General features: G+C 37.8%; 7 protein-coding genes and 1 pseudogene across 11 annotated transcripts; 4 read left to right on the forward strand and 4 right to left on the reverse strand.

Moving 5' to 3' along the window:
• Positions 1 to 20,846: 20,846 nt before the first annotated feature.
• LOC145783132 (transmembrane protein 185B-like) lies at positions 20,847 to 48,663 on the forward strand. Of its 2 annotated transcripts, XM_082594915.1 has the most exons (8): positions 20,847 to 20,961; positions 21,190 to 21,236; positions 25,911 to 26,087; positions 28,306 to 28,516; positions 33,540 to 33,709; positions 33,833 to 33,917; positions 36,749 to 36,872; positions 46,416 to 48,663. In XM_082594915.1, the coding sequence occupies exons 2-8, from the start codon at positions 21,199 to 21,201 to the stop codon at positions 46,649 to 46,651; spliced, it is 1,041 nt and encodes a 346-aa protein (XP_082451041.1). In that variant the 5' UTR covers positions 20,847 to 20,961; positions 21,190 to 21,198; the 3' UTR covers positions 46,652 to 48,663. The 2 variants fall into 2 exon arrangements, with proteins under 2 accessions (XP_082451041.1, XP_082451040.1); XM_082594914.1 differs by lacking the exon at positions 20,847 to 20,961 and having other exon boundaries at positions 21,132 to 21,236.
• Positions 48,664 to 90,804: 42,141 nt separating this feature from the next.
• Positions 90,805 to 147,482, forward strand: LOC145783189 (MSL complex subunit 3-like). Of its 3 annotated transcripts, none has more exons than XM_082594987.1 (17): positions 90,805 to 91,062; positions 98,216 to 98,278; positions 107,490 to 107,599; positions 107,830 to 107,903; positions 111,591 to 111,661; positions 119,653 to 119,838; positions 122,919 to 123,067; positions 128,437 to 128,571; positions 128,911 to 129,005; positions 131,904 to 131,988; positions 138,052 to 138,214; positions 141,427 to 141,466; positions 144,221 to 144,365; positions 145,626 to 145,728; positions 145,843 to 145,945; positions 146,013 to 146,097; positions 146,471 to 147,482. In XM_082594987.1, exons 1-17 carry the CDS (start codon positions 90,949 to 90,951, stop codon positions 146,538 to 146,540), a joined length of 1,791 nt encoding a protein of 596 aa, XP_082451113.1. In that variant the 5' UTR covers positions 90,805 to 90,948; the 3' UTR covers positions 146,541 to 147,482. The 3 variants fall into 3 exon arrangements, with proteins under 3 accessions (XP_082451113.1, XP_082451114.1, XP_082451115.1); XM_082594988.1 differs by having other exon boundaries at positions 107,833 to 107,903; XM_082594989.1 differs by lacking the exon at positions 119,653 to 119,838.
• Positions 147,483 to 162,776: 15,294 nt separating this feature from the next.
• On the reverse strand, positions 162,777 to 163,862 carry LOC145782992 (uncharacterized). Its single transcript, XM_082594748.1, has one exon. The coding sequence runs from the start codon at positions 163,860 to 163,862 to the stop codon at positions 162,777 to 162,779; it is 1,086 nt and encodes a 361-aa protein (XP_082450874.1).
• A 15,411-nt stretch (positions 163,863 to 179,273) lies between these two features.
• On the reverse strand, positions 179,274 to 354,537 carry LOC145783245 (WD repeat-containing protein 17-like). Of its 2 annotated transcripts, XM_082595062.1 has the most exons (27): positions 341,277 to 341,367; positions 340,889 to 341,057; positions 338,750 to 338,933; positions 324,605 to 324,835; positions 319,903 to 320,028; positions 315,359 to 315,481; positions 309,197 to 309,319; positions 307,211 to 307,398; positions 297,451 to 297,619; positions 296,672 to 296,763; positions 281,200 to 281,285; positions 239,282 to 239,368; positions 237,346 to 237,513; positions 235,524 to 235,726; positions 231,740 to 231,889; positions 230,559 to 230,686; positions 221,581 to 221,706; positions 216,549 to 216,763; positions 214,369 to 214,480; positions 200,191 to 200,300; positions 190,018 to 190,141; positions 189,195 to 189,295; positions 188,416 to 188,561; positions 185,093 to 185,230; positions 184,514 to 184,721; positions 181,449 to 181,695; positions 179,274 to 181,320 (listed from the first exon to the last, which is right to left on the reverse strand). In XM_082595062.1, exons 2-27 carry the CDS (start codon positions 341,012 to 341,014, stop codon positions 181,201 to 181,203), a joined length of 3,831 nt encoding a protein of 1,276 aa, XP_082451188.1. In that variant the 5' UTR covers positions 341,015 to 341,057; positions 341,277 to 341,367; the 3' UTR covers positions 179,274 to 181,200. The 2 variants fall into 2 exon arrangements, with proteins under 2 accessions (XP_082451188.1, XP_082451189.1); XM_082595063.1 differs by lacking the exons at positions 338,750 to 338,933; positions 340,889 to 341,057; positions 341,277 to 341,367 and adding an exon at positions 354,500 to 354,537.
• LOC145783557 (uncharacterized) lies at positions 190,326 to 191,200 on the reverse strand (annotated as a pseudogene).
• On the forward strand, positions 251,439 to 280,994 carry LOC145783558 (uncharacterized). Its single transcript, XM_082595456.1, has 12 exons — positions 251,439 to 251,517; positions 252,079 to 252,203; positions 252,791 to 253,055; positions 255,857 to 256,006; positions 256,131 to 256,248; positions 267,507 to 267,657; positions 269,529 to 269,628; positions 272,078 to 272,176; positions 273,231 to 273,344; positions 273,553 to 273,621; positions 276,867 to 277,013; positions 280,350 to 280,994. Exons 1-12 carry the CDS (start codon positions 251,439 to 251,441, stop codon positions 280,979 to 280,981), a joined length of 2,049 nt encoding a protein of 682 aa, XP_082451582.1. The 3' UTR covers positions 280,982 to 280,994.
• A 13,132-nt stretch (positions 354,538 to 367,669) lies between the features above and the next one.
• LOC145782993 (zinc finger BED domain-containing protein 5-like) lies at positions 367,670 to 369,490 on the reverse strand. The gene has a single exon (XM_082594750.1). The coding sequence runs from the start codon at positions 369,488 to 369,490 to the stop codon at positions 367,670 to 367,672; it is 1,821 nt and encodes a 606-aa protein (XP_082450876.1).
• A 17,862-nt stretch (positions 369,491 to 387,352) lies between these two features.
• Positions 387,353 to 498,105, forward strand: LOC145782994 (guanylate cyclase soluble subunit beta-1-like). The gene is made up of 15 exons (XM_082594751.1): positions 387,353 to 387,454; positions 388,538 to 388,611; positions 396,915 to 397,015; positions 409,765 to 409,883; positions 411,355 to 411,552; positions 419,455 to 419,610; positions 420,053 to 420,173; positions 435,901 to 436,071; positions 436,370 to 436,580; positions 460,654 to 460,851; positions 475,025 to 475,145; positions 476,616 to 476,732; positions 477,839 to 477,979; positions 478,417 to 478,571; positions 496,049 to 498,105. The coding sequence occupies exons 1-15, from the start codon at positions 387,353 to 387,355 to the stop codon at positions 496,182 to 496,184; spliced, it is 2,121 nt and encodes a 706-aa protein (XP_082450877.1). The 3' UTR covers positions 496,185 to 498,105.
• Positions 498,106 to 576,716: the final 78,611 nt, after the last annotated feature.

The following is a 576,716-nucleotide window of genomic DNA, read 5'->3' on the forward strand; positions in this document are numbered from 1 at the left end:
TATCATTCTTTCCCAAAACATTTTTATTTTACACAGTTTCTGACAATTTTTTTACCAACCTAACACGTGTTGGCCTTGGTTGAATTGAACCTGTTGAGGTTGCCAAAGGAGGAGTTAGGGGGGGGGGGCGAAATTGTTTAATCATCATAGCTGTTAACTAAACAAAACAATTGTAATTAATTGGGCCAGTTGGAGCTGTGCAACGGGAAAATGGGCAAAATCATTATAATTGCAGCTGTTGCTCAAGAATGTTGAGATTTTGCCAAGGGGGGCGAAATTTTTTTCAGGGGGGGCGAGGCCACCCCTGGCCCCCGGCTGGCTACGGGCCTGCTTTTAATAGCCTGCTAATAGCTAAACGTTGGTAGGCTCCATTTAGGTAACGAACCTGCATCGGGGCAGTGCCGGTCTTAGGGTATTTCGGGCCCTGTGCGGAATATGCTTTGCTGGCCCCAATGACAATGATCCAATTCAGTAGCGTAGCTAGGAATTTTGAAAGGGGAGGGGTTTTTTGACTGACGGCGTGTTTTCCGAAAGCGACACCCAGCGGCTGGGGGCTCCCAGAAAATTTTGAAAAAATATTTTGAATTTGTTGCATTCTGAGAGCATGTTCAACAAAAATTTGGGTATAAATATTCCTGTAAAATGGTGCTGTCCGGTGGCATGGCAAAAGGACAAGATCATGTTTTTTTGGCATTTTTCGGAAATAAAGCTGTAACTGACTCAAGGATACCTTGTAGCGATCCATTATTGTGTCAAATAAGTTTTCCTTCCTAACGGGTGAACCATTTTAACCTACACGTCATTTTTCAAAGATTTTGTATTTTTCCATCTTTTAACTTACTTTAAATAGAAAAAAGAGAACAGAAAATAAAACTGTTCACATTCGCCTTTTGAACACACACAATCAGACCAGCTCAGCTGAGAAAAGTTCAGCTCACCCGCCTCTCCCCCACCCTTGCATTTTTTCTGCCGACGCCCAAGTTTGTGACGTATTTGGCCATTTCTAACAGTTTAATGATTTTCACGCAATTATAATCGCCTACATAAATTGTAATTCAATTTAGGCTATATGACACTTCAACCACATTAGCAACTGAAACAAATGATGATACAACGTTGGCAGATGTAGAATCAACGTATAGGCTAATACAACGATGAACATCAGCAATTTGAGCGATTAATGCTTCACAGAAAAGGCAGCGTATATTCAATATATGCGTTCACTTTCATTAACAAATCATTCATTGCAAAAAATATTTTATTTGCAAAAACTACCACAGTAACAATTTGAGGTCCAGTTCTAGTGATACAACTATTTTTATTAAAGTAAATATACTTCTACACTTATAGCTCTTGGGTATCTAACACTCTAAAAGTGATGAATTTTCACACTGAGCTTCACAAGCACAGTGAATACTACGTTTAAAGCCTTTCTTGGAGCAACCACAAAGTGTGCATAAACGCTTAGCGCTCCTGCAATTGCTCCTGATTTCTTTCAGAAAGGTTTTGGGTGCTCATTCATTATCTGTCATTATTGGGACCAGACCAGAAGCTGTTTCCTTGTATCCATAGAAACTAGGATTCAGCACAGTTTTTAAATGACGCCATGTTGACACTTGATGATTCACACGAAGGCTGTGAAAGTAGCATGCTCTACTTGTTGGAGGCATTCTTTCAACTGATGTATATTTTGGGGATACAGCGTAATTTGTAGCGCAATAAATTCAAAATATCCATGGAAAACCCTTGCTTGTACAGAATTTGGGAAAATTCTTCTCCAATTCTGGAAATGTCTTCTTTTAAAGCTTCCTTGTTTCCGAAGGCGGCACATTTATGTTGCACTTTGTCCAGACCTTTTAAAATTTTAAAAACTTTAACTTTTCCCCTTCCGTAAAAGCAGGATGTTGTATCGCAGCCAGAAAACGCATGGCAAAATTGCAACAATCGGCACATATTTTCTCCGAGAGCAAGCTGCTGCAAGCAAGCTGCTCCGAGAAAGAACATCAGTTGATGAAAACCACCAAGTCGTAAGTGAACATTTTTGAAAATACTAAAATTGTTCTGTTTAATTTTGAATGCTCTGAAGTAGAGGGGTTGGTCAAACGTTAGCGGTGCACAGCATTTGCTCATTTTTCTCGCTTGGTCTTGAACGAATATCATTGTACTGTAACAGCTTCATCTGTTACGGGATTAAGCGCTATCATAGGATTAAATGATACTGACGAAACCTGAAACTCACCTTTAACTACATTAGCCATGAACCCTTGCCATTGTATACCGGCTTAGAATTGAATACATTTGAACACAGCCACAGAGTGTCAAGCAATTCATAGTGCGTAAATAACACAGCAGAGACATCCAGCTGCTTGATTCGTACGTCTTTCCAAGTACCCATCTTTGCAGCAGTATACGGCTTGACTAAATTGCCAAAATTACCTAATTCCAATTTCCAGTACCGGTAGTTCAGTTGCACTGACGTGTGGTTTTTCAATAACTAGTGGTAGAGATGCCATTTTTGGTGTTTGACAGTTTATATCCATTACATGCGTTGTATCATGACTTGGCAGAGTATCTTCGTTAAAATCGAAGTTATCTGCTATCCACTGACAGAAAGAACCGGGATGACTTGTAGAGTCCATTGCCTCATCCGTATTATCACCATTCGCTTGGCTTACAGCAGCTGATCGTTGAAGCGCTATTACTTGACCATACTGTAACTTGCACAAAGACCAAGGGATGATAGTACAGTACATCCAAGAGAATAAGCGATCTTGTGACCTGATGTATAAAAATGCCAATTGACAATAAAAGAGGGGAAATGTAAAATAGCCTGCTTGCTGACTGCAGAAATACATGGGACACAACGATTTGTAGAAGCTTCTTCTAATTCACTCCGCGATCGAGGCATTACTTCAGACATCAAGACTTTAAACGACTCCGGTATTTCGGAAGCAGGTACTTCAGATTAATATCTTCAGGAACAGGATAAGATGTTTGAGCTTTATCAATTTTTTGAATTTCTTTCTTTATAACACTTCCATCTTGCTGTATTAGTTTTTTAAACTCTTTATCTTCTTCGAAACGTGATTCTTCATAACAATCATTTAAAATGTTATCGACATGTTTCTTTAGCGTTGCCACGTTAGGTTTGCCTTTCACCTCAATGATGCTCAGTTGCTCATCAAAGTGCTCCAGCAAACGTAGTTTTAGATGTTTGCAACTGTAAGTTTGAACATCGCTAGATAAAAATGTCGACATATGATCGCGTAGCTCTTGCAATGTATATTGCCTACCTACTCGATTAATTTCATTCATCCACAAACAGAGTTTTTTGAATGCTTCTTCCTTCAACGAATCTGAGTTGCGGGAGTTGAGCTTCCACTGCTTTCACCAACCTGATCAGATTTTATAGTACAGTTACTGAGAAATCTCTGAAGACAGTCTCTGTGATATGTAGCTTCTACAGCTCGTATATCTCCTGCACAAAGTATCCTACATTTTATTTGAATTGAAATGTCATCTATTCTCTTTTCACATTCCGCTATTAATGTATCCTGTAGCAAACTTCTCTTTTGTTTTTTGTCAACAATTTCCACATTTCCTATCGAGGAAAAATGCTTTGGATTCTGTTTGAGTTTTTCAAGATCTATTTCTTCACCGCAAATCAAACAATGGGTTTTATAGTAGTACGTAGTTCTTCTTAATCGCGAAGCTGTAGAGTGCGGTTTGTGCGCATCTGCTTGGTTTTGACTTGAGCGAAAGCTTTCCGATTCGTATAATTTCTGTAGCAAATATTATGGACTGCAATTTCCGGTTGGTCTCAAATATTGTTATTTATTTGATCACGATACTTAACAGACCACTGGGTTAGTGTTGATACTGCTTTTGAACCTAGCGTTCTGCCATCTTTTCCCCAGGGCACAGACAACCGCTTTCTGACAAATTTCGCAGATTTTACTTAGCCTACATTGCCGGGCTACATTGCTTTCCATATTGGCTTAAAAACTCAACGTTTTAAAGTACTTGCTTGCACGCGTATTAGAAGTTAGAACTGAAGAATTGGTCATGTACTGTCCCATAGCTCCGGCCACTTGTCAATATGAAATCAAGTTGACAACCTGCTGAGAAAATTGCTCCATTTTACCTAAACTTGCTAAAATTGCTCCATTTTACAATCGAAGTAAGAATGGCTACCTATGTAACGACCTATTTCTTCAGTTAAGCACTTTTGTGTTGCTTTGGCAATGATGTAATCGATTTAATGACTTGGCTGGTCTGATGTTATAGACTTTTATAGTTGTTATCCAACTCCTTAATTATGCAAGAACATTTGTTCGGGGTATTTTCTGAAATCTTTTCTTTGTAAAAGTGCAAGGTATAAATCATTACCAAATTTTATGTGCTCGTAATTTTCATGTTAGTCAGATACGTTGTAACAGACGAAATTACATTTTCCGAAATCATTCTTAGTTAATTAGCATTTTGCAGAATTTTACAACCACTGCACTATCACTGCAGCCTAGTTTCCATCACATGAGGCACTCAACAAACAAAATATGTTATTTTGCATCGATTCTACGTCGCCAGACGTTGAATCAACGTAAAATAGCAAATTCTGCTGAAGGGTAATTCTAGACACTATGTTAATCATCCTTGTTTCACTTGAAATTCGCAAATTAGCACGACGAAAAATACTTATGTTTTTCTTCCGCTAGACGGCGCGCCGGTTAAGAATTGCTCCCCTCAAACGGCCTTTCCTTATGTCCGAATTTTGCCGAATTTTAGATTTGGGGTCTCAAACAGGTAACCCATCTTTTTATGAAGAAAAATGGTTGTTATCAAAAATGTCCGGGTCCGGCTATTTTTATGTCAATTCTTACTTGCCTATAGGTTGTGGTTTACCATTTTAGAAAATCGATTTAAGGTACCACATATCGGATTGATTGCCAACGTCTGAAAACAGACAAACGTGCATCGTGTCTGCCTTACGATATCATTGTTAACGTACAAGATTTAATTAGCGCCGGGGTAGACTATGATCAATTAAAGGAACGCTTACTTCAGCGTTTCGAACCGACGTTGAACGAACGTATCGCTGACGTCATGTCACGGTCTGAAATCGGCGATCGACTGCCGTCCGAGATGCGAGCAAAATTTCCTAAATTTTAAAATGTCGCATCGACGGAATTAATTCGGGAACTGTTTGTAAATAAACTCCCGAATCAAATCAAACTTATTTTGGCTGGCAACCTTGAAATGTCATTAAACGAATTAGCAAAAGCTGCCGATCAAATGTCAAAACTAAGAAATATTTCCCATGACACACTAAACGCAGTGCAGCATACCACAGAACAAAATCCCAATGCCCAACTAATGCAACAGATTGATCGCTTACAACATCAAATGGAACGGTAGCCACTTTAACAAGTCGAAATTCTGCCACTGAAATTGATTAGAATGAAACCGTCAACCTGTCAATTCCTTCCCAAACCGACATCCAAGGCCTATAAGAGGGGGGTACGGAGGGTACGGCGTACCCTTGAGGGCCCAGGCCTGTGTTTGTTGGGGGGCCCGAAATTGTGGTTTTATAGTTTATGCGCAAAAATGTTTGGTTACAACCATCCTAAACGACTGATTTCAAGCATAAAAGTTGTTATTCTTTAGTCCTGGGGGGCCCGTGATCTAGCAAAATGGTCCAGAAAGGTAATCGAGTGCTTTGCCAGCAACTTAGGATCCCAAAGTGGTAATTTAATGCTTTACGTGCAAAAATGTTTTGTTAAAAGCACCCTAAATTAAATCATAAAAGTTTGTTATTCTCCTGTCCGGGGGAGAGGGGCATATGGTAGCAAAAGTAGGTTTGAGAAAATCGCGGGCAAAAAGCCCGGGTGTTTTTTTTGTGCTTTTTAAAAACTATTTGACAAAGGTAGTTTCACGCTTCTTTCACTTCAAAATGAATTTCGGAGTTAAAGCAGGAGCCAGAGAATACTTTCGGAGCAGGACCAGAGCCGGAGTAAAAAAAAGTGACTTCTCTCGTTCACCTCTGCTAGTGCTGGGCATGTGGTGAATGCAAAAGTTAATAAAGAAAGGTTAGGATTGGTCAGATGATTAACTTGATTATGTTTTAACAAGATGTTATGTTTGAGCCTTGGTAGAGAGCTTGGCTTGTACCAGATACATATAACACTCAGTAACGTTAACGGATTTAACATTAAACACACAAAAATAACATGAAAAAACTACTAAATCCAACCTTTTCGACACCACATAGTGTCCTCTTCAGATATAATTATAAGCTACATCTAAGAGAAATAAAAAATGAATTTAAAAATTTTACATTAAAGATGTAGAAGTAGGCTACAAGCGACACCTCTCAACAGCACCATCAACAACTGACGCACGAATTCAATGCAGGATACACAAATTGGTGATGGACAGATCACATGATATGCACAACACAAAATAATAGTTTTATTGCAGCCTGATACTATTATTGCGCACAGATGTTCAATTCTGCAGTAAAATATTGTGTGGTGTGCAATACTCCTAAGCAAACATCACACTTTTTTCCCAAGACAAAGGGGGCCCGGAGTGAGAGGGGGGCCCGGAATGACTCTTCGTACCCCTAGTGAAAATTTCTCTCAGAGGCCCTGCCGACATCGCACATCATTTCAGACGCCCAGACCAACGTTCCCCAAAGACAACAAACAACTTGCTTTTATCATCAAAGGTTAGGCCACGCCGCCTTTAAGTGTCAATGGCCATGCTCATGGAACACAGCACGTCCTACCAATCCCCATTCGGTGCAAAATAACAGACAGAAACCAAAAAAACGAGGTGTCGTCCCTAAGGTAGGTATATCACACTTAGGGCCAGGTTTCAAAAACAACATGCTATTTCTTGAAGATCTAAAAACCTAATAACAGCTAGTAAAAACCTAATAACAATAAATATAGGCTAGTAAAAAATAATATAAATAAATAGTAACTGCAGACAGTGCACACCGGTGTTAAACTGTTTTATTCGCATCAACAGCGCACGGGTACAAAGGATTGACACGGCGAGAGAGCACAAACAAACATAGCCAGGTCGAAGACTTTTCGAAAACCGGCCTGCCACACCCCGCGGCGGCGGGGAGCGGCGTGATTTAGGGGTGACGATGCACCCGGAGGGGAAGTCCACCAGCTTAGGTGGCGGGGGCCAGACTGGAGAGTCGAGGTACCTGTGGAGGGAGAGTGTGCCTCCCGGTCTCGTCAGTGTTAGTGTTAAACTGTTTTATTCGCATCAACAGCGCACGGGTACAAAGAATTGACACGGCGAGAGAGCACAAACAAACATAGCCAGGTCGAAGACTTTCAGAAACCGGCCTGCCACACCCCGCGGCGGCGGGGAGCGGCGTGATTTAGGGGTGACGATGCACCCGCAGGGGTAAGTCCACCAGCTTAGGTCGCGGGGGCCAGGCTGGGGAGTTGAGGTACCTGTGGAGGGAGAGTGTGGATCGAAAACGTTACATGACCCGTCCACAAATTTATAACGGCGGAGCGAACCAGGGAGACAGGCTCTTTCTGCATAGCCCAGAAAGATGGCCTGCGACGGGCCGGGCGACCCGTCGCGTGTGGACGCTGGAACCGGCAGTAATTGATCGCCGGGCGGCGCCCACGTCTCCTTCACGCGACCTCGGCGCAGGTACTTGACTCTTATACCCGTTCTGCTAGTATAGGCAGAGCGGATAAAATTGGGGTCTACCACGAGGAAGAGAGTCAACTATTTAAGGATAATTTGGCTCTCGTGGCAGACGAAATTCAAATAAAAATGTGGAGCAGAGGCTCGATTAATCAATAGAAACAAAAAATATAGGTGGGAATGTAATACATACTCATTGGAGAAGAGTAAGCTTTGATTCGTCGAGCACGGATGTGCACTGGCCAGACGTTGAGGCATGTTCGCCCAGCTGGGTCGGGGAGGCCAGCGATCGAAACCAGAGGCACTGGATGATAAGCTACATTACCAGGAAAAAGTAGAAAATTGGGGTGGAAATTTTGAGGCTGCATCGAGTTGATCAGGGGATCGTGTTGATCAATGCGTTGAAAGCAAAGCGAGGTTGATCCGAGCGGGCAAGAACAGCTTCACAAGGCGAAGGCAGCGTATGATAATTCGAAACAATTGATTGATTAATACATAGAGATCTAGTGATGATTGAAGTTACTAAATTGCTGTTAAACCAGTCTCGATTCACAATGTGCATGAGACATTTTATTCCTTTCCTTTGTTCATTTTTGAATGCTTGGGTTTAATGAGACTGGAGCATTATAAAAAAGATGACACTGGTTTATAGATGATGATGAACAGTTTTATTTTGATCAACGACGTACGAGTACAAAATAATTGACACGGCGAGAAGAACACAATAAACATAGCCAGGTCAGAGACTTTAGAGAACCGGCCTGCCACGCCCCGTGGAGGCGGGAAGCGGCGTGATTATGGGGTGGCGATGCACCCGGAAGGGAAGTCCACCAGCTTAGGTCGCGGGGGCCAGGCTGGGGAGTCTAGGTACCTGTGAAAGGAAAGTGTGGATCGAGAATTTTGTGCGACTCGTCCGCAAAAGTTAGAATGACGGAACGGGCCAGGGAGACGGGCTTAGCTTTCTGCAAACGCAAAAAGGTCAGCTCACGACGGGCCGGGCGACAGAAGTTTTATAAATCCAGGCAGCGCCCACGTCTCCATCACGTGACCGTAACACAGGTACGTTTGACTCCTATACCCGGTCTGCCCGTAGGCAGAGCGGATAAACTTTGGGGTCTCCCACGAGAAAGAGAAGCTTAGCTACAAGGACGATTTGAATATTCGTGGGAGACAAAAATTATATAAAATCTGGAGCAAAGACTCAATTAATTGGTGTAAATAAAAAAAGGTATGTGGGAATATATTGTATGCTTTACTTACTGGAAAAGTGTTGACGTTGAACCAATGAGCACGGATGTGCACTGGCCAGACGTTGAGGCAGGTTCGCCCAGGTGGGTCGGGGGGGACTAGCGATCGAAGCGTAGATATGACTAGGCTACGTTACCAGGAAAAATATAGAATAGTGAGATGAAACTTTGGAGGTTGCATCGAGTTGATCGGGAAATCATGTTTATCGATAAGTTAAAAGCAACGCGAGGTTGATCCGAGCGGGAAAGAGCAGCATATCGGGAGAAGGTATAGTGTGTGATATTTTAAAATATTGAAATATGAAAATACAGATCCAGTGTTGTTAATGATGTTACGTCATTGATAGATGATATGAGTCCATTCACGATATGCAATATATACTTAATTCATATATTGCTATTTTATTTTATTGATGATGATTGTATTCTTGATTGAGAATACATGGTCGTGAGCTACGTCGTCGTGAGCTAGGCCCGTTGTGAGCTACGACCGTATGACGTAGCCCCTCCACGAGTGAGCCCGGCGTTTCAAGCTTTCCAGACACGGAGGGAACCTTCAATTGAGAGGGAGGCCACTTTTCTAGCCACCTCTGCTACCCCACGAGCAGGAACACCCAAGGCCGCCAAAGCCCGAGAGCTCAACGGAGCATAGCTCTCGAGGGAGCCTACGACGAACGAAAGTGACAGGACGTCCCTGCAAGGGCGCTTTCTGTCTTCCAATATGTTTACACATAACTCGCCGTACTTGTCGTGTTTCCTGTCGGCGGCTTTTCGAAGGGAATCCGCGCCGTAGTGGAACGGGCAAGTGACGTCACATACAACGGTGACACCGTCAGGGCGTTGCAGGACAATGTCAGGGCGCAGATCAGCACCGCCCGCTTCCACGTGTTGTGGAACCGTACTATCTATGGTAAGCAAGGGTTGCCATTCGACAGGGACATGCTTCCCGATCTCCCACAATACTGAATTGTGACGTTCCGTGACAACAGGCATCACGGTAGGGCAGTGGTTTAATATATGAGGAAGAGTCTCTTCCGCTTTCCCACACGCGCGACATATGGCAGGTTTTTAAGGGCGGCCATGGCTTGGTTTTGATTTCAAGGGAAGTAGGTTTAGGCGGGCTTTATAAGCAAATGCACGGTTCGCGTGATCCAGGAGCTCCGGTCGCCGAGTCCAAAAATTCGAAAATCCGGACAGACAGTGGGCACTGACCGTCTTGCCTTGGTCAGGTTTGGACTCCCACTGTCTCCTCCACCACAAGTCATTGTGTTGGTGGAGGGTCGGAACCACTTTTTTTCTTAGGGGAGGGGTGATTTTGGAGCTCCCCGCGGTCAACTCGAGACCGCCATCCGGGCGTGCGGACCAACGTACATTAAGACGGTGGGTAGCCGCCGGGACGCGGCCCCACAAGCTTTCGCTTGTTGGGCACGGTCGAGAACGGGCACCTTCAGGGGGGGGTCCTTATTCAAGTAACTGGCTAGCTGGCACGGGGTAGGATCTGGAGTGCAGAACCTCAGACTGGCACAACGCTTAAGCTGCCCGAAAGCGATGGCAGAGACACGATCGTCAGGAGACGTCAGCATCTTGAAGGCCTGGGCTATCGAAAGCGTGTCGCTTTCGCGACACAGATTCAACACACCAAAGCCCCCCAATGCAGGCTTACAGTAAAAGAAAGCGCTGCACGCCCACCTGGGAAGACGCCACGCCACCTTCAAACACTGCAATACCAGTCGATCGAGCTTCAGAAGCTCATACTGTCTGAAGCGCCGCACTCGCAGATGGTATGACGCGGACGGAAGAATGATAGAAGTAAGTGCCAGAAGTTTCTGGCTTAGAGTGAGGAAAGATTTCATTAAAGAGGAAATGTGTTTCTCCTGGGTGGAGATGAAAGGTTGGGTAAGGGACGCATCCGAGGCGTAACCGGTTCGAGCGCCAAGATATTTGTACGTTTCGCCTTTGGGGATGACTCGAATTTCCTCCCCGGCTAGGGAGAAAGGTTCCGGGTCGACCCGCAGACGGGACGCCGACGCTTTCCTATAGGATAAGGTGCCACACTTGCGTGGGTTGAACCGTAGCCCGGACCAGGAAGAGAAGGGATCAGTGGTAGATAAGAGGGAGATCATCTGCTCGCGATCGGAAGAAACGAGACAGATGTCGTCCGCATATGCCATACAACGTACTTTGATGTCTTCTTTCGCAGGAAGGTTGTAGCCGCAATCCGTTTTGTCACGGATGCCCCTGAGGAGCACCTCGATGACCAAATTGAATAGCAGCCCAGACAACAGGCAGCCCTGACGGACTCCCCGCCCCACAGGGATACGGTCGGTTTCACCATTGCCACAGCGGACGGTGCAGGTGTTGGCGACGTATATGTCGGAGATGCACTCAATAAGGTCTGTGGGGGCGTCGAAATGACGCAGGACCTCGGCTATGCATTCGTGCCGGACACTGCCAAAGGCGTTTCAAATGTCCAGAAACGCAACCGACACAGGCTTTTTGCGTGACTGTGCATCCGAGAGGATGGTGTCGAGCATGAACACATGCTCGTAGACGCCCTCCGTGGGCATGAATCCCTTTTGCTCTCGGCTGATAACATTTCCCTCCACCGCCCATCGCTGCAGGCGTCGGGCCAATACGGCGGCGTAAATCTTATATATGTTTCGGCAGATGGAGATGGGCCGCCAGTTGCTGACGTCGTGCAGATCACCCTCAAGGTCTTTGCATATGAGTGTGATCCTGCTGGTTCTCCAGTGGTCCGGTACACGACGGTTGATCCGGCAGGTCTCGAAAAGGCTGGCCAAGAGTCCCCCTCTTGGGTCCAGGGTCTTCCAGAAACCGTAGGACAATCCGTCAGAACCAGGGGCGGAACCGACATCAAGCGACTGGAGGACCGCCTCCACCTCCCGGGCCGTAATGGGACCTTCACCGTCATCGATGAGAGAGAGGTTTACATTGCCATACTCGTAACGGTGGGCGCTCATCCACTCAGGCATCCGCGAGCAACTCCCAGCTTTAGGAGCGGTCATGTCACGTCGAAATCTCTCCTTAATTTCTTGAGTGGGAATTTCGCAGTAAAGGTCGCAGTTTTTTCCTTCAATGATCCGATGGACCGTTTCCTTCGCGTCCCGCGAGAAGGCGGCTCGCAACTCCACTCCCCTACGATATCGGGCTCCGTTCCCGCGCGAACCCCCGGCGTCCGACCGAGGAGAACCCCCGTTCAAACGACGGCGAGCCGCGCGAGCCCGGGCGCCACGATTGAAGCGTGGTTTGCGAGGACGTGTCCTCTTGGGCGGCAAAGTGCCAGCGGTCCACTCTTCCAATTCAATGCAGAACTGGTCGAAATTTATGCCACCCGCTAAAGTAAGGTTCACTAAACTGCAAAGAGCCGCCTAGAGCTCTTCGTCTTACTTTCCCTGACCGGTTCAACAGGGTCTTGGATGAATCGTTGAGTGTTGGGTGTGATTGACATCCCTGGGGTAGTCTGTGGGAGTCCGGGGTCATGCGTGGCTTGGTTGCATGCCATGGTGTCGCTTCGGGGTCGAGTCAAGGTTTGGGAAGAGATAATTGAATGGAATTCATTGTGGGTGGTTTGGGTAGGTGGGGTAAAGGGTTGGGCTTCGGCAGACAGCGTCGAGGTACAAGATTGTATAGGACAGATGGAAACAGGATTAAAAGATAAGGAGGAGTGAGATGGGTAGTGTTGGAGAGACTTGGAAGAAGAGGTCTGCATGGGCGGCTTGAAAGAGCTGATTGAGTCCCCAGCTTCAGCTCCGGTGGTAGCCGTCCGAGGCAGAGAAGATGAGCGCGAAGCCGGCTTGGATAAACCGAGCGAGTCCACTGCCACGGCTCCGGTGGAGGTCGGCTTGCGCAGAGGTGCATATAGAAAAGGATTCGCACTGACAGTAGGGCCGTAACCGTCCGTGGTTGGGCTATCAGGCGAGGAAGTGGAGGAAGAGGAAAAAGATTTGCTGTTCGACGAGTCGGACGAGTCGGAAGAGTCCCCACTTTCCGACCCAGGTCCGGCCGAAGACAGGCGAAGAAGAAACAGCACATCTAGATCAGGCAAGCTGTCAGCATCAGCTAGGCTGAGCGAAGTCTTGCCTGGATGAGATAGAACAGTACGGAAAAGTTCAGGCGTAAAGTCAGGTGGGGGGGGGGAAAGTGGAAGTGCTATCCAGGCCTTGGCGCCAGAAGACTTGAGAGCGGATGACAGAGGAAGGGGAAAGAGGGGATGACCCCTCGACCGATGCGCCTGCAGTCGAGGGCCGGCGCCTTCCATCCCTAACAACAGAGGCCCAGGCTTGGTCATCATAGGGGGCCTGGTTTGGCTCTCCGACGGCGTCGGGTCATTGCTCGGCCAGGGAAGGCAGGTTGGCAATTGAAGGCCCTTGGGGCAGGATCGCCAGTGCTCTAGGGCCCCATCCAGCTTTTAAGCTCGAGGGAGGACACGGCAGCACCTGCTACAGGTGATCAGGAACTCGGCACGCGAACCATGGAATGCTCGCATATAGTCCTGATACTCCTGCTCATCTCGGTAAGGTCGAGATGCCCTCCTGCAAGTGGAGAAAGGACAGAAAAGGAGGAATAGATTGGGGAGGGTGAGGCGAATAGGGCAGACGGACTGCAGTCTATTCGACCTCAGATATAGTGGAGCTGACTCGTGGCATGCGACAGGTAAGCCACTGTGTGGTGTGGGATCACGGATCGGACACTCGTCGCCATGACGAAGCAACGAGTTCGTGAAAGCAACAGAGTCTACCGGTGATGATTCACCACCTGGGTTGAGTGGGACTGAGTGCCCACTCACAGGAACCTGCTTCCTCGTCTGCCAGCCTAAACTAGTGGATTCGGCAGACGGGGACGTAAAATCAACACCGGCCAGGTTATCTTGAAAAGTCTTTGAACATGTGAGACTTAAAGGACGTGACAGATGATGAACTGTTTTATTTTGATCAACGACGCACGAGTGCAAAATAATTGACACAGCGAGAAGAACACAATAAACATAGCCAGGTCAGAGACTTTAAAGAACCGGCCTGCCACGCCCCGTGGAGGCGGGAAGCGGCGTGATTATGGGGTGGCGATGCACCCGGAAGGGAAGTCCACTAGCTTAGGTCGCGGGGGCCAGGCTGGGGAGTCTAGGTACCTGTGAAAGGAAAGTGTGGATCGAGAATTTTGTGCGACTCGTCCGCAAAAGTTAGAATGGCAGAACTGGCCAGGAAGACGGGCTTAGCTTTCTGCAAACGCAAAAAGGTCAGCTCACGACGGGCCGGGCGCCAGAAGTTTTATAAAGCCAGGCAGCGCCCACGTTATTCAGTAGAATTACAAAGATATGAAAAAAAAAACAATTCACAATGATGCAACGTTATTGAGTGTTATTATGATTTGAATATCAATGTTCAACTGTATTATTCGCATCAACAGCGCACGGGTACAAAGGATTGACACGGCGAGAGAGCACAAACAAACATAGCCAGGTCGAAGACTTTTCGAAAACCGGCCTGCCACACCCCGCGGCGGCGGGGAGCGGCGTGATTTAGGGGTGACGATGCACCCGCAGGGGTAAGTCCACCAGCTTAGGTCGCGGGGGGCAGGCTGGGGAGTCGAGGTACCTGTGGAGGGAGAGTGTGGATCGAAAACGTTACATGACCCGTCCACAAATTTATAATGGCGGATCGGGCTAGGGAGACAGGCTCTTTCTGCATAGCCCAGAAAGATGACCTGCAACGCTGGAACCGGCAGTAATTGACCGCCGGGCGGCGCCCACGTCTCCTTCACGCGTCCTCGGCGCAGGTACTTTGACTCTTATATCCGGTCTGCCAGTAGGCAGAGCGGATAAAATTGTGGTCTACCACGAGGAAGAGTCGAACTATTTAAGGATAATTTGGCTCTCGTGGCAGACAAAATTCGAATAAAAATGTGGAGCAGAGGCTCGATTAATCAATAGAAACAAAAAAATATATAGGTGGGAGTGTAATAAATACTCACTGGAGAAGAGCAAGCTTTGATTCGACGAGCACGGATGTGCACTGACCAGACGTTGAGGCATGTTCGCCCAGCTGGGTCGGGGAGGCTAGCGATCGAAACCAGAGGCACTGGATGATAAGCTACATTATCGGTAAAAGTAGAAAATTGGGGTGAAAATTTTGAGGCTGCATCGAGTTGATCAGGGGATCGTGTTGTTCAATGCGTTGAAAGCAAAGCGAGGTTGATCCGAGCGGGCAAGAACAGCTTCACAAGGCGAAGGCAGCGCGTATGATAATTCGAAACAATTGATTGATTAATACGTAGAGATCTAGTGATGATTGAAAATACTTAATTGCTGTTAAACCAGTCTCGATTCACAATGCACATGAGGCATTTTATTCCTTTCCTTTGTTCATTTTTGGGTTTGATGAGACTGGAGCATTATAAAAATAGTGGCACTGGTTTATAGGCATAAGGTGATGAATTTTAGGCAATTGATATAACGTTATAACATCCAAACGGTTTGCTGTCTTGCGCGCTCGGATACTTACTGCAACGTTTCTGTTATTTGGGAATAAGTTTCTGATCGCTGAAGTCGTCTTTTCTATGACGTAGCCCCTCCACAAGTGAGCCTGGCGTTCCAAATGACGTCTAAACGGGTGGACTTCCCTTCCGGGTGTATCGCCACCCCATAATCACGCCGCTCCCCGGGGCGTGGCAGGCCGGTGATGAACTGTTTTATTTTGATCAACGACGCACGAGTACAAAATAATTGACACGGCGAGAAGAACACAATAAACATAGCCAGGTCAGAGACTTTAAAGAACCGGCCTGCCACGCCCCGTGGAGGCGGGGAGCGGCGTGATTATGGGGTGGCGATGCACCCGGAAGGAAGTCCACCAGCTTAGGTCGCGGGGGCCAGGCTGGGGAGTCTAGGTACCTGTGGAAGGAAAGTGTGGATCGAGAATTTTGTGCGACTCGTCCGCAAAAGTTAGAATGGCGGAACGGGCTTAGCTTTCTGCAAACGCAAAAAGGTCAGCTCACGACGGGCCGGGCGACAGAAATTTTATAAAGCCAGGCAGCGCCCACGTCTCCATCACGTGACCGTAACACAGGTACGTTTGACTCCTATACCCGGTCTGCCCGTAGGCAGAGCGGATAAACTTTGGGGTCTCCCACGAGGAAGAGAAGCTTAGCTACAAGGACGATTTGAATACTCGTGGGAGACGAAAATTATATAAAATCTGGAGCAAAGGCTCAATTAGTTGATGTAAAAAAAAAGAAGGTATGTGGGAATAGCCTATATTGTATGCTTTACTTACTGGAAAAGTGTTGACGTTGAACCAACGAGCACTGATGTGCACTGGCCAGACGTTGAGGCAGGTTCGCCCAGATGGGTCGGGGGGACTAGCGATCGAAGCGTAGATATGACTAGGCTACGTTACCAGGAAAAATATAGAATCGTGGGATGAAACTTTGGAGGTTGCATCGAGTTGATCGGGAAATCATGTTTATCGATGTGTTAAAAGCAACGCGAGGTTGATCCGAGCGGGAAAGAGCAGCATATCGGGTGAAGGTAGTGTGTGATATTCTAAAATATTGAAATATGAAAATACAGATCCAGTGTTGTTAATGATATTACGTCATTGATAGATGATATGAGTCCATTCACGATATGCAATATATACTTAATTCATATATTGCTATTTTATTTTATTGATGATGATTGTATTCTTCATTGAGCTGCAGCATGCTGATGAAACGACAATTGTTTACAGATAAATTGATAATGAAACAATAGATTTAACATACTATGACGTCACACAATTACTGGCGGGTTTTGAGGTTTGCTGTCTTGCGCGCTCGGATGCTTACTGCAGAGCTTCTGTTGTTGGGGAATTGAGCTTCTGATCGCTGGAATCGTCTTTTCTATGACGTAGCCCCTCCACGAGTGAGCCCGGCGTTCCAAGCTTTCCAGACAGGGAGAGAACCTTCGATTGAGAGGGAGACCACTTTTCTAGCCACCTCTGCTACCCCACGAGCAGGAACACCCAAGGCCGCCAAAGCCCGAGAGCTCAACGGAGCATAGCTCTCGAGGGAGCCTACGACGAACGGAAGTGACAGGACGTCCCTGCAAGAGCGCTTTCTGTCTTCCAATATGTTTACACATAACTCGCCGTACTTGTCGTGTTTCCTGTCGGCGGCTTTTCGAAGGGAATCCGCGCCGTAGTGGAACGGGCAAGTGACGTCACATACAACGGTGACACCGTCAGGGCGTTGTAGGACAATGTCAGGGCACAGATCAGCACCGCCCGCTTCCACGTGTTGTGGAACCGTACTATCTATGGCAAGCAAGGGTTGCCATTCGACAGGGACATGCTAAACGATCTCCCACAATACTGAATTGTGTCGTTCCGTGACAACAGGCATCACGGTAGGGCAGTGGTTCAATATATGAGGAAGAGTCTCTTCCGCTTTCCCACACGCGCGACATATGGCAGGTTTATAAGGGCGGCCATGACTTGGTTTTGATTTCAAGGGAAGTAGGTTTAGGCGGGCTTTATAAGCAAATGCACGGTTCGCGTGATCCAGGAGCTCCGGTCGCCGAGTCCAAGAATTCGAAAATCCGGACAGACAGTGGGCACTGACCGTCTTGCCTTGGTCAGGTTTGGATTCCCACTGTCTCCTCCACCACACTATGTTTATTGTGTTCTCGCCGTGTCAATTATTTTGTACTCGTGCGTTGTTAAGTCGTTAATCAAAATAATTTCTTTTTTTTTTTTTGCGAAAAATAATAAAACAGTTCATATACTAGCAAAAGAAATTTTTTTTTTTTTTTTTTTAACAGTTTATCAGTGTTGAACTGTTTTATTCGCATCAGTGGCTCACGGTACAAAAGATTGACACGGTGAGAGAGTAGCCTACAAACAAACATAGCCAGGTCGAAGACTTTAAGAAACCGGCCTGCCACACCCCGCGGCGGCGGGGAGCGGCGTGATTTATGGGGTGACGATGCACCCGGAGGGTTAAGTCCACCAGCTTAGGTCGCGAGGACCAGGCTGGGGAGTCGAGGTACCTGTGGAGGGAGAGTGTGGATCGAAACACTATATGGCCCGTCCGCAAATTTAGAATGGCGGAGCGGGCCAGGGAGACAGGCTCTTTCTGCATAGCTCAGAATGAAGCCCTGCGACGGACCAGGCGACCCGTCGCGTGTGGACGCTGGAACCGGCAGTAATTGACCGCCGGGCAGCGCCCACGTCTCCTTCACGCGTCCTCGCGCAGGTACTTTGACTCTTATACCCGGTCTGCCAGTAGGCAGAGCGGATAAATTGGGGTCTTCCACGAGGAAGAGAGTCGAACCATTTAAGGATAATTTGGCTCTCGTGGCAGACGAATATTCAATAAAAATGTGGAGCAGAGGCTCGATGAATCAATATACTGTAATAAAAAAAAAAATATATATATATATATATAGGTTGGAGTGTAATTAATACTCACTGGAGAAGAGTAAGTTTTCATTCGGCGAGCACGGATGTGCACTGGCCAGACGTTGAGGTAGGTTCGCCCAGCTGGGTCGGGGAGGCTAGCGATCGAAACCAGAGGCACTGATAGGCTACATTATCGGTAAAAATAGAAAATTGGGGTAGAAGTTTTGAGGGTGCATCGAGTTGATCAGGGGATCGTGTTGATCAATGCATTGAAAGCGGAGCGATGTTGATCAGAGCGGGCAAGAACAGCGTTACAAGGCGAAAGCAGCGTATGACAGTTCGAAACAATTGATTGATTAGTACATAGAGAATCTAGTGATGATTGACGACACTGGAATGGCCATGGAGAGATATACCTCCATGTGACATTTTCCCATTTGTGGTACCTAAACAATAACCAAAAATGATATAAAATAAAATGTAAAATATAAAAAATAAATAGTAAAAACCTAATAATAACCTAATAACAGCTATTTCTTTGCGATACCCGTGCTACTCTGAGCTGCGTTCAACCTGCTCGATTAGAAAAAGTTCTATTTCATTTTCCAACGACATCTTGTTTGCAGCCAATAGTACTAAAATACCGGTACTAAGTTACAGCAGACGTACGATGGACATCAAAATTGGGTACAATCAGTGATGGGCATTATCGGCGATAATTTACCGGCGATAAATTTTTATCGCCTATCGTTATCGCGAAAGGCAATATTTGATTATCGCCGATAAATTTTATTTCGGATCAACACACAAGTGGAAAGACCATGAAAAGTTATATTTTTACTAGCCACCTAGTTAATGAAACTAAAATTGAATACAGATTGTTTGTTTGTTTGTTTTATCTTTATCCTGCATTGCGGGAAAGCGGACTTGAGCGCTATCCGCTATGCATCGGTGTACGCCTTCCGACGTACACCTGACCCACGCTGCAGCCGACGGCAATGTCTGTTTCCAGTTGTCTACTCTACTTATGACTTAAATTTGGTACTAGGCTACCCATTCCTCGAAATCGATCACTGGGTAGAGGCAATTATCGTGAAGTTTCTTGCCCAGAGAAACAACAGCAAGTGCGGGTGGCTGGAGTCGAACATGCAGGCTCTCGACTGCGAGCCCAACGCGCTAACCACTCGGCCACTGCTGCCTGATTGAATCTAAATAAGCTTACAGTATTATATAACCTTTCTCATTTACCTATGCGACATAGCCTACCTCAATCAAATATTTTTATTCCCACTAATGCAGTGCCTATAGGCTATTGTAATTCTTATCTCAACAAATCAGCGTTCTGCCATTGCGTTAATGATAGTGTTCACAAAGAAAACAAAAAAAATTATCTGAAATTATCAGTAGCCTAAATTACGATAATTATGTTATTGTTCTAAAACAAACACGACTAATTTGACAAGCTTGATGGATTTCACAGTATGCACATTTTTACTACCAATAACGCTTAAGATATTAGTGATAAATTTTCAAGCATTTTGCGTTTTTTGGAATTTTTTCAATTATTGCTGACTTTGCTGTAAACAGCCCTTTAAGCAGAAAGCTAAATACAAAGTTTGGAATTTTTTATGGTATTTTCATTTGATTTAATTATTTTGCCTACTGCACGTAGGCTAAGCGGCAGTGTAACTCAATTGATAAAAGCATCCAACTGGTATCTGAAGGTATAATTATAAGCACGGCGTTTACCTCAGTGGTTTGATTCTGGATCAAGAGGTTGAAGATTCAATACCCACTGCCGCTGTTGCGATTCTATTCATGCATAACTTACAAAAATTTTTGTCCCTTTACAGTATATCATGTTTTTTTGTCATGTTGATGAAAACAGGTCGTGCTGCATGGGATGGGGCAGCGCTAATCAAGAAATATTTCGCACTTGCTAGTGCATCGTCAGTTCTCTGAAGATGATGAACTGACGATGCACTATAGCAAGTGTGAAATGTATTTTCTGTTACATCCACTGACAACTGATCCCTGTTGCTTTAGCAATTGAGGTTTTAACTGCTAAACAAGATATGAAGTATTCACAAGCAATTTGGTGCTTTCATTTTCTAGTTTTGCAGCTGGAAGCAGCTGACTCGATGACTGATGTAGTCCTTTGTCTATTGTTGTGCTTCCTGTCTGTTGTGGAATCTAGATTGTTATGGTGCTATTTTATTTGTATTGTTTATAATTGTACCGTAAGCCTACTACTCTCGCAACAGACAAAATAAAGGTTTTCTACCTCTCTCCCTTGCTAATGAAGCAGCTCGATGATTATTTTTCACGTCACGCTTCATTGCACCGAGCTGCGGGTAAAGAGGTCTTTTCCTGAAGTACCATTACCAAGGGTCCCAGGGGCGAGAGATCTCAGCCTCAAGGACCAAACATCAGGCACCTGTCAACAGGCTGTGATTTTCGAGAAAGTCGACAACTCTGTTCTACATTATTTTTTCAAGTTCTTTAGGAAATGATGATAGCAAACTGATAGGGCGGTAATAGCTACAATCTTCTGCTTTACCGTATCATTTTTAAATATGGGTATTGGAAGTTTTGAATACTTTGATGAATTGGCCATTGTTTAACGAAAAATTAAACATGTGAGTTACAGCAATAATTAGAATGCTTGGCAAACTCGGGCAAACTTTTCAAAACTTTGGTTGGTACGGTATTTCATCCATACTACAACTGAGCTTGGATTTAAAGTTGCTAAGTATCAGGTGAACTTCTTGAGGGGTAGTTGGGTTTAAGAAAATTGTGTAATCTTGCAGTTGTTTCTCATAAATTGACATTATTCAAGTGGTTTGATTTGCTGTGTTATTATTTAGAAACTGTGAATGGATGTAAAAGAAGCTTTTAAAAACTTTCACTTAAGGTAAGTTGGTTTTTGGTTGACTTTTGATTTATAATATCTTAGATTAGAATCATATCATATAACTTTGGAATAAAATTCTAGTTTGAGGCTGATGGTCTATCCCTGCGTACGGTACCCAAGATTGTTATTGACAGGATAAAACAAGACATGTTTAAATCAAGAAAAGACAAATTGCCCCCCCTGGATCCACTACTTTCTACTTGAGTCAAGTCAACTGGTGCAACCTATTTCATACCCTGTACAATTCGTACCCTGAAAAAGGTGCAACCTATTTCGTCGCCTGAACACTTCGTCCCCTGAAAAGGTCGAGAAAAAAAAAACATAGCCGAAGTTGCTGATCGAAGTTGCCGCAAACATTTCGAAATTTCTCACGATCTTTTCAGGGGACGAAATAGGTTGCAGGCCTCGAAATTCGATTTTGTTGCAGCGGACAAATGTCAAACGTGTCCGGTCTGAGCAGCTATCTTGTCGGGCAAATTAAGTCTCACGACGGACACATTAGTTTTAACGACGATCGTCATGCTTAATTACTTTATCTTGAACTATATCTATGGTTTAGAAGACTTTTTAAAATTTCAGCGAAGTCACTCTGAAAGGCTTTCATCAGACCAACGACCTGCGCTTGCAGAGTCAAACTTTTCACTAGGCTAGGCGTTTTGCGGATCAGCGGAGCATTTAAAAAAAAAATTATAATTTTTTTCCTTTTTCCGTACTATTTCTGAATCCAATTACCCGATAAAAAAAGCGGTTTTTAGATTCGATTCTGGATGGATTCGAATCTTAAGGATTCGAAATTCTACTTTGGGCATCCCTAGTTTCAAACCTTTAAAGATTTTGCCACCTTTTCTTGTTCATTAACGTGCTGGTAGGTCTATATCGATTTTTGTAGTTAGTATCTTTTTCGTCCCGGACGCGTTAATGACAAAAAATAAAATGATTGATTGATTGCTATATTTGGTTAAAATTTTGAGTGCTAGAAAATCTGCAAAACCTTACTGCAGCGGTATGAGGCTACCTACCGTTACCGGTGTTGCATGAAGTCTACCCAGGGCTGCATTATCAGCTTGCCAGATGTTTCGTCCCTGAGATCTTTCGTCCTGACGTTTCGGCCCTAACTTGCCAAATGTTTTGTCCCTGAGATCTTTCGTCCCGATGTTTTCGACCCTTAAGCGTTGATGTTTTCTTACCCTTCTTCACCCATCAATAGGGGAATGTAAGCTTGGTTTAAACCGTAGTGAGACAGGAATTGCCATAGGTCTACTGACATAACATTATGACCCTCCTGTTGTCCAATATCCAATTATCCACCATACTTTTGAGTGAGCAATCTCTACTTCTACCATCCCTAGTTCATCGTATTCATTCTCACTTATAGAATTTTCCCTGGGCCTTTTCTTACCTTACTATAATACCAAAACTAAGCCGACTCGTATTTCAGTCTAATTTTGTAACCAACCTTCAAAGCCAGACATTGTGATGTAAGACTTGAACTAAATTGCGCTGATTAGTGTAGAAGTAGGTACTCCAGTCCATTCTTAGCAAAGAATTCATCTTTGTTACTTTGATTCAGTGTCATCAATTGTTGAAGCAACGTAAAGATCTAAAGCTTTTCTGCATAAATGGAAGCTGAGGGATACAGTATTGACATTTTCTAGATGAGCGCTAGAATGTACCAATATATCGATATCGGTGATATCGGCCATTTTTTAAGTATCGGTTACTAAACATGTAAAAAAGGGCCTTTGCTGCGGATTTTCTACAGAAGCAAAGATATATATAGATTTTTTAAATCAAATATAGTTATTACTATCTACGTATAATTATATATTACAAGTTATATGTTATATATTATATAGTTATATGTTATGTATTATATATTATAATATATATAATATATATATATATAATATATAATATATTTATATATATATATATTATATATATTATATTATATATATTATATTATATATTATTTATATTATATATTATTTATATTATATATTATTTATATTATATATATTAAATCAAATGTAGTTATTACATTTAATTTAAATGTAGTAGTTATTTGATTTGATTTAATTCGCTCTGCTTTGCTTTTTTGCTTGGCATTGAGCACTTTTTGTAGTATTAATAGTTTTCATTGTTTTTTTATTATATATATTATATATTATATGTTATGTTATATGTTATTACAAGTTATATGTTATATGTTATATATGTTATATTACAAGGCTTCAGATAGTAATAACTATATTTGATTTAATTCGCTCTGCTTTGCCTTTTTGCTTGGTATTGAGCACTTTTTGTAGTATTGATAGTTTTCATTGTTTTAGATTTTTTAAAGATGTAACTAGTTAACATCATGTAACTAATGATCAAAAGTGGGAAAAACTAACTGGAAGAGGTGATCTGGTACTTAGAGCTCGACCCATATATCGGTCAGCCGATATGTATCGGCCGATATCAGGTGTAGCCGATATATTGTATCGGCTATTTTTCGCCGATAAACATCGGCTAGCAAAAGCAAACTCAAAACCAGCCATACATGCCTTTAGAAGAAACACAAGTTGCTCAAACGTGCTTGTATAGCACGAACAATTGTTGCGAGAATATAATTTCCCGCCCATTCTAGTGCGCGCATCTAGAAAATGTTAATACCGTATCCCTTAGCTTCCATTCAAGCAGGAAAATGTTCGAGTTTTATGTTGCTTCAACGATTGATGACATTGAATCATTGTAACAAAGGTGAATTTTTCGCTAAGAATCAATGGGAGTACCGGTGTACTTCCACACTAACCACGCGCAACTTGTTTCAAGTCTTAAGGTGCGTCTACACGAGAAAGTGTTCTTGCTTAGAAATTCTTGCTTAAGCTAGTGATTAAGCTCGTTTCGTCTACACTGGCAACCTCGACGAAGATTTTGCTCGCTTGAATCGCGGTCACGTGAGTATCTAATCTCCAATGACGTCACGTTTTAAAAAGTTCGCGCCAAAGCATAGCAGTTCGCGCAGCAGAGTAGACCAAGCAACTGACTGTTCTTTAACCATTTGAAGTTGTTGCAGTCTTTCAGTCATGGCTTCCTAGAAGTTGTGTAAAAACTGCTGCAAAAAGCGAAGGATGCAAACCCGCAATTTACTGCTTATTGAAGCATTCAGACACTTCAGTGAGGTTGAAATGTTGGAAACAGAATTTCGTGTCAGTGTGGGTGACTGGTAACAACCAGCAAGATCATTCCTCCGCTATTTTTATTACTCAGTGTACAATGGCAATGGTTTCCTGCTGAGATCCTGTTTTGGATTTGAAATTGGAAAATATTGTGCTTTCTATGGGCTATTTCGAGTACGGTCACCGCCAGTTCAGCCCGCAACATTAATAAGAACGGGCTGGGATCAAAACTTAACGAAATCCTTTAACGATACCGCCCTGCCCTGTCTGGATACTGAGCTGAGAGAAGACCTGAGATTTTGGCGGGAAAAACATTTCTAAGCAAGAGAACTCACTTAAGCGCCCAGTTTTTCGCTCTGGAGCGTATTTTTTCTCGACGGCTCGCTTACTCGCCCATTTTCTTAAAAGTAAGCGGCACAAACTGCGATTAACTTAAAGAAACAAGAAGTTTGGCTAGCTTAAGCAAGAAAACAGTCGTCGTGTAGACGCACCTTTACGTCACAATGTCTGGCTTTGATCTCCGAGTGATATTGATAAGGCAAGATTCGTTACAAAATTAGATCATACGGGTAGGCTATGACAGCAAGATCCAGCAAAATTTGTCAAGTTTTGGTATTACAGTAAGAAAGAAAAGGCCCAGGGAAAATTAACGTTCGCTCACATGACATGCAAAAATAAACCCAAAGAAAAAAGCCTAGTGAAACTTTGCACAGAAGAAAATAGTAGCGTCATTGTAAAAGTTTTCCGATTCGTGCCCAGAGCATTATGACGCAAGAAGCCACACGACCTCATCTCGTGGAAGTTAATCAGTTATGCGGCATATTAAGCAGCTACACGGCTATATATATATCGGCCGATATATATCGGTATCGGCCTAAAAATTTCATAAATATCGGTATCGGCCTGAAAAAGTGATATCGGTCGAGCTCTACTGGTACTATGACACTTCCTCAAATGAGCGATCTACCTAATACAGAAAGCAATCAGTAAGAAAACAAATCAATAGCTTTTTTTCCTAAAGTATCGTACCTTAAAACAATTTGTCCAGGCAAACACTCACAAAAAGTATTTCAATAAAATTTAATTTATGTTGTCGAACCGGTTTTCGTTCATTAGAACTCTTCAGCACAACTGGATCGAAACAAAATTATTTGAAACAAAAATTAGCCTACAATATAAACGTTCAATGTACCACGCACCAAGCTACAAAGCAGAGAAATTTGAAGCAGTATCATTGTATAGCATTGCACACCATTGTTTTTGTATAGGATGCATTTTGTTACTGTTCAGCTGTAATTTATATCCTCAGCTTCATTTTTATGCCACTGAGGCCCGAACCAGTGGAATACAGAAAAAACAAATGTATTTTTGCCAATTTTGGAAAGCATATGACCAATTGACCATGTGCCCCCCACTCACTGAAAACCAGCTACCAGCAAAAATATATACAACTATACAGTTGCTTTTTTTTGATCAGTATCGTTTCAATTAATTATGGTTTTTATTGCAGTAAGTTTATTTTGTTTGGATGTCTTCTACCGTTTTCTGTATTACTGTCTTTGAAGTTAAATGATGATTTGGATTGGTCAATATGGGCTGTATTCATCCCTGTGTGGCTGTTCAATCTCACAGTCATTGTTGGCACAGTGATTGGTACAATATCATGGTGTTGTCATCCTGAATACAGGTGAGTGACGATAAATTGATGATTGCGTGGTTTAATCTATTTGAAATACAAAGTCTTTCATATAGATGTGGCAGATTGGTTAATGTATTTTTTTTTCTTATTTAGGTAGGAGGGAGTTTAGTTTTAATTTCAACTTTAGCTCTGATTTTATGCATTAGTATATGCTCTAAGACCTCTGGCCTCAGTTTTCGAAATTCCCCCCCCCCTGAAAAATACTTTTTATGTAAAAGTGGCTTCATATTTTATTGATATCACGTTATTTAAAATTGTGTCATTTAAAATTAAACTATTGCAAGCAGTTTTTCTGGTCTTGCTTTCATCGTAACACAAGGAAAAGTGGTCATTATATACGATTTGTGCACGACTAGAAAGTTTAGGGTACGGTACTGGTACCGTACGGTATAAAAAATACAGATATTCTGTGTTGAAGAAATAGAGTGTAGGCTACCATGTTAAATTAATTCAAGGGCATATTACACTAGTACAGCTTTTGCTGCATGCATATTGCATAAGTATGGCTTCGTCAGTAGGCTACATATCATTCTCACCAATTACTAATCAAGCCACACTTGTCACAATACACTTGATTTTGTCATTTTATTATGGTAGCCTACTCTCTATTTCTTTGATTAATTAGTATTTATCGCACTAGGCTATACCATTTAGATCACTGCTGGATTCAAAGAAATATTTTTAATGAAAAGTTCAAGAATAACTCTTTAGTAGTTTTTAAAGATATTTCTCTTATATTCTTAAAAAGGGCTGTATGACTAGCCGAAAACGTTCGCTTATTGTTTTTTGTTTTCATAATGTTGTGTTGGATGAAAACGTTGGCTTATTATTTTTTGTTTGTATAATGTAGTGTTGTTGCTGAGTTATGTAGAGCTGTTTATGGTTTAAAAAAGTTACGTCTCTACCCAAATTGTACTCTGATTATTTGCTCACAAATTCTATACACCATAGATTTCCGGAATTTTTTACTCTACTAAAAACAATACCCCACACTAGGGACGGGCAAAATAGAATAATTAGCTATTCTAGAATACTGAATAAATACTGCTTTTGCCGAAAGGACACTATGCCTGAGGACATTTTGCCGAATGGACAAATTGCCAAAACAATTTGGAAAAAATTACTTTGAAGTGACACAAAGTTGCTTTGGTATACACAAATGGAATGGTATACACGAAAATACATGAATATACACGATCGAGTTGTTGATGATCTTCCTCGTACTAACAATTCCATCGAAGGATGACACCATGCTTTCGACCAACGAGTCTCCATCACACACCCCACGATACGTCGACTGACAGTAAAGTTGATAAAGCAACAATCGCACAATGAACTAATCCTGGAGCAGTTATCAGCTGGCGTTCAATTGGCGCCACCAAATAAAAAATATAAGGTTGTAAACGATAGACTAAAACATATTGTGGAGAATATCGATACATATAACACTTCTAGGGCGGTGGGATTGCGCAGCGGATAAGGCGCTCGCTTTCCAATCATGCAATCCTGGTTCGACTCCCGGCTTAAGCTGGTTGTTGAAAAACACCGCTCACCTCTACCCAGGGTGTAATAAATTGGGTGGGCGTAGTTGCTGAAGGAAAGGCGGCCGAGAGAAAGGAACTGGCCACCCTACTCTCGTTGGTGCCGAAGGCTTAGTCTAATGAGAACCTTATCTTCTCGTTCCCCGATGCTTGGATCAAGTATGGGACTCACCATAACACTTCTGTCAGATACCGTACTTACGCGCTGTCGCACATAATTTGTGAGTGAAATCTGTTTGTGAATGATATTTATGTGTTATTAGGTTATGATAATACAGTACATATAATACATTTGTATAGTTTCGGCAATTTGTCCAATCGGCATTTAGTCCTGTCGGCAAAATGTCTCGGCAAAATGGGGTTCGGCAAAATATCTTTCGGCAAAATATCTTTCGGCAAAATGTCCGGGTACCGAAAATACAAGTCCATTTCTGGAATCAGAGGCTTTGAAATACAGTAACGTATGATATACTCTAAATTGTTCTCTCATGTCATGCCTTTAAAAGAAGATTGTTTGTTGTCCTGTGTTATTATTAAAATGTTTGCATGTTTTGTGGTTCAAATACAATTATTCTATTTCAGCTAAGAATGATTGTACATAGTATAGTTTAGAGTGCCATTAGTTTGTCACTAATTAGTTGTTTGACTTCTGTTATACGATACAGGTATGAACGTGATAGTCACAATGACTATAAATCCATGCTGATGACAGTTGGGCTTCAACTTCTCTTATTCATGTTTGAAGTGCTAGTCTGTCACAATGTGGCTAGTGGAAATGCATATTCTTGGATTCTTGTCTTTGTTCCTGTGTTCTTGGCTGTCCCAATTGCTATAGCAGTCAGTGTGTGGGGACATAGAAACCGTCGCTCTGTTGAGGTGATCACATCATATTGAAAGTTTCAGTTCTTATTTCAAACAACAGCCATACTGTAGTTACTTATGTACATAACTGCTTGTGTTTACTGTCATCGTCGCATATGGACCATTGGACCTTTGCTGAATAATAACCACCTAGCTTCGCTACCAGTCAAAATTAATAACGTAGAGTAGACTGAATAACACTCCGTCATTCAATAATTTTGCATAAGTGCATAAAAACATGACTTTGCATGATTGATTTCTATATTGCCTGTACAACTAGATGAAAATGTGGAATGGCCCGTTTCGGAGAATACGTTTCGGAGAAATCCCGATTCTGAGACAACCTTTTTCGGAGAAAGCCTATTTCAGAGATTTTTGAAAATCCAGCGACGCCTTCTGTTAAGAGAGTTTTGTATTTTTGAATTTTCCACAATATCGTTTCTTTTGCATTCCAACAAAAAAAAAATTGAATTGAAATTTAGCGAAAAATAAAAAGCGAATTAAATTTATTTTTGAACTATTAAATGTTTGCTCACATAAAATTGACATGTATCCTGCGTCGCCGTCTGTATGCAAACTTAGAATATATTCGAATCCTCAACTATTAGAAAATTCCAATCCCTAGTTTAACAAGTCAATACAAACACACCAGAGATGATTCAATCGATGTCAAATAACAAAACAAACAAAAAGCAACAGCTCATGCGTCCATTTGGAAATTATGGCTGATACCACAGGAAGTCCCACATGGACTGAGGTGGAACATCGCTATGCCCATTGAAGCGAACGACAAGTTTCTTGATGCGGTCGTCAGCATCTTTATATTTTTTAACTTTTGTGGAAGACTATGGCCGGCTATCACCGTATCGTATACTATTATCAGGTAGGCTATAAAAACACCTTAATGGTCAATGAATTTCATTCATTATCATATCATTCATTTCTCTATTGTAAGTTAATTCTTTTCAATATACAATACAAGAATACATATGCCGCTGTAATTTTACAATTCTCCGAAAAAAGCTGTCACGCGCGACTGCGCGTGATTAGTGCAGAAGTACCGGTACTCCCATCGATTCTCAGCGAAGAATTCACCTTTGTTACGCTGATTCAATGTCATTAATGGTGAAGCAAAGTAAAAATCGAAAGTTCTCCTGCTTGTATAGAAGCTAAGGGATACAGTATTAACTTTTTCTAGATGCGCGCTAGAATGGGCGGGAAATTATATTCTCGCAACAATTGTTTGTGTTACTTATGCAATGACGATTTGTATTGCTAGTTCCTGTTATTTCTCGGCGGACAAATATGACCGATCTAGATAGTATTTCCCGCGGACACGTCCGCGTGAATTTCGAGGCCTGCGAACGAAACTCGTGCGTTTTCTTACGCCTCATTGCACTAAATCGATAAACAATTTTACTTTCGCTGCAGCAAATTTGTTGCGACCAGACGGAGTGGAGCGAAGTTGATCGTTAAAGCGGTTTCAATTATCCGATTTCATATGCATTTTGAAACCGGTTAGGCTTCACAACCGGTTATTCTATATCATATTCGGTATTCTATTTTGCCCATTCTTATTTCAACGTATCCTAGTCAGCAAAGTTCTCTTTTCTACACGATTTCAACGTTTAGCGACGTTAAAGCGATGTAAAAACGGCAATTTCTGCTGGTTGGGATAACTAGGCTACGGTACCCGATAATTTCCTTTCAATCCAAGCTGTAGGCCACACATTTGTTGATCCAAACTAATCATTTTAAGTATTCAAAAGTACTAACTTATAGACATTAAACATGATTTTTTTTTTGTAACATTTCCTTTTTTTATTTTTCCTTCATTTTTGAAATTTTTCTGAAGGTGTTGCGACCGTGCCAAATTTCTTTCAACTCAATAACTTACTTCGGTCACAAGCACGTTTTAACGTTCGCGTTTTGTCGCTTCTACCTTTTTCTACACCTTTGCTATGTTGACGTGAATTGTTTTTGATATCATGATCAAAAATAAAAACAACTGAACTGACATGACAAATTCAAGCACGTTTTAACGTTCGCGTTTTGTCGCTTCTACCTTTGCTATGTTGACGTGTATTGTTTTTCATATGATGGTCAGAAATAAAAACAACTCAACTGAACTAACATAACGAATTTTAATTTAATAGTTCAAACATTTTATTTTTATTCCTTTCTGCACGATTTCAACGTTTAACGATGTAAAAACGGCAATTATAATTAGGCTACGATACCCGATAATTCCCTTTCAAAAATAAAATTTCAAAAACTTGCCGAATAGGGCACTCGCCGAAAAAGGCTCTTGCCGAATAGGGAACTCGCTGAATCAGATTAGCCGAATAGTAGCAGACCCATTTACAGGGGCCAGGCTTGTATTTCTCCTCTCAATGACTTCATCATCATTCAAATTCGGTTTTCAGGCCTCGAAACAATTTTTTCCGGCGGCCATACGTGTCCGACTGAAGTAAGCTATTCGGCAGCCAATCACAAGCACATGGCGGCCATTGGAACTTCGGCACGCATCAATAATTATTTATCGCAGCAATACAGTTTATTGTGATGTCACTTGCATTCTGCTTATCGTCAGACATCAGCTGCTTGATCAATCAATAATATTAACGATTCAAGCATAGACAGTGTGTATTGTGATTTATCGGGTGTTTTAACTACTTTCTAATCCTTTGTGATCATAAGTGGCAAAGTAATTTAATCACAATTGATTGATTGATTGATTGATTTTATTTCGTTGTAGGTAAATATAATACAATAAATACAGCAATAAAAAAGGAATTTCCAGCAACGGGAATCTGCGAAGAGACCATGGGTCTTCGAGTCAAGCAGATACCCCAGAGTCAAGCAGATACCCCAGATACCAGATACACAAGGCCGTTTGTGTAAATTTTCTTGGAACTTCATGGCGGACAAATGTGGCCGACGGAAAGGCTAGACCCGGCGGACGAAATATCGGTTTTTGTAGGTTAATCGCGGCCATGGCTGCCTTCAGTTTCGAGGCCTGGATTTTGTTGCCACTAGCCGGGGTGGCCGACTTTATCCTTGCAGCAATTGCCTTTATTCCTATTCCTCATCTCGTTCTGTCCATTGCATCTTATCCTTCAATCCGACTTTGTCTGCCTCATTCTTCACCTGTTCTTTGCATGTTCTTTTTGGACGTCATCATGTTTTCTTCCCATCTACCTTCAAAGTCAATGCGTTTCGAAGAAAACTTCCTTCCTCCTTTCTTAGTACATGCTCATACCATCTTACCCTGTTTGCCCATGCAAGTTGTTCAATAGTCTCCCTCGTCTCTAGCATATCCATCAGCTCTTGTCTTTTTCTCCCTCCTCGTTATTACCCCACACATTGCTCTCACCGTTGCTCTTTCTGTTCTTAGATTTGCAAGTTCACTCTTTTTTAGCACCCGTGTCTCGCTGCCGTACAATACTGCAGGCCATACACAACTCTGAAAGATTTTCCCTTTTATTTTTCGTTTAACATTAGAAAATGTTTACGGTACCGTATGTATATAACATTTCCTGAACTTTGCCTAACCTAACCTAGCTTTGCCCTTCTGGTCACCGCTGCTTCGCATCTACCGTTCTATTTATTTGGTAACCCAAATAACAGAAGTTTGTAATTATTTCAATTCCATGAGGCAAACTCTCTTATAGAGTCTTGACAATTCTCAACTATTTTTTTACCACATTTGCTACAAACAAAACACTTTCCAATCTTGCTGTAGCTTTTTTTGTATTAACACATCTTGCATGTACCCAGTTACTACACTCCTTGCATTGCATCGAATTTCTCATCACTCTCTTTCAACATATTGCGCATGAGTCGACTTTGCTCTTTGCAACTATACCTTCTGCTACACTCATCATCACTTTCGTTTTCTCTAGATTTATCTTCATACCCTTTGTCTCAAATGCTTCCATCCATTTCCAAAACTTTTCTTTCAGTTCCTCCATACTATCACTGGGCAAGACCAGGTCATCTGCATACAAATTTTCGCTCAGCAAGCGTTCCCTTAGTCCCTTACCTCTTCAGTCACAATAGCAAATAGGCGATAACACTCATCTCTGGTGTACCCCAACTCTCACAAAAAATTTATCTTGAGAAGTGACTTGAACCAACTTTTACTTTTGTCCGGACGCCTTTCCTTTCTACATCGACAACATGTAGGATATGCAGTCTTAATGTGAATATATTGAGAGGAAGAATATGTGAGGTAGTGGATGGAACCCTAAAAATCATGGCTGGAACACTATGAGAGGCTCCTCAAGTCCTCAATTTTTACAAGTTTTGCCAAACAGTTTATAGCCTGTTTCCATGAGTTTTTTCATATTTAGCTATAGATTGTTCCATACCTAGATTCCCATGCATTTTAAACTTTTTTGAACTAATTGGGTATTTGCTTGTTGGTTAAAACTTGTCTGTCGTGTGTTACAAGAATGTGTAGATGACACATGTGTGAAGAAATTATTGAAGTTCTCTGTTAGCTTGTTATTATAAAATTTGAACATAAATTCACTTATTTCTAATTTATGAGTAGAATTTACATTTAGTTCCAGTATACCATTATTTTGAGTTTTGACAGAGCGGTATGGTAGTAATTTCGTTTTGTTTTTGAATGTTTCTGTGGCGATTGTAATTACTGTACGTATTTTGTTCTGCATACTTTGGATCTTCAAATAGATCTAACCACTACGATTGGATTCCATTTTGATAGTCAGTTTTTTTAATTCTTCTATGTTTGCCATGTTACAGTTAAAATAAACAAAAAAAGTTAAATTAATATGTATCTTATTCCCCTAAGCTTAGTAACTGAGTATGGGATAACCTTTATTTCTATTTCTATATTACATTATCTCTAAGTTGCAATGGATAAATTTCTATAGCCTACAGTATTGCATTAAATTCGGTTACTGTTTTCTAACGTTTGGAATAGAATAAAATGTCATGCTATTGGTGTAGTGCCATTCTAACTCCCTCAACAGGAAGTTATTGATGAATTTTTACATTGCTTTCGCAGTTTGAAATTGTTATTGCTGTGAATGCCTTATTTTTCGTGTTCGTCGCCTTGAGGTTGGACCAAGTGATCACATGGTCATGGGTTGCTGTCTTTATTCCCCTCTGGATAGTGATGTGTGCCCCCAGCATCGCGGTACTGCATTACTTTATTTGGGCTCTCATCTTGTACAGGTAGTTTCGTGGTTTACTTCCATGTCCTGTGGCTATTATATAGATTAACTTTGTGATGCGTTTAATTAAGCGTTCTTTTAGAACGTACGAATGTGGCGAGTTCTAAGATAACATACATTGCAGGTCCACCTACCAGGAGACGGGAAAATCTCATTTCTCTTGGGCGGTGATTGGAATCGTAGTGGTGGTGTCACTTCTGACCTTCCAGGTTGGTTACCTGCTTATCACAAATGTGCATTCAGTTTACTGGGCCACACGCATTGCTTTCACCGGTCCAGCAGCAATTAGAGAGCAATGAAAAGATACAAGATTTTTATTTCTGCTATAGTTGCTTAGTAGTATTTCCAACCTGGGTGAAACCTTTTTTTGACTATTTTTTACTACCCGAAACCCGGGTTTTAACATCAGAAAACCCGAGTTTTCAGAAAAATTGAGAAAAAGATTTTATTTAAAAAAGTTGAAGTAACTCAGACAAACTGTACGTTATTCATACTGTTCACCCTTTGTTTTGTATTATACTTATCACATTCAGCTATAGCTTCATACAACATTGTCTCCTGCTGCCTCAGCAATGTTGAATCAGGTTGGACCTATTTTACAATATACCACTTTAAATTGGTGAATGGCAGTGTCGATTTGACAGTGTCACGATATGGCAGTGTCACGATACACCAGGCGTCGTATATGACACTGACAGTGGCAGTGGACACTGCGGCTCTAGACAGGTGCACAGTATTCTGCTGGAGCGTGAACTGGCGCAATGGTGGCAACGTGCAGGGTGTCAACTCCGGCTCCAGACGCCTTAGCAAAGCTGTGCATGTTGAGATCTTTTTGCGTAGTGACTCCAAATGTTGACGGTAAGTGAGCGACCAGTCCAGGACTACTCCTACATATTTAGGGTTTAGGCAGAAGGGCAAGGTTTTTCCATCGGTATTGATCTTGAGCTCACGCTTCGCTTCCCGGTTGTTTAAGTGGAAAGCTGTCGTTACTGTTTTGGTTTTGCTGAGCTTCAGTCTCCATCTCTGATGGTCAAGGTTTTTCCATCGGTATTGATCTTGAGCTCACGCTTCGCTTCCCGGTTGTTTAAGTGGAAAGCTGTCGTTACTGTTTTGGTTTTGCTGAGCTTCAGTCTCCATCTCTGGTGGTATATGTACCAAAAGTGTCGACATGTTCTGGTTTAGAGTCCCTTCTAATGTTAGTGTTTCCCAATGATTCGACGGGTGTAATATGGCCAAGTCATCGGCATAGGTGTACTTTATGGATACCGTGTTTGGCAAGTCGTGGGTATAGACTATAGATGTTAAACAAAAAGGGGGCCAGGACAGATCCCTGAAGGAAGGTAAAGTTAAAGCTTCTGTTGTAAATGAGCTCCATGATCATGCGGATCATTTGCCTATCCGAGAGCAGGCGGAGGAGTTTGCCGCTGAGGCCTTGGTGCCATACGCTGTCGTATGCGGCTGTGAGGTCAAGAAACACAGCACCAGCCTTCTTCTTTGCCTCCAAGTAGTCTTCGACGCCTTGAGTCATGAGAGTGACTTGGTCTACGGTAGATCTTCCACGTCGAAAACCAGCTTGCTTCTGGGGCAAGAGTAAGTCTATAATTAGTTCAACTAGAGTGTGGATAAGACAATCGAAGATTTTAAAAGGGATGCGGAGAAGAGATATAGGTCGATAGCACTTCGGATTCTCTTGTGGCTTATGGGGGTAAGGGATTGCGACTACTTTGGCTCATCTCCAAATTTTAGGGATTTTGAGTTGGCATAAGCAGGAAGACAGGAATTTGCGCAGCCAAGACTTCATGGCGGTGCCAGCATGGAGTACAAGTTTGGGGCAGATGTTATCTGTACCAGGGGACTTATGGGTCATAGTTGAATGGAGGAGAGCGGTGAACTCAGCCGATGTGAATTCACCAGAAATGCTTTTCTTGTCTGGTGTTGGAATTTTCTAGAGATCAGACGTTTCCCTCTTTACAAGTTTGGAGAACTTGCAGTCGCCTGATTGATAGTCCTTATTTTTGCGAAATGTTATGTACAACAATGTGACAAGTGACCACTGGAATGTGTGACAAAAATGTTCCCAAAGTAGCATATCATCTTTAAAAACGGTCATATATATTTTATTATGTCATGTGGAATAGCTCGTTTTCCATGAGGTTTGCACTTTTAAAGACCATCCTAGCCATTATAGTAATACTGGAGTTTATTTCGTTCATTTACATACTTTATTTAATTCATTTACATAATAAGAGTAACATTAGTTGTGGCAGGCTCTAAGCTCCCGGCGGCCATGGTCACAGAGAAGTCGTTATTTCGCCTCCGAAACTACCGTGCCTGTAGGCCATGTTTAGTAAGCCAACTTTTCTCCACTCTTCTCCACTCAATGGTATTTGAAACTTTTTTTCCTCTTGCGTTCTTATTTCAAACTTTTTTTATTCACACGCATTTGTACATGAGACTTCATGTTCTTCACTCGCACTCAAGGCAAAGTCTCTCACATGTCGACAAGAAATATTGCTGAAAAAAGTTTCTCCAAAAGGCGGAGCTTCGCCCTATAAAAACTCAAAGACTAGCTATACACCTACTTGGGAAGCAGTGCTTTCAAATACAACTGAAAATATTTTTACAATCTTGTTTTAGTTCTCACCTGTGTCAACGCAAAAACACGATATTAAGCAGTCAGTCTTTGTTTAGTAAGCAGTCTTAATGCTAAATGGAATACACCTTTTTTATACTTAGCCTATCAGGCCTTTACATTGTTTTAATCGTTCAGGTTTTGCATCATTTGTGTCTTACGGCACAGGAATCGCGTCGTTCGGACTGCGGTATTAGGTCGTGTATTCCTAAACCGCGTAAATCTAGAACATGTGTGAGAACCGAAATCCGGTCTGTTGTGTACCGCAAAGCATTTTTTGCAGCAATGGCAAATTTTGTATTGTAGCTGCCAAACACCAGAGAGAAACTGTGGTAGGCCATAGTTGGTCGCCGGAAAAATAAAGTAGTTTAGAGACTTATCATAATGTGCGATAATTTTTTGTTGAAGGTTCTTCTAGTGCACAAGCTAGAGGGTGTCAACCAGCATAGCTTTGCTGCCATATTTGTCCCCTTGCACATTTGCCTCATCGCTCTCATTGTCAGCTCGTTCGAGGGGAAAGGAGGCAATAAATGTGAGTAATTTTTGTTAACACTACTTTATGTTGATTGTTGATCTGATGTAACACAAGTGATACTGCAGTGAATGGGTATTTGTCGTCATGCAGCACCAGTCATTGGTTGGTTGGTTTTGAATCTTTCTCTTCGGACTGACAAGGCCTTAATAGGTTATTCCTGGTAGTTTCGCATACTTGTAGAGGCTCTTGACGCATTGATACGCCTATCCATAGGCATGGGTGCGCCTCAACCGTCTCCGTACGGGCGTCGGGCTTTTCCGCTCAACCATGCACCAATGGGGAATGGCTTCTTCCTCCTCCTGTGAATGTGGTGCCGAGGAACAGACCGCAGACCACATCATCAATGACTGTACCATCTTCAAGCCACCTAACGGAGTGGAAGGTCTGCGCGTCATGGATGATGAAACTAAAGACTGGCTGCTCTCTAGCAGCCTTCCAGTGTAGTCCGGGAACATCGTGAATCTGGGGTGGTAAAAGGATAGACCCTCGGCCCCAGAAGCTCAGACGATGACGACGATAGGCGTCGATTTTTTCTTAGAAAAGAGGAATTCTGGGTGGGCGAGAGTTTTCAAACAGATTTCATGGAATGTGTTTTGTATATGTTTGCAAATTTGCAATGGTTCAGTCTTCGAAATTAGCATATTTTTACTTCGGCAAAAACGTTGCCGAGGCCAAACGGCAAAAGTTGAAATTGCCTCGGCAATTGCTGTGAACACTTAAGGTCCGTCTACACAAAGACTGTTTTCTTGCTTAAGCTAGCAAAACTTCTTGTTTGTTTAAGATAATCGCACTTTGTGCCGCTTACTTTTAAGCAAATAAGCGAGTGAGCAAGTCGGCGAGAAAAAATACGCTCCAGAGCGAAAAACTGAGCGCCTAAGCGAGTTCTCTTGCTTAGAAATGTTTTCGCGGCTAATCCTCAGGTCTGCACTCAGTAGTCTGGCTGCTGGTCAAGCAACTGGGAAGTTTGTAGTTGTTGTTTTGTATTTGATGCACCCAGTGTTCTCTGGCCACACCTGTTTCTAACTTTTTAACTTCACTAAGGTGTCTGAACACTTCTTTCTGAAGTAAATTGCGTGTTTGCAACCTATTCATTTTGCAGCATGTTTTACACAAGTTCAGTTCAGTTGCTTTTATTTCTGACCATGACCATCACAACAAAAATAATACACGTTAACATTTGAAAACAATCATTGAATGACTGCAACAACGCAAAGTGCCAGCTCACTCCGACTAGTTGTTAAAGAACAGTTGGTTTACTTCTTGCTTTGGCGCAAACTTTTTGAAACGTGACGTCATTGCGGTTGAAGTACTCACGTGACCGCGGTTCAAGCAAGCAAAATCGTTTTTCAATATTGTGAGTGTAGACGAAACGAGCTTAAAAACTAGCTTAAGCAAGAATTTCTAAGCAAGAACACTTTCTCGTGTAGACGCACCTTTAGTAGGAAAAGATTGTACTAAAACATGTAAAACGAGAAGCGAAAAATATACCAGAGTAGCCTAGTCTATCACGAACGCATTGTTTGATTTGTTCTGATGTAATAATACCAGAAGTAGTGATAAAGCGAGCAACGCGATACGCACGCTGTTCCGGTAATCCACGTTAAAAAACTCATGGGGAGGGATAAAGTAAGTTAATTTTGTGTTGATTCAACGTTCGAGTCAGCACAAATCGATTTAATTTTCCCGGCAGGTTATATTGCGTAACAACAATGCTCAATAAGAAGTTTACGTTTGTTTTACATTAATTCGACATCTAGCGACGTTGAATTATCATAAAATAACGTTAATTGCTCAACCAGGTACAGGTAACATATCAAGAGCTCCTTGCGAGAAGATTGCCTTGATTTATGTAAGCTTATAATTTCTTCTCAACGTAATTTCGGCACAATTGGGACACTGCGAGCAACACAAAGTCTGTGATGAACTAGTAAGAATCGGTATCATCAGATGCTGTATCAGCTGGACGAGATAACGGAAAGGCGCAGGCGCAACAAGGAGTAGATGCTTACAATAATTTGACGTCTACTGGAGTTAAATCAATGCAAATAGGGTGATATTGCTATAAAAGATTCTCCCAGCTGGGCACGTGTCTAAGCGCTGGCGAAGTAGGAAGTAACCCAAATAAAACATCCAGCAATAGTAAGATTGAATCATCATCCTAGTCTGGTGTAGTCTAAGAAAATTAGTTTTTTCTTGTAATCTTGTGGTCCTTACAATCACCTCGGCAATTGCCGACGGTAATTTCGAAGAGTGTGGTTAGTCTTTTTCACAAAGACTGCGTTTAGCGTCGCTGCAGCAATTAAGCTTTAATAGGTTGGATGTTTTCTTTCTTGCACCTTGCGATCTTATGAGCGCTGCTAAACTAAACAAACTTCTTTTATGTTTTTCTTTGCTACCTGAAAAGCGCGTGACTCGTGACCTGTCATCTTTAAAGTGGTGCCTTCGGATTTGCCGCATTTTGATTTGTTTCAGTACGTCTTTAGTTTGTATCGGTTATTTTATTGTCATGTTCATTATGATGTCATATTCACATTCCCTTACGCTGACCGGAAACTGAAGTTTGATTGTGACGTAACGAAAGTGAGACCATTCGGAGAAAAGATCAAACGAGGCTTTCTTTCACCAGGAATTGCCAGCTCTGGCAGTTGCCGTAACAACAACAGTGCAGTGAGTACCATTTTTTCAACGCAGCGTTGTTGCGGAATTGCTTTGTTCTGTCGGATATTTAGCGAGAGACATAGCGTAAAACAAGAAGTTGCGCTGCAGTTGGTTGGATAATCCAGCGTTTAAGAAAAACGGAAATAATTGTAACGAACACTTCATAAGTGTCATGAAAACAGGGTGGGCGAAACATATTTTGCCCACCCTCGTTTCACGGCAGGATGGGCGTCGCCCACCCGGCCCACCCTATTTCGACGCCTATGCATCCTCAAGTTATTAAAAAACTTCGACTAAAATCATGATTTTGTAGTCTCAAACAGTGCATGTTCAACTTTAGCTCCTGCAGAAAGAAGATTTTTCAAATCACTTTCGTTGCTTACATGTCAATGACTGGCGTCTCAGCTAGTCTTTTTTCAATTTTCGGAGCTGTGTCTCATCGTTTTGCCTTGAAACCTCATTATGTGTTTTTTTGTCAAATTTATTTTTTATTTTATCTTTCACCGTACTATTCAGAATTGTAAATGAAAAACATGTTTATTAGGGTTTCTCATTTTTCAGAGAGGCCAATTCAGAGAAATCTCAATTCAGAGACAGCTTTGTTTGGAGAAAACCGATTTGGTGATTTTTTAAATTCAACGACAACTTCTGTTTATTTATAGAATTAGTAGGGATCATTTAGCTAGGCGGTTTTTGTGTTTGCTTTTTCATGGCCATGCAAACGTTATTGTTTCAGTGAGGTAAATGTGAATTTGCTGAGATCTTGCGATATCTAGCAACTTTAGTGGAGACATTTTCGCTGAGACTTCATTTGATTAACCACTTTTGTTAATCATGAAACGCCGTTTAACAACTGTTTTATTTTTTTGCTTAGACTTTATATGATTAACCTCTATTATAATCTCTCGCTCCCGTGTGACAAGCTTCGCTTCGCATATCTCTTTTCTGTCTTGAAGATATGGTACTGATGGGAGGGACCACGAGAAGGTGCTTGTTCTCCCCCCAAAAATATTATATAAACTGATTCCTTGAATAAACACTAAACAGATGCCTCTTTCACCGAATTGGATTCTCGGAATAGTAGCAGACCGCTCATTTTTGGGCCACTTTTCAGGAAAAATAAGCTTGGGTTATATTCTTGAAGAACGGTCAACGCTGAATTGAAATATGACGTTATTTTTTATTTTGACGTTATCTTGAGGCGCCATCTAGTGAATTTTTGCAATTTTGGCCGCGGGATTTCTAGAATGGAAAAAGATAGAGAGCTGGAACTTTTACCAAACTGACTGAAAAGATTGGTTTCCTATTTGCTTTCAATACATTGTTAAGCGCTAACTGCAACAGAAAACAAATTATTTTAATTAATTGGATTTTTCCCATTTTTGTCTGAAAACTAATAAACAAAATATCGTAATGTTACCCGAATTTGATTATAGGTATTAGGTTGTAGGGACATGTTTATTCCAATGGTTCAGCTTCTTAATTAGGAAAGGTAAGTTGCAGATTCACAATTCTCTAAGAAGTATACAATACAGTTGGCTACACCAACAGTCCAACATAAATATACAGTAATTGCAGATGTTACTAATCAAACAATCTTGATCAACTCGTTTCACAAGTGTGAGACGTTCAACAAAGTTTTTATTCACATCAAACTACAGTATTTTCATGGTCTGTATCAAAAACTTTTTTTTGTAGACCAGTGTAATAAAGTTATAAATTTGTTGAACTTAGGCAACTGTGGGAATGTTGTTTACATATGTACTATGCAAAGTTGCACGAATTTGTAAGTCTGCTTTGGCCAAGTCATTCTTGTCATCTCGAATCTATCCATTCACAATTCTTCTTAATTTACTAAAAAGCGCTCCGATCCTCGATTGTTCTTTGCAATACTGCTACAAAACACGGAAGGCGATAAAGAACACTCAACGCAGGGAGCCATCTTGCTTTCTTCAGTAAAAAAAAATACATAAATTTCTGGCTTTAAAAGGGTTGACGTGGTCAGGAAAACTGTTTTCTTTTACTGCATCCAAAATATAAGACGGTGCTTTGGCGTGGATGCTCAAAGTAACATTTTGAGGATGCAACCATTGGGATGCATGTTGTATGTTGAGGAGTGAGGACAACACCTTCCTTGGTCTTCTTCGTTTTCCCAACACTTCTGGCTGGTGTTCAATCATGATCTTTCTCTCTTAAAGGGGATTGCATGCTGTTTCTTCTGGTGAGCTCTGTGTATCGTGCATGTTAATATCACTTTTCTTATACTTAGCTGATCTTTGAAAAATTTAAATTGTTTAGCAGGAATCCAGTGTGCAAAAGGGCATTTACTCACAACTTTTCCAATCCAGAATTTCATAGAAGGATATAATATTCTCTTGCACTTGCATGCAGACATATCAAAAGCTCGAACAACTGTTAAAACTTACCGTTTTATTTGTGCTCGGCTTTAGTGATGCACCGGATGTTCTGGCTAAAGAATTGCTTCTGGCCTTTTGTAATTCTGTATTTACTCCGTAACTAATTGAACCGTGCGGTTGTACACCACTCTCACCAAGCGCTCTAGAAGGTGACTTATGGCAATGTTTAGAGTCCTTTAAAAGGATCTATTTAGGAGTAAACTTTTTTGGTAAACTTTAGAACTTGGTAATATTTTCTATCCATCTGGTGTAGTGTATTGTATTTAAGGTACCATGCAAAATTACAAATTACCATGCAAAAGTAAAAAAACAATAATTTTTGCTGTAGCGATTTTCTAGAAGCAAATTCCTTAAATACATTGGAAAAGTTGTTTGGTGATAATATAGTCCCTTTCAGGGTGAAATTGAAAGTTCAAAACGGGTGCCCAGCTTGGCCCAAGAAGAAATTGCAAAATTAAAGTGACTTTTTATCGCAATTAAAAAAAACGTCATTTTCTGTTACTTGATTTTCAATTTCTCACTTATTTCTTGTCCAATCTTGATAATATTTGGACTGTATAGTGTATGTGCTTATTGTTGTTGGCATCACATTTTGGTTGCGACTTTTGGATAACCTGGTTAGTTTTTAAAAAAATGATGTTTTATTTTTGTTTAGAATCAAAAAAAAAATTTTTTTTTATAAAAAAATAATTTTGTGTTTATTTTCAAATCCATCACCAAAATGAGCTGCTATAAGCTATAAGCTTTATACTTAGTCTTGTGCAAAAATCACCTGCGTATGTTGATTGGTTTTTGATTAAATTGAAATAAAAAAGGTCATTTTACGTCACCTGGTGGCTGTTTTTTGGCCTTAAAACAAGGCCAATCGAACAAAAATAATAATTTTGCTGTTGAACAGCCATGAAAAACTTTTCTGGCACAAAAGCAATACTTTTCATTTGTATGGCATACCTACCTTAAGATATTGAAGACTTTTTCCTTGATCCCATTTTTAATCTTACATTTACATTTAAGACCAACGTTGCAGAAAACATGTGTATTCTTCATTTTTACAATATCACAATGATAAAAACAAGCTTGATCAGAGATCATGAACTTGATCACAGCTGCACATGCTGCCTGCAGACACATCTCCGACTCCCGGCTGGAGTTGAAAAAAAAATGTCCGGAGTTTGGCCGAAACCGTACGTTGTTCCATCACTGCTTCACGTTTAGTTGCCGTCACTTTCATAACAATATCAAGTAGTGTCGCTTGAACTCGGCAATTTGTTGGCCACACATGCTGTTGCTTAGGGTGGTCCTTAAAAATCATTTTTTTGAAATTTACTGCTCCTAACCCTTAAAAAGTTTCGTCCTTACAAAAAATGAGGTCTTGCAAATTTTTTTTAAATTTGAAGATAATTTAGAGGGTGCACAAGACCCTTCAAGTTCTGCATCCCCCCAAAAATGCAAAATTTGAATATCTCGAAAACCGCTTGAGCTAGAGATGTGCTTTTGGTGTCTAAAGATGCAGAAGACAAGTTTTTCTATATGCTTTCTGAACATTGAATATGCCTATCTTGAGTAGAAAAGCAGTTATTTTGAAAAAACTACTTTTTAGAGGTTTTGCGTGTAAGATGCTTAGTTAAACAATGGTGTAGACCAAAAAACACAATTCTACAATTTATCTTTCTAACCTGTTAAATTGTGATGTTACAAGTAAACAAATAGAACATTTCAAACATGTGTTGTAGGGTAATAGGGTGATCCTTACACAAATAACAGGGTCGGGTAAGGTGGTCCTTCCGAGAAAATACACTTAAATTTTGATATTCGGTAATTTGTTTTTGAAAAAGGCTACAAAAGCACTTCTTGTAATCAAAAATAGGAAAACAATGCGCAATAAACTATACAAAGCACAAGCTTAGTATTATGACAAATTATTGGGCTTTATCAGAATATCACTGGTCACCGCAAAATTAACTAGCTTTTCGCATTGCTTTGGTATAAAAATCACATAGTTTTTCTGTCCGCATTGTTAATTGTTTGCCAACACAAAACACATGCTTGTCAGCTAAAGTGGCTTTATTGCAGTTTGGAAATCGTTTCCGAAGGTCTGCAACTGCAACCACCTGCATCAGATACTGAACCTGTTCTTCATTGTGAGTGAGGATGCGGTTATATTCCTCTATGAGAGCTACACCTCTCTCAGTGTGGTCATCTGTGACAGTTAGAGTGTCTATTTCCTTTGATGCCTCACAGTAGGCATCACAGATTGACCAGGTTTCTGGATCCTGTTCCATAAACTCAGTTGATATGTCCAGTTTTTTGAACAGTGACAATGACCCCTTAGTGACCTGGTCAGACAACTTCAGTCGATCAGTCATTGCAGAATTGATTGTCAGTCGTTAAGGGGTATCCTCAGTTTCTTCTCGCTCTTGTATTGCTTAAACCATGAGTCTTTTGGTTTGGGCCGATACAGAACGATCAAAAAAGGCAATGGCAGCTAGTTCTTCAGACAGATACCGTACCATAGGTGGAAGGAAAACGTGGATAATACAGCATTCGACACTGCAGTGTTAATGCTGGAATATGCTTTAACAGACTTCAAAAGATTTAGATCGTTATTCGGGGCTGCAGCAGGAGATTCTATCCATGCCTTAAGGTACAATTTAGTAGCAAAAATACACATCTGCAAGAGCCCACTTCTTTCTCTTTCTCTAAGTTTAAACTGGTCATAAAACATCCAAACTTTTAATGAGTACAAAATCTTCGACATTTCTTTATGCATTGGGCCAGGAGTCATAGAATAAACACCCCTCGGAGGAGTAGCTCCCATAAAAATTAATGAGAGCTCTATAAATTCTCTATTATCATCACGTAAATCTTTTCTTTCCTTCAAAAAATGTGACTGTATCAGCTATTTCTTTGTTTTCAGCTATTGTGGTGAACCTCGTCTTGTCTATAAACTCCCAGCGTGTTTGAAATCGTTTAAATACTAGAACATCTGGTGAAGCAGTACTTCTCATGATTGTGGTAAAAGCTGTGTGTACTAGCAACTCATGAATATGATGGAGGCATGCTAGATACAATAGGTCTTTTTGTAGCTCTTGTTCAATGAGGAGTTAAGGACACGTGAGCTAAGCTTTCGCCCTGTGTTGGAAGCAGTAGTGTCAAATGATAATGCAATCACTTGTTCTTTTAGGCCCCATTCATTGAGAGCTTCTACAGCAGCTTTTGCTTGTTTTGATCCCGTTCCTTTTGGCAATTTTGCTACTTGCAGCAGCTGAGAAACCCCATTAGGCCCTACCAGTTACAATAATCGGCAAGCGGTGGACATGCTGTTTGGTTGTTAAGTCTCTGAAAAGCTTTCCATTCCAATTGACAACCACAGGAACATTAGCTCGGAACTCAGCTTTAAGTTTTACATGAATTTCATGAAGTTTTACATTAGCTCGGAACTCAGCTAGACTTAGGGACACGAAAACAGTACTTACAGGTTGTTAAAGATTATGAACATTGTGTATCTGCTGCCCAGGTCGCTGAATTTCTAGTCACTTTAAACAGTGTTATTTGTTTACTTGTAACATCATAATTTAACAGGTTAAAAAGTTAAATTGTAGAATTGTGGTTTTTGGTCTACACTATTGTTTAACTAAGAATCTTACACGCAAAACCCTAAAAAGTAGTTTTTTCAAAATAACTGCTTTTCTACTCAAGATAGGCATATTCAATGCTCAGAAAGCATATAGAAAACCTTGTCTTCTGCATCTTTAGACACCAAAAGCACATCTCTAGCTCAAGCGGTTTTTGAGATATCCAAATTTTGCATTTTTGGGGTGATGCAGAACTTGAAGGGTCTTGTGCACCCTCTAAATTATCTTCAAATTTAAAAAAATTTTGCAAGACCTCATTTTTTGTAAGAACAAAACTTTTTAAGGGTTAGGAGCAGTAAACTTCAAAAAATGGTGTTGCTTCATTTTTTAAATCATGAGAATGTGGAGCTTTTGAAAGAAACGTGGCATTACTTTCCTGAAGAAGGTTACTCTTGAAACAGTAATCCTTGAGCACGTCTTCATGCGTGGGTACACAATTACACATGTGAACCGTTTTTTTTTGTGCTCTTGCTACGATCGCCTCCCGAGAAACATCACTCTCACTTTTTTGTGCCAAAATTTTTGTAGGCCTGTGACCTGTGTAATATAACCCAAGCTTACTTTTCCCGAAAAGTTGTTCAAATGGGACACCCTAACATTTGTGTTACAAAAGAACTAAAAATGTGAAGTTAGAAACGCATCAAACGTGCTTCCGCTCTTCCAGTCTATGTTTATAATATACTGTATTGTTGAATGTTGATATGTGTTAACTGTCTGTTCTCGTGCAATTTTTGAGAAGTTTCATCTCTCATGGAAGAAATAGCTGAAAATAAGAGTTTAAGATGCAGTTCGTGATGGTTTTCTCTTAACATTGTTTTTGTCGTCATCAGGGTGGTTTGGAATTCGTATGGACTTCTGCCAGTTCTTACTTGAACGCTTTCCCAGTCTCCAACTTCATGGTAACATCTCTTACAAATCCCCTTCAACAGAAGAGCGTACTCTCCCGAACGCCCCCACCAACATTCATATATATGGAGCTTCCAAGAAGAAGAACCCCTCTTTTACGAACACGAGCGGACGTCACTGGCCAGTAGTGGCCATCGAATGCATTGAAACACCGGATTAAAATGTTTCGAACAAACGTTGTATTTTCATCTATCGTTGTTAACATTGCGTCGCTGTGACTTCAGCTGGTGTGCAACTTGATTAGCTTCAGTTTTGGAGAGCACCTGTTATTGGATTGTATCTATAGCATATTGGTTATTGGGGTCGTTCTGTCGTATAAGAGGCTAATTCAGATGTCACTTAACGTTCTCGTTTGTCAGAACTGTCATATTTTTATGTATAATGTATTTATGTAGCGACAAACGTTATACGGGAAGTAGCGTGTCAAAGGCGGAGGCGGCTCATGGGTGCAACCTCTCAAAGGGTCTACAGACACAGTATTGTTTTACTTAGATGTTGAGTTTTATTGCGGATGTGCTGTGCAGTTAATGTTTTTTTTCGTGTAGCTGCGTTTTTAGTCTTCAGTTTGCTTTCCATGTATTATTTGCATGAGATATGTTCATACCATGGCAACGTGCAGCTTAAAATTTGACTGAAGGCCGATCTGTTAGTAGCCAAAATCGCGAGTATAAGTTGATAATTTGAGTATTAGTTAATAAATAGAGTCTTTGTCTATATTTTGTGAGAGTTTGAGTTACTTTTGTGCTGTTTTTACTATTCAAATAACGGAATAGATTTTGGCACTTGTACTGGAAATTCGAAAAGCGTCTGGCAACACCACTATTTCGGAAAATATTGTCATTTTGTCAACATAATTTTAGGAGTTTTGCAGTGATTTGGGATTCAGTGATCACACTTTGGCAATTTAAATTGTTTAAATTATCATTTAAAAGGAATATAAAGTAAGTTTAGCTTAAACTTCAAAATTGAAAATACATCGGCCTTCAGTCAGCCCTCCAGTTCGTACGTTGCCAAGGCCTGTGGTTCATACATTTTGTAGTTTGGTTTGCAATTAGTAGCCTATATTATTCTTTGTAAAAATTGATCTATTTTCACCGTTATAGGAGAAGTTGAAAGCATTTCCCTTGAACGCATAGACAGAAGATCTGCTACTTTAGAAAATCAGATTGAGACTTCATACTCCAGCTAAGATAATGGAGCGACATGGACCATTTACACTGTCAGCCATCGATGAACTAGATCAGTGGTTTTCAACCAGGGTTCCGCGGAACCCTAAGGTTCCGCCAATAAGTCTAGGGGTTTCGCAAGTTTACATTCAAATCCAAGAGTCAGAAAGCGCTGCGACTTCTTATGCTGTTTTCAACCTCCTACTTGTGTGAGTTTGGATTTTCAGCTCTGACAGCCATCAAGCACAAGAGGCGAGCACAATTATTGCTGTCTATGGAAGATGAACTTCGTGTGTGTCTGTCAAACACACGACCCAATATTAAAGACTTGTGCAAAAAACACCAGGCTCAAGTTTCTCATTGAATTTTTTATGAGAATAAATGTAATTTTTTACAGTTTGTATTTTTATTTTACATGAATAAATCTGAACATGAGTATTTTTATTTTATTAATCAAACGATGTTTTTTGCATAAGGCAATTAAATTATTGAGCAGGGTTCCTCGAGCTTTTGGAATGTTTCATTGGGTTCCGTTCCACCAAAAAGGTTGAAAACCACTGAACTAGATGCTCAGTTCGCAATTTTTTCAGCGTTTCTTGTGCAGTATTCCAAAGTGTTCTTGGTTTGCTGATTGACATAAATACAAATGTTTGTTGGGACAAGGGGAAGTAAAATGTCTGAATCCAAAATCAAATGCCATTTTAAAGTGAAGGAAACGAAAGCAATTTTACTCAGTGCTTTTTAAAGGCATACTAAAGGAAAATTTCAAACCGGAATTAAGCATTAAATTGAGTAAACTGAACATTCAAGAATACATTTCAAAAACAATTACAGAAAAAAATTTGTTTTCAATGGCGCTGGCAAGGCCCAAAGTCCAGTGTTTCATTTATTTTCATTTTTTTCAAAATGACCAAAACGTGCAAACACTGCTCGAGAATACGTCATAAAAGCCAGCAATAACAAAAGCCACGTTACCACATCTGATGTTTTGAGCAAACTGTCTGCTGTTTTGATGTTAAAATGTGCTGTTTTGATGTACATACATACATAGTAGGGTGTTTCATTTTTTCACCATTTTTGAAATTCAAAATGCCTGGGGTCCCATCTGGTGGTATTTGGGGAAAAAAGTTTATACCCCAATTTTTTTTCAATTATGACGTCATATTGAGGTGGTCCACGAGGTTTGAAATTTTTGGGCCTCAAAATCTCGAAATTTGGCCGTATCTCCGGAACCGCTCATCATAGATCGACAAAATTAGTATCAAAATGCGCAGAAGGGTCGGTTTCCTATACCTGATGTAGAGAATATTAAGGTCTATCTGCTTCAGAAAAAAAGTTATTTCAAAAAATCTGATTTTCGGTCTATTTTCTCCTGATGAACAGAGATCAGGTGATCAAGATAAAAGTTTTTCTGTATTTTTCCACTCTTGAAAGCTGTTATTGCGTAATAATAGTTGGTGTTAAGGTTTCAGTACTGCGCTTGTCTAGTCTTGCTACCTGGTTAAGCAAAGCCCCATCTTGCATTGCTCCGGGACCCTTCTTGGCGCCGTCCATAAAAGAAATGACATGGGAAAGATCTGATATATATATTTCGTTTATGTGGAACATGCATAGGGTATGAATATCATAGGGTATGAATATCATGACCAACTTCATCATTAAAATAATTGACCAGTCGAGTATTGACTCCGGACTTTTTTCCTGTGTTGAGAGCAGTCGTATCAGCCATGACTGAATATACTTGGGATAGGTGAACTCTGCAAGCCTACTGGATGATGGTGCCAAAATCAGTTCTGCAGTGACCGACACACTTTTGGGAAAAGATTTAACAGCAAGCACACTTTCGTGTTTTATACCATTATTATCATCACCAAGTTGACCCAAGAAAACGTATCTATCTATTTTATCGACAACGCGCCAATCATAACATAACTGCATGGCAGAAGCTGAGTTGAGAAGGTTCTCACTTTCCATCAGAGATTTTTCTCTCGTTTTTTGTTGTTGGCGGTATACTGTCGAAGGTGATGCAGCATTGCAGCTACTTGATCTTTTCCAAGAACCGATCTCATAAGATCTGACTGCTGGCGTACCGAAGTCATCCTACGATCAGCAAGTACACAACTTCTATCATTTATGGAAAAAGAATGTACTTTCTTGTACACTTTTCCCCAAACAGCTGGTTTCAGAGGCTTGTATTCCTTATCATCTTCCCAATTTATGTCACCATCAGAGTCGCTTTCGCTACTGTGTAGACATCTAACTACTTCATGTATTTTTCTCTGTTTCAAACATAGTAGTGCCGATGCATTGGCAGATTGTATGCCAGAAGTGCTAGGTTTCTCTGTTTGCTAAACACTGGAATACCAGCTTTGTTCCATATGCCAACTACATCTTTCAGCAGTTCATCTTTTAAATCTTTGAAATGGGGTATTTTGTTCAAAAACTTAGGATTAGTTTCGGCTACTTTCTTCCTCAAGTAAAAATAGTGACTGACTATATCTGAATTCAGGGGAAGCACATTTCTCTCCAATTCCTTGAAGTTTGCATCGACTTAATAATACCTGACCTTAATGCCATAATGACACTTAATCTAAAGCAGGTCAGCAGCATACCTCTTTCTCAACGGTTACATTAATATTATAATAGTAATACCTTCAAATTACCATTTCATCTCTTGCAAAACGAGCAAGGACTATTATTACGCAATAGCAGCTTCAAAGATGGAAAAATACAGAAAAACTTCTTACCTTGATCACCTGATCTCTGTTCATCAGGAGAAAATAGACCGAAAATCAGATTTTTTGAAATAACTTTTTTTTTGAAGCAGATAGACCTTAATATTCTCTACATCAGGTATAGGAAACCGACCCTTCTGCGCATTTTGATACTAATTTTGTCGATCTATGATGAGCGGTTCCGGAGATACGGCCAAATTTCGAGATTTTGAGGCCCAAAAATTTCAAACCTCGTGGACCACCTCAATATGACGTCATAATTGAAAAAAATTTGGGGTATAAACTTTTTACCCCAAATACCACCAGATGGGACCCCAGGCATTTTGAATTTCAAAAATGGTGAAAAAATGAAACACCCTAATACATAGCCTACAGTCAAATCGCCCGCAGTAACAATTATTGCGTGATCGGTTGATTGCTAGCCTTTATGACGTAGACTGTACAGTCGCACGCTTCGTTGCTCAGGCTCAATCTCGTTTTGAAAGCTCTGACAAAAGCACGCGCACAATGGTGGTCAGACCGCAATGGGGCAAAATTTTATTGAAAATCGTTTTATGGTAGCATGTTAATCACAAAGAACGTGGAAAATCGCCAAGTCAGGTTTTTCCTTTAGTACCCCTTTAAGAGTAGGTTATATAATTTCTGTGCGGAGTGTTGAAATCAAAAAGAAAGTTCCTCTAGTGCCATTGTCAAAATTCAGCTAAAAAGCTGTTGAACGTTCAACGTGCCACTAGTGAAGAATTAGTTCAACAAGCAAAATATTTACATGAACATTATTCTCAAGACCTTAAAAAAAGTTTGTCTACGAATTTGTGCATTTTTATCAGTTTGTTTGAAAAGCAAATATTAATGAGAAAATCATGTGAGATATTGCACGATGATTGTGATGGACAAGCGACGGATGTGCTTCCAAACACTTGTGTTGCACAATGTGCATACTTGTGCAATGTGCATACTTGTGCAATGTGCATACTTGTGCAATGTACATACTTGTGCAATGTGCATACTTGTGCAATGTGCATACTTGTGCAATGTACATACTTGTGCAATGTACATACTTGTGCAATGTGCATACTTGCGCAATGTACATACTTGCACAATGTACATACTTGTGCAATGTACATACTTGTGCAATGTGCATACTAGTGCAATGTACATACTTGCACAATGTACATATTTGTGCAATGTACATACTTGCACAATGTACATATTTGTGCAATGTACATACTTGTGCAATGTACATACTTGTGCAATGTGCATACTTGTGCAATGTACATACTTGTGCAATGTGCATACTTGTGCAATGTGTATACTTGTGCAATGTGCATACTTGCACAATGTACATACTTGTGCAATGTACATACTTGTGCAATGTGCATACTTGTGCAATGTACATACTTGTGCAATGTGCATACTTGTGCAATGTGTATACTTGTGCAATGTGTATACTTGTGCAATGTACATACTTGTGCAATGTGTATACTTGTGCAATGTGTATACTTGTGCAATGTACGTACTTGTGCAATGTGCATACTTGTGCAATGTACATACTTGTGCAATGTGCATACTTGTGCAATGTGTATACTTGTGCAATGTACATACTTGTGCAATGTGCATACTTGTGCAATGTGCATACTTGTGCAATGTGCATACTTGTGCAATGTGTATACTTGTGCAATGTACATACTTGTGCAATGTACATACTTGTGCAATGTACATACTTGTGCAATGTGCATACTTGTGCAATGTGCATACTTGTGCAATGCGCATTGAGCGTGGATTTTCTACTGGCAGTTCCAGGAAGGCGACTAGTCCCCGTTAATTCTGAAAGCGATTTCTAAAAGTTGCCGGCTTTCAGCCTGAACGTTTATAATCCACTATTCGTGGAGCCACGTGTCAGTCAGTCGCGATTGTCATGCAACATTCTGCGCACTGTTTAGTCTGGCTGCAATTGCGTAACTTTGACGAACACCCTGGAAGACACCCTGCCTTCGCATTTAGCATCGGCAATTCCCGAGGGGAGTGTCGAAGTACTCAAGCAAAATTTCAATCGGTAAAATAAGTGCCGACGCAAATTTCGAACACGGTGTGAAACCCAGTTAGCAAATCAACTCTTTTTACATTGTTTCAACGCAGAATCAACGTGAAAAAGGGCTATGTCCGCCAACAATTTATCTGAGCCGAAAAAGCGTGTCCACTGTCTCGAAAATTGTAACTCATGTGAACATCGATGTCATTAAAAATAGCAGAAGTGCAACCTTGAAAGATCAAAACAATACAGCGCGTGTGACGTCATCATCACGTAGCAACCCGCTTTAATGTTTGCTTCAATTTTGGTGCCGAAAACGCCACAGAATTTAAAAATGGTTTAGCAAGTTACCGTTAAACAACGAAAATTGAATATTGGTGGTGGGTGTATCGCTTTCGACTTTACGAGTATTTTTGCTTTATTTTTTCGTGTTTTTATTCTGTAAAATTGTTTTTGTGTGATCAATTGCCTGCATTAACTACGTCTTTTACCACTATTATTACCCAGCCAACCTGACATCATTGTTTTATGCCGCCACGAAGGTTTAAGATCGACTGCAACGGTCTTAGAATATCACGTAATGAGAGCGATAATAATACGTAAAAATATAAAATGTCGCTTAAAATAGCTCTTTTTGCTTACTGAGTAGTGAGCAGTGAATACTATTTTACAAAAAGCAGTTATTTTGTTTCATGAGCTTTGCATATTTGCATCTTTGCAACCGCATAAAGTTCAGAATCGACAAGAAATCATTCAATTTGAAAATGCAACTTGAACCCAGGCAAATAAATGTGTTCAAAATTTTTGACTTCGGCAATAACGACGCCGTTTCACCATTCGATATTTTAAGTCGGCGATGATTTTGCGATAGTATAAATGTGCTAATGTTGAAAGCTGAACACATAGCTTAGTCTATGTAGTAGGCTTACCACGCTTAGTTACATAGGCTAGGGGTCCGCAAATAGTGGGTCGCGAGACCATCCACAGTGGGTCGCAAAACGGTTTAAACTTACCATAAATATAACTTGTATGGCAAAAATAAATACAATCATATAGTCTTTGATGTGCTGAGTTTCGTACGATTTGGTAGGCTACAAGAAAATTTATACTTTCGATTGCAGTACAGTAGTTAAGCCCACGGTTATATAGCCACCTTGAGGCAGGGCATGAAAACTCTCTCAGCTTATCTCCAGAACTGGCGACTGAAACTCAGCGAAACCAAAACATTGGCGGCAGCTTTCCACCTACACAATCGGAAAGCTGATCGTGAGCTACAATGGAAAACTTCTGCCCCGAACCAAAATATCTTGGGGTGGCACTATGACAGATCGTACACATACCGCCACCATTTGGTGTCACTGCGCAAGAAAATAACATTCCGCGCTGCACTACTCAAACGCCTGACAGGCCCCAGCTGGGGGGCGAGTGCTGACACTTTGCGTATAGCAGCCTTAGCTCTTGTCTACTCTTCAGCAGAGTAGGGGAAGGTGGGGTTAGTTGAGTCAGTGGGTTGGTTGAGTCACCATTGTTTTCTGACTAACCAAGCATGACTTCGTGAAGATTAATTGCTTGAAATAATAAGCATTATGGGTAACTGCGTCCATCTTGTTTTAGCAGCTGTGTAAGTTATACAGGTTATACAGTCAGCAAAATGCCATTTTTTGGACTAAAAAGTAAATATTTTCAGCTCAAAGTTGATTAGGATGCTGAAGCTATGATAGGCGTAAGCGAAGATAGCGTCGAAGTTTCATATAGTTTATAGCTATCTTATGCACAGAGCATTTGTGTAAAACTGATAAAGCTTTACGTATAGATAATACTTTCAATAATTGTCACGAGGAAGGATTGGGGTTGGTTGAGTCAATAGCTGCGGGACTAGTTGAGGCAGTGACTCAACTAACCCTACCTCATGTTGCAGGCTGCTGAAATCTTACTTCTGAATTTTATTGCTAAACGCGCATTATTAATTCAGTTACTTGGACAAAATGAGCTATTATTTGATTATTACTTTTCTGTTTAGCTTTAAAATATTGTCAAATTAAGTCTTAAAAATTATAAAAAAAACTGGTTGTGGACAATGGCTTATGGAGACTTTTGAAGCTGGTTTGAAGTTATTGCAAGATGGTATGTCGTTAAGAAAGGCAGCAGAAAGAGTTGGTGTGGACAAAGAAACGTTTAGTAGATGTTTGAAGAAGATAAATGAAACTGGAGCTGATGCTTCTAAAGTAAAGATGGGATGCTCAAATCACAAACAAGGCATGAAACAAGTTGGGTCTATTGTTTTTAGGGATAGAGGAGATTTGGTGACTATGATCGGCACCATCAATACTCTTGGAATTGCTCGATTCGTTATTGCTGCACTTGATGCAACTCGTGCTGTCCTATGGTGAAAGTAGTAGTTCTACATGTTTCCAATGCAACAGTTGGGCACATTTGGCGTGCACCGACAACAGTGCTGTTTTTACATGTCCACTTGTGATTAATTTAGGGGTAGGGAACTTAATGCCGGTGGGCCAAATGTGGTTCGCAAAGCAATAACTTATAATGTGGCCTGTGGGAGCATGAAAAGTATTAGATTTCATGTCACTTTCGATAATACGTGTGAAATTTGGGTCTGGGCGATATGAAGACCTTTTTTTTAGAGAAATGGCATAAAGTCGAGCGAAATCGAGAGAAATTTGGGCCTGGTTGCGGTGAAGACCTTTTTTTAAATTTTTTTTAGAGAAATGGCATGAAGTCGGGCAAATTCGAAGAAAATTTGTGACTGGTTGCTGTGAAAACTCTTTTTTTATGAAAAGTTTGTGGAAACGGGCGAATTTGGAGGAGCCATGTGGCCCGCCTGGTATTTTTAATATTTCTTGTGGCCCATAGTACAAAGTATAGGTTATTCCCCACTTCTGGATACAATAAACGTTCATTGATGGCATAGATCAGAGGTGCCAGTCTGCCAGATGGGGACGGTGCCCAATAGCCCCAAAAAATTATGCATCTCATGAATGCCATTGCGCCTCAACTAACCCCACCCACTGACTCAACTAACCCTGCATGCGGGGTTGGTTGAGTCAAACGGTGCTCTGTGTTCAAGGTAATAAAAATGACAATTAAACGTGAGATAGCATTTTAATAAATGGGTAGTAGCAAGCATAATTCATTACCTTTGTTTCACTTAGACTTTGATAGGTGTATCTACAATATGTAAAAAAATATAAGGAAAAATCTGAAACATGACTCAACTAACCCCACTTTCCCCTACTGTGCACCTGTTTGGTGCCGCAGTGCTCACTGCCATACACAGTGACCGGATGCCTGCGTCCCACACCATTGGACAATCTCCCCATTCTCGCTGGCATCCAACCTGCTGAGCTTCGTCGCAAAGAAGCCACTCTGTTTGTTGACCGACGGGCACTAGAGCCTAACCATCTTCTCCATCACAAGATCTCTGCTCCCCCAAACCAGCACCCCCGTCGACTGAAATCAAGACATCCATTCGTATCAGTCGCTCAACTTCTGATCAACGAAGCAGATGAACTTCATCTCTGCGGCTACTTGGGCGGACTATAAATGGAATTCTGAAGGGAAGTCAAGTATCACCAAACTCCATTTGTTCATCTCCGACGCCGACACATGCCCCATCGGCCTGATACTGCAAAGACAAGCATGAGTGCGCCTCAACTGTCTTCGTACGGGCGTCGGGCTTTTCCGCTCAACCATATGCACCAATGGGGAATCGGCCTCTTCCTCCTCCTGTGATTGTGGTGCCGATGAGGAACAGATCGCAGACCACATCATCAATGATTGTACCATCTTCAAACCACCTAACGGAGTGGAAGGTCTGCGTGTCATGGATGATGAAACTAAAGACTGGCTGCTCTCTAGTAGCCTTCCAGTGTAGTCCGGGAACATCTTGAATCTGGGGTGGTAAAAGGATAGAGTAGACCCTCGGCCCAAGAGGCTTGCACGACGACGAAGCACACGGTTAATAGGTCCACCCGCTTATTAAGCCTAATTTGGTCCATTCCGGAATTACTGAAGGTATAGGAGTGGTAGAAAATTACCCCCCGCTTAATAAGCCAAAATCGTCCGGTCCCGATGTGGCCTTAATAAGCGGGGACGACCGTATTGGAATTGATATTAAATTGCAAATTTTCGTTTCACACACCCTTGATAGAACGCGAAACTGTTCAAGCTATTTATCTGTGAAAGGAAGTCAATCCAAACTTGTTATACGGGTTGAACTTTGCATGATTTACGATTTGCAAAATTTATCGGTGTCTTTCTGTGTGTCTAAAACAAGTCTTGGGGGGTGTTAATAGCCAGATGTCTTGGAAAACGATATAAATTTATACAAATTATAACTTATTATATTTTCAACAAAGGGTTCAACTTCGGAATCCAAACTTTGAAAATTTTGGGGGGCCATGGCCCCTTTCGCCCCCCTTGGCTACGCCTATGATTCATTTCCACAAGTAGGCTACATTTTAAAAAAATCTGGGTGCCTCAACTGTCTCATTTTCAAAGGATCCGTGATCGTGTTTAGGATACCAAAGTTTATCAGTGGATTTAACAAGGGAAACTGATACTAAAAAAAATAAGCTCCCATATAGCCTACCTCACGAAAATGGCGGGAAAATTGCTATTTGAGACGTTTTTCAAAATGACCGCCATCTTAGAAAACTGATAAAGTTTTATTTCTTGACATGGATGGCCAAAAATGACAATTTAGGTGTCAATTCCCACTAATTTTGATGTCAGAAACACAATGGGATGGCATGATTCAGAGGCCCCTTAGAAAAAGGGAAGGTAATTTGATACATTTTTGTCTGTTAACTAAAAATTACTTGACACAAACTATTGATTTTAGGTTGAAATGAAAGTTTGATCCCTTACACATTTTTTAAAAACATTTTTACTTTTCTATTTTTGTTACTTCTTTTTAATTGAAATGTTAAAAACGTCACTCAAATGGTAGGCCGAAGGAAGGTAAGGCAATTTAATACAGTGAAATTAATACAGAAATCTCCTTTGACAGCAAAGCAATAAATGACAATCTAATATGTGGTTGGCGTGCTTGGGTACAAAGATGACTGTTGAGGTCCATGTGTGCGGTGAAACTTCTTCTGCAGGATGGACATGGGAAGGATGATTGGCTGGAGTTCTTATTCAAGATTCGGGCCTTACGTAGTTCCCGTTTGTTTTTTTTTAACAGCAGATAGCGTGTGGACCTATGAAAGCCTATAGCCTTAAGCTATAATATACAAAGGTGGGCAAAGTTACTTTCAAAAGTAACTAAGTTACAGTTACGGTTACTTGGCCAAAATAGTAACTGAGTTACCGTTACAGTTACCGATTTTAAAAAGTAACTAGTTACCGTTACTAGTTACTAGTTACTTTCAGTTACTCACAAATCTGAACATAAAATTCTGCACCTGGCCAGCTCTGCATGCAAGTCCAGTTTAACCGCAATGTTTGATATATAGTGTTAGAGCCATCCATGCTAACATAACAGCACAAGTACAAAACCAACAATGATTTATTTTAAAAAAATTACTCCCTGGCTTATATGTTTATTTCCTATGAGAAATACCAGCATTTCAAAGTGCTCATCACTTAGGCCTGCCCTTTTGGGCTTTAAAATGTCCTTGCCCAATCGTCGTCGTCGTGTGAGCCTCTGGGGCCGAGGGTTTATCCTTTTACCGCCCCAGATTCACGATGTTCCCGGACTACACTGGAAGGCTACTAAAGAGCAGTTGTCTTTGGTTTCATCATCCATGACACGCAGACCTTCCACTCCGTTAGGTGGCTTGAAGGTGGTACAGTCATTGATAATGTCCGCCCCGATAGTTCAATTGGTTAGCGCGTCACTTCTGAAACGAAGAAGCTTCAAGATCAAGCGGCGCTGGTTCGACTCTCAGCACCCATCCCTGTCTTGGTAGTGTCAGGCTGATGGGGAGTGTGTAGGTGTCGGGGATGAACGAATAAAGTCTGGTGATAAACAAGTGCTGCAATGAAAACAATATTTCCACTGCAGCACTTGACGGAATGGGAGTGTTATGTTTTTAAAACAGTTTTCTCATCGGTCCGCTTGTGAATCTGGATCCGCTTAACTTGGGCTCAAGGCCTGCTTCCAAATAGCCTACTCCTGTAACAGATTCAACGCGCATTGCTTTCTTTTCTTGGTTTTTGCGTAAAGTGGTGCAAAAAGTCTTCCGTGGCTCTACCACCATCCACTTCAATGTCGCTGCTACTCTCCTCGTCAGCAGAGCAGTTTGCTTCTTCAATTGCTTGAAGTATGTTCTGTTTTATTTTGGTCTTCAATTCAGCAGTGTCGATTAATTGTCAGGCATTAAACACAGATAAGTCTAAATTGTGGGTGGAATGCAGTCGCAAGCTGAAAGTCGCTGTCCTCGAACCAATGACCAAATCTGGTTTGTATTGCTTCCACAAGAACATCCACCAACGGCAAGCAAACAGCAATGCTGTTGTTGGTTTTGATGTCAGACAATCTTTTTAAAGACATTGCAAGCGTTACACTAAATGCAATAAATTTCAACTTCTTGAAGGTAACTAACTAACTGACTATATGCATCAAGAAATTGCTTTTAATCGCGGCATGTTTCTTGATGCTTACAGTCAGTTAGTTAGTTACCTTCAAAAAGTTGAAATTTATTGCATTCTTATAAATATTTTCAGGTTCCTGATGAGGGCTTAAGTTAAACCGAAAACGTTTGACTGTTAAACTATTTGTAAATAAGTAAAATATATTGTTATCATGCTCAACCCTGTTGTATTGTTATGTCTTGCCAGTCTTTGATACATATTGATCACCAAAAACAATTAATTTAGCCAAATCAGTTATCAAAAATCGCCAAATCATAAATATGAAGCCAAACGTCTTAAAAAATCGCCAGATTTCTGGATTTTGGCGATAAATTCGCCAATATGGCAACCCTGCTCCACAAGACCACAAAACAAAAGTAGAACCGCGCATGTGCAGTGCTGCGCCGACACAGCTGCTAGAAAAACGCATTATTGCACAAAGCGCAGAAAACACGCACAAAGCAAGACACAAACACGCGCAGAGGAATAAACGGCAAATTTGCAAAAGTAACTTGTAACTGTTGAAAAAGTGCTAAAATAGGAAGTAGTTACCGCACCGCGTTTCGTTACTTTTGGAAAATAGTAACGAAGTTACCGTTACAGTTACTCAAAAAGTAACTAGTTACAGTAACTAGTTACTCTTGTAACTAGTTACTGCCCACCTTTGATAATATAATAGCTGTTTCCCAAAGTAGCAAGTCTAGTTAAATAAGAACAACTTATTTAAATCAATGACAACATTTATTACAGTGACAGAAAAGAATTTAACACAGTGTATCATTTTACCTTTTTCAAAAGAATTTATAAAATTCTGATTTTTGTACGCTTGGATGCACATTGCCAAAAAAACGCAGTATGCTACATGCACTATTATATCAACAAACTGTTAAATGAGTTTGGTTTCATCTTTCTGGATCTTTTCTTCAATTTTCTAGAAGAAAATCATCATGAGCTAAAAATTTTACAGAAGTAGGCTACTATAAAAACACACTTTTCCAATTTTATGCCACAAAACACGAGTTGGCTGCATCATATTTGTACTCATTATTTTCACAGATCTTCCACTTAATGACAATATTTTGTTTTCGACTAATATTTTTGTGGAGCACAAAAAATATTAGTCAAAAATATTGTCGAAAAAATTCACAAGTCTGGTTCATTTGAAACCTATAGAAATTAGAAATTATAGACCAATATTACTTCTATCCCCTATTTCTAAAATACAGTATTTGAAAATTCTTTTTCTACCTTTTTTTAGACCTCTGCTATATTATTATTTATTTGCGTCCGACTCAGACAATCAGACATCAGTGAAGTCCTCCAATTAGGCAGACTGAGATGGCTTGGTCACGTTGAGCGCAGCTCAAGCTGGATCTCACAGGTCAGATGTGTCAACATCGCAGCCAGAGATGGGCAAGATCACCAGTATTGGTGATCTTGAAGATCAAGATCACCAAACTATGTGATCTTGAAGATCAAGATCACCAAACTATGTGATCTTGAAGATCAAGATCATGATCTTGAAGATCAAGATTACTTTCAAGATCACTTTTAGTGTAGGCTACTTGAAAAAAAATGAAGTTTTTGATCAATGATATTGCAAAAAATAATTACTATAAGCAACCTGGGTAAAGGTATTGTAACATCACTTTTGTGAATATAAAAGTTGTGTGAGCGAAATCAAAATTTTCCTATCTGGAAATTTGGTTGTCTGTTGGATTATAGAAACAACATTTAAATTCTCCCTTTGTCTGTAGCGTCCGGAAAAAACAAGTCTATTAACTATCTTAGATTCTGACAGTTTTCAGACTAAAAAGGAGTCTATGCCTCCTTTAGTCATATAGTGGCGCCCATATTTTGAAATAGTGTTATTTTTAACTTTCAACGCATCGAAAATAGCCTGTGTTGTCGGATTCCTTCCAGTTGATTAATTATTGTGAGATTACATCTGTGTATACGTTGGCATAGCACAGTTTGACGTTGATTCTATGCTAAATGGGTTCGCTTGTTTGTAAACGTATTCCTTTGTGTCAATTTCTTAAAAATTCGTTGTATTGTGAAATACTCAGCATTAACGTCAACGAACGGCCTTTTTATGCAACTGTAACGTTTTTACATTCAGCATCAGGAATAGCCTTTTTCCTAATTCATGGCTTTAAATAGAAGAACTTTGCGTTATTTCTCTAATTCAGCAATAATAGCTCAGCTACGCGAACATTCCTTTGTGTCAATTTCACACGTATTAATGGATAGAATTGTTTAGCAGTTTAGAAATAGATTACTGTATTTGTTAACTGAGCTATTGAAATGAACTCCTGATCGTAATTTAAGAAAGGTTATATTAGACTTTCTGGAGTATTTGTTAACTATAATTCTATTCTATTTAGTCGTGATATAATGCTTAGGCGTATCACCTTGTAAATGCATTCTGGAAAAGGGGTTGTCAACAACCGGTAAATATGATTTTCATTTTATTCATAGTTTGTCTCATTTGTTAACCAGCCGTACATCTCTTATGAAGTTTAACATACCAAACGTATGATGTCTACTTGTATATTGTGGTAACTGTTTATTATTATTATACGTTTTCGTATTCGTAAAGTCACGGTTATTTTCCCCAGAGAAAAACCGCGACCTGACGAGGACAAATCGAGTGCTTCGAAGACAATTGCGCGTTTTTCCAACATAGAACAATCATCCCAGCTTGTTGGTGGTATGCGAGCAGACAAGTTCAAGTGGAATCACCTCAGTGTAGATCAGGTGTTTTAACATCAGACAACCCGCACCGCTATACGATCTTACAGGTATATAGTTGGTATTGCTAACTTTTACTTTTAACTACTCTATCACTGGCCTAAGAATTGTAATAAGTTAGTGACTGTTGCTATTAGGCCTATCAATTGCTGACGTAGTTTGCGTAGAACCGCAACGTCACACCCAAGGCCGAGGTTAATTACAGTACGGTAGTACTGAAAAAGTCGCAAAATTTGCAATTAGTTTTATACTTTTTGTTTATAATAAATAAATAAAAACAAACTTTGAACTGCATCATTTTTTACCAAATTTTTGTCTGGTTCATGTGAAAGTTATTATTCGTGTTACTAAGTAGTTTTAACTTTCACTGTGTTATGTCAACGTTTATTGCACCATTTACCCACCTGGCAACCTTGATACTGTTGTCTGCTATCAAAAATTCAAAATGTTCAGAGGTCTGCAGTCAAATAAACCGCTCCACAGGGGCGGCTCGCTAGTGTGTGCTGCGGTGCTGCAGCACTCCCATAAAAGTTTTCACAAAAAGTTTCTCAAATATCTTAGCGTTTATTCTGCCCAAAATGAAACCTTGATGACGTCATGAACAGCGTAGCTTCTGATTGGTTCGTGGTTTATTAGAAATCTGCTTGTTAAAGTGCCTACCGTTTTGAAACAGCACATGAGCATAACGTCGTAGAGGCATGGATCGTGACCTCGTAGAGCCGCGTGTTTTCTTGAATTGTCTGTACAAACGAATTGCAAAGCGATGTGCTGTCTTCTGGACAGCTCGGGCAGAACGAGAAAAAAGGAAAAAAGACACAGAGTGAAAAGTCGATGCACTGTGTCTGGCTTCGTGGTGACGTCAAAAGTAGTTTACGACGCAATAGCGACACCAGTGTGAATCCACCATTACGCTGTGAAATTACGCATTGTTAAATATTACGCAATAAACCAATTAGTAGTTTACATTTTCGCTGATTAGTATTAGGGTAGTTTTAGTTAAAGAAAAACGCAAATACGGAGGCACTAGAAAAACTGATACTTTTTAGGATAGGTCTACTGTACTTCCCATCCGTGGAAAAAAACTACTTAAATTTAATATGTCATGCAACAAGCAACGTATCTACATCCAAAATGTAAAGTGACATAGGCCACGGGAGAATTTTTTGTCGAGTAGGTAATGAAAAAAACCAAGCATTTTCTCTTTTATCATTAAGAACGTGTGATTCACATATGTTTGTTGATCGTCCCCTTCAAAATATTACACATTTGCAAAACCTATAAGCCAAGTTTTACCTTAAACTTGTATCACAATTTAGAGCTAAAATATGCTCAGAATGCACCAAATCAATGTAATTTTCTGAAGGAGACCCCCCGCTGTTGTAGGCTATTCGCCTTCGGCAGACACGCCGTCGAGCGAAGCCCGGCCGCAGCACCTCCATTTCTGGGACTCACCAGCCGCCACTGCCGCTACATACTCAAACCTTAAACAAGTCTTGGTCTGGTTGATTTGCTGCAATAAACCACTTTACATGACCAAAGTCGGCTAGAGTCCAAATTTTTTAACACCGCCATTCTAGAGTTTTGAAACATCTAAAATTGAGTCAAAGAAAGCAAACATTTCTTTAAAATTCACACATGGAAATTGTGAACAAAGTTAAATCATTTTTTATTATACGTCAACATAGGCGTAGCCAGGGGGGGCGAACGGGGCCATGGCCCCCCCCCCAAATTTTCAAAGTTTGGATTCCGAAGTTGAACCCTTTGTTGAAAATATAATATAATTTGTATAAATTTATATTGTTTTCCAAGATATCTGGCTATTAACACCCCCCAGGACTTGTTTTAGACACACAAAAAGACACTAATAAATTTTGCAAATCGTAAATCATGCAAAGTTTACGCGATTTACGCTTCTTTTAACTAATCTGTGGAAGCAATTTCAGAATCGCTTACTCTGTAGGGTTTTTGTGTAGCTGAGTTTTTTGTGTTCTCTAATTTTAGCCGCAGTTTTTGCCCGTTTGTGTGTAGATAAGAGCTACCTTTAATAAGTTAATAGCTGTTTATCTGCTAATAAGTTTCATACAAATATTACCCTGAAAGTGTTTCCAGAAAGCGTTATAATCCATTATTTAAGTGCAATTTTGCAAAAATTTTCCGGGGGAGCATGCCCCCGGACCCCCCTAGAATACGCGTGCCTTCGGCACGCTCTAACCCCCACCAGCTTTATTGCTTCCCTTGATTAACCCACCAGGATGCGCCACTGCACATCAGGTGGTGATGTCTTAAATCAAACATTTTGTCGTTCTCTTCAATTCATCAAATATTTGGCCCCCCCCAAAATTTTTTTCTGGCTACGCCACTGTACGTCAACATAAAGTACACGGAAGTTGACTTCTTTATTATGACCAACACAGAAAACTTTTTCAATTTTGAAATGGCAACACTGATCAGATTAAATGGAGACTTTAAAATTAAATCGTCTTTTGTTGGACACATATCATATTAACAGTGGTTATCATATTAAAATGCCTCTATCTAGTAAGTAAATTTCAATTTTAAAGTGATCTTGATCTTATTGTTCTTCAAGATCAAGATCACACAAAAAAAGTGATCTTAGATCAAGATCAAGATCACCAAAAAAAGTGATCTTCAAGATCACGATCTTGATCTTCAAGATCACTTGTGATCTTCAAGTTCAAGATCACGCCCATCTCTGATCGCAGCACAGCGGGGTCAAGGTAGACCAAAACTTTCTTGGGAAGAACTTGTAAAACGTGACCTTGTAGCCTTGAACATGGACTCTGCCAACCCAATAAATTGCGAAGTGTGGAGGGGAAGACTTCGTTCTCGACAGACAGACCACACCCTCGACACGAAGATTAATTCATGGCCTGTATAATCAAAATTGGTTGGTGATGATGATGATGAAAGCTGTCCATATCCAAAACACAATAATGCACAAAGGACACAGTGAGCCACTTTGGATGTCATTGGTCACAGCGGTAAACCATAATCTCTTCGTGGGAAAATTGTAACATAAGATTCCCAGATCCGTTCGTCTGTATGTAATGACCGAAAAGAAACACTCTTCAGGAAACGTCTATTCAAGAATTGTATTTCTGTAAAAATAGCCTCAAAGCTGTCAAAAATGGAGTGCAACGCGATACACCACTAAAAACTTGTCACTACAGAACAGATTACTTGGATAAAAGACGGAAATTTTCGTCCAGCTGACAAGCACTAAGCAAAACAGTTAAACATGCGACCAACCTCTTCAAGCAACAATTTTAAAATGACTAGAATAATTTGCGATATCTCAAACTCACGTAAACAGTAACTGTGACGCAATAATGAAAGACATTGTCACGCAATTCTAACAGGTGTTCAAAGGTGGTGATCCAATGTTTCATGTTTAAACAGGTTTGACACAAGTCTTACGAACGATGGTGCAATTTTGGCTCATTTTTAGGAAAAATTCCATGACATAATACGCTAAGATTCAGTAGACCTGAACGGTTTTTATATGACGTTTGATTAGGTGAACAATTGTCTGGAACATAACGGCCCCTAGTTATGACAGTCTGACATGGCATAACTAAAAAAGAATTGACGACAATTGTGAGCTAATGAATAAAAACACATGATACACAAAATTGGTACCATAGGTACACGCTAAAATGACGCTATGTACAATGGTTGCGATAATAACCGACTGTTCTGGGCTCAGACAAGTGTCGGCCACCGCAGACAAAACCAGGCTCAAACCCTAACACTTAGATGTTCTTTACGGGGGCGAGGCACGAAATATCCCTCAACACATAGTCTACTTTCACTTTCCCCGTACTCTCATCATAGTTGCAGACGGCAACTTTAGCTCCACGAACCACAGGCTTCCCTTTCCTAATTTGTGGAACTACCTCATGCACCCTCCCAAGTTGATACTTCCCACGTTTACCAATGTCTTGAAGAGAACCCACCACTACAAGTTGACCAGGCTCCAAATTGTCGGCCATTTTTAACCATTTTTTCCGGCCCTGAAGCCCTGGCAAGTAAAAATCGATCCATTTACTCCAAAACTGCTGAGAAAGTGACAAATTGAACCAATAATCCCTTCTTAGTTGGTCACGATCATGTGGTTGCCCAACAGCACAGTATGGGTCTAAGTATGGGGTCAAAAGTGAGGCAGGGGTGATGACAGTAAAATCCCTAGGGTCGTCACTCAAACGTACCAAAGGGCGTTCGTTCACGATCCTAACGGCACTGCCTGTGTACGTAAGCAGTTCAATAAAATTGGGCTTACGAATTCAAGAGTCCAAAATGTGAAAAAAGTACTTGGTCATATCGGCCACGAAACCAAATCTACTCAGCCGAAATCTAGCCAAGAGATCTGCCAGAGGGTTTAACAAATTAGGACACGAAAACATTACATCATTAACACAAGTTCCTCGAAATTCAGACTTGCCATCGTAAACAATACGCTTTTTTAATTGTGACGTCACAAAGTATGGTAAATACCATTCAAATTCCTTTACATTTTCTGCTTCACCAGCACGCTCAATATAGCCATTAGATTTAAGATCCTTCATGGTGTCAGTAAGGAAATCACGAAGTTCAGGTTGTTTTAAAGCCTTCTTCCTTAAAGCAGCAGCTCTATCTGACGCCAACACAAAATTGTTAGGTAGATCAATATCTTCCTTCAACGGAACAGGCATCTCAAATCGACCATCTTTCAACTCAATATTCGGTTCAACAAGTTCTCTAGCCAAAATATCATTGCGAGACAATTCACAGGTTTCATTTTGCAAAGTCAAATGCTGAATGACTTTATTCAGGTCTGCTATTTCCATATCACGAGACTCAATTTTACGCAGAAAGCCAGAGATGACATCCGACTCTGAAGACGTCTGCACTCTGCACACTTTAGCAACGCTTTCAACTAAGGGTGACTTACCACCACAAGCCAACCAACCGAGAGGAGTGAGTAAAGCATGCGGTTCACTACGATTCTCACCAACACGTTCTTCTTTTGCCCACATCAAATAAGCGTTGTCGTTGCCAATCAGCACATCTACAGTACTACAATTATTCAAATGAAACATATTCACGTCATGAAAATGACGGAAACCACTTAAATCTTGTTTATGAGGTAAAGTTTTAACATCGTCAGCCCAAGCTGGGTTAACCACCGAGGTTATATCACAAAACAGTTCATCTGTCTCTAACGACTGGATGTTGAGTTTGACAAGGTTAGCACAAGTAGGTTTCTGACCAGCCAGGGTATCCATTTTAAACGACGCTTTATCGTACGGTTTAAGACCAAGTTCGCACACCAAATCACTCGAAACAAACGTCAACTGCGAACCAGGATCATGCTGACAATACACCAACTTCGATTTACCCGTCATTGGATTCAAAACACAAGCAGCAGTAATGCGATTAAAAGCTGCTTTAACATTTCCAATCTTAACATTACGCACAGGAACTCTGGCACCAGCATCATCTTTGCCAATCGAATCCAGAGAATCACGTGACGTCACATAAAAATCATGCAGAAGAAAATAGTGTTTCCTATCGTTGTTAGGCCCACACTTACGACAGTTGTTTGCATGAACGCAATCCCTAACCATATGCTGGCGCAAACAATTCAAGCATTTGCCAGCTTTTACAATAACATCTCTCCGACCTTTAGGTGTCAAGCGCAAAAATTCTTTACAGTTAGACAAAAAATGATATTCATAACTCGACCACGTGACGAACAACAAATGCATGCCGGTAGGTTTTTACGTCTGGCTTTACCACCGCGCGGTGCGCCAACAGCAGTCGAGTACTGCGAACTCCCTGACATCACATTATCATGGGGTTTTACCGACGTCTGCCTAACCGGACATGAAGGCAATTTTCCTTTGCCAAACTTTTTAAAATGCTTCGACTCACCAGAATCGCCCATTAGCATAATGCTAAAATCAGTCGACTTGCGCGTTTCCTCCCGTACTACAAATTCAAACAAACTCTGAAAAGTAGGCTCATCAGTACCACCATACTGATCACCTAAAAAGTCAAGATAACGCTGCTTAGCGTCAAACGGGAGTCGCTTAGCCAAATCCAAAACAAAACGTCCTTCCAATTTTTCACGCTGACCATAAGCTTGCGCATAAAGCAGACACTGCGACAATTCATCTTTAAACTCTTTCAAATCACTGGAAAAGATCGAAGTCAATTTGCTACCATAGCGATACTTTCTAATTTCCGGTTCGGCGAAAAGACCTCCACGAACCCCAAAACGCTGGGACAAGCGAGCTAACGACATTTCTATCCTGTCTTCTTCTGACAAGCCAGGAGTGTCAGAAACCAAATTAGCAATCGTTTGCGCAGCTGTTCTAACACAAGCTGCTTGTAACAAAGTCAAACGAGTTCCTTTAAAGGGCGAAGCTGCCATTAAGGCCGTAACACGATTTTTAAAGAAGATAAATGGCATATTATTACCATCGTAACCAATCAAGGCCGCCTTATCGAAAAACGTCCTACTATTTTGGTATTCAAAAAAGCAATCCTGTTGTTGAGAACTCGATTTAGCGGGAGAAGACAAGCTATATCCCTTAAGGGGCTGAGGGGGCTCAGTCACATGCACAGCCCGATCACGATCCTCACACACGTTAAAATCAGGAGACGCGATATGCCTCTCACAACCACCCAAATTACGTGTAGCTGGGCGATCAAAAACTAGCGGCGCAGAAAACTGTGAAGAGGGCAAAACATTACTTCTGATAACGGCCCCGTGACCTGTACGGTCTGGGGGAGGAGTTAGGTTATAATTCACAGGCCTTGGCTCTACAGCCTTCGGAAGACCCTTAGCCGCGGCCCCAAGACCTCCTGAAACAGCTTGAAAAGATGTGGATTGTACTGGTCCACTTACGGATCGAACAGGTGTCTGGAAAAGGTTATGTAAATTTAACCGCGATTGATGTTCACTTCTGGAATGCCTAGAAGAGCCCTTCTTGGAGCTACGCCGGGAGCCCACATCTGATCGATATTCAGCCAAAGCTACCTCTTTACGTTGTTCAGCCCTCAACTGTGCGTCTTTGAGTGCAAACTCAGCAGCTCTCGCGGCGGCCTCAGTAGCTCTTGCTTCGGTCTCAGCTTTCGCGACGGCCTCTGCTCGTACGGCTTCAGCTCGTATGGCTTCAGCTCTCGCGGTGGCCTCAGCAGCTCTCGCTTCAGCCTCAGCTCTCGCGACGGCCTCTGCTCGTACGGCCTCAGCTCGTATAGCCTCAGCAGCTCTCGCTTCGGCCTCGGCTTGTATCTGGAGCTCCTCTCGTCTTAGCTGCAGGTTAATTTGTGCAACTATCCGTGACGAGCTCTCAGACATCCTAGTGCTTACATTTGAAGCGCTATCCTCAGGATGTATGTCAGCGTCCAACATATCTGAGAACTCTCTTACTTTTTCTTCGAAGTTATTTTTTAACGAGTTAAATTCAGGATCTCCCCTATCACGAAGTTCTGCCAAGATTGCAGAGTTAAAAATTTTACTCAAAAGAGCATGGAAATGCCGTAAATACTCTTCCAAAGTAGAGAACTTAGATCTAAAAATTAACAGTTCCTGCTTATCACTCAAAGAACCTAGGGCTACAGAAAGTTCCCCAATTTCAGTCAAAATATCCCTTCTAAGATGCCGGGCCTCTCGAACTGACTTAGCCTCATCGTTACTGGGTCCCTCCCCAGAATGGCCTGCCCGACCGCAAAGAACATCATTAGGCTTAAACTCAGTCGAGTCTACGGCGGTCGAGTCCCTGTCGCCACCGAGTGTAGACATATTAAATGTTGGGGCTAAATTTAACAATTAAAAAATTGACACAAACACACAAAAATATTACAGTAGTTATAAAAAACTTAACTGCAATGACTGTAAAAATATAAAAAGGAATTTAAATGCACAATACCGTAGTTGTACGGGTATATGAAGTCCTAAAGTTCCACAAAACTTGCTTGGATTCTTCGACTTGAATCTTCAAGCACAGATCGATTGTCTTTAATCTTTTATCTTGCCAATGAATGTCAATGTAGTTTTTTCTTCAGAACCGACAAAGAAACGCCTTTAATTTTTAGCTTGAAGTTCTTCAGTACCAACTGAAAAGAAATGTCTTTAATTTTCTTTTGCTTCTGTAGACTACCAACCAACAAGATCTTCTTTTATTACTTATGTGCTTCTAAGTTCCAACTGACAACAACGTCTTTATTATTTTGCTTCAGTACCAAACACTAGACAGAGTAACGTCTTTTATTATTTATGCTGCCTGTGCTTCCGTACAAACACCAGCTAGAGTAACGTCTTTTATTTTTTATGGTCACAGCGGTAAACCATAATCTCTTCGTGGGAAAATTGTAACATAAGATTCCCAGATCCGTTCGTCTGTATGTAATGACCGAAAAGAAACACTCTTCAGGAAACGTCTATTCAAGAATTGTATTTCTGTAAAAATAGCCTCAAAGCTGTCGAAAATGGAGTGCAACGCGATACACCACTAAAAACTTGTCACTACAGAACAGATTATTTGGATAAAAGACGGAAATTTTCGTCCAGCTGACAAGTACTAAGCAAAACAGTTAAACATGCGACCAACCTCTTCAAGCAACAATTTTAAAATGACTAGAATAATTTGCGATATCTCAAACTCACGTAAACAGTAACTGTGACGCAATAATGAAAGACATTGTCACGCAATTCTAACAGGTGTTCAAAGGTGGTGATCCAATGTTTCATGTTTAAACAGGTTTGACACAAGTCTTACGAACGATGGTGCAATTTTGGCTCATTTTTAGGAAAAATTCCATGACATAATACGCTAAGATTCAGTAGACCTGAACGGTTTTTATATGACGTTTGATTAGGTGAACAATTGTCTGGAACAGTCATCAGTTTAAGAGCTCACTTAAGCTATCTAACTTACTGTTACAAAGTAACGTACAATGAGCGTTGGAAGAGTTGAAAGTAGTCAGAACGATAAAAACAATCAGATGACATCAGGTCTGATATAAAACGATTTGAGGAGTGTATGCAACTGTTGCAACCAAACTGTTGAAACTTTGCAACCAAGCCGATTATATAGCTGCTTGACCACGCCAGTATTGCAAAAAAAACAAGCATTTTTTTCATTTTAAATTAAAAAGTAGCGGGTAGCGGAGTGCGACTGAAAATAAGTAGCGCCTCTCCCGCTACCGCTACTTTGGAAAAATATAGCGCCGCTACTGCAGCCGCTACTCCAACTAAAAAGTAGCGCCGCTACCGCTACTTTTACCAAAAAAGTAGCGCTGCTAGTAGCGCCGCTACAAAAGTAGCGCGCTACTGCCCACCTCTGGCTATCCTACCATTTTCCTAGGACACACACCACCGCGTAGGAAACCTACCCACGCGGTCAGCGAAGCCTGCATGCACTGATGAGACATGGTTGCGGTTTTTTTTGGTTGACTTTTTTTTATGCGACCGTCTGCAGAGACCTACTACATGTTAAAGACTTTTTTTTGGGTCCATCAGGCCAAAGCTCCATCTCCTTGCCACGCCAAATCATTAATGTCCGTTGAACAACACAGCGAGACTTTAATAGAGTCGTTCAGTTGTATTTATTTCTGACCATCACAGCGAAAACAATACACGTCAACATAGCAAAGGTCTAGAAAAAGGTACAAAAAGCGGATGTTAAAATGGAACGTGCTTGAGACCGAAATAAAAAAGAAAATTGGCACAGTTGCAACACCGTCAGAAAAATTTTAGATAAAAGAGAAATAAAAAAAATTTACAAAAATAAATAAAAACAACATGTATCCAGGCTATGTTCATACATCTTTTAGGAATTTGGAATGGAATTGAAAAGAAAACGGAAATCGATCACGTGTGCAGCACAAGCCAATACGCATGCGCGCGAAATTACGTATGAGCGTATGCGCGCGAAATTACGTATGAGCGTCGGGTGAACGCCTGAGCGCATTAAGGTCTTGCTCGAGTAAACAACGTCTTGCTTGAGTGGTGCTTGTAAGAATAGCTTCAGAGGCTATTTTTACAATATGTTGTAAGAATAGCCACTTCGTAATAAAAATAATGGTGTTGCAAGCACAGTAGTGCTTTTTCACCTTCATGATAAGTTACGTAGCAATATTAAATAATACAATTTGGGTAGAGAGGTAACTCTTTTAAACCATAAACAGGCATAACTAAGCAACAACACTACATTTAACATTATAAAAACAAAAAACAACAAGCGAACGTTTTCGGCTAGTCATATAGCCCTTTTCAAGCCTATAAGAAAAATACATTATTGAAAGAAATGCTAAAGAATCATATAGTATCACAGCAAAAATATGGTTTATAATATTAAATAAAAAAAAAAAACGAAATAGAATACCAACAAGGAAGTCATAAACAAGAGAAAAAACACCAAGAAAAATGAGTCAATACTACCTAGACTCCTAGAGCACACATATTATCTTATAAAGGCGCAGCATAACACTAAAAATCAAACAAAAAACACCTGGGGCTGGAGACTGACACTGGTCATATAAGATAGAATATAACTGTCAGTTAGAGATAGGTATACAATCAGGGCCGGATTTACCAATAGGCTAGGCAGGCTGAAGCCTAGGGCCTCAACGTCCAGGGGCCTCGAAATTCGATTTCAAAGTTTGTAATTCTTTTAAAAACTTGACAAGTTTAAACCCTACCTAAAGTGCCTATATGTATCAAGCTTTTCAGAGTAGAAAATTCTATACACAAGTTGCAAACAGTCATTATTACGTCGTTACTCGTTTGCATCATCATAAAGGCAATTATTGCGCGCTTTCTGCTGGAGCCTGGAAGCTTCTATGTTAAAGTGCCGCAGTCTTCTCTGCAAAAAACAGTATGAAATAATCTAGTGGTTTTCTTGGAGAATCTAGTGTTTTTTTTTTAATTTTGAGACTGGCAGCATCAACTTTCCTTCTGTTGTTAACGAAGAAGATTTTGATGATTTGCAAGAAGAATAGGGAGCTTTGCCTCAAGCGTGCAATGCTCTGCATGATAGTGATAACCTTAGCCTACCAGAGTTTTGGCTAAAACTAAAAATGGACAACCAAGGTTTAAAACTTTTAAAGGAAGCGTATCCGGAAGATGTTGACCCGAGTCCCGAAACTTACTGATGAACTTCTATGTGCAAGGAAAAAATTAACACTGCCTTTCAATATGTGGAAGCAATATTAAGACTGTTTCTAAGCTTAATGGTCACTAACTGCTCAGGAGAGAGATTTTTCTCAAGGCTCAAAAGCATCAAAAATAAACTGAGATCGACAATGTCTCAAGTTGCATGATTTTGCTTTGACGAAAGCTAGAAAAAAAATTTGGTAGCCTAGTCTTACTCTATTTGATGGCTGTAACTATTTCTTATGTCCTCGTAAACAGTGGCGTAGCCAGGGGGGGGGGGAGGTTGGGGGTTTCAACCCCCCTTTGGCACGCGTGTAACGTCACGATTTTGAGAATGATGCTTTATGTCTCTAAAACAAAGTTTGCCTAATTTTAGAGATGTACCGATACCAATATTTTGGCCGATACCGATATTTTGGCCGATACTTTACTTTAGTTTAGTGTTACAAATAGAAGCAATTTTGGTATTTGCAAGGAATTGTATCAAATGCTAAGTTTGACTTTTTTTTTAAAGGTCCCATACTCAGATACTGAGCTTTGGGGAATGAGAAGATATAAGGTTCTCATTATACTAAGCCTTCTGCACTAAGGAGAGTAGGGTGGCCAGTTCCTCTCTCTCGGCCGCCTTTACTTCAGCAACTATGCACACCCAATTTATTACACCCTGGGTATAGGTGAGCGGTGTTTATCAACAACCAGCTGAAGCCGGGAGTCGAACCAGGTTTGCATAATTGGAAAGCCAACGCCTTATCCGTTGCACCATCCCACCGCCAAGTTTGACCTTATTTGCATATAGAACTATTAAAAAAAGGCAGTGGCTATTTGACCGGCGCCGGTCTTTGAATCTGAAACACTATTTGACCGTCATTACGTCATTGTCCAGTCACTTTTTTTCTTTTTCTCTTTCAAAGCAAAAGATGAGAAGCGCGCATATAAGTTCTGAATCCAACCATTTTATTCAACTCGTCATGTGGCGCGTGTGGTACGTCGCCGCTTCCTATTCTAGAGGGACTGAGTTCGATACTACCCAGAAGCGTTCTTTTTTTTAACTAAATTTTGACCCAAAGTGCATTTTGTTGAGAGCAAAAATGTATTGCTTCGTTCGGCAAACACGGTCACATCAATTAATCATTTTATTTTTCGTCATTAACGCGTCCGGGACGAAAAAGATACTAACTACAAAAATCAATACATATAGACCTCCCAGCACGTTAATGAACGGGAAGACGTGGCAAAACCTTGAAAAGTTTAAAACGTGCCTGAATTGAAAAATTATGTAGGCTATTTACCGTATCAGTAGTTAGCACGGCCACAATCGGAAAATTACCCAGAGAAATTCTCAAATTCCAGCAAATTAAAAAAACTCTAACTTTATTACTCACATTTGAAAAGACATAAAAAATAATTAAAAACTGACTAAAAAATGCACTTCGTGTCAAAATTTAGTTAAAAAAATAAAATAAAAAAAAAGAACGCTTCCGGGTAGTATCGAACTCAGTCCCTCTAGAGTCGGAGGCGGCAACGTATCGCATGCGCCACGTTACGAGTTGAGTAAGATGGTTGGATTTAGAACTTATATGCGCTTCTCGTCTTTTGCTTGCTTTGAAAGAGAAAAAGAAAAAAGTGACTGTATAGTGACGTCATGACCGGTCAAATAGTGTTTCAGATTCAAAGACCGGCGCCGGTCAAATAGCCACTGCCTTAAAAAAAGCCTTGAATTGTCATAGTTTATTAAAGATTCAAAAATTCAATCTCAACCGCATTGTTGTGTCATAATAGTAGGTTTTGGTAATGAAAGGCCACCGTAATTGAGGACTAGGGTATAAGGGAAGAAACATTACATCATAATTGGGGTTTCTGAAACATTAATATTTTAGGGTTTACTCTCCAAATAGGCTATCATAATTCATAATAAGATGTAAACCAAGTCATTTGTGTAGTCGAACAAAAACTATTAGACAAATAATGTGCAATGTTGTTTGGTTGAGAAGCTTTTGCCGGGCCAAGACTACCCAGGTAGCAAAAACGTATAATTTTGCATCTTTTTTATATTACTAAACGTTTAAAAAAACCATGTAACTTGGTTGCTTTTATAGTAAGCTGGTTCTATCAGCTTGTGATTTAATATTGTTATTATTATTATTAAGCTTAAACAATGTCATGGCAAGTACGCTGTGCAACGAACTCCCATAGTTCGGAATGGCCCGTTTCGGCGAGTCCGATTCGGCGAGTCCGATTCGACTAGTCCGATTCGGCGAGTTCCCTATTCGGCGAGAGGGTCAAATCATTATAATTCAACAAGGGGTGTAACCCAATGTTTCAAAAACTCATGAATTTTTGATATAAGGTGCACTTAAATGAGCTAAATCTGATAAAAGAAATTTCAGTGAAATCCATCGAGAAATGGCGGAGCTACACTAATTTAATTGCACCACTAGAGGCGCTGTGTGCGATAAGGTAAAAATACAAATATTGATAAAATTTGCTGTTCTGATGCTAGGAATGTGGCGAAAACTGGTGATGTACCATTTTTGGGGGTGTAGAATTCAAAAATGAGGTCAAATTCAGCAAAAAAGACTTGGAAATGGGTCAAAACTGGGATTTTATTTTCAAAAGTGACCCATTTCAAGCGCGTGCCCTCCGAAAAGGGGATGATGTTTCGAAAAAATAAAAATAGAAAAATGACCTTCGGGAATCAAGAAATCATGTCCAATATTCAAAATAGGTGCCCCAATGCATTGAAAAAAACTTGTAAAAACTGTTTGAAAAATTGTAAAAACTTTTCATGTTTGAATTTGATCACTAAATTACAGTATTTTGTGCTATTTCAGAGTTTTTTTTTATTGCAATTTGAAATTTGTCTATGAAACGCATTGGGGCACCTATTTTGAATATTGGACATGATACCTTGATTCCCGAAGGTCATTTTCCTATTTTTATTTTTTCGAAACATCGTCCCCTTTTCGGAGGGCACGCGCTTGAAATGGGTCACTTTTGAAAATAAAATCCCAGTTTTGACCCATTTGCAAGTCTGTTTTGCTTAATTTGACCTCATTTTTTAATTCTACACCCCCAAAAATGGTACATTACCAGTTTTCGCCACATTCCTAGCATTAGAACTACAAATTTTATCAATATTTGTATTTTTACCTTATCGCGCACAGCGCCTCTAGTGGTACAATCAAATCAGTGTAGCTTCGCCATTTCTCGATGGATTTCACTGAAATTTCTTTTATCAGATTTAGCTCATTCAAGTGCACCTTATATCAAAAATTCATGAGTTTTTGAGACATTGGGTTACAAATTGCAATTTTCTTGTTGAAGTATAATGATTTGACCCGAGAGCCTTTTTCGGCGAGTGCCCTATTCGGCGAGTTTTTGAAATTTTTAAAAGGAAATTATCGGGTAGCCTACCGTAGCCTAATTGCAATTGCCGTTTTTACATCGTTTTAACGTCGCTAAACGTTGAAATCGTGCAGAAAGGAATAAAAATAAAATGTTTGAACTATTAAATTAAAATTCGTCATGTCAGTTCAGTTATTTTTATTTTTGACCATCATATCAAAAACAATGCACGTCAACATAGCAAAGGTAGAAGCGACAATTCACGTCAACATAGCAAAGGTGTAGAAAAAGGTAGAAGCGACAAAACGCGAACGTTAAAACGTGCTTGTGACCGAAGTAAGTTATTGAGTTGAAAGAAATTTGGCAAGGTTGCATCACCTTCAGAAAAATTTAAGATATGAAGGAAAAATAAAACAAAGAAAATGTTACAAAAAAAATAATGTTTATGTCTATAAGTTAGTACTTTTGAATAGTTAAAATCATAGGCGCCTAACTATTTTTTTGGCCGTGGGGGGCGAAAGCGTGTTTCATCAGCAGTAACGTAAATTCAGCGAAATGTCACGCAGATGGATGACGTAATTATGTCGTCACACTAGGATTGCTTTTATTGCCACACTCGGAGTTATCGCTACGTTCGACCTACCGTCAATTATTATAAACAAAGCTCGACCAAAACACATGCTATGCGTCTGAGTTGGCTAGCGGTTGATGGACTGCGACTCTTTGAGCTAAGCGCAACAAAGTTTAGCAACGAACTAGATTTATTAGCATGAAACAAGAGACGAAAAGGTTTACTAAAAGGTATACTGTAAATGGAATGAAAATACTAACTTGATCATATGCTTGAAAATATATATACCTGTTGAAAGCAAAATCATTCATGTTTACATCAATTCAACAGCACGTCACCTTTAATAAATTTAAAAGTTGCTGACATCCATAAACAGCCCTTGAAAAATAGTTACAGAGAGACGTTTGATTAAGTTTTCGACTTGACATTGCTCCCTTTTCACTACAATATCGCAACTTATGGCTGACCAGCTTTCAAGTTTCAATTCGCTGTAATACGCCCGTTTTCGTGTTGCAGATGAAACAAAAGATGCGCATATTCCCCGCCTTTGATCGGGTTTCTATGGCAACGGACGTGTGTGCGCCATGCAGTTTGCGCGAGTCCGTTGTTGTGTTGATTATGCCGTGTGTGCGACTGTGGGCAGTGCGGTTTGTACCAGCCCTTGTTACGTTGGTTAGTGGTAACCTCGGGCCGAGACTTTAAGTTCATTTTCACAGCAAGTGATTCACTGCCGCGACAATTCTCTGCAGAGGTTTCGACTTTCGAAAGCGACAGCAAGGCTGTTTGCAAGCGCATTAAGTTAAACGCACGCTGCGTCAACGTAGCAAATTATGTTGTTTTTGGGTGCATTCAACATCTGATGACATTGAATCGACGCAAAATGGTAGATTTTTGCTATGTCACAGGCAGCAAAATCAGTCATTTTTACATTGATTCAACGTCTGCAGACGTTAAATCAACGTAAAAATGACAGATTTTTTTGTCTGGGGTGGGATTGTAGCATCGCTGCTCGTTCTAGTGATTATTTACTGCGAAGCTGTTGCGGTCTGCATTTAAAAATGTTTTCCTATTGTGAGTGTTTACTTGGTCAAATGGTTTAAGGTTTAGACTTGAAAAAAAACTATTGATTTATTTTGTTAATGATTGCTTTCTGTGTTAGGTTGATCGCCCATTTGAGGAAGTGTCATAGTACCTGATCACCTTTACCAGTTAGTTTTTCTCACTGCTGATCGCTAGTTCATCTATTTTTTTATGTATCAATGCCGCATAAAAAGTTGCTCCCACGCGGAAATATGCGTGGGGGCCTGGCCCCCACGGCTTAGGCGCCTATGGTTAAAATGATTAGTTTGGATCAACAAATGTGTGACCTACACTCCTACAGCTTAGATTGAAAGGAAATTATCGGGTAGGCTACCGTAGCCTAGTTATCCCGACTAGCAAAAATTTGTTCCAAGAACCCAGTTAGCCTAACAGTTCATTTTTACATTGTAGTAACAGAATGAAAAGGCTAACCAAATGTGTGGCCTATCGTTTTAACGTCGCTAAACGTTGAAATCGTGTAGAAAAGGGTGCTTTTGCTGACTAGGATACGTTGAAACTGAGAAACATTCACAGAAGCCCTACGATACGTTGCATTTTTAAGATAATGTATTCAGACGTTGAATCAATGTACAAATGAAATGTTATGCTAAATGGGTTCTTGGAACAAATCGTAGGGCTTCTGTGAATGTTTCTCAGTTTCAAAGTATCCTAGTCAGCAAAAGCTCCCTTTTCTACACGATTTCAATGTTTAGTGACGTTAACACGATAGGCCACACATTTGTTTAGCCTTTTCATTCTGTTACTACAATGTAAAAATGAACTGTGTTCTTGGAACAATTTTTTGCTGGTCAGGATAACTAGGCTAAGGTACCCGATAATTTCCTTTCAATCCAAGCTGTAGGCCACACATTTGTTGGTCCAAACTAATCATTTTAACTATTCAAAAGTACTAACTTATAGACATAAACATGATCTATTTTATTTTTTTTTTGTAACATTTTCTTTGTTTTATTTTTCCTTCATATCTTAAATTTTTCTGAAAGTGTTGCGACCGTGCCAAATGTCTTTCAACTCAATAACTTACTTCGGTCACAAGCACGTTTTAACGTTCGCGTTTTGTCGTTTCTACCTGTTTCTACACCTTTGCTATGTTGACGTGTATTGTTTTTGATATCATGATCAGAAGGAAAAACAACTGAACTGACATGACGAATTCAAGCACGTTTTAACGTTCGCGTTTTGTCGCTTCTACCTTTGCTATGTTGACGTGCTGGTTTTTTTTTTTCGCTGAGACTTTTCGGTCATTTGTCCGAAATGACTTGAAAAAATTCGGTCATTTTTTTATTTATTTCGGTCATTTTTTCTGATGAAAATATTTCCTTTGAAGTAGCTGATACAAACGAAAATTTGCACTTCCTGACTAGCTACAACATTAAGTTTTGCTGAGAAACGTTGTCGCGTTTTATCTGAGAAAAGTTAGAACAGACAAACGTTACTTTCAGTCTTCGAAATTAACATATTTTTATTTTTGCAAAAACATTGTCAAGGCCAAACGGCAAAAGTTGAAATTGCCTCGGCAATTGCATGTGAACGTTTATTACGAAAAAATTGTACCAAAACATGTAAAGCGAAAAGCAAGATATATACTAGAGTAGTCTATCACGACCGCACTGTTTGATTTATTGTGATGTAATAATACCAAAAACTAGCGATAAAGCGAGCAACGCGATACGCACGCTGTTAAGTAATAAACGTTATATAACTGACGGGGGGAAAGTAAGTTAATTTTGGGTTGATTCAATGTTCGAGGCAACACAAATCGATTTAATTTTCCCGGCCGGTTATATTGCGTAACAACAGTACCCAATAAGAAATTTACGTTTGTTTTACATTAATTCGACATCTAGTGGCGTTGAATTATCATAAAATAACGTTAATTGCTCAACCAGGTACCAGTAACAAATTAATAGCTTCCTGCGAAAAGATTGCCTCGATTTACGTTTACACTAACATAATTTCGGCACAATTGAGATACTGCGAGCAACACAAAGTCGCGAGGCGCGATAAGGAGTAGATGCTTAGACTAATTTGACGTCTACCATCGTTGAATCAATGCAAATAGGATGATATTTTTATGAAAGACTCAATTCTCTCAGCTGGGCACGTGTCTAAGCGCCGGCGAAGTAGGAAGTAACCCAAATAAAACATCCAGCAATAGTAAGTCTGGTGTAGTCCAAGAAAATTATTTTTTTTTTGTAATCTTTTGGTCCTTACAAGCGCTCCTGTGGCCTTAGCATTTTTATTGCCAACGCTAACGCATCTGCGTCGGCAATCACCTCGGCAAGTGCCGATTGCCCACGCTAATTTCGAAGACTGACTTCTGTATTTGCGTTATCACATATAATAAGACATTGGATCAACGTTTAAACACTAAGTCTACGTCTTGTATTTCCGATTGACAAGAAATCGTACAGTGGCGCAAGAAGCTTCTTTGCAATCACTGAAATCGATTTGAGCGCGTACGTATTTTTTCGGACATTTTGACCGAATTGACTATATTTTTTTCGGACATTTTGCTAAAAAATCGGTCAATGACCGATAAATGACCGAAAAAAAAAACCCAGTTGACGTGTATTGTTTTTCATATGTTGGTCAGAAATAAAAACAACTGAACTCACATGACGAATTTTAATTTAATAGTTCAAACATTTTATTTTTATTCCTTTCTGCACGATTTCAACGTTTAGCGACGTTAAAACGATGTAAAAACGGCAAATATAATTAGGCTACGGTACCCGATAATTTCCTTTCAAAATTTCAAAAACTCGCCGAATAGGGCACTCGCCGAAAAGAGCTCTCGCCGAATAGGGAACTCGCCGAATCGGACTAGTCGAATCGGACTCGCCGAATAGTAGCAGACCCCCCATAGTTATTAGGGCAGGTCGATTTTAAAATTTGATATGGAATAAAGTACCGGTAGTTGCCAATAAGTGAAAAACATCTTTCGCAAGTAAAAAAAATAAGTAAAGTGCAACGATCGCTTGCGGAAATACGATTAAATTCTTAAAAGTTGCTCCTCGCGTTTTTTTTGAAAAGAGCTAATATGTAGCGCCGTTTGCGGAAGTCGTCATAACAGCCGCAAACGCGCGATGACTTTCTCCATACTTTATAGATGATGTAGGCCTACCTAATCACAGTAAGTTAGCGGAATTTTATAAGAATAGGAGACCTGAACAGCGAAAAAGTTATTGTTTAGCTCGAATTGAAATTAAGCACTTAATTCAGTGATAGACTGTAGGCCTAGTGCTTGTTACAAGCCTGACGCGTCTCTAGATACTTAGGCTATTCATTAGATTGAGTAGCCTAATCAGCTTATCATTACAGCATTGGAGATGTGCTTCTTATGAATATAATAGATCGTTTTGAGAAATGATTTGAAAAGCCAGTTAATCAGTTGATCTAAACAAAGCTTTTTTTAAATCTTATTTAATTTCAGCTAGTATGTGATAAACTTTCTTGTTTACAAACTCTTATTGAAACATGCCAAAAGAAAACCCACGTTTAACACGACAAAGTGAACAGCATCATGGAGGAGGCCCTTGCGAGCTTGCCAAAACGGAACCTAGCACTTATAAACAACTAATTCAATATTATTACCACCTTAACAATGCTAAAATTAAAAGAAGTATTTGGGGTATTGTTTTGCGCATCAGCGAGGATTTAATTAGTATCTGGCAGGCAGTAAGCTAAATCCTCGCCTACGTTTGATTTCTGACAAAGCCACCAACAGAAAAATTAAAGATTTATTGAAATTGGTTAAGAATATAAACTGCATACACGCAAAAGGCCGAGCAAAAGCTAATCTGGGCATGTATGTATACTTGTTCGCTGGAAGTTGTGGCATGCAGGGCTACTCGTGTCAACTGCAAGCTCTTGGATTGCAAGAAAGAGCACATTCTCTGTGTATTCTCTGCAAATGCCAAAATTCCATTGGAAGAAAGAGCTTATCTGATGGATCAATCATCAAACGCTAAAAATTGGTCCTAAAGGTATCTTTCAAATGTTATTGGTTGATCGATCAGCAGTTTCATAAGCATAAAATAATGAAAAATTGCTACAAAAACTTCCCCATGACTTCCACGAGGAGGAAGGCGACATACCTGGACCATCAGAATTACCCGAGGCCGAATGGATAAGTAGCTCAAGCACGTCAAGTTCGGCGTCAGACAAGATAAGCACGATTTATTTAGTCGATTGAAAGTGATAGGCTACATATGAATTGGTACCACAATGAAAAAATCAACACGTGCATCACATTGATGTTATTTAATAAGCTCAGAGCTTCGGTAGAGAGTTTGTCTTGTTGAACCATAGGCATACGAAGCCGAGCAACGTTATCAAGTTTAACATATTAAAGATTTTTATATTTACAAAAACACAAAACTACGCAACAATTAAATATCGAACGTTTTCGACATGCTCTCTGTATTTTAAAATTATTTTTTTCTCACCTTGCCTTTCTACCATATCATGTGATCTGTTTAACATCTTTTGATGCAGTTACCTTTGATTCTCGTGGAGCCTATCGTTGAGTTTGAGCTAGTCAGAAGTACTGTGCAGTTTTTGTATTTTCCTGTTTATAGGTTTAGTTAACCATTGTATTTTATTCAGATGTAGTTAAGTTGTATGTATATTATTCCTGAAGAGGACATCTTGTGATGTCGAAAACGTTCGATATTAAATTGTTGCGTAGTTTTGTGGTTTTTGTAAATATAATAATCTTTAATATGTTAAACTTGATAACGTTGCTCGGCTTCGTATGCCTATGGTTTAATAAGCTCAGTGCACAAAGAGTATAAGTAACCTAAAAATTTATATACCGAAACTATTTTACCTTTGTTTGCCATAAATCTCTGATGTTTGAATGTTTATAATTTAGGCCGGTAACGTTTGATTTGTATAACAGATTTATTATTACCGTAAGTTACTTTTCTTTTAATGTCATCATGTTTTATTTTAGGACAAGCAAGAGTGCCGGCCTACGAATACAGCACCGTAAAATTTCCTTTTTTCCGTTTAGAGCTTGTGAGGAGTGACTGTATCATCGCTTGGCAATGCATTATTACATGACATCAAACATCTTTTGAGACCGTAAATTGATCTCCGTCACATTATTATGAATATGTCCAAACTGGATCGAGCCAAAGCAAAAACCAAAGTTATCGGCGAAAAGTTACAGACAGCAGCAAAATCTGAACTGTTTTTTTCTTGGCGTCGATAGTAAAAATTTTAGCAGTCGCTAACTTATTTTTGTATTTTTCTAGCGAGCACAGGGCAGCAAAAAAGATTCCATTAGTCCACTGGAATGCAAACGAGTGGCAAGAGTTAGTGAATATCAGCGATCTTGAAAGCCCAAACCCACCACTGACAAAGGAAGTTTCAAATTAGGACCTTCAATCATTCGTTGATAACGATCGGAAACTGAACATTTCTGATGTACCTTCACATTCGCAAAGTGTGGAGAGATGCGTAAAACTGGTTTCGGAAGCTTTCGGAAGCCAACTTTCACTTACTGTAATTCGCGTATACTGAATATTTGTTTCATTTTTATTAATTTTTTACTTCGAAGAGTACGCCTGAACATAAAAGTTTTCATTTTGAGTTCCTAAAGGGTTGAGTCAAAGCAGTTTAAACGAAAAATAAGCAGCCATTTTCGAAGTTGGTTTTGCGTCATCTAGCGGTAATGCAATTTTCTTTCAAAAATCGAAAAAAATTCAAATCAATTTCCGCAAGCCGTTTCTCATCCGGTATGGCTGATATTTCACAGAAGTGAATTTTTCAGCTAAATCTAACTACCGGTACATTATTCACTTTAATATTCCAAAAAAAGTATAAAATCGACCTGCCCTAATAGTTATCCCCACTTGCTGCTGACAAGTCAAAGAACATCTATGTCTTGTGATGTTGCCGATTTGCGTCACATTTTTGTGTTTTTTTATAGTGATAATTGCTCTTCGCTATTTCTGTTGCGTTACTTGGTGTGGTGTAGCACGTGTCATCACACACCACCATCTCTCTTGATAACAGCGCAGTGTGACTTTGCGGATTGCCTGGCTTGACTTATACTTGTTTTCTTTCGTGTTGATTCATTCTTTATTTTCAGTTAACAACAGTGTAGCAGTGCAATCGGAAACTTAAAGACTTGTTTAGTTTGTCATTTAATATTCCGTTAACATTCTTTACAGCTTGTTTTCAATTGCATGATAATCATGTTTTAAGTTTATTGCAGTAAAAAGCCTACTTCACAGAAATGAGTTCGTTCGTTACATATGATACAATGTAGGTCATGTCAATTTATTAAACGTAAGAATCTTAATTTAAGTAAGAATCTGAAAGACGGCAGACATCTTCCTCGTCCTAAAGACCTTTCAGTTGATCCTAACTCCGCTGATGTCCCTACCATTTTTTAATTTTGGTTTCAGGCTGTCACTGACGACCAGCGCTACACCACATTTGGTTTGCGTTAATTTAATGTAACGAAATGTTGGTCCGCAAAAAATCTGTATCTTTTAGTAAAGATAATTTAGATAATTTACTAAAAGATAATTTTGAGGGTGCACAAGACCCCTCAAATTATGCATCCCCCAAAAAATGCAAAATTTGGATATCTCGAAAACCGCTAGAGCTAGAGATGTGCTTTTGAAAACAAGGTTTTCTATCTGCTTTCTGAACATTAAATATGCCTATCTTGAGTAGAAAAGCAGTTATTTTGAAAAAACTACTTTTTAGGGGTTTTGCGTGTAAGATTCTTTAAAGTAAACACTGTTTAAAGTGACTAGAAATCCAGCGACCTGGGCAGCAGATACACAATGTTCATAATCTTTAACAACCTGTAAGTACTGTTTTTATGTCCCTAAGTCTAGCTGAGTTTCGAGCTAATGTAAAACTTCATGAAATTCATGTAAAACTTAAAGCTGAGTTCCGAGCTAATGTTCCTCTGGTTGTCCACTGGGATGGAAAGCTTCTCAGAGACTTGACAATCAAACAGCATGTCGACCGCTTGCCGATTATTGTAACTGGTAATGGGGTTTCTCAGCTGCTGCAAGTAGCAAAATTGCCAAAAGGAACAGGATCAAAACAAGCAAAAGCTGTTGTAGAAGCTCTCAATGAATGGGACCTAAAAGAATTAGTGATTGCATTATCATTTGACACTACTGCTTCCAACACAGGGCGAAAGCTTGACTCATGTGTCCTCATTGAACAAGAGCTTCAAAAAGACCAATTGTGTCTAGCATGCCGCCATCATATTCATGAGCTACTAGTACAAACAGCTTTTACCACAATCATGGGAAGCACTTTTTCACCAGATGTTCTAGTATTTAAAAGATTTCAAACACGCTGGGAGTTTATAGACAAGGTTCACCACAATAGCTGAAAACAAAGAAATAGCTGATACAGTCTTCGATGTGGATCTATAATAGCTTGGGCTGAAAAACCTTTGAAGGAAAGAAAAGATTACGTGATGATAACAGAGAATTTATAGAACTCTCATTAATTTTTATGGGAGCTATTCCTTCGAGGGGTGTTCATTTTATGACTCCTGGCCCAATGCATAAATTTCGAAGATTTTGTACTCATTAAAAGTTTGGATGTTTTATGACCAGTTTAAACTTACAGAAAGAGAAAGGAGTGGGCTCTTGCAGATGTGTATTTTTGCTACAAAATTGTACCTTAAGGCATGGATAGAATCTCCTGCTGCAGCCCCGAATAACATATTAACATAAGCATAACATATAACATAAGCATATTCCAGCATTAACACTGCAGTGTCGAATGCTGTATTATCCACGTTTTCCTCCCACCTGTGGTATATGTCTGAAGAACTAGCTGCCCTTGCCTTTTTTGATCGTTCTGTATCGGCCTAAACCAAAAGACTCCTGGTTAAAGCAATACAAGAGCGGGAAGAAACTGAGGATGCCCCTTAACGACTGACAATCAATTCTGCAATGACTGATCGACTGGAGTTGTCTGACTAGGTCATTAAGGGGTCATTGTCACTGTTCAAAAAACTGGACATATCAACTGAGTTTATGGAACAGGATCCAGAAACCTGGGCAATCTGTGATGCTTACTGTGAGGCATCAAAGGTAGTACACACTCTAACTGTCACAGATGACCACACTGAGCGAGGTGTAGCTCTCATAGAGGAATATAACCGCATCCTCACTCACAATGAAGAACAGGTTAGTAGGCTATCTGATGTAGGTGGTTGCAGACCTTCGGAAACGATTTCCAAACTGCAATAAAGCCACTTTAGCTGACAAGCATTTGTTGGAAAACACATAACAATGCGGACAGAAAAACTATGTGATTTTTATGCCAAAGCAATGCGAAAAGCTAGTTAATTTTGCGGTCAGTGATATTCTGATCAAGCCCAATAATTTGTCATGATGCTAAGCTTATGCTTTGTATAGTTTATTGCGCATTGTTTTCCTATTTTTGATTACAAGAAGTGCTTTTGTAGCCTTTTTCAAAAACAAATTACCGAATCTCAGAATTTAAGTGCATTTTCTCGTAAGGACCACCTTACCTGACCCTGTTATTTGTGTAAGAACCACCCTATTACCCTACAACACATGTTTGCAATGTTCTATTTGTTTACTTGTAACATCACAATTTAACAGGTTAGAAAGATAAATTGTACAATTGTGTTTTTTGGTCTACACCATTGTTTAACTAAGCATGTTACACGCAAAACCCCTAAAAAGTAGTTTTTTCAAAATAACTGCTTTTCTACTTAAGATAGGCATATTCAATGTTCAGAAAGCAGATAGAAAACCTTGTCTTCTGCATCTTTAGACACCAAAATCACATCTCTAGCTCAAGCGGTTTTCGAGATATCCAAATTTTGCATTTTTTGGGGGATGCATAACTTGAGGGGTCTTGTGCACCCTCTAATTTATCTTCAAATTTAAAAAATTTTTGCAAGACCTCATTTTTTGTAAGGACGAAACTTTTTAAGGGTTAGGAGCAGTAAATTTCAAAAAAATGATTTTTAACCTTCGTCCGGCTGCATGGGTACAATTGTATCCATTCCAATTTTAAAATACGACAGTCTTTTTTCTAGAAACCCGAGAGACCTGAAACTTCCTGACATCTCTACATTTCTGTGTTAGATTATGCAGACTAAATGTCGGCAAAAAATCTTTACACGTTACCGAGATTTAGGGTCGAGTTGTTTTTACACCCTTAACAGGCGGTATGGGTACAATTGTACCCTTGCACATTGTGTATCTAAATAATGCCAGTATACATAACACAAAGACAATTTTTTGAATGTTGAATGAAACAGAGTACAGAAATGATTTATTTGACACAGAAATATGAAAGAAAACTTAGTCGAGATGGGTTTAGCCAGTGTCACAAGTAATACACTTTGTTTTTGTTATGGAGTGTTCGTCGCACACAGGCTGAACGCAAGCCACGCAGCCTTTCCTGGTTTTACGTCGTTTTCGTTTCTGATCTCTGCAGACATAGCAACTGCCAACAATCGGTGTAGCTCCTCGATTTCCATGGGGTTCTTTGGGGTTAGCTTCTGCCCCTTCTGGCGGTGTCGCAATGGGCCGTCCTAGAACCATTTCCACTGCAGCTCGAAGGAAGCGGTTTCTCATCATCATGCGGTTGGTAGTGCGAGCTTCCACTGAAGGCATACATAGCTGTTTCGCAAGATCTTTCAGGAACTTTCTCCGTTGGTCCTTTTTCCTAAACACTGGCTTGTGTTCCCTGTAGATGATAAACGACGCTAAGCCAGTGACGTCGATCATGTTATAGAAAAACGCCAAAGGCCAACGCAGTGTCCGTCGTTTTACTGTGTATTCACCCAGCATTTTGTCCATTGCGTCCACCCCCCCTTTGGTTTTATTATAGTACGTGATGATCTCTGGTTTGCTTGATTGTGTTGCTTCAACTTCTCCGGTCATGTGCATGGATGATAGAAGCACAACTGATCTGTTTTTCTCTGGCACATATGAACAGACTGTTGCATCTCGATGGTAGGCGAAATTGGTCGAGTGAAGTGCTCTTTCCTTGCCAGGCTGCATGTTGCTTGGCAAAAACCTCTTGTTTTTTCTGACTGTTCCAACTAAAGTCATGTCCCAGGTGTTCAATACTTTAGCTAGCTGCATACCTGTGAAGAAATTATCGGTGGTGACATTTCTTCCAGAGCCTTTATACAAACAGACCAGGTCCAAAACTGTTCGCTCACCAACATTTGTTTGTCGGGGACCATCTATTGGTTTTCCAGTATAAAGCTGACCATGCAGCGGGTAGGCGTTTGATGCATCACAAGCCCAGAAAACCTTGATGCCATATTTAGCTGGTTTAGATGGTATATACTGTGTGAATTTGGTATGTCCTCGAAATGGAAAGAATTGTTCATCTATCGTGATACATTCATGTGGCTTGTAGGCTCTCTCCAAATTTTTATTCAGCATTAGCCACAGATCTCGTATTGGTGCAGCTTTATCTGTTTGCACACGCTCTGCACGTGTATTATCGTTGTCAAATCTGATAAATCTGAGCATCAACTTGAAGCGGTCACGAGACATAGCTGCACGTATAAGAGGCAAAGCATCTACTTTCCACATATCTTCCAGATTCTCTTTGTTATTCCTGTGTACACCAGCAGCAATAAGGATGCCAATAAATGCACTGAGCTCAACTTCAGTAAAGGGCTCGAATGTTCTTAGTGGTGGCCGTTCAGAAGCATTACGAAATCTTTCTGCGAGATTGTTGTTGAAAGCTTCATAAACTCTTCTAGCCTTTCGATTTGTTTCTCTTAGTATGATGTCACACATCTCTGGACTCATGATGGATTTGAACAGCTCTTTTTCTGTAAATAGATTGCTGGTTGCTGCAGGCCCACCTCTTTGTCGTAGGATGTTACGAGATCTTGTTTGGGCAGTTGGCAGCGGATCTCTATGCCATTCGGTTACATCCTTAGCAATCCAAATGCTATCAACATGTTGAGACATGGCAGGGACATCTTCAACACTCTCGTCTGAGTCGTATTCTTCTTCCTGTTCTATCACCATTTCTTCTTCAATGTCGGACGCTTCTTCAATGCCATCATCTGCTTCTGGTATGTAGTTTTCATCGTCAGATGCAACATATGCGCCTTCCTCATATTCAGAATCAGATTCTTCAATCATACGCCTAATTTCATCGGCCGTATATCTGAAAGGCAGCAAAAAAGTAAATAAATGTGTATAATGTTTCTTTGTGAAATACCGGTACTACAAAAGTAGGCTATAAGCTGGACACAAAATGATACTGACCTCAATCGTCGTGTTCTTCGATTATCGTAAATGCTAGATTCAGCATCACCATCACTCATGATTTCTTCACCAACCTTCCAAAACTTATAGCCTACAGTACAACCAATTTTCAATCTACAGTTTACACCTAACCAATTCCGGCAGAAAATTTACCAATTCCTACTAGTCCTACTCAAATATAATCAAAAACTCTAATACTGCACGTGCCTTGTCTTATCTAAGGCAAGAGACGAAGGGAGAGGAAACGAAGTGGAACGACTGGGATGACGATAGCTGATCGCAGGGGCAGAAAGGATGATAAAAATAAAAGGGGAATGGAGAGAGAACTGGTGCAGCAACACGTGCTATACTTCCCTAGAGCACAGTATTTAAACGCTCTGACCAATAAATACGGCATACCGTACAAAAAATATAACTAACTTGGAAATTTCAATGGAAAATGTACGTGGGTACAATTGTACCCATGCCGCCTGTTAGCGGTGTAAAAATATGCAGTCTGACAAAGGTTAAGGACCACCCTAATCCGCAGCAAGCGCTTTTTTTACATGTTTAGTATCGGCCAAATTTTGCCGATACCGATACTCAAAAAGTGGCCGATATCACCGATACCGATATATCGGTACATCTCTACCTAATTTTAAACAAAACTGCATTAAAAGAGCGAGTTTTGCCAATACCAAACATTCAAATATCTCAGTCAGGAATTAGCAACAAGAAAACATAGAGACTTAGCTTTATTTCCGAAAAATGCCGAAGAAAACATTATCTTATCCTTTTGCTATGCCACCGGACGGTACCATTTTACAGGAATATTCATACCCACATTTTTGTTGAAGATGCTATCAGAATGCACCAAATTCAAAGTAATTTTTCAAAAATTTTCTGCGGGAGCCCCCCCCAAAACCCCGTTGCTGGGTGTCGTTTTTACGGAATACGCCGTCAAACCCTCCCCTTTCAAAATTCCTGGCTACGCCACTGCTCGTAAATCAACTTTACAATTATTGTAACGGTTGTTTGATCAGAGATATTAAAATTAAAAACAAAACTGCCTTAACTAAATTTTTATTCTTTTAATTAAAAATTTGCACCCATGAATGTGGAAAATGAAAAGAACGAAGAGTTTAATGCACTCATATTTTTAACATTAAGCAATGACATATGATGTTGTTTAAAGAGAATTTCTGAGCTCAAAAATAGGGAGGGGCCTCAGAAATGGAATAGCCTAGGGCCTCTCATGGTCTAAATCCGGCCCTGTATACAATACATCATACCGTACATAGTGGGCTACATATGGTATGTACTGTATAATACAAGTTACAAGATGTAGTGAATATCGATGTTAGTGGAGGTGGCCAGTACTTGCAATATACGGTACTGTTTTTTTGTTGTGATGGTCAGAAATAAAAACAAACTGAACTGAAAAATGCCTCTATGAGCAAGTGCAATATACAATTATTCTGACAAATCAGATCTTCTGACTTCATGTCAATATGGTTTCAGAAGTGCCATTCTTCTTCAATGGCTGTCTCACATATTTATTATGATAAATTTATTTCATCTCTAGAGCAAGAAAAAACATAAGTTGTTCTATTTGAATAAGAAATATCTAGCTATTCTGGAGTAGGTGTTGACTTAATTTTATTTTAACTGTGAATCATTTTCAATTGTAAAATTTTTGGCTTGAAAGAGAAATACTTGAAAAAGAAAAGTGAGACCTTTATGTGCCATTGGAAATTACTGATGGAGATGGGAAGATCAAAGTTTTCTGTTGGTGAACGTGTCTTGTGTTTTGAACCAGATCAATCGAAAGCAAGAGTTTTGTATGACGCCAAGGTAACACACAGTACAATTTCCGCTTGGCATTTTTACTTGAATATATATAGGCTAGTTGATCTTGTGTATCCGTCAATCCCTACAATTTCGCTAAAAATGGATGACATTTTTATTTTCTCAAGTATTGTATAAGTTGACTAGTTTCATTACATGCTTTGAGTTTTTAAATTGTTTTCGTGTTTTGTACGATTACTTCAACCTTTACCTCGGCAATTGGGATCCAAATTCAAAGACTGTAGTTTAAATCACAGTAAATATACTTGTACAAAATCGGCAATTGCTGACTTAATTTCACAATCGTAATTTTACGTTGGCAATGATTTTCCCGCAGTAAAAATATGTTAATTTCAAAGATTGTCGACTTGTAGACTAAATCTTGACCCTGAGTTTTTCGGGTGAAAATCTAGGGATGGTAGAAGTAATGGATTGCTCAGTGCTCACTCAAAAGTAAGGTGGACAACTGGAGGGTCATAATGTTATAACAAAATTTGATGCAACTACAACTTGAGGTCTACTGCCATATGTCGCATACTCAGGTGCAGTTTATATGACCTGCCCACATGTGTACAAAGTGTATCGCCAAAATAAATGTAGGAAATATGTGATATCGTGTTTATATAATAGTATTCAAGTCATGATAATGCAGGGGTAGACTTCATGCAACACCGGTAACGGTAGGTAGCCTCATACTGCTGCACTAAGGTTTTGCAGATTTTCCAGCACTCAAAATTTTAACCAAATATAGCAATTCATTTGATGAGAATGAATTTACCTAAAAGCAAAGAAAACATTGTGAAGTTTTGCTAATTTTTGAACTTAGTGATACTCCAGCTGTCTATTTCGCAAGAAAAATCGGTAAAGTGAGTCGTCCCGGTATTCCACTGTCCCTATGAAAATCACTTGCGAAAATCTCAACCTATATATACTTGAGTATTTACAGTGGCACGTTACGCACTTTTGCATTGGCTATAGTTAGTATGGATATTGTTTCGGCTCTGATCTTTTGGCCCTGGATAGCCTACTTCTTAAATTATTGCTGCTTTTTCTGGTAGTGCAGATAAACAGATTAGGCCTACTGCAATTCGAGTTTTTGCTCGAAGTCAATAAGGGACGAAAAATCTCTTGCACGTGAGCTCAGATTTGGGAGATAACACTGTATTACTAAGCTGCGCCCTTTTGGGGCAAATTTTTAATTTCAATTGGGGGGATATCTAAATATCTGTGTATGCCTGAAAAATGAAGACATGCAAAAAAAAAAAATTTTCCGTCAATGTTTAGACCCTGCTGTCGGCCCCGGAACATTTGCAGGTTACAGGAGTTTTGAAATCCTCATAAAATCTTAATCTTTTGTGCTAGGTAGGGCATGTTGGTATTCATTTCTATTGTTTTTGGATAATTAATCCATTTATTAAGTTTACAGACAAATTTAGACATGTTTTACAATTTTAATTTTTGCAACGATGACAAATTTTCTTGCATTTTATGTAAATTTTTGTGGTTTCTGAGGGTTATGATAGTAGCAAGTTAGATTTACTGGTTCTGGTACATTCTGAAGCAATATAAATAGACTCATTAGTTAAACATTTTAACAGAAACAATGGCTAAGGAAGTCCAGATGAAAAAATAGTATTATAATTCTTATTTATGTAACAAATTACATCACAGGCATGTAAGTGTGTATGATGTTTCTCCACCCATTAACTTGATTCCGATTTTACCTTCCAGGATACTACGAAATATACCTACCTGACTCATTCTTTTGAATGTATTGTAATTGCTGAGTGTAAGAATGGCATAACAATCTTCAATAAAGAATGATCCTTTAGAAATAGAAAAGTATGAGTCACTGCAAACATCCAAACTTCCGCTTCATTTGAATGTACTCATATATTTTCTCTATCTCCGTACATTTCAATTTATAAATTCCACAACATCTAGTCAACTGCACAATTAACTCTACGAAGACATCATCAACATATATTCATCTGCATCTATAGCAGCCACAAAGTGCAAGAAGACCATCATAGACCAAGTAAAAGAGCTTGTAACCAATGAAACCAAAAGAAAGACTGAACAAAAACAAGAATAACCAGTAGATTCTTAGGTTCAATAATTTTTTTTTAGGAAGTCTTAACTTTAAAATTTGTATTCTACAGGAAAATGTGTTGCTGAAGGTGTCGTGGATCATCTCATCTCAATGAAAATTAACATATCTAACATATGTGTTATTTGAGGAGATGGTAGCCTACACACTCTAATACTAGCTGGAAGGATGGTTTAATGGCCCATATCGAAAGAAGTATAGGAAGACCTTGTCAGCATGTAGTTCGCTTACTTCACCACTGCGAGTTATCACTTCGCAAACTTTTTGAACACATTGATGGATCAACTTCAGGGTCAAACAGTTTTAATGGCCCAATCGGAAAAATGCTTGCCAAAAATGTATGAGAAATGGAGCCACTACTATTTGAACCACTAAATAATATATACACCAAAATATCCTGAAATTTCGGTTCAAGTTGAGCAGAATCTCTCAAATGATGCAAAGCACCTGCATAAGCTGGGTAAGGCGACCAATAGTGGAAATCTTCCAGAAAGTTTAATCAAGAAAAAGATTGGCCCACTGTGTCACTCGCGTTGGTTAACTCTAACTTATTGAACCCAAGAATCTGCTGGTTATTCTTGTTTTTGTTCAGTCTTTCTTTTGGTTTCAAGCTCTTTTACTTGGTCTATGATGGCATTCTTGCAATTTGTGGCTGCTATAGATGCAGATGAATACATATTGATGATGTCTTTGTAGAGTTCATTGTGCAGTTGACTAGATGTTGTGGAATTCATAAATTGAAATGTACGGAGATAGAGAAAATGTCTGAGCACATTCAAATGAAGCGGAAGTTTGGATGTTTTCAGTGACTCATACTTTTCTATTTCTAAAGGATCATCCTTTATTGAAGATTGTTATGCCATTCTTACACTCAGCTATTACAATACATTCAAAAGAATGAGTCAGGTAGGTATATTTCGTAGTATCCTGGAAGGTATAATCGGAATCAAGTTAATGGGTGGAGAAACAGCATACATACTTACATGCCTGTGATGTAATTTGTTACATAAATAAGAATTATAACACTATTTTTTCATCTGGACTTCCTTAGCCATTGTTTTTGCTAAAATGTTTAACTAATGAGTCTATTTATATTGCTTCAGAATGTACCAGAACCAGTAAATCTAACTTGCTACTATCATAACCCTCAGAAACCACAAAAATTTACATAAAATGCAAGAAAATTTGTCATCGTTGCAAAAATTAAAATTGTAAAACATGTCTAAATTTGTCTGTAAACTTAATAAATGGATTAATTATCCAAAAACAATAGAAATGAATACCAACATGCCCTACCTAGCACAAAAGATTAAGATTTTATAAAGATTTCAAAATTCCGGTAACCTGCAAATGTTCCGGGGCCGACAGCAGGGTCTAAACATTGACGAAAAAAATTTTTTTTTTGCATGCCTTCATTTTTCAGGCATACACAGATATTTAGATATCCCCCCAATTGAAATTAAAAATTTGCCCCAAAAGGGCGCAGCTTACTGTATTACAAAAGAATATTGCGTATCCATTATTCAAAACTGAGATATGAATAGTTAAATATCTAATTCCATATTTAATTTTGGGCACTGATTCTGAATTTTAACTCATTTTTATGACTCGTCCACACTAGTGCTACTTAAACTTTTTGATGCAGCATACTGGTAAAGGTATTATTGTCATTCGGCATACCGGTCACACGTTTCAAATGAAAAGCTGACACTAACAAAGCCAATCTTGGTTTTACCAGTCTAAGATGAACAAATTTACAGTTTTTCATAACTGCATCTGGTTTCGTTTCTAGCACTACTTGTTATGTTCATCTGATGAAAGTAAAAGCAACAACAAACAGGTTGATTTATTGCTTCACTGACGTTTCGCGCACCATGACAATGCGCGTCCTCAGAGCGAATAACTTACAAAATAAAATTTATAAAGTTATATACTGCAGTGCAGTTGAAAGCAAGAAAAACAGAAAAACGCATTATTTTAAAGATTGGCCAAAGATGTGTGAGTAGTTACTTTCCACATAAAATTACGTAAAAAATTTCCAACATTAAACATAAAAACAGAGAGAGACTGTTCACCAGGCATTTCATTAGTAAACATAAATTTAAAGCAGTGGAGACCAACAGAAATTTGAGACAAAATTAAATTACAGGTGAAGTGGGTTAATTTAAAGAATTTAAACTAATTTTAAATGTTCAATGAAGCATTTATTCTGTTCTGAAGTGTTTGACATCATGGTACTGAATGTACTGAATCTAATTCTTGCTTTGCACTGAGCAATGGAATGGTTAGGGTAATAATGTACTCAGTTGCGCAATGCGCATCTATACGGCTGCATTGACACGGTCTGCATTATAAAGCGCTGAGGTGCAACGCATTCTGCCATGGATACAGCACTATATAAAAACAAACATTATTACAGTAGACTCTGCTTAGCTCGATCACTTCTCTGGATCACTTCCGGCAGAGTGCTTTTGATCCAGTTAGCTGAAAAGATACAGTAGGCTACTGAATTAAAAAAACGATAAAAAAAAAACTAAAAAAAGTTTTATTTAGTCATCAAAGCACGCCAAGTTGTAAAACAAATTAAAATTAATCATCAAAACAGTATAATAATATTTATTTATACTGTATTAAAATACAGTATTATTTCTGCTGAATAAAACGCAATATGTAGTCGCCTGTTTCAACTCAGCTGTAATTACTTGGCTTGATGTTTTTTCCAACTTTGCCAACAGATTGTCATGATCTATGGAACCTCATCCCAGCAGACCCCACTTGAGAGCATTCAAAGCATTGCCGGTCTCTAACAGTTGGATTAGGTTCCTTATCTTTATCAGCGCATTGTTTCAGCGCGTGATCACTGCATGGCGTAGCCTAATCTTGTTTCAGTGCGTGATCAATGATCCGTGAGCCAGTTAAGCGGAGTCTACTGTATTATTATCATCATTATTTTTATAAAAACAAGTGGGTCACTGAAAATTTGTGATGACTGATGAGTCACCTCGTGACCCTCGGATCAGTGCAGCTTGCCAATCCAAGCTTGTTTTCGCCTTTATCACTTTAAAAGCATAAGACAGTGAGAAAATTATGCTGAGAAAGAAAAATAACAAGCCTACAAGAGAAAAGTACTTTTCTTGTAGGTTTGAAAAGGGCTGTATGGTTAGCTGAAAACGTTTGCTTATTGTTTGTTTTTATAATGTTAAATATAGTGTTGTTGCTGAGTTATTTCTGTTTATGATACAATAAATTACTTAATAAATTATTTTCAAACTAATCACGTACCGGCACCGGTACATGTACCACAGTTTGAGGAGCTCTGGTCTGCACTACAAGCCTGAAAAGCCCATTGGCCAGGATTGTCCAGCATCCACTGACAAAAATTGTCTAAACTTGCAAATTTGATCCAGGGATATCTAGAGAAGGGGATATGAAGGCTCGCAGCGATTGCCTTATTCTCATGACACTACCAGGGCGGTAACTTGTAGTGCTTTAAACAATGTGGTTCTTTCTAAAATCGTAGAAAGTTTTGTAGTGCAGCTGGTACAATGAGCTACAGAAGACAGTTAGCAAATGTTACGTAGAGCATATTCAAAGAATACTTGTCTACAAAGACAGTTGAAAAGTTACCAGTAAGCTGTTTTTTTTTAAACAAAGCCTTTGCAGTAGGCTAGATGTAAAGCAAGTATATGAGTAGTTGAATTAACAAGCAACCATGAGCATGCTGTGAATATCCAGGCCTGATGCTAATAGCGCAATGCAAGTTATCATAACAAGATTTATTAAACTACTATCGGTGCCAATTGTCATTTTACGATAAACACAGATTATTTACAATAAACAAAAGCCCTTCTATTGTCAGACGTAATAAAAGCCTTCGTATCCCCTTCTTTAGATATCCCTGTTTGATCTTAAAAGTGTTTAAGCGCAAATTGTGTCTTGTCTAGTTTAGTCACATGGCATGTGAGCAACGCATTCTCAGGACTGCTTTCCATTTAGCGGCACCTAATGGATGGAATAGTTCTCCCGCAACAACACTTTAACAATCAGAAAACTTCACTCTATCAATCTCGGTAACAGGCCCTGCATCAAAAGCCTCTACAAGTACCGTATGCTAACCTAGAAAGAAACTGTCAAGGCTTTGTCAGTCCAAGGATAAAGGTTTAAAAACCATCCAACCAAACAGAAACTTCAAACCTGTATTCTCTGCGCTTAGGTTACACAATATACATCACAGTTAAAAAGGAGATGGAATGAAGACAAGAACGCCGGTACGATATTTAGGCCCTGGTCACCTACGACTTGCTGGTATGCCCCATGAGTGCAGACTTTGACCAGTTACTTCTGGTCGGCTATAATCGACTGGTAGATTAATTTTGTTACATCACAACAATTTCCATCCCCAACCAGACATGTAGGGCGTAGGCCTACCAGCAGGATAATAAGATCAATGATAATGCAAAAGTATTCATCGGGTACATCAAAGAACTGTGCTGTCACCTCTTATTTGTTATTGTGGTTGATGTTATGACTGAAGTGGTAAGGAAGGGCTTGCTGAGCGAAATTGTGTATGCAGATGGCCTGATCTTGACCAGTGATATTCTGGAGAGATTACAAAAAAGTTTGCGAAATAGAATAGAGCATTTGAGAGGGCAGGGCTAGGTTGGGCAAAGTTCAAGGAATGTAAGGAAATGTTATATAGGAAAAAGTTTTTGTTAAAAATGAAAAGGAAAGTCTATCGGAGTTGTGATAATCCATCTCTAAACGGCAATTATTTGCCTGTGGCTTGTCCTTCCTTTAGTACTGCTTTCTTTTCTAAAAACAATTGAGGGGTGGAACTGCAGCCTCAGTAGTCCAAACAGGCGATTGTTTTCCTGTGGCTTGTACTTCCTAAAAGGTTCGATTTCGGCATTTAATTAATTTGGGTTGTCAGGCTTGAGAATTCGGCCGCCGAGAAGAAGCTCTGGTAGATCATGCTTGTTCGCCAGAAAAATATAGGTGTTTAGATGCCAGTATTCATGTCTAATTGTCTATATGTTTTATATTGTGCAGATTCTTGACATTGATTTTGGAAAAGGTGGTAGGAAGGAGTTGGAATATAAAATTCATTTTCAGGTCCATTATTTATTTTTGTTCTACGTATTATAATTAATTCATTGATTATTACTTTATTGAAATCTGTTGTCTGAATTTTTCATTACAAATTTAAGATTGATTTCATTGGTTTGCATAATTTTTCATGCATAATGTTTTATTTTAAAGTTAGTGTTTGTCGGAATGGCCCGTTTCGGCAAGTCCGATTCGGCGAGTCCGATTCGGCGAGTTCCCTATTCGGCGATTTTTTGAATTTTTTTTAAATTTATGGAGTACCGTAGCCTAATTATTATTGCCGTTTTATGGTTAGGGGTTAGGGTTGAGGTTGGGAGTGGGGGTTAGGGTCTTATTTCAAAGTTTAGCGACGATAAAACGATGTAAAAGCGGCAATGATAATTAGGCTTCGGTACCCGATAATTTAAAAAAAAATTTCAAAAAATTGCCGAATAGTAGCAGACCCAGTGTTTGTAGGATGATTTGGACTGAATCTTGCACAAATGTTAGCAATCCAATACTGTTTTTTTTTCACTGAATTATTTCGGTCATTTGCCAGAATTCACTTGAAAATTTTTTGTCATTTTCAAATTAATTTGATTGTTTTTTTGCCATTTAAATAATTTGTACCGGTACTTACTGTTTAGTGTCTGCTAGTTTAAAGAACTAGCAGATTGTATAATGTATAGCCTATTAGGCTACTAAGCATTTCGTTTAGGACTTCAATGCGCAAGTTTTTAAATTTTAGGCTACTTATGAGGCAGCCTACTTTCAACTTGTAAATAGATTGGGCTAGGTTTTACTGGCAATTAAGAAAATAAAAAAAATATTTGGCAACCTTGCTACAAATAATTTAAAGAGAACATTGCACAGTGCCCAACATCAATTCTTAACGCGAAACTGTAATCTCACAAAAAGAATGTACAAATACATTAACCATAAACCTATTTTTGGTAAAATGATGGTCCGATTACGCAAGGTAGGCTAATAGTCCAATTAAGTAGAGATAACTGTACATAAAAATCAATTCAGATTTGAGACCAGTGAAAAAGGTCCGATTAAATGTGGTCCGATTTAGCAGTTCTCGACATCTGGGCGAAACCTTCTTGATGAATACTCCCCAGTCTTCGAAATTAGCCCCGGCAATCGGCAATTGCCGAGGTGCATTGATTCAACGCCAGTAGACGTCAAATTATTGTAAGCATTTACTCCTTATCGCGCTTCGCCTTCCATTATCTCGTCCAGTTGTATCAGAAACGATCTCGCTGCTTTCACAACATCAACAGACGTCGAATACATGTAAGTAATAGGTTAACGCGTTAACCTTTAGAGTGAGCTTTGTTAATTGCGGTTTGTGATAGATGTCTGGTTGCGTAACAACAACAGGTGCAATTTTATGCGCTGACAATACTCATGTGAACTATAAAAAAAGTTTGCAACCTTATAAATACTGGCTTAATTGTTACGCAATAAGTTATTCTTTCTTTACCTGCTCTCGGTTATAAAACAGAGGGGACAGAAGGAAAAGTTAGTGTAGTATTTTGCAAAATTTGTAAAGAATTTTATGATGGAAACAAATCGGAATTAGAAAAGCTACGGGGCGCAGTTAAAAAAGTAGTACAAAATTGGATAAATAGTAGCCTACTTCGGCAGTAAAGAAAAGTAATGCTTCCGATCATATGACATCGCGCGTTCATAAACGGGCAGTTTTGCGTCTTAAAGCGTCTTAAAAAATGAAGTCGTCGTCATTTCTTATTGGGCGTTGTTGTTACGCAGTACAACCGGTCGGGAAAATTAAATCGATTTGTGCTGACTCGAACGTTGAATCAACCCAAAATTAACATACTTCCCTCCCCGTGAGTTATTCAACATGAATTATCGTAACAGCGTGGGTATCGCGTTGCTCGCTTTATTGCTACTTTTGGTATTATTACATCACAACAAATCAAACAATGCGGTCTTGATAGACTACTCTATTATATTTTTCGCTTCTCATTTTACATGTTGTGGTAGCCTACAATTTTTTCGTAATAAACGTTCACAGCAATTGCCGAGGCAATTTCAACTGTTGCCATTTGGCAACGTTTTTGCCGAAGTAAAAATATGCTAATTTCGAAGACTGCTCCCTAACCGTTATTGAAACTTGTCAGTCGCAATACCGATATTGACGGTGCATTCTGTTGAAACATTTTTCAGTATAAGCGACAGGCAGCAGAATCAACCACTGCAAAGTTCTGATTCCATGTGACGTCAAGTCTTAAATGCAATGACTGTCAGTCACATTGTGTTCTGTAAACTGCTGATGCGCCTACGCAACGTCCAGAGCATTCACGTAACTAGTGTTCTCAGAGACATTATAAATCTTATGTGCGCCGCATGGCAGGATGTCACTGCGCAGACAATCCAAAAGTATTTTTTCCATGGATTAACTCCTGTTGTTTCGGATGAACCTTTTTTGGGATTTTCACCAGAAGAAGTCCCCCTAGCGTTGACACAAGAAGCGTATGCCGAGTTTGTTTGCGTAGATAACAATCTACAACTGACGGTAGTGCAAACAGATGAGAAACATAACATTGCAAATTAATTATTTTATGCGACAGTGCAAAAGACTTGAAAAAAAAGCCTTTGCAATTTCAAACAAAACAGTGAGTGTGAGCTGCGTTTTTCTGCATTATTATATCTCTGTTTTCGTAGGCCATACTCAAAATTACACAGCACATACGGAGCTAAAAATAACACGCTTGAATACGAAGTGTTCAGGTCATATTAAGTACGAACTGCAAAACTTTCTGTAAAGGAGCTGCAAAGCAACTACAAAAATTATATTGGTCACCACCGTTCCATCCAAGGGATCAGATATTTGGGTGTTTCTATCACTTAAACAAAGAACATGCTAAAGAATGGTGTCCCTGGGTCAATGCAGAGGTTCCGCTCAGATGCTGAATTTGTGTTGGCATGCAAAAGTGTCATAGCAATTGCATTTCTTCCAAGACCTCAAATTGTTGGGCCGTCGTCCACATGGTCTCGACCAGATGGGTTCGCCCAGATGTCGATTACCCCCGATTGGGGCTGACGTACCTCCTTTCATTCTTATTTCAAGTTCATGTTGCTTTTAGCTGATCTAAAATGCTATCAACATGTAATTTGCCAGCATATTTTTTTGGATGCTTTCAAAGTAAGATATCTGGTTATGCTTGGGTCGCAAAATTTTTTAAACTTTATTTTTTAGAAATTCTGGGCCGCTGCAAAATATGGTGGGAACCACTGAGCTACAACATCGTTTCTCTGAGAAACGTTGTCGTGTTTTATCTTAGAAAAGTTAGAACAAACAAACGTTTCACTAGCAAAACTCAACGTTGCAATACCTGGCCGCAGACATCTTTCATGGCGCACTAATACAGGGTCCACGTCTTTTAGGCACAGACAGTTAGGCGCCGGTCAAATAGGCGCGCACACTGTGGCGTCTGGATATTTAGGTGCGGAGCACTGTGGCGCCCTTTCACAGGGCTGCAATTTTTTCTTTCTTGTCAAATGACCAAAAATTCTGCGTTTGTTTGTCGAATGGTGGTATGACGTCACAAGAGTCAGATTATAAGCGTTTGGCCGCGAATTACTGCGTGATAGAGAATTTTTCTTTTGGCATCTCTTTAGTCTCGCTTAGTACCGTACGTTAAGGGTCTGCTACTATTCGGTGAGTCCGATTCGGTGAGAGCCTTTTTCGGTGAGAGCCCTATTCGGTGAGTTTTTTTTTTTAATTATTGCGCGCCGTAGCCTAATTATCATTGCCGTTATAGGGTTAGGGATAGGGGTTAGGGGATAGAGGTTAGGGGATATGGGTTGGGGGTTTTTGTGTTTTTTTTTTGAATTTTTGTTTGAAAATTATCGGGTACCGTAGCCTAATTAAAACCCCTAACCCCAAACCCCCTAACCCAAAAACCCCTAACCCAAACCCCCAAAAACCCCCAAACCCCCAAAACCGCAAACCCCAACCCCCAAAAACCCCCAAACCCAAAAAACCCCAACCCCAAAAACCCCCAACCCCAAAACCCCAACCCCCAAAAACCCCCAAACCCCAAAAACCCCCTATCCCTTAACCCCCAAACCCCCAAAAACCCCAAACCCCCAAAAAACCCCAACCCCCAAAAACCCCCAACCCCAAACCCCAAAAACCCCCAACCTCAAAAACCCCCAACCCCAAAAAACCCCAACCCCAAAAATCCCCAACCCCCTAACCCCAACCCCCAAAACCCCAAAACCCCCCAACCTCAAAAACCCCCAACCCCAAAAACCCCCAACCCCCTAACCCCAACCCCCAAAAACCCCCAAACCCCAACCCCAAAAACCCCCAACCCCAAAAACCCCCAACCTCAAAAACCCCCAACCCCAAAAAACCCCAACCCCAAAAACCCCCAACCCCCTAACCCCAAACACCCCAAAACCCCAACCCCCAAACCCCAAAAACCCCAACCCCAAAAACCCCCAACCTCAAAAACCCCCAACCCCAAAAATCCCCAACCCCCTAACCCCAAAAACCCCCAACCCCAAAAACCCTCAACCCCCTAACCCCAAAAACCCCCTATCCCCAACCCCCTATCCCCAACCCCCTAACCTCTATCCCCTAACCCTATAACGGCAATGATAATTAGGCTACGGCGCGCGATAATTTAAAAAAAAAATCTCACCGAATAGGGCTCTCACCGAAAAAGGCTCTCACCGAAAAAGGCTCTCACCGAATCGGACTCACCGAATCGGGCCATTCCGTACGTTAATGGTTATGCACGTACCCGCATGCAAACACACGGAATGGCCTGTTTCGGTGAGTCCGATTCGATGAGTCAGATCCCTTAACGGGGGATTTTTTCAATTTTTTTTTTAAATTATCGGGTACCGTAGCCCAATTATCATTGCCGTTTTAGGATTAGGGGTTAGAGGTTAGGAACTCACCGAATCGAACTCACCGAATCGGACTCATCGAATAGTAGCAGACCCGCAAACACAGTTAGGAGCGAAACATGCAAGTTACCAAGAAACACAGCGAAGATAAAGCAAAAAATGAACTGCAGATAAAAGAAAACGGAACAATACCACGATAATACAAAACAACGGCGTAATGCTACAGGCCTACAGCGTTTAAGGTGTGCCGAGATGGCAAACAAGCCTCTTCGTACAACATTGCAACAAACTACATGCAATCACGTAAAGTAAGACAAGAACAAATTAATTAATAACAGTGAAAAGGAAAGAATATTAGTAACAACACAAACATTAATGCCAGGGCATGCTTGCTGCTAGATCTTGATTTTGCTGCCTCTGTATGACTTTAGACAGGAGATTTCTGTTTTTTTTTTTTTTGAAGATAGAAATGCCAACCATTTGAGAACAGGCAGTCAAGTGCTTTTCGCAAAAATGGTTTCGCCAGTGAAATCGGTGGATCGCACATGCCAACGAATAGTTCATCTTGAATAGCTTCGTCAGACAGCGGCCTTAATCGCAAGTCTCAGAAACGGCAAACTCAGAAACGTTATCACTGTCCCGTCGAGAAAAGAATGTATCGATGCGTTGTTCTTTATGCACTTGAACGGGTTTATCTATAAAATTTTATTGTTGAAAAGTGAAAACGTAGTAAGTGCATTTTACTAAGCATGCTTTTGCTTACCACTATTAAATTAAACATGTTCAAAATTGAGAATGCTTTGCGACGTTAGGCTACTAAACGCTATTAGCCGGAAGTTTACCTGAATGATAAGTTCCAAAGTGACGTGGCAATGCTTCTCTCGATAGCTCCTTCGAACAGATCCCGCACTTCACTCGCTGTTTGCTGAACCTTAACACAAGCTTGTGCATAAATCCATCATTGTTAAATCTTTCAAAGAATGGCATCTCGCCTGGTGCGAGACAAATTTCCTGCAGATGTCCAGACTTCCTAGCCAGCAAACTTGTTTATACATGTCATGCATTGGGAATCAACGTCTGCAGACGTTGAATCAATGTAAAAACAACGGGTTTCGCTAGCTGGGTTGTGTGCTTTTATGAATGTGCAAAATCGCCCACTATGTAGGGGAAGACGGGGCAAAGCGGGACACTTTTCATAAAAACGTAATTTCAGCAACAGTGATGGTTGAATTTAGTTAATTTCTTTTTTAATCAAAAGCCATAGTTGGTCAGCATATTTGGTTCGAAGATCAAGCGGAATCTTTCTACTGTTATAGTACAAATCAAAAAAGAGTTTTTTTTTTAAATGTCCCGCTTTGCCCCAGTTGTGGGGCAAAGTGGGACATTTCATTTTTGCATGATTTGGTACTGTTTAGTCGCTTCTCTCAAAGACAACTTCTTGCTTTTTACATCTTCTATTGCATTCTTAATATTGGTAGCCTATCCGTCCATTTATCTATGTCAGTTTTTCTCTGATAGCGACGAACCAAATTGTCAGAATTAAATTGTGTAGGCCTACCGGTACAATACAAATGAATGCTGATAAATATTTTACAATCTTGAAGGTTAAAAGAGTCATAAACAAAAATTCAATCAACAGAAGAACCACAGATACAATCTAGACTTCTAGAGTCTCATGTTGCCCTAATGCGCTGTCCCACTTTGCCCCTAATACAGCTGTCCCACTTTGCCCCAAAGTATAGCCTTTAGAAAATAGTATCTCTTCTAAAGCCTGTAAAGTTTTAGGTAAAAGTTGCTTTTGTTACCAACAAATACTATCTAATGTCTAAGATAAAAACAAAGCTACCAACAAATTCGGTTATGGTAACGAATGTGGTAGCTACTTTTCCATATCTTTCTTATAACAATCCATGCCAAAACACATTTTACTTCCTCACGACACGCGTTGTGCTCTGCCAGTTGCCATTTTTCCACAGCAAATACAGTTTATAGTTGCCTGACTAGTGGTTCCGGTTAGAGGGAACCGAAGAATACAAAACGTGAGAAATCGCGATGTCCCGCTTTGCCCCGTGTCTCGCTTTGCCCCGTCTTCCCCTAATCACAGAAACTCTTTTAGTGGAAAGAAGTCGAGTTGCAACCGTGTTTATCTGTCTACTTATTCTTTATTCACATTGCAAAACATTTCTGCAATCTTGGAACAACAAGTGCATAAGTCAGACATAAATACAAACTTGCAAACACGTTGACAACTAAAAGTAGCCTACCTGTACTTCGGTTATTTTATCTATAAAAGAAACCGGTTGTGTCGAATAGCACGAAACGTGTGTGGCGAAATGTTTGATGGCAGGCGTTAGAACTTCGATCAAAGCATTTTCCCGCAGTGTTCAAAATGTTCTGGAAGAGAACTCCTTTCCATAAAAATAGCGGCTTTTTTCATCTGTATTTCTGAACATCTGGTCGGAAACTAGGCTGTTTTCTACATGTGAAAAACTTTCATAGCAAGTATCCAACAGTCATTTTACCAGAGCAATATTGGTAATTGGCTCAAACGGCGAAATACAAACTGGCATAGACGTTGACAACTCAACGTAGCCTAGGTTATTTCATCTATAAAAGAAACCCGTTGTGTCGAATAGCATGAAACGTGTGTTGCAAAAGGTTTGATGCCAGGCGTTGGAACTTCGATCAAAGCATTCTCCCGCAGTGTTTAAAATGGCGGCGCTGACGCCTTGGGAGTTTCTTGTGTGAAGCGTCGCTTTTAGACCTTGCTTTGAAGTACCTGGCGCAAGAATGTTTATGTAAGTCAGCACTTTTATGATTGTATCACGTGATGCCCCCCCTCCCCCGATTGTTCCTCGACCTGACGATGTTTAGTCCTCTCTCAATTTTTTTTTCGTTTTTTTTTTCCGTAAGGCACGGCGTTTGTCGAATAGTGATGGCGCGTGTCGAGTGACCTCGTCACCGAAAAAGGAAAAAATCGCAGCCCTGCCCGTTCATTTAGGTGCTATTCCTAGTAAAGTCTGCAGATTGTATCAGCTTAACTTTGGCAAAACCTAGACGAGGTTTTGACGGAAAACTAAGTTACTCTTCACTCAAGCCTACCACCCGCTTGAAGATAGGCTACGGTATATTTTTTACTGATGTATAGTGTAGTTATAACTAAAAGTGAACTCAGTCATGTTTGGAAACTTGAATAAATTTATTGATAAAGCTTTCGCCGACGCAAACCTGGACTAACAACTTTTTCTGTTCAATATAACATTTTGTGTGAAAAGCATTGCCGGTTTAAGCAGCTTTACTCATGGAAGCCATGACATATTTTTCTGTTCAAAATAACAGTTTGTATGAAAAGCATTGCCCTACCTACAATCTGCAGACTTTACTAGGAATAGCACCTAAATGAATGGACGCCACAGTGTTCCGCACCTAAATATCCTGACGCCACAGTGTGCGCGCCTATTTGACCGGCGCCTAACTGTCTGCGCCTACAAGACTTGCTCCCCTAATACATGTTTCAAAATAACACAAACCAAAAATACAGTACAGGAGAATACAAACATGTATGAATGACGAAACAAAAAGACACATTATGCTCTAATGCAGGGGTTCTTAACCAAGGGTACGTGTACCCCTTGGGAGTACGAAGCACCAAAGACTCAAAAGAAAAGATTTGAAAGCACAGAGGCCATTTGTAAAAAGTTAAACTTTTGAACAGTGTTACTTTCATGTTTGGGTTTATCACAAGCAATAAGACATTGGATCAACAATCAAAGATGTACTTGGTTGTTTATCGAATTCAGGTCGATAGCATTTGAAAGGGTTGACCAGTATGACTACTTGTTTAAAAGTTGATAATTTATCTCAGCATGTTGCATATACTATCGATTGACAGAATGGACCGATCAATCTTTACTAAGTGGTTGGAAGTTTCCAAGGAAACGCAGTATTGCATCACACTTAAAAGTACCACTGCAGTCAGCTAGTCACTTTTGGGAAGTTTACGCCTTGGGAAATGTTACTTTGTTTTGTGTTTGCGTTATCACATATAATAAGACATTGGATCAACGTTCAACACCAAGTCTATATATGTCTTGAATCACAAATTTACAAAATAAAAAAATTGACAAGTGTTGCAAAAAATCTTACATATTTTTTTCGGACGTTTTAACCAAATTTTATTCAATTATTTAAGACATTTTGCTAAAAAAATCTGTGAATGACTGAAAAAAAAACCTAGCTTGTGATTATATACAATGCTGGTTTGATAATAATTCACTCGTTTCATTTCATCAATCAGTACAAGCTTAAAACACTGTGACTTACAAGCTTGCTCTTTGTTGTTTAGGGTTGGAATAGTGCATGGGATCGTTGGGCAAATGAACATTTTGTTTTGAAAAGCACAGAAGAAAACAAGAAATTGCAAAGGAAGCTGGCAAAGCAAGCCTTAAAGAAATTGTATATATATTAGTTTATACTTGAAATGCTTTATAGAACTGTCATATTTAATGTAGCTTTTCAAAGAATTCTTGTCAAGCTTCTGCAATTTTGTCTTGCTGGGAAATCAATTCTAATACATGTTTGTTGCAAATTTGTAAGCCTTTTGATTTAAAATAGTTTTAATATATTGTGAAAAATGCAAGATAATATGATGGTCATCAAGTACATTTATCCCAGCACAATTTCAGGAGGAAACATCATAGGCGTAGGAAGGTGCATCTTCCAGGCGTGGCAAGTGCGATCAAGAATGACACTTCATCAGGTGATCATTTTTCATCTAATTTATTGTTTCGGGTCCACGTCTTTTAAGCGCTGACAGTTAGGCGCTGGTCTAATAGGAGCGCACACTGTGGCGTCTGGATATTTAGGTGCGGAGCACTGTGGCGCCCGGTCATTTAAGTGCTATTCCTAGTGAAGTCTGTAGATTGTATCAGCTTGGCAGGGAGGGTCGTAGGGCAATGCTTTTCACACAAAATATTATATTGAACAGGAAAATATATTGTTTTGTTAATGCGTGTGCGTTGTTGGTCATGGCTTCAGTGAGTGAAGCTGCTTACACCGGCAATGCTTTTTCACACAAAACGTTATATTATAATTTTAAGCAAAAAGTTTACGTAATTTAGCCTACAGTCTTTTTCATCGAGAAATTCCAAAGTAAGGGGTTGCCTAGTCAGTTTTGACTGCCAATTCCAATGAGTGAAAGAAAAAAAATCCACTGCGTCCCCTTCTTTAAGAAGTCCTCATCTGATAACTGCACCGCCAAAATATTTTTTTTTTAATTAGCCAAAAAAGGACAGGCAAAGACTATGGATTTGCCACCATTTACATTTTTTTGCTTGAAATAAGCTACCTTTTAACCTTGGACGTAGGGATACTTCCTTGGTCATCATGGCAAAAATCCCAAGGCGAGTGTATACGTCCGTGGTCGCAAAAAAGTTAACTAAAAATGAACTCAATAATGTTCGGAAGCTTGAATAATTTATTGATAAAGCTTTCACCAACGCAAACTTGGACTAACAACAAACAAAACAATAATAAATCAATAAAACAACAATATATTTTTCTGTTCAATATAACATTTTGTGTGAAAAGCATTGCCGGTTTAAGCAGCTTCACACACGGCAGCCATGATATAATTTTCTGCCAAGCTGATACAATCTACAGACTTTATTAGTAATAGCACTTAAATGACCGGGCGCCACATTGCTCCGCACCTAAATATCCAGACGCCACAGTGTGCGCGCCTATTAGACCAGCGCCTAAAAGACTTGCTCCCATTGTTTCCGTATGGTACTAGAAATGCATGCAATATCAGCCAAACTTTACTGTCATATAATGATCATGATTGTTGTGTATATTATAATATATATGTATTTTCTCACACGTAATCTGCAATAAATGTTTACAAAACCTTACTAAAATCCGATAAAATAAGCTACTTTTGCAAATATAAACTTACAAAGGTTGAGGCATTACTCTTTAAAGGGATACTAAATTAGGCACATTAAAGGGACATTAGGCACAAATTAAAGGGAAATTAGGCACATTAAAGGGATACTAAAGGAAAAACTTGACTTGGCGATTTTCCACGTTCTTTCTGTTTAACATGCTACCATAAAACGATTTTCAATAAAATTTTGCCCCATTGCGGTCTGACCACCATTGCGCGCGTGCTTTTGTCAGAGCTTTCAAAAAGAGATTGGGCTTGAGCAGCGAAGCGTGCGACTGTACAGTCTGCGTCACTAGAGACTAGCAATCAGCTGATCTCGCAATAACTGTTACTGCGGGCGATTTGACTGTAGGCTATGTATGTATGTACAGTACATTAAAACATCAGATTTCAACATCAAAACATCAGACAGTTTGTTCAAAACATCAGATGTGGTAACATGGTAGGGTTGCAAAATTCCCGGGAATTTTCAGAGCCGAAACTTTCCATGGAAATTTTGGGAATTAAACGGAATTTTGGGGAATTTTCGAAAGCTTTTAAAACAATCTTAATTTGATGTTGAAACAGGAAAATAATGGCCTTATACTGTTTGGAATAATAGTACTATGTATAACTAAAATACTTAAGAACATACAAACACATGGTTTAGTTTAATAACTCCAAAAAGGAATCGCCACCAATCTATTTTTTTAGAAAGAAAAACAAAACTGAGTCAGTTACAAAGTCGTTGTTCTAGTTCAGGGCTACTCAACTGGCGGATCGCGGTCCGAATCTGGACCATCTGGGTGTTGATGGTGGACCTTGAGCTTTTGGAAGAATAACCTCATTGCCACGTTTCAGGGCTTCTTTAAACAGATTTCTACTGGGATGAAGCAATTTTTACTGTTATTATCCTAGTTGCTGGGAAGCTTCGACTCCCAGATTCCCCAATGGTCACTCCCAGATAGTTTAACTTTTGTGGTTGCGTGTGAAATAACTTATTCACCGGACCACTAAAAATATTCAACTTGTCAAACTGGACCTTTGTTAAGATTAGTTGAGTAACCCTGTTGTAGTTGCTGCCAGTTAGCATCTCCTCCTGCTCGGCTTCTTCAGATGATGCACTAATGACCGTTCTGGCAGCATCATTGACTTTAGAGTCAACTTCAATTTGAGTTGACTTGTCTTCACACGGCTCAAACAATGCCAAGTTTGACCTGACTGATACTAGTTTTTTCACCCTTTCATTTGCGAGCCTATTGCCGACCTTGGTGTGAGCGTTCCCAAATATGATCAGTATTTTTTTAAATATTGAAACAGTGTGTGCATAAGCCTTATTCTTAATTAACACCAAATTAGTGTTTATATAATTAAAGAAAATAAGAAATGCTTAAGATAGGTTTTTGATATTTTTTCTAATTGATGAAACATTTAACAAATGTTTTAAACATAACAAATGCCAAATGAAAATTTCCAATATTCCCGGGTCCTTCAAAATTCCCGGAAAGTTCCCAGGAAAGTTTTCAAAATTTCCGGAAACTTTCCACCCATTTACAACCCTATAACGTGGCTTTTGTTATTGCTGTCTTTTGTGACGTATTCTCGAGCATTGTTTGCACTTTTGGTTATTTTGAAAAAAATGAAAATAAATGAAACATTGGACTTTGGGCCTTGCCAGCGCCATTGAAAACAATTTTTTTTCGGTAATTTTTCTTGAAATGTATTCTTGAATGTTCAGTTTACACATTTTAATGCTTAATTCCCGTTTGAAATTTTCACTTAGTAGGCCTTTAAGCTTTTTAAACCACTTTGTTGCAAGTGCTGGGTCAGCATTTTCGCGATCCAAACAATTTAAGTCATTGTAATATTTGTAATAAGGACAAACAAAGCTCACAAGTTACCTTTTTGCATGCAGAAGCCTAGTAAATGTCGTAATGTGTTATGTTTGTGTCATTTTGTGTTTATATTTGCCAATTATGAGCCGAGGTTTGCTCATATGAACATTTTCTAACATTTATTGAATCAAAATCATGTTTTTCATCATGTGCCATCTTCGAGTCGAAGGTTGGCTGTCAATTGGTTGAACACATCACGTTCACAATATTTACTATTTTCAGATTGTATGAGTTTGGTATTTCTGTTTGCTGGGTAGTGGGTAGTTTAGTTAATAAAAATGTTGTGGTATTTTGTTGAAGTCAGACCCTATTTGTTTTTCAATCAAAGGTTGTGCTGTATTTTCATAATTTGAAATTATTGCAATATTAAAGACTGTGGGCCTACTTTTTATAATTTTTGTCTTTAGGCTTATATCTTTGAGCATACAGTAGCCTACTTTAAAGATAATGATAAGGCCTATGTAATAAAATGTTGCAAGCAAATGAAGCAATTCGAAAGAAATACTCAAAATATTGCACTCGATGCGCTTCCACATTTTGACAGATCTACAATTTTACATGTGTGCCCTGAGGCAAATCTTTAAGAAACACTGTGCCATGCTTTCAACGCAATTCTTTTTTTAAGATTCTGATACCAGTGCTGAGGAGGAAAGTTCAATCACAAAAAGGAACGGGAAGCATCTTTCTCTTGCCATTGTAAGATGAATCATACTGTTAAGGTGGCATCATTTTGGTATAATCTAACAACACTTCATACAATAATATATCAGTCTTCATTACGGCACAAAGTTAAAGAGTCACAGTTGTCGCACACCAGAGGCAATTGTTTTTATTTGGAAGCCTGATTGACTTGATAAGAATCACAACTCCTGTTGGAAGCTGGAAAAATGTAAGACGGTCAGTCGGTCAAGTTTATTTTAAACGGCATTTTCTACACTTTTCAAATTTACTGTTGGGTCATTCCATTATAGTTTAACCACTTCCAAGAAAATTGAAAACCTTTACCTCACAGATTATTATTTTGGGATAGTTTAAAGAAGCAAAGAAATGATTAAGAATGCAGTTTACACAATGAAATGCAGTTTAATTTTTTTTTCTATTTGATTTGTTTTTTGAATAAACGCATATTGAAAATTTGCATTCTCACCACTAGTGGCGCCATTGTGCAGTTTAGTGTTTTACAAAATTGATCTAAAATAAAAAAAATGCCTCAAATTTTCTGAACAAAATATCTAATTGTATGTTTCTGAGACCAAAGATTTCGAAACTAAGGTAAACGCTTAGTTTTTGGTGTAAGTGGTCTTGAGAGCATTTTTCATTTGAAGACAGCATTTTTTGGAGACTATTTATTTGATTATTTCTTTAAATTTATTTTTTTCCTTACCCATGCAAACGAAACGGTTTATGTTGTCAACTGACAGTCTAACAAAGGAACTAACTGAAAGAATTCCAAGTCATACAGGGTGACCCAAAAAAAAAACGGGCCCCAACTCTAATTAGGCCCCGTTTCTTAGTGTTTTGTCCGAATGAAATAAAACTTTGGTTATAACTAGTTTATTATGTTCAAAACATCACATCAAAACACTAGGGTCTTTGGCCTTTTTTTCTCCGTTCTACAGCATGTGTTCTAGATGGCCTCCAATTACCTCCGTGCATTTCTTGAGGCGCAGCGCGAAGTTGTCCATGACGTTCTTACAGACTGACTTGGGAATGGCTCTCATGTCCTCCCTGATGGATTCCTTGAGTTCCGCGATTGTTCTGGGTTTCCCTGCGTACACTCTGTCCTTAAGATAGCCCCAAAGGAAAAAAATCTGGGGGCTTAGGTCCGGGCTATGGGGTGCCCACTCAAAATCAGTCTTGAGACTGATCACTCGGCCTCCGAAGTTCTCTTTCAGCCAATCTCGGGACAGGTTTGAGGTGTGAGAACTTTTCCCGTCTTGCTGGAACCAGAACTTGCTCATGAGTGACGGGTAGAGGGTCTGGAGCTCACTCTTGCAGGTTTTGAGGACTTCCACATACCGCTCCTTGGTGACTGTCACTGCTGCGGCAGATTCTTCGATGAAGATTGGTCCGATGATGCCTCTGGCCGAGATTGCAGCCCACACTGTGCGCTTAGGAGAGTGCAGGGCACTGCAGGGGCTTGGTGGCTACTTCAGTGGGTCTGGAGGACCCCCAGAAGACATTTGTCTTGGAGTTCGCCTTTCCATCAACATGGAAGTGGGCTTCATCTGAGGATTAAAGGAGGTTAAGGAAACCTAGTGCCCCTCGATCTTCTCGAGCATCTTGACTGCCATAGCGCTACTCTGCTTCTTGTCTGAGGCTATAAGGGTCTGCATCGTCTGTATTCTGTATGAGTGGCAAGCCCTGATATCGTTCACCAGCACTCTCCTGCAAGTCTCACGGGACATACCGAGAGACTGACTTCGTTTACGCACAGAGCGTTTCAGACTCTGCTGAAGAGACTCCCTCACACTTTTGACCAGCTCGGCTGTCCGCTTCTTGGGACGTCCCGAGTGGCCTGGACGGTTTTCACTGGCAGTGTTGAAGTTCTCCACGGTCCCATACTTCTCGAAGTGGTCCACCCAGTTCTGAATTCTGCGTTTGGATGGAGTCTTTTCACATTCAAACTGATGCATGAAACTGTGCTGGGTTTTCTTAAACGAGCTTGTCTTGTAGTAAAATTTAACACAGTGTATTCTTTGTCCCAACTCCCACTGGGGTCTTGGTGTACTCACGGTCGTTGATTCTGCCATGTCCTATAAAATAAAGGCAATCGGTGAAGAAATAAAGGAGATATGACATAAAGTGTACGCGGGGCCCGTTTTTTTTTGGGTCACCCTGTATAACGCTAAAACCCAGGTTTTATTCTAAACTGCCACTAGGTTTTAACTTAGTACAGTCTTGTTACTCAACGCAACAAACAGTTTACCAGCCTCATTTTTGTAATCACAGATCGATTTCGCTATCACAGCATCCTCAGTGTGATCATGTCAAGAGCAAAAATAATAATAAAATTCTTCAAAAGTTTCAAGTTTAAGGTATTGTGGTGTAACAATGCATGTTATGCCACCATGGGAGCAATTAAACAAATTAGATTTAATCGATTACTACGTAATTACTAGTAAAGAAATATAACATGTAAAATTCAATAGAATAAAAAAACAAACTAATAAGTTTCTTCACTGTAGATTCGACATTCAAGAAATAAGATTAATTTGGAAGAAAAGTTTTGAAGAAACATCCATACAAACAATTATATTTTAATTTTTTATTATTTTAAACCATCAAATGCCTACAGCGTATTGACGGGGCGATGGTAAGATGGACCTGCCTGGTCAAGCTTAAAGACAACATTCAGTTTGAGATTCTTTTATCCAGGCTTATTATTAGAGATATTGGCAAAGTCCTCCAATTGGGCACAATGAGATGGCTTGGTCACGTTGAAACTTTAAAATATATATATTATCTATCTATAAAACAGTTTTTTTTTAATAAATTTTTAAATTTGCAATGCCACCAAACTTAATTAATATTGCTTTGTTACTCGATTTATGATGAAAGCAATATTGAGACTTAGAGACGTTCAAAACACTACTGAACTCCATTTTGACATCATTTCAACAGTGCGAGATGTCGCAACGATATGAAATAATATATGCAAAAGAGAATTTGAAGGTAAACTAATGTAACATAGAGAAAAGAAAAGAGAAGATAGAATAAGAGAAGAGAAAGCAGGAGAAGAGACTTTGCTCTTTGTAAAAATGATTTTTTTTTAGATTGTGATACAGTTTAGTAACATTAGTTTTGCGTTATGGTTATATATTGCCTTAGTGTGCGCGAATTGCAGCGACAAAACCAGGCGAGAAAAATCATTGTTGCGTCATAATCACAGAATCAAATCAACTATTATTGCTTGAGAGTGTTGCAATGAGTGATACAGTTGAGCATTCATTCATTTTCTAATTTTCTTGCTAGTAAATTCAGCAACCGCTGCTAACTGAGCTTCTCTGCGAAGCGGACAGCGACATCTTTCTCTCGCGCCTTTTTATCAACAGTTAGATAAAAATAAATTTCCAGAAATACGAAAGTTTGCTAAAAAATGTTAAGTTTGTTCGGTTAATCATATTTGTGTGAGCAGACGTTTTCGGTTATGAACTTAAACAAGAATCGCTTGAGATTAAAGTTGAGCGACTCCCATCAACGTGATATTTTATGCTTGTCCAGTGTCTACCTTTAACCTCGAACCAGACTTGACCTAGGTGTAAAACTCAAGACGTCAGTTTCATCCTTGACACCAACATAGCTGTGATTTATGATTTTTTTGGATGTGCTAGTTTGTGATGGTTATACGATAAGTTATACAGCCCAACTTTTGATATTTCATGATCTGTATACAACAAACTAATTCGTCGTCGTGTGAGCGTCTGGGGCCGAGGGTCTATCCTTTTACCACCCCAGATTCACGATGTTCCCGGACTACACTGGAAGGCTACTAGAGAGCAGCCAGTCTTTGGTTTCATCATCCATGACACGCAGACCTTCCACTCCGTTAGGTGGTTTGAAGATGGAGCAGTCATTGATAATGTGGTCTGCGGTCTGTTCCTCGGCACCACATTCACAGGAGGAGGAAGAGGCCATTCCCCATTGGTGCATGGTTGAGCGGAAAAGCCGGACGCCCGTACAGAGACGGTTAAGGCGCACCCATGCCTGTCTTGGTAGTGTTAGACCGATGGGGCGTGTGTCGGCGTCGGGGATGAACGAATAGAGTCTGGTGGCGGTTGACTTTCCTTCAGAATTCCATTTATGGTTCGCCCAAGCAGCCGCAGAGATGTCTTGTACATCAGCTTCGTTGATAAGAAGTTGAGGGTGAATGGGTGTCTTGATTTCAGTCGACGGGGGTGCTCGTTTGGGAGAGCAGAGATCTTGTGGTGGAGAATGTGGTTAGGCTCCAGTGCCCGTCGACCGAGGGACAGAGTGGTTTCTTCGCGACGAAGCTCAGCGGGTTGGATGCCAGCGAGAATGGGGAGATTGTCCAGTGGTGTGGGACGCAGGCATCTGGTCACTGTGCGCAGGGCGCTGTTTATGGCAGTGTCGATGTTATGGCAGTGAGCACTGCGGCACCAAACAGGTGCACAGTACTCTGCTGAAGAGTAGACAAGGGCTAAGGCTGCTAAAGGCAAAGTGTCAGCCCTCGCCCCCCAGCTAGAGCCTGCCAGGCGCTTGAGTAGCGCAGCGCGGGATGTGAGTTTCTTGCGCAGTGACACCAAATGGTGGCGGTATGTGAGCGATCTGTCCAGTGTCTCCCCAAGATATCTTGGTTCGGGGTAGAAGGACAGAGATTTTCCGTTGTTATGGACGTGTAGCTCACGATCAGCTTCCTGATTATGGAGGTGGAAAGCTGCTGCCACAGTTTTGGTTTTGCTGAGTTTCAGTCGCCAGTTCTGGAGATAGGCTGAGAGAGTTTTCATGTCCTGGCTCAAGGTGTCTTCTAAATTTTCCCACGACTTTGCGGAGTAGAGAATTGCCAGGTCGTCCGCATAAGCATATTTTGCGGAAACCGTAGTTGGCAGGTTGTGGGTGTAGATGTTGAAAAGAAGTGGAGCCAGGACCGATCCCTGTGGGACGCCGTTTTTCAGGCGTCTTAGTCTGCTTCGTCGTGAGCTACCGGTGGTGAGGGTAAAGCTTCAATTCCTGACAAGTTCCATAATCATATGAACCATATGTCGGTCAGGAAGCAGGCGAAGCAGCTTGCAAGTAAGGCAGCGATGCCATACGGTGTCATAGGCAGCTGTAAGATCTAGAAAAACAGCGCCGGCCTTCTTTTTTGCCTCAAAGCAATCCTCGATATCTTGGGTTAAGAGTGTGACCTGATCTACGGTGGATTTTCCACGCCGAAACCCAGCTTGCTCTTTTGGAAGGAGCGAGTCGATGATTGGGTTGACGCGTGCGTAGATCAGTCTTTCGAGGATCTTGAAAGGAACACAGAGGAGGGATATTGGACGATAACTCCTTGGGTCCTCTGGTGGCTTGTGAGGCTTAAGGATCGCAACTACTAAAGCTCTTCTCCAGATTGTTGGGATTGTGAGGTGGTGCAGGCAGGAAGAGAGGAATCTACGTAATCAGGACTTTAGGGCATGGCCAGCATGGAGCACAAGCTCAGGGCAGATCTTATCGGGCCCTGGAGACTTGTGTGGTTTCACTAGGCGGAGGGCGGTGGCGAATTTCTCTGGGGTGAAGTCTCCAGAGATTGCTTCCTCTTGTGGTGTTTCCACACGCCAAAGGGCAGATACTTCCTTGGCAACAAGGCGGGATGCCTTGCGGTCCTTTGTTTTGTATACCCCGTTCTGCACTAGCTGGGAAGCGATGGCATTAGCAGAAACAGGGCACTGACGAAGGGAGTTTGCTGAGCGCCCAGTGAGGTTGTTGACGATGCTCCATGCTTTGCGGCTTGAGTATGAGAAGTCGATGGTTTGGACAGCTTCGTTCCATCGCTCAAGCTTCTTTGTGTCCAGCCGCTCAAGTAGTCTGGTGGCGGCGGTGTTAGAAGCAGCGCCACTTGTGGCGCTTAAGTAAGAGCGATAGAGAGCTTCACACTCAGAGTCCCAGCATGGTGTATAGCTGGTTCGATGGCCACGTGGTATTGTGGCCTTTGCCGCAGTTATTATGGCATTGCAGAAGTCCTGGTATGCCTCGTCTGCGTTGTATGTTTCAGCCGATGGTAACTTTGCAGCAGACTCATTGGTCAGGAGGCTGTATTGATTCCAATCGGCTTTTTTGAAGTTCCATCGCTTCACCGGTGAACTCGGGACAGGAGCCACAAGTTTTGGGGCGATGATGAGGGACGGCCGGTGTTGGGACCGTGGGAACTTCTCAAGCACACGCCTGTCTGGAAGAGAGCTGTCGACACTCGCGAAGGCCAAGTCAGGGTTTTTCCCTGTTCCCCAGTGGCCGGAGTGGAAACTGGCTGGTTCCTTTGGGTTGAATAGAAGGGCAAGATGGTTTGTAGAGGCCCAATCAGCCAGCAATTCTCCGTCACTGCTTGTGTTGTTGTAGCCCCAGTCGATGTGCTGGCAGTTGAAGTCGCCAGCGTAGAGACTGGGGGAGGGGACCGTTGGAAGGGATGGTGGCAACATTCGCGAGGGTGGGGGCTTGTAGATGTTGACAATGTTGTAGTCTGAGATACATATGCACACCCACTCAATCTCGGCATCAGTTGGAGATTGGTCGACAAACGTCCACTTCAGGCTCTCATGCACAAACGTGGCAGTGCCGTGCTTCCTGCTTAAGGTAGACCCGGCTAGCGTGTAGTTGGGAATAGCTAGCCTTTCTGCAGAAGTGCAGTGGGTCTCCTGGAGGAGGATGACGAGTGCCCGGTTGGTATGGGCAAGCTGCTCCACAATTTTGGTCTTGCTTGTTGTGTAGCCTTCTATGTTGAGCTGCAGAATGGTGGGGCGTCTGAATTTATCAATTGCCCCTTGCAGCTGTGCCGTCCAGGTGGAGGCTCTTTGTTGACAAATTTCGTTTCTCATCTGGTTGAAAGCAGATGGTACTCACAGGATGGGGCACGAGGAGCCATTTGTCGTCCATCCCTAACGAACAAACTAATTAAACCTACATAATGCTTTGTTGTATGAAAATGACATTTGATGATACAATATTGCTATATCAGTTGTCTAAACCAGTGCTTCCCAACCTTTTTAAGTTCGCGACCCACTTTTAATGCAAGTTTTATTGTGCGACCCACAATGAGATATGACATCTTTATTATCGCATCTTTACTACTGGCGTATTGCATTGTTTGTCAATGTCGAGATGGAGTGACGACATTGACAAACAATGCAATACAACCAATTGGTACCAACTAGCTCATAATCATGTAAATTGGCATGAAAAGGGGAAGGCTTACGCTCTGCAGTGGGCTCTCACAGGCTGAAAATGATGATGATGACTACTGGCGTACGTACTGAAATAGTTAATGCAACACAACACATCTAATTGTTACATTGCTGCATAATTGTTACGTAATGATAATGCAATAATTTTCCGATCTAATAGAAAACAGGGTGCACAATTCATGAAAATGGAAAGTCAACAAATGAAGTTGTGCTAGAGTAGCGATGGCGAAGCCGCAGTACTGTTCAAGACCAAACTGCGGCTTGTGACATCCATAATAATGTCGGTATTTTTTAGAAAGTTTTAACCTTCAGTAACATTTAGAAATGCTTCGCGACCCACCTGAAATAGCTTCGCGACCCACCAATGGGTCGCGACCATGGCTTACGTAATACGTATTAAAGTAATATAGTATTAAGTAAGCCATGGTCGCGACCTACCGGTTGGGAAGCACTGGTCTAAACTAACTAAGCTAACTTTGAAAAATCTAAAAAAAATTCTAGTTGTCCAAGACTGGTTCAAAGACATATAATGTAGCCTGCCGTCTAGGCTACGGATATTGATTATAACAAAGACAAGCATTCTTTTTGGATCCAAATCTTATTTGGTAGAAACTTTACAAACTTTAGTTTCCAACTTTCCATCTTTATCTTTTGTTAATCGTCTTCATAATAGAATTTATCTTGCTTTATTTTTTCAAGTTTATTGTTTCAAATGTAATCATGTAATGCATAACACCTCAGGAACCTACGTTTGTTCAACTGTCAAATGTTTATCCATCATTTGTATTATAGAAATGTCGTCGTCAGAAGTCAATAGCGAATGACCATAAGCAGGATGATTTCAGCAGCGGTGATGTCTTTACTGCTGATCTCAGTTCTTGCTTAGGATTCCAGAAAAGACCAAGTTTGTTTGAGCTTCCAGTCATTCTTAAAAAGCGCTTGGAGGAGGATACCAAGATGGTTACCAACAAGTGCATGGTAGGATCAAGATTTGAACTCTATATATCAGTGATTCTTAACCTCTAAGTCGTGACCCTACATTCAATTGCTTTACCAGTTAATTTGTGTCCAGGCAATTGTTTACAATAAATAAATCATTATTTTAATATTTCTAACATTTACATTTCTTGCTTTGGTTTTGAAAATCACTCATACCAGTGGCCATTACACAATTATCGAAAGAGAAATTTCAGATGAGCAGGTTAGATTCAAAAAAGGCAAAGGTGCTCACCACATTGCATTTCTAAGATGGATTATGCAAACAAGCAGAGAATACTTTATCAGAAAAAAATCTTTATATGTGTTTTATTGACTCAAAAGCTTTTGATGCCATCCAACTGAACACCCTTTGGAAATGTTTGGAGGCTATGGGAACACCAATACACCAACACCTGTTAACTCATCAAATTATTATATCGTGGTCAAGAAGCTACAGCTACGGAGAAACAGCTTGGTTTAAAATTGAACAAGGCCACGTCAGGGAAGACCTATTCAAAATCCCAAAAAAATTTCAAACTTTTTAGCTTCTTGCATTGATTCCCATGGTTTTGACTATGAGATATCCAAAAATGACAACCAGTTTGCTTTCAGATAATGGGGTACCCTGCCTCAAGAGCCCTAAGCATTTAGCCATAATCCTGACAGTCAAACTCTTTATTTTATCTCAAACCACTTTCATCTGATGCCCTCACAAGTGAAAAATCAACAATAGAAACAACTGTGAAAAAAGGGTCGTTTTTCCCGGCTATCAGCATAAGGCTGAGCGATTCGCTAACCATGACAGTGTAGCTTCCACGTTAGCCATTCCGACCATCCAATCAACTATATGTTTCTTGGCAGCCGATTGTAGCAAGAATTAACAGCGATAGACACCGTGTTTCGCCCATGAGGCTGCCAAGTCAGTATCGCATCGTATTCTTGCCACAAGGGTATTCGACCGCCGCTTTACCAGTCCGTTTAATTAACTCTTATCTCTGTGGAAAGAAAAGAGCTTTTGTTGGCTAATAGGAAGATAATTTATAGAGTGACCGAGGTCCGAGAGTCAAAATCGATTGAACGGACAATGATAAATTGTTTTTTATTGACGCAGATAATGAAAATAAGTGTTCTTGACTGAATTTGAGACACTAATTTCAAATCTGAAGTTAGATTTTCTTTATCATTTCAAATTTTCAAGATACCAGTAAGCAACAAATTTGATTATTTTCAGTATATACATACAACAAAAATTCGAGAGCTGAAAACAATCATAAAAGTTAACAACAAAAATAATAACAAGCAAAACAATGCTTTCAATATATTCTCAACAATTTCACTGCACTCTTCATGCTTAAATCTTTTTAAGAAGTTGTTAAATACTGTCTTGAATCCAAACCATGTTGCTGACACAGATTCACTATTTTTTGAAGCCATCATCGAGCAAAGGAAACCTGATTTTTTAGAACATAATCCTGCAATAACTATATTGTATGTTGGAGGTAGTTAACTTCTTCTTTATCATGTGTCACACGGCCGTAGCCCAGAGCATCACGCAAGCTCTTGCTCTATCGTTGAACTCGGCCAAATCCTGTGCAAATCCTCTGCACAGGTAGTTAACTGCATAAAATATGTTTATTTGTTGAAAAACAAAACTAAAATGTTATCTTAAACAATTTTGATACCAGATTCGAACTCAACACAACAAAATTGTCTAGAAATGGTTGTTAATTTCTCTTAATTATTATAATGGCTTATTTTGTGCCCATTGCGACAACATACAGTACACTATATCACAGATGGGATACAACTGGAAACAGCGAAGGGAATATAGTCTTCGAGTTAGCTGCTATCCATATTTTGGCATGCCATGAAGTATCTTTGCCAAGAAACAGCCTTGCGTTCTGGAGCGGTGTTGAATGGTTGAACCCACGTTCTTACCACTCAGCCGACTTGTAAAATTTCTTATTAACCAGTGTTATCATTCATGGTATATTATATAGTCTATACCAACGGTGGGCAAACTGCTAGTATGCGGCTCGTCAACATAAATTTTGTGGCTCTTGTATTAAATCGTAATATTACAAAAAAATTAAGATTTATATTTTATAAACATGTTATCAGGCGAATTCAACCAAGCAGTGGCGTACCTAAGGTATGGCAGGCATGGCTCTAGCCATGAGCGCCACATTGATAGAGGCGCGAAAATCGGTTGGTAAAAATTAACATTTGTTACTTACACTTTTTTCAAAATCTAGTTTGCACCAAATACATTACAGAGATCAAAAAGGAGTCTCTCTTTTACTCTAGCCATTGTTAAACAATGGAATTGTGACGTTGCAAAAGCAACATTGTGCCTCTCCTGGCCTTGGCTCATTTTGCGTTCAGTGAGCAACAATTGGAAGTTTCATAAAGTCGCTAAGCAGCGATTAGTTGAAGCTTAGAAGTAGCACCAGAATTTACTTATTCATTTTTATAAGAATTTATAACTTTTCATTAGGCTGTCATTCATTACTACATGTGTGCTTCTCTCTGTTTTTGTTTTATTTTTTGCTATTTGTTTTCTGGGTTTTGTGGCCTTGCTAACTACTGATATATAGCCTACTACATACTTTTTCATTCAGGCACGTTTTAAGACGTTTTGCCATCTTTTCCCGTTCGTTAACGTGCTGGACTGCTGGTAGGTCTATATCGATTTTTGTAGTTAGTATCTTTTTCGTCCCGGACGCGTTAATGATGAAAAATAAAACGATTGATTGATTTATAACTTTGTAAAATCAAAACATCGTGCAACCTTGACAAATGAATACTTGGAAGAATTAATTCGCACAGTATTAACAACTTATCGACCAAATTTTCAGAGATTAGCGAGTCAATTACAAAACTGATATGGATAAACAATCATTGTGTTTTAATTGCTGTTATGTTATTTTGTGTCAACTGATTTTGCGGCTCGCCGGTGTTTATGGTTTATCCGCAAGCGGCTCTTTGAACAACTTTGCCCACCCCTGGTCTATACTTTGTGAGCATGTGCTCGCAATAATTGCTGTATATTGACGCGCTCCCATCATTTACCTTCACAGCTTGTGGAGCTTCCTGCCAAATTGAACATTGTACAAATATTGGAGAACTATGCAAAATACTTTGCTTTTCATGTTGCAAAGCTTCCATCGTCGGAGAAGCAGATGAAAGGCGACAGCCAGACTTCTGACATTATTCCACCCGAGAAAAAGTCAGTGAATTTTTTCACGTTTAATTTGTCTAACACACTGCTTGAACTGACATGGAATGACCCTTTGCTGATGTGCACTTTTTCCCAACTCGAAATCAGTGGTGCACTGTGACTGGTTTGGCACTGTGACTACTTTGGTGTTTAGTAAAGTTTGGTCCTGAAACGTATAGATAAATCTTTTTTACCAAACTTTAGACGACCCTACCATATTTTTACATTGGCTAAAAGAAAGTAACAAGCAAAATTTTAGAAAAAATTCTCGACTTCAAGTATGAAAAACGTAAAATTATCATTTTAATTTTATTTATGTACAATTTTATTTTACAATCTATTTAACACAATTATTCCATATGATGGTCCTTTGCTTCGATAATTTAGGATATTTTTTAGCGAAACTGAACAACTTCATCAACTACTAGGAGCATAGGCGTCGATTTTTTGTTAGAAAAGAAGAATTCTGGTTGGGCGAGAGTTTTCAAACAGATTTCATGGAATATGTTTTGTATATGTTTGCAAATTCGCAATGGTTCAGTCTTCAAAATTAGCATATTTTTACTTCGGCAAAAACGTTGCCGAGGCCAAACGGCAAAAGTTGAAATTGCCTCGGCAATTGCTGTGAACACTTAAGGTGCGTCTACACAACGACTGTTTTCTTGCTTAAGCTAGCAAAACTTCTTGTTTGTTTAAGATAATCGCACTTTGTGCCGCTTACTTTTAAGCAAATAAGCGAGTGAGCAAGTCGGCGAGAAAAAATACGCTCCAGAGCAAAAAACTGAGCGCCTAAGCGAGTTCTCTTGCTTAGAAATGTTTTCGCGGCAAATCCTCAGGTCTGCACTCAGTAGTCTGGCTGCTGGTCAAGCAACTGGGAAGTTTGTAGTTGTTGTTTTGTATTTGATGCACCCAGTGTTCTCTGGCCACACCTGTTTCTAACTTTTTAACTTCACTAAGGTGTCTGAACACTTCTTTCTGAAGTAAATTGCGTGTTTGCAACCTATTCATTTTGCAGCATTTTTTACACAAGTTCAGTTCAGTTGCTTATATTTCTGACCATGACCATCACAACAAAAATAATACACGTTAACATTTGAAAACAATCATTGAATGACTGCAACAACGCAAAGTGCCAGCTCACTCCGACTAGTTGTTAAAGAACAGTTGGTTTACTTCTTGCTTTGGCGCAAACTTTTTGAAACGTGACGTCATTGCGGTTGAAATACTCACGTGACCGCGGTTCAAGCAAGCAAAATCGTTTTTCAATATTGTGAGTGTAGACGAAACGAGCTTAAAAACTAGCTTAAGCAAGAATTTCTAAGCAAGAACACTTTCTCGTGTAGACGCACCTTTAGTAGGAAAAGATTGTACTAAAACATGTAAAACGAGAAGCGAAAAATATACTAGAGTAGCCTAGTCTATCACGAACGCATTGTTTGATTTGTTGTGATGTAATAATACCAAAAGTAGTGATAAAGCGAGCAACGCGATACGCACGCTGTTCCGGTAATCCACGTTAAAAAACTCACGGGGAGGGATAAAGTAAGTTAATTTTGGGTTGATTCAACATTCGAGTCAGCACAAATCGATTTAATTTTCCCGGCAGGTTATATTGCGTAACAACAATGCTCAATAAGAAATTTACATTTGTTTTACATTAATTCGACATCTAGCGACGTTGAATTATCATAAAATAACGTTAAGTGCTCAACCAGGTACAGGTAACATATCAAGAGCTCCCTGCGAGAAGATTGCCTCGATTTACGTAAGCTTATAAGCCAACATAATTTCGGCACAATTGGGACACTGCGAGCAACACAAAGTCTGTGATGAACTAGTCAGAATCGGTATCATCAGATGCTGTATCAGCTGGACGAGATAACGGAAAGGCGCAGGCGCAACAAGGAGTAGATGCTTACAATAATTTGACGTCTACTGGAGTTAAATCAATGCAAATAGGGTGATATTTCTATAAAAGATTCTCCCAGCTGGGCACGTGTCTAAGCGCCGGCGAAGTAGGAAGTAACCCAAATAAAACATCCAGCAATAGTAAGATTGAATCAACATCCTAGTCTGGTGTAGTCTAAGAAAATTAGTTTTTTCTTGTAATCTTGTGGTCCTTACAATCACCTCGGCAATTGCCGACGGTAATTTCGAAGAGTGTGGTTAGTCTTTCTCACAAAGACTGCGTTTAGCGTCGCTGCAGCAATTAAGCTTTAATAGGTTGGATGTTTTCTTTCTTGCACCTTGCGATCTTATGAGCGCTGCTAAACTAAGCAAACTTCTTTTATGTTTTCCTTTGCGACCTAAAAAGCGCGTGACTCGTGACCTGTCATCTTTAAAGTGGCGCCTTCGGATTTGCCGCATTTTGATTTGTTAAAGCGATTGTTTCAGTACGTCTTTAGTTTGTATCTGTTATTTTATTGTCATGTTCATTATGATGTCATATTCACATTCCCTTACGCTGACCGGAAACTGAAGTTTGATTGTGACGTAACGAAAGTGAGACCATTCGGAGAAAAGATCAAACGTGGCTTTCTTTCACCAGGAATTGCCAGCTCTGGCAGTTGCCGTAACAACAACAGTGCAGTGAGTACCCTTTTTTCAACGCAGCGTTGTTGCGGAATTGCTTTGTTCTGTCGGATATTTAGCGAGAGACATAGCGTAAAACAAGAAGTTGCGCTGCAGTTGGTTGGATAATCCAGCGTTTAAGAAAAACAGAAATAATTGTAACGAACACTTCATAAGTGTCATGAAAACAAGGTGGGCGAAACATATTTTGCCCACCCTCGTTTCACGGCAGGGTGGGCGTCGCCCACCCGGCCCACCCTATTTCGACGCCTATGACTAGGGGAGCAAGGCCACCATGGCTGAATGCGGTGGCAAAGTGAATTACAAGTAACATGCCGGCTTACATCAGGCTAACGGGGTCGTCGTCGTCGTCTGAGCTTCTGGGGCCGAGGGTCTATCCTTTTACCACCCCAGATTCACGATGTTCCCGGACTACACTGGAAGGCTGCTAGAGAGCAGCCAGTCTTTAGTTTCATCATCCATGACGCGCAGACCTTCCACTCCGTTAGGTGGTTTGAAGATGGTACAGTCATTGATGATGTGGTCTGCGGTCTGTTCCTCGGCACCACATTCACAGGAGGAGGAAGAAGCCATTCCCCATTGGTGCATGGTTGAGCGGAAAAGCCCGACGCCCGTACGGAGACGGTTGAGGCGCACCCACGCCCGTCTCTGTAGTGTCAGGCCGATGGGGCGTGTGTCGGCGTCGGGGATGAATGAATGGAGTCTGGTGGTGCTTGACTTCCATTCAGAATTCCATTTATGGTCCGCCCAAGTAGCCGCAGAGATGTCTTGTTCATCAGCTTCGTTGATCAGAAGCCGAGCGGCTGGCACGAATGGGTGTCTTGATTTCAGTCAGCGGGGGTGCCCGTTTGAGAAGGCAGAGATCTTGTGGTGGTGGTTAACGGGGGCTAACGGGGTGAAAGGGCAGTAATACGAAAAAGTCAAGAGAGCAGAAAACGGCGGACAAGAAAATGCAAGTAACATGCCGGCTTGCATCAGTACAAAATGTTAGAAGCCCGCCACGAACGTCCATGGTAGAATTGCATCTACAATAACCACAATAGTAGGGCACAATGACCATTGACCACTGGTGAAAGTGCAAAGAGTAGTCAGACAGGGTAACCTACATGGAGCTATTGTACTTAAATTAAGAGTCCAAAGAAAGCAACTGTAGCAATCCAGTAAAATCCTGTTCAGCAAATACGTCAACGCTATAGACAAGAGATATTTGAGAAACGACATTAAGTGTAACATGCTGGTGAGAAAGCGAGGCACCAGCAAAGATGATACAGAGTGAGCCGTACGTTAAAGATAAGCGACAGAGCATGTCGCAATCGAATGACGGCTACAGACAGATGATAATGACAGTGAACTACTTTAACTATTCGAGTAACTAGGTAATTGCAAGAGTAGATGCAGTTTCCCGTCTTACCCAGGACGGTGACCTAAGCAGAAGATGTGTAGCACAGCCAGGGCTGTCTACAAGCACTCAGTCAGGTGTCTGGAGAGAATCATGCAGACAGTGGTATAGCACTTTATCCTCTTCACCGTCATGGCCATCATGACATCAGAGAAAGCTCTCGGGTGCTACACTGCACAAGTCCATTTCACCAGGAATCGCTTTAAACTCCCAAATACAAAACATTACAAGATTATGGACTTTGTATGTTTGTTTTTAATAGTCTAATTGGTGGTTTATTTGCCCGCTTGCAACACCAGTAGGCCTACCACATCTTGATCTCGATTTTGTCAGCAACATCAAGAGCTTTGCTGATTTTGACCCCATTGTAAATTCTGCTGCACTCAAAACTCATGTGTGATGATGCCCGTGGAATGAAGATATATCTTTAAAATAAAAAAAATAAATGAATCAATTACAATAAGGTTTGGTACTGGATTAAGCCTAAACTACCTGATATCAAAACTAGTGAAGGGCTCTCTGTGACACGGTTTGTCGCGTTTGATAGAAAATCGTTTTTTCAAATTTTGCAATTCTCAATGCTTTTCTTAAAAAGCTTGCAGTACGTTGGAAGAAAATGAGGAAAACGCTTTTTGCAGAGCGATTATTAACTCTTTGAGAGTTTGCAATGACTGAGAGGGAAGTGAAGCTTGTGATCATCTTTGGTAACAGTATTACAATAAGCCAGCGCCAGAAACAAAACCCTTAAACCATAAAAAGGGGCTATGCCAAATTGTGTTCAAATTGGTCGAGTGGTTGCCAAGAAAACGCAAATTACAGTGCCGGAATTATTTTCCCGGTATTGCATCTAAAAATAAGCTTTTCACTGAGCTAAGCTAAAACTGGGTGGGCCTGTTCATAATTAATTCCAATATACCAACTATATGCTCCACCAAACTGAAATTTTATTATGAAGACACTGTCCCAGATCAGTGAAGGCGTCTTCATCTTTTGCAGGACGTAATGCTGAATACAGCATTTAAATTAAATACACTTGGGTTCGTTGGTTGTTTCAACAAGAATTTAAATTATGAGAAAGCTGAACAAATTTTTATAAGGCACTACATGACATTACTTAGTCATTATTTTTCAACCAACCTAATTGCTTAATCTGAAGCCGCCCTTCATTTTATCGGTGTTTTCAGTGTGCTTATTAAAAAAGCTTTCTCATAGTTGGAGAATTGCTACCATGTGAGTATGCAGATAATTATGAAATTATGTTTATCTGCGCATTATTGAAGTTTGTTGCACAATGATCATTGAAACATTGCCATGGTTGTGACAATGTTATGAAATATATAAATATTCTGCTTCCTTGTAGGTAATATGTGTTATGCTTTTTCTTCAGCTTAAACCTGTGTAAAGAAGTGTGTCAGGACATACGCATCACGTTCGACTTTGTTCTCCCCAAGATGCTCCTTTATGACAACGAACGAGCACAGCATGACATTCTTGCCATTAACATCAAGACACCTAGTAGCGGGTCTGTTTTGTAATATTTATAAACTGCTGTGTGTGAGTTGTTTTGACAATGTTATGGTCCTCCGATTGAAAGTTTACTGTGAAACAGTCATTTACAAGTTTTATGCAATTTCGATAAATGATTAATTATACACTTAGATATACTGGTAAGAAGTATTATGTATGACAATTTCACTCGAAGTTTCGGTGAAAAAACTGTTGAAAATCTCAATTGCTAGAGTTGCGCCCTGTTTAAAATCAATGGAAATATTAAAGAGGGTATTTAAGTTGCTCGTCATCTTCAATGTTAGTGAGGACAGTGACTGATGGTAATGGAATCCTAACCTGAGCTTCTTTATAGTATTCACAACAAGGAAAAATTGTGCTGTGGAGGAACAGCGATGCTTGAGGATTCTGACTCCAGTTTGGGATCTCCGAATCCTTCTTTCACTTCAGGTGAGTATTTGCGTTATAAAAAATGAGTTATCCAACATCGATTGTTCACCGATAGTCGACATGGGATGGTATAAGTATTAGGATGGAGTGCAAAAAGTATTTCATTTCTTAATGTCCCATTGCCAGCTTAATGGCTTAGTGGTTAGTGTGTCCACCTCTGAATCAGTAGGCATGGATTCGATGCCCTGTCGGATCATGCCAAAGACTTTTTAAAAGTAGTACTGAATCTTGTTTCAGTTTGGCACTCAGGAAAAGGAATAGGCCTAGTCCCTTTATACGGCTACAATGACCCTGTCTGCCATGTAAAACACTGAGAAGCACGTGTATCTGTTATGGATACAGCAGCTTAAGCGTCTAACGCAAGGGCAGAAGGATGGTGCCCCCTTGGCTCTGAAACAGAGCAGATTTCTCCACTTGTTTAATCGGGTCTGCTACTATTCGGTGAGTCCGATTCGGTGAGTTCCTAACCTCTAACCCCTAACCCTAAAACGGCAATGATAATTAGGCTACGCTACCCGATAATTTAAAAAAAAAATTCAAAAAATCCCCCGTTAAGGGATCGGACTCACCGAATCAGACTCACCGAATCGGACTCACCGAAACGGGCCATTCCGTGTTTAATCAACTATGATCACAATAATTCGGCGACAACTCTACAATACAATCATCTGTGACCAACCATATGGCAGTACTTCGGAACGAAGATAACAGGTTAAAATCACGTCAATTTCAAGCCCTTTTATAACTAAAAAGTCCAATGCATACGGCCACAACATGCATACGGCCACAGCCATGATAATGGAAAAGGAAATAGCTAACTTCAATATTTTCATTATTATGTTCTTGGGTTGTTTTCCTTAAATTGTGCTGCAGACAATTTAATCATCATGATTGAGTTAACTATTTCCTTTTTCATTATCATACCATTGTCATACATGTGCTGTTCACCTATCCATCTGGTCTTATTTAATTCAAAGCAATTAAAGTTGATGACTGACATAGCTTGTTTTAAGTTTTTTGTATCATCCTGCTTTGTATATGGTCCTTATCTTCCATATTCCTACTTTAAGTACCCCCTTTCTAGTATTCAGCAGTATAACATCAGGTTTATGCCTTCCTGAGTGATCAACTCCTACTGACAGTCCATGCTGGCATTAAGTTTGCTACACTGTGACATCAGCGTACAGTCCTCTTGCTAAGCCATAAAACGTATAACCCCGGCCATCTGAATACCACCAAAGGTCATAATTAAAGGTCAAGAAAGCCATTTGCACTACACTAGGCCTCTTGGCAGATTCTGGTGGATACTCCAGTAAACAATGGTGTCATGCGGCATGGTGTGAAGCATTGTCAGGCACACCTTTGCGCTCAGTGATCAGATCTCTATGGGATAGCCAGTTGGACCATAGCTTTTCAATACTTGCCTCAACAAGGCGCAACGGTCTTTTTGCTGTTGTTGGATGTTTTGGAGCAGAAATTGCTACCTGTGAGTGCGATGTGCAGATGAGTGACAGGCCTTATGCCCAGAACACCTCATGGTGTGGAAACAGACAAAACCCGGTGGTGGCTAACCGACGGGTGACCTCATTTTTAATAACAATACGACTGCAGAGTATAAGCTTAAAAACACTGTTTACAGTTGTTCCTGATGCATTGCACAGCAACACTCCTCACTACTCAACGCAGTTGTCGGTTAGAGTCCTCTACGAAGAAGCCTGTCTTGAATTCTAACCAGCGGAGCACATACAGTCATACATCGTGCTTGCAACTGACGTAAAGTAGTTGTAATTCGGCCAAAATTTTTCCGAAATTGTTATTAAAGGTCTCAATTACATAACAATGTATCATTAATTACATTCAATTACAGTTGTAATTGATAGCACATCTACCCATGGAATATTACTTTATTACAGTGCATTGATAAGTAATTCCTTTGAAGTAGAGTTTTCTGCAGTAAAATCTAATGCAAACTCAGTGAAAGCTGAACATGGAAGAAGATGGGCAAGTTCCTCTTTCCAAATGTAATGTTTACTTGATTTTAATGTTTTAACCTTCGAGTCCATAATTCCAACAAGGCAGAATTAATTTTTGACTTTGACGATATTTGTTATGTAGCCTTGGGCGTAGTTGCTGAAGGAAAGGCGGCTGAGAGAAAGGAACTGGCCACCCTACTCTCGTTAATGCCGAAGGCTTAGTCTAATGAGAACCTTATCTTCTCGTTCCCCGAGGCTTGAATCAAGTATGGGACTCACCTTTACCTTTATGTAGCCTTATTCAAATATCCATGCAAATACTGCTACAAATAATCTACATAGCTACTAGTGATGGAACAACCTCCGGATTCAGCCATTTTTTTTACTCTGGAGCCGGAGGTGTGTGTGTAAGCTTTGTGTGTGGCTGTGATAGTCAACTTCGTGAGCTTGGAAAGATCTATGTTTATTGTGGTACTGACTAATGCAAAAATGCACATGTTGTCTGTAACGTTGGCCTTAAATGTAAATCTAAGATGGATAATGGGACTGTGGAAGTCAATTTGAAATCTAACAAAATGTTTACTCCTTGATAGACCATGTTAAAAGACCCTAAACATTGCCATAAGGCTCCTTCTCATGCGCTTGATGAGGGTGGTGTACTGTACAACTGCTCCGTTCAATTGATTATATGAAGTAGATATTACCCAAGGCCGAAACATCTTGACTTCCACCAAAATGTTGCCTCTAGTGCATCAGTAATTGCTGTTTAGTAAATGTTCCTTCGAGGTGAAACGTAGAAGTTATTTTGTTGGAGGGGATGCTAAAAAGTATTTGCACACTCCTAGTTTACATGATAATTGTAGCATCCAATTATGGCACAATGCATTGGTCAGTTGGTCACATCTCGCTTTTATACTTCTCGCAGAAGATGACAGCTTGGCAATCAAGCCTGACATAACAAACATCAAAGGAAAATTGGAAAAACCTGTGAAGTTTCCGACTTATCATAGGTATGTCTGCTGTCGCATGCATGCTGAAAGGCATCTTGATTAATGTTGCGGCACAACACTGACTTTATTGCTACAGTATTTGTAAAGAATTGTAGCTCTCTTACAGTGTCCTCTGCCATTGAACATAGGTTAACCAAGTATTATCCAGTAGCAATTACATAATTGAAGCTGTGCTGTGTACAATGTTTGTTTTTGTGAAGTATATTTTCAGGTGCTTTTGTGAACCACATAATATATATTATAACAAAACAATGAAAACTATTAATACTACAAAAAGTGCTCAATGCCAAGCAAAAAGGCAAAGCAGAGCGAATTAAATCAAATATAGTTATTACTATCTGAAGCCTTTACAAATTGTTTCACCTAACGGATCATCATCCGTTTGGTGATGATGATCCGTTAGGTGAAACAATTTGTAAAGGCTTCAGATAGTAATAACTATATTTGATTTATACTGTAGCCTATAGAAGAAAGTCCGCCCTGATTGCAGTAAAATGGATAGAAAGGCATCATTCAGCATCATAGTTGAAACAGGCGTCAATGGGCCTGACTTGGCAAGGAATATGGGCATCTCATGCTTTTCCAACATGCTTTTCCAATTAACATATTCAAGAGCAGTGGTTCCCAAACTGTGGTACGCGTACCAATCCATTAGTGGTACGCGAAGGTCTTTCAAATGGTACGCGGGAGACTCACTGAAGTTGACACGTGGACGTCCACGGTTGACAGTAGTTAAAATAAAATAATACAATTTGCGCAAACTTTCAGATTACTCAATGTGCATTACTGTGTCATAATTAACTTTATTCGTAAGAGATTCAAGCGTTTATGACGCAACATCTAGGTCAGTGGTTTTTAAACTTTTTTCGTTGCAACAGTTTTGAAAATTTTTGTTGGACTTGAGACGCACTCACCACTCAGCTATAGGAATTTCAGTCATTTTTATTTATTTGTGTCTCTAGCCTTTTTCTGTCTCGTGACAAAATGAAATTAGAAAGTTAGAATTGCGCTATGTGATTGTTAAACCATAAGCATTTGCTACAGTTTCGCAATGATGAGTTCTCATGCACAATGCACATGTCAGGGTATAACAATATCTGTGAGTGCTTTATTATGCAATTGAGTTTAGATACGAAGCGGAATCATTGTGTGACGCCCTTGATAAATTAAAACTACGCACCAAGGGCATGGCGACGCACAGTTTGAGAACCTCTGACCTAGGTTGTTTAACAGAAAGCCAAAACTTTTCAGTTTTCAATATTGCTACTAGGTAGGGCAATATATGGTTTGAACCGTGGCCTTGAACCCAAAAAATTGCAACAAAAGGTTTTTCAACTGATTTGATTAGTATTGGGTGTCAGTACTAACATATTCAAAATCTTAAGGGATCCAACTTCCGGAAAGTGGTTATTTTCAAGATGGCCGCCAAACCATTGAAATAACAGTAAATTGACCATAACTCGGTCATCATATGACCATTGACCAATGACCATACATTGTTATTGTTCATTTTTAATTGTATGGTCAATTTACTGTTATTTTATTGGTTTGGCGGCCATCTTGGAAGCCATCTTGAAAATAACCACTTTCCGGAAGTTGGATCCCTTAAGATTTTGAATAAATGTTAACACTGACAGTCTGACACCCAGTACTAATCAAATCAGTTGAAAAACCTTTTGTTGCAATTTTTGGCGTAAGGGTACCATATGTCATAAATTCCCCTACCTATACTGATAGTAGTAGTAGTAGTGGTCTTCTACTAATCCAACAGCTTAATGTAATTATATTTACTCTAATATTAAAATTATTTTGTCTTGAAGCGCTTTGCTAAAATTCCTTAAACTTTTTTGTTTTTGTTGTATATTTTTGAGATTTTCTGGTGGTAGCATAGGTGGTACGTGAACACTGTATGAAAGTGCTAAATGGTACGTGAATAGAAAAAGTTCGAGAATCCCTCGCTTAGATGATCCACCGAATAGAAGTGCCAGGAATGAGCTAGACCAGTGGTTCCCAACTCATGGGTCGCGACCCAAAGTTGGGTCGCCTGATAATTTTTTTGGGTCGCTTGTTTTTCAGGCATATTGTATCTTGGGCGAAAAAAATAACAATAAAAAAATTTAAAACGTGATGAGATCGATCACAAAACTGGAAAATATAAACACGTGTCATGAAGCGTTTCATGTCGAGACATCGGAAAGCTTTGTAGCATGATCGTAGTGCAAGAAGTTTTAACAATTTTCGCTTTTATTATTAATTGTTATTATTATTAAATGTAAACCCAACAAAAATTTCAGTCTCAAACATGAATTAACTTGACAAAGTTACGGAATATATATTTTAACGTGCACAAAGAAATTAACACTTAAACTAAGAACTATGCAGAGAGCACATGAACGAATCATGATGGGTTTAACATGGCGAGACAAAAAGACTGCCGAATGGATCAGAAATCAAACAAAATTACGAGATATATTGAGCACAATCAAGAAACTAAAATGGTCCTGGGCAGGTCATATAGCAAGATATCAGGACAATAGATGGACTAAAAAATTAACAACATGGACACCACGAGAAATCAAAAGAAAGAAAGGAAAACCAAAAGTAAGATGGAGGGACGACATTGACAGACAATGCAATACAACCAATTGGTACCAACTAGCACATGATCATGTAAATTGGCATGAAAAGGGGAACGCTTACGCTCTGCAGTGGGCTCTCACAGGCTGAAAATGATGATGATGATATGTCACGAACGCTATGTCGGACAAACTATGACAAAGTTTTCCACACGTTGGACCACGCATAGTCTGGTGTGGTAAAACGCATCAAAGACAAAGCCCCAAGTGCTGTATGGACTTATTGCTTTCTCCACAGAGAGGCCTTTGTTGCAAAAAAGCTGTCTCAAGAGCTGCACGAAGTGTGGAATGATGTGAAGTGTGTAAACTTCATCTAAACAAGACATCAGTCCACTAAATCGGCATTTGTTTTCGTTCTTGTGGATTCTGATTATTATCAAGCATTGCTGTTGCACACAAAAGTGCGATAGTTGTCACGAGGTCGTGTCCTGAAGCGAGTTTGTAATTTGCGAGAGGAGATTGCTATCTTCCTGAGGCAACAGAACTGTGTGAGATTAGCCGAGAAGTTTTTGCTAGAAGATTTCAAAGCAAAAGTTGCTTATCTTGCCGATGTATTTGACTCTGTGAATTTTCTAAATTTATCTATGCAAGGCAACGGTTTTACGATGATTGATCGCGCCGCAAAAGTTTCTGCAAACACAAAAAACTCATATTCTGGAAAAGTTATGTCACCAGAGATGAGTACGATATATTTCCTCAGCTAACGCAATATATCTGTGGCAATGAAGTTAATATTTAAGCAAACGATAATTAGACACCTGGAACAGTTTGCGAAAAAGTGTGTGCACTATTAGGGAGAATCTCTAACACTTAATAACGAAAATGATTGGATAATTGATCCATCTGTTGAAAAAGATCTGCCTCAACTTTCCACTCGTGTTGCAGAACAGTTTATGGACATAACGACAGAAGTAGCAAACCGTATTTCTTTTGCGTCCTTCAAAGACAAATACCCCAAAGATTCTGCAAACATCCACTTTTGGGCTTCTATCTACAAAGTGTATATCACAGTTTCACAATTAGGGATTCAAAAACAGATTCCATCTGCAACAACTTGGCTTTGTAAGATTGGATTCAGCGTCATGTGTGTATTGAAAACTAAACAGCGAAACCGGCTGGAAGTTAAAGCCGACATGCGGCTATGCCTATGCAAAATAACGCGTCGATTTCAAAAACTCACTGACAGCAAGCCAGCACAGCTATCTCATTAGTGATTTGATAAACATATTATTTTCGGAAAAAGTTACTGCTTTTGTAGTGCTGTTTGTTTGCAACACAACCTCGTATGGCTTTTAAAATATTACGACAATTTGCTTGGGTCGCAAGATTTTACCAAACTGAATTTTTTTTTAAATGGGTCGCCTTAAAAACGAGTTGGGAACCACTGAGCTAGACGACTTTTACACGAGAGAACAAAAATGTCACCGATTTTCAGCAAAAAATTTTCAGCTTTTTCCCAATAGCCGTGTATTCGTGCTATTACTTCCTTATCTTCAACGACTACTATCAGAAGAAGTTTTCTCATTTAGTTAAACAGAACATTTTTGTCTACAGGGTACAAACGTCTGATTTGATTACTCGCACGGTGTTCCAACCAAACCAACACTTTGTACTTTTCACCTAAATTACATTCTTTTCTCAGTATAAATTGTAGTGCAATCGACTACAATATTTCACTTCGACTTATTTTGCTTGTCTTTGCCTTATTCTGTCTTTTGTTAAATGCAAGTCTAGTAAAAATGCAACACGTTGGATGTGTAATTTGTTAAGTGTAGTTTTTGTTTTCTGTAAATGTTAAAATAAACGTGAATATGCTCAATCTGTTGTTACATTACTTGGCTTCGTATGTCTATGGTTTAACAAGTCAAAGTAACGCAGACAAGCGTATGTGCTTAATGTTTGGTTTCTACTCATTCTGTTACGTAATAATCATATGTCATTTTTAAGAATTACTGAATTTTTTGCTAAATTTTAAGGACAAAAATGAGTGAAAAGTTAATCCAGCTCGACAAGACATGCAAATAGCGAAGTTTGGCCTGTAGCTAGAAAGTTTTGGCACCTCTGCTATAAACAAATAAAATGCTCCATGGAGATCAAAAAGAGGTGTCGATATAAATGAACTATCGATGTAGGTGAACGCGAATGCGTGTACAAGGTAGGAATTTCAGTGTACCAACAAAAAAGCGTCGATATAGGCAAACTGTCAATATAGTCAAAATCAATAAAGTTGTTTTTGATGTAGAAACATTAAGTGTGGCCCCGCAATTTATTTGGTTGGATAACGTAGCTGCTTTAAAGTATTGCTGAATAATCAAGCAGTCATCAAAATGCAAACATACAATCTTAGCATTAAAACCTAGCAATTAATGTTAACGGCAAAGCTGCTAAAATGAAAACAACTTGTTAACTGATCAGTTATAAACACAATTTAAGGTAACTATTAGTTTCAACCAGGGATATCTATAACTACGGGATTGGAAACTCTATTCAGTGCTATACATCAGTAGGGTCATCACATTACTACGACTACAAAATGATTAACAAAATACAATACCCACTAAAAGATATACACAATTCGATTTTACAATAATAATACAAAATGTACACTCACATTAAAACTTAATTGATGTATAAAAGATTAAAAGTACATTTACGCTGCTAGAAAAAAAAAACGATGAATCCAAAAAATGAATGAATGCAATGAGTCCAAAAACCGCCTACTGTTGTTCTTTGGCATTTTGCGTACTGCAAATCGGATCAGAAGTAAATGAGGACTGTTCAGCAATCAGTGAAATGTGCTGTTGTATCATCAACTTGTTCACAGAGACCAATCCAGTACGAAACCAATACGTTTACAATGTTATCAGAACTAAAACCAATAGTCATTCTGGAAATTTTTTAAGCAGCAAACAAAATACTACATGACTGCACTAATGGAATACAAACAAATAAACAAACCAGGCAAGCGCAGTCCTTACAATTTACAGGTGAATTGATTGTTACACTTTTGGTTGTTCGTTTAGCCTACCACTTGCTGCCCTTTGAGGTCAATTTATGTGAATATTTATCACAGCAGCGCACAAAAAAAAGTGACCCTACTGGTGTATAAAATGGTTTTCAGTTCCACAGAGTTTCCAATCCCGTAGTTATAGATATCCCTGGTTTCAACTAGCAGTATCTAGCTTTAAAGCAAGATACCTTGTGCACCAGAGTGAGCTTCGAATAACAGGTACTTTGGAGGTCAAGGAATCATGGCTCTGTATTTCTAAAAGTTTTAAGGAAAAGCTAATGAGTATTATTGCTTGATTGCACTAAAGATATTTAGTAGCTGAATTGTAGCTTTGTTGCAATCCATTAAACACTTCCACTTAGGCTGCTCGTGCACTATGTCTGACATCATCTAAATTTCATTGCAACCTCTTGGCAGGAAAAGTGCTGAAGAGCAGATTATAGAGGAGACCCATACCTACCTGATACCTCACCAGCCCAATCTAGACAAGATCGGCCTATCCAGTGACTTGCATGGACGCAGAAGATCAAGTCGTCTTTCCAATCATCTTAACCCCCCATCACCGGATGATGATGTCATGGTAACTACAGCGATAATGTGATGTTGATAACTACTGTGTGCGCAATCACGTTTTGTTTATCGCTTTATTCTACGGGTCAATAAGCTTTTTTCAAAAAATGTGAAGCAACTGCTAGAGTGGACCATTTCAGCAGTGTAATCGTTTTTTTTTTTCAAATTCAACTTTAGCCCTGAGTTTAGATACAACAATATATTCTAAGACCTTTGGTAAAAAAAAATTGAAATTTGGCTCAACAGCATTTGGTTAACCTGTGGAAGACCAATCATCTTGACTCTATATCCAAATCTCAGCCAGCTATGGACATTGACTTCTTCAACAGATTGATCATGTTTGATCAGCTGTGATCTCCCATCTGAACTCCCTTCATTCTGTTCTGTTTTTGCTAGGACTTTCGGCATGCTTTCCATTCCCGTGATTTTCTTGATATTGTGAAAATATTTCATTTTTGGTTTGATTGTTTTATACCTTGTACCATCCCAGTCAACATTAAATTTTCCAACGAGTTGCTTCTTTTAAGTTTAGCCATGGCTACCTAAAGATACGGCCTGATTTGTCACATTTTGCAGAAATTTCCAGATTTTGCTAACTTTGGGCGAATGTTCAAATAAATTTTTCTAAAAATTTTATTTTTATGCTTTCTTTACTGTTTTCCCCAGATGACACAATAGGTTTTAACATCCTCACAGGTTGAAAAACAAAGAAAATTTGATTTCAAAGATTTTGGTCTGACTGTTAATTTTTCAATAACAGTCTGATTCAGCATTTTTCAACTTACTTTTTCTCATTTGCTATTGCTTCCCCAAGGCAACAAAAAGCTTTTATATCATTAGGAGACAGCAAAAAGTAAAAAATCTCAGGAAATGTCAATCAAACACTAGCAGTAGCTGTAATTAAAATCTGCAAAATGTGACAAATCAGGCCGCATCTTCAGTTGGCCATGGTTTAACATATTCAAGTTTATTACATTTACAGAAACACAAAACTACGCAACAAATATCGAACGTTTTCGACATCACAAGATGTCCTGTTCAGGAATAACTTATATACAGTACATACAATTTTACTACATCTGAATAAAACACAATGGTTTACTAAATCTATAAACAGGAAAAAGACAAAATTGTACAATACTTCTGACTAGCTCAAACTCAACGATATAGGCTCTACGAGAATCATAGGAACTACATCAAAAGGTGTTGAACAGATCACATGATATGGTAGAAAGGTAAAGTGCGAAAAATTAATTTTAAAATACAGAGAGCAAGAAAGATGAGCCGCAAGCATACAAATGTCTGGTTCATCTTTCTGTTTATATTTTCTAGATTCAAAGTTTACACTTTCTGTTTCGAAATTGAATTTCCTTTTGCATGTTTAGTTGTTTTTTGGCAACTTCGTTCTGTGTTCTGCTATACCAGATAGTTTAGCTTAGTTTGTACATGAAGAGCGTACCATGTTATGTTATCTCAACCTTGGTTAAATAAACAGTGTCTAGTGATTGGAGATGTACAAATATGCCACGACTGCTGTAAAGTTGGAAAATGTAAGATCACATTGATTGGAAGTAAGTTCACCAAGGCTCAGTTTTCAGCCCTTTCTTATTTTCTGTTGTACTGGATGAAGTAACAAAGGATGCCAGAGAAGAATTGACAAAAGAATACTTATATGCGGATGATCTGGTACTTCTTCTCGGAGGCAACTGGCTGGAGGTGGAAGAGCGATATGCGAAATGGAAGGATGCTTTAAAATCTAAAAGCTTAAATATAAATGTGAACAAAACAAAAGTCTTCCACACCTTCAATCCAGCTAAAGTTGATCTTTGCTCAGCATGCGGGAAAAGAGTTGGCAGCAACTCCATAAGATGTGATTACTGCAATGAATACCGTTTGCGATGGTATGGGCATGTGGAACGTATGTCCGATGACTCCAGTCATGGCAAAGAAGATTTCTGTCCAGGGAAAAAAAGTGGAAAGATCAAAAAAAGGATGGATACAGTTAGTGAGAGACGACATCAATGCAAGGAACCTGGACAGAATCAACCTTAACAACAGGGAAGCATGGCGAAAGGTTTGCAAAAACTGGCGGACCCCTGCTCCTGGGGACAAACGCCAAGTCTCATGTACTGAAGGGACAAATGGATGATGATGAGGTCTAATGAATGTCTCTGATTTTTTTTAGACTAGTGAGGATGTCTACTTGTTTAGCCCGCTGTCAACAGGCTAAATGCAATTCTGACATAAAAGCATTTTTACGTCCTGTCATTTTGATAAATGGTCGTTCTTGCACAAAATGTTTTATGAAACCAACCAATGAACTCCATAGTTGTTTTGACATGTAATATATTTTTTTATATAAAAAGTCCAGCCTAGTACCCTGGTTCCCGAGCAGGGGTGCAACCTATTCCGTCCCCTGAACACTTTGTTACCCGATTTCGTCCCCTGAACACTCCGTTACCCGATTTCGTCCCCTGAACACTTCGTTACCCGATTTCATCCCCTGAAAAGATACAACAGAGCTGAAGTCGCTGATCGGAGTTGCCACAAAAATGCTGCACGACAATCGCGACAGACTAACATGTGGTTCCACAAATAGTGGATTATAAACGTTTAGGCTGAAAGTCGGCAACTTTAAGTAATCACTTTCAGAACTAGTGGGGAATTCTCACCTCCCTGGAATTAGGTTACTGCAGTAAAAATTTGACGCCTGTGGAAAGCAGCCCATGATTTCATCTTATTTTTACATGTAAATGTCGACAGATATCTGTCTTAACAATCTAAGAAAAACTTTACTTCTGTTCCCGAATAAAGTTAGTGCCACTACAGAAAAACAACCCTAATGGTTTGGGACTATATCCAGGCCCTTGCCAGAAAATTGGATCATGAGGTTCCAGATAAAGTTTTAAATACTGTAGCACTCTTTAAATCGGTTAGTACTACCGCATGATGTTTGCTGTCATACACTATTGAATACAACATGCAATGTGCTCGGTTGGGTTTTGTACTTGTACCTTTTTTGTTACAGCGTCCCGTTTTTGCCACAAGATTTGAATAACCCATAATAAATAAATTTGTATCAAGTGAAGTGTGACCCACATTTCTGGACTCTTAATTAGACTTTCAAAAGTGTAATGACAGGTTGCATATAGAACCCGTTTACATAGCATCCACTGCATTGTTCCTACAGCATGAAACCTAATCTCCACGTTTGCATCTCAGGGATCTTCTCTCGCTATGCCATACAACATTGATGCCAGAGGTAAGGTGGTCACAAGAAGAGATGTGTATTTCAGGGTCTAGAATAATCTTAGTTCATGATTTCAAAATCTTTATAAATAATGAAATCTTATTTTAGAGTTGATTGAATCAATTATTTTTAGAATAAAAACTTTTAAAAGAATCTGTTTTGTTAAAGTGTTGCACTGTGACGCTATTTTGCACCCAACTGGTATCAAATAAATTATCATTATTACTTTTACTGTGAATCATTTCAAATCAGTGACAAGTACAACGAAAACCATGGAAATTTATCAGTCCATTATCACAATATAAGTGAAACAGAACAGCTTGAGTTGGTTTATGTTTATTAGTTTGGCTTTTTATCCATAACCTGCAGACTAATATTTTGTCGTGGAGTATTATATTAAGTGGAAAGCCAGTACAGGCCTCGAAATTCGTTTTTGTTGACGGCGGAGAAACGGGTCCGGTCTGAGCAGCTATCTCGGCGGACAAATTAAGTCTCACGGCAGACACACCAGTTTTAGCATCGATCGTCACGCTTGATCACTTTATCTTGATAATTCTTCGCCATTTGGAACTAACTACGATTTAGAAGGCTTTTTAAAATTGCGAAGTCACTCTGAAAATTTTTCATCAGACCAACGACGTGCGCTTGAAGATAGGGACGGTACATTACGGGACGCGCAACTCCGTTGTTCTGCCAACATTAGAAGGGTCAATTGCTAATTTGGCATTTTTTTACGCTTTGCTGCTGGCTTGCTTTTAACTAAAAACCATAAATTATTTTAAAACCAACTTTAATCTTTTTATATAACCCATAAAAAGTACAATATTTTGTAAATTAGAAAAAATCGTAACCCTTCTAGTGTTGCGGATAAGACAAAAGCGGATGTAGTTTCGCATCCCTATGATCTACAACCCCTAGCTTGAAGAGTCAAAGCGCCCTGTAGCTGCTTAAGCCGCATAACTGATTAACTTCCGCTGAACGAGGTCGTGTGGCTTCTTGCGTCACAATGCTCTGGGCAGTGGGCACGAGTCGGAAAACTTCTACACAAACGCTACTGTTTTCTACTGTGCAAAGTTTCACTAGGCTTTTTTCTTAAGGTTTGTTTTTGCATGTCATGTGAGCGAAAGTGAATTTTCCCTGAGCCTTTTCTTTCTCACTGCTATTTTGCATTCATCAAATGCTGGCATTTGCACAACAATCTAACCTCTTAGTGTAATTTATTTAAGAATCGATTTCGCTACAGTAATAGCATCTTCAGCTAGCACATGTAAAAAAGAAAATTTGAAAAATACGTAAAACGAACAAATAAAGCAAACTTCGATATTATTAACAAGCATAAAAATTCTATTTTAAATAGATGATTACATAAAATTAAAATCAAAAGCTGCAAGCCTAAACCTTAAACTGGTGTTCTGCCACGATTTCCAACAATATACTGGTCGGAGGTTGCTGATGACATGGGAGTTACAAAACATAATAACCTACACGCATAATCTAATTTTGTACCCAACCTTGCCTTATCAATATTACTCGGATATCAAAGCCAGACATTGTGACGTAAGACTTGAACTAAGTTGCGCGTGATTAGTGTAGAACAGTGGTTCCCAAACTTTTTCTATTCGCGTACCATTTAGCAGTTTCATACAGTGCTCGCGTACCACCTAAGCTACAACCAGAAAATCTCAAAAATATACAATAAAAGGCAAGAAAGTTTAACTAATTTGAGCACAGCGCTTCAAGACCAAAATATTTTAATATTACACTAAATATAATTACAGTATGCTGTTGAGCTGTCGGATTAGTAGAAGAGCAATAAATAAGATGCACTACTACTGCTACTATCAGTAGCAACATTGAAAACTGAACAGTTTTGGCTTTTCTGTTAAACAACCTAGTCAGAGGTTCTCAAACTGCGCGTCGTCACGCTCTTGGTGCGTAATTTTAATTTTTCAAGGGCGTCACACAATGATTCCGTTTCGTATCTAAACTCAGTTGCATAATACAGCGCTTACAGATATTGTTATCCCTTGACATGTGCATGAGAACTCATCATTGCGAAACCGTAGCAAATGCTTATGGTTTAACAATCACATAGCGCAATTCTAAATTCATTTCGTCGCGCGTCAAAATAAAGGCTAGAGACACAAATGAATAAAAGTGACTAAAATTTTATCGCTGAGTGCGTCGCAAGTCAACAAAATTTTTCAAAAACGCCGCAACGAAAGAAGTTTTGGAACCACTGATCTAGATGTTGCGTCATAAACGGTTGAATCTCCTACGAATAAAATTAATTGTGACACAATAATGCACATTGGGTAATCTGAAAGTTTGTGCAAATTGTAGGCTATTATTTTAACTGCTATCAACCGTGGACGTCCATGTGTCAACTCAAGTGAGTTTCTCGCGTATCATTTGAAAGACCTTCGCGTACCACTAGTGGTACGCGTACCACAGTTTGGGAACCACTAGTGTAGAAGTACCGGTACTCCCATCGATTCTAAGTGAATAATTCACCTTTGTTACGCTGATTCAATGTCACTAATCGTTGAAGCAACGTAAAAATCGAACGTTTTCCTGCTTGAATGGAAGCTAAGGGACACAGTATTCACATTTTCTAGATGCGCGCTAGATAAAGACTCGTGATCAAAACTCGATTGTTGTTTTGTAGATACTAAAATTGTTTGTCAATTTTATTGCGAACTTACGTCACTCTTAGATGCTCTTAAACATCACAGAATCATTATCGCTATGTGACCTTCATTACAGAGAATCGTTATTGCCATGCAAATAATCATCACGGTGGTATGAACACTGAGATATTTCTCCGACCTCCTCTCAATCATTACCATGGAAGAAAGAGTAGCCTGTGCAAAAATGCACCTCTATCGGTCTTATGCAAAGCAAGTGACAGGTGGTATTTCTTGGTGTCTTTTGATTGTATTCAAGATTTTGTTTGATTTTAATAAAAAATATTTTTGCACCTTACAGCAAAGTTTTTCGATTAATCAAGGCTCAAGGGGAAGGATGACTAGAGAAGGGGATTATCAAATATTGCACTGGTTAACACAATTTCGGTTGAATTGAATTTGACAATTGATTTCAGCTAATTTAAGGGCGTTGTTTCAGAATCTGGTCTAGTTTTTGTTTGTTTCTTATTTTATTGTTTCTGAAAAAAACTTCTTTGTTTCTGAAAAAATGATAACTGTTGTGTTTTTTTGTCGTTTGTTGTATCAGTTCCTTGGAGTCTATTTCAGAAAGTCATATTAAAAACATGTTTTATATGTTCCCTGTGCCATAATACTGCTGCTTTGCCAATACCAGTACAACAGCTACACGAATTTTCACATATGCCAGATAGCTCAAAAACCTTCAACAAAGAAGCCATTGAAATCCTTTTGTGATCGAGGATGAAAAATATTTAAAGCATTATTGGGCCTCAGTTTGCACAAAAAAAAACTACCAAAACAAGGTTCAATTTATTACAATTTTTTAGAAGGCAAGCTCCCCAGGTTCTCTTACCACATTATTTTGTTTTCCAGACTCCGACTATTACATTGCCCATTTTGTCTTACAAATTTTACTTCGTCAAAATTTTAGTGCCATCCCCAATTTTTTTTAGATTCACTACTGCAAGTAGATAAGGAATTAAACGTTCAACAAACATTAAAACATTGACTGTCGAAACCCGGGTCGAAACCAAACCTCGACCTGGAACGTTTTATTTTATTTATTTGACAATGTTATATGTTTATTACTCAAAAAATTGTCTACCATTTGTTCAATACAGTTGTTCGAAGTTGTAACGTTAATTATTGAAGACCCTGTGTATATGGCGATGTACGAGATGCTTGTCTTTGTAAGGTGGTCTACAAATCAAAGCAGAAAATAAGTTAAGATTTTCTATGCCGAAAAGTTTTTTTTCCACAGACTAACTTCCACATTTGTGAACCATGCCCATTTTATCATCTGCAGTACATGCAATCATAGACATAATATTTAATTCAGCGTAACACCTAGCTCAAATGAAGAAGAAAAGTCAAGTTGTGAATTACCTCCGCTGCACATATTTGGTGATCCAGTTGGTGAAGTTGCTCGCTCGAACGGCAATGAAGCTCCAACATCACGCGTAGATGACGTCTTCAATGATTTTAATATTTTTACATAATTGCAGACATAGTTGCAGTTCTTCGTCAATCCACTTTAAACAAATGTGCCGGGAGGCTTACATAAGTAGTGCTGGGGAGGACATCAAGAAAGCTGTGATGCTGGGAGAGGTGAAAGTCTTTATGGAAAATTAACACTTCTTGGTTTTATGTATGATCTTGTGTCTGCAGTGCTGCATGTGCAACAGTTTATTACAACATGCTGATAGCATAATGTTTCCACAGACGTGGAGGTTTGCCTTATTTCCAGCTAATTATCAGCCTCCTGATGGTGTCGGTGTACCACCTTCATTGATCTACGGAATTCAACACTTGCTACGTTTAATTGGTGAGTTCCAAGTCAGATTGTGTTGGTTGTTTTACTTCGTTATACTTTTGTGGATTTATGCTTGCAGTGAAACTTCCGCATATTTTCTCCACGATGGACCTGCCAGATTATAAGCTGAAGATACTTCAGAAACACTTACGAATACTTCTCAAGTGAGTTTGGATTGCCTGAACTGTTATAGTTAAATCATATCGGAGATGTTTCATACTTTCTTGTCTTTCATTTTCGTTTTGGTGACTCCACTTGAAGCCACTTTGAAGCAACTGGTCTATAGTTACTGCAATTGCTTGGGTCTCCCTCTTTATAGATTGGCACTACCTTACCGATTTTAAAAGCTTTTTTGAATTCACCATGTACCAAAGATAATTAATTAATCAATTGATAAAGATAATGGCTTGAAAAGAAAAAACGTTATATTGAATATATCAACTTCACTGTTAAATCTCTTCTGAAATCATATAATTTTTCCCTGGTTAAGAACAACTTCACCAAGCAATCGATGATAACATTTATTTTTTTTTTCAGGTTTTTAGCTGAGTACGAGAGTGAAATTTTTGCGGTCAGCTCTAGTTACGTCGCTGCTGCGACGCAATGATGTGATTAAAGCGCTGCCAGTCAACTGGTTGTCTTATCCAACCACTCATGATCCATGACTATAGCTCCCCAGTAGGTTCAATTTGACTTGCTATTTGAACATTGAGTAATGTATAATGAACATTGAACAATGCAAGCAGACGTTAAAATTACATTGTTTGTTTATTGAATTGCGTTGCCATTGCCCAACGGGGTTTATCGGAATCCCGGGGTTTGACTGCTTCCCGGTTTGCTTCCCTATCTTGTGCCTGAAAGACGTTTATCATTGAAATTTTTTATATTTGTTATACCCTTGGTAACTTTCAAGTATGTTTTTCTTTGTGTAAAACATTGCAATGCAATGTTGCACACTTTATGATCCTCATGCGGTGTTCCATACACAGCTATCACTGTAGCATTGTAGCTTACTGCCAGTAATCGCTTTCTAACAGTTTCTCAGTGGAATACTTTCATCAACTTGTAGGCTAATAATCATTTATATATTTGGAAATGATTGTATTTTGGTGTTACTGAACTGGGAGCCCGCGGCGTTCACACCACCGTTAGCTGAAAAAGTTATCAATTGAAATAGCTTTCGGTTGTTGTAAAGTAAATTACTTCAAGGTGATTGTCTGGTATGTTGCAGACATTTTCGGTGGTTGGGTGCCCTGACTGACAAGTTTTAGAGCCCTTCAAATTTGCTTTTGGTCAGCTGAAATAGTTACCGGAGTAAACCCAGTTATTAATCTGTCAGTGCAAAGCTTCACAACAATGTATATGACAAAAAAAAATTGACGGTTGGTGTCTGACAGACGACCTAAAGTAGGTGACCTCCCAAACTTGCGCTAGGTCAGCTGAACTAGTTACCGGATAAAACTAATTGAAAAGTAGTGACTCCCCAGGTTTGCACCAAATTAGCGATAGGAGTTGCTGGTGAGGTGTGCTTTCGAAGTAGGCTATGCAAAGCTCTGTTAAAACTAAAGAAAAAGTCTATCGTAGTTGTGTGCGGTCTGCAATGTTGTACGGCAGCGAAACATGGATGCTGAGAGAAAGTGAACTTGCAATTTTGAAGGGAATGGAAAGGGCAATGTGTGGGGTAAAAACCAGGAGGAAGAAAAAGACTAACGAACTGATGGATATGCTTAAGATGAGGGAGACTATTGAACAATGTGGCGGGGCAAACGGAGTAAGATGGCATGGACAATTGGGTATGTACTAAGGAAGTTTTCTTCCACTTTGAAGGTAGATGGGAAGAAGAAACGAGGACGTCCAAAAAGAACATGGAAGGAACAGGTGAAGAATGAGACAAAGTCACACTGGGAGAAGAAGATGGGATGGATAGAACAATATGGAGAGTAGGAGTGAAGGCAATCGCTGCAAGAAAAGAATCGGCCACCTCTACAAGTGGGGACAAAACCGAATTTGGATGATAATGATGACAACGAGAGAGAAAAGTTTTATTTCATCTGTTGCGAGAATAGTACGGTACAATTATACACAATACGAATAAAATAGCACCATAGCAATCTAGGTACCACAACAGACAGGAAGGAAGAAGTGAAAGACTACCGGTAGATCAGTCATCGAGTCAGCTGCTTCCCTGTTCTTAATCTGACAAATGTCAAGCATCGGTAAATTACGTTGAAACAAGATAGAAATAAAAGAAGTCATATGCTGCTGTGATCCTCAAGTGAAGTCCTGTTGTTTTATTCAAATATAAACTTGACTTCTATTCTGGTGTTTATAAATAACAGAAAAAGAAAACTTTTGAAATCAATAAACTCTTATTGCAAGGGCGTTTAAACTTCAGTGCAACCAATAAGAGTTCAAGTCAATAAATAATACAAATAAAAACATTTTCAGTACAGTATTACAAAAATAATTAATCGAAAAGCCTACCCCTTGTCTTCTGTGAAAACAAAATTATTTTGTCCTGGTTTGCGGCAACCGCCGGCTTGGATTCTTCATATTAGAGCTATAACTTTTCTTTGAGTTCTTGATCAATTTTGAAAATCTTGGTAAGTTAGGAAACGTTCAAATATTACGTAACGCCTTCGAGGGGGGAGGGGGTTTATGCAAAGCGTTACGTTAGCGTCACATCGGGGGGGAGGGGGTTCAAGCAAAACGTTACGTAACGCTTTCGAGTACGGAATGGTAGTTTTTTGTGCTAAATTTGTAGTGAAAAAGCGTTAGGGGAAAGTGCCATAACCTGGACTAGCGCATAATATGGACCACCCTTGTTTCCTCCAAAATTAAAAAAGAATTTGTGAAAATAACTCCACAGCTGGAATTAAGCACATTTTATTGTCTGTATGACGTAATTTGTTTTTCTCAAGATTCCTCTTTTCGAGAAGAAAATGTGTTGAAAGGTTTTAAGGGGGTTTGATGTTATTTTCAGTTGAAGCGTTTTTCCGTGCAGTTACTTCAGCATAGTGTCTAGAGTAAAAGGTTTGCTTGAAAGTTTATGTGCATTAAGTGCTCTTTTTGGCTGTAAAAACGTTTTTGGAAATTTTTTGAAGTTTAAATGAAAAAATTCAATATTTGAGAAACACTCACTTTTCTTAATTTGGACCACCTGTCGTTTCCTAATGTGGACCAGTGGTCCGAATTAGGCTACTGTAGCAATAAAACTTGGTATTTCATAGTTCAAGGAAAACGGGCAATTTTACTTCAAGTAATTGGAATTTAAAGACAAAAAAAATGTTTAGCCTACTGTTCAATTCAGTTCAGTACTGAACTTATCTTGTTGAGGTGGAGGCTCATTTACAATAAAAATATAACTACCGGTACCGGTTGTTGGTAGTTCGTAAAAATAACTTCCGCTATTGCAAATACTTTATGCCCACAATATTTGCTTCATTGTGTGATGGTAGTAGATTACTTTCATGATTATAATGCATACTTTTTCACAGTCTACTAATCTTAAAATTTCACATATTGATTGTACCATGTCTACTTCAACAAACAAAAGAAAACACGGAAAATGGGAACAGTCAAATATGGAATTGGCAAGAAGAAATGAGATTCTTAAAAGCCTCAAAAACTTTTAATGTTCCCAAGACAACTCTTTGTCGGCACTTATCCGCTACTTGTCGCTATCCAGCTAATTATGTATGCTGTGGCTATATTTACACTATATGCGGTAAATATAGCTTCAATAGTGTTGCCAGATAAGGAATTCTTCCCTAATTTGAGAAAAGTTTAAAGCTGTTGAAAACAAAAACTTGTATTTTGGAAATTTTTTTTAGTTCTGGGCAAATATCAAAACCCTATCCTTATTCCTAACTCTAACCCTTACCTTAACCCTTATTAACTTTAATCCTAACTCTGGCAACACCTGATTGTAACCATTGCAACAAGTGTGTAAAAATAGCCAATTCCAATTATGTAATTTGGCATGCAAACAACTTCATCCCAGCCAGCAAAACTGTTTGTCTTTACATTGATTCAACGTCGGCAGACGTTGAGTCAATGTAAAAGGGACTAGTTTTGCTGTCTGGGATAAAACGCAATTGTTTAGTCATTAGTGAACTGCTTGCATGTTTTTCTTACTCATTTGGTTGTGTAATATAAGTTTTTCCTTGTGTGCTTAATGCACATTGCAATGCAAGCTTATTTCTGTGTAATGATTTAGGTAGTCCATATTAGGAATCAGGGTGGTCCGAATTAGGAAGCAGGGCGCCTAATATGGACCACTCAAGCAAATTTTTTAATTGCAAATAATTAACCTTTTGGTGTTTCTGTTTCATTTTTGTGTTAAGTCTGTGTGATGTTACTGTGAATACAATTTTAGTAAGTTTTTCAAATTTTGTGAGTTTTTGTGCTAGTTGTGGAACTTTTTCCTTAGGTGGTCCAAGTTATGGCACTTTCCCCTACATGGGGGAGGGGGAGATTGAAAAAAGCGTTACATTGGCGTTACATGGGGGAGGGGGGGGTCAAAAAATCGAAAATTTGGAAAAACAGCGTTACGTAATATTTGAACGTTCCCTTACTGTAATGTTCACTATCGAATTATCTTGAATTTTGGTAAAGAGGTCACTTTCTTAAACCATACAGATAAAACCAAGCAACCACACGGCATTTAACTTAATACATTAAAGCAGGGGTCACCAAACTTTTTTCTCTGAGGGCTGGATTGCTGCGAGATTAACAGCTGCCGGCCGGATGCAAATTGCGAAAAGATATACAACTATTTAGAATCTCCATTGACTTTAATTGAGCATAATAAATAACAAAGTCAGCGGTGGAATAGCAAAGTTGTGATGAAAATCGAAAGGTTGCTAGAAAAGTTATCCCCTGCTGTGATACACTACAGGGGAGCGTTCAAATATTACGTAACGCTGTTTTTCCAAATTTTTGACCCCCCCCCTCCTCCATGTGACGCCAACGTACGGTAACGTTTTTGTCAACCCCCCTCCCCCACGTGACGCTTTTCCATTACAAAGCCCATTTTGCCAGTTTATATCAAAATTATGACGTGGAAACACGTGCTGATAGAATATCTTGGTTTGTATGCACCTAAAGCTTACGTTTGAGACATGAAATTTTAGCTAAGTTATATTCTTTTTTTGGAATTAAAACGTTGTGTAGGCTACCTACTGAAAACGTTTAGTAGCCCACCGTCCAAAATGTTTCGATCCAAACCTTTCATTGTTTGGTTATGTATTGAAGGAAAAAGCGCAAAAGAAACCGCAAGGAAAGCTAAGCATCTTCGAATGGAGTCATCAATGCTTCAAAAATGTTTCTATATATTGGAGCAGTACTCTCGCTTGTGTGGTTCGAACCTGATGTAAGATCGTATAGCGGTGCGGGTTGTCTGATGTTAAAACACCCGATCTACACTGAAGTGATTCCACTTGAACTTGTCTGCTCGCATACCACCAACAAACTGGGATGATTGTTCTATGTTGGAAAAACGCGCAATTGTTTTCGAAGCACTCAATTTGTCCTCGTCAGGTCGCGGTTTTTCTCTGGGGAAAATAACCGTGACTTTACGAAAACGTATAATAATAATAAACAGTTACCACAATATTCCAACATGCAATGACTCAAAGCGAGATCGAGTGGAAATATAATCCCCCAGCCTGTTCACACTCAGGTGGTGTCTGGGAACGTTTAATCAGATCGGTTAGAAAGCACATGCGCCTCATGGTAGGGGAAACCAGCTTAGATGATTTCGAGCTGTCAACTTTGATCAGCGAAATAGAGCGAATCTTGAATGATCGGCCCATTACTGACGTTTCAACAGATCCAAAAGACTTTATGGCTTTAACACCAAGTATGTTGCTTACCGGGACGCTGGAAACGGTCTTTCCGAGTGAAGTGTCGACGAAGAGAGATCTGTATCGACGATCCTGGCGCAAAACCCAAGCTGTTGCGGACAAATTTTGGAGTCGCTGGCTGACCGATTATTTGCCAATGCTCCAGCCTAGAAACAAGTGGTATGGGACCTCTCCAAACCTGGAGATTGGTGACCTGGTGTTAATAGCGGACGATAATGTCAAACGCGGCTGTTGGCCCAAGGCTATAGTGAGAGAATGCTACGCTGATTCAGATGGCCTGGTACGTCGGGTGCGCGTCCAAACTGCGGACAATGTATTGATTAGAGACGTGAGGAAAATCTGTTTGCTAGAAGGACATTTGGGCACTCAGCCCTCTGTGACATGAACTGTTTCTGCTGCGGCTTCGCTGATCGACAATTTTGTTGTTATATGTATTAAGTTAGGCATAGCTATGTTTCACTAGGTGGGCTTAACCTGTCTTGGTTTGCAGTGCCAATTACTAGTTTTGGTAGCACTGCTAATAGTGACACACGACTGCTACCTTTAGGTTTAGTCTGTTAATTTTATTTCTTGACTGCTCTTTGAATTTGATATCATTTTTGTTTTTAGTGTCTGTAACCAATGATCTAACTTTGGCGCTATATAGGGCGTACTGGATAATCTTGTCATAATTTTGTGTTGCCTTTATTATCCTCATTGTGTGTTGTAATTATGTAATAGATCAATGCGTTCAACCTTAGTTACACTGCTGTTTTCGGTTAGGTTACAATAACTACCTGCATGCTTGTGATTATTCGTTGTTAGTTACTTTCGTACGTTAGGTTAGGAAACTCCCCACGGTGCCTCGCCTCTTGCATAATACCTTTCTCTAATTATGTCCTTGCCATTTCTAATTTAGGAACCGTGTGCCTTGATTGCACCGAGTAGTTTTGTCCATATACTTGTTATAGTCGTAGTGTAACATCTTTACATCTACTAGGTAGCTATCTTGTTACCGCTCTTAACAGTCGTGCTTGACTAGGTAGCAATCTTGTTACAGCTCTTGACACTCGTGCTTGAATGTGTAGTATCGTCTTGTGCGTTTCATATCGTTTGAAGGATCCGTTGTTTTGTAAAAGGTCATGCCCTTTTAGGGGGCGGTATGTTACGGATCCCCTTCATATCTGAGCGTTCTTGCAACTGTTAAATTCTTTATCGATTGTCGATCAATTAATCTCGTGACGTCATCTCGCGGTCGCTTTGGAACTGTCTTTTAGATACTGACATCGCTAGAGTTAGGACGTATTTTTGCTGTCTCTTAATTACTAGACAGTGGTTGTTTCAATAATTGGTAATCCTTTCATCAACCTCATCACTCGAATTAAGTTGGTCATTGTTATTCCTTTAAGTGTTTACATCATAGGCTTGAGCCACAATTATACTGTGTTACCCATCTCCTTATGGTGATTTAACTGAGTGTGGTATTTAAGACAGCGTGGGTGTCAAGTCAGGAATAATTAGGTACAGGTTGACGACTGGTCTACCAGACTATCCACTAAAATTAAGTAGGCGAGCAGCGGCGGTAACAATACGTTTGGTATGTTAAATTTCATAAGAGATGTACGGCTGGTTAACAAATGAGACAAGCTATGAATAAAATGAAAATCATATTTACCGGTTGTTGACAACCCCTTTTCCAGAATGCATTTACAAGTACTCGGCAGCAGTGGCCGAGTGGTTAGCGCGTTGGGCTCGCAGTCGAGAGCCTGCATGTTCGACTCCAGCCACCCGCACTTGCTGTTGTTTCTCTAGGCAAGAAACTTTACGATAATTGCCTCTACCCAGTGATCGATTTCGAGTAATGGGTAGTACCAAATTTCAATCATAAATAGAGTAGACAACCGGAAACAGACATTGCAGTCGGCTGCAGCGTGGGTCAAGCGTATGTCGAAAGGCGTACACCGATGCATAGCGCTCAAGTCCGCTTTCTCGCAATGCAGGATAAAGATAAACAAACAAAGGTGATACGCCTAAGCATTATATCACGACTAAATAGAATAGAATTATAGTTAACAAATACTCCAGAAAGTCTAATATAACCTTTCTTAAATTACGGTCAAGAGTTCATTTCAATAGCTCAGTTAACAAATACAGTAATCTATTTCTAAACTGCTAAACAATTCTATCCATTAATACGTGTGAAATTGACGCAAAGGAATGTTCGCGTAGCTGAGCTATTGCTGAATTTGAGAAATAACGCGAAGTTCTTCTATTTAAAGCCATGAACTAGGAAAAAGGCTATTCCTGATGCTGAATGTAAAAACATTACAGTTGCATAAAAAGGCCGTTCGTTGACGTTAATGCTGAGTATTTCACAATACAACAAATCTTTAAGAAATTGACATAAAGAAATACGTTTAGAGACAAGCGGACCCATTTAGCATAGAATCAACGTCAAACTGTGCTATGCCAATGTATACACAGATGTAATTTCACAATAATTAATCAACTGGAAAGAATCCGACAACACAGGCTATTTTTGATGCGTTGAGAGATAAAAATAACACAATTTCAGAAATATGGGCGCCACTATATGACTAAAAGAGGCATAGACTCCTTTTGAGTCTGAAAACTGTCAGAATCTAAGATAGTTAATAGACTTGTTTTTTCTGGACGCTACAGACAAAGGGAGAATTTAGATGTTGTTTCTGTAATCCAACAGACAACCAAATTTCCAGACAGGAAAGTTTTGATTTCGCTCACACAACTTTTATATTCACAAAAGTGATGTTACACCTGATGCATAATTGTCTTCTTCAGACTCACACGTATGAATGTCTTCTACCTGTTGAGAGGTTTGTGTCAAAGTCGTTTGGTCGTTGTTCTATTGCAGACATGTTGTGCAATGCCGCCACGTTCTTCTGAACGGTCTGCGTGATGCTCAGCATGATGTTGTTCAGGGTTACCAGATACTCAACCTATAGTAAGGCCAAATTCATTATAAAATAAGGCCAAAACAAGGCCAAATTTTTTGTTTACTTCTATTAAGGCTAAATAAACGCTAACAACTTAATTAAAATATTTTTTTGAAATGCGATTTAACGATCAAGCATAACTAAAAATAGTTTAACACTGTCAGAGCATAATGACCGGTTCGTTTGCATAATCTGTTTAATAAACAATTAGGCTACTGTAGTAGCAGAAAAACCAGAAACCATTATCACTTTAATTCATCATCAGTATGCCTTACTAAACGCTAACAACTTAATTAAAATATTTTTTTGTAAATGCCATTTAACGATCAAGCAGTACCCATTTTTAATACTTGGAGAATAGGCTATACCTTAAGATTAAAATATAACTGTTTCTGATAAAATTGGTTCTTTCTATTATTATTACTATTACCCTATAATCAGCAGGTCTATGAAGTTTTTAGATGGTTTACAGAATCAGTTGCTTACACCTTACTATGCTGTTGGTACTATGTACTGACTGCTGACCAGTGTTGTACGCGTCAATGAAATAAATTGACGGCGTCAGCGCGAATTGCCTAAAAACTTCATGGCGTAAAGTACTGCGTAAGCTATTAAAGAAATTGACGGCGTCAGCGCTAATTTTTAGCGCTATTTTAATCAGTGTCACACGAAACGAAAGTATTTCAAACAAGTTTAGGGTAACAATAGCTATAAATAAAGAGCAGGTATTAAGTTAGGCTATGTTTTGAGACTGCATTGTAAGAATCTGCTTAACCCAGTGGCATAGCCAAGGGGGGGTTTTGGGGGTTACAACGCCCCCCTTTGGCACGCGTGTGACGTCACGATATTGAGAATGATGCTTTCAGTCTAAAACAAAAATTGCCTAATTTTAAACAAAATTGCATTAAAAGAGCGAGTTTTGCCAATACCAAACATTCAAACATCTCAGCCAGGAATTAGCAACAAGAAAACACAGAGACTTAGCTTTTTTTCCGAAAAATGCCGAAGAAAACATGATCTTATCCTTCTGCTATGCTACTGGACAGCACCATTTTACAGGAATATTCATACCCACATTTTTGTTGAAAATGCTCTCAGAATGCACCAAATTCAAAGTAATTTTTCAAAATTTTCTGGGGGAGGCCCCCCAGACCCCCCGCCGTTGGGTGGTCAAAACTCACCCTTTCAAAATTCCTGGCTGCTCTACTGGCTTAACCTATCAGTTATTTCCCTGTAGAAACACAAGCAGAGGAGGTTCACTGCACCACCATCGCTCTTTTCAGGGGCACAGAGCTCTTGAAGTAAAGTATCTTCAACCTCCGCGATAACCTTCATTGATTTTTCGCTTTCTCTCTCTGATCCCTTGTGCTCGATACTGCTCACGATATGAGTGATCACCATTTGACGAACTTCTTCCGCGTGTATAGTTCAGGCCCTTAGGGGCAAAAATGAGCATCTTTAGGCTAAACGTGTTACACGTTGTTTTTTTGCATTTTTTTGTAGTTGATGAATCTAACTTCAATTTTAGTGGGTGCCGCAAATTTTTGGGTCACGTGATCACCCCCAAATCGGGGATTCCCCCCAAGTCAATTTTGAGCTCTTTTCATGGCATTTTTATGCAATTAGATACGTTATTTTTTTTACATTTGGACTGACTGCCACTACAAAATACACGAGATAAAAATCACACAAAATTATGTTATTAATGACGTCATTGTGACGTCATGTATTAATTTTTTTCTTGTTTTTTTCTTATTGTAGTCGCTTGTTTGTTGTTTACCAATGGTTTTTCAACTGATTTGATTAGTATTGAGTGTCCGTACTAACATATTCAAAATCTTAAGGAATCCAACTTCCGGAAAGTGGTTATTTTCAAGATAGCTTCCAAGATGGCCGCCAAACCATTGAACAAAACAGTAAATTGACCATAACTCGGTCATCATATGACCAAAACATGTAGTTTTGGTGTCTATATCTAGGTTTTTATACCCTGTGAAGTCAATGAGACTATTTTCAGAATTGTTGAATTATCTGATAACCTATAAATTCAATATGGCCATCCAAGATGGCCGCCAAACCATTAAAATAACAGTAAATTGACCATAACTAGGTCATCCTATGACCAAAACATGTAGTTTTGGTGTCTATATCTAGGTTTTTATACCCTGTAAAGTCAATGAAACCATTCTCAGAATTGTTAATTCATCTGATAGCCTATAAATTCAATATGGCAATCCAAGATGGCCGCTAAACCATTAAAATAACTTAGTAAATTGACCATAACTCGGTCATCATATGACCAAAACATGTAGTTTTGGTGTCTATATCTAGGTTTTTATACCCTGTGAAGTCAATGAGACTATTCTCAGAATTGTTGAATTATCTGATAGCCTATAAATTCAATATGGCAAACCAAGATGGCCGCCAAACCAATCAAATAACAGTAAATTGACCATAACTAGGTTTTATCATATGACCAAAACATGTAGTTTTGGTGTCTATATCTAGGTTTTTATACCTTGTGAAGTCAATGAGACCATTCTCAAAATTGTTAAATTATCTGATAGCCTATAAATTCAATATGACAATCCAAGATGGCTGCCAAAACAATTAAAAATGTACAATAACAATGTATTGTTTATAAACCCGGTAAATTTCTATATATATTTGGGTTAACTGAGCAGGCATAAAGAGCTCATACGATGTGGTCATGTAGACTCTTGACATAATCAGCGTAAAGAAAGCAAATGGATCAAGTATTACTAATGCTTATCGCTGTCACTCTCAATGTCATCGTCTGTAATTATGTGATTGCTGTATGGACAGTTGGACACATGAACCAGTTTGGCATGGTCCACATCCAGCATGGTGTGGTAGCACATATCTCCGGCAACTACAGTGAGGTGAACACGATTCGCACTTGCAGTGATCATTTTCAGTAGGTTGTCCGGGACAGCTTTCATGTCCGTCATGATTGGAACCATCTGATTATTGTCTACTTTCCATCCCCAATCTAGAGCATCCATACCATTGTCAGTAGCCTACCCATCCTGACCATAATCTGGTGGTAAACTCTGAGGCAGTGGAATTTGGTAAAGGATGCTGTACTGTAGGTGGCAAACGTTCAGGGTGAACAAAGGATTTGGCTGTTTTAATTTTCTTGACCAATGTATTGTTGCGCTGTGTTTCTAGGTTACTACTGCCATCGTTGCCAAACATAACGGTCATAGCTTTGTTTCCAAGATCCTTAATGATGTGGTCTGTCTGATTTGGGAGAATAAAGCAATTTGCACAATCTTCGATTATTGGTTGACTTTTCACTAGTTTCTTGAAAGCGTCTTCTTCCCGATACCAAATATCCTTGACGTTGAATCACAACCGGTGAATGAAGAGGAGCTGTAAGCATAATTATGTCTGGTCCGATGATTGCTTTAAGTTTGTTGATGTCGTGTATCTTGGTTGCGTAAGCCTTTTCGGAGCGGAAGTAGAGGTCTTTAATGTTTGGGTCAGTGTCAGCATAGCGTAGTATCAATATTAAAAGGTCCGTGTCTTCACCAATTAAAGTCGTACTATGTCGATGAGGGCTGTCCATCTGCCGTCTTGACGATGTCAACATCTGCATCACCTGGACCGTTCATCACATTGCAGCTTCTATTTCTCAGTTGAGCAGAAATTAATCCTTCCTTGTTGGAAGCTCGAGGCAAGAACTGCTCCTTCTTTCCAATGAACTGGGTGTCTACAGTAAAGTGAACAACCGGGTGGACGTTCATGCCGCGTCTTTGATGGGTATTGTCTTTGATAGACGGACTACCATATCCATCAAAGACCACCGTTGCTAAGCGATAATGACGAATGGTAAAATCTGCATACGACTGTGCAATAGAAACCCGTATGTTTCTCCATGTGAAACATGGAAAATCCGATGCCATAGTCAAAACAGTAGATACTGATGTGGTAATTATTGCAATTTCGTGTTTTGACAAGTTAGAAATCTGTAAACTATGGGTTGAATTTGGAGTTGGAGAAAAAACTCGCTTCATTCCAATCCATGATATTGTTTCATCTTCACCTCAATCTCCGATGATTTGCGCTTCTTTACTGTAACGTCCGCTTTGTCTATTTGATTGCGACGTTAAAGTGACGTATTTTGTTTGTCGTTGTTGACCTTTGCTCTTTTTGAACTGTCTAGATTGCTACCAACAACACAACACATGAGTTTTAATTGAGTTTCACGTGTTCTTATTGTGCGTTTTTAGACAATCTGTACCGACTGCTGTCTCGTATTCGTCATCAGCCATATCTGCAGTGCAGTTATCATAATTCTACTGTTTAGTCTACTTTCAAGTTTTTATATTATTAGCATAATTCAACTGTTTCAAGTTTTATTAATTCATTTCCAATGCGCCTGGCAGCACTCGATTCTTGCATAAAACACGCTAGCATGGCAATATTCGTTCCTTTTTGAATTGACACAACCTGGTGTAGCTCGTCGTTGTCTCGGCTATCTGATGACATCCTCTTGCACGCTGGGTAATCAATAAAGAAACCTTTTTGAGAAGCAACAGTAGTGCTTTGTCCACGTATACAGAATGTTAGTTTAGCCACATCTGCTTTAGCCACTTCTGTTACAATGGTGACCCCGAGTACATCTTCAGAACTCACGACCTGCAACAAAGGCATCCACGCCACCTGGTAATGTACCACGTTTTTTCAAATATTTTTTTAACTTTCTGAAATTATCTCTAACTGTAGTCTACATGCATAGTTTTTAACTTCTATTCCTAGATACCTTATCCTTGTGGTTGCCATAGAAACCACTGCATGCTACATTTTTTTAATTTTCTGAAATTATCTCCTGTAGTCTACATGCATAGTTTCTAACTTCTATTTCTACGGTACCTTAACCTTGTGGTTGTCATACAAACCACTGCATGCTAAAATTTTTAACCTTATGTAATTATCTACGGTAGTCTTTATGCATCGTTCATAACTTCCATTTTTTTCTACGGTACCTTATCTTTACTGTTGCTATAAAAACCACTGTATAAAATTTTTTTTAACTAATTGCAAGTAGCTTATTGCCGCCCTTATTCCTCATTAATTTCCCCACTATGCCTCGTTTCCCTACAGTTTCTCGTGGCGTCACTCCCCATACAACGATATTCGTCATACTTACATTGCTTCAACGTTTGCTGACGTTGCATCAATGTAAGGGTGACGGATCCACCTCTGTGTCTTCATAATCAAGTTTATCGCCTTCATGACGTAGCCTAACCACTGCAATGTCAACTAACTACGTCATGATGTCTCATTGCGCGCTGGTCAACTGCCAGCGCAAATATTTCTGTGTTTACATAAGCAACCGCCATACACCTACTGTATTGTTTCACATGCTGCAAACCCACTTTTCAGCCTACCGATTGCATCTCGGTATGTAGCCTACATCACAGCTTCGTACACCGCTTCAGCCTGCGCTTGCCGCTATTTTATTCTACAGCAATATACCGTCCTGAGCAAGACGTCAAAACTGCATCCATTCTGTAGCTTACCGTCCTGAGCAAGACGTGAAAACTGCATCCATTCATTCATTTTATAATCACTCGCTTAACTACAGTCATGTGACGTTGTAACTACTTTTTATGCTCGTGTTTGTCGCTTTTTTTTAATGAGTGCTGAGCCTACTCCGTACTTATACTACGACTCTCATAGTTTCTTGTCTCGTTTCCTACCCATCCAGCCGGCATTGCCTTGCCATGCCTTACCAATTTAATAACTTGTATCCCTGCATGTATCGCTATTCTTTTTTCATTATGTGTCCCATCATCAGCCGGCGTCTGCCGCCTATGGCACTGCCATATTGTAACTACTTGTATCCCCGCATGTATCGCTTTTTTTAATGTGTCTGAACTGCTTATGTGTAACTTTCTAGCGGTCGCTACTTTGTATCAATTTCGTTTCAGACCTGCCTATCAACACGGTTGCTGCGAGAGGTTGATGCGAGACTTCAAGGAACTTCAATTCAACACCACGATGATGACACGACAAGCTCACTGATGAGACCACTTCAACATGGCACCACAGCACCCCATGTTCTTCACGACTTGCACTGAGTTGAACAGTCCCTCATCACATACCTCAACATGAGATGCCTCAACCACGAGATGCCTCCACGGAGATGACCCTCAATACGGCTATCCACAGCCACCGACGCAACCAATATGGTTAACCCCATATCTGTCGCTACTCCCTGCGACACACCTTCGACGTGCAATTGCTGCATCGTTCATCATTCAAGCAGGGCCGGATTTAGCTGATGGGGGGCCCGGGGCACTTTTAGATCGGGGGGCCCCCGTGCAAAAAAATTTTTCGCGCCTACGGCGCGAAAAACCATCTCTACGTCTACAGTAGCATCAGTCCAGTACTGCACAGCATTTTGAAGAAACTTTAAAGGCCAAAAGGAAAAAAATAACACAAAATCACATTTTTTCCACATAGGGGGGCCCTTCAAAAGTCGGGGGGCCCGGGGCAACTGCCCCCTCTGCCCCCCCCTAAATCCGGGCCTGCATTCAAGCCTTCTCTGCGTCAGAAGCACACCGCGCCGTCAACCCAACCAGTGCCGCTATTTTGCGCCACTTTCGACATGCAATGGCTGCATGTCACACAGCTTGCAACTATACAAGCTGGCCTCTTTCCTGTCATATTCGTCCCATATCGACTGACTCACAACTCAACAGCTGTCGTGCTCGTCATCCATCAATGGACTACTAACTGAACTGCTTATCACCTGCTGTCGTGCTCATCATATACATCACCGAACTTCCAAATCAAATACTGTCGTCTCGTCCTCCCTCATCGAAATACTCGAACTAATAGTATGACTTTAGAACATTCTGTCTCGCACAACCACGCGCGTACACCGTTAGGCTACATACAATTTTTTTACTATTCTGGTTTGCTTCCATGGGCGTCCGGTCCTATCTCTTCGGAGGCGGGACATGGACAGCCATGGACGCTTACCTATTTGTATACATGCTTAATTTTTTTCTCTAAAAACGCTTGTAAATATTTTTCTCATGGCTGATTTTACAGTTGTGCCCCAGTATTCAATTTCAGTTTCTAACCCTCAATCATACTTAATTTGTTTTCGTCATTCACGACGTTTCATCTACGCTTCAACGTCGTTTTGACTGGGGCCAACGTATGTACCGACTGCTGTCTCGTATTCGTCATCAGCCATATCTGCAGTGCAGTTATCATAATTCTACTGTTTAGTCTACTTTCAAGTTTTTATATTATTAGCATAATTCAACTGTTTCAAGTTTTATTAATTCATTTCCAATGCGCCTGGCAGCACTCGATTCTTGCATAAAACACGCTAGCATGGCAATATTCGTTCCTTTTTGAATTGACACAACCTGGTGTAGCTCGTCGTTGTCTCGGCTATCTGATGACATCCTCTTGCACGCTGGGTAATCAATAAAGAAACCTTTTTGAGAAGCAACAGTAGTGCTTTGTCCACGTATACAGAATGTTAGTTTAGCCACATCTGCTTTAACCTCTTCTGTTACAAATCTTTTAAACACAGGTAACTTTGAGATTTCTTAATTTGCGACCGTCTAGAGAAAAGCAATTTTTAGAATGAAACAAAACAATTTACGAATTCCCTTTCTCAAGGATTGGCAATTATTGAAAAACGAATAGGTCATAATGGTTGTATAATTCAATGAAAACTGACGTTATATCGTTGACTAATAAGTTATTGATTTAACGAAAACAAACCACAGGTGCAAACACAGATGCGACAGAGGCCAAACATTATAAAAGAGAAACAAAAACAGGTGGCTTTTTTAGTACAGTAGACTTACAAAGAGATAAAAGCCAAATATTAACAAACGAGTCACAAATGAATGCAGAGGGCTTAAATAAGAAATTTGGCAGTAACATTCCCTCCCCTTTAAGGCCTCGTACATTTGTTCAAATACACAGGTATAAACGACACGAGAAAACAGAATCAGCACAAATTTACATTGGTTTTGCAGGAACGATCAAGCATAACTTTTGAATTGGTCTGACAATCAAGGACTGTTTAGTTTGAACGCTAACTCTACGGACAATGCCATTTTTGTCGGGAAACGTTTGAATTACGCGACCCATGAGCCAATTGTTTCGGGGTGTGTTATCTGCGATTAAAACTATGTCCCCCACAGTCAGATTAGGAGATTTTTTGGTCCACCTTTGTTTTTGCTGGAGCAAAGGTAAGTACTCTTTTACCCACCGTGTCCAAAAGACGTCGGCCATGTATTGGACTTGTCTCCAGCGTTTTCGAGAGTAAAGCTCTTTTTTGTTTGTGAATGAGCCTGGAGGAAGGTTTATTTGCTGTTTTAAAAGAAGCAAATGGTTCGGTGCGAGAGCCTCCATGTCATTAGGATCGTCTGACGATTTTGTAAGTGGGCGACTGTTAATAATGTTTTCTACTTCACACATGAAGGTAGTCAGCGTTTCATCTGTTAAAGTTTGGCCTTTACAGATAGCTGATAAGATTTTCCTAATGGATCTGATTTGTCTTTCCCACACACCTCCATGATGGGATGCACTTGGAGAGTTAAAGATCCACTTGATGCTTTTTTGTGTTAAAGCATCTTCGATTTGACTGTTGTTCCATGATTTGACGGCTTCTCTCATTTCTCGTTCACCGCCAACAAAGTTTGAACCATTGTCAGATCTAATTTCTTCTACTTGCCCTCTTCTTGCGATGAATCGTCGTAGAGCGAGTATAAAAGATGAAGTGTCAAGAGAGTTTGCGATTTCAATGTGTACGGCTCTTATTACAAGGCAAGTAAAAATGACACCGTATCTTTTATGTTCTGTTCTACCCTTTTTAATAATAAGTGGGCCAAAATAGTCTACACCAACGTAGGTGAATGGAGGTTTGTCTGGTGTCAATCTGTTTTTAGGAAGATCAGCCATGAGTTTTCCGCTTCTTTTGCAGCAATCAACACATTTGGATAAAACCTTACGGACTGCTGAATTGGCTTTTATAATCCATAGATTTTCGTGCAGGGCAGACAGGACGTGTACCCTGCCAGTGTGACCAAATGTGTCGTGCATTTCTTGAATGATGAGAGGAACTATTTGGGAGCGGTTTGGAAGGATAACTTGATGTTTTGCATCGTGTTTGAGAGGTGCAGCTTTGATGCGGCCACCAATTCTTAGTAAATTGTTTTCTAAGAAAGGGTCGAATTTTATTGCTACTGCAGTTGTTTAATGGCTTTTGTGCTTTCAGCTGGCTGATTTCGTTGGCAAAGTGTTTTGACTGAACAAAGGTAAAAATAAAGTTTTGCGCCTTTGTGAGCTCATCTATAGACAAGCAAAGATTATGTGCTAGAGCATTTTGTCTATTTGCAAGGTTAGTGAGTCTTAAAGTCAGAAATTTATGCTTACAACGGAAAAGCCAAGCAACGATTCTTTTCAGCTTGTACCAAGAAGAATACTTACCCAAAAGATCTTCCAGAAAGTGGGATTCGCTTTGGGTTGCAAAACACGTTTGCTTTGGTTGTTTAATTTCTGGGTCATTGTCCACGACTTCGAGAAATTCTGGTTGCTTAGGCCATTGAGATTGTGGTTTCCATAGAAATTCAGGGCCGTCTTTCCATTAATTGCATTGAAGAAAGTTTGGAAGTGAGAGACCCCTTGAAGCATGATCAGCAGGATTACATTTGGTGGGAACGTATCTCCAACGTATCTCCGTATCCCAATTCCCTTTCTCAAGGATTGGCAATTATAGAAAAACAAATAGGTCATAATGGTTGTATAATTCGATGTAAACTGACGTTATATCGTTGACTAATAAGTTATTGATTTAACGAAAACAAACCACAGGTGCAAACACAAATGCGACAGAGGCCAAACATTATAAAAGAGAAACAAAAACAGGTGGCTTTTTTAGTACAATAGACCAGGGTTTCCCAAACTTTTTTGGGCCACGGACCACTATTTGTGAATCTGCTTATTCGCGGACCCCCAATACAAAGGTAACAATGAATAAAACCGAATTTTGTTTATTTAAAAAACTGACAACATCAATGGGACGGATGGGATTGCTTCTTATTGCATAAGTCATCAATTCTCGGAGTTATTTGTGAAAGGCAAACTCGTAACTCAGGGTCCACGGAAAGTCTGGTTCTTCTTCGCGTCCTGACAGATCAGTCTTTGTAACAACAAAAGGGTTTAAAATCCAGTCAAAATTTTCATATGTTTCTTTTAAAAAGTTCTTCTTGAAATGTGCAGAAAGCTATTTCAAATGTTGTGTAACGTCAGAGAAAATCAACTCTGCATTAATTAAGGATTTGTTGGTAATGTAGTCACACAGAACAGGAAACATATCCACAACATTATCACTTATCCTTGCTTTCCATGTGTTGAGTTTCTTTATGAATACTGTTATTTTGTTTTGAGTAAGTAAAATGTTCGCATCTCTTCCCTGAAGTGACAAGTTCAATTGGTTTAGAAGGTTAAAAATGCCTGCCAGGTATACAAGTTTCTCAAGCCAAATTTCGTCGGCTACTAGTGAAGCCATCAAGTCAGCATTGTGCGTTTGCAGGAAAACTAAAAGCTCCTCTCGCAGTTCAAATACACGTTCTACAAGTTTTACTAGTAGTCCAGTTTTAATCCGGTGATGTCACCGTTACTGAGGGTGGCCGGATTCACCTCCAAGTGCCGCAATCGCCTTCACACCCTGCCTCCACATCAATCGGTCTAACGCGTCCTTTCTTGTAAAGACCACCTTGCTGCTTTCCTTCTCAACTTGCCTTTTCCACGTTTTCGTGGGTCTTCCTTGTTTTCTACGACCCTCCACTTGCAACTCCAGCGCTTTTCTCAAAACATTATCTTCATCTCTTCTCAAGACATGTCCAATTGTCCATACCACCTCGCACCAACAAGTTAAATGAGAATGTTGAATACGAGAATTTTTCCTAAACAACTTTTTAACTGCAACGAAAGTGCAACAAGTAAGATTTACGATACTGGATAACAAAAGCTTTCGAAATCATTTAAGTTCTAAAGAACTGCGACAATTATCTTTGACAGGGCACGTAGGCTACTGTACAACGTACTTTCTAATTTCTAGCCATATCGCCACGGACCACCTGTTCAGTCGTCGCGTACCACCAGTGGTCCGCGGACCACAGTTTGGGAAACCCTGCAGTAGACTTACAAAGAGATAAAAGCCAAATATTAACAAACGAGTCACAAATGAATGCAGAGGGCTTAAATAAGAAATTTGGCAGTAACATTTACCTTTGTTTTATGCTATCACAATCTGTGATACTGTTTCGTCTTGGGAAAAAAGGCTTGGGATTGTTGGATGCTTAATCTTACCGCAATGTGTGGCTTATTTAACTCTCTGAATTTCTCAAGCTCACCTAGTTCTATAAATGACATACAAAAGTATGTCATAGCTCTTTATGGCAATGGTCCTACTATCACGGATGTAGACGAATGCCGTTATATGATGTTTACCAATGGTTGCACTATTGAAAAGCTGCCACCAACGTCAGCTGCTCTGATGCAACATACACGCAGAGCGATACATCAAGCTGAAATACGGAAATCAAGCCTCGTAAATGTTCAGCAACTACCTTCTCCTTTAGCTTGGGGTTGGAAACATAATGATGCAAATAAGCTTGTTCCGTTTTGTCAGTCTACTTGTGGCTCTCGATGTTCCTGTAAGAAAAAATCCATAAAATGCACAAGTCTTTGTTCATGCGAGTGCGAAACATGCAATTCGACCACAAAATATCCAATCCTCTCTGATGTTTCATCTTCAATCCACATTGACGTTTCATCTCCAATCCACACTGATCATTCAAGAAATGCTTTTGACTTTCTAAACTCTATCTTGTAACTTGAAAAAACTTGTCGTACACGAATTTTTTTAACATCAAATTACGTATGGTAGGAATTTAACATCGAAAACCGCTAGTTTTTTCATCTTGAATTAACAGTGTTAAGACTCAGACATTGCATCATCTGGGGTCGTGTATTAATTTGATTTGTAGATCATAATTAGGCCTACATATTATTTTAAATTTTAAAGTGGCATGACCAAAAGGGAAATTCACCCCTGGTAGCTGCTCTTCTGGTTATTCCCTTGATGACGTCGTTATTGCGTCATACTGCACTGGAATTATTGTTATTGCTTGCAATTGTAAAATTTTAAGCATTTACAAAACTTACAATGAGAGTATTTGATCGCTTTTTTCGGAATAAACTTACCTTTGGTTCCTGAATTTGAAGTTGTCTAGTTTTAATAATGTAATGATGACGTCATAAAAGATGCAATCATGACGAAACTACTTTTAGGAATTGTGAAATGGTTTTAGTAACCGGTACTCTAACTAAAACCAACAGCAAACGACCAAAATAGGTTAAAAAAGCAAAAAAATATATGTGATGACGTCACAATGACCTCATCAATCAAATTATTTTGTGTTTATTTTGTCTCACTTATTTGTATGTGCTTTTTAAGTTAAAATATACAAAAATCAAATATGTAATTGCACAAAAATGACGTAAAAAGAGCTGAAACGTAATTTCTGGGGAAATCCCCGATTTGGGGGTGATCACGTGACCCAAAAATTTGTGGCACCCACTAAAATCAAAGTTGGGTTGATCAACTGCAAAAATATGCAAAAAAACAACGTGTAACAATATGCAGTAAAACAACGTTTTTGGTGACACGATACTTTTTCCCGATCCACAGCTTTTTTCTTCCTTCTATGGTGCACAAAGCTTCACCAATTTGTCGTTTTTGCCTGGCCATCCGCCCAGATGCTGCTGTTGTCAGTTTAACTCCATGTTCTACAGATTGAGTGCGACTTGGATAATTTAGAGTTTTAGATGAAGAGGATGTTCTACAAATTGCTTAATGTTAATGCATGATTTGGTCAGGGGAGGTTTGTTTACTTGTCGTATCCAGGCTTACACCGGTGGTTGAAGATTTAGATTAAGTGGACGGGAGGGCAAGGAAGCCAATCTTTGTGTCCGTTCCATTGCCGTTCCAGGGCTCTCACCACTCGGCTATGCAGCCGACAGGGGAGGTTTATTCAAGGGAAGGATTTCTTTTTTGTTTGAGAGGTAAGATATTGTGGAGCATCCACTGCCATATAGGATGTTGCTTCAAAATTTAATTTGCGAAGGTTAAACTCTCGCACTGAAGAAGTTTGCGATTGACTTTCATCATTGGTGGTGCTCCTAATTTTAGAGTTTCGTTTGACTGCATTACTCCATTAGCTGTGATGGTTTTGTTATTATCGCCCAGCATTACCAAAAGCACATTTTCGAGATGATCGGAATGACTTCATTGAATAGATTCTTTTGCGATTGCATTTCTTGAAAAAGTTTCTTCGGCCCATCCATGATTGTACTTTGATATTTAGCTTGAATCTGACTTTTCCAATAATATTTTGCAAGAAGACTGATTTTTTTTGTAAGGTGCATTTGGTATCCATGGATATGTAAACCCTTAGAACTCGTGATCCCAAAGTCAGCCAGCGAGAATCGCACAGTGGACCAATTTTGTAACCGGTATTAACTGTTAACTCCGGAGATGATCATGAAAGCTCTGATTTTGTCTATAACAAAATTGATCCACTGTGTCATTCTCACTGGCTGAGTTTGGGATCACGAGTTCTAAGGGTTTACACATCCATGGATACCAAATGCACCTTACAAAAAAAATCAGCTTTCTTGCAAAATATATTGTTGGCGTTTATTGGAAAAGTTACATTCAAGCTAAATATAAAAGTAGCCTACTATCAGGGATGAGCCAAAGAATCTTTTTCAAGGAATGCAATTGCAAAGGAATCTATTCAATGGCAATGAAGGGCTTCTAGTCATTCAACAGAGTGTTCAACAAAATTGATTTTTTGCTCATACGTGCTTTTGGCAATGCTGAGCGATGACAACAAAACCATCACAAGCCAATGCATTCAAACTAATCTATAAGATTAGGCGTACCACCAACGATGAAAGTCAATCGTAAAATTCTTCAGTGCGAGAGTTTCATCTTCCTAAATTAAATTTTGAGGCAACATCTTATACAGAAATGATAACCATATATGGCAGTGGGTGCTCCACGATATCTTACCTCTCAAACAAAAAAGGAATCCTTCCCTTGAATAAACCTCCCCTGACCAAATCATGCATTAACATTAAGCAGTTTGTGGAACATCCTTTTCATCTAAAATTCTAAATTATCCAAGTCGCACTCAATCTGTAGAACATGGAGTTAAACTGACAACAACAGCATCTGGGCGGATAGCCAGGCAAAAACGACAAATTGGTGAAGCTTTGTGCACCATAGAAGGAAGAAAAAAGCCGTGGATCGGGAAAAAGTATCATGTCACCAGGAAATCCAAGCAAACATAGATTCTATTGTGTGAAATGCGATGTGCTGTTACTATTTGATTAATAAATTAGTAGTGCTGTTATCACTTTATCCTTTGCCTAACTCTCAGAAAGAAATCATGTCAATTCATCGGTCAATTTAAGGAGCAGTTACATTGATAGCCTACTATAAAATGAATTTATAAAAAGTTGTTCAAATCTTGAATTAAGCCATGCAAGTGTCTTCCTTTCTAAAAAGCAATAAAAATAAATACCAACAACATATATCTAGCTCAAATAGTACTAATTTTATCATTAAAAACGTGATTTAAGGGGCTCGATTTAAAAATGGTGTTGGGGCAGGGTCTAAACAAGGTCAGATTTAAAAAAAATTGGATTTATTAATATTTTGGTCTAAGGCAAAAATTTATCACCCATGCAAGTTGAAAGAAAAAAATTGCCTCAAATGGGGCCACCCTACTGACGCAGGCCCGGTCACCGAGATTGACAGAGTGAAGTTTCCGATTGTTGAAGTCTTGTTGCCGGGGAATTATTCCATCCATTAGATGCCGCTGAATGGAGAACAGTCCTTAACGTGCGTTGCTCAAGCGCACACCCTGAGAGTGAAACCAGCGGGGCTTGATCTTGAAGCTTCTTCGTTCCAGAAGTGACGCGCTAATTAATTGAGCTATTTACGCACAACTCTAAAAGACCCCAAAGATGGTTTGTTGTTTTATCTATCTATGGTTGAATTATCTTAATTTTACTAAGCTTAGTTTATCTCCAGGTCTCAATTTTATCACGAACAGTTTTAAGATTTGGACCTGGAGAGCGATAAATTTATCAAACGTTTTTAAAGCTGCTTTGATTAAATTGCTCAATGCCATATTGCGAAATGGGGTTGTCTTACTTTTGTGATGTGAATGTTACAACCCTAACGCATAGCTTCGAACTGTCAAATTAGTTCGGAAAAGATTATTTGCTTTCGCGTTGCCAATGGCCAGTGTTTTTCAACCTATATTGAGCCACTGAACACTTCATGCATTAAACTAATCAGAGATGTACGTAGGCTATACGCCGCAAATTCTACGCCGCAGACTTGCGGCGTAGACTTTTTGTTTACGCTAACGCTTACGGCTACATTTTTTTGGATAGTTTGCGCTTGAGGCTACGCCGTCAAGTTTTCGCGGTTTTTTAGCGCATAGCGTCAACACATACTTTTTAATGTCTTTTTTCGCTACAACACGCCAATACCTTCCAGCGCTCCAGTTGAAAGAATGTTTTCAATGGGCAAAGACATACTGGAAACAAAACACAGCAAAATGTCAGATGAACACTTTCAGATGCTTGTGTTTCTTCGTGGAAATTCAAAATAAAACTTGTTTGTTTCGAGTGGTTTATACCAAGGCTTCCCAAAGTGGGGGTCGCGACCCCCAGAGGGGTCGCGTAACGAACTTCGGGGGTCGCAGAAAGTATACAAATTTTACACAAAGCACTGCATATTATCACTTATATGCAAAATGCTGTGAAAGTTATTAACTATTAAGAGTTGTGCACTCAATAGGCTACCCGTATTTTTTAAATTTATATAGCCTATTGAAATATGGAATAGGAGTTTAATATCCTCTTTTCTGCATTGTAAACGTGGATTTCAAAACTAAAGCCAATGCTTTAACAAGTTATTAGTGTTATACAGCTTTGGTAAAGAGTTTGTCTTGTTGAACCATAGGCATACGAAGCCGAGCAACGTTATCAAGTTTAACATATTAAAGATTATTAGGCTATATTTACAAAAAACACAAAACTACGCAACAATTAAATATCGAACGTTTTCTACATCACAAGATGTCCTCTTCAGGAATAATATACATACAGCTTAACTACATCTGAATAAAATACAATGAATAACTAAATCTATAAACAGGAAAAGACAAAAAAAAAAACTGCACAGTACTTCTGACTAGCTCAAACTCAACGATAGGCTCCACGAGAATCAAAGGTAACTGCATCAAAAAGTGTTTAAACAGATCACATGATGTGGTAGAAAGGCAAGGTGCGAAAAAACTAATTTTAAAATACAGAGAGCAAGAAAGACGAGCCGCAAGCATACAACTGTCTGTTCAAAAGTGGATTGTGATGTTTTATGTATTAGTGTTAAAAAATTAAGTCGTGAATTTTCCAACGGAAAAAGTGTAGCCTTTGTTCACTGTGTTTGTAAAGACGTTTTTGGAAAGGCTTTTCAAATTATGCTATTTGTCAGGTTTGCCTGAAAAGGGGGAACGAATTTAATTTGTCCTTCCAAGGAGAAAAACATTTATGTTTTTACATGGAAATCTAAAGTTGGAGCGTTCATCAAAAAATTAAACATCTAGAAACAAAACAGTGAAAATGATTTATTTAAAATATTCTCATTTACTGAAAATTTTTTGGCTAACAATGGCGTGGAATCAAGCGTTATTAAGCCTCTGGTTATTGACACTTCTCAAGACTGTTGAAAGAGCTTAAAAGTATTTTTTTCCAGAATTGGACAATACTTTTAGATTTGATCCAAAACCCATTTGGTTGGTTGGTTTTGAATCTTTATCCTCGGACTGACAAAGCCTTGATGGTTTATTCCTGGTAGTTTCGCATACTTGCAGAGGCTCGTGACACAGGGCCGGTTACCGAGATTGGCAGAGGAAAGTTTTCTGATTGTTGCCGAGGAATTATTCCATTCACTAGGTGCCGTTTAATGGAGAGCAGTCCTGAAATGCGTTACTCAAGCGCACACCCCGAGAGTCGAACTTGCGCCGCGTGCTCTTGAGCTGGACGCGTAACCACTGAGCTAACGGGGCGGACCATGCAAAAACAAAGTACCGATTACCTCTCTTTCAAATCTCAAGTAAAATTTGCAGATCTACAGTATCTTTTAACTAAGTTGTGGCTTGAATTTTCTGGAAAAAAGTTTCACACTTTTTGGCTTAGTCTAACGTTAGACCGGAATATTCACCATTAGGCCTATATGGCTTAGCAGTAACCGCACTCCTGCCGTTTGTCTCCACGTATATGTGCGTGTCAGTGTTTTCAACGTTGATAAAATACCGCTCCAGCGTAAATAACGTTGAAGCTGCCTTGAGACCAGCATTGACAAACATCAAGCGACGGCTAGACGTGCTTTGTAGCAGAGAGCAGTCGCACCCATCACACTGAATAAATGTGTTTACTGTTGTTTGGTTTTGTTTCCAGCAGGCTACAAGGCCTAGTAAAGTAGTAGGCTTCGAATACGGAAAGCTTGCTTTTAGTTTTTGTTCAAATTAAACCTTTCAATATATATCACAAACGTATATTTCGCATTGTTTATCCCTTTAACCGTAAAGGGGGTCGCGGAAAATTTTAGGAGACTAAAAGGGGTCGCGAACAGAAAAGTTTGGGAAGCCCTGGTTTATACCGTGTGAATGTTTGGCACCTAGCAAACAAAATGAGTTTACGCTAGTGTATGCGCTGATGCTGACGCCGCCAACTTTTTTTACAATTAAGTTACGTTGACGCATGCGGCGTATGGTTTTTCAAACGTTTGCGTTTACGCTGACGGCGTCAATATTTTTTTGTTTGCGCGTACATCACTGAAAATAAGCATGCAGAACACCAAACGAAATTTTATAATGGTGCAGTAAAATAGGCCGAAATTCGTGTATTTAGGCTACCTTATTACCTTTTCTACATGTTCGCGCCAGCAAGGAAAAATAAATTGAATTGGATCCTGTATTTTGCGGCCATCAATGCAAGAAATATAGAAAACAAAGACAATATTGTTGAGGCGTCAACCATGGTGGATGAAAGTTACTCAAGTCAAGAGCAATGTTTTCTAAGAGAAAAAACAAATCACTGATTCGTAGTGTTGTGGACATAAGCGCCTGTTCACACTAGCCTATAAGAAAACATAGTGGTAAGGTCGCGAAGCAAACGTTTGAAAAGAGAAAAAACTGTCTAGGGACCGTTCAAATATTACGTAACGCTATCGAGGGGGAGGGGGGTTTATGAAAAGCGTTACGTTAGCGTCACATCGGGGGGAAGGGGGTTCAAGCAAAACGTTACGTAACGCTTACGAGTACGGTACGGTAGTTTATTTGTGCTGGCTGGTATCGTCGTTTGGATACTAAATTAAGCTGAAATCATATCCAACAGCACCTATTCAGCACCAACAAAATCTTTATCAAGTATCAACTACAGTACTGTAATTCCCGTAATTCCATACAGGTTCTAAAATCTAAGTGCTTAAAACCTCGCATTGCGAAATTGCAAGACAGCATTCTTTCAAGCTTGCTTTGATGTGAGTGAACAACATCAGGGTTGCCAGATGGCCTTTTTTAGGCCAAATTCCAAAAATCTGGCCTTTTTAAATTGCAGTTGGCTTAAAAAAATTGATGCAATAAAGGCCAGAAAATCTGGCCATTTGGCCCTTTTTATGGCTGCAAATTTTGACCGGTTTAGAAAGTATTATTTTAAGTAAATTGCAAATAAAAGTATCACTTATCATCACTTAAAGCCTGAACTATATCTGTTTTAATTACTAAGTAGAGACATAGAGAGTAGAGAATGTGTTAGCTGTGGACAGGGTGGTTCTATTGAGTTGAACCGGTTTTCGGGACTATTGCCAAGTAGCCCAATTAGTGAAGTCTCTTAGCTTAGTCAGCAGTCAGTACATAGTACCAGCAGCATAGTAAGGTGTTGGCCTAAGCAACTGATTCTGTAAAGTGTAAACCATCTAAAAACTTCATAGATCTGCTGATCTATGAAGGATGGATGACCCCATTCGAAGATGCTTAGCTTTCCTTGCGGTTTCTTTTGCGCTTTTGTGATGTTTCTTTCAACACACAATGGAAGGTTTGGATCAAAACATTTTGGACGGTGGGCTACTAAACGTTTTCAGTAGGTAGGCTACATAACGTTTTAATTCCAAAAAAAGAATATAGCTAAAATTTCATGTCTTAAACGTAAGCTTTAGGTGCATACAAACCAATATATTTTGTCAGCACGTGTTTCCACGTCATAATTTTGATATAAACTGGCAAAACAATGGAAAAACGTCTCGTGGGGGAGGGGGGGGGGGGGTTGACAAAAACGTTACGTTGGCGTCACGTGGGTGGGGGAGGGGGGTCAAAAATTCGGAAAAACAGCGTTACGTAATTGTTGAACGCTCCCCATACACTACAGGTTATTGCAGTTGAAGGAAAGCAAAGCGAATAGATTACCTATGCCTTTCTTTTTTCAACTGTTGAAAAGTTGATTGGCCCAGCGGATAAGGCGCTCGCTTTCCAGTCATGCTGGTTTGACTTCCAGCTTAAGCTGATTGTTTAAAAGCACCTCGCACCTCCTCCCAGGGTGTAATAAATTGGGTGGGCGTAGTTGCTGAAGCAAAGGTGGCTGAGAGCAAGGACCTGGTCATCGCACTCTCGTTAGTGTCGAACAGGGGCGGATCCAGGTATTCACGTTAGGGGGGGCGATGTCATTGACGTTCAGGAAAGTGATCAGCCCGGCACAAACAACGACGGGGGTCTCCCCTAGAAAATTTTGATCGAATTTGATGCGTTGAGAGCAGTTCGAACACAAATTAAACGAATATGAGAATTGAAATTGTATAACTTAAAAAACCTTCAACAATGCTTTTGTTTAACAAAGGGAGGGATGAAGAGCTGATATGCCCTTGCCATGTCAAGTTGAAGCCTGAGCAACCTAGCCGCATTTATAGTTGAGACTGAATGTTTCACTCTTGATTGTTTCACGGCAATTTAAAAATTGACCTCGGAAAGATAATAACAGGTAATTCTGTCTTCTCAATATTGATACAAACATTGAGGGTATAGACTTACTGTATAACTTCGAGGTTTTATTTCTCTGACAAGTTTTGAATTGTTACAAAGAGCAATGAGGAAAGGTTATGCATACATTCAACAGAATGAGCAACAAAAGTGGGGGCCAGGTCAAAGTACTGGGTCATGCTCCACCCCCGTAGAATCGCCACTATAGGCTATAGGTATCGATTGTAAATTTTTATTTTGGACCAGCGAAACACTACAATTTGTATAATAGAATGGCAGTTAAACATAGTTAAATGACGACCAAAAGATATAGTCCTCTTTAAAACGTGTCATGCACGGTCGCTGCACTAGACAAAAAAAGAAACTAACAATAACAGAAACAACTATTTCTGTGGACTTCACAAATAAAACGAAAATAAAAAGCTACTTTTCCGGTACGGGTAATACTAACAGGTGTCGTACCTTTGACTACAACACAAAGTCAAGTTTACGGTGTCTACTGTTGGCAAATTGATTTATCACGGAGTCTGTGTCAATTAAAATGTCCCGATGCTGGTATAGTAAGGCCAATCCATTCAGTCTTTCCTCGCCGATGTTGTTCCTCAGCCAGGTTTTCAACGACCGAAGAGATGAAAAGCTTCTTTCGGCTGATGCTACGGTGACTGGCAAGGTTAATAGTATTTTTAGAAGAGAGTCTACGATTGTGTACACATTTTCATCAAACGGTTGTAATGCTTCTTCCGCATTCATCGGTAAGACTGCAGCAGTCGCCGGAACAGTTTTATTTTCCCACTTCTCCTTCCATAGTTGGATCTCTGAACCTAGAGCAGATTCCGCACTATATGTATATATATGACGTAACAAGCCGTTGTAGGCATTGCAAATGACTTTTGTCAATGCTATCGGGTCAGTACTTATTTCGTGGTAGCAATGATGTTAGGTTTCAAGATGCTAAAAAAGTCTCATTGAAAAAAATTGAGCTTTGCTGTTTCTAGATGCAATTTCAAAGTAGAATTTCAATGGTTTTAGTTCCACGTCTGACCGTCAAAGTTGCCAATAACCTGATCTGTCAACCAACTTATCTAGGCTAAGGGATTTATCGCTATGCTCTACAGTGCCGGCAAAAAGTTTAGAAACTTTTTAAATTTTACTAGTTTCATTCGGTAATTAGACTCTGCGACGAAATAATAGCCTTAGCCTATACTAGGCTATGTTATTATTATAGCCTACCCTAGCCTAACCTATTCTTTGAACAAGGCGAAAGACTTATTCAGCATTGCTTTCGATATGTTGTTTTCCAAATCGTATAGGCTACATATAAATGAAGAATAAAGCTACTTTCTTGGGTTTTAGGAGGGGCGATTGCCCCAATCGCCCCCCTCTGGATCCGCCCCTGGTGTCGAAGGCTTATAGTAGGCCTGTAATGAAAACATTATTTTGACATCCCCCGATGCTTGGGTTCAAGCAGGGCCGTAGAGGGAATAATTCGGGGTCGGTTTCAATGAGATTTTCGTGCCCCGTATCAAGATTCTTCTAGAAAAAAGCACTATACATTCAAAGAATAGGCCTATGCTGTAGTTTCTTCAAGTTATCAGGCCCTAAAATCATCCACGGGGTAGGCCTACTTTTTGATTCGGGATGATATTATCAACCAGTAAACTTTTTAAGGGGCCCGAAGATCTAAACAGTATCGAGCCCAGACTGTTTTTTTAACGCGCTTACCAATGGGCAGTCTAGCGATGTTCTACCACTCTAAATTTTAAAAATTAATAAAGAGTGGGCGGCTTGGACGTTCATAACAGATAAACTTCTACAAACCAACCATCAATGCCGTTTGTAGGCTATTTGTAGAAGTAGGCTATTGTATTTGTAGAAGGTGAAACTTTTTCCTCGGTCAAAACTTAATGCAACCCACCCTGGTTCAAGCCTATCCTATAACAAAACATTTCCAACGAGCCTAGGCTGTCGCCTGCACGGCAAATTGTGGAAAGTTTTTTTAGGCCTAATAGCTTTAAAGTTTAGCGTTGTCTTGTAGTTGCTCTTAATCCTGCTGATGCAATTTTTAAGTAAGCAGCGATTCTTCATAATTTTCTCTGACGCGAGTAGGCTATGGTATGTAATTTCTGACAGTATTAACCCTATCTGGATACGAGCTGTTTTCGTACGCGGAAAGTAGGCTATAACTTATCAGTAATTTGCGTAAATTAGTAATTTCTAAATTTGTCTATTTAAAAATATGCTATTACCTGGCTACTTTGAACCTTACTTGCAGGAAATATCTGAAGTAGGCCTACAGGTTTGATGAGGTTTGTACAGGCCCGTAACTAGCTTGGAGCACTAAGGGGGGCAAAAAGTATTCCAGAAGGGGCCTAACTTTTACCTTCCGTATCATGTACGAAAACGATGTTTGTACACAATGTGGGTATATTTACGCAGAAACATTAATCGTGTTACAGCGTTTACATTAGCATGGATTATCATAGAAGCAGCAGCGTGAACTGGCATTATAGAGTGAATTACATGTTGTAGCATAAACAGTTACAATGCGACAGCATAGAAATTGAGAAGCAAAATCATTTTTAAAACATCCGACTATCAACTAGTGACAAAATGGTTAAAAATTGGCATAGAAACCGCAGTGAAATTTATGATTATGTAGTTGATTCTTTTGTTAGTTAATCAATTGCCTTTCATGAACTTTGAGTTCATTTTAGTTTATTTACATTTCCTCTAATGCGCTGCATAAATCAGACAAAATATAGGCTACTAGGCCTATAGCCTACATAGAAAATAGGTGTTGAACTATTGGTCAAATAGGGCTGCAGCCGCCGCACCTATCATTGTTTTGTAAATAATTGTACAGTGCACCTCATTTTTTGTAAATAATTGTAGTCTACAGTGCACAATCATCTCTTCAAGATCAATCCTTAATGATAACAGTGAGAATCTATTTCACACCATCAGTGAAATGTATCCTCGCCATAATCAATCAATCATTTAATTTTCGTCATTAACGCGTCCGGGACGAAAAATATACTAACTACAAAAATCGACGTAGACCTACCAGCACGTCAATGAACGGGAAAAACTTGAAAAAAAACTAGAACTTAAAAGGTTTAAAACGTGCCTGAATGGAAAATCATGCAGTAGGCTATATATCAGTAGTTAGCAGGGCCACAAAACCCCCAAAAAATATATATATAAAAAAATAAAACAAAGATAACGCACATGTAGTAACTTAATAAATGACAGCCTAATGAAGAGTGTTGTGAATTGAGTTTGCCAGTTCCAAACATAGATAAGTTAGGTTAGGTCCAACCTTAACAGAAGGTGTGGATGGACTTCACTGAATCTATTAACAAAAAGGTCCAGATCTATTTTCTCGGTCATTTCCTTTTGAAACGCCAACAGAACCAAGTTCGTCCGGACTCCGGAGCATAGACCTGCGTGTAGGCTTGTCTATCCGAAATAAGATGAGAAGCACTCTCACAAACCGCACTACTGGACCCGAGAATGGTACCACAGTAGCGGAAAGCTTATGTACATTCAGGAATGCCAGTCGTTGATTGTGCAGCTCTTTCAGTACTATATTGGAATCCTGGTGTTCTGCAACTTCCACATGGTCATGTAAGAACTGTTTCGCGAATTGCAATTCCGCCCCTGATGGAATATCTATCTTCAGTTTCGTATAGCCTATAGTGGAATGAGCAATTCACAGTCCAAGAAGTTTTAATTTTTTCTTGAAAGGGCACGAACAGATGTGTAAAACCATGAATTGTCTGTCAATCTGAGCAAACTGCAAGTATAGAAGCATAGCCTACCTAGAACGCAAATGCCAATGTGGTTGTCCGGTACTTTAATAACGCTTAGTGGCAGTCAACTGCAAGCATGGAGGTCTGGAGGAACCACGTGGACCAGGCCCACTTACTCTATTTTCTGGGTGGGCCCAAAAATGGAAAATTTTCGCTTGTTGGCACAAAAGGCAATCATGAAAACACAGTGTACAAACGATTTCAAGTAGTAGGAACGCAACAATGTTATGAGGGTTTGGGGGATCTGGGAGGAGAAGCCCCCCAGAAGTTGGATTGACTTTGACTACTGCACCCCTGGGCCCACCTACTTTTAAAATAGTTCCTCCATGCCTGGTCAACTGCACAGTATTCTGGAGACTGATCGGCTATCACACTGCTTAGCTCAGTTGCAAACTGGTGTAGGCCTACTCTGGATCTTACCAGCAATAAATCTCGAGTCTGTCTGTTTAACACAACATTCGAACACACCATTAGACACACAATGTTTACAATTAAACAACACATAAAAATTGGGTATAAAATTGAAATGTTAGCGAACAGAGCTAGTTAACATAATTTTTTTCAGCGGGGGCTTCGCCCCCCCTAGTTACGGGCCTGGGTTTGTAACTAGCCTTTAATTTGTTTAGTCCACCAACCTTTAAATCGATCCTCATTAATTTTTAGCCTTTTTTTCATTTAAATCCTACAATCTCACCCCTTTTTTCAATTATTGATCGATCTCATGTAGTCTACGCTACAGTAATATCAACACAGTGTAGGCTATGATAACGTTGAACTAAAATAGGCTAACTTCGGAAACGAAGGGCGAACATCATCAAAATAGGCTAACTTAAATATAAAAAACTGCGACATGGATATGCATACTGGCTTATGGGACAAAACTACAATTTAAAAGTACCGCGGTACCGGTACTCGTCAAAATAGTACCGCGGTACCGGTACTATTTTCAAAAAGTACCGCGGTACGGTACTCGGTACGGTACTTTTTAAATACAAGTTACAAGACTTAGAATGATGAATTTCTCTATGTAATTGTAATCGAAATAATCTTACATTTAAAACCACAAATGCGATTCATCTCCATCCCAATTATATTAACAAGTAACAGCAACACGCCATAACGATGTTCATATTCTACACAAAGACTGCTCAACCAGCCCTTTGGTAGGCACGCAAAGCTGAATGAAACAGATCGGAAAATAAAGTCACAAGTCTCTTGATTTTGCTCAGTATAAATGCATAAATTTAAGGTAGGCATATTAATACTTGTTAGTTTATTAAGGGTACTTAACCACTCACCAGCTCACACTCCGTGCTAGCTGAAAACGATAAGAACAATGAAAAAGAGAGATAGCCTACGCATGAACGAAAATGACGCGAAGAGATGATTTCTCTTCGCGATTTCTCTTCGCACCATTTTCGTTCATGGATTAAATCGTTACGAATTTAATCGTTTCGGAGTTAACATTGTTGAAAAAAAAGTAGCGATAAAAGTACCGGGTATTTTGACCAAAAAAGTACTGGGTATTTAGGCAACCGGTACAAATTTTAAAAAGTACCGCGGTACCGGTACTCGGTACTGCCCACCTCTGATTTTTTACTTTAGGCTACACATATTTCTGAAGTCAACCATAAAAGCACTTCTGGGATTTCGATAGCTGACTTTCTTAGGCTTTCTTTACTGTAGGCCTACTTATTTTTTTTTGACACATGTCAAGAGAGACATAGCATCTAAAAACATTCGATTTATGGCCTAGGCTACTGGAGTTGATCGCGGTGGGATGGCGATGGCAATCATGCGATCTCGGTTCGATTCTCAGCTTGAGCTGGTTGTTGAAAAACAGCTTAAGTTTAAATTGGGTGGGCGTAGTTGCTGAAGAAAAGGCGGCCGAGAAAAAAAATTATCCTACGGCACTAAGAACTATATAAAAAGAACTAAGTTATTTCTCTCTCTTTCTCGCTTCTCACCCTACATCGCCAGTGCCGAAAACTGAGTAGGCTATAGGCTTATTTTCTCATCTCCCGATGCTTGGAATCAAGTATCTTTACCTTTTTTCTGGAATTAAGACTAGAACTGGTGGTACTATTTGGTTGCATAATGCATATTATACGATCAATCATCTTAAATTCACAGAATTGTTTTCAAAAAGTGACGACATAACAAATCAACATGTAAGGTTTTTCGATAAACAAAGAATAAAGAAAGATAAACAAAGAATAGATATCTAACAAAAACATTCTAAGGGAGATTAATATTTCTGTTGGTACGAACTGAACATCCATTACCACACCAACGCAAGGTACCAGGTATTTCTTAAAACAAACATAACGTCTGTTTAGTAGTCGGTAGGGATGCCATATTGAAGTTCGGTTGTGGCGATGCAACGGCATAGCTGGCAATGATGCGTTGATTTAATTGATGTCAGACTGATTGTTTGAGAGTGGTTTGTTAAAAAGGACAAATTCTTTCACCAGAAGTTGTAGGAGAAAAAAGGTTGCACCTTGCCCACATGATGGCCTCGTTGAGCGACAATACCGAGCGGCCGTCATCGAGGAAGTGGGGAGAACCCTGCAACGTCACAATGGTGCGGTCAGCAAACCAGCACCAGCAGCTAGATATGTTGCCGTGATGAAAAATCAGGTAACCTCGCTCACAATATAAATTTTACTTCTCGGGGTAATTGAAATTGAACTTACGGAAATATGTTTCTTAGTGACAGTGGACACGTGGTTATCGGAGTGTGAAGGGAGGTCCGAGGCATTGGCCACCACTGGTCCACTCATGCACCTGATTGACTCAACTCCCGATCGATGCCGCATTCGTGTCCCAGCTTCCCCATCATCATGTGACTCTGGAGCATCCAGTGAGTTCATCTCATCCTGAATATCATTGGGGTGCAATGGAAAGTCCTCGTCAAAGTTACGAGCAAGTTTGCAAAGAGATCTGCACAAGAGTAATTTGATGATTTGATGGGGACGATTAAGAAGATGTAACTGGAAGGCGCTGCGCGATATGGAACCGAACGTCAATCATGCAAGGATCTGCAAATAGTGGGCATCAACAATGGGTCGAAAAGCGGTTTAAACTTACTATAAATATAACTTGTATGTCAAAAATAAATACAATCATATAGACTACTCTTCGACGTGCTGAGTTTCGTACAATTTTGTACAAGAACATTTATACTTTCGATTGTAGTACAGTAGTCCCCCGCTTATTAAGTCCACGGTTATAAAGCCTAGAAGACACCTTGAGCCAGCTGGACAAGAAAACTCTCTCAACTTATCTCCAGAATTGACTACTGAAACTCAGCGAAACCAAAACTGTGGCAGCAGTTTTCCACCTAAACAATCGGGAAGTTGATCATGAGCTACATGTCCAGAACAACGGAAAACCTGTCCTTCTGCCCCGAATCAAAATATCTCTGGGTGATATTAGACATATCGCTAACATACCGCCACCATTTGGTGTCATTACGCAAGAAACTCACATCCCGCGCTGCGCTACTCAAGCGCCTGGCAGGCTCTAGCTGGGGGGCGAGGGCTGACACTTTGCGTATAGCAGCCCTAGCCCTTGTCTACTCTTCAGCAGAGTACTGTGCAACTGTTTGGTGCCGCAGTGCTCACTGCCACAACATCGACACTGTCATAAACAGCGCCCTGCGCACAGTGACCGGATGCCTGCGTCCCACACAATTGGACAATCTCCCCATTCTCGCTGGCATCCAACCGCTGAGCTTCGTCGCGAAGAAGCCACTCTGTCCCTCGGTTGACTGGCACTGGAGCCTAACCATCTTCTCCACCACAAGATCTCTGATCTCCCAAACGAGCAAGTAGACTGAAATCACGACACCCATTCGTGCCAGCTGCTCAACTTCTGATCAACGAAGCTGATGAACAAGACACCTGTGCGGCTAATTCGTTCATCCTCGACGCCGACACACGCGACATCGGCCTGGCACTACCAAGACAGACATGGGTGCGCCTCAACCGTCTCCGTACGGGCGTCGGGATTTTCCGCTCAACCATGCACCAATAGGGAATGGTCTCTTCCTCCTCCTGTGAATGTGATGCAGAGGAATAGAGCGCAGACCATATCATCAATGACTGTACCATTTTCAAGTCACCTAACGGAGGAAGGTCTGCGTGTCATGGATGATGAAACCAAAGACTGGCTGCTCTCTAGTAGCCTTCCAGCATAGTCCGGGAACATCGTGAATTTGAAGTGATAAAAGGATAGACCCTCGGCCCCAGAGGCTCACACGACGACGACGAAGTCCACGGTTAATAGGTCCACCCGCTTATTAAGCCCAATTTGGTTCATTCCTGAATTACTGAAGGTATAGGAGTGGTAGAAAATTCCCCCCCCGCTCAATAAGCCCAAAATTGGCCCCGATTTGGGCTTAATAAGCGGGGACGACAGTATTGAAATTAATCTTAAATTGCAAAGTATTTTGCGCAAAATTATATGCTTCTGAAACGTTTGGGCCGCAAAGATTTCGAACGATTGTTTTTTAGGTTGGGCCAACAAGTATTTGCGGACCCCTGATGTAGTGGACCGATATCAATATAATGTGGGGACTCATAACAGCAACAGACGGAACATAATTGAGGACAACCAACACTCTTGATATTTCCCTTCAGTGATCTGGACAAAAGATTGGATCTTGGAACAAGATGAACGATTTGGCTACAGACCAAAGCAAAGTAAAAAAATACAGGGTGTTCACAAGGTCTCTTTACAATTTAAAAAATTATTAAAAAGTGAAATGATGAGATATCGCAATGAGGTTTGTTTTATGTTAATCAGTATTTCATAAAGTTTTTATTGACACATTAAATACACTTCTAAACATTACTTTATTTAATACACTTCTATATGGCCCAATTATTCGATTGCACATGATTTCACACCAAACATTCACTTTTGGACTATCTCGCTGAAGTTCTTTAGTCGCATGGGGGTTTTCTGATCCCCAAATTCTCACATTGTGTTTGTTTAACTTTCCTGAGACATGAAAAGTTGCCTCATCATTGAAACAAACTCGCTTGGGGAATGCTTCATCCTCAGAAATTCGTTGGAGCATGTTCACTGCAAATTCTTTTCGTCTTGGCATGTCGTTTGGCTGAAGTGCCTGCAACATTTGCACTTTGTAAGCAAACAATCTTAAATTTTTGTGTAGGACTTTGTGCACTGTTGCACGTGGTGGATCCAATTGCCTGGCAGCAGTAGGGATGGACTTCATAGGAGAACGTTGAAAGGCTTGCCTTACACGCTTGATGTTTTCTTCAGATGTTCTTGGTAGTCCACTCCTCCTTGCATCGAACACTGTCCCTGTCTCCATAAATTTCTTGTGCCATAAACGAATTGAAGGACGTGATGGTAGGTCTCTTCCATACTTACTTCTGTAGTTTCGCTGGGTCTGAAAACATCTGATTTTGTCTCAATGAACCAGGATACACATTGCGCTTTTTCTTGAACAGTAGTCATTTTATGTGGGTTCGATTCATATAACTCAATAATTAAACATAAGAAATTTTAATTAAGAAATTTTGTCTGAAACAATAAATTTTAGTGTCAATAAAAACTTTATGAAATACTGATTAACATAAAACAAACCTCATAGCGATATCTCATCATTTCACTTTTTAATAATTTTTTTAAATTGTAAAGAGACTTTATGGACATCCTGTACGTTAACTTGTCAGATGAACCAATGTTTCTAGGCAATGGTAAGATGCATATTCAATTACTAACTTACATGGCGTATTGGAACATCGGCTTGATCATGACGTCATAACCTCGTCTGTGTGCCAACAATGCACCAATGTATGAAGACAAAGCTAGCAATTTAGCACGAAGTTTCTTGTTGCTTCGAATCTTCAAAACGTCAGTTCTGACACAAAACAGTGCCGCATGATGGTTCATAATGTCATCCACAGTCCATTCGACATCGTCGGTTAGTTTTTCTGAAAAGCATTTATGGAAGCAATACAGCTTACATTGGAATGTAGTAAGTTGTCATGATGCAAGGCAAAGTTAATCATAGGCTAGCTATGTGGCCGTGTGGAGTAATGAGAGCATCTGCGCAATCCTCGAAAAGAATCGTTCAAGAGTTCGCGGCGGTATCGTGGCAGGGCACTTGATGGCGTGCCGAAGTGGGAACAGCTAACCCGTTACACAATTTTTCACGGTTTCAGCTGTCTACTGTGTTTTAGAGGCTTTGAACCACTGACGCAAGGCCCGGACGCCGAGATTGACAAAGCAAAGTTTCCGCTTGCTGCTGAAGTGTAATCTTGGAATTATTCCATCCACTTGGCTGAACAGAGAAACAACTTACTGATTAGTAGATTCAGACCACTTTCCAGTCCTGCTTGAGGAGAGTCACTCATCAGGTAAAACTGCGAGGCCTTTAGATACGATCCCGTTTTTTGCAGTTGTAACGCGAGCTCTCTGCATCGTGCGGGGGTGGGGAGACCTGCACATGTCACATTGTCACAACCTCTGGCAAACAACACATATTTTAGTCTTAAGCAAATTTCCTTGGTTGCAGAGTTTTCTAATGCTACTACAGTAAATCAAAAAAGAACATTGCCTTTAGAAATTGACTCTTCGGTTTGTTGAGATATTAGCCTGCATGCAAATTTTAGGATTAATATTTTATTTATGTTATTGACTTTGCTAAGGCTGTATTTTTTTTTCAAGCAAGTTGAAACAATAATGATCTTTATTTTGTTATGCTACTGTTTATCGTGAAAGATGACGATTATTATCTGTATTTAAATCGAATTTCTTGTAAAAAACTTAAAAGCTCTGTAATAGTAGCAGTGAACAGTTTATACTGCAACGTCAGGGAAATCAAGAGCCTACCGGGAAGCGTCCAACTTACTGAAGCACACTGGATTTCCTTGTTACCTCGATTTTTCCTGATGCATAGTTTGGATATCAAACTTCTAATTAGCATGTTATTGGACAACCATCAAACGTTTGTGTGGAAAATACACCAGATTACACACTATTTATAACCAAATTACATCGGGTTGAAAGATAACTGCAATAGGCTCGAGCTTTTTATAAAGTCCTAGTTGCCAAGTTGACTACTTTGATAGTTAAGTTCATGACACCCTCTATTGTTTTACTGGAGGCAAAGTTTTGAATGCTAGCCTACAGCTTTACGATAAATTAATGCAATGAGTATCAACATTTCAACGATTTTATTCCTTTCCTTTTTACTTAGAGTCTAAGTCTTAATAGACTATAACAAATACCACTGATTCTCAGTTCTCATATATCAGTGCTTCTCAACCCTTGGGTCGCGACCCAAAACTGGGTCGCCGTTTCATTTGGCTGGGTCGCTGTAAGATGTGGTGATAAAAGATAATGTCTCTTGAGCAAAGTTAAAACTGCCTACCACTACTTTTCGTAATCTTCATTATTCCAACTACGCCGTAGGTTTCACCCGACGATTTTGCGGTGAAGTGTACACAACAGTACACACTAGACTAGGGAATTGTAACAATTAATTGTTTCAAAAACCACACAAAAACTTGATCTTCGCAAAAGAAGATTATAAAATCTTCGCAAAAATTATGCGAAGATTTTAATGCAGAATACAGACATCTGTTGTACTTTTCTGATGTGAGATGGTTACCTCGTGGCAAAGTACTGGATAGATTTGTAACTCTGCGCTAGGAGGTGAAAGAATTTTTGATAAACAAGAAGCATAGCTTGGCAGAAAAGTTTGATGATCAAAAGTGACTTTTGTTTGTGACGTATCTTTCTGATATGTTTTCGCAGCTGAACATCTTGAATAAATCTTCGCAAGGACTGCAAGGACCAAACATAATGTTGGTAGATGTATCTGAAAAACTGATTGCTTTTACGGAAAAGCTGAAGTTGTGGAAGAGGAAGATCGCGTCCCAGAAAACAGCAACATTTACTGTTTTGCTACAGTTACTGGAAGGTCCGGAGTTAGGCTTTGACGATGTCCAGCTTGTCATAGAAAGGCATTTGGTTTCATTGATACGAGAATTTGATTTGATTATCCCTAAAAATGCAAAGGATTTAGAATGGGTGCGCATTCCATCTGCTAATGATGTTGATATCCTGCCTGAAAACTACCAAAGCATTTTTGGGTTTCAAGAGGAGTTTATTGACATTCAGCGCGACAGTGTATTGATGAACTGTTTTAAGAAAGAAACTCTTGGTCAATTTTAGACAAAAGTCAAGAATGAAAAGACTGTTGTTGGGACGCACGCAGTAAAAGCTCTCCTGCCATATTTTACTACCTGCCTGTGTGAGAGCGGGTTTTCTGCGCTCACATCAAAACAAAGGAGAGAAATTGTCTTCAACCTGAAGATGATATGAGATTGGCACTGAGCAAGATAGCTCCAAATTTTGACAGAGTTGTTGAAACAATACAAAGTCAAGGCTCACATTAATTAAATTCGACATTTTGTTGTTATGTTTAATCGTGTTAAATTTGAGTGTGGTTAATTTTTTCATGCTTACAAAACGTTGTGCGAAACGTAGTTTTGGAAATAGGGTCGCCAAATCTTCGCTATTAATTCAACCTTAATATTTGGGTCGCCACAAATAAAGGTTGAGAAGCACTGTCATATATGAATGGGGAAAAAAATAGTAGCTACAGGACATTGAAATCACTGCACACCACAAAAAGATAAAACATCCTTGTCGAGTTCGGATAAGAACCGCTGCTGTAGAACAGCGGTTCTCACTCGAGGGTCCACGCGGACCCCCAAGGGTCTGTGAAGCGTTTTCATGGGGTTCGTAAAAGTTTCCGAATTTGCAGCATGATTGATAAGTTACGACATTTAAAAATTAGTTTTGTTTTGTTTGTGTATTTATAGTGATCTCAACTGTGCATAGCGACTCCTGGCTCATTTTGCGTTCAGTTAGCAACAATTGGAAGTTTAGTAAAGTCGGTAAGCAGCGATTAATTGAAGATTAGAAGTAGCACCAGAACTTACTTATTCATTTTTATAAGAATTTATAACTTTGTAAAATCAAAACATCGTGCAACCTTGACAAATGAACACTTGGAAGAATTAATTCGCACAGCATTAACAACTTATCGTCCAAATTTTCAGAGATTAGCGAGTCAAGTACAAAACTGATATGAATAAACAATCATTGTGTTTTTATTGCTGTTATGTTATTTTGTGTCAACTGATTTTGCGGCTCGCTGGTGTTTATGGTTTATCCGCAAGCGGTTCTTTCTTTGAACAACTTTGCCCACCCCTGCACTAAGCCTTCGGCGCTGACCAGTTCCTTTCTCTCGGCCGCCTTTCCTTCAGGAACTACACCCACCCAATTTATTACACCCTGGGTGTTTAAGCGGTATTTTTCAAAAACCTATTCTTTGACCGGTATTTTTCAAAAACGGTATTCTTTGCCTAAAAGTGGTGCTGAGGAATCGATCAAAGCATGAACGATTGTACTATCCTTCGTCCGTTAAATCTGCGTGTCTTACATTACTACAAAACATTACCAGCTACCTGCTGGTGTCCAATAGCCACTCTGGGTAGACACGGCTAATCTGGCGTAGTAAAAAGATACACCCACGACCATAAAGCAAAGACGATGTGGTACATTTGACTATCAAAAAGTTATATATTAATGTGGAAGTTATTCAGAATAGACCTGCTTCTTTGTGGAGATCATCTTTGTCAGCGTCACATGTCTGGCACCGAGCGCACACAGCATGAATAGGAGTCCATGTGTCCTTGTCGGTGGATGATGGGACAAATTGTCGAAGGATTTCTATCGCCAATTTGAACTCACCCGCGCTGTAAAGAAACAACATCAACCAAGGCAATGAAATCAATCAATCATTTCAATCATTTTATTTTTCGTCATTAACCCGTCCGGGACGAAAAAGATACTAACTACAAAAATCGATACAAACCTACCAGCACGTTAACGAACGGGAAAAGGTGGCAAAACCTTGAAAGGTTTAATGACGTTATTCCGCCACTAATCAAAAGGATGACGTTATTCCGCCACTAATCATAACGAATTAACGTTGATTGACGGATTAACGCTGTGAACCCTGACAGGGCGTTCATTATTTGATATATGCGTGAAATATTATGTGGAAAGAGGCAGTCATCGTGTTTATTTCACTCAGCTTGAAGTGGCTTTGGGACAGGCAGGAAGATAAAATGTTTTTGTCTTCCTTCAATGTGTAATCTGCAGTTTCCCATTTGCGCGGTGAGTAATTAGTGGCCGTTACAGGTGATAATCTAGTTATACGGCTGTACACATGTAGTTGATGCCAAAAAGTCATTGGTTTGCATGAGCCCAAGCTACCTCTATGCTCAAAGTTAACTACTAGACACTTACAAAATATCACCTCCGTTACGACGGCGAAATTGAATGTTTAAAAATAGATCGAAGTTTTACTTAAGTTAAAGCATCACCTTTCACACTTCCAGGCGAGCATCTTGGCGGCTTCTGCGGCTCCTCGGTGCTCTCCTTTCAGATTTCTGGCCACGCACAATGCAAGTGCGAGTTTATTAGACTAGAAAACATGGTAATGACGTAACACAATCGCACAGATCAATCAGAACATAGAGCATTAAATGTTGATCACTGCATTTCCGTTGATGTGTCGTACCTTTTGGAATGATCGATGAAATTCCCACAATGAATGTTTCGGCTATGTTTTGATGTAAATTCCACGTGCATAACGCATCGCTGTCGCAAAAATAAATCAGCGACCCGCCGCATACGCTACTGTCATCCAGGTTATGACAGGCTATCCAGAGATAGCAGGCGCCACATATACCAGTGGCCGGGGATTGGATTGGTGAGTGCCGGGACGTTTCCGGAAGCCAGTGGGCCATGCACACTGCACATCTAGGGCCCAATCTGCTTCGAGATTCCTAGCCAGTTAACCTGGGGCCGCATGGCACTAATACTAATTTCCTTACTGTACAGTACACTAATTTCCTTAGTGTACTACGAGGGGGGGGGGGGTTGGCTGGAGTCTTGTCAGTGGGGACTGGGGAGGTTATGTACCAGTAGGGAGGACTTACACACTCGGCTTCCCATTTTGTCCAAGACTATCTGGCAGATGAGACTGAAATCGATGGATGGGAAATGCAACTGCATTTACACCCAGCAGCATCACTAGACACATCATCAATGGATACTAATTATGCATATTGAAACATTAGAAAGTGCAACTAGGCCATTCATTAACAGGAAGTCACCAGCCACCAATAATGTTGTAGTACTAACCTTAACCAAGATATCCACGGCATTGTGGGCGTCATTGTATGCGAGGTATAAAGAAGCAGCGTTGTAAGGATCTGCGTTGCAGTAGTGACGCTCGGCCAACTCCACGTAACATCTCGTTGTTAAGCTACAAAACATGTCAGCAAACAATATTACACTCCCGCAAATCGTCATCATCCACTTTGCTTAAAAGAAGCCTGGCCTTTATCCTGAAACAGCATGTTCGACCAGTTGTCTGCAGCGACTCCTCCATCTCTATTGTTGGCATCTTCAATTTTCAGGTTTCTTTTTGTCATGTCATCTTTAACGCATCATCCAACGTTTTCTTTGGTCTTTCTTAATACATCATTTTTAATTTTGTTGAAAAGTATCTTGCCACACACCATACGAACCATCCTCATTTCTGTCGTTTGCATTCGCCAAATATATCCCATGTTCATTGCCCAGCATTCACTTTCATAACCCGCACGTATCCTTGCAGTCACTGCTCTGCTGGTGCAATTATCTAATCCTAACACATCTCCAAGATACCGAAACTCTTTAACAACTTCTATCTTATCGCATCCCAATTCCACATGCTTCTCGTACGTTTCATCAGCTGCGATACCCTCACATCTTCTACATTCAAAACGCATACCACTCATCAACCTTTCACGAATGCCTGAACATCTCTTGTGCACTCAATACTTGCACTTAATACACTAAATAAAATTTCCGATTACTCTCTTGCCACATATTGCCCATGGATTCATAACATTGACTGTCAATACGTCATTGGTACATTTTATTCTTGTTCTCATTGCTTTCGTTTTATTCACGTTCACTTTCAAACCTTTGTTTTCCAATGCATTTTTCCATCTGACGTACTTTTCTTCCTTTTTTCCAACTGTCTTCCATAAGCACTAAATCGTCAGCGTACAAAATTCTTTCATTGTCTTTTCCAGTTCATCTGTTAAAGCATCCGTAACTATGTCAAAAATCAATGGACTGAGTACTGAGCCTTGATGAACACTCTACTTTCACTTCAAACCCCTCTGGCATTTTATTCTCCAGTTTCACTGCTATCTTAGCTTCTTTGTCCATTTCCATCGCTGTTCTTACTTCTGACTTCACCACACCTTCCTTTCTTAATACTCACCAAATCACTTGTTGTAGATTACAACTGACCATTCTTATTTTGTCTCATGCCTAATCATTTATATTGCTTCTCCTTGCGGTACTATGACGTAGGTAATTGCTCGTTTAAACAATCAAGTACCTGCCGCGACATTTTACTTGTGCTCTAGCAGTGTAGCTTCATACAGCACATTGTTTAGTAGTGAAGACATTTCAGTTGCATGCAATCTTCAGTTTGTAAGCTGTAGTGTATAATCTCCTTATTTAAGTTAATACCAACTACCTTATCATGTGGATGTTAACCGCTATGTTTATGTTCAGCTATATCGCGTGTTTTGTTTATTAAACCTTGATTTAAAGGATTTGTGATGAATGAATATGGATTCATAACAATTTAATAAACAGATACAGAATGGATCTTAAGGACTTGAGACCAAAACTGTTTACTGCCGATCCTCACAGTAGCGAAGCCGGGAAGCTTTGGTCGCACTGGTATAGGTCATTTACCTATTATATTCAGAAGTGCGAAGGCATTTCGGATGCAGATAAATTCGGTCTTCTTGTCAATCATCTTGATAGTGCAGCTTATGAGGTCATTTCAGAAGCTGACACGTATGAAGCTGCAATTACTCAACTTCAAAGTGCATGTGACAAAGCTCCTCATCGAATTTATGCGCGTTGTTAAGATACTGTTGCAGCTACCGTTTCAGTAAGATGTCCATATTATGGAAATAAACGGCATTCTTGACAATTTTACCCAGCTAAGGAAGTTGAGTGCTATCGTCGTTGTGCGAAGAAAGGACATTTCGCCAAAATGTGTCGATCACCTAAACTTTCTATGAAATAAAGTTGTTTTTCAACTTTGATGAACATAACCCCTCAAATAGCTTTTAAATCTATAGATACGAAAGTCATTATTCCTGTCACGATTAGCGGTATTTCTGCCAATACTTTAATGGACACAGGATCGTCGTTATCACACATAAGCAAGTCGTTTAGTCAACAATTGCAACTAAACCTTGAAGAGACTGATCAGCGGATTGGTTTAGCAGTAAAAGGATGCAGCTCTATAGGTGTAGGCATATGTAAAGTCAACGTGAACCTTCGTGGTCAACTATACCAAAAAGTGGCTGTGATGGTGCTGGAAAATTTTCTAACTGATGTCATACTCGGTCAAGACTTTATGGAACAGCATAAAAGAGTCAGCATTTACTTCGGAGGTTCGAAGCCCACGTTACACCTCGGATTGTTGCAATCTGTAAAGACGTCAACTCCTGTCAATCTATTCCAGCATCTCACGGAGGATTGCCATCCAGTGGCAACCAAAGAACGGCGCTATTAAATGCAGGAAAAAGAGTTCATAGGATCAGAAGTAAAACGACTGCTGAAGGAAGGACTCATCGAGCCAAGTAACTCTCCATGGCGTGCGCAACCTCTTGTGGATACCCAAGATAACCATAAAAGGCGAATAAATAAATTTACTAGAATTGATGCGTATCCACTGCCACGGATGCAGGTCGTGGTGCAAAAAGGTTGCAAAGTTTAATGTGTATTCGACAATCGATATGACAAGTGCATAGCACCAAATAGAACCACTCCAATGCGACAGGATATTTACTGCGTTTCAAGCTGACGGTTCACTTAGGCAGTGGAAAAAAATACCATTTGGGCTGATAAATGCAGTGCCATGTTTCCAACAAATTGTGGACGATGTTATCAAGTCTAATGATTGCAAAGGTACGTTCGCTTACCTTGATGATATTAAAATCGGTGGTAAAACGCAGCAAGAACATGATGAAAATTTGTCGAAGTTTTTGCAAGTAGCTAAAGAGTGTAATTTGACATTTAATGAGTCGAAATGTGAATATTCGACTGACTGCATACAGTTGTTGGGTTATCAAATTTCTAAAGGTTGTTTAAAACCAGATCCTGACCGAGTGAAAACTCTTTTAGAGCTCCCTTCTCCAGTAAATAACAAAGAGCAGCAGAGTGTTATCGGACTTTTCGCATGTTATGCCAAATGGATGTCTCATTATTCGGACAAAATTAAACCGCTAATAGAAAACAGCGACTTTCCTTTTTTAAAAGCGTTTGTAGAGCTTAAATCAGAATTGGCCACTCGTCGTCGTCGTGTGAGCGTCTGGGGCCGAAGGTCTATCCTTTTACCACCCCAGATTCACGATGTTCCCGGACTACACTGGAAGGCTACTAGAGAGCAGCCAGTCTTTGGTTTCATCATCCATGACACGCAGACCTTCCACTCCATTAGGTGGCTTGAAGATGGAGCAGTCATTGATGATGTGGTCTGCGGTCTGTTCCTTGGCACCACATTCACAGGAGGAGGAAGAAGCCATTCCCCATTGGTGCATGGTTGAGCGGAAAAGCCGGACGCCCGTGCGGAGACGGTTGAGGCGCACCCATGCCTGTCTTGGTAGTGTTAGACGGATAGGGCGTGTGTCGGCGTCGGGGATGAACGAATAGAGTCTGGTGGCGGTTGACTTCCATTCAGAACTCCATTTATGGTCCGCCCAAGCAGCCGCAGAGATGTCTCGTACATTAGCTTCGTTGATAAGAAGTTGAGCAGCTGGCACGAATGGGTGTCGTGATTTCAGTCGACGGGGGTGCTCGTTTGGGAGAGCAGACATCTTGTGGTGGAAAAGGTGGTTAGGCTCCAGTGCCCGTCGACCGAGGGACAGAGTGGCTTCTTCGCGACGAAGCTCATTGGGTTGGACGCCAGCGAGAATGGGGAGATTGTCCAATGGTGTGGGACGCAGGCATCCGGTCACTGTGCGCAGGGCGCTGTTTATGGCAGTGTCGATGTTATGGCAGTGAGCACTGCGGCACCAAACAGGTGGACAGCACTCTGCTGAAGAGTAGACAAGGGCCAAGGCCGCTAAACGCAAAGTGTCTGCCCTCGCCCCCCAGCTAGAGCCTGCCAGGCGCTTGAGTAGCGCAGCGCGGGATGTGAGTTTCTTGCGCAGTGATACCAAATGGTGGCGGTATGTGAGCGATCTGTCCAGTGTCACCCCAAGATATCTTGGTTCGGGGCAGAAGGACAGGGATTTTCCGCTGTTCTGGACGTGTAGCTCACGATCAGCTTCTCGATTATGGAGGTGGAAAGCTGCTGCCACAGTTTTGGTTTCGCTGCGTATGTGTGTTTATACTCGCAACAAATAAAATGCAAATCAATGTCAATCAGTTTCAGTCGCCAGTTCTGGAGATAGGCTGAGAGAGTTTTCATGTCCTGGCTCAAAGCGTCTTCTAGACCAGGGCTTCCCAAAGTGGGGGTCGCGACCCCTTGAGGGGTCGCGTAACGAACTTCGGGGGTCGCAGAAGGTATACAAATTTTACACAAAGCACTGCATATTAACACTTATGTACAAGATGCTGTGAAAGATATTAACTTTATTTTTTAAATTTATATAGCCTAGTGAAATATGGAATAGGAGTTTAAAGGCATACTAAAGGAAAATTTCAAACCGGAATTAAGCATTAAAATGAGTAAACTGAACATTCAAGAATACATTTCAAAAACAATTACCCAAAAAAATTTGTTTTCAATGGCGCTGGCAAGGCCCAAAGTCCAGTGTTTCATTTATTTTCATTTTTTTCAAAATGACCAAAACGTGCAAACACAGCTCAAGAATACGTCATAAAGTCCAGCAATAACAAAAGCCACGTTACCAATCTGATGTTTTGAGCAAACTGTCTGCTGTTTTGATGTTAAAATGTGCTGTTTTGATGTAAATACATACATAGCCTACAGTCAAATCGCCCGCAGTAACAATTATTGCGTGATCGGTTGATTGCTAGACTTTATGACGTAGACTTTATGACGTTCTTTACAGTCGCACGCTTCGTTGCTCAGGCCAATCTCGTTTTGAAAGCTCTGACAAAAGCACGCGCACAATGGTGGTCAGACCGCAATGGGGCAAAATTTTATTGAAAATCGTTTTATGGTAGCATGTTAAACACAAAGAACGTGGAAAATCGTCAAGTCAGGTTTTTCCTTTAATACCCCTTTAATACTCTCTTTGCTGCGTTGTAAACGTGAATTTCAAAACTAATGCCAATGCTTTAAAAAGTTATTACGGTAGTGTTAAAAAAATAAGTCGTGAATTTTCCAACGGAAAAATGTGTATACTTTCCGCCGTTTTTATAAAGGCGTTTTTGGAAAGGCTTTTCAAATTATGCTATTTGTCAGGTTTGCTTGAAAAAAGGGAACGAATTTAATTTGTCCTTCCAAGGAGAAACCGTCCATGTTTTTACATGGAAATCTAAAGTTGGAGCGTTCATCAAAAAATTAAACATCTAGAAACAAAACATTGAAAATGATTTAGTTGAAATAATCTCATTTACTGAAAAGTTTTTGCTAACAATGGCGTGGAATCAAACGTTATATTAAGCCTCTGGTTATCGACACTTGTCAAGACTGTTGAAAGAGCTTAAAAAGTATTTTCTTCCAGAATTAGACAATAGCCTACTTTTAGATTGGATCCAAAAACCATTTGGTTGGTTGGTTTTAAATCTTTATCCTCGGACTGACAAAGCCATGATTGGTTATTACTAGTAGTTTCGCAGTTGTAAGAGGCTCTTGACACGGGCTGGTTACCGAGATTGGCAGAGTGAATTTTTACGATTGTTGAAGTGTTGTTGCCGGGGAATTATTCTATTTAGTAGGTCATAGGTGCCGCTGAATGGAGAGCAGTCCTGAAATGCGTTGTTCAAGCGCACACGCCGAGAGCCGAACTTGCGCCGCGTGATCTTGAGCCGGGCGCATAACCACTGAGCTAACGGGGTGGACCATGCAAAAACAAAGTAGGCTACTGCAATGCAAAAACAAAGTAGCCTACCGATCACCTCTCTTTTAAATCTCAGGAAAAATTTGCAGGTCTATCTTTTGACTTTGTGGTTTGAATTTTCTGGAAAAAAGTTTCACACTTTTGGCTTAGCCTAACGTTAGAGCGGAATATAGGCTACCCCATTATATGGCTTGGCAGTAACCGCACTCCTGCCATTTGTTTCCACGTATATGTGCGTGTCAGTGTTTAAATTAAAAGTTGATAAAATACCGTTCCAGCGTAAGTAACATTGAAACCGACTTGAGACCAGCATTGACAAACATTGAGCGATGGCTAGACGTGCTTTGTCGCAGAGAGCAGTCGCACCCATCACACTGAATAAATGTGTTTACTTTTTGTTTGGTTTTGTTTCCAGCAGGCTACAAGTAGTAAAGTAAGAAGGCTTCCAGTACGGATAGCTTGCGTTTAGTTTTCGTTCAAATTAAACCTTTCAATAAATATCACAAACGTATATTTCACATTGTTTATCCTTTTAACCGTAAAGGGGGTCGCGGAAGATTTTATGATATTAAAAGGGGTCGCGAGCAAAAAAGTTTGGGAAGCCCTGTTCCAGACCTTCCCACGACTTTGTGGAGTGGAGAACCGCCAGGTCGTCCGCATAAGCATATTTTGCGGAGACCGTAACCGGCAGGTTGTGGGTGCAGACGTTGAAAAGAAGTGGAGCCAGGACCGATCCCTGTGGGACGCCGTTTTTCAGGCGTCTAAGTCTGCTTCGCCGTGAGCTACCGGTGGTGAGGGTGAAGCCCCGATTCCCGACAAGTTTCATAATCATATGAACCATATGTCGGTCAGGAAGCAGGCGAAGCAGCTTGTAAGTAAGGCCGCGATGCCATACGGTGTCATAGGCAGCTGTAAGATCTAGAAAGACAGCGCCGGCCTTCTTTTTTGCCAATTGGCCACTGTGATACTGGGAGTAATCGATGGAGAAGCCACGTTTGTAGTCGAAACTGATGCTTCAGATGTTGCCTTGTCAGCAACCTTAAATCAACGAGATAGACCAGTTTCAGTTTTCCCGATCGTTGACAAAAACCGAAAAGCATCACTCTTCAATAGAAAAAGAGGCCACTGCTATTGTTGAAGCAATGCAGAAATGGAGCCATTTGCTGGCCGCGCGGCGTTTTAAACGTGTGACTGATCAGCGATCAATCGCGTTTATGTATGATTGCAAAAGTCATAATAAGTTGAAAAACAGTAAAATTTTGAGATGGCGTGTTGAACTTTCGCAGTATGAAAATGACATAGTTTATCGACCAGAAAACTTAACGTGGCACCCGATACCTTGTCAAGAGCGTATTGTGCAAGTTTGTCTAGCAATTATTTGTACGAGATTCATGCGAGTCTTTGCCACCCTGGCGTAACAAGAATGCACCATAATATCAAAACAAAGAATCTACCTTATTCGCTCGGCGAGATACGTAAGATGATCTCAGAATGTAACGTTTGTGCTGAAATTAAACCTCATTTCCACAAGCCGATTCAAACTCCGCTCATAAAAGCTACCCAGTCTATCGAGCGCCTAAATATTGATTTCAAAGACCCATTGCCTTCAGCCACAAGAAACAAATATATATTGACTGTAATCGACGAGTATTCGAGGTTTCCACTTCCGTTTCCTTGTGCAAATATGAATGCCGGAACTGTTATTTCATTTTTATCGCAATTGTTTTCTTTGTTTGGCCTTTGCTTACATATTCATTCTGACAGAGGGCCAGCATTTATGTCAAACGAATTTATATCATTTGCGCGCAGCAAAGGAATATCTCTTAGCAGAAGTTCAATATACAACCCTCCATGTAATGGTCAATGGGAAAAATATAATAATATTATTTGGACCGCAGTGCAACTTGCATTACAAACGCGCAATTTGCCCATTTCAAAATGGGAAAGTGTTTTGCCTGACGTATTACATTCCATACGTTCACTGCTCTGTACTACGATCAATGTATCTCCCACGAGCGCTTTATAAAGTTTTGTCGTCGTTCTATGCTGGGATCATCAAAATTTCCAGCAGAAGAAACTGAGGCAAATGCTAGGTACTCGTTGGGAAGATTGTCCTACCAGCGATTGCTCCTGTGGGAGAAAGAAATGTAGGCCTATTTGAAAATAGCGCAATTGATTCTGACACTTCTGTTTTCATTAATGATCAATCGTACCATGATGAAACCGTTGGAAGCGATTCATCCGTTGATAAAATGCATCACAGCAACGTGAGAGGTGCTGAACCAAACACCGAAGTTGATCGTCATTCTGAAGTCAACGAAGAGCCTAACACAAGAGAAGAGTCAATGGTGAGGCGTTCTTCCCGCGTAGGGCGCCCTCCCGATCGTTTAATGTATGGATGATACAAATACCCGTTTGAACTCGATTTCTTGGCAGGGGAGAATGTTGTAGATTACAACTGACCATTCTATTACTTCTCCTTGCGGTACTATGACGTAGGTAATTGCTCGTTTAAACAATCAAGTACCTGCCGCGACATTTTACTTGTGCTCTAGCAGCGCAGCTTCATACAGCACATTGTTTAGTAGTGAAGACATTTCAGTTGCATGCAATCTTCAGTTTGTAAGCTGTAGTGTATAATCTCCTTATTTAAGTTAATACCAACTACCATATCATGTGGATGTTAACCGCTATGTTTATGTTCAGCTATATCGCGTGTTTTGTTTATTAAACTTTAATTTGAGGATTTGTGATGAATGAGTTTTGAGTATGGATTCATAACATCACTTCTCTCGGAGCACGATCGAAAGCTATCTCCAAATCAATGAAGACAAAATAGTTCTTTTCCGACTCTTTTATATTGTTCCAAATGTGTGGTATAGCAAGTATAGTACCTACTGTACCTTTCCCGGCATAAAACCGATTCGAATTTCACTTATGTCAATTCTCTGTCGAATTCGCTCTTTAAACCCCCTTTCCAAAACTATCATCGAATGTTCAAGCATTTCCAGGCTTCGATAGCTAGTTACATTCCCTTGTGTAACCTTTACCCTTGTGTAGTGGTATAAGCACACTTTTACTCCAGCTTGTTAGCGTTTCTTCCCTATTTATCATGCCATTACCAATCTTCGCTTGGATATGCTCGATATAGCACAAACGAAATGCTTCAATGGGTATGTCACTTGGCCCAGCTGGTTTGCTTGTTTTCATTGTGGACATCACTCCCTTTACATTATCTTTTGTAATTTCATCCAAGGGCCCTTTATTTTGCTTTAATTCAAGAGTATTATCCCACTGATTCTCTTCAATAACCCTTCACAGTATTCCTTCCACAATGTCAACTTGTCTACCAACTCCATCTTCAACTGCCCATCTTTATTTCTCATGCAAGGGCTGTCAACAACACTCCTTTTGCCTTTGTTCTCACCATGCGATGGATATATTTCAGTCTTTTTTCCACTCTCATTTGCTCAACCTTTTGTGCCTCTTCCCTTGTCTTCACGGATTGCATTTGAAATCACTCGTTTTTGATTTATTGCTGTAATCTACGTGCTCTGCTTTTGCTTTGTCACTTCTCTCTTTTCTCCCTTTACGATAAGTTGCTTTCTTTCAGAACTTTGACCGCATCATTGTTCCACCACCAAGTTTCTCTTTTACGAAAACCCCTTGATACTCCACAAACCTCTTTCTTGATTCTTGCCACTCTTCTATTCATCTCATCCCATTCCACATCATCAGTGAGCAGGATTCTTGCCTTATTCTTAAAATTCTTTTGAATATTTGACTTTTACTACTGCAAAGTAGCCTAATACAATTCAAAAAGTAAAATGACCTAAAGGCCAATTTGTAGCCACTTTCTGAACAAACGTTCTGAACTGATGGGTAAATGTCGTCATCGCAACAAATACTCAAATACTTCAAAATAACATAAATTTAATTTTTTTATGGCATCCGATGGAGGTAGTCCTTTGGAATTCTGTTTTTTTCTGCAGATTAACTTAAGGGTATAATATTTAATATCTTTTCAGGTATTACCGATTTATTGCTTTTGCATGTTTTTCAGGACCTTCTCATGATCCCTCTTTTAAGGCGAAACAGACTGTAGAGGTTTTAGAAAGTAATAACTATATTTGATGTAAATTGTTCTGCTTGGCTTTTTGCTTGGCATTGAGCACTTTTTGTAGCATTGAAAGTATTTATTGTTTAATATTCTAAAAGATATAATTTAAATGAAAAATTGTAGTACAAAGATACTCACTCGCCACATACATCGTCACTTGTGACGTCACCATCTCTGTTAGCCACAACATCAGATATTGCATGGGGGGAGTTGCCTTCGTGAAAGCTTTGAGCAACCAGCAACGCATCCTGAAAAGAAAAGAAGTAAATCTCATCGCTTTAACTATATGCACATTTGCCAGGAAGATGAAACCAGAACAACCTGCACATTTGCCAGGAAGATGAAACGAGAACAACCTGCACATTTGCCAGGAAGATGAAACGAGAACAACCCGCACATTTGCCAGGAGATGAAACGAGAACAACCTGCACATTTACCAGGAAGATGAAACAAGAACAACCTGCACATTTGCCAGGAAGATGAAACGACAACAAGCTGCACATTTGCCAGGAAGATGAAACGAGAACAACCAGCACATTTGCCAGGAAGATGAAACGAGAACAACCTGCACATTCACCAGGAAGATGAAACGAGAAGAACATGCACATTTGCCAGGAAGATGAAACGAGAACAACCTGCACATTTGCCAGGAAGATGAAACCAGAACAACCTGCACATTTGCCAGGAAGATGAAACGACAACAACCTGCACATTTGCCAGGAAGATGAAACGAGAACAACCTGCACATTTGCCAGGAAGATGAAACGAGAACAACCTGCACATTTGCCAGGAGATGAAACGAGAACAACCTGCACATTTACCAGGAAGATGAAACAAGAACAACCTGCACATTTGCCAGGAAGATGAAACGAGAACAAGCTGCACATTTGCCAGGAAGATGAAACGAGAACAACCAGCACATTTGCCAGGAAGATGAAACGAGAACAACCTGCACATTCACCAGGAAGATGAAACGAGAAGAACATGCACATTTGCCAGGAAGATGAAACGAGAACAACCTGCACATTTGCCAGGAAGATGAAACGAGAACAACCTGCACATATTCCAGGAAAATGAAACGAAAACAACCTGAACACTTACAAGGAAAATGAAACGAGGACCAGGAAGACAAAACCAAACCACAACCTGCACATTTGCCAGGAAGATGAAACGAGAACAACCTGCACATTTGCCAGGAAGATGAAACGAGAACAACCTGCGCATTTACCAGGAAGATGAAACGAGAACAACCTGCACATGTACCAGGAAGATGAAACGACAACAACCAGCACATTTACCAGGAAGATGAAACGAGCACAACCTGCACATTTGCCAGGAAGATGAAACGAGAACAACCTGCACATTTGCCAGGAAAATGAAATGAGAACAACCTGCACATTTGCCAGGAAGATGAAACCAGAACAACCTGCACATTTGCCAGGAAGATGAAACGAGAACAACCAGCACATTTACCAGGAAAATGAAACGAGAACAACCTGCACATTTCCCAGGAAAATGAAATGAGAACAACCTGCACATTTGCCAGGAAGATGAAACCAGAACAACTTGCACATTTGCCAGGAAGATGAAACGAGAACAACATGCACATTTGCCAGGAAGATGAAACAAGAACAACCTGCACATTTGCCAGGAAGATGAAACCAGAACAACCTGCACATTTGCCAGGAAGATGAAACGAAAACAACCTGCACATTTGCCAGAAAGATAAAACCAGAACAACCTGCACATTTGCCAGGAAGATGAAACGAGAACAACCTGCACATTTGCCAGGAAGATGAAACGAGAACAACATGCACATTTGCCAGGAAGATGAAACGAGAAGAACATGCGCATTTGCCAGGAAGATGAAACGAGAACAACCTGCACATTTGCCAGGAAGATCAAACGACAACAACCTGCACATTTGCCAGGAAGATCAAACGACAACAACCCGCACATTTTCCAGGAAGATGAAACGACAACAACCTGCACATTTGCCAGGAAGATGAAACGAGAACAACCAGCACATTTGCCAGGAAAATGAAACGACAACAAGCAGCACATTTGCCAGGAAGATGAAACGAGAACAACCAGCACATTTACCAGGAAGATGAAACGTTTCTATTCATTCTATTCTTTGAAAGGTAAGTCGCCCTCTGGTGAACCCCGATTCAAAGTGCGAACGATTATTTGCGACCTGGTGGCATTGGAGACAGTGCTGCCAAAAGCGATTAACAGCAAGTCTTGCTTTCCTCGCTAGAGCGAGTGAGTGAAAGCGACACCGGCCTAACTTTTACCAGCCTTTTTAGATTTTTTTTAAAAGTCAGCTAGATAAATAAATAACTAGAAAGTTTAGAAAATAGCCTAAGTCAGCTAGATCAGTGCCCCCCTGCTGGGAACCACTGATCTAGGCGAGTAGTTAGCTTTTTTTTCCTTCCCTAGATTTTTTTTGGAATAATCAGCCTTTTCCCCTTAAGGGAATTAGTTGATTGCCAGGTAGAAAGGTCAGGTGAGAATAGCCAGTTAGCTACAGCGAGTCTAGACAGTACGTGACCAGCTTTTTAGGGTGTGGTCAAGTCAGAATTAGCTAAATTTTCCTTCAGAAGGAAAATTTGAAACTTTAAAAGCTTGGACTTTGGTAAGTCTTTGTTAATTTCTTTATATTTACAATCATAATCTCTACATACAATCTATACTCATGGGCGATTCTAAGACCAACGAGTTTAAATATGAAAGAACTTTGGTGGTGCAAGCATCAAGCCAGTCCTGGCTTGATGTAAGCACTTTCATAGGTTTCTTTATGGAAGGCGGTTTCCTTGCCAAATATGGAAAGGAGCTAAAAGCTGTGCGTGCCAAGAGCCTGCGGCAGCACATTTTCACCGTAACTTTCTCAGCTTCTGAGAATGAAACAAAATCGTTGCTGATGGAACAGCTGGCGCTAGACCATCAGTCACCCGTGACCTACAAGCACAAGGAAACTGATAACGTGATCAAAGTATGGCGACCGATGCCACCATGCGACGTGATCACATTATATCCAGTGTCAGACGAGTGGCATCTGGATTTAATCAATGAGTTTGCTTGCCAAGCAAACTGGGGAAAAGTCTATCAGATGACCAAAGGTAGACATAAGCAGCACCCCACCATCTGCAACGAGTTTCTGCATGTCTACCTGCAGAACACTCAACTGAATAACATCCCAGAAAAGGTGCAGATGTTTGGTGAATGGATATCCATCACCAAGCCTGGGGAAGGACATTTGCCTCTCTGCCAAATTTGCAAAGTCCGGGGCCACTTAGCTTCCAAATGCCCCACGAAGCCGAAGAAGACCCAGGCCAACCCACCTCGAGACCCGGCGCCCAAGGCCGATCCACCTCGAGATCGAGCGTCCAAGACGACCAGAAATCGGACGCCTAAAAGAAAATCAAAACGCTCTCGGGACAGGAGCGAAAGAGTCTTATGTAAGGAAACCGGTTTCCTTGTAAGACGAGAGAACACATCAAGCAAAACATATGTGCCAGATTCGCCGCCGACCAGGCAGATCGCCTGTCCTGTATGCCGATCAACAGGCTGGCAACACAAACCTGACTGCAATGCAAGAGAAAAATTCCGGGAAAACAGTAGGAAGCGAAAGAACCCCCCCACGAGCGACGATGGCTTTACCACCGTGGGCAAAGGAGGGAAACACAACCCCAAAACCCTCGTGCGCAGCATCTTCTCACCAGATGCTGAGATAATGGATAAGCCCAGGTCCAACATAGAATCCAAGACATCGACTCCAAAAGAACCATTGCACAAGCGGAGATCGGTTCCCCAACCAGCATCTCCCAGGACGACGAATCCTACAGACCACGACACATCCTACGCCAGCTCCAAGGATGCGTCGGTCTCAGTTGACAATGACAACTCGTCAACTGACTCGGAGTCCGCTTCTTCGAGAGAGTCTCCGCGGGCTGGACTGCCCGGGACCTCTCCTCCCCATCGAAATGTCTTCAGTTCGGTGGGTGAGCTCACGGACTCAGACGGCGACAACCCAGCCATCTACACGGTCTAGTCCAACCCCTTAAACTTTAACCTGCTTTTTCTCTATCTATAATCATGTTCGCAGATACGGAGAGTGACGATTCGGACGCCGGACTGGGCAACCTCAAGGTTAGCTTAATGAACATCAACGGAATATCCAAGAAATTGCGAAATGTCAAACAGTTCTTTACATCTCACAGACTCTCTGTACTGGCAATTCAGGAAACACACAGAATCCCCACCGATCAACTCGAGACGTGGGCTCAACATAACAATTACATAACATACACCAACATAGAACCTGACAGAACCCCCTTCTATGCAGGGACAATGATCATCATGAAGAAAGACATACACGACAAGTCCGAAATCACACACCACACCATACTACAAAATCGAATACATCTTCTCAACATCAAATGTGGTAAAAGTAACATAAACATATTCAACGCATACCTTCCGCAGAGCATCGGAGAGAGAAAGTCCTCTTTTGAGCTACTCTCCGAGGCTATGCTGGAGTGTGAACATGAACATGTGGTCTTACTTGGTGATTTTAACGTGATCCTTGATCCGTTGGACACTGCTAAGCCGCAAAACTTCAAAACTACACAGGATAAAACATCACTTAAAACACTCATACGTCATAACCAATTGACAGATATATTCAGACAAGAACATCCATACAAAAGATTGTTCACATACAAAAACCGCAACAGAAAGACCAGGATAGATAGAATATACATAAATCAACATGCACTGGAAAATTATCATAACATCAAACATGAATACTTCACATCATCAGACCACTGCACATTACCGATAATTCATCTCAAATATCAACAACACATCAAATGGGGTGAATATTCATACAAAATCAATAACAGCATATTGCAATATGCACACGTCATAACAGAGCTCGAAACGGCTTGGGAAAACTGGACTATAAACGTACCACAAATGGAACCACCAAACATGCTAATATGGTGGGATATCGAACTCTCGCAAGATGTCGCACTCAAGCGTAGAGAAGACTACAACCTGCACATTTGCCAGGAAGATGAAACCAGAACAACCTGCACATTTGCCAGGAAGATGAAACCAGAACAACCTGCACATTTGCCAGAAAGATGAAACGAGAACAACCTGCACATTTGCTAGGAAGATGAAACGAGGACCAGGAAGACAAAACCAAACCACAACCTGCACATTTGCCAGGAAGATGAAACGAGGACCAGGAAGACAAAACCAAACCACAACCTGCACATTTGCCAGGAAGATGAAACAAGAACAACCTGCACATTAGCCAGGAAGATGAAACGAGAACAACCTGTACATTTGCCAGGAAGATGAAATTTTTTTTCTTCGCGCAACGCTCAGAGTTCAAGATGGATACCACTACATCTTCCAGGTTTACAATTTTCCATATGAAATGGATTTGTTTCCTGTCTCATTATTAGTGCGTCCGCTCCGGGAGCCGTCCACACACCCAAACACTCAGCAGACACACCATACTTACATGGAAGATACCTACCAGGGAGGCGAGGGACTCACTACGACCGAAGGGACCCACCGCGGTAGATGGTAATCTGTGGATGTGAATGTTTGGTTAGTGGCTGCCTCAAGCTGATCTGCCTGTCTCGACTTTCCTCTTGCTGATGTTGGAGCAGACTAGGAGATGGCGGATCAAGCTGGAGAACTAGCGCGTTTTGGTAAAGAGTTAATTTTAATTTTATTTGAAATTGTTTGTGTGTGTGTGTCTTCTTGTTTCCCGCTTCAAGAAGGGCACCTGCTTGTGGGAAACGGGCCACTGCAGTCTGACACCTCATTTGGCGGAGATGCCAGAGAGGAGCGGCCAGAGGGAGGGTAGCTTTCGCTGACCCCAGATTCATCTTGGAATAGGCCGCTGCAATCCTGTCATCCCAGGGCGAGTGGGACAACGGAGAGGGACGGGTAAAGATTTCCCGCTGCAATCACTCTTCCGGCATCAGGCCGTTGCAGATGAGTGAGAGGGACGGGTTAAAGGTGGGTTGTTACGCCCTTGGCTGTCTAAACTTCTTCAAAGATGATCTACGACCGTACTGTGCTAGTAAGACCCACCGCTGCAATCAGTCATCCCTACCACCAAGGACGACTGAGAGGGCGGTTGAAGAGTGGGTCTCGACTGGTTCTTCTTTCTTCTGACCGTAGGAGGAAGTTTTGAAGGAGTAGAAATGTCAGATGACAAAGGAATGTTATGCTTTTGTGTTATGTTTTTCGTTTTTGTCATGATGACCCACAGGGCTTGAATGGTGGACCGTTTTGTGTCCTGTATATATGTGTCGCCTATGTCCAGAGATATCTTCTTTTGGATGATGGTGTGTTTGGCGACGTTCATCATGGTCAAAAGAATCGGGTTGTTCTTCTGTCCGTCAGGAATTTGGTTGTAGAGGATCATGTCCTTTGTTATTTCCATGTCTTCGTTGGTTAGGCCAAGATATTGTTGTTTTAGGCGCTCCCATATTCCTTGCGCAAAGGAGCACTTGGTGAGGACGTGGGCCACATTGTCTTCTGGTTTTCTGCAGAACTTGCAATTTGTTATTCTGTCAGAATGTATTGATCTATTAAAATCTCCCCATTTGTATCCTCCATGTGCAATCCGAAAGGACATGGAGGATAGGTGAGGTGGAAGGAGAAATTTAATTTCTTTATTTCTTAAAAGAGTTTCGTTCCAAGGAATCTTCTTTCCGTTTTGATCAATCTTGTCAATTTTCTTTTCATTTTGCTTTTTCAGATTGAGATAGATGTTTTTGTAGGAAGTATTTTCCCAGTCGTGTTTCAAGCCTTTGAGTTTACAAAAGGACTTGAAGATGTCCGCATACATTTCGTTTGGAATTGGGGCATGCGGAATGCTGTTGGAGAACAGATGAGGATTAATGTGTCTCATTCTGTAGCTCAAATTAAACATGGCCCATTCGTGCCAGATTTCGGTGGCGTCTTCTAGTGGGAAGAGGTGACGAATTTTGTCTATGCGACTAGTTTGGAATTTTGATTGGATGTCCACCATGTTGATGCCTCCATCTTTGACAGGAGGAAATGTCTTGCTTCTCTGGAGCTGTTCAAATGGCGAAGGATGCCAGAGGAAGCCGAATAGGATTTTGTTTAGTTCTTTGATGTGTTGTTTTGTTGGCATCAGCACTCTACTGAGATGCAAAGTGACGGGTACCAAGAGAGTGTTGATGATCGAGATCTTTCCATAGAGGGAGAGTCTTCGTGGTTTGATGATGTTGGCGATCGTTTGAGTTTTCTTGATGGCGGTCTGCCAGTTCATCTTGTCGAGTTCTGTTTTGTTTGTTCCTAGCCAGATGCCCAGGATCTTGACGTTGTTCAAGATCGCAGCTTCTGGAAAGAGCTGCTGAGCTCTTTGGGCCAGGTCCGGTTTGGACGCCAGGATCTGGGTCTTTCCCTGGTTCACTTTCTGGCCGGACATCGTCTGGTAGATGGCTAGTTCTTTGTTGATTTCCTTGAGAGATGGAATGTCTCTTGTGATGAATGTGGTGTCGTCCGCATATTGCTGGATTTTGATTGTCAGCTTGGAAAAGCGAAAACCGTTGATCAGATGGTGTTTCTCTATGCGACGGGTCAACACGTCGGCACAGATTATGAAATAGAGCATGCTGAGGGGACAACCCTGTCGTATGCCTATTTTTACGTTTATTCGTTTTGTTAGGGCTCCATTGATTTCTATCTTGCTTTTTGTTTTGTTGTAGACCAAAGACAGGTAATTCATCATTATTGGTTTTACTCCGAGCTTCTTCAAGATTCCATAGAGAAAGGAGTGACTAACTCTATCGAAAGCTTTTTCAAAGTCAGTTATCATGATGTACAAGTCCCTGTGTTGTGTTTGAGAAGCTTCCAGGGCAGCTTGTATGTTCATTGTGACATGCTCTATTCTGCGGTTTGGCAGTCCACATTTCTGATTCGGACAAATCAGGTTTGTGATCATGGGTGTGAGTCTGTTGGAGAGGATTTTACTCAAGATTTTGTAGTCTGTGTTGAGCAGAGAGATCGGTCTCCAATTTTTGAGCTTTTCTTTTTCACCTTTTTTAAAGATTAACTTCACTTTTGCTTCTCTCATTGAGGGAGTCATTGTTTTTCTCAAGTAGCAATTTGTAAGCATTTCTAGAATGTCGTGTTTCAGGAAATGCCAGCATTTTTGGTAGAATAATGAGCCGAGACCATCTGATCCAGGTGCAGAATCCTTGTTAAGAGAATCGATGGCGGTTTTTACTTCTTTTAGAGTTATGAGCTGTTCTGCTTGTTCAGCTGCGTCTTCTTCAATTTTGGCCTCTGCCAGAATGTTGAGGTAGCTGTTCTGTTCTTGAGGGTTAATGTGGTCTTCTATACCCCATAAGGAGTGGTAGAAGCTGTGTACTTCTTTGAGAATGTCTTTTTTCTTGGTGAGAGTTGTGTTGTTTGCATCGTGAATCTCAGTGATAGAGCTGCTTTTACAATTTTTTTCTTCTGATTTGAAAAAGCTTTTGGAGGGCTCTTCATCGCTTGTTGGAGTTGTTCTGGATCTGATTGCTTTCTAATCGTAGAAATTTTGGATTTTCTCCAAGAATTCCGGTCGACGTTCTTCCAAGACGTGGTTTGGATGAGCGTCCAGAGTGAGGAGCATATTTTTAGCCTGATTGTAGTCTTCTCTACGCTTGAGTGTGACATCTTGCGAGAGTTCGATCAGTCGATTTTTCAACATTTCTTTGCCTTGATCCCACCATATTAGCATGTCTGGTGGTTCCATTTGTGGTACGCTAAAAGTCCAATTTTCCCAAGCAGTTTCGAGCTCTGTTATGACGTGTGCATATTGCAATATGCTATTATTGATTTTGTATGAATATTCACCCATTTGATGTGTTGTTGATATTTGAGATGAATTATCAGTAATGTGCAGTGGTCTGATGATGTGAAGTATTCATGTTTGATGTTATGATAATTTTCCAGTGCATGTTGATTTATGTATATTCTATTTATCCTGGTCCCTCTGTTGCGGTTTTTGTATGTGAACAGTCTTTTGTATAGATGTTCTTGTCTGAATATATCTGTCAATTGGTTATGACGTATGAGTGTTTTAAGCGATGTTTTATCCTGTGTAGTTTTGAAGTTTTGCGGCTTAGCAGTATCCAACGGATCAAGGATCACGTTAAAATCACCAAGTAAGACCACATGTTCATGTTCACATTCCAGCATAGCCTCGGAGAGTAGCTTAAAAGAGGACTTTCTCTCTCCGATGCTCTGCGGAAGGTATGCGTTGAATATGTTTATGTTACTTTTACCACATTTGATGTTGAGAAGATGTATTCGATTTTGTAGTATGGTGTGGTGTGTGATTTCGGACTTGTCGTGTATGTCTTTCTTCATGATGAACATTGTCCCTGCATAGAAGGGGGTTCTGTCAGGTTCTATGTTGGTGTATGTTATGTAATTGGAAGATGAAACAAGAACAACCTGCACATTTGCCAGGAAGATGAAACGAGAACAACCTGCACATTTGCCAGGAAGATGAAACAAGAACAACCTGCACATTTGCCAGGAAGATGAAACGAGAACAACCTGCACATTTGCCAGGAAGATGAAACGAGAACAACCTGCACATTTGCCAGGAAGATGAAACGAGAACAACATGCGCATTTGCCAGGAAGATGAAACGAGAACAACCTGCACATTTGCCAGGAAGATGAAACAAAAACAACCTGCACATTTGCCAGGAAGATGAAACAAGAACAACCTGCACATTTGCCAGGAAGATGAAACGAGAACAACCTGCACATTTGCCAGGAAGATGAAACCAGAACAACCTGCACATTTGCCAGGAAGATGAAACGACAACAACCTGCACATTTGCCAGGAAGATGAAACAAGAACAACCTGCACATTTGCCAGGAAGATGAAACGACAACAAGCAGCACATTTGCCAGGAAGATGAAACGACAACAACCTGCACATTTGCCAGGAAGATGAAACAAGAACAACCTGCACATTTGCCAGGAAGATGAAACGAGAACAACCTGCACATTTGCCAGGAAGATGAAACGACAACAACCTGCACATTTGCCAGGAAGATGAAACGAGAACAACCTGCACATTTGCCAGGAAGATGAAACGAGAACAACCTGCACATTTGCCAGGAAGATGAAACAAGAACAACCTGCACATTTGCCAGGAAGATGAAACAAGAACAACCTGCACATTTGCCAGGAAGATGAAACAACAACAACCTGCACATTTGCCAGGAAGATGAAACGAGAACAACCTGCACATTTGCCAGGAAGATGAAACGAGAACAACGTGCACATTTGCCAGGAAGATGAAACCAGAACAACCTGCACATTTGCCAGGAAGATGAAACAAGAACAACCTGCACATTTGCCAGGAAGATGAAACGAGAACAACCTGCACATTTGCCAGGAAGATGAAACGAGGACAACCTGCACATTTGCCAGGAAGATGAAACAAGAACAACCTGCACATTTTCCAGGAAGATGAAACGACAACAACCTGCACATTTGCCAGGAAGATGAAACGAGAACAACCTGCACATTTGCCAGGAAGATGAAACAAGAACAACTTGCACATTTGCCAGGAAGATGAAACGACAACAAGCAGCACATTTGCCAGGAAGATGAAACGAGAACAACCTGCACATTTGCCAGGAAGATGAAACGAGGACAACCTGCACATTTGCCAGGAAGATGATACGAGAACAACCTGCACATTTACCAGGAAGATGAAACGAGAACAACCTGCACATTTGCCAGGAAGATAAAACGACAACAACCTGCACATTTGCCAGGAAGATGAAACAACAACAACCTGCACATTTGCCAGGAAGATGAAACGAGAACAACCTGCACATTTGCCAGGAAGATGAAACGACAACAACCAGCACATTTGCCAGGAAGATGAAACGAGAACAACCAGCACATTTACCAGGAAGATGAAACGACAACAACATGCACATAGGCGTCGAAATAGGGTGGGCCGGGTGGGCGACGCCCACCCTGCCGTGAAACGAGGGTGGGTAAAATATGTTTCGCCCACCCTGTTTTCATGACACTTATGTCTTATGAAGTGTTCGTTAGAATTATTTCCGTTTTTCTTAAACGCTGGATTATCCAACCAACTGCAGTGCAACTTCTTGTTTTACGCTATGTCTCTCGCTAAGTATGCGACAGAACAATCTACCTATCTATCCGCGCGTCATTTCTGGAACAAAGAAGCTTCAAGATCAAGCGGCGCTGGTTCGACTCTCGGGGTGTGCGCTTGAGCAACGTACGTTAAGGACTGCTCTCCATTCAGCGGCATCTAATGGATGGAATAGTTCCCCGGCAACAAGACTTCAACAATCGGAAACTTCACTCTGTCAATCTCGGTGACCGGGCCTGCGTCAGTGATTCAAAGCCTCTACAAGTATGCGAAATGGCCAGGATTAAGCTCTGTAAGAAGCTTTCCCAGTCCGAGGATAAAGATTCAATCAATCAATCAATCAACAAAGCAATTCCGCAACTACGCTGCGTGGAAAAAAAGGGGTACGGTACTCACTGCACTGTTGTTGTTATGGCAACTGCCACAGCTAACAATTCCGGCAATTCCTGGTGAGAGAAAGCCACGTTTGATCTTTTCTCCGAATGGTCTCACTTTCGTTACGTCACAATCAAACTTCAGTTCCCGGTCAGCGTAAGGGAATGTGAATATGACATCATAATGAACATGACAAAAAATAACCGATACAAACTAAAGACGTACTGAAACAATCGCTTTTACAAATCAAAATGCGGCAAATCCGAAGGCGCCACTTTAAAGATAACAGGTAATGAGTCACGCGCTTTTTAGGTCGCAAAGGAAAACATAAAAGAAGTTTGTTTAGTTTAGCAGCGCTCATAAGATCGCAAGGCGCAAGAAAGAGAACATCCAACCTATTAAAGCTTAATTGCTGCAGCGACGCTAAACGCAATCTTTGTGAGAAAGACTAACCAGTCTAGGGCCATTTTTATATGACCTTAAAAAATCAATAATATGACTTTATTTTTTGGAAAATATGACTTTATGTGAAAATCGTTTATTTTTACATGCGAACAACGTCACTCACGGCACTAAAGAGTAAAACATACGCAACATAACAGTAATACACATCCATTTTTATTTTAAACCACTGTTGTAGTACAGTTTCATGTAGTGTGGAATGTTAGAGTTTTGAAGTTACGATTTGGACGTAAAAATGACTTTAGTAAGGAAAATGAGCGCTCCACAGACGCTCATGTGGGTTGACACTTCTGCAGTTTTGCATAAAGCGCTGGTGAAATGTCTTGTCTTTGTAGCTCCATAACTTGTTTCACATCGTTTTTGTCCAATCGCTTCGTAATGTAATTTTTGAGATCAAGCGGATCTTTTCCGAAATCAAGGGCATTTAGATCAGCATGGGCCTCTTTGATGGTGTACGTACAACTTTCCATTTTGAGTATTAAGTTGACCTCAATGTGTGACTTCATAAAATATAGGTTTGTGACTGTAAGTGTTATGTAGGCTAATCCTACAGTTTGCCTTCGTTCAATCAGAAATTGCCTTACTTTCTTAGTGCTTAATTGCTTCACCGCTTAAATTGGTATTTTTTATTTAAAGTATACAACGGTATGACTTTATAACTCAAAAATATGACTATATAACTTAAAAAGCTGATTTATGACCTAACCAGGAAAATATGACTTTATATGACTTCATAACTTTCTTAATATACCTCATAGGGATGCGGTTTTTGCGTTAAATTTGATTTCACGACTTACTGATGCATAGAAAAAAATATGACTTTAATGACTTTAAATGGCCCTACTAACCACACTCTTCGAAATTACCGTCGGCAATTGCCGAGGTGATTGTAAGGACCACAAGATCACATGAAAAAAACTAATTTTCTTAGACTACACCAGACTAGGATGTTGATTCAATCTTACTATTGCTGGATGCTTTATTTGGGTTACTTCCTGCTTCGCCGGCGCTTAGACACGTGCCCAGCTGGGAGAATCTTTTATAGAAATATCACCCTATTTGCATTGATTTAACTCCAGTAGACGTCAAATTATTGTAAGCATCTACTCCTTGTTGCGCCTCGCTTTCCGTTATCTCGTTCAGCTGATACAGCATCTGATGATACCGATTCTGACTAGTTCATCAAACAGACTTTGTGTTGCTCGCAGTGTCCCAATTGTGCCGAAATTATGTTGGCATATAAGCTTACGTAAATCGAGGCAATCTTCTCGCAGGAAGCTCTTGATATGTTACCTGTACCTGGTTGAGCAATTAACGTTATTTTATGATAATTCAACGTCGCTAGATGTCGAATTAATGTAAAACAAACGTAAATTTCTTATTGGGCATTGTTACGCAATATAACCGGCCGGGAAAATTAAATCGATTTGTGCTGACTCGAACGTTGAATCAACCCAAAATTAACTTACTTTCCTCCGCCCCGTGAGTTTTTTAACGTGAATTACCGTAACAGCGTGCGTATCGCGTTGCTCGCTTTATCACTACTTTTGGTATTATTACATCACAACAAATCAAACAATGCGTTCGTGATAGACTACTCTAGTATATTTTTCGCTTCTCGTTTTACATGTTTTAGTACAATCTTTTCCTACTAAGTGTTCACAGCAATTGCCGAGGCAATTTCAACTTTTGCCGTTTGGCCTCGGCAACGTTTTTGCCAAAGTAAAAATATGCTAATTTTGAAGACTGAACCCTTGCGAATTTGCAAACATATACAAAACACATTCAACGAAATTTGTTTGAAAACTCTCGCCCACCCAGAATTCTTCTTTTCTAAGAAAAAATCGACGCCTATGAACATGCACATTTGCCAGGAAGATGAAACGAGAACAACCAGCACATTTACCAGGAAGATGAAACGAGAACAACCTGCACATTTGCCAGGAAGATGAAACGAGAACAACCTGCACAATGCACATGTACCAGGAAGATGAAACGAGAACTACCTGTACATTTGCCAGAAAGAACAAACGAGAACAACCTGCACATAACCTGCATATTTGTCAGGAAGATGAAACGAGAACAACCTGCACACTTACCAGGAAGATGAAACGAGAACAACCTGCACATGCCAGCCAGGAAGATGATCAGCAAATAAAAATAAAACAAAAAAAGTAAAGCGGCCAAGAGATAAGGTGTGTCAATCATGGCATTTGTGACTGGAATCTTCGGTATCAAAATAGAGCAAACTGCTAGGCAATGGCAGGCACTGACCTGATACTCGTTGTTTGAAATCATAAATTGCACTGCCTCCTTGGCGGATCCAGTAGCGACCATAAAGGAAATGGCGGCGTCATTGTTAGTTGACGACAGGATATCAGCATACCTGTAGTTGAAACAATGAATGCTTTGTACTTCAAACGCCTGTTCAAACCAGCATCGATGTTTTGAAGCTAGTGTCACAGAACCACGTCACAAGTTCTACCGTAAAGAGTGGCGTTGTAAGTCGTCCTAAACCTGAACGAGCCATATTCTATTTTAATTCACTTAATCAGCAATTTCGTGGTACAGAAAATTTTAAAGTGTGAAGTTATTTTCATTGTGCAGCAGCAGCTTTTGCATTTTGGGTAGCACGAGGGAATAAATTTAAAAAGTATTGTTGCTGACATAGATTTTTGACTTGAATTATGCTAATTCTGTTGGTTTCAAAAGCACCGTCAGTATTCTTTACCACGTCAAGTTTTTGTTCTATCTGATTATGGGGTATAGGCCCTTTGCCTCATTCACCAGGAAGTTTCGTTCAAATATACGCTTGAACATCTGGATCGTGGATTCGTGGTGAATATCTTAGTAACACAATTTTGGTAAAGAGGTTACTTTCTTCAACCACAGACATATACAACCAAGCAACCACACGGCATTTAACATAATCGATTAAAAATTGAACAAAGATTTGTTCAATTTTTAATCGATTATGTTAAATGCCGTGTGGTTGCTTGGTTGTATATATCTTAGTAACAGCCTAATGAAGATATTTTGAAATGAAAATTATCTAAATCGTGAAGTAATCAACATAAGTTGAATGCAATAGATTGAGTTTCGCTTTTAGCAGCATGATCGTTGCTTACTTCACAATGTAAATATTAACGACCTGTTTTAGCCTGATGCTGCCACTTTGCTGTGGTAGTAGCGGTTTGTACTATGACGTCATAGCACATGACCAGGGAATTGTGTTCCGAAAGCAAATGCAATTCGCTACCACAGCGAAATCGCAGCATCACGCTAAAATAGGTCGTTAGCATCTACATTGTGAGAAGTAAGTTGAATGATTTGGCACGAAGTTTGAGATTACAAAAAAAGCTTCGAAGCTCTCAACATCTAGACTTAATGAGAGAAATAGCTTGGAAAAGGATCTAAGATATCGTACTTCAGAAAAAGTGCATTTTTACGTAGTAGGCTACGGTAGCTTTGTATTTTTCCATGGTACACTGGATTTATTAGAAAAGTTGGAAGTTCCAATTTACTGTACAAAAACGAAATGATTTAATTTGTCTTTGTGAATATTCCAAAACATATAGAATCAATGTTGCTACAATATCGCGTATGTAGTTGACGTGTGTTGACCTTGAAATGACATGTTTCTTTTTAGTCAGCACAGCACAGATTCACGAGGCACACCTGCTATCGGTATGTAGCAGGGCTCGAGATCATGATTAGGTGGAAAAGAATTGACCGAGATCTGATAATAACCCGGCGATCCCAATATTCCACACGAGCTACTTGTTGACACAGAGAAAATTATTTTCCTCTTCTACGTTTGTTGTGTAACCTTCTACGTTGAACTGCAAGATGACCGGGCGTTTGTAGTTGTCTGAGGCAAGGCTTCCGCTTAGATGAGGTACGAAGATGAAGAACCTATGTAGATTATGTTGACAAATAAATGCTACCAAAGTTGTTTGTATTTACTTTCTCGGAAGCTCGTTACTTTTTATACACCTCTGGAATACACAAAATCAGATCGCTACTACATATTGATAATAATGTAAGATGTCCTCAGTCCGCCATTTTATTATGCAAAACTCAAAAACTGTTGAGACACAGTGAAATTAAAATCACCAGTTGAATTCTGTTTGTACCTTAAAATTGAGGACTACATACATTAAAATAATGTAAGATTTGCTCAGTTTCAAGACGACTCATAACACCAAGAATAGCCGCTGTAAAAAGTGAAACTATATTTCCCACTCAAAGTAACTAAGGTAACATGACAAATCGTCGCCACAGTCAGATTTATGATTACACTAATCTGAAATTAGGTGGTACCTTCAAATCTACCATTTCACCAAGCACCACTTCGATCACTGTTTCCACCACCACATAGGCCTAGTGAGCCCTTATAACTCGAGAATGACAAATATTGTTCGATTATTAGACCTAAAGAAGACGTCACAAACCGTTTGGAAAGTTCCGACCAAAAGCTCATGGACACAGAGGGTGCTAGAGAGATGGCGCGTTCCCACTCTCCTAATTGAATGAGAACTTCGCAGTGTCGTTTCATGTTGCCGAGACGTAGGTACAAATTGGCGACACGCATCAGTGATTGGTCACGACGACGCGTTCCCACACCGCTATTGAGTTTTAACAAGTGCTCAGTCTCCTGTGCTTCGGACTGAATACAAAAAGAAGTATCGGATACAAGCATACAGCAATTGTGTCGAGTTATAAAGGATTGAACTAAATACGCAAAGAACAATAATTCAGATCCGCATTTTGCCACCACTTTCGCATGAGGCGTTTATCCTTTTGAATATATGTCAGTCAAATTATTGTTGGTTTTATATTGCCACCAGGCTAGTTTAGTAATTTCATTCAGAACAGGGTAGGCTAAAGATAAATAGCTTATATATATTCATAGCAAAAACCGATGCGGACCAGTTCTGCACTATCTAAGGTTGGTTTCGTGTCACAGTAAATAACAAATCACCAGGTGAAAAACTTGTTCTACAGTATTTGAAAAGAAACAAGTTGAGATGTGACTCAGTGTCCTTCAAAACTAAATGTTGGGTAGACCTATAATCGGCATATAGCTCCTGCAAAAATTCCAAGAAATATTTATAAATTTCGATATTGCTTAGAACAATTTGCTGAAAACATTTTATTTTACTTAACACTATAACTGAATGTATTACTTTGTCACCATCGTCATGTACTGCGCCCAGGACCATAGTTTGTATTAATATGGATACGGGCTACGGCGGTATAAGTTATCCATCGCAGATGTGAGTTACTCCTCAGCGCTTTACAAAGCAGACAGTGTTACAAAACAGTCCACCCCGTTAGCTCAGTGGTTACACACCGGCTCAAGATCACGCGGCGCTGGTTCGACTCTCGGGGTGTGCGCTTGAGTAACGCATTTCAGGACTGCTCTCCATTCAGCAGCACCTAGTGAATGGAATAATTCCCCGGCAACAACACTTCAACAATCGGAAAACTTCACTCTGCCAATCTCGGTAACCGGCCCTGCATCAAAAGCCTTAACAACTATACGAAACTACCAGGAATAACCTACCAAGGCTTTGTCAGTCCGAGGATAAAGAAAAAGATCCAAAACCAAACCAAAGTGTCAGTGCAGTAGTATAGAGGCGCAGTCGAGCTGTTATTGTGACAGCTCGTCAGCGGAGCATTATAACTGTTTTGTGGATTAGCTTGGGAAGGGAGTTTGTAGAAACCCTGTCTATTGAAACTATTTAAAATTAGTGCCAGCAAATCTGTATTACAATGCAGTGTATCAATGAGTAGCTATCAAATATGTGCAACAAAGGTAAAACCATAGGTCACCCAGGTCGTACTTGGCCGAAAAGCATAGTTAGAAAAAAGGTACACAAACAAAGATGATCTAAAGAAGAGTCCAAACCTAGGCAAACACCTATCACCAGAGGCAACCAAACAGGTATCAATGAATAGCCTTCAATGGTGTTTATGACACAATTTTACACTGTATATTCCAACACATAACCATAACTGATTTCAATTTAACAATGCTTCAGTGCTAAAATATAAAAACAATATTAATTTTGAGATAAAACACACAGTGCTTTCCATGACAAACAAAAACCAAAAATGAATTTATCGAATTTATATTAGTTGTGTGAGATCTGCAATGCTGTACGGAAGTGAGACATGGTGCTTACGGGAAAACGAATTGGCGATTTTAAGAAGAACTGAGAGAGCGATGGTGAGAGCAATGTGTGGTGTAAAGCTGATGGACAAAAGGAATACCGAAGAACTTATGAGCTTGCTTGGGTTGAATGAGAGTGTTGATAAGTTGGCAAAAGCGAATGGAGTGAGGTGGTATGGGCATGTTTTGAGAAGGGATGAAGATGATGTTTTGAGAAGAGCGCTGGAGTTGCGAGTGGAGGGTCATAGAAAACAAGGAAGACCAAAGAAAACATGGAAAAAGCAAGTTGAGGAAGAAAGCAGCAAGGTGGGCTTGACAAGAGAGGACGCGCTAGACAGATCGATGTGGAGGCAGGGTGTGAAGACGATTGCGGCACTTGGAGGTGAATCCGGCCACCCTCGGTAACGGGGACATCACCGGATTAAAACTGGACTACACTACAAGGTATACCTGGCAAGATGGCGCGATAGAGAGCACCAACAAAACAAAAAAACGAAAGGGGGTGATGTGATGGCTATCCCTCGTCTTCGAGAATGATGGTCTTCGCAATAAAGTCTTGCGAAGACGCCTGTGCGTGGGTTGACGTGGACTTAATGGCGCACACCAATACCAACATTTTCACCCATACCGATATCACTTTTTAGGCCGATGCCGATATTTTGCCAATACTTTAGTGTTGGCAAAGAGAAGCTGTTTTGGTATTTGCAAGGCGTTAGATCGAATGCTAAGTTTGACCTTATTTGCATAAAACCAGTAGCATCGACAGGGGGTCCAGGAGATACTGTTTGACCCGGGCCGTGATGATTTAAAGGGCCCGTAATTTTTCCAATAAGCCCAAAACGTTGACGAAACCACAGTGTATTATTTGGATATAATGCGTGTTTCTGAGAAATGTCTTGATTTGGGGCCCAACGATGTCATTAGTACAGGGCCCAAATTATCCTCGCAATGGCCCTGCATAAAACTATTAACCCTTTCCTAATACGAGCTTTTTTCGCACGCGGAAAGTACGGGCTATCTTAGCCCCATGCTAATTAATCGCTAATAACGGGAGCTATGAGAATCACAGAGCCAAAATATTTTACAAGACAATAGCCATGTGTATTGTGCATATAGAAATTAAATTTTTATACCCAACAAATTTATTGAAATAAATTGTTTGAGATGAAAAAAACGTCAGAAAGTCTGTTTTTATTTTTATTTTCCAAAAATAACTTCAAAATTGAAATTTTTGAATTATAACATAGAGCTATGCTAAACTAAACAAAAATTACTTTTGATCATAAATATAAGACATTTTTGGGCGTTTTTACATTTCAAAGTAATTGCACTAACAATTATATTGCAATAACATTAACATATGTGTCACGATTTCTTTCTATCTCTTACCAGGAAAAAGACTTGGAAAGGTTCAATGACGTAGTTTAATGGGTCAAACCGAAAAGCAGTCAATTAAATGTCGAATAATTCTACTAGTGAAATGATAATCTGACTTCTTGAAGAACTTTAACGAACGGCTTCTCAAATAACTCTAATTTCGAACACAATTTATATCAGCACCAATTCTCATCTTCTTGTATTCAATTACTTCAAGTCTCAATCACCAATAATTTCTGCATCAACTACCAATCCACAACTCATAGCACAACTCTCATAATCAACTCATAATAATAATCATCATAATAATAAACATTACACAAACTACACCACTATTTATAGTTGGTTGTTCAGTCCAGTAACTTCGAGAAGGTTACGTAAGGTTACATCATAAAGAACCATTGTTCTATCAAGCAGCATTTAAATGTAAACAACAGAAGTCTCTAGAATGTCACGTAGGGAAAATTCCAGAAAACACATTTTACATAATACAGATTTCGTAATCAGAGGTTACTTCAGGTCATAACCGATAATAACACATCGCACCAGAATTCTACAACCAAAACAACACGCTCGTTGAAGATACAAAGCAAGCCATCGCGAGGCATTGCACCTTGATTGTGACAATATGTATAACTACCATTGCACGAAAATGTCTAGCTACCTGAGACAAAATGCTTATTGTGAAGGGCAGGAAGGTAGAAAAATGACCAGTTTAGGTTTAAAAAATTCGCAAAGAATAAAAATTAAAAGTCAAGAAATTTCACATTTTTAGGATATTTCCTTCTGTGAAATATTTCACTACTAGAGTGTGGCGTCCTCATAAAATCCCGTGTCGCTACAGATAGGGTTAAAAAGCTTTAAATTTCCATAATTAATTTGTAGATTCATTATCCCTTCTTAAAGATTCAATCAATCCAATCTCAACTGCATTGTTGTATCATAATAATAGTGTCTAATAATAAAAGGCCACCATCAATGGGGACTGGGATAAAAAGGGAAGAAGCAGACATCATAACTGGGGTTTCTGAAAAAATAATAAACGTTTGGTTTGTTTAAACTCTCTAAATAGGCTCATAATTGAGAATAAGATATAAAATTTAAACCAAGTCATGTTTACAAAAACTATTCGACCATTAGCAGGGCCGTTGAGAGGATAATTCAGGTCCAGTACCAATGATCTCGGGATCCAAACCACGAAACTTTTAAGATAAGTGCACTACATCCAAAGTAGCCTGTATGCGGTAGTTTCTTCAAGTTCACGGGCTCCTTGGAAAGGTTAGAGGCCCCTAAACTCATTCTGGGCCAGGATCCAAAAGCATTCCATAGATAGACTACCCCTGTCAATACTACTGTTCATTAGTGTACGGCCTAAGTCATCGTTTGTTTGAAGCTTCTACCAGGCTTGATAAGACTACCTAGCCAGGTTCCTTGTAATACCTCTTTGAAGATAGATGACGAGTATTAACAAAAATGAACGAAAAGAGTATGAACATTTCTTGCTGAACGTCAAAAGTAGCACAAAGTCACACAAAATGTACATAAATACTACAGTGCTGTATATCGATTAACTACTACTCGGATTATTATCAATTTACTAGCGATTTCGTCTGCTATCAAGCGAAGATCGGTCTCCAGTCAAATTTGGAGCTCGCACGTTGACATGGCCTGTTCATGTAGGTCGCCATGGGAGAGACATACTTACGCTTATAACACTTACAAAAAGTTAACTTTAAAGCAAAATTATTTCATCGTAATATTAAATAAAATACGATGTACAAGAAGAGAAAATAGTGTGAACCAAAACCAAACACATATCATGCTAATGCTTTGTTCACGGTTGGATAAGTATCACTAAGAGCAAAGCCTAGTTACAACAAACGTGCTATCCTGGTGGCGGCCAACAATCTACTTTTTCCCAAGAAACCTACCGCTTTGTATTTGGTGAGATGCTTCATATGCAGAATGCCTTCTTTGTATGATGTGGATAAGCTAGATTCCCGTTGACCACGCACTATGCACAGTAAATCCCACAAATTCTCAAGCCGTCTTGACGACTGCAATGAAGCCATTAATACGTTAACAACCGTTGAAATAATGCAGTAACAGAACGTTAGGAATTTCTAATGAAGTAACTTATGCAAAAATGTTATTTGAGTGAGTTGGTAAACCAGTGAATGTTTGTGATGTTGCGCGGCTCCTTGACGTCTGACGCCTTCGCGGCTGTTCACCTTGGTCTTGTCAATATGCTTGCAATTGAAATATCATACACGAACAGATAACTTCACCTGAACATAAACCTGCACCTCAGACTTCAACATCAACTAGAACATACGCAGGAACATAATCTTGCAACATGAACGGCCACATGACTTCTGCAATAAGTCGATTGGATTTATGCAGTAGAAACTGAACGCCGCAACACTGTCAATGAAGCGTACAGTATTTCATCATCATTATGTCCCCTCCTCTCGTCGAGGATTGGAGGCAATGAGGCGTCAAGTATCTCTGTTGTGAGATTTTTCTACTGCACTTTTGTAATTAAGTCCTGACTAGTCTTCACTATCATTAGTCCAAATTCTTGGTATTTCGTTTGGCGTTCACCATTTCAATTTTCTGTTTGCCAGTTGAAAGTTTCATATGTGCTGGTATAATCTCCACATCCAGGTTTGCTTTGCGGGTCAAAAGGTTGTCGCTATAACATTTTTTTGCAGTTGCCTACAATACTGCAGGGCAGTAGCGACTCGTGTAATGGTGCTGTGGCGCTGCAGCTCCACCAATTTTTTGGCTCATTCTGCCCGTGATAAGAAATGTAAAACAAGTCGTGATTTTCATTATTTTTATTAAATTTGTTTATTTTGCAGACCTTTTAAACTTTTTCGATTTGTTGACTGGAAACGCCTTCTCAGAGACATCTCGCTGTCACATGACTTTCACTCAAGCTTGACCGCTGTGGTTTCGCTGTGTGGCGCTGCGATTTTCGGCGCGCCTAAGCGTCATAAAAGCAAACAAACCAAATCGAAGTCACGTGACAATGACGTACGGTAGTTTGTCAGTCTGGAAATGGTAAAATTCGTCGTTTTGGCGCTGTTTGGAACAGTGCGCCTAGGGTTGCCATATTAGCGATTGAAATATGGAGCAATGAAATGTGATGTTTTAAATTTTGCTGGGGGAGGCCCCTCACACCCCACGCTGTTTCGCACACCTTCAGAGAAAACGCGGCCGGGCTGCACCCGTCCGCAGCACCACCACTTTCACAACTCACCAGCCGCCACTGCTGCAGAGTACTGCTGCCTTATTTGTACTCTGATTCACCTAGAATTCAGTTCAATACAGACCAGTCCGTATGATGACAAACCTCATAAGTCATAGAACGATCACCTCCAGCTCCGGTAACTCCAGATGAAGCATAGGCCTACTTAGACGCCCATAGCTTAGTACAACAATCCTAATCCTTATCAACTTCAATGCAGAGATGGGCAAGATCACCAGTTTTGGCCGTGGGTTATTGAAATATTGAAAGTAACAAAATTTTCAATTAGTTTTATGCTTTTTTTTTAACAAAAACACCTTTGAAATGCACAATTTTCATCAATTTTTCGTCTGGTTCTAATGGGAAGCTTTTATTCGTGTTGCTAAGTAGTTTCAACGTTCACTAGAATATATCAATGTTTATTGCACATTTACTCATCTGGCAACCTTGTTTGGCTACTGATGCCTGCTGTCAAAAACGTTTAGAGGACTGAGGTCAGACAAACCCTTTCAAACAAAATGAAAAACAAAAGCTATACAAAAGGGAGGCAGCGTATGTTTCAACTTGTAATATCATCATTATCGGCCATGCCTGAATAAGGCGTCGGCTACCGTGAGTCTCCACAACGATCGATTGTTCATAGTTCTTATTAAGATTTCAAAATTTTGGTTTGTCCATGTTGAAAGATTTTTAAAGATTTACAAACGTGGGCGCCCCCGGTGCCTCTGACCAGGAAGTCGCCCCATCATTGCCGAGTGTTCAATTCCGCGTTTGCGGTAGACATGCCCGATAAATGTCATTTGCATTTTTTTGATAGTTGAGATGAGGACGTCTGGGGTGCACCCAGAGCGTCTCCACACTTCTTCGTTAGTGATCTTATCCATCCAGTTAATTCCCATCATTCTTCAAATGAACCAAATTTCAGCACTGTTGATCTTCTTTTCTATCTGCGGGCATATAGTCCAGGATTCATAGCCAATATAGCAGAACTCACCAAACGTACACATGTAAAATTCTTATTCTAGTGTTTAGAGAGATTGATTTAGATTTCAGTATTTTGGCCATTTTGATGAAAGCTTGTTTGGATTGATTTGTTTGGTTTTGATTGCAATTCTTGATTTTACATCGCTCCAGCATCGACCATTCGAAGTGACTATAGAACCCAGTTAGTTGAAACTATGTACTTGTGAGACCTTTGTATTTTATATTTTGATTGTGCATTCTGGAGTTATTGCCTTTGATGAGATAGTCATGCAGAAGGATTTCGTTGCATTCAAATTAAGTCCAAGGTTCTCACTTTGCTTAATGATTATGTCGAGTAAGTTTTGTAAACTGGAGTTTGATGTGGCGATTACTACCGTGTAGGGTTGGGACTCCGGGAAATCCCGATCCCGATCTTTCTATTGCCATATTTTGATTTGTATGTAATTGTGTTTCTTTATATCGAGTCGTATTAGAAAGGCAAATAAACAATATCTCTCTCTCTCTCCCGGAATTTTTACCCGTTTTTCTGATCCCGATCCTGGGATTAATTTCATTAAAATCTCTGGATTTCCAGAAAACATCTACAAAAGCTGATGTAGCGCCATATCGCTTGAAACTCATATTATTTTGGTTTTAAAGCAGCTTTACAGTATCAGCTGGTTGTCTCCACTACGCATTAGTGTGATGATAATACCAACTATGACATAACAATGAACTACACAATCGCTTCAGTGGTAGCATTAGTGCCACTGGGAATTTTAACGTTAGAAAAACGGATGTGCCATTGTGCTGTTAGGACCCAGCCAGCAAGTCCATATGGGCCCCATATACTATTTTAATGGGCTTGTGGGCATGTGGGTTTTATGTGGGTTTTTTTGTTTTTGCCATATGCGCCCAGTATGGGCTTTCTTGCAGAATGTGTTGCTAAATGACAAGGTGGAATATAAAACTTCCAATCTTCAAATGCGTGATCATATAAATGCATTTTAAGAAATTTAGCCACATAAAATTATTGATCATGGGCTAAGCATGAAATATTGATGGGCTTCCCACTTTGTTTATGGGCAGACCATGGGCTGCCCACTTTGTTTATGGGCAGACCATGGGCTGCCCACATTTTTATGGGCAGAACATGGGCAGCCCACATTTTTTATGGGCAGATCATGGGCTACCCACATTTTTCATGGGCAGGCCATGGGCTGCCCACATTTTTTATGGGCAGACCATGGGCTGCCCACATTTTTTATGGGCAGACCATGGGCTACCCACATTTTTCATGGGCAGGCCATGGGCTGCCCACATTTTTTTATGCGCAGACCATGGACTGCCCACATTTTTTATGGGCAGACCATGGGCTACCCACACAGTGATTCAAAGGTTTGTGGGCAACCCATACTAATATGATATACACCTCGATCAGCATTTGTCTAGACTTTGAGATTTTTTAGTTGTCTCAAACGACTTTTGTTGATCTTTTAAACAAACACAAAATGAAATTGAACAAGCAAAATTACTGGAGGCACCTTGCTATGCATTGCGCAAAGCTCACTGCTTGCAGTTGGAGCACTTTGGCAAGGTTAGCAGTAGTACTATTTTTTGTGCTTACGTACCACAAATAGGAAAATGTCACATGGAGCTATATACCTACTCGTGCGTTGTTAATCAAAATAAACATCGTGTACACTGTCTGCAGTTGACTGGGGGCACCTTGCTATGCATTGCGCAAAGTTCACTGCTTGCAGTGGCACTTTGGCATCTGTCTGCAGTTATGGGCAGCCTGTATTAGATTTATGGGTTACATATGGGCAGCCCATATTAGATTTGTGGGTTGAGTGTGAGCAACCCATAAATGAATATGGGCAGCCTATATGGGGGCAATGTGATGCCCGCGGACACAATGTGTATGGGCCCCATATGGGCATCTCACATGGGGCCCGTACATCAGCCCATATGGGTCCCCATGTGGGGCCCATATAGGCTTGCTGGCTGGGGACAGTTTCTGCTAATTCTGGCCTATCTTTTTGCAAAGGAGAAATTAAAATTTAGCTCAGATCGGCGAATTTTAAAGATGTCAGATCAGATAGAAAATCCGAGGTGTGGCAAAACTTTTTGTATTGTAAATTTACAGAAAAAGCAAAATGTAACTTCTGTCAAGCCGTTTTGAAAGCTTCAACGTTTAGTACAAAGGGACTAATAACTAAATTCAGAAATTAGCAATGACTTGAAGAAAAAGGTTTAGGTTTCGAATCGACGAGCGTCGGAATGTCGAACTGGCTCGCCTTTTTGGGTACCTCAAGAAACCTTTCCACATTGATCAACCGCAGGGTCAGCTTGGTCATACAATAAAGCGTCAGAAACTCGCTGCCTTGGCCACGAACGTTCTTCAAAGATTTTTCCCAAGCCCAACTGTTGAATTGGATCGAGTCTCTACTGAACAGCATGAAGATGGCATTACAGAAGATAGTAGCCATGACACTGAAATGACTTTAGCTCAAGAGCTGCATGCTTTCGCAGCAGAAGATGACAGTGAAGAAGCACAAAACTGTGATGTCGGCGCTCGAGTAATGCAAAAAGAAATGCTGCTATATGAAGCAAGCAAAAAAAGGCCAGAAAACCTTAACAATATATATGAGGCATTGAAAAGTATTAAGCCAACATCTGTTGAGACTGAACGTGCATTTTCAGCTCTTGAATATTTCGCCAGCAAAATCAGAAATCGTCTTAACGATGATATTCTCGATGCTCTCATGTTTTGCGTCAGTATGAGTAGCCTATTACAATAAATAATTAATCGTGGTTTGTGTAGCTCGCATGTGCATTTTCCTACTTTGCTAATCCCGAAAAATCCCGGGGTTTCAAATTTGATCCCGAAATCCCAACCCTAGTACCGTGTCGTCTGCGTATCTTATGTTGTTGAAGTGTTGTCCGCCTACCGAGACGCCTTCTTCTTCATCTAGATGTCGTAAGATCATTTCGCCGTAGAGTGAGAAAAGATCAGGTGAAACTACGCACCCCTGTCTAACACCTCTCCGAATTTGTGTCCACTTTCTCAGCTCGCCATCTATCCGGACTGCTGCTGATTGATCCCAGTAGAGATTTCTCAGAAGTTGGAGGTCTTTACCATCTGTGTCTAAGCTGTCAAGCATCTCCATAAGTGGCTCATGTCTAACACGGTCGAAAGCTTTGCTGCAGCCCAGAAAGCAGAGGTACAGGTCTTCCCTGTGTTCTATCGACCTCTCAGCAAGTGTCCTGATTAGGAATGTGGCGTTTCTAGTTCCTTTGTCTTTCACAAATCCGCATTGCACATCTGAGATTTCGGGATTGATACATCTGCGTAGTCGATGGAGTAAAACGGTCAAACAAATTGTGGTGACATGACTCATTGGACTGATTGTGCGGTGTAGTTCGCAATTAATCGCCCCGGGCTTCTGGTAATGTGATGACGATCGATTGTAAGAGGTCCTCCGGAATTTTTCCGCTGTCATAAATCTCCTAAAGCCTTAAGGGTGTCTGTATGCACAGCGTCAGGTCCTGGAGCTTTTTTCAATTTGGCTTTCTTTATAGCATGACGTATTTCACTTTCTAGAATCGGTGGTCCATCCTTCTCTTCTCTAGTTTTAACATACTTTACTCATGCAAACATATACATAAATAAAAAAATATATAAATAGACTACTTTTACTAGTTTAATCATGTATATTTTCTCATGTGATTAAAGTATGTTGATGATGGCGTATGAGCGATCTTTCCAGGCTAGATTGGAGGGCAGGAAATCTTCAGCCACTCAGCAGTCTCGTCGTCCAGGACCCTCAGACCATGCGCACCGTGTGGAGGCCAGTGGGTTAGGCAGTGGTGGATGACATGGTCTGCGGTCTGTTCAGTGGCACCACACTCGCATTCTGATGAAGGAGCCAGGCCCACTTGTGCATGTCCGAACGAAAGCGGCCGACGCCAGTTCGCAGGCGGTTAAGCCTGACCCACGCAAGCCTTGCGAGGGACATCCCTGGTGGACGGGGATCGGCGTCGGGTATGAAGTCACGGAGCGTGGAGGTGTGAGTTTGCCACTCCGTGTTCCACATATGGTTCGTCCAGTGTGCCACACTTAAACCAAGTTCTTCTGCGTTCTTAAGTAGTTGTTGTGCGGCAGGCACAAAGGGACGTCTTGATTTCAGCCGCTGCTTTATAGGTGGTGGTCTCTTGAATGTTGCATGGAGGAGATGGTCGGGGTCCAAAGCGGGGTCGAGCGAGAGAAATCGTGGCTCCTTTACGGCGTAGCTCAGCGGGTTGGATGCCTGCTAGGATAGGTAGGCAGTCCGTTGGAGTGGGACGCAGGCATCCAGTCACAGTACGTAGTGCGTCGTTGATGGCGGTATCAATCTGGTGGGTGTGAGAACTACGACACCAGACCGGCGCGCAGTACTCAGCGGTGGAATGAACAAGGGCTAGGGTACGATGAGTTTTAGCACCAGCTCCCCAGCCGGAACCCGCCAATCGCCTCAAAAGTGCGACGCGTGTAGATAGTTTTTTGCGCAGTGACTTCAAGTGCCGGCGGTACGTGAGTGACCTGTCCAGGGTTATGCCGAGGTATGTAGGTTCGGCACAGTAGGGCAGGCGTTCTCCATCAATCATCATTTTGTTTCTTCCTCGTATGGAGGGTTGAATACAATGCGCCATTGTTCTCGACCATGAGCTGTGCGTACTGCACATTCATAAGTTAATTTTGTGCATTTTGTGATGTTTGTTGTCCAAATCATTCTTGGTCTGCCTTTACTTCTTTTACCGTTTATCTTCCCTTCTATTAATGATCTTTGTAATGAATTTTGCCTTATTGTGTGTCCGAAATACTTCAATTTTCTTCTTTTGACTGTTTGTAAGAGCATTTTGCTTGAATTGAATTTGGAGAGTACTTCATCGTTAGTGATCTTTTGTTTCCATGAAATTTTTAACATTTGCCTGTATGTCCAGAGCTCGAAGGCATCGATCTGCTTCTCCATTTTTTGTGACATTGTCCAAGTTTCAGAATTGTATAATAGGGTCGACCAGATATAGCATTTTAAGATCCTGAGACGAGTTGATAAATTTAAACGTTGATTGGTTAAAATATTTTTCATTTTTCCAAATGTAGTTCTTGCAATTTCTATCCGTCTATAAATTTCATGGTCACACCTCCCATCTTCAGTTATTAAATGACCAAGATATGAAAAAGATTTTACTTTTTGTATAATTTCGTTGTCAATTATAATTTGATTCCCCATCAATGTTGATGTTTATCTCACGCTGTGCCTCCTGATTGTTAAGGTTGAAGGCCGCCGACACTGTCTTTGACTTGCTGAGCTGTAGCTTCCATTTCTGGAGGTATGCTGATAGTGTTTGCATGTCTTGGCTGAGGTTCCTCTCCACTGACTGCCAGTTTCCTGCTGAGTGCAGGAGTGCCAGGTCGTCTGCGTAAGCATATTTCCTGGAGATGGTGGGGGGCAAGTCGTAGGTGTATATGTTGAACAGGAGAGGAGCCAAGACTGAGCCCTGTGGAACGCCGTTTTTAAGTCGGCTTAGTCTGCTTTGACGACCGCTACCAGTTGTGAGGGTAAAACTGCGGTTTTGCACAAGTTCCATCATCATATGCACCATGTGTCTGTCAGGGAGCAGACGGAGTAACATGCAGGTAAGGCCGCTATGCCATACGGTATCATAAGCAGCCGTGAGATCAACAAACACGGCGCCAGCCTTCTTCTTAGCCGAGAAGCTGTCCTCAATGTCTTGGGTCATAAGTGTGACCTGATCTACGGTTGATCGTCCGTGTCGGAAACCAGCTTGTTCACGGGGGAGCTGCGGATCTATTATTGGTTCGACACGGGCGTAGATGAGTCTCTCGAAGATCTTGAAGGGGATGCAGAGCAGTAAGATTGGACGGTAGCTCTTCGGGTCCCCTAGGGGCTTATTCGGCTTAGGAACTGCAACCACAAGGGCTCTTCTCCAGATTATCCACAAATGTGCAGTGGGTCTCCTGGAGGAGAATGACGAGGGCCTGATGTTTTGTGGCCAGATACTCGATGATGCTGAGCTTGCTGGCCGTAATGCCCTCGGTGTTCAGCTGCAGTACGGTGGGTCGTCGGTACTTTTCGACAGAGGAACTGCCGCGCCCTGAGAAGGGCGTTTCCCTATCCACCCTGCGCTGAACCTGGGCCTGGTTTGCTCGAGTATGACAAGCTTCGCTTCGCATATCTTTTTTTCTTGAAGATGTGGTACTGACGGGAGGGACCACGAGAAGGTGCTTGTTCTTCCCCCCTTAGTATGTTATTATTAAAGTATTAAAGTATGTTAAAACCATTGATGCTACTAAGTTTTGTATGTATGTAAAACAACAGAGTTAACTCTCTACAAAAGCTCTAAATAAAATAGATATAGGCCTGTATCATATATCAAAATAGAATCCCAAATTATTTCCAAGCTGAGTAGATCAAAATCGATTTAAGCTAAATAGGACTGATAGCACCGACATAAAACTGAACTTATTTGGAAACCGTGGTATGCGTGACATACGTTTCATTCAGTGGAAGTAAGGGTACGATCGTAAACCAATTAAAAAAGGAGTGACAAAGAAAGTTCACTTCAGGCGGCCTAAATCTAACAATGTTAAAAGATGGCAATGATAAGTAATAAAAACCAACTCACACAAAAGAGCTCGGAAAACCACCTCAATTTCACCGTCTCTTGATTTTTTCGTTCGAGAAGTTGACACAGGAGCTGCTTAGACATGTTGCCAGACAACCGCATAGGGGCGCCAGCTTGCATTGAGGATTCTAAAATTTAAAGTTTTACTTGCAATTGTAGCACACGAGCATCTATTATCGAGCCAGTCTTGTTTTGCCATACGCAACTTGCACACTACGAGCACATTGGTACCCAAGCTGCTGTTCGTGTATTGAAAGATTCATAAAAAACAATGGTGATGAAATTATGTATAATGTAATACTAATTCTATTTGAATAAGGACCTTCTGATGAGTGATGATCCTCTATTTGGGGTGAAACAGGCTGTAGAGGTGTTAGACAGTAACAACTATATTTGATGTAATACATAAATCCTACATTAAAAATGCAAACATTTTTTTTTTTGGTAAAATGCTGCAAAGTTCGTGTTATGCAAAAACGTGTTGAATCATACATGATATATTGTTACTATATGGGTCCGAAATTAGAGCTGTGGACTTTGAAAACCGTATCATATACGATGCAATCTGAATGAAAGATCTGAGATAATGAGATAACGTCATGCTGGCCGCCACGTGGTTTCTAAAACGTTTTCAAAGAATCAAGAGGTGTCTAAGCCTAAGGAGTTGATCTGAGGATGGATGGCGTTTGCTGCCCAAACTATTTCGCAAACATACATGGGAGCGAAGTACCAATGATGTATACAACACACCAACGCGAAGTGTTAAGGGTTAAACTGAACGATCAAAGCGTTGTAACACATAGTTGCTTTTTTGCTACATTTTATATCATCTCTTCCTCGCCGATTTGTGCAGCTTTCGACTTTTAAACGGCTGATGTTGAAATTGTGACGTTCAGAACTTTAATTTACAGCGTGAGTATAAAATAAATTAAAAAATTAATCGATAGCTAGTTGTTCTTTAGGTGTAGCTATATTTTTATGGTAATTCCCAAAGAGGACACAATGGTGTGTCAAAAACATTCGATTTACATCATAATTTCATTTTGTACATTCAAAATAATCTGGTGATTAGGCCTATTTGGCTGAAAACGATAAACTATGAACTTAGCAGACGATGCTACAAAACTCTACAGGCAAATGCCAATTGAAAATTGATGTTGGATGAGAGACTAAGAACTCACCTGGGGAGGCGATGACATCGGAGGGATCAACCCCAGCCAATATCTTGAGAAACAACATCTTGGTCATCGGTGCAAGAGACCACAAACGTAAAGTTGAATCACGTGACGACGTTGCCATGGTGAAGGGATTAAGAGGATGAGTGGCCAAACCTGCCGAATGCATCATTACATCTAAAGAACAACGACACATGATTGCTACGATAAAACATTGATCGAAAAAGTATTTTTTGCTTGATAAAATGTAGAGAACTTGTAAAGACTGAGTTAAAACGACCATACTCAACTGCTTTGGTGCTATTTCTTGTCTAGGCAAATTAAATCGGACGGCATTTATAACATTTCGAGTTGTTTGGCCTTCACTGCATAGGTGTACGAGCCGGGGGTGCAATCGCACCCCCAATCTGTCGAGAATTTGGGCAATTTTTCATATTTGGGCAAGATTTCACACCTATCTATCTTCCTTAGTCTTCAAAAGGAGAATTTTGGAAGATACAAATAATGCCAACCAACAAAGCTTGAAGTTGATATCTGACTTCTACACCATGGAACAGGATTTCCTGGAATCGGAACATCAACTTTTTCACCAACTCACTCGCAACAGAGAAATCAGAACTGCTGTACAATGTACAAAATTCCTAATTTCAAATGGATTAGATAAAACTATGCCCCACTTTGCCAAAGCTGCAAAAATTCTAGCAACAGTTCCTGCAACTTCATGTTCAGCTGAGAGTTCTTTTTCCGGATTACGACGATTGAAGACATATCTGAGATCAATAATGGGCCAAACACGTCCTGTCAAACTTCGCTTTGTTGCACTTAGAAAGAACAACAACAAATAAAGTGGATGTCAATCGCATTGTAGATATATTTGGACAACAAAGTTGGCGAAACAAATACTTCTTTTAAATTTGTGTAGCCTATACCACCAGTCTACCACTAATCAATACTTTCTAGTTCAGTTTTGCAGTTTTAGAGCCATGCACTGGTAGTACTGCATTCTACTGGTTCGTTAGTGTAGTGTCAATTACTCCCTTCAATTGTGTTTTGATGAATTTGTTGTTTTGCAAATTTGCATAGCCTAATGGTATACCGTACCGCATAGGCGTAGCCAGGGGGGGCGAAAGGGGCCATGGCCTCCCCAAATTTTCAAAGATTGGATTCCGAAGTTGAGCCCTTTGTTAAAAATATAATAAAATTTGTAAAAATTTATAAAGTTTTCGTAGACATCTGGCTATTTACACCCCCAAGGATTTGTTTTAGACACACAGAAAGACACCAATAAATTTTGCAAATTGTAAATCGCGCAAAATGTACGCGATTTACGTTTCTTTTAACTAATTTGTGGATCAATTTCAGAATGGCTTACTCTGTTGGGTTTTTGTGTAGTTATTGGGTTTTTGTGTAGCTGAGTTTTTGGTGTTCTCTAATTTTAGCCGCAGTTTTTGCCCGTTCGTGTGTAAGAGCTACCTTTAATAGGTTAATAGGCCTAGCTGTTTTTCTGCTAATAAATTTCATACAAATATTACCCTAAAAGTGTTTCCAGAAAGCGCTATAATCCATTATTTGAGTTTAAATTTGCAAAAATTTTTCGCGGGAGCATGCCCCCGGACTCCCCTAGAATACGCGTGCCTTCGGCACGCTCTAACCCCCCACCCCTTTTATTGCTTCCCTTGCTCAACCCACCAGGATACGCCACTGCACATCAGGTGGCGATAATTTAATCAAACACTTTGTTGTTCTCTTCATTTCATCAAATATTTGGCCTCCTCAAAAAAATTTTGTGGCTGCGCCACTGCCGTACCGTACTTATCATACGAGTGGGTGGAAGCCTTGTCAGTTGATGCCTTATGCTGTATTTTTAAGGCTATATTATTGCTTTTTCTTACATGTGTAGTACTTTTGTTTAGGACAGTTGATTATATTTGGGCAAGAATTCTTTTGCACCCCCAAAAAATATGCTTCCCGTACACCTATGCTTCACTGGGTCATTTGACGGTCAATTTGATATATTTTCTCTATTTGGAATTGACAACCCTGCTTGAGAGATACATCACTGCCTTGCAAATGAGAATGATATGTTATAATAACTACGGTAATTTACACGACACAAATTTTGAATGGAATTTATTATTAGTTAGGCTGATGATGTCCGTACAAATAAATGATAATAATATTCGGGTTTCATTTTAATGTATCTCGCTTTTCAAATAAGTAAGTGCTAAGTATGAAGGACTGATACATTTCAATTATGCCACAAAATATCTGAACGCCTTGATGACATGTCGTCGATCATGGCACAACGGAAGAAACCTTTAGCCGACCACCAAACAAAAACTGTTAACGAATCAGCCTGACACACAAAAGCTTCATTATTTAAAATTATAAAGCATAGACGAAATATAATATTGAAATTTAAACATTTTTAACATACAGGCAACCAATGAACATACGCTTATAGAATGGAAGGCTATTATAATAAGTCAGTGTAAGTCTATTGTAAGTTCAGAGAACGATTGCAAGTCGGGGAGCTGGAAGACAATTTGAGAGAGACACGGCTTAAATGATTGCGTCACGTCGTAAGGAGAGATGAAGATTTTGTCGGAAGAAAGATAAGGCTATTGGAAGCTAGTAAAAAAAAGCGAGAAAGGCCGAAAAGAAGATGGAGGGATTGAGAGACAAAAGACATGGAAATAGTGTAGTGAGTGTAGTGAAGGAGGAAGATGCTGCTAACAGAGGACTGATGCAGAGGACTGCAATCCGCACCGGCGTCCAGCAACCTTAATTGGTTGAAGTGGGAATAAAGCTGGAAGAAGAAGAAGGGCATTATATTATTTCTTGAAAACTTATGTTTTGACGAAGCCATACTTGTTAGGCGAAAGATTTACAATAAATTCGATTTTATCGATGTAGTGTGATACTAGTCTAAAAAGCGTCTTAAAACTAAATGATAAAACCGGTAAAAAAACCAAATTTGTTGCTTATACGTAGCTTTACACTTATTAATGACACTATATGGATGTTAATATAGCCCAGCTTATCTTTGCAACCTACGGTACCTACACTACAGGCCTTGCCAACGTACGGGAAGCTAGTGTAGTTTCGATTTTGTACTCTAGGCTAATAAATTAGGCTAAAAATTCTTCCCTGTTACCAGCGTTGGTTGATTGAGTTTGAACCTTTATCCTCGGACTGACAAAGCCTTGATAGGTTATTCCTGGTAGTTTTGCATACTTGTGGAGGCTTTTGACGCAAGGCCGGTTACCGAGATTGGCAGAGTGAAGTTTCTGATTGTTGAAGTGTTGTTGTTGCCGGGGAATTATTCCATTCACTAGGTGCTGCTGAATGGAAAGCAGTCCTGAAATGCGTTGCTTAAGCGCACACCCCGAGAGTCGAACCAGCGCAGCGTGATATTGAGCCGGGCGCGTAACCACTGAGTTAATGGGTGTTGCTGGAGGCTTGTCATATTTCCAGTTCAAGTGCCACAATCTAAGGATAAAATTTGCACGCTAACAGTGCGTAGAACAAATATTATATTATTGTTATCAACGACTATTCAGCCGAGTAACTTAATAGCGATTCTGACTGCTCTCAAGCGTAGCAGCTCAGCCTCCAGTCAAATTTGAAGCTTGCACGTTGGCATGGCCTGTATATATAGGGAGGTGTGTGCATATATTTTAGGTTTAAAATAAATTTGTGGGTTTTAAAGAATATTCAATCAATATTACTTTAATTGGAGATTTAAATGTGTCAATAGAAATCGCCTGATTTATTCAAGTCTCGTTACCATAAATGTCAGCCCCGTGATCCAACAAAGTTTCAAGGCATTTTCCACTTCTGACATCCCAGAATTTGAGAGTGCTGTCCCAGGATCCGGATGCAAGCAATGGGGCAATCTCGTGGTTCCAAACCAGCCCCCTGACTGATGACGTGTGGCCTTCCAATGTGGCGGTGCACGTTCCACTTTCTAGTTCCCACACGCGGACGGTTCTAGAAGGATTAGAATAGCTATTTTATTTTTAGTCCCGTATACTATTACACAAGTAAGTACGCGTGTATGCGTAGATTGAACAGCAAGGAAAAAATAATGTAACATAAAATTTGTTTTGGTAAAAAAGAAACGCAGAATATGAATTAGGGGTATCTTTGGACTGACAAAACCTCTTTGGAAGTTTAAACTTAGCAGTTTCGCATTCTAGTAGAGCCTGACCGAGTCATTCAGATGGACAGAGTGAAGTTTTCGCTCATTGTTGAAATAATCTTGTTTGAAAATTATTTCATCAACTTCAGTAGGGGTCGCTGAATGGAGATTGTAGAGCTGTCCTTTAAGTGTGTTGGTAAAGCGCACATCTCTATAACCATTGTTTCTTGATTGTCACGATTTCTTTCTATCTCTTACCAGGAAAAAGACTTGGAAAGGTTCAATGACGTAGTTTAATGGGTCAAACCGAAAAGCAGTCAATTAAATGTCGAATAATTCTACTAGTGAAATGATAATCTGACTTCTTGAAAAACTTTAACGAACGGCTCCTCAAATAACTCTAATTTCTGCATCAACTACCAATCCACAACTCATAGCACAACTCTCATAACCAACTCAATAATAATCATCATAATAATAATCAACTCATCATAATAATAATCAACTCATCATAAAAATCATTACACAAACTACACCACTATTTATATAGTTGGTTGTTCAGTCCAGTAACTTCGAGAAGGTGACGTAGTATTGCATCACACGAACTCATCGTCGGTCACGTAGCATTGAGATGTAAACAACAGAAGTCTCTAGAAAGTCACGTAGGGCCGAAGGTTGTAGAAAACACGTTACATAATACAGATTTCGTCATCAGAGGTTACTTTAGGTCAATACCCGATAATAACACATCGCTCAAAATTCCATAATGAAAACAACACGCTCGTTGAAGATACAAAGCAAGCCATCGCGAGGCATTGCACCTTGATTGTGACATTGATCTTGCCTTCTTTGTCAGGGCAATTATCCACCCAGGCTATCGGTGCGTTAGTTCATACATTATGATTAAGCACGTACAACTTTCAGTTCAACAAATCTTGATCTACCTGTAAAAACGTTACTTCTACACTATCAGTCGTCCACCACTTATCTGTCCAACCAAAAGTACTTTAAATTTGAAATTAAGGGATTGAAGCTGGTACACCAAGTTCGACCCTTTTCTCTAAAACCGAAGGTGTACCTGATCTGTATTCAAAATCTCAGTTTTACTCGTGCTATTTTTGCTGATCCCATATTTTTTTCGAACATAGTGATTATCACATGTCTTGTATGGGTGCTACCAGCAATTTGCATTCTATGTACTGCGTCCTGGTAAGTGATCCGTGGTCATAAAGCATTCACAATGAAGCCGGAACAATGTTTAAAAATTTACACCTAACAAGCTGAAGTGAATACATTTATACGTGATAGCTTCAGCGTAAAGTCTGGTTGGTAAATGGCGGGTAGGTCTCGAAAGAAGTTTTTGATTACTATAATTTCTTTGCAGCGATTTGAAAAGCACTGCAACCTTTAAGGTGGTTTACATGTCAACTAGCTACCTTTACAAAACAATCAAATGATCGGAAATGACCTGTCATCAGACCCGCTGCATAGGACCTCTCGAAGAAGAGGGTGCCACTTAACGTGAAATATTTTGTTTGTGTGGCCGGTCAAAGTTCTATACGTCTTGTTGTCATTTTCCGATACCACAGTCCACACCCTCACCACTCCGTCATTGCAGCCGGTAGCAAGTAAGTCTCTGCAACAAAACGTAAAAGATTAGAACAAAGACTGTATGATTAACATTGGAAAGGTGGCGATTTTCACATACCTAAAAGAGTGGATGCATCAATTGACGCATATTTTTAAGCAAATCGTCCACACATTGGTTTTATACAAGCTTGGCAACGGCCAATTGTGTGATTTCTGCACCTCACGGTTGCCCAGTTGAGAATTTGTTTTGCAGCTGATGTGGCATTCGTGCTGATGGAGCTAAAAGCTTTCTCAGCTGAATGTCTGCGAGATATCGTTGCTAAACTCCTAGACAGCTCTTCTGCTATAATCTGTGTGCATTTTTGCGTTTGATATTGCTTTGGCGTAGGTGTTCACAAAGGATCCAATTGTGAGTGCCATATGAATCACGTTATAAAATACAAGCACAAGCCACCACTGATTTTATGGAGCAAGCCTTTACCTTATGGTCGTAGGCATCCACTCACGGTTTTGTTCTATTGTAATATCTCATTGAGAATTCTTCCTTTTGGGGATTTTGTTGGTAATTACTTGAACATCTGCGCGTAGACTGAGACTGCGCAAACCTACCACAATTTGGTCTGTGCTGCGCTGATAAGGAACAGTGTTATTTTCGTTAGGCCATCATGCCTAACGACTTCTGTTTTGTGAAAATCTTTCTTTTTCTTGCACTCTTTGAGATTTTTTTCTTCTTACTGCGTAATGTCCCAACAAGTCTACACTTCTTCCTTGCAAGTCGCAATGCCAGATAATGGGAGGTAAAATAATTATCGTATGTAACATTGTCACCTGCCTGGAAAACCGTAGCCAGCGTTATTGTTAAGTGAAGAGTTGATTGATGGCACAAAACTTGAAAATTGCGAGTAGATAGTTGCACATAGCTCGAAGCTGCAGGTTTTCGTCTAACTGTCTTCAGGAGCTAACGTATAAAATAAACCTAAATGTGGTGAAACATTTATAGTGGAAGAAAAACAAAATGTAGCCTAAATTTAGTTAATCCGAAGAATTCAAATTAACGAAGGAGCTTTAAGGCATAAAGAGTTCCTGAGCAGTAAGTCGTGGCCGTTCTAATTTTCTGTACAATTAAAATAAAAACTTAAAATTTATAGATTAGTTGCATAACGCTAAAATAGAAAGAGACACAAAATATCGCCGCTATACGGTGCAACGCTTAAATGTTACAGAAGCGCAAATGTTGGAAATGCGTCAATTGACGTGTCCCGTCCTTCTAGTGAAAAATCTACAAAAAAGACAGTTTGGCATATTGGACTTTTATATCAACAAACAATGTACAGCCACAATCCCATGAATCTAAGCATAACAATGTATTCCTCTCTCCAACTGTTGCTCTTGTTCGCTATCCAATTTCACGACGACTACACCCTCGTGTGAAATCAGTGTTTATCTATTTTAAATTAGATACATTTAAATGCAGAATAAAAAGCTCAATATAATCTGAGTAGAGACTAGAGAGGTTATTTTGTTTAACCATTGTTGCTCAGATATGTCTGATCACAAATATAAACTTCTGGTGTAAAGAGCAAAATAGTTTTTCTGAAACTACTATAACATATTTCAATAACTTTGCAGTAACCAACAAATTGTGAGACTAAAACTTCAAAAGTGCTGCCACATGTCAATAAAATCTGCCAAAGACCAAAGCAAATCTGAAAAATTAGCGATAAAATTCAAAATTATGTATCAATATTTTTACTAACTTCTGTAGCAGATGAACAATTTATAAGTAGCGTTTTGATACACTGACAGATACTGACTTATCGATGGGGTTCCAGTCGCAACCAAAGGCAGAATCAGGGTGGAGCAACTTTGCAATCTCCTGCCCATCCAAACTTCGAATAACGCTGCAAATACATCACGATCACATATTCAAAATGTTCCATGACTGTAACGCAGTACTAACCGTTAAGCTATTCTTTCATTGAGCAATTGAGCATGGCATATAATTAAAATACAAGTATATGATAAATGGTATTAATACCACAAAAGAGTGTAAATAATAATAAAATATACATTCTCAGCACATCTTTTCAGTGCAACCAAGTACATTATTCTTCAACTCCATTCTCTCACTGCTGTGTTAAACAGGATCGAGTATTTTACAAAAAAGATTAGTATAACTGACGGATGATTTTGACAAACCTGGTGCATTGTATATAATGACGGTTGTCTAAGCGTTTTTATTGGGTAAATTAGGTGTATACTGTATTACTGGCTATGTACGCTCTGGGAAAGACGGCAAGATCTTTCCGTTGATGGTCATTGTAATATCACGTTTTGCCTCCTTGTTATTGAAGTGGAAGACTGCCATCACCATTTTACTTTCGCTGAGCTTCAATTTCTATTGATAGAGCTATCCTGATATAGTCGTCATGACTTGGCTCAACGTTATTTCCAATAATTCCCAATCTTTAGTGGAGTGCAAAATGACCAGGTCATAATCATACTTGTCAGATGTTGTAGAATGTAGATGGTAAGTCAGGCATATAAATGTTGAAAAGGAGGGGGGACAAGACTGAACCCTGTGGGGCACCTTTGTTGAGGGGCCGTAGTTTACTAAGTTTTCCGGTGGTAAGAGCAAAGCTCATGTTGTGGATGACTTCCACGATCATTTTAACCATGTGTCTGGCAGGAAGTAGGTGGAGTAGTTTGCTTTTTTTGCTGAACTACTTTCCTCAATGTACTGAGTTAGTAGTGTGATTTAATCTAAGGTTGACTTCCCGTGTCGGAATCTAGCTTGTTCTTTGGGAAGCAATGAGTTAATTACTGGTTCGACACGAGCGTAGGTCAGCCTCTCAAGGACCTTAAAATGGATGCAGATCAAAGAGATGAGGCGATAGCTCTTTAAACCGTCTAGGGATCGCGACAACCAGGGATATTCTCAATGCTTTCGGACTCTTAAGACGGCGCAAACAAGACGTCAGGAAATCGCATAACTAAGACTTCAAAGCATAACCGCGTGCGTGATGACCTCTGGACATACCCAATCTGAACCAGGAGCCTTCTCAGGTTTTAGGTGCACGAGGGCAGCATTGAATTCGCTCCGTGAGGGGCAGCATTGAATTCGCTTCATGAGAAGGAGTTAGAAATACTCTCCTGGTCGGGGTGTGTTGATCTTCCAGAGCTTTGTCACTTCTTTGGTCACAAAACGAACAGAGGTACGATCACACGGCTAATATGTCCCGTTTTTTTAATATGCGATGTGATCGTGTTAGCAGGAATGGGTCATTTTCGGGGTGATTGCCTAGAAACTAGATTGTCCCGTGAGGTTATAGAATATAGAGCGTGTTCCACACTGGACCGCTTAAATACGAGAGATTGATAGATTGGATGGTCTCTGTCCAGCGTTCTTTTCTTTTGTATCGAACCTTTCAAGAAAAGCCTTGGCTGTTGAGAATGTTGTTTGACCATTTGAAATGTTAAGAAACGATTGGCAGAGGCGCTCGCACTCTGCATCGAATTTTCTGTGACCGCGAGGGATGGCTTGTTTGGCCATGCTAAGATGGTAATGCGGAGGTCCTGGCAAGCCTCGTCCACATTATGAGAGTTAAGTAAAGGAACCGCGTTTGTGAACATGTTGATATGGAAGCTACAACCATTCCAGTCGGCTTTATAAAAGTGTTACTGCTCGACACTGGTTCACTTGGAATTGGTGTTTTGAGTGGTATCGCGGTAATGTGGGAAGGTCGGTGTTGGGACCGAGGGAACATTTGTAGCACACGTCTGTCCGTAAGCTGATTGTTGTGGCCAGTGCTTACAAAGAGTTTGTTCCAGTGCCTATCTTCCAGTTGTAAACCTGGCTACCTTTTAGCAGGGCTGGTGTACGGTAGCCCGAGTCGATGCGCTGATAATTAAAATCACCAGCACAAAGTGGGAGGTAGGAGTACACTGGGATGGTCATTGCAGTGAATGGCGCGGAGGTGACTTATAGATGTTGACGATTTTGTACCCGTTGACGTCCACGCTTAGCCATTTAATCTTTACGTCTGAAAGGAGATGGTTCCAAATGACCTCCAGTTTAGCTTCTCATGGACAATTATAGCTAGTCCATGTGTCCTGCTTAGGATTGATCCAGCTTGTGAGGAATTTGGTATCACTAGCGTGACTGCGCTGTAGCAGTGTGTCTCCTGGAGGACAATGATAAGGGCAGCGTGGGAACTGAATTTCACTGAGTTCGAAATAGCTACAATAAAAAAGCTCAAGTAAAACAAAGAATTGTCTCAACAAAAGATTTCGTGATGCCCCCAGCAAAACATCGAGTCGATGTTACTCAAATCGGATGCAAACTGCGCGACAAATCAATTCAAAAGAACTGATCGGTCATACTTGAAAATACACAGAAATTAGAGTTTTAAAAACTGAAAAAATCAAGGAAAGTATGAATAAAATCAGCAAAAAGTACCGAATGAAATTAAATGTGAAGAAAACTAAGACAATGTTAATAGAAAAAAGCAGTGAAAAAAAATTAAGCTGGAAGGAGAATAATGGGAACAAGTCACTACCTATAGCCTACATACCAAGGGGTTAGGTGTTGAACAAGCCTCGACATTCTCAAATATGGCTTGGCTTGTTTGGTTCTGTGTGAATGATTGTTGATCGGGTTTGAAAAACTTCATCAACATTTACCTCTCCCACGTGGGCAGTTAAGTTACCCACTTTGCAAAAAACATCAACTTTTTTTGTCAGTAGATGATGCTGTTTTATAGTGACATCATTATTGTCAGCCAAGTGTTTACCAATTTTAGAAAAGTAGTTATTAAAGTTATCGGCTATAATCTTTAGCTAGGAGATTTGTGTTCCAACAACGTTAATAGTACTAACAGTAGGTTAAGTTGATTTTTATTTGATAACAGCGAGTTGACAGTTTGCCATGCTTTTCTTGCTTCATTTCGATTTGCAGATAGTTTTTGTTCAAAGTATTTTTATTTGCTAAAAATTTTACTTTTGTTAGTTTGTTGGAATACTTTCTGTAGAAGAATCTACTTAAGTCACCAGATTTCATAGTCGGAAGTCGTCTACTTATGCTGGGCTTGAAGCGACAAACGTCAAACTGGCGAGGGTGGATAAGAGGAAAAGAAGGTTTTAGTTTTAGACGTTGACCATAAACGTGGCGTCAAGATATTTGAGCTGCGTTTACTACGTAATGGAATTGTATAGCAGACATAAACTGCTTTTAAAAAAGATTTTCCCGAGGCTATGGTGGCTTGCGATTCATTAAATTCGTCACTCATTACCACAGAGCAGTATTAAACGTGTGATATGTAAGCCCATTTCAATCAACGTCTAGAATCTAAATTATCAAATAAAAATCTTACAAATTATCCATTCCGGTAATATTTGTTAAAATGAATTAAAAATTCTTCACAAAAGTATGCACCGCTGTCAATGCAAACTACAACCTAGTGATGAGTGTAAAAGTTTGCCTGTTCAAATTAGTATTAGATTATTCAAATTAGTATTGTTCAACAACAATATTAATTTGAACAATCTATGTCGCAAACAGTTTTATACATTCTGCATCTAAAACCGAGCTTTTGCATATCGAAGAGCTGCAGCGAAATTTTAACTGAAAATGTAAATCGCTAAAACAATTCATAAATCTTATGCCAACTTTTCAGCGCATACTACTTTAAAGATTAGTCCGTTTAACTTAAATATGCTAAAACCTTCATACAATTAATCAAAGCAACAGACATATGGACATCAATCTGCATTGCTTACGCAACAATGGACATCAATCTGCAATGCATTGCTTACGCAACAATGGACATCAATCTGCATTGCTTACGCAACAATGGACATCAATCTGCATTGCTTACGCAACAATGGACATCAATCTGCATTGCTTACGCAACAATGGACATCAACCTGCATTGCTTACGCAACAAACAATAAAATAAAAGCAGGAAAGCAATAAGACGACCACTTATCATGAACAGTAGACAGGATTATTCCCAGAACAACAAAAACCCATAAAACTTCGGTAGGTATCGAGAATCGAATCAAGGCAAGTCGTTTACTTGGAATAATCAATTCTAAGACCCAATGCTCGCAATAAAACATTTCTCAGATTTTATCAAATTATTGCTAATTACATTTGAAGAAGTACCAAAAATGTACTCGACAAGCAAAACTATTTTTAATTGATGTTGCACGCTAAAGGTGATCTGACTACCTAAATTACCGATTGAAAATGTAATAAGAATCCTGGTCATGCGATGCCATATAATAATCACCTTCTCACAGTAAGCAAGACAAACATGGAAATCGTTTATAATATGAAGTGGTCGCGATGAGCAAATTATAATTTAGAAGTTTGAGAACAGAACCATCTAATTACAGCCGCAAATAATTGAACAATGTTAGAAACGTACAGCCTACAATTATACGAGCTGTCACGAACCACTTCATGCAATGTATGGCTATTGTACATGACTCAATATAACGCTTTACTAACTCACTTTACAGATTCACTTAAGCTATTAGTTTTTAATGTTTAGCATTAGCTTTGTTGCAGAAAAGGTGAACACATAACCTCGTATATAAACAATACAGAAATAATTTATATTTGAATAATAAAATAATAAATAAAACCTTCTGATGATCCTCCTTTAGGTGGAACAGGCTGTCAAGATAGTAATAACTATATTTGATTTAAACAATACAGAAATATTATTCTCCAGCAACTAAGTGCATCTCCTGTTGTTAACTGATGTCCAAAACAGTATTGTCAATTTGTTTTATTGCAACTCAAGAGCCTGGGGAGGATCCCAAATTTCTCAGCAAATAAATAAACAGCATTGTCATCTTACCAGGACAATTTTCTCATCTAGGTGCAGCGCAACATTTCCAGAATTTATTTAATCATTCTATTTAATTGTATGTACCGTAAAAGTAACGCATTGCAATGATGGAAAATGACTCTAACAAATTTATTTTCAATAGCCAAGTTTTCAAAGCTGTTTCACGATTTGTTGAGATACTGTATAATGAAGAAGAAAGCTTGTACAGATTCATCCGCGAATAGTGGATTATTGTAACCAAGCGCGACACAACAGAGAAATCAGAGCGCAGTTTGAGAGTGTAAAAAGTAGACGTCAACGATCTCTAAGATTCAAGCGCAAGTCGACGAGGACTGATTGTTTTAGTGCGTGTCTCAGACAGTCAAATCTCGAGTAAGTTCAGCAAAACTCGAAACTTAGGGATGACTTCCAATAATTATATATAAGTTACGTTCACAAAAAGTAGTGAAGTATGAATAAAAATAAAAGCCTTTTATTTTCAAGAAAGCTGATGAATAAACAAAAAATAATTATTATGCAATAGACATATGTAGTTTAGTGGCATGGAGGGTGTTACTAACTGAAAAAGCAAGTTGAACATTTTCGGCCATGAAATCAGACATTTCGGTATCCGAAAAACTAACAGTTGGTGTTGACGAAGGTTAACGAGTAGGCACTGAACAGCCACATATCAACTAACATTAGTTCGTTACAATTATTTTCACTAAGTGCTTATGAAACAATTATTGTTTCAACGTTTCAACTCATTCTTAGACTATTGTCGTAGATTTTTTACTGCTTGCTAATACTCTTACAAGTAAGTGATACAGTTTAAAAGTGTGAGTTTTGATGTACCAACGGTTTTTGATATTGGGTGTTTCAAACAAGATATAATGAATGTGAAACTTTATGTTCCGTAGTGATACTAAATTCCTTTATCTTGGTTTCCCTTCACATTAAGTTATTTAAAACAAAAATTTTTGTGGTCAATTTGTTTCTAACACTTCTAGTTTATATCGATCCCGTCAAGTTTCAGTAAAAACAAACTAATTTTTTTAAATATTGCAATACTGTAGATCAGTGCGTCTGAGATATTTTCCCCAGTTACTTGAAGACATAGTTGCGCTTGTTAGACATTGACGATGTCGGCTCAAAGCAGTGGCCGAGTAGTTAGCGCGTTGGGCTCGCAGTCGAGAGCCTGCATGTTCGACTCCAGCCACCCGCACTTGCTGTTGTTTCTCTGGGCAAGAAACTTTACGATAATTGCCTCTACCCAGTGATCGATTTCGAGTAATGGGTAGTACCAAATTTAAGTCATAAGTAGAGTAGACAACCGGAAACAGACATTGCCGTCGGCTGCAGCGTGGGTCAGGTGTATGTCGGAAAGCGTACACCGATGCATAGCGCTCAAGTCCGCTTTCCCGCAATGCAGGATAAAGATAATAAAACAAAACAAAAACCAACGTTACTGAATTTATAATCATATAAAAGTTTTTATAATGCTAGTTAGTGTAACATCTATTCTATGGTCGAGGCGTTGCAACAAAGGTTAAATTTTTACAGGACAGCAGCATTCATCGTGCATTCTTCCATGGAGTGAAACTTTCGAACTAAAATTGGTATTGGAAAACAAATCCCCGTAAAGTACACTAAAGCTACAAATAACATACCGTACCAAACTAAACCCACTACAATTTTTTGCGCACTCTACAAGCATAAAGTGACGTATTGTGTGTAACTGCGCATTGTAATCATAAAGTACATTGCAATGCGCACAAAATGGTATTTTTCAACTACAAAAATTAGTTTCAAATAGTGAAAACAAAAAGATTCTATTTGAATAAGGACCTTCTGATGATCCCCCTTTTAGATTGAAACAGACTGTAGAGGTTTTAAAAAGTAATAACTATATTTGATGTCATTCGTTCCATATAGTATTTTGTTTGAATTTTTTTTTCTATTTCGGAACGCAGAAAATGGCACTATTAACTTGACTCTTAAACAAAATAGTTAGCTAGTGAAAGTCTTGTGTATTGCTACGAAGCTGGAATAATGAAACAATTGAGACAATATGATTAAATTTAAGACCTATTATGCAAACGACATTGATGTTAATGAGCTTGATAGAAATTGCATAGGTTCATCCTACCTGCACAGTGGCTCACAAGCTGGAGTCCACGGACAATCAGGGGACCCAGATAAATTTTAAGGGAGATAGTGATTCCATTTATTCCAACAAAAAGTACTAACATTTTAACAATGGATTTACTTCAAGAGTAATATTTCAACAATTTTAACCATAGTCACTCTAGAAAGTGTGTGGTCCACAAGCTTGATAATCCTTTAAAAGAGGTTTAAAAAACTACTTTTCAAGGTGTGGTGGTTTAAAAGGGGCGACATTTAGGGCAGAATTTCCAGGTCGACAGATGGTGTGGCTACGCCACTGGTTGTAAGACAGAAAATACATCATTACTGTTATTATATAAAAAAATGCAGCAATGCAGTCATCACACAGTAAAATACAAGTGGAAACTCATCTGCTGTTATCAGTTGTGACGCACATCTGTGCGCTGGGAACACAACTATAACAAGATCTGAGATGAAAATACACCAAAACACTTTCAAGAACATTCACATGTCAGAGAGAAAGTGACTGTATAATGATGGAATTCACCAACCACAAGCCACCTTGATGATAGTGGAGAAACTGTAGCTTGTAATTATTGCAGCATAGTTACATCATAATCGAGGATGCTAACCGTGCAATTACAAAGAGCCACCGCCAAATTAAACCATAGACTTTATAATAATATCGACTGCGAATTTCCCACATCTTAGGCCTTTAAGTGGCAAATAAACAATATACATCGACAGATTAAAGTTTAAATATCGTTGAAAGGAAGAGGGACAAAGCAGTCAAGAACACTCAATCAAGAAACTAATCAAAATCAGAATGACTTTTTATAAAACTAGGGGTACACGCTGGATAACACATTTTACTAGTAGTAGTAGTCCAGTTTTAATCCGGTGATGTCCCCGTTACCGAGGGTAGTCGGATTCACCTCCAAGTGCCGCAATCGCCTTCACACCTTGCCTCCACATCGATCTGTCTAACGCGTCTTCTCTTGTTACGCCCACCTTGCTGCTTTCCTCCTCAACTTTCCTTTTTCACGTTTTCTTGGGTCTTCCCTGTTTTCTACGACCCTCCACTCGCAACTCCAGTGCTCTTCTCAAAACATTATCTTCATCCCTCCTCAAAACATGCCCATTCCACCTCACTCCATTCGCCAACTTATCAACATTCAACCCAAGCAAGTTCACAAGTTTTTTGGGATTCCTTTTGTCCATCAGCTTCACACCACATATTGCCCTCACCATCGCTCTCTCAGTTCTTAAAATCGCCAATTCGTTTTCCCGTAAGCACCATGTCTCACGTACGTACAACATCGCAGATCTTACGCAACTAGTATAAATTCTTCCTCTCATTTTCAATGGAAATCTTCTACCACATAACAACTCTCGACACTCTCTGAATTTCACCCAACCAAACGTTACTCTTGCAGTCACCGCCGCTTCACAACCACCGCTGGCATTCAATCTATCTCCTAGCTAGATAGCAAAAGGCAACCATTGATTCAATTTCTTCATTCAGCTTTTCAACAGGACCAACCATTCCTTCTTCAATCTTCTTGCATCTTTCACATTCAAAACCATCTCCGGATCTGCATGTCACTCTCTTCATCTTTGCACATCTTTCATGCGCCCACTTCCTGCATTTCATACACATAACAGAATATTCCCTTATTCGTTTTCCACATACGCCACGTCGCCACAAGGGTCGATTTTACTCATTGCGGTTTTCCATTCCCTTTACATTGAAGCGACTCCTTCCACTTCTCAATTTTTTCTTTCAGATCTTCGATTGTGCCACTCAACAAAACCAAATCATCGGCGTACAGTATCTCCATCAATGAATATTCTCTTACATATCCGGTAATCACATCAATCACAATGGCAAAGATTAGAAGAGAGAGGGCAGAACCCTGGTGTACACCAACCTTCGCCGACAACTCGTCTGAGGAGACAAATCCAACTCAAACTCTCGTCCTTGCACCGTCATAAAGACTCATTACTGCTTGCACGAGTGCCTCTGGTAGTTCTTTGTTTCTCATTGCCCATTCCATCACTCTTCTTGGAACTCTATCAAACGCCTTTTCCGTGTCCACGAAACACATGTACAAGTTCTTTCCCTTGTCCCGATATTCTTCTTGCAACCACCTCAAAATAAAAATAGCATCTGTCGTTTCCTTCCCAGGCATAAATCCACACTGCACCTCGTCCAGCTTCACTACAGATCTTATTCTATTCTCCAACACCCTTTCCACTACCTTCATTGCATGCTCAAACAGTTTTACTTCCCTACATGACCCACAATCCATTACGTCACCCTTTCCCTTAAAGATGGATATCACCACGCTCGTCTTCCATTCATTTGGCATTCCTTTTCCATCTAATAGACGTTGGCTGATTTCCTGCATTGCTTTCAGTCCTGTCTCTCCACTTGCGCGTATCATTTCCACAGTGACTTCAGATTGTCCAGGAGCCTTCCCGATTTCATTTTCTTCATTGCTTGCGTCCCCTCCACTTGAGTTACTCTCTTTAATGGACCTGATACCACGCCGGCTTCCACATTTTGATCCCAATCGTTTCCCTCGTTCATTATCACTACAATTAAATATTTGAATACAAAATCACTTGAAATAATTTGTTTGTGGCTGTACTTATTATCGCGTGAATAATAGCGTAACTTAGCAACAGAAACGACAGCGAGTCAACATGTACTAATTAGTGTAATGCATGCGTGATTCCCACAGCGGCCTTCGAATGCTGTGCGAAAGAATAAACTGCTGACCATATCATCCTTGAATGCCCGTCAATATAGCACCAAATAGGTTGCAAGGTATAGCAGTAATGGACAAAGTCACTTTCACCTGACTTATCAACTCATTAGAAAGAAGTGGATGTACTGTTTCTTACCGTTTTAAAAGATACGGAGGAATAAAAAGTAGAACGTGGTGCAAGAGGTAGCCAATATTTAACTGAGAGGGATAAAAACAATTTGTCATCACAATACCATAAGAGTAAATGGCTAAGTTGTCAGATTAAAGTGTACTGTTGATCGGTATCTATTTTAGTGGTAACATGAGCAGAACAAAGATAAATCGGATTGATTCACAATCAGCATTATTCCCTTGAATGGGAAAAGTTTCCTCTGTCTGAATAAATGTTGTAGCTGAGTATTAAACTCCTTAAACATCAGCCGTATTTAGATTTAAAATTTGACAGTAACACAGCAGATAATTCCATCATTCATTTTAGTTTACCTAGTATGGCGACAGTTTGGTTTTAGAAATGAACATTTATAAAAATAATTAGTTCTCTCGTTTCTACATCTTAGGCTGCTGCGATTAGTCAGATTTATTTAGTGTTTTTTATTATTATTTTGTTTTGCAGAAAATATGTGTATTGTTATCACAGCATTTAACGAGGCCTCTATTCCAAGCAGTTCTATGATATCTTTCGCAGTGAATGTTACATAACTTTACAATTGTTAATAAGCTGTTGTTTTAAATGGTTTTCAAAGCAGATTTTATTGGTTAACTAATTTTTGTGTTTTGACTTTCCAAACCTGACTGATTTTGTTTACTTATCATGCTTAATTGTTCGATTGCATCCTACATGAAGGATTCTGGTATAACTTTTCATCTTCAATAACACTGAGGAACCAGAACAGAGGTTGAGAGACATCAGCTTCGACTTCATTACATTTAGAATCATGTCAGTTTTTGTAATTATAATAGCAGTATCATTTGATTTTTAAACCATATCAAACTAAATCCTATAAAAAAAATCTTAAAAGGGTTGTCGCCGCAGTATCAACAACTGTAACAACTTTCATAGCTACGGAACAAGTCCAAAAAAAGCACTGAATTCATAATGAAGAAACTGCCTAAAACAAGGGTTCTCTACTGGGTCTATGGATCCTAAGGGTCCACTGGGACCTGTCAAAGGCTTCACAAAAACTTTGCTATAAAGTAATGCTTTCGCTGCCGATGAGTGAATGATCAATCAGCTTCACTTGTTTAAAGCATCAATATTACCGTGATAGTCAGTCATTTGTTTCGGATGAAAAACAAAACGTACATTAAAATGGAAACGAAAACATACAGTGTGCATCCAACGAGAGAGTGCGTGTGCATCCAACGAGAGAGCGCGTGTGCATCCAACGAGAGAGCGCGTGTGCATCCAACGAGAGAGTGCGTGTGCATCCAACGAGAGAGTGCGTGTGCATCCAACGAGAGAGCGCGTGTGCATCCAACGAGAGAGTGCGTGTGCATCCAACGAGAGAGCGCGTGTGCATCCAACGAGAGAGTGCGTGTGCATCCAACGAGAGAGTGCGAAAGACGTGAGAGGTCGTCGAGTCTGCACTCTTTGAGTAATTTAACAAAATTTAAATAAATTGCTAGAATTCTGTTGACACTATGTTGCATGTAGAGTGTTATTTACAGGTTAACTGGAAATGCACCTAACAGAATTTATCAATTGGTTGAAAAACTTCTCCAGTCTAACGAAACAAAATTTGTAAAATATATTTGTAGAATAAGAATTGGAACTTGCATGCATTAGCGGGGATTTTATCTTCCACATTTCTAGTGGAATTTTTTAGTTTTGCTTCACTTTCCTTAACTAAACGTAACTTTTATATCTGCCTCGTCTGGTAGAGCTGTGTATTCAACGTTTGAGTGAGTTGTTTTTTTTAATTGATTTTGAAAGCTGGGGAGGTCCACACAATTCAATGAACTGGCCTGGTCATCAACTGAGGCAAAAGATCTGAGAAACCCTGACCTGAAGAAATGAGTCTGCTGTAGTTACGCAAGCCTTCTGAAAATCAATTTTTGCCTCGTTGAATAAGTGTATACTTATGATCTATAGTCGAAGAAAAAAAATGATGAAAACAATTAAAAAACACCTTAAACATTATTCTGGGATTACAGCACTTGCTATTGAACAGATACAAGTACATAAAAGGTACAAGATAAATTATTAGAGCAGGTAATTGTTTGTATTAGATATGACGATGTCTTGTGGATTTATTTTTCTGATCGGAGTAGTTACGGCGGCAACCGGACAGCAGACCGTTGCTCAGCAAGGTGAGTAAAAAGTAAAAACAACACCCATGGTTTCACATACCAGTAGGCTACAACTGTGTCGACTAATCATTTCGCCATTCACTATTAAATAATAATGCCTGGCGGCCAATTGGACTAAAATATTTGGCGAACTTAGTTTAGAGTCACAATCTGTGATCGTAAAAATATATTTAGAACGTCTATTGGCCTGTTTCCAGCACCTGCTCTTTTAAAAGTACAAATAACTTCTTTTTTATGGCATTCACATTGTTTTAATGTTACTGTTAGCCGATGGTTAGGTAACAATGGAGAACTTATATAAGGTCTTCTTTTACAAACTTGTAAAATGTTTTCACTCTCTGTGTAAGACACAGACTACAATTATAAAACAATGTTATGCATAAGCCAATGAGTGGCTGGTTTAGGGATTGAAAAACTAAGTAGATTCCAATAGAAATATAACAACAGGCAAAAAGAGATGCATGTGCCTATCGACTAAGTCTTTCCTAAGCAATTACCAATAAGAATGATGCTAACAAAAATTATTTTTTCAAACACACGAAAAAATCGTGGGTTGAGCAGGATGTGGCGGCAACTATGAAGGAACAAAAGGAAGCATCACCAGCCCCAATTGGGGGAACGGAAATTATCCAAGTCACTCTAACTGCACGTGGACAATCAATGTACCGGAGGGAAACATTGTCAAAGTAAGCATCAACAGAGAAATAAAACAAAGTAACTTCAGCGGGTTTAACATGATGCATTACATACACAAATATAACATAATTACAGTAAAAATAAACTCTAACGTTTTCGACACGTACGTGTGCCCTCATCAGAAATTACATATCTGCAATATACATAAAATTTTATGTTTGAATTTCATTTTATGTATATTGCAGATATGTAATTCCTGATGAGGGCACACGTACGTGTCGAAAACGTTAGAGTTTATTTTTAAATATGTTATATTTGTGTATGTAATACATCATGTTAAACCCGCTGAAGTTACTTTGTTTTATTTCTCTATGGTTCAACAAAGCAAACTCTCTACCAAAGTTTTAAGCATCAACACATTAACAGATTGTGGACTCTTTTTTTGATGCAGTACACTTCGCGAAAGGCTAGCTAGAGGATAATATTCCATCTGGAAGCTAGTATTCTGTCTGGCCACAGCAAGCGCGTTATATCGAGAGAAACACATATTCAAGGTGTTTCTGTCGACATAAAAGTATAACACAAGTCTTTTTATATACAGTATATAGACGTGTTATAACGGATTTTTAAATTTTAGATGACATTTGAGTTTATCGACGTAGAAGGGCAAGCAACCTGCTTTTTCGACGGTGTGTTGCTTTATGACACAACAAAAAGAGGAAGTCCTCCAGGTTTTACTCAATATGATCTCCTATTGGGGAAAACGAGTTATTGCGGAGACCAGAAGTATGCCCCAATACTCAGCAACACAAACCTGGTGGGGGTGCACTTCTACTCTGACGAGGAAAGCGAAAAACTCGGCTTCAGGCTTAACTGGAAAGCGGAAGTCCCAGTACCTGGTGGTAAGTGGTGGTCAAATAATCAAACTGGTTTCATTAAAAAAGGTACATTTTATAGACATTTGGATCAACCAAAGGTAAAATTGTGATGATAGCATAATGTTTTATTATGTGACAACTATTGTCGGGGAATGTTTGCAACACACTGACCGTTTGCTTGCTTTATCATTTGATATTGCAATAGCAGCAAATACATATCAACAGTAGCGTGGAAAATAGGGCTTAATTGTTAACAAAAAATGGTTTTGTTGGCTCTTTCTTTCCACAAAGATAAGAGTTAAACTGACTGGTAAAGCGGCGGTCGATTACTCAAGTGGCAAGAATACGGTGCGATACTGATGAGCCCAGCCTCATGGGCGAAACACGTGTCTATCGCTGTCTATTCGATGCTACAATCGGCTGCCAAAATAACTTAAACGTTTAATTGGAGGTCTTTATGGCTAGCGTGGAAGCTACACCGTTCTGGTTAGCGAAGCGTTACTGCTGCTCGCTGTGCTAGTGAGTAATCAGCCTTGTGCTGATAGCCGGGAAGAACGCCTTTCTTCACATTGACCCACCCCAGGCACATGCTGGTTTTGTTGGCTCTTTCTTTCCACAAAGATAAGAGTTAAACTGACTGGTAAAGCGGCGGTCGATTACTCAAGTGGCAAGAATACGGTGCGATACTGATGAGCCCAGCCTCATGGGCGAAACACGTGTCTATCGCTGTCTATTCGATGCTACAATCGGCTGCCAAAATAACTTAAAAAATGGTTTATTCGTTGCGTGTCATTTCTTAACTTTGAAACATGCATGGCATCATCAAGCTAATTGTTTCAGTCTGTTTCGTGGCCTAAGAAATTGGATGGCCTAGACACCGTGCACAAGATTTCAAATCTGAAAGCAAAGTCAATTGCAGATAACAGTATACGTGGCTTCTATATTTGTCTAAAATGGTTCTTCAAATGTTTTCACTGTTTGTTTCAGTGTTCAGTGTTTTTTTCATTTTACACTATAAACTTGAGCAAATTGATAGTTAATACAGTAATACCCCGCCAATAAACACTATTGGATCTACACACAAAGAATTGCATCAAATTCAGTTACTAATTTCTGAAACTTCCACTGCCTGTTTCACCCTTACTGAGGATAATCAAAAGGTCATAAAAATATGCAAAAATAATAATAAATCAGTAATACTTGAAAAGATCAAATGCTTAATCTAGTGTGCGAAAAAAACCTCACAATGTCAAAGGGCTACCACCATCGGATGCCACAAAAGCCTCAACCAAGACATCTAATAAAAAACTAATCTGATTTAAATAACAAGATGTATGACGTCATAGAAAAACAAAATGCAATAAACCGCTAACGTGACCTGTTGAAAGCAAATTAAATTTATGTTATTCCAAAGTATTTGAATATAAACTTGTTGCAATGACGACATTTACCCAACAGGTCAGAACGCTTGTGCAGAAAGTGGCTATAATCGGCCTTTGAAACGGCCAGCTTTTTCAGCAAGGCAAAGGCCACAATTATAGCGGCCACCTCCCTGTAAGGCCGAGCATATCTGTGGATGGACCATAATATTTTAGGATCAACGCCCTTGTCCTCAAGGTCCCAAACCGCCTGAGATAGTTCGGTGCTGTTTCGTTTAGACCTATCTATGAAGGTACATTTGTGGTTGGAGAAACGGGTTTTAAAAGTAGTTTCACAACAACCAATGTAATTTAGAACTTTTGGGCCGTTATCAATGGTGGTTTTACAAATAAGAGTCTTCTGCAAGCATTGCCCATTCAAAGGGCAATTGAATTTCTCTCCTACAATTGTAACCAGGCTGAGATGGTTCATTTGTAGCCTGCAATATAGATTTATTGTTGGTGGATATGATGCTTGCAACATTCGGAGTACAACTATAGCTTAGCTTAATACAATTAAGGTTGAATATTTTATGCAATCTATGATGGGGCGGAAAGTGGATGGAAATGAGTCTGAAAACTTCCTTACCTATATTACTATCAACCTGTAAGCTGAAAGGAGGATTAAAACATAAAATTTTCCGACTCCTTTTTCAAGATGGCCGCGAGATATTGTTTGAACCAAACAATTGTGTTTACACAATGCTTGATTAAACGCTCATTTTCTTGTCACATTAAAGCTTCTCATGGTAAAAAAAAAACACTTGAACACCAAAACAATTGAATAAAAAAAAAACAGTTAGGCATAGGCTATATAGGACCCAAGTAGCACGCTTATCTGCAACCGACTTTAGCCTTCAGTTTCGAAGGCTTCTGCACAGTGTCTAGGTCATCTATTTCTGTAGGCCACGGCTTGTTTTAACAACAAACTTCCACAGAATGGGTGGTTGCGCTAGCTGTTCCGGAGAGACCGAAATAAATGCCAGTCGAAAAATTCAGAAAGAAAATAGGCAAATTTGTTGGCAGTCGTTTTTAATCATCCAAGAACATTAGTGTTAAACTTGCAAAAGAGCATTCATGCTGTGCTTTTAAAACAATTTTTTTAAATCATCAGCCCTGTGCAAACAGAAACTTTGCAAAAACGCATATATGCCAAATGTTCTCTACTACAGCGCACGCCTGTCATATCACCAGGCTTGCAAAAAAAAATATGACGTTACAATTATTAGCCCTTGCCCCGATAAAATCCTGGATACTCTGTTGTGTATAAATATTTTGATTTTGCAGAAGCCACTTAGATACAACAGACGTTTTTATTTTGGTAAACACCTTGGTTTTGTTTTTAAGAAAATCAGTAATAACTTCGAAACATCTAAAATATATTATGCTTTGCTGGACAACATTTAGATCGATTCAACTGCACATTCGAACAAGGCCTATGTAAGGGATGGCATGATCTCTTGCAGCCGAACGACGACTTTGATTGGACGTTGCATAGCCACCGGACACCAACCACAGGGACAGGTCCAACGTTCGATCACACCCTACGCAATCCTAGTAAGTTGAAAAAGGGGAAAATTTAAGCTATTAAAGCAAAGCACAACAAATGAAAGTTCGAGTTTAAAATTTGAATTTATGAATTTTTGTATGAAATTCTTACTCGCTTATGATTCCTTTACAGATGGCCGGTACATTTACATCGAGACTTCCGCTCCTCGGTTGGAGAACGACACAGCCGTTTTGGTTTCACCACAAATGTCTTTTAGTGAAGGAGAACAAAAAATGTGTATCACGTTTTGGTAAGAGCAGTGAGCATGAAGGCAAAACGTTGCTATAATGTTTACCTACTACCTGTGTGTGTAGCGACTAGCACACCCTAATGATAGTGCAACCAGTTCTCTGATTGTTATATTTAGAGATGTGTTTGTTTTTTTATAAAAGCAATCGTTTTTTTTTTTGCTCTAACAATCTGTCTAAACTTGATATAATTTGGACTCGTCGCACATTTTTCTTGAATATAAAATTTAAATGTTGGAACAAAAATTTCGTACTTTTGCTTCCCTGAAATATTTCTGCTGAAATAATCAAGACATCGATCAGTTACCAAAATAAAACTTCGTCACTAAAATTTTCATTGAAATCTTCTTTTAACTTCACCAATTATCCAAAAAGATGAGTAGTGTGATAAAAAATAAAAATAAAACTAGATGCTACACTAAATTGGCAAATTCAAGTTCAATAAATGTAAATTGAAAGAACTTGAATTTTCCAATTTAGTGTCGTACTTTCTACTCCCTTTTTTGGCGATAAGTTAACTTGTATCAGTCGACTAGACTGCAAATTCACCAATTAGATGCAATAGATTGTGTTTCGCTTTTAGCAGCATGATCATTGTTTACTTCACAATGTGGATAATAACGATCTGTTTTAGCCTGATGCTGCGAGTTCGCTGCGGTAATAGCGAATTGCACTAGCTTTCGGAACACAGTGCCCTGGTCATGTGCTATGACGAGCTATTTCGTCATAGCTTCATTGTGAAGTTACCATTAAGACTTTAAACAACATAATAATAATCCATATAATAGGCCTCCTCGTTATAATAAGCTATAAGTAATGAAACAAATGACAGGAATGAAACAAACTGATAAAAACATTAAGACAAGTAACAAAGAGGGGGTTGACTGTTGACATGGGCACCGCTGGGACCGATCAGTCTTCATCCTCATTGGTAGTACTTGAAGTTTGGTGATTCACTGGTAGGCTACTACTTCCTGAGCATGCGGCCACACTTTTAACTTTCAGAACTTAGTCAAAACTACAGTAGGCCTAAACTGATTTATAATAGGTTATTCAGCAGCTGCAATTTAACACTTGTCTTGCAATTCTTTGTTATGAAACATGAAAACAGTTGTTAGTTGAAAAAATGTATGAAACGATTGGAAATAGTATAAAAAAACAAAAAAACGGATAAAAAACAAAACGTAAAAAACGATGAATAGTGCTGTACTGGTAGTATGCAATGTTAGTAATAATGCAAAGGCATCTGGTACAAAGGGGGTCTTGACTTTAATCCCTGGAAAGATTCCTGAAGTGGGACGCTGAGCTTTGCGTAGAGCAAGTGGTTAGAATCTTCTTCCTTGCGAGACAGATGTATATTTTAATGGCTCCCTTTCAGCGAAGCTAAGCAGGTTGGATGCCTGCAAGGATTGGTAAGTACAGGGGACCCACTCAAGATTTTCCTTTTTTTATGATTTTATGCCAAAAAAGTCAAACATTTTATGATTTTTTTGGTTATTTTATGATTTTTTTAATGATTTTTCATCAAAATTTTATGCTGTTTTATGATTTTACATCAGAGCTCGATGTTTTGTTATAATTATTTAAGTTTTTCTTTTTACATTTTAAGCATAAGAAGCGATTACGGAAAAACAATCAATGCAAGTCATCACGTCAAAGCAAACATAGGCTACAGCTTTTGAGTGGAAGTAGAAAACATAATATACTGTAAGCTTGTTGTACTTTACACTATTTCAATATGGTCGAATTGTTTAGCTCAGTTCAGAGCAAGCTGTACTTTAAAAATCAAATCAATGCAACAACAGACTTGCTAGGACATTAAGAATAACCAGTACTTCTGGGTCCTGCAGAAATCCAACTTATCATAATTCCTTTGGAGCAGACCTGTCAATCAGTATTTGCTGTGGTTTGATCTTTCTTGCATGGCTCATGTAAACCAACTTTCTAGTAAAATTACTCAAATGGTCAAACTGAACTAAGTTGCGTGACGTAAGTCTTGAAATAAGTGGCGCGTGATTAGTGTAGAAGTACCGGTACTCCTATCGATTCTTAGCAAAGAATTCACCTTTGTTACGCTGATTCAATGTTATCAATCGTTGAAGCAACGTAAAAATCGAAAGTTTTTCTGCTTGAATGAAAGCTAAGGGATACAGTATTCACATTTTTTAGATACGCGCTAGAATGCGCTTGAAATTATATTCTCACAACAATTGTTCGTGCTATCATAGCACGAGCATAGCAGCTATGCAATGACGATTTGTATCGATAGTTCCTATGTTATTTCTCGGCGGACAAACATGACCGATCTAGATGGTATTTCCCGCGGACATCACATGCTGTGACGGCGGACATGACCACCGTGAGTTTCCAGGCCTGAGTAACACATTGCTTGCAGATGACCTCTATAGTTTCCTTGCCTTGCCCTACGCTTTTTCCCAAAACATTGCTGTCAAATTATCATTTCACCATTCTCCCACAATTAGTGCAATGTCTTGAAATCTTGTCAGCGTCTACTTGTCTATGTCTAAGGACGTTTAAAACGTGCAATGAAAGTATCTAGCTACGGTCCATTTCTAATTCCAGCTCCACAGGCAACGCTGGACTTGATTACGCAACCACATGTTATTCTAAATCAGCGCATTCCACAGACGGGGTCACAATCGTTATACAAATAATTATGCTGTCATCATGGTTGGAACTATTACACAATACACTATTTCAAAATTTTTGATTTTTACATGCTCAGTTCTTCATCATCATCAGTCGTTATCTCCGCCTGCGGCAGATTGCGCATCAACATAGCTTATTTGCTTCCAAGAGTGGCGATTTTGAGCCAACTCACCCAGTGTTGTCAAGTCGAGTCTGGTCCATGATTGAATGTTGTCTTGCCATCGTTTTGGTTGTCTGCCACATTTTCTTTTTCCTTCTACTTTTCCAGTTCTCCATACGAACTAAATTTTATGCTATTTTATGTTTTTTTCCAAATCAAGGAAAATTTTATGATTTTTTGCCGAGTGGGAGTCCTGTAAGTAGCCTACTCTGTTGGAGTAGGGAGCAGGCATCCAGTCACAGCACACAAAGCGTCGTCGATTGGCCGGTCGATTAGGCAGGTGTGGGCACTGCGGCACCAGGCAGACGCGCAGTATTCAGCACTGGAGTGAATCGAAATCAGGGCTGCAGTGCGTAAGGTGTCAGCATCTGCACCCTAACTTGTGCCTGCCAAACGTCTCAGCAGGGCGACGAAAGATGTTAGATTTTTGCGCAGTAACTGTAGATGGTGACGGTATGTGAGTGACCTGTCGAGTACTTCGACGTATGTAGGCTCTGGGCAAGACGGAAAAATTGATGGTCACTTTCAGGTCACGTTTTGCCACCTGTTGTTGAGATGGAAGACTGCCATCACCATTTTACTTTCGCTGAGCTTCAATTTCTATTGATAGAGCTATCCTGATATAGTCGTCATGACTTGGCTCAACGTTATTTCCAATAATTCCCAATCTTTAGTGGAGTGCAAAATGACCAGGTCATAATCATACTTGTCAAATGTTGTAGATAGTAAGTCGGGCATATAAACGTTGAAAAGAAGGGGGGACAAGACTGATCCCTGTGGGGCACCTTTGTTGAGGGGCCGTAGTTTACTAAGTTTTCCGGTGGTAAGAGCAAAGCTTCTGTTGTGGATGAGTTCCACGATCATTTCAACCATGTGTCTGTCAGGGAGTAGGCGGAGTAGTTTGTAGATAAGACCACGGTGCCAGACGGTGTCATAGGCTGCTGTTAGGTGAACAAACAAAGCCCCCGCTATTTTTGCCAAAAAAGTCTCAGTGTCCTGAGTTAGCAATGTGATTTAATCTACGGTTGACTTCCTGTGTCGGAATCCAGCTTGTTCTTTGGGAAGTAATTGGACAATTATTGGTTCGACACGAGCGTAGATCAGCCTCTCAAAGACCTTAAAAAGGGGACAGAGCAAAGAGATGGGGTGATAGCTCTAAAGCGTCTAATTGTTTATTCGGCTTAGGGATCGCGACTAGAAATCTTCTCCATACGTTTCGAACCTTGAAGCGGCGCAAACAAGATGTCAGGAAATCGCATTAACAAGACTTTAAAGCATAACCGGCGTGCGTGATAATCTCTGGACATACCCTATCTCGACCAGGAGCCTTCTCAGGCTTTAGGTGCACGAGGGCAACATTGAATTCGCTCCGTGCGAAGGAACTAGAAATGTTCTCCTGGTCGTGTGTGTTGATGTTCCAGAGCTTTGATGCTTCTTTGGTCACAATTCAGTCAGAGGTACGATCACACGGCTAATATGGTCCCATATTTTTATTGTCTGCAATGTGATCGTGTTAGCAGGAATGGGTCATTTTCGGGGTGATTGTCTAGAAACTAGATTGTCCCGTGAGGTTATAGAGCGTGTTCCACACTGGACCGCTTAAATACGATAGATCGATAGATTGGATGGTCTCTCCAGCGTTTTTTTCTTTTTGTATCGTGTCTTATTGAAAAACCCTAGCATGTTGTTTGACTATCTAGAGAGTTAAGAAAAGATTGGCAGGGGCGCTCGCACTCTGTATCCCAATACGGAGTGTAGCTATTTGTATTTGACTGCGAGGGATGGCTTGTTTGGCAAGATGATGTTGTAAAAGTCCTGGCAGGCCTCGTATACAAGAGAGATAAGTAAAGGTACCTCGTTTGTGAACATGTTGGTATGGAGGCTACAACTATTCCAGTCGGCTGTACGAAAGTTTTACCGTTCAACTGGTTCACTTGAAATTGGTGTTTTGAGTGGTATCGCGGTAATGTGGGAAGGTCGGTGTTGGGACCGAGGGAACATTTGTATCACACGTCTGTCCGTAAGCTGATTATTGTGGCCAGTGCTTACAAAGAGTTTGTTCCAGTGCCTATCGTCCAGATGTAAAGCTGGCTACGTTTTGGGGTTGTACAATGGGGCATAGTTGTTGTTTGATGCCCACTTAGTTAGACATGCATCAGCAGGGCTGGTGGTGCGGTAGCCCACATCAATGCACTGATAATTAAAATCACCAGCATAGAGGCAAGGGTAGGAGTACACTGGGATGGTCATTGCAGTGAATGGCGCGGAGGTGACATATAGATGTTGACGATTTTGTACCCGTTGACGTCCACGCTTAGCCATTCAATCTCTGAGTCTGGAGGGGTTTGTTCGACCAGACTGCAGTTCAGATTATGAACAAATGTAAGCTAGGGTTAGTGAGCTAGTGAGTATTTTGGGATAACTGGGATATCTGCGCTGTAACAGTGAGTATCTTGGAGGATAATGATAATGGATAAGGATAAGGATAATGAATTGTTGCTGAGCTATTCCTTGTACGAGGTCGATTTTAGCAGTCGTAACGCCTTCAACATTGAGCTGTATGATGTTGGGGGTTCTTTCATCGTTCTCTGGGGTCGAGAATTTATCCTTTTACCATCCCAGAGATAACCTGATGTTCACAATCAACTGCCCTGTTCACAATACATTTGAGTCATGGCCCCCTCTAGTGTCTGGCCTGATTTGTCACATTTTTCTTTGAAACATTAACAGTCTGAGTTGCTGGCAAAATGTGGCAGGATACTTGAAAAGATAGCGATTGCTAAAGAAAAGTTCAAAGCAGTTGATTGATAAAAAGTTCATGTGTTATTGTTATTTTAACTAGAGTTAACTAAACATGATTTATTTGCCACTCCCACATACTCAACTGGCTACTTGGTGAGACTTTTGATCAATGCAACCCAGCCAAGTCCAGAAGTTCAAACTTCAAACCACTGGTGATGGGTCTGTTTTCTTTTTGAAGCTGCTTAGTTGATAGTTAAAACTGAAAAGTACCTGGGCAGTTCAACAGGCATAGGTATACCAGAATAGGTTAGGCATTCACCAATTTAATCTTTGGGTATGTTTAACAGATACCGTAATACCTTGCAGCTGTTAGAGTGCCTTGTCTAGCGTCTACTGCTTTAGCTAACATAGCCCAATGATATGTCAAACAAGTATGAATGTTTTATTTTGACTATGCAAAAACTATACCTTTTAAATTTTTCCAAGCTTTAAAGTATGCCTAATTGCCTAACTGACAGGTGCTGATTTCATCATGAAAAAACTCATCATTCATCATTGCAGTCATTTTTTTGGTTGCTATTATGGCATGGTTTATTCAAAATGACATTTGTCTCTCAGTAGGTTTTATTAGCCATGCTTTTGTGAAAGTGATCAGAATTGAAAGAATTAAATCAAGCCCCCAGATCTTTTTAAACACTGCACTGTAATAATAAAAAATCAAAAACTTTAGTTTTGCTCCAAGTACGGTATATTTAGACACTGGATCTTTTCAAGTTATCGCAAGTCAAATACTTTGTAATATGCATGAAAAATTGTAGTAACTTGACTGTATTTGGATTAAATTTTTGCAGTGTGCTACACTTTATAAAAAAAAATGGAGTGGGCAATTTAACGTAGGCTACAGTATTTTCTCAAAATTGGGCAGAATTCCATGTCTGGCAACCCTTGTATGGGAATGATAGCCACAGTCATTTTTATTTAGCCTTTTTGTAAACTGAACTGCTATAAATTTTAATGTGCTGGTTATGGAGTTGTGTGACACTGAAAATGGTTCAATACCCGAAATCGCGATATATCGGTACAGCATGGTAATTTAGACTTGGACAATGGTAATTTAGACTTAGACTAAATCTACTGGAAATAAGTAGGATTGAAGGAGTTAGAAATGCTTTTAAATATACAATGGGTCAAAGACTGCTCAATCAAGTTAATCTTAACATTATGTTAACATTGAAACAAATCTAACAAAATCTTTAATGTTTTTACAAGTTAAAACACTTTTGCGGCAACAATAGCCAACAAAGTACCACTGTGTTATATTCACCATAAACAGCTTTTTGACATTTAGGAGCTGTGTTTTTAAAAACAAAAATACATGATGGATATGTTAAAAAGTGAGCCTACTAGAAAAAACTTTTTTAAATGCCATTGCTTTTTTAATTAAACTCGTTTGTGAACATCTTGAAACAACAAGTTTATTTTTTGCTGGTAAGTGTTAGGCTGAAACATCGTCTCAAAAGTGGGGTACTTTTAAAAATCCTCGTTATAACAAGGTTCTTAGCGAAAACTTTTATCTAGTTTTATTCGTAGTTCATAGCAATCACCATTTAGATGCAGAATTTTTGCTGTTACAGTTAATCAGGGCCATTACAAACATTTTTGAAAGTTATAGTTTTGTATTTAAATGATTGTGTCTTTTTGTGGAAAGTTCATTCATCAAAAAAAAAACAGAAAAATAGAAGGGAAGGTTCAGTTGTGTGATGTTGAACAAAGGAATGAAGTTGCTTTTAAGCATATTCATGGTGATGGACCACTTTCTGGTGGTAGAAAGGCATTCCAATTTCTTAATAAAATATCAGTGGTTTGAAAATGACTCAGCATTTGACCAGGTTTTACTTCATTAATAAAGAAGCTTTGCCACATATAAAAACAAGAAGCAAAAACACAAGGAGTTCAAGAACAACTTCAAAACAAGACAAAGTTGAAAGAATTAATACTTACTACAAAAGTATTTAAGTGACAAGTATGAACATAAAAGTAATTACAAAGTTTTTGTCTACCACCTGTTCACCTCTCTCCTTATCCGTTGATGGAGTTAGAGTGACTGGTGGAGCTGGTATTGTTGGTATGTACAGATTTCAGTAGCCCTTGGTGTTAAACCTCAGTGCCATGGTGAGTATGTAGCTTACTGCATTAGGAGTGTTCTACTTTTGTTATAAAAATGCTGTAAGACTAAGAAGTGCTCTTCGTGATGAACAATGATGCATTGTATACAAACCCTCCTACAAGATAGGAACGTGATGATTTACCTTTGTTGGTTTTTGTACCTTTGCGTTGTAGATATGTTCAAAACAATGTGTTAAAAAATTGGTATTAATTAATCAGCTGGGTACCACAACTGAGAGTATTAATCCGTCTTATGATTTTTGTATGTTACCTTTTTCTAGTCATTTCTTTAATGTATCTTGGACATGCACCTAATTATTGCATGTATTCTGAAATTGTATTATACGTGCTGTGAAAAGCAACAAAGACAACAGTAGTTATTGTGATAGCCCAAACACATTTGCCAACATGACATTCAACAATTTTTAAGGATTTTGTTTTTCATAAATAGAGTCTTTTTATGTATGACTGACAATCAGTTTGGCTTCAACTTCTGTAAGTGTATTTTTTTAAATCAGTAGGTTAACTATATATCTTGCATTTTGCTAAACCCATTGCCTACACTTATTTACTGTACTATATGTTTAAACTATTCAAATGAATTTGACCAAGTAAAGTTTTCAAAGCTTGTTCAATGATCCGATGATATTTGTACAATTCTTGTATTTTTATGCAAAACAATGTATGATTGTAAAGTAGGGATACCATAATTCTCATCCCTTTGGTGTATGTGATGGTGTGAAGCAAGATCGAGTATTAATCTTGAAATTTTACGTAGGCTATGAAATATAATATCAGAGGTGCAGCCAGCACAAAATTTCAGGGGTGGCAAATAAGTATTTTTTCATATGTGAGTGAGCCTGGAGTGGCAACGAGTTTCATCGAAGGTGGAGCACTCACTGGGGTCCTCCCCCAGAAATTTTTTTAAAATATATCTTAAAATTGCCATTCTTTCAGCCAAAATCGATAGTAAAACTTTGTCAAATGATCCTGTAATAGAGTGTGAAATGTTACTTTAAAATATTTCGAGGGGAGGCAATTGCTCCCTTTGCTTGCCCCCCTGACTACACCCCTGATAAACAGTTATCATTATAATTTCATGGTCTTTCTTTTGGCTGCTGCATTGGCAATTATTTTTGTAGTCGTGTTGTGTGTATGCTAAAGAAAGACGTATGTTATTTTGCACCAAGTATTCAGGGTCTTTTCTAAAGTTTGTCATTTCTGCAGGCAAACGTATTTAAAACGGTTATTATTTTATGTATGTTTTTTTCCACACACCGTACTTGTTGTGAGGACCTATGTGATAAATAATAGTTTGCACTAATTATGCAGAAAAAGTAAACTTGTGAAAGAAAAATTCAGGTCGTACGTATATTTATTTGTGCATTGCCAATTGAAACTGTGAGGGGACCCGGAGTTTGGCTTGGTACCGGGCCCAATTATGCACTCAATGGCCCTGCCAAGACGTATTTTTTTATAATGTGCATTGAGTAAAGATCAGAAACAATCTACTGAATTGTAGAAAATGTTTTTTTTCTCCGTTTATGTTAATGTTGATGGTTTAGAGAAAACTACTTCTGATCAAGGTTTCATTTCGTATTACAGTTGGCATTTATGAAGATTAATAACTATCAATCAACTCAAAGAAAGCTCACGATATCGTACAAAGCTTTAAATACTTATTACTAATAAAGGAAATGTTTGTTACCCTCTTACAATATTTTCTGAAAGAACTTTAGTTGTAGAAACTGCAATGTTTAAGACAATTTGAGTCAGCCTGTTAATAAAATCCTTCAAAATGTGACAAATCTGGCCTTATCTGCAGTGGGCCATGATTTGAGTTTATCAATTTACTGCAATAACCTACTTTTTATTTCATTAATTAATATTCATCGCACTGCTCATCCATTTGGATCACTGGTAAATTGAAAAGAAGATTTTAATGAGAATTTCATTCACGAAGTGTTATTATCGTATTTTATATTGAGCTGGCTAAATTAACAAATAAAATACATTTTGAAACTTTCACAAGCATTTTACTCTTTTCTGTAGTGAAGTGCATGAATTTTTTCTGTAATTATTTATGTGCAAATCTACTTCGGGTCAAAGTCCCTGACGGTAACATGTTTATATTAGGCCAAGCTTTGCAGCCTATTCCATAAAAATATTCACGTGAAAATTTTTGTTAAAACTACACAGCCAGTTAATTATGTTGTATTTTGTATCATAAATTACTTTTTAGACATTATGAAGAGTTTAATGACAAGGTCTGTTGTAGGTCATGCCCGGGAGTAGACTTCATGTATGTAAATTGGTGATGGTTGCAACTATTACTACAACAGCGATGGCAATCGCCTACTTGTCATTATAAAACAAGTCAAATATGTATCTATGTATATAGGGTCAAGGTATAGTCAGTATCCATAGCTGGCTGGGATATAGGGTTGTTGGCAAGTCTTGCACAGGTGTACAGGGTTACCAAAAGCCGTGGAGCCTGATACAGTTCAGTAACGTTAGTTTTGCGTAGTGGTTATTGCCTTAGTGTTAGTGCATTGCACAGAGTCACGTGCGCTTGATTACGTCGTGCCTGTGACTAGTTCGTAATTATTGCAGCAGGACTTGGTAACCACACAGTGATTTGTCACTTGTACACAAGAAAAGAGGTTTTAGCTCTACTCGTGTTAAGACCTCTTTTCAATTCCTTTTCGTTTGTGGGTTTCTGTAGCTATTCTGCATCTACAAGCGTAACAGTGACGTGTCAGAAGTAAAATAGAATCTACGTTGCAGTTTTTCTGAAGTGGGCAGATCATCACATTGTCGCGGTGGTTTTCTACAGAAATTAGTCATGGAAGAAACCGTCTAAGTAATGCTAGCCACAATGGAGAAACAGCAGGAACACTTTTTATCAACATTAAATAACATTAGTCGAATGCAAACCAACAAATCAGCGCCAAAGTTTGAGAGTTTCAACCAGGATAACAAACAATGGAAACAGTATATGCAAAGGTTCTTGCATCACATGGACATTTACATCGCAGTTTATTCAAAGCCCCCCAAAAAACGAGTTCAACCCAGGTTTGAAATTTTGCTCCAAACTGGAAACACTACTGGATACTAATTCCGAAATAAAAATTTCAATTGCAGTTCTCTATTTTTGACGAACATCCAACAACGAAGTCATTTTTAGAACGGTTGGGAGGGTGAGGATAGATGTAAACATTTTAATAAACCTTAAAACTACCAAACCTATAAACTGTCAAGACTTCTGAAAAAAACTTCAACCATAATTAGGCTAAATTAAATCGGGCTCATTACTTTTTTGACTGAATCTACCAAAGCTCTAACATGAAAAGATAAGACATCCGACATTGGGATGCAGGATGAAACAGATGCAGCCTAAAACGACTGAATTAATAAAAGTTGAGTTCTGATGTTCAAGGGCAATAGTTTTAGCGCAATCACAATGCATTTGTGGTCAAAACATGCTACTGATGTACAAGATTAAATCTCCCTCAAATTCAGGTATCACATGTTTGGAACATCTACCGGCACATTGTTTGTTGCAATGACGTCTGCTAATGACAACGCGATATTGTGGGTGAGGAGCGGGGAACAAGGGGTTAGCTGGTTACAAGGAAAGGTGGAACTCACATACACACCGCATCCATTCCAGGTAAGCGTGTAAATCATTCTTGCCCAAAAAATGCGTTCATGATAGCGTGCTTTAGCGTTGTGTAAAATTAATGCATCCTGCAGAATGCACAAAAAGGTTGGTCTGTCGCTTTCAGTAATTTATTTGACTAGAAATCTACTCAAAAATTATTTAACGCGATTCCTACAATAGCGTTATTTGTTACGTTACGATATCAAAAAAAAATGGCGCACAATGGTAAAGATACTTTGCATAGATGATGCCTTGCCAGGACATAAAGTTATTCAGTCTTCCATACATGATTACCATTAGACTATAAAGGCTGAAGCCTAGGGCCTGAAGATTTAGGCGCCTAAAAGTTTGTGGTGTTACCACGTATATTTAAAATGTTTAAATAGATATATTTGTAAAACTTTCACCTTGTAGGCTAATAACATGAAATTTTCTGGCAACCAGTTCTAATAAAGTAGCCTACCTAAGTGGCCTATACATAAACAGGTCGTAGCCTGATGCAAATTAAATTTCTAGTGTATTTTTTTATAGAAAGGAAACGTAACACAGCTAAAGGTTATATTTTTAACTGTTAATTTGCAAATGGCTTGACAGTTGATATTCATTAAGGAAATTATGTGCTGATTTTAACGAGCTGTTAGCACTTCTTTCGTCCTCCACTAGTTGTGGACAAATTCGCACGTTGTAGCCTACATGAGACAAACATAATGGGTCTAGAGAAGAGCACGTTTTGTCTCATAGGCTACGGAACTCTATCAAATCATATGCCAGCAAAACAATTCAGATGGTCTTCCCAAATGTAGAATCAATCATCAGGTTACCAGCTGCTCAGGACAAGAGATCCTTTTCAAGGATTAAAAATGAATCGAGAACTACTTCTTTTTCGTTGGAACCTTCGTTCTTCGCCCCCCAAGAGTCGAATGGTGTACGTGGTCTGCATGAACTGGATGACTAATCAGTTCAATGGCTGCTCGAAGCCTTCCCAAACATCTAGCCCAAGTCACCGCTACTACTCAACCTAGCCCAAGTCACCGCCTATCAGTTTCACCACCGTTGAGTAGTAGCGGTGACTTGGGCTAGATGTTTGGGAAGGCTTCGAGCAGCCATTGAACTGATTAGTCATCCAGTTCATGCAGACCACATACACCATCGGCGCATGGTAGACATGGCAGTTGCAAGTGGTGTGGTTAGCGATATCTTTCTCCTTACCGCACTCACAGGTCGCGAATGGTGCCATCTTCTATTTGTGCATATTGGAGCGAAACAATTTAACGCCAGTGTGCAGGCGATTGGGCCGCACCCAGGTGTCTCTTGGCAAAAGCATTCCGGTTGGGGCCAGTATTGGAAATGAAGCTTTAAAGTCTTGTGAAAACAGGTTGTCTGCACTATATGCTGCACATAGACAGTATATAACACATTCTGTGTATTAAAAGTGACAAACTGAGGCAAATAAATAGTGAGGAGAGTTTACATAATTTTATGAGGAAGGCTAGAAAAAAAAACTTTTGAGTCAATCTAAATATTTTTGATCATATCAGTTCATTTCTTATGTGATGTAATTATCTTGTTACAAATGAGGATTTTTCATACAGACAATATAAAATTTGTAAGTTGAATATTTCTTTAAAGAACTTTAAAGAAATTTCACAAAAGGTTTGCAATGTTATAAAAAAAATTAGTTATCTTCAAACATTTCATTTCAACACTTGCGTGCATATTTTTCCATGACTAATTCACTGTGGTATCGGTGGTTGTTTGAAATACTCGTTTCAATGGCTGTTAGGGTAGACGTTGGAGGCCTCACAATGGGAGTAGCCTAGGCCCTAGGGCCTTTCTTTTTTCTAAATCCGGCCCTGCATACATGATATAATTTTTTTCAGATATTGTTTACCGGAATCCGTGGAAAGCAATTGTACGGGGATATCGCATTAGATGATGTTTCACAATCAAACGGCGCATGCAGTGATAGCGCAAGCAGTGGTGGGATGCTTTTTTTCTAGGAACTATAAATTTCCGAGCTTGCTCAGTTGTCTAACAAGCTTTACCACCACGCAGAGCAAGTGAATTTGGCTATTGAGGATTAATCGATCCAACAATTTTCATGAACCAAAAAGCTCCCCAATAATGTATTTTAAATCACTTTTGCCTTGACTGACACAAGACGTGAAACACATAGTTGGCAATGTTGCCCGCTCTCCTACTAGGCACCTTCTCACGGTTGGAAAAGTTTATAAATCAAAACGTTTGCTAATATACGTATCCGGTTGTATGGTAAATAGAACACATGTAAAAACCTAATGCAACAAATTACATGCACAAAGCCAAGAAGTATTCACTTTCATCTTAAGATTCCAGCTCATGGTAAAACAATCTTGTAGGATGTTGCAAGCGCCCAATGGAATTTAAATTCTAATCTAAACTTGCTTGAATTTCTTTGGTTCTGTGTTTATGCGGATACAGTAGAGTTCATCAATCCAAAGTAAAACAAAATATTAACGTTTACCCCAACTACGGGGGCAGTTTTTATTCTTCACTTCGTAATAAAATTCAACGTTTTTGCCACTAGAAGACGTTGCATAAAACTTACAACACTGAGGGTCCCTTTTTGCACAACCTGAAAAACCCTGATTGGACCTTTGGGCTTAAAGATATTAGTACACATTTTTAGCTCTTTGTTGCCAATAGTGGCGAAAGTGTTATTGGCAATAAAGAGCTCGTTACTTGTCATCAGTTTAAACAACATGCAATGATATACAAGTTCGTTACAAGCAATTTTACTAAATCGTACTTTCTGGGATGTTTTCGGCTAGGAGTCTTCTTTCCTTTTCTACAACTAGGAAACAATTTTACAAATTTTCTTCAGTTTTGGAGTTATTTAAAAAATCTGCCACAGTCTTCCCCCCTCTCAGCAGAGTCACTGCAAACTCATTATCGCTCTAGCTCTGCCAAAGGCAAAGTCTTCACCTCACTGCACTGCAGGATTTTTAAGAAGAGCGTTGGGGAAACGTGACAAACTGTGTCAAAAGCCCTAGCCCGGTGTTGGTATCAAGGAGTTTTCTCAGATCCAGCACCAAACTCACTCGTAATTGATTCATTTTTAGAGACTACACTTTTAGCCAGGAGATATTTTTGTCCTGAGGGTATATCTTCATCTCACGAGGCTAAGGAAATGAGTTACCTGGCAAATCCCATGTGTGCCTTGAAAAAGCTTTGTGCAGCAGCACTTACAATAGAATGTCAGCAATGCTCTTGATATCGTTGACAAGATCAAAACGTGGTGCTGATACTGCAAGAAGGAAAGTAAACAACCACTAATTGAAAGCAAACGTACAAAGTCCATAAATCTTGTAATGATTTGTAGTTGGAAATTTGAAGAGATTCCAGGTGAGATGGACTTGTGCAGCATAATCACTTTGTAGCAATAATGTTAATTACCCATCCACCTTGTTTTGTAGACACGGCCACACTTTGTAAACTTAAATTGGCCTTTAATTGTTGCTTCTAATGTAGGCTTCCATCAAATTCGACAGTTCTTTGTTGAATTTGATGCAAAGGCCTACTTGATCTTCTTATTTAATATTGTTGCTCTTCTTTCAGCTTGGTAGAGTGAGCTATTGGAAGGAATGCATAGCGGTTGCCGTTATGGAGCAGCACATACCCTAAGCTTCTTGTAGAGCTGTCTATAAAAAATCGCCAATCTTCTGGTCTGTAATCTTATATTTGCATTTTAATCAAAAGATCACGTGTGTCATTGCAATATACCAAATTTTCATTTAATTAAGTAGAGAATTTGTACCGACTTCAACCTTGAATTCTTACAAATCATCGTATTGGTATTGAATCCAACACTTCGGTCTCACTTAAACATATATTACATTCTTATGATTTCATATCAGTATGCCATATTTGAGAGACATTACTTTTAATGGCTCGCATTCTGAACATGAGGTCATAAACGTCTTGTTCTCCTAACATTAGTTAAGAGCTTTAAAGAAGCAACGCTCATTTTTCTTCCTGGCTTTCTACAATCGTACGTACTACGTAGCTATGATTAATTCCTTTTCGATCAGTTTCACGTTGACGAAAAACTGTGTGAACTTTAGCTACATCTGCAGTCGCACACTTTTTTAACTTGTGCAGAAAAAGAAGGGGCAGTATTTCAAAGTACCTTCAGACATAATTTTTAACACAGCATCTTCTAGTGGCTCAAAAGTAAAATTTGTTTTCAAATGGCGCTCAAAACTATTCCAGTGGGTGGGGTGAACGTTGGCGATTTTTTTTCAAACTTTGGATTCATGATCAACATTCAATAAACACAGAACCAATAAAAATCAAGCCATATTTGAGAAGATCTGGGCGCATGTAACACCCTACAAGTGTTACTTTGATAATAGTGATTTCAATTAGTTAATATATTGTTTATATATAGTAGAAACTGTGTCTTCAACAACGCTGCAGTCCAGTTCTTCACTTTCAACACCCATGCTCAACTCTGGCCTCATAGAACCACCACTCCCAACGGATATCGGTAAGCTTGAAATATGGTGGCACTCGAAGCAGTCGCACAATGCAACATAAATTCTTCTTTCATGTGAGGTCATAACCAAAGATAGTAAATAAATAGCCAGCAAGCCAAGCCCGTCGATTGGTTGACCTTCTTATGAATAAGGTTAACGACACTTATCGTGAACTGCACATTGCACAATCATAGTAGGCTACACTAAAAGAAAAGTCGTTGAAGTTGGTAACCAATTTTTGCTTTGTGAACCTCTCGACTCATAATTAGGCAATGAGAAAGTTTCATGGATTTCTTAGAAAGCATATTTTTATTCATTGAGGGATACTTTAATGTTTTGGTTAAGTGTGCTGCATTTGTTACCAATACCACATGCTCTTTCAGCCAGTGCATGTGCTTTCCTTAAAACTTTCAGCTTGATAGATTAACAGAGCGATAGAAAAATATTTGGATGATCAGTGAGTACTAGCCTACATTGCCAGAAAAAAATCTTTAAATTTATTTAGCAAAAAAATCTTTACATGAAAAATCAATATGTGTGTTTAACTACTTTTCCCGCCAAAAGCATCCCATCATCAAAATGCTTACAGTTACATGATAATAGACTGCCTGGCTTGCCTTCACCTCACAGCCTGCTCTGAGTGCCTCTTGTTGTGTCACATGACATGATTTCATTTTTGTAAGTCTCAAAATTTCCAGAAAGTGAAAATAATAGTTCGATTTCACCAACCTACTTATTCACCATCATGTGACAACAAGAGGCACTCACAGCAATGGCTGTGAGGTGAAGGCAAGCCAGGCAGTCTATTATCATGTAACTGTAAGCATTTTGATGATGGGATGCTTTTGGCGGGAAAAGTAGTTAAACACACATATTGATTTTCCAGGTAAAGATTTTTTTGCTAAATAAATATAAAGATTTTTTGCCAGCACTTAGAATATTTAGGAAAAACGCATAAACAAATAACTACATAAAACAAAGCCAGGCTGTAACACCATCTTGGGCACCAAGTAGGGCCTTCATATTCAACCAAATGGATAAACTAAAATTCCATCTGCTTTCCAGCATGCTCCTCAGATTTTTACAAGTGTATATCCGGATCCACGTGCATTCCGAGAATATTTTTATGTGATGGAACTCCTGATTGCCCAGATAAAGATGACGAACTCAACTGCCATGGTAAAATAAATTTCTATCAAATTCCCATCATTTTTTCAAATATGTGGTGTACCTATATCACACCGACTAGCCACTCATGAGACCTTTCAAGAGGGTAAACTGTGTTCATTGCTGTTTTTTAACTTTGAAGTTAAGATTAAGTAACTTAATCTAAATAACTGTGCCTCTCTAGCCCAAAGATATGACTTCTATTTCCATTTTACTGCAGACAACCAAGTTGAAACGACTGCAGCAACACCTACTCCATCGTCACACTCTACAACTGCAGCAGGCTCAGGTAACGAATCTTTTAAGCACATTCTTTTAGTTTTTTTTCTCACTGTGTCACTGGACGACGTGCTTGTTGGCTGACTTTTTGCGCGACTATTGCAGTAAAACTATCTACAATTCCTCAATTAGAAGTTTGTTTCGCTAAAACGTAGCTAGGTGCAGTTGAGTTGCATGAATCATTTCCACTTCTTCGACAAGCGGTTCATACTTGCTAGCACGAACGTGTCGTCTCAATAAAACCTTTTGAGGACATTTAACCCAAGTATGTATGGAAAGACCTAGACTTGAACGACGTGGAAAATTAAACAATCGTTTGTGTGGCGTCACGTTTGTTGCAGTACATAATGAAGAGCGTATGGAATGTAAAACATCAGGTAGAACACACTCCCACTTAGAAATAGGATTTCGAGTTTTCAAAGCAAGTTTTACAGAAGTCCAAATTACGTCGTTATATCTTTCGCACTAGTCATTAGCACGAGGATTGTATATAGAGGTTCTGCTGGTAGGAATACGCAAACTGTACATGCAAGACACAAAATCCTTAGACATAAACGATGCATCTCTATCCGAATGCACATAACCACATTTACCAAACATCGCAAAAAGACTAGACATGCATGAGATTACAGTTTCAGTATCTACTTTACTACAAGGAAAGGCGAAAGGAAATCGAGAGTACTCATCTGCTACAGTCAGAATGTATTCAAAGCAGAAGGTAAAGGACCTTTGAAATCGTTACCGGTATACAACAATGTAGAAATGACAATTTTACTAACTGTGGAAAGCGGTGCAAAATTAGTCATGTAGCCAATTTTATTTCTTCAATACAAAATCTATCACAATATCTTAATTGTATCACGCTCCTAAACGAACATCACTAAAATCGCTAATAGGGTTTTCTCTAAAAAAATGCCATCGATTGGTTTTGTGATTCACGCCCAAGCAACGTTAAAAGGGAAGTATCTCGGTTTGTTATCTACAGTATTGTGGTATATGCCAGGCAAGGAAGGCAGTTTCTGTATATAAAGTGTCGATGCTGCAATGATGTTTCAGCATGCCCACCTGACATGTTCCAATGCATTGCCGCCCCTTTTTGCATTCCCCGAGCTTATCATTGTGATGGCTTTGCTGACTGCCCTAATGCGGACGAAATAAATTGCAAAAGTAAGAATCGTTTTATGTTAATGCACGTCAGGCATGCTACGGGGCATGCATGTCACTTACTAGATAAACCATATAGAATGCACTTAGTATAGCATTGCAACAACTTTATTCATTATAAAACTGTGTCTTCGTATCCTTTTGTTTTGGCAACTCTGGTCACAGTTCGTTTCCATTTCGTTTTCAGCTGAGACTTGCTGCTGGGTACAGTTTACTTTATCTCTTTTAGACTGATCTTTGTATTAGAAATAAGTAAAAGGGTCAATTATTCTGTTATAGTGTCGTTTATCCTGTGGTCTGTAATAACTAAATAATAATTATTACTTTAGCTTGATTAAGTATTCGCCTAACCAGGTAGTCCAGCTCTGTAGCAATTGTGAGACTGTAAGTAACTACTGATTTTTATCAATTTACTTGGCCAACTGGGAAAACTGGTATGTGACACGTCTTTCTAACTGCCATTTCTCTTGTTTTTCATGCTCGTGATTCTATTGGATAAGACTTGATTAATTATGTAAGCTGTAAATAATAAGCGACTGAGACTATACAAAAGTGCTTCTTGCGTAGCAGTCGGAGTCTGTACTGCAGACAAACCATGACAATAAGCTAATATTGTGCGATGTATTATAAAAAGGCCAACCACGAACCATCAACTATAAGCAAGAATATTGGGCATTACAGTTATAAAGAATAAAACCGGGCATCAATCATTGCAACACCTGTCAAAAATACAGTATAGCAGTTAGTACTATTCCAATTACACAATTTGGATAGACAACAAATAGTTTGTTAAACACAGAATGAGACTGTCCACCAGGCATTTAATTATAAATTATTTTCCTGCGTTTATCTGGAGACTCCAGACTAAGCTATCAACAAACATTAAAAACGGTAATCAGCTTTATTTCCGATGTTTGGTTTGTCAGTACGACTGACTTTAATGAAAAAAAAACGCATATTAACTTTCGTATTTTCCAATGAGAAATAGTAACCAGGTTACAAAATTTATATTTCTAAACAAGCAATGAAAATGAGAAATTCTTTACAAATTGCAAAACTAGAAGGGTCCTCCATAATGAATTGGTCATCAAATTGCGCTAATAAAGATATTTATAAATTTGAACGGCTTAGACTAAGTTTTGTTCCAGTTAAATTGGAATGTGTTAAAAGATTCGTAGCTGAACATCTAATCTTTTTACATGTTGCAACCAATCTCAGTATGTTTTGAGTACTTCAGATCAGCGATACAAATGCTTACAGTGATTGCCTTATTCTCATGACACTAGAAGGGTAGTGGTTGGTAGCGCGTTAAACATGCGTTTTTTTTTAATTGCAAAAAGTTTTGTAGGACAGCTGGTACAGTCAGTTACTTGTTACTTGTTTGGAAAGACAGTTGAAAGGTTACCAGTAGCTGTTTTTCTTAACAAAACCTTTGTAGTAGGCTAGATGTAAAGCAAGTATGCAGGTAATGGAATTAACAAGTAATTATGAGCATTCAACAAATATCCATGCCTGCTGGTAATAGCGCAAATGTAGGTTATCATAACAAGATTTATTAAATTACTGTTGATACCAATTGTAACTTTACGACAAACAGATTATTTGCGATAAACAGAATCCCTTGTATTGTCAGACGTAATAAAAACCTTCGTATCTCCTGCTTCAGATGCAGTGAAGGTGGTCGCCACCACACAACGAAGCGCCGTTTATTTAACAAGTAATAAAGTCGAACAGGGTAATTATCATTAAAAAACTCTGTTAACCATTATCATCAAGTGAATAGATAATTACTAGACTGTAGTAGGCTGCGCACTTCCAGGTGATGGCGTGGTCAACAACACTCACAACATTATAAAGGGGTCACAACTACAGGTAATGTGACTGATAGTTCCTATATTCCTGTAGTGCATTTGGTGTAATCTGGTTTTACATTAAATGTTCTGCTGCAAAGTTAATCAACTCTGACCAAATTTAACAACTCTGCCAGATCCGTTTGCGGAAATAAAGTTCATACGATTCTTTATGATAAAACGATAAATTGATAGAATCACGACATTTAATACCATTCTTTTCTGAGCTTTATGTGATTAGGAGCCAGCTGCCCTCACCCAGATGACTTCCATTGTGGAGATGGACACTGCATAGCTATTTGGCTCAAATGCAACCAAGCAAATGACTGCGATGACGGAAGCGATGAGTGGGATTGCTCCCCGGACAATACAGACGAAATAGACGAAAGTAAGAACGTAAAATAATAAACCATGGTTTATACTTTTTTATAATTCTTCTTCTTCGCTGGGGCGTTTGGAGCCGAGGGTCTATCCTTTTACTCCCCCACGTTCACAGTGTTCCCGTACTACAGAAAAGCTACAACTTTTTGGTTTCGTCGTCTAAAAAACGTAGACTTTCTAGTCTGTTAGGTAGGTTGAAGATAATACATTCGTTGATGATGTGTTATGCGTTTGATCTTCAGCATCACATTCACAAGAAGAAGATGTCATTCCCCACTGTTGTGAGGTTGAGCGGAAAACCCTTACAAAAAGATTATTGAGGTGCACTAACGCTTGACTCGGAAGGGTCAGGCAGGCAGGACGGATGTCGGTGGCGGGGTTGAACAAACGGAGGAGAAGTCTCAATTAACACGTCTAATAAGAAACCAAATTAATGTAAATAACAAGATTTATGACGTTATAGAAAAGCAAAATACAATAAACCGCTAACGTGACCTGTTGAAAGCAAATTAAATTTATGTTATTTCAAAGTATTTGAATATAAACTTGTTGCGATGACGACATTTACTCAACAGGTCAGAACGCTTGTTCAGAAAGTGGCTACAATTGGCCTTTGAAACGGCCAGCTTTTTCAGCAAGACAAAGGCCACAATTATAGCGGCCACCTCCACTGTAAGGCCGAGCACAGCTATGGATGGACCATGATATTTTAGAATCAACACCCCTGTCCTTTAAGGTCCCAAACCGCCTGAGATAGTTCTGTACTATTTCGTTTAGACCTATCTATGAAGGAACATTTATGGTTGGAAAAGTAGTAGTAGCAGTCCAGTTTTAATAAGGTGATGTCTCCGTTACTGAGGGTGGCCGGATTCACCTCCAAGTGTCACAATCGCCTTCACATCAATCTGTCTAACGCGTGAAACGGCTTTAAAAGTCGTTTCACAACAACCAATGTAATTTAGGACCTTTGGGCCGTTATCAATGGTGGCTTTATAAACACGTTTCTACAACTACAAAGTTCCTTCATGGATAAGTCTAAACGAAATAGCAAAGAACTAGCTAAGGCAGTTTGGCCTCTCAAGGACAAGGGTGTTGATCCTAAAATATCATGGTCCATTCACATTCCACAGCTATGCTCAGCTTTACGGGTCTGCTACTATTCGGCTAGTCCGATTCGGCTAGTTCCCTATTCGGCTAACCCAGGTTTATTCTAAACTGCCACTTAGGTTTTAACTTCATCTTTTATGTCAAATGCTATTTGGCAACTGTCTTTTTTTCGTTGACACGTTTTCGCTGAGACTTTATCTCATTTAACCTCTATTGTTAATCATGAAAAATGTTGTTTTGATGTAAAACACTTATTTTGAACGAACCCAGACAACAAAATTCGTCATTTTTACATTGATTCAACGTCTGCAGACGTTGAATCAATGTAAAAATGACGGATTTTGTCGTCTGGGAAGGCACTCAAAGGTAAACAGGTAAACACTGGGTAAAATGCAAGAATGCAAAAGAAACGAATAGTTGAGGATTCTAATATATTCTAAGTTTGCATACAGACGGTGACGTAGGATACATGTCGATTTTATGTGAGCAAACATTTCAATTTAATAGTTCAAACATTTTGCGCTAAATTTCATTTCAATTTAATTTTCTTTGTCGGAATGCAAAAGAAACGATATTGTGGAATAAAATACAAAATACAATTCAAAACTGTAGCCGAATCGGACTGGCCGAATTGGACTAGCCGAATCGGACTAGCCGAAGCGAGCCATTTCGCAGCTTTACAGTAGAGGTGGCCACATTGTAGCCTTTATTTTGCTGAAAGCTGGCCATTTTAAAGGCCGACTGTAGCCACCTTCTCAACTGGTAAGCAAATGTCGTCATCACAACAAATTTACATTCAAATACTTTGAAATAACATAAATTTAATTTGACTTCTACACGTTACGTTAGTGGTTCATCACACTTTGTTTCTCTAAGGCGTCACAGATGTAGTTATTTATATTAGTTTGGTTTCTTATTGGACGTTTTGGTTAAGGCTTTTGTGGCATCCGATGGCGGTAGCCTTTTGTAAATCTGAGATTTTTTTGCAGATTACATTAAGGTTATAATGTTTAATATCTTTTCAAGCATTATTACCGATTTATTATTATTTCATATTTTTCAGGACCTTCTGATGATCCCCAGTAAGGGTGAAACAGGCTGTAGAGGTTTTAGAAAGTAGTAGCTGTATTTGATGTAGCCTAATTTGCTCTGCTTGGATTTTTTGCTTGGCATTGAGCATTTTTTGTAGTTTTAATAGCGTTTATTGTTTAATTTCCTTCATTATAGTTTGTTCAAGATGGCAAAAAGATAAAAAAGTTAGTGTAAAGCAATATTTCAAAAAAAAACTTTAATATAATAAGCCAATGTGCCGTGCCAGATTCCGACATTCTTTGGTGCACAGTAGTCCAAAACGGTTTCAATACTGCTAATCTACTGTACGCTTCATTGGCCAACTCTCATGTCGCTTTCCCTAGTTTTTTAGATCTTTCCCTAGATCAACAGAAAGGGCTTGATTCTCAAACGTTAGCTTTATTTGTTCAATGTTTGTCATTTGTGGAAGTAAAATAGTTGCAAATTTGCAGAGTTTTCCAGCAGAACGAGTAATAAAATAATCCCGATATCTCTATACTTCTGTTCTGGCCGGTGATATATTGTAAGATGGAACCAATTATTACAAGTTTTAACGAATTTTATTTGCTACCCAAGCATGACTGTTTTTATTTACTGATTTTGAAGCAAACAAACACAAATTTGAAAATTATTATTATCAGTGAAGAATTAAAAATAATTTCTGCTTTCATTTCGTTAGATGAAAAGTTATTTGAATCATAGGCATACGATGCCGAGCAATGTGATCAAGTTTAACATATTCAAGTTGTTACATTTACAGAAACACAAAACTACGCAACAAATTAAGTATCGAACGTTTTCGACATCACAAGATGTCCTCTTCAGGAATAACATACATACAAATTAACTACAACTGAATAAAATGCAATGGTTTACTACATCTATAATCAGGAAAAAACAAAAACTGCACAGTACTTCTGACAAGCTCAAATTCAACGATATAGGCTCTACGAGAATCAAAGGTAACTGCATCAAAAGGTGTTGAACAGATCACATGATGTGATAGAAAGGCAGGGTACAAAAAAACTAATTTTAAAATACAGAGAGCAAGAAAGATGAAAAGTTATTTTTAGAAAAATAAAGATTCAGATGGTCATCCAAACTTTTCAGTTTTCATATATTCAATTGATTTTAACAAACTTTATCAGAATTGTATTTTTCACAGACATCGACTACACAGCTACAACAGACCAATATGACGAGCAGACTACTGACGTACCGGACTACACTTGGAAACCTGAAGAAATCTACCACCTCACTGATGGTACAACTACAATGACTGATAAACAAACCACTCTAGCCGCAGATGCAATGACGGTGACGCCAAGAGACCATCAAACATTTTACAAACAAAGCACATCTTGGAAAACTAAAGACATGACCAAGCCAGTTGTGTTTAGACCAAAGCAAAATGTTTCAATCAAAGAACCAATGACAACAAATGAAGATGGGAATACAAAAGCTGATAACATTGAGGAAGTTACTGAACCACCACTTTTAATGACGAGCAGTAAAACAGCGTCTTCAATAACCACGACTAAGAAGCCAGCAGTTGAAGTACAGACTGTTGCAACAGATAAAATCAAATCTTCAGCTGTCAACAGTACAATGGCAGCTGCAGACGAGTTTTACACTAAACTCACCGCTCAAGCTCACATTTCCCGAAATACCGAGGAGGACAACACCACGGTGACAGGAGGGACCGCATCACGTCAAAGATCCTCGTTTACTCTAGGTTTTACCTTTCAAGTCATTGTCATTACTTCTACAGCGAGGTGGCTGGGTGGCACGAGATGATGATGCCACAGCAAAAATAACACGATCAAACAGAACGCTATTGTGACTGTCTGCTTTGATTTTGTTTTTAGACAATTTTGTAATACAGTAGTCCGAAACTTAAATATTGCGAATATCTGTTGACCACAACACTCATGTCACCTTGCGATGGACGAGAGGTTGAAAGTTTGCTAAGTTAGAAAATATTAATAAGAAATAACAACGATACAAGAACTCACCAGGTACCATCTTCGGAACAGGATGCCAGCCGATTTAAATCATCTTTGTGATTCCAGGCCACACAGAACACGGCATGCATTCCGTGCTGGAAATCAAAGGCGTACAAATAAGATCATCTCTGTTTTAGGAAATCAAAACTTTTGTGAAAACTTTGCTTTGTCCCACATTATGTAAAAACAAACACAGAGAGAGAGAGAGAGAGAGAGTGAATGAGATTGTTCACCAAACAGTTGATAAATAAAATGAATTGCGTTCTTCTGGTTCGTCTACTAAGTTACCACCTGATGTTAACAATGATACCCGGGTTGATCTACAATCTATAATAATACGTTTTTGGGTTAATCTACCAACTTCCGTGTCAAGACTGTAATTTGGGGGTCCACGTCTTTTAGGCGCAGACAGTTAGCCGCCGGTCAAATAGGCACGCACACTGTGGCGTCAGGATATTTAGGTGCGGTGCCATGCCTAGTAAAGTTTGCAGATTATATCAGCTCAGCTTTGGCAAAACCTAGTCGGGGTTTTGACGGAAAACTAAGTTACTCTTCACTCAAGCCTACCACCCGCTTGAATATAGGCTACGGTATATTTTTTACTGACGTTTAGTGTAGTTATTATACTCAATCATGTTCGGAAACTTGAATAATTTATTGATAAAGCTTTCGCCGATTCAAACCTAGACTAACAAAAAATAAATGCTGAACACGCGCATTAAAAAAAAATAGAAATATTTTTCTGTTCGATATAACATTTTGTGTGAAAAGCATTGCCGGATAAAGCAGCTTCACTCACTTAAGCCATGACTAACAACAAATAAATGCACACGCATTAACAAAACAACATATTTTTCTGTTCAATATAACATTTTGTTTAAAAAGCATTGCCCTACCTGCCAAGCTGATACAATCTGCACTCTGCAGTATTACCATCAAGCACCTAATGAAATTGAAATAGACTTTACTGGGAATAGCACCTAAATGAACGGGCGCCACAGTGGTCCGCACCTAAATATCCTGATGCCACAGTGTGCTCGCCTATTCGACCGGTGCCTAACTGTCTGCACCTAAAATACTTACTCCAGTAATTTGATATATATACATTGAGTTTTAAAATTTCAACGCCCGGAGAAATCCGCTCTTTGCAAACACTCTATAACTTCAGACCATAGAATTATTTGGATCAACGCTACTATTCTCAGAACTGAAAAGGATTATACAAAAAGATTGTTTACAGAAAGCTGGTACATTAACAAAAAAGCAGGTGTTCTCAACCAGAATGATGGTTAAAGCTTTCCCTTTGTTTACAAAAAATCACTTTAATGTTGCAACTACTTTTTCCATTGCTCAGAGCTTTTCCACAAAAATTTATTTGCTGATTTCTTTTCTGTCTTGTCTCACATTATTTCAACGTTTCTTGACGTTGAACCAAAGAGATATATAAACTTATGTTGCCTTCTGTTTTTAGGCATCACTGTGTTGTCAGTTGAGCCGCAATCTTGTTGCGTATTTTAACTCTGATGCTTGCCAATTCATTTAGTCAGTTTGTATTGTGTCATTTGCTGCTAACCAAGAAGAGCAGATGTGAGACCTATGGATACAGTATGACCTGGAACATAGGGATATTGAAGCTCCAGTGAAATACAGATCATTTTCTATATTGGAAAAATCAATTTTACAATTATTTGAAAACAAAGCCAGAATAGTAAAGATTTATTTTGTGTTAGTGCCGAAGTATGATGAGAACCTCATTATACTCAAACTCATTTGTCGATGCTTGGATCAAATATGCGACGCACCTTTTTTGTTTTGGCAGAAAATAGCGTTTTTGTGATTTCATAGGGGAAATCAAGCATTTTTGCTCAAGGTATGTAAAGAATTTTCTTTGGTCAGAGTAAACCAAAAACCATTATTTATAGTGTATTAACACGTACAAGTATTTAATTTGAATGTAGACATGGTTTTAGCCTACCCAAGCTGGGCTTACGTAGGTTAGAATGTATTTCTTCAATTATTGGGCTGTGTGGGACCTATTGAACAGTTTATTTCAAAGTGTTCCATTGATATCTTGTCCTTTAAGTCAAGCCTTCTTTTGATACAAAGAAATAAAAAAATGTTTTCTGAACAACAGCTGCAAAATCTATCACAGATATTGTTTCAAACACTTAGGATTTGGAAAGTTTATGCAATAAAATGGTTTATGAGCTTATCCCATGCGATTAACCAGGTGTATTTGCGATTAACCGGTTCACGTTTTGTATTTCAAATGCAAACAAATAAAACGCTTTTTCGTGATTTACTTACTAATCATGGTTTGCAAATAATGCACGTATCTATCCTTATTTAAAATGCTACATTACATGCTTTTCAGTATCACTTAAATACTGTTCTAAAGGTCCCAGTGGGAATTCCATTTGTGGCATAGGGGGGTGGGGACTGGGGACGTATGGAAAAATTGACAACACTTCAATATATTCTCGTTGTTCACAATTAAAATGATAAATTCAAAAATAAAGTAGTTGTGAAGGTTGGTCAGTTCTACTACAAGACTGGAAAACAAAACTTAAACAGTTTCAAACTAATATGTAGAAGTGGGGGTGAAATGACAAAAACCATTCCATAGATCTCACACTTCCCGTAGCTTAGTGTTCACCTGTTTCTGCCCTCTTGATAAAGTCAGTCGTGCTGACTGTTAAAACGTTGGAAATAAAAGCTGGGTATCATTATTAACATCAGGTGGTAGCCTAGTATAATTATTAATTATAGTCACCAGAAGAACGCAAGATATTTTATTTTAATACAAGTTTTAAAAGTTGTGGTGATGCATGTCCATGCCTGTGAAACCAAACAATATCAAAAGTTGTAGCTATCAATATTTCAGACCACACTGATATTAAACAAACAATCTAAGAGTGCTTTTCAACCTTTAAAAGAACGATTTGCCCTTTGTTATTTTGCAAAAACTTCATTCGGACAAACCAAGTAGAGTTAGTTTGCACTGATTTGTTTTTCCTTATTTATGCAATCACAATGGAATAGTTTGTTTATTAAAATTGTGCATCTAAACTAATTTTATAATCAAAAGCTTAAGATGCAATAGATTAATCTGAATTCAACTTTCATTTACAGTACTTCACTTCCTACTGCTTTAAGCAAGTAGGCCTAGGGAACATTAAAACAAATAAGAAATTCTGTTTCATTTAACAACAACAAAAATTAGTGTCGGCCTTACATAAACAGAATTAGCATTTTTTTTATTCACATATTAAAAAACAGTAGAATTCGTCTATATTCGTCTAGTTCGCCCAAATCGGCACTTTTTGTTAGTCTCGGTAAAATTTTTATCTTTTCAGAAAATGCGAGAAACTTTTTTTCATGCTGTCGTTTTTAGTGGCAAAACTAAATCACTTTATTTTCAGAGACGCTCAGGGAAGGGTCAATATTAGAGTTGTCATGTTGAACTAGTTTTTGTTTAAAATGTTAGAGAGTACTTCAGATTTTGTGAAAATGTAATAGGAAAGTAATGGAAATTAACAGACATTGATTTTAACAATACTTCATAAAGATTACAAAAAAACATAACAAAAAACAGATAATAAAAATTACAAATAAACAAGACTGCATAGCGTCTGGTAACACTACAAAAGAACCATACTCCAAAATTCAGTAGGCTATTTCTCAGCCAACAAATCAGTCTTTGTATACATTGATTCTATCTCTGCAGGACTAAGTTGTTGGCCATGTTGCTTCTCAGTTAAGATTTTATAAACAGGTTTTAGAAGAGATATTGAAAAACAATATTAAGTAAATGACTGAACATGACGACATAGTGTAGCCTAAATTCATGAATCCACAATTTAATTTGTGAAAAACTAGCTTTTACCGAATACTGTTTCATAGAAATATTAGATAGCATGTGTTTGCTCAACGGAAGACGCCATCATTGTAGTTAGATGATAGGCAATTGACTTTTTGTATACCCTACAACTGAAAGTTACTGGTAAATAACCCCCCAGTTAACTCCCAGCAAAATGGGTGATGGAGTGTGATCAAAGATTACCTCAAACATTTTATTTTTTGTAAGAATTTCCCATGTAGACAATGTAAAGCTTACAAGGACTTTACAAACTAAACAGGTCTCAGGTAGAGCCTGTAGCCAAGTGTTCATATCGTATCACTTTATTTTTCGTCATTAACACGTCTGGGTCGAAAAAGATACTAACTAACTACAAAAGTCGATATAGTCAACCAGCACGTCAATGAACGGGAAAAAGTGGAAAAACCTGACTGAACAGTAGATCCTGTAGTAGGCTATATGTCTGCAGTAAAAACGGCCACAAAACCCAAAAAACAAACAGAAAAAATAAAACAAAAACAGAGAGAAGCACACATGTAGTAATGAATGACAGCCTAATGAAAAGTGTTGTGGATTGAATTTGCCAGTTCCAATATTGATGTGGATGAGCAGTCATAATAATAATAATATAATGGAGAAAGAAAACCGGACATAAAAGAAACCCATCAAGCAAAAGCCCGTTTCAATGTGGCCCAGGAGAGTAAGTGTTGCTCTTTCTAGGCTTTTTAAGGTTCTTTCAATATAAGGAGTTGGACAAAATTGTTGAATAGTTTTTCGTCCAATATAATTCACAAACAAAACAAGGTAACTTTGTTTTCGACACGTACGTATGACGTATGTCTTTGTCAGGAATTACTTAAATCTGCAATATACATAAAATGAAAATTGTAAGATATATCTGACTAGGTTATGCACTATAACTGTAACGACACTCCGAACTGAAAAGCACAAACTAAACAAGTGATACAAGAATGATTACGAGTAAATTATAGGGCGGGAAACAGATCAAATGAGGTGTAAACTACAGGCATGTGACAAACAATTAAAACACGTAATAGGAACGATGAGCCACAGGCGAATAACTGCCGATTGAGAGACTTGAGAGAGGTTTGTAAATATATACTCCTGTAAAAACTTTTAAGGATATTGCATTTTGAGGGATGTCATTTTTGTCTAGTTCAGATTTCATCTCTATTGCTTTATCTGGTATCTGGTAAGAATACCCAGGAATTGTTGATCTGGAGGGGACTGTTGCTAAGTCTGGGATGTGAGTTTTTTGCAGTAGGAGACAGTTGATTTGATGTTTGATCAAAAACTTGAGCAGCTATTCACATTTTTCCATTGATTGTCCTTCCACATTAAGTAACATAATGTATTTATTGAGTTCCATTGAGGAAAGGGGATCTCCTGACTAAGAAGCAGCAGGCCAGCGATTCTCCATCAAGTATCAATTTAATATTTTTTCATTATTAAAAATGCATGGAGAATCAACAGACCCCTATTTATGCATTTAGTAGTAGAGCAAGCATCAGTAGTAAAGCAAGCAGTAGTAGGCATCATTAGTAGAGCGAAATGCATATGCCATAAATAGGGATCTGCTGATTTTCCAAGCATTTTTAATAAAAAAAAAAAATACTAACATAATATGTTAATACATAGTTTCTCCAAGTGAGATTGAATTGTACAAGAGTCAATGCGCACAAACACCGAAACGCCCAAATTGACTCCAATACAATGGCTGCTAAGAGCGGAATGCCCCACCACATCTAAGAAGAGAAACCACAGCCAAATTAAATCAAAGACTTCAAGAAGCTGATAATACTTCGTAGGGGGGGGGATGTTAAAATATAAATTTGGATTACAAACTCTGAGTACCCCCCCAAATAATGCCACTGGGAGTAAAAAAACATATCATGAAAAAAATTTGGGTTGCCCCTACAGGAACTTCCCACTACCGGGGGGTTTTACAAGCGATAGTCAAAAATACATGGGACTTCATACCTAAAATTTGAACCGGTGGTCATAGAAGGCTGGGACCAGTCTCAAAAGTTTGGTTTTGAAAAGTTAAGATAGGAATGTAACAGTTTCAAAAGTGTCAGGTGTATGGATTGTTCCGGACAGGACCATTTTGGTCCGAAATGGCCTATTTGGCCTATCGTGAGTGTATGAAATTCAAAATTCTACCTTAATAATAATAAGTCCAGTCAAAATAGGGTTTGACCCACCACTAATTGCAAATGTTTCGACCCATACATTTTCTGAAAGCTTACATCATACAAAATAACATACTAAAAATCTGCCACGAAAAATTTAGTGGAACCCCCTTTTTAGGGGTAAAAACAAAATGGCCGCCATGTGTCCTAAAAATCTTCATTTTTCCATATTTTTTCACCTAATTCATATAATTTAGGTCTGTAAAAGAGCTCATTCTATATTTCGGGTACAGGAATTCAAAAACAGACATTGGAAAGTTGCAATATAAGACAAAAACGTGTCTTTTTTAAATTTATAACAATTTAAAAATAAAATGGCCTCCACAAGTCCTAAAAATCTTTAATTTTTTCATATCTTTTCATCTAATTTAGTTCTGCAAAAGACCTATGTTAATAACTCACTGTAAATCGAACATAAACCTTTAAAAAGTTTGCTAGTTTGATTATATTACATCGATTTACATCAAATGCAGTATGGAAACTGGAATGATCCTGGTGCAGAAGAACCATACGCAATGGCACATCTATTATGGGAATCGTCTTTGGTTCTTAAGGTACCACGTCCTCAATGGTCTGGCTTCATGCAACTTATCCACCAAGGAGAACATCAAGGCAAAACTTTTGTCTTGTTCCTGCCCATGATTGCCATGGACCCCAGTGATCTCTCATGCATCTATTCTACCCTGAAATTCATTTCGTCTCATGCAACCAGATACAAAGTGTGTCCTGTCATCACACTTGATCAATCATTGTGGCTAAAGGCATTTAGCATGGTTGAAAGTCAGCCAGAACTTCAACCATCTGTGATAAGACTCGGAGGATTTCACACCATGATGAGCTACCTAGGCAGCATTGGACATTTTTTGATGAATGGAACTGGACTTCAACAACTCTTGGAAATAGTTTATGCACCTAATTCAGTGGTCCACATGCTGTCCGGAAAAGCAGTGAGTCGCGCAGTCAGAGGACGTCTTTTGGTGGATGCAGCCCTTAATGCACTGTTAACCTCGTCAGCATTAGATATCAACTTGTCTCATATTCTTGAATCCGATGGGTGCTTTTCAAATGACCACGAACAGGACAACCACTTGATTCTTCAGTTGAGACATCTAATGAAACGACTACTATTAGGCGCAGTGTCTCCATCAGATTTAGATCAGAATGAAGTGCTACAGTGCTTAGAACAGAAAGTACAGCAAACTAAAGACACCCTAAAAGAATTTAGAACAGCACGACTTTGGCTACAATACATTTCGATGGTCACAATCCTGTGCAGATTCATTAAAGCAGAGCGAATAGGCTTATGGCCATTGCATCTGCAGTCCATGTATGAAATGCTTCCGTACTTGGCAGCATCAGGTCACAATCACTATTTGAAAAGTATCCACTTGTACCTAGCCAAGATGTCCAAACTTCAGACTGAAATGCCTCTTGTCCACATGCACTTCATGGAAGGACATCACGTTGTTTGTCGCACAGACAGATGCTGGGTTGGTCTCTGGACTGACCTGACAATCGAACAATGTCTAATGAGGAGCCTGAAGTCAAGGGGTGGACTTACAAGGGGGTGTGGATTGACAGAGACACAACGACTCATCTGGGTTCTATCTGCACCAGCATGCGCCCAAGTAAATGAAACCATGCAAGAGTTCACAGGGTGAAATTTCTCACCAGTGAGCAACACAAAGAGAGTACCCCAGCAAGGATGAGCAGAGATATGAAAGATCTTCAAGATCTAATTCAGTATTTGACAGTGAGAAATCCATTTCGAAAGGATGGCCCACCAAGCCTGAGAAGCATAGTGACAGGCATTGCAGCTCATGACAGTGTCAACTGTGACTCAGCATAGGATGTAGGTATGAAAATGCTTGCACTAATGCCTGGAGTAAAGGTGACTGAGCATTCCTTCAAAAAGAAACACCAAGCCATCACCATGGGTGCAAAAGAATCGGTCAAAGTCAAGGACAGGAAAGTGAGTGTTGATCCCATCCTCCTATTTCAACGTTTAGTCTGTGCTGGCACAACAACGAATCAGCTACCAGAGGTATTCCAGTATGAACTTTGTCAATTTCCATCAGCCTTGTTTGAATCAAAGTCCATCATTAGACCAGCCAACAAGGCCTCCTTGGCTGACTTCTTGTGGTCTTCATCAATTGAGTCTGCTCCAAAACCATCTAAGCCCTTAGTCCAGCATGTACTAGTTCAGTGTTTCTCAACCTTTTTTGGCCCAACGCCCCCTTCATGAACTGGCAAAGTTTTACCGCCCCCCAACAAAAACGATTAATTACAAAAAGCGAATATAAAACTATAAATACTACAAAAGTGCTCAATGCCAAGCAAAAAGCCAAGCAGAGCAAATTACATCCAATATAGGCTGCTAGTTACCAGTCTCTAAAACCTTTACAGCCTGTTTTACCCCCGGGACTCTGACTTCGTACTTTGACGGGCGGAAAAACTTAGTTCCTCGTCCCGTAGTAAAGTCCCGAGTTTTACCCTAAAAGGTGGATTATCAGAAGGTTCTTATTCAAATAGGTCAAATTCTATTTCTATTAGAATAAGAACCTTCTGATGATCCCCCTGTTAGGGTGAAATAGGCTGTAGGCCTAAGGGGTTTAGAGACTAGTAGGAACTATATTTGATAAAAAGCAAATATATATTTGCGAGCATGAAAACAGTAGGTTATAGGCCTACTGGTAGTCATTGTGAACCTTGGGCTTGGTGAGAAAGTGCCAGTTCCTTCACATCCGGTGTAAAGCCAGTGAGAAACATTCGAAGATCACCTGTTATGGTCAAGTGAGTGAGTTAAGTTATGTCAAGTGAGTTTCGCTGTTTGGTATGTAGCAGAACAACACAACTGAATCTCTTTTCCACCAGGTAGCCTATGAGGTAGGAAATGCTACCACGAAGAAACGAGCTCTTTGACGAAATCGTTACGCTGGGCGGTAGATGGGTTAAACCAGAATTACTCCTAATACTCAAAACGCCCCCCCCCCCCCTTAAGCCGAGGCAATCATACCGCCCCCCCTGCAAAATCAAAACGCCCCCCTGGGGGGCGGTACAGCCCCCGTTGAGAACCACTGTACTAGATGGAGGTGCCCTGCTCCATTAACTTCCTTGGACCAAAGGAGCTGCATGGGATGAAATCATGCAGGTGTACACTGATTATGTGATGTCCAAATATGGAACCTGTATTGTTGTGTTTGATGGTCACACAGATTCGCCTTCCACAAAAGATGGTGCTCACTTCTGAAGAACTGTTGGTAGGATTGGGGCTGAAGTAATATTCGATCCAACAATGAAGCTCCAAACCAAAAAGGAAGACTTTCTTGCTAACCATCAAAACAAACAGCGACTAATCCATATGATAGGGGACAGACTCGAAAGAGCAGGATGTGTTGTCCACCATGCCTGAGGAGATGCAGATGTCCTGATAGTAGATACCGCGATGTCATCTGCACAGCAACAAGACACTGTAGTTTTAGCAAGTGATACTGACATTCTGATTTTGCTCATACATTACAAGAAGAGTAATACCACACACAACATCTGGTTGCAAACAGCATCTAAAAAGGGCATTAAAAAAACCATCAAAGTGCTGGAACATTTCAGTCACCAGAAAAATTCTTGGAGACACTGTATCAAGTAATCTTCTCTTCGCCCATGCAGTGTTGGGATGTGATACCACTTCAAGGGTATTTGGAATAGGCAAACAGAAAGCTGTTTCGTCACTCAAATTCGTCATTAGGCCTAATGGAAGACATTGACTCTGAAGATGAACGATGCCTTGGTTTGAACTATTAATTGTTTGATAAAATTAGGTCTTTTACAGAACTAAATTGTGCGAATTAGGTTAAACGATAAGGAAAAACAAAGATTTTTGAGACTCATGACGGCCATTTTATTTTTAAATTTTGTTATAAAATTTTATTAAGACAAATTTTTATCTCATTTTTCAACTTTCCAGTGTCTGCTTATAAATTCCTTGTACCAGAAATATAGAACGAGCTCTTTTACAGAACTAAATTACATGAATTAGGTGAAAAGATACGTTAAAATGAAGATTTTTGGGACACATGGCGGCCATTTTGTTTTTACCCCCAAAAAGGGGTGTTCCACTAAATTTTTCGCAGCAGATTTTTAGTATGTTATTCTGTATGATGTAAGCTTTCAGAAAATGTATGGGTCAAAACATTTGCAATTAGTGGTGGGTCAAGCCCTATTTTGAGCCGGATTGACTGGACTATAAGGAGATAATTTTAAACGTTATGCTTCGAATTAGTACTTTCAAATAAATCATATGCACATCTAGTTTGTCATCACATGTAAAGTCAGGGACGTTTTAGATTTGGGACGGTTTGATATTGTAAAAATTGAAATATAGGCATGCAAACAGTCATTACAAAGCATTTTCAATTTCTTTGCTCGTATTTGCTCTTTTAAAATATACCGTAAATAGTTATCAAATAGTACGTGTCAGTTACCAATGCGACGTGATATTCAGTACTGATAAATAATAAGAACAGGATGAGGATGCTAGCCTATGTAATATTAAATGATAGTTTGTTGATCCGTAGTTAATAGTTATATTCCAAAGGACCAATGTTATGAAAGTATTGTGTAGTTCCAGATATCAAATTAGTCAGTGTTTTTTTATCTTTTCATTAACCCATTAACCACTGACGTTGCGTTGCTGCAACGCTTACTTTGAGCCTAGTCTATAAACGCATTTTAAAAGCAACTTTCTATCTAAAAAACTGAATATTCTTGTCATTTGAACTCTAAATAAAGTGTTTAAAACCTTATTTTAAAAGAATAAAAAAATTTGTATGCTTAAAATTATCGCTCTTTTACGACACTTTTCACGCATTTCGAGCGCATTTTGTTAGTCGTACTTCAATATGGATTAATTCAATAAAATAATTTCAAAAATTGGCTTCAAGTATAGTGTAGTGATGCTAGAACACACCAGAGTAAGCACATCTTCTAAATGTGTGAAGAGCCGGAGATATTTAAGTGCAAACTTTGCTGTACCATTTCTGCAACATCAGCGTAAAGCCGATACTTTATTATGCATATGCACTATGCAGTGTAGTAGATACGCACCCTTGTTTCGTAAAGAGATGCTGATTACCGGCGAAAACTTCTGTTAGTTTGCTAACAAAGCATTTACGAAACAATAAAGTGACAATTGACCTGATATGCAAATGATTTCTGAGAATACTGGCCAGTAACCAGTTGTCCAATTCTAAACGATACTTAGTTGTCTTACTGGTGGCTTGATCGAAAAAGAGCTGGATTTTGTTTTCTGCCTCACACGATAACTGATTGTTAGAAGAGGCAGGCCGAGCTACTGCTATTTTTTCCGAACGCATTACGTTACACTAAATAATGTCTCGCCAGAAGTTTCTTACTGTAGAGGAGGTATTAGCCGCTTTCGAAGATATGGAATGTTGTAAAGAAGACGAAATTGACATGGTCATAGCACCACCAGATCCTGCTGTAGTTAGCGACGAAGAGGGTATGGACGAAAACGATTTGACAGAAAGTGAAGCAGTGCTACCAGACGCTGCAGGAGAGATTGAAATTCATTGCAACCCAGTACAAAGTGATGATGTGCCAACGACCCCAGTTCCGAAGAAAAAACGCAACTTATCGGAAGTAAAATGGAGTAGGAAAAAGGCTTCTTTCTTATCTTCTCCTGTAAGCAAAGAAGCTGACAAGCTGGAAGATTTGGAAAGGAAATTGCTGGGACTAGACTTTAGACGAAAAGTGACTGTGAAAGTTTTGAACTCCAAACGCTTTGCAATCTCTGCCACTGGCCGCCCAAGTGTTTTTGCTCTTGAATATAGCCGACCAAGTAATTCTACATCGCACCACTTTCTAAAAACTATTCCCTGCAATAAAAGACGTCGTTGCAAACTGTGTCACAGCCAAACGCGTTTTCTTTGTGGGATGTGTGACGTTCCTCTTCATCAGCATTGTAATGAATTGTACCACAAAAACAGGCAATATTCCAAAGTAGATGTGTTCAAGGACATTGTGTTTTATTGAGTGCATTTTTTGTGTACTTTTATTACTCGTATGTTTTTATGCCACATGACTTCGTTGTTTGCAATTGTGAATAGAAAACTATGTTTTCGCACTTGACTAAAATATGGTCATATGTTCAGAGAAAAAAAAAACAGTCAAAAGAGAGACGCAGAAGACGCAAAGGGAGAAGAGTCTTAACCCTCGATTAGTGAAACAATTAAAAAAAAATTATCGCTTAACCGCTGACGTTGCGTTTCTGCAACGTCTCAGATTTTGTATAAACAAACAAAAAATTTCAATTTTTTTTACTAATTATCGAAACTGGAAGGGTGCTACTAACATATCAAAAAATGAAAAAAAATTAACTTCTAGAAATAGGTGCGGCGTTTAATGGGGAGCTTCATTCAATAGTTGAACTGTTTCATTTGAAACACAGCATTTGATTCAGGCAGATCTGACAAACGACACATCCAAGTTATTGTGAATGATCTGATAAGTGTATGTGTATGACTGTATGTGGATCAGATCTGTTATTTCAATTTATGAAGAACATCAGTCAGTTGGTTACTTGAAAAGGGCTAACATGAGTATGGTCGAAAATGTTCGTACTTTTTAGTTTATTTTCGTGTTATTATGTTAAATGCAGTCTGGTTGTTAGGTTTTATTTGTGTATGGTTAAAAAACATTACCTTTCTACCAAAATTAGATCTGATAAGTATCAGTAACAAGAAGTTCAGGATTTTCAGGGGAACTCCATATTTCTCCATGTCTACTGTTGCCAACCTTCTTGAAGTATGTAAGTAGTAAGGCATCATCATTCACAAATTCAACAATGTTGGCAAAGTACCAGCGTTATTAGCTTCCTTCAATCCAGATGGCAGCTACGAACTCATCAAGTTGATAGGCTGGTTCTGCAGAATCAGATTCCTGATCATTTGATGTTAAGCTTGAATTTACCTTGGTAAGCAAATGCATAACAGAAAGCACACTTTGGAGGTCTGACATTGTTATAGTTGCACATGAACGTGAATTATCTAAGTAGCTGATAAGGTTATTGGCATAGTCTTCAGATCTGAAGTTTTTATAGTCTCGTTTCAGTCAGAATATTGAAGCACTTGGTTTTAGGGAGAGGCACGTCATCTTTGCATAGCGAACTTCAGTGTAAAGTCTTTTGTTCAAGATGATGATCTGTTACAGCATCACTTTGAAGGTAAGCAGTCACTTCCTCAGAGGTGGTAAAAGGCCCTGGCGGATTTTGCGCTTTCAATAAATCTAAAGCAGAAAGTTTACTTTGCTCTGCTCTGATATTAAAAGCTTCTTTTTCAGAGTAACCTTTTTTTCACAAGCTTTCGTCTTTTCATTGAATTGCAGTCTAATTTCTTTACTGTCTTGTACTGGTTTTTCCCATTTCTTTTCATTAATCTTCTGAACATTTTTAAGTAAATCCGTGCTTTTATTGAGAACTACACTTCTGGAGACTGCATCAAGATTTCTTTTACCATAAATATTTATCTTGTAGTTCACTAATCCGACACTACGTTCTTCACCCAGGTTGTGAACTGGCAGATTATCCAGTTTCTGTAGGACATCATCACTTGCAGATCCAATTGTCAACAGCGATCCTGTCCTCATTTGCAGCAGGACAAAAACCAAACAGAGACCCTTTTTGAGTTGCCAAGCCTTTAGCAAAAGATTGAAGGAAAAGAGCAAGTAAGCTCTTAACTTCATTATAGTGTTCTTACAAGCAAGCATCGATCGAGCTGAGAATTGTTGGTTTAAATAATGTCGATTTGAACATTCTGAGGGCATATACCGTATGACTTATGCAAAAATATTGCAACCCTATCGTAGCTTGTTAATCAAAACTTTTGGGCCCATTTAAAACTCGTTAAGGTCAATTATTCCCAAATTTTCGATTTTGTACCATCGCGGTAGGCTAAATGGGTCATTTTGGGACAAAATGAGCCTGTCCGAGCCAAACTATACACCAGACACTTGTGAAACTGTTACAATCCTATCTTAACTTTTCAAGGCGAAACTTCTGAAACTAGTCCCAGCTTTCTATGACCACCGGTTGAAACGTTAGGCGTCAAATCCCATGCATTTTGGACATCGCTTGTTTGAGCCCCCTGTAGCGAGGAGTTCCCAGGGGGGCAACCTAAACATTTTTTTATAATATATTTGTTTACTCTAAGTGACACTATTTTAGAGGGTACTGAGATTTTTTTAATTTTAACATACCCCCTACTTAAAGTAACTCACCATTACAAAGCATAATCCAATAGAAACCAAACACCCACCGATTAAAATCACGTCATCCTTTTAAAAACCAAGCAACCAAGAACTATGATCTAAATTCTAAATTATGAATGGAAAGAATGTTGGACAAAAATCGACCTTATGGTGGAGACATTATGTACGATCCAATGCTACCCCTCGTCGATTTCTCGATGTGCAACAGAAAGGAATGGATCAGTTATAATAGAATTTTATCCCGTCATGCCCGAACTGCTACACTCTTCATCGATGAGGCTATCAAAACACACCAACTTGTCCAAATCGCAAAACGCAAACAAGCTATTGATCATTTGATTCTGTACTGTCCAGTGTCCATGGACTGCACTACCCGGTGGTTTCAACAGTTTACTAATGAGGAAACATATTTAAAAACTAGCTAAAAACCTGAACGAGTTTCAAGTGTGACAACGCCAAATGAAACCACTACTACTATTCTGAATATAGCCCTGGTCAATAAAAAAGGTTTGACCACTTCCGATTAAAGTAACAAGTCAGAAAAGATTTAACGAAGGCGAAGCTATGAATTTTGTAACAAGCATAAAAGCAGTGCAAGATGAGAATGCATGTCTACTTAATACATTTTCTCATTTTGTCAGAAATTCAGCAATTGCAGTACACAAACTTTGCTCAAATACTGCCTTTTATGGATTTCTGATAAGTGTTCTAAGAGTTCAGGCCTCTTATTTACCTGAAGCCCCTAACGACCGAAGGGTGGTTAATCTGGCTTGGGGCAGAAGAAATAGGGCGCACACTGCATCTAGCACAAGCAGTAGGCTAAGCTAAATTGTTAAGTAGTAAAAGCTTCATCAGTCAAAAATACTTCGTTTCAATTTAATTAAGCTAAGGCATTTAACTTTTCATTGTCCTTTTAAGAACCAAAGCAAGAAATAAAAGTGATTCAGGCTAATAGGATGTACTGTGGTGTACAAGAAAACGACAGTCGGAAACAAACATAGTGTGGTTTGATGAATTGATAACAAGTTGAGATGCTTTGTTGTAGTGTGACATAGTCAAATGTATCCCCAGCTCCTGCAAATGTATCAAAGATCTCGAAAGCCAACCTAACCAAGCTGATAAATACCTCTTTGAACCTTCGAACAATCTTTGACATGTCAACATCCCAAACAAACACCCCCCTTCTTCGCGTTCCACATGCAATGTAGTTGAGATTACCTGGAAAGCACAACAAGTATCGTTCGATATATCATTGTGATAAAGGCCTCGGTCGTTAACCACCTTTCCATTGCTCTCTCCAATACAAAATTACATCACAATGTTGAAAAATATAAATGTATCCCTGGTTTAAAAATTACCTCGGTAGTAAAAATTGGTGTTCCACCGTTATTTAAACGTTAGGTGGGATTCCCACCGAGCATACAAAAACGTCTCCGTAAAAATAGCACACGTTTGTTTGCTGGATGTGAGTAGTAAAAAGGTATTTTGTTTCCAAGCGACAAGTTTGTATCCTCGCAACAAAAATACATGTTTTCTGAAAGGGTTTAACGCATAATTCGGTTAATCGAATAGGAATTCTTGATAGATTTGTAAACTTGTATCACTTAACCGCATATTTCCTTTGACGAAGTGTTAAGATCCTCAAGATTATCCTTACCAATACACAAAAATCGTCGCAAGATCTCTCACAAACTGTTTTTTCGATTGCACACACAAAAAGTCAAAATATTATTTACGTCACGCATAACGATTCACGCGGCGTCTCTCCAAGCAAAAAGGAAAGTGACTTGCACTTACCAACAAGCCATGCATTGCAAGAATTAACATTGATAGCCTATTACAAAAAATATTCTAGAAAATGCAGGGATTACAGGTTAAAAGCATACACATCCAGAAAAAGCGCACCTGGAGCCCAGGCTATGGAGTAGATGACCCCTTCATTTCCGGTGGTACTCTGTAGAGGGGTCAGATCAGACACTGACCAAACCTTCACTGTCCCGTCAAACGAGGCCGTAGCTAGCACCTTTGGGTCGTTTGGCTTAAACTTGCAGTCAAAAATAGTTTCAATGTGACCCTGAATGTATATGTGGAGCGATTAGTAACAACAAGCTGGCAACCCTTGATGTGTCAAACCACTACTCGCTGCTGTGGTGAAAGCATAATCACGATAACAAATAAAATTGTAGATTGCCTCACATAACTGACAGAAATACAAAATGCAAGCAGCAAAGTGGATCTGTATAGTAGTCAAGTTTAGCAATTAATGTAACAATTGTAACATGTGTGGAAAACAAAAACCGTAAAAGAAAATTAAAATGTGGTGTTGTGGTGCAAGTAGCACGTTTTTACTTTGGGCAGTCGTCATGGATTTTTATACCACGAGTCTCGGGGAACTCTGATCTTGATCACACACCAAGCTAACAAGTGGGTCCACGTCTCACCTCACGGGCAACAGCCTCGACTGGCTGCTTAAAACTTCGACTGGCTGCTTAAAACTTGCTGCCTTGCAGGAAATACCTTTTTAGGTAAAGGTTTGGCCCACCAGTCCACTACCTATAACTGTGGTTAGCGTCAGAATAAGCATGTAGCTGGAAAAAACATACCTTCTAAATATTTGCTTGATGCAGCAAAAAACAAAAAATGGACCCCTTTTCCCCAACAGCAATTAGATAAGCAAGGGATGTGAAGAATCTCTAAGTAACGAAAAATATTTCACAAAAAGAAAAATGTGGTGTGCCGATTGGATGTTGGAATGTAGGAAGTTTGTGAAGAAAAGAAACTGAATATGTGAAGAACTAGCAAAAAGGTGAATGTATGTTGCCTAAAAAAAGTAAGATAGAACAATCATCGCAATCAAGTTTTCTAAGTTTGAAGAAGTGACAGAGTAGTAACAATGATACTTTCTTTTGAAGAATCTGTGCTCATGCACTTTAAACTGGAAGAGATTGTGTAGAAAAGGAGTTCTGTAATGAATTGGCAGAGAAATGGGATTTAATGCATTCAAGTGAGTTGGTGCTTGGGTTAGGGGATTTCAATAGATATGTTGGGGAACGAAAAGATAGATTTGAAGGTATTCACGGGTTTGGGGAAAGAAACTTGGAAGAGAAAAATGTTACTTGAATTTTGTGATGTAAAAGAACTTTGCATTGAAACACGCGGTTCAAAAAGGTGATTTACAGGTCAGGAAGACATGAATCGGAGAATGATTTTATCTTGGTTGCGCAATGCGCAATAACACAAAATGTAACACAAAAATGCAGTAACACAAAATGTATTTGAAAAATGTGAAAGAAATCCCGTGGGAATTAGAGCAAAGACTAGTAGTGGGAGACTTGGATCTTCTTTTATTGTCGCACTTGATTCCAAGCATTGATTTCCTCTTGTATGAAAAGCTTCCAAGGTTCTGTATTGTTTGCTTTGTGTATTAGGTGTATGTTGGTGTTGGTTTTGTCGGTTTGTTGGTTTAAGTAGGTTAATGTTTGTCTGCCTTGAGCACGCTTCCCTTCAATTTTGCCTGAGAGAGAGAGGTTGTTCTAATTTTCCTTTTCGCAACATGTGTCCTTAAAAATTGAAGTTGATTTTCTTTGATATTTTTTAGTAGATTCTTTGTTTGTTTGACTTGATTCAAAACAGTTTGGTTGCTTTTTCTGTCAGTCCAGGAAATCCTCTGCATTATTCGGAATGCCCACATTTTAAACCCATTTATTCTTTTATTAAATGGTTTAGTAATTGTCCAGGATTCTGAATTATATTTAAAAATTGGATAAATGTAACACTTCAATACTCTGTATCTGGTTGCGAAAGATATGTACTTGTTGCATAATATTGATTTCATTTGCTGAAAAGCGGCTTTTGCTTGAGCAATATGTATATTGACCTCCGTCCTCCATATCATCTTTGGCGTCCCAGTTTATTGTTGTCCCAAAATACGGAAAACTTTTCACTTGTTTTATAATTGTGCCATTCATTTAAATTTGACAGATTGGAATTTCACTTTCTTTTTTTCTTGTGATTACCATTGTTTCCATTTTCTTTTCATTCATTTCCATTCCGAATTCTTTACTTCTTTTATTTACTTTGTAGAACAAATTTTGTAGTTTTGCTTCCGAATCAACCACCAAGACAGTGTCATCAGCATACCTCAGGTTATTAAAGTTAGTTCCTCCAACATTTACACCAGCTTCATCATCAAGACATCGGAGGATGATCTCACTGTATAATGAAAATAGGCTTGGAGAGAGCACGCATCCTTATCTGACGCCTCTCTTGATTGATATCCAATCGCTGATGTTGTGATTGATCCTTAATGCTGCAATTTGATCAAAGTAAAGGTTTTGGGTATTACGTATATCCTTATCGCCAATTCCAATGTTATCTAGCATCTCCAGTAATTTGGTATGTTTTACTCGGTCGAAAGCTTTCTTATAATCAATGAAAGCGATGTACAGATCTTTCTTCATTTCCATTGATCGTTGTGCGATATTTTTTAATACATATACAGCATTTCTTGTACCGCGGTCTGGCATGAATACGTACTGTTCTTCAGCGATTTCATCGTTGATTTTGTTCTTGATTCGGTTCATCGTCGTCGTCGTCTGAGCTTCTGGGGCCGAAGGTCTATCCTTTTACCACCCCAGATTCACGATGTTCCCGGACTACACTGGAAGGCTGCTAGAGAGCAGCCAGTCTTTAGTTTCATCATCCATGACGCGCAGACCTTCCACTCCGTTAGGTGGCTTGAAGATGGTACAGTCATTGATGGTGTGGTCTGCGGTCTGTTCCTCGGCACCACATTTACAGGAGGAGGAAGAAGCCATTCCCCATTGGTGCATGGTTGAGCGGAAAAGCCCGACGCCCGTACGGAGACGGTTGAGGCGCACCCATGCCTGTCTCTGTAGTGTCAGGCCGATGGGGCGCGTGTCGGCGTCGGGGATGAATGAATGGAGTCTGGTGGTACTTGACTTCCATTCAGAATTCCATTTATGGTCCGCCCAAGTAGCCGCACAGGTGTCTTGTTCATCAGCTTCGTTGATCAGAAGCCGAGCGGCTGGCACGAATGGGTGTCTTGATTTCAGTCGGCGGGGACGCTCGTTTGGGAAAGCAGAGATCTTGTGGTGGAGAAGATGGTTAGGCTCCAGTGCCTGTCGACCGAGGGACAAAGTGGCTTCTTTGCGACGAAGCTCAGCAGGTTGAATGCCAGCGAGAATGCGGAGATTGTCCAATGGTGTGGGACGCAGGCATCCGGTCACTGTGCGCAGGGCGCTGTTTATGGCAGTGTCGATGTTATGGCAGTGTCGATGTTGTGGCAGTGAGCACTGCGGCACCAGACAGGTGCACAGTACTCTGCTGAAGAGTAGACAAGGGCTAAAGCTGCTATTCGCAAAGTGTCAGCCCTCGCCTCCCAGCTAGAGCCTGCCAGGCGCTTCAGTAATGCAGCGCGAGATGTCAGTTTCTTGCGCAGTGACACCAAATGGTAGCGGTATGTGAGCGATCTGTCTAGTATCACCCCAAGATTTTTTGGGCTCGGGGCAGAAGGACAGAGGTTTTCCGTTGTTGTGGACATGTAGCTCACGATCAGCTTCCCGATTGTGTGAGTGGAAAGCTGCTGCCACAGTTTTGGTTTCGCTGAGTTTCAGTCGCCAGTTCTGGAGATAAGCTGAGATGGTTTGCATGTCCTGGCTCAAGGTGTCTTCTAGATTTTCCCACGACTTTGTGGAGTGGAGAATTGCCAGATCGTCCGCATAAGCGTATTTTGCGGAGACCGTGGTTGGCAGGTCGTGAGTGTACATGTTGAAAAGAAGTGGAGCCAGGACCGATCCCTGTGGGACGCCGTTTTTCAGGCGTCTCAGTCTGCTTCGCCGTGAGTTGCCGGTGGTGAGGGTGAAGCTTCGATTTCTGACAAGTTCCATAATCATATGGACCATATGTCGGTCAGAAAGCAGGCGAAGCAGCTTGCAAGTAAGGCCGCGATGCCATACAGTATCGTAGGCAGCTGTGAGATCTAGAAAGACAGCGCCGGCCTTCTTTTTTGCCTCAAAGCAATCCTCGATGTCTTGGGTCAACAGTGTGACCTGATCTACAGTGGATTTTCCGCCCCAAAACCCAACTTGCTCTTTTGGAAGGAGCGGGTCGATGATTGGGTTGACACGGGCATAGATCAGTCTTTCGAGGATCTTGAAAGGAACACAGAGGAGGGATATCGGACGATAACTCCTTGGGTCCTCTCGTGGCTTGTGAGGCTAAGAGATCGCAACTACTAAAGCTCTTTTCCAGATTTTTGGGATTGTGAGGTGGTGCAGGCAGGAAGAAAGGAATCTACGTAACCAGGACTTTAGGGCATGGCCAGCATGGAGCACAAGCTCAGGGCAGATCTTATCGGGCCCTGGAGACTTGTGTGGTTTCACTAGGCGGAGGGCGGTGGCGAATTTCTCTGGAGTGAAGTCTCCAGAGATTGCTTCTTCTGGTGGTGTTTCCACTCGCCATAGGGCAGATACTTCCTTGGCAACAAGGCGGGATGCCTTGCGGTCCTTTGTCTTGTACACCCCGTTCTGCACTAGCTGGGAAGCGATGGCATTAGCAGAAACGGGGCACTGACGAGGGGAGTTTGCTGAGCGCCCAGTGAGGTTGTTGATGATGCTCCAAGCTTTGCGGCTTGAGTGTGAGAAGTGGATGGTTTGGACAGCTTCGTTCCACCGCTCAAGCTTCTTTGTGTCCAGCCGCTCAAGTAGTCTGGTGGCGGCAGTGATAGAAGCAGCACCACCTGTGGCGGCTAGGTATGAGCGGTAGAAAGCTTCACACTCAGAGTCCCAGCATGGTTTATAGCTGGTTCGATGGCCACGTGGTATTGTGGCCTTTGCCGCAGTTATTATGGCATTGCAGAAGTCCTGGTATGCCTCGTCTGCGTTGCATGTTTCAGTCGGTGGTAACTTTGCAGCAGACTCATTGGTCTCATTGGTAATGTTCTCATCGGTCAGACTCATTGGTCTCATTGGTAATGTTCTCATCGGTCAGACTCATTGGTCTCATTGGTTCATGATAATGCGTAGTAGAATTTTTGTAATTTGAGACTTGGATAAAAAATGAAAAAAGCACGTTTGCTTGAGAAACATTTGGAAATTAGGAGAAAAAGACAATAACATAAAATTTGTAAAAAAGCACAGGAGCTGCATGGGTGCGCAAGACATGTGGATTTCATTCAAAAAAGGTGTTGTAACTGCTTGTAACGAAGTGTCGGGAAAAAGAGGACAAGGAAAGATTGTGGAGACATCGTGGTGGGATGAAGAGGTGAAGCATGCTATTTTGGAGAAGAGAGTAGGCTGAGTAGCATACAAACATAGTGTAAAGGCATAATGCAATGTTATACCTTAAGACGCTACGCAATGGTAATTACTGCACTGTGTACGTACCTGCTGTTGGGTGACACGAGGACTGCTATGTAAGCAGTTACTGAGTTTTTGTCATTCATTCGAGACTAACACAGCATGGTGTCAGAAGTGAAATAAACTGCATCAGATAATCTTATCAGAAGCGGTTAACTGGCAACATAACCTGTGGGGCCAGTGGATTAAAACATTCGAACAATATAGGGATTTTTCCCAATTAGCATCAAAACCTGAAAAAGAGCAAGTCAACTCGAAGCAAAGGCGAAGATGTGTTTTCTTCATTTAAGTTATCAGAGGCCAATTCGATCAACTACGACATAGTCAAGGAACGCTTCAACAATCACTTTAAACTACGCAATAACGTAATTTTCTAAAAAGCAGTATTCAACTGCCGAAATCAACTGCCATGCGAGCGGTTTAATGACTACGTTACTGTTCTAGATAGAAACGTGTCAGTAAGGTGATATGTCTGATTAGCCACTGCGAGACAGACTCGTCGTAGGAATTACAAACAAGTCGCTGTCCAAACGCATGCAAATGGACCCAGAGTTAACTTAACAAAAATCTATCGACGTAGCATGACACACAGAAAGCATTGCAGAGCAACAATGTAAACTACAAGGTAAAGCAGAGCAAAATTTCGACTACGTGGACGTTGTGAAGAGAAAACGTAGCAATAAATTCTTCCCAAAGCGAGAACCCTGCCAACGATGTGGTAGATATAAACAATACAAAAACGACAAATGTCCAGCAGAATTCATTACTTGTTTTCAATGTTCAAAATAGGCCAGTCTTTGCACGTCCGTAAGCATCACCTTGAAGATCACGTCAAGCAAAAAATTGACTTTGACCATCAGCATAGAGTGAGGCCTCTACCCACCCTCTATCACAGACAGTGATTCCCAAACTGAGTGCCGCCACAGATTCTCAAGTGTGCCGCAAATCTTTTTGAAATTTTGGAAAAGAACTGTATAAATATTTAAAATAAGGCATGCAGACATGCATATGCGACTTAATCCTATCTTAGTACGAGCTGTTTTCGTAAAACTATTAACCCTTTCTTAATACGAGCTCTTTTCGCACGCGGAAAGTACGTCACGGGCTATCTTAGCCCCATGCTAATTAATAGCTAATTACGGGAGCTATGAAAATCACAGAACCAAAATATTTTACAAGGTAATAGCCATGTGTATTGTGCGCAGAGAAATTAAATTTTTTCCAACAAATTTATTGAAATAAAGTGTTTGAGATGAAAAAACGTCAGGAAGTCGGTTTTCATTCTAATTTCCAGGAAATAGCTTCAAAATTTACGTAAGTGTGCCGCGAGCATTTTATAATTATTTTAGTGTGCCGCGAGCGTTTTATAATTATTTTAGTGTGCCACAAGCTGGAAAAGTTTGGGAACCACTGCTCCATCAGGTGACGAGGTGTTTGTTTAAGACAGCAGTGCCACTCAGAAGGGGCCGCAAAAAACGCGCACGGTACCAAACGGTCATATATCACAGATGCTAATCAAGGAACATCAGTTTGTAGAAACCACAGCGCCTTGGTAAGAATACCACAGACTGGTGATTTTGATATACGGCTAAGTAGTACCGTAAGAAGCAAAAACTCTCATTTGATTGTCAATGATTTAGTTAACCACAAAGCAAATATGGAGACCAGCTAACAAAAGCTGGAAAGATCTCAAAACCACCTGAACGCTTATCCTATTATGTGTTTACATCTTGTTCTTTGTTTAGGTGGAGATAATGAATAGTTGTGACTTACTAGTGCATATTGTTTGAATTTACCACGTTTCTTTGAAACCGTCCTACGATAGGAAACATGATAACGTGCAGCGAAGTTTCATGGTTGTCTAACTCGTTTACATGAGACTTGCTCGAAGGAGAAAAACTGATCTTAATTAATACGCTCCTCTCTTTCCATTAACATGTGTGAAAGACTTATTCTCTATTATATTTTCAATGCTTGAATATCAGTGGCGGCTGGTGAGTCCTAGAAATGGGGGTGCTGCCGCCGAAGGCGAATACAACAGCGGGGAGGGGTCTCCTTCAGAAAATTACATTTGATTTGGTGCATTCTGAGCATATTTTAGCTCTAAATTGTGATAAAAGTTTAATGTAAAACTTGGCTTATAAGTTTTGCAAATGTGTAATATTTTGAAGGGGACGATCAACAAACATATCGTCACCCTCATAACAAAACTGCCTAACTCAGTTTTTGACAATTTTGAGATTTTCAGCCCAAGTCACTGGTTTTAACTTTAGTGATGCCTGGAAAAATGCTCAAGACGCTTCACACTCACTAAAGTACTGTAGGCTACCGGTACTTTTTTTGCAAAAATTTGTTAATAAAAACATTATCTTTGCGGAAGTTTTTTGTGTTTTTCTCAAAAGCTAAAAAAATGAGTTAGGCAGTTTTGTTATGAGGGTGACGATATGTGAATAACACGTTCTTAATGATTAAAAAAGAAAACGCTTATTTTTTTTAATTACCTACTCGACGAAAAATTCTCCCGTGGCCTATGTCACTTTTCATTTTGGATGTAGATACGTTGCTTGTTGCATGACATATTAAATTTAAGCAGTTTTTTCCAGGATGGGAAGTAAACCTATCCTAAAAAGTATCAGTTTTTCTAGTGCATCCGTATTTGAATTCTTTTTTAACTAAAACTACCCTAATACTAATCAGCGAAAATGTAAACTACTAATTAGTTTATTGCGTAATATTTAACAGTGCATAATTTCACAACGTAAAAGCGGATTCACACTGGTGTCGCTATTGCGTCGTAAACTACTTTTGACGTCACCACGAAGCCAGACACAGTGCATCGACTTTTCACTCTGTGCCTTTTTTCCTTTTTTTCGTTCTGCCCATTGTGCTGTCCAGAAGACAGCACATCGCTTTGCAAGTTTGCAATTCGTTTGTACAGGCAATTTAAGAAAACACACGGCTCTACGACGTCACAGTCGATGCCTCTACGGCGTTCTGCTTGTGTGCTGTTTCAAAACAGCACATATTTCCTAGCACGCAGAGTTTCCAAATATAATTTACACTTATAACAATCAGCAATTCTGTGAACAGAGAACATAAAATACATTTCATGGGCAGAAGAAACGCTAAGATATTTGAGAAACTTTTTGTGAAAACTTTTATGGGAGTGCTGCAGCATCGCAGCACACACTAGCGAGCCGCCCCTGTTGAATATACACCTGTTCCTGCATGATGTCTTTACAGTTACTCGAAGTTCGGCGGAGATGTAGTGTAAAGGCATAATGCAATGTTATGTCTTAAGACGCAACGCAATGGTAATTACTGCAGTGTGCACGTGCCTGCTGTTGGGTGACACGAAGACTGCTATGTGAGCAGTTACTGAGTTATTTGCGATTCATTCAAGACTAACACAAACAGAGGCGCAAGCACAGGCCAGAAGAGAATAGAAAGAAAACAAAGAGCAGGAAAAAGAGTGCGAAAAGGGTGGTTGCATGGACTTTGAAAAACAGTACTGAGGACAAACTTAACAGACTGAGGAAAAACCTTAGCAATGTGGTCAAGCTTATAAAACAAATGAAAATTGAAGAAAAAAATATTGTGGCGGAGAAAACGTACAAATAAAAGGGGAAAGTTTTACTTTAGGAAAGCAGAGAGGAATTATGGAAAGAACTTATGGAAAATATTATGAATGGAGAAAATGTATGGGATAATATCACAAAGGCACATTTAGTGAAGGAGCCTTTGAAACAGGTTATTCGAAAAGAAATAGTGGAAGCAATGGAGAAAGCGGCCCATCCATCAAATGAGAGTGCAGACATGATAAAGGCAAGTTTAAAGTGAGGGTTTGAAGTGCTGAAACGACATTGCCTAAAGGTATTGGATTGTGAGAGAATACAGGTACCACAAGAGTGGAAACAAAGCATTGTTGTGCCACTGTCCAATGGAAAAAGGGAAAGGGAATGTGAAAAGTTGCAGTGTATATAGGATTAGGGAAGTAAAATTGTTAGATCACGGAATGAAAATTGTAAAGCGAGTTAAAAACAATGTTTCACCACATTGCTTATAAGAGAAGCTTTGCAACACTGTTGACGTAGTTATTTTACAAGGAAAAATCTCATTTTATTTAGATTCATAAGTTGATTAAATATGGTGCGTCCTTTCAAAAGGAAGTTTAGTCAAAGTGCGAAGACTTTAGGTCTGTTCAATGCAATTCGGTTCTTACCTGAGAAAGAATGAAATGATTATATTTATCGACGTATGGCACCAGCCTTCATCAGCTCACTTACTTGCTCACGGAGAAACTCCCACTTTTTCTGACCAAGGTTATAAAGTCCGACTCCTCCGTCAGCAAATGCACATATAATTCGAGCAGGCGGAATAACGTAAGGACGAGTATTAACAACAGACGAGGAACTCTTGTGACTAAGTATGTTTGTAGAGGACTCTTTGGTCGCCTCTTTGCTGCAGTTGTTTTCTGAAATAAATACTAGATGAATATTTTAAAAGTACTATTTCAAACTACTTTACTTCTCCATAACAAAATACCAACATCTATAAAGCAATGGAAAATAAAGAAGCAACCCTTGGAATCTTTCTAGATTTACTGAAGGCTTTTGACACAGTAAATGATGAAATACTTTTGGAAAAACTTTATCATTGTGGTGTCAGGGTAACTCTCCTCCAGTGATTTCAAAGCTACTAACATAATCGTTTTCACACAGTAGAAATTTCTGGTTATATTTCATCTCCATTAGAAACAGTGTTGTGTACCCAAGGATCTATCTTAGGCTCCCTATTGTTTATAATCTACATAAACGACTTCCCATAACAGACTTCCCAATAACCCATAACTGCAGACAAGACGCAACTACTTTGACCTTAAGGCCTCATCAGAGAAGTAAATCGCACACGACACTGTGAGCCTTATTAACATATAAGTAACATAGCATGGCGATATTTCCACTTGTGGTAGGCAAGGAAGAACATTTGGAGAAGCGGTTGAGAAAGGTGGTGAATTGAATGACTTGCAACTTGGATTCATGCCGGAAAGCGGAATAGATGCTTTGTTTATTTTGAGAAAAATGCAAGCAGCTTATAAGGAAAAAGAGGAAAAACGTACATGTCCTTCGTTGACTTGGAGAAGACATTTGGCAGAGTCCCAAGAAAAGTGATGGAATGGGCAATGAGAAAAAGATGTGTACCGGAGGTGCTAGTAAAGGCGGTGATATCGATGTATGAAGGTGCGAGAACAAAACTAAAAGTTGGTTCAAGTCAGTACTCAGATGATTTTTTTGTGAAAGTCAGAGTACACCAAGGACCAGTGCTGTCACCCCTGATATTTGCTATTGTGGTTGATGTTGTGACTGAAGGGGTAAGGGAGGGTTTGCTGAGCGAAAATTTGTATGCGGATGACCTGGTTTTGACCAGTGATAGTCCGGAGGAATTGGAAAAAAGTTTGAGAAATAGAAAGAAGCATTTGAGACAAAGGGTATGAAGATAAATTTAGAAAGAATCGGCCATTCGTAAGAGTGGGGACAAAATTGAATTTGAATTATGATGATGAGGCTTTCAAAGAAGGAATACGGCATAAATGTTAAGAATCACTGTAACTACAAGTTAGTCAATAATGTTCAGGAGAAAGTATCTCACTAATATTTGGTTGAATACATAATTAAGGAACGTGTTTTGCTGTTTTTGTTTTTCAACCTATTTTGTAGTTTTTTTCTTGCATAAAAAAGTTACTAGGCCACAGAATTTTGTGCAGCGACAATGGGCCATGAAAGAAAAAAGCTTGAGAATCACTAATCTACTTCTACACTCTACATTATTATGATTTACATATCACTTCACAATATCTTTTTGTGTTTGCAATAAACACATCCAATCTTCGGACTGCTTTGCATAAGTTTGTAACATGTACCATACAACTTCACGTTTCCACTTAAACCCTTGCAGATGAAGATGGCTGCTTGTTTGTTTAGAAATCCTCTTCATAGAATTAAAATATTCACCTACCAATATGGTGGGGATTGGCGAAAGGCCACTTCCATAGCAAGATTCCCTCTATCTCGCTGCCCTTAGCAGCAACAAGGCATTAGCAGGCATTACGAAGTAACGGTCATCTGCATTAGTCGTAGAACACAGTTGCTGTGTTGTGCAACATCAAGTTTGACTTGTTCTACAGATTATTTCTTCATTAAAAATGCACACTTTGTTTCATCACACAAAATGAAAGCAGAGTCTGAAAGATAGATGAACGTGTTATTCCTTACCGACGTCTCTATGTGTTGTTTCGAGTACCCGGAGACACTGGAAGCCGGTGGACTTGAGGTTGATGCTTTCGAGCGGTTGACACTGCGAGACATTCCACAGTCGCAGCACTCCTGATTCATGATCTGTGAGTACACATCAAGATGTACCGGATTACTTTTGCAACATGTTGTGCCGCTTAAGATCGCTATAAAAGACACGGACCATACTGTTTAAGGTGAGCTATTTAGCCTGTAATGTCAAAGGCATTACAAAAAGGCGAAGTCCCCAGTCCAAGCCTGCACCTCCTCACGGAACGGCCCGATTCGGTGAGTCCGATCCCTTAACGGGGGATTTTTTCAATTTTTTTTTTAATTATTGGGTACCGTGGCCTAATTATCATTGCCGTTTTAGGGTTAGGGGTTAGGAGTTAGGGTTAGGGGTTAGAGGTTAGGAACTCACCGAAACAGACTCACCGAATCGGACTCACTGAATTGGACTCACCGAATAGTAGCAGACCCACCTCCTCATGTAGCACCTGGGTAATGCCATGAGGGACGACTGCAATTTTCTGGCGCAGTATACCAAGAAAGGTCCAAAATTATTTATCTGTCTGTACTTACTTTGGCGGTGGGGTGGCACAACGTCCGCGTTTTGTCGCTTCTACCTTTTTGCTAGACCCCTGCTATGTTTGTCATACAGTATATTGTTTTTTCCTTGTGGTGGTCAGAAATAAAAACAAACTGAACAAACTGTACTGAACAATTATGCAATCCTGGTTCGACACCCGGCTTCAGCTGGTTGCAGAAAAACACCGCTCACCTCTACCAAGGGCATAATAAATAAGGTGGGCGTAGTGACTGAAGGAAAGCAGCCGAGAGAAAGGGACTGGCCACCGTACTCTCGTTAGTGCTGAAGGCGTAGTATAATGAGAACCTTATCTTCTCATCTCCCAATGCTTGGATCATATATGGGACTCACCTTTACCTTACAGTATCTTTCGAGAGAAGGTGGTCTGTATTGGAGTGTCTGAGAATTGGTCGTTCTCGGGTACATATATACTACTGTACAGTTCAAAGGTCTGCTGGTAACTATGTAGGCTTGGCCCATGGCCCCTCGCCTGTGTGAGAGACAAAATCGTCATCAAGCAAGCACCTACAAACGTTTAGGATATGCAGTCTCAATGTAAATACACTGAGAGGAAGAATATGGATGGGAGGTAGTGAAGACACTCACTCGTCGAAAAATGATGTATGCTGAATGGCAGAGACAAGATATCAAGGCGGCTAGTGCAGTACTGTGACAGGGAAGGATTCCGTGTACAAACGTTTCTGGTCTATAGAATGGCACGGCTGGGGTTGGAGTGTTTGTAGTAGATAAGTTAATTAAATGTGTGTTTGACATGCAGCGTGTCTCAGGCAGGATTATCTTAGTGAAGCTCATAGTTAGCAAGTGTGCACTTAGCAAGATGTCTGTCTATGCACCTCAAAGTAATTGTTCATTTCAGTGATGCTCAGACAGATCGTTTTTACAACGAACTACGTGTTGTGATCACCAAAATCCCTGCATCTTCCCTGCATCACATGTATTAATTACCCATGGAGAGTGGAATGGCCATGTTGGTAATAGTGAATTACTTTTTTTAGACAAGTGCATGGTGGTTTTGGAAATGATAAACTGTAACCTGATAAAGAAGGTGTACAATAATACTTACAGAGGTCAAAAAAGAAAAACTAGATAGAAACAAAGCACGAACGTTTTCAAAGTACGAGGACATCACAAGATGTCCTCCTCGGGAATAACAGTACTTTTACATCTAAACAAAATACAATGGTTAAATATTAAATTTATCCACAGAAAGACAAGACAAGATGCGAAAAACTAAATTTAAAATTTATTAATTTTCCCATCTTGCCTGTCGTACATATCACATCATGTGATCTGTTTAACGCCATTTGCAGTGACCTTTGAGATTCTTGTGTTTATTGTTGAGTTGGTCAGAAGCACTGTGCACTTTTTTTCCTGTGGATAAATTTAATATTTAACCATTGTATTTTGTTTAAATGTAAAAGTGCTTCCAGGAAAATTTCAAATCTTGTTTGTTGACTTCAGAAGGTGGAGATGGAGTAGCACTTGGCACATGTGGAGTGGCACATGTGTGGCTTTACACAACATCGATAGCGGCAAGACACAAGGTGGTGTACAAATTAAATTGAACAGGCCATCAAAGCAAAGCGATTAGCATATAAGGCATGAAATTCTGGGAAGGGTACAAACGTGGAGCACAATATAGGTACCGGTAAGCGAACATCAAGACGGGAAGTTCGACATGATTTTTATGGGGGGGTGAATTTTAATTTCAACTTTTGCCCTGATTTTAGGACACAACAGGACACTCTAAGATACCTGAACAAAAAATTGAAATCTCCATCCCAAAACCCTCCCCTACCCTGAAAAATACTTTTCACGTCAAATTGCCTTGTATATATTGCATTGACGTCAATTTTTATTTATGGCATTTAAAGTTCATCTTGCAACAATATTAACGTGTTTTAGTACAGTAGCAAATAATATTTCAACTTTAAATGCCATAAACAAAAGTATATATACCAATATTTCATCCTGCAATGATAGGCCTACGTGTGTGGATTTATTAGCAAAATAGTGAGATTGTAGATGCTCCTACTGGTTTTTTGGTTGTGTTCTTTTTGTTTTTGCAGAAGTCTTTCCATCCACTTTTACCAATCGCCATAACTGTGGGATATGCTCTAACCCAGTGGTTCCCAACACGTGTTTAAGGCGACCCATTTTTTAAAAAATCAGTTCGGTAAAATCTTGCAAACCAAGCAAATTGTCGTAATATTTTAAAAGCCATACAAGATTGCTTTGCAAACAAACAGCACTACAAAAGCAGTAACTTTTTCCAAAAATAATATGTTTATCAAATCACTAGTACTGGAAATGAGATACCTGTGCTCGCTCGAAGGCAGTGAGTCCACTTCATAGACTAGAGCACTTGGGGCTTTGTCTTTAATACGCTTTACCACACCAGACTATGTATGGCCCAACAACGTGTGAAAAACTTTGTCATGGTTTGTCCTATATAGTGTTTGTGACATAATTATAGTGCACGTTGCAATGTATATATATCCCGTAATTTTGGAAAGTTAATTTATGTTTGAGACTGAAACTTTTCTTGGGTTTACATTTAATAACAATAATAAAAATAGCAGTGGGTTATACTGGGGTGATTTTGACTTTTTTCAAGTAACAGAACAGAACTGGAGTTTAAAAGGTGCCTATGGACAATGGACATACCTAGGAACGTGCAAAAAAATTTTTTGATTTTGTTCAAATTTCGAATGGAGCCCAGACTTTATGTGAAAAATACAAGATGGCCGCCATACAAATTGACGAATCTGCAATAAATTTGCTTCCAGTCAAGCTTTTGAGCTGATTTTGCTGTCAAAACAGCAGTAAATTGAGCCTGTTACTTTAAAAGAGCAACAAAACGTCCAGCATGCTTGAAAGTTTCCTAAAACATTGAAACTATTATATTTTGGTCATTATTTTTCATAATTTTTTCATTTTTGTTCGTGCAACTTGAGATTACTGGTTGCATCCAAGAATAATAATGACAATTTCAACACTATGTACACATAACTTGTTACCGGTATATGAAATTCACATAAAAATATCATGAAATACACTACATATTTGAGAAACATTTATAGACTTTAGTAACGACACAATGGTCGTCACACCTTGGAACACCCATTCAGTCTCTACTGTGACAGGGACGATTAGAACAGGAATAACATTCCTGAATGTAATCTCTTTTTGGTCTCCTCCACATGGTATTGTTATCGTCAACCTGCTGATAGTGGTCACATTCTGCAGTGCCATCATCGTTTCAATGGCAGACCCTTGCCCAACACCACTGACGTCGATTGTTTTCTCAGTCCCACACCATAGCCACATTCGTTCCTATAGGGTATTCTTAATGGAGTTAAGGAATTGCTGTTGCAATACACATTTTCACTGGTTGATCTGTGTCACCAGAGGAAACTACAGCAGTAGAGGTTAGGATGGCATATACCTCACCTTCTGTTGGGAAGATGGTCTCAACACCCTCATCCTCAGTTCCAAGAATCACAGCTAGGTTCAGCACTCAGCAACATTGTATCTACATTCAAGCTGTTTGCTTTGTGATGGCTGGGATTTGCCTGGCTGTCACGTGGATACATCATCCGTTGGTACAGGATCTCCATGCGGAGAATTTTTTCAGCGTGGATGGTGATGCTGTTGGCAGAGCTCAGAGCTCGTCCACTTTTGTAATTGGGCCCCCATGTCCCTTACATTGATCCGCCAGGTGGTTGAGGAATTCTCCCTCCCTCCTGCTATTTTTAATGCGTTCCTTCAGTTTAGTTTTCATCAATTCTTTATGCGTTTCTGTCCATGCAATCACCATTTCATCTAACTTCTTCATAAACTTTGCGGGATGCTAGCTCACTGTCAATTGGTGCATCTTTAGCAAACACTAGATCATCTCTTATTCGTTTCGTTTTGAAGGATCTATTTGAATGTTCTGCGAACAGTCCTGCAAGGTTTCCGAATCAGGCTAAGTATCTTTCTGAGAGCAAGTTCTCTGTGGGGAGGTTTACACTCATTTTTTCAGTTAGTGTATGGATCCTTGTACTCCTCTAACTATTCTGTGTCTCGTCTTCCCAATACTCTCTTCCACATTGCATCTTGAGGCCAAGTGCACCCTGCTTGGCCATAGCAGAAACTAAGTAGTGGTCGAGGTCTGTTGCGGGGCTGTGTGATTCAGCACTCACATGCTTCCGGGAAACGTGGAACTCAGGCAGGGTTTCGAGATTAGCCCTCTTAAGATCTTTGTGTAGTTTAGGAAGGATCCAGACGAGGTCGGAGTATTGGCAACGCTCTACCATGTTGAGGTAAGGCATTGTCACTTTGTGACAGAAGTGAGACCATGCTTTTAGTGATGCCACAATCAACTCATTCTTCAGGTAAAGGAAACAGGCTCTGACAAGGAGGTTATTCTTGCTAGTTCTGAATAGTATCTTCTTGAAATGGAGAACACAACCAACCAACGCACCAGCAGTGTGACTCTCCCAAACGAGCACCCCCGTCGACTGAAATCAAGACACCCATTCGTGCCAGCCGCTCAACTTCTTATCAACGAAGCTGATGTACAGGACATCTCTACGGCTGCTTGGGCAGACTATAAATGGAGTTCTGAATGGAAGTCAACCGCCACCAGACTCTATTCGTTCATCCCCGACGCCGACACACGCCCCATCGGTCTAACACTACCAAGACAGGCATGGGTGCACCTCAACCGTCTCCGTACGGGCGTCGGGCTTTTCCGCTCAACTATGCACCAATGGGGAATGGCCTCTTCCTCTTCTTGTGAATGTGGTGCCGAGGAACAGACCGCAGACCACATCATCAATGACTGTTCCATTTTCAAGCCACCTAACGGAGTGAAAGGTCTGCGTGTCATGGATGATGAAACCAAAGACTGGCTGCTCTCTAGTAGCCTTCCAGTGTAGTCCGGGAACATCGTGAATCTGGGGTGGTAAAAGGATAGACCCTCGGCCCCAGAGGCTGATACGACGACGACGGCGATCAAATTGTAACGATTCGGTAAGTCGTGCAAGGCCTGGTTGGTTGCGGTTGAAATGGCTACACTCATGGTAGGATTTTTTTGAGAGGTTTTCTTTGCCTGCCTTACTCTTCTTTGGTATGAGCTGAACGCATCAAGATATGTTCCCCTCACGACCATCAGCACTCTCGATAACACACCATGGCCGAACTTCATAGCAAGTGTCTATTTATACAAACTTTGAAAATATCAGCTAAAAGCTATATGGGCTGATAAAGCTATTAGTGTACTTAGTGTAGGCCTATTGTAATTTTATGTTTTTTTGTTAAAAGCAAAACATCACTTGAATGTGAAAGAATATATGATAAGCTCAAAAAAATACTAGGGTGGTATTTTTTCTGAACATTTTTGAGGTACTAAATCCAAGATGGCGTCCAAAATGGAGGCTAGGGTGTTGCAGGTGCCTCACGATGTTTAAATTTTATTCTAAACCACCGATAATTCGCTAAAATATTGAGAGTAGTTCAAAGTGTACTATATAGCCATGACCACTTACCACCAGTTAAAAACATGCCAGGAGCAGAATCTACCCACGACAAGGTTAAAGCGGACACCATCTTGCTGGGCATGATGAACTGGTTTACGACGCTGCCGATCTTAACATCAATCAGTTGGACACCTTCATAAACAACAACCTATCATAAGTAAAGTGCAAGTGCAGCAAAACACTAACACTTGTCAAAGCATATATAAGTTCTAAGTTGAACCAATCACCTTTAGTTTGGTTATTTCAAAAAACTGTTTGCATTAGCACGGAATTTTCAATGTCACGCTCACGTGCCACCGCCATTTCGTGACATTGGACAAAAGACTGTCATCTTACACAGCCTCGTTAAATCGCTAAAGAGCAAAAGCTGATACATTGCTTACAGCAGCCCTTGCACTGTTTTCTACACTGTTCTTATACATTATCATCTTTAACCAGTCATGCCACTGTTGGCAGATGGCTTCCAGATATGTTTCCACACCGTTCTGTCTTTCACTGATCTCATCCAGGTGATGCCAATCTTTTCTTTAATGTCATCCCGCCATCTTCTTTTCGGTCTTCCTCTAGTTCAGCGTTTCTTAACCGAGGTGCTAGCACCACTTGGGGGTGCTGGAGTAGACTGTAGGGGGTGCTAAATGCATGCAATATAATATCAAAAAATTCCTTTTTACTTTTCTGCATTGTTTCGTCTTTCTGCCAGCATCGGCAGTTGTCATATCAATGATTGCTGTTTCGAAATAGCCTACCGTACATGGTTTGTTGTTATTGTAGTCATCTCCCAGTCAAGTACGCAACTTGATCCTGAGTAGTTTGTGCGAACTCACCTGGTGGGTGCTTTGTTGTAATATTACTGCTCGCTTCTAGCAACCACCATGGAAAAATACGTTCCCACAAATCACTCATATCCAGAGTGGATACAGCAACCCTTCTTGGCAGACACGAGTGATGATAATAGACTAAAGGAGGAGCTGATTGACATGCAGGTGAATCAGAGTTGTCGGACAAAATTTCGTCCTTCCGCTTGCTGATTTCTGGTGTGATCAGTTGACAGCATATCCTGCATTGGCACTAGCAGCATTGGAATCGATCTTTCCATTTCTGACTACCTAACTGTGTGAAAAGGCGTTCTCCACCATACTCCAAATCAAAATAATTGACAGGAACCGCCTTCAACATGGGTTGCTCCACGATTTGAGAGTGGCTTTGACCAACACTTAGCCTCGAATAGAGCAATTGGTCACACATAAGCAACAACAGAAATCACATTGATACATGTGTAACTAGTTACCCAGCTGAGTAACTTAAGTATGCTTAAGTTTTTCCATGTTCTTTCACTATTCTCGGGTTTTCCTATTTCTTTATCACCAATGACGACAGTAGTTTTGAAGAATAAACAAAATGATCAATTTGTACATCGCTTTCCTTTCAATAATGCAGACCAAAGTTTAATGGCGGCGCCGAAATTTTGACATGCTTCTTGATCACTGGCGGTATATTTTGTATTTTTTGTCGCCATTTTGTAGTTTTTGTGTTTTGTCGTAACAAACTGTGCTGTTGTTTTAAGAGAGTTGATTCGCTTACATATGGTTATACAGACGAAATCGGTTAATCGAATCACCTATTTGCCAGACATTTTGATACGATTATACGATTGATTCGTTTAACCAATTTACTAAAAAAAGGTTTATTGTGAATGGGCGTAATGTTGAGAAGATGTCTGTGCTGACTAGGCTGCAACGCACATTACCACTGATACTTCCTACAACTGTTTACAATTCTGGTTAAACTTTAAAGAATTTCCTAGTTCTGTGTTAACATACCACTACGCTGTATGTCCCAGCCAGCAAAACTGGTCTTTTTTACATTGATTTATTGTCTGCAGACGTTGAAACAATGTAAAAAAGATCAGCTTTGCTGACTGGGAGAACCATCAAAGCATTTTTCTGCAAACTGCAGCAATCGGACTGCAAATCGGCAATCTTTCATATCACCGATCTCTGTGACGTCACAACGCGAACTTTGACGTTGAAGATTTTGATTCAAGCGGGCTATTTTTAGCTCTGTACCAGCTGTGTAGTTTTGAGTACGGAAAAGGGCCTACGAAAATAGTGGTATGGTGGAAAAACACAGCTCACACTCATTGTTTGTTTTGAAATCGCAAAGGTTTTTTTTTCAAGTGTTTTGCCATGTCTGGTAAAATAATTAATTTGCAATGTTCTTCAACTGAACAATACTGCAACAAATGAAATTACGCACTGCATTTCACAACAATAGGCTACTTTTTTTCAGCAGTTTAAAAAAAAATTCTCCACAGTTTTCTGGTTTAAACTTTTAGACATTCTTTTCAACACTTCCCTCTCAAGCCGAAATAATTTGTCCATGTCCTTTCCTTGCAAGGCCAGTCGCCGACCGATGACATCAAAAGCATTTAAACTTCTTTATTGGGAAGTGTGATTATTCCTTTTGTGTGCTCTTCTGTTTTAATGAAGCCCAGCTGTGCGAAAATTGGTTCTTTGTAGTGCGATGTCTAGCACATAAGATTATGGCAAACTAGAAGCAAATCCTGATGCTTTTATCCGACTTATTCTTTTAAGCGGTATACGCTTAACCGATGTTTTTACTTAACATTAGATTGGAGTTGGTTTGGGATTTCAGATTTTGATTCAAATAAACGATTGATACGTTTAAGCAGTATACTATTAACCGATTTCGTCTGTAATTGAATTTTTGTTGGTGAATGAAAGCCAAATACCAAATCCTGAATCAACTTGGTTAAAACAACTGCACAGTTTGTTAAACAACAAGAGACTTCATTACAAAATATATCGCCAGCGATCTAAAGGCATGTCAAAATTTCGGCCTCTACTAAACTTTTGGTCGGCACTGTAGTAGCCTAGTCGTATGCCAATGATAGTTAGGGGGTGCTAGACTGTTGAGGCTTGTTTACATGGGTGCTAGAGTCAGAAAAGGTTAAGAAATGCTGTTGTAGTTCTTTTCGCATATCTTGTTGTTCACTTTGGTTATTTTTGCCCATCCGCTGTCTGTCATTCATGCTACATGCCCCACTCATTGCCACTTTAGATTTGTTACTGTTTCAACGGCATCTTTGATAAGTGTTTTGTAGCTGATAACTTCATTTCTCATTTTGTCTTTTCTATTTATGTTTAATATTATTCTTTCCGTGTTTCTTCGCGCTGCTGCCAGTTTTAAAATTTGTTGTTTTGTGAGTGACCACGTTTCTGCTTCTTATGTTATTGGCAATAGTACTCTGTCTAAATTTTCGTTTTAAGCTAATTGGAATCTAAAAAAGATATCTAAATTGTTCGATTTCAATAAAAGATTATACTGTAAGATCGTGATATTGATTTTTAGTTATGTTTGTTTAGCTTTAGCACCTCCACCAGCACACTGGTGTTTCCAACCTGAGTTTTCCCAAATTCGAAACTTGTTCATTTTGCTGCGAGAAATATGGAATATTTTTGACGTCAAAACAATCAAACGACTTAGTTTGACTAATCTGTTTATGCTTTTACATGAATACTGTAAATTGCCTCAAAACTTCAACGAGGTGCAAGATAGATGTTTCGTTGGCAATGTTAGTATAAATGACACAATATTTCAAATAACATTAGCTATTTTTCTCCTAGCTTGCATGGTCTTCAAAATCTCTCCAACTGCCGTCACGACTATGCCTCCAATCATGACATTATTTTCTCGTCAACATTTCAACTCTCTCAGGTCTTTCTTAAAAGTTCGAAAAGTTTTCTTGTTGAGTCGGTTAAATGCTTTAAAGGGTTTATATACATAACTCTTTGTATAAAGAACTGGATATTTTGTGGCAAGTGCGCTCACTTTAATCTATGGCCAATAAACCAAAATTACGATTTCACAAATGTTCAACAGTTTATGAGAATTTTTTGTTTTGTTGATGTTGTACTGTATGTCGTTTTATGCCTCGTAATTGTTGCATAGGTATCACCTTTCTTGTCTTAATCGTTTTCAAGTGGCTTACAATGACCCGTTTAGAGTCCTACATGGTCTGTCACGTCATGCGAACACACATGAGCACCGAATTATTTTTTAATGCATCACTTTTAATGTCTTATTGAGAAACAACATGTTTTCCTATATAGAACGTTGTATTAACTCTGGCAGTCTTTGTTTTACAAATCAATTTTACAGGTCTGACTACTGACAAACATTAACAGCAGGCTTTTATCTTGATATCCAAATGGTAACACTGCCTGGTTTGCTTGTTTTGTTGTTTTTGTTTGTTTAGGCCGCTATGGACAATAACATTAAAAGGACAATAATATTGCTAATGAATAATAAAGTTAAAAGAATTAAGCCCATTGCCTAGGTTTAAGGCATTCAAAGAACTACTCAATTACGTTTAAATATGTATTGGTTTTATAACTTTATGAAAGATGTTACATCTCATGCTAAAAATGTAACACAACATTTTAAAGTACCACATCTCTGATTGCACGGCCCACTATCACATCATTCCTTAGCATGTAGTTAACAATAAGAAAATATAACAGCTACAATACCTGACTGCTTTCTAACGACGAGTAAATAATCAGAAGAAAGAGGATCCCATATAGCAGCCAACATTGGGTCACCACCTTTTAAAGTAAACTCTCCAGTTCCACGAAGCAAATGTTTATTACGCTTTCCTGCCACAACATAGGCGCATGTTTTTTTATGTCAAGTCATCAGCATAAGAACCACAATATTGTCAAATGTAAAAACAGGACCAGAGGTGGGCGACCCTTACTTTGAAAGTAGCGTGCCATCGCTACAATATGCCGAAATACTATATACCACTACTTGTTACCAGTCGATGAAAAGTAACGCAGTACAGCAATTGAACAAAAAGTAGGACATGCTACTTTTGTCTTTAAACAGACTCTGGAAAGCTCTATTCTGAAGTCAAAATCACCGTCTTCTTCTTCTATCGAGTCTTCTAAAGTTCGTTGATTCACCACAGATTGACACATCCTTCCGCAACGGAGTCCCACCTTGACAGGTCCCACCCACCTTCCACACTGACAGGTCCCACCTACTGCACCGGGTGGCAAGCCGAGGGCAAACAAGAAGGTGGTCCGCTGTTTGGGGCTCGGAGCCACAGATACATGCAAGTGGGCCCGTGTCGTAACCCCACTCCACCATTGCAGACTTAGTGCGTCCAACACTGGTTCGGAGTCGATTTAATGTTTTCCACTTTGCCCAAGGAGCGTTTGCTCCTGGGGGGAGGGACTCTGATGGTGGGACCTTCATTTCAGTATGATGGGTCACCGTAAAAAAAATGATATCACCTTTCAGTACCACATTCGTTTCCACTGCCATTTCAACATCGTTAAAAAAAACAAGTTCTAGGTGAAATTTTATTCTCATGGACCAATGTTTTTATAAAAATATCGTGATATTGTACTCGATAAAAAATTACGATTCACTGGTTTCCACTTTAAAGTATAAAGTAGTGGCTACCGGAAGTATGACTGAAGCAAATGCAGCACCTCTCTGCTGCCGCTACATGGGGAAAAGCAGCATTGCTACGCCTATCCAATACGGCACAGATTTCAAAGCCGTTTTTTTTTGGCTTTTTTTGCTACCCGATACCCAGGTTTCTGGACAAAATGTGAAAACGATTTTGATCTAAACAGGTTTAAATGATTTAGTCAAACTGTTAGTTCACACTAGTCAGTGGTTACCCTTTATTTTGTATTCATTTATCACAATTAGGTGTTATAGCATCATACAACATTGTCTGTTGCTACCTTGCAAGGTAGAATCACGTTGGTTCCACATTAGAATTTAAACTTAACAATGATGAAAAAGTGGAGTCGACACAGCACAGGGTTATTGCCTTTCATATACTCATGCATATTACATAAGAGTAAGCAACTACCCAGAAGACAATGACACCAGCAAAATAGACAAAACCCCCCAAACACCATGTAACCCTATGCACTTTGAATTTCCTTTTATGAGCGACAATGAGGATCGTAAAATAAGGAAAGTCTTCAACAACCTGGGTCGCACTTTTGAGGCGATTAGCGGGCTCCGGCTGTAGAGCTGGAGCCAAAACTCTTCGTACAGCTACCCTAGCCCTTGTTTATACCACCGCTGAGTACTGCGCACCAGTCTGGTGCAGTAGTTCTCACACCCACCCTATTGAATTGATACAACCATCAACGATGAGCTGTGTACTGTGACTGGATGCCTGAGTCCCACCCCGACAGACTGCCTGTCCATACTGGCAGGCATCCAACCTGCTGAGCTACGTCGTAAAGGCGCCACGATTTCTGTCGCTCGCCGCACCCTGGGCCCCGACCATCTCCTCCATACAACATTCAAGCGACCACCACCTTATACAGCAGCGGCTAAAATCAAGACGCCCCTTTGTGCCTGCAGCACAACAACTACTTAAGAACGCAGAAGAACTTGGGTTAAGTGGGGAACACTGGTGAAACACGGAGAGGCAAAACCACATATCCACGCTCCGTGACTTCACACACGACGCCGATCCCGGTCCACCGGGGATGTCCCGTGCGCGTATTTGTAAAATCTACTGTTGGACGGCACCCATAAGGCGAAATTGACCAATCAGAAAGCAGCAAGCGATGCACACTTCTCCCAGGAGGAGAAAATTTCTCCGAGAAAGAGTGATGTTTCTCTGACCAATCAGAAGGCAGTAGTAAAAGGTCGTCTGCACGAAAAGCAAAAGCACTGGTTGAATGTCATCCTGAATAGAAAGTGCCACAGCTTGTGAGGTTTGTATGAAATATGTCGTTTGGCTATGGAAATTGTGTAGTTTTGAGCGACCATAAGGATTCGAGGCAGGGTTGATCTCTAAGTGGTCAAAACTGGTTTTGACCACCAAGCGGTTTAAACCTGGTTTTAACCGGTGAAAACTAGGTTTAAACCAGTCAAAACCCAGAAAAATATTTTTATGTAGTGAATGGTCGGCTACCTAGGCTATGGGCTATTTAGGAAATATAAAAGCAGTTGTGAGTTGTGACCATTTTGATATGCAGGCCTCGAAATAGCTGATGGCCATGGCCACCTGAACTTTCATTAATGGCCGCCAATACCGACCTGTCAGGCAGCCACAGATGGCTGCCTGTAAAATTCAAGAAATACACGAGATAGGAGATACACACCAACAAGAGATAGGAAGATCGTTTGATTTCAGAGCCAGACGAATCGACTTTCATATAATGCCAATGTAGCGTTCGACTTGTGAATTTCCGCTCGAGTGATACGGCGATGATGTGCTAGAAGCAATTCCCTGCTGCAACAGATAATCCTTAACGCTCCCAGATGTAAAACACTTAGCGTTAGGGGATCATGTTGAGAGTCTTCACGGAGCAATTCCGGTTAATCCTTTACAGTCCTGACTAATCTCAACACCACACTCCAGTTACTGCCGGAGAGAGCACATTTAGGGTGGTAAAAGGATAGACCCTCGGCCCTACAATGAAAATAATTAGCTTCAATACGGAAGGTTTGTCAGCAACAAATGCAGTTCTTATTGCTAACCTACAACCAGACATCCTGTGCTTGCAAGAAACACACAGAGAAAAAATCCCTCCTAGCATCCTTGGAATGTACTTAGCCATTCAATCACCCAGCCGAACCCATGGTAGTGCCATATTCTGCAGCGAGAAATCAGCGATACTCGGATCGGCCAACCTAACAACGGGTGCTTTAAAAATTTTGCACATAAAAACTAACTCATTGGAAATCTTCACGATATATAAATTATTAAACCCCCCACAGAATCTTTTTCCTGGCCAAAAACACCTGGATCGACAACAGCAAACCGTGCCTCATAATAGGGGACTTTAACAGCCACAGCATTGCCTGGGGATACAGCAGCAGCAATAAAGATGGAGAACTAATTGAACTGTGGGCCTCCAACAATAATCTCTCCTTGCTCTACTCGCCGTACGACAAATCAACTTTTCACAGTGCCCATTGGAAGAAAGGCTATAATCCCGACCTTGCTTTTGTTAGCTCAAAATACATCAAGTTCAAAAGAACAATCCTCGTACCCAAGTCCCAACACCTCCCAGTATGCATCAATGTAAACCCAGTAATTCAGCCACGAATCTCATTGCCACGGTTCAATTTCCGCAAAGCTAACTGGGACAACTTTACATAAGTATTAGACGCAGAAATCGACAATATACCCCCCACATCCCAATCATACGCTGTTTATCAAAAACTGGTTTGGAAGTTCTCAAAACAGACCATACCTAGAGGAAGCCGCAAAGAATACATACGGTACCTTGTCTCACAACTGAAAGCAAAGAAGTGTATGAAGAATACCTGAACCAATACAACCAGGATCCTTTCAGCCAAGAAACTCTGAGCCTTGGTGAAACAGTCCTCAACAAACTCGATGAAGAAAGAAAAACGCGCTGGAGAGAAATGATAGAGTCAACTGACCTTCGCCATAATAGCACGAAAGCATGGGCTAGCATAAAAAAATTAAATTCTGATAACCAACTGCAAAATAACCTCGCAGCAGTCACACCATACCAAGTCGCCCACCAACTGCTCCTTAATGGAAAGACCAAAGCCAAACACCGATACCACAAACCCACCAGTTACAAAAACGATACTTTACTAGAAAGGGAAACCAACGATCAACTTTTCACACCGGCAGACCTCCAGGTAGCCTTCAAACACTTGAAAAGTGGTAAAGCAACTGGCCTAGATGGAATCACTACTGAACAGATCCTCCATTTTGGTACGAAAGCTAAATCATGGCTCTTAAAATCTTTCAACAATTGTCTGACCGGTGCAATAATCCCAAAGATCTGGAGAAAAGAAAAAGTAGTAGCTCTTTTGAAACCCCAAAAAGATCCTTCCTCCCCTAAGAATTATAGACCAATATATAAAGTTAAGTCATAGGTAAAATTCATAAGTATTAAATGCATGATTGCAATTGCTTTTAATGCAAAACATTTTTACTTGACGCCCATTTTAATCGCGTGTGCTCATGACCCGGTAACAACCTTTTTTTCAACTTGACCCGGTAGTTGGAGACCCATGCTCTATACAATGTCACTTTTGTTTACATCTGTTTCAGCACTGCAGCTGGAGCCAACAAACCAAAAAATACAACAAATGTTCCTGGAAGCCACCCAATTCATTCCTCCATTCACACTTTAAAAAGTCTCCAATGATACCAACAGTAAAGGTAGAAAGAGAAATGATTATAACCAAATTCAACCTCACCTGAAATGAATAATGATAGGCTTCCATCGGTGTGGCCGAAAATGAACTTTGCTGGATCTGTGTGGTGCCATTGAAATAATGTGACGTCATACTCAAACCCATTTGTGTAATCAACTTGTGAGGTTGTCTGATCGTTGATGTTCCATAATGTAACATTCCCACGTTTCCCACAGAAGGCTACCACATTGGAATGTTTTTTTCCAGGAACCCATCCAACACAGACAGGGGTATCTGGAAAAACAAGAGAAGAGTAGCCAAACCCTATTGCACAAACACAATCCAACCCTTTAAATTAAGTGTTAAATTTTTTCCACAACAATTTTCTTTTTTCTGCTATTTTGCTTGAAAACAAACAAGCACTAGCCTATAGCAACGACAACTGAATTCTTGCATCACATTTCATTTTTTCTCAGTACTCTTTTGGCATTATCTCTTCATGTTCTATTGTTTCAGGCTGTTTTGTGAGATAATCTACAGTTCGTGCCATATGCAGGGGGGGAGGCATTGGGTTTTGCCTCCCGTTTTAAAGAAAAGTTTCGGTAATTTAACGAAAAAGAATATGGCATTCAATATGTTTTGGGTCGCACTGTCAAAGAAAATAAAAATATTGTTTTAAACTAAACAAATACTAAATCCAATGCTAATAAACCACCCCCTCCCTTGCGCGGTACACGACAACTGGGCGAGACAAAGTGGGCGATACCCACTTGGGCGAGACCAGGTGGGCGACGAGACAAGTGGGCGACGGACCAGGTGGGCGACGAGCCAAGTGGGCGACGGACCAAGTGGGCGACGAGCCAAGTGGGCGACGGCCAAAGTGGGCGACGGAAGCGAAAGTTTAACCGTTCGGAAAAATACGACTTTTAATTTTTACTTTAAAATACAATGATTGATTTGTGAAAGGGAGGCAATGAGAGTTCTCACGCTGAGTTTCACGAAGCATTGGAAGCAACATTTTCATTATTTTTTGTAGCCTAGTAATACTAATAGCGCTTGCTGTTTGATGTTAACTTGCATTGTGACATCATCTTGACACATTATTTTGCAATTTGCGGCGTCAGGGTTGATCGTGAAGCTTAAGAGAAACCTCTCAGAAAAGAGACAAACGAATGGCTAAAGAGTGGTTGAAGTCAGTTATGAACGTTCCCTAACCGTTAATCAAAGCTTGTCAGTATAAAATATGATTTTTAATTTTTACTTTAAAATACAATGGTTGATTTGTGGAAGGGAGGCAATGAAAGTTCTCACGCTGAGTTTCACGAAGCATTGGAAGCAACATTTTCATTATTTTTTGTAGTCTAGTAATAGCGCTTGCTGTTTGATGTTAATTTGCATTGTGACATCATCTTGACACATTATTTTGCAATTTGCAGCGTCAGGGTTTATCGTGAAGCTTAAGAGAAACCCCTCAGAAAAGAAACAAACGAAAGGTCAAAGAGTGGTAGTAAGAGTAGCCTAATTGTAATCAAAGAGTTAGAAAGGAAAACGCCGCAGAGAGTTGTTGCAGCAAAATTTGATGTGGCACAGGCGCAAATTTCACGAATATGGAAGGCACGGGAGAAGCTCTTGAACAACCATCGTAACAACAACATCGACAAAACTCAGCTTAAGCAAGTAGAAGTTGTGTTTTATTTCCAGCAAACACAACTTCTTCTGTCCATCTTTCAGGCCAACGTATCATCAAGAATTTCAAACATCATTATCGATGGAGTATGTTGCAAAAATTTCCGGTCACCATCGATGCTAATAAAAACGCTGCAGCCACCAACATAGCACGCGCAATCTGTTTGTTTTTTTTCGCTGAGACTTTTCGGTCATTTGTCCGAAATGACTTGTAAAAATTCGGTCATTTTTTATTTATTTCGATCATTTTTTCTGATGAAAATATTTCCTTTCAAGTAGCTGATACAAACCAAACTTTGCACTTTCTGACTCGCTACAACATTAAGTTTCGCTGAGAAACGTTGTCGTGTTTTACCTGAGAAAAGTTGGAACAGACAAACGTTTCTTCAACGTTCATCAGCGAAACTCAACCTTGCAACACTTGGCCGAATTGACTATATATTTGTTTGCACATTTTGACCGAATTGGCTAGGCTATATTTTTTTCGGACATTTTTCTCAAAAATTGGTCAATGACCGAAAAAAAAACAGCGCACAATTAGTGTTCTTGACGCCATAAATCGTATGTGCGTGGAAAATCCAATGTCTCATAGAGACTTGCCATTAACTTACATTTACAATGTTGATGTGAAAGTACCAATAAAACTTTAATCCGAATGCTCTAGTCTAGACGCTGCGTAGCCGCATCAGCAGTTTACAGAACACATTGTGACTGACAGTCATTACTAGGGCCATTTTGTTTATGACCTAAAAATTGAAAAATATGACTTTAGTTTTAGATATTCTGTCAAAAATTTTATTTTAATGGATTATTTTTAGAGCATCAAATTTATGCTAATCTCCGTAGTTAATGATTCGTATGTAAGTTTTTACATGTATTTTAAACAATAACACACTCGAACAACTAACAAAAACTTCTGTTTCACTTGAAAATCACTACAAACATTCAAATGTCTAATGCATGTATATACCTACCAAACCAGCTACTTTGTAGTTAAGATCTCACCACTGGCTGACCTAGTGACCTACCGCAAGTGTTTATAATATTCAGAGACTGGATTGTGTGTTGCAAAATAATGTGTCAAGATGATGTCACAATGCAAATTAACATCAAACAGCAAGCGCTATTACTAGACTATGTTAGACTACAAAAAATAATGAAAATGTTGCTACCAATGCTTCGTGAAACTCAGCGTGAGAACTCTCATTGCCTCCCTTCCACAAATCAACCATTGTATTTTAAAGTAAAAATTAAAAGTCATATTTTTTACTGACAAGCTTTGATAACGGTTAGGGAACGTTCATAACTGACTTCAATCACTCTTTGGCCATTCGTTTGTCTCTTTTCTGAGAGGTTTCTCTTAAGCTTCACGATTAACCCTGATGCTGCAAATTGCACAATAATGTGTCAAGATAATGTGTCAACTCTCATTGCCTCCCTTCCACAAATCAACCATTGTATTTTAAAGTAAAAATTAAAAGTCATATTTTATACTGACATCATCATAATCCATTGTCCGTTTGTTCCCCACTAGTGGGGGTGGCCGATTGTTTCCGCGCAGCAATTGTCTTAATCCCTTTTCTCCATTTCACCCTGTCCCTTGCATCTTCCTCCTTCAGTCCGACTTTTTTAAACTCATCCTTCACTTGTTGTTTCCACAAGCTGACAAGCTTTGATAACGGTTAGGGAACGTTCATAACTGACTTCAACCACTCTTTGGCCATTCGTTTGTCTCTTTCCTGAGAGGTTTCTCTTAAGCTTCACGATAAACCCTGACGCCGCAAATTGCAAAATAATGTGACAAGATGATGTCACAATGCAAAGCGCTATTACACAAAAAATAATGAAAATGTTGCTTCTAATGCTTCGTGAAACTCAGCGTGAGAACTCTCATGGCTTCCCTTCTACAAATCAACCATTGTATTTTAAAGTAAAAATTAAAAGTCATATTTTTTCCGAACGGCTAAACTTTCGATTCCGTCGCCCACTTTGGCCGTCGCCCACTTGGCTCGTCGCCCACTTGGTCCGTCGCCCACTTGGCTCGTCGCCCACTTGACTCGTCGCCCACCTGGTCCGTCGCCCACTTGTCTCGTCGCCCACCTGGTCTCGCCTAAGTGGGTATCGCCCACTTTGTCTCGCCCAGTTGTCGTGTACCGCCCTTGCGTACACCACTGCCTACGGTTGTTGGCTGTTGTCATAATATCATTGCTCTGTGTGGCATTTTTTTGCAATGCAGTGCTGTTACTTTGTCAGCCATACTTTTTTATTCATATAAAATGTTTCAATACAAAATTATTTTACAAGAAATACTAATCAAAAATTTAAGAACCCAAAATGTTGATACTAAACTCATGTTCAGCAAACGTTGTTCTTTCTTTTTGATAACCGCTATGTATATGAGCTGCTATCCAACCTGTCTTCTTCCTAACTTTCGACTCAAGTTCCACATGTGTTGAGTGAAGATTGATGGTATATTGTTAACAAGAGACGGGTTCAATTGTGATGTGGAATAGTCACTTCACACTCTTAATTACGTCCGTCCGTTAGATTCACACATCGTAAAAGGAAGACGAAGCACGTTTGGAAAACACAAGTTAGAAAATTAGAAAAAGAATGACGAGAGATTGTCGCTCAAGCGTGACAGTGCATCGCAATGATGACGTCACGATTGCGCGACAATCCATGTCACAATACGGAGACAGATAACTTGGCCATAATTTCGTGAACATAGCAGCCTCCAAGATGAATATTACAATATCCATCTTCCAGAAGATTATTTTTGCCTAAACGAAATTACTGATCATTGGCCATACCTAACACGCATTAAACATAATAGCAATACCGCATAATATTGTCGTATAAATAACATACATAGTCATGTAGATGAACCTGTAGTCCCATACTGCTGTCTGAAGGTATTTAAAACGGACCATGCTCACACGACATTACAGTACTAACACACCATACACCTAAAGTTATACAAAACAAAGTTGTCATATGAAGATACTAAATTAAATGTGAAAGAATGAATAAGATGCTCAGCTTAGTCACAGGTATCACAAGCAAATTTGCTGTAAGCGATATTGGCGTAACTCAAAGTGACAATATGTACTTGATAAAAACATACGGTTCCAGCCAGACTGTATCTATTTAATTTGTAAACAGCCAACATAAGCATCATACATCACACAAGTCATAAACAATTAAACATTAATAAAAAAAGTGAACACATTTTCTATGAGTGACGTTCCTTAACGTCCATCCGGGGGGCCCGAACCAACTGGAACGAGCACAGCAGTGCGTGCCCGCGCGCCCTCTACCGGAGCAACGCAAGAAATATCACGAAGCACGGTTTCAACGTGCGACTTCTTTGTGTTAGTGTCCCATGCTACCACAGCCACCCTCACCCTTCTCACAAACTCTTTACCTTTTCGATGCTGCGGTAAAATTTCAACCACTCTGCCGACTCGGTAGTCCCCTCGTTTAGGCCGATCGTTCATATCCCATACCAGGACCAAGTCTCCGGGTTCTAAATTGCGACAGATGTCTCTCCATTTTCCCCGACCCTGCAGCTGAGGTAGGTAGAAATCTGTCCAGTGACCCCAAAACTTATCAGAGAGCCCTTGTAAAAACCGGTAATCACGCCTCAGAAGGTCCCTGGGTTGAGGATCCCCCAAAGGCACATAACGGCCGAAGGCGGGTGTAAGCAATGACGCAGGTGTTATCACCGCAAAATCGTCAGGGTCATCACTTAACGATACTAATGGTCTTTCGTTGACAATCCTAACGGCGCTCGAGGAAAACGTCAGCAATTCAACATAGCTTGGCTTACGTGCCAACTCGTGCACAGTTCTTGTGAAAATTAGCTTAAACTGCTTGACCATGGATTCCCAAGTGCCACCTTGCGATGGGGCATATGGCGGGATCCTTTCAAACTTAACACCTCTTTCACGTAGAGAGTTCGACCACTCGCAAGACTCAAGCAACTCTGGCAAAAGGTTAGCTGCCCCTTGAAACGTAGACCCGTTATCAGAGAACAATTTCGTCACGGAGCCTCTTACGTCAGTGAACCTGCTAAATGCCAATATAAACTCATTCAATGACAGCGAAGTGACAAGTTCGACATGTATTGCCCTTGAAGCCATGCAAGTAAACAACAATCCCCACGCCTTACGTGTACTTCTCCCTTGAACGAATTCAATTGGCCCCAAGTAGTCCATGCCACAGATGTCAAAGGCTTTATCACATGTAGCAGTACGAGCTACTGGGAGATCTGACATGAGCTGCCTTATGGGCTTCGCTTTCTCCAACGCACACCTTGCACATTCTTTTAAGTATTTTTTGACCGCACATGCACCTTTGATGATCCAAAACCTCTGCCTTGTACAAAGCAGCGAATGTTGTACACCAACATGACCATTTCGGCTGTGATACCATAACACAACCAGCCGCGTGAGCGCATGCTTTGTTGGCAAGATAATCGGATGTTTTCTATCTTCAGACAAAACCGGTGCATTACTCAATCTTCCTTCAATTCTTAACAGACCCTTTCCATCTACGCATGGTCTAAACCTACGTAATGATCTCAAATCACCCAACCACTGTTTATTACGTACGCTACTCCTTTTGCTTAGCTTTTTGATCGCCTCATCCAAGGCTTCTGGCGATTCTTCAGTCATCAATTCCACAGCAGACCCATACACTTTATTTTGAACAAATTTAACAACTAATTCCAATGACCAGTTAAGATAATCGACATCTAACTTCGGCTTACGAAACTCGCGTCCTTTGATTTTGCAGAACAGAAACTGAACAAACGCTGCCCTATAGGCCACACGCTTCTGCAAAACATACAACGACGGTGCAGAGGCAATGAGTTGTTCTAGACTGTCATCATCGTCACCAGGGCACATCTCAACCTTTGTGCAATTAGTCTTATGACAGGATACACTACCCACACCATCATCAACAAGAGGGATTTCGCAGCTTTGTGATAAAAACCTAGGTCCGTGAAACCACAAACTTCTCGATGTCTCCTTCTTAACTCCATCTGGTCTTGAAGCGACATCTGCCGGGTTTAAATCTGTGGGACAATACCTCCAATCTGAAGACTCCGAAAACAATAATATTTTGTCAACACGACGTGCTACAAATTTGTCCAATCTCAACTCGTCATTTTTTAACCAATGCAAAACGGTTTTCGAGTCAGACCACAAAAAGGGCTTACAGTTATCTAGTTTTAACGACTCCTTAGCCTGTCGGAGTAACTCTACACCCATCACAGCAGCAACCAATTCCTTTCGCGGAATTCCCCAAGAGCGCTGATGCCTTAAAGCCACTTTACTCTTGCCGAAGACAATCGACACTGATATAGATTCATTTACTATCCGACGTAAATAAACAACACTACCAAAGACACGCTCTGATGCATCCGAAAAACAATGCAGTTGGAAAACCACTTTATCATTGGGCTCCACTGGGATAGAATTCGCAAAGTAATACCGAGGCAATGACATGTCTAACAGTGACTTTATCAATTGAAACCATGTTTCCCAATCTTTTACAACATTGTCTGGAACCGGGGTGTCCCAGTCAAAGTTATCAATTGCTAATTGCTGCAAGATCAATCTAGCCTTCACGAAGAAGCAACAAAATATCCCAAGAGGGTCAAACGACTTGCCTAATTGGCTTAACATGCTTCTTCGCGTGTATTTGTTCAAAGGTTGCAGTTCTGACTTGAGTTTTAAGCAATCAGAGCTTGTCTCCCAGATGCAACCAAGAGCCTTCATGCCAGGCATGTCATCCTGACATTCATCATCCAAGTCTAGGTCTCGGAAACCAGACGCTAATGAGTCTACATTCAAATGTGACAACGCTGGGAGTGCCTCACCATTAGCACTCCACTTAACCAAATGAAACCCGCGACTTTTAAACAAAGAAATCGACTCGTTTACAACCGACTCTGCATCACACAAGCTATCCACCGCAAATATTAAGTCATCCATATAGATATTTTCTCGTATAGTGTTTAAAGTCAGGTCCGATGCACCAGTTGCATTATCCTCTAAAGTCTTACGAATCGCAAAACTCGCTACAAAGGGTGAGCTCTTAAGTCCCCAGGCATGGCGCGTGAATCTATACGGCCGCATAGCGCCATTAATATCATCGTTGTCAAACCACAAGATGCGCAGCAAATCTCTTTGCGCTTCAGGCACTTTTACCTGAAAAAAGCATTTAGCTAGATCCGACATAAAGGCATAGCGACCCATACGAAACCGCGCAAGAACACCCGCCAGGCTGTTAAGCAAATCGGGGCCAGTGAAAATCCAATCATTTAAACAAGTGCCATTAAATGTTGCCTTCCCATCATATACAATCCTTTTTTTAGTTTGTGATGTAACAAAGTATGGAAGGTACCAAGAGCCACATTCAGTTGACTCGTTCAAAGCGGGTTCTATATATCCTTTTTCCTTTAGCTCCTGAAAAGTTTCTAGCAAAAATTTGTACAACTCGGCGTCACACACGGCTTTTCGCTTTAACGCCCCTAACCGCTTTCGAGCCAGGCTTTCATTTTCCGGTAACTGAAGGTCACCTTTAAATGGGATAGGAATCTCATAACGATTGTCCGATAACACATGATTTTCGTTAGTCAATCTCAGCACTTTCTTATCAGCGCGTGACATGCTCCGCTGCGAATCTGCCAGCGTGGCTTCTTTTAACTCCTGTCTTAATTCGTCCACAATACAGTCGCGCGTCAAAATTTCACGTTTTAACCAGTCCACGTTCTCAAAATCATCGCGAACCTGCACTTTCCTGACTGTGACGCGACTGTCCGAACAGAGAGGAGACCGCCCTCCACCGGCTAGCCATCCCAATGGTGTATTGATCGCGTGTGGCTCATACAACGTTTTACCAACTCGCTCTTCAAGCACAGTTAACAAGAATGGACAATCATCGCCTATCAAAATGTCCACAGTCTGACGATTTTCTAATTCAAACACACTAATGTCATCAAACTGTCTGTAACTACTCAATTCTTGCTTATGGGGCAAGGTTTCAATGTCATCGCTCCATGGCGTCGAACAAACAACATTATCTATGTTAAAGCTCTCACCAGTCGACAACGATTTTACCACAAATTTGACCAAACCAGTATCAACTTTCGCGTCACCGTTCAAGGTTTTCATGGTAAAGGAAATGTTTTCATAGGGCTGTAACCCCAACTCTGCACACAAAGATTTTGATACCAGCGTTATCTGGGATCCATAATCAAGCTGACAGTACACCAACTTTTCTAAGCCAGTTGCCGGGTTTATGACCTTCACAGCAACTGTTCGGTTTAAAACTTTACATGGTGTCACTTTCACATTTCTCAAAGAGACTGATTTTTCTCTACCTTGAACTCCAGTTTTATTAACCGCAGACTTGTCAACTTTGTCCACAGCGGACTCGCGTACCTTCTTTGGAACTGGTTTGTTTGCTGGCCTATCATTAACGACCCATTCATGCAACATAGCGAAATGCTTCGGTGTTTTATAGTTAGCATCCTGACACTGATCACAGTTCATGGCACAGCGACAATCTCTAGCCCGATGCTTTCCTCCACAATTATAACAGAGCCAATGTTTGTAGAAAAACTCTTCACGCTTTGCCACAGTCATACCCTGCAAACGATGACATACCTCCAAACCATGATCCACATTCACACCAAACGAAAGGCAACACTCACACAACGAGACACTCGTTTTTGACGTTGCGGAATTTATATTACCATAGCCGTCAACCTTGGCCGCCGTATGTTTCACTTGAAATGCACCCGCGTCCCTTTTACTCTCCGACTTACCAAAAGAATGGTTATTGCTCGACTTATGGTCCTCACTCATTAACCAAACGCCAAAGTCGGTTGATTTCGCATTTTCTTCCGCAATAACAAACTGCAACAAACTATCAAAGGAAGGGTCCGCCGTACAACCAAATTTATCACCTAAGAAATCAATGAAGCGTTGACGCGCATAAACGGGCAAACGTTTAGCTAGATCACAGACAAATTTCCCTTCAAGGTAGTCCAACCGCTTGTATGCTGCCGCATATATTTGGCAATCTAGTAATTCTGCCCGAAACTTGCGCCAACCAGTAATGTCAGCCCCCGACACACGCGGCCCAAATCGGATACTTTTAACACAAGCCTCAGAATTAAAACCGCCGCGAACAGAAAATCTTAAAGACAAACGCTCCAATGCCATATTAGCACGCATTGCTTCGTTGTAACCTGGGGTGCTACTGATCACCAAGCTTATGTCTTGAGCAGCAGTTTTAATACATGCTGCTCTAATCAAGCTCAGTCTCATATCCTCATATGGGCATTTTTCTAACAAAGCATTTATCTCGTTTTTAAAAACAATAAAGGGCATAGAAAACCCGTCATATTTTATGAGCGAGGCCATGTCAAGATAGTCCTTCCTTGACGCCTTTTCGCACGCTCCGTCGTAGGCTAGGGGCGGTTGCTGTTCTCTCCTTGCCATCACGTCACTTTCATGCAGGGGTAAGCCATAATACCCATCATGGACTGCACTACCCTTAGGGATATACCTAGTAGTATCAGTAAATCCTGGCGGAGGTCTAATAGGTCTCTCATAAACAGGTACATTTAAGCTAGGGGCCATTAACTTGTCTGCTTTGTTAGCAGCCTCCATATGGGCACAGAATTTAGACAACACTGAGTGAGGGGCTTTTTTTGGTTTCTCGCTTTCCTTGAGATGGGGACCATCTTTCACCTGGGCGCTCGTCTTGGAATCCCGCGTGCGATAACTCCTCAAGCTATGTGTCTTCTCTGTATAGCATTCCGACATGGCCATCTGCTTCTGCAAGCTTGCACGTACTTGTAACTCCCTAAGCTCTCTGGCCAGCTTACGCTCTTCTCGGGCTTCCTGTTCCCGGGCCTCCTTAAGCTCTCTGTCCAGTTTACGCTCTTCTCGGGCTTCCTGTTCTCGGGCCTCCTTCAATTTCCTTGTCTCTCGCGCCTCATCTAAGCGGTTCTCAATTTGAATCTGTTCTAATTGAGTTTCCAGATCAATCTGAGCTAAAATATGCGCAGACCTTCTGCTTTTCCCTGCAGATGAGGGAGGGACCCCAATGGTTATGTTTGGCAGGGAAGCTGAATTTACTGGGGGCGAGTCTGTTAGCTCCTCCCATCGTTCTTTACATCTCCTCACCAACATTTCAAACTCGGGGGCGACTCGAGGTTCGGAGTCCTCTTTCTGCGTAATGGCACAAAAGTCTCTAACCCTCCAATCTAGAGCCTTGACATGCTGTGATTCAAATTCTATCACTTCGTCTCTGCTTCTTAGTTCCCCAAGCTGTCTCGTGGCCGCACTGATGTCACTAAGTAGCTGACGCCTTCGTTGACGGGCTTCCCTGTCATTCTGTAGCCCTAACACTTCCTGGTGAACCTCCTCTCTACCGACCTCTGAGGGCAGTTGTGATTGTACTACTGGTCCACTCACCGGAAGCCGCGCTACGGTGGCCCCACTCTCCGCGACAGATCCACCTCGCCCCACCAAAGAGCGGCGGACCGGCCCCTGTACACTCCCCAGCCCGCCCGAGACCCACAGACAGTCCTCAAGGGAAGCGGCACTCATAGTTATTTCAGTAACTTATTAAATGGAATATGTACGGTAATCAACAAATTAACTTTTACTACTAAATTGCAGTAGGCTACACAAATTTGCTATAAAAGCTCGATAACATACACAATCAAATAAGTAACACACTGACCAGAGGCAGGAAATAGTCCTCGCACCACTGCCCTTACAAGAAGCGTCGCACTCTTTGTCCACGTGATCCAGTTTCAAAATGGCGTCGCGCGCTTCGTCTTGTGGTCGGTGGAATAACACAGTTTCTTGCTCTCCTCGGACAGTTCGATCGTCGACGGATTGTTGGTCTGGTGACCGTTCCCCAGCCGCTTCAGGCAGTATAAAGTAACCGTGCTTATACTGCCCCACAGTAGAATTAGTGACTTCTCTAGCTGGAGATCTGGTTTCGCTTTTTCGATTGCTGTTCTTTGGCCGCTTCGGTTGGCCAGCAATATGCGTTTTACAGCACCAGCAAAAAACAATTCTTGTAGCTTCACGATTGAAGTGACCAGAACCACACAATTGAAGATGTTCTTTCTTTTTGATAACCGCTATGTATATGAGCTGCTATCCAACCTGTCTTCTTCCTAACTTTCGACTCAAGTTCCACATGTGTTGAGTGAAGATTGATGGTATATTGTTAACAAGAGACGGGTTCAATTGTGATGTGGAATAGTCACTTCACACTCTTAATTACGTCCGTCCGTTAGATTCACACATCGTAAAAGGAAGACGAAGCACGTTTGGAAAACACAAGTTAGAAAATTAGAAAAAGAATGACGAGAGATTGTCGCTCAAGCGTGACAGTGCATCGCAATGATGACGTCACGATTGCGCGACAATCCATGTCACAATACGGAGACAGATAACTTGGCCATAATTTCGTGAACAAACGTTTCAAAAGTTATACTATCTTCATCTTATTCTTCAGTGCTACAAATGTTTGTAGCACATTTATTTATAGAGGTAGAACGTCTATTGCAAATTTATAGCACTGTAGGTAGCACACATATTATATATATATTAGCCCAGATCAAATATACAATTTTGGTAAAGAGGTCACTTTCTTCAACCATAAACATATACAACCAAGCAACCACACGGCATTTAACATAATCCATTAAAATTGAACATAAACTATAAGCTACAAACGTTTTCAGCCATACTTGTAGCTTATAGTTTATGTTCAATTTTAATGGATTATGTTAAATGTCGTGTGGTTGCTTGGTTGTATATGTTTATAGATCAAACATGGTTACTACTTTCTAAAACCTCTACAGCCTGTTTCATCCTAAAAGGGGGTTCATCAGAAGGTCCTTATTCAAATGGAATCTAGATTCTACTTATAAGACATAATATAGCCAAAGTAAGACACATAATATATATAGCCTGTTGTGGGGCTTCGCATATTGATTGTGACAAGCACTATACAATATACACCAACGTAAGTTAGATGGTATTAGTATAGCACTATATAGCAAAGTACTATTGCACATTTATAGAGGTATAATATTTATTGCACATTTATAGCACCAAAGATAAAGATAGTTTTCGAAACGTTTGCTGAACATGAGTATATCTACATTATGGGTTCTTTATTTTTTGATTAAATACTATTAATACTACAAAACTTATCAATGCCAAACAGAGCAAATGACATCAAATACAGACAAGTAACATTCACCTAACAACCTCAACAGCCTGTTACAACTTTATTGGGATCATTGATAGGTTTTTATTCAAACAGTAGAAAAAATAGCTAATGATCTTGCAGCCATTGAACCTGTATTGAGGATATATTTTCCACTGCTCAACCAACTTCAGAGGATTGCTAAGTTGCTGGTGAAGTTCTCTGTGCCAATGTGGTGTCAATCAAGAGACATTTGTGCATGACAGATGGTCTACACAGCACTTCTGCACGCTTGCAGTTATTGAAACATCTAAACAGCAAGGAAGAAGGAGGTGATGCCAAGAAAAGTATTTTTTACTCATCCTGATCAACTCCTGCTTGCCATGTGTTCATATAAAGATGCAGAATTGAGTAGAGACTCTGTTAATAACATTAGGAAGCTAAAAGATCAGTAGGCTACATTCCAAAAACTATGGAACTTTTCTGAACGTTGAAAAAGAAGGTGAGAGGCCCTACAATGATGAAATCTTCTTTTATCAATAGATAATGAAGTAAAGGAAGATACAGAAGTGAAAGGAAGGACATGTGACAATACATGCATCCCAAGAATATCAGAAAATCTTTTCAAAATTTTATCAAAGAATATCAGTAGTTTTTCCAAAGTTGAACTTTCATGCAACGAATTACTATCATATGGTTGATTGGGACACTCCACTGAAAACTCAATCTCTATTTTTGACATTCCTCAGTGATGGAGAAGTACAAAGCATCCTTGAAAAACTCTACGCATTCCAAAATAGCTAAACCAAACTCAGTCAGTGGAAAGAGGAATTACATCATGACTAAAGCTTGCACTGAAGCGGCAGGTTACAAGGCGAGTTGTGATTCCTCGAAGCAATGGCTTAGCAGCAGAAGGATTATGCTTACATGTAAAACCAAATAGCACTTCAGCTTCAAACAATAAAAATCATTAATGCTAAAGTATCGCAATGTTTGAATAAAACTTCTTCTAATACTTAAACATTGGTTAGTGTTTACACACATCAACACTTTGTACTATACAAAGTATACAGTATAGTAGCTTTTATAGGTATACTATAGCTTTTATAAGCAAAATTAGCTAAAAATTGACATAAAAAGTTGGTAGGGAAGACGAGCTCATTTTAATGCAAAATTTGGCTTGTTCAATTATTTTACCCATAGCAATATTGCGCTAGGCAATCATAAATTCAAAAATTTGTATCTTTTTATTGCCCTTACAATTCAGTTTGTCGTATGTGGTGAGACACTTCTTTTGCTTGATGTCCCATACACAAACTTTTTGATCACAGCCTCCTGTAACAAAGATGTGGCTGTTGCATGTGTTCCAGGATATGCATGTGATGGTCTTGCTATGAGTAGCATTGATTGAGGATAACTTGTACTCGCCATACTTTATATCAAACTGAAAAGAATTAAAATTCCTCTAAGGCTTGTGTAATAATATAAAAATTGAAGTTTTCTGGTAATTAGTTGAAACTGAGAAATGAATGACAAACATCAGTGGCACAACTAGTGGGGGGCTGTTTAGTCAGCATGACAGCCCCCTTTAAGATTTGCAACTTCAAGAAGAGGAACGACTAACTAGACTGAGACTTAGTACTACTTAACGCGTGTCAGTTCAAGCTACGTTCTATGCATACCAAACTTGTCTCACGCTCAAGTCGCATAAACCACAATACAAAATATTAACATACTGTCATTTATTCACGCAAACTTGTGTCAATGGTCGAAAAAAAACAAATGTAAATACATTGTACCTCTGTAAGGTTGGGATTAACGTAATGAACATTACGAACGAATTATGTAACGAATTTACGGGATTACGAGAATGAGGGTGGAGAAACTAAAAGGATTTCTTTTCCTTTCTTTGAATTTGGTTTTTAAAATTTGGTAAATTGGCTAACTTAGGATGCAACCTTATTAACCCACAAAACGAAACTGCAGCTGGCTTTAGGCTAGTCTGATTTGTAATCTTCGTATGGTCGCAACTTTACACATTCTTAAACCAATTTTATGATTTTGGTATTAAAAAGACAACTTGACGTGCATCCAGGCCCTAAGCTTGTGTGGACTACTTTATAAAATGTGGGCCTGGAGAGCAAACAATTTGCTGCCTACTTTCGAAAGCGCGGGAAACTTTTTGTGAGAGTGAGTAGCAAGCGCAGACAGAGCAAAAAAGGTCGCTTTGCACGTCACAGAATTGGATCATTGCGCTGTCAATCTACACTAGGCTAATATTCTAACAATCTAACTGTGATATATCCGCTTCTACAAATAATTGTTAGTTTTCTCTCTCGTTGCCAACCCCTTCGATTTTTTCTAGTTGCGCCGCTGACAAACATGATGATATTGTCTTCAAATCTGTTTTAAAACATTGCGCTATTAGCTTGAAGTTCTAAGTCTATAATTATGTAAAAGGCTGTAAACATGTATGTATATGCTGTTTAGTGTTTACCTTTCATTAGCACATATCCTGAAAATAAAAAGTACCATTACTAATTTAAAATGAACATTAGGGTGATTCAAATTCAGGGCTAAAATGTTTTTTGGAAATGTTTACAACCTACCATCTCGAAACTTTCCATTTGCCAAAAAAAAAACCTGGTGTAAAATAATTTTGAAAAATAATAATGTTTAGGGGTGATAAAAGGCCTCTGAAATTTGAACGGTTTTGAAGAAATCTGAAGATTGAAATGGCCGCATCATAAAAAATATTGATGCAAACATAATAAGTGTTAGGGTTCACTTTCATCAGCATAATGAGAACTGTCGTTTGACAAAGTCAAATAACTTAAAATATGTATTTCATGCATTTTCAATTTATAGTAAAATCTTTCAAATTAAGATTATATATAATTCTAAAATCTGAATACAGTAGCTATGTTGAAGTGAATCAGCTATTTTCACAATTCACACAAGATTATTTTGGGTTACTACCACCCATAGTTGCCCAAAGGTGCTTTTGAGTGGCAAAGGAAAGTTCTTGCGGAAGATCTGAAGTTGATCCTCATCTTTTCTTGAGCGCCCAGAAAACGTTTGTACAGTAGAAGAGCAATGCTGACCAGCTGATTATTTCGGCAATTTGGATGAAAATGAATCCCAACACTTACATGTTTGCATCAATCAAAAATTTTCATAACGCGGCCATTTGAAATCTTTTTTTGTCAAAAATGTCAAAATTTCTGGGGCCTTCGGCCATCCTTAAACATTAACATTGTTCAAAAATGTTTCACACACATTTTTTTCAGCAATGGAAAGGTTTTGAGGGAATAACCCATAAACATTTTAAAATTAGATCATTTTGAACCAGCCAAATAAACAAATGTTGTAGAAATATTATAAAAACAAATACATTACCTCATAAATATAAACCGCTAGAGTGGCACAATATGCAAAGTTTGGGCCACAACTTGAAATCATGTTCAAGTTCCATGGTTGGCATCCAGCAGGAAGCAAACCGGTTTGCCGAATTGTTGATGCCATTCATAAAATGTTGTTTGCTAATGGTATGCAATTATTTTCAACACTGAAATAGAGTATAACCAAAAAAATGTGAATAAATTGTAGTAGATTCCAGAAAATATGATGCTATGTTGAATGAGGGGCATGAAAATTTTGTAACTTTATATGACCAAATCACATTTTGTGGAATTTTAATGCACAAATCAATAAAATGTAGAAAAGTTACATTTTATTTAAATAAACTTCACCCTCCAATTGCAAAAAGTATTATCTGACTACATACCATGAAAAAGTTATGCATAAAACAAGTCTACGACCAATGCATTCCTCCAACTGTTACACATAGCAGTGGTTCCCAACTCGTTTTTAAGGCGACCCATTTTTTGAAAAAATTCAGTTCGGTAAAATCTTGCAACCCAAGCAAATTGTAATATTTTAAAAACCATACAAGATTGCGTTGCAAACAAACAGCACTACAAACGCAGTAACTTTTTCTGAAAATAATATGTTTATCAAATCACTAATGAGATAGCTGTGCTGGCTTGCTGTCAGTGAGTTTTTGAAATCGAGGCGTTATTTTGCTTAGGCATAGCCTATTAGCCACATGTCGGCTTTAACTTCCAGCCGGTTTCGCTGTTCAGTTTTAAATACTCACATGGCGCTAAATCCAATCTTACAAAGCCAAGTTTTTGCAAATGGAATCTGTTTTTGAATCCCTAATTGTGAAACTGTGGGATACACTTTGTCCATGGAAGCCCAAAAGTGGATGTTTGCAGAATCTTTGGGGTATTTGTCTTTGAAGGACGCAAAAGAAATACGGTTTGCTACTTCTGTCGTTATGTCCATAAACTGTTCTGCAACAAATCTTTTCCAACAAATGGATCAATTATCCAATCATTTTGGTTATTAAGTGTTAGAGATTCTCCATAGTAGTGCACAAACTTTTTGGCAAACTGTTCCAGGTGTCTAATTATATTGTTTGCTTAATATCAACTTCATTGCCACAGATATATTGCGTTAGCTGAGGAAATATATCATACTTATCTCTGGTGACATAACTTTTCCAGAATATGAGTTTTTTGTGTTAAGCAGAAACTTTTGCGGCGTGATCAATCACCGTAAAACCGTTTCCTTGCATAGATAAATTTTGAGAATTCAGAGAGTCAAATATATCGGCAAGGTAAGCAACTTTTGCCTTGAAATCTTCTTGCAAAAACTTCTCGGCTAATCTCACACAGTTCTGTTGCCTCAGGAAGATAGCACTCTCCTCTCGCAAATTACAAACTCGCTTCAGGACACGACCTCGTGACAACCATCACACTTCTGTGTGCAACAGCAATGCTTGATAATAATTAGAATCCACAAAGACGAAAACAAATGCCGATTTAGTGGATTTGTTTTGATGAAGTTTACACACTTCTCATCATTCAACACTTCGTGCAGCTCTTGAGACAGCTTTTTTGCAGCAAAGGCCTCTCTGTGGAGAAAGCAATAAGTCCATACAGCACTTGGGGCTTTGTCTTTGATGCATTTTACCACACCAGACTATGCGTGGTCCAACGTGTGGAAAACTTTGTCATAGTTTGTCCGACATAGCGTTCGTGACATTATAGTGCATGTTACAATATATATCCCGTAACTTTGTCAAGTTAATTTATGTTTGAGACTGAAATTTTTGTTGGGTTTACATTTAATAATAATAATAACAATAATAAAAGTGAAAATTGTTAAAACTTCTTGCACTACGATCATGCTACAAAGCTTTCCGATGTCTCGACATGAAACGCTTCATGACTTGTGTTTATATTTTCCAGTTTTGTGATCGATCTCTTCACGTTTCAAATTTTTTTTATTGTTTTTTTTTTGCCCAAGATACAATATGCCTGAAAAACAAGCGACCCAAAACAATTATCAGGCAACCCAACTTTGAGTCGCGACCCATGAGTTGGGAACCACTGACATATAGCATCAAAACTTGGAACCTTACAAAAAAGTTAACTCTTAAACTAAGATCAATGCTAAGAGCACATGAAAAAATTATGATGGTTTAACACGTCAAGACAAAAAAGCAGCTGAATAGATGCAAACTCAATCAAACAAAATTATGGGATAATTGTGACAACCATCAAACAACTAAAATGGTCATGGGAAGGTCATAAAGCAAGATATCAGGACAACAGATGGACTAATAAATTAACAACTTGGACACTCTAGAACAGTGGTTCCCAACCTGGGGTTCGCGGACTCCTTGGGGGTCCGTGAGAAAGCATTTGGGGGTCCGTGATTACCTTGATGACTTTTGGAAGAAAAAAACTACTTTGTTCTATATGCACGGATGGAGCACCAGTTATGCTCGGGAACAAATCCGGATTTACTGCTTTAGTAAAAAACGAAGCTCCTCGCGTGGTTGTTACCCATTGCTTCTTGCACAGGTACACCTTAGCAGCAAAAACTTTACCAGCAAGTCTCAAAGAAATTCTGACGAATTACGTGAAAGTCGTTAGTTTCATCAAAAGCAGAGCTGTAAACCACCGTACTTTTAAAGCGCTCTGTCAAGAAGTAGGGTCAGATGACGGAGTACTTAAAATTGTATCATTCTGAGGTACGTTGGTTATATATCTAGAGAAGTTTTAAAACAACTGCAGCAGCTAAAAAAATGAGGTATCAACTCTTTTGAAAGCAAAAGGAAGTCCCCTCTCAAAATTATTCGAGAGTAAAAGTTTTCTATACGGCATGGCCTACTTAGCCGATATTTTCAGTCATATTAACAATGTTAATCCTGGTATTCAAGGACCAGGTGTGACAATAATTGATGCAGCTGAAAAACTGAAAGCGTTTTTAGCCAAGTTGCCGATTTGGAAACGCAGATTGGAAGCAGGTAATTACGCTAACTTTCCAATGTTAGAAGATCTTATCTTGATGGATGAAACTCAAAGAGAATCTACTCTTTTGACCTCTATGAGAGAAAAATTTTGCGCACACTTGAAACCCTGCAAATCTCATTTCAACGTTATTTTAATTTAGAACACCTGCCGAACGAAGTTGAAACATGGATTTGAAATCCTTTTCTTTTTGACTTGAACAACATTAGCGATGACGATCTCAGTAAAGATGACCTAATTGATTTGAGATCAAAAGAGTTATTACGCATTGAGTTTCATTCAAAAACTGTGGAAGAATTTTGGTGCTCACAACTGCAAACCTACTCATTCTTGGCAAAGCAAGCGATTATTGTTTTGTTACCATTCATAACCACTTAACCTTTACGAGGCAGGATTCTCAGCTCTTGTTACAATAAAAACAACATCGAAATCACCTGGACAGTAGACGTTGAAGATGACATGCATGTTGCATTGTGAAAAACTCAACCGCAGTTCAGTTGTTTAGTTCAGGAAAAGCAACAACAACCATCTCAATAAATTTGCTTACGTTGAAAAAGTTTCGGCATGGCACTTTGGGCCACCTTAGTATTCAAACACTGCTGACATTTTTTGAACAATCCATTCATTTTCTTTTTTGAGCAACTGTTTGACCTGATATTTGCCGCATGAGTCACAGCGGCAATGCAATATGACACCGTAAACAGTAGTTGAGTAGCATAATTATTACAATAGTCAATAGTACTGTGATTGAACTGACTCGTGTAAAAATAAATTTCTTTGCAATAGTCAATAGTAGGTTAATTGAGTTTCAAGCAAAATTTAGGTAGGGGTCCGCAGATTTAATAATTTGTCTAAAGGGGTCCGTGACAATAAAAAGGTTGGGAACCACTGCTCTAGAAAAACAAAGGCGAACAAAAAAAGCCAAAAATGAGGTGGAGAGACGAGATTGACAAAGAATGTGAAACAACAAACTGGTATAAAGAAACCAACGATCAACTGGATTGGGAAGAAAAGGGAAGGCCGTCGCTCTGCAGTGGGCTACCACAGGCTGAAAATGATATATAATTACAATACAAAATAGATACTGCTTTCATTACAAAACTGGTATTCCATGGGGAGCACAAGTTGCAAATGCGGACAGGAGCAAACAATGCAACATCTACTCGAATGCTCTGACCTAAAAGAAAGGTGCTCTGCACAGGATTTGGCCGAGTTCAACGATAGAGCAAGAGCTTGCGTGATGCTCTGGGCTACGGCGGTGTGACACACGATGAAGAAGAAGATTACAAAATTGTGCTTAATTGTCCATGTTAGTTTTTTTATAATTGTTTTAACTCTGCTTTCTGCATTGAGCCTCTGTTTGCAATTTTCTACAACTTATTCCTGGAATACTACTTATTAAGGGACAATAAAAAGATACAAATTTATGAATTCTGTTATGATTGCTGAGTGCCTTCACCCTCGATAATGTGGAAATCACTGGATTAAAACTAGACTACTAGGAGTAACACTCCAATGAAACATAGCATCTTCTCACCAAAGTTTGATGTTGCAGATTGCAAATTTAAATCATTGTTTTTGTTATGATTGGTGCTATTTGATGGTGAATTTCATTTACAAAAGCAAAGCAGTTCAGAAGGAGCAATCTTCCTGGCATCAGCACTACCTGACTGCTCACAAAAGAACAGCGAACATTGTTGGTTGAAAACTATGTGGCATAAATTAGCGGTACGATACTGATGAGCCCAGCCTCATGGGAGAAATCTATCGCTGTCAATTCTTGATACACTCGACTGCCGAGAAACAAAAGCAAAGCAACCAGCAAAGGCCCGTGGGAGCATTTTGTTGACGGTTCAAATTGACGGCATCAACGTACAACACTGCATATTTGTATATAAACTTTGCAGTCTCTAATTTAATAATATCTTCAATTCTAAGCACATAAAATAGACTACAGTCGACTCCGCTTAATTTGGACACCGGATAACCTGGACAACCGCTTTATTCGGCCAAAATGCTCGGGAACGGAACAAAAGTAAAAATTGCACGGAAAATACTCCCGTTAATTCGGACAATTCTCCGCTTAATTTGGACACAGTACACAGTATTTGAAGAATTACTGTATACAGACGAAATCGGTTAATAGTATACTGCTTAAACGTATCAATCGTTTATTTGAATCAAAACCTGAAATCCCAAACCAAATCCAATCTAATGTTAAGTAAAAACATCGGTTAAGCGTATACCGCTTAAAAGAATAAGTCGGATAAAAGCATCAGGATTTGGTTCTAGTTTGCCTACTTCATTCATTTAATCGTATAATTGTACCCGTTAGCGAAAAGAGAATGTCTCTTTTTTGCTTCGCATAATTGTCTGCAATGTTCAAAGGCGAAATGAAGCAAAGGTGAGACAGACGCAAGCGATCAAAACAAAGACAAGTGTCTGTAATCCCAGGCCATAATCTTATGTGCTAGACATCGCACTACAAAGAACCAATTTTCGCACAGCTGGGCTTCATTAAAACAGAATAATCACACTTCCCAATAAAGAAGTTTAAATGCTTTTGATGTCATCGGTCGGCGACTGGTCTTGCAAGGAAAGGACATGGACAAATTATTTCGGCTTGAGAGGGAAGTGTTGAAAAGAATGTCCAAAAGTTTAAACCAGAAAACTGTGGAGAATTTTTTTTTAAACTGCTGAAAAAAAGTAGTCTATTGTTGTGAAATGCAGTGCATAATTTCATTTGTGCAGTATTGTTCAGTTGAAGAACATTGCAAATTAATTATTCTACCAGAAATGGCAAAACACTTGAAAAAAAAACCTTTGCGATTTCAAAACAAACAATGAGTGTGAGCTGTGTTTTTCCACCATACCACTATTTTCGTAGGCCCTTTTCCGTACTCAAAACTACACAGCTGGTACAGAGCTAAAAATAGCCCGCTTGAATCAAAGTCTCCAACGTCAAAGTTCGCGTTGTGACGTCACAGAGATCGGTGATATGAAAGATTGCCGATTTGCAGTCCAATTGCTGCAGTTTGCAGAAAAATGCTTTGATGGTTCTCCCAGTCAGCAAAGCTGATCTTTTTTACATTGTTTCAACGTCTGCAGACAATAAATCAATGTAAAAAAGACCAGTTTTGCTGGCTGGGACATACAGCGTAGTGGTATGTTAACACAGAACTAGGAAATTCTTTAAAGTTTAACCAGAATTGTAAACAGTTGTAGGAAGTATCAGTGGTAATGTGCGTTGCAGCCTAGTCAGCACAGACATCTTCTCAACATTACGCCCATTCACAATAAACAGTTTTTTAGTAAATTGGTTAAACGAATCAATCGTATAATCGTATCAAAATGTCTGGCAAATAGGTGATTCGATTAACCGATTTCGTCTGTATACTATTTCAACCCTATATGTGTGTTACACAGTAATATATTTGTTGAATCGCTTGGTATCGAAATACTGTAGAATACAAGTAACCAGAAGGTATACGGTAATTCTTGTGCGTTTTATGCGATCAGTGCCAATTACTGCAGTATAGCGCAGCTGCAATTCATTTATTACGCAACAGAACGGTATTTTAATGCGCTGTCTGCCTTTACACATACCATAAAACGAAAAATTGATTTTCCACTTAATTCGGACAAAGCCGTTTCTCCGCTTAATTCGGCCAAAAGTGAGCGGAACCAAAGTGTCTGAATTAAGCGGAGTCGACTGTATATGATAAAGAATAGTTTTACTGGGTTTACAGAGTGAAATTAAGTATTGCATTATTTTAATTGCACGCTCTGCACAGATGCTTGAGTAATATTGATATAGGCATTCGCCTGTAAAATTATGATCCATTGAAAACTACATAACAGCACCGAATCAAAACCTTTACTGATGAGAGATAACAACTCAACCAAACTGTCTACAATGCAACGCGTCAAATCAGTCCACAGACTATCTCATATGCCCAGTAATCCAGCTTCATGAAGGATATCACACAGCATACCATTGCAATGCAACAACGTCTTCATGGATTGGCTGACAAAAACTGCTTGGACTTGTAATAAAATAGTGTCCTATGAAACAACAACCTTCATAGCCAATTCAATATCAAGTTAGTCTTTTTTAGACTGCTCCCTTTAAAAAGTTGGCACTCATGTCAGGTTGATCAACAGATAGCGGCCAGACAAAATCGGAATGGCCCGTTTCGGTGAGTCCGATTCGGTGAATCCGATCCCTTAACGGGGGATTTTTCAATTTTTTTTTTAAATTATTGGGTACCGTAGCCTAATTATCATTGCCGTTTTAGGGTTAGGGGTTAGAGGTTAGGAACTCACCGAATCAGACTCACCGAATCGGACTCACCGAATAGTAGCAGACCCAGACAAAATAGAGTCTACAATGCCCAAAGTCTCTATTTGGTAGAATAGGTGGATGAAGTCACTAAACTCTGTAGCTTTGCAGGCAATGAATGGTTGCGACATCAGCATCATGTTGGTTTGTAAAGTTTGCCTGTTTTTGGAGTGTGCATTAATAGAGCTGAACATGGAAAGCAAAAAGGTTCATATTAACAGAAACGAAAGTCATGTTTAATGTAGCGCCCTGCGTTTCACCTTAGGTCTTTTCAACTTTCCTTAGGTTTGTTACCGTCGTGAAATTTACAATTGTGCTTCGGGATTTTCACCTTAAGTCTTTTCAACTTTTCTTAAACGCCTGTTACCGCCTTGAAGTTATCGTTCTGTTGCATATATGTAATGTTACCCAGTAAGTCAAGTAATTCATGTAGTTTGGCAAGTGTGCTTTGGGCTTCCTGAAGTATGATTAGGAATTTGCTTGCCTCTTAAGAAATCGTATGCCAATCAGCTAAACGCATTCTTGCAACCGGCACCTTTCAATCACATATAATATGCGTAATTTTTCGTCTTTTTAACGTTTTAGCTTACAGATGCTTCATTCCTCAGCGACTATGTATATCGCGTTTTGGCCGACCATTCGACAGAGAATTTTAGTTTTGGTGTAAGGAGTATGTCAGAGTATGGTATAATTTTGGTGTAGTTTACTATAACATGATTTTGGTACAGTAGTGATATTAATTCTGGCTCCGCTAGTCAACGTTCAGTGTGCAGTTTCCTGGGTTGGACTTATGATTTGGATTATGTTCTGTTGTGGAAAGACGATTGCAATCTTTTCAGTTATGTGGTGACAACAAAATCATACTTGTAATAAAGAAGTACAGACCTCGCTCTCGGATCATTTCTGCCACATTGTTGTGCCCGAAATGTCGCTGTAGACTAGGGTGGGCCAAAATTGAGCGTTTTTCAAATTTATCTTTCAATCGCTTCAATAAATTGGTAAAAGTTGCCATTTTCTATATGGTTAACGATGGCAAAAAAATTTTTTTGAATAAAGAAGTTTTTAGGGTCCCGCAAACGCCCCGAAGTGCTCCAATTTTGTTAAATTTCGCAAAAAAACGACTTAAAACGCCAATTATACCATCTAAATTATCGCCAATCGTTCTTATACTTGACAGATATATGGAGCAACTTGATACACAACATGTAAAAAAAAATCGATTAACATGGCTGAAATACTTAGTGAGATATTCATGTTTAAAGTTTTGAAAATTTTAACCACATGGTGGCGCTATAATTTTATATTTTCTTTAATAACTGGTGACACACTGAAGCTACCGACATATACAAGGTATCAATGAAAAGGTAATTAGCACGGCTAAGCGATTGTGCATTGAACTTGGTCATGACAATGTTTGATGATGTCATTATGACGTAATATATTGGAAATTGAGTATATAAACGATTCATTTGCCTTTTACAGTATATCGAATTCTTAAAGTTCAACTTTTAATTAGTGATATTTTCTTCCCAGTTTAAAGTAACATTTTCTTTTGGATGCAGGTAATCGGAAGTACATGGTTTGTAATTATACACTTATACAGACAGAAAATGATACTAATGCACAACACTATAAGTCAAGAAATCAGCCAAAGTTTTTTTGGTTAGGCCTACTCGTTCAGATGCAGTAGCTGCAGATCGTTGGCATTTTCTAACTGCATCAATCACTTTATATGTTGCTTGTAGCTGCTTTTCATTTTTTTGCTTTGTAGGACCATGAAGAGATGTTGCTATGCCAAGTGCTCTTTCGGCACAATCATTTACCACTGACAGATTCTTGACAACAGATACGGTATATTGATAGTCTGGTGATTCAGGCCATTTAAACGCTGACAGTTTTAGCAACTCTTCAAGGAAATGTAGAAGATCAAAAAGTCTATATGTGTCGGCCCCAACAAAATCTTTCAATTGCTTATTGGAGAATGAAGAGCATTGTGGCCTCTCCTGACATTTTTAAAGAGGTTTTCCTTTGTATTTCAACGAAGCTGAGCGCATTGCTTCTTTGGTTGAGTTATCCACTGATGTAACGTATCGAAAAGAGCAAGACCTACCAGCCATTCACTCAAGTACCAAGTGTATCTTGAATCTTATCTAGAGCAGGTTGGACAATCTTTAAAAACTCATAGGGCAATATTCCTTTAGCACTGCAGATTTCCTCTAGTGCTTTGATGAAAGCCAAGTCATTTGAGGGAGCTTTGAAAGCAAACATGCATGTTAGCCACGCTTTGGCATAGTAAACGCTGTAGAATGTTGTCAAACTACGGAGTCTATGTCATGGGCAAAATATGGCTTAAGCATTGCTAACTTCATAACGTAGAGAACTTTAGACATCCATCTTGCATGATGGTTGGCAGACGGTGTCCGCAGCTTAAATGGCACCAAGATACACGTAGTAAAGTTGGGCCATTTCTAAATAATTATGCCTTAACACTGTGTCATTTTTCAACCAACTTTTCAAAATTTGTTTAGCTTCTTCAATGTGGCGGAATAAAGTGCGTGAAAGTTTCTTCTTATCCAAGAGTTCGAGATTTTGTGTATCTGTATTAATATCATTCCAAGCAGAACACAGCTTCTTAAAAAGTGGTTCATAAGGTGCTGCTTTTGTGGTCTTCTTCTTATCTCCAGTTGTAGACAATTTTCCGAGGACGGATTCACTTGCTGCACCACAAAGCAATTCGTAAACATGATGCCGGCAGGCTAATTCCAACAGTGCATGGGATAAGGAAGTTTCCAAGCGTTTCACAATGCCAAATTTTACACCAGTAGGCTATTAACCGTGGTAGTGTCAAATACGCATGCGATTATTTTGTTTAGTTCTATGCCCTTTTCTATTAGCAGATTAAGAATTTGGGAGTGCTCTTCAGCTGCAGATCCATTTTTCGCAGGTATTCTTCCGAGTAATATCTCGTCTCCCTCAGAAGTGGTTGGTAGCACGGCCACTCGCTCCTCCTTGTCAGCACAGTGAGTGAGAGCTTTGAATATTTTCCCGTCCCAGTGAAGTGTGAAAAAATCAGTAGCTGCAGCAAATTCATTAGCTAAGAAATTTCTTTCTGCTTCAGTAGAAAATTTCATCCGCTTTTGGCGTACAGTATTTACAGAGAGGATTTTGTTATTAAGACTATTTTCTGCCGTCGCGGCACTTACCATTTCAAACACTTGCCTGTTCGACAAAGAATATTTGCCTGCCAGGCTGCAAACTTGGGGTGTAAGAACTTGCTTTTTCTTGGTTTCCGTTGTCTTGCTTGTTTTTGCCGACAATTCTCCCACATAGATTTGATCCAGATCTTCTCCACTTTTTTCTGAAGAAGTACTGGATTGCAACAAATCTTGCGGAAGTATGTTGTATCTAAAGCATCTTTAAGTTTACGTTTTATACCTTGATCTTGTCTCGTTTTCTTTCTTTTCATTTTTATTTGGTCTTGAATATTTAAAGAACCCAAAGTGGCTTTTCGATTTTTACCCCGAATTGCTTCAAGATAATGCCAATCCTCCTTTTTCTTAGGGTTGGTAGACGTTCTCAAATCGTCTTCTACGTTTTTCTTAACAACCCATAGCGTATCTTGCAGATCATCTAAAAATTTCTTTCTGTTTCTCTTTCTTTTCCTTCTCTGGGTTTGCATTTTTTCAAATTTTCATACGGGTCTGTCAACTTCTTTACCATGTAAGTTATAGCATCTGTGGTTTTAAGACCGATTCCTGTTTTCTTCCACCATTGTTTAATATCTTCGACAACTAGAATTATTGCTTCTCGTTTCGGAGAAGTACCTTTAGATTCTTCTTGCTTAATTGTGTGATAACCATGGAACTGAAACAAGACTTCTTTCCCACATGGAGGATACTTTCCAATAAATCCAAGTCTATGGACACCAGCGTTGAGATTTAGCAAAGGTGATTCGTCAATTAGCCATAGTTTTTTTGAATACATTTCATTTGATTAATTGCAGAAAGACAATTTTAAATAGTATGACGTCATAGTGACGTCATCAAATATTAGTTTGGCCAAGTTTAATACATGATCGCTTAGCCTTGCTAATTACCTTTCCATTGATACCTTGAATGTGTCGCTAGCTTCAGTGTGTCGCCAGTTACTAAAGTAAGTATAAAACTACAGCGCCACCATGTGGTTGAAATTTTCAATATTCCAACATCTTCTCCACATGAATATCTCACAAGGTATTTGAGCCATGTTCATCAAATTTTTTTAATATGCTGCGCATCCAGTTGCTTCATACGCGTATCAAATATGAGGAAGATTGGTGGTAATTTAGAAGGTATTATTGGCGTTTTATGTCGTTTTTTTGCGAAATTTGACAAAACTGGGGCACTTTGAGGCGTTTGCGGGACCCTTAAAAATTTTTCAATTAAAAAATTTTTTTTACCATCGCTAATCATATAGAAAATGGCAACTTTTTCCAATTTATTGGAACGAAATTCCAAAGTCGGTTTTTTTGGCCCACCCTACTGTAGACTAGTATTACAGATAGGTATGGGCGGATAAGTCAAGTTACCCATTGTCCGCTACATTTAACATATTGGCAGAAACAAGTATAGAAAAAGTAGATCAATATATTCCCCTTGGTTAAAAAATTACAACCAACTCCAGCAAATAAAACAAAATAACAAGAAGAATATCACTTGGTTGGCAAGCCTATGACAATATTTAAGTCAAAATTGTCTCTATTTAGCCATGTAACACTTTTGTACGTAACTGCGATCAGACACGGAGATATGCGACACAGCTGTGCTCAACGTGACCAAGCCATTTCAGTCTGCCTAATTGGAGGGCTTCACTGATGTCTTTTATTTTGAGCTTTGATAGAAGAGTCTCAAACTGGATGTTGTCTTCAGGCTTGATTAGGCAGGTCCATCTTACCATCGCTCTGTCATTACGTTGTAGACGCTTGACGGTGCTTGCTAAAGTAGCCCACGTTTCAGAGCGATAGAGCATGACACTCCTCACACAACTGGAGTAAACTTGTCCTCTGGTACAGTAGCAGCAGGAAGTTGCTTGCTTGTGAGGATAGGGAGGAGTTCCTTAAACTTTTTCCAGGCTGACCTGCACCACATTATAGCCACATGCTCACACCCCCTCCAGAAGACATGGTATCACCAAGGTAGCAAAAGTCAGCTACCACGTCAAGTGTGCCACCTTCAACCTCAACCTCGCTTACCGGCCTGCCAGTAATGTTTCGCAAAAATCTGAGAGTCAACCTATAAAAACTACATTGGTGAATTCCTCTTTGTCATGAGTTACCAAGGGGGGACTTGTATACCAGCTCCCTATTTTTGATGTAAATACAACTGTAAATATGTTGCAGGGCCTTGTTTGCGTTGTTCTTGCCTGAGTAAATGCAAGAAAACACAATTTATCAATGAACAGATTTTTAAAAACACAAACTTTTAACGGACTTTTTATTTTTGCTGCAGGGAAGAAGTTCTGGTAGGACATGCTTGGTCGCTGGTAAAATAAAGGAGTTTGAAAGCCTGTGATAGCCTATTGTAATATTAAATTGATTGATTGAATCTTTATCCTCGGACTGGGAAAGCTTCTTGCAGAGCTTAATCCTGGCAGTTTTACATACTTGTAGAGGCTTTAAATCACTGACACAGGCACAGTGATAAAAATATCACAAAATTACAATGAAAGATATCACTGGAAATTGCGCTAGAAAGCTTTTTAACCGCAAAATTCTAACAAGTTCAAACGCTTCACGACCAACTGTTTGCGAAGTGATGTCAGATGCAATGCAGTAGGACCATAAAAAATAAGGCAGTGGCTATACTTCCCGCAATACTGTTGCCAGATAAGGAATGCTGCTCTAATTTAAGAAAAGTTTGAAGCCTTGAAAATAAAAGCTTGTAATATGGAAAAATTTAAGGTCCTGGGCTAAGAAAAAAAACCTAACCTTAACTCTAACCCGTACCTAAACCCTCTCTGACTTTAATCCTAACTCTGGCAATACCTGTCACGAAACAACGCTTTTTGATTGCAACCATGGTATTGGCTACAAATGCGTAAAAATAGCCACTTCGTAAAAATAGCCTAAACATTTTAGAAAATAAATTAATAGTTTTTTTTCAAGTCTAAACCTTAAACCATTTGACCAAGTAAACACTCACAATAGTATTTCAAATTTTTTTTTAATATAATTTATGTATTTTTATGTATAATATAATTTATGTATAATATAATCGAAACGAAAAAATGGAAGTGTCATAGTACCTGATCACCTTTACCAGTTAGTTTTTCTCATTTCTAAACATTTTAGGGCCATAAGCTACTTCGTTGTCATAGTTAGCTTTTTGGTGGCTGAACATCGATACGGATGAGTGATGGTGTTATTTTCATAACTAAAATATGTTTCAAATTTGCAGAGGGTAAAAAATCACTTCGGTTCAGTTTTTTATTTCTGACTATCATATCAAAAACAATACACGTCCAACATAGCAAAGGTCGAGAAAAAGGTAGAAGCGACAAAACGCGAACGTTAAAACGTGCTTGCGATCGAAGTAAGTTATTGAGTTGAAAGAAACTTGGCACGGTCGCAACACCTTCAGAAAAATTTAAGATACAAAGGGAAATTAAAAAAAGAAAATGTTACAAAAAATAAGAATAAAATAAACAACATATATTTAGGCTATAGTTTTATTAGCCCACATAGCTTTAGCTGATATATTTAAGATTTGTATGGACAGTTGCTATGAAGATCGGCCATGATGCGTTTTCGAGTGCTGATGGTCGTGAGGGGAACACGTCTTGATGCGTTCGGCTCATAGCAAAGAAGAGCAAGGCAAGCAAAGAAAACCCCACAAAGAAATACTACCACGGCAAAGCCATTTCAAAAGCAACGCACCAGATCTTGCACGACTTACAAAATAGATAGGTTATAACTTGACGACATGAAAACAATGACTAAAGCAAACTAGCGAAAACAACATCATCATCTTGCGGAAATTCAATTTATACCCAGAGAAGTTATGTCTTGAAGATATCAAGCGTGCTTTGATATAAAGTTGCGTTGATAAAGCGATAATTTTAGACCCCAGTCAGCTTAACTCGTCACTTCCACACCAGGCCCGTAGCCAGCCAGTGGCCAGGAGGCCCCCCTGAAAAAAATTTCGCCCCCTGGCAAAATCTCAACATTCTCGAGCAACAGCTACGATTATATTGATTTTGCTCATCTTTCCCGTTGCAGAGCTCCAACCTAGGCCCAATTAACTACAATTGTTTTGTTTAGTTAACAGCTAAGATGATTAGGCTAAACAATTTCTCCCCCCCCCCTCCTTTGGCAACCTCAACATGTTCAATTCAACCAAGGCTAACACGTGTTAGGTTGGTAGAAAAATTGTCAGAAACAAAATGAATGTTTTGGAAAAGAATGATAACCTAACAAAGAGGGAATGGTTTTCCAGCAGGCCTACAAACCGGTACAAATTAGGCTATTTGATATCAGCTGCCGCTATTCTTGCTACCATACCTAATTGTAAAGGTCAGTGATAACCAATTTGTGCAGTAATAAACCAAATTTGTGCAGTGATAAATCGCAAAATGTGCAGTGGTAAAGCAAGTAGTTTTTGAAGACAACGCATACAAAATATAAACCCGTAATCTTTTAAGCAGTGTTTATTTTTTCTCTTGAATCCAATCAGTGTAAATAAATTTTGTTTCTAGTTTTCTGATCTGTGAAGTGTTCAACCTTGCAGCAGATATTGCTACATTTGGATCTGGCACTGCCGTTTGTGAGTGTGGATTTTCAGTGTTAACAAGGGTTGACGCTCCCACTAAGAGCATGTTACAACCAAGACAGGCAAACTTGGTGCTTATGGCCTTTGAACATTCTGTATCGAAATCTATCGATTTAGACTTGTTTGTGAAACGGTTTGCATCCAAACATCCGCGACTGCAATTGCAATAGACTATCTCACGGGTGTATAGGCGGAATGTAATCATATATATATCAAAATCCTCGGCACTAGCTTCTTCGAGCCAGTTAAAGTTTTAGCTCATAACAAGTAGCCTACCGCTATTTATACAACAAGTCAGTTCAGTTGTTTTTATTTCTGACCATCATATCAAAAACAATACACGTCAACATAGCAAAGGTCGAGAAAAAGGTAGAAGCGACAAAACACGAACGTTAAAACGTGCTTGTGACCAAAGTAAGTTATTAAGTTGAAAAAAATTTGGCAACAATTGCTGTGTTATGTTGGTCATTGTAATATGGTTGCCGTGATTTAACTAGCCGATAAAATAAGAGACCAGTGTTGGACTGGTCTTAACACTAATCTTGATATATTACAATTTTTGTGGATACCGGTATTTAAGAGGTTAAAATGCCAAAATCATTTAAATTTTTTCGGCCCCCCCTAACAAAAAGTTGGCCCCCCCTTGCTCTGCGGTCTGGCTACGGCCCTGCTCCACACCGATCCAACGTTAGCAAACGTTGAATTAATGCAAAAATGACAGGCATCCATCTTTTAGAGCAGTGATTCTCAATGTGGTCCATCTGGAACTTCTGTTGGTCCACAGAGACAGAGAGTTCTATAAATCTTTGATAAAACGTTCTTCAAAGTTGTATCATTTAGGTACTACAGTAAATTATGTAAGGACTGCATACATTACCATTCTACTGGAACAATATGTGCATGATGTTTTGTTAGAATAAAATTTGGAATTAAAATTATGTGTATTCAAGTAGTTAAGGTTGATTGTGCAAATTAAGAGGGTTTGCTTAAATAGTTAATTACGTAAGTATTATTTTATTAAGGACTAAGATTGAACACGCCCTTGAGTTTTCTGACCTATGTGCAATACAGTTTCCACTAGTGGCGTTCATGAGGCGTCAACATAGCAAAGTGGTTCATCAGATTTTTTTTAAGTATATTGTCCATGGGTCAAAAAAGGTTGAGAATCACTGTTTTAGAAGGTTTGACACCAAACTGTTTGTGAAAAACTGAAAACATTGTGAGTATAGGGACACAAAAGCAGTTTGAGGCGTTGTTGAAAGAAGGGCGATTGTAACATCTTTGTAACTCCGATTATAACTTTTTATTATGCAGTTTCACAAAACATCAGATAAACAATAGGCTACATGACAATTGACAAGTTGACAACTGCTACAATTGAGATAAAGAGAAAAATTTTATTTCGACTGTTGCGAGAATGTGCATTAATGTTCTCAATTGACAACTCACTTAATTTCACTTTCACTGCATACGGAAATCAAATAGAACAAGTATCAGAAATCGTATGTCTTGGCCACGAAAAGACACAAACTATCCTCGACCAACGATGGAAATATATATTGTAACTGTGGTACATCGAATTGGTTTAGGTTGGGCAGCATTTGAAAAGAATAAAAAGATTTTAATCTCTAACACAGTGGTTCCCAACCGGGGTGCCGCGGCACCCTGTGGTGCCTATTGCAATGCTCAAAGGTGCCGCGAGATAATTGAGATATTGCAATAGTGCGGCCCATTCTTTATTTTAACTTTAACTCGTTAAGTTCGGAATTTATTTGTTTCTAATCGAGTTTCAGTGCGTATTAAGTTTCGCGTCTCGCAGTCATTCCTGGCTCCCTTCTAAGTTCTGGGGAGTCGCTTAGTGGGGAAGTCGCTGGCGGTAAGTTGATAGTCCGCGGTAAGCCTTTGTTTTCTCGCCCAGGAAAAACAGCGTGAAAGAGATTTTGACTGGTTGCTGTTCTTTCCATAAAAACGTTTGAAACGCATCATTATTACCAGGTTTCATGATTTAATTTTGCGAAGAAATCGAGAAATCCATTTTTACTGGACTCTCATATTGTTTTGAATCTTAAAGAAAAAGAATTAATTATTGACATTTAGCCTATAATGATGGAAATTTTAAGCTTATGCACAAGCAGATGCCTCTCGACAAGTTCTAGATAAAAATTCAAAATAAATATCCTTGCGTTGGAAAGAAAGTTATTGTACTTTTGCTGCAGCTGTCCAAGTCATACCTTTGTGAGAGTGGATTTTCCACATTATCGAACATAAAAACTAAAAAACGAGAACGACTGCTTATTGACGAGGAAGAAATGCGGGTGGCTTTATCGAATGTGCCCTCAGATATTAAGGGACTTTGTGCAAGAAGTCAAGCCCAAATTTCACACGTTTGATTAAATACATTTATTTACGCGCGCTATACTGTACAACTCATTTTGTGTCATTTCATACAGTTGTTTGAAATACAAAAACCTCATAAACTTGATCCAGTTTTACCGGTTATAGGCAAATTGTTCGTAAGCAATTGTTCGTAAAGCAATTGTTCGTAAGCAATTGTTCGTAAAACAATTGTTCGTAAACTGTTTTTCGTAAAATAAAATCCGTAAAACAATTCTTCGTAAAGCATTTCTTCGTATAGGCCTACATCAAATTTTAACTGCATGCACAAAAAAATGCTTTAGGAAGAATTGTTTTACGAAGAATTAATTTTACGAACAATTGCTTACGAACAATTTGTCGGACACCAGTTTTACCAGGGTGCCGCAAACTATTTATCTCTTTGATAGGGTGCCGCAAGGTCAAAAAGGTTGGGAACCACTGCTCTAACAGAATCAAACTAAAATTAAATATTTTCAACACTTACGTTTTATCATTCGTGCTATACAGTTTATAATACGTAAATCAGACGTCCAACGCAATGAAAAAACTCACCACTTTCCAATATCACATCATGAGAAGCATGACCAACAAAAGGCTACTTGACCACAAGAAAATAGAAGACCTATTAATTATAACGAAGCTACAAGCAAGCAGCAACAATAAAATCAAAAGTTGTAAAACTATCCAGCAATACTAAACTCGACAAGTTCTAGATAAAAATTCAAAATAAATATCCTTGCGTTGGAAAGAAAGTTATTGTACTTTTGCTGCAGCTGTCCAAGTCATACCTTTGTGAGAGTGGATTTTCCACATTATCGAACATAAAAACTAAAAAACGAGAACGACTGCTTATTGACGAGGAAGAAATGCGGGTGGCTTTATCGAATGTGCCCTCAGATATTAAGGGACTTTGTGCAAGAAGTCAAGCCCAAATTTCACACGTTTGATTAAATACATTTATTTACGCGCGCTATACTGTACAACTCATTTTGTGTCATTTCATACAGTTGTTTGAAATACAAAAACCTCATAAACTTGATCCAGTTTTACCGGTTATAGGCAAATTGTTCGTAAGCAATTGTTCGTAAAGCAATTGTTCGTAAGCAATTGTTCGTAAAACAATTGTTCGTAAACTGTTTTTCGTAAAATAAAATCCGTAAAACAATTCTTCGTAAAGCATTTCTTCGTATAGGCCTACATCAAATTTTAACTGCATGCACAAAAAAATGCTTTAGGAAGAATTGTTTTACGAAGAATTAATTTTACGAACAATTGCTTACGAACAATTTGTCGGACACCAGTTTTACCAGGGTGCCGCAAACTATTTATCTCTTTGATAGGGTGCCGCAAGGTCAAAAAGGTTGGGAACCACTGCTCTAACAGAATCAAACTAAAATTAAATATTTTCAACACTTACGTTTTATCATTCGTGCTATACAGTTTATAATACGTAAATCAGACGTCCAACGCAATGAAAAAACTCACCACTTTCCAATATCACATCATGAGAAGCATGACCAACAAAAGGCTACTTGACCACAAGAAAATAGAAGACCTATTAATTATAACGAAGCTACAAGCAAGCAGCAACAATAAAATCAAAAGTTGTAAAACTATCCAGCAATACTAAACGATAAAAAGACGAAGTCAGCAAAATCTGCATGGAAGGTAAACGAAATAAGGTCCACGAAAAATGAAAACGAGGCAAACCACTGTTCCTTTTTGGTATTGGTTAACCTTATTTAGCTTTCGCCGAAAAGCCACATAAAAATAAAAGCATGAAAATTAAAAATGCAAAACTGACTTTTGAGCATTTTCAAGTGTTCTCGGCGGAGTTTATGTGTTGTGAGAAAAGAAGACAAATCTTCCTAAAAGAGGACATATGGATGGTAGCCTTACTTAGTAATAGTATGACTCTTTGAATGAAGTTAAAAGCACAACACTTATTCTACTGCAGTTGAATGAGCAATATTTTTTTCTCGAAACAATTCAGTTTTGATAACCACATAACCAAATTTATGATTTTAAACACGCGCGTTAGGTTGAACTGATGCGTGGGTTAGGCTAACAAAATGTGATTAGGCTAACAAAATGTGATTAGGCTATAACGAAATGTGATTGTGCAAACGAAATGAAGAAGAAATATTTGCAAAATCCGAAAAAATTTGCACCTGACCAAGTGCCCCACCTGGATCTGCTACTGGTGACGAGTGGCATTTGTTTTGTGAAGAAGGTACCGTAAGTCGACACTCAACAACTAGGCTACTGTATTTATTCTTATTGCCCCAAGATTTTTCTTTGATGGTTGTACATTTTCTTTTCACCGCCTTCAAGGCTTGTGTAGAAACTAATCAGTCATTCTCAAGTTACGTCATTACATTTGCTTCTATTTTTTAAAAGCATTTGTCCTCAAGGATAAGCAGTTGAGGTAAGAGTATCGGTAGTAAAAGCGAATTTCAAGCATCGTTGCGCTTTACTGGTTTGGTAAATATTTGCAAAGATTGTGATTTTGGCTATATGACGAAAATCATTTCGTAACACGAGAAACCGCAACACTTCAAAGCGGTTCGGTTTGGCATAGTTGGAGACTCATTCTATCATTGCACAAGACTACAGTATTTTTCTTCATTGAGGTTTTTGTTGACGCTAAACGAGAGTAAACTCTAAACTCGTTTTAACATTACAAGCTGAAGTTGATTGAGTGGATAGCATTGCAAAGAGTTCGCTTGTGCAGTAGGCCTAGCCTATAGTTTATTGATGCAAGAACTTTATGTGAAAGTGTTTGCGTTTTGATGTAGTCGCATCGCATCTAATCGATTTTGCACTTTCAATGCTTCTGTGCAAAGGTTTGATGTTGTTCTTCTGCGGTGACGTAGTAACAAGGCAGAGCTATCGAAATCGATTTTTATTGATTCTTGGTTGGACCACTCTGATTGTGATTAGATTTTCTTCTGCATGAGCGGAGAAAGAGTATCGTATCATAATGTGTTAACGCAACGCAAAATGGTATTTCCCGGAAGGCTCATCCAGTCAGTAGACTTTTCTCTTCAGCTAGGCAAATCCGGAAATAAGTGCCTGATGTAAAGCCTGTTGCTTTAAGTTTGCGTGTTTAGGTTATTTCTCAGCAAGTTGTTGAATAGAGAAATAGTTGAAAGCTCCAGGTAGGGGTGAAACAAGCAAATCTCATGTATAGCCCGTATATCCTTCTATTGAAGATACCATAGCCTATCTGCAGATAAAACAAAACTCTATCAATGTGCTAATAGTAGCCTACAGCTGATAACCTCTCATAATCATAAGAATTGTGCAAATTATGACTAAAGCATGAAATTTTTACCAGTGTTACCATTTTCCGGACGGTATGGCAACCCTATCATAAGGGTCATTTTAAGAATGGGAGGTAAGTCAGATTTGACCTCTGATGACCTTAAGAGGTCAATGACCTCAAAGTATCAGAATATTGATATTTGGCGTCATTGATTAATCTTAAAGTTGTATATGATGTACAAACCATGCATATGTGTTATAATAAAAGTGTCTACACCAGGCGCGGATTTATGGGGGGGCCCCCCCGAAATTTTGTGAAAAATTGTATGTTTCCGCATCAAATGGTTTGATATGCTTCTAAACAGCTGATATTAGTCCCTCGGCATCACAATTGATGAAAATGGTTGTTTTAATGTCTATTTTCTAGCATATGGTATATGTCGTACAGTCGTAGTATCATTGTTCATATCTGTTTAGCTTTTTCTTTTTTTTTAATTGATTTTCAAATTTTCTGGGCCCCCCGAAAAAAACTCTTAGATTCGCGCCTGGTCTACACATTCTACAGAGTGTTGACTGTTAGTGTGTTCGTCATTATGATCAGGGTTGCCAGGTTGACCTTTTTACGGCTAAATTTCACAAATTTGGCCCTTTTTGAAGTCGTTTGGCCAAAAAATTTGGGTTTGGCCTTTTTTGGCTTTTTTTCTTATTGGTTTGGCTCCAAATTTTCTGTTTGGTTTTTTGCATTTAGCTTACTGTATTTTGTAAGATTGAAACAACAATGGCAACACTTGTGTGTTATTCTTTCAGTAGTGGTGATTGTTATGTGTTAACGCGCATGTGCAGAGTGTGCAGGCAGCAAGGATGGAAGTCTTACACTTGTAGCGATGGTTGTTAGTTTGCAGTGCCCACTAAGATCTACCATGACATCGAAGGTGTTGGCTATGCATCATTGAAAGAAGACATCGTCCAGTTCAAGAAACTTCGTCACATGCCAATGGAACTCGATGTCAACAGACTGGATGATGGCGATGACATAGAAGCTGACTTGAGGAGACACAGTGCTCAGTGGCACAAGAAATGTCGTTTAAAGTTCAATAAAAATAGTTTGACTAGCAGAACAGAGCAGAATCCGCTTCAGTACAACAATTTGGTACCGGTACTCCAACCCTGCGCACACGATCAGCAGCTGCCCGCAGGCTTCCACAGTCAACCGAGCCTATCTGCTTCCTTCTGCAATAAGCCAGCTGGCACTGCAGACTTGCACCAAGAAGTTACAATGGGAATTGACAAGAACGTTCGGAGATGCGCCACTGAATTGGACGACACTGAACTGCTGGCCAAGCTGTCTGCAGGAGACCTGATTGCCATCGAGGCAAAATACCGTCGCAACTGTCCCCGTGCATTATACAACAAAATCAGACCAGCATCACTCAAAGACGAGGACGATGATCAATTGCATGGCGTAGCCTTTGCTGAGCTGGTAGTGTTCATGGAGGACATGCATGGAGATGAGGACAATGCCCCTGTATTCAAACTCAACCACGTGGCTAACCTCTACAAGACCAGATTAGAGCAGCTGGGTGCCGCGGTAACCAACAGAGTACACACAACCAGATTGAAGGATAGGCTTCTTTCTGCACTTCCTAATTTGATACCGCATTCGCAGGGCCGAGATACACTTCTCTTGTTTGAGAAAGACATAGGTCCCGCTCCCACCCTGATGAAGGCCTATGATCACGACAGTGATGTAATGTACCTAGTAAGAGCAGCACAGGTAGTCCGTAGAAAAATGTTTAAGACAAAATTCACCTTTGACGGTGCGTTCCGAGCTGATTCTCAGATAAATTCTGTGACACCATCCCTCCTCTGGTTAACATGATCCTCAATGGGGCGAACATCAAGTACCAGACTCAGTTGGTCAACACAACTGCTGCGCTTACACTATCGCAGCTACTGGTGTTCAACAGTGTGAAGCATGCATGCTGCATGGAGTCAACTTCAGTGCGCCACAATCGCGAGAGAGAAACCCCATTCCCACTCTACCTGACCCTCAAGATTCACGCTGTGACCAGGCGCAGAGGACTGATCGACACACTCTTCAGCCTAGGTATGTGTGTTTCGTATGATAGATTACTAAAGCTCACAGCAGACATTGCCAATGGCGTCTTCCACCGCTTCAACACGGAAGAAGTTGTTTGCCCACCCAAGCTGCACCAGGGGCTTTTCACTACTGGGGATGTTGATAATATTGACTATAACCCTAGCTCTGCCATGGCCAAGGATTCTTTCTATGGCACTGGTATATCCTTAATGCAACATCCATCACACATAAATGGGGGACACGACCTTGGTGTATTCGTGCTTGGGCAAGACATCTTCACCTCTAAGACGGTAACACCTCTTCCTTCAGTGTACACAAGTGTGCCACCCGTTGCCATGAAGACAAAGCACTTCACTGCACCGGCTATACAACGTCTGGCAAGACCTCTCAACGTGCTGACTGCTAAAGCTGCTGCTCTACACTAACAGTATTGGTGGTTGAGGAGAGTGACGTCAGCTATAGAGAAGCAATCCATAGAGGAATGGATATCATGGTCTGCCTACAATCTACATGGTCTGTGGCACTGTTAATAGAGGTTCTCTTGCTAGTGTACAAAGTACATCCGATCGCTTTGTGAAGGAAACTTTGAGCTCTATGTGCAATCCCTGACACAGATTATGCCCTGGATGTTCGCCTTAGATCACATTTACTATTCCAGGTAGCTTTCTGTACACATCCGTGATATGATAAACCTCATTGACAAGCACCAAGTTGTCCTTGCAGAATTCAAGTCTGGAACTTTGTGGTACACAAGACAGCAATCAGTTCTCTGCCATGGCGATCGACCAATCTCATGAGCAGAACAACGCTATGGTCAAAGGGTCTGGTGGAGTTATTGGGATGACAGGAAACCCTGGAGCACTCAGGCACTGGATGGTGGCAGCGCCAGAAATAGCCAGGATCATTACAGAGTTTGAAGAGCAGGCCACGAGAGGACATGACGACATCAGGCATCTCCACCATGACCAGAAACCTGGAGTACAGACAGCCTTTGTGAAGGATGTCAGGGTGCTTATGGAAGTGTTTCAAGAGATGGGAAGTCCCTTTCTAGAGAACTCTCAAGATTACTGGTCCTTGACACGAGAGACATCGTGGAAACCTCAGTGGCAGAAACTGTGAGGAAGATTGAATCCCTTGGTGAGAAGTAATATACAATGTTTGTTGAAGAAAGGCTGGAACTATGCACGAAGCCAGTTACAGACACACTGAGCAAGAACAAGTTGCCGCTCTTCAGTCAGCCACAGACCAAGACGCAGTCAAAGCAGCAGATGCATTTCGCAGCAGTGAAGAGTGACTGCAGTCTCTTCTCGAGGCTGTATATTGCATGTCAATCACGTGACGGGGATCTTGACCAATTCTTCTCCCGTGAGAACCAGGCAGCTCCACCTTCATTATCAACAGGAAGCCAACTGCGCATTGGAGTCAAAGCAGATCTACTACACTGCCTGAAATCAGACCAAACTGAAACCACAAGAGCACATGTGGTTGGTGCCATAATCCTTGATGGGGTAGATTGTTCAAATGCTTAATCCTGTTGCGGAAAAGACCGTTGAAGAGTATATGAACACAGTTTTTGCACCTTACATCTTCACTCAACTGGAAAAGTTCCAAATACTGGACCTCGTCTGGAATGTACATCAGCCTGACAGCCTGAAGGCGACGACCAGACAGAAGAGGGGTAAGGGCATCAGGAAAATAGTGGCTCTCTCTACCGTTTTGCTTAAGAAATGGAAGGACTTCCTTCGTATTGACCAAAACAAGACTGAACTCTTTGGTTTCTTGTCACGAGAGACCGTTCGTCTTCCAGTTACTGATGGCAAGGAAATGTATGCGACCTGTGGAATTGATGTCCTGTAGGCCTACTCTACTGCCGAGTCCGACTTGACCAACCTTTCTCCATGTTCTCAGGAGGAGGCGGATATACGCATGCTTCTACGTGGAAGATGCTGTCTAGAAGGGGATGAGGAAGGTGACCATGCGCACTGTAGATACTGATGTTGCGGTACTGGCTGTGGCTTCCTTCAACCGCATTAACCCTGACGAGCTGTGGATAGCTATTGGTACTGTGTCCAGCTTCCAGTACATAGCTGTTCACTGCTTGACTGCCACCATAAACCCCAGACGATGTGCTACTCTTCCGGTCTTTCATGCCCCCATAGGGTGTGACACTGTGTTTGTATTCGCTGGCAGAGGGAAGAAGACTGCCTGGGAGATTTGGACAGTTTTCCCAGAGGTGATTGATGCCTTCGAAGAACTACTACGCATGCGAAGTGGTGTCAATGAGGAAATGTCACTGCTGGAGAGCTTCGTTGTGCTGATGTATCACCGCACCAGCAACATCATGGAAGTGAACGACGCTAGGAAATAGCTATTCGCACACAAGTCGAGGGCTCTAGAAAACATCCCTTCTACGCAGGCAGCACTCCAGCAACACATCAAGCGGGCTTTTTTCCAGGCCATCTGCTGGAACCAAACTCTGGTCCTGAATCCCAAGTTTCCGAGCCCATCTGACTGGGGCTGGACAAAGGAGACTTCTGGGTGGCAGTTGGACAACGCTGGACAACTCTGGACAATACTGCCAGAGGCATCAAAATTTTGCCAAGAACTGATCCACTGCAACTACAAGTGCACCAAGGCTGCACTGAAGTGCACTGCATTATGTGCATGTTCAGGAGACTGTTAGCTGCGATGACACACCTCGACATTTATGCGGCAATGTGGATAATTCGTCTGTATATCATTACCGATATGTACTATTCATGTGTCTGACACCCCTCCTGGCCTCACTGTAGGCCTACTTCAAGCTTTTATAGCCTCTGTCTAATGTACATTAAACATTACACTGCAGCAAATTATCTTAACATGTCTTTCAAATAAATCCCAAGACAAACAACTTGCACCAGAATCATGAAAAACTGTAATTTAGGTTATTGATCTCTCAAGGTCATCAGAGGTCAAATCTGACTTACCTCCCATTCTTAAAATCAACTTTATGATATGTACTAACGCTAGTGAAAAGTTTATGCTTTAGTCATAATTTGCACAATTGTTATGGTAACCCGCTGCACTATAATAGCAGTAACCTATTACACTGAGGATCTGTTTTCAAAGCACTTGTAAAGCAAATCATGCAAATGTCTCATTTCAACAAGCGAAAGTTAATGTCAGAATGTCTAGAAATGATAATAACAACGAGATAAACAAGAAAACAAACCGTGGGCAAATAAAAGCTGGCTAATCTCGTACAAGCCGATCTAAAAGCATAGTTTAGAAGGGACACAATAATTCCATCAAAGCAAAAATGACAAGAGAAGATTTATATAAATGTTGAGGTGTGCGGAAGTAAAGATGGAAATAAGGGATCTGAAGGCGTGCCCAAAAAACTTTAACAAATTGTTTTTGGCATATTCTTTTATCATAGCCATCAAATCAAGGCGTGTTTGGTCAATAGCGTTCTTCCTGATAGCTGGAGATTAGAGACTCATGAGCACGATATTTGCTGGAAAAATATAAACCTACAATAATTCTAACAATCATCATGGCTGTAAGATTTCGAGTAGACCTAAATCTAGCCGATCTCACTATTTAATTAAAAATCGGTTTTGTGCGCATCGCAATGTAGCCCAAGTGGCGTACGCAAAGGAGAGAGATTTAGAAGTTACCCCCCCCCCCCCCCGATTGAGCTTGATATCTAAATTTTGTTGTTTTATTACTTAGGCTATTATGCCAGTGTTTAGGCCAGTGGTTCTCAACCTTTTTTGGCTTACGGCACCCTGCAAATAACCAAAAGATTTTGCGGCACCCTGCAAACAGTCTACAGCCAAAGAAAAGAGTTTTAACAAAACTAACAACAGCTGCGGTATCATATTAATAACGATTTAATGAAGTTCATTTTAAACAAAGTCAGTGAGAAATTTGCGCTTGATTTTTAGCACAAATCCTTTCAATGTCTGGGCGCACATTTGATAATGCTACTCTCATCTCTTCTTCAACCGCAAGTAACCTTTCTCGTTTTTTTGTTTTTATGTTAGTCAAAACGGAAAATCCAGTCTCACATAGATACGAAGTCGAAAATTGAAGTAAAATCACAACCGCCTTTTCTCCAATGCAAGGAAATTCATTTTGAATTTTAATCCAAAATTCATCGAGCGACATCTCATTGTACAATAGCTTTATGTTTCCGTCATTGCGAATGTCAATAAGTTCTTCCTCTTCTTTGAGATTCAAAGTAAAATGGTTGTCCTGCTGCAAAAATGGGTTTCTGACCCATGTATAGTTTTCTGAGCATAGTGTTGGAAAATAATTCTCTATTTTTGCTTGCAAAGATTTGAGATGCTGAATAATCAATGGGATTATTTCCCGGTTATTTGTTTCAGAGAAATGAGAGAACATGCCAAAGGTTCCTTCTTTTGCACGTACTGACCACACTTTTAATTTTTCTTGAAATGCTCTCATTTTGTCAGTTGAAGATAAGAGATTTTCACTCTTGCCTTGCATACTAGAGTTTGTCTTGTTTAAATGGTCAAAGATATCTACCAAATATGCTAATTTGGAGACCCAGATGTCATCGCAAAGCAAATCACCAAATTGTTCTTGTTTTTCAAGTTTAAAAAAAGCTAACATTTCTTCCTTCAGCGCATATACTCGTGATAATGCTTTTCCACGGGACAGCCATCTTGCCTCTGTGTGTAGCAGAAGATTTTCATAATTTGCTTCCATTTCTTTGCAAAGTTTGGTAAATAATCTTGACTTAAGTGGTCTAACTTTGATGTAATTAACCATTTCTACAACTTGTTTTAGAGCTTGCTTTAAATCCGAGTCTAATGTTTTCCCAACAAGCACTTCACGATGAAGGAAACAGTGTGTTGTTATTATTTCATTATTTACCCTTTTTGAAAGTGACACAAATCCTTTGATTGACCCAACCATGGATGGGGCTCCATCCGTACAAATTCCTACACATTCTTTCCATGTTAATCCATTTTCTTCCAAACACTTACTTAAAGTATCAAAAATATCTTGACCAGTCGTCCTTCCCTTGAGCTCTTTACAGCAGAAAAACTGGTCAGTTATTTTTCCATCATTGACAAACCGCATAAATGCCAACAATTGGGCCTTCCCACTGATATCAGTTGATTCGTCAACTTGCATCGTAAAGATTTTGCTTTCCTTCACAGAAGAAATTACAGTATCTTGTATATCCGTGGACATGTCACAAATACGTCTACGAATGGTATCATTTGAGAAAGGAATCTTTTTTACTTCTTTCTCAGCCTCTGTTCCAAACATTGTTTTCACAATTGCAGTGCAAGCAGGGAGAATAACTCTCTCCGCTTCCGTGTGAGGTTTACAATTTTTAGCTATTATCTCTGCTACCAGATAGCTGGCTTGTTTCGATTTCGTGGAAACTTCAAACGTTTTGGTGAATGTCTGACTTTGTTGTTTTCGCTCATCCAAGAGTCTTTTGAAATAGCTCGGCGGTTTGTCGGAGAGGTGCCCATGCTTTGTCGAAAAGTGCCTGTTCAATTTACTTGGCACCATAGCTTCATTTGACAATTTTGCGTGACAGATAAGACAATCTGGCGAAGGTTGGGTTTCATCACCACACCAAGTAAAGCCGATGTTCAGATAACTGTTGCAATATAGGCGAATTTTCTTTGCTTTTTTTTCTAATGTACTTCCACTTTCGATAGCTGCTCTTTTTTTCGTTATAAACTTCTCCATTACAATAATGCAAAAAGTAAACTATTGTACTGTATTAGTGATCTGTAATAAAGTATTGTATCCTGTATGAAAAACACTGCGTTGCTCTGTTATAAAGCTAATCATTTATTAAGGCTTTAAACAACTTAAAATGTAACATAAACTCTGAAAAGCACAACATTAAAGACAACTCAACAATCACTGAAAAGAACCAACTATCTCGATCGACTGCACCTCGTTACTGAATACGATTGCGAAATGTAGGACAAACGTGTAAGTAAGACAAAGGCAACTGAGCACGTGTAAGACAAAGGCAACCGATTACGTCACGTCACAATGCTAAGTCACAAGATTCCGTCACAAGATTCCGTTCCAATTAATTTGGATGTAATAAGAATTGTACTGTAATATGCAATAGCTCGCGGCACCCTTGCTAAACGTAAACGGCACCCTAGGGTGCCGCGGCACCCCGGTTGAGAACCACTGGTTTAGGCTATTATGCCAGTGTTTGTGGGTTATCCCCTTATATTTACACCAATGCAACATAAAACTTATCAATGGCTTTCCTATGAATCGAGTTTGGTTGGTTGGTTTTGAATTTTTATCCTCAAACTGACAAAACCTTTGATAGGTTATTCTTGGTAGTTTCGCGTACTTGCAGAGACTTTTGACGCAAAGCCAGTCATCGAGATTAATAGAGTGAAGTTTCCTATCGTTGTTAAATTGCTGTCGCCGGGAATTTATTCCATCCTCTAGTTGCCGCTGGATGGAGAGCAGTCCTGAAATGGGTTGCTCAAGCGCACACCCCGAGAGTCGAACCAACGCGCATGATCTTGAGTTGGTGCTTAACCACTGGGCTTACTGGGCAGTTAATTTTGTTGTGACATAGCAATAAAGTAGACTCTCGATTTAACGACTTCCATTACGAACTTCCGATTAAACGGACTCAGTTTGACAGCGACATGCTGTTATTGAATGTGAGAGAGACAGCGTTAATGGTAGCGGTATCCAAGCTTGCTGCTCATTTAAGCATCATGGATTTTAAGAGCAGTGATGGGTGGTGATTTTTAGAAAGTTGCCTATATGGCTTTCCTTTTCAAACAACGGAATAAACTTAATTTGATTAAGATCTAATTTCTTGCATCTTAGATTCATCTCAGATGATTGTTATGTCCTAGCTTAGTGATAAATTTCTGTCTTTTTCTCAAATTTTTATTTTTAACAAATTCCAGTCATTGCTTAGCACAACTCCTCTCAAAAAATCACATCTTCTAATTCAGGGGTCACCAAACTTTTTTCTCTGAGGGCCGGATTGCTGCGAGATTAACAGCTGCGGGCCGGATGCAAATTGCGAAAAGATATACAACTATTTAGAGTCTCCATCGACTTGAATTGAGCACAATAAATAACAAAGTCAGCGGTGGAATAGCAAAGTTGTGATGAAAATCGAAAGGTTGCTGGAAAAGTTATCCCCTGCTGTGATACACTACAGGGCATCGTGCTCTTGAAAAAACATTACATCTTTCCAAATTTGGCCTAGGCTGTCCCCATTTGTGGTGGCCTAATGATAAAAACAGAACACCAACATGTAGGCTGCCTGGTGAAAAAATGAACAAATTCAACATACAACAACGAACTATAAGAACGAACAAACAAAAAAAATTTTCACTTTTTTTCTTAACAGTTGCAGTGCAGCTGTTATTTCCGCAGCACGTGGCGGGCCGGATGAAATGAGTTCGCGGCCGTAGTTTGGTGACCTCTGTTGTAATTGACGGTAAAATTACGTTTCGCTGGAGTCTGATATCAAAAATTAAATCCGTTCTCATTGGCTTATTAAAATCATCATCTCAACAACACTTCAAAACAACTTTCTACTTTCACTTTACTACGCTAAAGAGATCGGAAGATCGAAACACTGGCCACTGTCCGTAGTTACTTTTAATAATGTCTTTTTAGACATTATTTTTAAACAAACAAAAAAAGAGTCAAAAGTCATGTAAATTTCACTTTGTGTGGAGCTACATGTACTTAAGAGGTTACTGTTATTTTTTTATTCACTTGTTGATTTATGCATATCAGTTTGCATTCTCTGTGGATCCTTTTCTTGCATCATGGGCCAATCCTATAGATGCTTGCTGGTACACCCCTTCATTTTTTTGAATCTCCACCAAAGCTTTAGCATATTTAATGGTGCACCATAACAAAAAAGAATGTTCAAGAGCGCTGACTTATGCAAGTCAACAATGAAACTAAAGTGAATCTTGTATTATAACTACCAACCCTTGAATGATAAATTCACATCAATACTACAAAAGGTTTCTCTTCAAAGGATTTGATCAAAAATCATTTGATCAAATGCAACTTTGTGACTTCCTCTGTTTCTTGAAAAATCTTGTACAGTGGTTCCGCAGTTTGCAAAACAAAGCACATACGTACGAATGACGTTTTTAAAACATTGCTTTAGGAATAGTTTATGTAATACAACTTGCCATAATTTAAAAACATTGCGTTGTTATTTTGAAACAGTAAGTTATAAACATTATGATCTTTACAGATGAATTGTGATTACGGAATTGAAAGAGCATGTTTGAATCGCTAAGATTGAATATGAATTAAATTACAGTTGCACCAGGTAGAAAATAGAAATCACTTTAAGTAATATGCTTTGATATAGGCTACTTAATAAAACTACCAGCATAAAAATTTAGCATTTAAAATGTATACCATGCTTGTGTTCATAAAAATAACAGGAGGTTGAAAATGTGAAAGAAATTACTCGTGACCATGAACAAGACAACTAATATTTTTTTCAAATGTAAGCATGGGACTGATCACGGAACCAACCGCTCAACAATAAAAACTTCAGAATAAAGTTGAAACCGTAAGTAATGGAATGGTGTTACCATTTAAAAGTCCAATGTGACATATCGAAAGTGTTTGATGATTTTTAGATTCAAGTCATTAAACAACTAATAGTTTGCAAATTATAAGTGTGCTTTGAGTAGCTACATTTTATTGTTTAGTCACTCCGATGGTTGCTGGAAATGCTTCATCTTAATTTTTTATGCTAAACCTTTACAAACTAAATTGAGCAACATATAGCCTAAAACAATCAAAAATGAAGAAAATGTATTGTCTTTTAGATAAATAAAAATAGTTTCAACAAAATGAAATCTGAAAGTTTTACTTTAAAGACATTGAAACAAAGTTTATTTTAAGAAATTACAAATTTAAGTTACATAGCTTACAAACTGAAAACAAAACTAGTTTAAAAAAATCAACAAAGTTTTAACTGTATACAGTATATCAACAAGCTAAAACACGCTCAGCGAAACCAAAACAGTGACGACAGCCTTCTATTTAAACAACCGGGAAGCGAAGCGTGAGCTCAACATCAACGCCAATAGAAAAACTCTGTCTTTCTGCCTAAACCCTAAATATCTAGGGGTAGTCCTGGACAGGTCACTTACCGTCAACATTTGGAGTCACTACGCAAAAAGATCTCAACACGCACAGCTTTGCTAAGGCGTCTGGTCGGCTCAGGCTGGGGAGCCGGAGTTGACACCCTGCGCTAGTTCATGCCTCTGCAGAATACTGTGCATGAGTGTGCAGTGTGCACCTGTCTGGAGCCGCAGCGCCCACTGCCATCAAATCGGTACTGCCATAAACGACGCCTTGCGTATCGTGACAGGGTACCTGCGACCTACACCATCGGACAATCTCTCTGTACTTGCAGGCATCCAACCAGCTGAGCTTCGTCGCAAAGAAGTCATCCTGTGTCTTTCTCGCCGTGCTACGAACCCCAACCACTTGCTCCACTTAAGTCTCTACGAGTCTGTGAGCGAGCAACCTCGGCAACTGAAATCGAGATACCCATTTGTACGTGCCGCATAACTCCTGATGAAAACCTCTGAAGACCAATCCATCAATGCGGCTACCTGGGCGGACCACCAATGGAGCTCGGAGTGGAAGAAGAACTCCTCAAGACTTCAATGTTTCATTTCCGACACCAGCCTCCACCCAACTGGTATTGCATTTGCCAACGAAGGCCTGGGTGCGGCTCAACCGCCTGCGTACTGGCGTCGGACTATTCGCTCCAACATGCACAAATGGGGGATGGCTCCATGCGCGATCTGTGAGTGCGGCAAGGAGGAACAAACCGCAGACCACACCATCTGCAACTGCGCCATTTACAATGCGCCAAATAGTGTGCGTGGTCTGCGTGAACTGGATGACGAATCAATTAAATGGCTGCTCGACACCTGCCCAAACATCTAGACCGCGTCGCCGCCACTGTCCAAGGGTGGTAAAAGGCAGAGCCCCTCGACCCTTGAAGTGGCGAAGAAGGTTCAAACGAAGAAGAAGAAGAAGAAGATGAACAAACTAAAAATATTTTTAACAAACTACAAACTTGTGTATCTTGTGTAACTTGTGTATCAAACACAACTTTAAGTTTCTGTTCCATATAAAGTTAAAACCTGTGCTCGAAGTTTTGTTTATGTGTTCTTTTCATGTTTCAAAGTATGATTATGTGTTGAACAATTTGTGCTTTTCATTCTCTTACAGTTTGTCTTTTTCGTGTTTGTTTTGCAGTAACAATTTGTGATATAGATTCTGCTAAGTTTCTTGAGTTTTTCTAGTTTTCAGATTGTAGAAATATGTGTTGCAACAATTTGTTTCATAGCTGTTCATTTAGGTGTTCTCATTGCATAAAAGAGAATATGATTGTTTAGCTGTTAGTAAAGGTCCTATATTCAGTTATTGAGCTTTGAGGAATGAGAAGATAAGGTTCTCGTTATAGTAAGTCTTCGGCACTATCGAAAGTAGGGTGGCCAACTCCTTTCTCTCGGCAGCAACTACGCCCATCGAATTTATTACATCCTGGGTAGAGGTGAGCGGTGTTTTCAACAACCAGCGTAAGCCTGGTGTCAGCTATTATTAGCACCACACAAAACAAAAAACCTATCCACTGATTAAAAGACTCATCAAAGTATAACGAAATCTTCATTTCACTAACTTAATTATCCAAACAGCGTAACCTAATTATGAAACCTCGTTGACTTCCAAATGAAACTACCAGAAGAATTTTTCAATCAATGACAAGTTATAAAACTCGAAAGATTTACTCCCAATAACAATAAACAAAATAACAGACTCAGCAAAAACAAGCACAGCATTTGAAAAGATGGGAACCTAACCAATATTTGACAAAATTACAATGAAAGCTCTGATCTCACAAGCAAAACGCTTTACGAAAAAACATGACCACTATCAAATTGCCAAAAATTGACAAAACTTAGGTAGAGTTGACATGTGGTTATCGCCTTCGGCTCTGGTGCTGGTAGCCCTGGGTTCGATTCCAGGTCAAGTCATACCAAAGACTTTAAAAAGGGTACCGATTGTGTTCTTTTTTGCATAACGCAGTGAAGATAAGTCGGGTAATAATCTGGTGACATATCACCCTCTTCCAATCTGCCTTGAGCCAGCATGGAAGCAGTACGGCTCATAAAATCACATGGAACCCTGTCAAGTAACCCATGTTGATGCGCAATCTGCTGCAAGCGGAGATAGCGAATGATTATTATTAGGTAGAGTTAACTTAGTTAAATTCTGCATATTAACCGATTTATAAATTTTATGTCCATTTATTATGTATACAGAGAGTTTTCTAACTTAAACGCCGCGTCATTTGCGTTGTGCGGGTACAACTGCAAACATACGTTGACGTGTGGTGTTTAACACGTGATGGTTTATGTCAGTGGTTCTCAACCTTTTTAAAGAGTGAGGGCCAAATTCAAAGCTTAAAGTTTGTATAGGACCTCAAAAAAACAAATCATGAAACAGTATATTAGCTATTATAAAACAACAACTATAAAGAAATTTAATGTAAAACTTGATGTTGGCTTTCTATAAGTTTCATTATACGAAGGGTAGTCTTGGAAGATACAGTACGGTACGCAAAATGTGGTTAAAGATGATGGTTCGTCAATCGGTTGTGATAATTGGTTTTCATTCCATTTTTTGCTGAAAAGTGCTTCACACACGTATGTTAAACCTAATACAAAGGCAATTTTTAAGTGCATTGGCGATCAAGTTAAGATAGGTTACTTTCTCTCTGGAAACGACTCCAAAAGTGTAATAGATGGTCACATAATTATGAATTCTTGTGTCAGTTCCACATCTGACTACAAGTTCAGCAGCTCCAGATGAAAATCATTGGGGGCGGTGGCTGCGTCTGTTTCCATAAGTGTTGCAAATAGTTTCATCAGGGGTACGAAAGGTTTAATAACGTTAATGCGACTTTCAAGTTCATCAATCATTTCGTTAACAAGCCTAGTGTATCTTTCAAATAACCTGTTGACTTGCTACTCTTAAAGTGATGGAAAATATGTAGTCAAACCACGCATAAGGCTCGCCTTCCAAAGACGAAGCTTTGTAATGAAGCCAGACACTGTGCGGTGCAAATTGTGACAAAGGCGGTCTTTACCTGGCAGTATGCGGTTCGAACTTCGAAGACGAGAGGTGTGTGGTGATATGAACCATGAATGACCATTCATGAATAATCCATTGTTAGTTGCTCAGTTGAGGGATGATTTTATTACCTTCAGCAAACGCCTTGATCTCTTGGAGAAACACGTAGATCAATTCAGTTCAGTTGTTCAGATCCTTTTAAGCAGAGGCGGATTTACCTATGGCGCCGGGGCGTCGCGGCGCCCCCTAAAATTCCAATTTATTTTTTTATGTCTGCATGCAAATTTCATTTTTATGCTATACTTTAACTTGTAAATTTCCATTTTACTAACGTAAAACAATGCGTGATGTTTAGTCTCGGCAAGTAGACCTACTAACCGCTGATAACGGTACAAGAGACAATGGACATTATATAAAATACTGATAACTAATAAAGAAACTTTTTTTAACTCAAGTTTAAATAATATAATGCATGGTAGCAATCCAGATTTTATGGCAGTTTAGGCAGAGAGATAGGATGGAATGCCATACATCAACCTTTTGGACAGTAGGCCTAAAGCTGGATCTGGTCTTGAACACATCTCTGCTAAATTTATTACGTATTTTATACAAAACATGTTTGTGATCGAATTACTTGTTTGAGGAAATCCAATGTCATTTTTATACGTTGTTACAAATTACAATTACGTATTGAGACGTTTTTGCAACATTATCAGCATGAGTAGTTTAATTGTATTGTTCTTTTGCTCAATTGCATCATTGTTAGTTCACAATATTGTGTTTTGCTGATAGGGTATAGGCCCGATTTTGCTTATTCTACAAAATAGAAATAATAGACTCTTATTTCTGCAAGAGCTTTGTTCATATTTGAATTATTTCTTTATTCGCAATATCTTAACTGAGTACCACTCACTTGTACTAAGTACACCTAGGCCTCACCGTTTGAATGTTTTTTATACTGCATTATTTTGGGCTATGCACCAGTGAGCTTCAGGCACTCTAGGTTGGTGATTTATTGAAATTGATTTTGGTAGTTACCGTATCCCTTTTCATTCACTTGGAGCAATCACTGTTGTAGGCCTATAGCCTAAAGTTTTAGTGGAAAATACCTAAATTATCATTTCACGTTCGTTATTGCTTTTAATTGCCACGAGCGGCATTATGGCATTGTCTCAACTTTACAACTGATTGTCACTTGTGGTGTTGAGTTGTGATGTGGGAATGACTGGTAGCCTACCTGACTTATTTAGGCAATTTTATTGATAAAAACGCAAAAAAAATTTCCAAGCCATTTGCGGCGAGGTTGTTCCATACTTATTTGGCGCCCCCTAAAATTTTGCCCTAAATCCACCACTGCTTTTGAGACATGGAACATAGCGGTAACTGGAACATAGCGGTGACTGGAACATAGCGGTGACTGGAACATAGCGGTGACTGCTGGAACATAGCAGTGACTGGAACATAGCGGTGACTGGAACATAGCGGTGACTGGAACATAGCGGTGACTAGAACATAGCGGTGACTGGAACATAGCGGTGACTGGAACATAGCGGTGACTGGAACATAGTGGTGACTAGAACATAGCGGCGACTAGAACATAGCGGTGACTGGAACATAGCGGTGACTGGAACCACCGAACAGCGGTGAACACGAGCACGTCTTCACAGTCAGCATCAATATCTGCCAGAAATTGCTTAAACTTACGATGGTTAAGCGCATTTGCACGAATCCAATCTACTGTTGATGTTATGATTTCTATTACATTGGACATCTTTAGTGGCTGAGCAATGATACTTTCTTGGTGAAAAATGCAGTGGTACCGCATCTTAGAGATTATCCTCTTCATGCCATCTGACATAAAGACCTTGATTTTTCTATAAATACGTAGAAGGAAACTCATCTGTTGCAACTGAACACAGCTTTGACGGGTCCAAAGGAGCTTCTAGAAGACCTGCACGAAATTGACAAACACATCTAGGCTATCTCTTTTTTTGTGTCGTGAAAAGAACGTAAAGTGAGAAATTCCTCTCAAATGTTAAAGTCTGATGTAACACCTCTGATAAACACAGCTAATTGTTTTGTATCCGCGGTGCGGAGTGTGGAGAAACGTTATTATAAGACACTTTCTTTGCTAGAATGTAAGTTACGATATGTGACAACGCTGTATTCTCGGCTTTTTGGGTACGTAGTTCTTTTTCAGAAAATGATCATTTTGGCAGCATCGATGAAGGCCACAGGAAGAATCGTTGAGGGCCGAATGCGTCCTAATTGGCCGCGGTTGAGAATCACTGGTCTATATGTACTGAAGTTTGTTTATTGGTTTGTTTGTTTATCTTTATCCTGCATTGCGGGAAAGCGGACTTGAGCGCTATGCATCGGTGTACGTCTTCCAACATACACCTGACCCACGCTGCAGCCGACGGCAATGTCTGTTTACGGATGTCTACTCTACTTATGATTTAAATTTGGTACTACCCATTACTCGAAATCGATCACTAGGTAGAGGCAATTATCGTGAAGTTTCTTGCCTAGAGAAACAACAGCAAGTGCGGGTGGCTGAAGTCGAACATGCAGGCTCTCGACTGCGAGTCCAACGCGCTAACCACTCGGCCACGGCTGCCGAAGTTGAGAATCACTGGTCTATTTAATCATGTTGTAACATAACATTACATTTTTGACACTGTCAAAAGTGTAATGACAAGGTTCGTTGTAGGTCCTGCCCAGGAGTTGGCCTAATGTATGTAAATTAGTGATTGTTGCAACTATTGCTAGAAAAGTTAGTGATGGCAATCGCCTACTTGTCAATAAAACGCAAGTCAACGGTGCATCTAAAGAGAGATGGTCAAGCTAATCAATTTCCATAGCTGGCTAAGCTTTGGATATAGGATCAAGCTGGCTGGTCTTCCACAGGTTTAGGCTACCAAATGCCGTGGATCTAAAGCCTTCCACATTTGGCTTGTGCGTCAAAAAATAATCAGGGGAATGCGGTAGATTTCAAGAAAATCAGTTCATTCATGAAAGTTGCTTGCAGTGCTTTAAAGGAGACTTAAGGAAAGACCTTCTGAAAGTTTACTTCGCAGAATCTGCGCATTGTCTAGAATCCTTTTGATAAAGCTTTTTTTACAACCACCTCGCGTCGACCACCATCCATTACAACAACTTTACATTCAATATTGCCGTTGAAGCATCTTGAGCAGCAGTTGTTAGCCTGAGGATTTTAATTGGTTGTTGCAGCAGAAGCATAGTAACCAATGGCAAGTTGATCTCCGTGATTAAACTGAAACTAACAGATAAAATGGACAGCAAGATAAAATGGGGTTAAGCCGATAATCTCAGAATGGGAGCTTAAATCGAAAATTTATCGTTATGTTGGTTAAACAAGAACAATCATAAAATAACGATAGATAGTAAATCTTTATAATCTTCAAGTGCACTTTAGGTTGATTGTGATGTTCTAATCGACAAATTAACAATTTAAGGTACATAACATATTTTCAGTAATCGTGTTGCAAAACGTTTTTTTTGGGTTCTATAATGCTCCCGATTCGAAATCGAAAACGTTGTTTTCGTGTATTACCGACTTGTTTTCCCAGCTGAATTTGCCGATTGAACGCCTTCAAGGCTACTGTCTTGGCGGTGCAGCAAATACAGTATGTCTTGGTTGCTAGAAGTGAGTGCAGGCCAAACTTAAAGCATTATGCCCTGGATCGGTATACATTCACTGCAGTAATCATGCTCTCGATTTGATTTTGCAAGACGTTGTAAAGGAAGCGAGGCTTATTGCCGATGCCTTAAACTTCGTTCAAAGTGTTGCAGTTGTAATTCGTGAATCGTCTAAGCGTATATCTTTATTCGTGTCGCTTTTTGGTTTCGATGAAGTTGCCTGCAATTTGCTGGGTTTGTGTCCTACTCGTTGGTGTGTTCGTGCTTTTGCCTCGCTCGTGTTGTTAAGTGCTACCCTACCCTGTCGCAATGTCTGACCGACATGATAGAAGATAGTGCAATGAGAGGAGACGCACGTGCAAAAATATTCGGCTTCGTAAAACAAGCACGTACGATGCGGCTTTATTTTGCGATTACCTGCAGTGGTGAAGTTCATCAGCCTGCAGAAGCCGTCGCAAGACAGCTCCAAAACAAGAAGATTTCTGCTTCTTCAGTTTTGGAATCCATCACCATTCTCCGCGAACGGATCAAAAATCTCAGAAAAGATGAATCCATTTCCAAGCTTATGGATGCAGCAAACGTCTTTGCGTTTGCCAATAACCTAAAAACGCCAAAGGATTCCCGAGTGAGCAAAACTCCAGTAAGGTTTCGAAACACAGAAGAATCCGATGGTTTGTCGTCTGTGGGAAAAAGAGCGAGGAAACGGTAATACATTGAAGCCCTTGATTTGGTTCAAGCTGAGCTTGATCGAAGATTCGACCAGGCGGATTTGCTTACAGCAGCTAACAGATGGAAGGCCCTTCTGAGCTGTGCAAATGGTGAGGAAAGATCTGATAGGCTACTGAGAACAGATTATCCGATGCCATCAGAAAAGATCGCCTAAAAACGGAACTTTTTTTTTTTTTTTTTTCAATTCAATTCAATTTATTTTTCTTTGTCAGAATGCAAAAGAAATGATATTGAGAAAAAGAAATACAGTAACAAAACTAACAAAAGGAAAAGGTGACAAAACCTTAATGGTTTAAGACGTGCGTGAAAGGATCTAATATTGCGGTATATGCATCAATAAATATAGTTAAGCACGGCCACCAAACCTGATACTTTAAAATAAGTTGATGAATTAGTTAAGAATCAGTCGCCTCCTCGTTCCTGGAACAACTGGAGCGCCAATTCTTAAAGCAATGAGAACACGACTGAACCCAACATCACAAAAACAAACTAATATACACAGTTACACACACATATTGAAATTACATAACGGACTATCAAAACAAGGACTATTTACAGATTTCATACAGAAATAAAGTGTTCGCAGCAACGATATTAAGTAGCCTATATATTGTAGAACAAATACATAATATGGCAGCTCATTATCAAGATAAAATAGTTAAAAAAGCTTTGTTTTTTAAATTAATTTCCTGCGCATGTAAGAGCATAACAATATATAGCAGCGTGTTTTTGGTATTTCTAATAAGAGTTGAATCATCTTTGATAGCGTCAGTGAGGGATGGAGTGTTTTTGGTATAGCTAATGAGAGGTGGAGACTCTTTGGTAGCGCCGATGAAGGATGTAGTGTCTGAGTTGTTTCATGCATCTTTTCCAAACCAACCTAAATAATAATCTTACGAAAAGTCCTTGTTCAACGAAGTTGTAAGTGGAAAAACCGCAAACTCCGTTCAAAAGGTTGCTGAGATACTATCACAACTAAATCCTCAAACACTAGATCTTTTCAAAGAAATGCGAAAATTCGTGGAGCTCTGCCTTTGCCTCCCGGCTTCAGCTGCATTATCAGAACGTTCTTTTTCTGCTCTAAGACGCCTGAAAACGTGGTTGAGAAGCTCAATCACACAAAAAAGACATAACTTACTCATCTTACGTTGATGCATGTCCACCAAAACATTTTGGACACTGTCGATGTCAAAGAACTCATGACACAGTTCATAGAGAAAACACCTGAGCGAAAAGCAATCTTCGGAAGCGTGTGAGAACTCACTTCCACAAACTGTCGTTTTCATATCACTTTCTAATTTGTACGTTTTCATTTGAATTTCCTGAACAGCTGCTTTGTTGTTGCCGTTCTTCATTTGTCACAATTTACAATGTATGTGTTTTGGCGTCGTCTCTTACACAGGAGGGGACCGAATGCTTATAAGCTACTACCACTTTTAAATGCTGACCCATATAAGGGGGGTCTGGGAGGCGAAGCCCCCCAGAAGCTGACAACACTACGGCATCTTCAGCCCCCCCCCCCCCCTAGAGAAAAATAGTTCCCGCGCCACTGGCCACTGCACAAGATATTTTACACCTGCAAAGTGATCAAGCTAGACTTGCTGGGGAACTATTTATGGAAAGACTTCCACAACCGCTAAGTGCAGGCAGAGCTTATAGCCAACGATCTTTGTGTTGTATGCTTGGACAAGTGGCTAGGAGTATGCTTGGACTGGCAGTATGCTTGGACAAGTGGCTTGGACAGCCGTGGCCGAGTGGCTAGCGCGTTGGGCTTGCAGTCGAGAGCCTGCATGTTCGACTCCAGCCACCCGCACTTGCTGTTGTTTCTCTGGGCAAGAAACTTTACGATAATTGCCTCTACCTAGTGATCGATTTCGAGTAATGGGTAGTACCAAATTTAAGTCATAAGTAAAGTAGACAACCGGAAACAGACATTGCAGTCGGCTGCAGCGTGGGTCAGGTGTACGTCGGAAAGCGTACACCGATGCATAGCGCTCAAGTCCGCTTTCCCGCAATGCAGGATAAAGATAAACAAACAAACAAACAAAACAATATTACTAGTTTACCCTGTGGGCTTGTGTGTTGCTGTTGAACTAATAAAAACAAAAATTAGTTGCATGTCTCTGCTACAGAAAATTTATTTCCGAACGTACATTCAATACGCGCGGTTGATTGGGTTAGGTAAGTCAACTACGTCGCCAACGCAAAACATTATAGGCTATGGGACGTTAAGAGTATTATACCCCATTGTTCGTTTTCAATATAAAATCTAATCAAATGAGTAACCAAGTTGCTGCAAACTAAAATATTATCGTCAATTCAAGCTGAGCATGGTAGGCTTATCTTACACTATATAAATTAGCCTACTGGTTATTATTAGCAAAAGTTTATTTTAATTCGTTTTCGTTTCGATTCAAAAAGTATTTCGAATGCCTCCTCTCCCCCTTAAGAAAATCCTGCGTGCGCCACTGTTTGTGCTTACATATGATCGCGGCAGCATGCCTTTGGCAGAAACGGTAGCTCATGAATAAGTTATTGTAAACTTTTTTGACTCATTTTACAGTAAACAGGAAAGTACAAAAATACAAAACATTAAATCAAAATGCGGTTTGAGTTTCATCAACCGTATCAAATGTTACGTAATAAAACTGCTCTATTTTGATATTATGACGTCAGAAGGATAATAAATCATCAAACAGCATCTAGTGCAAAGCTACAAACTCACGTGACACCTCTCTATGTCAAGAAAACAGCTAAGCAAACCAGTGACCAAGATATTTGTTGTGCAATTAGTTATACTGAATGATGTTCGCGGTATATTTTTAGTAGACTAAGTTGAAAAATTTTATATTCAAGGAAAATGTACGACGTCCAAATTACACCAAGTCATGGTGTTGCATATCGCGATTTCGAATATCAAATCTTCCTCAGTACAACTTTATAACAGGTATAGTAAAATTTTCAGTAGTTCAGTTCAAAGGATACAGCAGTAAAGTTTAGATGGAGACCAACAATAACGTTTTTTTTCTATTGCTTATAAGAAACATGTAGGCCTAAATTTAGTTTGCGAGCAGATATAACAAATTTTGAAACGGAGTGACAAACGCCAGGGAGGCAGTTTGGATGAGTCCTATGGATCCGTAATTGGGCTTCTTTGGCTTGCTGGGCGTGCAGTTGTTCTCTTGCGTTATATTGCCTATTTCATTAGTTAACTTACAAAAACTCTTATTATTTCCAAGGTTACTTTCGTCGGCACAACTTGTAGTCTATTGATGTTTTTTCTCATGTATCAAAGAGAGTTTGTCTTGTAGACTATTAATGGAATTGTTTCAAATAATGGTTTGGGAGTTTTGTTTGTTCATGAATCATCGCTGCTTTTTTAGTTACTTTCAGTGGAGTTATGTAATTTCTCATCGTAGATTGAACGTTCTTTTCTTTTTTAGCCTAACGCTGCGGGTTTGCTGTGGTAATATTTGTGATGATTTTTGATTTCATTCATTTTGCTAAAAAGTGCTTCACACATGTTAGTTATGTTGAACAGAGGCATTTTCAGTGCATTGACTCTCAGGTTAGAATAATTTCCCTCTGGGACAACTCCAAAATTTAAATAGATGATCAAAATAGTATGCTTGTGTAAGCTTCACATCCGGGCTACTGGGCTTGTCTCAGCTTCACATCAGTTTCACCTCGTTCTCGTTGCTGCAGTAAATATTTCAAGTAATCGCAAACTTGTTTGCCGTAGACATTAAATAAATACTCATCATCATCACCATCATCATCATCCGTTCAGTCGTTTACGACTCTCAGTCACTCTATACGTTATCTTTCTCCACATCTCTCGATCCCACACAGCCTCCTTCAATTCATGCACTCCCATGCCACTGTCATTTACAATCGTGTCAAGCCATCTTGTTTTCGGGCGCCCCCTTCCTCTTCCTCCGCTCACCAAACCAAGCATGGTGTCTTTTTCCATTGATTTGCTTCTCATTATGTGGCCAAAATATGAAAGTTTCTGCCTGGCGATTCCAGCTTCTAGGGATATGTCCGGTTTAATTTGTTCAAGAATTTTCTCATTTGTTATTTTGGCTGTCCAAGGAACACGCAGTAACCTTCTCCAAAACCACAATTCAAATGCGTCAATCTTTCTGCTGTCTGTTTTGTTCATTGTCCATGTTTCGCATCCGTAAGTTGCAATTGGGAATATTATAGTTTTGATCAGCTTCTTTTTTGTTTCTAATTTTATATCCTTGCTCTTCCAAATGCTATTCATTCCAACAAATGCATTTCTTCCCAGCGCTATTCTTCTCCTTATCTCTGGTGAGTTATTAGAATCCCAGCTTATTTTTGAGCCTAAAAATATGAATTCATTCACTATTTCAATTTCTTGATTTTCGATCTTGATGTTTATGTTATCTGCTTTACCAGTTGTTATAATTTTTGTTTTTTTGATGTTGAGTTTCAATCCAGCTCTTTCACTTTCCTTTTTCACTTTGATGATTTAAGTCTTCAAGATCTTGTGCGTTCTCGGCCAAAAGGGTAGTGTCATCTGCATATCTCAAGTTGTTTATAATTCTGCCACCGATTTTCACTCCTATATTGGAATTACTCAACCCTGCTCTCCTCATGACCATTTCTGTGTACATATTAAATAGAGAAGGAGATAAAATGCACTCTTGGCGTGTTCCTTTTTCAATTTTAAACCAAGCTGTATTTCCGTATGCTGTTCGAACTGTAGCTTCTTGATTTTCATACAATGACCTTATGAGTTCCAGCAGGTGCATTGGCGTTCCCATGTCTCTCAGACTACTCCAAAGAATGTTATGTTGGACAACATCAAAAGCTTTCGAATAATCAATAAAACACATGTACAGATCTTTTTTGTACTCCCTGCTGGTTTGCATAATCCATCTGAGATTTGCAATTTGGTCACGGGTACCTTTGCCTTTTTAAAACCAGCCTGCTCATCTGGCATTTCTCTTTCAATAATTGAGCCCAGTCGTTTTTGGATGATTTTCAAAAGAATTTTGCTTGCATGAGGTATTAAGGCTATGGTTCGATAGTTTGAACATGTCCGTATGTCTCCTTTCTTTGGAATTGGAATAAATATTGATCTTTTCCAATCTTTTGGCCATTTTTGTGATTTCCAAATACATTGGCATAAGGCCAATAGTATTTGAATTGGCACATGACTTAATAATTCTGCTGGAATTCCATCGACTCCTGGAGCTTTTTGTTTAGATAGTTGGTCTCTTGCCCAGATAACTTCTTTTTCCAGTATGTCAGGTTCAAGGTCAAACTGTTGACTTTTATGTTCTTCAATCTGTGGTTGCAGTTGAGGGTCCTGATATAACTGCTCAACATACTCCTTCCACCGATTCAAAAATAAATACTAAACTGCTTAAAATATGATAAATAAAACCAAAACTGTATTACTTACAACACCATGACTTTAATGCACCATGTTTCATAAAATTATTGAGTTCTCTTTTTGAATATCCTAAAAATTAAAAAAAAGTCTGGTAACTCTGAAGCCTCAACCACCCAGTTAAAAATCGAGGAATCGGAATTGTGTAGGCTATGTTTCGCCCAACTCCACAACCCTGGAAAAGAGAAATGAACACACAACCCCTCTTGACTCAATTTCTTTGACCTTAACGCCAATCATATGTCAGCAGGAAAGAAGCTCAGTCGCTGTACATGAATGTCACAATGAACATGCTAAACCCCGCGGCAGGCTGCATTATTGTCCTAGAATAGATGAACAATTTTATTGTGTTGCCACTTGAAGCGGTTGACTGTCTCGTATCAGTGCCGGTCTTACGGTATTTCGGGCCCTGTGCGGAATATGCTTTGCGGGCCCCAATGACAATGATCCAATTCAGTAGCGTGGCTAGGTATTTTGAAAGGAGAGGGAGGAGTTTGAAGGTCGACGGGCGAACACCCAGTGGTGGGGGGGGGGCTCCCCCAGAAATTTTTGAAAAATTACTTTGAATTTGGGGCATTCTGAGAGCATGTTCAAGAAAAGTTTGGGTACGAATATTACTGTAAAATGGTGCTGTCCGGTGGCATAGCAAAAGGATAAGATCATGCTTTCTTTGGCATTTTTCGGAAATAAAGCTATGTCTCTATCTTGAGTTTGGATGCAACCTATTTCGTCCCCTGAAAAATTCGTACCCTGAAATCGGAGGAACAAAATCAAATTTCGACCTATTTCGTCCCCTGAAAAGATCGAGAGAAATTTTGAAATGTTTGTGGCAACTCCAATCAGCGACTTCGGCTCTGTCGTTTTTTTTTCTCGATCTTTTCAGGGTACGAATTGTTCAGGGGACAAAATAGGTTAAACCCGTTAAGTCTCTATGTTTTTTGTTGTTGCTAATTCCTTTGTTGAATTCACTTGTTGAATTTTTCCATTGGAAATGACAAAATTATTGCATTTTCTGAGTAAATTGCGGGCCCACTAATTTGCGGGCCCTGTGCGATCGCACGGTTTGCACACCCCAAAGACCGGCACTGCTCGTATCATTACTATAAGACTTGTTACTCAATGCAACAAACAGTGTACTAGCCTCATTTCTTAATCATAGATCGATTTCGCTATCACAGCATCCTCAGTATGATCATGTCAAGAGAAAATAATATTTGTGCTCTTGACATGCAAGTAGTAGTGTATATTTATTTTGAAATCGACGAAGACGTTCGCTGTTCAAAATTTGATTTCTTTACGTGTTTGTGGTGATCCATTCGTCAGCTCAAGGATTTCATCCATCATCTTACAAGTAGAACTATTGGACCATTTATTTGACTGTTTATCGTTTGATATCCCAATAAACTACGTTATCAATCTTTCCAAAGTCTTTTTAAATTAAAAGATTGAAACAATTGTGACAATGAGAAGCCCACGGCTGGATCGCCTCCACGTGAGCATTGGGCGTTCCAGATCCTCAATGCACAAACGGAACCAATCCGCATCTGCGGCATGCAACTGTGATGCAGAAGAACAAGCCGCATACTACATACTCTATGGCTGCCGGCTGTCCGACCTTTGTTCCATCAAGGGCAGTTGGTCGGCTCATGCTAGACGACTCCACTATCAAGCAACTGTTCGAGAAACGCCGGAATACGGTGCCTGACTCCAATGAAATGTAGACAACAGACAACAAAAAAGACGACCTTTGTTAATTCACGATATCAAAACTCCTGATGCTATAACGACAATTACAAACGTTGTTTCTCTATATTTAATTACATTAAAGGGCTGTATAAATAATTCTAAGCTTTTCAATGTTTTAACTGGAACACTCTTTGAAATGGAAGTTTGTGGTTGTGCAGCCGGTTTCAATATGATTCACGTTGAAAAATACATGTGACTCCGCATTTGATAAATGAACAACTAAAGTTATATCTATTGAATTTATTTACAGTCTAAGAACTCTTTGTAAATGCATTAGTTACGACCACGTAAGACTTTAGTTTAATGACGTTGCAGCGATTTTGACAAAATAGAAGATAGTTTTCTGAATCAAAACTGCGTTACATCCTACCGGTAGATTGCCCTACGCCACTCCAGTTGTGACCCATCGCTTCATCATATTTTGAAGATGGTGAGTTAGCAGTTGTATTATTTTCGTTGAACGTCCCTGTTTTTTTTAATTGTGAGAGTATGCTGGCCAACAGTACAGTAGATAAAATGACTAATAAAAATACTGTAGCACTCATAGCACAGGGGCAACAGACTAAATAAATAACATTAGAAAACAATCAAAAGGTGAGCTGCAGCAACAAGACATCCAATCCTATGATATTCCTTGCTTTATAAATCGCTTTTACGCAACTATTTCAGGTTGGCAACAAGAGCAAAAGTTGATGTGAAAATGCAAATAAATAATGACGTCACATAGTAAATTATTACACTGTTCAAAAATTAAATTAATTCAAAAAGTAGCAAAGGTAAAATAAATATTTCAATGAAAAATTACCAAGTGAATAAAATAAGCCAGTATTTAGGAATAGAGGTTAACAGACGTAAACGCCTTCCATGTTTATGCGTATGTGCTTTAATGTAAGCCTAATTTAACCTGTGTGCAACTGTGGAATTATGTCAGAGTACTTTTATTGTATGCTTTTTATCGTAGTTCTACTATTGTTGATGCAAAACAATCAAAATCTTTTACTTATGTTACAAGCCTTCTTTCACTGTTGTTGCAGTACGGTTTTGTCAATTATGCATTAGAGCAACTCATTTTACGCAAATTTGGCGAGGAAACTTGGGAAAAAATAAAGTAAGTGATTTTGCATGTTGTTATTTTTTATTTGTTGCTGTGATGTTTTTAAGATAAACCATCAATTCAAGTTTGTATCTTCTAACGAGCTGTATCAATTTATTAAATCTTTTATTTTGCTTTCTGCGTTTTACTTTAACTATTGTAAATTTCCCGCTGTAGACTACCGATTGTTTAATTGTTTGTTTGTTTACATTTAGTAATGATGCTCACTCTCCTTATGTACTGAAAGTATTATTAGTGAGTTTTGCATAGCCGTACGAGCCAGGGAGGCAGGGGGGGGGGGGCAGCCGCCCCCCTGTTGTTTCAAAACGTCGCAAATTCGGGCAAAATCTTGCAATTATTAGGGCAAAAATTGCTATATGAAAAGCTACAAAATTGCATGAATTAAGAAAAACTATAAATTAATATCTTTTACATATCAAACTAAGTACAGCCTCTTATTTGCACAAGAAATATGCCGCAAAATTTTCATTTGACACTCCCGTATTGATGTATTGTATTGCATGGTGATCAAACTGTAGTACGAAATGCATTTAACCAACTGCATCATGCCAATTTGGGCAGCCACCAAAATATGTCTCTAATACTTTTGTGAAACTGCCCAAATCTAAACTCAAAATTTGCTATAGGCCTATAGCTAATTTTATTAATTTTCACAAATGCATCGTGTTGATTTGGGCAGCTGAAAACATGGAATTATTTGATGAAACTGATTAGTCTGTTTATGCAACTGCCCAAATTAGCGTGAGGCAGTTTCCCCAAAATGAACAAATTCATTAATTATTCCCATTTACATAACTGTATCGTTTAGATTTGGGCAACAAAAAAATATGAAATTATCTGATCATAGTCTATTTATAAAACTGCCCAAATTGGCATGATGCAGTCGCCTCGGCATCAAAATTTACAAAGTCTTTAATTTTTTTCATAATATCCATAAATGCATCATCTTGATTTGGGCAACTACAAAATATGAATTTATATAAATCTGGTGAATAGCCTACTTTTATAAAAACAATTCGGGTGGGGAGGTCACAGTACTTTTTCAACCATAAACGGACATAGCTAAGCAACACCACAACATTTAACAAAAACATGTTATACCTGTTAAAAGTAATGTTAAGGTGTTGCTTAGCTTTGTTTGATTACTTTTATAAAAGGTTCTGCTACTATTCGGCGAGAGCCTTTTTCGCCGAGTTCCCTATTCGGCAATTTTTTGAAAATCCAACGACGCCTTCTGCAAATCCGATGATTGAATATTATTCAATATTCAGACATTCATCATCATTCATCATCATTGTCAGCCATTTTTATTCCACTGCAGGATGAAGGCCTTCCCATATCTTTATAATTTTGTCTGTCTTTGCACGTTTGTGTCCAGTGTTTGTCGAATTGGTAGAGTTCGTCTCGCCATCTTGTTTTCTGTTTCCCTCTTTTGCGTTTATTGTCAAGCGGTATCCAGTCAGTAGCTCTTCTTGTCCATCTGTTGTCAGTTGTTCGCATGATGTGTCCTGCCCAATTCCACTTTAAACTTTTTATTGTTTGAATGATATCTTTGATTTGTGTTTGTTGTCGTATCCATTTGGCTGGTTTCCTGTCTTTCCATGTAATGCCTAAGAGTATTTTTTCATGTAATCTTTGCGCAGCGCGTAGTTTGAGTGTTAGTGCTTTCGTTAAGTTCCATGTTTCTGCTCCGTATGTCATTGTTGGGACTCATTGGGAGAATGCATTGATTATATACTTCTCTTTTCATTGAGATCGGTAATTTACTTTTAAATATTGAACTCGCTCTTCCAAATGCCTGCCAACCAAGTGTAATTCTTCTTTTAATTTCTTCTTCTTTATCAGGTGATGTGGTTACTATTTGACCAAGGTATGTGTATTTGTGTACTTTTTAGAGATTGGTTCCATCTAATGTAATGTTTTGGTTTCCTTTGACATGGTGATTGAACATAACTTGTGTTTTACTCAAATTCATTTTGAGATCGACCTCTTTGCTTGTCTCGTCGAGTTCAGTCAACATTGTTTGGAGTTCATTGGGTGTTGAAGATATCAAAATAATGTCATCAGCAAACCTGAGATTGAATAGGTATTCGCCATCTACTTTGATACCTTTTTCTTCCCAATTTAAATTTTTGAAAATTTCTTCCAAGCATGCTGTGAAAAGCTTAGGAGAGATGGTGTCTCCTTGCCTACCACCTCGTTTAAGTTAAAATTTGGCTGAGTCTTTGTGTAGTCTGATGAAGGAAAAGCAATTTTGATAGATGTGTTGAAGGATATTGATATATGTCTGGTCAATTGCTTGGTTTCTGATGGCTTGTAGCACTGCAGGGATCTGTATTGAATCAAACGCTTTACTGTAGTCAACAAAGGCAAGGCAGAGAGGCAAGTTGTATTCATTTGTTTTTTCGATTATTTGTTTGATTGTTTGTAGATAATCTATGGTGGAGTAGCCACTTCTAAATCCAGCTTGTTCTCTTGGTTGGCATTCATCTAGTTGATTAGCTAGCCTATAGGAAAGGATTTTGGTGAAAAGTTTGTAGACACTACTAAGTAGACTGATTGGTCGGTAATTGTTCAGATTTTTGTGATCTCCTTTTTTGTGAAGCAAGATCATGATAGCAGTATTCCAGGCTTCCGGGGTCTTTCCCTGTTGAAGGCATTCAGTGAAGAGGTTAGCTAGCCTTTTCAATATGGTCTCTCCAGTATCTTTTAGAAGATCATTAGTGATGTTGTCTGGTCCTGGAGCTTTTCGTGTTTTTAGAGCATCAATAGCATGTTTCACTTCAGAAACAGTTATTGGTGGTTCGTGGTTCGTTGCTATTTTTGGCTTTGGTGTTTTGGAGAGATTCTGCTGATTGTTGTTACTACTGTAAAGTTTTTCATAGAATTCTTTTGATCTTTCAACAATTCGATCTTGATTGTTCGTGATGTTTCCGTCTTCTTCTTTTATAGCTGTTATTTGACTTTTCCCTTGACTTAGTTTTTTCTTTGCAAAATTGAATCCTCTACCTTGTTTAATAGTTTCATCAATCATTTTCATGTTATGGGATCGAATGTCCATTCTTTGGTTCTTTTTGATTAGTTTGTTCAGTTCTATCTCTTCGATTTTGTTTCGATTATTGTCCATTGTTTTCCATGCTTTACGTGTTTTCATTAGCTGCATAGTGTTTTCAGATTTGCTTTTCTTCATTATTTTTTCTTCTTGGTATGCCGAGGCAGTTTCATGTAAGGGAATGGTTATGTTATTGTAAAGTTCCTCTATGTAGTTGAGTTGACTGGTGTTTGTTGCTTCTTGTTTTTTAAAAGCTATTTCTAAGTTTTCCTGGAAGTTATTGACATGTTCTTGGTTGATTTTGAGTGGTTGAAGTTTGCAGTGGTGGAGTTTCTTCCTTTCTTTTTGCACATCGATTTTCAGTGTACTTCTTACCATTCGATGATCACTTGCTTTCACATTGTTTAAGACTTCTGTGTTCTGCACTACCTCAGGTTTGTTTATGAGTATATAGTCAATTTCGTTATACGTTTGGTGATTGGGGCTTCTCCATATCCATTTACGGTTTAACTTTTTCTTAAAGCAAGTGTTGGTTATTTTCAAGTTATTTGAAGTTGCAAAATTGATCAAATCTTCTCCTCTGTCGTTTCTTGTGCCAGCAGAGAATTTTCCAAAACAGTTTTCATTTCCTTGACCAACTTTTGCATTGAAGCCCCCGTAATAACAAGGTAGTGGCTGTTGTTTGTTTGAATTGCTTTGTTAATGTCCTCATAGAAATTTATTATTTCGTCTTGTGAGCTTGCGGAAGTAGGTGCATAGACTTGGATAATCGTTAGATCATATCTCTTTGATATTTTAATGGTTATACTGGCAACTCTGTCCGAGATTCCGTTAATTGTTTTAATATTGTCTTTAATCTTTGTGTGAACAAGAAATCCGATACCACTTAGCTTTTGGTTTTCCTTGCCTTTGTGATACAGGAGGTGCTGGTGGTGTTTTAATTGTATGATTCCTTCGCCAGTTCTTCTCATTTCGCTAAGACCAATTATATGCCAGTTTACGTTTTCGATTTCTTTCAACAGGTTTTCCAAGTGAGCTTCTTCAGATAGTGTTCTGACATTGTATGTAGCGATTTTTAGGCTTTTTCGAGTCTTTTTATCCAGATGATGGGGAGAGTGGGCCTTACCCTGCCGTGCTGGTCCAGTGCAGGTTGGTAGGGGATTCATTTTCACAGTCAGAGTTACAGTTACATATTACACCAGTAGTAACATCCCTTATTCAAATAGATATACTTGATTTACAAATAGATACTTGATTACAAATAGAAAATTCAGACATTGAATCAATGTAAATACGTACTGCTAGGCTAATTGGGTTCTTTGAATCCTACGTCACCGTCTGTATGCAAACTTAGAATATATTAAACTTAGTTATTTTTGGAGCAATACTAAAAGGCGGAAATGCGGAAGCGCGGAAATAAGCCGAAATAACTTTAGAATTAAAACAGTCATAGTACTTAATGATCTCACAATTGCTTCTAAATAATATCTTTTAATGATATTTCAACATAAGAAAATGTTCGGTATTGAGTTGTGGCTAAACATCGCATTTCCGCCTTTTTCCTATTTCAATAAATTCCATTAAATTTCGAAATTTACTCCAATAACTGTGGAATTAAAACAGTCAAAGCATTTAATGACCTCACAATTGCTTCTAAACAATATTTTTCAATGATATTTCAACATAAAAGTAGGTTCGGTGGTGAGTTTTGTTAAAAATTACATTTCCGCCTTTTTCCATGTTGCAACATTTCATTCTTTCATGATGAAGTTATCGCTGTATGTTCTTCTTCTTCGTTTGAACCTTGTTCTTCGCCACTTCAAGGGTCGAGGGGCTCTGCCTTTTACCACCCTTGGGCAGTGGCGGCGACGCGGTCTAGATGTTTGGGCAGGTGTCGAGCAGCCATTGAATTGATTCTTTGCCATTGAATTGATGCTAGCCATTGAATGCCAGCCATTGAATTGATGCTATATGTTAAACAATATGGACGTCAAGATCGTATTTCCGCGTTTTCTACATCGGCATTAAATCGCTACTTCTGCGGACAATACGCCATTTCATGCCCGGCTTATTTCTGCCTTCCGCATTTCCGCTTTTTAGTGTTGCCCTTATTTTTGTCATCAAATTACCTAACCTAACTATATTTTTAAAAGTAGAGCTGCCAGACCTTTTTATTTTTGTACTAAAATTCGTATCATCAAAACTACTTCAATTGATTGAACAAAGTTTATTTGAACAGAAGTAGTATGTCTGTGTTTTATTACATTTAATTATAATTTCTCTATTGTTATGTACTTTTTTCTGAATTCGCATGGTCACCCTGAACCGGTTTCCTGCAATGTTTATTTTTCTGGGTCTTTTATGACATCACAACTGAATATTTAAGTGGCGTTGTTTATTATTTGTGGTGTGTAAAACAATATTTCTTACTCCTACTTAGTAAGTAGGACTTACCATGCCAAAGTGCAGAAGCATCGAGCAATGCACAAGCAAGGTATCTTCAAAGATGAATTCAGTTGTTTTATCTTGATTACTTTGGTAAGAAATTCTAGCTAGCTGGTGACTAGTGGCGTAGCCAAGGGGAGGGGGGGTGGGTATTGCAAAGAGCGAGTTTTGCCAATACCAAACATTCAAATATCTCAGCCAGGAATTAGCAACAAGAAAACATAGAGAATTGTAGCTTTATTTCCGAAAAATGCCGAAGAAAACATGATCTTATCCTTTTGCTATGCCACCAGACACCACCATTTTACAGGAATATTTATACCCACATTTTTGTTGAAAATACTATCAGAATGCACCAAATTCAAAGTAATTTTTCAAAATTGTTTGGGGAAGGCCCCCCAGACCCCTCGCTGCTGGGTGTCGCCATAAGCGAAACACGCCGTCAAAACCCCTCCTTTCAAAATTACCGACTACGCCACTGCTGGTGATCTTGTTATGTTAGTTTTTCACTGTTATCATGCACCGCATACATTATATTTGGGCAATTTCTATAAAAGCGTGCACATTTGGGCAAATTTACGTTCTGCCCCCCCCAAAATGGTTTGGTCTCGTACGGCTATGGAGTTGTGAATTTTTGGACTCCTACGTTTAGGTATTTACATTTTATTTGTGATAGTGTAACATGTACCATGTTTTTAAATAACAAATTTATATTTTAACATTTAACCGAAATTCATCATTATTTGCAAAATGCATTTCAATGCTGCAAATTCAAAACCTAACGTTCTCACAGAACATAAGTCAAGCTTCCTGTAACAAACGCCACTCACACAGAATCTAGCTCAACACATCTGTATTTCTAATGCGACATAACTATGAAACCGGTATAACGTTTCCCTTGATTCTTACGATAGCTATTATTGATGAAAAACCCAGCCAGCAAGCCCATATGGGCCCCACATGGGGACCCATATGGGCTGATGTACGGGCCCCATGTGAGCTGCCTATATGGGGCCCATACACATTGTGTCCGCGGGCATCACATTGCCCCCATATAGGCTGCCCATATTCATTTATGGGTTTCATGTGGGTTGCTCACACTCAACCCACAAATCTAATATGGGCTGCCCATATGTATGTCAGGTATATATATAACCGCAGACAGATGCCAAAGTGCTCAAACTGCAAGCAGTGAATTTTGCGCCATGCATAGCAAGGTGCCCCCAGTGAAGTGCTCAATCGGCGTAAGCCAAGAGCGTCACTTACTGCAATTTTTTTTTTTTTTTTATACCAGGTTTACGATGTTATCACATTATTACCCGACTCATTCTCGCTGCGCTATGCAGGATAGAACACAAGCGGTACCGTTTTTAAAGTCTTCGGTTTGACCCGACCTGGAATCGACACTGTTTAATATTATATACCCTGGAATGGCCATGAAGGTATATAGCTCCATGTGATATTTTCCTATTTGTGGTACGTAAGCACCAAAAATAGTACTACTGCAAATCTTGCCAAAGTGCTCCAACTGCAAGCAGTGAGCTTTGCGCAACGCATAGCAAGGTGCCCCCAGTAATTTTGCTTGTTCAATTTCATTTTGTGTTTGTTTAAAAGATCAATAAAATTCGTTTGAGACAACTAAAAAATCTCAAAGTCTAGAGAAATGCTGATCGAGGTGTATATCATATTAGTATGGGTTGCCTACAAACCTTTGAATCACTGTGTGAGTAGCCCATGGTCTGCCCATAAAAAATGTGGGCTGTCCATGAAAAATGTGGGTAGCCCATGGTCCACCCATAAAAAATGTGGGCAGCCCATGGTCTGCCCATAAATAATGTGGGCAGCCCATGGCCTGCCCATGAAAAATGTGAGTAGCCCATGGTCTGCCCATAAAAAATGTGGGCAGCCCATGGTCTGCCCATAAACAAAGTGGGCAGCCCATGGTCTGCCCATAAACAAAGTGGGAAGCCCATCAATATTTCATGCTTAGCCCATGATCAATAATTTTATGTGGCTAAATTTAATAAAATGCATTTATATGATCAGTTGATCACGCATTTGAAGATTGGAAGTTTTATATTCCACCTTGTCATTTAGCAACACATTCTGCAAGAAAGCCCATATTGGGCACATATGGCAAAAACACAAAAACCCACATAGAACCCACATGCCCACAAACCCATTAAAATAGTATATGGGGCCCATATGGGCTTGCTGGCTGGGAAGGCTCTACCGGGATATTATGATATAAGCGGGGAATTGAAAAATGCAGACACTCAGACAGGAATTCGAAATTTGACTAGCAAAACGAATGGACTGAATTTTAGAACAAGAAGGTTAAATTCACGACTGGGGAATGTCGCTCTTCTGACACCGGTCGCACTAAATTATATTGATTAGAGATATTTTTCAATTCCCGAATAGCAAATTTGAAACTTTGATTTAATAAAAAATGATTAATTCTATTTAATTCGTTTTCTTTTTTGTAAGAAGTCATACCCCTAGACTAGACAGCCAGAAGCCTAAATTATCCTTTCAAATTATCCTTTTTATTTTTATAATAGCTCAAAACTAAGAATAAACGCACCATCCAAGAGAATAATCTCATAAACACTAAAGATACATGCCAAGATTACCTAATAAGAGCGTAAAGGTGGCACAGTGTACTACTTCGTGTCTTTTAGGTGCAACAGTTGAATTTAAAATAGAGGAAAGAACAAAACAATTATACGCTGACCAATTAAAAATCAAGCAGATCTTGCTGCAGATTTTGATGAATTTATCATTGTGTTGGTTTCAGAAAAAAGGCAGATCTAGAGATGCAGGGTCAATTCATCCAACGCATAATCTATGAAGACATCTGCACTTTCGATTTGGTCCAAGCCGCATGTGCCGTTTTGAGTACGTTGCTTTCGACATCATCAAGTATTTAAACTTAGTTATGCAATACCAGTGACGTGGCGGGTTACTTGTGTGTGCCCATTCAATATGGAAACTTTATCTTTGTGATTAGATAATATAGCTATTAGCTATACCACGAGTTACGTGAAAAAAAAATTCCTGCAAACTTTCCTTTTAAAAATCTCATTGTTATACGACCAAATTTCGATACATTAGTTCAATCCACTAATTTCTAGAATTTGTTTTTACTTTGGTTATCGATAGGTACCGTATCCAGATTCGATGGACGATAAGCGAACTTTCCGACTGACCTTTAGGATTAAGTAAAATGAAACGATTTCCTTGTCTCAAAACGAGGTCACCACAACGTAGGTGTGAAAGTTATTGCCACTCATGCGGATTTCATTGAAAAGTGATAGATGTTTTTCAACTAAGTTCATTTGAACGTTAATCGTTTGTAGCTCTAGTTGCAACGTTCATCTGATCAAAGTGAAAGTAAAAGCAACAACAAACAAGTTGATTTGTTGCTTCACTGACGTTTCGCGTACCATGACAATGCGCATCCTCAGACCAAATAACATACAAAATAAATTTTATGCAAAAGACAGACAAGACACAACAATACAACAGGGTTGAGCATTAGAACAATATATTTTACATATTTACAAAGATTTTTAACAGTCTAACGTTTTCGGCTTAACTTAAGCCCTCATCAGGAATCCGAAAATATTTATAAAGATGCAATAAATTTCAACTTCTTGAAGGTGGCCTATCTAGATGACTGACTACAAGCATCAAGAAATACGCAGCGATTAAAAGCAATAGTGTGGAAAACAGACAGACAGACGGAAAACAAATTACATTAGGAAAAGGCAACTACGTAACTACAAAATAATTTGCACCACAGTGTACGTGATACATGCAGTAAATGTTGAGGAGAATGGTCAAACAGATATTTTTTAGATATGGTCAAACAAGATAAGCATTTGTTATAAACTTTAAAAATCAACGGTTGTGAGGCCACATATACACCACTTTTGTGAGCATTATATCCCGGCAACTAACTATAGGCCATTATATAAGTGAAAAGGTATATTAAATTTTGTTTTTGGCAGTCCTAGGGTTGATATGCTTAGCATTTACTATGTATGGGTATGACACAGTATTAGAGCAACAACAATCCAATACAAAGACACATGTTATGTTGTTTTGTCATCCAATTTAAGCAGTTGGTATATTAGGCAATGCAAACAGTGCTGTTGGTAAATGTGGTCTGTATTTTGTGGCAAGGATTGAGTTTGAAGTTATTACCTGGGAGTCATTTTTCTTCAGTGCTTGTGATTAGAGTAGCTGCTTCATTGTGAAGTAAGTATATCGTTGTAATGATATTCTGAAAGAACATTGACTATAATTTCATTGTAATATGATATCAATATTTATGGCATTAAAAGTAGTTTTCTTCAAAGTTGCAAGTTTGATGTGTATAGCATGATAAACTGTCAAATACTTTATTTGAAGTAGCATGGATTAAGTAATGTTACTGGTTTGATAAGTAAATGGATTGTCTTTTTTTTTTCAAAGTAAATTTACAAATATTGAGTCGTTGGACTATCTTTGAATTGAAAAGATTGAGCTACTTTTGGTCAGGCCTTTTATTGAAGTTGGGGTGGAGATTTTCAAATAATCTGGCGACATGAATATTTAACAATATTGTTATCCAGTTATTGGTAAAGTCTCAGTTCAAATTGTTGTTGAATCCAGTTTGGCTTAATATATATATTTTTGTGATACACAAGAATATATCAAGTTAATGGTTTATTTAATGAGGCAACCAAACCGGTATCAATGGACAATAGCCTTCAATGGTGTTTATGACACAGCATCAGTGTATTCCAATGTAGGCTATGATCAACTGATTTTAATTTTACTATTTGCTACCGTGCTGAAATATAAAAACAATATCAAATTTGAGATAAAACACACTTATTAGTGCTCCTTTCCATCGCGGGATGGCGGTAGAGAACACCAACAAAACACTAAACAAAATGGAGCAAAAGAAACTGTCCCCTACAAGGTGTACCTCGGTTACAATATTGCATCAGTGTTCAAACATCTTGTGTTATAAAGGCAAAAGTACGGGTCTGGGCTTGCGAAAGACACGGTTTACCTCGGATTTAAAATTTATCTCAGACATGCCAGACAGACATGCCAAACGGGTATAGTATTGTAACAGAAGTTTTTTGTTTGTCGTATCCAGGCTTACACCCGGTGGTTGAAGATTTAGATTAAGTGGACGGGAAGGCAAGGAAGCCAATCTTCGTGTCCACCTTCAGGCATGCCTTAAAGTGTCCTGCCACAGACACAGCCGCATGCTCTTGAGCGGTGTCGAACCGGCGCCCTCTCGATTGCCGTTCCAGTGTTCTCACCACTCGGCTAAGCAGCTCGGCTATGCAGCTCGGCTATGCAGAAACAGAAGTGATGAAAGCAGATGTCATTGTGACAGAAGTGGTTAAGCTAACATTCTGTATACATAGATCAAGCACTACAGTTGCTTCTCAAAGGTCTTCTTTATTGATTGCCCAGCATACAAGTCGATGTCATCAGATAACCGAGACAAAAACAGGTCACGCCAAGTTGTGTCAATTTGAAAAAGGAGGAAAAAAGAACGAATCTTGCCACGCTAGTTCTTTTTATCACGAAAGTATTCATACGCCGGTGCTGCCAGGCGCATAGGAAATGAATTAATAAAACATGAACGTTGGCTAAACAGTAGAATTATTGAATTATGAGAACGTTGGACTGCACTGCAGAATAATGGCTGGTGACGAATATAAGACAGCAGTCGGTACATACGTTGGCCCCAGTCAAAACGACATTGAAACATAGGAGAAATGTCGTGAATGACGAAAACAAATTAAGTTATGATTGAGGGTTAGAAACTGAAATTGAATACTGGGGCGCAACTGTAAAATCAGCCATGAGAGAAAAAAATTTACAAGCGTTTTTTTAGAGAAAAATTAAGCATATATACAAACAGGTAAGCGTCCATGGCTGTCCATGTCCTGCCTCCGAAGAGATAGGACCTGACACCCATGGAAGCAAACCAGAAAGGTAAAAAAAATGTATGTAGCCTAACGTTGCGCGCTCGGTTGTGCGAGACAGGATGTTCTAAAGTCATACTATTAGTTCGAGTATTTTGATGAGGGAGTACGAGACAGCAGTTGATGTGAAAGTTCGATGATATATGATGAGCACGACAGCAGGTGATAAGCAGTTCAGTTAGTACAAGTAGAATTCATGCTCGTCATCCATTGATGGATGACGAGCACGACAACTGTTGAGTTGTGAGTCCGTTGATGTGTGCCGAATATGACACGAAAGAGGCCAGCTTGTATAATGGCAAGCTGTGTGACGATGCAGCCATTGCATGTCGAAAGTGGAGCAAATAGCGGCACTGGTTTGGTTGACGTCGCGGTGTGCTTCTGACGTGGAGAAGGCTTGAAACGTCGCGGTGTGCTTCTGACACAGAGAAGGCTTGAAACGTCGCGGTGTGCTTCTGACGCAGAGAAGGCTTGAATGATGAACGATGCAGCAATTGCACGTCGAAGGTGTGTCGCAGGGAGTAGCGACAGATATGGGGTTGACCATATTGGTTGCGTCGGCGGTGTGCTTCTGACGTGGAGAAGGCTTGAAACGTCGCGGTGTGCTTCTGACGCAGAGAAGGCTTGAATGATGAACGATGCAGCAATTGCACGTCGAAGGTGTGTCGCAGGGAGTGGCGACAGATATGGGGTTGACCATATTGGTTGCGTCGGTGGTTGTGGATAGCCGTATTGAAATCATCTCCGTGGAGGCATCTCATGTTGAGGAATGTGATGAGGGACTGTTCAACTCAGTGCAAGTCGTGGAGAACATAGGGTGCTGTGGTGCCATGTTAAAGTGGTCTCATCAGTGAGCTTGTCGTGACATCATCGTGGTGCTGTATTGAAGTCCCTTGAAGTCGCGCATCAAGTCTCGCAGCAACCGTGTTGATGGGCGCGTCTGAAATAAAATTGATACAAAGTAGCATCCGCTAGAAAGCAGTACAACGACACATTACAAAAAAATAGCGATACATGCGGGCATGCAAGTTGTTAAAGTTGCAAGGCATGACGTGGTCATGGCGACAAATGCCGGCTGATGATAGGTAGGAAACTAGACATGAAACTATGGAAGTTGTAGTACATGGGTACTAGGTAGGCTCAGCACTCATTAAAAAAAGCGACAAACACGAGCATAAAAAAATGTTGTAATGACGTAGCATGACGTGGTCATGGCAGCAAAGATAAGATACATTAAAAAAGTAGCGACAAAAGTTGTTGTAATTAAGTAGCATGACAGTGTCATGGCGGCAAACGCCAGCTGATGAAAGGTCACTTTAAAACAATAGCGACAAATATGAGTACAAAAAGTGGTTGCAACGTCACGTGACTGTAGTTAAATGAGTGACTAAAGAATGGATGCAGTTTTGACGTCTTGTCCAGGACGTAAGCTACTGAATGGATGCAGTTTTGACGTCTTTCCCAGGACGGTAAATTGCTGTAGAATGGATGCAGTTTTGACGTCTTGCCCAGGACGGTAAATTACAGTAGAAAAAATTGGTTGAGTGGAGGTTAGTCTGTAAACCTGGAAGGTTGTACGATGATGCGTCCACTACGAGTCACTTTGGGCTGAAAGCGAGTAAATGAAGGTTCGCGCACGATAGATACTGATTGGGGGAAAGGTAATTGAGAGAAGGTAGAACAGTTGTCTTTAATATTAGATGCGGACGGTGGACGAAGTGTGTTTGTAGGTGAAAGGGTGACGGCAGGTGGTGCAAGCGGGTAGAATGGTTTAAGTCTATCTATGGATACGTTGGAAATGCGCGAACCGAGGTCTAAAGTGAAAAATTTGTCAGAACGTGATTGAATACGAAAAGGCCCTTGATACGGACGCTGAAGTGGAGATCTAACTGCGTCGTCGCGAATGAAGACATGATGAAAGCAGATGTCATTGTGACAGAAGTGGTTAAGCCAGTGGTTCCCAACTGGGGAGGAATTCCTCCCTAGGGAGGAATTTCATGAGTTCAGGGGAGGAATTTCAGTTTTTGCTGTTCGTGTGCAAGAGCTACATTTAATAAGTTAATAGCTGTTTATTTGCTAATAAATTTCATACAAATATTACCCTAAAAGTGTTTCCAGAAAGCGCTATAATCCATTATTTTAGTGTAATTTTGCAAAAATTTTCCGGGGGAGCATGCCCCCGGGCCCCCCTAGAATACGCGTGCCTTTGGCACGCTCTAACCTCCCACCAGTTTTATTGCTTCCCTTGCTCAACCGACCAGGGTACGCCACTGCACATGAGGTAGCGATGTCTTTAATCAAACACTTTGTTGTTCTCTTCGATCCATCAAATATTTGGCCCCCCCAAAAAAACATTTCTGGCTACGCCACTGGCCAACACGCCACTAAAAAACCTTCACATACCTTGGGTTCCGCTTGCGCAGAATGAGGATGATCGACACGATGGTTTTGATAAGCCAAACCAAAAACTGGCATATCTGGTAATTTTTATAGACCGCCGGCTGTGCGGTCCCTGATCCCGTTTTTACTTCCGATCGGAATGAGGAAAGAGTCTTAGAACCCTAACATAATGGTGTCTATTACAATCTGGGGGAATTCTAGAGAAACCATTTTAGTTAAAATTCTAGGGTTTCTAAAATTTAGGACTCCCTTTTTTGTTTTTAGTAATATGGGGAGGAATGAATAGTTCCAAAATAGGCAAAGGGAGGAACGCAACAAAAAAGGTTGGGAACCACTGGGTTAAGCTAACATTCTGTATACATAGATCAAGCACTACAGTTGCTTCTCAAAGATCTTCTTTATTGATTGCCCAGCATACAAGTCGATGTCATCAGATAGCCGAGACAAAAACAGGTCACGCCAAGTTGTGTCAATTTGAAAAAGGAGGAAAAAAGAACAAATCTTGCCACGCTAGTTCTTTTTATCACGAAAGTATTCATACGCCGGTGCTGCCAAGCGCATAGGAAATGAATTAATAAAACATGAACGTTGGCTAAACAGTAGAATTATTGAATTATGAGAACGTTGGACTGCACTGCAGAATAATGGCTGGTGACGAATATAAGACAGCAGTCGGTACAGTATCACAGCCTAGCAAGTCAAGAACTTCACAAATTACGATAGAAATACTTCTTGTTTTTCCTGTCGTCGGGTAAGTAGCCTAGCATCAGCCACGAAAGAGCCATTATGATAGGTATATGCAATGGTTGCTGGTTGGTCGAAGCTGTGACTTTAAATATTGTAATTGCGGTTTACCTATCTGTGTTGAAACTTTGGTGGAAAGAAAATTCTCGCTTGCAGCAGTAGCCTATCTATTTCTGTCTTCCCCGTTATCGAATTAAATACAGATGGGTAGGCTACTTCAAGTTTTAGAGTCCTATAAGTAGAAACAGCATCAACTTCACGCATGTGTCGAACGATCGACGAGCTGGTTCGCTTCAGCTTCTTGCTGCAGACAGACTCCAGATGTCTTATAATGTGGCAGTATTTGTGCATCCAAAACTAATAAGGTAACATTATAATAATCCGAACTAAACACAAACTCACTTAGCTAAAATTAAAAAGCCTATTTCAGTGTAAAGCAGGGGTGACGAACCTTTTTGCGGTCGCGGGCCACTTTGGCAATTACACATGAGTTTGTACCGACTGCTGTCTTATATTCGTCACCAGCCAATATTCTGCAGTGCAGGCCAACGTTCTCTTAATTGAACTGTTTAGCCTACCGTACTTTCAAATTTTAATTCATTAGCATTGCGCCTGGCAGCACTCGCAAAGGAACACTGATTCGTGTATAAATACAGTTGCTTAGCATTTTTATGTCTTTTCCTTTCTTTTCAATCAACACACTTTTGATGGAATGACGTGACGTTTCTGAATCCGCCTTGATCGCTTCAACACGTGGCGTAATACAAGATGTACTTCCTGATTTCAACAATCTAGTGTCGTTGTCAGCCACCTTTAGTCAGAAGCATTCAACCGGCAATTGCAGGAATGTTACAAGTTATCGGGCCACACAACTTTTTAATCGTAAGCTACTATGAAATCTATTAGAAGCGACTCAATATATTATTCATGAAAAGTAACAAACGGCAGATGAAAGTAATAAAACCCACACAGTTGAAATTATCTTACGCAGAATCGAAACATACAACAGTTAAAAATAAAAACAAATTAACTTGAGCAAAAAGGATAGAGCAACAGTACTTGCATTGATAATGAAGACAGTTTAATATTCGAATCATTTGCTTTCATATGAGTATGATTTCTTCTTTTTTGGCTCTATCCTTTTTGCTTAAGTTGACTAAATGTTTCGACCATAAAATGCTCCGAAACAACAAATCAGTTAATGAAATTTCTTTTTCAAACAACAAACAAAACCCCATGCGAATCATACAGCTGAAGCTATCTAATGCAGCATTGAAGCATAAAATATTAAAAAATGATATTGAAGCATTGAATTTTTTTGCTTAGTGGGATTTTTGAAAAATTTTTTGCTTGACTAAGCGTTCAATATTAGGTCGAACAGACAATGTGGCAACTCTCAACTGCATACTAAGATTTTCATCTGTCTTTCATCCGCGGTGTTGGCGTTCCGTGAGTTTAGGAATTCCACAAGGATGCCTCTTTTTTAAGGGAAGTTGAGGGTTTCCTTACGACCATCAGCACTCTTGATAACGCACCATGGCCGATCTTCATAGCAACTGTCCATACAAATCTTCAATATACTGTATCAGCTAAAGTTATGTAGGTTAATAAAGTTATAGCCTATATATGTTTATTTGTTTTGTAACATTTTTTATTTTTTTATTTTCCCTTTATATCTTAAATTTTTCTGAAGGTGTTGCGACCGTGCCAAATTTTTTTCAACTCAATAACTTACTTCGATCACAAGCACGTTTTAACGTTCGCGTTTTGTCGCTTCTACCTTTTTCTTGACCTTTGCTATGTTGATGTGTATTGTTTTGATATGATGGTCAGAAATAAAAAAACAACTGAACTGAAGCAACATGGAGCCTCAATTCAAGAATATTGTCAAAGAAATGCAAAAACGACAGCGCTATTAAACTTCCGACTTTGTAACTTTTGCAATAACTGTTTAGTTGTTGAAGTGTCTAATTGCTTTTAGAAGTGTAATGATGAACTATTTGATTTTCTTAAAAGCAATTAGTGATTTTTAAATTTTAGTTAGTGGGAGTTCAATGATGACAAACGCAAAAGTTACAAGGGATCAAGGATTCCGCGATGACAAAATGGTTGAAAAGCACCAGTCGATAATGGTTCATACATGGTGTGTTTGCTGGGTTGTAAACGTTCACAAGATGACATAGTTTAAAGTTCCTTCGAGTAGGCTAGCACTTGAAAACTCGTCGTCGTCGTGTGAGCCTCTGGGGCTGAGGGTCTATCCTTTTACCACCTCAGGTTCACGATGTTCCCGGACTACACTGGAAGACTGCTAGAGAGCAGCCAGTCTTTAATTTCATCATCCATGACGCACAGATCTTCCACTCCGTTAGGTGGCTTGAAGATGGAACTGTACGTAATATTTTACAAGCCGTGTACAGCTCGGCTTGGCTAAGCGTTCTCCTTATTACAGTACAGTCAGGATACACCTAGCTGCGTCCGACAATATCTGCAACCTCCACTTGTGTTAACGCGCGTCTTTCTCCTCACTGTCCAACAGCAACAGACCAATTGTTCGGAGTTTTAGCGGCTTTCTATTAAAGAACGAAACACATATAAATAGGCTATTGGCACAGAATACTAAAGTTAATAATTTTGGTGTAGTTAGTTTGACAATTATGGTAGGCTACTAGAATAAAGTTACAATGTTATTTACCAAACTATTTTGTGTCCCAGGTGCAGATCATCCAAAGTGACGCAATTAAGTAGTTGATTCCAATATACAGCGACAAACAAAACAATACCACTGCAAAGGGTCTAATACAAAGTTTTGCTGTGAAATAAAACAAATAACATAACTACATTACAACTATTGCTTTTCTCTGCGTTATGGCTAGGCTCCCTAGCAGATTTTCTACATACATTTGTTAATATACATGTTGCTACTCCTTTGAACTTAATAGGTAGGTTGCTCAAACATCTAATAAAATACATGGCATCAATAATTAAGACATCCACAGATTTAGGTGCTGTAGCCTATTTTCAACCTTTCTTTGCTATTTGTGCAAAAGTGTAGACTTTGAAGTAGAACTCATTAAATCATCGACATTTCCAAGGCACAAAGGGACCGAAGTTAAGGGATACTTGAAGACAATTGGTAACTCAATATGAGTTGTCACAACAAGAAAAAGTAGTCGCCCAAACTGGTCTCTTGTCCCTTTCACTTCTATTATTTTCTTTCTTTCCTTAATCACCACCTTTGCTTTTTCAGCATCATAAGAGAAGTTTTTGACTACTTTCCTGTGGATTGGTGACTCAAACCTGGAGGTGGATATCAAGCAATTTATCTTGAACTCAGGGTACATCTTTTTGCCAACCCTCTGCACTTGCAGAAGCTCACTTGTGACTTCCTCAGATGCAGATTTTCCACTTCCAATAGAATACAAAACATCATTCTCAACAGGATCTGCAAATGGATTCATAGTTGTGTCCACAACACTGAGGATTTTTTTTTCAAATCTGATGTATCTTTCTTGACTCTTGATGACTTCAGCTCTTGAGCAGGTTCTTCATTCTTCAAGTTGAGCTAATCCTGCTTTCATCATCAAGCTTCCAACAACAGCACTTCTTGTTGCTCTAAGAATATTCCACCTCTTACGTGCACCAAAATTCTGTGTCATCAATGCTATCCCTGTCAGTGTTGATGCAGCATCTGCATTTACGGTCTGTTCCAAGGTAAAATCAACATAACATCGACTGAATGATTTTGATCTTCGTCTGATGCTTAAAGATGCAACTGATCTTTCAAACCAGGGTGAGTGTTCTCAATGTTCAGCAGCTTCATTACATACAGGGTGATCCATCTGGCGTAGTTGTGGTGACCAGTTGCAAAGAACAGGGGAATCATCTTGTCAGAGAATAAGTGAGCAAATCTAAGTTACTGATCCCCACAGCTCTTGCGAACATTTGGTAGAGCTCCACCAACTTGCAATACTGCATCCAAAACTGAGCTGTAGCTCCATGTTTGCCATTCAGTGTATCATTTGTGAATTTCTCATAGGCTGAGAGAAAGTTTATGTATGCTTTATGACTCTCAGTTTCGTTCATCAGGCCAGGTGAAGGGTTGTTGACAAGTAGCTGAAGAAGTTTCATCACAGGAACAATGGATGTGTCAGCTTGAAGGAGGAACATTTCCAGATGCATTATTCTGAAAGCGACTGCAAGGAGGGGATGAAGTCTCTTTTCTGGATTGTAAAATGTTCCTTTCAAAAGACCAGTTAGTGAGCCTAATGCAGGTACTTCACTTTCCACTAGAATGTGGTCACCACCCGAACCAGACGCTTCAGACAAGTTGATGGCGTCCCACTCTGTTTAATAGCAGATGATCTTGTCACTTTTTCCTTCTTTACTGGTGGTTAATAATGAAAATCTGTCTCTTCAGAGTTGCATGCAGATGTGGTTACAGATTCACCTTCATCCTCAGCTGTGTGTGAACCACATTTTGTGTTGTCAGACAGCTTTCTGTCTTTCACTGTCCCAGTTCTTTCCCTACAAACATTTTAATAAGCTATACCGAGGGTGTTGTGAAGAAAGTTGCTTTCATCCAATCCAACGGTAACATCAAATGTTTCAGTCAATTTATCATAATTGTCAGAAGCTGTTTCGTTGTCTCCCTATCAATAACAAAACCTAAACATTGTATGTATATTGTAGCCTATATATTACTGTTTTATGTCACTTTTGTGTTTTGTTTTTTGATAAGTAAACAATTGATTGATTGATTGAAGCCAGTCCGGATAATAAATTTGCAATATTGAGTAGTCCATCAGGTGTAGCAGAACTCCTATTTGCGATATTTGATATTTATATCAAAGCATACCGCCGATTTTTATGAAAGATGGGTTCAAGTGGATAATTGTCAATTATTACATCATGCTGAAGGAGACTAAATGAGACCAAACTGTGGTCCGCGGACCATTGGTGGTCCGCGACGATTGCACTGGTGGTCCGTGGCGATATGACAAGAAATTAAAAAGTCACACATATACGTGGTAAAAGACGTACCCTGTCAAAGATAATTGCCGCAGTTCTTTACAACTTAAATGATTTCCTTAATATTGATACAAAGTTTATTTTCTCTGACGTTACACAACATTTGGAATTGCTTTCTGCACATTTCAAGAAGTAATGTTGAAAAGAGTCATATGAGAATTTGGCTGGAATTTAAACACTTTTGTTGTTACAAAGACTGATCTGTCAGGACGCGAAGAAGAAGAAGAATTAGCCGAATTATCATCTGATCGAACTTTACTGCTTAGTTTCAATCAAACAACTATTGCATCTTTCTGGTTGAGTGTTGTGTAAGAAACCCATTGCTATCGCAAAAGGCAACTAAAATTCTATTGCCTTTTGCCACGACCTACATGTGTGAGACAGCATTTTCAGCTCTTGCCAACACGAAGACAAAATACAGGCCCAGACTTTCCGTGGACCCTGACTTACGAGTTTGCCTTTCACAAATCACTTTGAGAATTGATGACTTATGCAATAAGAAGCAATCCCATCCGTCCCATTGATGTTGTCAGTTATTTAAATAAACAAAATTCGGTTTTATTCATTTTTACCATTGTATTGAGGGTCCGCGAATAAACAGATTCACAAATAGTGGTCCGTGACCCAAAAAAGTTTGAGAAACCCTGGTGTAGACGATGAAGTTAATATAAAGAAAAGTGATGTCTCTACTGTTGAATTACTACTTGTACTGAAAAACGTGTTTTGTCCCTTAAATTTGAGTCTGTGTAGTAAAGAGTGGCACGAGTACAAAAAAGTGTCGAGTGCATTTCAAGCACACACCTTGGTTGGTTTAACGCTTAGAAGGTTGGGCTCCTGGAGTCTTGCTCAGTTTGGGGGGAGGCTGTCGATTCTTCTTATGTTTTAGGAGTGATATCTCTGTTATTTTTTAAGGCACGGTTTCAAAATTTGGGATTCACTTTGTAAAATTATTCACCCTGAGCATATCCGAAAATGTGCAGAGGATGTGCTGAGAGATGCATTACATCTCTCAATTTATAACCTTTATTCGCTCAAAATTTCAGCTCAATAGAGGTGCATAAAAGTTAGGAAAAGTCAAGAAATCTCGTAGTCGCAGCCTCAGTGGTTTTAGAGATACAACTGTTGATACAAAAAAGTTGAATTGACAGCCCCCCCAACTTTCAAAGGGTTAATCTCCCTGCTTTACCTTAAACCAGCGGTTCTTAACCTTTTGCCTTGTCGACACCACCTTGAACTTACCAACCAGTTCTCGCACCTCCTCCTAGGATTGGCTGAAAAGTAATAGTCGCCTACAGTTCGAAATTTTTGTTGAAACCTGGTAAAACAACTTTGTCATATTATACTGTACATATTTCATGTCATATTATAACAAACCTTCATAATTCAGCATCCCCGCACCGCCTATAGGCACCCCTTAGTGGTGCGTGCACCCCTGGTTAAGAACCCCTGCCTTAAACTTGTATTTTGTTTCGACAGAAACCGAGTCAAATAAAATTCTCGAACTCTTCGGCAACTTTTTTTTTCAATTTTGTCAAGAAGCGGGTTATGACGTCATATTGAGGACACTGGGATCGAACGTTCGGGAATTTTTAGAGGTGATAGTGTTCATGATACAAAGTTGCTTCTTCAAAAAACGCTGGTTTGAACAAAAATGTATCAAGATTTTGAAATACTTCGCTTCATTTGATTTTGCGTGTAAATTGTCAAACCAGAGGTGTACAGGAAAAGGATCCGGAGCGCGTCCGCATCTTACCATTTTTCAACGTATTCGGTTCTAAATCTAATTTTTTGAAAGAGCCGGATCCTAAATTTGAATGATTTGTTTAGAGCTTGAACACAAAAAGGTAAGTAAGTTCCTGGCAACATTTCCAAACCGCAGAAAGTTTTTGAACTATGGTGTTTGTGTGTTAATGCGTAAACCGTACATGTCATGCCCTTGCCAATGTCATACTTTAAATATGTTGCTGACATCTATTTACAAAAAGCTATTGTCAGTGCTGGTTTGACGTAGCTAAATTTGATTCATGCTGATTGTAAACTATGCAGTGGTGCATATAGAATTTGATTCTTCATCTCATACCGTCACTTTCTTCCTTCTCTTTCGTTATTGAAGTTTCTTGTTGATTGATTTAATAATTACATTTAAACTCCTTTTTTCTAGTTTAAAAATTTGCGCACGATTTGTTTGGACGTTGAATTCACTTTGCATGTTTAGTTGTTTTACAGCAATATGGTTCTGTGTTTTGCCATGCTAGACAAGTAAGCTTATAGTCACTACCTGATCTAACCTCTGAAGAAGTCAGTTGTGTCTAACTGACGAAACGTCGGAATAAAAAGCGGATTATCACTTTATAGATTTTGTGATAGTTCAGTTTAGTTTGCACCAGCAGAACATGATATTTAACAATATGAATATGTTAACTTGTCATGGAATGAAATATTTCCCAATGAAATATTTTCTAATAAAATTTAAGAAGTAAAATTAAAGCGGTATTGAGAGCGTTCCGTAGTGTTGCTGGATTGACATTTCAAGTCAAAGAAAGTTTTTATAGAACTTATTGATATGCTCTTATAGAATGTTACGTAGTTTGAAACAGCTAATTGGATCTTAAAGTTTCTTTATTAATACATTTTTAAATAAAAGTTGGAGTAAAAATTTTAATTTTGTCAAAAATGTTTTTAACTTTTTATATTTGTATTTATTAAGACTGTAGTTCTCAAACTCTTTTCTTTGCGACGCACTAAAAACATTTTTAGTCGTGTGACGCACTAACAATGAATGTGTAAATGAGGAGTGACCAACCCTTGGCCCGCGCAAAGGTTTTGAGTGTCCCGCGCTGTATTTTTCGAAATGACATATATCAATTTAATCGCCTGTCACTTTTGGCTACAGGAATTCACGAAACCGTCAAAAGAAATTTGTTCCTGATGAAAATGCAAATTGTTTTGAATTATTACCACAATTAGATTTTATTTTTTTTAGAATTCCACCATTCAAAAGGTAGCCTAAACTTTTAAAATTTACATTTTTATTAATATCTTGAAACTATTTTTACCGGGTTGAAGAATTTGGATGCTCTGCACGACCACCTCAGCTCAATCTATCCAGGAATGAGAGCTCCCAGTTTTCGGTGCACTGATGGACCACAGGAACAATCCTTGATTCTGCATTATTACTCGGAAAGGGATGGTTTGGAAAACATTGTAATTGGAATAGTTAAAGCTGTTACCTTGCAACTGCATAATACAGAAACCGAAGTAAAGGTGAGGTTGACATCACTGCTTGTGATTTTTTGAAGTTGCTGTAGCCTATAGGCTATGAGACCTTTAGTCTTTAATTGATTTTTAAGAAGCGAGATTGGTGTTGGTTACTTCAATAGCTCAAGAGCGGTCGATATTGAAGTCAGTCACAAGTCACATGACAAACAATGTACTTTTACTTAACTGACATTTTTAAAGCGGTAGCCTGCCGATTGTTTCTGAGGTGAATTTGGAAGTCTTTATATTTGCCTGATTAAAATTAGGAACCCTAGATAGAAATTATTTACAAAAATAAGAATATGGACCATTCAATAAAAAACTTAAGCATCTCCTTTGCCTCCTTTATAGTTGGCTTGGGTTACTGAGCGCCCTGTGATAGCCATTTTGCAACCGCATCTTGCTTTTTACATTTTGCGTTAGAGATGAGCAATGCGGAATTAAGTCTATACAGGATTACTGGGACTAGTTGTCAACCTCTTGGGGGTGAACCCTGGTAATTGATTCTAGCAATCAAGCAAATGCCGCTCATATAATCAATCACCAGGGTGAACCCTGGTAATTGATTATAGCAATCAAGCAATTGCCGCTCACAGAGCTCCACACTGTTAATCAAAAAAGTGGAAACCTTAAAGTGGAAATTTCCATGGGTGAAAAACCTCTCGAGGCAAGTGTTGGAAAGCGAAAAGAATGATGGATATTTCCACCTTTTAAAATTTAATCTGAGTGGTAAAAATACACACGTTGTTAATGGAGAAGATAGAAAGTTTGTTGGAAATTTATTAAAGGATGATTATTTCTCGCGGTAAGGATGGAATGAAAGAAAAGGGTTGATTGTTTTCCCAACCAAAAATTCGTTCACACATCTCAAAAGAGTGATAAGTATATTGTTTATCAAAAGGGTGGAAACCTTGGGGCGGAAATTTCCATGGGTGGAAATCTCTCGCGGCAAGTGTGGAAAGCGAAAAGAATGTTGAATATTTCCACCAGATGGATATTTCCAGTGGCTCAAACCTTTTTAATAATTGAAGTAGTGTGCCTGCCTTCGCACACATGTGTGCAAACTGTGTATGAATGTGTAGTTAGATTAAGTTAAGGGACACTGACTAGATGACAGCCTATCATCTTTCGCTATCATCCTAATAGTCACTGCGCAAAAAACTATCTGCGCGCGTTGCATTTTTGAGGCGGCTGGCGGGTTCCGGCTGGGGAGCTGATGCGAAAACCCTTCGCACAGCTACCTTGGCCCTTGTCCATTCTACCGCTGAGTACTGCGCACCAGTGTGGTGCCGCAGCTCTCACACCCGCCACATTGACACCGCCATCAATGACGCACTACGCACTGTGACTGGATGCCTGCGTCCCACTCCAACGGACTGCCTTCCCATCCTTGCAGGCATCCAACCTGCTGAGCTTCGCCGTAAAGGAGCCATGATTTCCCTTGCTCGTCGCGCACTGGACCCCGACCACCTCCTCCACAGTACATTCCAGCGCCTACCTGGAGGACAGCAGCGACTGAAATCAAGACGCCCATTTGTGCCCGCCGCACGACAGCTTCTGAACAACGTTGAAGATCTTGGAATAAGTGCGGCACACTGGACGAACTACACATGGAACATGGAGTGGCAAAACAACACCTCCCGACTCCGTGATTTCCTACCCGACGTCGATCCCCACCCTCCGGGAATGTCCCTCGCAAGACTTGCGTGGGTCCGGCTTAACCGCCTACGAACCGGCGTCGGTCGCTTTCGTTCAGACATGTGCAAATGGGGCCTGGCTCCCTCACCGGGATGCGAGTGTGGCGCCACAGACCAGACAGTAGATCATGTCGTCCATGACTGCCCAATCCATCAACCACCTCATGGAGCGCTTGGACTGAAGGCCCTGGATGACGAAACTGTCGAGTGGCTGATGACATCATGCCCAAACATATAGTCCAGAAGAACAGCTCATACGACGAAGATCCTAATTGTGTCATAATCTGACCAACAACTGCAAATTACAATGCATTGTTTTGATGGTTTTGACAATTTTATTTGCTCCGCTTGTTTGTTTATCATCATCATCACCACGTGCCGTCTCTGATCCGAAGGTTGGCTGTTATTTGCTTTCACATGTCACATTCTTCCTCTACTCTTTTTGCTTCTCTCGATTCTTGACAAGTCCGCCCACTGTTTTACATCATCTTCCCAAGGTCGTTTCCTCCTTCCCCTGTACCTCCTTCTTTTCACCATACCTTTAATAACCAACTGATGTAGCTTTCCTGCCAATCCTCTCAAAATATGTCCCGCGAATTTTATCTTTTGTTTTGCTAATTCGTTTGCTCATCCATCTTGCATTCCAATTCTTTTTCTAATTGCTTCGTTTTTAATATTTTTTTTGTGTTTTTTATATGGTACTTGTAGTATTCTTCTGTAGCACCACAGTTGAAAGTCATTATTTTTTTTTTAATTTCTTTGCTATAGGTTTGTTTATACAAGGCGCTATTAAATCAAAATAAATTGACTTGACTTGTAAGGTAAAAAGTACTACAAAAAACGCAGGAACAATAAATTTTTGAGATAAAAAAGCGATCTATGTTAATAAGTTGGGTGGGCATAATTGCTGCAGGAAAGGCGGCAGAGAGAAAGGAACTGGCCACCTTACTTTCCTCATTGCCGAAGGCTTATTACAATGAGAACATTATCTTCTCATACTCGCACTTGAATCAAGTATGAGACCACCTTTACCTTTTTAAATGGTGGAAATTTAGACAGGCTTAGGGTGAATGATGCTGGGGTGGAATTTTCATCGCAGCTTCAGGAAAGAGCTGTTGAGCTTGATGGGTCAGATCAGGTTTGGACGCCAGGATCTGGGTCTTTCCCCGATTCACTTTCTGGCCGGACATGATTTGGTACAAGGCTAATTCTTTGTTGATTTCTTTGACAGAAGGAATTTCCCATGTTATGAATGTGGTGTCGTCCGTATACGTTGTATTTTGATTGTCAGCTTGGAAGAGCGAAAACCGTTGATGTTGGTTTTTATCTATGCGACGGGTGAGCACGTCAGCACAGATTATGAAGTAGAGCATGCTGAAGGGCATCCCTGTCGAATGCCTCTTTTGACGTTGATTCGTTTGGTTAGAGCTCCATTTATTTCTATCTTGCTTTTTGTTTTGCTGTAAACCAATTGGTTTCACGCCGATTTTCTTCAAGATTCCATAGAGAAGAGAGTGATTTACTCTGTTGAAGGCTTTTTCAAAGTCAGTTCACATGATGTACATTGTACAAGTCCCTGTGGCGTGTTTCGGATGCTTCCAAGGCGGCTTGTATGTTCATTATAACATGCTCTATTCTGCGGTTTTGCAATCCACATTGATGATTTGGACAAATCAGGTTTGTGATCATGGGTGTGAGTCTGTTGGAGAGGATTTTACTCAAAATTTTGTAGTCTGTGTTGAGGAAAGAGATCGGTCTCCAGTTTTTGAGCTTTTCTTTTTCACCTTTTTTAAAGATTAGCTTCACTTTTGCTTCTCGCATGGAGGGAGTCATTGTTTTTCTTAAATAGCAATTTATAAGCATTTCCAAAATGTCGTGTTTCAGGAAGTGCCAGCACTTTTGGTAGAGAAATGCGCCGAGACCATCGGATTCAGATGCAGAGTCCCTGTTCACAGAGTCAACGGCGGTTTTCACTTTTTACGTTTAAATTTTTTGAGCTGTTAGGTCAATGAATTATGCCTTTGTAATAAAACAATTATTATAAAATAAAACTTTTTGAGAAATGAATTGGCGTATAAGAAAACATTTACTTCACAATTCGTAATAATGACAACTAAAGTAGGCTACTTTGCAATTGCCACCAAACTTGCAGGCTGCCAAGATCAATTTTACGAATTCTACATCTCAATGTCTCAAAACCAGCAAACTGATTATGTGAAACTTTGCCTACTTCTGCAATAAGTAAAATTAAAAAATACAACAACGCCGCAGGGAAAAGTTGTAGGATCTAAAAAAGATCAACATCTTTGATCCTACAACCAGTATGGTTACGTTTTACATCACCATAGACGTGTGAACACGTTTGTGGCATTAAAAGTGAGAGTTGAGTTAGCTGTTTTGCGATAAAACTTAAAGGTCATTGAGCATACCCAATTGTTGTTTAAAACAAAAACGTTTTTACAAAACGTTTGTCTATATCAAGTGGAACTATTTTAGAGGGCGCCCGCTTAAAAATTCAAAAGTTGGCAAATAAGGATCACCCTAATGCAGGGTTATCAAGATCTAACAACTTTACAGGATTCTTCAGCACACCATGCAGTAGCCTACTGGTGCATGGAATGTAGGTGTCAGTTTATAGTCTGTGTGGTATCATTATCATCCAAGGTATCATCAGAGCTTTAGTAGTTGCGATCCCTAAGCCTCACAAGCCACCAGAGGACCCAAGGAGTTGTCGTCCGATATCCCTCCTCTGTGTTCCTTTCTAAATCCTCGAAAGACTGATCTATGCCCGCATCAACCCAATCATCGAACCACTCCTAAAAGAGCAAGCTGGGTTTCGGCGTGGAAAATCCACCGTAGATCAGGTCACACTCTTGACCCAAGACATCGAGGATTACTTTGAGGCACAAAAGAAGACTAGTGCTGTCTTTCGAGATCTCACAGCCTATGACACCGTATGACATCGCGGCCTTACTTGCAAGCTGCTTTCGCTTCGCTTTTGCTTCCTGACTGACATATGGTCCGTATGATTATGGAACTTGTCAGGAATCGAAGCTTCACACTCACCACCAGCAACTCACGGCGAAGCAAACTGAGACGACTGAAAAACGGCGTCCCACAGGGATCGGTCCTGGCTCCACTTCTTTTCAACATCTACACCCACGACCTGCCAACCACGGTCTCCGCAAAATACGCTTATGCGGACGACCTGGCAATTCTCCACTCCACAAAGTCGTGGGAAAATCTAGAAGACACATTAAGCCAGGACATGAAAACTCTCTCAGCTTATTTCAAGAACTGGCGACTGAAATTCAGCGAAACCAAAACTGTGGCAGCAGCTTTCCACCCACACGATCGGGAAGCTGATTGTGAGCTAAATGTTCAGCACAACGGAAAACCTTTGTTCTTGTGCTCCGAACCAAAATATCTTGGGGGTGACACTAGACAGATCGCTCACATACCGCCACCATTTGGTGTCATTGCGCAAGAAAGTGACATCCCGCGCTGCGCTACTCAAGCGCCTGGCAGGCTCCAGTTTGGGGGCGAAGGCTGACACTTTGCGTATAGCAGCCTTAGCCCTTGTCTACTCTTCATCAGAGTACTGTTTACCTGGTTGGTGCCGCAGTGCTCACTGCCATAACATCGACACTGCCATAAACAGCGCCCTGTGCACAGTGACCGAATGTCTGCGTCCCACACCATTGGACAATCTCCCCATTCTCGCTGGCATCCAACCTGCTGAGCTACGTGGTGAAAAAGCCACTCTCGGTCGACAGGCACTGGAGCCTAACCATCTTTTCCACCACAAGATCTTTGCTCTCTCAAACGAGCACCCGTCGACTGAAATCAAGACACCCATTCATGCCAGCCGCTTAACTTCTGATCAACGAAGCTGATGAACAAGACATCTCTGCTACTTGAGCTTCTATAATGGAATTGTAAATGGAAGTCAAGTACCATCAGACTCCATTCATTCATCTCTGACGCCGACACACGCCCCAGTGGCCTGACACTACAAAGACAGACATGGGTGCGCCTCAATTGTTTTCGTACGGACGTCGGGCTTTTCCGCTCAACCATGCACCAATGGGGAATGGCCTCTTCCTCTTCTTGTGAATGTGGTGCCGAGGAACAGACCGCAGACCACATCATCAATACCATCTTCAAGCAACCACCTAACGGAGTGGAAGGTCTGCGCATCTTGGATGATGAAACCAAAGACTGGCTACTCTCTAGTAGCCTTCCAGTGTAGTCTGCGAACATCGTGAATCTGGGGTGATAAAAGGATAGACCCTCGGCCCCAGAAGCTCACACGAGGAAGAAGAAGATCATCAATTTGCCTCTTCTTTAATAAATGAAACCTGGCGTTTGTCCACGCTAGCAAGGGTCTGCCAGTTTTTGCAGCCTTTTGTCAATCCTTTCCGGTTGTTGGAGTTAATCCTATCCAGATTCCTTGCATTGATGTATTTCACCAACTTTAGCCATCTCTTGTTTGATCTTCCAATTTTTTCATAGACAGAAATATTTTTGCCATTACTGGAACCTTGTCATCAGACATAACCTACGTTCAATATGCCCATACCATCGCAAACGATGGTTTCTAAGAAACTCACAGATGTTTTTTACTTGTGTCATCTCTCGAATACTTTCATTTCTAATTTTATCTTTCAAGTTGTTTTTATTCTCAATTTAGTTGTTTCCATCCTGTTCATATCCCTGATCCTCATGGCTCATCCTTCGGCTTTATAACACATTGTACTTCTTATGCATGTTTTAGTAACAATGCCTTTCATTTTCTAGGAAAGCACTCTTCCACACTGAACCCTAGACAATTCCTTGAATTTTTTCAAACAGCCCTAATTATCAATATCTTGCACTCTTCCATTCATACTTAGAACATTTCATAAGTAGCAGAACTTTTCAACTTCCAGTTGCTTCCTATGTAGAGTGACTGCATCTTCATGTCTCGTTTACCTTCCCTGGACAACGTTTGCATTTAAAATGTTTTATTCTTACCCGACGGATTTTCGAACCCGATTGAAATAAATACAAGCGCAGTACAAAATTAAAAGACATCAGCCAGACAACATGAGCAACTGGACACCTTTGTTGCAACTGCAGTAGCCTACCGTACTAAATGGTACTTTTACCAAAATCTGTACCCTATTAGAAGAGCTTAGACTAAGATCTATTACGCATATTAGGCAACAAAATGACCTATTTGGTTTGTACTATCACTCGCATCAAACTGTTTAAACAATGAAAAGTTGCAATTTTTCCATTTTCCAAAGCAGAACAGGTGCTGTTCCATTTGTAAACAAAATATTAATTATTTGAAGCTAAATGCAATAACACATGTCATTCAACAACTCAAAGATAACTATATGTTCCGGTTAATTTAAGTAAGCTTGTAAAACAGAAAAGGTTTAAAAGTGATGATGTTATGTTATATGGCAACACTGCATAAAAGTATCTGTAATGACTAAGTGGTCATCTTCAAGGGGTATGTTCATATTGTTCAAGGGGTTAATAGAAGGTCAAAGGCATAAACTTGGGCTTATTGGAATTGTCATATCAGGGTCCATAATTTCAGACTATCAACCTATGAGAGCATGACTTTTTGCTGAAAACCTTTCTAACCCTCGAGGTTACGTCAAGTCAGTCACCGATAATAATATCAAAACAACATTCAAAGCATAATTAAAAAAAGACATAATGGAGACGCAACATAAGAAAAATTCTTGGAAAAAAGGAGAGTAGTTTCTAATATATAGTTCTTCAAATTAAGGACAAATCTTAGAAATACAAACGGTATGGCACCCCTGCTTATAGCCTAATGTTAGTTTATTGTGGGATTTAAAGTTAAACGGATTTAGATTTTACAATGCTTATAATTTGGATTTAAATTTGGAGTTTAGGTTGAAATCTGGAAATGAAGTTGGATTTTCAATTATAAAATCCGTACATCTGCTGTTATGTACCACGGAGTGGTGTGTAACAAACCAAGCTTCGTGGTAAATAAAACATTACTTGCAATACCGGTAGTTGTAGAAAGTTGTAAAAAGTTGTAGAAGTGCAGTAACTGTGCCTCTGAAGATATGCAATGTTCTATCTGAAATTAGATAGCCCAATGAGCTCACTTTCTATCTTAAAAATCTTATCGATTTGACCTATCCAGAATGGAAATACTTCAACTTTAATGTCGTTTCAGGTGATTAAGAAGAAAGGTGATGACTGCGATCACGTTCAGTTTGAGGTTCAATCCATTTCCGGAGCGAGTTTGGGCTCCATGGAGAAGCGGTTAGCTGCCATGGAAGGCGCTATGGCCCATGTAGAAACTTTTATAGACTCCACAACGTTTTGCAAGGTCAATAAAAGAGTTTTCTGGTTATGTTCTTTAAAACTGTTTCTCATTTAAATGGTTTTTTTCAGTAGTAGATCCCGGAAAGCATTTGCCTCCAAAGCCCAAAAAACGTGCAATTTTTCTTCGTTTTTGCAAAATGTTTTCGCGAGTTTTGCTTCCTCAGTTACATTTCATTAATTGTCAAGACATCAACATTCAGGCGAACATTCAGGCGTACTACTTTCATCAGCGTGATGATTTAAAAACTCAGCATATACAACAGTCATTGTTCAAACACTACATCGTTTATGACTACATGTGAAATGAAACGGTAAACAAATTGTTGCGAAATGTATGTTTCAACACCATCTAACCATGGCCTTCAGCCAGCAAGTAGAATACTGAGAAGATACAACTACCTGTTAGATTAAATAGAAAAAACGACTTCTTGACTTATTTTGTGCAGGCGTTGCCTTTCCACATGATGTTTGACAGAAGCATGACGGTGAGACAAGCTGGATTGTCTATCAAGCGTATCATTCCCTCGCTGCGCTCCTGCATCGACCAACAACCATCAAGCTCTTTCGGTGAGTCACTGATATCAAGTTGTTTACTATTGGTTGGTGTCAAATATTTTAAAATGAATTGAATGACAGTTTATCAAAGAAAAAAGCTGTTGGGACGACTTTTTGGTTCAAATGGAACGAAAGTGTTCACGAATAATAATTTAAAACTAAACAAAAATGTTGTCAAGACAAAAAGTTTTGCATTGAGACAAGAATGTTTCAAAACAATTTTGTTCCTCAGTGACAATTGATGGAACAACAATTTTCCCAGCCCAACAGTCTTTATGACGAGAGACTGGGAAAAGCACTTCATCAAACGAGATAAATGTTGATGACTCACTATCGCGATTTTGAATGCAAGTTTTAACCACAGTTTGCAAGAAACTTTGCATTGCAAATACTTCGTTAAAAAAGATCGAGAAAAGGAAGGTGACATATAGGTCAGGAGGACACGACTCGGAGATTGATTTTATCTTGATTGGGCAGGAAGACAGAAGCTACTTGATGAATGTCCAAAATAATCCAGTGGGAATTGCAGCATAGACTGGTAGTGGGAGACCTGGATGAGAAAAAAAATGTAAAAAAATAAAGACTTTACTTGACAAACATTTGGAAATTGAAAGAGAAAGACAACTAAATGAAATTTGTAAAAAAAGCAAAGGAGCTGCATGGGTGCGCAAGACCTGTGGGTTTCATTTAAGAAAGGTGTTGTAACAGTGTTCCGGCGGGTCAATTTCCCTCTTGATTAGAATTGAAATTGTGATGAAATTTTGTTGACATTGAATTTGCGTTGTTTCTGTGTTCTGCGTGACGTGGCTTGCCTGGCTGCCAAGAGATTTCACAACCTGATTGTCGCTTTTTGCTGCGTGCCGGGAGCCGTTGTTCTGGTCACAATTTGCCTTTATGTTGGGTTCAGTATTTAGTAAAGCAAGGTCTGGTGCTGGTAGATCTGAGATCGATTCCAGGTCGGGTCAAACCGAAGACTTTAAAAACGGTACCGATTGTGTTCTATCCTGCATAGCGCAGTGAGAATGAGTCGGGTAATAATGTGATAACATCGTAAACCTGATACAAATTAAAAATGAGCCCTGTCGCTAAAAGACCTTAGCTGTTGTAGAGCGACAATAAATAAAACTATAACATTATTATTAGTAAAGCAAGCTAGAGGAATGTGTGATTTTGGATTTAAGTTAAATCGTTAAGAATTAAGTGTGTACAAAATTTCAGCTTTTCTCCCAACTCACTGAATCAAGTCATACGCAATAACTAAAAATACCAGAAACGATTGCAAGCATGGTTGAGGCAGGAAGAGGAGGGATTGTAGGATCGCATTGAGCCCCTACTCTCGTAACCAAAAATAAAAACTGAAAATTGGACAACTTAAAGTAAAGAACAATAAAGTATCTAAATAACGAAATAAAAGAACTAACAAAATTGACACAATTGAAAGGAAAAGAACTAAAGGAATAACTTAAAGACTAACAAATTTAAATTTCAACCAAGGAAGACTTCAGAAGGGGTGGTCAGCACTTTCCTGCAACGAAAGGACTTTAATAAACTTTGATGCTGTATTGTTTGTCAAGAGGCTTGCGTCACCGTAACTCAGCGAGCGGTAAGTCCCTAATTAATGTTGGTTACGCTGTCCATTACGTTACGTGTGTCGCTATTACTGTGTGTAGGCTATAGTATACAGTTGTGTAATTTCTTAAATTTGATAAATGGAAGGTGACGGTGGCCATCCGGTGTCTCGTGCGTTTCCCGTTGGCAGTGGGACAGGGGACGCTGCGTCTGGGGGTGGTGCGGCGGAACACCCGGGCGTTGGGCAGGTGTATCCTCAGGGGGTTCATGGCAGCCTTACCCATGCTGATTTCAGGGCAGAAGGTGTGCTCAGGGACTTCAGACATAAAAAAGAGAGGTGCTGCAGGGGTTGGAGAATTAAGGAGAGGTCTCCCCATGGTACAGGATAAAGCGTCGCTAGAGCGGGCCTTGGTTGATATGGCGGAGTTAGAGGGCAACTTTGGAGAACTGTTAGAACTTGCGAATAAACTAAAGGATAGCACTATGATATCTGAAGCTACAGAACAGGTCAGGTCAGAGGTTGAGGAATTGAGACTGACTATAAAACAGAAGCAAATCTCCAGGGTAGATACAAAATTAGGTACAATAAAAGGAAAATCAACCACCAGTGCCTCGAGTAGTCGCTCGCGCCGTTCAAAAGAAGAAGAGATTGAAATCCGGCTCGAAATGGAGAAGTTGCGATGGGAAAAACAGATGCGGGTGAACAAAGCCAAAGCAGAGGAAGCCAGAGCCAAAGCCGAAGCAGCCAAAGCCGAAGCAGAGGAAGCCGAAGCCAGAGCCGAAATTGAAATGCAGATCAAGGCAGCCGAACTGAGAGCAAGGCAAAGTAAGCTTGAGTTGTTTTCACAATGTGGATCGGACCAAGGGTCGGAGCGCGGGCAAAGACGGTCTACGGCCAGTAGTCTCGGAGTCACCGACTACATTCCTACAGCGATAGAAAAGGTCCAGAGGTGGGACGCTGACATTGTTAATCCGCCTGGGAGATTCCATGACACTCACGGGGCCGCTAGCATAGATGCCCAACTTAAACACAGCAAGACTAAACAGGAGAATTTAATGGACCCGCCACATAGAGAAACTCCCCTAAGAAAGCTCTTTCCAGGGAACGCCTTCACAAACAAGTATAGAACGTGGACTAAAGATAATTTTTTGGCAAAACCGCCCGGGGGGACCCATGGGGCCGCTGAAAGAGAACCTCATTATGATTATCAACGTGATTTTTATAGAGAGAAGGTTGTGAAACCGTCACAAACATGCCCCTTAACTGTAAGGAAAGATCTTAAAAGTGAGAGATGTAATTTACCACTAGTTAAAGATGATGGCCGTGAAACTAGACATGTTGCCTGGCTTGACATCCCCGCCAGGGCTTAATGCAAACAGAGGTGCTGAGGATCAACAAAACTGGTTCTATAAATATCATAATTGTCGCACTTTCTATGACAGGGCCGCATTGATCAACTATGACAGCAACAACATGCCATTTATATTTTTTTAAAGCCGTATCGAATCACTAATGGAGAGTTGCCCATTTGAGGGAAATCGGCTGACTTTGCTACAGGCAGCCTGCGTACGTAGCGCCGCGCAAACCATTTCAAACTTAGCATCGGATACTTCTGGTTGGAGCGAAAAGGAAAGGATCGATATGTCGCTAGATCGCTTGTCGCAGCGCTTTGGCGTTAGAGGCGGACTTCTCGCGGAGCCGGAGATTCGGCGGATACGTCATGGCAATAAATTATTTGGGATGTCATCATCCTCAATAAAGGAATTCAAAGACGAGCTGGCTCAGTGTACCCTCTTCGCTAGGGCGTATAACCAGCGTCATCAGCTAGCTAGCGTTTTGTACTAGACTTGGCAGGTCGATTACCTGGGTATGCGAAGAAAGACTTTTTGTACTATCTGAAAGAGCAATATGGTAGCACCGAGGAACCAAGCTTCCAAAGTCTAATGGATTTCGTAAATTGCGAAGAGACGTGTCGCTCTATGGACTTCGCCATACGCTTAATGGAGGAAGTCGTTGCTAGAAAAGATACAAAACGGTCGGCGAGTGATAATCACATTATGCGTATTCGTCAAACCTCAGCACAGCCTGTCAGAAATGTCACCCAAGGTAGCAGTCGCGGATCTGGCTCTAGTTCTGGGAGCCGAGAAGAAACGTTTGGTAGCCGCTCTTTTGAGGGTACGAGGAAGGACATACTTTGTATCTATTGTGAGAGTAGGAATAAGCAAGAGCGTCACAGACTACCCAATTGTACCGAGTTCCTAAACTTGACGCCGTCGCGACGCCGGGATGTCATCGCCACGACTGGTCGTTGTCTAAACTGCCTACGTTTAGGACACGAAGCAAAAAACTGCACCCAATCATGTAATTGTAGGCGCTGCGGCGAACATTTCCGATTTAAGCACTATTATCTACTGCACGACGCCTATGTGAATCCTCAAGGAACATCGGGCAATGGCAATGGTCTTAGAACGGCACCTGCCGTCACTAATCGTAGTGTAAGCATCGCTCATAAGAGAGCAGTGTTTAATCGTGTCACGGCTGTGCGGGTCATAAACCCATCTAATGGAGAGACCACTCTGGTTTACTGTCAACACAACCCAGGCTCTCACCTCACATTTGTTTCAAGCCGATTAGTTAAAGAATTGTATCTAAAAGCCGCGGATAATGTCTCTTTCCGCATGGACACTCTAGCAGGCAAACAAGAAATACACTCTGATCTGGTTAAATTTAATATCCAATCCTTAGTTACTGACGAAATGTATGGTGATGTGGAAGCAGTGGTAAATGCACCTTGGAGTGACCATGTCGAAACATTGCCGCAGCATCAAGACTTAAATAGGTTTTCACATTTCGAAAATGTTGAATTGATTTCGTTACCTAACAGAATGTCGGTCGATATTCTAATCGGGAATGACCATGCTTATTTGATGCGAGTAATAGAAGAACGTGTTGGCATGACTCGGGAAAAGCCCCATGCGATTTTAACCCCACTGGGCTGGCTAGTGGAGGTCGAGGTTCTATGATCTTTGGTGATTCTAAAGTACGTCGTGTTGCCATTAATGGTAACGTCGCTGAGGAGTCACTTAGTCTTGACAGTTTTGATGCGTAGGAGATTGAAATCAGTCGTTTGAAACATGTAATAAAGGATTTAACCCTAACAGATGAAACGATAGAACTGTCCCGCAATGATGTCATAGCACAAAAATTTGTTGAGACGCAAATGAAAGTTGAAGATGGGAGATTTGAAATGCCCTTACCGTTAAAAACCGACTTTGAATTACCGGATAACCACTCTTTGGCTCTTGACCGTGTTCTGAGCTTACGACGAAATGCTTTAAAGCAATCTGATGTTCGAATATTCTTAGTAGACACGATGACTGAAATGCAGTCCAGTGAGTACATTGAGCCGGTAAAAGACGGCGACTCATCGGCATGTGTGTGGTACTTACCATATTTTGTGACAATCAAGCAAAAAAGCGAGTGGTATATGACGGCAAATCTGAGTTTAAGGGTAGGTGTGTTAATGATGTAATTTTGTCGGGCCCAGACATATTAAACCCTTTAACACAAGTTCTGGCTCGCTTTAGATTGGGAAAGTTTGGCCTAATGGCAGACCTAACCAAGTGCTTCTTCCAGATTCAATTACTAATGGAACAACGCGACTTGTTCCGTTTGCTATGGTTTGAGAATAATGATATCGAAAAGGGCAAAGTAAATCCGTTTAGATTATGTGTACACCCTTATGGAATTAAAAGCAGTCCATACATCGCCTGCTTAGCTATCCAAAAAATGATTGAACAAAACCCCACTGGAGCCAGTGACCTGACCCTGAGTACCATTCGAAAAAATATGTATATGGACGATCTGATATTCTCTGGAAATAGCCTTGATGAGGTCAGTGAGATTGCTAAAGAAGCCATTGACTTGTTCAATAGCCGAGGCTTTAGTTTGGTGAAATGGAGTGCCAACAAAGAGGCGTTGGATGTTTCGTCCAAGTTCAAAAAGGAGATGTTAGCTTCTTCCTTTCGCGATGTCGACCTCAAAAAAGACGACACAGACTTACCAGTAGCAAAAACTTTAGGTTGTGTGTGGCAAACCGAGTCAGATTCATTCTTCATTAAGTGCTCTCTCCAACCTTTAGAGAAGTACACACTACACACGTCGCTCAATCTTAAGCCAACTTGGCCAAAATTTCGATCCACTATAGGGTTCGGTGCTCCATTCTTCCTAAAAGCTTGGTTAATTCTGCAGCGTTTAGCTATCGAAGGTCTTGATTGGGACACCGAAGTGCCACAAAGCTACATAAAAGAATGGAAGTCGTGGCTTCATTCATTAGATTTGCTAAAAGAATTTTCCATACCTAGATGGTACTTTGTAAACATCGAGCCGTGTTGTGCAGACGTTGATATCGTATATCAGTTACATGGATTCAGTGATGCCTCCAATCACTCCTTTTCCTCCGTTGTGTATATACGTAGGCTGTGTAACGGAGTCCCTTGTGTATCCTTCGTTTTTGGCAAAAGTAGGGTTGCCCTCAAGCATCAAAGTACATGGCCGATTGCCAGAAAGGAGCTTGTAGCCGCGCTTAATACGGAGCTGTTAAACCAGGCAGCTAATGCACTACACCTGCCTGATCTTAGAAAACATTTGTGGTGTGACTCTAATACTGTCCTTCAGTGGATCAGAAACCCTGATTTACGATTATGCAAGTTTGTTACTCGTAGGTTAAATCGTATTTTACTCTTGTCAGAGGTGAGCGAATGGCATTACTGTCCGACACATCTCAACTCTGCAGACGTTGGAACCAGACCGAACGCCATCACCAAAACAGGTTTCAGAGAGATGTGGTTGAGCGGTCCATCTTTTCTCATGCAGGAAGGCGAGGTCCCAACGGTGAATGGAGCAGATGCTGCTATTCGTAAAATAGAACTGTCGCCGGAGATGACGGTAAGAGAAAATGCAACTGGCTCCATTAGCAAGATGATCGAAACCGCACCTACTTTGTACGTGTTGAAAAAGAGAGCCGCCTATCTTGTAGCTTTCACGGAGTTCATTGTATCCAAATGCAAGAAACATGGGTATGTAAAACCACAGTTAAATGCATCTTATCTAGAGGACGCTTTAAATAGGGTTGTTTCCTACGTACAGAAAGTAGTGTATAGAGATTTGTTAAGTTGTGACGGTCTGCCAGAGTCGATCGATGTGGTGACAAAACGTCTTGCTTCGAGCGAAGCTGGCGCTGATAAACAGTGCCCGAAGGAGTGCCTGAAGTCTCCCGAAATAACTGTCGATGCGAAACATCCTCTTATTTTGCCTTCGAGGCACGCATTGACACGGCTAGTTGTCCTTGACACTCATTGTGATAGCTATCACTGTGGTGTGCAACAGACACTGTTATCTACTCGTCAACGTTTTTGGATTGCAAATAGTAATTCCTCGGTGAAACATTATTTGCATGACTGCGCTCCATGTGCCTTAGAGAAAGCAAAGCCCATCAGGCAGCTTATGTCGGATCTACCATTACCACAAACCACGGCCTATAACAAACCCTTCTTCAACAGTGGCGTAGATTATTTTGGTCCAATGACGTTTGCGGAAGGAAGGAGCCAAAAGAAAGCATGGGGATTGTTATTTACCTGCCTTGCGAGTAAAGCAATCCATGTGGAACTTGTGACGTCACTATCTTACAGTGAATTTATTTTAGCATTTACCAGATTTGTAGACTTGCGTGGATCTATACGTAACATGTACTCAGATAACGGGACCACATTTCAAGCGGCAACTAAAAGACTACCAGAGATTTTGGAGTCTTCTGAAATTCAAATTTCTTTGCGAAAAAAGGAAATTAACTGGGAGTTCATTCCTCCGTATGCCCCGGCCCAGGGAGGGGCCTGGGAAGCAATGGCCAAGCAATTCAAAATTGCCTTTTCCCACGTTATTGGGAACTCATCACGGAAACCCAACTTTGTTGAACTTCTTACATTTACGGGTAGTGCCACAAGAATAGTCAACGAAAGACCTTTAGTCCCTGTCTGTGATGACCCTAAGGATTCTACTGTTATCACCCCAGCCGCACTCCTTAACCCATTCTTGAACCCATTTTCATCAGTAGGAAATCCTCATGACCGAGATGAGTTACCGAGAGACTATAGGTATAACCTGGCTCTATCTCACAGTTTCTGGGAGAAATGGATCTTTTTCTAGTTACTTTCCCTGCAGGGTAGAAAAAAGTGGGCCAGTTTGGGGGAAAACCTACAGCCTGGCCAATTAGTGGTGGTTGGTTCCCCAGAAGATATAACTAAGAGAGGGAGGTACCGTCTGGGGAGAGTCCATGAGATCATCCCCCAAAGTAGGAAAGGAAAACTGATTGTCAGGCGCGTCAGGGTGGCAGTCTCAGTGGTGGATGAGGCATCGGGTGAGGTCAAAGTGGATCTGGTCCTAAGGGATATATCGTGCGTTGCTCCTGTGGGGAATGCTTGACTGCGTTCTGGACCCGGCCCCGCCCTGGTCTATTGTTAGCGGGTGTCGTGGAGGCATCTGTACCACCCTTGCCTTTCATTTAAATTTGTAGTGTATTGTAGATATGTACCACGCAAATCTGTTTTTAACCTGCGTATTTCTATGTGTCATCCGCAAGGCCCCAATATGCGTAACTCAACAACATGTCCTAGTAACGTATGCTTTACAGCGATCTCAGTGATCCGCCTCATTATAAGTAGCTTGTTAGTTACTGTGGAATGCATTTGATTTGTTTGCTATTGTGTGTTTCATGAAAATGATATAAATACTAATCGTGTAAGTATTCGCCAACGATCTCAGTGATTTGCGTCATCATAAGTAGCTAGTTAGTTACTGTGTAGTGCCTTTGATTTGTTTGCTACTGTGTGTGTCTCATGAAACTAACGTAGATATTAATCGTTAATCGTGTAAGTATTCGCCAGGCCATTGTGGCCAGGGTATCCCAGTGCCTTGCACTGCTAGTGCTATATAAGGATAATTACCGTTTCTGTGTAGCTTTGATGTACATACTTTCTGTGTATTGCATTTCGGGAATCGACCCTTCTACTTCAACTTTTGTTTTTAATTATGTGCCATAATTAGGGGCCGCAATGTTCCGGCAGGTCAATTTCCCTCTTGATTAGAATTGAAATTGTGATGAAATTTTGTTGACATTGAATTTGCGTTGTTTCTGTGTTCTGCGTGATGTGGCTTGCCTGGCTGCAAAGAGATTTCACAACCTGATTGTCGCTTTTTGCTGCGTGCCGGGAGCCGTTGTTCTGGTCACAATTTTGCCTTTGTGTTGGGTTCAGTATTTAGTAAAGCAAGCTAGAGGAATGTGTGATTTTAGATTTAAGTTAAATCGTTAAGAATTAAATGTGTACAAAATTTCAGCTTTTATCCCAACTCACTGAATCAAGTCATACGCAATAAATAAAAATACCAGAAACGATTGCAAGCATGTTTGAGGCAGGAAGAGGAGGGATTGTAGGAACGCATTGAGCCCCTACTCTCGTAACCAAACAGCTTGTGACGAAGTGTGGGGGGATAAAGAAAGCAAGGAGAGATCGTGGAGATACGTGGTGGTGGAATGAAGAGATGAAGCATGCTATGTTGGAGAAGATAGAAGCATATAAACAGTGGTCAAAACATAGGTCAGAAGAGAACGGAAAAGAACACGAAAGTTTGAAAAAGAATGCAAAAAAGTGCAGGCAAAAAAGATGAAAAACAGTGCTGAGAAAAAGCTTAATAAATCGGGAAAAAGCCAAAACAATGTGTAAACATAAGCTCGTCGTCGTGTGAGCCTCTGGGGCCACGGGTCTATCCTTTTACCACCCCAGATTCAGGATGTTCGCGCACTACACTGGAAGGCTACTAGAGAGCAGCCAGTCTTTGGTTTCATCATTCATGACACGCAGACCTTCCACTCTGTTAGGTGGCTTGAAGATGGTACAGTCATTGATGATGTGGTCTGCGGTCTGTTCCTCGGCACCACATTCACATGAGGAAAAGGCCATTCCCCATTGGTGCATGGTTGACCGGAAAAGCCCTACGCCCGTACGGAGACGGTTGAGGCGCACCCATACCTGTCTTTGTATTGTCAGGACGATGTCGTCGTTGAAGATGAGCGAAAAGAGTCTGGTAGTACTTGACTTCCATTTAAAATTCCATTTATGGTCCGCCCAAGTAGCCGCACAGGTGTCTTGTTCATCAGCTTTGTTGCTCAGAAGTTGAGTGGCTGGCACGAATGGGTGTCTTGATTTCAGTCGACGGGTTGCTCGTTTCTCGTTTGGGAGAGCAGAGATCTTGTGGTGGAGAAGACGGTTAGGCTTCAGTGCCTGTCGACCGAGGGACAGAGTGGCTTCTTTGCGACGAAGCTCAGCAGGTTGGATGCCAGCGAGAATGAGGAAATTGTCCAATGGTGTAGGACGCAGGCATCCGGTCACTGTGCGCACGGCGCTGTTTATGGCAGTATCGATGTTGTGGCAGTGAGCACTGCGGCACTAAACAGGTGCACAGTACTCTGCTGAAGAGTAGACAAGGGCTAAGGCTGCGATACGCAAAGTGTCAGCCCTCGCCCCCAAGCTGGAGCCTGCCAGGCGCTTGAATAGCGCAGCGCAAGATGTCAGTTTATTGCATAATGACACCAAATGGTGGCGGTATGTTAGCGATCTGTCTAGTGTCACCCCAAGATACCTTGGTTCGTGGCAGAAGGACAGATATTTTCCATTGTTCTGAACATTTAGCTCACGATCAGCTTCCCGATTGTGTAGGTGGAAAGCTGCTGCCACAGTTTTGGTTTCGCTGAATTTCAGTCGCCAGTTCTGGAGATAAGCTGAGAGAGTTTTCATATCTTGGCTCAAGATGTCTTCTAGATTTTCCCACGACTTTGTGGAGTGGAAAATTGCCAGGTTGTCCGCATAAGCGTATTTTGCGGAGATCGTGCTTGGCAGGTCGTGGGTGTACATGTTGAAAAGAAGTGGAGCCAGGACTGATCCCTGTGGGACGCCGTTTCTTCAGACGTCTCAGTCTGCTTCGCCGTGAGTTGCCGGTGGTGAAGGTGAAGCTTCGATTCCTGGCAAGTTCCATAATCATACAGACTATATGTCGGTCAGGAAGCAGGCGAAGCAGCTTGCAAGTAAGGCCGCGATGTCATACAGTGTCATAGACAGCTGTGAGATCTCGAAAGACAGCGGTGGCCTTTTCTTTTGCCTCAAAGTAATCCTCGATGTCTTGGGTCAAGAGTGTGACCTGATCTACGGTGGATTTTCCGCCCCAAAACCCAGCTTCTTCTTTTGGAAGGAGCAGGTTGATGATTGGGTTGATGCGGGCATAGATCAGTCTTTCGAGGATCTTGAAAGGAACACAGAGAAGGGATATCGGACGATAATTCCTTGAGTCCTCTGGTGGCTTGTGGGGCTTAGGGATCGCAACTACCAAAGCTCTTCTCCATATTTTTGGGATTGTGAGGTGGTGCAGGCAGGAAGAGAGGAATCTATGTAACCAGGACTTGAGGGCATAGCCAGTATGGAGCACAAGCTCAGGGCAGATCTTATCGGGCCCTGGAGACTTGTGTGGTTTAACTAGGCGGAGAGGGTTGGTGAACTTCTCTGGAGTGAACTCTCAAGATTGTTTCTTCTTGTGATGTTTCCACTCGCCACAAGGCAGATGCTTCCTTGGCAACAAGGCGTGATGCCTTGGTGACAAACTTTTTTATGTCCTGGCGCTCAAGTAGTCTGGTGGCTGGCGGTGTTAGAAGCTGTACCAGGTGTGGCGTTTAGTTAGAGAGTTTCACACTCAGAGTCTCAGCATGGTGCATAGCTGGTTTGATGGCCACGTGGTATTGTGGCCTTTGCTGCAGGTGTTATAGCATTGCAGAAGTCCTGGTATGCCTCGTCTGCGTTGCATGATTCAGGCGATGGTAACTTTGCAGTAGACTCATTGGTAAAGAGGCTGTGTTGATTCCAATCGGCTTTTTTGAAATTGCATCTCTTCACCTGTGACCGCGGGACAGGAGCCACAAGTTTTGGGGCAATGATGAGGAACGGCCGGTGTTGGGACCGCGGGAACTTCTCATGCACAGTTTGCATACGTCTGTCTGAAAGAGATCTGTCGACACTCGCGAAGGCCAAGTCAGGGTTTGTCCCTGTTCCCCAGTGGCCGGAGTGGAAACGGCTGGTTCCTTTGGATTGAATAAGAGGGCAAGATGGCTTGTAGAAGTCCAGTCAGCCAGCAATTCTTCTGCAGCTCGACATAGAAGGCTACAGAACAAGCAAGATCAAAGTTGTGGAGCAGCTTACCCATACCAAACGAGCACTCGTCATCCTCCTCCAAGAGACCCACTGCACCTCTGCAGATAGGCTATCTATTCCCAACCACACGTTAGCCGGGTCTACCTTAACAGGAAGCACGGCATTGCCACGTTTGTGCATTAAAGCCTGGAGTGGACCTTTGTCGACCAATCTCCAACTGATGCCGAGATTGAGTGGGCGTGCATTCTGTGCATTGTATCTCAGACTGCAACATCGTCAACATCTGCAAGCCTCCACCCTCGCGAATGTTGCCACCATCTCTTCCAATGTTCCCCTCTCCCAGTATCTACGCTGGTGATTTCAACTGCCAGCACATCGACTCGGGCTACAACACAAGCAGCGACGGAGAATTTCTGGCTGGCTGGGACTCTAAATATGAGGGCAAGATGGTTTGTAGAGTCCCAGCCAGCCAGAAATTCTCCGTCGCTGCTTGTGTTGTTGTAGCCCGAGTCCAGCCAGTCACCGCCAGCAATCAGATGTCCAGCCAGTTTCCACTCCGGTCGCTGGGAAACAGGGAAAATCTTGACTTGGCCTTTGTGAGTGTCGACAGCTCTCTTCCAGACAGACGTGTGCATGAGAAGTTCCCGCGGTCCCAACAACGGCCGTCCCTCATCATTGCTACAAAACGCTTGGCTCCTGTCCCGATTTCACCGGTAAAGCAATGGAACTTCAAAAAAGCCGATTGAAATCAATACAGCTTCTTGACCATTGAGTCTACTGCAAAGTTACCATCACCTGAAACATGCAACGTAGAAAGCATACCAGGACTTCTGCAATGCCAGAATAGCTGCGGCAAAGACCACAATACCACGTGGCCATCGAATCAGCTATACACCAAGCTGAGACTCTCAGTGTGAAATTCTCTATCGCTCCTCCCAAGCGCCACACCTGGTAGAGCTTCTAACACCGCCAGCAACCAGACTACTTGAGCGGCTGGACGCAAAGAAGCTTGAGCGATGGAACGAAGCCGTTCAAACCATCTTCTCACACTCAAGGCATGGAGCATCATCAACCTCACTGGGGAAATAAGCAAACTCCCCTCGCCAGTGCCCTGTTGTTGCATATTCCATCGCTTCCCAGCTAGTGCAGAACGGGGTCTACAAGACAAAGGCCTGCAAGGCATCTCGCCTTGTCGCCAAGGAAGTATCTGCCCTGTGTCGAATGGAAACGCCACAAGAAGAAACAATCCCTGGAGATTTCACTCCAGAGAAGTTCGCACCGCCATCCATCTATTGAAATCACACAAGTCGTCAGGGAGAGGTTAAGATCTGCCCTAACCTTGTGCTCCATGCTGGCTATGCCCTAAGTCTTGGTTACGTAGATTCCTTTCTTCCTGCCTGCACCACCTCACAATCCCAAAAATATGGAATAGAGCTATAGCACTGTATAGTAGTTGCGATCTCTAAGCCTCACAAGTTACCAGAGGACCCAAGGAGTTATCGTCCGGTATCCCTTCTCTGCGTTCTTTTCAAAATCCTCGAAAGGCTGATCTATGCCCGTGTTAACCCAACCATCGACTCGCTCCTTCCAAAAATGCAAGCTGGGTTCCGACGTGGAAAATCCACCGTAACTCAGGTCACACTCTTGATCTAAGACAATGAGGACTCCTTTGAGGCACAAAAAAGGCCGGCACTGTCTTTCTAGATCTCACAGCTTGCAAGCTGCTTCGCCTGCTTACAGACTGACGTATGGTCCATATAATCATGGAACTTGTCAGGAATCAAAGCTTCACACTCACCACCGGCAGCTCACGGCGAAGCACTGAGATGTCTGAAAATCCTTGTTCCACAGGGATCGGTCCTGGCTCCACTTCTTTTCAACATGTACACCCACGACCTGCCAAGCACGGTTTCCGCAAAATACGCTTATGCGGACAACCTGGCAATTTTCCACTCCACAAAGTCGTGGGAAAACCTAGAAGACACCTTGATATAGGACATGAAAACTCTGTCAGCTTATCTCCAGAACTGGCGACTGAAGTTCAGTGAAACTAAAGCGGTGGCAGCAGCTTTCCACGTACACAATCGGTACGCTGATTGTGAGCTAAATGTCCAAAATAATAAAAAATCTTTGTCCTTCTGCCCCAAGCCAAGGTATCTTGGGATGACACTAGACAGATCGCTAACATATCGCCACCATTTGGTGTCATTGCGCAAGAAACTGACATCCCGGCCTGGCAGACTTTATCTGAGGTGGCGAGGGCTGACACTTTGCGTATATCAGTCTTAGTCCTTGTCTACTCTTCAGCAGAGTACTGTGCACCTGTTTGGTATCGCAGTGCTCACTGCCACAACATCGACACTGCCATAATCAGCGTTCTGCACACAGTGACCGGATGAGTGCATCCCACACAATTGGCCAATTTCCCCATTCTCGCTGGCATCCAACTAGCTGAGATTCGTCGCAAAGAAGCCGCTCTGTCTCTCGGTCGACAGGCACTGAAGCCTAACCGTCTTCTCCACCACAAGATTTCTGCTCTCCCAAACGAGCAAACCTTCGACTGAAATCAAGACACCCATTCGTGCCAGCCACTCAACTTCTGAGCAACAAAGCTGATGAACTAGACACCTGTGCGGCTACTTGGGCGGACCATAAATGGAATTCTGAATGGAAGTGAAGTACCACCAGACTCCATTCGTCCATCGAAGCCGAGACACACCCCATGGTCCTGACACCACAAAGACAGGCATGGGTGCGCCTCAACCGTTTCCGTACGGGCGTCGGGCTTTTCCGCTCAACCATGCACCAATGGGGAATGGGTTTTTCCTCCTCCTGTGAATGTGGTGCTGAGGAACAAACCGCAAACCACATCATCATTGACTGTACCATCTTCAAGCCACCTAACGGAGTGGAAGGTCTGCGCGTTATGAATGATGAAACCAAAGACTGGCTGCTCTCTAGTAACCTTCCAGTGTAGTCCGCAAACATCGTGAATATGGGGTGGTAAAAAGATAGACCCTTGACCCCAGAGGCTGACACGACGAAGACGAGTGCTTTATGCCTTTACTGTACATAAGGTAATTACAGGACTCAAAAAGTCACAAAATTTGCAATAAGTTGTATGTTTATTATTTTGAAAAAAGTACCCTTGAACTGCATCCTTTTTCACCGAATTTTTGTTTTGTTTATATGGGAAGCTTTTATTCGTTTTAGTAAGTAATTTCAACTTTGCTGGCTTGTATCAATGTTTATTGCACCGTTTCCCATTTGGTAATCTTGAAACTGCTGTCTGCTATCAAACACGTTTAGATGTCTGCGGCCAGATAAACCGCTCCATACAAAAATACCAAAGCTACAAAAAAGAGGTAGCATATGTTTTCAAGCAATTATATGTTTTCATAAGCATAACCCAAAGCAATTATATTGATCTGATTGATTTACTGCAATAAACCACTTTGCATGATCAAAGTCGGCTATAGAGTCCGGTTGTTTTAGCACCGCCATTCTAAATTTTTAAACATCTGAAATTGGGTCAAAAAGCAAACCTTTTTTGAACTCACAAAACAAAGTTGTTAACAAAGTTGAACTATTTTTTCTCATACGTCAACGTAAAATATTATTCATATATACTGTATATATATTATGAAATATTAAGAATTATTAGCTAATGGATGTTTTTTTAAAAAAAAATTGGAATGCCTCGTCCTCAAGAAAATCTTCCTTACACTACTGTTCGCTTCCATGGCTTACACCTTATGTATTTGTCCAGTTTTCTGATAAAAGGAGTGGTTATTGAACTTAGGATAAACCATATTAATCATTTGCAGAGTTTGTAGTTATGATGATACAATGCAGCAACACTGCGCACACGTCATCGTTGATTGTTATTTTGAGTAGAGTAATAAATTTTATTTCACAGAATTCACTAGCGAAGAGTCTGACGACTATGATGGCAATGAAATCTGTGAGTCAGAAGACGACAAAGTTAAAATAACCGATCTATTTCATTTGGTCCGGCCTCATACTTCCTTTACTTTCAACAGTTTGCGATCTCAAATTAACCAAGTTTTCGTGCTACGCACAATACTAGGTGGGTAATGTTTGAATTCTTTTAACATTACTCGTGGCTCCCCGTCCTCTTCTGTTCTTGCTTTGCATAAAAAGCATGGTTGTTCAACTTAAAGAGAATGTTTTAAAACACCTAGCAAATAATCAGTTCACAAGCAACAAAATAATAACTATCAACTTCAATGAACTTCAAATGGACGGCATCAATAGCTAAAAATTGTTTCACCTACCAGTATCCAACAGTGCTAAGATCAAACTTTGAAAATAATTTCCGAATGCTCTAACATATGTGATTACTTGTGACTAACTTGTCCTCGCAGGTGTACTAAGAATCGAATCGGACTCAATCGATCCAGCGTCACCTCTTCCGTTCCTTTTGCCCATTTCGAAAGGGAAGAGTAACCCACTTTGTGCCGAAATTTTGCAAAAAAAGGATTCCAGATCTGAAGAAGATGTATCTTGCCTCAGGCTGAAGGGTCAGATGATGTTCATTCCAGAATGCGACCAAATACTTTTTCTCTGCTCTCCTAGGTGGGTACATTCTACAATGTGGGCTACTTTACCCATAGATGTAGCGGAAGGTTAGTTTTTGGGGGTGCAAAAGAACTCTTTCCCGAGTATAAGCAATTGCGCCCAAATAGTTTTTGAGGCAAGTCATAGACCACCTAATTAAAACTTTCCCACTGCTACCAATAGTCTGGTATATAAACGTATTTTACAACTACTTTCCCACATGCAACTTTTCTTGACACTACACTTTGGAATAAAGATTGAGATAAAAGTCCCAAGCATCACAACAGGACTCAAAAAGTATGAAGACAAATGTACAGTAACATACAATGTAGCCCTATAGGATGACATCTATAAAAATGTAGGCGTGATCAACTGATCATGACTTTCAGAGTTTAAATGCATTCTGCCAGTATCTCTCAAATGATGGTTTGGTTTGATCTTGAATCTATACCCTCGGACTACAAAGCCTCGATAGGTTATTCCTGATAGCTTCGCATACTTAGAGGCTTATGACGCAAGCCCGGTTACCGAGATTGACAGAGTAAAGTTTCCGATTGTTGAAGTCGTGTTGTCGTGGAATTATTCTATCCATTAGATGCTGCTTAATACAGAGCAGTCCTAAGCGTTGCTCAAACGCACACCCCCCAGAGTCCAAACAGCGCCGCTTCATCTTGAAGCTTCTTTGTTCACGAAGTCACGCGCTAACCAACTGAGCTATCGGGGCGGACAACTGAGTAAGCACAATCACAATACAAGTAATTCAATGCAGAGAATGGAACTAAAACCATTTCACATCAATAAGATAATACATATGCATTAAAATACGTGCAATTTGTCATAAAAATATTGACATTTTGTTTTGATAGCTCAGTGTTGGTTAGCGCGTGACTTCGTGAAGGAAGAAACTTCAAGATCAAGCGGAACTGATTCAGCTCTCAGGGTGTGCGCTTGAGCAACCCTTAGGACTACTTTCCATTCAGCGGCACCTAATGGATAGAATAATTCTCCGGTAACAACATTTCAACAATCGGAAGTTTCACTCTGTCAATCTCGGTGACCGACCCAGCGTCAGTGGTTCAAAGCCTCTACAACAGCGGTCTCCAACCTTTTTTTTTCAAGAACCGGTTTTTAAATGAAAATAGGTTTACTGACCGACAATAAGTAAAACGAAGTTTGACATCTAGGCTACTTATCGGACTTTTTTTGCAGTATATCGGTTTAAACTTTTTAAGCAAAATTCGCAAAATAAAATCGACAATGTAAAGGTCACGATCGGAAAAGGAAACTACCTTAGCAGGGGGTCCGAAAGAATTGAAGAACTAAGTACAAGGTTTAGAGTTAGGATTTTTTTATTTGTCTAGCACTTCAAAACTTTCCAAATCACAAGTTTTTGTCTTCAACGTCTTTCAAGTTTTCTTAAATTATGGCAGAATTTATTATCTGGTAACACTTACATGGGAAAAATAGCCATAGCCTGTGAATTGTTTCTTTACTTTTATATCCTAAAACATGCACAGTTTCAGCTTATTAAATATGGAAACTTTCTACATAATTTGTTGTCATCACTAAGCTACAATTTTGATCCTTCAAGAAAAAAGAACTACAAGAGAGATAATAATTTTATGTCCAAAATCACAACAGGTTATGTTGGTTTTAAAATCTTACACACTAAAACATGCACAGTTTCAATTTAACATGTGAGAACTTTGCAGTGATGTACGCGTATACAACAAATATTGACGCCGTCAGCGTAAACGCAAACGTTCGAAAAACCATACGCCGTATGCGTCAACGTAACTTCTAAAAAAATTGGCGGCGTCAGCGCATACACTAGCGTAAACTCATTTTGTTTTTTAGGTGACAAACATTCACACGGTATAAACCACTTGAAACAAACAAGCTTTATTTTGAATTTCCACGAAGAAACACAAGCATCTGAAAGTGTTCATCTGACATTTTGCTGCGTTTTGGTTTCAATATGTCTTTGCCCATTGAAAACATTCTTTCAACTGCAAAATTAAAATGCAAACAACAGCTCGTCGTCGTCGTGTGAGCGTCTGGGGCCGAGGGTCTATCCTTTTACCATCCCAGACTCACGATGTTTGCGCACTACACTGGAAGGCTACTAGAGAGCAGCCAGTCTTTGGTTTCATCATCCATGACGCGCTGACCTTCCGCTCCATTAGGTGGCTTGAAGATGGTACAGTCATTGATGATGTGGTCTGCGGTCTGTTCCTCAGCACCACATTCACAGGAGGAAGAAGAGGCCATTCCCCATTGGTGCATGGTTGAGCGGAAAAGCCCTACGCCCGTACGGAGACGGTTGAGGCGCACCTATGCCATCCTACTGACAGCTGTTTATGGGCGGGCATGCTAATCAGCAGCGTCCGTTACATTCTCAACAAGTTCAAATGTTATTGTTAAGAGCTTATAAACTAAACTTGCACAGTACATTTTCAGCTGACCATATTGATTTTGTCTGTGTTACGATTAAAGCATCAGTTTCTATATTTTAGGATGTACTAATTGTACCATACTTCCAACAAAATCCCGTACGCCCCGATAGCTCAGTTGGTTAGCGCGTGACTTCGTGAACGAAGAAGCTTCAAGATCAAGCGTCGCTTGTTCGACTCTCGGGGTGTGCACTTGAGCAATGCATTTTAAGGACTGCTCTCCGTTCAGTGGCACCTAATGGATGGAATAATTCCCCGGCAACTAGACTTCAACAATCGGAAACTTTACTCTGTCAATCTCTGTAACCGGCCCTGCGTTGAAAGCCTCAACAAGTATGCGAAACTACCAGGAATAACCTATCAAGGCTTTATCAGTCCAAGGATAAGGATTCAGAACCAACCAAAATCTATAAGCGTCTGGACATTTTTGGCCAAATTTTTACAAACTTTCTACAAATTACACATTTGTTTCATACTCTCACAACATTAATCACGCAAATTTTTAGCTATTTTTCTAATTGTACATACGTTAAATTCAATGGTTATAAGCAAATTGTTCGTAAGCAATTGTTCGTAAAGCAATTGTTCGTAAGCAATTGTTCGTAAAACAATTGTTCGTAAACTGTTTTTCATAAAATGAAATCCGTAAAACAATTCTTCGTATACATCAAATTTTAACTGCATGCACGAAAAAATGTTTTAGGAAGAATTGTTTTACGAACAATTGCCTACGAACAATTGCTTTACGAACAATTGCTTACGAACAATTTGTCGGACACCAAATTCAATATTAGACAAATAAAACATAACAACCAGACGAACATTTAGCATAATAACAAACTAAAAACGTTTTCGGCCATACTCAATTACTCATGTTAGCTCTTTTCAAGTAACCAACTGACTGATGTTCTTATTTAAAAATTGAAATTAAAGATCTGATGTATATACACAAAAATCGAGAAAAAAACGTATAAGAATGAAACGGCAAGGCAGAGGAGAGGCAAAATCACAGGACGCTTAATTGCCTTAGAAAAACACAAATCAATGACGCAAAATTACGTGAAGTCATTCAGCAGATAGGAGGCGCCTGCGGCAAACAACTGCCTATTGAGGCGAGGATTGCAAGATTTTATGAGCAAAACAGCAAAGCCTCGTGGATTTTAGTATGAAATCACCTCAACTGTAAAGCCGAGCATAGCTGTGTATGGACCACGATATTTTATGATCAACACCAGTGGTTCTCAACCTTTTTTAGCACAGGGGAAAAATTCGAAACCTAAATTTTGTGAAGGGTCGCAACAAAAGAAACACAATTTAATGTGAAACTTGATGTTGGCTTTGAGTTTCGCAGGCCTACTAAAAGCTGGTTAACTGATGGTTTGTCAATCGGTTGTGACATTTTGATTTAATTTCAATTATTTTGATGAAAAGTGCTTCACACATGGTTGTTATGTTGAACAGGGGCATTTTCCAGTGCATTGACTATTAAGTTAGAATAGTTTCCACCTGGGATTCAACTCCAAAAGTGAAGTAGATGATCACGTTTGAATGCTCGTATCGGCTTCACATCTGACTGCAAATTTAGCAACTCCAGCTGAAAATCGCTGGGGTCGGTTGCTGTGTCTATTGCCATAGGTGTTACAAATATTTTTAATAGAGACAGGAAAGAATTGATACCGTTAATGCGACTTTCAAATTCATCAAACATGTCGCTAATAACAGTAATAAGCCGAGTTCACTTTCAAATGATCCGTTGACTCGGTGCTTTCGCTTAATCATAGCATGTTCACCATTGAACAGCGGTGAACATGAGCACGTTTCCACAGTCAGTAATAACATCTGTCAGAAATTGCTTAAACTTTCAATGGTTTAGCTCATTTGCACGAATCCAGTTGACTGTTCATGTTACAATTTCTATTACATGAGACATCTATAGTGACTTAACAATGACGTTTTCTTGGTAAAATGCAGTGGTGCCACATCCCAGGGGTAACATTATTCTCTTCACGCCATGTGTTAATGAATCCATAAAGACCTTGATTTGTTCCTAACATGGAAGGACACTCATCTGTTGCAAATGAGCACAGCTTTGACTGGTCCAAATGGGCTTCTAAAAGACTTGAACGACATTCACGAAACATAATAGCCTACCACTTTTCACTTTTGTTGTGGCGTGAACGGAACGCAAAGTGAGAAATTCCTCGCAAATGTTAAACTCTAGAGTCTAGCGTATAGGCCTAACTCCCCTGATAAACACAACCAATGGCTCTGTATTCGTAGTGTGGTGAAACGTCATTATGAAGCATTTCTTTACTAGCATGTAAGTTATGGGTTATAGTCGCCATTTAATTTACGTTGTTTTTATGTAACTTGTGACCAGCCTCACTACATAATTACATTCAGCGTTTTCTGGTACAGACGCCGGAATTGATTACCGCCGCAGTGCGCATCGTAATCAATTAAGCGTTCTGTAGGCTACCACGTTTTTCAGCTGCATGCTTTGCGTTTCTTTGTTGATATATGTTGCGTTGCTTTTGAACAATATGTTGAGTAAGTACAAGAGGTCAGTGGTTTTTCACTTACTTGGTTGGCGAATTATTATTACTTGTTTGCGACCTACTTACTTCATTTTCTATTATATGTCTGAAAATACAACAGACATTTAGCTGTCGTCGTCGGCAGGATCTTTATAGAGTTTCTACAGGATTTTAGAAACATGGAGAAGCTGATCGAAGTCCTGCAACAACAAATTGCCAACCAAGAACAACGTCATCAAGATCAAATTCAACTCATCCAATCAAATGCCAACCAACAACTTGCCAAATTAGAACAACATCAACAAGAACAAGAAAGGCGCCACCAAGAACAACTACGAGAAATGCGAGCCCTAACTTCAAGACCACAACCATGCCGGCAGCAGTGGCCGAGTAGTTAGCGCGTTGGGCTCGCAGTCGAGAGCCTGCATGTTCGACTCCAGCCACCCGCACTTGCTGTTGTTTCTCTGGGCAAGAAACTTTACGATATATGCCTCTACCCAGGGATCCATTTCGAGTAATGGGTAGTACCAAATTTAAGTCATAAGTAGAGTAGACAACCGGAAACAGACATTGCAGTCGGCTGCAGCGTGGGTCAGGTGTACGTTCGAAGGCGTACATCGCATAGCGCTCAAGTCCGCTTTCCCGCAATGCAGGATAAAGATAATTAAACAAACAAAAAAAAACAAAAAAGCCAACAACAATACAACAGCAGGTATCTTTACCTAAGTTCGTAACGTTCGATGCCACCACTGAGCTGTGGGCAGACTATTGGAAGAGGTTTAACACCTTTGTAGCGGCACATTCAGTCGCACAAAACAAAATGCCGCAGGTTTTTCTCACCAATCAATCACCTACAATCTACAAAATGTTAACAAATTTGGCTGCGCAGGAAACAAACCCAAAGAAAGTCAACGATCTCACCATGATGGAAATTACAGATTACATGGCTCAACAATTCGACCCAAAACGCTTCATCGTGAGAGAGCGATTCCGTTTCTGGAGCGAGATGAAACGCAAGCCCGGTGAAACAGCTCAAGAACTAGCCATCCGCATACGCCAAGCAGCTGCCACCTGTGACTTCTCGTCCATTTCAAATCCATTGGACGAAGCTTTACGTACTCGTTTTATTTGTTCAATAGGTAACGAGGGTGTACTTAAAGCGTTATTCAAAAATCAGAGCTGATGAACTTACTTTCAAACGTGCAGTGGAGGTAGCATCAGAAACCGAAGAGGCAGCCAAGGTGGCCAAAGAAACTGTTTACGGCACTCCACCAGCACCGGTTGCGAAAGTAAGGACCATCAACAAACCTCCAAAAACTAGGCAGCTTACAGGTACTTTCTTCACTTCTAAAAATAAAGAATGCTATCGTTGTGGTAATTCCAACCACAACGCCAATGACTGTAGGTTTAAGAAAGCCACCTGCCATTTCTGCAATATTACGGGACACTTACAGAGTGTTTGCTGAAAGAAAGCTAGACAGTTCAAACCTTCTAAAGTAAATTGTATCGAGGAAATTAACATGCTCTTTAGTTCTTGCAGAAAACCTCGAAATTCAAAGTTGAAAGTACCGATCTCCATTAATTCGGTAACCACACACCTAGAACTGGACACTGCTACAAATGGAAATTTCCTTTCCAGCGACGTCTGGACTCGGGTAGGCGCACCTCAACTACAAGCACCAGTGTCGCAGTTCCAATCTGCTACCAAGCATCTAGTACCAATCACGGCTTCTTTCACGGCCCAGGTAACTTGTTCTTCCACGGGAAAGTCAGATAATATTCCTTTTGTAGTCAACGACAGTCAAAGGACTAAACTTGCTAGGTCGTGATGCAATTTCGTCTTTAGGAATTTCTATCGATAAGTTCCTTCTGTCTAACTATTCTACTTTACAGAGCATCCAGTCATGCGACAAGCCTGATAAGAGTCTGGAGAAAGCATGCTCCTTCTTATGTGACGAGTTCAAAGATGTTTTTAAGCCTGAACTCGGGTGCTTACGAGATTATGAACTAGACATAGATTTTAAGTCTGATGTTAAACCTGTTCTTAAACCTAGGCCTGTACCTTTCGCGCTAAAGGAGGACTTACCACAAGCCTATGACTCGGGTATTGCACGTGGTGTATGGACACCAGTTCAGTTTTGCGATTGGGGCACACCGGTTGTTCCAGTCGGTAAGCCTTCAAACTCTTCAGAAGCGAAGGCCAATTTGCGCATATGTGGCGATTATTCAGTCACGGTGAACCTTTCCCTGGAGACCTATCGTCACCCGTTACCCTTACCAGAAGACTTAATGCAAAAGTTGGGTGGTGGATATGGTTTCAGCAAGATAGACTTGGCTAATGCCTACAATCAGATTCGACTTGGCCCTGACAGTCGAAAACGACTCGCATTAAGCACTCACCGTGGCGTACTTTTACAAAATATTTTACCTTTTGGCATATTTTCTGCTCCAGGTTATTTTCAGAAGATCATGGACGACCTTACAGCCGACCTTCCAGGGGTCGCAGTCTACCTAGACGACATTCTTGTCAGTGGCACTACTGCTGAGGAGCATCTCCAGAATCTTAGACGGCTCCTCGATCGACTTCACTCAAAAGGCCTGACGTATAGAAAGGACAAGTGTAAGTTTGCACAACCTCAGGTAGAGTACCTCGGACACATTTTGTCCAGGCAGGGCATCTCCAAAGGTCCTAAGGTAAACGCCATACTGGAGATGTCTGCTCCCACTGACGTATCTTCTCCGTTCATTTTTAGGTTCCTTACAATGTTATTCGAAGTTTCTATCGTTGAACGCTTCCACGGTAGCAGAACCACTGTACCATCTCACAAAAAAGGACATTCCTTGGAGATGGGGAAAACAAGAGGAAAACTCTTTTGTTCAGCTTAAGCATTATCCTTCTACTGATGAAGTTCTTACACATTTCAATGTGTCATTTCCGGTAGGTATCGCATGTGATGCTTCTAGTGTGGGCATCGGTGTTACGTTGTTTCACCGTTACCCAGATGGCACAGAACGGCCTATAGCAAACGTTTCAAAGATATTAACAGCTTCTCAGAGAAACTATATCCAAATTCAAAGTCGATAATTTTTGCGCTAAATAAATTCTATCAATATCTTTTTGGTAGATCTTTCATTTTGGTCACTGATCGTAAACCATTGCTTAGTCTTCTTGGCCCGACCAAATCGACACCTTCTTTGGCAGCAAATCGTTTGGCTCGTTGGGCACTCTTTTTGTCGCAATTTACATACACTATTGAGTACAGGAAGACGAAGGATCATCAAAACGCTGATGCTTTGAGTCGCTTACCAGCAGAAGGGGATAAAGTCTTCGATGAAGAGGAAAGTGCGGATGACATTGGCATCGTCTGCGCTATCGATGCTTTGGATTTGCAGGTCCAGATCCCAAATGCTGCCTCACTACGTAAAGAATCTTCTAAAGATCCTATCATTTCCACGGAAATGCGTTTCATTCATGAAGAATGGCCGGCCAAGTCTTCTCCACAAGACCCGGTCGAACCATTTCGTAAGTACGCAGACTCTCTTTCTATTTGTTACGGATGTCTACTTTACGGTTCCAGAGTGGTCATCCCGTCCAAACTTCGTCCTTCCGTCCTTCAGTTGCTTCATGAGGGACATTTAGGCATTGAGAGAATGAAGCAGTTGGCAAGAACGTCCGTCTACTGGCCAAACATCGATCGAGACATAGCCGACGAGACATAACATAGACATACTTTGTCACAAGTGTAGTACGCTACCTGTGGCGAATACCAACCGCAATCTAAAACCTAGGTCCAATCATGGACGGTTCCAGAAGCACTGTGGAGTCGCCTACACATAGATCATGCGGTGGAAATCATGGGTTACCATTGGTTACTCAGCGTTGATGCTTTTTCTAAATACCCATGTATCCATGCTACTACTTCCTTATCGTCAACCACTACTATCAACCTGCTAGAAGAAGATTTTGCTCGTTTCGGCTTTCCCCATACTATAGTTAACGATAATGATACTACTTTTAAATCCACAGAATTCCAAACTTTCTGTAAGGAGAGGGGTATGGTACACATCACGGGTGCCCCTTACCATCCGGAAACCAATGGAGCGGCGGAGCGCCTCGTACATACTGGTCACAGCGGTAAACCATAATCTCTTCGTGGGAAAATTGTAACATAAGATTCCCGAATCCGTTCGTCTGTACGTAATGACCGAAAAATAAACACACTTTCGAAACGTCTATTCAAAGGTGTATTCCAGTAAAATTAGCCCGTGGCTATCGAAATCGAAATGCAACGCCTTGCACCTCTAAAAACTGTCACTACGATACAAATTACTTGGATAAAAGACGGAGAATTTGTCCAGCTAGCAAGCACCAAATAAACCAGTTAAATGTGCGACCGACTTCCAACAAACAACTTCGAGAATGAATCAGAAAAATTTGTGATAACTCAAAGGCACGAGAGCAGTTCGTGACGCAATATTTCATGTCCAAACAGGTCTCAAACTGAAACAGGTTTAAACAGGTTTGACACGAGTCTTACGGACGATGGTGCAATTTTGGCTCATGTTTTAGGAATTTCCATGACGTAATATTCAGTAGACCCGAACGGTTTCTACATGACGTTTGACCAGGCGAACAACCGTCTGGAACATAGCGGCCCCTAGTTATGACAGTCTGACATGGCATAACTAAAAAAGAACTGACGACAATTGTGAGCCAATGAATAAAAACACAGTATTAACTTAAACGTGAGTGATTCAAACAACACAAATTGTTTGAATCACTCACGTTTAAGTTAATACGCAAATACAAAGGGCATGCAAAGAATGAACAGCAATAAGAATAAACACGACGATACATGAAATTGGTACCATAGGTATTAGGTACACGCAAAAAATGACGCTATATACAATGGTTGCGATAATAACCGACTGTTCTGGGCTCAGACAAGTGTCGGCCATCGCAGACAAAACCAGGCTCAAACCCTAACACTTAGGTGTTCTTTACGGGGCGAGGCACGAAATATCCCTCAACACATAGTCTACTTTCACTTTCCCCGTACTCTCATCATAGTTGCAGACGGCAGCTTTAGCTCTACGAACCACAGGCTTCCCTTTCCTAATTTGTGGAACTACCTCATGCACCCTCCCAAGTTGATACTTCCCACGTTTACCAATGTCTTGGAGAGAACCTACCACTACAAGTTGACCAGGCTCCAAATTCTCGGCCATTTTTAGCCATTTTTTCCGGCCCTGGAGACCTGGCAAGTAAAAATCGATCCATTTACTCCAAAACTGATGAGAAAGTGACAAATTGAACCGATAATCCCTTCTTAATTGGTCACGATCATGTGGTTGCCCAACATCACAGTATGGGTCTAAGTATGGGGTCAAAAGTGAGGCAGGGGTGATGACAGTAAAATCCCTAGGGTCGTCACTCAAAGGTACCAAAGGGCGTTCGTTCACGATCCGAACGGCACTGCCTGTGTACGTAAGCAGTTCAATAAAATTGGGCTTACGAATTGAAGAGTCCAAAATGTGAAAAAATGCAATTTTAAATTGTTTAACCATTGCCTCCCAGGCGCCACCTTGCGCCGGAGCATACGGAGGTGTAAATTCCCAGTTTATCTCTCTCTGTCTCAGGGCGTTGTGAAATTTAGCTGATTCTATCAACTCGGGTAACTTCTTAGATGCTGCCTGAAAGGTACTTCCATTGTCGGTGTCACAATCAAGGTGCAATGCTTCGCGATGGCTTGCTTTGTATCTTCAACGAATGTGCTATTTTCATTATGGAATTCTGGTGCGTTGTGTTATTGTCGGTTATGACCTGAAGTAACCTCTGATGACGAAATCTGTATTATGTAACGTGTTTTCTGGAATCATTTTCCCTACGTGACCTTCTATAAGCTTCTGTTGTTTACCTTTTAAATGCTACGTGACCGAACGATGGTTCTTTATGATGTAACCTTCTCGAAGTTATTGGACTGAACAGCCAACTATAAATAGTGGTGTAGTTTGTGTAATGTTTATTCTGAGATTCTGAGATTATTATTATGGGAGTTGTATTATGATGAGTTGGTGATGAGAGTTCATTATTGTAGTAGTAGCAGTTGTTAATAGACGCAAAGATTATTGTTGATCGAGAGTGGAAGTATTGAATACGAGTACTGTAAAGCAAAGTTGATGCTAATATAATTTCTGATTGAAATTAGAATCGTATGAGAAGCTGTGAGTGGATCACGTTAAACTCGATCAATAGTCGCAAGCATTAGAATCTATTGCTGTTTACTATTACTTTGATTAATTGTTGGAAGTGGTGAACCATTCGTTGGAGTCCTTCAAGCGTTTTTATATATCATTTCACCAGTAGAACTATCCGTGAATTTAATTGACTGCTTTTCGGTTATACCCATTAAACTACGTCATTGAACCTTTCCAAGTCTCTTTCCTGGTAAGAGATAGAAAGAAATCGTGACATTCTGGGGGCTCGTCCGGGAGTACCGAAAAGATTTAACCGAAAAACCGAAGAATACCAAAGATTTATTGAAAGAATAATAAATTAATGTCAAGATGGCGGATACTGTCAAACATGAGATGATTGAAGACTTAGGGAGCATGGCTGAACGAATGGGGCTGACTGGTAATGAAAAGTCTCAGTTTGTGATGGAAGAGTATCACAAGATAATGGACCAAAAAGCTCAGCGAGAAGCTGACGAAAGAGAAGATAGAAGAGCTGCTCGTGAAATAAGGAAAGCAGAACTTGAAGCTGAAGCAGAGGAGAAGCGGGCGCAGCGCGAGGCTGAAGAAAAACAAGCTCAACGAGAAGCTGAAGAGAAACAAGCGCAGCGCGAAGCTGAAGCTGAAGAAAAACAAGCTCAACGAGAAGCTGAAGAGAAACAAGCGCAGCGCGAAGCAGAAGAAAGAAGAGCGCAATATGAATTGGAAAAGTTAAAACTTGAATTAGAAAGACAAAAGCTGGACATTGGTGAGCGATCTAATTCTACTAATGATAATGCTCGAGATGTTATTGTGGCGCAAGTTAGACGTCCAGATTTGCCATCATTTGTTGAAGAAAAAGATGAGTTGGATAGTTATTTGTTAAGATTTGAAAGATATGCTACAATAGCCAAATTGGAGAAGTCGACGTGGGCTACCCAGCTAAGCATGTTATTATCGGGACAAGCTCTTGATGTATATTCAAGACTTTCGCAAGAAGAAGCCATGAACTACGACAGATTGAAGCTAGCTCTGTTAAAGCGATACAATTTTACCGAGCATGGATACCGTCAAAGATTCCGTGAGGCAAAGCCTGAAAAACACGAAAGCCCAGGTCAATTTATTGAACGTTTAAGAAACCTTTTGTTAAAGTGGTTTGAGCTTTCGGGGGCCGATCAATCATTGGACGGATTGGCAAACCTTATAGTTAAGGAACAATTCACAGATTCATGTTCAAAAGATCTGTCTGTTTATCTAATGGAGAGAAGTCCAAAGAATCTAGAAGAAATAGCCAGTGTGGCAGAACAGTACTTAGTTGCTCATGATGAGAAGTTGTCGACTGAAGAGACGTTGTCATGCGATAATGACGAGGAGCAAACAAATAATTTTAAAGGAGGTGCGGTTCCAAGAGAAGTACGTTGTTTTAATTGTAATGGCTTAGGTCATAAGTCTGTTAACTGCCGGAGGAAGACTAACAGAAATCATCTGGAATCGAGGAAGTGGTGCAATCGTTGCAATAGGCATGGACACGAAGCGAAGGAATGCAAGGACAAGTCGTTTTCCTCACCTAATCAGTCTGGAAAAGATAAAGACACGGACGTTTATCGATGCGGTTGTGCGTTAATGATTCCTGAACCCACGCTTGACGAGGAGAATCCGGATGAAGATGTTTGCGGAAAAATAATACCTGAAGATCACCTGCCAGTAGTGGATGGGAAAGTTGGAGACAAAAAGGTAAAAGTTTTACGTGATTCTGGTTCTACTGGTATAATAGTGAGGAGAGATTTGGTTAAAGACAGTCAATTAACGGGAAAAACTGGCCATGTGACAAAAATAGATACCACTTCAATCCAAGGACCGTTAGCGATGATATCTATCGAAACTCCGTATTGTAGTGGGACTGTGAAAGCGTTATGTTTACAAAACTTTTTAGTTGATCTTATAATCGGAAATGTTATTGAGAGAAATTCTGAAGTTACTTGTTATTCTTGTGGCAAGAATGGTCACTTTGCTCGAGATTGTTCTGCAGATAATCAGCGACGATCTCACGGTCATGGATACAATGAGCGCGAAGAACCGAGGAGAAGAGGCAGGCGACGACCATTTGGAGTTTGCTATAGATGCGGTAGACGCGGACACTTCGCCAGGGAATGCGTTGCTAACGGCGGACATTCAGAAAACAGACGTTGCCGTGACAACCATTGCTACCGATGTGGGGAGATTGGACACATAGCCAGGAGCTGCTCTTTTGATGAAAAGGCTTGCTACAACTGTCACAAAGAAGGTCATCTCGCCAAAGACTGTCCGGAGAGGAGGTGTTTCCGATGTAGGAAGATGGGTCATCTTGCTCGCCGGTGCATTGAAGACATTGAGGACGTTGGAGACTTTCGCAGAAAACGTGACTATTGTTTTGAGAAAAGCTATCGCTGGTAGATCATGCAACGATAGACTTATGAGAACTGATTATTGAGTAATTAATTGTTTTATGGTGTGTTTTGTATTGATTGTGTTGTTATATTGTTTGCAACAATATTCTAAGGGGGGGCGTATGTCACAATCAAGGTGCAATGCTTCGCGATGGCTTGCTTTGTATCTTCAACGAATGTGCTATTTTCATTATGGAATTCTGGTGCGTTGTGTTATTGTCGGTTATGACCTGAAGTAACCTCTGATGACGAAATCTGTATTATGTAACGTGTTTTCTGGAATCATTTTCCCTACGTGACCTTCTATAAGCTTCTGTTGTTTACCTTTTAAATGCTACGTGACCGAACGATGGTTCTTTATGATGTAACCTTCTCGAAGTTATTGGACTGAACAGCCAACTATAAATAGTGGTGTAGTTTGTGTAATGTTTATTCTGAGATTCTGAGATTATTATTATGGGAGTTGTATTATGATGAGTTGGTGATGAGAGTTCATTATTGTAGTAGTAGCAGTTGTTAATAGACGCAAAGATTATTGTTGATCGAGAGTGGAAGTATTGAATACGAGTACTGTAAAGCAAAGTTGATGCTAATATAATTTCTGATTGAAATTAGAATCGTATGAGAAGCTGTGAGTGGATCACGTTAAACTCGATCAATAGTCGCAAGCATTAGAATCTATTGCTGTTTACTATTACTTTGATTGATTGTTGGAAGTGGTGAACCATTCGTTGGAGTCCTTCAAGCGTTTTTATATATCATTTCACCAGTAGAACTATCCGTGAATTTAATTGACTGCTTTTCGGTTATACCCATTAAACTACGTCATTGAACCTTTCCAAGTCTCTTTCCTGGTAAGAGATAGAAAGAAATCGTGACAGTCGGAATAGATAGCATTAACCTGCCCACGTAAATCTGTAAACCTTGTAAAGGCAAGTAAAAAATCACTCAGCGACAATGACGTAACCAGCTCAACATGAATAGCGCGAGATGCCATACATGTGAACAAGAGTCCCCAAGCTTTTTTGTGACTTCTACCTTCAACAAAAGTTAAAGGTCCAAGATAGTCTAAGCCGCAATCAAAAAAGGGTTTCCTATGCGCAGTTGTGCGAGACAAAGGTAAATCAGACATGAGCTGCCTTATAGGTCGAGCTTTCTCAATCGCGCATACACCACAGTCATTAAGATACCTCTTCACGGAGGCATTACCATTAGCGATCCAAAACTTCTGTCGCGTAGACAACAAAGTGTGCTGTACTCCACAGTGCGCATTTCCATTATGATGCGACAGTACAACAAGCCTAGTGAAGGGGTGCTTCGAAGGCAAAACAATCGGATGCTTTGCTTTAAGAGAGATCTCGGGAGAATTACTTAAGCGCCCTTCAATGCGGATTACACCAGCGTCATCTACACAAGGTCTGTACTTTTTAAGTGAACGTAATTCTTTCAACCGTTCCTTCTCACGTTGCGAAGCGCCAACACTACCTCGCTTTATCACTTCCTCAAGGGCATCCGGCGATCGTTTGGTCATTAAATGTACCACATCGCCATACACGCTCTTCTGAACAAACTTCACAGCCAACTCTGAAGCACTGTTAAGATAAGATGCATCCAGTTTTGGCTTCACAAAGCTACGCTTTCTCGTTTTACAGCACAAAAATTCAACAAAAGCAACCAAATAAGCGATTCTCTTTTTCATAACATACAAAGAAGGTGCGGCCTCGATCAATCTGTGAAGACCACCCTGTCCAACGTCAAGCGACTCCTCTTCGTCACGAAGATATAGGCTATGGACAGGTACTGGAGTGGCATTTTCTACAGATGGAATTTCCTCACACTGGTAGAGAAGACTAGAACCATTTAACCACAACTCTCGAAATTCTTTCTTTGTAATAAGATTTGGCCTTGTGCCAACATCAGCTGGGTTCATATCGGTAGGGCAAAAACGCCAATCCTGGGCTCCAGACAACAATAAAATATGCTCAACTCGACGCGTAATAAACTTATTCAAACGTAAATCAGGGTTTTTAACCCACTGCAACACAGTACGAGAATCACACCAAAAATACTTAAGGCAGTCGGGCATCTTCAATGCCTCGTAGGCCTGCTTCACGAGTCTTGCTGTATTCAAAGCGGCAACAAGCTCTTTCCTAGCTATCGGCCAAGAAAACTGATTTTTTACAACAATGGTAGATTTACCCAGAACGAAAGACACACTCGGAACTCCGTTAACCAGTCTACGTAAGTAAACAACAGAAGAGAAAGCTTGATTCGAAGCATCACTAAACCCATGCAATTGATATGAAACAATATCATCCGGACTGCACACACCAGAGTTTGCAAAATACCATCTCGGTAACGAAAAATCCTTAAGCAGGTCCAAAGAGCGAAGCCACGACTCCCACTCTTTAACAAAGCTATCAGGGACCTCGGTGTCCCAATCAAACTTGTCTATCGCCAATTGCTGAAGTATAAGGCGTGCTTTTAGAAAAAATGGCGCTCCAAAGCCTAGCGGATCAAAATTTTGTCCAAGCTGACTGAGCATACTTCGGCGCGTGTGTTTAGCTAAGGGCTTTAAGGAACATGCGATACGCATCTCGTCAGACTCGGTTTGCCACACACAACCCAATATCTTCGCTGATGGCAAAGTCATATTTTCAGTCTGAAAGTCAATGTCACGAATCAAAGGTGAAAGCATCTCATTATCCAAATTTGACAAGACAATCATAGCCTCCTTGTTAGCACTCCACTTACCAAGTTTAAACCCACGGCTATCAAACAAAGCAATTGATTCATGAGTGATTTGCTGAGCTTCCTCTAAGCTATCAGCCGAAAATATAAAATCATCCATGTACATATTATTTGCAATATTGCAGAGAGTCAATTCACCAGCACTGCTGGGATTCTGCTCGATCATTTTCTTTATAGCCAAGCAAGCGATATACGGGCTACTCTTTATTCCCCAAGGGTGTACACAAAAACGAAATGGTACCATCCTACCATTTTCAAGGTCATCATCTTCAAACCACAATATACGAAACAAATCCCTTTGCGACTCAGGTAACTTTATTTGAAAGAAGCATTTAGTCACATCAGCCATGAGACCAAATCTACCAAGCCGAAATCTAGCCAAGACATCTACCAGAGGGTTTAACAAGTCAGGACCCGAAAACATTACATCATTAACATATTTTCCTCGAAATTCAGACTTGCCATCGTAAACAATGCTCTTTTTTAATTGTGACGTAACAAAGTATGGTAAATACCATTCAAATCCCTTGACATTTCCTGCTTCACCAGTACGCTCAATATAGCCATTTGATTTAAGATCTTTCATGGTGTCAGTAAGGAAATCACGAAGTTCAGGTTGTTTTAAAGCTTTCTTTCTTAAAGCAGCAGCTCTATCTGACGCCAACACAAAATTGTTAGGTAGATCAATATCTTCCTTCAACGGAACAGGTATCTCAAATCGACCATCTTTCAACTCAATATTCGGTTCAACAAGTTCTCTAGCCAACTTATCATTGCGAGACAATTCACAGGTTTCATTTTGCAACGTCAAATCCTGAATGACTTTATTCAGGTCTGCTATTTCCATATCACGAGACTCAATTTTACGCTGAAAGCCAGAGATGACATCCGACTCTGAAGACGTCTGCACTCTGCACACTTTAGCAACGCTTTCATCTAAGGGTGACTTACCACCACAAGCCAACCAGCCGAGAGGAGTGAGCAAAGCATGTGGTTCACTACGATTTTCACCAACACGCTCTTTTTTTGCACACATCAAATAAGCGTTGTCGTTGCCAATCAGTACATCTACAGTACTACAATCATTCAAATGAAACATATTCACGTCATGAAAATGACGGAAACCATTTAAATCTTGTTTATGCGGTAAAGTTTTAACATCATCAGCCCAAGCTGGGTTAACCACCGAAGTTATATCACAAAACAGTTCATCCGTCTCTAACGACTGGATGTTGAGTTTGACAAGGTCAGCACAAGTAGCTTTCTGACCAGCCAGGGTATCCATTTTAAACGACGCTTTATCGTACGGTTTAAGATCAAGTTCACACACCAAATCACTCGAAACAAACGTCAACTGCGAACCAGGATCATGCTGACAATACACCAACTTCGATTTGCCAGTCATTGGATTCAAAACACGAGCAGCAGTAACGCGGTTAAAGGCTGCTTTAACATTTCCAATCTTAACATTACGCACAGGAACTCTGGCACGAGCATCATCTTTCCCAACCGAATCCAGAGAATCACGTGACGTCACATAAAAATCATGCAGAAGAAAATAGTGTTTCCTATCGTTGTTAGGCCCACACTTACGACAGTTATTTGCATGAACGCAATCCCTAACCATATGCTGGCGCAGACAATTCAAGCATTTGCCAGCTTTCACAATGACATCTCTCCGATCTTTAGGTGTCAAGCGCAAAAATTCTTTACAATTAGACAAAAAATGATATTCATAACTTGACCACGTGACGAACAACAAATGCATGCCGGTAGGTTTTTACGTCTGGCTTCACCACCGCGCGGTGCGCCAACAGCAGTCGAGTACTGCGAACTCCCTGACATCACATCATCATGGGGTTTTACGGACGTCTGCCTAACCGGACATGAAGGCAATTTTCCTTTGCCAAACTTTTTAAATTGCTGCGACTCACCAGAATCGCCCATTAGCATAATGCTAAAATCAGTCGACTTACGCGTTTCCTCCCGTACTACAAATTCAAACAAACTCTGAAAGGTAGGCTCATCAGTGCCACCATACTGATCACCTAAAAAGTCAAGATAACGCTGCTTAGCGTCAAACGGGAGTCGCTTAGCCAAATCCAAAACAAAACGTCCTTCTAATTTATCACGCTGACCATAAGCTTGCGCATAAAGCAAACACTGCGACAATTCATCTTTAAACTCTTTCAGATCACTGGAAGAGGTCGAAGTCAATTTGCTACCATAGCGATACTTTCTAATTTCCGGTTCTGCAAAAAGACCTCCACGAACCCCAAAACGCTGGGACAAGCGAGCTAACGACATTTCTATCCTGTCTTCCTCTGACAAGCCAGGGGTGTCAGAAACCAAATTAGCAATCGTTTGCGCAGCTGTCCTAACACAAGCTTTTTGTAACAAAGTCAAACAAGTCCCCTTAAAGGGCGAAGCTGCCATTAAGGCCGTAACACAATTTTTAAAGAAGATAAATGGCATATTATTACCATCGTAACTAATCAAGGCCGCCTTATCGAAAAACGTCCTACTATTTTGGTATTCAAAAAAGCAATCCTGCTGTTGAGAACTCGATTTAGCGGGAGAAGACAAGCTATATCCCTTAAGGGGCTGAGTGGGCTCAGTCACGTGCACAGCCCGATCACGATCCTCACACACGTTAAAATCAGGAGACGCGATACGCCTCTCACAACCACCCAAATTACGTGTAGCTGGGCGATCAAAACCTAGCGGCGCAGAAAACTGTGAAGGGGGCAAAGCATTACTACTAATGGCGGCCCCGTGACCTGTACGCTCTGGGGGAGGAGTTCGGTTGTAATTCGCAGGCCTTGGCTCTACAGCATTCGGAAGACCCTTAGCCGCGGCCCCGAGACCTTCTGAAACAGCTGGAAAACGTGTGGATTGCCCTGGTCCACTCACAGGTTGAACGGGCGTTTGGAAAAGGTTATGTAAATTAAACTGCGATTGATGTTCATTTCTGGAATGCCTAGAAGAGCCCTTCTTAGAGCTACGCCGAGAGCCCACCTCTGATCGATATTCAGCTAAAACTACCTCTTTACGTTGTTCAGCCCTCAACTGAGCGTCTTTGAGTGCGAACTCAGCAGCTCTCGCGGCTGCCTCAGCTCGAATGGCCTCAGCTCTCGCGGCAGCCTCAGTTCGTATGGCCTCAGCTCTCGCGGCAGCCTCAGCAGCTCTCGCTTCGGCCTCAGCTCTCGCGGCAGCCTCAGCTCGAATGGCCTCAGCTCTCGCAGCAGCCTCAGCAGCTCTCGCTACGGCCTCAGCTCTCGCGGCAGCCTCAGCTCGAATGGCCTCAGCTTGTATCTGGAGCTCCTCTCGTCTTAGCTGCAGGTTAATTTGTGCCACTATCCGAGACGAAGTCCTAGACATCCCAGTGCTTACATTTGAGGCGCTATCCTCAGGATGTATGTCAGCATCCAACATATCTGAGAACTCACTTTCTTTTTGTTTAAAGTTATTTTTTAACGAGTTAAATTCGGGTTCTACCCTATCACGAAGTTCTGCCAAGATTGCAGAGTTAAAGATTTTAGTCAAAAGAGCATGGAAATGCCGTAATTCCTCTTCTAAAGTAGATAACTTAGATCTAAAAAGTAACAGTTCCTGCTTATCACTCAAAGAACCTAGGGCTACAGAAAGTTTCCCAATTTGAGTCAAAATATCCCGTCTAAGATGCCGGGCCTCTCGAACTGACTTAGCCTCATCGTTAATGGGTCCCTCCCCAGAATGGCCTGCCCGACCGCAAAGAACATCATCAGGCTTAAACTCAGTCGAGTCTACGGCGGTCGAGTCCTTGTCGCCGCCGAGTGTAGACATATTAAATGTTGGGGCTAAATTAACAATTAAAAAAAATGAAGTTACACAAACACACAAAATTATTAGGCTACAGTAGTTATAAAAAACTTAACTGCCAAGACCGTAAAAATACAAAAAAGAATTTAAATGCACGATACCGTAGCTGTACGGGTATGAAGTCCTAAAGTCCACAAAACTTGCTTGGATTCTTCCACTTGAATCTACAAGCACAGATGGATTGTCTTTTAATCTTCTTTCTTGCCAATGAATGTCAAAGTTATTTTTCTTCTGTACCAAACTGAGAAGAATTGTCTTTACTTTTCTTTGCTTCTGTAAGAGTGTAGACTACCAACCAACAAATCTTCTTTTATTATTTCTTGTACTTCTAAGTAGTTCTTCTGCACTAGCTGACAACAAACACGTCGTTTATTTTTATGCCTTCAAGTGCTTCTTGGCCTACCAGCTAACAAAATCGTTTTTTTATTTTTTTTTGCTTTAATTTCTTCTTGACCTACCAACTGACAAGAACTCGTCTTTTATTTTTTATGGTCACAGCGGTAAACCATAATCTCTTCGTGGGAAAATTGTAACATAAGATTCCCGAATCCGTTCGTCTGTACGTAATAACCGAAAAATAAACACACTTTCGAAACGTCTATTCAAAGGTGTATTCCAGTAAAATTAGCCCGCGGCTATCGAAATCGAAATGCAACGCCTTGCACCTCTAAAAACTGTCACTACGATACAAATTACTTGGATAAAAGACGGAGAATTTGTCCAGCTAGCAAGCACCAAATAAACCAGTTAAATGTGCGACCGACTTCCAACAAACAACTTCGAGAATGAATCAGAAAAATTTGTGATAACTCAAAGGCACGAGAGCAGTTCGTGACGCAATATTTCATGTCCAAACAGGTCTCAAACTGAAACAGGTTTAAACAGGTTTGACACGAGTCTTACGGACGATGGTGCAATTTTGGCTCATGTTTTTGGAATTTCCATGACGTAATATTCAGTAGACCCGAACGGTTTCTACATGACGTTTGACCAGGCGAACAACCGTCTGGAACACATACGTTCAAGCAAGCACTTTGCAAATCTTCCCTACCCCCGAAACAAGCCTTCTTGGAGTTCCTACAGCAGTATCGACGCACGCCCACTCCGAGTGGCTACTCTCCAAGTCAATTACTCAACAATCGTCAGATTTGAACCAAGATCGACACGCTTCTCCCCACATCGTCTCGAGTGGTACCCAGACAAAAAACTCGCAACACGAACGCCTCCGAATGTACGAAACGACATTTCAAACCAGGAGAGACCCTTGCTACGCGCTATCCTTCACTCCACGACGGAGCCAGGACCCTCGTTGGGTTCCAGCCGAGGTAATTGAGCGACAGGGCAGCCGAACCTTCCTGGTACATCTACTGCCACATGGTCCGACGTGGAGGCGCCATATGAACCAACTACAACCTCGCTATGCATCATCGGAGGACCAGGAGCCGGGAGAAACTCCTGCACCAACGGTAGACTCCTCCACTGTCTCCACCTCAGCTCGAACGGATTCGGACGAGACACCTACTGTACCGGAATTCGGGCCACACAATCAACGAAGGTCGAGCCGTCGCCACAGACCCCCGGCTCGTTTCCGACTTTGAGAGTTATTGTTTAATTCGTTGTCTCGTTCATATTTTTCTTTGTGTATAAAAATTATCGGGGAGGTTTTATAGTCGCCATTTAATTTACGTTGTTTTTATGTAACTTGTGACCAGCCTCACTACATAATCGCATTCAGCGTTTTCTGGTACAGACGTCGGAATTGATTACCGCCGCAGTGCGCATCGTAATCAATTAAGCGTTCTGTAGGCTACCACGTTTTTCAGCTGCATGCTTTGCGTTTCTTTGTTGATATATGTTGCGTTGCTTTTGAACAATATGTTGAGTAAGTACAAGAGGTCAGTGGATTTTCACTTACTTGGTTGGCGAATTATTATTACTTGTTTGCGACCTACTTACTTTATTTTCTATTATATGTCTGAAAATACAACATTATGACAACCATGTATTCTCGCCATTTTAGGAAGTTCTTCTAACACAAATAATATTTTTTGCTGCATCGACAAGGGCCGCAGGAACAATGGTTGAGGGGCACATGCGGCTCGATGAGCCGCGGTTGAGAATCATTGGGCTAGACCTACTACGTATAACACAAAACCAGTAGCGTTGGCAGGGGGTCTAGGGGGTACTTTTGACCCGGGCCGGCATAATTTTAGGGACCCGGAACCTTTTTTAAGGGGCCCGAAAACATTAAGAAACCACAACGTATTCTTTGGATGCAGTGCGTTTTTCTTATAAATATTCTTGATTTGGTACACAAAGATCTCATTGGTACTGGACTTAAAATATCCTCTCAACGGCGCTGCTTACACCTTCTCTATACCCTGTCACGAAAAGAAAGACATATTTAAAAAAGAAATTACTGCTTCAAAAACCCCATAAAAGTTGCAAAAATAACAACTACGTCAAGTAGCCTACAGTGTAAATGATTGTATTTTAAAAGCATCAACTGTCAAAAAATCAGACTCCGGATTATGTTTTTGCCAAGAATTTTTGACCCCGGCTTCGCTCCAACTCTGGCCAAAAACCAAAACTCCGGCTTTTGTACACCTCTACTATTGATGATATACTGTAAGCTATTGAGTTTAGGACTTTTTATATTTTAATTAAAACATGTGTAAAGTATTATCTGGTAGTAATTATCCTAAAGGTTAATCAAAAACAGGATTACTATTTAAAATTTTATTGTCTAGATAACTATGTCCAATCATTTTAGGTTGAGCAAAAAATGTAGGCGAGCCTATTCAGAAAGACATTTTCTTTTGGGTTTGCTAGCTTATTTATAATAATGTTGGCTAAGCTTAATCAGATTTAAACGAAAATGAGTTGTGACAACATTGCTTGCGATATGCAAGCTGTTGAAATTTGTTTTTTCATTTTTCGCTTGACAAATTCGTCGATTGTTTGCACAGTGGAAGACTTTTTTTTTGGGAGATGATATCTGGCAATCCTGTTATTTGCAATTATGGATAAGGGTAATCCCCACAATCAATCATAGTAAGTTGGCAGTAAAATTTTAGTTATACTTTGAGCCGAAAACAAATTGGCATGAGATCTGCGATCAGGAGCGTACTTTAAGTATTTTTCTCCCCTTCTCCCCTTTATTTTCCGGGCACAAATCACTCAATGTGCCATAGCATGCAAGTGTACTGAACACAACATAAAGTATACGTAGCTTTTGTATAAATACAATTTTTGTTATTACATCTCAAAAACCTGATATAAAATAAAACAAAAAACTTTAGCGCCAATTCGGACTCAGCACCACAAATTATCTTAAACCAGCGTTTAAAGTACATGTCGCAAAAATTGTGTTGACTGTTGTCCAAAGTTCAAGTTCTTTTATTTCGCATCATCAGCACATGAGAAAAAAAAACAATACAAAATTTCAATGTGAACTAAGTTGTTTGCTGATGATGATGGGAGTGGCAGAAGGACCGAACTGGTCATCAAGTCTGCCACACCCATGTGGTGTCATAGCCTATTTGACCATGCTTTTGTTTGTCGTATCCAGGCTTACACCCGGTGGTTGAAGATTTAGATTAAGTGGACGGGAAGGCAAGGAAGCCAATCTTCGTGGCCACCTTCAGGCATGCCTTTAAGTGTCCTGCCAAAGACACAGCCGCATGCTCTTGAGCGGTGTCGAACAGGCGACCTTTCTATTGCCGTTCCAGGGCTCTAACTACTCGGCTATGCAGCCGACCATGCTGACCATAGCCTAGTTGTCATGTTAAGCAAAATTTTTAAGAGGAAAAAATGTTTCTTCAATAAAAATTTTTGTATTTCTCATTAGTGTTATGAACTTGGACGATCTGATGCAGCGTGGCATCCGTTTAAGTGACATTCCGCTTCACGATGCGACCAGAGACCTCCTTCTTGTTGGTGAGCAATTCAAGGAAGATTATAAACTGGCGCAGAATTTGGAAATCCTTACTGACAAGTTGCAACATACCCTTTTGGCAAGAGAAAGAGAAAAGAAAATGACAGATAAGTAAGTCTATGGCTCTTATAGAATACCAAACAGCTTATTTAGCCCCGATAGCTCAATTGGTTAGCGCGTCACTTCTGGAACGAAGAAGCTTCAAGATCAAGCGGCGCTGGTTCGACTCTCGGGGTGTGCGTTTGAGCAACGCACGTTAAGGACTGCTCTCCATTCAGCGGCATCTAACAGATGGAATAGTTTCCCGGCAACAAGACTTCAACAATCGGAAACTTCACTCTGTTAATCTCGGTGACCGGGCCTGCGTCAGTGATTCAAAGCCTCTATAAGTATGCGAAACTGCCAGGATTAAGCTCTGTGTAGCGGACGCTGCTTTTCAGCACATCCACCCACACGTAGCCATCCGTGGGATGGCAACATTCCTGGGCGAAGTCGGCAAGGAATGATAGGACACGAGGTCGACTATGCTGTTGTATTGTCCACTAACTCAACTCAAACGATCAGTACTTGCTCACAATGTAATCGGTTATGACTTTTAATCTTCGATCCAGCAACACAAAAAGTAAGGAAAAACACCCGAATGGTTAAAGCTCCACCACCAAAAACTGGATACAAAATGTTGTCGCCTCTACATTATTAACAGTCTTGAGTCAGAAGTTATAGCTGCTGCACCAAAATCATAATATACAGACTCGGAACATAACACTAAACTGATTCAAACGTCATGCTGGCAGCGGCAGAAAATAGAAGCAGTAGCAACAACAAAACTGATATAGAATTACCCAGTCTGATTTTTGATACTGATTTTTAAGTTTTGATTTTTTTAGTTCTGATTTAAAATCGTGATTAAAGCTTCTTTAAGAAAGGTTCTAGTTTGGAATAGCGAGTTTTACATACGATCACACAACGCAACACGACTGCAAATCTACATAACGATGAGCCAAGGTAGGAATTCGGCATAGCGCCTTACAAACGGTTGATTACTGAATTGAATTCCTGAGACGCGCAAAGGCCAGAACTTCCTGGAACAAATCTAGTGACGTATACGTGTGACGTCAGAAAAGACAGACCTTTCTAGCGCTACAGACACCCCCGCAAGAAGGAAAACGGGGTGGCCGTTTGACTTTTGATGAGATGTTTGCAGCATGAAATGAAACAGGCGTGGCACAAAATGCGTATTACAACATTACACAGAAATGACACACGGTGAACAACAAAATGGGGTCAGATCCCCTCCGCATCTCGATTGGTTGAAGCAGAGGTCTCGTGCGGCGGACATCCGGCTACGATGATTTCTAAATTAACACAAAAAATGTGGAAGGGTATAATTATTGACAATGGCAAACACGATCTAAACGCTACGCAATGACAATCTAATCGCTACGGTTATTACAGGTTAACACTTCGGAAGCAGTTAATGTTTATATGCAGTACACGAAGCCTAAGTAGTTGTGAAAAGTGACGAAGCATGTCAGAGGGCACAGAGAGCACTCTCTCTACGAAACGGAGGGACAGTCCGAACAACGGCCGTGCGAAGCAGTCGCACGAACTGCCACACACCGCGGCGCGAGAGCAAAGCGTCATGACAGCAGGATGGGAATCTCTAACTAAACGGAGAAGGTGAAAAAAATGGACAAACGTTTTAATTAAACCAGACCAGGACTGTAGCGCCAGCAGACAAACCAGGGAGAGCGACGAGGCAAGAAGTGCCCAGCCTCAGGACAACCTGCAAGTACAGGGACTGACTCAGCATAATAAGTATACGAAGCGACTACATGAGGAACTGGTCCAACAGTGCAGGAAGCGGCGAACAAGTGACTGCGAACAACATGTCGGTTATATGCATGACATGTCGGTGAAGACTGTGGCTTCACAGCAACGCTTAATGAGACGAACAGTGAAACCTAGAAGATACACATTAAGTACCACCTGCTGAGACGACACGCCAGCGAAGACAATCAGCGTATAAGCCCCACCTTAACAAGCAAGTTCCTAACAGTGGCTACAAAGATGAACAACAAGGCGCGACGTGAACAAACTGACCTCCGGATGACCAGTGGTCAGACAAGGATTATAACAAGGTGCTATGTAAAGGAAGTGTGCTGCGTCGCACGCCTATATGAAGGAAGCGCAGCTCCTAAAGACAACTACAGAGCAGGGAACTGCTAAACGAGGGAGTGATTAACTGAGGAAATGTATGCAGTTTCAAGTCTTACCCAGGACTAAGGATTGGTTGAATGGATGCAGTTTCACGTCTTGCCCAGGACGGAGAGCTACTGTAATTAATTCGATAACTGTATGCAAGAACGGTGACTAGCTAAAGAAAGATGGAATGAATGGATGCAGTTTCACGTCGTGCCCAGGACGGAGAGCTGGTTAAGATAGATCATAGTCTTTCAAGTATGCGGGCGCGACGATGTTCCTACCGGCACGGGAGACGACGGAACTGCAATGACGCTCGCCGATGTCCACAAGCGGGCCCCGGAGCGTTGCGCATATCCGAGTCCTACGGTGGGACCAGGTCCAGTTTGAGGCGAGAGCGCCTCCGAATTCTCTATTCCTACTATGGGGTGAAGTACCGCGGCTTTAAGTCTATTGATCGATACCGTGTCAGTCCTGCCATTGATGCTCAGAGTGAAGTACTTATTGTTGCGGTTGAGGATGAGATACGGTCCTTGATATGACCGTTGTAGACTGGCCAACATTCTGTCCGTTCGGACGAACACGTGCGTGCATGAGAACAGGGCGTCGTCTAGAAAGGTGGCTCGATTATTGAGATGCCTAGGACAACGATAGCTAGTGTAGCGAAGTGTTTGCATGAAGTATGACAGGTTCTGAGCATACAGGAAGTGTTGAATGTCCCCCACGTCACGAGCATCGAATAATTCGCCGGGAAGCCTCAGTGAAGTGCCGATAGTCATTTGCGCGGCCGAACAAGATAGGTCTTCTTTCAGCGCAGAGCGCAGTCCTAACATAACGAGACCCAGATTACTACACCAGACAACGGGGTTGTGCTGAGTTTTTAAAGAAACTTTTAGCCTCCGGTTGAATCGTTCATTGATGCCGTTAGACGCAGGGTGGTATGTCGTGGTGTGCACGACCTTACTTTCCAAGAATGTGGCCATCTCGTGCCATAGGACCGAGGTGAACTGCCTACCACGATCCGATGATGCTACGCGGGGGGCTCCGAACCTGGAGACCCAATGCAGTATCAATGCGTCGGCACAGATCTTCGCGTTGACCTCTGGCAGGGGTATGGCTTCGGGCCAGCGAGTGAATCTATTGATGACGGTTAAGATGTAACAATATCCACCTGAATTCGGAAGGGGTCCTACCAGATCGACGTGCACATGTGAGAAACGATCATCAGGAGCGTTAAAGTGCTGCAATGGGGCAACGTTATGGTGTCCTATTTTGGTCTGCTGACAGAGCAAGCATTTCCTTCACCATTGTCGTAAATCGGACCTCAGTTTCGGCCAGACGAACCGTTCGGCTACAAGATTACGGGTTGCTCTAATCCCCGGATGAGCCAAGTTGTGTAACGTTTGAAACACGAGGGGTCTGTACAACTTGGGCACTAGAGATCGATACCTCCCGGTACTGATGTCGCAAATTAAGGAGATCCCGTGGTCGGGCAGAGTTTTTCTTTCTAATTTCAAAGAATGTTCGGACCTGTAGAATTCAGCCACTGATTTGTCATTCTCCTGCTCAATGGCTAGTTTGAGTAAGTCAATACCCGGAAAGTTTTCGAAGACAGCGTTTATTTGGGGGCGACTTAAGCAGTCAGCTACTGTCACAACGTTATCTTCTCCCTTTATATACTGTAGATCAGACGTGAACTCCGAAATATAGGAGAAATGTCGAGACTGCCTACTTGTAGCATGGGCCAGCGTGCCCTTTAAGGCGGTGATGAGAGGTTTATGATCCGTGAATATGGCGAACTTGCGACCTTGCAGGAAGTACTTAAAGTGCCTTATGGCGAGGTATATTGCTAACAACTCACGGTCGAACGTAGAATAGCGTCGCTGAGTTTTATCCAGACATTTGGAGAAGAATGTGATGGGCTTCTGTTTGCCATCAATTTTTTGTTGGACGACTGCCCCGACGGCGGCCGAGGATGCATCTACGACGAGAAAGGTTGCGGCGTCGGGAGCTGGATACGCTAACAGTGAAATGCTCTTTAAACCCTCCTTAGACCTATCGAAGGCTGAAATTGCATCGTCGGTTCAGGGTATCAGTTTTTGACCGGATAGCTTAGGAGTTAAGATGCCGTGTAGCGGCTGCAAGAGCCGTGCACAATCGGGAATGAATTTACGATAGAAGTTTACCATGCCAAGATACCTCCTGAGCTGCCCGCCTGGAGAGGGCGCTTAAACTTCTGGATTGCTTCCACCTTTCCAGAGAGGGGTTGAATGCCTTCAGAGTTGACTTCGTGGCCTAAGAATTTTACCTTTGGAACACCAAATACACACTTCCCCTTATTTAAAATGAGCCCGTAGTGAGTGAGACGCCGAAAAACTGCCCTCAGGTGGGTCACATATTCTTCCTTATTTTTAGAGAAGATTAACACATCGTCAACATAGCAAAACACGATGTCCAGTCCACGCAAAACCTCGTTCATGAAGTGTTGAAACGTCTAGCTAGCATTACACAGACCCATGCTTAATTTACAGAATTCGAAGCCGCCAATGGGCGTAACGATGGCAGTTTTTGGAATATCCCGTTCGGCGACACCAATTTGATGATAAGATGTGAACAAATCCAAACTAGAGAAAGTGGTAAAACCATGCAACGCGTCGACGAAGTCGTGCAAAAAGGGTAGCGGATAAGTGTCGCGCCGGGTCTGACGGTTGAGATTTCTATAGTCCCCCATGATGCGATAGCGACCTGTGTCGCCTTTTGGGACCATGTGAACCGGAGAGGCCCAGGTGAGAGTTAGAAGGGCGAATGACACCAAGATCTAAGAGGTGCTGTATCTCCTCGCGCAGATGTATTAACTTTTCGGGCGATAACCTGCGCATGCGCGACGCTGTGGGAGGACCAGAAGTGAGAATGTGATGACACGTTTCGTGTTTAGACGGACGATGATAGTTTTCCAGAGCAAAAACCTTCGGGAACTCGACGTTTAAGAATGCGTAGGTGCCCAGTTCGGCAGCATTGGAATCGTCGCCTTTTAATCCGCTAGAGGGTGCAGTGTGTCGCACACGATTAACATGGTTATCACGATTCGGCATGATCAGACGCCTATTAGGAATATCGATGGACAGGCCAAAATGTAACAAGAAGTCTATGCCTATCATGGGTACAGGTATATCAGCGAGCTTAAAAGTCCATTCAAATTCGACGGGTAGACCGAGTGAGAGCCGCTTGCGCACGCTACCGAACACCTGAATGGGCGAGCCGTTCACAGCGGTGAGAACACTAGAGGGTTTAGCACGATTAAAGGAACGGCATGGAAGTATGCTTAGACTACTACCAGTATCAATAAGAAAAGTTAGATTCGTGTACGGGTCGTAGAGCCGAAGCATCGCGGCGGAGTTTAAGTTGACGGTTCCCACTTCGCCCGCTCTGCTGAAGTGGGACTTGACACGTTTTTTGCTCCTTCCCAATTACAAGGAGGGGCGCAGCGACGAGCCCTAGGACCAAACCTATTGTGAAAGAAACAAAATGAGGGGCGATCTCGAAGTTCGTCACGCAGGGGCGTGTGCCTCCGAGCGGAAAGAGAAGGGGGCGCACGAAAGCCAAGCGTCCTAAAATTACCAGAGGTCTCGCTACCGGAAGAGTTCATCCTGCGGTCAAATGATTGTACAGACTCAGACAATGCGGCGACACGCCTATCCAAAGATTGATTAATGTCTGCCTGCGAGGAAAGACTGCGTGGACCCTGTACGACGGCATCGCCGCCGCTTGAAATTTTAACAATTTCATCCGCTCGGCACGCTAGTCGCTAATGTCTACAAATTATCACCCGCATGTGTGGCTAGAATGCGCCTAACGTTGGTCGGCAATTTGCCCAAAAACAATTCACGCAACAAAAATGTATCTTTTCTAGCAGCATTACCCAAAAGTCGTCTTGTTTTAGATAAATGAGTCGAGAGCCTTTCGGCTCCGAGAGGAGTCTTGTGGAACAAGGCACTCACACGGTCCCCCTCGGTGATACCAAACTCGCGCAGGAGGGCCCGTTTGAGCATGGCATAGGGGTCGTCACAACCGTCACGGTCGACTACGGCGTCGGCGACCCTATGCAATTGTTGCTCGTTGAGTGCCTGTACAACTAAGTCATATCGTTCGTCGGAATCATCAATGGTCCTGTTTCTAAAGAAGCTCTCGACTAACTCGATCCAAAGGGGTACGTCCGTATCAAAGAACTTCGGCAATGACATGCCGCAGGGCCTAGAGTGCCTGCAGACACCACAGTTCAGGGTCTGGAGGGAGTCGTCCAGACGGGGGCGAAACACGTTGTCATCACTGCTGTAAAGACGCCCCGATCGCGAGCCACGAGTGAGGCGACGACCAAGGACGGCAACGGCGAGGGAGATTAAAAGGCTTATGGCCACTGCGATAATGTAAAAATACTATTCAAACATCATGAATTAATGTCACTAACTTGAATCCCACGGCGTCGTCGTTGAAGGAGCGTCCGATGAAAGGCAGGCTTGTTATAATCCGTGATGTAATCCAGAATAATCCAATGCATCCAGTGATCAGTTCACAATTAGTCAATTCACAGTTAAGTCAAGTCGTTAATTCAAAGTTAAATTACGTCGTTACAATTCACAGTTAGCACATCACGTCGGGGTCACCATAAATATGTAGCGGACGCTGCTTTTCAGCATATCCACCCATACACAGCCATCAGTGGGATGGCAACATTCCTGGGCGAAGTCGGCAAGGAATGATAGGACACGAGGTCGACTATGCTGTTGTATTGTCCACTAACTCAAACTCAGACGATCAGTACTTGCTCACAATGTAATCGGTTATGACTTTTAATCTTCGACCTAGCAACACAAAAAGTAAGGAAAAACACCCGAATGGTTAAAGCTCCACCACCAAAAACTGGATACAAAATATTGTCGCCTCTACATTATTAACAGTCTTGAGTCAGAAGTCATAGCTGCTGCACCAAAATCATAATATACAGACTCTGAACATAACACTAAACTGATTCAAACGTCATACTGGCAGCGGCAGAAAATAGAAGCAGTAGCAACAACAAAACTGATATACTGATTTAGAATTACCCAGACTGATTTTTGATACTGATTTTTAAGTTTTGATTTTTTTAGTTCTGATTTAAAATCGTGATTAAAGCTTCTTTAAGAAAGGTTCTAGTTTGGAATAGCGAGTTTTACATACGATCACACAACGCAACACGACTGCAAATCTACATAACGATGAACCAAGGTAGGAATTCGGCATAGCGCCTTACAAACGGTTGATTACTGAATTGAATTCCCGAGACGCGCAAATATGCGCTCAAAGGCAAGAACTTCCTGGAACAAATCTAGTGACGTATACGTGTGACGTCAGAGACGACAGACCTTTCTAGCGCTACACTCTACAAGAAACTTTCCCAGTCCGAGGATAAAGATTCAATCAATCAATCAATTTATGCGTTAGTTTATCTTTAACGATTAGGATATATACAATAAGAAAGCAAAAATCTGTTTTCTGAGTCTAAATAATGGTAAAGATTGAAGATTTAAAAAAACTAACGCAGGCCAAGCCGCTGATGTTGAAGATGCAACATCTCTGCTTGAAGTTGATGTTATTTGTGCAGTTTCTGTGTTAATTTTACTGCATAAAGCATCTTATGAATTGTTTTAACGCCAATAGCCAAATAGTTGAAACCCAATAATAACAACAGCCTAACCAAAATATTACAACAATTAAGTTATTTTGGCAGCCGATTGTAGCATCGAATAGACAGCGATAGACACGTGTTTCGCCCATGAGGCTGGGCTCATCAGTATCGCACCGTATTCTTGCCACTTGAGTAATCGACCGCCGCTTTACCAGTCAGTTTAACTCTTATCTTTGTGGAAAGAAAGAGCCAACAAAACCAGCAGGTGCCAGGGGTAGGTCAATGTGAAGAAAGGCGTTCTTCCCGGCTATCAGCACAAGGCTGATTACTCACTAGCACAGCGAGCTGCAGTGACGCTTCGCTAACCAGAACGGTGTAGCTTCCACGCCAGCCATTGAGACCTCCAATTAAACGTTTAAGTTATTTTGGCAGCCGATTGTAGCATCGAATAGACAGCGATAGACACGTGTTTCGCCCATGAGGCTGGGCTCATCAGTATCGCACCGTATTCTTGCCACTTGAGTAATCGACCGCCGCTTTACCAGTCAGTTTAACTCTTATCTTTGTGGAAAGAAAGAGCCAACAAAACCAGCAGGTGCCAGGGGTAGGTCAATGTGAAGAAAGGCGTTCTTCCCGGCTATCAGCACAAGGCTGATTACTCACTAGCACAGCGAGCTGCAGTGACGCTTCGCTAACCAGAACGGTGTAGCTTCCACGCCAGCCATTGAGACCTCCAATTAAACGTTTAAGTTATTTTGGCAGCCGATTGTAGCATCGAATAGACAGCGATAGACACGTGTTTCGCCCATGAGGCTGGGCTCATCAGTATCGCACCGTATTCTTGCCACTTGAGTAATCGACCGCCGCTTTACCAGTCAGTTTAACTCTTATCTTTGTGGGATTACTCAAGTGGCAAGAATACGGTGCGATACTGATGAGCCCAGCCTCATGGGCGAAACACGTGTCTATCGCTGTCTATTCGATGCTACAATCGGCTGCCAAAATAACTTAAACGTTTAATTGGAGGTCTCAATGGCTGGCGTGGAAGCTACACCGTTCTGGTTAGCGAAGCGTCACTGCAGCTCGCTGTGCTAGTGAGTAATCAGCCTTGTGCTGATAGCCGGGAAGAACGCCTTTCTTCACATTGACCTACCCCTGGCACCTGCTGGTTTTGTTGGCTCTTTCTTTCCACAAAGATAAGAGTTAAACTGACTGGTAAAGCGGCGGTCGATTACTCAAGTGGCAAGAATACGGTGCGATACTGATGAGCCCAGCCTCATGGGCGAAACACGTGTCTATCGCTGTCTATTCGATGCTACAATCGGCTGCCAAAATAACTTAAACGTTTAATTGGAGGTCTCAATGGCTGGCGTGGAAGCTACACCGTTCTGGTTAGCGAAGCGTCACTGCAGCTCGCTGTGCTAGTGAGTAATCAGCCTTGTGCTGATAGCCGGGAAGAACGCCTTTCTTCACATTGACCTACCCCTGGCACCTGCTGGTTTTGTTGGCTCTTTCTTTCCACAAAGATAAGAGTTAAACTGACTGGTAAAGCGGCGGTCGATTACTCAAGTGGCAAGAATACGGTGCGATACTGATGAGCCCAGCCTCATGGGCGAAACACGTGTCTATCGCTGTCTATTCGATGCTACAATCGGCTGCCAAAATAACTTAAACGTTTAATTGGAGGTCTCAATGGCTGGCGTGGAAGCTACACCGTTCTGGTTAGCGAAGCGTCACTGCAGCTCGCTGTGCTAGTGAGTAATCAGCCTTGTGCTGATAGCCGGGAAGAACGCCTTTCTTCACATTGACCTACCCCTGGCACCTGCTGGTTTTGTTGGCTCTTTCTTTCCACAAAGATAAGAGTTAAACTGACTGGTAAAGCGGCGGTCGATTACTCAAGTGGCAAGAATACGGTGCGATACTGATGAGCCCAGCCTCATGGGCGAAACACGTGTCTATCGCTGTCTATTCGATGCTACAATCGGCTGCCAAAATAACTTAAACGTTTAATTGGAGGTCTCAATGGCTGGCGTGGAAGCTACACCGTTCTGGTTAGCGAAGCGTCACTGCAGCTCGCTGTGCTAGTGAGTAATCAGCCTTGTGCTGATAGCCGGGAAGAACGCCTTTCTTCACATATTACAACAATGTTACATATTTTTAACACGAAAACGACCGCGTGTTCGATATACATACAGTGACCAGACGAATTGACGCATAGCTATAATATTGTAAGCTGTAAGATGTATGGATTATAAACCGGAACGTTTTTCTTAGAAATCCCAAATAGTATTAAATTTCATTTGTTTGCTTATTACATTTTAACAAAAGCCAACACTAAACAACAGCAACAGATGTGTGGGCAGAAATTCAGTTGCTAGCCACCCGGTTATTGTCACCTTTCTAACTTATTGCACGGCAATAAAGTATCTAGATCAACGTGATCAACATCTCGTATCAATTTATATATATTGAGCTCACCTTGAACAATCTGATAAGTTGTTCAAAGAAAGTGGAAAAATAAAAATAGATTCAGCTTGAAGCGGAATTCTGATGCATTATTGGGGCTACAATGTGGAAGCATAGACTACAGTATTATGATGTTAGCATAATTCTGCAGTACCTGTGTATTCTCTTTTTAAACTTTTATTCTGTTAAAATGACACACTTTGCACTAATCTCACTTGTCTGCATCCTGCGCATCAGCAGATGTTTACACAGAATGGTTTTTCTGTTATCACGCTGAGATGACACATAATTTTTTTCTTGTTAGTGGAGCGCATCTTCATCAATGGGACTTTCTTTGTTCAAGTGCATTGCAGGTCTACTTACGATGTTATCTTTACGTTGATTTTATCAAATTATTAATTCAACTGCACTTACATACCTTCCTGGGAATGATGCTAGACATACAAATGTTACAGAAAATAATTTAGTTGTAATTTAATCTTGATTCTTAAATCAATGACGCTGGAGGCATACTGTAGCCTAAAAGATATGAGCAAGTAATCTGAGGACTTTTTGTTCTGCATGAGGGAGTGGTGTACTTATAGTACTTAGTACTTTAACGTTCCTTGACTTTTACTTAATACGAATCAAAAATGCAATAAAAAAGTCCTGCTATGTAACTTACTACAGTTTTAACACTAAATGAACGGGATGCGTCAATTGACGCAAGATGTTGGACAGCTCACATTTTAGGCGTTCAATCTATAAAACTGCACTTTTTGTTTTAAAAACTGCTTTCAATTGTTTTTATTTGCAGTAAGTGAATCGAACACACACATTAAACGCAGGTGTCAGTTTGAAATAACCAGTAAGTCATGTTCGAATAAAATTTTCTCATGCAGGTGTTTTACATGTTTTTGCAACATATAGTCCGCACACTGGCGCCATACAAGCTAGATATTTGTCTGTGGCACAGTTTCTGCATCTCAAGATTGCGCGGGCAAGATGTTGTGTCACAGCAGGCGTCGCCCCAGGTAGACTTTGTAGGGAAAACCACGTACATAGCCTGGTCCTACAAGCTATGTCAAGGGATGACCACCTCCTCAACCAGATTGTCCTAAACTCGCACTCCCAAAAGCCCCAGCGCTTGAAATCTCGACGCCCGTTCTCCCGACATGCTGCAGCTATCTGCAAATCGAACTTCCACATTTCCGAAGTTTGGAACCGTGAATGGAGAGAAGTTGCGAGACCAACCCAATTCACAGTCCTTCCCAATACCAACACCCCACCTGGAGCAGAACTACCCCGGAAGGAATGGGTGAAGCTCAATCGCCTGCGGACTGGAGTGGGCCGTTTCAGCAGCAACATGTTCCAGTGGGGCCTCGCCGATTCACCATCTTGTGCGTGTGGCTCAGATTTTCAAACTGCACACCACATTATCTATCAATGTCCTGTATACCGACCACAAGATAGACATGTGGACCTAACAATGCTCGATGAATACACAATCCATTGGCTGCTGTGCCTGGATGTAACAACGTGATCTGTGGCGGCCTCAAACGCAAGAAGAAGAACAGCAGGCGTGACATTCGTGCTGGCAAAACTAAAAGCTTTTTCTGCTGTTTCTCTGCAAGATGTCTGTAAAGTACCAGTCAGCTTTTCTGTTATCATTTGTATGTATTCTCTACAGCTGATAGTGGTCCTACATACGTTTGTGTATGTAATTCAACTCTTTATGAGAACCATATCAGCCACATTATAAAATATATGTACAGGCTACCATTTAGTTGCTGATTTGTACGGAGTAAATCCTTGTTATTTGGCCGTAGACATTCACTCCCACTTTTGTCAGATTATAATATGTTATTGCGTCTGGTTTCTTCTTTGGAATTTCGTTGGAAGGCACCTGAACATCTGGGTACAAACTGTTCGAAACTGCTACATTTTAGCTGCTTTTGCACTGGTAGGTACTGAGTGTAATTGCTGGTTGTCCGTCATACCTGAAAACTTCGGTTTTGTGCAAATTTTTTTTCTTTTTATATTCTTCTGGGTTTTCTATATTGTTCTTGCACAATGTCCCAACCCCAAAATTATACTACTTTGCAAATCGCAACGCCATGTGGTTTGGGTTTGAATCTTTATCCTCGGACTGACAAAGCCTTGATAGGTTATTCCTGGTAGTTTTGCATACTTGTAGAGGCTTTTGACGCAGGGCCGGTTATCGAGATTGGCAGAGGGAAGTTTCCGATTGTTGAAGTGTTGTTGCCGGAGAAGTATTCCATTCGTTAGGTGCCGCTGAATGGACATCAGTCTTTAGAATACGTTGCTCAAGCGCACACCCCGAGAGTTGAACCAGCCATACTTGATCTTGAAGCTTCTTCGTTCACAAAGTCACGAGCTAACCAACTGAGCTATCGGGGCGGATCAAGGAAAGTGAAAAATTAACGCATGTGACATTGCAACATGCCTGAAAAACGGAAGCAATTAGATTCTATACAGCATCTCTTTTCACATTTACATTTATGTCACTGGTATCATCTTTTCTTACTCTTTTGAACAAATAATGATAATCATTCGCTATCTCCGCTTGCAGCAGATTGCGCATCAACATGGGTTACTTGACAGGGTTCCATGTGATTTTATGAGCCGTACTGCTTCCATGCTGACTCAAGGCAGATTAGAAGAGGGTGATATGTCACCAGATTATTACCCGATTTATCTTCACTGCGCTGTGCAAGAAAGAACACAATCGGTACCCTTTAGTCTTTGGTATGACCAGACCTGGAATCGAACCCAGAGCTACCAGCACCAGAGCCGAAGGCGATAACCAACCAATAACCATAACCAGGCGATAACCAATTTGAACAAATACCGTTGATCAAATATTTGTTTTCTGCATCATCTGCCAACCAGAATTTTATACCAAACTTATCTGGTTTAACTGACAACATATTGTATGACCTTGCATCGTGCCTTGCACGGCAACAGTTGCTCATACCATTGTGGTGTTCCATTGTGACATGGATGCTTTTTGACAGGTAAAATAAAACTGTTCCTAAGTTGTGAAGCTAGTGCAAACCTGTTGATTCGCCCATTCCTGTGTTTGGTAGCGTGGTCGAGCGGATTTCACTCGATGTCACGGTTCTTTCTATCTCTTACCAGGAAAGAGACTTGGGAAAGGTCGACGACTTAGTTTATTGGCATATCAAACGTAAAACAGTTAAATGATCGTCGAATAATATTACATGTGAGATGATCAATGAAAATTCTTGAAGGACTTTAACGAATGGTTCAGCACTTCCAACAAACAATCAAAATAACTGTGAACAGCAATAGATTCCAACACATGTAACTCTGATATTTGACTTCAATGTACTTCTTCTCACGACTTGTCATACAACTCTAATTTTAATCGCAACTTCTTATAGAAACAACTCTCACTTACTCGTATTCAATGATTTCAACTTCAATTTCTATCAATTTCAATTATAATCTCAATAATCAATTACGCAAATTACGCCACCATTCGTAACCGGTTTGTTTTGACCAGTAACTTCGAAAAGGTACCATAATGTTACTTCATAAGAACTCATTGTTCTGGTCAAGTTTTACTACCCGTAGATATCTTTGTGACATCATAACAACCTACTACCTGACAAATTGCTCGATCTAGTTAGTCGGAGAATATTCTAATCTTGTACGAAAAGTATCGTTCTTCAGTTGAGTAGTTACTTTTAGATCTTCTTGGTTTATGTAGCAAGCGAGATGAGTGGAAACAAAGTTTTGTAAAACATTGGTGTAGCCTACTACAAGTTGCATAAATTGGGGTTCATATAATATAGATGATCTATGTTATTTAGGTAGGCCTACAAGATATTATACAACAAAAAGTATAAAACTTAAAGGAATAGTTGTGTTACTACGTTATTAATGTATGATCTCATTAATAGGTATTCATGCGCTTTTTTTTAGACTTCTTTATGCAGTGCTTCCCCCCTGGGTAGCAAACGAACTACGTCACAAACGTCAGGTGTCACCCATGCGCTTCGAAAACGTTACAATTCTTTTCAGCGGAATTGTGGGATTCCACAAGGTGAGTGGGTAGAGGATGATGAAAAACTGCACAGAGCAATTTTTATTCTTGGTTGTTTTCGGGCATGAGTCAAAATATTGTCCTTGCAAACATTGAGCCAGCTGCACTACGGCGCCAACGTGCTGTTCTTTCCCTGAGCCGTAAGGCCCTAAACCCCGGCCATCTGCTACACGCAACCACGCTGAGATGTCCACCAAAGCAGCGCCTAAAATCAAGAAAGCCATTTGTACGCGCTGCACAAGACCTTCTGACAGCCTCTGGTGGAAGTCCTAGCAAACAGTGGTGCCACGTGGCGTGGAGTGAACAATGGTCAAGCAGCACATACCCACTTCGCCAAGTATTCAGATCCCCGCCCGAGAACCAGCTGGGCCATGACCTCTCTAGACTTGCCTCATCAAGGTGTAACCGTTTGCTCACTGGTGTTGGACGCTATGGTGCAGACATGCTGCGCTGGGGCTTGGCAGAGAGTGCTGCTTGTCATCATCATCATCGGCCATGCCTGAATAAGGCGTCGGCTACCGTGAGTCTCCATAACGATCGATTGTCCATACTTCTAATTAGGTTTTCAAAATTTTGATTTGTCCATGTTGAAAGATTTTTGAAGATTTCCAAACGTGGACGTCCCCGGTGCCTCTGACCAGGAAATCGCCCCATCATTACCGAGTGTTCAATTCCGCGTTTGCGGTAGACATGCCCGATAAATGTCATTTGCCTTTTTTTGATAGTTGTGATGAGGACGCCAGGGGTGCACCCAGAGCGTCTCCACACTTCTTCGTTAGTAATTTTATCCATCCAGTTAATTCCCATCATTCTACGAATGAACCAAATTTCAGCACTGTTGATCTTCTTCTCTATCTTCGGGCATACAGTCCAGGATTCACAGCCATATAGCAGTCCAGGATTCACAGCCAAATGTACACATGTAAAATTGTGAGTGTGGTGCTGGTGAGTGTGGTGAAATGCAGACGGCGGCCCACATTATCAAGGATTGCCGGCTATACAGACAACCTCATGGTATGGAAGGCCTAGTTTCTATAGATGATGACACCAGGCAGTGGCTAACCAACGGATGCCCTGACATATAGCGACAACACGAGAGAAGAAGTCAAAATATTGTAAAAAAAAGTTGAAATAATTTTAGTGCAGCCTAAACCTCTAAAAACGTAGTTCGAAGTTTCGGACAGCTCAGCTGTTTGCTCACAGTGAGCATCGAACCAAGATCATTACTTTTTTCCGAAAACCTGTTGCTTCCTTCCACTATTCTGCAATGCATTTTCTTTAAAAATAGTTGCTAATATAATATTATTAAATTTTGCGTCATATTGAGCCTTGTGACAATTTTCTACCAGGAACATTGCACATGATATCAAGTTTTTACACAAATCGGCAATTTTACAACAATTGTACGAACACCAATTTGATCAGGCATGACTGGATTGCCGTGTTCAGTCATTGTTTTTTTGTTTCCAGTTTTGTTCTCGCAACACGAGTACGGAAGGAGCGATGCGAATCGTGTCTCTGTTGAATCAAATTTACACCAAGTTCGACAGTTTGTCTGATCCTAAGAGGAATCCTTATGTTTACAAGGTGTTGTTGTGTACACAATTCTATCACCTATCTGTCTTTTGACACTTTTGCTTGCAGCCTGATTCAAATCTAGGCTAACCAATTGTGTTTAGATTTCAGTGATCAACAATTTACTTTTGGAACATAAACTAAGAGCTCTTTTATGGCAATTATGGAAAGCATGGGGTGATTATAGTAGCGATGGCGACTCAAACAATGCAAAAAAAATTGCAAAAAATTTATCTAGAAATGGAACATGGAACGTTAGAACACTTTACCAAGCGGGAAAGTTGGATAACGTTTGTAGAGCTACAGTAGACCGAATAAAAGTTGATTGCCTAGGTTTATGTGAAATTAGACAAACCGATTCGAGAGAATTTACTTAAAACGAAAAAAAGATTTTCTATTCAACTGGCTCAAAACATCAACATGCAGCAGCTCTAATACTGACTGAGCGATTTGCAAAGTCAGTGCTCTCTTTCTGACCAAAGAATGGACGAATGCTATTGGTGAAACACACTGCACGCAATTAAGTCATTGCAGCATGGTTTGTCTACGAAAGCAGAACTATTTTTCTGGTAAATCACGCACAAAAAGCTGTTTTCAATGTTACGCTTAGTTTCTGCAGTGAAAGTTCATGTCTTTCAAGCATAGCCTACTTGAGAATAAACCGCACTTTGAGGAATCGATCCTTGAGAGGAATCGAATTTTTGCAATCTACGTCTAGTGGAATAGATTGTGATACGTATATTGAAAGCGTTTTCAGCCGAATCTATTCTTTATATCTCTTGCGTCATCGTTTTTCACTTGTCATGAAGGAGTCAAGATAGTTGAAGAATGAAATTTGTTCAATTGTACTGTCTCGATGAAATGGGCATTGGGGCTGTGTTTGGAGATAGCCAGGCATAACACGGGTTCCGTATTTTGCGTTAATAAGTGTTAGCCTCAGTACATTTTTCGGATTAAGCCTCCAAGATTTGTACTAACCGACGTCTACAAGCATCTCCAACACCTAGATGGTAATCATTTTTTGTTATTGTTTTGTCTTGTGTTATTTGTTAAAAGCTACTCTATTGCTTCGAAGTAACTTAGAAACGGAAACAATAACCATGTTTAACCTTGAAAAGGTGGAAACTGTTGGAGACAAGTACATGGCAGTGAGTGGTCTTCCAGAACCTTGTCATGATAACTCACGGCATATCTGCGAGTTGGCTCTACAGATGATGAATTTAAGCACTCGGTTAAAAATTGAAGGGGAGCCGATCCAGGTAAACGCTTTTACAATAAAATACAAAAAAATTTACCCAAAAGTTTTAATTTCGAAACATGATGCTCAAACTAGAGGTTAATATTAAATGATTAATTATATCGTCACCATTAGAAAAAACATCATGGAATATTGCTTCAACTGCAGTAATTCTATCCATAGAAGACAAAATTTCTCAATCAAAAACTTTAATTCTTAAAGAATAATCTGGTTTTGGTTATTTGTGCAAGGTCGATATGAAAAGGTCCTGATAAATCGGAAATTATGTAAAGTCACTGAACAACACAATTTGCTATACAGTATATTTGGGACACCTTGTGTCTTCATCTTATGTAAGGCATCTGCATGGTCTATAACTGTTAGCACAGTACAGTTCTTAGAACAACTTTTGGATTGATCAAAAATCTACGACTGTGTTTAATCATCAACTATTCTTAGGTCACCATTGGCATACATACCGGAGAAGTGGTAACAGGTGTCATTGGTCAACTTACTCCCCGTTACTGTTTGTTTGGTAACACGGTGAATATATCGTCACGATGCGAGACCACCGGTTTGGAAGGACATATTAATGTGTCTGAATGCACCTACAGGTGAATATTATATCATCAAGGCACCTTTAAAGTGACATAAAGCCAGCTAAAATAATAGCATCATGCAATAATTTGAGCATCGCTTTTAGCAGTGCCACGATTTCTTTCTATCTCTTACCAGGAAAAAGACTTGGAAAGGTTCAATGACGTAGTTTAATGGGTCAAACCGAAAAGCAGTCAATTAAATGTCGAATGGTTCTACTATGAAATGATAATCTGACTTCTTGAAGGACTTTAACGAACGGCTTCTCAAATAACTCTAATTTCGATCAGAAATTATATCAGCATCAATTCTCATCTACTTGTATTCGATTACTTCAGCTCTCAATCAACAATAATTTCCGCATCAACTACCAATCCACAACTCATAACACAACTCTCATAACCAACTCAATAATAATCATCATAATAATAATCTCAGAATCTCAGAATACAAACGACACCACTATTTATAGTTGGCTGTTCAGTCCAGTAACTTCGAGAAGGTTACATCATAAAGAACCATCGTTCGGTCACGTAGCATTTAAATGTCAACAAGCAGAAGCTTATAGAAGTCTAAAGAATGTCACGTTCGCAAGAAAATTCTTACATAATAACGATTTCGCAATCGGACATTTACAGATAAACAACCTTATGACGTCAAGACAAACGACGCTCAGAAATCATGAAAAACAACAGAACCTTCTAGATTTGCATGCTTACAGATGATTCTAGAAATACGTTACATAATACAAATTTCTCAATCAGAGGTTACTTCAGGTCATAACCGATAATAACACACCGCACCAGAATTCCATAATGAAAACAACACGCTCGTTGAAGATACAAAGCAAGCCATCGCGAGGCATTGCACCTTGATTGTGACATACGCCCCCCCTTAGAATATTGTTGCAAACAATATAACAACACAATCAATACAAAACACACCACAAAACAATTAATTACTCAATAATCAATTCTCATGAGTCAATCGTTGCATGATCTACCAACGATAGCTTTTCTCAAAACAATAGTCACGTTTTCTGCGAAAGTTTCCAACGTCCTCAGCAACTTCAGTGCATCGGCGAGCGAGATGACCCATCTTCCTACATCGGAAACACCTCCTCTCCGGACAGTCCTTGGCCAGATGACCTGCTTTATGACAATTGTAGCAAGCCTTTTCATCAAAAGGGCAGCTCCTGGCTATGTGTCCAATCTCCCCACATCGGTAGCAGTGGTTGTCACGGCAACGTCTATTTTCCGAATGTCCGCCGTCAGCAACGCACTCCCTGGCGAAGTGTCCGCGTCTACCGCATCTATAGCAAACTCCAAATGGTCGTCGCCTGCCTCTTCTCCTCGGTTCATCGCGCTCGTAATATCCGTCATCGTGAGATCGTTGCTGATTATCTGCAGAACAATCTCGAGCAAAGTGACCATTCTTGCCACAAGAATAACAGGTAACTTCAGAATCCTTCTCAATAACACTTCCGATTATAAGATCAACTAAAGGATTTTGTAAACATAACGCTTTCACAGTCCCACTACAATACGGAGTTTCGATATATATCATCGCTAACGGTCCTTGGATTGAAGTGGTATCTATCTTTATCACATGGCCAGTTTTTCCCGTTAACTGACTGTCTTTAACCAAATCTCTCCTCACCATTATACCCGTAGAACCAGAATCACGTAAAACTTTTACCTTTTTGTTTCCAACTTTTCCATCCACTACTGGCAGGTGATCTTCAGGTATTATTTTTCCGCAAACATCTTCATCCGGTTTCTCCTCGTCAAGCTTGGGTTCAGGAATCATTAACGCACAACCGCATCGATAAACGTCCTCTGTGTTTTTCTCATTCTTTCCAGACTGATTGGAAAGGGAAAACGACTTGTCCTTGCATTCCTTCGCTTCGTGTCCTTGCCTATTGCAACGATTGCACCACTTCCTCGATTCCAGATGATTTCTGTTAGTCTTCCTCCGGCAGTTAACAGACTTATGACCTAAGCCATTACAATTAAAACAACGTACTTCTCTTGGAACCGCACCTCCTTTAAAATTATTTGTTTGCTCCTCGTCATTATCGCATGACAACGTTTTTTCAGTCGACAACTTCTCATCATGAGCAACTAAGTACTGTTCTGCCACACTGGCTATTTCTTCTAGATTCTTTGGACTTCTCTCCATTAGATAAACAGACAGATCTTTTGAACATGAATCTGTGAATTGTTCCTTAACTATAAGGTTTGCCAATCCGTCCAATGATTGTTCGGCCCCCGAAAGTTCAAACCATTTTAACAAAAGGTTTCTCAAACGTTCAATAAATTGACCTGGACTTTCGTGTCGTTCAGGCTTTGCCTCACGGAATCTTTGACGGTATCCATGCTCGGTAAAATGGTATCGCTTTAACAGAGCTAGCTTCAATCTGTCGTAATTCATGGCCTCTTCTTGCGAAAGTCTTGAATATACATCAAGAGCTTGTCCCGATAATAACATGCTTAGCTGGGTAGCCCACGTCGACTTTTCCAATTTAGCTATTGTAGCATATCTTTCAAATCTTAACAAATAACTATCCAGCTCATCTTTTTCTTCAACAAATGATGGCAAATCTGGACGTCTAACTTGCGCCACAATAACATCTCGAGCATTATCATTAGTAGAATTAGATCGCTCACCAATGTCCAGCTTTTGTCTTTCTAATTCAAGTTTTAACTTTTCCAATTCATATTGCGCTCTTCTTTCTTCAGCTTCTGCTTCGCGCTGCGCTCTTCTTTCTTCAGCTTCTGTTTCGTACTGCCATTGAGCACGTTTTTCTTCAGCTTCGCGCTGCGCTTGTTTCTCTTCAGCTTCTCGTTGAGCTTGTTCTTCTTCAGCTTCGCGCTGCGCCCGCTTCTCCTCTGCTTCAGCTTCAAATTGTGCTCGCTTTTCTTCAACTTCAAGTTGTGCAGCTTCAGCCGCACGCTGTGCTCGTTTTTCTTCAGCTTCAAGTTCTGCTTTCCTTATTTCACGAGCAGCTCTTCTATCTTCTCTTTCGTCAGCTTCTCGCTGAGCTTTTTGGTCCATTATCTTGTGATACTCTTCCATCACAAACTGAGACTTTTCATTACCAGTCAGCCCCATTCGTTCAGCCATGCTCCCTAAGTCTTCAATCATCTCATGTTTGACAGTATCCGCCATCTTGACATTAATTTATTATTCTTTCAATAAATCTTTGGTATTCTTCGGTTTTTCGGTTAAATCTTTTCGGTTATATTCCCGGACGAGCCCCCAGAATGCCACGATTTCTTTCTATCTCTTACCAGGAAAAAGACTTGGAAAGGTTCAATGACGTAGTTTAATGGGTCAAACCGAAAAGCAGTCAATTAAATGTCGAATGGTTCTACTATGAAATGATAATCTGACTTCTTGAAGGACTTTAACGAACGGCTTCTCAAATAACTCTAATTTCGATCAGAAATTATATCAGCATCAATTCTCATCTACTTGTATTCGATTACTTCAGCTCTCAATCAACAATAATTTCCGCATCAACTACCAATCCACAACTCATAACACAACTCTCATAACCAACTCAATAATAATCATCATAATAATAATCTCAGAATCTCAGAATACAAACGACACCACTATTTATAGTTGGCTGTTCAGTCCAGTAACTTCGAGAAGGTTACATCATAAAGAACCATCGTTCGGTCACGTAGCATTTAAATGTCAACAAGCAGAAGCTTATAGAAGTCTAAAGAATGTCACGTTCGCAAGAAGATTCTTACATAATAACGATTTCGCAATCGGACATTTACAGATAAACAACCTTATGACGTCATGACAAACGACGCTCAGAAATCATGAAAAACAACAGAACCTTCTAGATTTGCATGCTTACAGATGATTCTAGAAATACGTTACATAATACAAATTTCTCAATCAGAGGTTACTTCAGGTCATAACCGATAATAACACACCGCACCAGAATTCCATAATGAAAACAACACGCTCGTTGAAGATACAAAGCAAGCCATCGCGAGGCATTGCACCTTGATTGTGACAAGCAGCATGGTTAGTTATTTCACAATTGTAGATTGAAAGTTCTTTTTCAGCCCAATGCTGCGTGTTTGCTGTTGTAACTGCGATTTTTCACGAGCTTTTGGAACACAGTTCCCTAATCAAGTGCAAACGACTAGGAAACTGTGTTCTGAAAGGTCGTGAAAAAATCGCAGTTACTACAGCAAACCCGCAGCATTAGGCTGAAAAAGAACTTTCAATCTACAATTGTAAAATAATAACATGATGTTTAACAGAGAAAAAGAGATCATGTTATTTCTTAAATCTGCAGTTTTGTAAGCTCTACACTCGATACAAACTGGGTTGGGTCTATTACACCGGTCAACAAAAAAATGTTTTTTTTGATACAGAACATGAAAACAGGTGTTCTTAGCTGAATTTGGGGCGCTGATTTCAAATATGAAGTCAGATTTTCTCTATCACGTCACGTTTTTGAGATACCGACATGAACCAAATTTTGCTATTTTCAGCATATAGCAAAAATTCGAGCGCTAAAACAATCATAAAAAGTCAATGAGGATAAAACAGTTATCGACCATTCAACAAGAGCGTAAACAATAAACAGTCAAAAGCAGTTAACAGTAATGTAAACAGCAATGTAAACTTCAGTAGGTGATCAGAGGCATAGTCAGGGAGGGGGAGAGAGGCACCATTGTCCCGCCGAATTGTAGGAAGCTTTGAATTGTAAGTAAATTTTGCATACATTAGCAAGTCGAAATAATGACATATTGTTTTAACTGATTACATCAAGTAGACCTATCCAAAGAACTCCTCATAAAATAAGAATTCCTCATCTCTAACTGGAGGAAGCGGAATAGCAATATCAGTACGGTACCATGGATAACAGGTAGAAGAGCTGAAGGGCAAACTGGATATTCAATCTTAGACTTGTTTTTGCGTGATAATCCTTTGATGTTGGTCATGTAAAAGTAACAGTCTGAGTGATGGTTACTTTGCTCACGCCATATCATTGGCACAGCAAAAGGCATAACCTTCCTTTTACCATCAAGCCATAACAGACGGCCTGTTCTGCACCGATTGCAGCAAATGTGTGGGGCCCAGCTCTTGTCTTGGTCACCGATTTGACATCCAAAGTAGTGCTTGTACGCAAACTTGACTCTGGTGGAGAGCTTCATAGTGTGGGAAAGTGGAGTGTATTCTCCGCATATGTAACAAAACTTGTCTGGATGGTTCAAGCAAGCTCGCCTTGAGCTGCTTGGTCGAGAACTCATACTTCTGGCAGTCTCTATTGCTGACTACGTTAGTAAAAAGTATACAATAACCTGAAAAGACACATTGTGAAGTTATGCCTCCATACACAATACTAAGCTTCACCAAATACATTAGCTGCGCATAACTGCAACACAAAAGCAGCAAAAACCTCAAAACCAAAGATACAGACACTTAGAGAGATAGAAATGATTCAAAAAAGATAAAAACCTTATCTGTACCACACTTCTACTTAGTTATATATTTGTGAGATTTGCTTTTGGCTTACCGTGCTCACAAAGTTGAAAGTATCAAAGGATGTGTGAGATGTTGAATACGTAGTTATAGGGATCATAGCCTTTAAGTTCGATTTGATACTTTGAAAATAGTCCAGTTCAGTTTATTTTATTGTGTTAGCGAAAGATGAACTGTACAAACAGAACAAAAGGTTTAATTTATTTGTTAAGAATAATAACAGATCAAAAATCGCCCAAGTCGACTACCACGCCAATATTTAAATAAGTAAAATACAGTGGAACAGCTAACTGAAGTAAATTAGCACTAAGCATTACAATATTCAAATACACATGAATACGTGAAATCAAGAATTTTCAAAAAGTTGTTTTTGAGCTAAATGCGTTTTAACTATTTTGGTCATTTATTGTTGTTGAAACTTCGATAATGATGGTATGCTTCGATACAGTGGTAAGAAGTAATATTCCTGAAAATTGCACTCGTTGAAGATTCTGCGGAGAAATTAAGAAAAGGTAATCTCCCTAAATTTGGCCCCTTTTACAACTCAACCAGATGGCATGTGCTGCAAACTCTTTGTAACTACAGTAGTTTCATTAATGAAAAGTAGGCACAGATCACAAAAAGGTTGATGAAAACACATAGAACAAGGCAAAACAATAATACAGCAATGTCTAAGGCATTTATTTACTACTCATAGTCAGAGTTTTCTTCGGCCTTACCGTGAGGTGTGCAACTGTGCATGCATTCAATTCAATTGTATACAACCGGGTTCTATCTGTTTAAGAGAGACATGATAACGCCCAATGTCTACTTTTCCTCATACAAAAAAGGTGTTGTATTTCCAGACGTTTAATATAAAATAAGCAATAATAATAGTAGTAGCCAACCAAGTGAGAAAACCATTTACCTCTTGTTACTTACTGATTCAGTTTATATAAACAACGCAATATATAGTAAGAAAGAAACGCAAAACAATCAACTAAAGAACGTGGTACAGAACGCTTAATTGATTACATGCGCACTGCGGTGGTAATCAATTCTAGCGTCTGTACCAGAAAACGCTGAATGTTATTATGTAGTGAGGCAGGTCACAAGTTACATAAAATCAACGTAAATAAAATGACGACTATAACACTTCCCCCGATAATTTTTATACACAAAGAAAAATATGAACAAGACACCGAATTAAACAATAACACTCAAAGTCGGAAACGAGTCGGTCTGCGGCGACGGCTCGACCTTCGTGGGTTGTGTGGCCCGAATTCCGGTACAGTCGATGTGTCGTCCGAATCCGTTCGAGCTGAGATGGAGACAGTGGAGAAGTCGACTGTTGGTGCAGGAGTTTCTCCCGGCTCCTGGTCCTCCGATGATGCATAGCGAGGTTGCAGTTGGTCCATATGGCGCCTCCGCGTCGGACCATGTGGCAGCAGACGCACCACGAAGATTCGGCTACCCTGTCGCTTAATCACCTCGGCTGGAACCCAACGATGATCCTGGCTCCGTCGTGGAGTGAATGATAACGCGTAACAGGGATCTCCCGGTTTGAAATGTCGTTTTGTACCTTCGGAGGCGTCCATGTTCGGGGTTTTGTCGGGGTTTTGTCGGGGTACCACTTGAGACGGTGTGGGGAGAAGCGTGTCGATCTTGGTTCGAATCTGACAATTGTGGAGTAATTGGCTTGGAGTAGCCACTCGGAGTGGGCGTGCGTCGATACTGCTGTAGGAACTCCAAGACAGCTTGTTTCGGGGGCAGGGAAAATTTGCGAAGTGCTTGCTTGAACGTACGTACGAGGCGCTCCGCCACTCCATTGGTTTCCGGATGGTAAGGGGCACCCGTGATGTGTACCATACCCCTCTCCTTACAGAAAGTTTGAAATTCTGTGGATTTAAAAGTAGTAGCATTATCGGTAACTATAGTATTGGTCACAGCGGTAAACCATAATCTCTTCGTGGGAAAATTGTAACATAAGATTCTCGGATCCGTTCGTCTGTATGTAATGACCGAAAGAAAACACTCTTTTGAAACGTCTATTCAAAAAGTGTATTTCTGTAAAAAATAGCCCACGGCTGTCGAAATTGGGACGCAACACGGTACGCCACTAAAAACCTGTCACTACAATACAGATTACTTAGATAAAAGACGGAAATTTTATCCAGCTGGCAAGCACTAAGCAAACAGTTAAATATGCCTCCAACTTTCAAGCAACCATTTTACGAATGACTAGAATAATTTGCGATATCTCAAACTCACGTAAACAGTAACTGTGACGCAATAATGAAAGACATTGTCTCGCAATTCAAACAAGTGTTCAAAGGCGATGATGCAATGTTTCATCAGGTCTTACGAACGATGGTGCAATATTTGGACATTTTCTAGCAATTTCCATGACGTAAGATGCCAGCTAGGTTAAGTAGACCATAACGGTTTTATATGACGTTTGATTTGGTGAAAATTGTCCGTAACATAGCGACCCCTAGTTATGACAGTCTGACATGGCATAGCTAAAAAAGAATTTAAGGACAATTTTGAGCCAATGAATAAAAACACACGATATATACACAAATTGTTTGAATCACTCACGTTTAAGTTAATACGTAAATACAAAGGGCATGCAAAGAATGAACAGCAATACGAATAATACACGACGATACATGAAATTGGTACCATAGGTACACGCTAAAATGACGCTATATACAATGGTTGCGATAATAACCGACTGTTCCGGGCTCAGACAAGTGTCGTCCATCGCAGACAAAACCAGGCTCAAATCCTAACACTTAAATGTTCTTTACGGGGCGAGGCACGAAATATCTCTCAACACGTAGTCTACTTTCACTTTCCCCGTACTCTCATCATAGTTGCAGACGGCAACTTTAGCTCTACGAACCACAGGCTTCCCTTTCCTAATTTGTGGAACTACCTCATGCACCCTCCCAAGTTGATACTTCCCACGTTTATCAATGTCTTGAAGAGAACCCACCACTACAAGTTGACCAGGCTCCAAATTCTCGGCCATTTTTAGCCATTTTTTCCCGCCCTGAAGACCTGGCAAGTAAAAATCGATCCATTTACTCCAAAACTGCTGAGAAAGTGACAAATTGAACAGATAATCCCTTCTTAATTGGTCACGATCATGTGGTTTCCCAACAGCACAGTATGGATCTAAGTATGGGGTCAAAAGTGAGGCAGGGGTGATGACAGTAAAATCCCTAGGGTCGTCACTCAAAGGTAGCCTACCAAAAGGCGTTCGTTCACGATCCTAACGGCACTGCCTGTGTACGTAAGCAGTTCAATAAAATTGGGCTTACGTAGTGAAGAGTCCAAAATGTGAAAAAAGTACTTAGTCATATCGGCCACGAAACCAAATCTACTCAGCCGAAATCTAGCCAAGAGATCTACCAGAGGGTTTAACAAGTCAGGACCCGAAAACAGTACATCATTAACACAAGTTCCTCGAAATTCAGACTTGCCATCGTAAACAATACGCTTTTTTAATTGTGACGTCACAAAGTATGGTAAATACCACTCAAATCTCTTTACATTTTCTGCTTCACCAGCACGCTCAATATAGCCATTAGATTTAAGATCCTTCATGGTGTCAGTAAGGAAATCACGAAGTTCAGGTTGTTTTAAAGCCTTCTTCCTTAAAGCAGCAGCTCTATCTGACGCCAACACAAAATTGTTAGGTAAATCAATATCTTCCTTCAACGGTACAGGTATCTCAAATCGACCATCTTTCAACTCAATATTCGGTTCAACAAGTTTTCTAGCCAAAATGTCATTGCGAGACAATTCACAGGTTTCATTTTGCAACGTCAAATCCTGAATGACTTTATTCAGGTCTGCTATTTCCATATCACGAGACTCAATTTTACGCTGAAAGCCAGAGATGACATCCGACTCTAAAGACGTCTGCACTCTGCACACGTTAGCAACGCTTTCATCTAAGGGTGACTTACCACCACAAGCCAACCAACCGAGAGGAGTGAGCAAAGCATGTGGTTCACTACAATTCTCACCAACACGCTCTTCTTTAGCCCACATCAAATAAGCGTTGTCGTTGCCAATCAGTACATCTACAGTACTACAATCGTTCAAATGAAACATATTCACGTCATGAAAATGACGGAAACCACTTAAATTCTTCTTATGCGTTAAAGTTTTAACATCGTCAGCCCAAGCTGGGTTAACCACCGAAGTTACATCACAAAACAGTTCATCCGTCTCTAACGACTGGATGTTGAGTTTAACAAGGTTAGCACAAGTAGGTTTCTGACCAGCCAGAGTATCCATTTTAAACGACGCTTTGTCATGCGGTTTAACGTCAAGTTCGCAGACCAAATTACTCGAAACAAAAGTCAACTGCGAACCAGGATCATGCTGACAATACACCAACTTCGATTTGCCAGTCATTGGATTCAAAACACGAGCAGCAGTAATGCGGTTAAAGGCTGCTTTAACATTTCCAATCTTAACATTACGCACAGGAACTCTGGCACCAGCATCATCTTTGCCAATCGAATCCAGAGAATCACGTGACGTCACATAAAAATCATGCAGAAGAAAATAGTGTTTCCTATCGTTGTTAGGGCCACACTTACGACAGTTGTTTGCATGAACGCAATCCCTAAACATATGCTGGCGCAAACAATTCAAGCATTTGCCAGCTTTCACAATGACATCTCTCCGATCTTTAGGTGTCAAGCGCAATAAATCTTTACAATTAGACAAAAAATGATATTCATAACTTGACCACGTGACGAACAATAAAAACATGCCGGTATGTCTCTACGTCTGGCCACACCACCGCGCGGTGCGCCAACAGCAGTCGAGTACTGCCAACTCCCTGAAATCACATTATCATTTATCATTTATCATTATCATTATCACATTATCATGGGGTTTTACCGACGTCTGCCTAACCGGACATGAAGGCAATTTTCCTCTGCCAAACTTTTTAAAATGCTGCGACTCACCAGAATCGCCAATTAGCATAATGCTAAAATCAGTCGACTTGCGCGTTTCCTCCCGTACTACAAATTCAAACAAACTCTGAAAAGTAGGCTCATCAGTACCACCATACTGATCACCTAAAAAGTCAAAATAACGCTGCTTAGCGTCAAACGGGAGTCGCTTAGCCAAATCAAAAACAAAACGTCCTTCCAATTTGTCACGCTGACCACAAACTTGCGCGTAAAGCAGATACTGCGACAATTCATCTTTAAACTCTTTCAAATCACTGGAAAAGATCGAAGTCAATTTGCTACCATAGCGATACTTTCTAATTTCCGGTTCGGCGAAAAGACCTCCACGAACCCCAAAACGCTGGGACAAGCGAGCTAACGACATTTCTATCCTGTCTTCCTCTGACAAGCCAGGAGTGTCAGAAACCAAATTAGCAATGGTTTGCGCAGCTGTTTGTAACAAAGTCAAACGAGTTCCTTTAAAGGGCGAAGCTGCCATTAAGGCCGTAACACAATTTTTAAAGAAGATAAATGGCATATTATTACCATCGTAACCAATCAAGGCCGCCTTATCGAAAAACGTCCTACTATTTTGATATTCAAAAAAGCAATCCTGTTGTTGAGAACTCGATTTAGCGGGAGAAGACAAGCTATATCCCTTAAGGGGCTGAGGGGGCTCAGTCACATGCACAGCCCGATCACGATCATCACACACGTTAAAATCAGGAGACGCGATACGCCTCTCACAACCACCCAAATTACGTGTAGCTGGGCGATCAAAAACTAGCGGCGCAGAAAACTGTGAAGGGGGCAAAACATTACTTCTGATAGCGGCCCGTGACCTGTACGCTCTGGGGCAGGAGTTCGGTTGTAATTCGCAGGCCTTGGCTCAACAGCCTTCGGAAGACCCTTAGCCGCGGCCCCGAGACTTCCTGAAACAGCTTGAAAACGTGTGGATTGCACTGGTCCACTTACAGATTGAACAGGCGTCTGGAAAAGGTTATGTAAATTAAACTGTGATTGATGTTCACTTCTGGAATGCCTAGAAGATCCCTTCTTAGAGCTACGCCGGGAGCCCACCTCTGATCGATATTCAGCTAAAGCTACCTCCTTACGTTGTTCAGCCCTCAACTGTGCGTCTTTGAGTGCGAACTCAGCAGCTCTCGCTTCGGCTTTCGCGGCAGCCTCAGTTCGTACGGCTTCAGCTCTCGCAGCGGCCTCAGCAGCTCTCGCTTCGGCCTCAGCTCTCGCGGCAGCCTCAGCTCGTATGGCCTCAGTTCTCGCGGCGGCCTCAACTCTCGCGGCAGCCTCAGCTCGTATGGCCTCAGCTCTCGCGGCAGCCTCAGCTCGTATGGCCTCCGCTCTCATGGCAGCTTCAGCAGCTCTCGCTTCGGCTTCGGCTTGTATCTGGAGCTCCTCTCGTCTTAGCTGTAGGTTAATTTGTGCAACTATCCGAGACGAACTCCAAGACATCCTAGTGCTTACATTTGAGGCGCTATCCTCAGGATGTATGTCAGCATCCAACATATCTGAGAACTCACTTACTTTTTGTTCGAAGTTATTTTTCAACGAGTTAAATTCGGGATCTACCCTCTCACGAAGTTTTGCCAAGATTGCAGAGTTGAAAATTTTAGTCAAAAGAGCATGGAAATGCCGTAATTCCTTTTCTAAAGTAGATAACTTAGATCTAAAAATTAACAATTCTTGCTTATCACCCAAAGAACCTAGGGCCACAGAAAGTTCCCAAATTTGAGTCAAAATATCCCTTCTAAGATGCCGGGCCTCTCGAACTGACTTAGCCTCATCGTTACTGGGTCCCTCCCCAGAATGGCCTGCCCGACCGCAAAGAACATCATTAGGCTTAAACTCAGTCGAGTCGACGGCGGTCGAGTCCCTGTCGCCACCGAGTGTAGACATATTAAATGTTGGGGCTAAATTTAACAATTAAAAAATTACGTTACACAAACACACAAAATTAAGTTATAAAAAACTTAACTCCAAAGACCGTAAAAATACAAAAAGAATTTAAATGCACAATACCGTAGTTGTACGGGTATATGAAGTCCTAAAGTTCCACAAAACTTGCTTGGATTCGTCCACTTGAATCTTCAAGCACAGATGGATTGTCTTTAATCTTCTTTCTTGCCAATGAATGTCAAAGTTGTTTTCCTTCAGACCCAACAAAGAAACGCCTTTAATTTTTAGCTTGAAGTTCTTCAGTACCAACTGAGAAGAAATGTCTTTTTCTTTTATTATTTTGCTTCTGCAGCCTATCTACTGACAAGAACTCGTCTTTTATTATTTATATCTTGCCTGTGCTTCCGTACAAACACTAGCCAGAGAATCGTCTTTTATTATTTATAGTCACAGCGGTAAACCATAATCTCTTCGTGGGGAAATTGTAACATAAGATTTCCGGATCCGTTCGTCTGTATGTAATGACCGAAAGAAAACACTCTTTTGAAACGTCTATTCAAAAAGTGTATTTCTGTAAAAAATAGCCCACGGCTGTCGAAATTGGGACGCAACACGGTACGCCACTAAAAACCTGTCACTACAATACAGATTACTTAGATAAAAGACGGAAATTTTATCCAGCTGGCAAGCACTAAGCAAACAGTTAAATATGCCTCCAACTTTCAAGCAACCATTTTACGAATGACTAGAATAATTTGCAATATCTCAAACTCACGTAAACAGTAACTGTGACGCAATAATGAAAGACATTGTCTCGCAATTCAAACAGGTGTTCAAAGGCGATGATGCAATGTTTCATCAGGTCTTACGAACGATGGTGCAATATTTGGACATTTTCTAGCAATTTCCATGACGTAAGATGCCAGCTAGGTTAAGTAGACTATAACGGTTTTATATGACGTTTGATTTGGTGAAAATTGTCCGTAACAAGTATGGGGAAAGCCGAAATGAGCAAAATCTTCTTCTAGCAGGTTGATAGTAGCTGTTGAAGATAAGGAAGTAGTAGCATGAATACATGGGTATTTAGAAAAAGCATCAATGCTGATTAACTAATGGTAACCCATGAATTCTACCGCATGATCTATGTGTAAGCGACTCCACAGTGCTTCTGGAACCGTCCATGATTGGACCTGGGTTTTACATTGCGGTTGGTATTCGCCACAGGTACTGCACTTGTGACAAAGTTCCGTTATGTCTCGGGCAATGTTTGGCCAGTAAACGGATGTTCTTGCCAACTGCTTCATTTTCTCAATGCCAAAATGTCCTTCACTTACGAAACGGTTCGACCGGGTCTTGCGGAGAAGACTTGGCCGGCCATCCTTCATGAATGAAACGCATTACCGTGGAAATGGTAGGATCTTTAGAAGATTCTTTACGTAGTGAGGCAGCATTTGGGGTCTGGACCTGCAAATCCAAAGCATCGATAGCGCAGACGATATCAATGTCATCCCCACTTTCCTCTTCATCGAAGACTTTATCCCCTCCTGCTGGTAAGCGACTCAAAGCATCAGCGTTTTGATGATCCTTCGTCTTCCTGTACTCAATAGTGTATGTAAATTGCGACAAAAAGAGTGCCCAACGAGCCAACCGATTTGCTGCCCAAGAAGGTGTCGATTTGGTCGGGGCAAAAAGACTAAGCAATGGTTTATGGTCTGTGACCAAAATGAGTAATCTACCAAAAAGATATTGATAGAATTTATTTAGCGCAAAAATTATCGACAAAGTCTCTTTTTGGATTTGGCTATAGTTTCTCTGCGAAGCTGTTAATATCTTTGAAACGTTTGCTATAGGCCGTTCTGTGCCATCTGGGTAACGGTGAAACAACGTAGCACCGATGCCCACACTAGAAGCATCACATGCAATACCTACCGGAAGTGACGCATTGAAATGTGTAAGAACCTCATCAGTAGAAAGATAATGCTTAAGCTGAACAAAAGAGTTTTCCTCTTGTTTTCCCCATCTCCAAGGAATGTCCTTTTTTGTGAGATGGTACAGTGGTTCTGCTACCGTGGAAGCGTTCAACGGTAGAAACTTCGCATAACATTGTAAGGAACCTAAAAATGAACGGAGAAGATACGTCAGTGGGAGCAGACATCTCCAGTATGGCGTTTACCTTAGGACCTTTGGAGATGCCCTGCCTGGACAAAATGTGTCCGAGATACTCTACCTGAGGTTGTGCAAACTTACACTTGTCCTTTCTACACCTCAGGCCTTTTGAGTGAAGTCGATCGAGGAGCCGTCTAAGATTCTGGAGATGCTCCTCAGCAGTAGTGCCACTGACAAGAATGTCGTCTAGGTAGACTGCGACCCCTGGAAGGTCGGCTGTAAGGTCGTCCATGATCTTCTGAAAATAACCTGGAGCAGAAAATATGCGAAAAGGTAAAACATTTTGTAAAAGTACGCCACGGGGAGTGCTTAATGCGAGTCGTTTTCGACTGTCAGGTCCAAGTCGAATCTGATTGTAGGCATCAGCCAAGTCTATCTTGCTGAAACCATACCCACCACCCAACTTTTACATTAAGTCTTCTGGTAAGGGTAACGGGTGACGATTGGTCTCCAGGGAAGGGTTCAGCGTGACTGAATAATCGCCACATATGCGTAACTTGGCCTTCGCTTCTGAAGAGTTTGAAGGCTTACCGACTGGAACAACCGGTATGCCCCAATCGTAAAACTGAACTGGTGTCCATGCACAACGTGCAATGCCCGAATCATAGGCTTGTGCTAAGTCCTCCTTTAGCGCGAAAGGTACAGGCCTAGGTTTGAGAAAAACAGGTTTAGCATCAGACTTAAAATCTATGTCTAGTTCATAATCTCGTAAGCACCCGAGTTCAGGCTTAAAAACATCTTTGAACTCGTCACATAAGAGGGAGCATGCTTTCTCCAGACTCTTATCAAGCTTGTCGCATGACTGGATGCTCTGTAAAGTAGAATAGTTAGACAGAAGGAATTTATCGATAGAAATTCCTAAAGACGAGATTGCATCACGACCTAGCAAGTTTAGTCCTTTGACTGTCGTGACTACAAAAGGAATATTATCTGACCTTCCCGCGGAAGAACAAGTTACCTGGGCCGTGAAAGAACCCGTGATTGGTACTAGATGCTTGGTAGCAGATTGGAACTGCGACACTGGTGCTTGCAGTTGAGGTGCGCCTACCCGAGTCCAGACGTCGCTGGAAAGGAAATTTCCATTTGTAGCAGTGTCCAGTTCTAAGTGTGTGGTTACCGAATTAATGGAGATCGGTACTTCCAACTTTGAATTTCGAGGTTTTAGCATGTTAATTTCCTCGATACAATTTACCTTAAAAGGTTTGAACTGTCTATCTTTCTTTTGACAAACACTTTGTTAGTGTCCCGTAATATTGCAGAATTGGCAGGTGGCTTTCTTAAACCTACAGCCATTGGCGTTGTGGTTGGAACTACCACAGCGATAGCATTCTTTATTTTTAGAAGTGAAGAAAGTACCTGTAAGCTGCCTAGTTTTTGGAGGTTTGTTATTGGTCCTTACTTTCGCAACTGGTGCCGGTGGAGTGCCGTAAACAGTTTCTTTGGCCACCTTGGCTGCCTCTTCGGTTTCTGATGCTACCTCCACTGCACGTTTGAAAGTAAGTTTATCAGCTCTGATTTTGAATAACGCTTTAAGTACACCCTCGTTACCTATTGAACAAATAAAACGAGTACGTAAAGCTTCGTCCAATGGATTTGAAATGGACGAGAAGTCACAGGTGGCAGCTGCTTGGCGTATGCGGATGGCTAGTTCTTGAGCTGTTTCACCGGGCTTGCGTTTCATCTCGCTCCAGAAACGGAATCGCTCTCTCACGATGAAGCGTTTTGGGTCGAATTGTTGAGCCATGTAATCTGTAATTTCCGTCATGGTGAGATCGTTGACTTTTTTTGGGTTTGTTTCCTGCGCAGCCAAATTTGTTAACATTTTGTAGATTGTAGGTGATTCATTGGTGAGAAAAACCTGCGGCATTTTGTCTTGTACGACTGAATGTGCTGCTACAAAGGTGTTAAACCTCTTCCAATAGTCTGCCCACAGTTCAGTGGTGGCATCGAAGGTTACGAACTTAGGTAAAGATACCAGCTGTTGTATTGTTGTTGGTTGTGGTCTTGAAGTTTGGGCTCGCATTTCTTGTAGTTGCTCCATGAGTATTTTCGTCTGATCTTGGTGACGTTGTTCTTGTTCTCGGTGACGTTCTTCTTGTCTGGCAATTTGCTCCTTCGTTTGGCGTTCTTGGTTGACAATTTGTTCCTTCGTCTGACGTTCTTGGTTGGCAATTTGTTGTTGCAGGACTTCGATCAGTTTCTCCATGTTTCTAAAATCCTGTAGAAATTCTGTAAAGATCCTGCCGACGACGCCAGTTAAATGTCTGTTGTATTTCCAGACGTTTAATATAAAATAAGCAATAATAATAATAGTAGTAGTAGCCAACCAAGCGAGAAAACCATTTACCTCTTGTTACTTACTAATAATAATAATAATGTTATGGTTTTATTTATTGTCGCTCTACAACAGCTAAGGTCTTTTAGCGACAGGGCTCATTTTTAATTTGTATCAGGTTTACGATGTTATCACATTATTACCCGACTCATTCTCACTGCGCTATGCAAGAAAGAACACAATCGGTACCGTTTTTAAAGTCTTCGGTTTGACCCGATCTGGAATCGATCTCAGATCTACCAGCACCAGAGCCGAAGGCGAAACCACTCGGCCACTGAGCTGATTCAGTTTATAAAAACAACGCAATATATAGTAAGAAAGAAACGCAAAACAATCAACTAAGGAACGTGGTACAGAACGCTTAATTGATTACACGCGCCGTGCGGTGGTAATCAATTCCAGCGTCTGTACCAGAAAACGCTGAATGTTATTATGTAGTGAGGTAGGTCACAAGTTACATAAAATCAACGTAAATAAAATGACGGCTACAACGAAAGGTATTGCAAACTCAATAAGGCTGTGAACCTAGTAGAAAAGGGCTTGTATGTTGCAAATTCTGTGCTTAGTGTTTACAGACATTTGTGTGTTTCAGAGCTCTTCAGTCTTCAGCTTGTTACAGCCCTTATTTCCACTTCGAAGAACGTGGACCTATCAAGATGAAAGGAAAGGCTCGGCCAATGGCCATGTATTTATTAACAAAACGTCACATCCAAGAAACTCATTTCTGATTATTTTCTGTTGATTGCAACGTTTGTAGCTTATTTGTCTTGATCCGTTGCATCTCTTTTGTTTCAAGACATTTGAAGCAGCGGATGTCAAATACAAAAAAAATTATCTGTATGATTAGGGAGCATTTTTGTCACACGTTACAGTGGTCTATTGTCGCATTTTTGTACATGGCATTTAAAAGCGCACCCCAACTTTCAGGCTAATCGACGTAGGTTTTGCTTACCGACTTTTGAACCAAAATTTTTGACTCCATCAGACACCGCTATAAAGAAACGATGGTCTAGGATACTCTACTGCAGTGGTTCCCAACGCATGGGTCGCCTGATTATTTTTTTGGGTCGCTTGTTTTTCAGGCATAATGTAGGCTATCTTGGGCGAAAAAACAACAATAAAAAAATTTAAAACTTCAAGAGATCGATCACAAAACTGGAAAATAGAAACACAAGTCATGAAGCGTTTCATGTCGAGACATCGGAAAGCTTTGTAGCATATTCGTAGTGCAAGAACTTTTAACATTAAAATCTAAATGTTTAGATTTATCCATATTTTGTTTGCGATAGTGTATTATTCTTTAGTATTTCTATTAAAAATATTTTCTTGTAGGCTTGAAAAGGGCTGTATGATTAGCCGAAAACGTTAGCTAATTGTTTTTTGTTTTTATTATGTTAAATGTAGTGTTGTTGCTGGGTTACGTCTGTTGTATGGACATATTACTTTCTCCACAGAGAGACCCTTGCTGCAAAAAACTGTCTCAAGAGCTGCACGAAGTGTTGAATGATGTTGTGAAGTGTGTAATCGTTATCAAAGCAAGGCCACTAAATCGGCGTTTGTTTTTGTCTTTGTGTACTGACATGGATTCTGATTATCAAGCATTGCTGTTGCACACGGAAGTGCGATGTTTGTCATGAGGTTGTGTCCTAAAGCGAGTTTGTGATTTGCGAGAGGAGATTGCTGTCTTCCTGAGGCAATAGGACTGTGTGGGATTAGCCGAGAAGTTTTTGCAAGAAGATTTCAACGCAAAAGTTGCTTACATTGCCGATATAGGCTATTTGACTCTCTGAATTCTCTAAATTTATCTATGCAGGCAATGGTTTTTCGGTGATTGATCACGCCGCAAAAGTTTCTGCTTACCCCAAAAACTCATACTCTGGAAAAATTATGTCACCAGTGATGAGTACGATATGTTTCCTCAGCTAACGCAATATATTTGTGGCAAGGAAGTTGATATTGAGCAAACCATAATTGGACACCTGGAATAGTTTGCCAAAAAGTTTGTGCACTACTATGGAGAATCTCTAACACCTATTAGCCAAAATCATTGGATAGTTGATCCATTTGCTGGAAAAGATCTGCCTCAACTTCCCATCCATGTTGCAGAACAGTTCAAAGACAAATACCCCAAAGATTCTGCAAACATCCACTTGTGGGCTTCCATGTACATTGTACAAAGTGTATCTCACAGTTTCAAAATTAGTGATTCAAAAACTGATTCCATTTGCAACAACTTGGCTTTGTGAAACTAGATATAGTGCCATAAACTTGATAACGTTGCTCGGCTTTGTATGCCTATGGTTCAGCTTTTAAAATATTACGACAATTTGCTTGGGTCGCAAGATTTTACCGAACCGAATTTTTTTTAAATGGGTCGCCTTAACCTTCTGTATCATCCACGCTCGGCTCAATTCCAATCTTCACGCCGCTTGTTCATTGTATGACCTCATAGTATCAATGACTGTTGCAATGTTATTTGAGTTATCGCTTTTCGTATGATTTTTTTTGTTTCAGGCTGTTTTGTAACATAGCCTACAGTGTTTGGCCTTTGTCAGAATATCGTTGCTTTGTGTGGCACATTTTTATAATGCAGTGCTGTCAGTTGTCACGCATACCTTTACAAATTTTAATAAAATGTAGCTTAATGTGTATGGCGGCATGGGTAGGCTACACTGTCGTGTAAACTACCCAAAGAAGGAGGATGGTGTAAGGCGCTCCTCCCTTCCACAGTCTGGGGTCGTACCATGGATAAATAGATAGATAGATAGATAGATAGATAGATAGATAGATAGATAGATAGATAGATAGATAGATAGATAGATAGATAGATAGATAGATAGATAGATAGATAGATAGATAGATAGATAGATAGATAGATAGATAGATAGATAGATAGATAGATAGATAGATAGATAGATAGATAGATAGATAGATAGATAGATAAATAGTTAGACAGACAGACAGACAGACAGACAGACAGACAGACAGACAGACAGACAGACAGACAGACAGACAGACAGACAGACAGACAGACAGACAGACAGATAGATAGATAGGTGGATAAATAGTTGTTTATTGGCTGCGAAGTGACCATTCAAGGTCTTCAAGTCAAGCAGCCACCCTTAACTCATCAATGATAATTATAATTGGATAATTGAGACAAAGAAATAGTAATAAATGAATAACAGTGAAGCTGTCCAAGATGATAAGAAATAAAGAAATAAAAAAAAGCAGTTTAGGTAGGCCAACCTAGCCTATGTTACAATTGCAAGTCTGATTAGTAGCCTAGGTTAATTTAGCATTTGCCTAATATGAGTCAACAATTTTCTTTTTGTACATTCTATAGACACAAGTTGTTTACGGTTTTTCAAGTAGGAAGTAAGACATTGCCAACTCCTCGAATGCCATAATGATCGAGTTTATGCAAGAGTTTTTCGTGATGAACTGTGTCAAAGGCTTTTTTAAGATCTAGTAAAACAAATCTAGTCAATTCATTGTTCTGCATTTGCTCATATGAGGAGGTAATAATGTCTAGGGAAGCATGACTCGTTGAATGGTTGGCACGAAAGCCATATTGAGTAGGTGTTAAGATCGAATGCTTATTTATAAACGACGTCAATCGTTTGAACATTAACTTTTCTAGAATCTTTGAAAAGCATGAGAGTAGAGAAATTGGTCTATAATTATTTGTTTCAAGTTTGCTTCCAGATTTATAAATTGGAATGACTTTAGCAATTTTGAGAACATCTGGAAAAATGCCATTTGAAAATGCGTGGTCGAAAACGATAGATAGAAGCAAAGCTATGATACTCGAAGAGATTCGAAGGAAATAAGGCGAGATACCATCACTCCCTGCTGATTTATTTAATTTTAGATGGTGTATTTCTTCTGTTATTTCGTACACGTCTGGTGGTTCAAGGAAAATAAAAGAGGAAATACGATGTTTCAAAAGTCTTTAAAATTATTTGTTTTATCAGTTTCGACTCGTTCTGCGAGGTGGCTTCCAATATTAGCAAAAAAGGAATTAAAACTCTCAGCTATTATTTTTGGATCGCTTTCCAGTTTATCATCAACGCAAACACAATCAACATTTTGGGTTATTTTCTTTTATTGAGCAAAAGAGAATTTGTAATACTCCAAATTTTTTTGGGTTCATTACCGTTAATGTCCAGTTGGTTTTGAAAATACTGCTTTTTTGCTATACTTTTAATCTTTGTTAGTTTATTTGAGTATTTTTTGTAAATGCATTTTCCATGGGCAAGTATGAGAAACCCCTTGCCCCCCGATCAGGGACACGGAAGTCATGGTAAGCAGGTGACGGATGAGGAGTAAAGGCAGCTGATTTGGTTTCAGAACTGGTTTTATTTCTCACGGTGCTAGGCAGAAGATACCGAACAAGGTACAATGGCTAGGACCCTCGTCCTGTAAGGACACTGCCCACACAGAAGCCAACTGCAAACTACTGTGTGCTATCATATTGCAAAGAAAATTATGATCAGCCGAATAAAAATTCAGATGATGAATGTAGTTTTGACATATCTTATAACAATAATATTGTATTGATATTTCAGAATTTTTTCTTATTTGTAATGACCAATCATAGCAGTAATAACCAAGAGAAAAGGAACAACTAGAAAAAAGCAGAGCACGCTGTGTTTGAGCCGGCAGATCCTCTTCCTGCATACAAACTTCCATTAAATGGCGAAGTGTTAAGATATTGTTGAAAATACAGGTGTCATACAATACATCTAACTGAAATATTTACACAGCTACACAATATTTACAAATATTTACCATCTGCTTTATCCCTCCACAATGCTCAAACACACAGCAACTGCGGAACGATAACGACACGGTGGGTAGCCTACGTGACTATTTAACCAGTCACATTTTTTTCACACTTGCACATTTTGCCTAATTTTGTGTGATTTCAATTGTTTTGATCTTTTTTCAAGGCGGTTGTCACGGTTGTTCCATCCACGTCGAAACCGCAAGCCAAAGGATCAGAAACGATTAAGTGAGAAGCGATCTACAATATTCTCCCCTGTCTAGAATTCAACTTCAAGCGGTTCGCATCATTCACACATTAAACGTTAGTTAAAAAGTGGTAGACGGAAAAGAAATCATTCGAGATAAAAGTAATTATAATTAATAGATATGTTAGATTTACATGAGGATGATGATCTAGCATTTCTTATAACATGGGCACATCATGGAGTTTAAATGGTCAATATGATAAAGCAACATGGCAACAATCCCCCGACTCCACAGCCCTAGTTATACGGTTAAATTTAATGAAGATTACTTTCTTACAAAATGGCTGGTTTGCTTTACCCAAAGTGTAAAAGATTATGCAGGTTACAAAACTAAGCTTAAAATACTTAATATGATAAACAATGACAAAAGAAATTTAAAAATAATAAAAATCACACGATTATGCGTTTTACATGTTTTCAGCCACCAAACAAGCCCATTTTACATCGATTAAAAGTGAGATGAAGTTGGATCAATGCAAAAAGGACTGATTTGTTGGCAAAGCTGTCTTACCAAAGAAACCACGAGAAACAACCAAAACAGTCAAAACTTAGGAAAATGTAAAAAAAAAAGTTCCGTTCACTGAATGCAATGAATTATGAAATGTCTTAGAAGAAATTTTGCAAACAAATTTGAAAAAATTTCTTTTTCAATAATGTTCACTCTTAGTACGTAAAAAAACTTTGTTAGACAATTTTTAATGATGTTCGTTTCAAACAAAACATTTGGAAAGTTTCCTAAAAAAATTATTTTTCAGTGTATGACATGACATCAAATGTCATAGAAAAAGTTTTGAAAAATATTTTTGAAAAAACTATTTGTTTTCAATAATGTTCACTTTTAGTACGTAAAAACACTTTCTTAGACAATTTTTAATGACGTTAGTTTCAAACAAAAATTTGAAAAGTTTCGCAAAAAAAAAAAATTTTTACTGAAACGTATTTGAAAAATTTTTGAAAAATATTTTTGAAAAGTCAATTTTCTTCAATAATGTTACCTTTTAGTACGTAAAAGAACTTTCTTAGACAATTTTTAATGACGTTGGTTTAAAAAAGAAATTTGGAAAGTTTCGCAAAAAAAATTATTTTTTACTGAAATAGAATAGTATAGCTTTGGTAGAGAGGTACTTTTTAAAAACCATAGACAGACAATCGATAACAACTTAATAACATTGAATTAAGTTGTTATCGATTGTCTGTCTATGGTTTTTAAAAAGTACCTCTCTACCAAAGCTATACTATTCTATCTCTAACAAGAGAGGATTATCGGTAAAGGATTTCAGAAATTTTACTGAAATGTCTTTGAAAATTTTTTGAAAAATATTTTTGAAAAGACAATTTTTTTTCAATAATGGTCACTTTTTAGTACGTAAAAAACTTTCTTAAACCATTTTATTGACGTTAGTTTCAAGCAAAAAGAATTGTTAAGTTTCGCAAAAAAAAATTATTTTTCACAGTAAAAAATTTTTGAAAAATATTTTTAAAAAGGCAATACTTTTAGTACGTAAAAAAACTATAGCTAACTGCTCTTGGCTGATGCTGAGCTTCGTCGGAGTCTGCCTCGCTTTCTGACCTAGTCTTATTCTGAAACGATCCCTGTTCCATATCTAGAAAGCTAAAACCTAATTGCTAAGGTAACAGGGATCGGTTGTCAGTAGATGTTACAGAAAATATATTTCGCACTTATTCAGTGCATCGTCAGTTCTGATAAAGGGCAGTTAAAACCTACAAGTAATGTTTTAAACAACATTACAGTGACGCAATAATGCCAATACATGAGCGTAAAAAATTGATAAAGCAAAAGCGATGAAAAAGCAAAATCGCTCTTTCATCATTTCTAGTTTATAATTTATAATTTAGCTTTGGTAGAGAGGTACTTTTTAAAAACCATAGACAGACAATCGATAACAACTTAATAACATTGAATTGCATAATTCAAAATTAATACAGAAATGAAATAGATACATAATTTCGAACGTTTTCGGCAAAACTTTCTGCCCTCTTCAGGAAAATATCTTAATTCATCTAAACAAAACAATTATTCGTGAAATGTTAATAATAAATGACTGAAATTCAATAAAACTGCACTGACCTGCGTACAAGCAACAACTGACGAACAAACACAAAAGGTGGTAGCAATCTGTCATAATTATGCGGGAGTGTGGTCATGAGACGAGATAGTGAGCGGACAACATAACATAAAATAAACGTAAGCTAATACAAATTCAACAAAAAAGATGCCCCTCCAGCGAATAATTGTTTGTTGAGCCTGGGGTTGTGCTGCTTTATTTGGAGTGCCTCATGAATTTTAGTTTCAAACTCCGATTGACAGTTGCGAATTATTTTGAATGAATCTAATGTAAATTTGATGTTGGAACAAATACTGCAGTCATAAATGTGGTCTTTGATTGCACTGTGCTTATTGATGTCTGTTAAATTTAGGTGTTCCGTTGCTCTTGTTACCAAGTGTCTTGTGGACATACCTATGTATGTCATGTTCGTGTCGCACGAACAAGTGAATTTGTAGACAATGTTGGAACGAAGAGACTGCGGAACGGGAGATTTCAGCGAAAAATATCTACTGATTTTAAAGGTTTTGTACAGAGGAACAATGTCGATATCAAATTTACACTTAAAGAGTTTAGATAGTTTTTTAGCATATACGAGAGATTCCTTTCCTAGGAAAGGTATGGATATAGAGTTTTGGAAATTTATGACGTCAGTATTCGGTGAAGATACTGAATTGAAACGTTGTAGAACCTTATCAAAAAACTGCCCGGGATATCCATTCGCACATAACATAGATTTAATTTTGGCGATTTCATTCATGTAGTGGTATTTGTCTGAGCAGATAGAACGAGCACGATTAAGCAAACCTAACACCAACCCAAATTTCCATTTCATAGGACACACTGCGTTGAAATTTAATAATAATCCAGTGTTACTAGGTTTTCGCCAAACCCATGTGTCAAAAGTACTTTCGTTAATCTTTAGTTCAACATCCAAGAATGGTATAGTTTCTCTAGCTTTTTCCACTGTGAATTTTATGTTTTTATGTTGGGAATTTAGCACATTTAGAAAAGTTGAGCACGAATCTTCATCATCAAAAACAGCAAAAATATCATCTACATACCTAAGATAAAGTTTCGGATGGAAATCTTTAGACTCTTCAAGAACTTTTGTTTCAATATGTGCGAGGAAAAAATTAGCAATGGTAGGGCCTAATGGAGACCCCATTGCTACGCCATCGATTTGTTTGTATAAATTATTTCCGTGCCACAAAAATCAATTGATGGTGAGTTTTGATGTGTCTTCTTTGTTTACAAATGTACCGTTGGTTGAAACCATAAATATCATTGCTGATTACATTTTTTCGGATTCCCAACCTAATCACCCACCTATCAAGAAAGAAATTTTCATTAAACTCCTCACGTTAGCCACACAAGGCATGTTTTTGTACAAAAATAATTTATACAAACAAATCGATGGCGTAGCAATGGGGTCTCCATTAGGCCCTACCATTGCTAATTTTTTCCTCGCACATATTGAAACAAAAGTTCTTGAAGAGTCTAAAGATTTCCATCCGAAACTTTATCTTAGGTATGTAGATGATATTTTTGCTGTTTTTGATGATGAAGATTCGTGCTCAACTTTTCTAAATGTGCTAAATTCCCAACATAAAAACATAAAATTCACAGTGGAAAAAGCTAGAGAAACTATACCATTCTTGGATGTTGAACTAAAGATTAACGAAAGTACTTTTGACACATGGGTTTGGCGAAAACCTAGTAACACTGGATTATTATTAAATTTCAACGCAGTGTGTCCTATGAAATGGAAATTTGGGTTGGTGTTAGGTTTGCTTAATCGTGCTCGTTCTATCTGCTCAGACAAATACCACTACATGAATGAAATCGCCAAAATTAAATCTATGTTATGTGCGAATGGATATCCCGGGCAGTTTTTTGATAAGGTTCTACAACGTTTCAATTCAGTATCTTCACCGAATACTGACGTCATAAATTTCCAAAACTCTATATCCATACCTTTCCTAGGAAAGGAATCTCTCGTATATGCTAAAAAACTATCTAAACTCTTTAAGTGTAAATTTGATATCGACATTGTTCCTCTGTACAAAACCTTTAAAATCAGTAGATATTTTTCGCTGAAATCTCCCGTTCCGCAGTCTCTTCGTTCCAACATTGTCTACAAATTCACTTGTTCGTGCGACACGAACATGACATACATAGGTATGTCCACAAGACACTTGGTAACAAGAGCAACGGAACACCTAAATTTAACAGACATCAATAAGCACAGTGCAATCAAAGACCACATTTATGACTGCAGTATTTGTTCCAACATCAAATTTACATTAGATTCATTCAAAATAATTCGCAACTGTCAATCGGAGTTTGAAACTAAAATTCATGAGGCACTCCAAATAAAGCAGCACAACCCCAGGCTCAACAAACAATTATTCGCTGGAGGGGCATCTTTTTTGTTGAATTTGTATTAGCTTACGTTTATTTTATGTTATGTTGTCCGCTCACTATCTCGTCTCATGACCACACTCCCGCATAATTATGACAGATTGCTACCACCTTTTGTGTTTGTTCGTCAGTTGTTGCTTGTACGCAGGTCAGTGCAGTTTTATTGAATTTCAGTCATTTATTATTAACATTTCACGAATAATTGTTTTGTTTAGATGAATTAAGATATTTTCCTGAAGAGGGCAGAAAGTTTTGCCGAAAACGTTCGAAATTATGTATCTATTTCATTTCTGTATTAATTTTGAATTATGCAATTCAATGTTATTAAGTTGTTATCGATTGTCTGTCTAATTTATAATTTATATTTGATACGTAATTTACTTTACTGCCGGCTTAGTTTAGTTTTCATTCAGCATTTTTTCAATATTTACGCTTTTGCTTTTTCAATTTCTTACGCTCATGTTTTGGCATTATTGCGTCACTGTAATGTTGTTTAAAACATTACTTGTAGGTTTTAACTGCCCTTTATCAGAACTGACGATGCACTGAATAAGTGCGAAATATATTTTCTGTAACATCTACTGACAAGTGATCCCTGTTACCTTAGCAATTGAGGTTTTAGCTTAAAAAAAACTATCTTAGACAATTTTTAATGACGTTAGTTTCAAACAAAAAGAATTGGATAGTTTCGCAAAAAAAATTATTTTTCACTATAAGAAATGTCTTAGAAAAATTTTTGAAATATTTTTTTAAAAAGACAATTTTTTTTCATTAATGTTTACTTTTAGTACGTAAAAAAACTTTCTTAGACAATTTCTAATAACGTTAGTTTAAAACAAAAAGAATTGGATAGTTTCGCAAAAAAAATTATTTTTCACTATAAGAAATGTCTTAGAAAAATTTTTGAAATATTTTTTTAAAAAGACAATTTTTTTTCATTAATGTTTTAGTACGTACAAGAACTTTCTTAGACAATTTTTAATGACGTTAGTTTAAAAAAGAAATTTGGAAAGTTTCGCAAAAAAAATTATTTTTACTGAAATGTCTTTGAAAATTTTTTGAAAAATATTTTTGAAAACACAATTTTTTTTCAATAATGGTCACTTTTAGTAAATAAAAAAACTTTCTTAGACAATTTTTAATGACATCAGTTTCAAACAAAATAAATTGGATAGTTTGGTGAAAAAAAATTATTTTTCACTGTATGAAATAACATGTAATGTATGAAATAACATAACAATGTTCACTTTTAGTACGCAAAAAACTTTCTTAGACAATTTTTAATGATGTTAGTTTCAAACAAAAAGAATTGGATAGTTTCGCAAAAAAAATATTTTTCACTGTGTGAAATGTCTTGGAAAAATATTTGAAAAGTTTTTTTGAAAAGACAATTCTTTTTTAATAACGTTCAATTTTAGTACGTAAAAAAACTTTCTTAGACAAATTTTAATGACGTTAGTTTCAAATAAAAAAAATTGGATAGTTTGGTAAAAAAAAATTATTTTTCACTGTATGAAATGTCTTAGAAAAATTTTTGAAAATTTTTTTGAGAAGACAATTTTTTTTCAATAATTATTACTTTTAGTACCGAAACATACTTTCTTAGACAATTTTTAATGACGTTAGTTTCAAACAAAAAGAATTGGATAGTCTCGCAAAAAAAATTATTTTACGCTGAATGGAAATGTCTTAGAAAAATTTTTGAAAATTTTTTTTGAAAAGACAATTTTTTTCAATAATTTAACAAACTTTCTTAGACAATTTTTAATGACGTTAATTTCAAACAAAAAGAATTAGATAGTTTCGCAAAAAAAATATTTTTCACTGTATGAAATGTCTTAGAAAAATGTTTTTAAAAAGACAATTCTTTTTCAATAGTTTTTATTTTTAGTGCGGAAAAATACTTTCTTAGACAATTTTTAATGACGTTAGTTTCAAAAAAAAGAATTGGGTAGTTTCGCAAAAAAGATATTTTTCACTGTATGAAATGTCTTAGGAAAATGTTTTTGAAAAGACAATTTTTTTTCAACAATTTTCACTTTTAGTACGGAAAAATGCTTTCTTAGACCATTTTTAATGACGTTAGTTTCAAACAAAAAGAATTGGGTAGTTTCGAAAAAAAAATGATTTTTCACTGTATGAAATGTCTTATGAAAAGTTTTTGAAATTTTTTTTTGAAAATACAATTTTTTTTCAATAATGTTCACTTTTGGTACGTAAAAAAACTTTCTTAGACAATTTTTAATGACGTTAGTTCCAAACTAAAAGAATTAGACAGTTTCGCAAAAAAGAATTATTTTTCACTGTATGAAATGTCTTGGAAAAATTTTTTTGGAAAAGACAATTTTATTTCAATAATGTTCACTTTTAGTACGTAAAAAAACTTTCTTAGACAATTTTTAATGACGTTAGTTCCAAACTAAAAGAATTAGATAGTTTCGCAAAAAAAAATTATTTTTCACTATATGAAATGTCTTGGAAAAATTTTTTTCAAAAGACAATTTTTTTTCAATAATGTTCACTTTTAGTATGTAAAAAAACTTTCTTAGACAATCTTCTTCTTCGTTTGAACCTTGTTCTTCGCCACTTCAAGGGTCGAGGGGCTCTGCCTTTTACCACCCTTGGGCAGTGGCGGCGACGCGGTCTAGATGTTTGGGCAGGTGTCGAGCAGCCATTGAATTGATTCGTCATCCAATTCACGCAGACCACGCACACCATTTGGCGCATGGTAGATGGCGCAGTTACAGATGGTGTGGTCTACGGTTTGTTCCTCCATGCCACACTCACAGATCGCGGATGGAGCCATCCCCCATTTGTGCATGTTGAAGCGAAATAGTCCGACGCCAGTACGCAGGCGGTTGAGCCGCACCCAGGCCTTCCTTGGCAAATGCATTCCGGTTGGATGGTGGCTGGTATCGGAGATGAAACTTTGGAGTCTTGAGGAGTTCTTCTTCCACTCCGATCTCCATTGGTGGTCCACCCACGTAGCCGCACTGATGGATTGGTCTTCAGCACTTTTCATCAGGAGTTGTGCGGCACGTACAAATGGGTGTCTCGATTTCACTCGCAGAGGTTTCTCGTTCACAGACTCGTAGAGACTTGAGTAGAGCAAGTGGTTGGGGTTCGTAGCGCGACGAAAGAGAGACAGGATGGCTTCTTCGCGACGAAGCTCAGCTGGTTGGATGCCTGCAAGGACAGGGAGATTTTCCGATGGTGTAGGTCGCAGGCATCCTGTCACGATACGCAAGGCGTTGTTTATGGCAGTGTCGATTTGATGGCAGTGGGCACTGCGGCTCCAGACAGGTGCACAGTATTCTGCTGGAGCGTGAACTAGCGCGATGGTGGCAATGCGCAGGGTATCAACTCCGGCTCCCCAGCCAGAGCCGGCCAGACGCCTTAGCAAAGCTGTGCGTGTTGAGATCTTTTTGCGTAGTGACTCCAAATGTTGACGGTAAGTGAGCGACCTGTCCAGGACTACCCCTAGATATTTAGGGTTTGGGCAGAAGGGCAGGGTTTTTCCATTGGTGCTGATCTTGAGCTCGCGCTTTGCTTCCCGGTTGTTTAAGTGGAAGGCTGTCGTCACTGTTTTGGTTTCGCTGAGCTTCAGTCTCCATCTCTGGAGGTATGCCGAAAGTGTCGACATGTCCTGGTTTAGAGTCCCTTCTAATGTTTGCCATTGATTCGACAAGTGTAGAATGGCCAGATCATCGGCATAGGCGTACTTTGCGGATACCGTGATTGGTACGTCGTGGGTGTAGATGTTAAACAGAAGGGGGGCCAGGACAGATCCCTGAGGGACGCCATTCTTAAGGCGTCGTAACCTGCTTAGTTTACCACTTCCAGTGGTGAGAGTAAAGCTTCTGTTGTAAACGAGCTCCATGATCATGCGGACCATGTGCCTGTCCGGGAGCAGGCGGAGCAGTTTGCAGGTGAGGCCTTGGTGCCATACGGTGTCGTATGCAGCTGTGAGGTCAAGAAACAGCACCAGCCTTCTTCTTTGCCTCAAAGCAGTCTTCGATGTCTTGAGTCAAGAGAGTGACTTGGTCCACAGTAGATCTTCCACGTCGAAAACCAGCTTGCTCCCGGGGCAAGAGTGGGTCTATAATTGGTTCGACTCGAGTGTAGATAAGACGTTCGAAGATTTTAAAAGGGATGCAGAGAAGAGATATAGGTCGATAGCTCTTCGGATCCTCTTGTGGATTATGAGACTTAGGGATCGCGACTACTTTGGCTTTTTAATGACGTTAGTTCCAAACTGAAAAAATTAGATAGTTTCGCAAAAAAAAATTATTTTTCACTGCATGAAATGTCTTGGAAAAATTTTTTTGAAAAGACAATTTTTTTTCAATAATGTTCACTTTCAGTACGTAAAAAAACTTTCTTAGACAAATTTTAATGACGTTAGTTCCAAACTAAAAGAATTAGATAGTTTCGCAAAAAAAAATTATTTTTCACTGTATGAAATGTCTTAGAAAAATTTTTGAATACTTTTTTTGAAAAGACAATTTTTTTTCAATATTGTTCACTTTTGGTACGTAAAAAAGCTTTCTTAGACCATTTTTAATGACGTTAGTTCCAAACTAAAAGAATTAGATAGTTTCGCAAAAAAAAAAATGATTTTTCACTGTATGAAATGTCTTAGAAAAATTTTTGAAAACTTATTTTGAAAAGACAATTTTTTTTTCAATAATGTTCACTTTTGGTACGTAAAAAAACTTTTTTAGACAATTTTTAATGACGTTAGTTCCAAACTAAAAGAATTAAATAGTTTCGCCCAAAAAAATTATTTTTCACTGTATGAAATGTCTTGGAAAAATTTTTTTGAAAAGACAATTTTTTTTCAATAATGTTCACTTTTGGTACGTAAAAAAACTTTCTTAGACAATTTTTAATGACGTTAGTTCCAAACTAAAAGAATTAGACAGTTTCGCAAAAAAGAATTATTTTTCACTGTATGAAATGTCTTGGAAAAATTTTTTGGAAAAGACAATTTTTTTTCAATAATGTTCACTTTTAGTACGTAAAAAAACTTTCTTAGACAATTTTTAATGACGTTAGTTCCAAACTAAAAGAATTAGACAGTTTCGCAAAAAAAATTATTTTTTACTGTATGAAATGTCTTAGAAAATTTTTTTTTAAAAGAAAATTTTTTTTCAATAATGTTCACTTTTAGTATGTAAAAAAACTTTCTTAGACAATTTTTAATGACGTTAGTTACAAACAGGAAAAAATTAGATAGTTTCGCAAAAAAAAATTATTTTTCACTGCATGAAATGTCTTGGAAAAATTTTTTTGAAAAGACAATTTATTTTCAATAATGTTCACTTTCAGTACGTAAAAAAACTTTCTTAGAAAAATTTTAATGACGTTAGTTCCAAACTAAAAGAATTAGATAGTTTCGCAAAAAAAAATTATTTTTCACTGTATGAAATGTCTTAGAAAAATTTTTGAAAACTTTTTTTGAAAAGACAATTTTTTTTCAATAATGTTCACTTTTGGTACGTAAAAAAACTTTTTTAGACAATTTTTAATGACGTTAGTTCCAAACTAAAAGAATTAGATAGTTTCGCAAAAAAAAATTATTTTTCACCATATGAAATGTCTTGGAAAAATTTTTTTGAAAAGACAATTCTTTTTCAATAATGTTCACTTTTAGTACGTAAAAAACCATTTTAAGACAATTTTTAATGACGTTAGTTCCAAACTAAAACAATTAGATAGTTTCGCAAAAAAAATTATTTTTCACAGAATGAAATGTCTTAGAAAAATTTTTGAAGAATTTTTTTGAAAAAACAATTCTTTTTCAATAATGTTCACTTTTGGTACGTAGAAAAATTTTCTTAGACAATTTTTAATGACGTTAGTTCAAAACTAAAAGAATTAGATAGCTTCGCAAAAAAAAAATTGTTTTTTACTGTATAAAATATCTTGGATACATTTTTTTGAAAAGACAATTTTTTTTCAATAATTTTCAAGGTTAGTACTTAAAAAAACTTTCTTAGACAATTTTTAATGACGTTAGTTTCAAACAAAACGAATTAGACAGTTTCGCAAAAAAAAATTATTTTTCACTGTATGAAATGTCTTAGAAAATTTTTGAAAATTTTTTTGAAAAGAATATTTTTTTCAATAATTTTCACTTTTAGTACGTAAAAAAACTTTCTTAGACAATTTTTAATGACGTTAGTTTCAAACAAAAAGAATTAGACAGTTTCGCAAAAAAAAATTATTTTTCACTGTATGAAATGTCTTGGAAAAATTTTTTTGAAAAGACAATTTTTTTTCAATAATTTTCACTTTTAGTACGTAAAAAAACTTTCTTAGACAATTTTTAATGACGTTAGTTTCAAACAAAACGAATTAGACAGTTTCGCAAAAAAAAATTATTTTTCACTGTATGAAATGTCTTAGAAAAATTTTTTTTAAAAGAAAATTTTTTTTCAATAATTTTCACTTTTAGTACGTAAAAAAACTTTCTTAGACAATTTTTAATGACGTTAGTTTTAAACAAAAAGAATTAGACAGTTTCGCAAAAAAAAATTATTTTTCACTGTATGAAATGTCTTGGAAAAATTTTTTTGAAAAGACAATTTTTTTTCAATAATTTTCACTTTTAGTACGTAAAAAAACTTTCTTAGACAATTTTTAATGACGTTAGTTTCAAACAAAACGAATTAGACAGTTTCGCAAAAAAAAATTATTTTTCACTGTATGAAATGTCTTAGAAAAATTTTTTTGAAAAGACAATTTTTTTTCAATAATTTTCAATTTTAGTACGTAAAAAAACTTTCTTAGACAATTTTTAATGACGTTAGTTTCAAACAAAAAGAATTAGACAGTTTCGCAAAAAAAAATTATTTTTCACTGTATGAAATGTCTTGGAAAAATTTTTTTGAAAAGAAAATTTTTTTTCAATAATTTTCACTTTTAGTACGTAAAAAAACTTTCTTAGACAATTTTTAATGACGTTAGTTTCAAACAAAAAGAATTAGACAGTTTCGCAAAAAAAAATTATTTTTCACTGTATGAAATGTCTTAGAAAAATTTTTAAAAATTTTTTTTGAAAAGACAATTTTTTTCATTAATGTTCACTTTTAGTACGTAAAAAAACTTTCTTAGACAATTTGTAATGACGTTAGTTTCAAACAAAACGAATTAGACAGTTTCGCAAAAAAAAATTATTTTTCACTGTATGAAATGTCTTAGAAAAATTTTTTTGAAAAGACAATTTTTTTTCAATAATTTTCAAGGTTAGTACTTAAAAAAACTTTCTTAGACAATTTTTAATGACGTTAGTTTCAAACAAAACGAATTAGACAGTTTCGCAAAAAAAAATTATTTTTCACTGTATGAAATGTCTTAGAAAAATTTTTTTTAAAAGAAAATTTTTTTTCAATAATTTTCACTTTTAGTACGTAAAAAAACTTTCTTAGACAATTTTTAATGACGTTAGTTTTAAACAAAAAGAATTAGACAGTTTCGCAAAAAAAAATTATTTTTCACTGTATGAAATGTCTTGGAAAAATTTTTTTGAAAAGACAATTTTTTTTCAATAATTTTCACTTTTAGTACGTAAAAAAACTTTCTTAGACAATTTTTAATGACGTTAGTTTCAAACAAAACGAATTAGACAGTTTCGCAAAAAAAAATTATTTTTCACTGTATGAAATGTCTTAGAAAAATTTTTTTGAAAAGACAATTTTTTTTCAATAATTTTCAATTTTAGTACGTAAAAAAACTTTCTTAGACAATTTTTAATGACGTTAGTTTCAAACAAAAAGAATTAGACAGTTTCGCAAAAAAAAATTATTTTTCACTGTATGAAATGTCTTGGAAAAATTTTTTTGAAAAGAAAATTTTTTTTCAATAATTTTCACTTTTAGTACGTAAAAAAACTTTCTTAGACAATTTTTAATGACGTTAGTTTCAAACAAAAAGAATTAGACAGTTTCGCAAAAAAAAATTATTTTTCACTGTATGAAATGTCTTAGAAAAATTTTTAAAAATTTTTTTTGAAAAGACAATTTTTTTCATTAATGTTCACTTTTAGTACGTAAAAAAACTTTCTTAGACAATTTGTAATGACGTTAGTTTCAAACAAAACGAATTAGACAGTTTCGCAAAAAAAAATTATTTTTCACTGTATGAAATGTCTTAGAAAAATTTTTTTGAAAAGACAATTTTTTTTCAATAATTTTCAAGGTTAGTACTTAAAAAAACTTTCTTAGACAATTTTTAATGACGTTAGTTTCAAACAAAACGAATTAGACAGTTTCGCAAAAAAAAATTATTTTTCACTGTATGAAATGTCTTAGAAAAATTTTTTTGAAAAGACAATTTTTTTTCAATAATTTTCAATTTTAGTACGTAAAAAAACTTTCTTAGACAATTTTTAATGACGTTAGTTTCAAACAAAAAGAATTAGACAGTTTCGCAAAAAAAAATTATTTTTCACTCTATGAAATGTCTTAGAAAAATTTTTTTGAAAAGACAATTTTTTTTCAATAATTTTCACTTTTAGTACGTAAAAAAACTTTCTTAGACAATTTTTAATGACGTTAGTTTCAAACAAAAAGAATTAGACAGTTTCGCAAAAAAAAATAATTTTTCACTGTATGAAATGTCTTGGAAAAATTTTTTTGAAAAGAAAATTTTTTTTCAATAATTTTCACTTTTAGTACGTAAAAAAACTTTCTTAGACAATTTTTAATGACGTTAGTTTCAAACAAAACGAATTAGACAGTTTCGCAAAAAAAAATTATTTTTCACTGTATGAAATGTCTTAGAAAAATTTTTTTTAAAAGAAAACTTTTTTTCAATAATTTTCACTTTTAGTACGTAAAAAAACTTTCTTAGACAATTTTTAATGACGTTAGTTTCAAACAAAAAGAATTAGACAGTTTCGCAAAAAAAAATAATTTTTCACTGTAGAAAATGTCTTGGAAAAAATTTTTTGAAAAGACAATTTTTTTTCAATAATTTTCACTTTTAGTACGTAAAAAAACTTTCTTAGACAATTTTTAATGACGTTAGTTTCAAACAAAACGAATTAGACAGTTTCGCAAAAAAAAATTATTTTTCACTGTATGAAATGTCTTAGAAAAATTTTTTTTAAAAGAAAATTTTTTTTCAATAATTTTCACTTTTAGTACGTAAAAAAACTTTCTTAGACAATTTTTAATGACGTTAGTTTCAAACAAAAAGAATTGGATAGTTTCGCAAAAAAAAATTATTTTTCACTGTATGAAATGTCTTAGAAAAATTTTTTTCAAAAGACATTTTTTTTTCAATAATTTTCACTTTTAGGACGTAAAAAAACTTTCTTAGACAATTTTTAATGACGTTAGTTTCAAACAAAAAGATTTAGACACTTTCGCAAAAAAAAATTATTTTTCACTGTATGAAATGTCTTAGAAAAATTTTTGAAAATTTTTTTTGAAAAGACAATTTTTTTCAATAATGTTCACTTTTAGTACGTAAAAAAACTTTCTTAGACAATTTGTAATGACGTTAGTTTCAAACAAAACGAATTAGACAGTTTCGCAAAAAAAAATTATTTTTCACTGTATGAAATGTCTTAGAAAAATTTTTTTGAAAAGACAATTTTTTTTCAATAATTTTCAAGGTTAGTACTTAAAAAAACTTTCTTAGACAATTTTTAATGACGTAAGTTTCAAACAAAACGAATTAGACAGTTTCGCAAAAAAAAATTATTTTTCACTGTATGAAATGTCTTAGAAAATTTTTGAAAATTTTTTTGAAAAGAATATTTTTTTCAATAATTTTCACTTTTAGTACGTAAAAAAACTTTCTTAGACAATTTTTAATGACGTTAGTTTCAAACAAAAAGAATTAGACAGTTTCGCAAAAAAAAATTATTTTTCACTGTATGAAATGTCTTGGAAAAATTTTTTTGAAAAGACAATTTTTTTTCAATAATTTTCACTTTTAGTACGTAAAAAAACTTTCTTAGACAATTTTTAATGACGTTAGTTTCAAACAAAACGAATTAGACAGTTTCGCAAAAAAAAAATTATTTTTCACTGTATGAAATGTCTTAGAAAAATTTTTTTTAAAAGAAAATTTTTTTTCAATAATTTTCACTTTTAGTACGTAAAAAAACTTTCTTAGACAATTTTTAATGACGTTAGTTTTAAACAAAAAGAATTAGACAGTTTCGCAAAAAAAAATTATTTTTCACTGTATGAAATGTCTTGGAAAAATTTTTTTGAAAAGACAATTTTTTTTCAATAATTTTCACTTTTAGTACGTAAAAAAACTTTCTTAGACAATTTTTAATGACGTTAGTTTCAAACAAAACGAATTAGACAGTTTCGCAAAAAAAAATTATTTTTCACTGTATGAAATGTCGTAGAAAAATTTTTTTGAAGACAATTTTTTTTCAATAATTTTCACTTTTAGTACGTAAAAAAACTTTCTTAGACAATTTGTAATGACGTTAGTTTCAAACAAAACGAATTAGACAGTTTCGCAAAAAAAAATTATTTTTCACTGTATGAAATGTCTTAGAAAAACTTTTTTGAAAAGAAAATTTTTTTTCAATAATTTTCACTTTTAGTACGTAAAAAAACTTTCTTAGACAATTTTTAATGACGTTAGTTTCAAACAAAACGAATTAGACAGTTTCGCAAAAAAAAATTATTTTTCACTGTATGAAATGTCTTAGAAAAATTTTTTTGAAAAGACAATTTTTTTTCAATAATTTTCAATTTTAGTACGTAAAAAAACTTTCTTAGACAATTTTTAATGACGTTAGTTTCAAACAAAAAGAATTAGACAGTTTCGCAAAAAAAAATTATTTTTCACTGTATGAAATGTCTTGGAAAAATTTTTTTGAAAAGAAAATTTTTTTTCAATAATTTTCACTTTTAGTACGTAAAAAAACTTTCTTAGACAATTTTTAATGACGTTAGTTTCAAACAAAAAGAATTAGACAGTTTCGCAAAAAAAAATTATTTTTCACTGTATGAAATGTCTTAGAAAAATTTTTTTAAAAAGAAAATTTTTTTTCAATAATTTTCACTTTTAGTACGTAAAAAAACTTTCTTAGACAATTTTTTATGACGTTAGTTTCAAACAAAAAGAATTAGACAGTTTCGCAAAAAAAAATTATTTTTCACTGTATGAAATGTCTTAGAAAAATTTTTTTGAAAAGACAATTTTTTTCAATAATTTTCACGTTTAGTACTTAAAAAAACTTTCTTAGACAATTTTTAATGACGTTAGTTTCAAACAAAACGAATTAGACAGTTTCGCAAAAAAAAATTATTTTTCACTCTATGAAATGTCTTAGAAAAATTTTTGAAAATTTTTCTTGAAAAGAAAATTTTTTTCAATAATTTTCACTTTTAGTACGTAAAAAAACTTTCTTAGACAATTTTTAATGACGTTAGTTTCAAACAAAAAGAATTAGACAGTTTCGCAAAAAAAAATTATTTTTCACTGTATCAAATGTCTTAGAAAAATTTTTGAAAATTTTTCTGGAAAAGAAAATTTTTTTCAATAATTTTCACTTTTAGTACGTAAAAAAACTTTCTTAGACAATTTTTAATGACGTTAGTTACAAACAAAAAGAATTGGATAATTTCGCAAAAAAAAATTATTTTTCACTGTATGAAATGTCTTAGAAAAATTTTTTTGAAAAGACAATTTTTTTTCAATAATTTTCAATTTTAGTACGTAAAAAAACTTTCTTAGACAATTTTTAATGACGTTAGTTTCAAACAAAAAGAATTAGACAGTTTCGCAAAAAAAAAATTATTTTTCACTCTATGAAATGTCTTAGAAAAATTTTTTTGAAAAGACAATTTTTTTTCAATAATTTTCACTTTTAGTACGTAAAAAAACTTTCTTAGACAATTTTTAATGACGTTAGTTTCAAACAAAAAGAATTAGACAGTTTCGCAAAAAAAAAAAATTTTTCACTGTATGAAATGTCTTGGAAAAATTTTTTTGAAAAGAAAATTTTTTTTCAATAATTTTCACTTTTAGTACGTAAAAAAACTTTCTTAGACAATTTTTAATGACGTTAGTTTCAAACAAAACGAATTAGACAGTTTCGCAAAAAAAAATTATTTTTCACTGTATGAAATGTCTTAGAAAAATTTTTTTTAAAAGAAAACTTTTTTTCAATAATTTTCACTTTTAGTACGTAAAAAAACTTTCTTAGACAATTTTTAATGACGTTAGTTTCAAACAAAAAGAATTAAACAGTTTCGCAAAAAAAAAAAATTTTTCACTGTATGAAATGTCTTGGAAAAATTTTTTTGAAAAGACAATTTTTTTTCAATAATTTTCACTTTTAGTACGTAAAAAAACTTTCTTAGACAATTTTTAATGACGTTAGTTTCAAACAAAACGAATTAGACAGTTTCGCAAAAAAAAATTATTTTTCACTGTATGAAATGTCTTAGAAAAATTTTTTTTAAAAGAAAATTTTTTTTCAATAATTTTCACTTTTAGTACGTAAAAAAACTTTCTTAGACAATTTTTAATGACGTTAGTTTCAAACAAAACGAATTGGATAGTTTCGCAAAAAAAAATTATTTTTCACTGTATGAAATGTCTTAGAAAAATTTTTTTCAAAAGACATTTTTTTTTCAATAATTTTCACTTTTAGGACGTAAAAAAACTTTCTTAGACAATTTTTAATGACGTTAGTTTCAAACAAAACGAATTAGACAGTTTCGCAAAAAAAAATTATTTTTCACTGTATGAAATGTCTTAGAAAAATTTTTTTGAAAAGACAATTTTTTTTCAATAATTTTCAAGGTTAGTACTTAAAAAAACTTTCTTAGACAATTTTTAATGACGTTAGTTTCAAACAAAACGAATTAGACAGTTTCGCAAAAAAAAATTATTTTTCACTGTATGAAATGTCTTAGAAAATTTTTGAAAATTTTTTTGAAAAGAATATTTTTTTCAATAATTTTCACTTTTAGTACGTAAAAAAACTTTCTTAGACAATTTTTAATGACGTTAGTTTCAAACAAAAAGAATTAGACAGTTTCGCAAAAAAAAATTATTTTTCACTGTATGAAATGTCTTGGAAAAATTTTTTTGAAAAGACAATTTTTTTTCAATAATTTTCACTTTTAGTACGTAAAAAAACTTTCTTAGACAATTTTTAATGACGTTAGTTTCAAACAAAACGAATTAGACAGTTTCGCAAAAAAAAATTATTTTTCATTGCATGAAATGTCTTAGAAAAATTTTTTTTAAAAGAAAATTTTTTTTCAATAATTTTCACTTTTAGTACGTAAAAAAACTTTCTTAGACAATTTTTAATGACGTTAGTTTCAAACAAAAAGAATTAGACAGTTTCGCAAAAAAAATTATTTTTCACTGTATGAAATGTCTTGGAAAAATTTTTTTGAAAAGACAATTTTTTTTCAATAATTTTCAAGGTTAGTACTTAAAAAAACTTTCTTAGACAATTTTTAATAACGTTAGTTTCAAACAAAACGAATTAGACAGTTTCGCAAAAAAAAATTATTTTTCACTGTATGAAATGTCTTAGAAAATTTTTGAAAATTTTTTTGAAAAGAATATTTTTTTCAATAATTTTCACTTTTAGTACGTAAAAAAACTTTCTTAGACAATTTTTAATGACGTTAGTTTCAAACAAAAAGAATTAGACAGTTTCGCAAAAAAAAATTATTTTTCACTGTATGAAATGTCTTGGAAAAATTTTTTTGGAAAGACAATTTTTTTTCAATAATTTTCACTTTTAGTACGTAAAAAAACTTTCTTAGACAATTTTTAATGACGTTAGTTTCAAACAAAACGAATTAGACAGTTTCGCAAAAAAAAATTATTTTTCATTGTATGAAATGTCTTAGAAAAATTTTTTTTAAAAGAAAATTTTTTTTCAATAATTTTCACTTTTAGTACGTAAAAAAACTTTCTTAGACAATTTTTAATGACGTTAGTTTCAAACAAAAAGAATTAGACAGTTTCGCAAAAAAAAATTATTTTTCACTGTATGAAATGTCTTGGAAAAATTTTTTTGAAAAGACAATTTTTTTTCAATAATTTTCACTTTTAGTACGTAAAAAAACTTTCTTAGACAATTTTTAATGACGTTAGTTTCAAACAAAACGAATTAGACAGTTTCGCAAAAAAAAATTATTTTTCATTGTATGAAATGTCTTAGAAAAATTTTTTTTAAAAGAAAATTTTTTTTCAATAATTTTCACTTTTAGTACGTAAAAAAACTTTCTTAGACAATTTTTAATGACGTTAGTTTCAAACAAAAAGAATTAGACAGTTTCGCAAAAAAAAATTATTTTTCACTGTATGAAATGTCTTGGAAAAATTTTTTTGAAAAGACAATTTTTTTTCAATAATTTTCACTTTTAGTACGTAAAAAAACTTTCTTAGACAATTTTTAATGACGTTAGTTTCAAACAAAACGAATTAGACAGTTTCGCAAAAAAAAATTATTTTTCACTGTATGAAATGTCTTAGAAAAATTTTTTTGAAAAGACAATTTTTTTTCAATAATTTTCACGTTTAGTACTTAAAAAAACTTTCTTAGACAATTTTTAATGACGTTAGTTTCAAACTAAACGAATTAGACAGTTTCGCAAAAAAAAATTATTTTTCACTGTATGAAATGTCTTAGAAAATTTTTGAAAATTTTTTTGAAAAGAAAATTTTTTTTCAATAATTTTCACTTTTAGTACGTAAAAAAACTTTCTTAGACAATTTTTAATGACGTTAGTTTCAAACAAAAAGAATTAGACAGTTTCGCAAAAAAAAATTATTTTTCACTGTATGAAATGTCTTAGAAAAATTTTTTTGAAGACAATTTTTTTTCAATAATTTTCACTTTTAGTACGTAAAAAAACTTTCTTAGACAATTTGTAATGACGTTAGTTTCAAACAAAACGAATTAGACAGTTTCGCAAAAAAAAATTATTTTTCACTGTATGAAATGTCTTGGAAAATTTTTTTTGAAAAGACAATTTTTTTTCAATAATTTTCACGTTTAGTACTTAAAAAAATTTTCTTAGACAATTTTTAATGACGTTAGTTTCAAACAAAACGAATTAGACAGTTTCGCAAAAAAAAATTATTTTTCACTGTATGAAATGTCTTAGAAAATTTTTGAAAACTTTTTTGAAAAGAATATTTTTTTCAATAATTTTCACTTTTAGTACGTAAAAAAACTTTCTTAGACAATTTTTAATGACGTTAGTTTCAAACAAAAAGAATTAGACAGTTTCGCAAAAAAAAATTATTTTTCACTGTATGAAATGTCTTAGAAAAATTTTTTTGAAAAGACAATTTTTTTTCAATAATTTTCACTTTTAGTACGTAAAAAAACTTTCTTAGACAATTTTTAATGACGTTAGTTTCAAACAAAACGAATTAGACAGTTTCGCAAAAAAAAATTATTTTTCACTGTATGAAATGTCTTAGAAAAATTTTTTTTAAAAGAAAATTTTTTTTCAATAATTTTCACTTTTAGTACGTAAAAAAACTTTCTTAGACAATTTTTAATGACGTTAGTTTCAACCAAAAAGAATTAGACAATTTCGCAAAAAAAAATTATTTTTCACTGTATGAAATGTCTTGGAAAAATTTTTTTGAAAAGACAATTTTTTTTCAATAATTTTCACTTTTAGTACGTAAAAAAACTTTCTTAGACAATTTTTAATGACGTTAGTTTCAAACAAAACGAATTAGACAGTTTCGCAAAAAAAAATTATTTTTCACTGTATGAAATGTCTTAGAAAAATTTTTTGAAAAGACAATTTTATTTCAATAATTTTCACTTTTAGTACGTAAAAAAACTTTCTTAGACAATTTTTAATGACGTTAGTTTCAAACAAAAAGAATTAGACAGTTTCGCAAAAAAAAATAATTTTTCACTGTATGAAATGTCTTGGAAAAATTTTTTTGAAAAGACAATTTTTTTTCAATAATTTTCACTTTTAGTACGTAAAAAAACTTTCTTAGACAATTTTTAATGACGTTAGTTTCAAACAAAAAGAATTAGACAGTTTCGCAAAAAAAAATTATTTTTCACTGTATGAAATGTCTTAGAAAAATTTTTTTAAAAAGAAAATTTTTTTTCAATAATTTTCACTTTTAGTACGTAAAAAAACTTTCTTAGACAATTTTTTATGACGTTAGTTTCAAACAAAAAGAATTAGACAGTTTCGCAAAAAAAAATTATTTTTCACTGTATGAAATGTCTTAGAAAAATTTTTTTGAAAAGACAATTTTTTTTCAATAATTTTCACGTTTAGTACTTAAAAAAACTTTCTTAGACAATTTTTAATGACGTTAGTTTCAAACAAAACGAATTAGACAGTTTCGCAAAATAAAATTATTTTTCACTCTATGAAATGTCTTAGAAAAATTTTTGAAAATTTTTCTTGAAAAGAAAATTTTTTTCAATAATTTTCACTTTTAGTACGTAAAAAAACTTTCTTAGACAATTTTTAATGACGTTAGTTTCAAACAAAAAGAATTAGACAGTTTCGCAAAAAAAAATTATTTTTCACTGTATGAAATGTCTTAGAAAAATTTTTGAAAATTTTTCTTGAAAAGACAATTTTTTTCAATAATGTTCACTTTTAGTACGTAAAAAAACTTTCTTAGACAATTTGTAATGACGTTAGTTTCAAACAAAACGAATTAGACAGTTTCGCAAAAAAAAATTATTTTTCACTGTATGAAATGTCTTAGAAAAATTTTTTTGAAAAGACAATTTTTTTTCAATAATTTTCAAGGTTAGTACTTAAAAAAACTTTCTTAGACAATTTTTAATGACGTTAGTTTCAAACAAAACGAATTAGACAGTTTCGCAAAAAAAAATTATTTTTCACTGTATGAAATGTCTTAGAAAATTTTTGAAAATTTTTTTGAAAAGAATATTTTTTTCAATAATTTTCACTTTTAGTACGTAAAAAAACTTTCTTAGACAATTTTTAATGACGTTAGTTTCAAACAAAAAGAATTAGACAGTTTCGCAAAAAAAAATTATTTTTCACTGTATGAAATGTCTTGGAAAAATTTTTTTGAAAAGAAAATTTTTTTTCAATAATTTTCACTTTTAGTACGTAAAAAAACTTTCTTAGACAATTTTTAATGACGTTAGTTTCAAACAAAACGAATTAGACAGTTTCGCAAAAAAAAATCATTTTTCATTGTATGAAATGTCTTAGAAAAATTTTTTTTAAAAGAAAATTTTTTTTCAATAATTTTCACTTTTAGTACGTAAAAAAACTTTCTTAGACAATTTTTAATGACGTTAGTTTCAAACAAAAAGAATTAGACAGTTTCGCAAAAAAAAATTATTTTTCACTGTATGAAATGTCTTGGAAAAATTTTTTTGAAAAGACAATTTTTTTTCAATAATTTTCACTTTTAGTACGTAAAAAAACTTTCTTAGACAATTTTTAATGACGTTAGTTTCAAACAAAACGAATTAGACAGTTTCGCAAAAAAAAATTATTTTTCACTGTATGAAATGTCGTAGAAAAATTTTTTTGAAGACAATTTTTTTTCAATAATTTTCACTTTTAGTACGTAAAAAAACTTTCTTAGACAATTTGTAATGACGTTAGTTTCAAACAAAACGAGTTAGACAGTTTCGCAAAAAAAAATTATTTTTCACTGTATGAAATGTCTTGGAAAAATTTTTTTGAAAAGACAATTTTTTTTCAATAATTTTCACTTTTAGTACGTAAAAAAACTTTCTTAGACAATTTTTAATGACGTTAGTTTCAAACAAAACGAATTAGACAGTTTCGCAAAAAAAAATTATTTTTCACTGTATGAAATGTCTTAGAAAATTTTTGAAAATTTTTTTGAAAAGAATATTTTTTTCAATAATTTTCACTTTTAGTACGTAAAAAAACTTTCTTAGACAATTTTTAATGACGTTAGTTTCAAACAAAAAGAATTAGACAGTTTCGCAAAAAAAAATTATTTTTCACTGTATGAAATGTCTTGGAAAAATTTTTTTGAAAAGACAATTTTTTTTCAATAATTTTCACTTTTAGTACGTAAAAAAACTTTCTTAGACAATTTTTAATGACGTTAGTTTCAAACAAAACGAATTAGACAGTTTCGCAAAAAAAAATTATTTTTCATTGTATGAAATGTCTTAGAAAAATTTTTTTTAAAAGAAAATTTTTTTTCAATAATTTTCACTTTTAGTACGTAAAAAAACTTTCTTAGACAATTTTTAATGACGTTAGTTTCAAACAAAAAGAATTAGACAGTTTCGCAAAAAAAAATTATTTTTCACTGTATGAAATGTCTTGGAAAAATTTTTTTGAAAAGACAATTTTTTTTCAATAATTTTCACTTTTAGTACGTAAAAAAACTTTCTTAGACAATTTTTAATGACGTTAGTTTCAAACAAAACGAATTAGACAGTTTCGCAAAAAAAAATTATTTTTCACTGTATGAAATGTCGTAGAAAAATTTTTTTGAAGACAATTTTTTTTCAATAATTTTCACTTTTAGTACGTAAAAAAACTTTCTTAGACAATTTGTAATGACGTTAGTTTCAAACAAAACGAGTTAGACAGTTTCGCAAAAAAAAATCGTTTAGTACTTAAAAAAACTTTCTTAGACAATTTTTAATGACGTTAGTTTCAAACAAAACGAATTAGACAGTTTCGCAAAAAAAAATTATTTTTCACTGTATGAAATGTCTTAGAAAATTTTTGAAAATTTTTTTGAAAAGAATATTTTTTTCAATAATTTTCACTTTTAGTACGTAAAAAAACTTTCTTAGACAATTTTTAATGACGTTAGTTTCAAACAAAAAGAATTAGACAGTTTCGCAAAAAAAAATTATTTTTCACTGTATGAAATGTCTTAGAAAAATTTTTTTGAAAAGACAATTTTTTTTCAATAATTTTCACTTTTAGTACGTAAAAAAACTTTCTTAGACAATTTTTAATGACGTTAGTTTCAAACAAAAAGAATTAGACAGTTTCGCAAAAAAAAATTATTTTTCACTGTATGAAATGTCTTAGAAAAATTTTTTTGAAAAGAAAATTTTTTTTCAATAATTTTCACTTTTAGTACGTAAAAAAACTTTCTTAGACAATTTTTAATGACGTTAGTTTCAAACAAAACGAATTGGATAGTTTCGCAAAAAAAAATTATTTTTCACTGTATGAAATGTCTTAGAAAAATTTTTTTCAAAAGACATTTTTTTTTCAATAATTTTCACTTTTAGGACGTAAAAAAACTTTCTTAGACAATTTTTAATGACGTTAGTTTCAAACAAAAAGATTTAGACACTTTCGCAAAAAAAAATTATTTTTCACTGTATGAAATGTCTTAGAAAAATTTTTGAAAATTTTTTTTGAAAAGACAATTTTTTTCAATAATGTTCACTTTTAGTACGTAAAAAAACTTTCTTAGACAATTTGTAATGACGTTAGTTTCAAACAAAACGAATTAGACAGTTTCGCAAAAAAAAATTATTTTTCACTGTATGAAATGTCTTAGAAAATTTTTGAAAATTTTTTTGAAAAGAATATTTTTTTCAATAATTTTCACTTTTAGTACGTAAAAAAACTTTCTTAGACAATTTTTAATGACGTTAGTTTCAAACAAAAAGAATTAGACAGTTTCGCAAAAAAAAATAATTTTTCACTGTATGAAATGTCTTGGAAAAATTTTTTTGAAAAGACAATTTTTTTTCAATAATTTTCACTTTTAGTACGTAAAAAAACTTTCTTAGACAATTTTTAATGACGTTAGTTTCAAACAAAACGAATTAGACAGTTTCGCAAAAAAAAATTATTTTTCATTGTATGAAATGTCTTAGAAAAATTTTTTTTAAAAGAAAATTTTTTTTCAATAATTTTCACTTTTAGTACGTAAAAAAACTTTCTTAGACAATTTTTAATGACGTTAGTTTCAAACAAAAAGAATTAGACAGTTTCGCAAAAAAAAATTATTTTTCACTGTATGAAATGTCTTGGAAAAATTTTTTTGAAAAGACAATTTTTTTTCAATAATTTTCACTTTTAGTACGTAAAAAAACTTTCTTAGACAATTTTTAATGACGTTAGTTTCAAACAAAACGAATTAGACAGTTTCGCAAAAAAAAATTATTTTTCACTGTATGAAATGTCTTAGAAAAATTTTTTTGAAGACAATTTTTTTTCAATAATTTTCACTTTTAGTACGTAAAAAAACTTTCTTAGACAATTTGTAATGACGTTAGTTTCAAACAAAACGAATTAGACAGTTTCGCAAAAAAAAATTATTTTTCACTGTATGAAATGTCTTAGAAAAATTTTTTTGAAAAGACAATTTTTTTTCAATAATTTTCACGTTTAGTACTTAAAAAAACTTTCTTAGACAATTTTTAATGACGTTAGTTTCAAACAAAACGAATTAGACAGTTTCGCAAAAAAAAATTATTTTTCACTGTATGAAATGTCTTAGAAAAATTTTGAAAATTTTTTTGAAAAGAAAATTTTTTTTCAATAATTTTCACTTTTAGTACGTAAAAAAACTTTCTTAGACAATTTTTAATGACGTTAGTTTCAAACAAAAAGAATTAGACAGTTTCGCAAAAAAAAATTATTTTTCACTGTATGAAATGTCTTGGAAAAGTTTTTTTGAAAAGACAATTTTTTTTCAATAATTTTAACTTTTAGTACGTAAAAAAACTTTCTTAGACAATTTTTAATGACGTTAGTTTCAAACAAAACGAATTAGACAGTTTCGCAAAAAAAAATTATTTTTCACTGTATGAAATGTCTTAGAAAAATTTTTTTGAAGACAATTTTTTTTCAATAATTTTCACTTTTAGTACGTAAAAAAACTTTCTTAGACAATTTGTAATGACGTTAGTTTCAAACAAAACGAATTAGACAGTTTCGCAAAAAAAAATTATTTTTCACTGTATGAAATGTCTTGGAAAAATTTTTTTGAAAAGACAATTTTTTTTCAATAATTTTCAAGTTTAGTACTTAAAAAAACTTTCTTAGACAATTTTTAATGACGTTAGTTTCAAACAAAACGAATTAGACAATTTTGCAAAAAAAAATTATTTTTCACTGTATGAAATGTCTTAGAAAATTTTTGAAAACTTTTTTGAAAAGAATATTTTTTTCAATAATTTTCACTTTTAGTACGTAAAAAAACTTTCTTAGACAATTTTTAATGACGTTAGTTTCAAACAAAAAGAATTAGACAGTTTCGCAAAAAAAAATTATTTTTCACTGTATGAAATGTCTTAGAAAAATTTTTTTGAAAAGACAATTTTTTTTCAATAATTTTCACTTTTAGTACGTAAAAAAACTTTCTTAGACAATTTTTAATGACGTTAGTTTCAAACAAAAAGAATTAGACAGTTTCGCAAAAAAAAATGATTTTTCACTGTATGAAATGTCTTGGAAAAATTTTTTTGAAAAGAAAATTTTTTTTCAATAATTTTCACTTTTAGTACGTAAAAAAACTTTCTTAGACAATTTTTAATGACGTTAGTTTCAAACAAAACGAATTAGACAGTTTCGCAAAAAAAAATTATTTTTCACTGTATGAAATGTCTTAGAAAAATTTTTTTTAAAAGAAAATTTTTTTTCAATAATTTTCACTTTTAGTACGTAAAAAAACTTTCTTAGACAATTTTTAATGACGTTAGTTTCAAACAAAAAGAATTAGACAGTTTCGCAAAAAAAAATTATTTTTCACTGTATGAAATGTCTTGGAAAAATTTTTTTGAAAAGACAATTTTTTTTCAATAATTTTCACTTTTAGTACGTAAAAAAACTTTCTTAGACAATTTTTAATGACGTTAGTTTCAAACAAAACGAATTAGACAGTTTCGCAAAAAAAAATTATTTTTCACTGTATGAAATGTCTTAGAAAAGTTTTTTTGAAGACAATTTTTTTTCAATAATTTTCACTTTTAGTACGTAAAAAAACTTTCTTAGACAATTTTTAATGACGTTAGTTTCAAACAAAACGAATTAGACAGTTTCGCAAAAAAAAATTATTTTTCACTGTATGAAATGTCTTGGAAAAATTTTTTTTAAAAGAAAATTTTTTTTCAATAATTTTCACTTTTAGTATGTAAAAAAACTTTCTTAGACAATTTTTAATGACGTTAGTTTCAAACAAAAAGAATTAGACAGTTTCGCAAAAAAAAATTATTTTTCACTGTATGAAATGTCTTAGAAAAATTTTAAAAATTTTTCCTGAAAAGAAAATTTTTTTCAATAATTTTCACTTTTAGTACGTAAAAAAACTTTCTTAGACAATTTTTAATGACGTTAGTTTCAAACAAAAAGAATTAGACAGTTTCGCAAAAAAAAATTATTTTTCACTGTATGAAATGTCTTGGAAAAATTTTTTTGAAAAGAAAATTTTTTTTCAATAATTTTCACTTTTAGTACGTAAAAAAACTTTCTTAGACAATTTTTAATGACGTTAGTTTCAAACAAAAAGAATTAGACAGTTTCGCAAAAAAAAATTATTTTTCACTGTATGAAATGTCTTAGAAAAATTTTTTTAAAAAGAAAATTTTTTTTCAATAATTTTCACTTTTAGTACGTAAAAAAACTTTCTTAGACAATTTTTTATGACGTTAGTTTCAAACAAAAAAAATTAGACAGTTTCGCAAAAAAAAATTATTTTTCACTGTATGAAATGTCTTAGAAAAATTTTTTTGAAAAGACAATTTTTTTTCAATAATTTTCACGTTTAGTACTTAAAAAAACTTTCTTAGACAATTTTTAATGACGTTAGTTTCAAACAAAACGAATTAGACAGTTTCGCAAAAAAAAATTATTTTTCACTCTATGAAATGTCTTAGAAAAATTTTTGAAAATTTTTCTTGAAAAGAATATTTTTTTCAATAATTTTCACTTTTAGTACGTAAAAAAACTTTCTTAGACAATTTTTAATGACGTTAGTTTCAAACAAAAAGAATTAGACAGTTTCGCAAAAAAAAATTATTTTTCACTGTATGAAATGTCTTAGAAAAATTTTTGAAAATTTTTCTTGAAAAGAAAATTTTTTTCAATAATTTTCACTTTTAGTACGTAAAAAACTTTCTTAGACAATTTTTAATGACGTTAGTTACAAACAAAAAGAATTAGACAGTTTCGCAAAAAAAAATAATTTTTCACTGTATGAAATGTCTTGGAAAAATTTTTTTGAAAAGAAAATTTTTTTTCAATAATTTTCACTTTTAGTACGTAAAAAAACTTTCTTAGACAATTTTTAATGACGTTAGTTTCAAACAAAAAGAATTAGACAGTTTCGCAAAAAAAAATTATTTTTCACTGTATGAAATGTCTTAGAAAAATTTTTTTGAAAAGAAAATTTTTTTTCAATAATTTTCACTTTTAGTACGTAAAAAAACTTTCTTAGACAATTTTTAATGACGTTAGTTTCAAACAAAAAGAATTGGATAGTTTCGCAAAAAAAAATTATTTTTCACTGTATGAAATGTCTTAGAAAAATTTTTTTCAAAAGACATTTTTTTTTCAATAATTTTCACTTTTAGGACGTAAAAAAACTTTCTTAGACAATTTTTAATGACGTTAGTTTCAAACAAAAAGATTCAGACACTTTCGCAAAAAAAAATTATTTTTCACTGTATGAAATGTCTTAGAAAAATTTTTGAAAATTTTTTTTGAAAAGACAATTTTTTTCAATAATGTTCACTTTTAGTACGTAAAAAAACTTTCTTAGACAATTTGTAATGACGTTAGTTTCAAACAAAACGAATTAGACAGTTTCGCAAAAAAAAATTATTTTTCACTGTATGAAATGTCTTAGAAAATTTTTGAAAATTTTTTTGAAAAGAATATTTTTTTCAATAATTTTCACTTTTAGTACGTAAAAAAACTTTCTTAGACAATTTTTAATGACGTTAGTTTCAAACAAAAAGAATTAGACAGTTTCGCAAAAAAAAATTATTTTTCACTGTATGAAATGTCTTGGAAAAATTTTTTTGAAAAGACAATTTTTTTTCAATAATTTTCACTTTTAGTACGTAAAAAAACTTTCTTAGACAATTTTTAATGACGTTAGTTTCAAACAAAACGAATTAGACAGTTTCGCAAAAAAAAATTATTTTTCACTGTATGAAATGTCGTAGAAAAATTTTTTTGAAGACAATTTTTTTTCAATAATTTTCACTTTTAGTACGTAAAAAAACTTTCTTAGACAATTTGTAATGACGTTAGTTTCAAACAAAACGAATTAGACAGTTTCGCAAAAAAAAATTATTTTTCACTGTATGAAATGTCTTAGAAAAACTTTTTTGAAAAGACAACTTTTTTTCAATAATTTTCACGTTTAGTACTTAAAAAAACTTTCTTAGACAATTTTTAATGACGTTAGTTTCAAACAAAACGAATTAGACAGTTTCGCAAAAAAAATTATTTTTCACTGTATGAAATGTCTTAGAAAATTTTTGAAAATTTTTTTGAAAAGAGTATTTTTTTCAATAATTTTCACTTTTAGTACGTAAAAAAACTTTCTTAGACAATTTTTAATGACGTTAGTTTCAAACAAAAAGAATTAGACAGTTTCGCAAAAAAAAATTATTTTTCACTGTATGAAATGTCTTAGAAAAATTTTTGAAAATTTTTCTTGAAAAGAAAATTTTTTTCAATAATTTTCACTTTTAGTACGTAAAAAACTTTCTTAGACAATTTTTAATGACGTTAGTTACAAACAAAAAGAATTAGACAGTTTCGCAAAAAAAAATAATTTTTCACTGTATGAAATGTCTTGGAAAAATTTTTTTGAAAAGAAAATTTTTTTTCAATAATTTTCACTTTTAGTACGTAAAAAAACTTTCTTAGACAATTTTTAATGACGTTAGTTTCAAACAAAAAGAATTAGACAGTTTCGCAAAAAAAAATTATTTTTCACTGTATGAAATGTCTTAGAAAAATTTTTTTGAAAAGAAAATTTTTTTTCAATAATTTTCACTTTTAGTACGTAAAAAAACTTTCTTAGACAATTTTTAATGACGTTAGTTTCAAACAAAAAGAATTGGATAGTTTCGCAAAAAAAAATTATTTTTCACTGTATGAAATGTCTTAGAAAAATTTTTTTCAAAAGACATTTTTTTTTCAATAATTTTCACTTTTAGGACGTAAAAAAACTTTCTTAGACAATTTTTAATGACGTTAGTTTCAAACAAAAAGATTCAGACACTTTCGCAAAAAAAAATTATTTTTCACTGTATGAAATGTCTTAGAAAAATTTTTGAAAATTTTTTTTGAAAAGACAATTTTTTTCAATAATGTTCACTTTTAGTACGTAAAAAAACTTTCTTAGACAATTTGTAATGACGTTAGTTTCAAACAAAACGAATTAGACAGTTTCGCAAAAAAAAATTATTTTTCACTGTATGAAATGTCTTAGAAAATTTTTGAAAATTTTTTTGAAAAGAATATTTTTTTCAATAATTTTCACTTTTAGTACGTAAAAAAACTTTCTTAGACAATTTTTAATGACGTTAGTTTCAAACAAAAAGAATTAGACAGTTTCGCAAAAAAAAATTATTTTTCACTGTATGAAATGTCTTGGAAAAATTTTTTTGAAAAGACAATTTTTTTTCAATAATTTTCACTTTTAGTACGTAAAAAAACTTTCTTAGACAAGTTTTAATGACGTTAGTTTCAAACAAAACGAATTAGACAGTTTCGCAAAAAAAAATTATTTTTCACTGTATGAAATGTCGTAGAAAAATTTTTTTGAAGACAATTTTTTTTCAATAATTTTCACTTTTAGTACGTAAAAAAACTTTCTTAGACAATTTGTAATGACGTTAGTTTCAAACAAAACGAATTAGACAGTTTCGCAAAAAAAAATTATTTTTCACTGTATGAAATGTCTTAGAAAAACTTTTTTGAAAAGACAATTTTTTTTCAATAATTTTCACGTTTAGTACTTAAAAAAACTTTCTTAGACAATTTTTAATGACGTTAGTTTCAAACAAAACGAATTAGACAGTTTCGCAAAAAAAATTATTTTTCACTGTATGAAATGTCTTAGAAAATTTTTGAAAATTTTTTTGAAAAGAGTATTTTTTTCAATAATTTTCACTTTTAGTACGTAAAAAAACTTTCTTAGACAATTTTTAATGACGTTAGTTTCAAACAAAAAGAATTAGACAGTTTCGCAAAAAAAAATTATTTTTCACTGTATGAAATGTCTTAGAAAAATTTTTGAAAATTTTTCTTGAAAAGAAAATTTTTTTCAATAATTTTCACTTTTAGTACGTAAAAAACTTTCTTAGACAATTTTTAATGACGTTAGTTACAAACAAAAAGAATTAGACAGTTTCGCAAAAAAAAATAATTTTTCACTGTATGAAATGTCTTGGAAAAATTTTTTTGAAAAGAAAATTTTTTTTCAATAATTTTCACTTTTAGTACGTAAAAAAACTTTCTTAGACAATTTTTAATGACGTTAGTTTCAAACAAAAAGAATTAGACAGTTTCGCAAAAAAAAATTATTTTTCACTGTATGAAATGTCTTAGAAAAATTTTTTTGAAAAGAAAATTTTTTTTCAATAATTTTCACTTTTAGTACGTAAAAAAACTTTCTTAGACAATTTTTAATGACGTTAGTTTCAAACAAAAAGAATTGGATAGTTTCGCAAAAAAAAATTATTTTTCACTGTATGAAATGTCTTAGAAAAATTTTTTTCAAAAGACATTTTTTTTTCAATAATTTTCACTTTTAGGACGTAAAAAAACTTTCTTAGACAATTTTTAATGACGTTAGTTTCAAACAAAAAGATTCAGACACTTTCGCAAAAAAAAATTATTTTTCACTGTATGAAATGTCTTAGAAAAATTTTTGAAAATTTTTTTTGAAAAGACAATTTTTTTCAATAATGTTCACTTTTAGTACGTAAAAAAACTTTCTTAGACAATTTGTAATGACGTTAGTTTCAAACAAAACGAATTAGACAGTTTCGCAAAAAAAAATTATTTTTCACTGTATGAAATGTCTTAGAAAATTTTTGAAAATTTTTTTGAAAAGAATATTTTTTTCAATAATTTTCACTTTTAGTACGTAAAAAAACTTTCTTAGACAATTTTTAATGACGTTAGTTTCAAACAAAAAGAATTAGACAGTTTCGCAAAAAAAAATTATTTTTCACTGTATGAAATGTCTTGGAAAAATTTTTTTGAAAAGACAATTTTTTTTCAATAATTTTCACTTTTAGTACGTAAAAAAACTTTCTTAGACAATTTTTAATGACGTTAGTTTCAAACAAAACGAATTAGACAGTTTCGCAAAAAAAAATTATTTTTCACTGTATGAAATGTCGTAGAAAAATTTTTTTGAAGACAATTTTTTTTCAATAATTTTCACTTTTAGTACGTAAAAAAACTTTCTTAGACAATTTGTAATGACGTTAGTTTCAAACAAAACGAATTAGACAGTTTCGCAAAAAAAAATTATTTTTCACTGTATGAAATGTCTTAGAAAAACTTTTTTGAAAAGACAATTTTTTTTCAATAATTTTCACGTTTAGTACTTAAAAAAACTTTCTTAGACAATTTTTAATGACGTTAGTTTCAAACAAAACGAATTAGACAGTTTCGCAAAAAAAATTATTTTTCACTGTATGAAATGTCTTAGAAAATTTTTGAAAATTTTTTTGAAAAGAGTATTTTTTTCAATAATTTTCACTTTTAGTACGTAAAAAAACTTTCTTAGACAATTTTTAATGACGTTAGTTTCAAACAAAAAGAATTAGACAGTTTCGCAAAAAAAAATTATTTTTCACTGTATGAAATGTCTTAGAAAAATTTTTTTGAAAAGACAACTTTTTTTCAATAATTTTCACTTTTAGTACGTAAAAAAACTTTCTTAGAAAATTTTTAATGACGTTAGTTTCAAACAAAAAGAATTAGACAGTTTCGCAAAAAAAAATAATTTTTCACTGTATGAAATGTCTTAGAAAAATTTTTTTGAAAAGAAAATTTTTTTTCAATAATTTTCACTTTTAGTACGTAAAAAAACTTTCTTAGACAATTTTTAATGACGTTTGTTTCAAACAAAAAGAATTGGATAGTTTCACAAAAAAAAATTATTTTTCACTGTATGAAATGTCTTAGAAAAATTTTTTTCAAAAGACATTTTTTTTTCAATAATTTTCACTTTTAGTACGTAAAAAAACTTTCTTAGACAATTTTTAATGACGTTAGTTTCAAACAAAAAGATTTAGACACTTTCGCAAAAAAAAATTATTTTTCACTGTATGAAATGTCTTAGAAAAATTTTTGAAAATTTTTTTTGAAAAGACAATTTTTTTCAATAATGTTCACTTTTAGTACGTAAAAAAACTTTCTTAGACAATTTGTAATGACGTTAGTTTCAAACAAAACGAATTAGACAGTTTCGCAAAAAAAAATTATTTTTCACTGTATGAAATGTCTTAGAAAATTTTTGAAAATTTTTTTGAAAAGAATATTTTTTTCAATAATTTTCACTTTTAGTACGTAAAAAAACTTTCTTAGACAATTTTTAATGACGTTAGTTTCAAACAAAAAGAATTAGACAGTTTCGCAAAAAAAAATTATTTTTCACTGTATGAAATGTCTTAGAAAAATTTTTTTGAAAAGACAATTTTTTTTCAATAATTTTCACTTTTAGGACGTAAAAAAACTTTCTTAGACAATTTTTAATGACGTTAGTTTCAAACAAAAAGAATTAGACAGTTTCGCAAAAAAAAATGATTTTTCACTGTATGAAATGTCTTGGAAAAATTTTTTTGAAAAGAAAATTTTTTTTCAATAATTTTCACTTTTAGTACGTAAAAAAACTTTCTTAGACAATTTTTAATGACGTTAGTTTCAAACAAAACGAATTAGACAGTTTCGCAAAAAAAAATTATTTTTCACTGTATGAAATGTCTTAGAAAAATTTTTTTTAAAAGAAAATTTTTTTTCAATAATTTTCACTTTTAGTACGTAAAAAAACTTTCTTAGACAATTTTTAATGACGTTAGTTTCAAACAAAAAGAATTAGACAGTTTCGCAAAAAAAAATTATTTTTCACTGTATGAAATGTCTTGGAAAAATTTTTTTGAAAAGACAATTTTTTTTCAATAATTTTCACTTTTAGTACGTAAAAAAACTTTCTTAGACAATTTTTAATGACGTTAGTTTCAAACAAAACGAATTAGACAGTTTCGCAAAAAAAAATTATTTTTCACTGTATGAAATGTCTTAGAAAAGTTTTTTTGAAGACAATTTTTTTTCAATAATTTTCACTTTTAGTACGTAAAAAAACTTTCTTAGACAATTTTTAATGACGTTAGTTTCAAACAAAACGAATTAGACAGTTTCGCAAAAAAAAAATATTTTTAACTGTATGAAATGTCTTGGAAAAATTTTTTTTAAAAGAAAATTTTTTTTCAATAATTTTCACTTTTAGTACGTAAAAAAACTTTCTTAGACAATTTTTAATGACGTTAGTTTCAAACAAAAAGAATTAGACAGTTTCGCAAAAAAAAATTATTTTTCACTGTATGAAATGTCTTAGAAAAATTTTAAAAATTTTTCCTGAAAAGAAAATTTTTTTCAATAATTTTCACTTTTAGTACGTAAAAAAACTTTCTTAGACAATTTTTAATGACGTTAGTTTCAAACAAAAAGAATTAGACAGTTTCGCAAAAAAAAATTATTTTTCACTGTATGAAATGTCTTGGAAAAATTTTTTTGAAAAGAAAATTTTTTTTCAATAATTTTCACTTTTAGTACGTAAAAAAACTTTCTTAGACAATTTTTAATGACGTTAGTTTCAAACAAAAAGAATTAGACAGTTTCGCAAAAAAAAATTATTTTTCACTGTATGAAATGTCTTAGAAAAATTTTTTTAAAAAGAAAATTTTTTTTCAATAATTTTCACTTTTAGTACGTAAAAAAACTTTCTTAGACAATTTTTTATGACGTTAGTTTCAAACAAAAAAAATTAGACAGTTTCGCAAAAAAAAATTATTTTTCACTGTATGAAATGTCTTAGAAAAATTTTTTTGAAAAGACAATTTTTTTTCAATAATTTTCACGTTTAGTACTTAAAAAAACTTTCTTAGACAATTTTTAATGACGTTAGTTTCAAACAAAACGAATTAGACAGTTTCGCAAAAAAAAATGATTTTTCACTCTATGAAATGTCTTAGAAAAATTTTTGAAAATTTTTCTTGAAAAGAATATTTTTTTCAATAATTTTCACTTTTAGTACGTAAAAAAACTTTCTTAGACAATTTTTAATGACGTTAGTTTCAAACAAAAAGAATTAGACAGTTTCGCAAAAAAAAATTATTTTTCACTGTATGAAATGTCTTAGAAAAATTTTTGAAAATTTTTCTTGAAAAGAAAATTTTTTTCAATAATTTTCACTTTTAGTACGTAAAAAAACTTTCTTAGACAATTTTTAATGACGTTAGTTACAAACAAAAAGAATTAGACAGTTTCGCAAAAAAAAATAATTTTTCACTGTATGAAATGTCTTGGAAAAATTTTTTTGAAAAGAAAATTTTTTTTCAATAATTTTCACTTTTAGTACGTAAAAAAACTTTCTTAGACAATTTTTAATGACGTTAGTTTCAAACAAAAAGAATTAGACAGTTTCGCAAAAAAAAATTATTTTTCACTGTATGAAATGTCTTAGAAAAATTTTTTTCAAAAGACATTTTTTTTTCAATAATTTTCACTTTTAGGACGTAAAAAAACTTTCTTAGACAATTTTTAATGACGTTAGTTTCAAACAAAAAGATTCAGACACTTTCGCAAAAACAAATTATTTTTCACTGTATGAAATGTCTTAGAAAAATTTTTGAAAATTTTTTTTGAAAAGACAATTTTTTTCAATAATGTTCACTTTTAGTACGTAAAAAAACTTTCTTAGACAATTTGTAATGACGTTAGTTTCAAACAAAACGAATTAGACAGTTTCGCAAAAAAAAATTATTTTTCACTGTATGAAATGTCTTAGAAAATTTTTGAAAATTTTTTTGAAAAGAATATTTTTTTCAATAATTTTCACTTTTAGTACGTAAAAAAACTTTCTTAGACAATTTTTAATGACGTTAGTTTCAAACAAAAAGAATTAGACAGTTTCGCAAAAAAAAATTATTTTTCACTGTATGAAATGTCTTGGAAAAATTTTTTTGAAAAGACAATTTTTTTTCAATAATTTTCACTTTTAGTACGTAAAAAAACTTTCTTAGACAATTTTTAATGACGTTAGTTTCAAACAAAACGAATTAGACAGTTTCGCAAAAAAAAATTATTTTTCACTGTATGAAATGTCGTAGAAAAATTTTTTTGAAGACAATTTTTTTTCAATAATTTTCACTTTTAGTACGTAAAAAAACTTTCTTAGACAATTTGTAATGACGTTAGTTTCAAACAAAACGAATTAGACAGTTTCGCAAAAAAAAATTATTTTTCACTGTATGAAATGTCTTAGAAAAACTTTTTTGAAAAGACAATTTTTTTTCAATAATTTTCACGTTTAGTACTTAAAAAAACTTTCTTAGACAATTTGTAATGACGTTAGTTTCAAACAAAACGAATTAGACAGTTTCGCAAAAAAAATTATTTTTCACTGTATGAAATGTCTTAGAAAATTTTTGAAAATTTTTTTGAAAAGAGTTTTTTTTCAATAATTTTCACTTTTAGTACGTAAAAAAACTTTCTTAGACAATTTTTAATGACGTTAGTTTCAAACAAAACGAATTAGACAGTTTCGCAAAAAAAAATTATTTTTCACTGTATGAAATGTCTTAGAAAAATTTTTTTGAAAAGACAACTTTTTTTCAATAATTTTCACTTTTAGTACGTAAAAAAACTTTCTTAGAAAATTTTTAATGACGTTAGTTTCAAACAAAAAGAATTAGACAGTTTCGCAAAAAAAAATAATTTTTCACTGTATGAAATGTCTTAGAAAAATTTTTTTGAAAAGAAAATTTTTTTTCAATAATTTTCACTTTTAGTACGTAAAAAAACTTTCTTAGACAATTTTTAATGACGTTTGTTTCAAACAAAAAGAATTAGATAGTTTCGCAAAAAAAAATTATTTTTCACTGTATGAAATGTCTTAGAAAAATTTTTTTCAAAAGACATTTTTTTTTCAATAATTTTCACTTTTAGTACGTAAAAAAACTTTCTTAGACAATTTTTAATGACGTTAGTTTCAAACAAAAAGATTTAGACACTTTCGCAAAAAAAAATTATTTTTCACTGTATGAAATGTCTTAGAAAAATTTTTGAAAATTTTTTTTGAAAAGACAATTTTTTTCAATAATGTTCACTTTTAGTACGTAAAAAAACTTTCTTAGACAATTTGTAATGACGTTAGTTTCAAACAAAACGAATTAGACAGTTTCGCAAAAAAAAATTATTTTTCACTGTATGAAATGTCTTAGAAAATTTTTGAAAATTTTTTTGAAAAGAATATTTTTTTCAATAATTTTCACTTTTAGTACGTAAAAAAACTTTCTTAGACAATTTTTAATGACGTTAGTTTCAAACAAAAAGAATTAGACAGTTTCGCAAAAAAAAATTATTTTTCACTGTATGAAATGTCTTAGAAAAATTTTTTTTAAAAGAAAATTTTTTTTCAATAATTTTCACTTTTAGTACGTAAAAAAACTTTCTTAGACAATTTTTAATGACGTTAGTTTCAAACAAAAAGAATTAGACAGTTTCGCAAAAAAAAATTATTTTTCACTGTATGAAATGTCTTAGAAAAATTTTTTTGAAAAGACAATTTTTTTTCAATAATTTTCACTTTTAGTACGTAAAAAAACTTTCTTAGACAATTTTTAATGACGTTAGTTTCAAACCAAAAGAATTAGACAGTTTCGCAAAAAAAAATTATTTTTCACTGTATGAAATGTCTTGGAAAAATTTTTTTGAAAAGACAATTTTTTTTCAATAATTTTCACTTTTAGTACGTAAAAAAACTTTCTTAGACAATTTTTAATGACGTTAGTTTTAAACAAAACGAATTAGACAGTTTCGCAAAAAAAAATTATTTTTCACTGTATGAAATGTCTTAGAAAAATTTTTTTTAAAAGAAAATTTTTTTTCAATAATTTTCACTTTTAGTACGTAAAAAAACTTTCTTAGACAATTTTTAATGACGTTAGTTTCAAACAAAAAGAATTAGACAGTTTCGCAAAAAAAAATTATTTTTCACTGTATGAAATGTCTTGGAAAAATTTTTTTGAAAACAATTTTTTTTCAATAATTTTCACTTTTAGTACGTAAAAAAACTTTCTTAGACAATTTGTAATGACGTTAGTTTCAAACAAAACGAATTAGACAGTTTCGCAAAAAAAAATCGTTTAGTACTTAAAAAAACTTTCTTAGACAATTTTTAATGACGTTAGTTTCAAACAAAACGAATTAGACAGTTTCGCAAAAAAAAATTATTTTTCACTGTATGAAATGTCTTAGAAAATTTTTGAAAATTTTTTTGAAAAGAATATTTTTTTCAATAATTTTCACTTTTAGTACGTAAAAAAACTTTCTTAGACAATTTTTAATGACGTTTGTTTCAAACAAAAAGAATTGGACAGTTTCGCAAAAAAAAATTATTTTTCACTGTATGAAATGTCTTAGAAAAATTTTTTTGAAAAGACAATTTTTTTTCAATAATTTTCACTTTTAGTACGTAAAAAAACTTTCTTAGACAATTTTTAATGACGTTAGTTTCAAACAAAAAGAATTAGACAGTTTCGCAAAAAAAAATTATTTTTCACTGTATGAAATGTCTTAGAAAAATTTTTTTGAAAAGAAAATTTTTTTTCAATAATTTTCACTTTTAGTACGTAAAAAAACTTTCTTAGACAATTTTTAATGACGTTAGTTTCAAACAAAAAGATTTGGATAGTTTCGCAAAAAAAAATTATTTTTCACTGTATGAAATGTCTTAGAAAAATTTTTTTCAAAAGACATTTTTTTTTCAATAATTTTCACTTTTAGGACGTAAAAAAACTTTCTTAGACAATTTTTAATGACGTTAGTTTCAAACAAAAAGATTTAGACACTTTCGCAAAAAAAAATTATTTTTCACTGTATGAAATGTCTTAGAAAAATTTTTGAAAATTTTTTTTGAAAAGACAATTTTTTTCAATAATGTTCACTTTTAGTACGTAAAAAAACTTTCTTAGACAATTTGTAATGACGTTAGTTTCAAACAAAACGAATTAGACAGTTTCGCAAAAAAAAATTATTTTTCACTGTATGAAATGTCTTAGAAAATTTTTGAAAATTTTTTTGAAAAGAATATTTTTTTCAATAATTTTCACTTTTAGTACGTAAAAAAACTTTCTTAGACAATTTTTAATGACGTTAGTTTCAAACAAAAAGAATTAGACAGTTTCGCAAAAAAAAATAATTTTTCACTGTATGAAATGTCTTGGAAAAATTTTTTTGAAAAGACAATTTTTTTTCAATAATTTTCACTTTTAGTACGTAAAAAAAGTTTCTTAGACAATTTTTAATGACGTTAGTTTCAAACAAAAAGAATTAGACAGTTTCGCAAAAAAAAATTATTTTTCACTGTATGAAATGTCTTAGAAAAATTTTTTTGAAAAGACAATTTTTTTTCAATAATTTTCACTTTTAGTACGTAAAAAAACTTTCTTAGACAATTTTTAATGACGTTAGTTTCAAACCAAAAGAATTAGACAGTTTCGCAAAAAAAAATTATTTTTCACTGTATGAAATGTCTTGGAAAAATTTTTTTGAAAAGACAATTTTTTTTCAATAATTTTCACTTTTAGTACGTAAAAAAACTTTCTTAGACAATTTTTAATGACGTTAGTTTTAAACAAAACGAATTAGACAGTTTCGCAAAAAAAAATTATTTTTCACTGTATGAAATGTCTTAGAAAAATTTTTTTTAAAAGAAAATTTTTTTTCAATAATTTTCACTTTTAGTACGTAAAAAAACTTTCTTAGACAATTTTTAATGACGTTAGTTTCAAACAAAAAGAATTAGACAGTTTCGCAAAAAAAAATTATTTTTCACTGTATGAAATGTCTTGGAAAAATTTTTTTGAAAACAATTTTTTTTCAATAATTTTCACTTTTAGTACGTAAAAAAACTTTCTTAGACAATTTGTAATGACGTTAGTTTCAAACAAAACGAATTAGACAGTTTCGCAAAAAAAAATCGTTTAGTACGTAAAAAAACTTTCTTAGACAATTTTTAATGACGTTAGTTTCAAACAAAACGAATTAGACAGTTTCGCAAAAAAAAATTATTTTTCACTGTATGAAATGTCTTAGAAAATTTTTGAAAATTTTTTTGAAAAGAATATTTTTTTCAATAATTTTCACTTTTAGTACGTAAAAAAACTTTCTTAGACAATTTTTAATGACGTTTGTTTCAAACAAAAAGAATTGGACAGTTTCGCAAAAAAAAATTATTTTTCACTGTATGAAATGTCTTAGAAAAATTTTTTTGAAAAGACAATTTTTTTTCAATAATTTTCACTTTTAGTACGTAAAAAAACTTTCTTAGACAATTTTTAATGACGTTAGTTTCAAACAAAAAGAATTAGACAGTTTCGCAAAAAAAAATTATTTTTCACTGTATGAAATGTCTTAGAAAAATTTTTTTGAAAAGAAAATTTTTTTTCAATAATTTTCACTTTTAGTACGTAAAAAAACTTTCTTAGACAATTTTTAATGACGTTAGTTTCAAACAAAAAGATTTGGATAGTTTCGCAAAAAAAAATTATTTTTCACTGTATGAAATGTCTTAGAAAAATTTTTTTCAAAAGACATTTTTTTTTCAATAATTTTCACTTTTAGGACGTAAAAAAACTTTCTTAGACAATTTTTAATGACGTTAGTTTCAAACAAAAAGATTTAGACACTTTCGCAAAAAAAAATTATTTTTCACTGTATGAAATGTCTTAGAAAAATTTTTGAAAATTTTTTTTGAAAAGACAATTTTTTTCAATAATGTTCACTTTTAGTACGTAAAAAAACTTTCTTAGACAATTTGTAATGACGTTAGTTTCAAACAAAACGAATTAGACAGTTTCGCAAAAAAAAATTATTTTTCACTGTATGAAATGTCTTAGAAAATTTTTGAAAATTTTTTTGAAAAGAATATTTTTTTCAATAATTTTCACTTTTAGTACGTAAAAAAACTTTCTTAGACAATTTTTAATGACGTTAGTTTCAAACAAAAAGAATTAGACAGTTTCGCAAAAAAAAATAATTTTTCACTGTATGAAATGTCTTGGAAAAATTTTTTTGAAAAGACAATTTTTTTTCAATAATTTTCACTTTTAGTACGTAAAAAAAGTTTCTTAGACAATTTTTAATGACGTTAGTTTCAAACAAAACGAATTAGACAGTTTCGCAAAAAAAAATTATTTTTCATTGTATGAAATGTCTTAGAAAAATTTTTTTTAAAAGAAAATTTTTTTTCAATAATTTTCACTTTTAGTACGTAAAAAAACTTTCTTAGACAATTTTTAATGACGTTAGTTTCAAACAAAAAGAATTAGACAGTTTCGCAAAAAAAAATTATTTTTCACTGTATGAAATGTCTTGGAAAAATTTTTTTGAAAAGACAATTTTTTTTCAATAATTTTCACTTTTAGTACGTAAAAAAACTTTCTTAGACAATTTTTAATGACGTTAGTTTCAAACAAAACGAATTAGACAGTTTCGCAAAAAAAAATTATTTTTCACTGTATGAAATGTCGTAGAAAAATTTTTTTGAAGACAATTTTTTTTCAATAATTTTCACTTTTAGTACGTAAAAAAACTTTCTTAGACAATTTGTAATGACGTTAGTTTCAAACAAAACGAATTAGACAGTTTCGCAAAAAAAAATTATTTTTCACTGTATGAAATGTCTTAGAAAAACTTTTTTGAAAAGACAATTTTTTTTCAATAATTTTCACGTTTAGTACTTAAAAAAACTTTCTTAGACAATTTTTAATGACGTTAGTTTCAAACAAAACGAATTAGACAGTTTCGCAAAAAAAATTATTTTTCACTGTATGAAATGTCTTAGAAAATTTTTGAAAATTTTTTTGAAAAGAGTATTTTTTTCAATAATTTTCACTTTTAGTACGTAAAAAAACTTTCTTAGACAATTTTTAATGACGTTAGTTTCAAACAAAAAGAATTAGACAGTTTCGCAAAAAAAAATTATTTTTCACTGTATGAAATGTCTTAGAAAAATTTTTTTGAAAAGACAACTTTTTTTCAATAATTTTCACTTTTAGTACGTAAAAAAACTTTCTTAGAAAATTTTTAATGACGTTAGTTTCAAACAAAAAGAATTAGACAGTTTCGCAAAAAAAAATAATTTTTCACTGTATGAAATGTCTTAGAAAAATTTTTTTGAAAAGAAAATTTTTTTTCAATAATTTTCACTTTTAGTACGTAAAAAAACTTTCTTAGACAATTTTTAATGACGTTTGTTTCAAACAAAAAGAATTGGATAGTTTCGCAAAAAAAAATTATTTTTCACTGTATGAAATGTCTTAGAAAAATTTTTTTCAAAAGACATTTTTTTTTCAATAATTTTCACTTTTAGTACGTAAAAAAACTTTCTTAGACAATTTTTAATGACGTTAGTTTCAAACAAAAAGATTTAGACACTTTCGCAAAAAAAAATTATTTTTCACTGTATGAAATGTCTTAGAAAAATTTTTGAAAATTTTTTTTGAAAAGACAATTTTTTTCAATAATGTTCACTTTTAGTACGTAAAAAAACTTTCTTAGACAATTTGTAATGACGTTAGTTTCAAACAAAACGAATTAGACAGTTTCGCAAAAAAAAATTATTTTTCACTGTATGAAATGTCTTAGAAAATTTTTGAAAATTTTTTTGAAAAGAATATTTTTTTCAATAATTTTCACTTTTAGTACGTAAAAAAACTTTCTTAGACAATTTTTAATGACGTTAGTTTCAAACAAAAAGAATTAGACAGTTTCGCAAAAAAAAATTATTTTTCACTGTATGAAATGTCTTGGAAAAATTTTTTTGAAAAGACAATTTTTTTTCAATAATTTTCACTTTTAGTACGTAAAAAAACTTTCTTAGACAATTTTTAATGACGTTAGTTTCAAACAAAACGAATTAGACAGTTTCGCAAAAAAAAATTATTTTTCACTGTATGAAATGTCTTAGAAAAATTTTTTTGAAGACAATTTTTTTTCAATAATTTTCACTTTTAGTACGTAAAAAAACTTTCTTAGACAATTTGTAATGACGTTAGTTTCAAACAAAACGAATTAGACAGTTTCGCAAAAAAAAATTATTTTTCACTGTATGAAATGTCTTAGAAAAATTTTTTTGAAAAGACAATTTTTTTTCAATAATTTTCACGTTTAGTACTTAAAAAAACTTTCTTAGACAATTTTTAATGACGTTAGTTTCAAACAAAACGAATTAGACAGTTTCGCAAAAAAAAATTATTTTTCACTGTATGAAATGTCTTAGAAAAATTTTGAAAATTTTTTTGAAAAGAAAATTTTTTTTCAATAATTTTCACTTTTAGTACGTAAAAAAACTTTCTTAGACAATTTTTAATGACGTTAGTTTCAAACAAAAAGAATTAGACAGTTTCGCAAAAAAAAATTATTTTTCACTGTATGAAATGTCTTGGAAAAATTTTTTTGAAAAGACAATTTTTTTTCAATAATTTTAACTTTTAGTACGTAAAAAAACTTTCTTAGACAATTTTTAATGACGTTAGTTTCAAACAAAACGAATTAGACAGTTTCGCAAAAAAAAATTATTTTTCACTGTATGAAATGTCTTAGAAAAATTTTTTTGAAGACAATTTTTTTTCAATAATTTTCACTTTTAGTACGTAAAAAAACTTTCTTAGACAATTTGTAATGACGTTAGTTTCAAACAAAACGAATTAGACAGTTTCGCAAAAAAAAATTATTTTTCACTGTATGAAATGTCTTGGAAAAATTTTTTTGAAAAGACAATTTTTTTTCAATAATTTTCACGTTTAGTACTTAAAAAAACTTTCTTAGACAATTTTTAATGACGTTAGTTTCAAACAAAACGAATTAGACAATTTTGCAAAAAAAAATTATTTTTCACTGTATGAAATGTCTTAGAAAATTTTTGAAAACTTTTTTGAAAAGAATATTTTTTTCAATAATTTTCACTTTTAGTACGTAAAAAAACTTTCTTAGACAATTTTTAATGACGTTAGTTTCAAACAAAAAGAATTAGACAGTTTCGCAAAAAAAAATTATTTTTCACTGTATGAAATGTCTTAGAAAAATTTTTTTGAAAAGACAATTTTTTTTCAATAATTTTCACTTTTAGTACGTAAAAAAACTTTCTTAGACAATTTTTAATGACGTTAGTTTCAAACAAAAAGAATTAGACAGTTTCGCAAAAAAAAATGATTTTTCACTGTATGAAATGTCTTGGAAAAATTTTTTTGAAAAGAAAATTTTTTTTCAATAATTTTCACTTTTAGTACGTAAAAAAACTTTCTTAGACAATTTGTAATGACGTTAGTTTCAAACAAAACGAATTAGACAGTTTCGCAAAAAAAAATTATTTTTCACTGTATGAAATGTCTTAGAAAATTTTTGAAAATTTTTTTGAAAAGAATATTTTTTTCAATAATTTTCACTTTTAGTACGTAAAAAAACTTTCTTAGACAATTTTTAATGACGTTAGTTTCAAACAAAAAGAATTAGACAGTTTCGCAAAAAAAAATTATTTTTCACTGTATGAAATGTCTTGGAAAAATTTTTTTGAAAAGACAATTTTTTTTCAATAATTTTCACTTTTAGTACGTAAAAAAACTTTCTTAGACAATTTTTAATGACGTTAGTTTCAAACAAAACGAATTAGACAGTTTCGCAAAAAAAAATTATTTTTCACTGTATGAAATGTCTTAGAAAAATTTTTTTGAAGACAATTTTTTTTCAATAATTTTCACTTTTAGTACGTAAAAAAACTTTCTTAGACAATTTGTAATGACGTTAGTTTCAAACAAAACGAATTAGACAGTTTCGCAAAAAAAAATTATTTTTCACTGTATGAAATGTCTTAGAAAAATTTTTTTGAAAAGACAATTTTTTTTCAATAATTTTCACGTTTAGTACTTAAAAAAACTTTCTTAGACAATTTTTAATGACGTTAGTTTCAAACAAAACGAATTAGACAGTTTCGCAAAAAAAAATTATTTTTCACTGTATGAAATGTCTTAGAAAAATTTTGAAAATTTTTTTGAAAAGAAAATTTTTTTTCAATAATTTTCACTTTTAGTACGTAAAAAAACTTTCTTAGACAATTTTTAATGACGTTAGTTTCAAACAAAAAGAATTAGACAGTTTCGCAAAAAAAAATTATTTTTCACTGTATGAAATGTCTTGGAAAAATTTTTTTGAAAAGACAATTTTTTTTCAATAATTTTAACTTTTAGTACGTAAAAAAACTTTCTTAGACAATTTTTAATGACGTTAGTTTCAAACAAAACGAATTAGACAGTTTCGCAAAAAAAAATTATTTTTCACTGTATGAAATGTCTTAGAAAAATTTTTTTGAAGACAATTTTTTTTCAATAATTTTCACTTTTAGTACGTAAAAAAACTTTCTTAGACAATTTGTAATGACGTTAGTTTCAAACAAAACGAATTAGACAGTTTCGCAAAAAAAAATTATTTTTCACTGTATGAAATGTCTTGGAAAAATTTTTTTGAAAAGACAATTTTTTTTCAATAATTTTCACGTTTAGTACTTAAAAAAACTTTCTTAGACAATTTTTAATGACGTTAGTTTCAAACAAAACGAATTAGACAATTTTGCAAAAAAAAATTATTTTTCACTGTATGAAATGTCTTAGAAAATTTTTGAAAACTTTTTTGAAAAGAATATTTTTTTCAATAATTTTCACTTTTAGTACGTAAAAAAACTTTCTTAGACAATTTTTAATGACGTTAGTTTCAAACAAAAAGAATTAGACAGTTTCGCAAAAAAAAATTATTTTTCACTGTATGAAATGTCTTAGAAAAATTTTTTTGAAAAGACAATTTTTTTTCAATAATTTTCACTTTTAGTACGTAAAAAAACTTTCTTAGACAATTTTTAATGACGTTAGTTTCAAACAAAAAGAATTAGACAGTTTCGCAAAAAAAAATGATTTTTCACTGTATGAAATGTCTTGGAAAAATTTTTTTGAAAAGAAAATTTTTTTTCAATAATTTTCACTTTTAGTACGTAAAAAAACTTTCTTAGACAATTTTTAATGACGTTAGTTTCAAACAAAACGAATTAGACAGTTTCGCAAAAAAAAATTATTTTTCACTGTATGAAATGTCTTAGAAAAATTTTTTTTAAAAGAAAATTTTTTTTCAATAATTTTCACTTTTAGTACGTAAAAAAACTTTCTTAGACAATTTTTAATGACGTTAGTTTCAAACAAAAAGAATTAGACAGTTTCGCAAAAAAAAATTATTTTTCACTGTATGAAATGTCTTGGAAAAATTTTTTTGAAAAGACAATTTTTTTTCAATAATTTTCACTTTTAGTACGTAAAAAAACTTTCTTAGACAATTTTTAATGACGTTAGTTTCAAACAAAACGAATTAGACAGTTTCGCAAAAAAAAATTATTTTTCACTGTATGAAATGTCTTAGAAAAGTTTTTTTGAAGACAATTTTTTTTCAATAATTTTCACTTTTAGTACGTAAAAAAACTTTCTTAGACAATTTTTAATGACGTTAGTTTCAAACAAAACGAATTAGACAGTTTCGCAAAAAAAAAATATTTTTCACTGTATGAAATGTCTTGGAAAAATTTTTTTTAAAAGAAAATTTTTTTTCAATAATTTTCACTTTTAGTACGTAAAAAAACTTTCTTAGACAATTTTTAATGACGTTAGTTTCAAACAAAAAGAATTAGACAGTTTCGCAAAAAAAAATGATTTTTCACTGTATGAAATGTCTTGGAAAAATTTTTTTGAAAAGAAAATTTTTTTTCAATAATTTTCACTTTTAGTACGTAAAAAAACTTTCTTAGACAATTTTTAATGACGTTAGTTTCAAACAAAACGAATTAGACAGTTTCGCAAAAAAAAATTATTTTTCACTGTATGAAATGTCTTAGAAAAATTTTTTTTAAAAGAAAATTTTTTTTCAATAATTTTCACTTTTAGTACGTAAAAAAACTTTCTTAGACAATTTTTAATGACGTTAGTTTCAAACAAAAAGAATTAGACAGTTTCGCAAAAAAAAATTATTTTTCACTGTATGAAATGTCTTAGAAAAATTTTAAAAATTTTTCCTGAAAAGAAAATTTTTTTCAATAATTTTCACTTTTAGTACGTAAAAAAACTTTCTTAGACAATTTTTAATGACGTTAGTTTCAAACAAAAAGAATTAGACAGTTTCGCAAAAAAAAATTATTTTTCACTGTATGAAATGTCTTGGAAAAATTTTTTTGAAAAGAAAATTTTTTTTCAATAATTTTCACTTTTAGTACGTAAAAAAACTTTCTTAGACAATTTTTAATGACGTTAGTTTCAAACAAAAAGAATTAGACAGTTTCGCAAAAAAAAATTATTTTTCACTGTATGAAATGTCTTAGAAAAATTTTTTTAAAAAGAAAATTTTTTTTCAATAATTTTCACTTTTAGTACGTAAAAAAACTTTCTTAGACAATTTTTTATGACGTTAGTTTCAAACAAACAAAATTAGACAGTTTCGCAAAAAAAAATTATTTTTCACTGTATGAAATGTCTTAGAAAAATTTTTTTGAAAAGACAATTTTTTTTCAATAATTTTCACGTTTAGTACTTAAAAAAACTTTCTTAGACAATTTTTAATGACGTTAGTTTCAAACAAAACGAATTAGACAGTTTCGCAAAAAAAAATGATTTTTCACTCTATGAAATGTCTTAGAAAAATTTTTGAAAATTTTTCTTGAAAAGAATATTTTTTTCAATAATTTTCACTTTTAGTACGTAAAAAAACTTTCTTAGACAATTTTTAATGACGTTAGTTTCAAACAAAAAGAATTAGACAGTTTCGCAAAAACAAATTATTTTTCACTGTATGAAATGTCTTAGAAAAATTTTTGAAAATTTTTCTTGAAAAGAAAATTTTTTTCAATAATTTTCACTTTTAGTACGTAAAAAAACTTTCTTAGACAATTTTTAATGACGTTAGTTACAAACAAAAAGAATTAGACAGTTTCGCAAAAAAAAATAATTTTTCACTGTATGAAATGTCTTGGAAAAATTTTTTTGAAAAGAAAATTTTTTTTCAATAATTTTCACTTTTAGTACGTAAAAAAACTTTCTTAGACAATTTTTAATGACGTTAGTTTCAAACAAAAAGAATTAGACAGTTTCGCAAAAAAAAATTATTTTTCACTGTATGAAATGTCTTAGAAAAATTTTTTTGAAAAGAAAATTTTTTTTCAATAATTTTCACTTTTAGTACGTAAAAAAACTTTCTTAGACAATTTTTAATGACGTTAGTTTCAAACAAAAAGAATTGGATAGTTTCGCAAAAAAAAATTATTTTTCACTGTATGAAATGTCTTAGAAAAATTTTTTTCAAAAGACATTTTTTTTTCAATAATTTTCACTTTTAGGACGTAAAAAAACTTTCTTAGACAATTTTTAATGACGTTAGTTTCAAACAAAAAGATTCAGACACTTTCGCAAAAACAAATTATTTTTCACTGTATGAAATGTCTTAGAAAAATTTTTGAAAATTTTTTTTGAAAAGACAATTTTTTTCAATAATGTTCACTTTTAGTACGTAAAAAAACTTTCTTAGACAATTTGTAATGACGTTAGTTTCAAACAAAACGAATTAGACAGTTTCGCAAAAAAAAATTATTTTTCACTGTATGAAATGTCTTAGAAAATTTTTGAAAATTTTTTTGAAAAGAATATTTTTTTCAATAATTTTCACTTTTAGTACGTAAAAAAACTTTCTTAGACAATTTTTAATGACGTTAGTTTCAAACAAAAAGAATTAGACAGTTTCGCAAAAAAAAATTATTTTTCACTGTATGAAATGTCTTGGAAAAATTTTTTTGAAAAGACAATTTTTTTTCAATAATTTTCACTTTTAGTACGTAAAAAAACTTTCTTAGACAATTTTTAATGACGTTAGTTTCAAACAAAACGAATTAGACAGTTTCGCAAAAAAAAATTATTTTTCACTGTATGAAATGTCTTAGAAAAACTTTTTTGAAAAGACAATTTTTTTTCAATAATTTTCACGTTTAGTACTTAAAAAAACTTTCTTAGACAATTTGTAATGACGTTAGTTTCAAACAAAACGAATTAGACAGTTTCGCAAAAAAAATTATTTTTCACTGTATGAAATGTCTTAGAAAATTTTTGAAAATTTTTTTGAAAAGAGTATTTTTTTCAATAATTTTCACTTTTAGTACGTAAAAAAACTTTCTTAGACAATTTTTAATGACGTTAGTTTCAAACAAAAAGAATTAGACAGTTTCGCAAAAAAAAATTATTTTTCACTGTATGAAATGTCTTATAAAAATTTTTTTGAAAAGACAACTTTTTTTCAATAATTTTCACTTTTAGTACGTAAAAAAACTTTCTTAGAAAATTTTTAATGACGTTAGTTTCAAACAAAAAGAATTAGACAGTTTCGCAAAAAAAAATAATTTTTCACTGTATGAAATGTCTTAGAAAAATTTTTTTGAAAAGAAAATTTTTTTTCAATAATTTTCACTTTTAGTACGTAAAAAAACTTTCTTAGACAATTTTTAATGACGTTTGTTTCAAACAAAAAGAATTGGATAGTTTCGCAAAAAAAAATTATTTTTCACTGTATGAAATGTCTTAGAAAAATTTTTTTCAAAAGACATTTTTTTTTCAATAATTTTCACTTTTAGTACGTAAAAAAACTTTCTTAGACAATTTTTAATGACGTTAGTTTCAAACAAAAAGATTTAGACACTTTCGCAAAAAAAAATTATTTTTCACTGTATGAAATGTCTTAGAAAAATTTTTGAAAATTTTTTTTGAAAAGACAATTTTTTTCAATAATGTTCACTTTTAGTACGTAAAAAAACTTTCTTAGACAATTTGTAATGACGTTAGTTTCAAACAAAACGAATTAGACAGTTTCGCAAAAAAAAATTATTTTTCACTGTATGAAATGTCTTAGAAAATTTTTGAAAATTTTTTTGAAAAGAATATTTTTTTCAATAATTTTCACTTTTAGTACGTAAAAAAACTTTCTTAGACAATTTTTAATGACGTTAGTTTCAAACAAAAAGAATTAGACAGTTTCGCAAAAAAAAATTATTTTTCACTGTATGAAATGTCTTAGAAAAATTTTTTTTAAAAGAAAATTTTTTTTCAATAATTTTCACTTTTAGTACGTAAAAAAACTTTCTTAGACAATTTTTAATGACGTTAGTTTCAAACAAAAAGAATTAGACAGTTTCGCAAAAAAAAATTATTTTTCACTGTATGAAATGTCTTAGAAAAATTTTTTTGAAAAGACAATTTTTTTTCAATAATTTTCACTTTTAGTACGTAAAAAAACTTTCTTAGACAATTTTTAATGACGTTAGTTTCAAACCAAAAGAATTAGACAGTTTCGCAAAAAAAAATTATTTTTCACTGTATGAAATGTCTTGGAAAAATTTTTTTGAAAAGACAATTTTTTTTCAATAATTTTCACTTTTAGTACGTAAAAAAACTTTCTTAGACAATTTTTAATGACGTTAGTTTTAAACAAAACGAATTAGACAGTTTCGCAAAAAAAAATTATTTTTCACTGTATGAAATGTCTTAGAAAAATTTTTTTTAAAAGAAAATTTTTTTTCAATAATTTTCACTTTTAGTACGTAAAAAAACTTTCTTAGACAATTTTTAATGACGTTAGTTTCAAACAAAAAGAATTAGACAGTTTCGCAAAAAAAAATTATTTTTCACTGTATGAAATGTCTTGGAAAAATTTTTTTGAAAACAATTTTTTTTCAATAATTTTCACTTTTAGTACGTAAAAAAACTTTCTTAGACAATTTGTAATGACGTTAGTTTCAAACAAAACGAATTAGACAGTTTCGCAAAAAAAAATCGTTTAGTACTTAAAAAAACTTTCTTAGACAATTTTTAATGACGTTAGTTTCAAACAAAACGAATTAGACAGTTTCGCAAAAAAAAATTATTTTTCACTGTATGAAATGTCTTAGAAAATTTTTGAAAATTTTTTTGAAAAGAATATTTTTTTCAATAATTTTCACTTTTAGTACGTAAAAAAACTTTCTTAGACAATTTTTAATGACGTTTGTTTCAAACAAAAAGAATTGGACAGTTTCGCAAAAAAAAATTATTTTTCACTGTATGAAATGTCTTAGAAAAATTTTTTTGAAAAGACAATTTTTTTTCAATAATTTTCACTTTTAGTACGTAAAAAAACTTTCTTAGACAATTTTTAATGACGTTAGTTTCAAACAAAAAGAATTAGACAGTTTCGCAAAAAAAAATTATTTTTCACTGTATGAAATGTCTTAGAAAAATTTTTTTGAAAAGAAAATTTTTTTTCAATAATTTTCACTTTTAGTACGTAAAAAAACTTTCTTAGACAATTTTTAATGACGTTAGTTTCAAACAAAAAGATTTGGATAGTTTCGCAAAAAAAAATTATTTTTCACTGTATGAAATGTCTTAGAAAAATTTTTTTCAAAAGACATTTTTTTTTCAATAATTTTCACTTTTAGGACGTAAAAAAACTTTCTTAGACAATTTTTAATGACGTTAGTTTCAAACAAAAAGATTTAGACACTTTCGCAAAAAAAAATTATTTTTCACTGTATGAAATGTCTTAGAAAAATTTTTGAAAATTTTTTTTGAAAAGACAATTTTTTTCAATAATGTTCACTTTTAGTACGTAAAAAAACTTTCTTAGACAATTTGTAATGACGTTAGTTTCAAACAAAACGAATTAGACAGTTTCGCAAAAAAAAATTATTTTTCACTGTATGAAATGTCTTAGAAAATTTTTGAAAATTTTTTTGAAAAGAATATTTTTTTCAATAATTTTCACTTTTAGTACGTAAAAAAACTTTCTTAGACAATTTTTAATGACGTTAGTTTCAAACAAAAAGAATTAGACAGTTTCGCAAAAAAAAATAATTTTTCACGGTATGAAATGTCTTGGAAAAATTTTTTTGAAAAGACAATTTTTTTTCAATAATTTTCACTTTTAGTACGTAAAAAAAGTTTCTTAGACAATTTTTAATGACGTTAGTTTCAAACAAAACGAATTAGACAGTTTCGCAAAAAAAAATTATTTTTCATTGTATGAAATGTCTTAGAAAAATTTTTTTTGAAAGAAAATTTTTTTTCAATAATTTTCACTTTTAGTACGTAAAAAAACTTTCTTAGACAATTTTTAATGACGTTAGTTTCAAACAAAAAGAATTAGACAGTTTCGCAAAAAAAAATTATTTTTCACTGTATGAAATGTCTTGGAAAAATTTTTTTGAAAAGACAATTTTTTTTCAATAATTTTCACTTTTAGTACGTAAAAAAACTTTCTTAGACAATTTTTAATGACGTTAGTTTCAAACAAAACGAATTAGACAGTTTCTCAAAAAAAAATTATTTTTCACTGTATGAAATGTCTTAGAAAAATTTTTTTGAAGACAATTTTTTTTCAATAATTTTCACTTTTAGTACGTAAAAAAACTTTCTTAGACAATTTGTAATGACGTTAGTTTCAAACAAAACGAATTAGACAGTTTCGCAAAAAAAAATTATTTTTCACTGTATGAAATGTCTTAGAAAAATTTTTTTGAAAAGACAATTTTTTTTCAATAATTTTCACGTTTAGTACTTAAAAAAACTTTCTTAGACAATTTTTAATGACGTTAGTTTCAAACAAAACGAATTAGACAGTTTCGCAAAAAAAAATTATTTTTCACTGTATGAAATGTCTTAGAAAAATTTTGAAAATTTTTTTGAAAAGAAAATTTTTTTTCAATAATTTTCACTTTTAGTACGTAAAAAAACTTTCTTAGACAATTTTTAATGACGTTAGTTTCAAACAAAAAGAATTAGACAGTTTCGCAAAAAAAAATTATTTTTCACTGTATGAAATGTCTTGGAAAAATTTTTTTGAAAAGACAATTTTTTTTCAATAATTTTAACTTTTAGTACGTAAAAAAACTTTCTTAGACAATTTGTAATGACGTTAGTTTCAAACAAAACGAATTAGACAGTTTCGCAAAAAAAAATTATTTTTCACTGTATGAAATGTCTTGGAAAAATTTTTTTGAAAAGACAATTTTTTTTCAATAATTTTCACGTTTAGTACTTAAAAAAACTTTCTTAGACAATTTTTAATGACGTTGGTTTCAAACAAAACGAATTAGACAGTTTTGCAAAAAAAAATTATTTTTCACTGTATGAAATGTCTTAGAAAATTTTTGAAAACTTTTTTGAAAAGAATATTTTTTTCAATAATTTTCACTTTTAGTACGTAAAAAAACTTTCTTAGACAATTTTTAATGACGTTAGTTTCAAACAAAAAGTATTAGACAGTTTCGCAAAAAAAAATTATTTTTCACTGTATGAAATGTCTTAGAAAAATTTTTTTGAAAAGACAATTTTTTTTCAATAATTTTCACTTTTAGTACGTAAAAAAACTTTCTTAGACAATTTTTAATGACGTTAGTTTCAAACAAAAAGAATTAGACAGTTTCGCAAAAAAAAATTATTTTTCACTGTATGAAATGTCTTAGAAAAATATTTTTGAAAAGACAATTTTTTTTCAATAATTTTCACTTTTAGTACGTAAAAAAACTTTCTTAGACAATTTTTAATGACGTTAGTTTCAAACAAAAAGAATTAGACAGTTTCGCTAAAAAAAATTATTTTTCACTGTATGAAATGTCTTAGAAAAATTTTTTTGAAAATAAAATTTTTTTTCAATAATTTTCACTTTTAGTACGTAAAAAAACTTTCTTAGACAATTTTTAATGACGTTAGTTTCAAACAAAAAAAATTGGATAGTTTCGCAAAAAAAAATTATTTTTCACTGTATGAAATGTCTTAGAAGAATTTTTTTCAAAAAACATTTTTTTTTCAATAATTTTCAATTTTAGGACGTAAAAAAACTTTCTTAGACAATTTTTAATGACGTTAGTTTCAAACAAAAAGATTTAGACACTTTCGCAAAAAAAAATTTTTTTTCACTGTATGAAATGTCTTAGAAAAATTTTTGAAAATTTTTTTTGAAAAGACAATTTTTTTCAATAATTTTCACTTTTAGTACGTAAAAAAACTTTCTTAGACAATTTGTAATGACGTTAGTTTCAAACAAAAAGAATTAGACAGTTTCGCAAAAAAAAATTATTTTTCACTGTATGAAATGTCTTAGAAAAATTTTTGAAAATTTTTTTTGAAAAGAAAATTTTTTTCAATAATTTTCACTTTTAGTACGTAAAAAAACTTTCTTAGACAAATTTTAATGACGTTAGTTTCAAACAAAAAGAATTGGATAGTTTCGCAAAAAAAAATTATTTTTCACTGTATGAAATGTCTTAGAAAAATTTTTTTGAAAAGACAATTTTTTTTCAATAATTTTCACTTTTAGTACGTAAAAAAACTTTCTTAGACAATTTTTAATGACGTTAGTTTCAAACAAAAAGAATTAGACAGTTTCGCAAAAAAAAATTATTTTTCACTGTATGAAATGTCTTAGAAAAATATTTTTGAAAAGACAATTTTTTTTCAATAATTTTCACTTTTAGGACGTAAAAAAACTTTCTTAGACAATTTTTAATGACGTTAGTTTCAAACAAAAAGAATTAGACAGTTTCGCTAAAAAAAATTATTTTTCACTGTATGAAATGTCTTGGAAAAATTTTATTGAAAAGAAAATTTTTTTTCAATAATTTTCACTTTTAGTACGTAAAAAAACTTTCTTAGACAATTTTTAATGACGTTAGTTTCAAACAAAAAGAATTAGACAGTTTCGCAAATAAAAATTATTTTTCACTGTATGAAATGTCTTAGAAAAACTTTTTTGAAAAGAAAATTTTTTTTCAATAATTTTCACTTTTAGAACGTAAAAAAACTTTCTTAGACAATTTTTAATGACGTTAGTTTCAAACAAAAAGAATTGGATAGTTTCGCAAAAAAAAATTATTTTTCACTGTATGAAATGTCCTAGAAAAATTTTTTTGAAAAGACAGTTTTTTTTCAATAATTTTCACTTTTAGTACGTAAGAAAACTTTCTTAGACAATTTTTAATGACGTTAGTTTCAAACAAAAAGAATTAGACAGTTTCGCAAAAAAAAAATATTTTTCACTGTATGAAATGTCTTAGAAAAATTTTTGAAAATTTTTTTTGAAAAGAAACTTTTTTTCAATAATTTTCACTTTTAGTACGTAAAAAAACTTTCTTAGACAATTTTTAATGACGTTAGTTTCAAACAAAAAGAATTGGATAGTTTCGCAAAAAAAAATTATTTTTCACTGTATGAAATGTCTTAGAAAAATTTTTTTGAAGAAAATTTTTTTTGAATAATTTTCACTTTTAGTACGTAAAAAAACTTTCTTAGACAATTTGTAATGACGTTAGTTTCAAACAAAAAGAATTAGACAGTTTCGCAAAAAAAAATTATTTTTCAATGTATGAAATGTCTTAGAAAAATTTTCGAAAAATTTTTTTGAAAAGACAATTTTTCTTCAATAATTTTCACTTTTAGTACGTAAAGAAACTTTCTTAGACAACTTTTAATGACGTTAGTTTCAAATAAAAAGAATTAGACAGTTTCGAAAAAAAATTATTTTTCACTGTATGAAATGTCTTAGAAAAATTTTTGAAAATATTTTTTAAAAAGAAAATTTTTTTCAATAATTTTCACTTTTAGTACGTAAAAAAACTTTCTTTGACAATTTGTAATGACGTTAGTTTCAAACAAAAAGAATTAGACAGTTTCGCAAAAAAAAATTATTTTTCACTGTATGAAATGTCTTGGAAAAATTTTTGAAAATTTTTTTTGAAAAGACAATTTTTTTCAATAATTTTCACTTTTAGTACGTAAAAAAACTTTCTTAGACAATTTGCAATGACGTTAGTTTCAAACAAAACGAATTAGATAGTTTCGCAAAAAAAAATTATTTTTCACTGTATGAAATGTCTTAGAAAAATTTTTTTGAAAAGACAATTTTTTTTCAATAATTTTCAATTTGAGTACGTAAAAAAACTTTCTTAGACAATTTTTAATGACGTTAGTTTCAAACAAAAAGAATTAGACAGTTTCGCAAAAAAAAATTATTTTTCACTGTATGAAATGTCTTAGAAAAATTTTTTTGAAAAGACAATTTTTTTCAATAATTTTCACTTTTAGTACGTAAAAAAACTTTCTTAGACAATTTTTAATGACGTTAGTTTCAAACAAAAAGAATTAGACAGTTTCGCAAAAAAAAATTATTTTTCACTGTATGAAATGTCTTAGAAAAATTTTTTTGAAAAGAAAATTTTTTTTCAATAATTTTCACTTTTAGTACGTAAAAAAACTTTCTTAGACAATTTTTAATGACGTTAGTTTCAAACAAAAAGAATTGGATAGTTTCGCAAAAAAAAATTATTTTTCACTGTATGAAATGTCCTAGAAAAATTTTTTTGATAAGACAGTTTTTTTTCAATAATTTTCACTTTTAGTACGTAAGAAAACTTTCTTAGACAATTTTTAATGACGTTAGTTTCAAACAAAAAGAATTAGACAGTTTTGCAAAAAAAAATTATTTTTCACTGTATGAAATGTCTTAGAAAAATTTTTGAAAATTTTTTTTGAAAAGAAACTTTTTTTCAATAATTTTCACTTTTAGTACGTAAAAAAACTTTCTTAGACAATTTTTAATGACGTTAGTTTCAAACAAAAAGAATTGGATAGTTTCGCAAAAAAAAATTATTTTTCACTGTATGAAATGTCTTAGAAAAATTTTTTTGAAGACAATTTTTTTCAATAATTTTCACTTTTAGTACGTAAAAAAACTTTCTTAGACAATTTGTAATGACGTTAGTTTCAAACAAAAAGAATTAGACAGTTTCGCAAAAAAAAATTATTTTTCACTGTATGAAATGTCTTAGAAAAATTTTCGAAAAATTTTTTTGAAAAGACAATTTTTTTTCAATAATTTTCACTTTTAGTACGTAAAAAAACTTTCTTAGACAACTTTTAATGACGTTAGTTTCAAACAAAAAGAATTAGACAGTTTCGCTAAAAAAAATTATTTTTCACTGTATGAAATGTCTTGGAAAAATTTTATTGAAAAGAAAATTTTTTTTCAATAATTTTCACTTTTAGTACGTAAAAAAACTTTCTTAGACAATTTTTAATGACGTTAGTTTCAAACAAAAAGAATTAGACAGTTTCGCTAAAAAAAATTATTTTTCACTGTATGAAATGTCTTGGAAAAATTTTATTGAAAAGAAAATTTTTTTTCAATAATTTTCACTTTTAGTACGTAAAAAAACTTTCTTAGACAATTTTTAATGACGTTAGTTTCAAACAAAAAGAATTAGACAGTTTCGCAAATAAAAATTATTTTTCACTGTATGAAATGTCTTAGAAAAACTTTTTTGAAAAGAAAATTTTTTTTCAATAATTTTCACTTTTAGAACGTAAAAAAACTTTCTTAGACAATTTTTAATGACGTTAGTTTCAAACAAAAAGAATTGGATAGTTTCGCAAAAAAAAATTATTTTTCACTGTATGAAATGTCCTAGAAAAATTTTTTTGATAAGACAGTTTTTTTTCAATAATTTTCACTTTTAGTACGTAAGAAAACTTTCTTAGACAATTTTTAATGACGTTAGTTTCAAACAAAAAGAATTAGACAGTTTCGCAAAAAAAAAATATTTTTCACTGTATGAAATGTCTTAGAAAAATTTTTGAAAATTTTTTTTGAAAAGAAACTTTTTTTCAATAATTTTCACTTTTAGTACGTAAAAAAACTTTCTTAGACAATTTTTAATGACGTTAGTTTCAAACAAAAAGAATTGGATAGTTTCGCAAAAAAAAATTATTTTTCACTGTATGAAATGTCTTAGAAAAATTTTTTTGAAGAAAATTTTTTTTGAATAATTTTCACTTTTAGTACGTAAAAAAACTTTCTTAGACAATTTGTAATGACGTTAGTTTCAAACAAAAAGAATTAGACAGTTTCGCAAAAAAAAATTATTTTTCAATGTATGAAATGTCTTAGAAAAATTTTCGAAAAATTTTTTTGAAAAGACAATTTTTCTTCAATAATTTTCACTTTTAGTACGTAAAGAAACTTTCTTAGACAACTTTTAATGACGTTAGTTTCAAATAAAAAGAATTAGACAGTTTCGAAAAAAAATTATTTTTCACTGTATGAAATGTCTTAGAAAAATTTTTGAAAATATTTTTTAAAAAGAAAATTTTTTTCAATAATTTTCACTTTTAGTACGTAAAAAAACTTTCTTTGACAATTTGTAATGACGTTAGTTTCAAACAAAAAGAATTAGACAGTTTCGCAAAAAAAAATTATTTTTCACTGTATGAAATGTCTTGGAAAAATTTTTGAAAATTTTTTTTGAAAAGACAATTTTTTTCAATAATTTTCACTTTTAGTACGTAAAAAAACTTTCTTAGACAATTTGCAATGACGTTAGTTTCAAACAAAACGAATTAGATAGTTTCGCAAAAAAAAATTATTTTTCACTGTATGAAATGTCTTAGAAAAATTTTTTTGAAAAGACAATTTTTTTTCAATAATTTTCAATTTGAGTACGTAAAAAAACTTTCTTAGACAATTTTTAATGACGTTAGTTTCAAACAAAAAGAATTAGACAGTTTCGCAAAAAAAAATTATTTTTCACTGTATGAAATGTCTTAGAAAAATTTTTTTGAAAAGACAATTTTTTTCAATAATTTTCACTTTTAGTACGTAAAAAAACTTTCTTAGACAATTTTTAATGACGTTAGTTTCAAACAAAAAGAATTAGACAGTTTCGCAAAAAAAAATTATTTTTCACTGTATGAAATGTCTTAGAAAAATTTTTTTGAAAAGAAAATTTTTTTTCAATAATTTTCACTTTTAGTACGTAAAAAAACTTTCTTAGACAATTTTTAATGACGTTAGTTTCAAACAAAAAGAATTGGATAGTTTCGCAAAAAAAAATTATTTTTCACTGTATGAAATGTCCTAGAAAAATTTTTTTGATAAGACAGTTTTTTTTCAATAATTTTCACTTTTAGTACGTAAGAAAACTTTCTTAGACAATTTTTAATGACGTTAGTTTCAAACAAAAAGAATTAGACAGTTTTGCAAAAAAAAATTATTTTTCACTGTATGAAATGTCTTAGAAAAATTTTTGAAAATTTTTTTTGAAAAGAAACTTTTTTTCAATAATTTTCACTTTTAGTACGTAAAAAAACTTTCTTAGACAATTTTTAATGACGTTAGTTTCAAACAAAAAGAATTGGATAGTTTCGCAAAAAAAAATTATTTTTCACTGTATGAAATGTCTTAGAAAAATTTTTTTGAAGACAATTTTTTTCAATAATTTTCACTTTTAGTACGTAAAAAAACTTTCTTAGACAATTTGTAATGACGTTAGTTTCAAACAAAAAGAATTAGACAGTTTCGCAAAAAAAAATTATTTTTCACTGTATGAAATGTCTTAGAAAAATTTTCGAAAAATTTTTTTGAAAAGACAATTTTTTTTCAATAATTTTCACTTTTAGTACGTAAAAAAACTTTCTTAGACAACTTTTAATGACGTTAGTTTCAAATAAAAAGAATTAGACAGTTTCGAAAAAAAAATTATTTTTCACTGTATGAAATGTCTTAGAAAAATTTTTGAAAATATTTTTTAAAAAGAAAATTTTTTTCAATAATTTTCACTTTTAGTACGTAAAAAAACTTTCTTAGACAATTTTTAATGACGTTAGTTTCAAACAAAAAGATTTAGACAGTTTCGCAAAAAAAAATTATTTTTCATTGTATGAAATGTCTTAGAAAAATTTTTTTGAAAAGACAATTTTTTTTCAATAATTTTCACTTTTAGTACGTAAAAAAACTTTCTTAGACAATTTTTATTGACGTTAGTTTCAAACAAAAAGAATTAGACAGTTTCGCAAAAAAAAATTATTTTTCACTGTATGAAATGTCTTAGAAAAACTTTTTTGAAAAGACAATTTTTTTTCAATAATTTTCACTTTTAGTACGTAAAAAAACTTTCTTAGACAATTTTTATTGACGTTAGTTTCAAACAAAAAGAATTAGACAGTTTCGCAAAAAAAAATTATTTTTCACTGTATGAAATGTCTTAGAAAAATTTTTGAAATTTTTTTTTGAAAAGACAATTTTTTTCAATAATTTTCACTTTTAGTACGTAAAAAAACTTTCTTAGACAATTTGTAATGACGTTAGTTTCAAACAAAAAGAATTAGACAGTTTCGCAAAAAAAAATTATTTTTCACTGTATGAAATGTCTTAGAAAAACTTTTTTGAAAAGAAAATTTTTTTTCAATAATTTTCACTTTTAGTACGTAAAAAAACTTTCTTAGACAATTTTTATTGACGTTAGTTTCAAACAAAAAGAATTAGACAGTTTCGCAAAAAAAAATTATTTTTCACTGTATGAAATGTCTTAGAAAAATTTTTGAAATTTTTTTTTGAAAAGACAATTTTTTTCAATAATTTTCACTTTTAGTACGTAAAAAAACTTTCTTAGACAATTTTTAATGACGTTAGTTTCAAACAAAAAGAATTAGACAGTTTCGCAAAAAAAAATTATTTTTCACTGTATGAAATGTCTTAGAAAAATTTTTTTGAAAAGAAAATTTTTTTTCAATAATTTTCACTTTTAGTACGTAAAAAAACTTTCTTAGACAATTTTTAATGACGTTAGTTTCAAACAAAAAGAATTGGATAGTTTCGCAAAAAAAATTATTTTTCACTGTATGAAATGTCCTAGAAAAATTTTTTTGATAAGACAGTTTTTTTTCAATAATTTTCACTTTTAGTACGTAAGAAAACTTTCTTAGACAATTTTTAATGACGTTAGTTTCAAACAAAAAGAATTAGACAGTTTTGCAAAAAAAAATTATTTTTCACTGTATGAAATGTCTTAGAAAAATTTTTGAAAATTTTTTTTGAAAAGAAACTTTTTTTCAATAATTTTCACTTTTAGTACGTAAAAAAACTTTCTTAGACAATTTTTAATGACGTTAGTTTCAAACAAAAAGAATTGGATAGTTTCGCAAAAAAAAAGTATTTTTCACTGTATGAAATGTCTTAGAAAAATTTTTTTGAAGACAATTTTTTTCAATAATTTTCACTTTTAGTACGTAAAAAAACTTTCTTAGACAATTTGTAATGACGTTAGTTTCAAACAAAAAGAATTAGACAGTTTCGCAAAAAAAAATTATTTTTCACTGTATGAAATGTCTTAAAAAAATTTTCGAAAAATTTTTTTGAAAAGACAATTTTTTTTCAATAATTTTCACTTTTAGTACGTAAAAAAACTTTCTTAGACAACTTTTAATGACGTTAGTTTCAAATAAAAAGAATTAGGCAGTTTCGAAAAAAAAATTATTTTTCACTGTATGAAATGTCTTAGAAAAATTTTTGAAAATATTTTTTAAAAAGAAAATTTTTTTCAATAATTTTAACTTTTAGTACGTAAAAACTTTCTTAGACAATTTTTAATGACGTTAGTTTCAAACAAAAAGATTTAGACAGTTTCGCAAAAAAAAATTATTTTTCACTGTATGAAATGTCTTAGAAAAATTTTTTTGAAAAGACAATTTTTTTTCAATAATTTTCACTTTTAGTACGTAAAAAAACTTTCTTAGACAATTTTTATTGACGTTAGTTTCAAACAAAAAGAATTAAACAGTTTCGCAAAAAAAAATTATTTTTCACTGTATGAAATGTCTTAGAAAAATTTTTGAAATTTTTTTTTGAAAAGACAATTTTTTTCAATAATTTTCACTTTTAGTACGTAAAAAAACTTTCTTAGACAATTTTTATTGACGTTAGTTTCAAACAAAAAGAATTAGACAGTTTCGCAAAAAAAAATTATTTTTCACTGTATGAAATGTCTTAGAAAAACTTTTTTGAAAAGACAATTTTTTTTCAATAATTTTCACTTTTAGTACGTAAAAAAACTTTCTTAGACAATTTTTATTGACGTTAGTTTCAAACAAAAAGAATTAGACAGTTTCGCAAAAAAAAATTATTTTTCACTGTATGAAATGTCTTAGAAAAATTTTTGAAATTTTTTTTTGAAAAGACAATTTTTTTCAATAATTTTCACTTTTAGTACGTAAAAAAACTTTCTTAGACAATTTGTAATGACGTTAGTTTCAAACAAAAAGAATTAGACAGTTTCGCAAAAAAAAATTATTTTTCACTGTATGAAATGTCTTAGAAAAACTTTTTTGAAAAGAAAATTTTTTTTCAATAATTTTCACTTTTAGTACGTAAAAAAACTTTCTTAGACAATTTTTATTGACGTTAGTTTCAAACAAAAAGAATTAGACAGTTTCGCAAAAAAAAATTATTTTTCACTGTATGAAATGTCTTAGAAAAATTTTTGAAATTTTTTTTTGAAAAGACAATTTTTTTCAATAATTTTCACTTTTAGTACGTAAAAAAACTTTCTTAGACAATTTTTAATGACGTTAGTTTCAAACAAAAAGAATTGGACAGTTTCGCAAAAAAAAATTATTTTTCACTGTATGAAATGTCTTAGAAAAATTTTTTTGAAAAGAAAATTTTTTTTCAATAATTTTCACTTTTAGTACGTAAAAAAACTTTCTTAGACAATTTTTAATGACGTTAGTTTCAAACAAAAAGAATTGGATAGTTTCGCAAAAAAAATTATTTTTCACTGTATGAAATGTCCTAGAAAAATTTTTTTGATAAGACAGTTTTTTTTCAATAATTTTCACTTTTAGTACGTAAGAAAACTTTCTTAGACAATTTTTAATGACGTTAGTTTCAAACAAAAAGAATTAGACAGTTTTGCAAAAAAAAATTATTTTTCACTGTATGAAATGTCTTAGAAAAATTTTTGAAAATTTTTTTTGAAAAGAAACTTTTTTTCAATAATTTTCACTTTTAGTACGTAAAAAAACTTTCTTAGACAATTTTTAATGACGTTAGTTTCAAACAAAAAGAATTGGATAGTTTCGCAAAAAAAAATTATTTTTCACTGTATGAAATGTCTTAGAAAAATTTTTTTGAAGACAATTTTTTTCAATAATTTTCGCTTTTAGTACGTAAAAAAACTTTCTTAGACAATTTGTAATGACGTTAGTTTCAAACAAAAAGAATTAGACAGTTTCGCAAAAAAAAATTATTTTTCACTGTATGAAATGTCTTAAAAAAATTTTCGAAAAATTTTTTTGAAAAGACAATTTTTTTTCAATAATTTTCACTTTTAGTACGTAAAAAAACTTTCTTAGACAACTTTTAATGACGTTAGTTTCAAATAAAAAGAATTAGGCAGTTTCGAAAAAAAAATTATTTTTCACTGTATGAAATGTCTTAGAAAAATTTTTGAAAATATTTTTTAAAAAGAAAATTTTTTTCAATAATTTTAACTTTTAGTACGTAAAAAAACTTTCTTAGACAATTTTTAATGACGTTAGTTTCAAACAAAAAGATTTAGACAGTTTCGCAAAAAAAAATTATTTTTCACTGTATGAAATGTCTTAGAAAAATTTTTTTGAAAAGACAATTTTTTTTCAATAATTTTCACTTTTAGTACGTAAAAAAACTTTCTTAGACAATTTTTATTGACGTTAGTTTCAAACAAAAAGAATTAAACAGTTTCGCAAAAAAAAATTATTTTTCACTGTATGAAATGTCTTAGAAAAATTTTTGAAATTTTTTTTTGAAAAGACAATTTTTTTCAATAATTTTCACTTTTAGTACGTAAAAAAACTTTCTTAGACAATTTGTAATGACGTTAGTTTCAAACAAAAAGAATTAGACAGTTTCGCAAAAAAAAATTATTTTTCACTGTATGAAATGTCTTAGAAAAATTTTTTTGAAAAGACAATTTTTTTTCAATAATTTTCACTTTTAGTACGTAAAAAAACTTTCTTAGACAATTTGTAATGACGTTAGTTTCAAACAAAACGAATTAGACAGTTTCGCAAAAAAAAATTATTTTTCACTGTATGAAATGTCTTAGAAAAATTTTTTTGAAAAGAAAATTTTTTTTTAATAATTTTCACTTTTAGTACGTAAAAAAACTTTCTTAGACAATTTTTAATGACGTTAGTTTCAAACAAAAAGAATTGGATAGTTTCGCAAAAAAAAATTATTTTTCACTGTATGAAATGTCTTAGAAAAATTTTTTTCAAAAGACCATTTTTTTCAATAATTTTCACTTTTAGGACGTAAAAAAACTTTCTTAGACAATTTTTAATGACGTTAGTTTCAAACAAAAAGATTTAGACACTTTCGCAAAAAAAAATTATTTTTCACTGTATGAAATGTCTTAGAAAAATTTTTGAAAATTTTTTTTGAAGACAATTTTTTTCAATAATGTTCACTTTTAGTACTTAAAAAAACTTTCTTAGACAATTTGTAATGACGTTAGTTTCAAACAAAAAGAATTAGACAGTTTCGCAAAAAAAAATTATTTTTCACTGAATGTCTTGAATGAAATGTCTTAGAAAAATTTTTTTGAAAAGACAATTTTTTTTCAATAATTTTCACTTTTAGTACGTAAAAAAACTTTCTTAGACAATTTTTAATGACGTTAGTTTCAAACAAAAAGAATTAGACAGTTTCGCAAAAAAAAAATTATTTTTCACTGTATGAAATGTCTTGAAAAAATTTTTTTGAAAAGACAATTTTTTTTCAATAATTTTCACTTTTAGTACGTAAAAAAACTTTCTTAGACAATTTTTAATGACGTTAGTTTCAAACAAAACGAATTAGACAGTTTCGCAAAAAAAAATTATTTTTCACTGTATGAAATGTCTTAGAAAATTTTTTTGAAAAGACAATTTTTTTTCAATAATTTTCACGTTTAGTACTTAAAAAAACTTTCTTAGACAATTTTTAATGACGTTAGTTTCAAACAAAACGAATTAGACAGTTTCGCAAAAAAAAATTATTTTTCACTGTATGAAATGTCTTAGAAAATTTTTGAAAATTTTTCTTGAAAAGAAAATTTTTTTCAATAATTTTCACTTTTAGTACGTAAAAAAACTTTCTTAGACAATTTTTAATGACGTTAGTTTCAAACAAAAAGAATTAGACAGTTTCGCAAAAAAAATAATTTTTCACTGTATGAAATGTCTTAGAAAAACTTTTTTGAAAAGACAATTTTTTTTCAATAATTTTCACTTTTAGTACGTAAAAAAACTTTCTTAGACAATTTTTAATGACGTTAGTTTCAAACAAAAAGAATTAGACAGTTTCGCAAAAATAAATTATTTTTCACTGTATGAAATGTCTTAGAAAAATTTTTTTGAAAAGACAATTTTTTTTCAATAATTTTCACTTTTAGTACGTAAAAAAACTTTCTTAGACAATTTTTAATGACGTTAGTTTCAAACAAAAAGAATTAGACAGTTTCGCAAAAAAAAATTATTTTTCACTGTATGAAATGTCTTGAAAAAATTTTTTTGAAAAGACAATTTTTTTTCAATGATTTTCACTTTTTGTACTTAAAAAAACTTTCTTAGACAATTTTTAATGACGTTAGTTTCAAACAAAACGAATTAGACAGTTTCGCAAAAAAAATTATTTTTCACTGTATGAAATGTCTTAGAAAATTTTTTTGAAAAGACAATTTTTTTTCAATAATTTTCACGTTTAGTACTTAAAAAAACTTTCTTAGACAATTTTTAATGACGTTAGTTTCAAACAAAACGAATTAGACAGTTTCGCAAAAAAAAATTATTTTTCACTGTATGAAATGTCTTGGAAAATTTTTGAAAATTTTTCTTGAAAAGAAAATTTTTTTCAATAATTTTCACTTTTAGTACGTAAAAAAACTTTCTTAGACAATTTTTAATGATGTTAGTTTCAAACAAAAAGAATTAGACAATTTCGCAAAAAAAAATTATTTTTCACTGTATGAAATGTCTTAGAAAAATTTTTTTGAAAAGAAAATTTTTTTTCAATAATTTTCACTTTTAGTACGTAAAAAAACTTTCTTAGACAATTTTTAATGACGTTAGTTTCAAACAAAAAGAATTAGACAGTTTCGCAAAAAAAAATTATTTTTCACTGTATGAAATGTCTTGGAAAAATTTTTTTGAAAAGAAAATTTTTTTTCAATAATTTTCACTTTTAGTACGTAAAAAAACTTTCTTAGACAATTTTTAATGACGTTAGTTTCAAACAAAACGAATTAGACAGTTTCGCAAAAAAAAATTATTTTTCACTGTATGAAATGTCTTAGAAAAATTTTTTTTAAAAGAAAATTTTTTTTCAATAATTTTCACTTTTAGTACGTAAAAAAACTTTCTTAGACAATTTTTAATGACGTTAGTTTCAAACAAAAAGAATTAGACAGTTTCGCAAAAAAAAATTATTTTTCACTGTATGAAATGTCTTGGAAAAATTTTTTTGAAAAGAAAATTTTTTTTCAATAATTTTCACTTTTAGTACGTAAAAAAACTTTCTTAGACAATTTTTAATGACGTTAGTTTCAAACAAAACGAATTAGACAGTTTCGCAAAAAAAAATTACTTTTCACTCTATGAAATGTCTTAGAAACATTTTTTTGAAGACAATTTTTTTTCAATAACTTTCACTTTTAGTACGTAAAAAAACTTTCTTAGACAATTTTTAATGACGTTAGTTTCAAACAAAAAGAATTAGACAGTTTCGCAAAAATAAATTATTTTTCACTGTATGAAATGTCTTAGAAAAATTTTTTTGAAAAGACAATTTTTTTTCAATAATTTTCACTTTTAGTACGTAAAAAAACTTTCTTAGACAATTTTTAATGACGTTAGTTTCAAACAAAAAGAATTAGACAGTTTCGCAAAAAAAAATTATTTTTCACTGTATGAAATGTCTTGAAAAAATTTTTTTGGAAAGACAATTTTTTTTCAATAATTTTCACTTTTAGTACGTAAAAAAACTTTCTTAGACAATTTTTAATGACGTTAGTTTCAAACAAAACGAATTAGACAGTTTCGCAAAAAAAAATTATTTTTCACTGTATGAAATGTCTTAGAAAAATTTTTTTGAAAAGACAATTTTTTTTCAATAATTTTCACTTTTAATACGTAAAAAAACTTTCTTAGACAATTTTTATTGACGTTAGTTTCAAACAAAAAGAATTAGACAGTTTCGCAAAAAAAAATTATTTTTCACTGTATGAAATGTCTTAGAAAAATTTTTGAAAATTTTTCTTGAAAAGAAAATTTTTTTCAATAATTTTCACTTTTAGTACGTAAAAAAACTTTCTTAGACAATTTTTAATGACGTTAGTTTCAAACAAAAAGAATTAGACAGTTTCGCAAAAAAAAATTATTTTTCACTGTATGAAATGTCTTAGAAAAATTTTTTTGAAAAGACAATTTTTTTTCAATAATTTTCACTTTTAGTACGTAAAAAAACTTTCTTAGACAATTTTTAATGACGTTAGTTTCAAACAAAAAGAATTAGACAGTTTCGCAAAAAAAAATTATTTTTCACTGTATGAAATGTCTTAGAAAACTTTTCTTGAAAAGAAAATTCTTTTCAATAATTTTCACTTTTAGTACTTAAAAAAACTTTCTTAGACAATTTTTAATGACGTTAGTTTCAAACAAAAAGAATTAGACAGTTTCGCAACAAAAAATTATTTTTCACTGTATGAAATGTCTTAGAAAAATTTTTTTGAAAAGACAATTTTTTTTCAATAATTTTCACTTTTAGTACGTAAAAAAACTTTCTTAGACAATTTTTAATGACGTTAGTTTCAAACAAAAAGAATTAGACAGTTTCGCAAAAAAAAATTATTTTTCACTGTATGAAATGTCTTGGAAAAACTTTTTTGAAAAGAAAATTTTTTTTCAATAATTTTCACTTTTAGTACGTAAAAAAACTTTCTTAGACAATTTTTAATGACGTTAGTTTCAAACAAAAAGAATTAGACAGTTTCGCAAAAAAAAATTATTTTTCACTGTATGAAATGTCTTAGAAAAATTTTTTTGAAAAGAAAATTTTTTTTCAATAATTTTCACTTTTAGAACGTAAAAAAACTTTCTTAGACAATTTTTAATGACGTTAGTTTCAAACAAAAAGAATTGGATAGTTTCGCAAAAAAAAATTATTTTTCACTGTATGAAATGTCCTAGAAAAATTTTTTTGATAAGACAGTTTTTTTTCAATAATTTTCACTTTTAGTACGTAAGAAAACTTTCTTAGACAATTTTTAATGACGTTAGTTTCAAACAAAAAGAATTAGACAGTTTCGCAAAAAAAAATTATTTTTCACTGTATGAAATGTCTTAGAAAAATTATTGAAAATTTTTTTTGAAAAGAAAATTTTTTTCAATAATTTTCACTTTTAGTACGTAAAAAAACTTTCTTAGACAATTTGCAATGACGTTAGTTTCAAACAAAAAGAATTAGACAGTTTCGCAAAAAAAAATTATTTTTCACTGTATGAAATGTCTTAGAAAAATTTTTTTGAAAAGACAATTTTTTTTCAAAAATTTTCACTTTTAATACGTAACAAAACTTTCTTAGACAATTTTTAATGACGTTAGTTTCAAACAAAAAGAATTAGACAGTTTCGCAAAAAAAAATTATTTTTCACTGTATGAAATGTCTTAGAAAAATTTTTGAAAATTTTTTTTAAAAAGAAAATTTTTTTCAATAATTTTCACTTTTAGTACGTAAAAACACTTTCTTAGACAATTTTTAATGACGTTAGTTTCAAACAAAAAGAATTGGATAGTTTCGCAAAAAAAAATTATTTTTCACTGTATGAAATGTCTTGGAAAAATTTTTTTGAAAAGACAATTTTTTTTCAATAATTTTCAATTTTAGTACGTAAAAAAACTTTCTTAGACAATTTTTAATGACGTTAGTTTCAAACAAAAAGAATTAGACAGTTTCGCAAAAAAAAATTATTTTTCACTGTATGAAATGTCTTAGAAAAATTTTTTTGAAAATAAAATTTTTTTTCAATAATTTTCACTTTTAGTACGTAAAAAAACTTTCTTAGACAATTTTTAATGACGTTAGTTTCAAACAAAAAAAATTGGATAGTTTCGCAAAAAAAAATTATTTTTCACTGTATGAAATGTCTTAGAAGAATTTTTTTCAAAAAACATTTTTTTTTCAATAATTTTCAATTTTAGGACGTAAAAAAACTTTCTTAGACAATTTTTAATGACGTTAGTTTCAAACAAAAAGATTTAGACACTTTCGCAAAAAAAAATTATTTTTCACTGTATGAAATGTCTTAGAAAAATTTTTGAAAATTTTTTTTGAAAAGACAATTTTTTTCAATAATTTTCACTTTTAGTACGTAAAAAAACTTTCTTAGACAATTTGTAATGACGTTAGTTTCAAACAAAAGAATTAGACAGTTTCGCAAAAAAAAAATTATTTTTCACTGTATGAAATGTCTTAGAAAAATTTTTGAAAATTTTTTTTGAAAAGAAAATTTTTTTCAATAATTTTCACTTTTAGTACGTAAAAAAACTTTCTTAGACAAATTTTAATGACGTTAGTTTCAAACAAAAAGAATTGGATAGTTTCGCAAAAAAAAATTATTTTTCACTGTATGAAATGTCTTAGAAAAATTTTTTTGAAAAGACAATTTTTTTTCAATAATTTTCACTTTTAGTACGTAAAAAAACTTTCTTAGACAATTTTTAATGACGTTAGTTTCAAACAAAAAGAATTAGACAGTTTCGCAAAAAAAAATTATTTTTCACTGTATGAAATGTCTTAGAAAAATATTTTTGAAAAGACAATTTTTTTTCAATAATTTTCACTTTTAGTACGTAAAAAAACTTTCTTAGACAATTTTTAATGACGTTAGTTTCAAACAAAAAGAATTAGACAGTTTCGCTAAAAAAAATTATTTTTCACTGTATGAAATGTCTTGGAAAAATTTTATTGAAAAGAAAATTTTTTTTCAATAATTTTCACTTTTAGTACGTAAAAAAACTTTCTTAGACAATTTTTAATGACGTTAGTTTCAAACAAAAAGAATTAGACAGTTTCGCAAAAAAAAATTATTTTTCACTGTATGAAATGTCTTAGAAAAACTTTTTTGAAAAGAAAATTTTTTTTCAATAATTTTCACTTTTAGAACGTAAAAAAACTTTCTTAGACAATTTTTAATGACGTTAGTTTCAAACAAAAAGAATTCGATAGTTTCGCAAAAAAAAATTATTTTTCACTGTATGAAATGTCCTAGAAAAATTTTTTTGATAAGACAGTTTTTTTTCAATAATTTTCACTTTTAGTACGTAAGAAAACTTTCTTAGACAATTTTTAATGACGTTAGTTTCAAACAAAAAGAATTAGACAGTTTCGCAAAAAAAAATTATTTTTCACTGTATGAAATGTCATAAAAAATTTTTGAAAATTTTTTTTGAGAAGAAACTTTTTTTCAATAATTTTCACTTTTAGTACGTAAAAAAACTTTCTTAGACAATTTTTAATGACGTTAGTTTCAAACAAAAAGAATTGGATAGTTTCGCAAAAAAAAATTATTTTTCACTGTATGAAATGTCTTAGAAAAATTTTTTTGAAGAAAATTTCTTTTGAATAATTTTCACTTTTAGTACGTAAAAAAACTTTCTTAGACAATTTGTAATGACGTTAGTTTCAAACAAAAAGAATTAGACAGTTTCGCAAAAAAAAATTATTTTTCAATGTATGAAATGTCTTAGAAAAATTTTCGAAAAATTTTTTTGAAAAGACAATTTTTCTTCAATAATTTTCACTTTTAGTACGTAAAGAAACTTTCTTAGACAACTTTTAATGACGTTAGTTTCAAATAAAAAGAATTAGACAGTTTCGAAAAAAAAATTATTTTTCACTGTATGAAATGTCTTAGAAAAATTTTTGAAAATATTTTTTAAAAAGAAAATTTTTTTCAATAATTTTCACTTTTAGTACGTAAAAAAACTTTCTTTGACAATTTGTAATGACGTTAGTTTCAAACAAAAAGAATTAGACAGTTTCGCAAAAAAAAATTATTTTTCACTGTATGAAATGTCTTGGAAAAATTTTTGAAAATTTTTTTTGAAAAGACAATTTTTTTCAATAATTTTCACTTTTAGTACGTAAAAAAACTTTCTTAGACAATTTGCAATGACGTTAGTTTCAAACAAAAAGAATTAGATAGTTTCGCAAAAAAAAATTATTTTTCACTGTATGAAATGTCTTAGAAAAATTTTTTTGAAAAGACAATTTTTTTTCAATAATTTTCAATTTTAGTACGTAAAAAAACTTTCTTAGACAATTTTTAATGACGTTAGTTTCAAACAAAAAGAATTAGACAGTTTCGCAAAAAAAAATTATTTTTCACTGTATGAAATGTCTTAGAAAAATTTTTTTGAAAAGACAATTTTTTTCAATAATTTTCACTTTTAGTACGTAAAAAAACTTTCTTAGACAATTTTTAATGACGTTAGTTTCAAACAAAAAGAATTAGACAGTTTCGCAAAAAAAAATTATTTTTCACTGTATGAAATGTCTTAGAAAAATTTTTTTGAAAAGAAAATTTTTTTTCAATAATTTTCACTTTTAGTACGTAAAAAAACTTTCTTAGACAATTTTTAATGACGTTAGTTTCAAACAAAAAGAATTGGATAGTTTCGCAAAAAAAATTATTTTTCACGGTATGAAATGTCCTAGAAAAATTTTTTTGATAAGACAGTTTTTTTTCAATAATTTTCACTTTTAGTACGTAAGAAAACTTTCTTAGACAATTTTTAATGACGTTAGTTTCAAACAAAAAGAATTAGACAGTTTTGCAAAAAAAAATTATTTTTCACTGTATGAAATGTCTTAGAAAAATTTTTGAAAATTTTTTTTGAAAAGAAACTTTTTTTCAATAATTTTCACTTTTAGTGCGTAAAAAAACTTTCTTAGACAATTTTTAATGACGTTAGTTTCAAACAAAAAGAATTGGATAGTTTCGCAAAAAAAAATTATTTTTCACTGTATGAAATGTCTTAGAAAAATTTTTTTGAAGACAATTTTTTTCAATAATTTTCACTTTTAGTACGTAAAAAAACTTTCTTAGACAATTTGTAATGACGTTAGTTTCAAACAAAAAGAATTAGACAGTTTCGCAAAAAAAAATTATTTTTCACTGTATGAAATGTCTTAGAAAAATTTTCGAAAAATTTTTTTGAAAAGACAATTTTTTTTCAATAATTTTCACTTTTAGTACGTAAAAAAACTTTCTTAGACAACTTTTAATGACGTTAGTTTCAAATAAAAAGAATTAGGCAGTTTCGAAAAAAAAATTATTTTTCACTGTATGAAATGTCTTAGAAAAATTTTTGAAAATATTTTTTAAAAAGAAAATTTTTTTCAATAATTTTCACTTTTAGTACGTAAAAAAACTTTCTTAGACAATTTTTAATGACGTTAGTTTCAAACAAAAAGATTTAGACAGTTTCGCAAAAAAAAATTATTTTTCACTGTATGAAATGTCTTAGAAAAACTTTTTTGAAAAGACAATTTTTTTTCAATAATTTTCACTTTTAGTACGTAAAAAAACTTTCTTAGACAATTTTTATTGACGTTAGTTTCAAACAAAAAGAATTAGACAGTTTCGCAAAAAAAAATTATTTTTCACTGTATGAAATGTCTTAGAAAAATTTTTGAAATTTTTTTTTGAAAAGACAATTTTTTTCAATAATTTTCACTTTTAGTACGTAAAAAAACTTTCTTAGACAATTTGTAATGACGTTAGTTTCAAACAAAAAGAATTAGACAGTTTCGCAAAAAAAAATTATTTTTCACTGTATGAAATGTCTTAGAAAAATTTTTTTGAAAAGACAATTTTTTTTCAATAATTTTCACTTTTAGTACGTAAAAAAACTTTCTTAGACAATTTTTATTGACGTTAGTTTCAAACAAAAAGAATTAGACAGTTTCGCAAAAAAAAATTATTTTTCACTGTATGAAATGTCTTAGAAAAATTTTTGAAATATTTTTTTGAAAAGACAATTTTTTTCAATAATTTTCACTTTTAGTACGTAAAAAAACTTTCTTAGACAATTTTTAATGACGTTAGTTTCAAACAAAAAGAATTAGACAGTTTCGCAAAAAAAAATTATTTTTCACTGTATGAAATGTCTTAGAAAAATTTTTTTGAAAAGAAAATTTTTTTTCAATAATTTTCACTTTTAGTACGTAAAAAAACTTTCTTAGACAATTTTTAATGACGTTAGTTTCAAACAAAAAGAATTGGATAGTTTCGCAAAAAAAATTATTTTTCACTGTATGAAATGTCCTAGAAAAATTTTTTTGATAAGACAGTTTTTTTTCAATAATTTTCACTTTTAGTACGTAAGAAAACTTTCTTAGACAATTTTTAATGACGTTAGTTTCAAACAAAAAGAATTAGACAGTTTTGCAAAAAAAAATTATTTTTCACTGTATGAAATGTCTTAGAAAAATTTTTGAAAATTTTTTTTGAAAAGAAACTTTTTTTCAATAATTTTCACTTTTAGTACGTAAAAAAACTTTCTTAGACAATTTTTAATGACGTTAGTTTCAAACAAAAAGAATTGGATAGTTTCGCAAAAAAAAATTATTTTTCACTGTATGAAATGTCTTGGAAAAATTTTTTTGAAAAGAAAATTTTTTTTCAATAATTTTCACTTTTAGTACGTAAAAAAACTTTCTTAGACAATTTTTAATGACGTTAGTTTCAAACAAAAAGAATTAGACAGTTTCGCAAAAAAAAATTATTTTTCACTGTATGAAATGTCTTAGAAAAATTTTCTTGAAAAGACAATTTTTTTTCAATAATTTTCACTTTTAGTACGTACAAAAACTTTCTTAGACAATTTTTAATGACGTTAGTTTCAAACAAAACGAATTAGACAGTTTCGCAAAAAAAAATTATTTTTCACTGTATGAAATGTCTTAGAAATGTTTTTTTGAAAAGACAATTTTTTTTCAATAATTTTCACTTTTAGTACTTAAAAAAACTTTCTTAGACAATTTTTAATGACGTTAGTTTCAAACAAAAAGAATTAGACAGTTTCGCAAAAAAAAATTATTTTTCACTGTATGAAATGTCTTTGAAAATTTTTTTTGAAAAGAAAGTTTTTTTTCAATAATTTTCACTTTTAGTACGTAAAAAAACTTTCTTAGACAATTTTTAATGACGTTAGTTTCAAACAAAAAGAATTAGACAGTTTCGCAAAAAAAAAATTATTTTTCACTGTATGAAATGTCTTAGAAGAATTTTTGAAAATTTTTTTTGAAAAGACAATTTTTTTCAATAATTTTCACTTTTAGTACGTAAAAAAACTTTCTTAGACAATTTGTAATGACGTTAGTTTCAAACAAAAAGAATTAGACAGTTTCAAAAAAAAAAATTATTTTTGACTGTATGAAATGTCTTGGAAAAATTTTTGAAATTTTTTTGGAAATGAAAATTTTTTTCAATAAGTTTCACTTTTAGTACGTAAAAAAACTTTCTTAGACAATTTTTAATGACGTTAGTTTCAAACAAAAAGAATTAGACAGTTTCGCAAAAAAAAATTATTTTTCACTGTATGAAATGTCTTAGAAAAATTTTTTTGAAAAGACAATTTTTTTCAATAATTTTCACTTTTAGTACGTAAAAAAACTTTCTTAGACAATTTTTAATGACGTTAGTTTCAAACAAAAAGAATTAGACAGTTTCGCAAAAAAAAATTATTTTTCACTGTATGAAATGTCTTAGAAAAATTTTTTTGAAAAGAAAATTTTTTTTCAATAATTTTCACTTTTAGTACGTAAAAAAACTTTCTTAGACAATTTTTAATGACGTTAGTTTCAAACAAAACGAATTAGACAGTTTCGCAAAAAAAAATTATTTTTCAATGTATGAAATGTCTTAGAAAAATTTTTTTGAAAAGACAATTTTTTTTCAATAATTTTCACTTTTAGTACTTAAAAAAACTTTCTTAGACAATTTTTAATGACGTTAGTTTCAAACAAAAAGAATTAGACAGTTTCGCAAAAAAAAATTATTTTTCACTGTATGAAATGTCTTAGAAAAATTTTTGAAAATTTTTTTTGAAAAGACAATTTTTTTCAATAATTTTCACTTTTAGTACGTAAAAAAACTTTCTTAGACAATTTGCAATGACGTTAGTTTCAAACAAAAAGAATTAGACAGTTTCGCAAAAAAAAATTATTTTTGACTGTATAAAATGTCTTAGAAAAATTTTTTTGAAAAGACAATTTTTTTTCAATAATTTTCACTTTTAATACGTAACAAAAACTTTCTTAGACAATTTTTAATGACGTTAGTTTCAAACAAAAAGAATTAGACAGTTTCGCAAAAAAAAATTATTTTTCACTGTATGAAATGTCTCAGAAAAATTTTTGAAAATTTTTTTTAAAAAGAAAATTTTTTTCAATAATTTTCACTTTTAGTACGTAAAAACACTTTCTTAGACAATTTTTAATGACGTTAGTTTCAAACAAAAAGAATTGGATAGTTTCGCAAAAAAAAATTATTTTTCACTGTATGAAATGTCTTAGAAAAATTTTTTTGAAAAGACAATTTTTTTTCAATAATTTTCAATTTTAGTACGTAAAAAAACTTTCTTAGACAATTTTTAATGACGTTAGTTTCAAACAAAAAGAATTAGACAGTTTCGCAAAAAAAAATTATTTTTCACTGTATGAAATGTCTTAGAAAAATTTTTTGAAAAGACAATTTTTTTTCAATAATTTTCACTTTTAGTACGTAAAAAAACTTTCTTAGACAATTTTTAATGACGTTAGTTTCAAACAAAATGAATTAGACAGTTTCGCAAAAAAAAATTATTTTTCACTGTATGAAATGTCTTAGAAAAATTTTTTTGAAAAGACAATTTTTTTTCAATAATTTTCACTTTTAGTACGTAAAAAAACTTTCTTAGACAATTTTTAATGACGTTAGTTTCAAACAAAAAGAATTGGATAGTTTCGCAAAAAAAAATTATTTTTCACTGTATGAAATGTCTTAGAAGAAATTTTTTCAAAAGACATTTTTCTTTCAATAATTTTCACTTTTAGGACGTAAAAAAACTTTCTTAGACAATTTTTAATGACGTTAGTTTCAAACAAAAAGATTTAGACACTTTCGCAAAAAAAAATTTTTTTTCACTGTATGAAATGTCTTAGAAAAATTTTTGAAAATTTTTTTTGAAAAGAAAATTTTTTTCAATAATTTTCACTTTTAGTACGTAAAAAAACTTTCCTAGAGAAATTTTAATGACGTTAGTTTCAAACAAAAAGAATTGGATAGTTTCGCAAAAAAAAATTATTTTTCACTGTATGAAATGTCTTAGAAAAATTTTTTTGAAAAGACAATTTTTTTTCAATAATTTTCACTTTTAGTACGTAAAACAACTTTCTTAGACAATTTTTAATGACGTTAGTTTCAAACAAAAAGAATTAGACAGTTTCGCAAAAAAAAATTATTTTTCACTGTATGAAATGTCTTAGAAAAATATTTTTGAAAAGACAATTTTTTTTCAATAATT

The sequence above is a fragment of the Aplidium turbinatum genome, chromosome 14, assembly GCF_918807975.1.
Source record: "Aplidium turbinatum chromosome 14, kaAplTurb1.1, whole genome shotgun sequence".
In the NCBI taxonomy this organism is placed as follows: Eukaryota; Metazoa; Chordata; class Ascidiacea; order Aplousobranchia; family Polyclinidae; genus Aplidium; species Aplidium turbinatum.

Bases quoted from the DNA above. Each gene is read 5' to 3' on its own strand.
- LOC145783132 (XM_082594915.1), top strand. From the start codon at position 21,199: ATGGATGTAAAAGAAGCTTTTAAAAACTTTCACTTAAG. The intron at 21,237-25,910 runs GTAAGTTGGTTT...TTTTTATTGCAG, and splicing joins TTTAAAAACTTTCACTTAAG to TAAGTTTATTTTGTTTGGAT. The intron at 33,710-33,832 runs GTAGTTTCGTGG...CATACATTGCAG, and splicing joins TGGGCTCTCATCTTGTACAG to GTCCACCTACCAGGAGACGG.
- LOC145783189 (XM_082594987.1), top strand. From the start codon at position 90,949: ATGTGCCATTGGAAATTACTGATGGAGATGGGAAGATCAAAGTTTTCT. The intron at 98,279-107,489 runs GTCCATTATTTA...TTTGTTGTTTAG, and splicing joins AATATAAAATTCATTTTCAG to GGTTGGAATAGTGCATGGGA. The intron at 145,946-146,012 runs GTGAGTTCCAAG...TTATGCTTGCAG, and splicing joins ACACTTGCTACGTTTAATTG to TGAAACTTCCGCATATTTTC.
- LOC145782992 (XM_082594748.1), bottom strand. From the start codon at position 163,862: ATGCACGACACATTTGGTCACACTGGCAGGGTACACGTCCTGTCTGCC.
- LOC145783558 (XM_082595456.1), top strand. From the start codon at position 251,439: ATGACGATGTCTTGTGGATTTATTTTTCTGATCGGAGTAGTTACGGCG. The intron at 256,249-267,506 runs GTAAGAGCAGTG...CCTCAAATTCAG, and splicing joins AAAATGTGTATCACGTTTTG to GTATCACATGTTTGGAACAT. The intron at 273,622-276,866 runs GTAACGAATCTT...TTATGTGATTAG, and splicing joins TACAACTGCAGCAGGCTCAG to GAGCCAGCTGCCCTCACCCA.
- LOC145783245 (XM_082595062.1), bottom strand. From the start codon at position 341,014: ATGGCATCAACAATTCGGCAAACCGGTTTGCTTCCTGCTGGATGCCAA. The intron at 281,286-296,671 runs GTATTTATCAGC...TTTGATTTCCAG, and splicing joins TTGTTCGAAGGTTCAAAGAG to CACGGAATGCATGCCGTGTT. The intron at 231,890-235,523 runs GTAACGAGACTT...TGCATTCGGCAG, and splicing joins TCACGGGGCTGACATTTATG to GTTTGGCCACTCATCCTCTT.
- LOC145782993 (XM_082594750.1), bottom strand. From the start codon at position 369,490: ATGGAGAAGTTTATAACGAAAAAAAGAGCAGCTATCGAAAGTGGAAGT.
- LOC145782994 (XM_082594751.1), top strand. From the start codon at position 387,353: ATGGCTGCCGGCTGTCCGACCTTTGTTCCATCAAGGGCAGTTGGTCGG. The intron at 411,553-419,454 runs GTGAGGTTGACA...ATGTCGTTTCAG, and splicing joins ATACAGAAACCGAAGTAAAG to GTGATTAAGAAGAAAGGTGA. The intron at 419,611-420,052 runs GTCAATAAAAGA...TATTTTGTGCAG, and splicing joins ACTCCACAACGTTTTGCAAG to GCGTTGCCTTTCCACATGAT.